Genomic DNA, 576,716 nt, shown 5'->3' with positions numbered 1-576,716 from the left:
AAAAAAACTCTTTTTTTTTCCTTAGAAAAAATATGTTCTCATCAGAAGCATTTTCAGCTGTGTACATACAAGAACAACATACAAAAGTGTGAACTGAAATTTAAAGCATGTTTCATTTCATGTAAATGTAGCTTATTCATTACTATTGGCTTATAAAGACTTATCCGATACTGTCTCCTGTTATTAGTAGAAATACCCCTAGGAATTACCCGCACTCTAATATAGCACTCACAGATGCATGAAGTGGAATTTTGACTAACGAAAAAGAAGTATTGTAGCACGACAACATGGAACAGATACTTGTGGAAACCTATCTGTCTGAAAGGGAGCATGACAAAAAAGGAGACTGTCCAGCAGACTCATTAGTACCTTTAAGATTTGTAATTACAATAGTATAAGATGCAGATGGGACTGGTGTTTTTTTTTCCCAGATTAATTTTAAAACCTGTTTGGGGTGACAGTTACTCAGAATAAAAGTTGGAAGTTTTGATAAAATATGATGATATTATACAGAAGTGTACTGTGTAATACATGACACTTGATTATATCAGTTATGAAAAGTGGTGGCGTAGTAAAATGGTGTTTTCTCTACGTCAGGAGAGAGACAGAAGAGACACATTGTGATTTGTGAAGGCTGAGTATTGCTAGTTGAGATTTTAAAAAGTGTACTCCCTGAAAATATCAGGTTGAGGTGATTTACGGGTGTTAGACAATCTTACTCCTTTTTGTGGCAGCTTGAATAGGGTCATGAAGGTAAGGAGGAAAAAGAATAATGAATATCTCGATAAATTGTAAGTAGGTAGCTGGCATAGAACAGGTGAAAGCTGTGGTAGAAATTGAGAGTATCCATTAGTAAAAGCACACCACAACATGCATGCTGCTGGCTAGTTGAAATAAAAGTTAGGAAACAGAAAGCTGTTAAAGACAAAGAAGGATAAGATTGTTTTTCAAACCACACATGAATATAAATGTAAGTGCAGTCAATATAGTCTCATTAAATAAAACTTGAAAAACAGAAAAACAGTTAAAAGCTAGGCTCACAGCTGATGTGAAGGTGCACAGTTGATATCTGACATTTTTGCCTAGTAAGAGGAAACTAACACTGACCAACTTGCCAGAATAACAACATCTCAGCAAAAACATATAGGATTAACAGAATGGTGTCATAATCCTAATTGATTTTGGTGGATACTTGCAAAAGTAATGCTGTGTAGTCTGAACATGTAGCTTTTCAGTAGGATCATTTTGTTTTAATACAAATGAATACTGCCATTTCTAACTCTGTTGTACTTGTTCCACAAATTAACTGTTAACTCATGTAAAGACTCATTGTCAAAGTAGAAGAAAAAAAAGCTATTTTCGGTGTTTTTTTACAAGTAGCTGGGGGATTGGAACTAGGTGATCTTTAAGGTCCCTTCTGACCCAAGCCATTCTACGGTCCTATGATAACTCTTGATAAATGAATGGACAGCAATTTTTTGCCGATGACACCAAGCTGTGTGGTTTGGTTGATACGCTGGAGGGAAGGGATGCCATCCAGAGGGACCTCGACACACTTGTGAGGTGGGCTGATGACAACCTGATGAAGTTTAACCATGCCAAGAGCAAGGTCCTACACCTGGGTCAGAGCAATCCCAGGGACAGCTACAGGTTGGGCAGAGAAGAGATTCAGAGCAGCCCTGTGGAGAATGACCTGGGGGTGTTGGTCGATGAAAAAATGAACATGAGCCGGCTGCAGTGTGCTCCTGCAGCCCAGAAAGCAACCGTATCCTGGGCTGCATCAAGAGGAGCGTGACCAGCAGGTCAAAGGAGGTGATCCTGCCCCTCTACTCTGCTCTCGTGTGACCTCACTTGGAGGTGTGTGTGCAGTTCTGGTGTCCTCAACATAAAAAGGACACGGAACTGTTGGAACAAGTCCAGAGGAGGGCCACGAGGATGATCAGGGGACTGGAACACCTCCCGTATGGAGACAGGCTGAGAAAGTTGGGGCTGTTCAGCCTGGAGAAGAGAAGGCTGTGTGGAGACCTCATAGCAGTCTTCCAGTATCTGAAGGGGGCCTACAAGGATGCTGAGGAGAGACTCTTCATCAGGGACTGTAGTGACAGGAGAAGAGGTAATGGGTTCAAACTTAAACAGGGGAAGTTTAGATTGGATATAAGGAAGAAGTTCTTTACTGAGAGGGTGGTGAGGCACTGGAATGGGTTGCCCAGGGAGGTTGTGAATGCTCCATCCCTGGCAGTGTTCAAGGCCAAGTTGGATGAGGCCTTGGGTGGCATGGTTTAGTGTGGGGTGTCCCTGCCCCTGTCAGGGGGGTTGGAACTAGGTGATCTTAAGGTCCTTTCCAACCCTAACTCTTCTATGATTTTATGATTCTATGACAGCAAGCATATGGAATGTATAGTAAGAACAGCAGTGACATGTCCAAAGTCAAGAAAGAATGCTAAATTAATAAGGCTTTGTCTAGAAAAAAGAATGCTTCTATTATGATCTTACTGACTTTGTGCTTTGGAGTGTATCAAAATGGACAGAGTCTTAGGATCAGAATTCCCAAATTCTAATTCCATCACTACTGCTGTTTCATTAGCTGTGATAGTTTGACAGACTGATAAAGATACTGAAAATTGCTAGATCTTTATTACATCTGAACAAGATTTTGTGGGGTTTTTTTCCACTGTGAGCGATTAGTGGTGCATTATTTGAGTCTTAATTCAGTCCTAAAAATGGAGGATTCTCTATTCTTACTTAAGAACAATGCTGTGAGGCTTATGATTTGTTAGTCTTGTGCAATATTAAGTGATAGAAATTGCTAATGCAAAGTAATGCCTGTGGACTCTCATCTAAAACCTTTTAATGCTAAGTACTAAAATCTATAATGAGAGAAAACTATTTCTCTGTAATATAGTATGCTATCAAACTGTTCTTTAGGAGTTATCTTTCTTAAACATTTTTGCATAGGATGTTTTGCAGAGGCATAGAAATGCACTACATTGATTTCTATTGCTGTGATGAGTAGTGTCATATATATATGTAGTTTAGTATGTTTTTTAAACTTAAGAGTATATATTATTGCTTCTGAAAATGTGCCACACTCTTGGGAGGAATTGATGCTTTGTCTTGTAATGTAATTATCTTGAAACAAGATGATCCTGTGCTAAGATTACCCCGTAAAAAGATTATCTTCTGACACAGTCATCCTCTGACAAGATTATCTATAGAGATGATGCTGATAATTACCTAGGGATGTGGAAGACTGATCTAGAAAATGCAACAGGAGTGCAAACTAGACTGAGTACTTAGTTGAACCTTAACTCTGTATGAAATTACAGAGTATGTTGAGTTGTTGGTATTCATATGAGGTTTCAGACTGACATTCAGTTTGGAGTTGTTGGGGAAAAAAGCATGAGCAAAAATAGTTCTGCAACTCTTAGAACTGGACATTTCTACCTTAACTAGTCAATCTAGGATTCATTGTAGGACCTGGTTTAAGAAATGTCTCTGCTTTCACTGAAATAGATTAAAACCCATTGTATTCATTTTATGGCAAGCTTGGATAATACTTCAAATATGTGGTACATACATAGAACCTGAAATAGTGGATTGATTATTTTTGTCTGATAATTGATACTCATCAGAGACATTCTCTAGCTGCAAAAACAGTGTCATGCTCGGTGTTTTCTCTAGAGGTGAGAAAATAACAGTAGTGTCAACTTCCCTTTGTATGTTTGCTTACTAAATGCATTGATTCTTGATACTACATGAAGAATACTAACATGAGAATCCTAATACAGGATCCTCATACAGTGTGCAAAAAGAAAAGGATTTTACTGTTTCCAAGGAAAGAAAATACAAAAACATACTGACTTATCATCTGTTCTTGAAGCCTGTGCAAGGTTCAAGTAAACAGTGTTATTACTGCCAAGAAGCTGTAAGCTTTAGATGAAAGTTAATGTGCAAGAGAGTGTCAAAGTATGAAATGATCAAAAGGATGTAGGTCTGGATGTTTAGCTAAGCTGATGAGTTAAAGAATAGAAATTACAAAGCCAGACTTTGAGCTGACCTTAAATACTCATGGGCAACACTTGTGTAAACAAACACCTTTTTTTCTTTTTTTTTTTCATGAGAATTAAAGTTTTGGTGGTTGTTTTTGATTAACCTAAACATGAGTGTTGCACTTGGAGGTATTTGGGGGCTGCAAAATTGAATATGGCTTTGTTTCCATCTATCAAATCACCTGAATTCCCTTGAATTTTTAATCTGTTCCTTGTGCTGTCCACATAGAAAACTCTTTCTTTCTTTAGAGAAAGAATCCTCTGCTTGTGCTAGCAATCTTCAGAGTGCCAAATCATTGGGAAATGAAGAAATCAGTCTTTGACTTGAAGAGTTAAGAAGGATGGTGGGGTGTACGGGAATGGAGTGTTTGTTTGTTGTTTTTTCTTTTCTATATGAAACTGTAAACACAGATCATCTTGGTCAGCTAGCTTTGGAATAGCCAAGAGAAAGGCTTAGACATGTCTTTGAGCAATGGTATATCAACTGCCTGCTAAATCATAGAGCCATCACATACATGACAAATTTTCTCTCACTTTACAGTCTTCTCGAAAGAACTCTATGCTTAAAAGAACAAAAAGCACAAAATAGTCTTGAAACAACTCCTGTGGGTAAGCCTGCTAGCTAGGATTGACCTGCAGGTTTTGCCCAGGGAAGAGCACAAGGCTTTCAATAGTTCTGTTTGCGATATTCTTGGTCTGCCATCCTTCATTTTTTATTACATTTTTCATTTAAATTAAAAAATGACAAAAAGTTGAAATATTTTAAGTAATCTATAGACATTAAATATTTCTTGATCACTCAGCCTTCTCTGAAAAAGACTCAGAAGAACAATCACAATAAGAATGTATTCCTCTTTTGTTCCAAGATGAGTTTATATCTCTGTATTAATTTCTTTTCTTCTATTCCAGAGATAATTAATAGAAGATACTGGGAAGTACTTAACTTTACTTCAACCTATTTGAAGTTTATTACCCCTGTGACTCATACATCACAACCACCAAAAATGGATAAATTGTAAAATCTACAATACTAAATCTTCACTTCAAGGACTACTACTCCCAAATCTCCTAGCAGTACATTTTTAGACTGCCCTTTCTAATAACTTAGTTTCCCACTGAGTAAAAAGCTTTTAGTATGTTGAAAATGGAGCAGTGTTATTCTTAGCTATTTGATTCTCAAACTTCTAGTTCTGCTATGGTTCAAGTGGCAGCTCCTTAATATACTCATTCAGAAAACCATTTTTATGACATTAATAGAAAACATTTCTTTGTGACATGTAGTAATTTCATCAAATTGTCATTTGACTGATACGATTTAAATGTATTTGACTACAAATAAATTTCTATATACCTTAAACATTGCACAAGACATTTTGAAAATCAGACAGAATTCAGAAGGCTTGAAATCTTTGCTAATTCTTTAAGTTTAATAAGGTCTGATAATATTTTTCTGCATTGTAGGACTGCTTGTAATACCCACATGCAATTTATTTGTTTGAGTTTGAAGGTGAAATAACATGGCATTTCACATGAGGTGGGAGGATAGCTATCTGTCAGAAACGACTGACTATGTAGAAACAAGACTAACTTTTAAAACTAAAAACAAAGAATTGAGATAATTTTGAATGAAGGAAAATTTGTTCATAGCACAAGATGAGAACAATATTGAATGTGGGAGTCCAAAGAGAACTTTAAAATCATAGAATCATAGAATGGTTTGGGTTGGAAAGGACCTTAAAATCACCTAGTTCTAACCCTACTGCCATGGGCAGAAACACCTCCCAGTAGGCCAGGTTGCGCCAAGCCCCATTCAACCCAGCTTTGAACACTGCCACAGATAGGGCAACCACAGCTACCTTGGGCAGCCTGTCCCAGTGCCTCACCATTCTCACGGTGAAGAACTTCTTCCTTATATCTAACCTGAACTTCCCCTGTTTTAGTTTAAACCCATTAACCCTTGTCCAATCACCTCAGTCCCTGATGAAGAGTCCCTCTCCGGCATCCTTGTAAGTCTTCTTCGATACCAGAAGGCTGCTATCAGGTCTCCACACAGCTGCTTTTAGTTCAGTCTAAGCAACCCCAACTTTCTCAGCCTTCTTTTAACAATACTCAAATATGTTGCGTATCCTGAAAATGGATAATATTTCTTTTTTCCATAATGCATTCACTCCAAACTAAACTTAAATACTCAACATATTGCTAAAAGTCTGGTTTAAGTAGTTAGAGGCTTTTAAGTAGTGAAAGAGACAGAAAGGCTTTTAAACAGCACCTCCATTTACATTAGATTCATTTAAAAGGCATTTGTGAAATGATAAGTAGAAGCATAATCGAGTGACGGAGAACTGAAGAAATAGCAACTAATTCACCTGGTAACTTTCAAAAGCTTTTCTGAGTATAGAATGTTAATGACAATCACTTCTGGTCTTTGAGCCTTGTTTCATGAGAGCAATTTTTGAGCAAATATAAGAAAATATATATACTGTATCCTAGTATAAAGTGAAACGAGCATTCAGAACTCTTGACTCTTGTGGCTAGCTCACTAATAACAAAACAACTTGTGAAAAAATAAGGCACCACTGTGAAACAAAAAAAAAAAGGTATAATCTTTTACCAGTACTTTCCCATTAACTTTCACACTTTTTCTATAACATTTACATAACTTTTATGCAAAGTTATCTGTTCATATAGGTGAAGCAATCATACTACTATATAAAATCCACATGTTCCTTCTGGAGTCTGTTACACTGAATCTAGAATTAAATATGCATTTACAGCCTTTGTTTGACATAGCTATGTTGCCTAGCCTGTAAAATAAGAAAACCCATAAGAAAACTGTTTGTATTTGGAAGTTCAAAACCATCTAATTTTCATTGTGTGAATATTCTTAAAGGAGTTAAAAAGGAAAGTATAGAAGCAACAGAAGATACTGGGAGGAGCTGTAGCGTTCTGAATCGCATTAAGTTAATTTAGACCATATTTTATAGCGTATGCAGAATTCAGGTTGAGGCATCTTCTACTTAACCTCCCCCTGTTCTCAATAACACACAACATATTAGAAATTATTTACAAGATAATGGTTCTTTTGAGATTAAATTAGTTCAAAGCCAGGTGTCTTTAAAGCAAATAATTAGGTAAAGAAATGCAAAGGGAAGGATTCTGCACAAAATTAGTTCATTGTTTATCTGTAATATTTTTACTTGGAAAATGAACTGTATTGTTCTTCCTCTCCTTTTGTTCCATTACAGTTACCATTCCAATTCTGTTCTAACTCAAAACAGCTTGCCAGAAAAACAGCAATCAAGGCTTGACTGTTGTCCCAAAGGAATGTATGTTTGTGAAAAGAGTTTATGTCAAGATTTTACTTTTATAAATTTTGAGCTCTACCTTGCTGCCCTAGTACCTAGAGTGATTTTATTCATGGATCAAAGTACTACTCAACAAATGTCCAGGGACTGTTTATATAAAGATCAAAGATATACATAAGCAGGGCAAACTTATCAAGTGTAATTGCACCAGGGTCCACAGCTTACTAGGGCCCAGGAGGCAGATTCTGAAGATCAGGAAAGGCAGCCTCAGCACCAGTCATCTTGTGTTACATTGTTTGCGCTAGCACCAGTGCCAGCTGTGCTATGCCATGATTCTTTCTCGCACTTGTAAAGACAAGTGAAAGCAAGAATCTCAACAGTATTTCTCTCCTTTGATGCCAGCCTGCTAAGCTGTTTACACATACTTCCAGTATTTCCAGTATTTCTACATTATATACTGAAAACAGACTCTATATTCCAGGTACATTTTTGTTATCATTGTCTTACTATATATGCAGCAATTTCTTTACGCCAAAAGGCCTTTCCTTTGAATTTTCTTTGCATTTTTCCTGTGGTAAATTATTGTCAGTCATCCTCTGCCAGGGCTTATATTTGATAAAGAGGAATTTCATCTTGAGTTGAAAATCTGACATCAACAAAGAAGTAGTTCTCATTGCATGTAGCTGCAGGGAGAGGAGAGCTCATTTGGAACCTACTCAGAAGTGTTAATCCAAGTGGAGAGCAACATTGGAAACAGTGAAAACCTAAAGTTCCACTGGACACTGAAAAACCTCAATCCTGGGCTGTGAATATTAATATCAATAATTCTGGAAGCAAGGCATACTGTCAGACATGAAACAGAGAATCATACAATTGTTGCATCATTTAGGTTGGAAAAGACCTTTAAGATTATAAAGTCCAATAACTGAACACTGCCAAGTTCACTGTTCCACCATGTCCCTAAGCAGCACACCTACACATCTTTTATATACCTCCAGCTATGGTGACTCCACCACTTCCCTGGGCAGCCTGTTCCAGTCCTTGACAACCTTTTTGGCAGAGAAATTTTTCCTAATATCCAGCCTAAGTCTCCCGTTCTGCAACTTAAAGCCTTTTACTCTTGTTCTATTGCTTGTTTCTTGGGAGAAGAGATGGACCCCAGCTCACTACAACCTTCTTTTAGGTAGCTGTAGAGAGTGATAAGGTCTCCCTGAGCCTTCTTTTTCTCCAGGCTAAACAACTCCAGTTCTCTCAGCCTCTCCCCGTAAGACTTATGCTCCAGACCCTTCACCAGCTTCATTGTCCGAAGGGCCCAAATCTGAACACAGTATTCAAGGTGTAGCCTCACCAGTGCCGAGTAGAAGGGGACAATCACTGTCCCATTCCTGCTAGCCACAATATTTCTGATACAAGTCAGACCTTTGGTGGATCCTATGCAGCCCCATAGACTTGTGTGTGTCTAAGTGGTGTAGCAGGTGTACCAGGTTGCTGACTATTTCCCCTTGGATTATAGGAGCTTCATTCTGCTCCCCATCCCTGTCTTCTAGCTCAGGATTCTGGTTACTTGGACAACAACTGGTATTGCTGTTAAAGACTGAGGTAATGAAGGCGTTAAGTACATCAGCCTTTTCTTCATCCTTTGTCACTATGTTTCCCCCTTTATTTTTCCAATAAAGGATGAGATTCTTCTTAGCCCCACTTTTGTTGCTAGTTTTATTCGTAGAAACATTTCTTATTGTCTTTTATGGCTGTAACCAGATTAAGTTCTACTTGGGCTTTGGACATTTAATTTTCTGGCGGCATAAGCTCATGACATCCTTGTAGTCCTCCTGAGTTGTCTGCCCCTTCTTCCAAAGGTCATAAATTCTCTGATTCTATCCTGAGTTCCAGATGAAGCACTCTGTTCAGCCAGGCCAGCTTTTTTCCCCATCATCTCATCTTTAGGCACATGGGGATGGCCTGCTCCTGAGTCTTTAAGATTTCCTTCTTGAAGAAACTCCAGCCTTCTTGGACTCCTTTAACCTTCAGAACTGCTGAAACATGTTATATGCACAGTCTTTTTAATCAGAAATAACATGCAGGTAGTTTTTCCCCAAGGTTTTCGTGTTTTTTTGTGAATGGGTTTTTTTGTTGGTTTTTTTTTCCTTCTTAAATTGGATTGTTTTCATACAAAAAGAAATGTATCAGAACGAATAAAATCACTGGTTTTGTCCACAGCTGATTATTTTTTTATTGTCAGCCATTCTCTGGCTTTTTTTATTTTTTTTTTAAGCAGTTTTCCACTTAAAAATCATCTTCAGTAGACAAACTGTCTAAAAAGAAATCACTTTTGTCAATCACCGAGCTTACAAAAAATCTTCCTTGTGTGACACTGTTCTCATACTAGGAGTTGTAAATATAAATTTAAGTGTGAAAAGGGAGTCTTTCCTTGCACTTACAGCAAAAAATATTGTCAAGACTTGAGGTTGATACCTGTGGTTTCAGGATTCATTTCACAGTGCTGAGTGGAGTTTCAGCCAGATGTGGAAGCAAGGTACTGGGTCGGCAAGAAGATCATTATACCTCAAGGCTTTCCAAGGTAAAAGCAGATTCCTGTGTTTCCACTGATCCCTGTTCTCTACAATGAAATGGCACTATGGCAATGGGACATCCAGAAGTTTTATGATTTAGTCTGGGACCCAGAAAAATGAGAAAGCAGAAACAAAACCAACGAAAAGTTAGTTCATTTTGTTGTTTTGCACATTGAACTATTACTTCAAGTAAATTTATGAAGCTAAGAGGCAACAAAAGTGTTAATATTAAATATAAATATATATATGTGTGTGTGTATAAGCGTAAAACTACCATCAAAACCAAGAACCTCAATTCATTATTCTTTGTGAACACAGGTATGACATTCTTTAGGGGGAAAAAAAGAAGTCAAACCATGAAACAATATAAATAACTTTCTGAAAATAGAATGTTTTGTAAATGAAGCATAGGGGTATTTAATATCTTTACCATCCTTCGTAAAAGAAAGAAGATAAGTGTGTGTTTGAGAGCAGGTCATGAGTTATGAGAATTGACCAGAAACCTCTTCTTATCCCAGAGTAAGCTTCAAGACAAGTGATGGGAACATGTACAAATGTTTCAGATAGATAGTCACTTATTCTTGTAGATTCAGTTGATCTTGAATGCATTCAGTCTTGAATTCATAGTTTGAGAAACTGAAATCAGTTTAACCTGAATTCATTTGATAGCTAAGAAAAGCAGCCTGACTAGACAGGTGCATGTAATACATGTAGAAGTTATATTTGTATTTGAAATCAGTTATTGCCATACACTGCACTTGCTAGCATGACAGAGGTAAACAGAAAGCTCTTAATGGTGACCTGATGTTCGTACCTTTACAGCATACATAGCTCAGCCATGATAATAAACAAAGTGTTGGTATGAAGTAGATTTTACACCCTGTAAAATGTATTTGAAAATTCAGGCATGTTCCTGCTTGAAGAGAAAACTCGGGTCTGTTTCAAGAGTTAATTAAAAATACAATAAAAAGCATTCAGATAGTCTAGAGTTAAGGATACTCTTAGGCAACACAGAAGATCCATATTCAAGACATTGTTATTCCCTATTGTGAGCCACATTTGTATCTTTGCCCATATCTTTATTCACTGTCCTAATTCATAGCCTATTAGAAAGTAGGTTTCTTTCCTAAAATTTCAATCTCTGATGGCATCTTTTGACTTATGTAAGTTAAGGTATAGGGGACAAAGCAAGACAGATACCCCCCAGCTTTGTCTGAGAATATTCCCAGTTGACTCTGCCATGACAGTCAAGTAGTAACTTTAAAGGTACCCCTTAACATTGCAAACTCAGAATATCATAACACAGGTCACAAGTCTTTTAAAACACTCTAGAGCTATGCACCCTATTTAGTAAAAAGAATGCAGATATGGAAATGGAAATGGAAATAGAAATAGCAAGATAGAATTCAGAACAGTATTAATGAAGCTCTTCCTTTCCCCTCCCAGCTGCAATCAAGAATTTGTTAAAAATTGTAAGTTACAGAAGATTCTGGCCTAGTCAGAACAGCAATGGTGGGTCGTTATGGGTTGTAGCTTTGCAATGGAGACATTAGAAGAGAATTTAAGGAAGCAGTGAAGGATAGACAAGGGCAATATGCTATGCCATGCTAGAATACTTATTTAACTGTCTTTGTGGCAGAAGGAGATGGGTTATGAGTTTCCTGGTTTTCTGTTTTCAGTGTAATATGAAGTGATGGACCTGGAGGCAAAAAACTGTAGAGCTAATGAACTCCATAACAGGGAGAAGCCTAAAGCTGGTATAAGCTTTTAGGAAGTGAATTTGAGTTTTCTGTTAGCCTGAGAGCAGTGAGGCTTTCTATCAGAAAGAAGAGGTCAAGGGTGAGAATTCTCAGCTAGATCAGACCTGATTATAAGGGGTGTGATAGAAATGGAAATTCTTCTGGCATATACAGCATAGTCTTTTCAGAGGCAAAACAGACTCACAAAGCAACAGCCAACAAAAAACTCATTTGTGTGGGCCTTTTATTACTGTTTATTCTTTTAACCCTATTTGTGTACAGAGGTAGTACAGCAGCTGCTTACCAAAAGATGTAAATGAAGCATGGTAATTATATCTTACTAAATGTGACTTTTTAAAATACTATTTTTTTAAACTGAAGATGTATGTATTAAACCAGGAATATATTACCCAGGCACACCTACAAGTTGGGCGGAGAGGGGATTCAGAGCAGCCCTGCGGAGAAGGGCTTGGGGGTTTTGGTTGATGAGAAAATGAACATGAGCTGGCTTCAGTGTGTCCTCACAGCCCAGAAACCACCCACATCCTAGGCTGCATCAAAAGGAGAGTGACCAGCAGGTTGAAGGAGGTGATCCTTCACCCTGAATGTACACAAGTACAAAGTCCTTGGGACCTGAAGGAGTTGGCAAATGAAGTTGCTAAGCCACTGGCTATCATAATTGACAAATCATGGCAGTCAGGTGAAGTTCCCAATGACTGGAAAAAGGGAAATATAACCCCTATTTTCAAGAAGGGGAAAATGGATGACCTGGGGAACTACAGGCCAGTCAGTCTCACCTCTGTGCCTGGCAAAATCTTGGAGCAGATTCTCCTGGAAGGCATGCTAAGGCACATGAAAAACAAGGAGGTGGTTGGTGACAGCCAGCATGGCTTCACTAAGAGCAAATCCTGCCTAACCAATTTGGTGGCCTTCTATGATGGGGCTACGAAACTGATGGACAGGGGCAGAGCAGTTGACATCATCTACCTGGACTTGTGCAAAGCATTCGACACTGTCCCACATGACATCCTTGACATGGAACTGTTGGAAAAAGTCCAAAGAAGGCCACGAGGATGATCAGGGGACTTAAGCACCTCCCGTATGAAGACAGGCTGAGAAAGTTGGGGTTGTTGAGCCTGGAGAAGAGAAGGCTGCGTGGAGACCTCACAGCAGCCTTCCAGTATCTGAAGAGGGCCTACAAGGATGTGAGAGGGACTCTTCATTAGGAACTGTAGTAATAAGACAAGCGATGATGGGTTTAAACTAAAACACAGGAAGTTCAGGTTAGAGATAAGGAAGAAGTTCTTTACTGTGAGGGTGGTGAGGCACTGGAATGGGCTGCCCAGGGAAGCTGTGAATACTTCATCCCTGGTGGCATTCGAGGCCAGGTTGGACAGAGCTTTGGGTGACATGGTTTAGTGTGAGGTGTTCCTACCCATGGTAGGGGGATTGGAACTGGGTGACCTTAGCGTCCTTTCCAACCCAAGCCATTCTATGATCTCAATTCTATATTCTGTGTTTTTTTTCTTTCACACATCTCCCTGCAGGTGAAATTTACTTTTGTGTTTTCTCTATAAAGCATATAAAGCACAGAAGTGCTCAGGTTTGGCTGAGTCTAAGAACAAACATGACTTGTTTGTAATCACAGATGCTTCTGAGACTGAATAGTGAATCAGCCCTTGAATTTTCAAGAATGTGTGTATTTATGGGTTACTGATAAAAAATGTGGGAACAAGCAAACTCCCATTTGAAGTCTAGTCTGTCTTACCACCAAAAATTATATACTATGCATGAGCAATTAGCAAAATAGTTGAAGATCCTGTATTTTTTTACCATGTTTTCCTCCAGATTGACATCCAGAAGTATGTTTGATACACAAAATACCTTGTTGATGTTGGTTTTGTTTAGATTTAATTCAGTAACCAAGCATATTAAATCAGTCCCTTAAGATTCATAACCCCCTTTAAAAACAACTTTGGTATGCACCTGTCCATATTCCTTGATTTCTTAATAGTAGTATAGGAGAAAATGGTGCTGACAATTCCTCTTCATATAGCTTGGGAGAGGATTTTGTTTATTGGTTTAGTTCTTAATAATGTTTGAAATTCTGATGAAAAAAAGGCTTAATGCTTAAACTAAAATAGTGTATGATAAGTTAGAGGGTCAAGCATTCACATTAGAACTCAGACCTACAAATCATTTGGAAAGAAGAAGTTAGCTACATGCAGCAGCTGGACAACTGAGTGTGAATGGAAGCCTCTTTATAGGCTTCATATGCCTCTCATAAACATCTCATCCTGGAAATTGAAAATGTAGTATCTAGATTCAGACATCTTGGAGAAATTTTTGGTACAAAAAAAACATACGGAAGGCTTTCATTTAAAGGAAATGAAAGATTTGGGTTTGAGAATGTGAGAAACCTGCTCACTTCTAAAAAAATTTATTAGGGACAAAGTCAATGGATCAAAAAACACTGTGCTGGGCGCATGACCATAGCCAGAGGTGCACCTCTTTTATTAAGATAAAAGTTAAAAAAAAAAGGCAAGAACATTCTTTCATACATTTCAGACTTCCATTCGAAATATGTCCCAGATAATACAAAACAAATGGGTATGGCCTGAACTGGGAACCTAATATTTGGATTTGGATCCTAATCTGAATTTTTCAAAGTATAACGAGAACTGTTTGAACTGAAATTTCATTTTGTGAATAGTGCCCACAAATGCTGAAGTAAAGAAGAAGGGAGGGAAAGAAAAGGATTTTGTCTTTTCTGGGAAGGAAGTAAGTATATTATTACTTATTCAGGTCTAAAATTATTGATCAGTAATATTGTTCTAAATATATTATGCTACACATATATGTATTATGTTTTACCACTATTACCTTCAAAGGTGCTACATTGGCTTAACAAAAACTGCTATAAAACAGCAACCCCAAACAAATGTATATCTCCTTAAGAAATAATTGTTTTATAAGGAAGGAATCATGAGAGATATATGAAAATGAATGGTATTTCTAAGGGCAAGAAGACTATGACCTTAGTATTAATTTAATGCATTTATTTTAATTTTTTACTTAGCTTTTCAATTAAGATTCAGATTTTGTTGAAAACCTAATGATCTGAGGTGACTGCTTCTTGAAAAGCCTGCATGGTTCAAGTATTAACTTTAGGAAATCTTGATAGACACATTATAAAATGCAGGATGGCTCTATTGGGAGAAAATGTATAGTTTCCTTTGGCAGAATTCAATGCTGTCTACCCCAGGGTTCAGTGTCATGATCTGCTTAAGCTAGTCTGGCTGGAGGGCTGTTACTGAAAAGAGCAATCCTGATCTGGCCACTCGGCCTCCCCCTTCTCCTGTGTTTCCCATAGCCTGAATGAAAACTAACCCATTGTGGGGGTAGAGAGTTCTTAAGCAACAACCCCACTCAGTAATTAGAGCTGACATACTGATGACAGCAGGAGTGATGAGAAAGCATTCATTCTCAACATTCCACACATATAAGAACTCTATTTGAATGAGAGTAACCTGCACAAATATGCTGTAAAAGAAGCTGTTTGTACAATATTGAAAGATAGATTATTAGTTTCCTCTCTATATTATAAAATTAGACTTTTACTCAGTTGATCTGTTTCTTTTCAGTAAATTATCCAAAAGGTTCCATGTGTGGAAGTATCTGTTCCTAATAAAGAGCAGCAGGAGATGTTACCATAGATGTTACCATCCTACTTTGGTCATAATCCTTGCAGCCATGGCCTGAATCTCCCAGCTTTGTGTCTTTGTGCAGTCATTTATGCTCATGCAATCTGAGTTTAAATTATTAAGAAATTAGTATGACAGTATTAGTATGTCAGTATTGTTCCCCAAGTAGGTGCCCCCCTGAGCTGGAAGACAAGGTCATGGGGCAGAATGGAGCACCCATAAACCAAGGGGAAATGGTCAGCAGCCTGCCTTACTGTTTAGACACATGCAAGTATATAGGGCCACATAGGATCCAACACTGAAAGGGCTGTCAAGCACTGGAACAGGCTTCCCAGGGAAGTGGTTGAGTCATTGTCCCTGGGCGTGTTTAAAAAGATGTGTAGATGTGGTGCTTAGGAACATGGCTAAGCAGTGACCTTAGCAGTGCCAGGTTAACGGTTGGACTTTAAAGGTCTTTTCCCACCTAAATGATTCTATGATTCTGTAATTCTATATCTAGTTGGCACAGAGATAAATGGCTATAGAAGTGGAAAAAATTGCTTTATAGGCAGAATGTCAGAACAGAATACCAACCCTTTAGCCAATGCGTCTCAACAAAAGGTATCATGGCTTTTCTGGGAGCAACACTTTTCACCCTGAATAACTGTTATTTACATATCAATTAGCATTCGTGCAAATGAAAATATTTTTAAATCTTTACAAAATGCTTATTATTTTAATAAGCATTAAGACTTTTAAAGCACTGGCCTTTATTTCAGACTGTACTCTGTTCAATATTTCCTTAACCATATTTAATTATTCCCTATTATTAGTATATGGCTTTTCTTTGCTTAAGCCCATCTCAGGCAACGATAATTCTGTTTAATATCTGAGGCTCACTCCTATTTTATATCACTGGAACATAAGGAAACATGGGCTTTATTGGTACCATTCCGTTTGACCAGTAGTTTTTCAGTGATGTCTAGCCAGAGTATAAAGTCTCACGCTCTTTTGGCAAAATGTTGTCATCATTGAAGAGGGTTCATTGAGTCTGAGAGATTGCAGTTAACAAATGAGGTTGTTCCCCTAGTGCAGAGTATGTAAATTGTAACAGAAGGGAAAAATAATACCCCTTGTTGTGTTTTAAGATGGTAACATCAAGATGATGATGGTTTTGTTTTGGTCATATCAGAGGACCTTAGCCTGATACTGCCTGAAGATGAAAATTTGTTTCTTGTTGAAGTACTGTAACATTGGCATACTAAAATTTGAAATAAAGTATTGTTGTGGATTTTTTGTTAATATTAGAAGACAGTGGATTTGTATTTATATTTATGCAGCATTCTCATTGAAGTGTTAAATGCCTGAACAAAATATTAACATCAAGAATTCAGAAGTGAGCTCTAGAAAGCAGATGTTTGTCTGCCTTTTGAATGCAGTCAGATATCTGGTGCCTTCCCTTAATATTTCCTGATTATGGCAAAGACTTTTGTCTGTTATCATAGCTGATTGTGGTTCTTTTTTCTATGACAGCATATATATGTATTATATTAATAAATAACAAATATAATAAATACCAGGGAGAGGTTTTGCTGTTGAAACCTACTTTTTCAGTGTCATTTCTGTAGGAAATATAAACTACCTCCTACTTCTACAGTAACTTTAGATACTAGCAAAGCCAATATGAGCAGAATGTGTACTGTGTACTGTGCACTGTGTAACAGAAAATACTTTGCTGTGTCCCAAATAACTTAACTTGCTTTATAGCCCTGTTACATTCTCCTGAAGTTTACGCCCAGCTACCATTTTCAATTTAGCTTCATGTGCACTCTAGCAATGCAAACTCTTGTTTTGTATTTCATAAAAGTAAATAGGGGAATGCAATACTGTTCCTTTGGCAACAATTAAGAGAAAATGAAAAAGCAGTGTTTTCATCCAGTAAAGTTACCTACAACAGAAGTGACAGCTTGCTGGTAATGTAGGCCTCCAGCTTATAAACATGTAGGCAGGTAAGACATTTAACATATTTGAATAGTCCCTTTGAACTAAATCGGATTATTCACTTGTGTAAAATTGCTCAACTGCCTAAGTGTCTGCAGGGTCAGGGCCTTAGATTGCAAACATAAACACCAAAGTAATTTCCCTCTTGCTGTGCAGTTTAGCCCTGCTCTCCCATTCAGCGCAATTGAAGTAGTGGATGGGCCATTTTCAGCTCCTGTGTCCTATTATCAAAGGCTGTAGTGGGATTATAGCGTACATAAACACATTTTTTAATTATAAAACATAGTAGCTGAAAACATTTCTGTAGCAAGTAAAGTCATGGTGTTAAAAAAAAACCAAAAAAGGAACAAAAAACCCTACCCCAAAACAAAAAAACAAACAAAAATATAAATAATGAAGAAAGAAAGAAAATCATTTCCCCAAGATGAACAGGAAGCTGGTAGCATCATAGAGGTCCTGGTCGTTAAATTCCTGTATGATTTCAAATAACAAGATTTTTAAAGATACAGTATCATGTAGTCTAAGATCATAGTTAAGTTTTTTGCCAAAATGTCTTTGAACAGAAAGACTTGTGTTAAATTAATAAAAGAAAATAACCCTGCAAGCCAAATAAAATCCATACCTTTTTTAGCATCTCCTTGATAACTCTCTAATATCAACAGGGTTTTCACCTGTTAGGAGCTGATTGATAGTGCTTGTTAAATCCTAGTTATCTTTCTGTATCTTTGACATTCTAAATCTCACCTTTAGCAATCGAATTCTGTATATTCAAGACATTCACAGCAGTAATTTAGAAATAACCATGCTTTAACTTGAAATTTTTTAGCTTTAATTTTTATTTTTTTTTTTACCTGGGATCCCAAAGGCTGCTTAGAGAGGTCTTCTAGTACATACTAGTGAGTCTGTCATGATTGCTCTAAAGCAAGCTCTTCATTACAATGAAGATATCATCTCACACATTAAACAAAGTTTATCTCTGTAATTCCATCCTCTGCTTTCTTTGTGTAGCAATCAGTAACTAATCTTACATTGACCTTGGAAAAGAGATATTAAAAATAGAGAACATCTCCTTAGGACCATGTATACTATAGTCCTTTCAGGCTTAACTATTTTTGAAGGTGCATGCCTATGTATCTTTGACTTCCATTAAAAGGCTTGTTCTTATGAAAGTGAAATATGAAAAAAAAAAAAAAAGAGTATTTCATATTCTCACAAATATAGGCTTTTTTAAAAAGGAATGTTAGGTATCTTCATTTCAATCAATTCTCCACTCTGCCTGTCTTTTAATGAATGCATATATTTCCTAAATACACAAATCATCTTTTAACACAGTAGTGTAAATAAGCCCATCTTTCTATAGGCAGATTACTGAAGCACATGAAGTAATCCCTCAATAAGCTCATATTCAGAAAGAGTACTCAGCTGGAACAGCGTATTCAGTAGTAAAGGCAAGCTGTTACTCTTCAGTGTCAAATCTGCGGATTCATCCTCACCATGTATCTCTGTTACATAGATGAAAAAACTGTGCTGAAATATGCCCTTCAGCAAAACCTAAATATGTGTCTGAAGGGCAGGAAAGAGCTTGTGTCGGTCACGACTGTCTGCATGGACCTAAATTTGTGTGTGATCATGTGGGTGCTGGAAAAGATACTCCACATTCAGTCTGTTGTCATGGCACCCTCCTATAGGTGACAAGCCACCACTGTGGCTCTCTCTGAAAGAGCCCATGCTTCAGCTGCCACAACAGATGGGACTGCAGAAAAAGGGTATCAATGCTGCTTTGAAGAGTGTAGACACCAGCAGCTGAGTTAAAAGCTGACTGTTGGCAGAAACAAGGATGTGCCACTCTGGGTCAGGGAGCTATTCACAGTGTTACAAAGAAGAGGTATGGGGTTCCAGGTGCACTAGGAGCAGAGTGCATGGAGTTCATCATATAAAATGGACGCTTAAATGGAAGCGGAACTGATAATTTCAAAGTATTAAAATGTGATGGAGTTAAGATCTTACAAACTGCACAGTTTCAAAAAGTGAGATAATCATCATGAGAGATAAGCACTTCACAACATCGTGCCTTCAGTGGTGAACACCGCCTTTCAGAAGTTACCTCCGTACTGGTATTAGTCTGCGTGTATAACTCATATATATTACAAGCACCTTCTTCTACTTTACAAATGAAAAAGAAAACCCAAGTGGTTTACCTCAAATTTTGTATAATAGCAGGAAAGAAGGGGTATACAGAGGTAGTCTGAATTGCAGTCCAGAACTTAGAGATTCTTTTCTGACCTTTCCAATTCTGGAATCTGCTCCCTTCTCAAAATGATTCACCTTGGGTAAGGGTAGAGGAAGAGGACAGATGACACTCAACATTCATAGACAGAGCATACTAAATCTATAAATAAAGATAATAAACTGCAAAACTCCTGTAGCTCCTTCCTTCCTTCCTTCCTTCCTTCCTTCCTTCCTGCCTTCCTGCCTTCCTGCCTTCCTTCCTGCCTGCCTTCCTCTCTTTCTCTCTTTCTCTCTTTCTCTCTTTCTCTCTCTCTTTCTCTCTTTCTCTCTTTCACTCTTTCTCTCTTCTTTCATTTTTTTCTTTTTTTTTGTTTATGCATCCAACATGGTTAATTGTCTTTTCAGTTGTTTTTGAATCCTGGAAGTTAGTGTGAGCAATAAGAACAGTATGTGCCTTTGCAGGCACCAAAGCACTTATAAAATGCAAATAATCAATGAACTTGAATTATTTTGTAGGATATAAACGAAAAAAAGGCAAAGGTTGATTAAATGTTGATTCTTGGGTGGCATTTAATTGGTAACCTTTGGATTAAGAAATAGACTTACAATAGTTTGTACAATACAAATGGGATACAGGCTGTAAACAATGACTGCTAATAAGCTCTATGAGCACTCAATATGTGGGCATCAGCAGACTGTTCAGAGGAAAAGGAGAAAATTACCTCATTGGTACAAAGCTAGAAATTAAAAATTAATCTTTCTCTGTAAGAAATGGGATTTCTTGCCTGCACAGTTGTTGCGAGCTGTGTAATGCTATCATGTAAAACTTCGGGTATGTTTGAGCTAAATATAAAGGGGGTCACATGAGTCTCCCCAAAACTGAGGTGAGGAAAGTATTCACTGCAGCGAAAGCAACTGAGACAACACTGTGGCCTCAGGTCATGATTAAAAGTTTCTATACCTTTGGTAGCAGATCTGATTTAAGAGTTCACAACCTTCTTCATGCTGCTGTGAGTAACCGTTTAGTTTGCCCTCAGTTGCCTTCATTTAAATCTTTGTGTAACTCTTTGCACAAATGAATGTAGAGGTAAAAAAAAAAAAAAGACTGAATCAAAGAAGCAAAAAACCCCAAAATTCCTACACAGAAAGCAATTTCTTTGAAATAGGTTCAAACCCACTTGTAAACCAGGTGGGGGATTTTGTGGTTTGCTCTGGGGGGTTTTGACCACTCCAGTGATACAATTTGTGGGAGCAAGAAGCACAGCACAGAGGATCTGATTTGTGACAACAATATGGTTTTGTGGAGTCTCAGATGCCTCTAAACACCAAGGAAGCATGCATTGTAGTGGTCATCTTATCATACGTGATAGCGTTACTCCAGTTTGTCAGAGTTTCAGCTTGTGGCCAAAAGGCAAATGAGTCCTTGGAGTTTCTCACATCTCAAAGCTGTGTGGGTCCTTTAGCTGAAATTGCAGCATAATTAGTTCCAGGAAAGACTCATTCTATGGTTGTGCCTATTAAGCAAAATTTCAGCCTTGTGGAAGTTGGCAGAAATGCTAGCCTTCCTGTTAATGGAAACGAATTTTCATTCATTATGCCAGAAAAACAGTGGAAGATGAGTTAGAAGCAGTACTATGGGCTATGGGTAACAGCAGTGATGCAAACAGTGCAAGTAAGCTTAGGAGAAGCTGCATGGAATTTTGAGTAATATAGGACAAGAGGCCCTGATGGGCAAGAATGGGACATTTTAAGCTGTTGTCTCATGTTGCAGAACACACTGCTCCTTTTGATTACTCGTTTTCTAAAAACATAAGGGTTAATGCAGAGCCATTACCTTAAAAAGAGTAAAAGCCGCCTGTTGTGCTACCCTTTCTGGTGATACCAGCTCATGGGCTTCTCATGTTTCAGTGTTCAAGTGAAAATAAGGAGAGGTCTAGTTACTGAAGCAGGCTTTAAAAAAGAGAATGGTGAAGAGCACTAAAGAGAAGTAGAAGGGGAAAGGAACACATAGTATTTATCCGTAACATGGACATTTCAAGTTTTTCCCTAGATAATTCATTTTTCTATTACTGGAAATGGTTATTCTGACTGGAAGAATAACTACAGATGGCTTTTTTAAGAAGCTCAGAAATATGGAATGAGCAAGCTACACTTTAATGGAATTGAATCACTTCAAAGTATACATTCAAAGCCTGCTGGCAAATTTTCCAGGTGGCTGACTACAAACAGCAAAGCCCCCACATTTGTGGAGGTGTGATTTAGCAGGCCACTTCTCTGTACTGACTGGTGTTTGTATATTTGTCACTTCAAAGGTGAAGAATTAGAAGTATCAAGCATCACTAAAATCAATGGGAGTTTGCTCTTGACCATACTGAGGCCAGAATTTTACCCATTATCACTGATCTCTTTGTTCTTCTATTTTGTCATTTTGGTCTGCAGCTGTGAAACTTTTGCTAACTTACGTTTTATCTCCTATGTAGAATTGTAATCAGTACAGGATTGGCTTCCAGGGGAGCTGTTCTGCACTCACCATATTATTATCAGGCTAAATTACTCTTAATACAGTGACTTTACACTACTTTGAGAAGCTCTGTCACTAAGCATTTTTCCCAGTATAGCAAATGTAGATGACAAGATAATGTTGATATACCTCTTATGTATCTTAAAAAATAACTTTTATATGTGCATATATGTTGTCATCTGCAGATTTGACAGAGTCTCTGCATGGCAAGATCAGTATAGGCATTAAACAGGAATGTCTAAATGCACCATGTGTTTTAGAGCAGCAAGAATCCTGTGGACAGGTAGCTATTTTCATACAGCTGACTGTAAATTAGCCTAGGGCACCCAAACCATAAATGGCTGAGTTTGTTTTTAAAAGACCTCTTGCATTATTCTGAATAAAACCAAGCTTTCTCTGGCAAGATGTTGATTCTTCAGTAAAAACCAGTCAAACCAAACCAAATCAAATCACAAACTCTAGTTTTATTTTAGTGCAAGCAACTTAATAGCTGAAAAAGAAAAGAAACAAAACTCTCGACTCTTTTAGGATATGAAATCTATTTCCTGAACAGGTCTATCCCTCAAAAGCATTTTCTTTCAGCTGTTATTTCTTCTGGTCTCTCCAAAGTCACATTCACTTGTAGTTTGGCTTTTGGCCAGGAGGAAATCCATTAATACAGCATATTGAAAAGTGGAAAACATGATGCAGCAGTTTGTTAATGGAGAGTTCATTGTGTGCAAGAAAAATCACTGATTATGTGTAGTGGTAAAGATGCAGGGTCTGTGGGGTTTCTTAAGCCCTCTTTCTGTGTAATGCTAAGTTCTTATTTCAGCAGAAACTGTAGTAGTTCAAAGTCTTTCCATATTAGCTCTTTAGTGAACCAATGCAATCAAATGTGAAATGGAAAATGAGAAAAGTAATTAATATTACCAATTGCATTTGTTTCAATGTTGCTTTTCAAAAGCACTTTAATTACAATATGCTTTTCATGTTGGTTGAGTTCATTTATATAGAGAATACAATCATTAATTATCATAATTAAGACACCTGAATTCAGCCTGACTGGCATTCCTTCCACCCTCAGTTGTATCGTTGTATCGTTGTTTTATCTCTGACAGTTAGGTTTTCAATCAGATCTTATCTACTTTTTCCTAATCATTAAGAAATGCTTTACTAATTAGCACATGAAATTCATCCTACATCACACTGAATTGAATCAAGGTCTATTATCTTGAACAGTAAGACACTTCAGAATTCACAGTAATAGGGCATGAATATGTGATACAGTTCATACACATTTCATGAACCTCTACGTTACCGTTATTTTTTTCAAGACTCTGCAATTAGTTATGCCATTTTCAGGTCACTTAATTCTCTCTCACTGTTTAACAGTCTTTTAGATTACAATGCCCTAAAATCATGAGTTAACTCTACCTATACCATGGTTTGCTGAGAAATTTCTGTTCTCCAATAAAGATGCATTTCTGAAGTGTTCCCTCATATCCTGAGAAACAAGCTGCCATGTACAAAATTCTTTCCTTGAATATTATTTCTGAGCAAAAAGGGACATATTTTCAACTATGATGCCAGTTCTAATTTTAATTCCTTAAAATGAATAACAAGTAACCACATGTAAAACAAAAGTTCTTGCCTTATCTCCAGGACACTTATCAATGGTGCTGAAAATTTAACCTTGCTCCTCAACTGATCTTCCACTGAATATATTATCATTATAGACGGAATAGGCCTTACCAGCTTGGGACCAATCTAAACATGATTAAAAACTTTTAGTCCAGTTTCTAGTAAGCAGGATAGTCCTACATGGAATGGAGGACATGCCCTTGCCCCTCTCTGTTCTCAAAGGCATAGTTCTGCAGTTGTGAGCAGTTTTAGTTTGCCTTGATTAAGTAAGGAAAAGGCTGTTGTGTTTCACTTACTGCAAAACTGCCAGAACAGATGGAGTTGTATGTTATGAAGGCCAGGCTATATTACTGCATAGAGAGATTAAAATGATTCTGCACAATATTAAGACTTCTCTTTTATGTAATAAGCCTTACATGGTTACAGTCTTTATATTCGTATACTTGGCACAAACTCCAGAATCTCTTGTAAGTGGATTTATTTTAAATACATGCATTTGTGTCAGCTTGCAAACATCTACTCTTCTATGGTTCTAAAAGGTGCAAATTTCTCATTTAAACAAAGTAAAACACAGAAGCTGTTGATCACTAAAAGGTAGAATGATGTAAAAACCATGTGTAAATACCAGATACTTAGACAACCTCACAAAGCTTTATTTAGGTACACAAACCATAACAGTAAGTGGAAATCCTGCTCTTGACTGGACTTCTGTGTAACTACTGAAGCACAATGGATGTAGGAGCTGATTTCCATCACAACAGATTACTGGGTTGTATACTAAGCAGTATCTAAATAAATCTTCCACAATCTTGTCAACCCATGAATAAGACATGTTTGTGGATGGTGACAACTTTTCTGAGGTGAAATGCTAGACTGGCTTTTAGGTAGGTTGTATCTTTATTAATCATATACAGTATTGTGTATTTTACCATTGAAATTCTGAGGGCTTCTTACCTTGCTGAAGGAATGCTGCATACTTCGGGGAAGTATAAACATGGCTATATGCATTAGAATAGGACATTCTTACCTTTCCAGTCCCTATTTTAAGAGACAGAGGTGAGAAAAACATCTCCACATTATTCAGGTTTTCCCACTACAGAGCAACAAATGCCTCTCAAGCCACATACCAAGATCTAAACCGTAGCAATGTATTTCTGAATCATATAGGCTACCGGAGAAAAATTATTTTTCTGTGTAACTGTACTGCAGGTTTATGAATGAAAGGGCTTGAATTTGCAATCTCCAAGTTAAACAGGAATAGTTGAACATTTTCCCAAGGGGACTCATAGCTTTAGAAGCCATTTCCCAGCTTTAGAAGCCCTTTCACAGCCTGCTGCCTTAGAGTCTGAATTTCTTGACCTAAGAATAAGCTTTAACGGACTTCTGTTTCCCAGGACAGAACTGTCAAGCTTTAGTGCTTCAAGAATTCAGTTAACAATGTTCTTATTCAAAAATTGAATAAGTGGCCAGAGTTTTACAGGTGTTGATGCTTCAGAACCCCAGTATCTTCAAAGTAATTCATCAGTGAAATACTTAGAATATCACAGGGCTTCTGAGACTGCCAAAATACAGTTCATACCCTGGTTACAGCTTTGAAAATTTTAATGTCTTGAGCTCAGTGAAATGGCACTTACTAGGTCTTTGTAGCATGTGTAGGATTGGGCCCATGAAGATGAGTTTATAGAATAATTTCCCCAGCTTTGGTCTTTTAATTTCAGATAAAAAGTTACTGTGGTTGCTTAGAATTTATTCTTTTGGGGATTCTTTCTATTATAAATGACTGTTCATGTTGTATTTCTGTATTAAATATTCTGTTAGAAGTATGTCAGTTATCCAGGTAAGAAATTGCCTCTTCCCTGTTTTTCTTTTTTAACAGAGAGTTAGTGTATCAAACTATATGAAGCACATTCAGTGAAGAGCAGGAAAAAACTCCTCAATCAAAATAGCCATGCTGCTGAAAATGAATGACTACTCTTGGGAGAAGAACGTAGGGTGGGAGAGAGCTGCAACATACAATTCAATAGAAAGTAATGTTTGTGTGGAAACAGAAAAGTAGCATATGATTTCCTTCCACGTCCACAGTGAGCAAGTATATTTTTGTAGTTCATCATTTCTCTTTAGCTGGTGTGTTCAGCTACTGTTTATCTCCCCAAGGGATTTTTATTTGTAATGAAGGAGACTTCACCTGAAAATGGAGTAGCCTGAAATTTGACAAGTTGGTAAAATACTTATATTTTTATCTAGATGAAAAAGTATAGTATTAAAGAAAAGGGTGGACAGAAAGTAAACATTTATTTCAACAGTCTCAAAAGGTTACCATGACATATATAGAAACCAATGTAATTGTGACATATAATTAATTAGTTAAGTACAAACATATTTATTATTCTTACATTGGGAATCATACTGTAAATAGCCTATTAATATATTTGTACCCACGGAATCTGAAAGCAAGTAAATAATCTTCTTTCAGTACATGATCATCTATGTTATGAGAAGAAGCACGGCCAAGGTGGTGCACAACAATTAGAAACTAAGAGATCTGGATTTCCAAGGAGCTAGATCTGGATTTCCAGGCACCTTTGGGCCTGAAGACTAAGCATCCTGGAAGTCAAAGATAAAGCTTATATTTGGATCTAATGTATCTATGAAGTTGAGGCACAAAAATGGTTTTCAGCCAAGTACACTATGACTTATTAGTGCTTTCACACAAAGGCTGTGTCTAACATTGATTTCAGAAATTTAGTAAGCAGAAAGTCACTTTCAGGAGCATCAGTGGTTCCAATGTTAACCCAGCAATGAGAATGGTACTACGGTTTATAGTATTTCTAAAGAATAAACTGTTTTTATGGTAGTGTGTGCTATTCGCTTTCCCATCACCTCTGTGTCTTTGTTTAATCTTCCTGTCTGTTTCTTGTATTTAGCCTTTTGCTTTCCATGACTGGTCTGCCTCCTAGAGCTCACCAAAATTCTCATTTTTCAGAATGATATCTTATAAAATTTTGCATTTTGCCTTTAAAGCTGAATATTGGAAACTAACATATTTCAAATTATAACCAAGCAGAAAAATGTCTTCCAAAATGCTACAGGTTCCTACATAGATGGGAGATGGAAGTGTGTTGTGCAATGTGTAGCACAAACAGTGTGCCTGACAGTGAAGAATGATAGCATCTGGCTTCTGAGCTGCAATACCATGATCAAAATTGTCATTGTTTTCAAGTCAAAACTTTCTGTGTGAGGAGAAAGTATTCTTCTTTGTGCAAGCTTTACTGCATAACAACAGCTCTACCTTGGCAGCACAGAGTTGGTAACATATGACAAATGGTTTCTTAGGGACTTGCTAAGCTAGAAAGTGAACAGGAAGGCAGAGTAAGCACACTATCATTTTCCTTTAGCATTCTTTTATTTCACTTTTTCCCTGGGGCATATGCAGCCTCAGTTTTGATTCAGGGGGATGAACATACCCCATCGTGTCACATCATGTTTCTATATCTCATGGCTGCAGGCAGGAGAGCCATGCACTGTCTGGGGGCCTGTATCTGCCACGCATAGTCAGGGAAACAGAGGACTTGTAGCACTGGGCTGGTTACATGCGAAATTCTTATCGCAGCAAAGGGAGTGGGAATTGAGAGTAAACTGTTGGGCTGACTACTGAATCTGCTCTGTGACTTCAACCCATTCCATCCACAGGGAGCAACTCAGGCAGGAGTTGACCTTGAAGAGCAATCACAGCTTGGCCTTCCTGTAGGTAGCTTGTCTGTGGTCAGCCGTGACTTGTACCATTTCCCATTTATAACAATTCCCTCAAGACAGATGTTTCAGTCTGTGCTCGTAACTCATTTCCTGTAGGATAGCTCTATCATGAGTGTCCCAACTGTCATCCTTCCCAGAGCAGATGAAGAATGGAGCAAGCCAATGGTGCCTCCTACCTTCAAAGGGCTATGTCTTATCATTAGTACCCCATTTTAGAATGTATTTCTCCTGCCTTTTGTTCACCATCTCTTGGTAAATGTGTGATTTCAGCTTTCTGTCTTACAGACATGATGAGCTAAAATACATTGTAAGTGAAAGAAAATGTAGAAAAACATTAAAAGTGCTACCCTTGTCTGTGAACACATAAATACTTGATGTAAGACAGAACTTGGAGCATAAATGACTAGAACTTCAAATATAATAGAGCTTAAATTAATCTGGATGAAAAAGTGTAGTATTAAAAACGGTGGAACACAAAGTAAACATTTACTTCAAGAGTTGCAAAGGGTTATAATTACAAGTTCTACAATCATAAGTTGCTGATGTGTAAAAAGAGACTTGCAAGATGGAGAGATTGTGGAAGTAAATTGCTTATGCCCCAATATTTCATTGTGTACTTTCTCAGCAAGTTTCCACCCTCTTTTTACATGACTTACCCAAAGTTATGCAAACATACAGATATGCGTACCCACTTCATTTTCTTACAAGTAGTTATTTTGCTTTGATTTTGAAATAAGAATATAGAAAGTTGTAGTAAGAGTAATTTTCATGTATTCCTCATCCCCCATCTCATATTTTTGTGGTTTGGGTGTTGTTTCTGGGTTTTTTTCTTGTTTGTTTTTTCTTTTTCCTCCAGCAATCTTTCTCTCTCTCAAAATATCTGCTAGTTGTGCTTAAAGCAACCCACACATTTTCCTATAGTATTCCCACTCTCCAGGATAATGTTTTTTTGGACTGATATATTGTAATATTTAAGAGGAAGAAAATGTCTTCTAAGAATTCTTCTTATTTTCACCTTTTGATGTTCTCAGCTGTTTTTTTCTGAAATCTGATGGGTTGCAAGACAAGATTTTAAGTATTTACAACCATCTCTAATAAACTGCTTCATGGATATTTATGAGGTGCTGTTTTAGCAGGCTGTATTATAATATTAATCAAAATCAAGGCTTCTGCTTGGAAACACTCCAAGAGTTAGATCTTTGTTGAAATCTTTCCAGGTATCTTTATTTTGCCCGCTCCTTTTGTTTTCTGTTTTTGTTAATTTCCAGTTAAGTTATTTATCAGATAATATTTGAATATATATGAATACAGTTTTGACAGAAAGTCAAAGAATGTTAAAATTAATCTTTGTTTTAATGTTTATTCAACACTTTTATATTTGTTTGCTGCTTATTTTGAAAGGAAAGAGTACTATTAATAAGAAAGTGTACAAGGCATCCTGCTGTGCCTCTAATATTACGTTGTACAAGTTTATTGCTTACTGATAGAAATGTCCTAACATGTTCTGAAGACTTGTGTATGAAGCCTTGATGCAATTTTCATATTCATCATGCAGAGGTCTTATGAATCCAGGAGGCAAATAGTTTCAACTGCTTGCATCAGGTTAAGGATTGTTATTTCTGGATGCTCAACTCGAGACCCTTAACTTTTCTAATCTTCAGGAACACATAAGTCAGCCTGTCAGTGTGTTGGATGATTCAGACCTCCAAGATAGTGAACAAGATTTAGTGGGTAATTTCAGATTTAGCCCTTAACGATTTTTACAATTTCTCAAAGGTAAAGGCAGGCCAACCAGCTACTGGGCACCCAAGATACTGCATGTCCTTGGTAAAGAATGCATATATTTCTGTGCTGAACATATTGCATCTTTCCTGTTTTGCATGTTAACTTAAAAGTCACTCTAATGTGGTCAAACATTAAGACCAGAAACAATTTCTGTTAGGCCCAGCTTAGTGTTCAGTTCTCAGGCAAAACGTGCCTGCTATTTTATGTCTCTAAGAATTACTGCAGAATTGCTGGGGGTGGGGATAGGACTAAATTGATTCTTACTTCTGTGCTTTAATATTACCGTTTGCCACAAAATAAGTGATGTTGTATACACAACCACACATAAAAATTCCATAATAAAACAAAAATCTAGAGATATTGTATGAGAAAGACCAACAACATATGGAATATGTCAAAACAAAGTCATTTCAAAGAATAAAAGGTCAATCATTAACTACATTTCATTTCAAAATATTTTTTTCAACTGTAGTGGTCTGAAAAAGTAGCTACAGCATGTTATTTGAAATCCGCAGTATCATTTTTACTGTCTTTCCCATTGCCCTTGTACTGCAGTCATTGCATTGCATGAAGCTATAGTTAGAGATATAGATTACTGAGGGTTAGTGCTGATCATTTCTAATTAAAATATTTCTTGTATGCTTTATTGACGCATACTTGGCTTTGCTATAACAAAGGTGCTTTGCTACTCAAGCGTAAAACTTATCAGATTAGTGTGGATGAGTGTAGATTCATAAAATACCGAGATTAAACCTCTGTGCATCATGTTAGAAACATCTGCTTGCTTCATCCAGTAAACTGTAACAACTTATCTATCTTATCTCACAAATACTACCTCTATTCTTACCACACTGTTTTTGTAGAATCTAATACTGTAACATTTGGTCAATAGCTTTAGGGAATATCATGGCAAATGTATCTGAGGGGAGATGACAAAGTCTGAGAAATAATAAATGTTAGCATTCAGGCAGTCTTACAAGAGTGTTAGGAGTTGTCATAGTCACTCTGCATCTCTTACGAAACTTCACTTAGTTTTTCCATATTGAATTGAACTCTAAGGGACCAATTCACCACTCCATTATACTAGTTTGATGCCAGTGTAATTCCGTTGACTCACAGAGAAATACAACAGTTTAAGACTCATGAAATAAAATGGCCATCAGGCCTGCAGTCATACAGACAGTGCTCAATCCACTGTTATCTGTTAGCTGTTTTGAACAGCAGCATGACTTGGGAAATGTTGCTATTCTTAGCAGGCTGGTAACAGTCATCCATGCCTTCTGCAGCACCATCCTGTAGCTGAGAGCTATAACAGAATATGTTATTAAAAATCAGTTATAAGGAAAGAGTAGGTTTCCAAAAGACCAGCTAGAGATTGGTAGAAACCTAAGTAGAAGAAACATGTCTGTCTTTATCTAAACCTCAGAGGTTTTTTGCTGGTTTTGTTGGAATCATGATATTCTCATTAGTTGTGAAATCAAGCCTGGCTGAACTCAGAGGTTAAGGAAGAGGTTATGGAAATTGCCTTTAAGTGAATGTGGAAGAAAGCAGGGTATGTTTGAGGAAAGGAGGAGGAATATGCAGAGACAGATATTTTACATGAGCAGTGTGAGTTCCCAACAGTGTGATGAGCTTTTGACCTTTAGGCTTGCATGGAGTCTTCAGGCCTAGATCTTGTGGTCAGTGGTGCTCCATTTTGTGTACTAGATCATCTGTACCATAATGGCATACTCTTTAGCCATTAGAGATGCAGGTAAAACAGTTGCAGCTCCTGTTGTGCAGAAAAGCTCTGTATAGGGTAATTCTGTCTGGTCAAATTCACTTCTTAATATGTAAAGCTCCATTTTTGTGGTTACTGAAATGGGCACAGCCATTCTTGTGCAGATCCTCTGCACTAAGGTGAATTTCATCCTAATAGATTGAGTGAATAATTAAACTTTAATTTGCCTGTGCCAACACTACAAGTTTACAGAGACTGCAAACACAGTATTGTCAGGAAGGTTATATGCAGAAATCTGCTCTGATTGACTGAGAGTACGTCAGCCTTGATGTATTCTTGTGATATTTTTCAGCAACAGAAGGAAAGAGAAGGATGTGTTACATCAATCAAATTAACAGGGCAAAAAGGCAAGTACATGAGAAATGTCAGTTCATTCTGCAGATACAGTTCTTGCCCAAGTTGAAAGGAGGGAGTAAGGTGGGCCATAATACCCATTATTGATTTGCCATACAAAACAGGCAATTACTTATACTTTTTTTTATTTGAGACAGTTTTGCTGTTTTCCTATGCTGAACTGCTGTGTTCAGTTCTGGTGGTATGCAGTTCTAGCTGACATGCTGTAGTGAGCAGGCAAAGAAAAGGCTGTATGCCTAAATTAAAACATCAGCCAGTAAAATCTATTGTATTGCATATTTTTAAATAATTCCAATTTGTAATTATGGAAGTTCTTTTATCCAGCGTGTCAAAGTGCTTTGAAAACAGTTAGCACAGCTTTTACCTCTCTGTGAGGCAACTACATGGCATAGATATTACTTGCTGTAATATGATATCAGGTCTTGGAAATTTACTTCAGGTACATTTAAGCTGACAGCTTAGAGGTCAGTGCCAAAGAGGTACATGCCTATGTTTGCATTTTCCAGATGCCAATGATATGAGGCAATTCTGAGTGAACTAAACCCTGCGGCACTTTGCAAGCTCTGTGTAAACTGGCTAAGAAATGCATAAGAAAAAGAATATGCAGCCCAAGCTACATATTCAAATTGCTTTCAGTACTTCCAAATACAAATGACAGAGAGTATCTGATTCCTTTCCTGGGGTTATCCAGATTGCTGCTCACCTCTTTGCAATAGGATGAGTGCTTCTGCAGTTTATGTCCCCTGTGGACTTGCCTGCAGGATGCAGCCTGGACATCACAAAAAAAGGCTAGATTTTTAAGCACAGGCATTGCCATGTCAGACTGCCTCTCAATAATCACAGCATGAAAAACTGTAAAAGCAGCATCCTGGTAAAGTACAGTTCAGGCAACAGGGGGCTGGTTCTTAACCTCCTCCTTGCTCTTCTGGCCCAGAAGGATGTTTAATGGGAGAGGGCTTTGGAGTGGATCTCCTGCTGAAGACAAGGCCACTCATGCACTTCTCGAGTTAATTTCCCCTTCGCTTTTGACTGAGGTGCTGGTAGCCTCAGGATTGCACAAAGTTCTGTTAATGTGCCGAGCACATTCACCCTACATTCAGAAGATAGCTGCCATGGTCAATTCTCCCTAAAAGCCATTTGGAAATTTAGTCTCTTTCCTTAAACATACTGCAACAATGTCAGCCTTTTGCACAGTTCATATACCAGGCTGCCGATGCTGAAGGGGTGCATTTTATCCTTAATGAGCCTGTTAAAAACAGGTGCTCACCCCAGGAGTTTAAGATACCCTAAGGGTTTGATTTAAATCCAACGGAATTAAGAAATGTTAAAGGAGGATCTGCATCTCTAAAATAGACCCATTGTGTCTCCATGTTGTAGATAAGCTACAGTCAGTATAAGAACAGGAGAAGTTTCACTCCAGCAAGAGCAATGCAATTTGAAACGTTGGCAGCTGATAAGTGCAGGTAAAGATAAAGGCATGTCTGCACCATTCACTTGCATTACATCTTGAATACATTTTTCTTTGTTGGAAAATCCTACAGATATATGAACCTTCCTGCTTTTCAGTCTACATTACCTTATTACTAGCGTGCTTAATTATATTCTTTCCACAAAATCCTCAGTTTTAATATTCCTTGGAAGTGTATTCTATTACTTCTTCCTTAAAAAAGTATCCTAAATATTTCTCCAGGCCTTCAACTCCAGAGACCTGTGTTTATTCTGAAAACGCAACTGAAAATGTTTTTTCTTCTCAATGAAGACACCTCTAGACCCCAAGATTATTCAAAGTCTTGTCCTTATATTGTTAGGAAGTGTACTATCTAGTCATTCTGGTAAATTTTTATACTTTTCCATACAGATATTGTTCATGTTTCAGTTATGCGGGGAGAAAATAATGCAGTGAGCTTTCATTTACACTACCTGAGGTCCTCTCCAAGGTATATTATTCTATGATTATGTAACACTATGTATCTTTAATTTCACTTACTTGCACTGAGTTTGCTTTAACTCTTCGATAATGGGATCCTATTGAAATATATTGGTTTTGTTATTTTGAGTTTGAAAGTAATGTCAAAATTTCACTTGAACACATTCATAAAGCTGTTGTCTTATAATAAAGTCAAATAATCACATTGATTTTCAGTTGGCATCTAAACTAACTCTTAAGGAATATATGTTGCAATTGATTTGTATGCTAGAGTTGCTGCAGGGTTTATTTTCAAAATGAGATTTGGGGCTAGGTTATTTTTTGTTAATGAAATATATTCAAAAATATTTATGTTATCTTTTTGTTCATATAAACAGAATTTTCAATGGCTTCTACTAAACTGTTCTACTAAATGTGGATTCTCTGTCACAAATAACTGTTCTTGTAAGATTATATAGGAGTCTGATAAATCTTTAGTTTTGCATTACTTGTCCCCCTCCCAAGAAAATCAAGTCATATGGTTATCATTTGGGATCCTATTGCAATAATGATATTTAAGGACAAAGCTGAACATGGCTTGCAGTTTTTTAGTCTAGGTTCTCTGTTAAGTAATTGATTTTTGCTTCTACCAAAACCTTATGAAAAAAAAAGATGCTGATTTCATTAAGGATCAGGCCTAATATCACCACCCCACCTTGTCATTGCTTGGTCACTATCTCCTGCCATTTCTGGACTCTTCTGCAGTGCAGGTGAGGAGCTACGGCTAACCTCCCACCGCTGGAGCTGCACGTGTCTGATGCAGTTGGCACGTGTCTGATGCAGTTGTCACATGTCTGATGCAGTTGATCCGTATGGCTGTCTGTATCTACCATGTGGGCCCCAGAGTTTTAGAAAGGCTGCAGCTGATGGAGTGTATCTTTGCCCAGCTACATCCTGCCTTTGGCATTTGTCCTAGTGAAAGGGAAGGGACAGAGTTCTCCTGGGTGAAGTAGTAGTTGCAGACATGTAGCCAAATACCAAGTCATTTAGCACAGAGCTGGGCACCCCTGGGCTGAATGCTAAAATAAAATCTAATTATGTGGGATAGGATTTTCAGATAAATTTATGTTCCTATTTAGTGATCTGTCAGGTGATTTGGATTTATTTTAAGTGACCATAAAAGCTCACAGCACAGAAATCAGACTGTTTTTCAGGGACATGTTTAAGAAGCTAAATCTGTGCGTCTTGACAATGCTGCAAAGCAGCTGAGAAACTTATCTACATCTTCCAGTTGTTAATATTGCTCTGATGCATTGCTCCAATGGGTATCAGTTTTATGTAAACATGGCTATTAAAGCTGCAGTCATATCCTTCCTATAGTAGCCTTCCTATGTTTATTGAATACTTCAGTGGTGATTTCAGGAGATGACAGCACATGACAGGAGTGACATCTAACAATTGGTTCATAAATTTGGCTAAATTTCAAAATATTTGAATTCCTGCCCCTCATTTGGCACACTTCATAATGACTTTGCACAAGTAATTTGGCCTTCTGAGCTTCCGTCACTCACCTTTGATGGATGCAATAGCATTTTTCTGTCTCGAGGAGGGGAAGGAGTATAAGTCTGAAAGATAGTAGTAGTAAAGGAATAAACCCGGTAATATAAATACAAAAAAGCAACCAAGAGGTTTTGAACTGGGCTTGAATAGGGTCAACAATCTTTGACATATTTAGTCATCTCTGCAGGGAATGACTTTAAAGCTTGTCACCTTCAACTAATATACACTAAGTAGGGATAAGTTATAAGGAAATTTGATCTTTATTCATCAAACACCTACGTACTTGTGCAAGATAATTGACTTTTGCCTTACTCAGGGGGCTGTAAAGTTGTACACATCACTTGCCTCTTGCCTCTGAGAACATTAGTGACAAATCCAGGTTTACAGTCCACTGGAGGATTCCTGGCCCCCAGTGGTGTGTTTAGACTATTGATGACATCAATCATAGTGAAGGCACAGTTGTCACCTCCCCTATGTATTGTTGTTTTTTAAAGATAGCCAACGTCAAGTCACAAGTACTTGAGCTTTTTTACAGGAAGAAAGAGGTCTAGCCTGCCTCCTGTCACTGCTGAAGAAAAATGCAATGCATTTATCACAGGAAAAAAGCGCAGACTTAAGATTTAGGCTTCTTCCCATGTATAAAGAGTTGATGTATGTTATTAGAAACTACTTGCCTAGGCTGTATTTCATTTAAGCTTTTAGAGCCATCTAAATCAACTTCTTTAGCTTTAGTAAGATAGAGATTGTAAAACAAATTTCCTGAGCATCAGGAGACCTACTATGTTGATTTATACCTGCTACATACAGTATGTATGTAATTCACTTATAAATCACATGGCTGATGCATATTTTCAGAATTATCTGAGTATTTGGTTAGCTCAAGTTTAAATTAAATGATATGAGCATGTGTTTACTTTTTGTAAGGCAAGAAAGAACCACAGGCAAACAAAAGCATTAAAAATGATTAAAGATACCAGGATTACAATGCCATTTTTCTTATGTTGCCAGTGTTTAGAAAGTAAGCCCCTGCCTGCTGAAACGTTATTCATAATAACAATAATATTACCTGTATAGATCTGGATACCTTACCAAGAACTGAATGCATTTGCTCTACCTTCATAAGGCGGTATTTGAGAATCACTTGGTTCTCTGGCTGACTGTAATTGGGCATCTGGAATGAATTTCCTCACAACCCATTTTAGTTGCATTTGCATGCACAACAATTATTTCTTCAGAAATATTCTTCTGGATATAAGCAGAGCTACAGAAATAGATAAAATGGCCATGTGTCTTGGTCATTTAAATAGAAAAGTTTTCTGAATTGAGGCATTTCTTTAGCTACCATACAGAATTCTTTGCCGTGCTAATTCAAGACCAAATATCCATCTTGGTTGTAGCGATCACCTGGGCCAGAGATACCCACTTCTGTAGCCAGCAAATGGACGAAGATGATGTGGTTAGAATCACATCTTGGTTGTCTTTGATTTCCTTAACTTGAAGGCAGACATTTGTAGCTGATCTGTACATGTTTCTTGAATTCACTGCTCTTGTTTCAATACCTTGATGACTATCATTATCCTGGGGAAAAAAAAAAAAAAAAAAGGAAAAATAAAAATAACTAAAACTAAAACTAAAATTAAAATAAAATAAAAGCAGTGGTTTTAACACGCTTTTTTCCTAACATCTTTGATCTTTGATCTTTGTTTCTCAAAGAAACTACAGAGGTGGAGGTGAAAGGAGAAAATATAATCATCTTCTTTGTCCTAGGAATTAAGTGCTAGCAAAGCTGTTGCAGTATTTCGTGATCTCTTCATTTCCTCTCTTTCTTAATGAACTTGACTAATTAAGGACTGCTTACATTGTCTGTGGAGCTGTTTGTCAATTTTCTCATAATCCTCTGTTTCACAGGAATATGGAGCATGTGTGTCATATTTTCATATGGGTGGCTCTTACCTTCTTTGCAGCAGCCCTGAGACAAGCCGTAATCATTGTCTTCCTCATGAAGTTGTTATGCTAGACAGCTGAAAGAGTAACTGAGTTCTGCTTTGCCAAGAGCTCTCCTTTTAAACAAAAAATTATATTAAAGAAGTATAAAGCTGTGCTTTAAGAGTTAACATCTGAGTATAGTAGGGTCTTCATATTTCCATGGCAACAGCTTAACATGATCAGTAAGTAGAGTGGACTATTTTGCTATGAGGCATCATTAAAAGAAAAATCATGCTGGGAAACACACATGTATCATAGAATAAAATCTGTTCTCCATGGTTTTGAAAACAGCCAATTTCTTTGTTCTCCATATTGATACATTGTTTTAAAATTGTTGCTACATTGGCAGTGGAAACAGTAATTTACATGGCTTTTAATTGCAATTTTTGTGATTGCAGTGATGTAAATTTAAAGGAGTAACTCTACAACAGAGGCAATCTGGCAGCTGCCACTAAACCTTTTATTTACAATATGTATTGCCAAATACACTTATTTTTTACAGTAGCTTTTTGTTGCTGGTGTGTTGCATAGTTCTCTGTGGTAGTAGGGATGGGCTCAGCTGCTGGTTTAGTCATTTCTATTAAGAATATATTGACAGCTAGCACACCAGCAGTGGCCAGCCTTTTCTGCCAAATGCATTATTTTTAAAAGGTCACAGGTCTACAGTGAATGTGATGGGACAGATTTGCTGTTCCTGTTTGCTCCCTGTGTCACTCACAGGATGTCACTGGAACATAAGGCATCTGTAACTTTTTCCTGGAGGTTCTTGATAATGATCATTACCTGAATCCTACCTCACATTTTGAAAGCAAGCAGAAGCAGTTGTTAGAGTGCGCTAAGTTACTTCTCTTAGGCAAGTCGTCCTTTGGAACATGGCCTGGATGGAGATAACATCCTATTCTGGCCCATTCTCTACTGTCAACTTCCACCCAAGTCAGGCACTCTTCCTTATTTTTAGAGTGTGCACCATCTCAAGATGCCAAGCATTATTTCAGCCTCCTGAACCTACTTACAGACTGCACCGTCTCTACAGGCTCAACAGAGGAATCTGGCTAGGATGATCAATGGACCCAGGGGAATTGTGTGATGTTCAACAAAGCTCAAGGGGGACCTTATTGTCCTCTCAACTATCTGAAAGGAGAAAATGGGCTCAAGTTGCACCAGGGGATGTTTAGATTAGATATTAAGAAAGATTCTTTCACTGAAAAGGCTGTCAAGCACTGGAACAGGCTTGGATATTTAAAAGATGTGTAGATGTGGCACTTAGGGATGGACTTGACAGTGCTAGGTGCATGGTTGGACTCGATGATCTTATAGGTCTTTTCCAACCTCAATGATTCTATGATTCCATCTCCACAAATTACTAGTTCATCCCATGCCATACTAAAAAGGGTAAAACTGATTTTTATTAATCTTTTCTTATTGCTGTATGGAATAAATCTTGCTGTAAGAATTTTTTTTGCAAATGATGGAATTCCTTATTTTTAACTATCTGAATGCTGAAGGCACAGCAAAGTGAGTCACTCAGTTCCCTTCATTTTCCTCTTCTCAAATTACAGGTCTTTTTATGCTAGAACTTTGAAATCTGTTTCATCTCTTCACTGATACAATGTTTTTTATCCCCATTTCTCTGTGTTCTTCAGGTTGCGTTTTATGATATAGGTTTCTTATCAGATAAAGCTGTCATTTCAGTTTTCTTTTCTCCTTCAATTGATTCACAAGCAGTGGACATAAGCTGCAGTACAGAACACCCCAGTTATAGAAGATAAAATTTTATTGTCATGAGGGTAGTGAGATATGGGTCAAACCCATGGGTTTAAACTGTCAGAGCAAGTGAGGAATACTTACTCTTGGAGATATTCAGAACTTGACTGTGCAATGACCTGAGCAACATGACTTATTTGGCCCTGCTTTGGGAGGGAGGCTGTATTAGAGACCTCCAAAGTCCCTTTCAAATGAAATTCTTCCATTTGTCTGTTCAATAATTCTTTTCAATGCTAAGTATTTATTTCCCATACTTTTAGTTTCAAACATAAGATACATTGCATCATGCCTCGGCCTAATAAAAAAAATATATAATGGAATAGAATCTAGAAGGAAGTTCATTTGGTAACAACGAAATGTGCCCAGTTGTGGTTTTGCGAGGCTAGGGCATGCATTAGTGTCTTGTTGTGCTGCACTCTGTAGAGGAAACATGATGAGGCTGCAAGACAGATAAATCAGTGCTAATACAAAGGGTGAGAAAATAAAGAACCCAAGACCAGTTACAGATTGAACCTTGCATGTCAGTCATGATGAAGTCTTCTAGAGTTATTTGAGCAGATGAAAAAATCATGCACGAAGATGTTAATGTGTCTTTGGCTGTAAAACATGAAAATCCATTTGTTTTAACCCCTATTGCCTCACTTGAGTATTTCAGCAGCAAACACTTCTCAGCAGAAGTATTTTACTATGTATGTCACAGAGAAGACCTAGTTGGACCTTCTAGGCCCTAATGTCGTGTAAATAATACTATAATCAAGACCACTTAATGCAAGAGTCAGAATATGATAAATGTGGACAGTTATATTCAACAGAAATAAATAATGTTATTTCCACTGCCAGGAAAGAAGTAGTGTGTCAATGGAATCCATAAATCAGATTATGTCATTCTCCCTTAATCAAGTGTACCTTGACATGATTTTACTAAGTATTACCCATGTGTTACCTAGTGTCAGCAACTATTTGAATCCTTATGCATAACAATAATGCAGATGACATATGGAACAGTGTTGCAGCTTGGACTCAAAATACATTTGTCATATCCTATTGCTGTTATTTGGCACTTAATATTAAACCTATTAAAGTGTAATTCTTAATAAAAATTATGTTGAGATAAAAGTACCTCCTTTTTTTTCAGCTTTACCATGGAGAAGTGAACATGGTAGTTGTGATCCCGTTGTGTATTACAACTGTGTATGCAGCAGTGCTAAATCCAGTGGGGCTGGACAAAGTCTAAAGATAGGGTTGTCCACTAAACAGGCCGCTGACTCATGTAGGATTCAGGTAATTTCAGTTTTGTTCTTGATTCTGCCATTGTCATACTGCATAATATTATAGAAGCCATTTCATCACTTTTATGTTGTGTATTCTTTTCTGTAATTTATTTGTCTCATCCAGTTAGATTGTAGCTGAAAAGGGACAGGGAATTTACCTTGGGTTTTTACAATGGCAAGAACTGTATCTGAGACTTCTAGAATATACTATTGTATGGGTAAGAACAAGGAACACTATAAAAAGTATATATGTAGACTTTGATACTCTCCAATCCATACATATCTTGTCAACTTCTATGCAGGATATTTGCTCAGTTCTTCAAAAGTAAAAAGTTAGGTGAGATTTTATTTTTCTGGCACAAAGCTGTCTGAACTTCCAAGGCTGTACTTTGTTGATTTGAGCTGATTTTCTTTTCAAAATAAGGACTGATGCTTTTTCCTTTTTTAAAACCCAAGCATACAAGTATTTCAGTTTCCAAGCCAAATTTTAATGCCTTCTAAAAGCTGTATGCTGACCCCAGGTTTATAAAAAATGTTTTATGTAGGCCGTCATCTAAGGGACACATTGCTTTTTGTAAGAAAATAAAAAAGGAGGCAATAAGTTGCAAGTCCCAAAGCAGCTAACTGAGAGTGGAAGAAAGTGCCTAGGGTTTGCAGAAACTGTAAATTGTGGTTTAGTGATCCTGCTGGAACCTAAGGGAAATGAAAAGAAAAACTGGTGTAAAAGCAATCAGAGGGGAAAAAAATACAAATAGTTTAAGGGAATGGGTTAGTGGTAACAAGGTGACGAGAAATTTCTGGAAGGTCAGCATTCTGAAAATAAATGTCCATCACTATAAGCATTCCCAATGCCTCTGCAAATCAGTATCAGACCTTTCCTGGAAAAGGTCCTGTAACAGTGGGAGCTGTGACAGGAGAACAAGAAAACTGGATGCGATGGAATTAAAAGGCAGCAGAACAGAAACCACAAGCATGCCCCTTTTCTGGATATGAAACAAAAGCAAACACAGATGCAACCACATTCAAAAGTTGCAAGTTTCTGTTAACTCAGCAGGGGGAATGCAATGGAAAAATACAGGTAGCACTATGATGCAACATATTGTTCTGGCTTGGCTGGCCAAAAGAAGTTCTCCTAGAACTCTTGAATGAACAATCCCTCTGGCTTCAGAAGGAAATCCAAAGCAAGGCATTTTCAGCAACATGCTAACAGAGCCTGTATGATACACGCCTTACCATTGCTTGTTACAGGATTTGGACTCTGAACATCTTTTAGTCCTCAATCTGCATTTTATGCCATTTATGAAATCTATTTTTGTTCACTGCTTCTTATAGTGTGTTTCTGTAATGCTGCCTTTGAAAGTGGTGTTTGCTCATAACAGCAATTATGGAATATTCAGTTTCTGTGTTTTACAGTTCTGCTTAGTTCTATTCAAAAATATATTTCATAAAGTGGAGTTATTCTTTCTTGACTGGGAGACGTGGGCTATAAATCATATTTCCAAACGTTCAATCATCTAATGAACTTCAAATTTATAATTTATAAAATCTGTGAAAACTGGTTCCCATTCTGAAGGGAAAACAGTTACATTTATGCAAATATTTCTTCTAAAAAATGAATTTGCTATCTATTCATAAAAATGCAAGGAAACTCTATCTCTGTGATTTCCTTGTTCTAACTCATTCCACAAATGAATTTAAGACAGCTAGCAAACTGAGCAAAAATTATCCTTGTTGAGGTGTTATCTCATTCAGTTTTAAATATTAATGTATGATGTTGCATCATTATATAGTACTCTTCACAAAGATGATATAAACCATTTGTTAAAGAAAATATGAAGCATCTGAAATGTCTGCTCATAAATGTTTACAAGAGAGATCATAGGTAGAATTATAGGCAAGGAAAATGAAGAATAGATGAGCCTAGGGAATGCTGGTGTAAGACATGGCTGGCAAGCATCCCAGCTGGATTTCTAGATGATGACCTTTTCTTTCTTGAAATCATAATACTTTTGCATTTCTAGGCCACATGGTCCAAGTGCCTGCATCTTGTTTCTGTATAAGAAGAGGAAATGCATAGCAAAATACATAACTTCAAAAATGAAAATGGATGTAATTTTTCAATGTCTCCACTGTGATTCATAAAATTGTGGCTATATAAAGGAATCCTACAAGACTAGACTCTTGCTATGTGTTGCCTAATAGAAGCAGGATGCATAGAATACTAGAACAGAGTAAGGATAAGCTGAATGCAGAACAGAGAATGGGAAGGACAGGGTTAGCATCCCATCCCACAGTTATGATTTTGGGCAGCAGTATTGTGCAAAGGGTTTTACAGAGAATTGCTGCATACTGTCTGACTTATTCAGAGTGCCCTTCAGCTCCCAGAGCAGCCCAAGCTTGTGAAGATAAATCCTGACTTAAAATCTCCTTTCCTCCAGGGTTGCAAGTTGCAGTCTAAGCGCAGATTCTTCTAGCCTAGCATGCACAACTAAGATGAATCTATTTTTAAATCTTAATAAAAAGATAGTGAAATGAAGCTTGCTGTGAAATTCACCGTGATAGAATTAAGAAAATCTTAATGGATTTCTTAACGTGTTCTCTTTGGGGAATTGTAAGATAGCCTCACATATACTTTGTTGGTGATGTGTTTGTTTGTACCGTGCTCCACGAAGTTCACTCTGGTCCAAGCAAATAACATCTTGCTTGTATAGGTCAGTGCTCTCTTATAAAGATTTTATTGAGTTTCCTTAACTAGATTTGGTCTTTATTATCAGTTTGCAAAATTATAGGCCATATTAATGTACTGTTTTCTGCCAACATACAAATTATATAAATGTATTTAATTTCATTACAGCAGTTGAATTAATTGCACATAATATGATATTGAAGATCGTGCTACACAGGAAGAAAAACCAATTAAGGTGGCAATAAGCATAATTGAAAGCCTTTACTTGTTTAACAATTAATTTTTGCATTCTCTTTATATTGTTCTTCATAGTTTTAGTTGTCCTATTGTTAATTCTAGCAAAAACAAGACTTCCAGATTTGTAGCTGTTTTGACATGCCACTGTTAGCTCACTGAAATGTGACAAGTAAAGAACTTCTGACTGGATTCTACTGCAGTATTACTATGCCTACCAGTAAAAAATGCAGAGTAAATTGAATCCTAAAATTATCTGCCTCTCTTCCATTTACTCTTCAAGCCATTTCTTCTATTTTTCAATTATCATCTGGTAATAAATGTGTCATAGTGCAAGATGAGACCTCAGCTGAATACAGTAACACTGAAAACAGAGTAGAAAATTCAAGAATATTCGAACTTGTTTGGATGTAGATTTGGTCATCATATTGAACTGAAAGGTATGTGCTGTAGAGAAAGAAAGTGGTAAAGCTCTAGAAACAAAGCAGTCCTCTGCCACATCTGCCACCAGGCACCAAGACATGCTTCCTTCTAAATGAATTTCCTGTTCTGAGACAGGCTATGAGGTTTATGAAGCATTTAATTCCCTTTGAACATTTATCTGGGAATTAGGTGGGGTACAGACATTGGATAAAAGCCACGTAATTTGGAATCAATGATCAAATTTATACTGGCTCCTACAACAGCCAAGATTTGTGTCCTTGTACTGATTCCCTAAATGTATGAATCTTTGTCTCCATTGTTGACTTCTACTTACCCATCTCTGGGTTTCTCACCAGGAATGTGACACACAAGTAAACTTCCCATCCTGTTGCTAGTCTCACCTTCTCCGAAGAATTTGAATTTCTGGGGATGAATGTTGAGAGAAGAAAACAGTTTCCAGATTTTCTGTTTGTCTGTAGTGACTGTAAATTCTGGAGCTTCTGCAACTAATTCTAGGGGGAACAGTTTGCCAACATTTGAATCACTATGAACCAGCTTGTTGGGACTCTAGACATCATTTAACTTAACTGTGCAGAACTCTCAAAACTCCCAAGAGTACCCTAGTATGTTTTCAATATGCTAGTCAAGGCTCAATGGCAGTTATCCATTCCAAATGTGTGCCTAAAAATGAAACAGGTTTCCTGAATAATACTGTGTAACTGCTAGGATGCTGGTTTGCAGTCTGTCTATTACTGTGCTGCTGGACATAGGTAACTGTGTGTCCTGGGTTCAGCAGTAGCAATCATTTTTCTCCTTCTTAGTAGTGCAACACTGTGTTTTTGACTTTCAGCCTGGGAACAGTGCTGATAACACTGATGTTTTTAGTTGTTGCTAAATAATGTTTACTCTGAACAAGGACTTTCTGAGTCTCATGCTCTGCCAGGGAGGAGGGGAAGCCGGGGGGAAGCAGAGACAGGACACCTGACCCAAACTAGCCAAAGAGGTATTCCATATCACAGCAAGTCATGCCCAGGATGTAGAACTGGGGGCAGTTACCCGGAAGGGCTGGATCACTGCTTGGGTCGGGCTGAGTATCGCTAGGCAGGTGGTGAGCAGTTGTATTCTCTTCCTTTGTTATTTCCCTTATCATTATTACTATTGGTGGTAGCGTGATTAGCACGTTATCACATTAGCAGTGATTTGTGTTATACCTTAGTTACTGGACTGTTCTTATCTCAACCAGTGGGAGTTACATTCTTTCGATTCTCCTTCTCATCCTTCCAGGAGCAGGGGGAGGAAGGAGAGGGGAGTGAGCAAGGGCTGCGTGGCTGAGTTGCCGACTGGGCTTAAACCACAACACTGTGCCATATAAAATGGATCAGTAACTTATTTCATGTGGCTACCACTGTGCATTAGACACATCTGCTCATTTCCTATCATCATCAGTATTTGCTTCTTATTCCTTGTGCGGACTCTTTAGTTGCTCAGCTCAGGCAGAGAGGATCAGGCCTTAACTTCAAAAGGTCAATTTATTTCTTGAATCTTTAGCTAAAAAAGTTGCAAGCCAGATTTAATAACAGTTCATCATACGATTATTCTGATGAGCTTTGACAAATGAAGATGTCAAGTTAGTCAGGGCCCCTCCACTCCCCTGATACTTAAAGACTTGTGTTTGTTTATTTTTTAAGTAAACAATGATGTTTTATCATATCATATATAAGTTCATCATTTGGGGGAAGGATGATCAGAGTAAACAGAGTTGCCTAATCCAAAGACATTGCAGAATGTCATACACTGGCCATGAGTAAGAATGATACGTAATTTAAAAGACAGCTCCTCTGTTAGAAGAGGTAGGGGCAGAAGTAGTTTATAAGTGGAGGTTGTCAAATTAATTTGAAGATGGCACTTGCTGACAATTTGTCTGTGAGAGCAATAAGCTGCCAATTAGGTCTGAAATTCTTTGTATGTTTGAACTCCAAACCATTCATGGAGAGTGAGGCAATAAGCAAGGGATCATAACGACCTCATCTGATCACACAAACTATGCTCATTGACTGTGCAGCTGAACCAGCTGAAATTGAAAATTGTGATCCTGTGTTCACTACTTCATTACTGAATTCTAGAATCTTCAGCTAAACCTTTAGAAATCTTGGAGGACAGAAAAACAGTGATGAGAATGAGTAACTTACAAAGTGAGCCATGCTTCTTTCCCTGGCTAGTCATCTAAGTTAAACAAGGATGCAAGAAAGGAATGCATTCACTTCAGCCAAAGAAGACCACATGGATAGCTAAGAAAATAATTCAGGTTACATGTCACTGTCGTCTTCTGCTAAGACTGTTAGATGTGGATCTCTGTCTTATAACCTGGATAAAGTTAGTTCTTCCCCAATCAGGCTATCTCTTCATTTAATCTAGTAAGAGACAAGTTAAAAGGAGGCAACCCAATAAAGTCCTTGTCCAATGCTACTATCTGCAAAGGCTCATTGTAAAAACTGATTTTTATTTCATTTAAAGCTTCCAGCAGGAAAACTTCACACAGTTAGGTTGGAAAGACAGCCCCTTCACCATTGTTCTGTACTTTTGATTTGCTGTGAAAGGATGCTCTATTTTAAGAATCATGATTGTCTTCTTTTAAGGACAATTTTAGGACTGCTCTCTTCAAGCAGAAGTAGATGGAGGTGGAGATAATAAATCCAGCAAAGTATATTATAAAGGCCTAATAAATGTTAGGGCTGCAGTATGTACTTTAGCTTAAGGGGATCAAGGCCATTCCTTCTGTGTCTCTCTTACACACAGATATTCCCTGATCATAACAAGATGAAATGCAGATTTTATTGTATTTATGTGACAATTCTAGCCTGGATCAAAACCAGGGAAGTTGAACAAACAGGCATCTAAATTAAAATAAGAATTTAAAATACTTTAGCAAAGCCGTTGTTTTTTTTTTTTTTTTAATCTGACACCTTTAAGCTACTGCCACAGCAGAATGGATCTTTAGAAGAGATTTGTGTTTAGAATTTGCTACCACACACATCTAATATTGTTTAAACTAGACTTGATTAAATGCTTTTCAGGCTTAATAATAACAGGATTGCTTGTAGAATTACAATTACAAACATACCTGCTGTACCTTTTTAAGAGGATGGCAATGAAAAATGGTGGGAATGTAGAAATTGTGTCTGGGTTCGTCTTACAAGGAGTGAACTTCTTCCACAACATTTCTGGGAATCTCCTGACAGCCCTGGAGGGTTCCCCAGCTTCTTTTATTCTGATTTTTTTAATCAGCATTTTCCTAGGGAATTTCAAAATTACATAGATGAAAAGTAAACTCTTTTCACTTAAACTCTGTCAGCAAAATGGACTTGGACTTGTAGAGAATGGAAAGTACCAGAGTCTAGCAAAAAACTCCACCCAAAACTAAATCAAACCAAAACAAAACCAACAAGATCATCAGTATCAAACTATTTGTAAATGCTGGCCATTTTGGGTTTCTCACTGTCTTGACTTTCAGTTTAATCAAAGATTTCTATAATGACGTAATTTGTGAATATTTCTAAAGTGTCTCCATGAACTCTTGCCTTAAAACTTTCATTTTCACTGATTTCTAAAGTGAATTTATGAGATATAAGTATCACCCTTTGTGCACGTCTAAGTATTTCCATTCTACAGGTCCTTTTCTATTAATTCCTTTTGCGGGACAGTCTTGCTTTTAATCCATTTTGTAGGAAAGGATGACAGGAAGGATGAAAATGTTCTACCTGACATTCCAGAGCACGAATACAAAAGGCTCATTCTTTGAAGAACACAATTAAAGTTATAAATTGCAGAGTCCAGAATACATAAGATCTAGCTCTGATGCCTTCTTTACCATCCTATTCAGTAGCTTATAAATGAGGCTATAAATGTGAAAGGAAAAGAAGAATACATATTAAGGCCCAAATAGATTTATGCCAGCCACAGTGTTTCCATGTTTGTGTTGTACTAGAAAGTGTCTAGAGAACATTGTATCAGTGACATTTAACTGTGAGTCTTTTCTGTGTCATACCAAAAATTTCCATCGAGTAAGTCCATATTTTGTCAGTAGAAGTCAGGAAATTAGTACAGTCAAAGTGATGAAGAAACCTTAAGGTCATATCAGCTGTCCCTCCCAAAGGGAGGATTAGACAGAGATGAAATGAGGTGTCAAAATACATGAAGGCTACACAATATTTTATGTGTGATGTCTTTTGTTAGGCTCAAGCTGATGCCTTTTTATTGAAGATTCCCTTGAATTTTCATCATTTGTCCTAATCTTAGTATATCAAAGTTTTTTTATACTGACAATGTAAAACACCCCTCTTAACAGCCTTCAGATTTGCTTTTGCTTTCTTGTGACAGGAATGTCATGTGTTTGGTTTGTTTGGTTTTGGTTTGGGTTTTTTTTTTTTTTTTTTGAGTGATTTTGCTCCCCAGTCAGACCATTAATCAGTCTATTATTGATGTTAAACAGCATGTCTCTAGAGAATGACCCTTTCTTAGATAAAATGTTGATTACCATACAACTTGATCATGTAAACAGTGAAAACATAACCTCTTTTTCTTTTAGAAATCTATGATTCAGCAATAAGCGGCTAGGGGCCAACTATTAATCATTCATGAACATAAGAAAGAATATTCAATTAGAGATGTGCACTGGGATACTTTAATATTTCTAAGTATTACTTGTTTCTGGTGACTTGAGTAGACAAGTGACACATTCAACTTTAGGCAATAAAACAGCAAAAAATGCAAACTAATGTAAAGTGATTAAACTGAATACAGATTTTAAATACCCCTGAGTTAAGATTATATTTCTGATGTGTTGGGATAATTGCAAATAGCAGTAGTAGATGTAGAAGCCTTTTTTCTTTTCCTTTTCTATTTTTTTTTTTTTTTACATAAAAACTCAGATGAACTCATTAATGCCAAAGTGGATGCACGTCATTCAGGTACTTAGATATTACTATTTGTAAACATATGGATATTTAATTACATTTCTGATTCCAGCTTGATTTGATTTGCTTTTGGAGAAGGGATGAAGGTTTTTAATTTAAAATATCTTTTTTATTTAGCATTACAGTTTACTTCTAAATTCGGCAGATTCTTCTTTTTTAGTCACCTCAGCTCCTCATCCTGGGTGTTCAGGCTTACAGAACAAGCAGTGCCAACCTTGACTATCTTAAAGTAGAATTAAAGAAGTGTCAGATACTCAGATAGTGTTCAAGGTATTTTTCTACTTCTGAAGATGATTTTTTTCTGCAATGAATAAAATAATCACCTAATTCACATACTTGTGATATAATAAGTCTTATTATCACAAAAAAGTTTTTTTTCTGAGAGAGTAATAACTTAATCTCTGGAAAGATGTATCCTTATTAAGATTCTTTAAGAAGCTGATAGGACTAGTATATTTTGGTCCAAGTATTAACAAACACTGACGTAGTAGTAAATAAATCAATGACACTTCTCTGTTCAGTGGACATAGGAAATAAATCAAATTCTATATCACTATAATTGAGATAGGAAATTCCATTTTATCTGCATTTGTGCTTGGCTGAAGGCAGTCATAAGTGTGTCATAACTTTCTTTATTATGACATTGCTTTTTTATTGTCATATTGTTTTTTTATTTAGGTTGTGACATTGGGATGTATTTACATTTTAAAAAGACATTTTAATTTCCTTTTTGTTTACATCACTTTTGTATTACAACAACAACATTGCAATGTCTTATGAAATTCTTTGGAGGATGCTAACATGCACGTTCTGAGAAACAAATTGATCAGGTTGTCTTAATAATTGGGAAAAAAATTGACAAATATGAGGCATTCCCAGCTTTTTTTTCCTTTGGTTTGTTCACTCAATAAATCTATCCCTGTCTTCTTAATGCTCTGAGAAGTGTAATTAGTATAAGGTTCCCTTGCTAGTGAAAGATGGATGGGTGTGTGGAGAATTCAGGAAAGGAGGAGAAGGAGGAGGTATTAATGTTGTGCAAAGAGTAATCTACAGCAGCCACAGTCAATCTTTTGATCTAAAAAGCTCATCATTAGAAGTGTCTAAGACATTCAAATCATATTTGCTGTAATAAACTCTTTCCACCAATACATATTAAAGGCATTTCTAAAAATTAGAACATTTCTACATTTCTTTTAAGACCAGATAATAAGAATGGCTGATACTGAAAATCTAGTTTTATTTTGAATGACATCAAAACATAAATAATATTGTTTGCAAAAGAACCATTTGGAAACATTTTATTCCAGGTCATTGAGATACTGTATTTTGCAAGGGCAATACATTTGTTTCAGTTATGTTGAATACAAATGTTTCAACAATTACCATTATTGTAAAAAATTAAAACCTAAATATTTTGTTCTGGTTGTAAGAAGCCATTTCAATTATTTTCTTTTTGGAATGTCACTGTCATCTCAGTTCCTTGAAAATTTTTTTTTGAAAACTGGCATTTACTGATGGAGGTACATTCCTCCACCATGCAGGTGGCATCATTACCCTGCTTTTCAGTTAGAAAAAGAACATAAGGGAGAATGTACAAGGCAGTTACAACAAGAGATTTATAAATCTGAAGAGTTCTTGCAAGTACTTTATTCAATTTTTGGTATATTCATATATGTGATAGATTAATAGGACATACTTTCACAAAATGCCAGTTTCATCTCTACTGTAAACTTTGAAGCTATTCTTTCTGATTAAGTTTTCTTAAATAAAAAAAGGGCAAAAGAGAAGGCTAGAACTAGGTAAGAATTTAAGTCCCTGACTGCAAGCAAAACCACAGACCTACAGGTTGGCTTTCTAGTTAATATGTTGGGAACAGGATGTCCCCTAAGGATGGTGTAAAACTCTTCACAGTGCAGTTTTTTACAAAAGTTGCTTCCTAGGAACTCCAGACTGGTGGTGCTCTCATCAGTATAAAACATGGACATACCATACTTATGATCATGTTTTGAAAGGAAAAAGTCTCTGTTAACTTCTTTGAGTGAGTTCTAGAGGTGCTTCTGAATTTTGAATCCTCTGTGGAACTTTGTCAAAATGTAAAAATCCTGGTTTCTTATTTTAATGGGAATAATATATTGGACTTAGTTGTAGAATCAAATCACAGCATTTCTAGGCATTCAAAAGAAAGGAAAGTTTAGAAGGAGTTGCACCTGGAGAAATCAGGCATTTCCAGGATTAGGTAACAGCTCGACAAAAAAATCCTGTCTTCAAATTTTACATTTAGATGCATTCGTTCTGCACACATCCAATTTTATATCTAACCCTGAGATTTCAGCCTTTAGTGGACCCAAACATTCCAAGAGGGAAGTAAAAAAAAACTCAAAATGAATTACTGTTTGAAACATCATCCGGTTGGTCTCATGGTTTCTGAGAACCCATGTTACCAATAGGCCAAGGAACAGAATATCCACGAGAAGCTTGCATGAAATTATTTTTATGGCTTTTTTTCATCTTTTCCATCTAACTCTTCTTTCCATCTTAAAAGTGAGCCTATGAGATGGATATATGTTGTCAAGAAGAGCTTTTCTTTTGAAGGATGCAAGGTACTGTGCAGCACCTGTATTAATAGTTATTCAGCCTGTCACATAACATAATATTGCTCTGTGTGCGTGGAACAATATAGGCTGCATTTATCATAAAACTTGCCCCCAGGCAACTTTCCAAGCATACAGATAAAGGGAATTCATTTGTGCCCTGATCATTATGACAATGTTCTTCAACAGGTAGAAAGACAGACTGATTTTGTCTAGTCAGTGATGGCCCGTTCACAGTATTGATGGTAAAATGCTTGTGCTTAATGATGCCCATAAATGCCAGTGGAAGATTTTTTTCCTTGTCTCTTAGGGTCTTTAGAAGTATAAATATTCCCTCATTTTCTTTTGTTTTCAGAGATACAGATAATATTTCCATACCTGACAAATACTCAACCTATAACTGAAAGTGGAGAGGCTGACAAGATAGTGGCTGCTACATACAACAAGTGATATATTACTCATACCAGAATATCACTTTGTGTTTTAATAAATGGCCTACATTTCCACAAATATGATTTCAAACTTCCTCTTGAAATTTGGGTCAAGCAGTCCTGGAATTTTGGAATTCTGGAATCTCTGCCTAATTTGAGAATTATATTTTCTGTCAGGAATACTGCAATAATATTTCTTTTTCTTAAAAAAATTAATCCATTTTAGTTTGAGAAAATATCAGTTTAGCAGTCTGGCTCCATATTTTGCCCTCTAGCTTCTCTTTCTTTCTGGCAGGATGACAATGTCAGAGTTAGATCACATCTTTGGCTAGTGATTTGCCTAGCTGCAGCTCCCTGAATGAAAGCCCAAATCTTTTTTTTCATTTCTCCATGGCCCAGTCTTTTTCCAGCTCACATGATTTGCTCTATGTAGGGAATTCAAAACACAAAAACCAGTAAATTGATGCATGGCAGTTAGATAGGTGCACAGCATGGTGTAAAAGTTAAGTTCTGGTAAAAATAACGGTAGTGGTTCCCAATTGTGTGTAGTCTTTTGGTCTTCTGGCTTATTTTCTTTCCTGACAGATGCTGAGTAGCATTAGGTCATAATAGCATGAGGGATTCATTTAAATGAATCAGAGATTTGGCTCTAGCAGGCTGACTCCCTTTTCTGACCTCTTGCTATTTCTCACAAATGAGGCCCTATTGTGATGGTTGTAAACCCTGTCCCCATGTCTATGTACGTCACCATTTCTGGCAAAAGAAAACCTAGGAAAAGAGTAAGGAATAATACTTGAAGAGGTTTAATTATAGACCACAAACTGTTAAAGACTGGTCATTGTCCAGTCTTCTCTGCTTCTAGAAGTTGTATGCAACTTCTGAAGAATAGGGTCTTACCAACTGCAGTATTCATGAAAAGTTAATAGCTCCTAAATAGCTAAAAGTACAGTGTCTTACCTTGCCATCTGAAGGCCAATGAGAGTGCTCTCATTTTACTTTCATCTCTCATCTTACTTTTCTCAGCTTCATTTTGTGTATCTTTGCTAAAATTCCTGCTGAGAGAGGTGGATGGTTAGCAATTTTTAAGTCAGAACATTTTTCCTTGTACTTATTTAGTAGCTGAATTTGGTTATTAATAAGAAACAGTTATTACATTTCCAACAGAGCTTTAAAAATGTTATTACTTCAAACACAGTAATGAATATTCTCTTTTTATTTGTTAATGAAATTAAGGATGCAACCGTATGTTGGGTCATGAAAAAAATAGTGAAAATAGTGAGCTATCCAAAACACCCAAGAACAGAGCTTTGGATTAACAGTGATTTTCATGTTGTTGGTCAGTCTTCTCTGTGAGTCTGAGGGCCACTTATAAAAGGATGAGAAAAGGAGAATAAAAAAACCCAAACTGTATTCTTAGGAGGACTTGCACCCACTATATGAAAGTGTGAATTTCCATTAGAGGTTTTCAGTTAAAAGGGTTTCCTCCAAAACCAGTAGCTAATGATGAGTGTTTTCTTCATCTTTTGTTCTATGCTGTCCTCTGAGAGAAAAATCTACCACTTCCCCACAAAATAATGTAAATAAAATTCAGAACCTGAAATACAAAAAGCAAGATGGCTAGCAGTGGACTAAAACAGATGAATATCTTGCTATAAAGAGCTTAATTACATGGATAATTTATAATTATTTTATATTGCTTTTTAAAAAATCTGGTGTTGAAGACTCTGAAGGGAACAAATAGTCCAAACCCAAACTGCTGGTAACGTTTAATACGTCACCAGAAGAACAATTATCCCCTTAAGCTTTTGTAAAAAACTGAGGAAAGAGAAAAACAGAGAAATAATACACTGTACATCATAATATAGTTTTATGCTTAATTGCAATTATTAAAAAGGAATTTAAAATAATCTTCTATCCCTTCCTGCACTTTTATGCACATTCTGAATACTTTTTAGCTGCATTATCTTGTACATAAATGCATAAAGACACACATCAGCCTCTATGTGTGAATAAAGATGAGCAAATTAATAGCTCTTGTCTTAAGCTAAAGGTCTCCTACTGTCTAAATCTAAGCAGGTATTAAAACTAGAGGGGCCAGATTCTAATCTGTTATGCCACTGTAAATTAACAGTGATTCAAAGGAACTGAAATTGGTGAATTCTAATTTTACAAAGCGTAACTCAGATTTGAATTTGGCCTTAGGTTGTACAAGTTACATCACAACCAACTGTAGAAGCAGTATGTGGTGAGGAAGAAAGTGTTTCCCCCTGAATGACTGTAGCAGAGGGAACCCCCAGGTATTTGGTTATGCAAATTTGAAGTATTAACCTGTCTTGTTTTCAAAGTTTGCTATTTTGTTTCTGCCCATGGATTAGGCAGCTGCTCCACTGACTTTATGGTAGTCCTGGGAAAGAAGAGCAATGCATTTGCCTGTTGCAAGTTAATTGTGAACTTAAAAAACCTACTCCCCATGCCCTTCCTCTTAAAAACAGATACTGCAAATTTGTATTCATTCTTTTCCTTCTTCAATACTGCATAGGCATTATGAGCTTTCCAATGATATCCTTGGGGTTTTACATTCATCCTAACATATGGCATGTATGTGAGTCTCTTCTCAAATTTATTTGAGTTTATGTGTGATTGGGAGCAGTTAGCTGCTGAATTGCTGAATCATGGAACAATTATGGCAGGAAGTCTCTGGTTTTGTGTTTTTCTACAAATGATATTGTTCTATGTTGTATTCAGTTCAGTTCTTGGCAGGACTACTGAAAAGTAAGTTATAGCAGTTGCCATCTGGTAACTTTTGAGGCAATTTCCCTCACATGTTTCTGTTGCTTAATAATTCTTTGTTTACTTTGTACAGGTAACCTAATCTTCAGTCTAGTAATAAATAGTCACCTTTCCACTGTCTCTGTTCTTTTGTCATTCTGTTAAATGCTAGTTTCTTGAAATGTAGTGTAGTCTGATTTGGAAAAAAGATGCAACTTGCTCCCCCACAGAGAAGCAGCTTTCTGAAGCTTCTTCCACATCCCCAGAGAACAGTTTATGGCTGCAGAAATTCCCTGCTCCCACCAAAAAAGTGAAGTTGAAGCAGTGCTCTTGCTTTCATCTTGCCAAAAAACTGTCCCAGTCAATAGTACTGGGTGGGAAATGGCAACATTCAGAGAGGAAAGCTTATCATTTTTATGGATGTTTAAGACAATAGGGAAAAAACTGTGGAAGAATAATTTATGGAAGTTTATGAAATGCAGTGGATCTCTGTCTCAGAACACTTTTGAGCTAAAATTTTTTGAGGCTGAAGAATATCTGAGAAGGTATTGCTGTCTTCTTGCTCTGTGTCAGCTGCTTTTAGAGATGGGGCACTGCCTTAGAAAGACCTTTGGTTTGTGCTGATGTAGTTCCTATTATGTTCATACACTGAAAATCAACTTCTGAAATGGAACTAGAAAAAAGCAAAAATTAAAGAATAGTCATCTGCCCATCTATGTATTTAAACAGGCAAGGTTAATTGACACTTGGCATGCATTTATACAATGCTTAAACTGAGCAGGAACAATACTTGAGAACCTCATTTCTATCCAACATCCTTTTAACTTCCTATTTTTTCCCATTCATCTAATGCCAAATGAGATTTTGGTTTCTTTATACAATTGGTAAGAGAAAGTTTCTGTACCTCTTTCTTCTTTTCAGTCTGAATTTAACCTCAAAATTCCTTAAGCACCTGTCCAGGAGCATCTCTCTGACTAATGTGCCAGGAAGGCATCTCACTGGTGCAGCTAACACAAAGCTGCAATCACGAAAAATAGGCTGCTATTCTGTGGAGCAGAAGAACGGAGCGCAACAGATGATCTTTCTCAGTGTGACAGTTTGCACAGCAACTAGAAATTCATCTAAGACACAGCCTACAGAAAAGCCTTAAAAAAAAAAGAAAAATCCCCTTGATTAATATCTGGCATATTTGCCTGGTAATTTGATTCATGTCACATGAGTTTTGTGTGCCTTAATTGACTTCAGACATGGGAGTTTTAATAGTAATTAGCAAGCAGTTTCACCATTAATCTCTGACATTCTCCTTGCAAAGCCATGCTAGCTATCAGAATGGGAGAAAACAAATGGACAACACAGGAGTGAAAAATGCACAGCGTACAGAGTTCAGCAGTAGCAAATGCTATTTCACAAACTGTCTGGGAGATGGTTAAAACAAATTACTCACCTTCCAAAATCCTCAGGTAGCCAGACTTATCAATCCAAAGGGTGGACTTTGCAGTTAAAATAATGTGATCCAAACTGCTTGGAAGATGGATAGCTGGTTAGGAAGGAAACTTTGGTTGCAATAACTTTAGCTGGCAATCTGTTATGCCTCATCTGATCTCACGCACATCAGGATTGGTCTGATGCATACATATCCTTGTTTATCTTCCCACCTAATTTCTTCTCATCTATTTGTTCTCATTCCTAATTTCTGTCATGTTCATTTGATGAAATTTTATAATGGTAATTTCCTTTTTCAACATTATAGTATGATATCTTGTTAGTGACCCTACCTTTCATTGACATGAATAAATCCTGTCATAATAACAGGTGTTCTAAGCATTACAATACAATTTACATAAGAAATTTCCAAGCTAACATAAGGACAGAATGGCTACCACAATGCTAACCAAATCGGAAACTCAATCTATGCTCAATATATTTCTTTAGAACCTTTTATTTCTCCCAGAAGGGATGAAGGGTTAGCATCTGGTACAAAGACTGCTGTTGCTGAAAGGACCAGTGCCTTTTTTTGGCTTTACTGAATCTAAGACTAAATTTTATACAATTACTACAGTATGAACACAGGTTTTGTTTGGTTTTGTGAAACACTAAAAGTCCTTATTCCTGTAGTTTCTCGCTACTCGTGTGGTGAGGGACGGAAGCACTAGTTCTCTCCGAACTAGGGTCAAGATATAGAGCATTCACAGAATGCGGGTCAACAACGTTTATTGCGCAGTTACAATTCCTTATATCTGTTGCCTAAGCACCTCCCTCGGGTCAGCTGGATCCCGCCCCTCCTGGCAACTTCCCGTCACATCACGTGATCTTCTGTGCGCCAATCCCTACATTCCTTGTTAGAGATATATCAATTTTTGCAGTGGAGAGAGAAAGAAGGGAGAAGGCATCATTCTGAATAAAGAACAATGAGTAAGCAGCCCCATGAAGATAACTGTGTGTGAGTCACAGTGCCTCTCTAAGCTCTCAGAGGTATTATTTTTACTTCAGATTTAAACATGCAGGATTAATTTGGCTATAGTGGGTGGCAAGTGCAGGTTTCTGTATCCTCTTCACCACTGTTTCCACTCACCCACTTCAGTGTTGTGAAAGCAGTTAGCTGTATAAGCTTTTTTATCTGTAGACATCTTGAAGAACTTGCACAAGGCAGCAACAAAGTGCCATCCTTCCTCATTTTCCCACATAGTAGTGTATCAGCCAAGAAACCATCTAGTTCTTGAAACAGAGAGAGTAGAGCAGAGAAAAATGTCATTAAAGGGATAATAGTGGAGTACAGTTAAAATGATGAAAATTAATGCACATTTTCCTAACAAATTTTCCTAATGAATAATGCATTTACTAATAAACTAAAGGACTGCCAAGGACGTGACAGATTGGAAATACAGCATTTGAGTTATTGAAAGTGGCAGACAGGTCACAACTTTTATTTATGTTAATAGCTAACCACCTGTCAGATAAATGGGAAAGTAGATACCTCCACAGCAATGCCAGCAGACACCTTTCAGAACTGCGAGAAAGGACCAAGAGTACAGACAGCATAGCTAGCTATCGTGTTGGCAGCTGAAAGATGTCTGCTCTTCTTTCATCTAGTTATACCTATGTGGAAATATCCACAAATTAAGAAAGGACTGAATATGCTGTTCTGGAGTTTGGTAGATGCATCCCCAAACAGCCCTTACCTGCTTGTGCAAACACAAAATGTAACTTCCTCTTGGATACCTGTGGTATTGAATACTAACATGCATAGCTCTACAGCACAAACTGGAAGCTCATTGGTACTTACTAAATATTTGGCAGCCCAAGCACTGCCATTAGAGATAACTGAATCTATTTTAGACTTCAGTTATTTGGAGGATGACACTGTGTGGCACTTCTTCTTTGTATGTTTGCAAACTTGTAGGGATCTTAAAGGATATTTCTAATGCAATTCTCTAAAGTTAAAAGAAAACCCAGAACTTATTTGGGTACACAAACCAAAAAGATCTGCCCTTCTTTGAAGTGGTCTTAGAGGTGTTTTCACCCTACATAACTTAACAGATCAGATAACCAATCTGTTTCTAGCAGTTCTAGTTTCATTTTGCCCCTCTGCCTGACAACATTTGAACTTGCCCTACCATTAAGGACTTACAGGACTGATTTTCATCCTACTCTCCACTCTGTTGAAGCTATTTCACTCCACACAGAATAATTAAATACTCTGTAAACCATAGAAAAAGAGAACATGAGTGCATATTACCCTGCAGCCCAGCAATTAGTACCATCTGATATATGCTGTTACCACAGCTACTTGTGCCTACTGTTCTGTTTATAGAAAGGCCTTTGATCCAGAATTTTCACTTGCAGGTGATGCTTTAAACCCTAGACTGTTAGCTACCAGATTAATTCACATCCTGAGGAAATCTTGCTCTTGAAGTTATTTCAAGAACAAAGTTCTAGATTAATCCAAACCTTCTATAACTGCTGCAGTTGTTTAAGTAACAGTTTACAGAAACTCTTCGTGTACACAGAGGAACAAGACAGACATCTTCAAAGCATAATTCAGGTCTCAGACAGTTCCTCAGACAGTTCCACTGCTTTCTGAAAGTGTGTCTTCACTGGTCGCATGAGAGATTTGGGTAACTGTTGTCCTTTGCAATTTATTTTAATATGATATGAATATAAGCTTGTATTTAGATTTTCACAAATTCACTCAAAGTACACATATTACAGTTGTGTCCACAATACCTTCTTCAGTTTGATTATAGATAAACATTAACCTTGGAATTTCATTCAAGGATGATTTTCCTGTTCCACACAAAAGATACTCTACAGCAGCAATGAGTACCTCAGCATAAATATTTAAATATGTACAAAGGCAGACCTGCCCCACTGCGTTGTTATGGCTGTTTTTCAGCTGGGCTGCTGATATTTTATGAATGTTACAACTTAGCCAGATGATCAACGTATTCCCAAAGACACCGTTTGCCAGTGAAATAACTACTGCTGCCTACAGAAGTGTTAAACCCTCAGACTGAAGCACTGTACATAAAATCTCAGCATTTTTGTTTGCTGTTTCTGTGATTGATAGTAATAAACTTCACTTTCATGAATGAGAGTCTTCTGTGTAAACTCTTGCAGTGTATTATAAAAATGAACATGAAAATGTGCATTCTTCACAGAGGCTTTTCTGTTTCTTGATATGCTTCCTTATGCCAGGCTGTATCTGGCGTATTCAGAAATTCAGATGCCATATGTCCCTATGATCATTTTCAGAACTTCCAAATCCACGCTCTTTCTCTTCGACAAGCTTCTTTTATTGATAAGTGCTGCTGCTATGGCTGCATCTGCTAAAAACAAGTGAGCACAGATCCAGTGACTAATCTCATTTAGGTTAATAGTATCTGCAAGGTCACTTGGGAAGGATATGATGACACTATTATCCACCTGGATGCTGCTCTATAGGTAAAGAAGCAAGTACATAAACTGTTGAAGAGAGACCTGTCATGATTCTCAGAGATTTACAGATAAGTCTGTTCTATAGAACCAGATAAATTTTCCTTAAAATTCAGGATTTAAAAATTAGTAAAATATGCTTATGCAGTGTAATATTTTCTAGTAATTTGAGAGTGCAGCTTTTCACTATTTCTGAACTGTGTGTTCAGCTGATGAGTATGTTTATTTGAGCTGGAGAGAAAAGACACATAAGACCTTCCTCCACACACTTCTGTCTTGTGGTTAGGTAGAAAGGAGGATGAGAGGTGAAACTTCTCTCTCTGACTCTGTATCTCTCTTTCTCTCTCCCACTTTAAAACCTTCTCCCCTCTTTCTCCTTATCTCTGTATCTTTCTCTCCCATTGTTCTACAGAAAAAGTACCATGCAGGCAGTGGATACCATTCATACATCTGAACAGCATGTGAGAAGACTACCCAAATCTCCTGATGGCCTTGATGCAAAAGATTGCTCCTTTCTATCCCATCTGGAATAACAGAAATCTTGAGTCCTTTTGAAACTCCTCCTAGGGAAATAATACTTTGTTTGGGGCTGGGAGTGAATTCTGATGTCCTTAACGATTTCTAATTATTTAGCAGACAGTATTTGGGGATTTGGAATACTTTGATAGAGGTGCTTTAAAATAAATAGAACAACTTCTATATTTTAACTGAAGAACATTAGCAAATTAACGTATTGCTGAGTGACTATCATTTGCTGTATATTGCAAAATACAGATGGAAACAGCACAATCTCCATTGTTGTTAATTGCTGTTGTTAGTGTTTTTTAGTTAGTACATGAATTTCCGTGTAAATCGCACTTTCTTTTACTGCTAGCTTCACAGAATATTTGCAAACAGCCATAAATTCCTTACTCATAAAAAACCCTATTAAAAACAATGGAAGATAATACGGTGATAATACATCAGAGGTTTTGCTAACAGTAGAGGAGAGCACTAAGGAGAGATGGCAAATATCCTTCTCCCTAGTTATCTGGTTTGCTATACTCCCACTTTCACTTTAGTTTTGACTTTTTAAAAATGCAGGGTTTTTTTTCTTTGGGAAAAGCCAGTAATTGGAAATACAATTTATCTGATAAACTTCGTGGGTTCTTTCATGGAGCTTGTGTGCTATCATAGAATCATAGAATAGTTAGGGTTGGAAAGGACCTTAAGATCATCTAGTTCCAACATGGGTTTTGGCTATATTTTTTATACACTTTCCCCTACTTTCCCTAAAAGAAGTTCCATAGCCTTCAGAGCAATTACTGAAGGTGCTGGAATAACATGGGCAGGTCTTTGTTAGCATTTACCAAACCTGTAATCTTTTCTACTAATAACATTTCCAAGCTACCTCTTCCTTGTATCTTCCCTCCATCCCAAATAGGTATACACATGCACAGAGTTAGTAAGAATGGCACTAAATAACATGCAAAACATGCATATTCCTTTTTACCCTGTTTCTGATTTCTCATTAGCAATTCTGCAGATGGGATTGATGCTACAAAATAAGGTCAAATCGCTGAGTCATTACTATAATTCAGTTAATGGAATGATTATTTAAGTATTCTTGTTCTGACTAACCTAGTCTCTGCTTTCCGAGAACTATGTAGAAAATGTTTTCTCTTGCAGAATTAAGGTCAAGGAACATTATGCTTTTGTTAATGTAGCAACACCTCAAGCTCAAGGTATAGTTCTGTTTATTCTGTTACCTGTGATTTTTATTGGAACAGACATCTCAACTTCTGTTTGTGTGGTTCTGCATTTAACATATTTAGCACTTCATCCCACTTAAATATGAGATATCTGAGCTCAGAGGAGACAAAATTAGATAAACTGATCTCTGAATGGTTCAGAAGGGCACAATTCAGAAGTGGATAGCCTCAGCATTTCAAGTCTTTGAGCAAGCTAGCTGTGAATACTTATATTTTATGAAGCAGAACGATGGATGAGGAGACAAACTGCCAGACAAATATTTGGGAGATCACACCATGACTTACAAACATCTTGCCTAAACACATTTAAACTATTTAGTTATACTTCCCTTTTGGTTCTCTTATTTCTGCTGGGAATGGGGGAAGCTGTACTTCAGCCTGAAGCTGTTTGGTGCAGTTATGTTTATTCAGGGTTTTTCATCTCTTTCGTGATTATTAGAATTGCTTGTATTCTCATTATAGCATTCCTTGCCCTGGGTGCTTTGGTTTACAAATTTCCTTCAGAGAATGTGTCTATCCGAAGTGAAGATACCTTTGACCTAAATAGTTATGGTTCTTCATAGCTTGACAAAGTCCAAAGTAACAGATTGTACTCCCAATAAAATAAAAAAAATATTCTCCTTCTGGCTTCTGTGGCAACACACTTCTGTCAGAGACAATGGAAAAAAGGAAAAAAAAAAAAGCCCATTGTGGCTAGAAAGAGGATTGTCAAAATTATGGACTTTATATTCCAAATAAAAAATATAAATCTGAAAAATGAATGGAAATAAATTAAAAGCTCTATATGCTTGAAAATGCAAATCTAGGACAAATGTCTCCAGCTTTATGCACTGTTCTTCAGCTAGAAGTGCAGACAGCTTTTAATAGCTAATATATTCCTTTCTTACAATGTTTTTTCTATATTATGCATGAATATGTTTTTAAGGGAAAACTAAACAGACATGAGTGGAATCTTTGCACTGAGAAATGACCAGTTTAGTATGCAAGCAACAACACTGTCTCACATTCATTTGTATGCTTGCCATCTGGAACAGATGCATTAGTTGTGGCTTCAGTAATGACATGGTTCAGGAGAAGACCTTCCTCACCTCAAGTTTTCAATATTACTTAATGGGGCTCCTCATGTGAGTAAAGTAATTGTATATTCAGCCCAGTGTTTTATTCAGCTATCATCTTTACTTTATACTGTAACCTAGCCATCTTGCTGTAAAGTCTTGCTGGAATACATGCAACATTGTGGCATGTATCGTATGAAAGATGCTATTCCAAATAAAGTCATATTGTATACTTGACTTTGTTCTGTGTTGATAATGAATGTATTTCTAGAATAGGTAATCTGATATGTACAATACATGTCTGAGGAGATTATATCTTATTTTGCACACCACGATATCTTTTAGAATTGTTTATTATTCGTGTTATATTTTAAGCTGATGCTGGTCTATGCAGATTTTAAATGTGTTTGTCATATACCATTAGTCACTGTGTGAAATCTCTCAGTAATAGTTAGTTTTCTGCAGCTAAGGAGAATTTAACACTGATTGATGGTAGATCACTTAGCTGGTTGGCAGACTTTCCAATTTACAGCAGGAAAATTGCTCTTTTCTTTATGCTCATTCCTTCTTCTGCAGGGGGACAGTAAGATATATGTGCCAGAGTGCACATAACAGCAAGAATCTGATTGGCAATACTGCAGGTCTTTTTTACAATTATGATTTTATCATTTTCAAAAACTGTGTTGAATGTCAAGTATTTCAGATGCAATTTTTAAAAACCTCTCTATTTATCAAATGCCAATGATATATCTGTATCATATTTCACATGCAAAAAATGACCTAACATATTTTTGCATGAGGAAATGAGTAAGCTGTCAACGCTTCACCCTTATCTTCTAATAGTCCCAAATTCTCAGTCTTCGAAAAACTGATTATCTGTTGAGTGAAGATTAGCAGGAGAAACAAAGATATTGATTTGCGGTGTGCAGTCTGCAAATATTTCTCATTAACCACTGATTCATTCAAAAAAATAATAATACGTTAGTTATTCTTCAGTGAAAGAAACATATGGGATAAATCCTTTCCCTTTAACACTCAGTGGTGAGATTTTCAAAGACTTTATTTTAAGATTTCACATGGAATGCATACGAAGAACTGCAATATGTAATTTTTAGTATCCACTTTCTTTAAAGGAGAAAACAAGATAGAAGTTGTCATGTTTAAAAACATAAAAGTCTACTCAGATGCTAACCATGAATTCCAGTCAATTTAGCAACAGATTTTGTGGAAAAAGAAGACTTCTTTGTGAAAAAATGTGTTTGTTATTTTCAACTGCCTGCAAAGACTGAAAGAAGAATTCAATCTTTACCACTTCATCAGGTTTACAGGTATAAGAGGTTCAAAATGCTGCAGGAAAGTGCTGACTTGGCATACTGTTCCGGAACACACAGAGGTACTTTCTAAAAACATACACATAAGGGAAAAAATAATTGCTAAATTATTGTTTCAAAAAGAAAAATGAATTATTGCCGTTGCATTGCAGTTTTAGAGCCATGGAGCACGGTATAACTGACACCTTCACAACATAGATAGTAAACACAGTAATGAAAACAAATGTGTTAAAAGTATGCACTAGGGCCCAATTATGCACTTGTTCAAGGACTTCTGTGGGAGTTCTGCATGTAGTGTGGCTGCAGAATGGTTCCCACAAGGAATGAGGCAACTAAGAAAGCTGTTATAGCTAGTATCCCATCAAACCTATTGTTTGGGGAGTTCATTTTCAGCAGCTCCTCCCACACCCTACACTAATGGGAGACCAGTGCTGTTACAGATTGAAATTTATGCAAGATCAACCGTGTAATGAAAATTATACCAGTTCATAATTATTATCTTTTATTACTACAGACGCTGTGTGGAGTTCATAGAATTGCAAATCTAACAAAAGAAGTACTTGGCATCCTCTTTAACAAATAAAAATTCAGTCTATTTGTAATGCTGAAATGAAGAAAATAGGAACTGAGAGAATGGAGACCAGCACTAAAGAAACAGAGAGGTAGTCTCTTGATTGAATTTTTCCATTCTGTCTCAGCCTGCTTTTGCCCATTTCTCACATTTGTGCCTGTCACCATGCTATCTTTTCTGTAACTGCTCTTGGAAATATATTCATTAGACCAATACCCATTTCATCAAAAATACATTCTTAGTATTAAGTTCCTGAGTTTTCTAAAGTACTATTATAGTATTGCATCTTTCAACATATCATTATCTTGATCTCCATAGCATGTAAGATTTCTCACATTTTCTACCTAGACTTAAGAATTGTCAGCTTGCCATGGAGCAGGCTAGTGTAAGAATTGATCCTTGGCCACGCCAGGTGCACTGGATGTAATCACACTGATGACAGACAGAGGCTAAAAATCACTCACAGTTGCTCAGATCTCTGAAACAGAGTATATGATGGTAAAGGCAAAATATCAGTCCTAACTAAATCTGGTCAATCTTTCAAAGTAAAACTTACTGACCCCTGGAAAGGCAGGAATCTAAGTTTGCCTTTTCAAGAAGAAACTAAGCCCTTAAATCTTCATCTGGAGCAAATAGGCTGGCGTATAACTATCAAAACATATAAAAAGATTCCTCTATGTACTAGGTAATCAACAAGTTCAATGAATTCATCTGCTTGTCCAAACCCTTCAAATTCCTTTTTTCAGAAGTGTACAGTTTCCTCACATATCAGGTGGCAGAATTTATACATTCATCAGAGACAGTTTATGTCATACATCAGAAGAAAACGTGGAAATTATGACAATTAGAAGAGGTCAGATACCCATGGACCAGTACTCTTCCTTAAAATCCCACAAACTTCCAGAAACACAACACCTCAAAAAGTATCTTGTCTAGTAAAATCAGTAATGCTGTGTTTCACTTTATCAGGTAATATAAAATGATGTGACTAATTAAACCAGATGTGAAAACTCAAAATTAGGAATGACACGTTAGAATTAAACTTGGCTAGGGATGTGAAAGATAACAGGAAGGGATTCTATAGGTACATTGCAAATAAAAGACAAAGGACAACGTGGACCCTCTCTGAAAGCTGTCGGGAGAACTGGCTACCCTGGATTTGGAGAAGACTGAGGTTCTTAATGACTTCTTTGCCTCGGTCTTCATCGGCAAAGGGTCTGACCTCATCACCCAAATCTTGGAAGGCAGACTCAGGGACTGTGAGAATGAAGACCCTAGGCCCACTGTAGGAGAGGATCTGGTTCGAGACCATCTTAAGAACCTGAACGTGCACAAGTCCATGGGACCTGATGAAATCCATCCATGGGTCCTGAAGGAGCTGGCGAATGAAGTTGCTAAGCCACTGGCCATCATATTTGAAAAATCATGGCAGTCAAGTGAAGTTCACGACGACTGGAAAAAGGGAAATATAACCCCCATTTTCAAGAAGGGGAAAATGGATGACCCGGGGAATTACAGAGCAGTCAGTCTCACCTCTGTGCCTGGCAAACTCTTGCAGCAGATTCTCCTGGAAGGCATACTAAGGCACATGAAAAACAACAAGGTGCTTGATGACAGCCAGCATGGCTTCACTAAGGGGAAATCCTGCCTAACCAATTTGGTGGCCTTCTATGATGGGGCTACGAAACTGATGGACAGGGGCAGAGCAGTTGACATCATCTACCTGGACTTGTGCAAAGCCTTTGACACTGTCCCACATGACATCCTTGTCTCTAAATTGGAGAGACATCAATTTGATGGGTGGACCACTCGGTGGATAAAGAACTGGCTGGATGGCCGCACGCAAAGAGTTGTGGTCAATGGCTCAATGTCTGGCTGGAGACCAGTAATAAGTGGTGTCCCTGAGGGATCGGTGTTGGGACCGATCTTGTTCAACATCTTTGTCGGTGACATGGACAGTGGGATTGAGTGTGCCCTCAGCAAGTTCGCCAATGACACCAAGCTGTGTGGTTCGGCTGATACGCTGGAGGGAAGGGATGCCATCCAGAGGGACCTCAACACGCTTGTGAGGTGGCCTGATGCCAACCTCATGAAGTTTAACCATGCCAAGTGCAAGGTCCTACACCTGGGTCGGAGCAATCCCAGGCACGGCTACAGGTTGGGCAGAGAAGAGATTCAGAGCAGCCCTGAGGAGAAGGACTTGGGGGTGTTGGTTGATGAAAAAATGAACATGAGCCAGCTTCAGTGTGCGCTTGCAGCCCAGAAAGCCAACCGTATCCTGGGCTGCATGAAAACGAGTGTGACCAGCAGGTTGAAGGAGATGATCCTGCCCCTCTGCTCTCGTGAGACCTCACTTGGAGTATTGTGTGCAGTTGTGGTGTTCTCAACATAAAAAGGACATGGAACTGTTGGAACAACTCCAGAGCAGGACCATGGGGATGATCAGGGGACTGGAGCACCTCACTTATGAAGATAGGCTGAGAAAGATAGGGTTATTCAGCCTGGAGAAGAGAAGGCTGCGTGGAGACCTCATAGCAGCCTTCCAGTATCTGAAGGGGGCCTATAAACATACTGGGGAGGGACTCTTCATTAGGGACTGTAGTGATAGAACAAGGGGTATCAGGTTAAAACTTAAACAGGGGAAGTTTAGATTGGATATAAGGAGAATGTTCTTTATTGTAAGGGTGGTGAGGAACTGGAATGTGTTGCCCAAAGAAGTTGTGAATGCTCCATCCCTGGCGGTGTTCAAGGCCAGGTTGGATGAGGCCTTGGGTGACATGGTTTAGCGTGGGGTGTTCCTGCACATGGCAGGGGGGTTGAGAGTAGATGATCTTAAGGTCTTTTCCAACCCTGACTATTCTATGATTATATGATTCTGTGTTGAGACATGTTAACATAGTAAAGAAAAAGCAACTTAGAACCCTTAAAAAATATTTTAGGTACTTGGTGCTTGCTCTGTTAAAAAAGGACCAGCTATGTTACATTAATATTTTCTAAGAATCTCTATTTATACCCCAAATATAAGTTTTGAGCTCATTTTGTAGAGAAGCACACTCAATATACAAGTAGAAAGATAGGAAGGTAGATAGACAGACAGAAATATGGGCAAACAGATCTTCAGCTTGCAAACTCAGTTGCAGCTCCAGTGATGCTGTCTCTCTAACACAAGAGTCAGTTCTCAATTTTCAGTGTCCATTGATTTAGGGGTCCAAATATTTCTATACATTTTTATAGCCATGATGGTCTGAAGATGGATTTCAGGAAGGAATGACAACTTTTCAATACAATTACAATGTTTTTATTAGACAAGAGAAAGGAATATTGCACTGCACATAAAGTCATGGAGAACTATCGCAACAAAAGACTAAACCAGCTCAATATCTTCACTTTTTCTTCTGTTTAATGCTTCTAATACTGATTTTACTGGGTTTGTAAACAAATAAATAATAATACAAAGGGAGATTACTTTTGATACTGAACTGCAAATCATCAAATTGCAATAAGCTGCTTTCAGATATCAACAAAAACCTTGGAATGCAGGTTCTAGGCCAGGAAGAAACTCAGTTTAAATATTACAGTTTCACTCCCTTGATTAAGTGACCTGATAATTTTTCACATTTGGACATTTGGGTTAATTATACATATAAGGAAGATGGAGGTCTCTTCATGTCTGTAAAATGAAAACACACAACCTCAGGTAACTAGCTTACTGATACTTCGTTAGTTTTAACCTTAGTAGTCTTGACTAGTCCTATTCCTTCTATGATTGATTCACAGTCTTTGTGTTAATCCTGAAAGCTATCGATGCAGAAAGAGATTTCTGCCTTAGGGAATACTTATCTAATTCTCAGGATAACTAAGTAAAGAAAGTCTATAATGAAAATTGGGAGAGTCAGAGATGAAGCTTTCTTAAATGAGTAGCAGCACATTATGGAATGAGCTGTCAGACCAATTTATATTTGTCTGTTGCAGTGATTTTAGATCCTACTACAAATAAGTTATGCAGCTGTTCACAGAAAGAGTCCACCACCATCACACAAATAAGGGAAACTAAACAATACATAAGGAGGCTTTATTAATACCACTTTAAGGTAGAAATCTCTTAATGTTTTTCTTTGACAGCAATCCGATATATTGATTTTATGCTGAGATAGATGAAGTGTCATAATCAGGATACTTATCCAAACAATAATCTAAACCCTTTGATGCTAGTGCTGCTGTTATATTTAAGAGCCTCAGAATCAAAATATCCAGGATGTTTTCCTCATAAATGCACCTCAGAAAAATTAATTCCTCATTTCTCTTTTTTTCCCCCTACAAAATTAGGAAAAATATTTTATTTTTAATGACTTTCCTGTCAAAGTCTATTAGCCGTAATGAGTGCCTCTGTTTTTCACATCTGCAAACACAAAACTTTGATACTTGTTGAGCTGCTGATGGGTCTCTGAAGCAAAAGTGGCACTCCATGGAGGAATTACGCTATATTAGAATAAACATAATGAAATCATTCTTCAAAAGTGTATTAAGTTGCACAAGGCTGAGTTTGCAATATCCTAAAATGAGAAGAAAGATCTATTCAAATCTGAGTAAGTGAGAGATTATTTGCAAAAGAGAAGTCTAGCTGTAAGAACAGGTGCTTTATAGCACAAATCCACACCATTAAGCTCTGGCACAGCTGTTTCATGATAAATAAAATAGAGAAACAAGAGAAATACCCATTAAAGTCTTGTATGATACAACCTGAAGAAAAAAAAGTCATTTGTTTGTAAACTACAATCACACTAACAATGAAGGCCAATTGAGAAAACCTCCAGATCTGACAGGATGATTTTAAACTAGGAGTGTGGAATTGTTTATTAAGACTTTGAGTGACAGTCTAATATATTAAATCAGTTCAGAAGATTGTAAAATGCATTAGCATTAGCAATTTAATACCTCCAACAAATTTAACTGTCACTCATGGGCATATCTGTCCTTGTTAAAGGAAAAAAAAATCCTGAAGCGCCACCTTAGTCTTGATGGACAATAAAGTTAGAAGAGGCAAAAGCCTTTCTCTGTACATTGGTGATGAGAGAACTGTGCTACATTTATCATAATTAACTTTCACAGTTGGCAGCATTTTTTTGGCAAATGTGTTATTTGCTCAAGCTTGTGAAAGAAGTTTTAAGAACTAATCATTGGAGCCAAGCCTTAGCTTGCAATCATTTCAGGGCTGGATTTTAATCAATTTAGAAACTTAATTATATGCCAAATGTGTACGCAGCTACTTTGATTACACATAGAAGTTGGGCAGTTTCATAGTCAAGCAACTGATTGTGGGCAGTTGGGTCCGAAATACCTCCTCTGAACAAGCAGCAGTTAATAAGATTGTGTTACAGCCATGTGTGGAACACAATAACATGTGCATGTGTGTAACAAACTTCTTTAAAAATCAGGATCTCCAAAGGGAATATTTCAAGTTTTCAGTTTTATTCAAGTAGATAAATTTTTCATGCTTCATTAAATTAAAAAAAAAAAAAAAAAAAGTTGCTATTTGTAGAGCAAAAAAAAACTTTTAAAAATGAAGCAGAAAAATAATTAAATTGAAAAGGAAGTCACTAAATATACTGTGTGATTACTTTGCAGAGCAATAATGAAAAGAATCCCAAATGGAGTGTCCATCAGACTACAGTACAAGGGTTTCAATGCAAAGAACAGAGTGGAACTGTTTGGATTTTTGAAGAAGCAGAATTAACAAAATGCCAGACAATTGACATGAATTGCTGAATGAGTAAAAGGCAGTGTTTAGCTTACTGTAATTAACATGCCTGTGCTACTCAGGAGTGCCTAGATAAATACTGCATGTTTATGAAAATGTTCCCAAATCCTAATATTTGTGTGACATCCAGTACAATTAATTTGGCAATTAGTGTCAATTATTGGATGGTATCACATTTGAAAACTTTCAGATCTCCACTCAGGGAGCAGCAGCAATAGCCTAGTTCCTTTTGGTGACCAGTGATGGAGTACATGAGAAGCAATGAGCAGATGACATGAACAGTTTGCTTGATATTAATCAGGATTGACAGGTCAATAATGAAGTTATTACCTAAAATTAAGTCACATTGGTGACTGCAATTTAAAAAAAATACTTTAATTGACTTTTAGGATAAGTGGTAACAACATTGCACATTAACAGAGCTAAAAGTAACAGGCATGCTATTAAATAATTTACTCAGGATTGTACCTACAGTATTTTTCTTCCAATATATTCAAACTAAATTCACTTATGAAAAGATTGCATCTTGGATCATTTTGTAGCTAAAGCACAGTGAAATAGGAAGTGACAAACTGAGTGGCGAGAGCAGACACTTCGGACAATAAGCAATTCTTATTCCTCCTATGTAGTAAGAGGTAAGAGTAAGCAGTGTTTGCCTGTTCCTGCTTAGCATATGCCCTATTACAAGTTTTACAGGTAAAGAATTATCCCATCAGTCTCTATTTAGTAAGACAGTAAATCAGAGATATCCCTAAAAGCAGCTTTTACAACTAAAAATGTTCAGGAAATGTTTATTTTCTTCTTTCTTTTCTACCAGTAGCTGAACACCAAACAGCAAGTAGAATTGTTAGCTGACAGGTTGTGTTGCTCAGTTGTCAGTCAAAAGATGTTTCTAAATCAAGCTATTTAAAATGACTGCTGAAACCATTAGCTAGCCGATTGCTGTAAAGTGGGGACTAAGCCATTCATTGGAAGCTGTTTATCAGAACCAAGGTCATGATTTGATACAATTCTTGAGATCCAAGCAGCAGCCCTCACAGGTGATGACAGATCAGAATAGGAAATACTTACCAGTTTTCCCCTGAAGAATGTTCCCCCTGTCATATAATCTTCCTAGTGACAGATTCTCCATGGTGCTGCTGTCACATCATGCCACTTCCAGCTGAAGAGGCCCAAGCCTCCTCCAGGGCTTCTGGAGTCTCACAGCCCCATTGTCTTGTTGGTACACGACTTAGTCTCTGGGCAGGCTCACATGGTTGAAACCTATACTTCCTTCCTTGCTCTACTACCTGCCTCTACAAGCAAATCCAGCTTGGTATCTTTTCTTCCTTGGCTAATTAAACCCTTTTTTTGAGTGCACATAAGAAGTTTGAGACTCAGTAGTAAAGTGAAATGGGGAAATATAACAATGACATAATTGCTATAACAATGACATAATAATGACATATTATTGCTATTATTGGCCTTGTTGCCTCTTTGATCCAATTATCCATTTAGTTCCAAAACAGTTTTTTTAGCTGAGCTGAGGGCACAGCATGGGGCCAGGAACCAATGAGTAAGAAAGAGCAGAGGGGAGGCCAGGGACAGGCAAAGCCAGCCCTTCCCTTGAGGAAAACGTTCATCAATCTTCATCCTGAAAAGGATACTACAGCAGCCATTTTTAATGTTGTAGAGTTTAAATTTAGAGCCTTCTTTACTTGATTTGTTACTCAACTTCTCTGTCATTTTGCACATTGACTATTGATTTACTCTTTTCATCACTTAAAATGCACCAGTCCAATGAAAAAACCCACATGCCATCTTCTTCACTCATTCTAATGTCTTTTGGAAGAATTGATATCTCCCAACATTCCCATCTCTGATACCAAAATCACTTCTTCATACTTTCCTCCTTTTTCATCTAGCACAATAAAAGGGAAAACTGTAAACAATGGTTTATTTGGAAAACAAAGCAACAGAAAGTACCATTTACTGGAATTTAACTCTTTAATCAGGTCTCTCCTCTGCTCTGCTTTTCCCTTTCCTGTCCTAGAATATTAGATTCTTTTCAGGTTTACCAAGGACTGTATGTTGTGTCTGTTCAAACTCTGGATAAGATTAATCCATAAAAAAGGTATGAAAAACTGGGAATAGGAAATCCTACCTGTAACCTCCTTTCTACCATCAGATGTACAAATTAGGCCTTACCTTTCAATTATAATAACAGATTGTCCTTCTTTGAAGTGGAGATTTTTTTTTCCCTAAAGAACACAAGGAAACCAGTTTTACCTGTTATTGTAAAACTGCCATGTATTTAAAAATATGTATACTTCCTACCTGATTTTCTATCAAAACTGTACCATTAAGAGGCAGTTTAAAGAAATGATGACTTTTTATAACTCGATCTTAAAGCTGAGAAAAATCTTCTGCAAAATGTAGATTTACAGACCTGAATAATTCATATAATCTGTGAAGCATGATTGAAACCATGTTTAGAAAGAGCTGCCTTGGGCCTCCAAGGCCAAAGGGAAAGTATTACATTTGAATCAGTTTGATTTTGTACTTCCTTGAAACATAAAGTGTCAGCGTGAGTGCAGAGATAATAGCAAACCCTCACAGGGGGTTTGTCAGGATAAAGCCACTAAGATTGTGAGGTGCTTTGATAGTACAGTAATAGGGGTCAAATAAGCGCCTAAGGTAGGCAGGTACATCCAGAGCAGAATACCCTTTAAATATATCTTTTCAAATATGTCGCATTTATGGATAGGTGCTGAAATTTCAGGTGTTTGAGCAGTCATATTCCAGTCACACAAGCTGAAATTCAATTTGGACACCGATGTCATGCTGTTTGTTCAAAGGTGTCAGGACTCTCAAGCACAATGCCACAAAAACCATTCTGCAACTTTGCTGTCAACAATGAACTAAAAAATGAAACACTCTCATGAGCTCCAACTCTACTCAGGACTTGTCAGGCCACATCTGAAATACTGTGTAAGTTTTGATCCCTGTTATACAAAAAAGATATGGGCAGGTGGGAGAGGGTCCAGAGAAGAGCCACAAAGATGATCAAAGGACTGGGAAGCCATATGAGGAAAGACTGAGAAACTGGGCTTGTTCAGACTAGAGAAAAGAAAGATCAGGTAAGAACTTATCACCATGTCCTGGTATTTAAAGACTGGCTAAAAAAAGATGGAGACTGCCTTTTTACAAGGAGTTACACGGAAAAGGTGAGAGCTAATGGCACAAGGTTACTGCTGGGGAGATTCCAGTTGGACACAAAAGGAAACATTTTCACAAGAAGAAAAACCATTGGAATAACCTCCCCAGGGAAGAGGTGGATTTCCCATTGTTGGACACTTCTAAGATATGGCTGGACAGGGTGCTAGGCCATTTAGTCTAAGTCATGCTTTGTCGAAGGAAAGTTGGACCAGATGATCCTTGAGATCCTTTCCTTAAGGTATTCTCTGATTCTATGAATCTCCTTCCTACAAAATTGAAACAAAATCTAGTGCTGTGGCTTTTCCAAGAATGTATGTATGCATGTGTTTGTATATATATATATATGTATGTATATATAAAAGTAGTCGTGAAACATGTCCTTTCCCTTTAGTTCATTTTCCCCTGCTGCAATTTTAATTCCAGACCAGGTCCTGTACAAATAGCTGAGCGTCTCTGCACTGCTCTAGTCCATAAGATTCAATCATTCTCTAATTAACAAGTTGGTGGTTGGTAACAGAAAAATATTGAAGTTTATAGAAGTGCTGAGCTTATTCCTCTCACAGCACATCACATTCAATTTGCTTATTTTGAAAGGTAGAAGAAATTGAATGTGCAATGTAATTTGGTCAAGCTTTGGAAAGAGAATATTTAAGTTTTACTCAACTGCTGTTTTTTTCAAGATCAGTTGTAATACCAAAAAGCAGCACAAGAAGACAGTTTGTCTTCAGCAAGCAAGTTGTAAAAGAAAAAGAAAGGAAAAAAGGATACTTCTCTGTAAAAATGTGAAGTGTGCTGAACATGCAAGAGAACATATATTTTCCAGGCTTGCTAATCAGTGTAAATATAACATTAATCTAAGGAAACCTGGTGTGCTACAAAGTCTTGCCTTGGTGAGAGGTGACAATTTGTTTTTTCCTTTTTACTAAAGTAGACAACCAGAGCAAATGTGGTTCTAAATGATCTCTTCTTGAATGGGTTTGTTTTCTTTTTGAGTAGGTTTGTTCTTCTTATATTTATCAGGTGCCTTAAGGAGGAGGCAGTGGTATTCAAATAATATCAAAATTCCTCATTACCCACAGAGTGCATTCCATCATGTTAAACGAATGCTGAATGCTTCTGTACCCTGAACATTCAAGAGCAGTCAGCAAGGTCAGCGAGATGCTCAAAAATGAGAAAAAGAAAGCTTCAAATTATCAGCAATGCACAATACATGGAGGCACTGAAAAATAGATTTGTGGCTATTCTACCATTGCATGAAACCCTCAGAAAGAATACTGCAAATCTGACTATTTTAAACAAAAGCAGTATTTATTACCATCAAATACCAGCAGACTAGAAAGCTACAAAATGCATTTGAAATATGAAATTTAGGTTCACATGATGTAATTCAACAACTCAGTGTTTGTTATTTCTCTCCACTGGGCTCAGTAATATATTCTCGGGAGGAGAGGAAATTAACATTGTTCAATGATACCCTAAAGACAGGAGGTACAGTCATATCTGTTGAATTGTGTGTTTTCACTTTAAACAGTGGAAAAGGCACCCCGTGCATAAGATGTGCACCTGGGGAATATTTTAGCTATCTCAGTAAATGATATAAAATAAATACTGTTGTTGCTTCTCCACCTGTGAGGCAGCATGCCAGTGCCTGATATTCAACAGTGAATAGTTTCTATCAATTTGATACAGAATCAAATCCCTTTGCTAGTCAAATGCTTCTGTGGATGTTTTTGTTTAGATAGAAAGAGATCTCGTCATTGTTGAAATAATTTCAAGAAAAGGACTGCTAGCTCAGAAAGCCAGGTCACTCTAATGCACACTGCAGCCATCTTCTACAAACAGCAGGTCCACACACAGGGTCCTTTGTGTTAATGAAGACTCCTCACAAATCCATCTGGGTTCTTTAGCAGCTCTTTCCAGCACCTCCATTTTGAGCTGCAACATCTGCTGGAGGAACCTGTGAATTTTTCTGAGCCTCTTTATTCCTCCCGATGTGAAAAGTCCATAGTGTAACAGCTTTGTTCCCAAGATCAGCATGATTTTTAACCAGCATTATTGTTCTAAAAGCATAAGTGCTCTTCCTGACGTGTGGCTGCACAGAATGGTTCCAATTAGATTTTCGTAGCAGAAAATAGCACTATTTTAGTCATACTGACACATATATCTTTTTTTGTTGTTTCCTAGATGACTTCCAGGCAACCGCAGACATTAAAATATAACAACATAAACAGATATTATGGATTTATTTCAGTGGTTTGAAATATATCAGCCAATGTTAATTCCCACATCCCTTTCCAGTCCATTAAATACTCTATTTTTTAATTGAAGTTATAATATTTATTTGCTCATTCTCACCTGTTTTAGTATGCTACATTTCTTCAGTAATTTCTCTAGTGATTTGTGCTTGGATTAGTTTATTCCTTCCATTATCCCTGATTTAATTGTCCCTTCCCATATAGAAAAAGCTGTGTGCCAATTTCAAGGTGATGTTAGGTAATTTAGATTCAACTTTGTTTTTAAAGTTTCACAGGCATTGAGATTCTTATTGTTTTATAGAAAATAATAATGACCATACTATCATATCAAAGAACCTGCCATCAATAAACACAATTTCACAGTATTCAGAGATCATACTTTCATTTCAGCGGGTTGGAATTTACTTTTTCTGTCAAAAAGGAAATTATTATTTTTCAGTGAAATATATATTATCAGCATGTTAGAGTAATCTTTCAATGTGTTGTAAAACATACCATTAAATGGCTGAAGTATTTGTTATTTGAAAAGTGTATCCAACCTTAACATGATTGGGCTTTGGTTGCAAAGCTCTGCTTAACAACAGTCAATGAAGGGAGGAGGTCTGAGTTTATATATTTTCATTTCACTGTTGTTTCAAATTTTTGCAAGAATCATATGAGATAACTTAAGCTCATGAGCTTTAAGTTGATGCTTTAAATTCATTATTGGCTGCAACAGTAATTCATCTGTGTACTGATCAGAAATCCACAAAATGATACAAATTGTCAGGTTCTTATTAAGCCACCTTATGCTAGCATGGTCCTGCTAGCAACTGGAAAATGCTAGAGAGCACTTTCAGTGTTATTTAAAACAGACATACAACCATATAGCCATTTCATAACTAGAGCAGGGTGGAGTAAGCACTTCTGCATGAGCATTCAGAGGTTAATGTTTTATAGGACACAATGATCCTAGAAAGATCATCTTAGTTTTATAACAGTCCTAAAAATCAAACCAAAGGTCTCTTTCTATATTAAAGCTAAATTATTTTCAGTACTTGGAAAATGAATAGAACAGGAAAACTTGGAAAACCTGTTGTCCTAGGTTCAGCTGTAGCAGTAATTTTTCTCCTTCTTAGTAGCTGGTGCAGTGATGTGTTTTCAACTTTAGCCTCAGAACAATGCTGATAACACCGATGTTCTTAGTTGTTGCTAAGTAATGTTTACTCCTATCAAGGGCTTTTTCAGTCTCATGCTCTGCCAGTGAGGAGGGGCATGGGAAGCTGGGAGGAAGCAGAGACACAGGACACCTGACCCAAACTAGCCAAAGGGGTATTCCATACCACAGCACACCATGCCTAGTATAGAAACTGGGGGCAGTTACCTGAAAGGCACAGATCACTGCTTGGGTCAGGCTGGGTAGCGGTCAGGGGGTGGTGAGCAGCTGTATTCTCTTCTCTTGTCATTTCCCTTATTATTATTATTGATGGTAGTAGTAGTGGTTTTGTGTTATACCTTAGTTACTGGACTGTTCTTATCTCAACCCGTGGGAATTACATTCTTTCAATTCTCCTTCCCATCCCTCCAGGAGCCCGGGGGGAAGAATTAAGAGGGGACTGGTTCTGAGTTACTGGCTGGGCTTAAACCACGACACCCCTCAATGTGGTTACCAACAGTCTCCAAGAATATGGCCTGTGGGCTGACTAATCAAATACAGTTTTGCTTTGCAATCTCAGTAATTCACAAGAACTTGAAGTGCTAATTCTGAAGTTTGAAATTTATTGCAGAATTTAAATCTGCTGTATGTCGTTCAAATCAAGGGCATTTATACAGATTTCAGCAAAGCCTGGGATGAGACTGTAATATTCACATTAGAGGATGATGTTACAATGAATAGACTTACGAAGAGAAGATGATCAGTTTAAAAAGCAACCAGAAAATGACGCGTCATGTATATATATGCACATCTACAGCAGAAAGTTAGTTTCATGTGTTTTGACACCTTTTCTAGCACAGCACTGAATAAATCCGTGTATTTCAATAATATGTGTAAATCCAGTAACATTGTATTTCCAAATTGACAGATCAGTAGGAGGCTGAAATAAAATAATAGTAATAATAATTTTAAAAGGGAGACATTATGGAATTACACCAAATCCAGATTGTAGGCATCATGTTAAGGTAAAGTCTCAGGGCTGGATTCATCAAAGAGATAGCATGCAGAGTTTCTGGCAGTTCTGAGTTTCAATGAAAGAACAGTATCCTTATTTGTCATGTGGAGAGGCAGATAAATGTTGAATATTTCCAGTAATAATTAACATAGGCCAGATAACCTCATTAAAAAGCATGTGGAGCTTGGAGGAGTGTCAGTGAAGGTCTGTTTGCAGGCTTCCTTTTAATCCTTCCATCAGAAATCAATATTGGACCCTTGAGCCTGGCCATGAAATGAAAAAATCCTGCAGATGATCCATGTATTTCTGTTGCTGTTCTTGCCAAAACAGGCTCCCACTTGTTCAGTCAGGATGACTTCGGTGCATCTCATCTTGATTACTGATAGAGAATTGCCATGTGAAAAGTCATCTGGAAAAGGCAGTATAGCCTGGAGTCATAATATCTGTTTTCATAGATTTCCATCAGTTTCATGGGCTCCAAAATGCATCATTTTCCTGTCGCAATTCTACTTAGAGAATACAAACAACCCCACTAAGGTATCCTGATAATGAATGAAGATGAATACTAGGATTTTTCTGGACAAGTAAGTTACAGAATTTTCTCATACAGAGAATGAGCTGCCAGCTGCCGTTTCATCTTGTAGAAATGGGATTGCAGCTCAGGTATTTTACTGCAGTTATCATGGCTGTAGAACATCACAAGGAAAGCAATGTCTGAGACCGAAAAAAAAAAAATCACATAGGGCCTTAAAGATCAAATCTCAACCCATCAAAATTCTACTTTCAAATGTTATGATGACCAGGATTCCCCAAGTTTTAATGCATATAGTTATTTATTTAGTGCTTAAATTTCATGTCAGACAAATGAAGCCAAGAAAACAAAGAAAAAAACAGACATATGATGGATAACTGTGTTCAGAAATTTCTGTAGAGATATAGTGTGTTCTCTTTCACTAAGTCTTAAAATCCAGACTGGATATTTCTGAAAATGTTCTTAGTTCAACCCGAACTGTTGAGACAGACGGTCAGACGGATATCCTAGTTGTTTCTTCAGTCATAAAAACTGTGAATCTGAGAAAATATTTGTAGAATTGGTATAAAATATTGTTGTCCTTTGGTAACACATGCAATCCCTTTGAAGTGACTTATGTATAGACAGCTAGGGAGAACTGGTTTTGGCAAATTAGGGACATGACAGGAAAAGGCAGGAGTGTCAAATTAACATTGAATGAATATGTCAGTGGAGGTTATGGATCAGAAGTTCAGGGAAGACCAGAATTTAGCTGCTTAGACTGTTATCACAGCATTCCCCAAAGCACTAAGTATTCGAAACCACAATGTTGCTGCTTATTAGTGAATAACACAACAAGAACAGGAAGACCTTCAAAACAGAGTGAGAAAAAAGGGATTTTTAATGGTTCTGCAGTGTGTATATATTTTCAGTTTAAAACTTAATCTGCATTAATATATGTTGCTTTGTAATAATACAACAATATTTGGTTTACGTAATACTTTGTTCTTAGCACAGAGACAATTGTTAAATGTTTGTTCTTGTTCTGCAAGCCAGTGCTTTCATCAGATTTTGTGTGGCACTGTAGAGTGATTTATGTGTGTAAGCAAAGTCAGGAGAAAGTCATAGATTTTAGTATTCTCTAGTACTTTCCTTAACGTGAGCAGTACTTTCTGTCCTGTTTCTTTAATGTACAGGATGCTCGATATCGCTAGCAATATAAATCCTTGCTTCAATCTTATTTACATAGACAGAAGTTATGTAGTGACAAGGTCCCTTCAAGGCTTGAATGGTTTGTTAATAACATGTACTAAATAGCATCTGGTATCAATCTTGTCCTACAGACATGCCTGTAGTGATTTAAAGCTTTCATTCTTTGAATTCAAAATCTAATTTTTAATGCACTTTCTGTCAGCTGTCTTCACAGCTTTTAAATGAGATTCTGTCATCTTGACATATTCACAGATACGTTAAAATTTAACTAGAAAAAATGAAATAAAAACTTCACATGTCTAAGTAAAATTCCTACTCATGCTCATATATATTTTTGATTGTTATTGGTTTTCAGTTGTTTACTAATATAGAAATCAATAACATTTTATTTACTGAATGGTAAAACAAAATGTAGTTGATTGTATGACTTGGACATGACTGCTTAATTGTTTTCCAAGATGTTATTATTAGTTAAGTAGCAAAAGTCATACACCTTAATTTTTTTTACCTATTTGTAAAGCCATCAATTAACAATTTTACCTGCAAAGCCACAAAGCAAATTGCTCTGTGAATGCTATGCTTCCTTTGTTTTTTCACTCATCTGCAAAATTCACATGTTTTAGAGCAGAAACAAGCTAACAATAGAATATCTATCATTGTAGGATGCCTATGGGAAATCATGTTTATAACTAATACTTCCTCCTCACTGACACTTCTATCACAGCAGCCATTTTACAATCTGTTTAATATTCAATTATGACCAGTAGCTAGCATCAGGTTAGGAAACTCCTGAGATGGAGCATATTGGTATTAACTCTTTAGACCTGAGCAACACAGACAGTATTGAAAAAAATGCCTTTAGGCCTAATTAAACTACTACAAAGAAGTCCTTGGCAATGTGGTGATGAATAAAAGCCACGCACATATATCTCAGACTAAACTGCTGACTACATTTAAAGTCAATTTCAAGGAAAAACAAACACAACATTACTTAGGGCCCAGCCTTTAGGGAAAGTAAGGAGAAAAGAATTCTCGGGTAAACTAAATGAAATACCAGCTGTGGAATGCAATGTAAAAATGGAAGGAAACACATGCCTGATTCTTACTGTTTTACTTACCCTCAAGTACAATCTGACAGGCCATAAATTGGAAGGAGAGCCAATCAAGTGATTCTTTTCCCTCTTTAGCTGCCTTCTGTGTCTTTTGTCAAGCAAAGATTGATAGCTCCAGAAAGTACAATGTTTGACAACTGGGCTGTCTGTGATGCCACTGGGAGGTTCATGCTAGTCCTTCATTTAGTAGCATAATCAGGGTTTGCCAAAGGAGTCACAACCTTGCCAGTCCAGCTGTCACAAGTGGTGAAGGGGCTCTGACCAAGTTCTTAACATAGTGGCAGTGGTAATGCCAAATAGACTTTCTCTGGAGTTAACCAAGAAGTGAACAAATTAAAATCCCATTGCTGTGAATATGACTGGTGGGAATAAAGAGCTGCTTAGAGTCTTGGAATCAGTGATGGTATTTAACAGTCATTTGTCACCTTAATATGTCATCCTTCATTGAAGGGTATCAAAATGCTTTCCAAAATTATATTAGGCCTCAAAAGATGCTAAGCAGCATTATTTTCCTGTTTTATAGGTGATTGTAAGTAGTTGCTCCACAGTCATGAGTGAATCAGTGACAGACTCAGACACTGAGTGCATAAGGCCAAAATCTTATTCATCTCTGATTACTGAAATACACATTTTCACGGAATTGGAATGAAAAAAATAATGGCAGAATAAATAGGCTTTTGTTCCTTTAAGTTAATGCTGGTCTTAATATTACCTCACTTCATATTATTTATTGTATTTGTTTGCTCATTTTGTAGAACATTAAAAAATAGGCAAAAAGAATAAAACAGTCGGATACAAGGCTTGAATTGCTAAATATGCTTGATCAAAACTGACAGAGAATTTAAGAGTAAGATACAAATAAGGCCATTGAGAAATAACAATAAAGAGCTGTATCTTTATTTTCAAATGAATTGCTACAGGGAAAGCCAGAGAGGCCACGAGCCTGTTGTAATTGGTATGAAGGATAGCATATGTCAAGGGATCTTGTGTACTTCTTTCCCAGGATTACTTTCTGCATGTCCTTAGTCATCCATATTGGCTGCCCTTTTTAACTTCATAGGTAGTCTTTTTCGGATGTCATAGTTAACCCCTTATATATTTTTTCTGAGGTGACATATATAACTCTTGGGGGTAAATTATCTGTGAACACTTGCATTTAGTTTAAAACTTCCTCATCTCCATCTCTCTCTCTGTATCCTGTTCAATTTCTCTCAACACTTCACAAATTATTCTGAAGTTTGTTCTGCTTAAATTAGCATCTTGAAGTCTTTAATTATTCAATTCTATGTTGTGTCCTTTCTTGAGCTTGTCATGATACATATAGAAAATGGTTGGAAATAATTGCCACTATGTCATTCATATGGACTGCTGTCATGCCCAGATCTCTTCTCTGAGACTCAGAACTCTGCCTGAAGGCATCCAAGATATTTTCATAGCTCTGAAGACCCCATCTTTACCTGCAATCAGAAAGGCACACACACAAATGCTTCAGCCTGGCTGAGTTCCCCTTTACTAAATTAATTCCTTGGAGTCACCAGATTTTACTTTTGGTATAATTTTCTAGCAAATTTTTTTCCCCAGTGTCCTGGGTTCAGCAGCAGCAGTCAGTTTTTCTCCTTCTTAGTAGCTGGTGCAGCACTGTGTTTTTAACTTTCAGCCTGGGAACAGCACTGATAACACCAATGGTTTTAGTTGTTGCTCAGTAATGTTTACTCTGACCAAGGACTTTGTGAGTCTCATGCCGTGCCAGGGAGGAGGAGAAGCCGGGAGGAAGCAGGGACAGGAGACCTGACCCAAACTAGCCAAAGAGTTATTCCATATCACAGCACGTCATGCCCAGGATGTAACTGGGAGTTCCCCGGAAGAGCACGTCCTCTTCTCTGTTGGGGGCATTTCCGGCGGGCGGTATCGTATTCTCTTCCCTTGTTATTTCCTTTATCATTATTATTATTATTGGTGGTAGCAGTAGTGATTTGTGTTATACCTTAGTTACTGGACTGTTTTTATCTCAACCCGTGGGGGCGTGGGGGGGGCGCGGGGAGTAGAAACTGCGTGGCTGACTTGCCGACTGGCTTAAACCATGACACCCAGACATTTGATTTCAGGTGGGCTTCCTCTGATGTCTCCTTTCTAAATGCTCACAAAAGATCATTCTAAACTATTCTCTGTGTTTAGAGCAGAAAAATAAGAAAATATTAGTATAAATTTCAGTAAAGAGTAAAGCTTTAGTTAGGTTTATGATAAAGGTGGTTAAGCACTGGAATTGGCTGAGGTGGTGAAGCCTGCATTACTCCTGACTGTTAGAGCATGTTAGGCAAATTAGGCACAGCTTCAGTCTAGCTTTGCCTTGGTAGGGGACTAAGACATTTCCTTTTATATTCTATCACTCTTAAAAGGTGTATGGGAAACAATTCTTCACTTATTGAAGTCTCATTAAGATTTCTCTGTAGAACTCCATTGTACAAATCTTCCAGGTATCTTTGCCCTGATACCATTCCATACATACATAAATATATATATATATATCTCTTTAGCTGCACAAAGTTTTTCCTTTCTTACCCTGTCCTGTCTTCTTTCTTTCATCTGATAATAAAGCTTCCTTAGTAACAATGTCTCTTATTCTGTTGTGAATTTAAATTCTTTCTTTTCCAGCTTTGATTTCACACACAAATGACACCTCCTTTTAACCAGGACTGGTCTGTGAAGAAGGCAGGTATGAAAAGTCCATGTCTTCTTATCAAAACGTTGAAGTGTAAGAACAAAATGTGCTTTGTTTTTGAGAAAGCCATTAAAAAGTTATAATTTAGAGATTAGCTGCTCAATAAGGAAGATGTTGAATATTTCTCATGTCTCATCAACTCAATATCAATTGTTATCTCTTCAATATCAATTGTTATATCTTTTCCTGCACTTTCCATTTTATGTGTAATTATTATTCATCATAGTTATGAAGTGTGAATTATGAATTATTCATTAATGAATAGCTTAAAAATTGAAATTTAACATCTAAAATGCATTCTGTGTTGCTCATTTGCAACTAGTTCTCTAGATTCTGTACTATATGTCTCCTGATTGTCACACTAATATCTTGCTGCTCTTGGCTTTGTCATTTGTGTGGTTCAACACAAATAATCCCAAGAAAGGACCCGGAAGGCTTCTTCAGGAATGCTGCATGGCTTAGTTGAAGAAGGTCAGATTCGTTCCGGATACACTTTTAAAATAAATTATGAAAAAGAGTTTATGAACCCTGACTTGACAAAAAATGGGAATCATTTTCCACTTGACATTCTTTTTTCATGCTTATTTCAATTCAGAATATGCTCATAGAAGAGGAAAAACAATTGGCTGTTAAATGTATTTTATCTGGTGAAAAAAATGGAGGATTCAGATTTGATGAAATCTTCAGATTTTATTCCAGTGATTTCCAAGTGAAATATTTAAGTCCTGCAGTCTACATTTAAAATCCCCTCACTGTGCATATTACAGCCATTTCCCTGGTCTATTTGCATCAACAGAATTTAGTGATGAAGAATAATTTAAATGTGTTTCAGGTAATACTCACTACAAGCCAAGCATCATTAAGATCTCCAGAGACTTATCATTAACTACTCTTCTCGTGGTGCTGAGTTTACCATTATGAACTGGCAAAATGCAGTTAAGCTTAATAAAACAAATACATTTGTCCAATTTTGGATCAATAGCTCTTGTTTTGTTCTTTAGCTCAATGAGCATTAATACTTAATCATCTTTAGTCAGGAAATGGTAATATGGCTCTCTTTTGTCATTAAGCAAAAGAACATTCATTACTGGATGCAAAGTCTTTAAGATTTTCCTTCAACAGCATATCTCTATGGGAAGTCATATAGCTAGAACCTTTATTTCAGCAGTTTTACCATTGTGCATCTTTAGTTTCAATTGCCACAATACACCACTTTCAGACCTTAAATGTATCATGATTACAGCTGAGGAACTGCATTGCTAACTCATTACAGAAGAAGACATTTACATTTATAAACTTCACTTTCTAACTATCTCTTGTGCAATAAGTAGATTTATTAACTTTGGTTAATTTTCACTTACTTTTCTGTAAGACAGCACAAACTTTTTACAGAGAATTTTAGTAGTGGCAATTATCACCATTTCTGATTATTATGAACATGTATTAGCTTTTTTTTTCAGTATAAAAATGAAATGAAAGCCCTAAGGAATGCACATCTAATATTCAAGATTTTATCACTTTAAAGGCTTACTGAAAATTGTGTAAAAGCAAACTCTGCACCTTCTCAAGGCACAGAGTTTTAATCATTTTTATATTTCTTTTATGAAGAGATTTTCTTTGCATCTAAAATAACCTAAAAGTGTCTTCAGAATCAAAATGACTTACTTTTTGCTTCCCTTTCATAACTATTTTTAATACTGTGTCTTTTTTAATACTATATTAACTGCAGTTTTACAGGAACCAAGACTCTTAAGCTCCTTAAAGAGTACCTGTGTATTTGGCACAGGCAGACCTAGTCAAACATCTTGTTCTATCTCTCATTTTAAGGTTCACACTCTTTTGACTGGGGGCTGTTATGACATACACGCCACAAAAGACATTTCCTTTCTGTAGGAAAGAAGGACCACAGAACTGTGGTAGGCTGGGCACTACCTTGTATTTTTTATTTGCTAGGAAATTTGCCCAAGCCAGAGGAATTGAATCTACACCTTCTTCATTCCTGATCAAGTCGCTCAACTTGCAGATTGTTAGATACCCGGCTCACTCTTCATCTTTGAATATCATTTGAAACTTTAGTCCTAATATTCCACATTATGTGAATCTACCAAGAAAACTGCTAGAATTATAACACAGGTTGACTCACTGGCATATTCAACAATACATTTTATTGTTACTTACACAGTATTTGTTATGAGAAAAAAATCTGTATTAGTGTATTGCAAGAAGTAATTCTAAGTATAAATTGCCTTTTAAAGATGTAGCATCATCTTCCTTTCATTGCCTGCCATGTTAATAGGAGAACAGCAGATGCTCAGGCAAAATTCAATTCACCTTAATTTGTTCAAGCTTAATTAGCAGCTGGGATGCATCTGGCAAATAAACATGAAAACAGTGACAGCCTGAGTTAAAGGGAAAAAGTAAAAGGCTTTTGTTCATTAACCACATGTTCTTGGTTGTGACTATTACATGCTGAAGGAAAAAACATTTTTAGACTCCTTTCTTTTTACAAAGGATAGAAGCCCTCATACCCATACCTTCATTACCTGTATTCTCGTGCAGGTGAGTCATGCGAAAATAAGAGCAGTCCTGCTATGAGGTATTCCTGCACAGGTAAATGTTTTTGCCATCACAGCTTAAATATATGACCAGAGCTTGTACAAACAGAAGAGAGTAGTTTCTTCAAGAATTAGGTAGGCAAAATGGACCCCTTGAGATGTAATTAGGAATTATTTACAACCCTGAATAATGATCATGCAGTATCTCGCACAAAGCAAAATAAGCAAAGCCAATTCTGAAGAGATCTCTGCTGCCATTAAATATGTGACTAACTAGCAAAATGAGGGGTATAACTATAAGACATGTGTAATGCCTATGCAGTAGTTTTAGTTCCAGTGCTCTTGCCTATATAAATTCCATATTTGTGTATTTGCTGTTGCCAAGTAAGTGATCAAAGTAGCAGGTTTTTTGAAAGTGGGACCATTTAAAACCTAAGATTCCCTGTGTTCACTGTCAAAGTAAGATTTTTGGACAATAATGAGCAGTAGAGAAGTGGCAAAGTTATATAGTGATAAAGTAAATGTGAATCAAATCGTATTAGTTCCTAATGTAGCCCAGAGCAAGGCTTCGGCAGATGACAAAAAGAACAAGAAAGAGAACTGTGTGTTGGTTAGCTTTACTTTTTCAATCTTATCTGTATTATATAAGCAGTTAAAAAAGGAATCTTTCTTTTTTTCCTTATTTATGGAAAACTAGCCACAGTACCTTCAGTCTATCAAACATCTTCTATCAAAAATCTTAGGCTTCCATTTAAATATTCCATATTAAGGACTCCTGACAGATGATCTTTTATGGATCACCAGGACGCAGTACATCTTATAACCAGGTCAATGCCATGCTACTCTTGGCTTGAAAAGAAATAGCATGAATTTTGCAAAAACAGGTAGAAAAGTTTGAATCAGAGTGATGATGGTATGGTAGGGATGGGTTGGAAGACAATTGAAAGGTGACAAAACCTTGTTTAAGAGAACTGCATAACTGTGGGTTAAATGGCAATAAACTAGCTGCTGGCTGCTTTGTTTTTTCAGCTTTTGTTACCTTCACAGACAATCTTTTCGAGATTGATTTAGGCAGAGAGGTCTGATAAGAGAGAGCTCATTGCAGAGCTAAGAGCAGAGCTAAGAGCTGAGGGTCTTGTGCCATCTTTGGTACCTGCTTACTGTACGCACTGTTACACAAACATTTGCAGCAGTATTGAAGGTAAACTACTGCAAACATGGCTTTCTTCTGTGTTTTACATATTCAGGGTAGCTGGCTTATCCAAAAGCAGTGCTGCTTTCTAAGTGTATCAGTGCTCTATTTCTGCTGCTTTCTATGTGTATCAGTGCTCTATTTCTGCTGCTTTCTAAGTGTATCAGTGCTGTATTTCTAAGTGTATATTAGTGTATCAGCTAATCAAATGCATTCAGGGTTTCCACTAGATTTTCCTTTCTTTTGTGTTTCTTTTCTTTTCTTTTCTTTTTTTTTTTTCTTCACAACAGACTGTAATAACCATCTGCATTTTAGAGGATGTTTAACTTCACTTGGAGTGTAAAGGCAGAATGTCTAAATGAATGTATGAGGCTGAAAAGGCTTTGAAGGCAGATTTGAAAGAGGTGAGATTTGATACAGGACATTTTATTAGTGTTTATTGGCTCATGGTAATTTAGATAGATGTGCTTTGCTAACTTCAGCTGCATTACATCAATGGCAAATGGGTCAGGACAAAGCAGATGTGTGATGAGTGTTCACCCTGGGCATGATGTTCCTCAATAAAGGGTTCAGTATATGGATACCATCCCTGCCAAGCAGAGTGTCAACAGTACCACATGGATAACACTGTGTTGCCCCCTGCGTGCCAAAGACTGGGGTAGAACCACTTGAAATCAAAACATAAGGTCCCTCAAACTGAGATTAATCTGAAATACTCAACCCATTTCCATGATATTTATATTTGTATTTCTGCAAGTGGTATACACAGCTTAAAAGTCCACCTTTTAAATTGACATTTTCATTTAGGTACCAGCCAAAAAGTGATTCCACTATTTATGTATGTAACTGTACATGCAGACGTGAAGGCTGTGATGAGGATTGATGCGATGTGCTTTATCCTATTCTGATAGAAGCTAGAAGCAAAGTTCTCAGCCACTTCAGAAGTGCAGAATTTTGAGAACAGTCAGTTTTGAGATATAACTGTTTTGTGAGCATAGCAGATACTGATTGATTAATTATTTATAATGGCACATTCTGGACTAAGAATACAGATAAAAACTCAGCAAAGCTGTTGAAAAGCGAGTCTAGCTTTTTTATAAAATACCTGAGGATATTGAATTTCAAAAGTATTCTAGAAGTAAATCTCAGTATTAAAGCCATTTCTGTAAGTTTTTAATGTTAAGCCTCTTTAGCTCAACAATGAAAACGCTTAACTTCACAGTTTGACAGAGAAATGTATCACAGAAGGACTGTCACGTCAGTAAATCATTCTCCTTACCAAAATTATTCAGCAAAGTCTTTATGATTTATTAGAGAAATTGAACCAAAATTAGCTATCAGATAAGTCACTGAGCATAATAATTTATGCCTCTATTTTGTTTGAAATATCTATGAGCACCCATAGACATGCCAATGTTACTTTCAGCCTATTTTGTTCTTTGCTATCTATAAATAGCTTGTTGTGAGTATCTGAAACTAGATCTATAAAAGATTGGTTAATTATATGCTTCCAATCTGATTTTAGTCTCAAGGACCTGTATTGGAACTAACTTAATGTTAAAATCTTTGAATTCATAACAGTGAACAAAGACATCATTGGGTTACACTGACAAGCAAGTTTTTATAGAGCTTTAGATGGCTCATGTGATTCATTAGGTGCTCACTAATATTAAACAGAGAAGGAAATTGAGGGGTAAGAGAGCTAAAACAACTTAATCAAAGTCAATATACCAATATACCAGGTGGCTGTTACTAAATGGATTAGTCTTGCTCTGACTTTGGTATTTGTCTAATACATTAGTGAGCCATCGCAGCCCACTACCCTGGCAGAAAACTGCACTGGTCCCTCTCAACAAGGAAATTTTTCTGGCAAAGCCAATTAGCTCTACCTCATGAGGTACTGCTGTTATTTACTGGGCGTAATATCATGCTATGCAAATGTTCCACTGAAATTAATAGTTCTGGTAGTTTAGAACAGAATTTAATGTCAGTACAACCACACAATGTGCATTGGATTACCTTAAGCACAGGGTTCAAGTTCTGCTTCTAAACCAGTGATTTGACAAATCATCTAGTATTATATATACTGTGATCAGATATGCAGCCTAGGTTTTGCTGTGGGGGAATGTGAATATTTTAACTTAATATCACATTCTCTTAGTACCGGTATTACATAAAGATCATGCACATGGGGAGTTCATTGAAAGTGAGTCCAAAAACGGAATAAACATAGTTGAGACAAAAATGATCTCTGAAAGTCAGTCTCAGCACCTCCCACTTCCTATCACAAGCATTTCAGCAAGTGAATGCTTTGCTTGAGTACTAAAACACCTAAAAGAGGTTCTATATGATCTTCTTTCCCCAGTTTTGGCCAAATTCCTCTTGACAATAGTGAAGCAGACACCCTCTCAGTGCATAGACTCACCTTCAATGGAACTATGTGGGTTTACTTTGGCTAAAAAATCTAGTTGTCTGGGTTGAACAAAAATGGAAGGATTAGGCTTTACCTGGGAAACAGGAATATGCAACCTCCTGCTACAGTGAGGAGAGTTGACATCATCAGAAAAAGTCAATGCTCAAGAGAAGTAAAAATAGAATAGGCCAATTCCATCAATTTCTGGGCCAAGAAAAGCATGAGGCTAAAAAGCAAAGAGCAAATGTCTTTAACAGCTATAGATTAGAGAGTGAAAGTGGATCTAAAAATCCCACTTTTTCAAGGAGATGTTCAATACCTATCCAGTGAAGAAATCACAGACTCTTAAAAGGATTAAACCAGTGATTACACTAATATGGCACTTCCATTTAGAAATAGACTTTTAAATCATGGAGGCTGAAGAAAGGGCAGAAAGGACCAAGTATGAAGAAGGTTGGTGCTAAAGGGCAGCAACACTAGGAAAGCTGGGGAGGAGGCTTGGAGGGTTTACACCAGCAAGACAGACTGCTACATATGAAGAGTTTGGAATAAGGATGACAGCTGGTAAGACAGAGATACTGTTAGAAGGATGTTGAGGGGAGGGGAGAGAGAAATGGAAGAACTATTTGTTCATAAAGATAAATTGAAAATATCTTTAGATTCTCTGAAAATTCTAACAGGTAAATTTAAGTTCTTGCTTCCTAAGCTTAGTCATTGGAGAATCCAATGTGATGTATAGGCAGTGTTTGTAGTAAACAGAATAATTAGAATAATGTATAGCCTACAGTATACATATGTATAAATATGTGCATGAAAAATGAAGACACCACGAGTTTTTAAGCAAGGCACTAGAAGTGTGTTGATTTCTTTGTCATGAAATTGCTTTCTCATTACCTCTGTTTTATTTAGTTTCTGCAGAAAGAAATGTTATTTTTCAGATAAGCATTTCTGCATTATGTCATTAAGGTTATTGAATGATAAAGGAGAAGTAAGGAAGGGAGATTTCTTCCTAAGGAGTTCTATTTTTTTCATATTAGGGGACTTTAAATGCCAGAACGAAATGGCCTATAAATCTAATTGCCAAAGCCACTATTAAAGTAAGAAAGGAATTTAGATGGGATTTGTTCAAATGTCATCTACAGTAGAAGGTAAATACAGTCTAATCCGTTGCGGTGGTTCTGGTAGGAAATAAAAACATATAGGTGCATAGGTTTTAAGAGGGAGGCAGAAAAGAGGGAAATTACATCTAAACCCATTCATTTTGGAAATTAATTACTTTAAAAATGACAACCTCCTCAAAAATGAATGATGCTCAGAGTTTCATCCAGGTACTACCAACATCAGTGGGAAGCTCTTCAGTGACTCTACAGACTTTATGAGAAGGAAGCTGTGGAAATGTCCAGCATGAGTGCACAGAACCAGGACCTACTGTCATATATTTCAATTCAAGTACTTTTAGGGTCTACAGCACTTGAATACAACGTCGTTAGAAAACTGAGCTCCCTCTACTGTTAGTCATGACATTGCCCTGTATATTACATGAAAGATACTGTTACGCCATTTGTTATGTTGTCTGACATTTTTCATGTGGAAAGCTTTCCAACTGAAAGATACAGTGCTGCCAAAAAGCATTTTTAATAAAAAATACCATTTCCGTTAGAAAAAATCAATCATTTGAGAACATTGGAAGAGTTTCTTCTTCTGTTTCAGTTTTTAAGAAAAGTGAAAATGAAAAATGAAAAGGAAGTCTTGCATAGTTATCCAGATCCTTGGCACTGTGGAGAACACACTGTCTCCTCGGTAGACTTGCCCTTTTCCTATAAAAGGGAGGACTTCTTTCTCAGGTATGCCACTGACACTGGTGGCTTTTGCCCCAGTCAGTCAGAACTGTGACTTATATCTGTTTGGAGTGTAAGCTGAAACATCTATAAATAAATAAAATAAATAAATAAATAAACAGCATTTGTACAGGAAATGTGTTCACTCAGGTCCCCTGCTACTGTGTTCAGAGACAGGGTGTTACTTAAAGAGCTTTCATAGATGTGCTGCCCAGGGAATTAATAATTGTGAATTATTATGTTTGGCACCTGGAAAATATTTTTCCTTTTCAACCCCCCTCCCAAACACCAGTTGGTTTATACATAGCATCCCAGGTATGTAAGGTGAAACTTTCAGCACCATTATAAGAATGGGGAAACTCAGGAGCAAAACGGTCTTTGTGGATTTTTCAGGTTCTCATTGTGAATATCTATGCTGAATCTATAAGGCTTTTTTGCTCCCTATCCTAAACTAAAATAAGGAGGAAACACTTGTTCCTTATGCCCAAAATGCTCAATAACCAGCAATGAACTGAGAATGCAGACTTGCATTTTAGAGCCACTAGCTTAAATAAAGAAGCTTAAAAAGCAATTCTAAACTTAACTGAGGGTGATAACTAGTACAAGAATCTGATAGCACAGAAATTATCTCTGTTAGCTGGTCCCTCAGTTAAGCGTTTCTGTATTGGTTATGTCAATGTTTGGTTCAAAGGAATTACAAGGACTGAATTGTGCTTTACAGCCTCAGCATTCTTGAATACGGAGGAAGATTTGACACTGAGATCTTTAGACTTCCTGTAGTTTTCCACCAGTAAAAGCGAGCAGAAACTGTGCCCTAAAAGCTTTTTATACTGGCTGTGGACTGCTACCGACTAAATGCTTGGTTTAATCTGTACTCCAGTATCTGCAGAGTGTCCTGGTTTCAAATGGCATGAAAGAAAACTGTGAAGGTGCTGAGAGAGGTGACTAATTAAAGATTATGAAAGAGAGATTAAAATCCTGCGGGTCTTTCTGAAGGGTTAAATGACCAAATGACATACACTCTCATGTTAGAGGGCATGGAGTTATGTGGCCTGCAGCTTTTGTACTAAGCCTAAAGGAAAGCAGTGTTAAGGTGCTCCTAGTTACTTGTCAATGGGGGATCTATATATCCCTTAATTAGTACCACAGTTTAAAAGGGATCATGAATTTGCCCTCTTCCCCTGGCCTTGGTGCCCCAAGAGACAATCATAGCAAGGAACCCCATGCCTTTTTTTTTTAATTTTCTTGTAAGTCTGATGCCAAACACATTGTCTTAAGCACTTTCAATCTGAAGTAATGAAAAGAGGAGAAATAGCAACTCTATGGGAGTATTTCAAGTGGACTCTCATCCAATACAGAGACAACAGCAGAAGACGCTGATGTGTAAATTGTGGCCAAGAGGTAAAAGACAAAAAAAGAAAATAAATTGGAAAAAAGGTTTTAATGTAGCAGAAGACAAAGAGCCTCCTGCTAATCTCACACTACTTTTACTCTGGTGTAATGAAATGATGTCTCATGTGCGAAAGTTAAACAATACAGGAATGTTCGTTACTATGCAAAACAAACACTGGTCTTCTGAGAAGAAAGAGCAAAACTAAAAGAGGGCAAGTAACAGCATTTCATGTTTCCAAGCTGTCAAGAATTGCCTTTTGATCAGTTTTATCAAAAGCTGCACTGATTGTCTTCAACTAGGGCTGGTTTTGAAAATATAAACTCTCCAGGGTTCTGTTTTGTTTTCCACTAAATCTAACGGCAGTGTAATAAAAGGGTCACTGGAACTGGATGTAGATAACATTTTACAGCCTGAGCCTGTGAGATGCTGGATTTTCCTCTAGGTAATGCAGTTCAAGGATTCATAGCAGTTTCCTCAAAGCTTAGGAAACATGTTTTCAAAACGTTGATCAAATCCACTCCTTTCAAGGTATTTAAATGAAATGGCCAGATTTACTTCCATTCCAGCTTTACAAGTTTTCAGTTAAGAAAAAAAACGAAAATTGTGTTTCCATCTTCAGCGCACTTCATAGGACAGTTTACCCATCTCAGAAAGGCTGAAATAGAACTACAGGTACAGAGATGGGTGACAAAGCACAGAATGCCTCGTGTCCAAGGAGAGATGAAATAGATTAATATTTTCAGCACAGAAAAAACATGCTTGACACAAGAACGCAATAAAGACTGTGATAAAACTGTGAGTGACATCAGGAGAGAACAGGAAGCTGGTATTTGTTTTCTCATGAATAAGGCAGTATCAAGTGGAATTATCCAGTGTTAGGAATAATAAAAACAAAAGGCACAAAAGCAGATTAATTAAACTCTGGAATTCATTGCTGTAAGACAGTGTAGAGATCAGAAATGTAAGTGGGTTAAAAGAGTATCAACACAAAATCCTTGGTGAAAGATCTGTTAGGACTATTAATACAAGTTATAATTTCCTGATAGCTGGATGAATATAACTATATGCTTTTCCTGCATATCCATCAAAGCTGGAATCCTGAGTTAGATACACTTTTGGCCCAGTACAGCTACTGTGATATTCCTAGGAAACAAACGATCTTGAAGTGCTTCTCGCAACTTATCTGAAATGCCTGTGCTAAAAGGAGCAGAGACAAGGCTGTTGTTAAAAACCACTCCTGGCCATGAAAAGGTGGGATATGCAGTACACCTGCCTGCATATGAGAAAATGTATTACTTTGTCCCAAAGATTTGTACGTCTTTTCATTCTTCTGTTATAGTATTTATAGCAGCAGTTTGATTCAGACTTGTCTTTATGCTGAACATTGCCAATATATTTGTACTGTTTTCTTGAATGTCATATTCTAGGGGAAAAAAAAAAAAAATCATTGAAGAAGTATGAGGCGATAGATTTAAAGACTAATGAGTGATTAATATGTATCTTGGATTTTAATTATAAGGAAGCTCCCTGTAAGTGTTCTCTGGGTATATCAGTTTTTGCATTTAGCATGCAGATGGGCTGGTTCTTTGCTTTCAAGACAGTTATGTACTCATTACAATTCCAGCAGAGGATGAAGATTGGCCTTGCTGTTCTAGCAGGTTCTGCAGCTGAATCATTGTATCATCTCTGGCAAGTTCCTTCATGAATGAACTGAAAGTTTTGTTCCTGTCTGGGAGAGCAGTCTAAGTCTCTATTTGTGCTTACACACATCTGTTTTAAAACACTTCCTGCACTTTGCCACATCAGCTCATGGGCACAGAATATCTAAAGCATTGGATAAAAGTGCTGTTAGGTGCAGACTTGGGGAGGATTGTGCATACTAACCCTTTCTCGCAGTGTGAGCACAGGACAAGTACCAAATCACTCAAGTTAACCACAAGGGTGCTGCCTGTGATACTTATGCAGCAACTGCCTGAGAAATCCATCTTGTCTGGTAATAGGACTTGTCTCATAGTCAAATCCATGGCAGAACAAGATCTTCCTGAGGCAAGAAGATTATGCTACAAATTCAAGGCCTCTTAGCCATAACATGGAAATTTTCAGATATACTGTGAATACAAAGGGGTCTCTGCCAAGTGTTTCATAGCTGAAGTGGTTGAGTGAAGGTTATTCATCCTATGTGGACAGTCCGGTCAAGAATAACCTCAAAGGAAATGATGAAAGGGAATTTGATCATCTCTGTCCAGACTTGAAAACAGATGTTCGATAGGATGTCATTAGAGAAGGGATTGCTATTTTCATAGTTAGGAAGTATTTCAGAGGAATTCAGTATGGAGACCATGCCAACCTGCAGTCAGAAAACTCACATCCTCACTTCCATGATTTACACACAGTAGGTTTAAATGAAGTTTCAGGGTCACAATGGGAAAAGGCTGCCTTCCCATGAGAGCTTCAGCAGCCTTCACGAGACAGAAACTGGTCACTACATTGAGAAGCTTTTTCAAGTCATGGGGCTCTTACTAAAGCTGGTCAATTCTTTTTCATTTTAACTTCTTATTGTGCTTCATCTTCAAAGTAACATGGCTCACTGCTTAAATCAGAAAAACTGGTCTGAAAGCATGCTTGAATGAATGCTTTGGTGTTCATACAGTTAATTTTGGTTGACTTAACTTACACTGAAGTCATTCTAACAGTTTTCAGTTAACCTAGTTAGCACAGTGTGGAAATTGTAGAAGAATGCTTTTCATGTTAGTCTGTCCTTGGATAAAACTTGGGTATGGTTATGAATAGGTTTTTTACCATGAAAGCTCACGCACTTTCTCCCTACTACTTTGCTAACAGGGAGCAACTGGCTAATGCTATTCAGCTGAAGATATCAGTTATACACGAAGCCCTGTGCTGCCAGCTCTCCTGATGCCTGCCCTGCTCAGCGAAGGCACATCTGGTATTACTGTTTGAAACACTAGGTGTGGAAGTTTTGTATTAGGAAGCTCATTTTTGGTGTTTCATGACACCTTTGCAGAGGATTGCTACAGTCTACATCTGAAATGCTGTGGTTTCTTCATGGATCCTAAAACCACCTTGAGGCAAGTTAAGTAAGATGGAATTATATGAAGTGCTTATGTGTGAATATTTCCCGTGACTGATGTTAGTTTCTAAAGGGACCCTTAAAAGTTAGCTTTCAGATCTAAATTTTCCTTAGCTCTGAGATTCCTTTCAGTTCTATTCTAATCAACAGTGCTTCCAAGGCTTCCTCACTTCCCGAATTTCTGTGGGATTGTCCCACATGTGTAAATGCTGATGTCCACCCTGCATGGCCAGTTATGATTTCTTATTATGCAAGTGGTAACGAAAACTGGGTAACAACAACTCCAGTGCTTTCACATACTTGCCATCGCCAAATGTGTTTTCCTGTCAATCTGTATTGCTTACATTGCAGACTCATGCTTTACAACATTGGGATTAATACATAATAATACATAAAAATTACTGGTTCTATTTAAGATGAAAACCAATGATTAACACATACTTTTGAGGCTGTACAGGTTTTGTGGCAAATGCCCCAAGCTCTCTCCTTGAAGGAAACCACAGAAAATAGCTGTTTATTTTAATGACTGGAATTGTGCCTCTAATAAGATCTTCTTTAGTAATTTGTACTGGGTTGTGTTAGATTGTGGACATGCATTTTGATAACAGGGATATTTGTTCAAGTTAAGCCTAATTAAGAAAGAAATGATGCAAGAGTTATTTGGAGGGTTGTAGGGTAACAGTCTATCCTGATTCTTTTTAAAGTATTTCCACTTGGTGAAATGAGACTTGCAATGGCTCTGGAGGAAAAAAATCCTTAGAGAATTAGATGAGAATGATTAGGATGATGCTAATAACTTAATACCAATAGTAAATGGCTCATTAAAGTCCCATATAGAAATGGGCCAAATGGACAGAACTAGAATTTTTACTAAGCACATACATATTGACAAAAATATTAATAGTCAGCATCTCCTAATCTGCATTATTTACTGTTCCTTTGCTTATTTCTAAAAGCTTAAAGGTTTTTCTTCACTTAAAACCTAACAAGTATTAGACACTTTGGTCCTCATTTAGAGGTTGGGCAATTAGTACTAGTCACAGGACATAATATATTGTATTATAAATAACACTTCAGTTCACAAATATTTCTGATGTACTTTTTTGTGCATGATTTATTGCATCTCAACACCTCTCAGCACCTCTTCTTAGGCTAGGGGTCATGCTCTGGTTTGAAAACTGTGTCTTATTTCTTCCCTTACCTCCTTAGATGAGCCTAGATAATTTTTGTTGTGCATCAGGAATCAGAAAGAGTTGTGAACAATTACTTAAAAGGCCTGGAATTATCTGATAACTCTTCTGTTTGTATACTTACATCTGGTGATGCCAATTCCATCTACCTGTCTGTATCAAGTCTCCAGATAAAAGAGTGACTTAAGATTACTATATTTATCTCTCAATTAGTATGTCACAATTACAAGCAGCAACACAATGCAGACATAGCTGAAATATCTGTAATGCTGCCAAAAGATTTATGCCAGTTAAATATTTGCCTTCCTCCCTGTTTTTTACAAGTAAAATGTTGTGTTTTTGAAAACAATTGTAAGAAAACACTTTTCTATTATTGCTGTGTCCCAAACCTCAGCATAGTAATTTGGTGAATATTTGATCATCTTTTTCACTTCTACACAGTCTTTAGCTGAATTGTTAATTTCTAATTAGATTTCAGGGACAGATATTTCTACACTCGCTGTTAATACTTTTGGAACAAACTTTATGAGAATTTTCAGATTTCCTTTTCAGCTGATCTCCCAGTTATGATTTTTTGATTAGGTACATTGGCTATCCCCAGTGCACTGTGCTTAGAAGCTTTCTGAGAAACAAGAATTCAGCTGACAGAGACTGATTCTACAACTTGCTGAGAATTTCTCCCAAGCATGATAACTGCCACCAGTTTCATTAGGGTTTGATATTATTCAGTGTTTTCCAGAAATTCTCAAGAGTCATCCTTTAGTTGTGTTGATAAAGTGTTAAAATAAGTACTGCAAGAATTGTAATTCAAGCTCTTGTATAAATATCTGTCAGTAATAAATAGTCCTAATTAGCAGACAGAAATAAAGTACTTTAATCTAAACTACATGAGCGCAAGAAACAGATGGGCTTAAGTGCAAATAATTCTCTTTATTATAACAAGCTCTTTCTTCGCTTTTTAATATCTATCACTGCAATTCATTTTTTTACTTGCCAAACATGTTTCAGTGATTCGCAAATTCTCCCAAGGAAGATCTGTCTCTTGTTAATTAAATTAATCTATTTTTATTAATATCTTTGTACCCAGGAAGTGAAAACCTGAATTTGCTTCCTTGCTCTATTCCTATGGGGGTATGAATTCTGTATATGTAAGAAGGATTTAGCCCTTCAGAACCAAACAGAATTGTTTTAAACAGATCTACTCATAACGCTGTATTCATAACAGGCATTTGGCTCAGCATTTCTTCAGCTCATTCATAAATCAAATCTATGGTCTGATTCACTTAGTCCAAAGTGTGTTGGACTGCCACGCATTTGCTATATAGTGCTATGTACTTGTAAAGTAGGTCATATACTTCAGAAGTGCATCAGACCGATTTAGTGCGATTGTGCATAATTGAAATATACAGTATGGCTGCAGAAACTCTCATTTTTATCTGGAAACTGCAATTGTGCACCCAGGCTGTAAGTAAGAGTCTATTCATGTGCATGCACTAAATCTCATGCATCTCAAAAATTTCACTTGCACAAACAACCTGGCTATGCTATGCAAAGGCAACGAGTTTTTGCTTGGGAAATAAGCTTCTTCCCAGAAGCTTCAGTCTGATGGTGTGTATCTTAACTTACTGTGCATATCATAACTACTACTCACTGAGTCTGCCTACGTAATACTAGGCACATATATATCAAACCTAAATGAAGCTATAACTTCTCCAACAGAAAGTCCAGTCTCCCTGTACTCTGCATTTTGTCTAGTGGTGCATAATCACCCAATTCACCCACTGAGTCAAAGGACGGGATAAGGAAAAAGAAAAAAAGTAATTCTGGCATCAGTTTCTCATCCTTCAAGGCATTGAGCCTTGCTCCTGTGACTCCTGCTGTGAGAGCTGGACAGCATGGGGCTCTTTTATATTCTGCCTTGTCACAAATAGCACTTAGTATTCACTAAAAAGCTATTGATCTCTCTCCCTCAAGTTCTAAACCTCTTTGTAAATCAGTACATCTCATTGAATGAAGCACTGGAAAATACGAAAGCGTGGATCTAACAGTTTCTCTGAAAAGATACTAGACTCCTTTACCAGTGACCAGTGCTGTTGACCTAATGTCCCACCAAAGCTACAGTCTATAGGCAAGGTTCCTGGTTTGATTAAAAATGTTACCATGTGAAAGATTCAATTTCATCTCATACTTACATCCAAAATGAGATGGTATCATTCAGTGCTTGACTCTGAACCTCCATCTGGCTGGTAAACTTCAAAGAAAGAACACTGACAACGTTCACAGATTTGATCCAAAAGCAGATGTCCTAGTGCTATTGTTATGGAGGCACACTGGAGGAAAGAAGCGTATTTACACAGAGTAGTTTTCACTTGTGGGTGCCTAGGTTAGTGTCTAAGATGACCCGACAGTGAAACTGAGCTTCCAGGGTAGCTTCCTCTGAAAGCTCACCTGTCCATAAAAGCTGCTTGGGGCCCTACCTTTGCAGCTACGTGAGATGGGATATCTCAGCTGCTAATCAGAGTCCTATTTTCTGGCTGTATCCTTGTGACAGCATTTTAGGACTCTCCAGGCTGCTTTGTTTGCTCTGGGAAGCTGATCTAAACCCTGTTTAGCCAAGCTGGAAGATATTACTATTTGCCCTACCTCTAGCAGATCCCTCTCATCCCACCCTGGATTTGTGTACTGGACAAGGGGTTGTTTGAATAAGAGATGTTTTGGTGTTGCCTGAAATCCATCAGTGTGGCAAGCGTTACACACAGACAACATGAAGTCATCATTTATGCCTGGAGAGATTTCCCATTAGAAAAAAAAAAGGTCATTTAAGTCAATCTGACCCACTCTGTCTCTCCCTTCATCTTCTGTCTTCATGGTGTTCAGATTCGGAACCTGTTTCAGCCGAGTTCCTTATATTAATACATTGCCTCCTGCTCAACTAGGCTGGCAGGAAAAAATCAAAGAGAATGTCTGAAAACATGGGAATAATTCTGTTCCCAGCTGGAGAGCTGTTCTTCCATCTTGTCAGAGTTACAGAGGCACGATATGGGTCACAGAAAACTTGCTGTATTGATAGTTGTTACTTTGGGCATTAGATGGACATTTGTCTGCACCTAGGAGTTAGTAGGACAACTGCCTGCAGGAATATATTTTAGAGGTGATTTCTTATCAGTGCAGGATGCTTCTGAATTTAATTCTGATATTCAAAGCACCATTTGCTTTTCTAATACTTAAAGCCATATGCACTGCTCATAAGAAATCCTGCAGGTAAAGAGAAAACAGAAGAATACACGTTAGAGGATTAGACATAATATGGATTGTGAAGTCTTATGTAAAATGGAAAATCATATTTTTTGAGATGTTTTGCAAAGAAATTTTGCACTTGGCAGGGTATTTAAGTTACCTGTCATTTACACCTTGAAGATCAGCAGAGAAAACCTGATAATGCTTACACTCTTAGGAATGATTGTCTTTGTAAAGCACCTATCTCTGCAGCATTATACAAGGCAAAAAATGTCAGGTTTGTCATCTCCAGTAGCTTCTCTATAAAATGCAAGTAGCTTAATTTCAAACGACCAAGCTGAATAGCATATTTTATTTCCATTTCTAAATCCTTTTCTGGTACATTCCTGAAAAAAAAAAAAAAACAGTGGCTAAATATTTTGTGCTTATCCACAGAGAATGTTAGGGTTGGTTGGTTGCTTTGTTTTTTTTTAAAAAAGAATCTTAAAAACCCTATAAGAAAAAAGACCAGAGTAAGTAACTATTGCCATTGTGTGTCAGTATGTAGTGACTACTACTATAGGTAGACTTCCAGTAGAAACCACTGTGTACAGTATGCAGAACTGGAGGCAAAGCTAGGCCCAGTTCTTTGTTTTTTCCTGGATAGGTCTTTTCTAGTCTTTAATATGACCCTCCATTTTTAAAGATATTTTGCTGTTTGTGCTTGACAATTATTACTAATGGTCTAGTTAAGTGCAGAGAGGATTTATTTATATAATATATATAAATATATAAATATATTATATAAATATATAATATATATATTATAATATATATATAAATATAAGTATAAATATATAATATATAATATTTATTCCAATTTCTGCTTTAAACATTGTTTTATGCAAATTTACCATGGCATTTAATTCCCTCCATTTATACACTTAACTAATTGCATTGTTATAAATACTTATTACAGTTATTTGGAATATCAGTCTTTCATATTCCCTAGCTACAGAGTCTTATTTATTATTTCCTTTTCGTTCGCATTCAGTATAGAAGCAAAGCTAAACTGGTGAGTCAATAACAGGTAAATCTGAGCATGGAATGAAGTGCTATGGTCTAAATTCTGATAGGGCAGAACCTGGAGATATTGAAGGAATAATCAATACAGGAAGAAAAACATGCTGAATTTTTACCTCCTTTGAATGTTTTGTATGCCTGTATATAATGGCCTTAAAGCAAGCTGCTCTAGTTGTCGGAAAGTCTAGATAGAATAATATGTTGCCGGCTAATTTAGCTTACTGCTGAGCACTGCTGCCCAGCAGAGCTGAATAGAATCAAAGAATCATAGAATAGTTAGGGTTGGAAAGGACCTTAAGATCATCTAGTTTCAAACTCCTGCCATGGGCAGGGACACCTCACACTAAACCATGCCACCCAAGGCCTCATCCAACCTGGCCTTGAACACCGCCAGGGATGGAGCACTCACAACCTCCCTGGGCAACCCATTCCAGTGCCTCACCACCCTCACAGTAAAGAATTTCTTCTTTATAGCCAATCTAAACTTCCCCTGTTTAAGTTTGAACCCGTTACCCCTTGTCCTATCACTACAGTCCCTGATGAATAGTCCCTCCCCAGCATCCTTGTAGGCCTCCTTCAGATACTGGAAGGCTGCTATGAGGTCTCCACGCAGCCTTCTCTTCTCCAGGCTGAACAGCCCCAACTTTCTCAGCCTATCTTCATACGGGAGGTGCTCCAGTCCCCTGATCATCCTCGTGGCCTCCTCTGGAATTATTCCAACAGTTCCATGTCCTTCTGATGTTGAGGGCATCAGAACTGCACACAATACTCCAAGTGAGGTCTCACAAGAGCAGAGTAGAAGGGAAGGATCACCTCCTTCAACCTGCTGGTCACACTTCTTTTGATGCAGTCCAGGATATGGTTGGTTTCTGGGCTGCAAGCGCACACTGAAGCTGGCTCATGTTCATTTTTTCATCAACCAACACCCCCAAGTCCTTCTCCTCAGGGCTGCTCTGAACCTCTTCTCTGCCCAACATGTAGCCGTGCCTGGGATTGCTCCGACCCGGGTGTAGGACCTTGCACTTGGCATGGTTAAACTACATAAGGTTGGCATCAGGCCACCTCACAAGCATGTTGAGGTCCCTCTGGATGGCATCCCTTTCCTCCAGTGTATCAATCGAACCACACAGCTTGGTGTCATCAGCAAACTTGCTGAGGGCACACTCAATCCCACTGTCCATGTCACCGACAAAGATGTTGAACAAGACTGGTCCCAACACTCATCCCTGAGGGACACCACTCATTACTGGTCTCCTGCCAGACATCAAGCCATTGACCACAACTCTTTGCGTGCGGCCATCCAGCCAGTTCTTTATCCACCGAGTGGTCCACCCATCAAATTGATGTCTCTCCAATTTAGAGACAAGGATGTCATGTGGGACAGTGTTGAATACTTTGCACAAGTCCAGGTAGACGACGTCAACTGCTCTGCCCCTGTCCATCAGTTTTGTAGCCCCATCATAGAAGGCCACCAAATTGGTTAGGCAGGATTTCCCCTTAGTGAAGCCATGCTGGCTGTCACCAACATGTTTTTCATGTGCCTTAGTATGCCTTCCAGGAGAATCTGCTGCAAGAGTTTGCCAGGCACAGAGGTGAGACTGACTGCTCTGTAATTCCCCGGGTCATCCATTTTCCCCTTCTTGAAAATGGGGGTTATATTTCCCTTTTTCCAGTCGTCGTGAACTTCACCTGACTGCCATGATTTTTCAAATATGATGGCCAGTGGCTTAGCAACTTCATTAGCCAACTCCTTCAGGACCTGCGGATGGATTTCATCAGGTCCCATGGACTTGTGTATGTTTAAGTTTTTAAGATGCTCTTGAATTAGATCCTCTCCTACAGTGGGCCTAGGGTCTTCATTCTTACAGTCCCTGCATCCGCCTTCCAAGACTTGGGTTGTGCAGTCAGAGCCTTTGCCGATGAAGACCGAGGCAAAGAAGTCATTAAGAACCTCAGTCTTCTCCAAATCCTGGGTAGCCAGTTCTCCTGATATCTTCCGGAGGGGGCCTACGTTGTCCCTAGTCTGTCTTGTATTCGCTACGTACCTATAGAATCCCTTCCTGTTATGTTTCACACTCCTAGCCAAGTTTAATTCTAACTGGGCCTTAGCTTTCCTAACCTGGTCCCTAGCTTCCCGGACAACATCCCTGTATTCTTCCAAGACCGCCTGTCCTTGCTTCCACCTTCTATAAGCCTCTTTTTCCCTTTGAATTTTCCTGAGCAGCTCCTTATCCATCCAGGGAGGTCTCCTGGCCCTCCTGCTGCACTTCCTTCTAGTTGGGATGCAACACTCCTGAGCTTGGAGCAGGTGATCCTTGAATACCAACCAACAGTCTTGGGCCCCCCTGCCCTCTAGGGCTGTATCCCATGGAACTTTACTAAGCAGGCTCCTGAAGAGGCCAAAGTCTGCTCTCTTGAAGTCCAAGGCAGTGAGCTTGCTGCACGCTTTTCTCACTGTCCTGAGGACCTCAAATTCCACCATCTCGTGGTCGCTGCATCCAAGGCTGCCCTGGAGCGTCATATTTCAAAAGAGTCCTTCCCTGTTGGTGAGCACGAGGTCAACCATGGCATCTGTATTTTTCAAATACATGGCTGATAAAACTAACACCAGAGGCAAGGTAGGCCCACTGGTGAACAGGATGGGTGCCCTGGTGACAGAAGATACAGAGATGGCAGAGTTATTGAATGCCTTCTTTGTCTCTGTCTACTCTGCCAGAGGCAGTCCTGAAGAGCCCTGTACTTCTGAGACCTCAGATGAAGTCAAGTCAATGGAGCAGTTTGCCTTAGTCGATGAGGAATGGCTTAGAGACCAGTTGAGCAATCTGGACATCCATAAATCCATGGGTCCAGATGGGATGCACCCGCGGGTGCTGAGGGAACTGTCAGAAGTCATTGCTAGACCACTCTCCATCATCTTTACCAAGTCTTGGGAAACGGGAGAGGCGCCTGAGGACTGGAGGAAAGCAAATGTCACTCCAGTCTTCAAAAAGGGCAAGAAGGAGGACCCGGGTAACTATAGACCGGTCAGCCTCACCTCCATCCCTGGGAAAGTGATGGAACACCTTATCCTTGGTGCCATCTTAAGGCATGTCAAGGATAAGAGGGTTATGAGGGGCAGTCAACATGGCTTTACCAAGGGGAAGTCATGCTTGACCAACCTCATAGCCTTTTATGAGGAAATAACATGGTGGCTGGATGATGGCAGAGCGGTGGACGTAGTCTACCTTGACTTCAGCAAAGCATTTGACACAGTCTCCCACAGCATCCTCATAGCTAAACTGAGAAAGTGTGGTCTGGATGATCAGGTAGTGAGGTGGACTGCGAACTGGCTGAAGGAGAGAAGCCAGAGAGTTGTCTATGGGGCGGAGTCTAGTTGGAGGCCTGTATCTAGTGGAGTGCCTCAAGGGTCAGTATTGGGACCAGTATTATTTAATATATTCATCAATGATTTAGATGAGGGAACTGAGTGTACTATCAGCAAGTTTGCTGATGACACTAAGCTGGGAGGAGTGGCTGACACGCCAGAAGGCTGTGCTGCCATCCAGCGAGACCTGGACAGGCTGGAGAGTTGGGCAGGGAGAAACTTGATGAAATATAACAAGGGAAAGTGTAGAGTCCTGCATCTGGGCAGGAACAACCCCAGGTTCCAATATAGGTTGGGGAACGACCTGTTAGAGAGTAGTGTAGGGGAGAGGGACCTGGGGGTCCTAGTGGACGGCAGGATGACCATGAGCCAACACTGTGCCCTTGTGGCCAAGAAGGCCAATGGCATCCTGGGGTGTATTAGAAGGGGGGTGGTCAGTAGGTCGAGAGAGGTCCTCCTTCCCCTCTACTCTGCCCTGGTGAGACCACATCTGGAATATTGTGTCCAGTTCTGGGCCCCTCAGTTCAAGAAGGACAGGGACCTGCTGGAGAGAGTCCAGCGCAGGGCAACTAAGATGATTAAGGGAGTGGAGCATCTCCCTTATGAGGAAAGGCTGAGGGAGCTGGGTCTCTATAGTTTGGAGAAGAGGAGACTGAGGGGTGACTTTATTAGTGTATATAAATATATAAAGGGGGAGTGTTACGAGGATGGAGCCAGGCTCTTCTCAGTGGCAAACAATGATAGGACAAGGGGTAACGGGTACAAACTGGAACACAAGAGGTTCCACTTAAACTTGAGAAGAAACTTCTTCTCAGTGAGAGTGATGGAACACTGGAACAGGCTGCCCAGGGGGGTTGTGGAGTCTCCTTCTCTGGAGACATTCAAAACCCGCCTGGACACATTCCTGTGTAACCTTATCTAGGTGTTCCTGCTCCGGCAGGGGGATTGGACTAGATGATCTTCTTGAGGTCTCTTCTAATCTCTAACATACTGTGATATTGTGTGATACCTCTCCTTGTCGGCTCTTCTATTACTTGCAGAAGGAAGTTGTCTTCCACACAATCGAGGAACCTCCTGGATTGCTTGTGCTGGGCCATACCTTCACTCCAACAGATGTCAGGGTGGTTGAAGTCCCCCATGAGAACAAGGGGCTGCGAGCGTGGGGCTGTTCCTGTCTGCCTATAGAGTGCTTCATCCACAGATTCCTCTTGATCAGGCGGTCTGTAACAGATCCCCACAGTAATGTCCCCCATCGCTGTTTTCCCTTTAACCCTGACCCACAAACTCTCTGTTGACTGCTCACCCATCCCCAGACAGAGTTCCATACTCTCCAGCCTATCCCTAACATAAATAGCAACTCCCCTTCCCTGCCTGCCAGGCCTGTCTTTTCTAAAGAGCCTGTAACCTTCCATTCCAACACTCCAGTCGTAGGAGCCATCCCACCATGTTTCTGTGATGCCTACTATATCATACTCCCGTAGTCGTGCACACATCTCTAATTCCTCATGCTACAGGTGTTTGTATAGAGGCATCTGAGCCGAGCTCCAAATGAAGCCGGCTCATTGGCTGGAGCGGCTGGAATATCTTTGCATCCCTCTGAGCATTTATTGTAGGTGCTGGCAACTGACTGGGTGTGTTGGGATGAAACAATGCCCCCCTCCTCCAACACATCTAGTTTAAAGAAATCTTGACCATTCTGGCAAGCCTCCTACCAAAACCACTCTTCCTCTTCTTTGCCAGATCAGCTCCACCAGCCCCCAGTAGACCTGGCCTACTAACTTGGGCCCCATGTTCAAGACACCCAAACCCCTGACTATGGCACCACTGTTCTAACCATTTATTAACCTGGCCAATCCTCCTAGCTTTTTTAAGGTTTCCCCCTGTATCCTGGAGAATTGATGAAAAGACAATCTGAGCTCCAGAGCCCCTAACCACCTCTCCCAAGGCTCTGTAGTCCTTCTTTATGTTCTCCAGGCTACTTCTGTCAACATCACCAGCACCCACATGGATCATTAGAAGTGGGTAATAGTCCGTGGGACTCACTAGAGTAGGCAGCCTCTCTGCAACATCCCTGATCCGTGCCCCAGGTAGGCAACACACCTCCCTTGAGATCAGGTCAGGCCGACAGATGAGTGCCTCTGTCCCTTTCAAAGTAGAGTCCCCTACCACTATGACCCATCTCTTTTTCCCGGCAGCACCAGTAGAGATCTTCTTTACTGGTGCACCATCTGGTTGTTTCTGGTGCAAGTGCCCTTCCTTCTTAGCCCCCTGGAGGACAGCAAAGCGGTTCTGGGTGGGGACAACAGCTTTAGGAGGAAGCCCCTTGTTTTTAATTGTCCTCTTCCTCCTTTTTTTGTTGGTTTTTTTGTTGTGACTGTTTCCCAGCTTCCTGGGTTGACAGCCTCCTCCTCTCCTCCATGAGCTGCAGGGGACACTTGAGGCCCCTGCACAGTTTGGGCCTGGAGCAAGCAGTCCTGCTTCCTCTCAGCTTCCCTGACATCTTGCAGCCTATTGACAGCATCCCGCAGCTCAGCCACCTGCTGCAGGACCTGCACCAGGGAGCACCGAGTGCAGCCCTGCCCATCGTGCACCGCTCCCTCACGAGACCAGTGCAGGCACTCTCTACACTCTGAGCTCTGCACTGCAGCCTCGCCTCTCATCGGCTCTGTCTGGGTGCCTACGCTGGGCACCGCCGGGGCAGCCAGAGCAGAGCTCTCAGGCCGGGCCCTGGTCATCTGGCGAGCACTCACCATCCCGCTCGCCTGCCCGCAGAAACTGCCTCGCCGCGCTCTCAGGGGCAGGTTTTTACCCAGTCAGGGCTGGTGCCGCTCCTCGTGGCTCCGCCCCCTGTGAGTCCCTGCTCGCGTCAGCTGAGCTGCCGGCTCCTGGGCAAGGCCTGCCGGGGACCTGAGGCTCCCTCGGTGGCTCTGGCCGCTCCGAGTTGAGGCTCCCGCTTGCTGATCTCCCCACTCTGGTGTTGAAGGCTTCCTCGCTCGAACTACTCACCTCAGCAATTGACCATAGATATATATATTTATAAAGATATATCTATAGAATAGATATATCTTCTGTCAGTCTACATCTCTGAAAACAAAATTGTCAAGTCACTTCCACAATAAATGGTTATTTTCCCTCCACAGTTAATGCAGTTGTACAGAGCAACTAGGAATCCATAAACATCAAAACACAGAGCCTGAAATCTTCCAGAGCTTTTAGGCAACAAGATCCCACAGATAGTGGATTCCCTAATAGGATGATCTTGGCTGTGTGATATTCATATGTGTTGTAATACAAAAATAGTATTTCTCGCTGTGTCTGGCAGAGGTCATGACACAGTATGGCTGTGGATCTTTGTAGTAGAGGAAGAGCTGCAGCTTTTCAACAGAATCCTTCTAGTAAAAAAATGGATCTGATCGCTACATCCAAGAATCCAAGGCTTGGCTTAGAGAGGGATGATAATCCCAACCCAGGGAAGCTAAGTGGAAAGATGTGTAGAATTATTTGAGCACTGAAAAGATGCTGAGAAACCCATGACAATAAAGAACCTATTCCACTTCAGTGATGGGAACCGATTTCAGACATATCTAGAGAGCTAAATATGATTAACAGAATTTCAGTTTCAAGTGTGTTAAGAATCAAACTTTCAGACTTACAGCCAGTTTGATTTTTTTCAACTGCTTTTTACCATCTGATTAATGTCTTTTTTTTTTTTTTTAAGCAATTTAAAATTTCTTTTCTGAATTGAAACTTAAAGGACGCAGATTCTCCATCACAGAAGCAAATACCTTGGCTGAAGATAAGATAATCTATTAGAGAAGAGCCATATCCAAAGGTAGCAGAACAGCTGTACTGAATTTTTTCTAGCCTAATAGGAAATTGAATCTATTTCAGCCCAGGGACAAAATACCACATCACTTGTGTTTGAAGAAATGACTGCAGAACATTTGCTACAATTGATCATTTACTGCTCCCTTTTCTGGCTTTAACATTTGAAAGTCCTACTTCTTCAACACTGGTTTGTGTGAACAAAATGCACCCTAGTGAATAGCTATCTCCAGAACTAGGTTTTGTCAGTACCTCTTCACAGTGCCCCTTCAGAGTGCACTTAGCATTATGAATACAGAGAGTGAGAAAGGAAAAAAAAAGTGTGCTTCTTGGTACTAGTTTTACAATGTAATCAGAGTTTAAATGTACAATGTGTTTTTAGAAGAAAACAAATGCCAAATTCTAGTGGCCAGGAATTCAAGCACTGCAGGTCGAAATGGTAATCTTTTTCTCTAGTGCTCTACTTACAGGCTGTAGAAAAGGAATAATACATTTCCATACTACTACTTAGCCACTTTACCCTTGAATAAGTAGACTTTTTTTATTCCAAGTGATCAAGTATTCAGATTACTTGTGCGTGCTTCCCCTATTGATACCAGGTGATTGTAGAGGGCAAAGGTGAGAAAATGGATTTAAAACAATACTGCACAGGTAATGTCACATGCACTAATATGACATGCTTCGTTGCATCCTCGGTTATTCATTCTTTACACCAGTCCTCTGGGACAAAATCAATGAAAGATTTTATGTTATGCTTCAAAGTCACCGTAATTGTTTGTTTTGAAGCAATTTTTTTTCTCCCTTATGTCAACCAAGCAATTTGCTGAAGTACCCAATTCTGCATCAACAGTCAGGAGCAGAGCCAGAAGCTTTTTAAAAACAATTTGAGGAGGGGGAAAACCCAACAGCAACAAAACCCTATGCTAAAGTGCTGTGTTTATAACATGGAATTCTCCCCAGAGGGGAATCAGAATGCAAAGAAAAACAAAAATCCTCATAGCACTTACTTCAAACAAACATGCGCTTTAAACATTATTTATATGTGTGTGACAACAAGGTGTCTTTGCATAATTAAAGCACCTCAGAAGATGTGTACAGCAAGACATCCCACTGTCAATTAGCTGCTTGAGTGGTCAGGTTTCCACATACAAATTCTGCATATTACTTCTTCAAAGAAGAGTAGCACTGCACTTGGCCTTTTCTGCCTTCCCAAAGGATGCTGCTGTATTATTTTTGCACTATGTTGTCTATATCTGAACCTGTGATTTTTGTCTTAAGTTAAAAAATTACTAATTAGTATGATGCTTGTATCTATATTAACATTGCAAAGTCCTGACAGAGATTACAAAGGCAGTGTGATTCCAGACGTTGTACGAATAATTGGTAATGAGCTCCTCTAGTGCTTTTCATCACGTCAAAAACTTTACTGTCAGTACTAGTCCATCTTGTATACTGGGCACTGAGGCACACAGCAGTGATGTGGTTCCCTGTAGACAGCCAAGAGACTGCTCTCAGCCAGCCAGAGAAGATACAAGGCTTGAAAATCAGGCAAGGCTTTGTCCATGCTGGACCCAAAACCCTACAGCATGGACCCTGGAAAAGACACCTCAGGTCTCTGTCTCTACAGTCCATGAATCTAAACTCAAAGCCTCATCACTAATTAGGAGATTATTCAGGAATGGCTGTAACTGAAGCATATTTGAAAAAAAAAAATATAAAGAAAAAAAAGGCAGAAATATGGTGTTAACATCCCTCTGTCATTGTAAGACCCTCTGGGGATGCTACTTGGCTGCTTGTAAGTGTATTTAACATAAAGCAGAGGTGATTGAAAAATGTATCTTGTAGCTCCCTGGGGCAGTTTGCCATTCACAAGATATAGGACAGTGAGCAGCACTGGAAGGAGATGTTGCAGGCAGCCCTATCCATAATGGCCCTGCAGGCAAGAAAAGGCTTGTGTGAACTCAGAGTATGATTTGATGATTAGATCCTTTAGCACTTTTGAAAGCAACTTGTTTACAACTCTTATTAAATTACTTTATATGCTCTGCTATAAAATATTTGTTTCTTAAGATTTGATAAGGTGAATAACCCTGCAATGCATTTTAAGCACTGCATAAATGCAGAGACAGGGGAGATGTAAGGCCGAATTCATTAGTGGCATTCTATTGAGTTCTGTGGGCTCATCCCATGGATGATTTTTGCATGTATTCTGTAAAATAGGTAAGTATTTGACTAAAATTAGCCAAATCCTCCAGAGCCTAATGGAGTGCTTATGGGCTCTGGCAACTTAACCCAATGTTTAATTTGCACTAATCTAGCCAAGACTGCAGAAGCATGAAATATACTCTACAGGGAGAGTGCTGCTCTTTGAAGTTAGTGGCTTAATTCCCATTGTCTCTGATGGGAGCAGGACTTGGTTTTATGTGACATTTATTCCTGTTATTGTAGACAGAAATATTTTTACATACGAATTAATCTGGCCTGTATTTGGGAAAATTCCAATCTCCTGAATTTACTAAAATCGTGTTAACTTTCCAGAGAAGTTAGAAAGATACTTGTGAGATCTGTATATTCTGTACGTAAATATGGACTATGAGAACCTGCAGATTTCACTTCTTGGTGCACATGCTTGTGCAGATTTCTTACTAGCTACCTACCTAATAACAGTGGGAAGAGAAAGGAAAATAGCTCTTTGTAGAACAGCATGAAATTAAGTAACACATAATCTAATCTTTTATTTTTTAGGGGGATTCTGTAAGTACAAGCAATGCTTCTTTTGGATTCTCCCAGCTTGGAGGTCAGCTTACTCTCTGCACTGGAGTGGTCTGGGATGGGTATACAGAGTGCTGAACAGCTGGCATGTGGGGATGGAGCACTCTGGTGTGCAATTCCTAAGCCAGGTAAGTGACTGTTTCAGTTTATTCTTTTGACAAGAGCAGAGGTTTTCTATTTTAGACAGTCACAAAAGGTGAGCATGTAGTGTTTAGGGGGAAGGCAGCTCAAGCAGTGATCTGGACACAAAGGAATAGGGAAAAAGAAGAAAAAGCATCTTTGAAATGATCCCACTTAACCATCAAGTAACTATTACCATGGTGCAAACCCAAATTGATATGCTGCCTCCACAACACTTTGATTCACTCCTGTAGCCAGGTGCTCAGAGCGACTGTAATAATGCAGGGTGTTTCAACAGAGAAGCACATAGGGGAGCAGACAGGCAAGATGGTAGTCAGAAAGCAAGCTGTCTACTGTATAGGCAAGCAGACACTTCAAAGAGTGAGGAAATCTTTTCAAGGAGGTTATTGTCAGAAGCTGCACAAGAGTTCCCAGTGATGTTAATGCCTGTCTCTCCCACAAAAAAGAATTTTTATCCTAGTGACATGACTTTTCTCATGATGGGGTGATGAGCAACCCCCAATCCTTTTGTTTTATTCCAGTTACTTGCAGATCCCCTGCTTTTCTAGCCCACAGTCATAGCTTCTTTGACTTGAAAGTTCACAGTGACAGAGCCACTAACCTAATTTTCGAAGTACAGAGGCACATGAAGAGTTTATTTTAGTCCTAGGAAGCACCACAGATTCTCACACTATTATTCTTCCTGTTAATCTATCAGAAACCTCAAATGTCCAGCAGGGTTGTATATAAAGAAGAGGGACTGCTGTTTGCTCTTTGCATCTTTGAACAGTTTCTGCCAGTGGATGCTGCTGCCAGCCTTTACTGAAGGAATCACTACTGGCTTTAGCTGCAATTTCTTAAGCCTGCTACCTTTAGGCTACATTACGACACACTGGTATTGTCTATTACTCCAGCAGTTTCTAGTATTTACCATAGCAGCTCTCATGTCACATCTGCCTTTCTCACACTAAAGTTGTAGCTTGAGGCAGGTGGAGCAAAATCAACACAGAGAAATGCGAAAGCTCCTCTCTTTCCTTGCAGTCATTGCTAACCTGGCAGGATGAGGATTGCTGTGGAAATGGAGGAGGAGAAGTCTCATTCAGGAAAATACTGGAGGCAGGTGATAGGGGAGAATATTAATATATCAACCCCACTCTCTGACTGGTACAACCCTCCTTGCACTGAGAAAATTGGTTTGTATTTGATTCTGCTGATGTGGCAAACCAAAACAGCAAGTCAATTTGTGATAGAAGATGGAAAAAAATAAGTGACCTGGTTTATTAATCCTAGAAGAGACAGGACTACATTAACCAAACCTGTAACCTCCAAGAATGAATCAATTTACTTCCTACACCCTTATCTTGATTTTTGACTCTCACAGTCTGGATTTTCACATACTGTAAACCTTCATGGTATTCAGGTTCCCTTATAGAATTTCCACATGAAAACAGGCATGATTCCAGTCTGTTCCATTAAATATTCACAGATGATCCATGTTTGAGACAAAATTTATGGCATGTAGTCAGTGTAGCTGACTGATCATTTTGTTACAGTTGCCTATTCTGAGGCAGTTATTGTATCTTGAAGCATTTAAGAGAAGGAGTTATTCATCAGAGTACCTTTGAGGTGATTATAACTACAGGAGAAGCCCTTTAATTGGGAGATTGTGTAACATGATATTGTATCCTAAATGCAAAGGAACAAAAAGAACAGAACTAAAGGGAATAACCTGCAAAATGAAAATGTCATGAATAAAAAAGGATCATCACCAGATTATAGTTGTATTTCATCTTAACCTTACTAACATTTAATCTTTACACCCATTTTCTACAATCAAATATTAAGGCTTGGGATTTCTCTGTCACCTCCTTATACACGTTTTAGTTAGCTCTATATAGAATTCTATATAAAATCAGTGTCAGCCTTGAAGGACTGGGCTTGCTATAGCCTCAGATTGAATCCATGGAAGACATTAGGGTTAATCAGTCCTCACCCTTTCTTCCATATTTATCCAAACAAGAAAGTTCATTTTGAAAACCTGGAATAAACTTCAGGAGAAGAAAAGAATTTTAATTTTCCTGAATCTAACCTAGTTTTTATGGAAGTATCATGCTACCATGTGCTCCTCTGTTTGACAGCAGTCAGATGCCTCCTCACTAAGGCCTATCTGTGCACACGTGTTGCTTCTAATTAAAACTATTGTCCCAGTAGACTCCAAATAAAACATTTTAAAAAACCCTCACCTTAATTCTACTTGTAAAGGACAATCTGGGGCTTGCAAAACCAGTGTCAACTGGCTGCAGAAAATACACTGTTGCTTTCATCATCCTAATTAATGCCCATACAGACCTACAAAATCTCACTTTTATCAGTCCTAGCATTCTTCCTGTGTGCCTATAGCAGACTGTTTCCCTGTAGAATTATTCTGCATTAAATGACCAGTGCTACTGGGAAGTACGACTAACATTGTTTTAGTATAAAATGACCCTAGTAATTTGTTGGATGTTGTTACAAACCAAAGAGTCCTCAGGGGGCTGCCTGTACTTGGGTGACCAACTTTGGACATCAGTGGCAGAAGGCTGGGAATCTGAGAAAAGCTGGAGACCTCATAGTAAACACAAATGACAGTCTCTGATAATTTTTGCAGTGCAATATTGATTGTGAGAGAGAGGCTCAGCCATGCAGATTGTTTCTAGGCACTCGTAGACTTTCCTCACCTAAAATCATTTCGTGCTGCATATAAAAGAGAGTTCTATAGAGTGTTTATTGTTTTAAAATTTTAACATCAGGGAAGTATAAATTTTTTCCTTCTGGATGAGTGATGTATTATGTCTTATTCTGAGTGGGAGAGAGATTTTTCCTCAGGAAAGGAGAAGTGTAGGATCTGACAGCAGCAGGGACGACTCAGCCACTGTGAAGGAGAAAAAGATGCAGGAGAGCGTGCAGCGGAGATAAGCTTATTCATTGCCATGAAGCCACATCACCTGCCAAATATGCTGGTTAGGTGGTTGGAACATGCATGTAACAGAGAAATTAATTGCCTCATTGATTTTAAACAGCACTCCTCAATAAAATGAGACATCTTTCCTATATTTGTATTGTCCTTTGGGACAATACAAATATAAACCATTGGTTTTGCTTTGGTGACATAGTAACTAGCTTGTCACATTAAGGAGCTGATTTCTGGAGCCATAAGGACAAAGTAGAACGCTAAAACTTACTGGTGATAATTTTTTTATATATTTATGCTGCTTTCACATGTACAAATTCGGTAATTTACACACAGTTATTACACTGACTGAAGAAATATTCTGACTGCCTTTTTTTTTTTTCTTTCTTCTTCCCTAGGCCAAGTATTCCTTAAATACCCACGTAGCCTTTTCTCCAGCAGGTGAGATAAAAATAAGAAAGGACTATTGTTAACAGAAGTCGTACTTTACACATGCACAACTTACATCCATTCAAATGGTACATATCTCCCTAAAGCTTGGGGTAGGTAAGACTGAACAGAGCCCCAGATCTCTGCCATTAAGTCTGTCCTGGTAGTGGTGCCCTAACATTGTTCAGAAGTTTTCCAGCAGGTACATCATTTGAAACTAATACGAGTTTGATAAATGCCTTTTAGCTCTGATTTGCAGTTATTATCATCATTGCTTTTGATAGGCATTGTGTGACACAGCAGAGACAAGAAATTTTAAAATCCCTGTGTACTGTGTCATCTTCATGGCACAGCTCTAGGTTTCAGTCTTACAAATGCCCCTGCAAGGCACATTTTTAAACAAGCACATGAAAGTTTTTGCTGATAAATCCAAGTTTCAGGATACTACCATATGGCTTGTATTATCAATTCCAACTCAAACACTGATCACAGTAAATTCTTCATAACCAGTCAAGGAAGTTTATGAAAAATAATCTTCATGTAAATTTTTGTTAATTCAAGTAATCAATTTGGTAATCACAATACATGTAATACTTCACCAGGAAACAGATTATATCATTCACAAAAATTAACATCTAATGAATACAAACAGTATGACTGTTCTCTGTCAGTGTGAACAGTCACATTCAGAAATACATTCTGGAGAAATCTTAGATCTGGAATACCCTTAGCTGCTGTAGCCCGTCTTAGAATGATGCTCAACAAATAGATTAGAACGCACAATATAGAAGTGTAATGTTGCTCTAGAAGTTTACCTCAATTGAATTATCTAAGAATATCAGTGATAGCCACCAACACTGTCCCTGTTTTTGTATCATTGAGAATCAAAAGAAACAAAAAGTTAGAGAGACACAGGCAAAGTCTGAAATTGCTCCTTTCTCAGTCTTGGTGCATGAAGTGTATTGTTTAGGAGCCTGCTGGAGGGCTTTAATTCAAATGAAGCTTTTCTGAATTTTCTATTGCATGCAAATTCTCAGAAGGCAGCCACAGAAGCTGAAGAAAAAGATAAATTTGGTGCTCTGAAACTGAACAAGGTGGGGTACTGCAGCTGATCAGTAAGTAGAGCAAAAAAAGAAAAAAATTTGGGGGAGTATGGGACATTTCTTGAATTGCTGAATCAAATGTATCTGTTCTAGAAAGATATATACTTCTTTGTGAGAATACTTAAGTGATGTTCAGCCCTTTGCCTTCCATCTGTTCCCTTAGCTCGCTTAAAAACCAAATCATCTTAATAAAGCTTTTCCATCATTAATTATAGTCATGAGTCTGCAAATCAGAATGTTCTGATTAGTGAACTTTTTCTGAAAACTTCTGGGAAATCTCAATGTCCTCCACCAGATATTCTTCCTAATGCCCAATACTTTGCAGATATAGTATTAAGTGATCAAATAGCAGCCCAGAGCCATTCAAGGTAATTGAATACCATCATTTGGGACCAGGTGTACAAAGATGTTCAAACTAATTATTTAATAATTGAAAACAATAACCAGTGTAGTTAAAACTCTTGCTGATTTCCTAACGCTTATTAATTTAGGCACCTGTGTCTTCTGCAACACTTTCTTTCAAAATGCTTACAAGGATATGCATAGCATATAAATTTAAAATGGATGTGATTACTTCGATACACACTCTAAGCGTTTAAGTGATTAGGGGAGCATTATTATTTAATTGTTATATAGATTTCATTCTTATGTGTCTGCTTATTAAATAGGTGTTTAAATTCCTAGATAGACATCAAAGTGCAGAAGTTACATTAAATACTCACTTTGCCATTTTCCACTACCTCTTTAAATTGCCTGATTTAAGAAGAATCACAAAAATATATTTCCTTAAAAATTAGACAAATGCAACATCCATAAATTATTAAGATAAAGAAATGAAAACCAACACTGACACCAGCACCCTTATCAGCAGAAAAATCATTGCTCTTTCACTAGTGTAATTTTACTTCATTCTATTTTTTCATGCAAACTGCATTGAAGAACAACCTGAAAGAAAGGAGGTTTATAATTACTATGAAAACTCAGCAACATAATCTATTCTAAATCTGTTTGTCATCTTTGCAAGGGCTTTGGATGGTAGAAAACCTTGCACAATACTTTCAACTACCCTTCCTTCACCTAGTTATCTATATTATTTCAGTTACCTTCTACACCTTCAAGGCAATTCTCATTATATTATTTTATTTTGCTAATGCACCTGCTAGAAGCAAGAAAACTGTAAATGGGGCACTCTGGAAAGGGTAAAATGACAGTAAGATCAGACCTCTTGGTGTCTTTTCTTCTTTTTCCTTTTTTTCCACTCTATTTACTGTGGCTAAATAATAACTACTAAAAGGAATAATGTTGCAAGAGGGAGTTATCTATTATTTTTATTTGGTCTCAATACTGCTAATTAACAGCAGATACGAAAGATCCTGTAAATGGTTTTAAAGGCCTGACAAAATCTGTTTTTACCTTCTATTCTTATTCTACGAACAGAATTCTTATACTACTATGAAATAGGCTGCTTTAGACTTAAAGTCATAGAAAAGAAGTATGAATATAGCAGAATAACAACACGAGTTATCAGCATGAACAAAATAAATGGACATTATTAACTGTATCATTCCAGCAGTCTACACAGCAGTCCTAATGCCTTAACAGAATGTGTGAAAGTAAATGAAATGGCAGCATGATTGCACTGATTACAGTGGTTTCAAATACGTTAGGCTACATTCATGCTTCAGTGGGGCTGTAATTATACTTCAAAGAAAAGCTGTGAGCAGACTGTTCCCTTCTTATGGCATCCCTGCTGTTTGTTTCCTCTTATTTTGTTCTTAGCATCATTGGCCCAGTCCTGCAGACACTTATAGGTGTAACTCTTTGTTTCAGTAGTAGGAAAAAAATCACCTTTTGTGCATATCAGTAGTATTGGCTATAAACTCTTCCAACTCTTGAATGGCTACTGAAGTGCCATCAAATAATAGGGTTTGGTATGATTTAATACCATTCCTAATTTCTTGCAGAATAAACCTTTTGAGCTTTCATTAAATTGGTTAGTAAAGAGTGTAGAGAGTATGGCTGCTCACTATCAAACAGTTCTTTTCTCCACCTTACCCCTAGGTATTAGTACTGAACAGAAGAAATCCAAACCTTTGTGATTTGTCTTTGATTAGTGCTGCCTCATGCTGCAAGCAGTACTTCAGGAAGAAAGATGAATTTGTTGCTGTTGTGTCTCACTTCCCTTTGGCAACATAGTGCCTACCTTAAAGCCGACCATTATATTTCATCTAAGAAAAGGTATAGAAAAGGAAAATATATTTTGATGTGTCTGCATTTTGTCTGTACTTCAAAGCACTGACATTTTATAGCAGCTTTTTCTTTTTTTAATTTTTTCCCCCCTCAGATAATGATGTGGCACCATTAAGGCAGAATATACGAGAATGTGGTAGAGTCTGTGGGTGACTGTCAAGTCGTTTGATTTCTCTTCGATGCTCCTTGCTTTCCTTCAGATACCTGCTGGCAGTGGTAAGGTAGCGTTGCCCTCACTGGACTTTTTTGTGTGGTTTCTAACCACGGTTTGCAGAACTTTCTCTGGGTCCCATAGCTGAGCACAGGTCTGAACACTCCAGGTGTGGACCTCAAGCAAGTCTAGCTCAGCCAGAGGCCCAGAATGTGCCTTAGAGCAAACAAAAAAGTCTGAATCAAACCCAATGCACCTATTCATTCAAAAATAACTATTTATTTGTTCCTTACCAAGCAAAATCAAATCTTAAGTTCTGCTCTCCTTGAAGCTGGAATGCTAGTATTAAAAAAAAGTGAGTACTATTGTTGTCATAGAAGAAAGGAGGTAGGGATGCAGAATCAGATCAAGGAAGAAACAGGATATGATTGTGCCTTTGTACCTTTGCAGAGACTCAGGAACCAGAAACAGCAGTTGAGAAAATAGCAACCTGTTGCTCCAAAGGGGAATGTGGGGCAACTGCTACACTGGAGGCACTTTGGCCTCTGCAATGCATCCCCAGCTCCAGAAACTTCACTGTGCCTTTACCACGTCCTCAGAGAGACTTTGGCTCATTCATGTGCAGGGCTTTCCACACAATAATAGATTCTTCCAGTATTCTTCAGTAGCAGTCAAACCAGGTGAGCCCAAACCAAATCTCCACCTTCCTGAGAGGGGAGCTAAGTGGGTCGGAACTGAAAGTTGCTCTCTGCTTGCTAGACACGGTGGTATATGAAGGTAATTGCTTTCATGTGCATTTAATTACAGTATTGTAATTAGCAGGTTGCAAGAGCAGATGTAGAGGGTCTTTTTGTAAAGCAGACTCTGATAGGCCATGAAAATATCTCAAAAAGAAAAGGGCAGAGCAATGTCACATTGTAATGCAGCTCTTTGTGCCTGGAAAAGAGGGTTAATTAGCTGATTGCTCCACTCTTCGTCTTCATTTCTTAAGGCAGAGGGAACATGGTAGGAAGGAGACTAATTTATCTTCATGAATTTTTAGAATTAGCAAATAGCACCAAATCTTTGGTCATCTTGGCCTCGATGCTGGGGCAGGAACCAATGAAAAAGGGAAGAAAAACTCCAGGAAGATCTCCATCTTCTCTGGGGAAAGGAGAGTGAAAGATACAATCTCTGAGAAGAGTTCACCATGGCAACTAGAGCAGTCCTTCCTATCATTTCACCTCATGAGAAAGCAGCGATGATTCTGGGTTAATACTGCATGCAGGGACTTGTAACTCACCTGTACTTCCTCAACACCTATTAACCAAGTTAGTTTTTCAAAATATCCCGTAGTGCTTAGTGGCAGCAAATGGCAGAGGTTACTCAGAGCAGCTCAGTTTCAGCTGTGGGTAACTCTTCGAAGCTTTTGAAGGTCAGTCAAGTTCAGAGCTATTTGACAGGGAAATTGCGTCACTGCCCAATGACAAGCAAGGTGAAGATTTAACACACGATGAGATGTGGTTTCAAGTGCTTTAAAAAGCTGTGGCTTTGGTAGCTGTGAGAAAGAGTTGCAGCAGTGCTCATGTCACAAAGCACACCAAACTTAATTTAATAGTTTGGGAATTGTTTCTTTTGCTTTAAATAAACAAAAAGGTCTGAACTAACCTTATTTCCCATTAGGAAGCTTCACATTTTGTTGTGTTCTTTGACTTACATTATTATCCAACTTAAGTATTAGGTCCTGGTATTCCTATTTGTTGAAGTCACCTACCAAACATATTAAATAGTGTAGTCTTTTTAATTGTGCTTGCAGAAGTCAGTACAAATTGCACATTTAATTATTGTGTACTTAAAATCTGATAATCATAGAAAATCAGATACACAGCCTGGTTGATTCAGAAAGTATTTTTAATAGGGCACTATTAAATTATAGAGTTAAACATTATTAGATATATTTATTCATGAGGGATAATTTGATATGTAACAAAATAAGCCAATACATGGTGTAACCTCTTGCAGTCTAATTTTCATGGATGAGTTCTTGCATATTTAATATCCTTTGAGGATATATTTTAACCTAGACTAATTATTGCTTTCCTCTTATTTCTGTTCAGGTTGACATCAATGTTTGGTTAAAATAATGTAATATTGTTATTACTGATCAAATTAAGTAAATTTTGCTTATTTAATTTAGAGCCATTGTTGATATTGTAAATGGCTGATGTATGTTATGACAACAAACACTGCACAAACACAAAATAGCCATGTATGAAAGAAGGCTGATACATTAAAATTATATTTATAAAGAAATTTTATTCACATTGCAAGGTGAACACCACCAAAATTATTTTCTAATCTGTGAAGCTGTTTTATAATGCCTGTTTCTCATATCATCCTGGTAAATTTATGAGGAGTAAGTAAGAGATTAATGGTGATATAAGTCATTCTTACATTATTAAGACAGTTTAGCTTAAAAGACTATCAGGATAGCTGGGGACCTTGTCAGAAACTTTCCATAGACAGAACACCTGAGCATAGAGATTTTGTACTTTAAAGTAGGTTAATTAATTAATTGAGAACCTGTGTCATGGCTCTGATATATACATTAATTTTGTGTCTAAGAAAATTTTAATGAGATGTTTTAATTTTGTTCTCAGTGACATCTTAATAAAACACTGATAGGTCAGGTTCTATATTTGTACATTTTGGTATAATGCCAGCAGTGTCAGCTGTCTTCAGCAGGTTGGCTTAGCTTTGCTTGGTTCATCAGCCAAACATCTTACTACGGTTTGCTTTATTTGGTTCATCAGCTCTCTAACGTACAAAAGTTTTAATAGGTCTTTCCTGTATGAAAATAATTTGCAGAATATTGACTACAGAAAAATAGTTAAAGAGAAAACTTACACTGATGTAACTTTAAACTGCATTTGATTTTACAATTATGATAAATGCTATAGAGAGAAAGTTTTCTAGGTGAGTTGTACAATAAATAGTTCATCTGTATCCTGAATCAAGCTTGATTACTAAAAGCTGAAATTCTCAGTGCTTTTTGTAAGGCTAAGATTCTTTTTTACATATTGCATCAACTAAAATAAATAGCAATTTTGACTACATGCAGATTCAATCATTTTAATTTTTTTCAAAGTTTTTTAACTGTAAATCAACTAAACCTCAAAACAGAAGAAATGTTCTTCACTGAAAAGTAAAAAGTTTATTAAGAACTGTATATATTCTGGATTCTTAAAGAAATTTAAGAGTGGGGTCTTGAAACTCTGGGAATCATCTAAACTGACTTTCTCAGAGATGGTTTCAGATTCAAAGACCATATCAAAATTCAAGGCATCAAAGAGAATTTCTGACTCAGCTGGTTAGAGGATTGAGGTTAGTAAGTCACAGTCTATGAAATATTTATTATTTTAAGCAGAAACTTAGAATAATACACAACATGAAGGGACTAATGGTAACTAGACAATCACATATTCAATGGTTTGACTTTGTTCCTAGATGTATCTCTTGGCTAACTCAATTTATACTGATGGGTTATGAATTAGTCAAATGTGATTAAAAATCAGCCCTCTGAGCTCTATAGACCTTCACTGATGATCTTATCATGAACCATGATTTAGAGAAAGTTAACAAAATGACTGGTATTACAGCTAATAGTTTAAATAATTGTTCTTGGCAGTAAAAAAAATAAAATCATATGAAAGTAGATATTTTCCAGCTGAAATTAAGTTAGAAAAATTTTGGAAGCTCTTAAATACATACACTTTACACTTTAGCTTTGGAGATTTTGGAGCAAAGGTCATGAAGAGTCGTGCCATATACTAATATGAAGGATATTAAAACATTTTAATAATGTCATAAACCTTCTACTAAAAAAAATTTAATTTTTAATTCTTTTCAGAATTTCTACTGCATTGCTGTTGCAAGTATTACATGTGTTAGGTCTGACAAGAAAGTTAGCGCAATCAGTTGGAATCCTGGCCAGCATGTTGTGAAGGCTTGTGACAGTCAAGCTCCCATAACAAGACACCATGTACAATGTCCTCAGCCTTACCAGAATGACGTGTGGAGCACTTTCTGCAAAAGCATCAGAGTTCTATCCAGAACCGTGCTTGATGGGCTCATTCAGGCTGAAGTGCAGTAAAATCTATAGATTAAGAGAGGAAACATGTTTGCATTCAGATTTCCTCTCAAAATTTGGATGTTGCTGCTCCAGGACTTTATGCTAGAGAATATGCTCTTAAGGACTAGAATACAACTAAAATCAGGTCTTGAATCATCTCATTCTGAATTTTGCTGATGTGCTGGGCTGTGGCAAAAATGAACCTTGTAGGTGTCTCGGTCAGACAGAGATCTTTTTGAGGATGCATGCTGACACTGTTATTATTGTACTACAGATTGTGTGTATTTTGAAATGTCATTCTCTACTGCTAAGAAAGTGTTCAGGTATTTAGAACCAGGAATATATTGAAAGCATCCATTATTCCCCATGTTGTATAGTAATTCCTTCTAATACATGAATAGACCTCGACAAGCTTGTGAGGTGGGCTGATGCCAAACTTATGAAGTTTAACCATGCCAAGTGCAAGGTCCTACACCTGGGTCGGAGCAATCCCAGGCACAGCTACAGGATGGGCAAAGAAGAGATTCAGAGCAGCCCTGAGGAGAAGGACTTGGGGGTGTTGGTCAATGAGAAAATGAACATGAGCCAGCTTCAGTGTGCACTCGCAGCCCAGAAAGCCAACTGTATCCTGGGCTGCATCAAAAGGAGTGTGACCAGCAGGTTGAAGGAGGTGATCCTTCCCTTCTACTCTGCTCTTGTGAGACCTCACTTGGAGTATTGTGTGCAGTTCTGTTGTCCTCAACATAAAAAGGACATGGAACTGTTGGAACAAGTCCAGAGCAGGACCATGGGGATTATCAGGGGACTGGAGCACCTCCTGTATGAAGATAGGCTGAGAAAGTTGGAGCTGTCCAGCCTGGAGAAGAGAAGGCTGCGTGGAGACCTCATAGCAGCCTTCCAGTATCTGAAAGGGGGCTACAGGGATGCAGGGACTGTAGTGACAGGACAAGGGGTAATGGGTTCAAACTTAAACAGGGGAAGTTTAGATTGGATATAAGGAAGAAGTTCTTTACTGAGAGAGTGGTGAGGCACTGGAATGGGTTGCCCAAGGAGGTTATTGGTGCTCCATCCCTGGCAGAGTTCAGGGCCAGGTTGGACGAAGCCTTGGGTGACATGGTTTAGTGTGAGGTGTTCCTGCCCATGGCAGGGGGGTTAAAACTAAAGGATCTCAAGGTCCTTTCCAACCCTAACTATTCTATGATTCTATCATCATCATGCTGCTGTCATGGAGCTTGATAGGAAATTCACCCACAATCTTGGTGGGTCTCTCTGGTTTCTCTGATTTGGCCATAACAGTAAATAATAGAAGGTATTAAATTAATCAGCTGCCCAGAGATCAGGATTGACTATGCTGGCAGCTGAGGTCAGTGTACTGGTAGAAATGTCACTGCCATAGGTGGGAATAATTAAACCAGCTTTATGCTGTTTTCACAAATCTAGTCATTAGCAGCAATTAACACCACACCAATGTGTAAATCTGCTGCTTGTATTAAAGCGAAGAATCTTCCCCCAATATCTAAAATGTTTAATAAAATATCCCATAGTCTTCTGGCTGAGAAATAGATTTATCTGACTTTGACACCATCCTTCTGCAGAGGTCACCTGCCAGAAGAGGGGTCTGTGCTTTCAGTGCCTCTCATCCAGAAACACATGCTGAGTTTCATGTGAACTCGGATGGCTAGGAGCTAGGAACTAATACCAAGACAAATATTTTTTTCCCCTTGATCAGCTACCAAGAAAGTAAAATCACTTCTAATCAGAAGGACAGCCCTCCCTTTGCAATTGTTTGCTCACCTACTTTTCTGACCGGTCTGCTTGATGGGTAAATGTGCAAGGAGATGGAAAACTTAATCTTTCAATGTGAAAGAATACCAATGCACTGTGAAGAACTGTTTCTAGCTCACTTCTTCTCTCATGTGGATTCATGTTGCTGCTAATTTCCTAAAATTGGCTACCAAGTTAGCTTCTAATTTGTTTGATGATGCAGATCGTGGTATCTGGGAACGCCCAGCAACATGGTGTGGGCATTGTAAGATTTACTAAACAAAAGACTATTCTGAAACAAAACTAAATCACATATTAACAACACATCAAAATTTTAGAAACTTTATATTGCTGTGTTTTCATTACCTGTGTGTCCTGTTTGAAGCACACACACTATTTCTTTCCAAAGTAACTAAGCTAGTATTATACACGTTATTCAGCATGCATCTTCTGGGACCACGTAATCAGCCATTAAAGACTGAGAACCCAAGCACATCATACTTCATTTTCCTGACACCTTGCATGAAGCAATGTCAAAATATGGGGATATCTGGTAACCTTTTCACGGGGGTATTTGGTACCTGGTTTTATGAATTAGTATACTTAACTAGTTGATTTTCCTTATATCTACTGAAAATAACATGAACTCTATGAGGTTGTCAACGTATTACTTCCCAAGGGAAAATTTTGCTCTTCTTTCTCATTTATCTAGGCATGAGTAGAGGCTTTTGACCCATTTAGCATAGATAAATGACCCATGATGTGAAATTTCCCAACAGTTTAATAATGCATTTAACTCAAAGTGACACTTGCTTGCAGCTGCCTTAAAGCAGTTTCCAGGCTATATATGTCTCTTTGAAATGATGTATGACAAGTAAGAAAGCTTCCTTGATAGAATCCCAAATCCCGTGAGTAAGTAACAAGAAAATCCTTTTTAGATTGCCAGCAGCAAATTTATAATTCGCAAGTCTTTATTTAATTTTATCTGTTTTTCAATATCATTTACAGTTATGACCATTAGTCTAAACCTCACTGTAACTACTATACAAATTATTTCTGCGCAACAATAATGCATTGTAAAGGCTTTTATTGATCCCATTTTTTTTTTTTTTTTTTACAAAATACCAGAGGAAAACCTCTTGTCTTACCAATACAAATGTTTTTGTAATCCTTGTACTAACTTAGCAGTATCAAAATTCTATTATTTCTGAAACCCAGGCAGTGAAACAGAGAACTTGCATTCTTTCTAGGTTTAAAATCAGTAAACTTTCTTAAGAAAACTCCCTTACGCATTTGAAGACACATGTCTAACCGATAGTTCTTATTTTTTACTTGCATACTTTTACAGCAGTTGTTATTGAATATGAGGAAATACTTTTGTTAAATGTACTTCTGTTGTAGTGAGCAATTTCCCATGATGAATGTCATATAATTAGCAAGAAAGATTCAAAAAAAACAAGAGTAAACATTAGACTTGAGGAGACAAACACTTCTGAGTAGGCAATCAAATTTATTATTTAATAATATTTACCTCTAGTATTAAAATAGAAGTCAAATAACCAAAGTGGGATCCTGTAGTGTCTTGAATCATTTAACACAGAAAAATGATGTAGGGTCCCCAAAGACTGTAAATAGAAAACCCAGTTTCAAATAATAATACAAAACCCTAAACTGCAACAAACCTAGAAATATAAGCCAGATGGAAGAGTCCTGTCCACAAGGAAAGGTTAATGTGGGCAGAGGGAGAAGAGAAAAAAACAACCCCGAGACAGCCACAAGCCAGATGATTAGAGCAGAAACAGAGAGTTCACAGAATGTTTGTTACAGAAGACTCTGATCATTTCTCAGCTCTGTTGCTTTCTTTGGCCTCCAACTTTCATCTGCCTTATGTTTCTCAGGCACAGTGATTTTCCCCTTTTTCAGAGTCCCTTGCAGGATCTCCAGACTCATCAAGGTCCAGGCTGTTTAGTGCTACTTTTGTTGGGTATTTTACAGCACACAGGAGAATTTAGCCCTGACCCACAATTCATAATGCAGGTATGAAATAATGGAATATGGAAGTTCACTCTAGTTGCCCTGACTGAGCCTTGAAAATGAGGGTGGAATAATATCCCAGAGAAGAGCTAGCTCCTGTGAACAGCACAAATTCTATTCTTCTGCTTGCTGCTTTCACATTCATAGCAGTTTAAACCTCCTCTACTCCATTTCAGTATAAAGTCGAAGCTAGCTTAAATCACAGAGCCAGCTTTTAATCTAGACCTAAACGGTTTAAATTTGAGTTCTGCTGGCTACCACACTGAGAAGTATGCGAAGCAGTCTACTTCAAGTTTATTCAGAAAGGGTAGTACACTCAGAAGTGTGTGAGTTAGGCCCCTATACCAGCAAAATACTTGGATACAAATTGCCTGAGCTACCTTTACCTATCTAACCAAAGTTAAACATCTGTGCCCTTCAGTCTGGGGAAAGAGAACGATATTCCAGAGACAAATTCACTCATCCCAAAGCTGGCCATCTGTATTTGAATTAGATGAACCAGATTTTGGAGGGTCCTCTCTTCTGTGACTGACTACAAAGGAGTCCTTCTGTTAGACTTGTAAATGTTAGCCAAAGTGACAGACATGACCTGGTAAAGTAGGAAATTTCTCCCTACAGCAAATGAACTCCAAAGGGCAAAGAAGCCTCATCCCACTGATAGAATCATAGAATTGTCTAGGTTAGAAAAGACCTTTAACACCATAGAGTCCAACTGCTAACTTGGCACTGCCAAGTCTACTGCTAAACCATGTCCCTAAGTGCCACATCTACATGCAGCTTATTTTATCAGGGGAGCAAGGTGGCATTTAGAAGTCTTATTACCAACACAAGCCTCCATTTGGCAACATGAAATACATGTTGACTACAAGAGACTTGCAGAGACTACTTCCTTCTAGCCTAGACAAGGTCCACATCACCATTAACAGCAGTAGTTGCCAGCTCCCTGTGCTTGAGTGGCCAGTAGAAGTTGACTGCATCATGCCTCACCTTTGATACAGAGTGACTCTTCCTAGTTGGAGATGAGAACAGCTTTTACAGTGCAAGCTTGGAGAAGCCTGCTAAAAGGGTGAAGCTGCCAACTACCCTGTAAAAAGATAAGCACAAGAAACTGCAGAAGTGAGGCAGGGAGCCTATATCAAAGTTAATGAAGAAGGCACAGGGTCTAAGGAAAGGAGGAAATTCTTGCAGGAGTTTGGGCTTGTATGAACTTGGAAAGATCAATTTGCTGCTGAACCATTTGAACTGAGCAACAGAGTTCATTTTGAGAAAGACATACAAACCAGAGCTTGCACAGCGAGTGCCTCAGATCAGAGTGACCTGATGAGCTGTACTCTGTGAGAGTGCAGCTCTGAGGCCGCAATACACTCCGCTTCAGTGGCAAGAAGCAGTCCCATTTTGTAACACATCTGCTTTGGGGAGCGCTTGTTTAGAAATTTCATTTACAGATGAATGAAGTAGAAATAACTGATTTATTAGTAAAGGAGGCAAATTCCAATTCATCTTATTTTTTGAAATATAAGGAAAATAAGTGATATTTATACTTTATCTTCCTCTTCTTAACTCCAGATACTGGATTTATAAATGCGAATGCATTTGAAAGATATTATTACAGTGTTTCTCACAAATAGTATCTGATTTTGAATATTTGTGCTTACACACTTCCCCAAAATAAATAAAATCAACACTCCCAAAGAGTATTTTTTGCAAGCTGCTTCTCTAAAGTTCAAGTTTATTTGATTTAAGTGTCTTTGCCAGTCATTGTTAATGAATAATTATTCAATATTTCAAACTGAAAGAGATAGCTTAATTTAGTATGATTAATGCTGATGTACAACCTCATTTGCATAATTACAAAATATAATAATATAAATTCCAAATATAAATCTTTGTTACTTGTTTTACCAAAGGCCTGAAAAAAAAAGACATTATGTCTCAAAATTATCACAAGACACAGTTATAATGCTCTGTGACTAAAACTGAAAGGTGAAGTTATTTTTCATCGCCATGCATTACAAGGCTTTGGCAAAATGAAAGTTGTATCTCTGAGACAGATAGAATTAATCTACTAAAAGTATGTATCTGCTGAAACAGATATTCTTTCCCTGCTTTTAAATATTTGGAGCTGTTTTATGTAAAAATCGATTCTTCATGGAAACAGCATTTGGCCATTTAGAATGCATGGAGTATTTTTTACTTCTTAAAAGCTTTAACGAGCCTTGTTTCTTTTGCAATGTTTTGAGAGCTTTTTCCTGCTCTGAGAAAGCTGACTTTGCAATCTACACACCACTGGTTTCAGTGGCCTAATGAAGGCACAGCAGACTTGAGAATGCAGTCTTTAGTAAGCTTTACATTTAATAGCCAGTTTCCTTCTTCTGAATTTGTTTTGATTTCAGCTAAACTGATGTGACATCAGAGTGATTACTGCATCTAGCATTGTAGGAGCTGCATTGAAACTGGTGATATTACTCGTAGTTCCAAATAAATCAGAGGTAACAGCTAGGTTTCATTGGGACTGTCAGGAGAAGGAGGCTGAGGAAATACTGTCTGGAGAATCAGAGCATCCAGGAAATTCCATGTTCTGAGGCTGCTTGTTTGGTTTTTACTCAGGCAGTTCATGGAATCAATACAGTCATGTAGCCAGTAATTAGCCAATAATTTTTCTAAGGAAGTAGGAGAAAGAACCTCAAATGGAAGGGATAACATAAGTGAGCAAATTAATAAATAGCCATGGCAATAGAGAGCAGAAGTAAGCACAGTACTGAGAAGGCTTAAAAATATGTAGATAGATAATTAATGTAAGCAGGATGCAGCTGATTTGTTCCTACCTTGAAAAATGACTAGCGTCCTTTTGCACTTGCTCTGTCAGTCAGATAATAGGGAATCTGTTGTCTCTCTTTCTGTAGCTGAAGTGACATCTCCAGGCTGTCAATTTGCACTTTCCAGTACCATTTAAAGATATAACACTATTTTCATTTGCCAACATCTATAGCTCCATAGAGCCACTCTTCTGCAATACAGAATGTTTGATTTTTCCAAGCTATTTTGTCTGAATTAATTAGCTTAAATGTTTCAGTAGTTAACATATTGAAGAACTCACAGAGGTAAATTTTTTCAGTCCCTGCATGTACATATGTGACCTTGCATAGGGAGAGAGGGACTCTGCCTTTATGTTACGCTGTTTGGCAGGGCTTATACACAGTCCCCAGTCATTGCACCTAAAGAGTAAGAGATTATTCAAAGCTAGTTAAAGCTGAAGCACATGACAAACACAACAGGATCACTCACAGGCTGGTGAATATGGCTCCAAATGCTATTTAGAAGAGAAGACACACAAGAATACACAAGATACAGCTAACTGTATTGCCATGGGAGGGGAGAGGGTGAAAGTAAGCTGAAATGTGTCTAAATCTGCCTTTCAGTTTGAATACTTTCTCTTATGAAAACAAAAATAGCATAGTAGATACCCACAAGTGCTCAGAACACTGCTAGCAGGCCAAGTGCTCCCTAACACCTGTCTTCCATGAAGATAAATTATTAAGCAGGGACCTAACATGAATCCTGAATCTCCAGCAATTTTCCCTCCTTTGAAGAAGATATAACCATCACCCAATATTCTAATGAGCCTTATTTGTAACACCTGATTAGCGCTTTTATGGCTGGCTAATTGTGACCAGGTAGGTGCAAGCACTGTGAAGAGATTGGTATCGTGGCTTTCATTAAAAAGGTGGAACTCGCACAGACTTTTTGGTGGTGCCATAGATAAACTCATATGGAGATGAATGCCATATTGGGGCAGAGCAGGTTAACAAGGGCCAATAAACCCTGTCTTGCTGCAGGCATCAAGGCTAGCGAGAGTTTAGCTCAGCTGCCTGCTAAAAAGGAGGACAAAGAAGAAAATCTCCATGGTAGCTGGGGAGTGGAAACAGCTGGATGGTTACGTGAGCCTCCTGTCAGATGGCTGAGCTCTGGGGAGACAGGCTAAATAGCCATTAAATACTAAATAGGCCTTGGGGCTAGTCCTCTAAAAATATATGCTGGATGACTGTATTTTTAATTCTTTTTCTTGTTAGTTTGTTTTGTTTATTGTTTGCTTGAGCTCTGATTGCTCAGGAAAAGTAGAACTGGAGAGTGTCTGAGGAGGAAGGGTAGGACACCCAACTTGCGCTGGGCGGTAAGATCAGTGGTAGCTGAAAAAGTACTGTTTAAAATAACCCCAACTTTCCCAGACCGTGAATCAGAGAAAATTCTGTTCTTTGACTGGCTTAAAAACTGACTAAGCTGAGCTTTGAAATTTCAGTTTTCAGCTGTTCAGTACGTCTATAATTTTTCAGTATGGGGGATGTAAGAGATCTTGAACTGATTTTAAAAGCAACAAAAAGCACCTAAGTAAAAGAACAGGTTTTTTTTCTATATGGAGATATTTCATCCAAGTCTGTTGACATAAGGCTTGCAGTCTGTTCACCAGTGATTATAAGATTGCAAACCATTACCAAACACAGGGTGAAAAATAGTAGCTACCTATATACCTCATTCTTGGTGGAAAAATGAGTGTGGTTGTGATAAATGTGTATGAGTTTCTAAACCAACTTGAATTTGGTGCTGACAATAGGAGGGATGGGAAGAGATCGTAATGTGAAAAAATGTGAATGAACAATTTTAAAAGCATTTTGGATCCATATTAGTTTATTGTCAGACCTGCCCAGTCCTTCACATCACCTACAAAAGCCAGTATGTGCTGTGAGAGCTACAGCACAGCCCTTTCTTGCTCTGCTGCTGGAGTCCTAAGGGCTTGGCTGGTGGGCTCAGCCGTTCTGTAATTGAGCCATGGGTCACGCTACATTCCTCACGGGATTGATAGACTAGCTCCTGACCCGCAGGTATCACAGTATCACAGTATCACAGTATGTTAGAGATTGGAAGGGACCTCAAAAGATCATCTAGTCCAATCCCCCTGCCAGAGCAGGAACACCTAGATAAGGTTACACAGGAATGTGTCCAGGCGGGTTTTGAATGTCTCCAGAGAAGGAGACTCCACAACCCCCCTGGGCAGCCTGTTCCAGTGTTCCATCACTCTCACTGAGAAGAAGTTTCTTCTCAAGTTTAAGTGGAACCTCTTGTGTTCCAGTTTATACCCATTACCCCTTGTCTTATCATTGTTTGCCACTGAGAAGAGCCTGGCTCCATCCTCATGACACTCCCCCTTTATATATTTATATACACTAATAAGGTCCCCCCGCAGTCTCCTCTTCTCCAAACTATAGAGACCCAGCTCCCTCAGCCTTTCCTCATAAGGGAGATGCTCCTCTCCCTTAATCATCTTTGTCGCCCTGCGCTGGACTCTCTCCAGCAGGTCCCTGTCCTTCTTGAACTGAGGGGCCCAGAACTGGACACAATATTCCAGATGTGGTCTCACCAGGGCAGAGTAGAGGGGAAGGAGGACCTCTCTCGACCTACTGACCACCCCCCTTCTAATACACCCCAGGATGCCATTGGCCTTCTTGGCCACAAGGGCACAGTGTTGGCTCATGGTCATCCTGCTGTCCACTAGGACCCCCAGGTCCCTCTCCCCTACACTACTCTCTAACAGGTCGTTCCCCAACCTATACTGGAACCTGGGGTTGTTCCTGCCCAGATGCAGGACTCTACACTTTCCCTTGTTATATTTCATCAAGTTTCTCCCTGCCCAACTCTCCAGCCTGTCCAGGTCTCGCTGGATGGCAGCACAGCCTTCTGGCGTGTCAGCCACTCCTCCCAGCTTAGTGTCATCAGCAAACTTGCTGACAGTACACTCAGTTCCCTCATCTAAATCATTGATGAATATATTAAATAATACTGGTCCCAATACTGACCCTTGAGGCACTCCACTAGATACAGGCCTCCAACTGGACTCCGCCCCATAGACTACAACTCTCTGGCTTCTGTCCTTCAGCCAGTTCGCAGTCCATCTCACTACCTGATCATCCAGACCACACTTCCTCAATTTAGCTATGAGGATGCTGTGGGAGACTGTGTCAAATGCTTTGCTGAAGTCAAGGTAGACCACATCCACCGCTCTGCCATCATCCATCCACAATGTTATTTCCTCATAAAAGGCTATGAGGTTGGTCAAGCATGACTTCCCCTTGGTAAAGCCATGTTGACTGCCCCTCATAACCCTCTTATCCTTGACATGCCTTAAGATGGCATCAAGGATAAGGTGTTCCATCACTTTCCCAGGGATGGAGGTGAGGCTGACCGGTCTATCGTTACCCGGGTCCTCCTTCTTGCCCTTTTTGAAGACTGGAGTGACATTTGCTTTCCTCCAGTCCTCAGGCACCTCTCCCGTTTCCCAAGACTTGGTAAAGATGATGGAGAGTGGTCTAGCAATGACTTCTGACAGTTCCCTCAGCACCCGCGGGTGCATCCCATCTGGACCCATGGATTTATGGATGTCCAGATTGCTCAACTGGTCCCTAACCCATTCCTCATGGACTAAGGCAAACCGCTCCAGTGACCTGACTTCATCTGAGGTCTCAGGAGTACAGGGTTCTTCAGAACTGCCTCCGGCAGAGTAGACTGAGACAAAGAAGGCATTCAATAACTCTGCCATCTCAGTATCTTCTGTCACCAGGGCACCTATCCCGTTCACCAGTGGGCCTACCTTGCCTCTGGTGTTAGTTTTATCAGCCATGTATTTGAAAAAGCTCTTTCTGTTGTCCTTGACCCCTCTGGCCAGATTTAATTCTAAGGAGGCCTTAGCCATCCTAGCTGCCTTCCTACATCCTCTAGCAGCAGCCTTATATTCCTCCCGAGTGGCCAGCCCCTCCTTCCATGACCTATAAACTCTGCTCTTCCACTTGAGCATACCCAGCAGTTCCTTATTCAGCCACGCAGGTCTCCTGGCCCTCTTCCTTGACTTCCTATGTGTCGGGATGCTCAGCTCTTGAGCTTGGAATAAGCAATTCTTGAATGTCAACCAACTATCTTGGGCCCCTTTACCTTCAAGCAGCCTTGCCCATGGGACTTCCCCTAGCAATTGCTTGAAAAGGCCAAAGTTTGCCCTGCTGAAGTCCAGGGTTGCAATTCTACTTGCTATTGTACTGGTCCTACCACACAAGATCCTGAATTCCACCATCTCGTGGTCGCTGCAACCAAGGCAGCCCTCAACCTTTACTGCTTCGACCAGACCCTCCTTGTTAGTGAGGATGAGATCCAGCAGCGCTCCTCTCCTGGTTGGCTGATCCACCATTTGCATGAGGAAGTTATCATCCATACACTGGAGGAACCTCCTGGACTGTGGCTGGGTTGCTGAGTAGTCCTTCCAGCAAACATCAGGGAAATTAAAATCCCCCACGACGACCACGTCCTGTGACTGTGAGGCTGCTCTCAGCTGCTTGTAGAAGGCCTCGTCAACTTCCTCACCCTGATCTGGTGGCCTGTAACAGACACCCACAACAGTATCGCCCCTGCCAGCCTGCCCCTTAATTCTCACCCACAGACTCTCAACTCGCTCATCCCCTGTTCCTGGACAGAGCTCAGTACATTGCAGCTGCTCTCGCACATAAAGAGCAACCCCACCACCCCGCCTGGCTGGCCTGTCTTTCCTGAAAAGGACATAGCCCTCCATGAGTATATTCCAGTCATGCGAGCTGTCCCACCACGTCTCTGTAATTGCCACCAGATCATAATCTCCTGACTTAACACAGGTACTGACAGCAGTCACACCCTGCATTGTGGTTCAATCGCTACTTCTCGAGGGAGAGAAAGAGTGGAGATTGCTTGCATCAAGGCCATGGGGCAGGAGGTAAGCGTTATTTCACCTTCTGTTCAGTACTTGTTGTGTTGTGGGATTCCATTAACTTTCCACTGATTGTCTTCCATGAAAAGTAAGCACTTCTGTTGAAGCTGAGAGCCCGTCTGGATAAAAGCTACTATCGCATTGTATACTTGATAAGTACTTGAAAAAAAACCCCAGAAGATATAAAGAAGTCACTTATTTTCTCTTGTGCTTATAAAGCCTAATGATATGAATGCCAGGGACCTCATATTTAAACTACATTATTTTAAAGAAAAATGTACAGCTTAAGGAATTTGAAGTAGAGAAACTCATTATAGTTGAGATGATATTCTAAAACTTCAAAGTGACCTGCAGGCCTCACTACACTATTTACTATTGTCCCAAAACTGTGAATGCAAGCACAGGTAGCTGCTCCAATGAAATCTAGAATATAAAGTGTCAGAATATCACCTTTCAGAGGCAGAATGTCAAACACCATTAAAACAGGCCAGTCCTCGCTTCTTTTTAATTATTTTGATTTAGCACAGGTATTTTGAGCCTGAACAGGCCCAAATGGTATGGAGAGGTCCTAATTGGGCATTTGCCTATGAAAACGATTAACTAAAAGAAATGTGAGTTGAGCTTTTGTGATTAAATTGGAAGTATGGAGATCAAATCTCCACGGGCAAGTTAAACTCTACCAATTATTTAAAGGGTTTAATTAAGTGCAGATCTTTCTGTAGGCTGATTTAAAAGGACATGACATAACATTTGTAGCCAATAAAATGTAAGGAATAAAAGGCTACTTTTTTCATTTATTTCTACTATAAAATATATGCTGTAAACTATGAGGAACATATGAAGATATTTCACAAGTATCACCATCTGCCTTCTTGGCAGACTATTCAGGCAGTGTGGGTGGCTTAGTTACTTGCTTATGAATTGATAGCATCCCTTGCTTAGTCTGCTGGATGGGGCTGTCCCTTCCTTCTTTGGCACGATTTCAACATCTCTGTTTTGCTTTCATAAAACTTCTCTTTTTTTTTTTTTTATGTGGCTGCTCTGTGCACCTTTATAAAGCAGCTGACAATTTACTTAGAGAACGCTTACCTATAAAGGTAAGTCTCTTGGGCCTCATAAACAGAATTGTTCTTGTATGTGTATCTTTTTCTATATAAATCTCTAGAAGTTTTGAAAGCTTATTCACTTATGCCACTTTCTAAATCATCAGGTTATAACCAGTACCAATACAGAAATTGTTTTTTTCTCTTTTCATCCTGTGTAGAAGCTTCTACCTGAAAATGTGTGCATATTTGATATGAAGCTCTGACCCCAAACAGTTTTTTCGTTATTAAGTCACCAAATATTTAAGTGGTCCAGAAATTCAAGAAGGGCTCAACACTATGGGCTGCAGTAATATATGTCTGTAACAGAAAGATTTGTTCCTGAGCCATCATTTATTGAGCCTTTGAAGAAAAGAATTAGAGCAAGAAATACTGCATGTCTTAGCAATAAATGAATACTGTAGACGTATTCTTATTAAATAGGTTCACTTATTAGTTGAACTACACAATTCTCAGTGTCTTTTCTTCTTCTTGCATGTTGTTTTTGTATAGTGTTGTAGTCATTTGCTAGCAGTTTTAAGCTATTTCTCTTGGCTTTCAAAACCAGCCTAAAACAGAGAAGACAGCATTATCTGTGTATTGATCTGCATATTGAGAAGAATATAAAAGATTTGATGGCACCATTTTACAGACAAAGAACAAACAAACACTTTCAGGCTGGCTGTCTTTTCCTACCGAATGTCGGAAAACGGTAAACAAGGTAGACCACAATTACAAAGTTTCATAAAAAGACCTGTGTTTCAGCTGGCTTCCGTGTTATGTGGTAGCACACATTATGCTCTCAAGAGTATAGAAAACCCAGCAGTTCTTCCACCGCAAGAATCAGAGGTAGTGAGTTAAAAAAAACCCATAAAGTTACCAATTCGTAAAAGGATGACCGATGGCAATTAGTAACAAGTAAACTGATGGAGGCATCAGTGTAGCCTTCAATGTCCAAAAAGTGCCAATAAGAGCTTGTAATTACCCTAAATTCTCATATTAGCTAGAAAACTATTTAGTTAGAAAGCATATTAGTTAGGTAGCTTCTGCATTTGGTAGGAAATTCATGTTATATTTCCTGGTCATAATGATAGGTTACTTTCCTGACTTTTTTTTTTTTTTTTTTTTTTTTTTAATAGTGGCACCTTTTTGATAACTAGGAAACATTTTTCATGTGACTTAGTGAACTTGTGCACCATATGAACTTGTGCACCAGAGTCTCACATGCCACTGTGTGAAGGGCAGTTTATGTTATTTAATTCTTATGTCCTAACATTTAGGGCATTTGTTTTTCTCTATCCACACATTGTAAGTCTTTCACTTTGTGTTTTTAAAATGAAAGAAAATACTTCTGCAGGTGGTATTCAGAGAGTACCTTTGTGTGCAACTTAGCATACTAGAGTTTAATTTCCACCAATACTGATGAGACGTCAAAGTTTAAATTTTGTGTGTATTGCTTCTAGTTTCAGGAAAAAACTGAAGCTTCAGCACTTACCTGCAGAACAAAAGAGAGAGAAAATAGCTGCTTGTTTCTGCATGTGTCAATATATTCCACTAGATTGGAATAGTGCTAGTGCTAAGTGTTACATGCCACTGCAGCAGAATCTTGCTTTATGGCACATGCTGTCTTTCTCTATGTTAAACTAACAAAGCAGCCCAAAGAGTTTTTATCCCTTGCCCACTTATTGTTGCTTAAGGGCTTGTATACATTTTCTTTTAACACAAAAGAAGTTGAGTTTTACAACAACAGCTGGTTGCCTTTACAAATAACTGATACCTAAGGTAAAATCCAAACTTGTTTTTTCCTCAGAAGTGCTTTTCAGTCCTAGTAAATACTCATCAAGAATCTTCTCAATGACAAGAATGTTGTAATGATATCTGTCTGTCAAGTGCAACCAGATTAAGCTGTACCCTAAGGGAAGGCAGATTGAATAAAATCTTCCTCAGATGTCTGGATTACCCACATTGATACAAATATTATCATCTCGGTAGATAAATTATAATAATCTTCTAGTCATCCTTGGCAATGGTGTTACCATGTTATTGTCACTTCACCAAGATATGTAACTCTATCAGGATATAAATGGCAATTCAGATGGCAATGACATGCCCTCTACTAGCAGCTACTCTAGATATTATTCCTTTATTCAGTCAAGCAGAGTTTCTCCTCCACTGGCTAATGCCTGCCCAATCTTGGATTCAGCAGTAGTGTAACATTCAGACTGCTTTCCAGATAATTCCCCCTGTGAAGGAATTGGCAGAGAATGGTCATAGAATTGGCTCCACACCACTGCTTACTGATGATCAGAATAGCTGGCCAGGCATGAAGAGGAATGTCAGCTGCAATCATTTATTTCCTTCCCTGAAGCAGGAGAAGAGCAGTGCAGGCCTGGGAGGAGTGTGGCTTGGAGAGGCAATGTCTTCCTGGGCTTCTGGAGGAACAGGGCAGCTTCCTGAGCACCCTTTGCTTGAGGCTGTGCCTAAAGGCACGGTCTAGCATTATATGAATTGCAGACACTTTGAGTTGCTACTTTATATGCAACATTGACATTCCTTTCATTGCACATACAGTGTTCATCAGGCATTTGAATCTGGATAATGAGAAGAATGCATAATCCAATTGCAGCTGTTCGTTTTATTTCCTTCATGGCTGACACATTGCTCCAGTTATTCCCAAAGATTAACTGATTAGCGCCGCAGCTCTGCTGTTCAGGGGAGGAACCTAGCAGGAATAGGCAGTTGAAAGAATACTACTTTTTTATTATTATTAATCCTGCCTTTAACAGAAATGACTAAATACTTATTTCAGAATGGGAGGAAACTGGTATGCCACTTAACTCACTAACCATTTATTCTGAAATTAAAATGATAATAACAAAAAGGAAGGGGTGTGTGCTAAACTAAGTTCCTGCTACTCTAAGGATGGGTTTTAATTTCCAGCAAATATACCCTGACAGTGTCTGCTGGATCTTTTAAGTTTGTCCTGACAAAGTTAAGACACCGGCTTTCATTTTAACATAATGTTAAGCTTTTGGTGCAATTAAAAAAGGTGAATAATAATTCCATCTTGATGTTGCAGAGTTTTACCACCCCATACTGAGGATATTTATACGGTAAGGGGCCTTTTGGTGTAAAGTATCGAGACCTGGCCAAGTGCTATGTTCCCACCAAGGCAGGTATTTATTAGCTACTGTAAATGACTTGTATAACATCCAGAATGAATCGGGAGTCATTTAGGGGAAGTTCAGTTCCCTCCTATTAAGACTTTGTGAAAACAGAAGCAGTACTTTCTCAATTCCTTTAGTCACAGCACATATTAAGATACTTCTTTGATCTTTGATTGAAATATACATCATTAACCATACAGGCCATGTCAAGCTAAGTCAAACAAAATAGTTCCTGCAACTGTAAAATACTGACTTTGAATTAAAAAATAAATCAAAAGAATATTTATTAGAACACATTCCAGTAGATACTCATCTTGCTCTTCCTGCTGTCCTTTTGCCAATGGATTAACAATAATACAAAACCTGACTCAATCTTGATTTCCCCCCTCTCCCCAACTACTTGGTTTTCCTTCTTGACTGTCCATTGAATAGTCACTGTCTCTTTTTACAGAGCCTCTAACTTTTCTTGCTAGTGAAAAATATATTCTGTGAACTGTACAGGGTTTCAATTCTTTCTGGACACAGAGAAAGGCATTAGAAGAGGGAATTGCCTTGAATACTTTAAATCCCCAGCCCTCCCCAAGGAATCCTTAAATTGGTGCTCGTTTGGGAAAAGATGAAGGGCTGATGAGAAGAAGCTGGATTTTTGACTGGCTTGTTTTAATTATCTTTTTTTTTTTTTTTTTTTTTTTTTTAGTTAGCTTTTACTTTATATTTGCTTTCTTGTGCATGGAACTAAGGCCACTATGACTCACGGTTATTAAAAATACCCATTATCAATATGATGTCTTGTGAATGTTCTCTATTTTCTTTAACAGACCTGTTTAAGTTTATCATGTTTGTCCAGTAGTCTTCTTATTCTGGGGCCTCTCTTGTCATGCATTTCCTCAGCATACCCTTATCCACACTGAAATGATTCCTGGGCACTGAACAAAGTCACTTATTTTTCAACTTTTGGGAAAAGCGGCAGTTCTTAAACTTGACAACAGACATAGAAAGAAAGATGAATGGGAAGGGAGTTTTTAAGTATTTGAAAATTGCAGAACATCAGGAAATAGAAGCCCACAGTTCTTCCACATCAAGGTGGTGAAGCACTTTATTTAAAATAAAGTATGGAAACGTCGGACTAAAGATCGAATTACCTATGGATCACCTAATTCCTTCAGTAATTTCCTATATCTTCCTAGGAACACTTTAATGTCCCACATAGATTAAAAAGATGTTGGTAGCTCACGGGTTATAGGAAAACCTGCCCACTCTGTTAGAGTAGGAAAGTTAATGACCTTTGGCAACATATGCTTATGGCTGAAATGAAGCATCCACTGCTTAGAAGTATTCAACACTGCAGTTTTACAGAGCTACTAACACTTGAATGCATGCGTACACAACAACAAGTTCCTTAAATTTTCAAAAATCCATCAGATTCAGCAAAAACTAAAAACCCATTTAAAATGTGGTGATTTTAGGATGTTTTTGACAGAACCAACTGACATCTTTATAAGCCATGAATTAACAGTCCTGTGAAGATGAATGAGCTCATACAGCATAGAAGTCAGCTCTTCTCTCAAAACTAAGTGGAATAGACTGATATTGTTTTCCAAAGGCTTAATTACTAAGTATCTAGTTAGATCAATTAGCTAAGATTTTTTTTTTTTTTTCCTTCCTGCTAATCTTGCTGCAATCACAGCTTAAACCCAGAACTTGCAAGACCTAAATCTTTGTTTGGTAGACAGATCTAAGAGGTACTGGGGTGGGTTATAGCTGCTGTGGGTCTCTTCACCTATTCAGCTGAGGTTTATTTAACCTTAACTAGAAATTTAATGGAGACTTTTGTACTTCTAAATAAATGCTTTAAAAGATATGATACACAGTCAAATATTCCTTTCACTGTGCTTAAGCTGCTGGACTTTGAAGTACTTTCTGTTCAGGTATGCATTTTTATCAGGGTGTCACTACTCTGAATAGCCTGGGTGGGTAGCTAGGACACTCTCCTAAGAGCAAGACCTTTGAATGACCTCTCTCAGGTAAGCAGTACATTTATCTTGCTGCTTTTGCAATTAAGGAATTGTGTGGGAAGTCTCCTCCTGTTATTAGCTCTCCTGGGAGGGAGGAGGAATATATGAAAGGAAAGAGACACAGGTACCTGTATTCACGAGCAATTTCTGGGCTCTGGATCCTAGGTAGATTAAGGCAACTCCCTAAAGCCTTTAATAAATTCCCTGTGCTCAGAGTTACCCTGTAGTTTTCCCCAGGAGTCTGAAGTTTGTTCTGGCTGTCTTGGATAGTACCCTAAGTTTCTTTTCGTCCTGTGTCTTACGTTGGGGTATGCCTGTGAACTGAGGCATTAAAATCTGTACTGCAGTCCAGGATTGGTAACTAAAATTTTGATACTGCAAGACCTGACTTTAAAAGCCTTCAGTCCTTATTCAGATCTCAGTATTTGTGGGCACTAACTCAAGAGACATGATGTTGCAATATTAGTTGGTGATTTCTAGCATGGTATTTTTCAATGTAATATTTTTTTCTTGAAGCTTCATGCTTAGAGTTAAGAAGGAGGGTTAGAAGGAGAACTGTGAAGGTGATTGTTAAGCTCAGAAGGCAGCTTTTCCTATATGAAACCATCCTCCAGTAGCTTTTATTCATCAGATGTTTAAAACATACTAGAAAAAAGAGGTGAGATAGAATATTAAGCCAAAAAATCAAACAGTGGAATTATATGCAGCTAGGATGGAAAACAAGGTAAATGAGATGGAAATAGTTTAAAAAAAAAGGGTAAAAGTATTAGTATTTTAAAATCTCCTAAATATGCTGATTGAGGTACACTGCAAATGCTAACATTGTTGATTTGATTTCTGCTTTAACAGAAGACTGTTAGTATATCGGTCTGCCACAAGTGAGTGAGTAATAGTGGGCTCAGGATTAAGTAATACATCAGGTATGATTGATCACAAATGTGAAAGGAAAACTGAGAACTAGTAAATATATTTTTATTAGGTCAAATGTGAAGACAGGAATGAAAATTAAAGGTAGAAATCTAAGAATCAATCTTGAGAGAGTCAGACCCTACCATATATGAGTCCAGTCAAACTGGGATGAAATAGTGCAGGCAGCTAACTTGAAAGGAAATGAAAGGTGCTTGGGGTGAAATATCCCAAGCAGCCAGGCCGAGCCAAGGCCTGATCCAGTGCTGCATGTTCGGAATGGGGAAGAAGCGACAATAAACAGAACCTGCTTTCCCTGGGGTCTATCTTTGAGACAAACACATTATTGCTCTTCATAAGCATCCAAACACTGTGTTGCTTATTGAACCCAATTAAACCTTTCTCTGGTTCAGCAACCGCTGGATAGTGAAATTTACATTCCCTTGTTAAAACACCAAGGTATTGGCAAAATTCAGTAGCAGAACTTTCACCAAGCAGCTTCAGGGAAGGAATGGAAAGTGAGTGACACAGATGATTAATGAGCCTATTAAAGCTGGAAGTCTGACACTGTAAAGATAAGCTGGCAGTGAAAATGACTCCTACCATATATGTATCAAGGGCATCAGAAAGAATACCCTCCATATAATAGCTACCCACCATCATTAGTGGCAGCACATACACATCTAGCATGTATTGCCTCTTTGCTATTTAGTCTGCTCAAGTATTTTGAGGTGAAGGGTCTTGAGCAATAGTGTGAAATTTCAGTCAAGTTGCATGAGGCTTTGTAAGGTCTGATTAGAAAGGACACACACACATCATTCAGGATAAAACAGAACATGGCAGGTGACAAAGAAAAAGAAGCAAATAAACATGGTTTTGTAACTATGCAGTAGCAGAGCAGGAAGCATAAGAATGATGAGAGAAAGGCTTGGTGTCAGGGGGAAAAAGATTATATCCATGCTTACATGGGAATAGTACTGCAGTTGTGTTTGAAATTGTGTTTGTGTTGTGTCTGGTTGACTGAGGTTTGGGCTTCATTTCTCTGCCTCTGAATTCCAGTCATACTCATTACCTCTCAGATTCTCAAAGTGTCTTTCCATACAGGAATTTCCTAACAGAAATATGCCCTTGTGCTATACACGCGTATGCATATTGAGTCCAATGTTCCTGGAAAGTATCAGCTGTACCACTGTTGCAACACACAGATGGGCTGTGCATGCGCACTCAGTCTGGTGCATTCTCAATCCATCAGATTTAGCAGAAACATGCAGACCATCTGTGCAGCGTGTATACAAAACCACAATGCTTGCTTTCAGAAGTTTCAGACTTGCTACGTAAGTGATGTAGCGTTGTGCTCTATGGAGTCACTGGAAATATATCTGGGATTTCTGGACTGTTAGCAGCTAGGTCAGGTGCTCTGAAATCTTAGAAAGTTGTGCACCGTCTTAAAATTCACCCAAACAAGATACAAACACCAGATATTCTAGAAAAAAACTGAGATCTATTTTAGCTATAGTCTGCAGGACTTATTTTATGCCAGATTTCCTAAAAATGTTAACTTCATTTATCATCTCTAAAGTATCCATATTAATGTCATGCTTTCTAGCTCTGTTGTGCCTATTTAGGCTATCAGTTATTTACAAAATTAGATCTGGAAGTTTCCTACTGGAGATGTGTAGAAGCAGTTCAATGCAAGCAATAAATATTATATTTTGGACTTGTCCAGTCAGGTGAAACAAAAGGATTCTTAGCCTGCAGATTTGGCACTGGATATTGCCCTATGAATGCACACTTTTCTAGCACAGTGTTGCTAGAGTGTGTATTTGCCAGAGTTGCTGCTTGAATGCTTGATTTGTTCTTGCTACAGTGTTAACTTTTATTGTCACAGTTTACAAGTATATCCATCCTCTTCCAGCCTGTCACTGTCGTTATTTCTTTTCACCCTTGGAAGAGAAAACCATCTTATTTTTTGAGTAGATCCCTATGGTAATCTTCTATTGGCAGTGCTGCTATGTTCTTCTGCTCCTGGGGACTAAAACACACAAAGCACAAAGTCTTCAAGAAATTTTGATAACTCTAGCAGATGCAGCCCAAATGGAGAGGAATTACTGTATCTTAAACAGGTCTATTATACTGATTCTGACCAGCATACAATAGGTATAACCTGAAGGTTGAATTTGGCTTCTTTTCTGCAGTAATGCCACAGCACTGTCAATGAAGTGATGATAAATCACCAATAATATCCACAATCCTTTGAGATACCTAGTGCTATTTTCAGTTTCAATATTGCTTTTTTTTTAACATTCGTTGTCAGAGATGCATGATGAAAGACGTGTCCAACAAAGCAAACAACTCCAACATGCTGTAATGTGTTTGATACTTTTTTTTCTCCCATGCCAATCAATGTTGTGGGCTAAAACCCACAAGAAATATCCATATGGATGTTTTTTAGCTTTAAATTTCAACCACATAATCACAGAAGTGAAATCTTGAAAACTTAAAGACACTGTGTGGGTGACACTCCTGTTTGATTTAGGCCCTCTAAGAAGCTCATCTTTCACACAAATATCAATTTAAGGACAAAATGAATCTTGCAATCTGAAATGACTGTTGAAATGTATACTGATAACCATCAGCTGATTTATCTGTTTTTTTTTCTTGATGAAACCATGCTAGCATTTTATCATCTTATCTGACTACATAAGCAGCAAAGAGCAACTACAGTTATCTCTAACTGGTGAAACTACTGGCTGAGCAGAAACATTCCGACTTCACACATACACCTCCTGGCATTTCATCTCCATGGTTTCCTTGGAAAGAAAACATGGAGCTCCACACCAAAATAGTCAGGGTAATTCACACATATTGACTTGATTGGTTGCCTGCAATAGATGATTAGAAGATGGGAAAACTCAGCATGCACTTGACCTGCAGTTGAGACAGTGCTTATGAGACTGCTCTGTCCTGGAAGCTTAAAGCAAAATTGATCTGACGATGTGGAATTTGAAGGCAGCAAAGGGTAAGCTGACAACACAGTGTTTTTATTAGATAATACAGTAAAATCTCCATAGCTTCATGAAGGTTTTCAGTTGGTTTCTATTCTCTTTCTAAAGCCGTGTCATTCACTGGAGTGAATATAGAATTGCCTAAACCACCACTGACATATGCTAGTAAGTCAGCATAGTGAGGAGCAAACATTACTTTGGATCTAAAAGCAGTAAGGTAATCAGAACAAGTTCCAGCCTCTCAGCTGGTTCTAAAAGTGCCTGTCTTCCCATGTACCCTGGATTTACTACTTAAAAGCTGAAAGTAGAAATGAATGTAGCCCAGAGCTTTGGACATTTATTTATTTATTTATTTTCTTTCTTTTGAAGCAGTTTTCAGCCAAAACTGTTCCAGTTTTCGGAAGCTCATAGATTAAAACCTGCTGCTTCCAAAAGCCAAATCAGTTTTCATGGGTTTCTTGCACTTGTCTTAACTGAAGAAAAGTTGAATAAAACCCAAAAAAAACCCCAAAACCAAAAACCACTCAAACAAAACCAACCCACAGAATTTTTAACTGGGTCTCAGTACTGAAATATTCTTGAATAACAGTATGATTGTATTTGCAGAATGGAATAGACCAGATCCTCAACCGGTAGAATCTTACATAGCTGTACTGTATTAAGGGAATTAGATCAGTTTATGCTGTTCAACAATTAAATATGGCTAATACACCATTAACTTGGGTGTTGCTATGAACAAGGGAGTGCCACCCAGGACACTTCATAAAATCTCGCGTTTGGTTCTACCTTACTAGCTCATTTCAGCTAAGGGAAAGTTGGAACAAGCTGAAGGCCTATATGTAGAGACTTTGGAATCAGTGTTCCATATCAGTACTTCCGTGATCTAGCACAAGGTACGTGTTAAGGAAAGCAGTGTCTTCCCCACGTCACACTTAGGAGTGTTTTGCAGGGAGCAACACTCGCCAGGTGCTATTCAGCAATACTGAAAGCACAGCACCAGTAAATTGGACAGCCTTGCTTAGCAAAGATAGAATTAATAAATACATTACAACAGTTTTTTTTGTTTACTTCATGCCCTGAAATCAGGACACTGAAAATCTATGTTGCTGTGATAACAGTTTTCTGAAAGCAATAAAAAAGTATTTTAATTGTTTTAATTTAATATGCGAGACCTACAAAATGTTCAACCTCACATTGCCTCCATAAAAAAAAAAAAAAAAGACACTGAATTTATATTAATTTGGTCTAATCTAGGATTATTGACTATATAAAGACATATAAAACAAGTCATTCAGTATACAAATGTTCTAAACCACATGATTAATAAAAATATTTTGACTTTTATAATCCTTTGGTTTCTGTGAAAACACATGGTCTCGATAATACATATATAAAAGAAATCTTGTTAAAGTAGTAGCTATTTCACAGCAGTACTACAATATAACAATTCAGACTTAATGAAACATTTAAAATATGCTATTACTGATATTGTTCATTTAAATATGCCATTACTGATATTGTTTCATTATACATTTTCTTGTACACTGCTTTCATGCTCAAGTGACCTCTAAATTGGACTATTGCAAATCACTACTAATGGATTTGCAATGCAGTGCTTGATACGGGTTTCTATTGAGACAAAATGTGGCTGAGAAGGTACCCTCATCTCTATCACATTTCACAAAGCCTTTTGGAAATCAGCAGTATATTGTGTACAGTTCTGCTGTCCTCAACGTAAAAAAGGACATGGAGCTGTTGGAACAAGTCCAGAGGAGGGCCACAAGGATGATCAGGGGACTGGAGAACCTCCCATAAGAAGACAGGCTGAGAAAGTTGGGGCTGTTCAGCCTGGAGAAGAGAAGGCTGCGTGGAGACCTCATAGCAGCCTTCCAGTATCTGAAGGGGGCCTACAAGGATGCTGGGGAGAGGCTATTCATTAAGGACTGTAGTGACAGGACAAGGAAGGGGTAACGGGTTCAAACTTAAACAGAGGAAGTTTAGATTGGATATAAGGAAGAAATTCTTTACTGTGAGGGTTGTGAGGCACTAGAATGGGTTGCCCAAGGAGGTTGTGGATGCTCCATCCCTGGTGGTGTTCAAGCCCAGGTTGGACAGAGCCTTGGGTGACATGGTTTAGCATGAGGTGCCCCTGCCCATGGCAGGGTGGTTGGAACTAGATGATCTTAAGGTCCTTTCCAACCCTAACTATTCTATGATTCTATATGCAGAGTTTCTTAAATTAGGGACCCAGCACTATTTATGAGTAACAAACTGATAATGGTGACAAGAGAGGGAGAGAGGAGTGGGTATATTATGATGAGATTCAACTCGGTTTGCTGTTGATGGATAAAAGATGAAATGGGTTAGAGGTGAGAGAGCTGTTTCCACAGCAAATATTGTAGCTATTCTTAAAAATTTAATGAGGACTGTAATATGTATTACTAGCAGAATATATTTAAACCACTGAATGTATCCCATGATTTGCTCTAAACATCATACTGCAATACTGGGGAGAAAAATTTCATTTTTTTTCCACAAAGAAAAATATCACTTCCTAGTTGCTGCAATTTAAACATTCAGTTACTGACAACTTGGAGGTACAATATAATGTTTTATTGTAATTTATTAGCCTCCCTTTTTGGAACTGTAGTGAAACTCTGACTTCAATGCACTCTGGTGAGGCACAGAAATCTATTGGCATGAGCTCTGTATTTCTGATATAAAATATAAAACAAATAGCATATACAGCCATTAAAACTGTACAGCAGGATATTTCTTCAGCTTTTCATTCCCAGAGAACAATTGGCCTTTCTGCATTTTGGTTGAGAAAATGATGCCTTAGAAGAAAGTTCTAGTTGCTTCCATGCAGCTTGCTTGCCATGGAGCTGGAGGTGGAAGACAGCAGCCAGCCTTGCCTTTCTTAAGTTTTGACAGAAATTGATTTTCAGGTACAATGGGAAAAAAAAAAAAAAAAAGAAAAAAGAAAAGGCATGTTTAACAGTCGTGCAGAGGCTGTAACCTCCTCTTTTTCCTCTTGACTACTTCATTCCCCTCAGTATCAGAGCAGGAAGCCAGTGTACTTCAGCTGAATCAGTGCCGCTGACAGATGTATTCAGGTCAGGAGGAACTTTAGTGAATTAATGCAAGGAAAAGTCACCTACTTCTGATGATCACAATAGCAAATTCTAATTATCAGGATAGTCTAGTGCCCTGATAAACCTGAATACACTAGCCCATGGGAACATATCTCCGCAGAATAAGTAAGTAGTAATTCCTTGATCTAAGTGGAAATACACCATGAATTATCTCTGCTGTCACTGTAAGTTTATAAAGCATTTTACAAAGACATAGTAAGACATAATCCCTTACTCAAAGATCTTATAATTTGATATGAGATAAAAACAAGACAAGACAAGAAACAACAGTTCAGGAAAGATCACTGATTATAAATAAAGCGTAGAAATAATTGTCTGAAGAAATGTTTCAGCAAGGAATTCAAAGAAAGAGAGAAGATGCACGCATACGAGATCAGAAAGATAGTTCCAGGCATATACAGCTGAAAACCAAGAGCACAGGATTGGAATGAGCAGAGGGACAAGAAGCAGGAGGGAACATGGTAGTGCTGAGCTACTAGAGGCAAAATTTCACACAGCTTGGCAAGTGAGTATAGCTCTAAGTAAGGAGAGCTCTACTGGATTTAGTAAGATATCCACAACAACAGCTCCTAAAAACAGGAATGAGGACAGTTTAATTTAGAAGAGTTTCCATGATGAGGTAAATGATAGATGATTCAAACACAGAAAAGAGGGCTTAAGGTTTTATATCTATATATTTAGAGAGAGATATTAGAAATAGAGTATGAAGTAGATGTCATTTCATGAGCAACTCTGGTCAGTCCACACATACAGTTTCCTAGAAATACAGACTCTGATATAAACATTTTACCAGTTCCACTTGCTGATCTGGAAAGAAAAAAAATACACTACAAAGGAAAAAAAAATCCCCTTTCTGTGCTCTGTCAGATCCATCTGTCTATTAGAACAAATGAGAAGAAGCCCCTCCAGTGATTAGAAGCTGGAAGTCCACCAGCAACTCCATGACAGTAATCATCATGTTGCAAGGGACCTTTATTCTCTCTCCCAAGACAGCTAAATAAATCTGAAGGTGAACAGAAAGCAGTATCTGCAGGTGCCAGACTAGCTTCAGAAATGTGACCAAATAATTAACTGGTCTTTTACCACAGAAGCTATGTAGGATAATACAGTTAGTATCCTACTGGAGAACTTATATAAATGAAACTGCTATTCACCTTGATCGACCAATACAAAGGGAAAGGTCAGGACTTGTTTCTTATATGCCTGGAATGTCACAGGCTTTTTTCGTGCAGGCATTTTCTGTCAGATACTTGTAATGTTTTTGTGAGTATTTTTAAAAATGAATTTAATATCTGCAATGTTGTGTGGAAATGTAGCCATCCGAGTACAGAGTAGCATTTGTGGCAGGATTGTATTGGTATATACAGAAATATCTTACTGCAGAGGTGGTTACTGGCTGCACTAGACGATTTTAAGTTACTTTCCAACCCTAACCATTCTATGTTTCTGTGATACTGAAGAGAAATCCTCTTTGCTGCCAACATGTAGTCATTCTTCAGTGGTTATTTCAATCCTCACTCACCACCAAAAATTAAAAGGCAAACATGAACTCTGCCTGTGACTAGTAAATCTATTCTGTCAAGAGCTACTATTTACCTGAGGCAAGACTCGCATTTCTATTTTTTTTTCAGGTTAAGTGTAAACATTAAATATTTTTCTTACATACTATCTGGCCATACATAATTTACAGCATCTGAAATCCCATTCTCCTCCTGAAGGAGAATGCAAAGTCTTCTCTCCCTGTAGATGTTTTACAAGGTTGAAGATTTGCATTTAACATACTTGAACTGAATTGGAGTAGATTGATGTACAATTTCTGAGTTCTCATCAGCGCAGAAGGCAAAGTTTATCTTGAAGTGTCAAAATAACATGTTCCTTTATTTTTGATCAGCAGAGTTCCCTTACTTTTGATCATTGCAAAAACTGAACATGGCATACACATAGAAAGGATTCTGGGAACTATTAGCAGCTAAGCTTTTTTGGATTAACAGATCTCAGAAAATTACCTCCTTATCTTTTGATCAGAAATGAAAAGTTGTTGAAAGGTAACAACTGTTACACTCGCTCCTATTTGGCAAAGGGGTTGTCTTGTTTTGTGGCAAAGCAGCATGTTACGAAACAACTAGTCAAAACTGTTACACTGATTCGGGAGCTGACAGCATTTCTGTTCATTCCTCATCAATGACCTTGTCTGAAAGAAAAATGTGGATTATTCTTGATAATGTTTACCCAAGAGGTAAAAACATTTTCAGCAAATGAACGTAAATTGTACAAAATCTCAGCCTACACAGGCATTAAATTCCATACTCTCTGGCAAAAAGCAAATCGTGAAAGGAGCACATCTTTATTAATGCTTGCAATGCATGAAGAGTATTTTTGATAACTCCTTACTGCATTGCCTCTATGACTGTAAAAATCTGAAATGAGAGTGGGTGTGAATGTGTATGAATGAGATGTATGGCACAGGAAGGCTTTTACTCAAAGCACAAGTTGGCACAAAGGGTTTGCAAAGGCAGCTGGAAATCATCAGCTAAAAATTACTCCTGTGAGTCACAGGGGAATAAGAACAGGCTGACAAACCTGCAGTTGTGGCACAGAAGCACTGAAGTGACTTCCAGTTACATGGAAAATTTTAGCTAGACTGAGATTAGTGCTCAGTTCTCTCAAGTTTCAAACCAATTTTAATTTCCAGGACATCCATTCACCTCTCAGTTTCCTTCATGAGGAAAGAAGACCCATGTTAAGCGTGAAAAATCACACTTGTGCAGACTGAAAACTCACACATGCACACACAGAATTATCTTTCTCGGTCTTTATATGCTTTTCAGGAGGCAGCAAAACCAAACATGCAAGATAAACCCAAGTTTAGAGGAAGAGATTTATTTACTCAGACCAGACTTGTGTCACTTATATCTAGGCTGAAATGGTTACAATTAACTCTCAGGAAGTAACAAGAAGTGACAAAGAATCCCTACTGAGATAGAGGAACTGAACTGTTTCTTCAAATGTTCTTCCTTCAGGGCAGGTTTGTGTAAATAACCCATTTTTACCCTGACTCTTCAGAATGAGTACAAAGAACACAAATAGTGTGATAAAGATAAGACTCAAAGGATGTACAGCTATCTCCTGCTTCACTGCTAAAATTGCCCACACTAACTATGAACTAGTGCTTAGCAAGGCTGTCACACCAAAATTCAGCATCAAATGGAATTTTTCTCATGTGGAATTCTGTTCAAATAGAAAATCCAGTGACAATCTGGTGAGGGGACATAAGATGCACAGATGTGCTCTAGCTTGATTGGGCTTGGTGTGTGCTCTGAGAAAGGTATGACTGTGACCCAAAGTGAATTTCTGGCTCAAGCTACAAAGGGGATGGAGAATTTCCAGCTGAGTTGTCTCTTGAGCTTTATGTATCCTTTTCTATCCAGAAGTCAGACTGATATCAGGAGAATATGAATCCACTCCAGCTAAAATAACAGCTTCACCAAATGAAAACATCTACGCTTTCATAATTTCTGATGGGAAAGAAATAGAATGTTTGTTTTCATCACAGCATCTCTGAGATATCAAATACTGTTCTACAAAATCAGGCAAGTGGCTATCTAAAAATATACTGATCCTGTCAAAAGACAAAAAGAAAAAATAAATAAAAAAACTATTTAATTTCTTACAGCATGGGTTTGTTCTATCCCATTATTAAGAAAATATACAGTAACTTTTCAAGTTATACTCACAGATGGACAGTGACTGACAGTGTAATACAGAGGAACCTAGCTGATCTATTAAGTGCTGTAAAATCTTTAATCATCTGTCACTATAAAACTGCACATAAGTCTTTTTCAGGTGTTTTCAAACTTTTTATTCATTATTTCTGTTTATTTCATGGTCCAAATATGCAATGAAAGACTGCTGATGTCTTTTAATGTTACTCAGCTGTTCTGAAAACTGCTATAGCCCCCAAATCTGCCTACAATCCAGTAATACAGCCTTCTTTTGGTTCAATAACAATTCATTCATAATCAATTAATTCATCTTGACAATCCCCCAGTTAGTTGGGAAAGTACAGCAGCTAAGGACAGTTAAAGCAACTTGACCAAGATCACATAAAATCAAACCTGTGATGCCAAGGCCGGAATTCCTACTAGGGTAAACCACAAGTAATGGATTTTAAAACCAGGAGTAAATAGTTAAGAAACACTTTGAACCAGATATTGTCTGAAATTACTGTTGTATTTCATATTTAGAATTTTGCAATAATTATAGCTTAAAATATTTATCAGCATGAAAGTTTTCTAAAATAGAATCTTTGCCTCAAAATACCTGCCTGGTCACCAGGAGGAAAACTGTGCCTTTGCATCTTCTTTCATACCATCTTAACATGCACAGACAGAAAAACATGGAAAAAGAGAGGATTAGTGAGACCAGATACTGAATGAGTGCTGTAGACTTTTGACTTAGTCATCTGTGTCTGAGTAATAACACTCTTATTAATGTGTCCTAAGCGGGTGGAGATCAATGCCTAGAGCTCTACTGCTACTTATATTTCTTAATAATGACATTCTTAAACAGAATATAAATTAGAAAATACTAAGAGCATGCAGTAGTCCTGCTGTTTTTTTCTGGTGTAACTATAAAAGCAGAAAATTAAGTAATTTGTCCTAGAATCCAACAGGATTCCAAAACAAAAAAAAACCTTAAGAATTCCTAGTTTAATGGAGATTGCCTTCTAGAATGCATTTTTTTTTTTTTTTTTTTTATTTCCAAAGAGATTTTCCCAATTTACTGTAATTGTGGTTCTTCAGTTTTTGTTTTGGGTTTTTTTCCTCTCCCCTGACTTATCTATATTTATTTTGCACGGGTTATTTACCAAGGAATTTTTTTATGATTTCTTCTATATTAAGTGAACTTCAAGGTCTTCTGATGAAAAATCAAATCACAGTAAAAATGTTCCTGTACAATACATCCATAATAAATAAGCATTGATATTGTAAGCTTAAGAGAGAATTCATTAAGAATCAAATAACAAAAGAGAAACTCAGAAAATAAAATATGAAAAATTAATGGACTTATTGTACAGAAAAGGAGAGCAAAGAGAATAAAAGAAGAGTGCTTACTGTAGGCAAGTCTGTTTAATGTTTATTTAAGTAAAAACAAAATGTAAAGAAAGTTAGATTAGTGGGTAGATGAAAAAGATATCCAATGAAGCTAAAAAATAGGAAAACAATAATGCCTATTGAATTTTCACAAAATTTCAGATTTGTCTCATTTCCCTTTGTCGTTTGTTTTCTCATTTAGAAAAAAAAAGAAATAGAATTAGCAGTGATCAGAGGATCCATGTTAGAGTCGCCTGTAAGAAAAGAACAAAAAGTAGCCTGATGACTTTCAAGAATTCAAATACATTTTACATTTAAAAAAATAGAGAATCTGTAGGAGTAAAGACCAGGAAAATGTTATTCATTCTGTTACTATTTCTAAGATTTTCACAAAGTCACAGATATGGTTTTAGTGCCAAAATACATCATTTGCTTAGCATTACATCAAGATATTTCAGGTCTGCTAAGTAACTGCCTCCTGAAATGCTACCCACTCAGCTTTTGGGACACAAGGAGAAATACTGATGGTTTATTTTGATGTGTACAGACATATAAATCAAAGCAGTGTTGTTTTCCTGGAAGTTTTCTTGGACAGTTAAAGGCAATGCATTTGAAAATGCGCTCCTAACTTTCACACCTATGCACTTTATTAAGCAATATAGGATACTTTAGGGTTGGTAGCATAGTCATTGATTGATAAAGGTACAAATATGTGTCACATAACATTTTTTTAAACACTGATATTTATTACAATCTAAGTATCTGGATCTGTGTGAAGAAAACTACTTGCAGGTTATTTATTTGTACAATTAACGTATCCACACATGCAATCATGCTAAAGTTGATAAAGTATAGTTTGATATGTCTGTCTCTTCCAAAATATATCCAACTACTGGGACTACAGACTGTGGTTGAGTAAAAGAAGGCGCCTCGGGTACTTTCTGTAGGCTCAACCTCAACACTTCTTTTGGTTTTAGTCTTAGGATACCAAAAGAGGACAAAGATGATCTTCAGGCTATAACAGACCTAAAGACACGGTCCACAAATTGCATAGGTGTTCCACAAATACCTGGGAGTTAAAAGATAATCTACAAATCACGTGCCTTTGATTTTGTAGCAGTCTTCACTGACAAAAGTGTTTATTCCTCATGAAGGGATCTGGCAGTGGTCTCTTTCTCCTGTTAATCTGAATGGGGAGGAAACAAGTCTCCATGGTGAATCTGGGTTATAGGTCTCCACTAGGATTCTGAGTGTGTTTAAATGCCCAGGCTTTATCTGCCAGACATTTTTCTGGGGAACCCAACAAAAATTTAGGTTATGAGTCTATATAAAATGTAAGTACTCTGAGTTTAGAATGTCTAACTTAAAAGATGTTGTTTTAGGAAAAGATCGCAATTCATACTACTAACTATGTGTTGTTACAGTCTGATGTTAATTTCTGTGAGAAGGGTAAAAACCAAGCAAATTTCAGCATTTCTACTTCATTCAAGTTCTTTTAGGAGTCCACATCAGCTGGAATATCCTTCAGGTATTGTATGGTGTAAGAGCAACGGAGTCTTTCCTAGCATGCACTCAAGCACTAGGTAATTTAAATATAATCAAATAAATAACCCTGCTAAGTACACCCAAAACTCTAACATTTCTTCTATAATTAAGGTTTGAAAAAAATGTTTTGACTTTTTTATAAAAAAAAAACCTCTTTTTTTTTTTTTTTTAATCTCCTGAACGAGGATATTTATTCCTTGTTTGTTTATAGATTAAATTGTTCACATCACTGTAAATAACTTCTGAAATGCTGTTCTCTCAACTGTGCTAAGCTTTAATATAGCATAGTAATGAGTGGGATGTGCAACTTCTGCTTATCTGTTCTATTCTGGACAATGCCAGTGGCTCGTGTTTATTAAGAAAGTTGGCAATGAAACTGAATCTCTGGTTTCCCCCTGGTTGATAAGCTGTGTCTGAGCTAACATTCATGAGGATCTTGGAAGACTAATTTAAATACAATGCCTAAGGCTACACATTTTTTCCTGGATTCCAGAATAGCACATAAAGCTTTTAGTTTTCTGATGTTCTTTTGGAACTGATGCTTATGTATTACAAAGTCTGGCCAGTATTCTGTAGAAAGTACCAAAAGTCTATATCTGAACTCAATGTTCAGGTATTTTTGCATGTTGTTATCCACATTGCAAGGAAGATTTTTTTTTTATTTTTTTAGAAGACTTAAAGAAAAAGATAAGTTCCATCTTGACAGTATATTTGTATTGTAATAATCTAGGGAAATTTAACAAGTATTTTTCATCCTTTTTTTGGGACCATGGATCTCAGCTATTCACAAATGTACAGCATCTCCTTCACGCCATATTAGCTTATGAAGTTTCTTCACTTAACCTAAATATTTATTTTAAATGTCAGTTCTGCATGAGTGTCCAAATAAGTTCTTTTTCAGTCCAACAGCATAGTCTGAGCCTTTTCTGCAGGTTAAAGAAGTATCACATTTTTCAGCTCTTTAAACAGTAGCCTTTATTTCATATTATCGCTATGCTCTATTTCAGATATGCTGAGACCATCTGAATATATTTGGATACCTTAGAATAGAAAAAAATTGCCTATTTATGTCGTCAGTTATTAATGGTATCAGTAGTTAATACCGCACATATTGCTATGCTTCTCTGTCATCTAAGCATCAGATAAGTCAAAGCAAAATAGCTGATAGAAAAATGGCATTTTTCACTATAGAAAATTTTGAAGGGGTCAAAGCTTCCTGGAATATTCATGAGGTGGAGGTGCTTTTCACTAAACATATCATGTCAGGCTTTCTAAGAATAACTGTTGGTTCTGTCTCATTGGAGCCTCTGCCATTTTCTGCATCTCTTGACAGACTGAGGTTTTTATACAAAAAATGTGTAGGTCTTGTACATGCTGAATGACAGCAGATGAACATCTGCTCATTTGAAAACCTGGACCATGTTATTTTAGGAAGGAAAAATAAATTGACACTTACATTGTAAGGACTTCAAAACAAACAAACAGAAAATCTCAAACCTAACAAAAACCTCAGAAAGTCACAACTCCAAACCATATTCCTGTGAATGTGAAAAGTGACAGGCTGGGTCTGAGGGTTCAGGTGCTACAGTGGCTGGCTACCCTTCAAGGTCCTGGCACAATGAGCGGAATCCAGAATTGAATCTTGTGGAAGAAAGCTCCTACCTTCTATATCAGGTACCCTGTGCAGCCTAAGGGAGGGTTAACTCTTGCATACTGGTATTGAAGTAGCAAACAGGCAGAAGAGGGATCCTCTTTTAGTCAACCAACAAGTACCCAACAGTAAGTTAAATGCCCAAATATTAATTTACTCTGCGTCTTAGCTGCCTCTGAGAACCTTAGATCCTTAGCAAGCACCCGTTGTTGAAAGCAGGTACCTAGTCCTTTTGAGCAGCATATGTATTTTTCTTTAAAAACACAGCTGAAGGAAATGCCGAGTCTTTACTTTCTGTGCAATAGCCAAGTGGTAAGAATGCAGATTCAAATCCCTCTTGTCTGAACTTCAAATTTGATCTTTTATCTTTCAGATGAGTGCCCAAAACACAAGGCTTGCAAGACACAAGGGTACTCAGGAGGTAGGAAATGTTGCTCTTTTAGAGCAGTACCTTTGTGCAGAAAAAAAGGTCAGCTTTCACAAAGTCAGTGTCCTGGTTTAGCAGTAGCAGTCATTTTTTCTACTGGTGCAGTGCTGTGTTTTGACTTTTGGGCTGGGAATAATACTGATAAAGCTGATGTTTTCAGTTGCTGGTCAGAATGTTTACCCTGACCAAGGACTTTGTGAGTCTCATGCTCTGCCACGGAGGAGGAGAAGCCGGGAGGAAGCAGAGACAGGACACCTGACCCAAACTAGCCAAAGAGGTATTCCATACCACAGCACGTCATGCCGAGGATGTAGAACTGAGAGTACCCGGAAGGGCACCTCCTCTTTTTGGTCGGGCTCTTTTCCGGCGAGCGGTATCATATTTTCTTCCTTTGTTATTTCTCTTATCATTATTATTATTGGTGGCAGCAGTAGTGATTTGTGTTATACCTGAGTTACTGGACTGTTCTTATCTCAACCCGTGGGAGTTACATTCTTTCGATTCTCCTCCCCATCCCTCTGGGGAGTGGGGGGGGGGAAGTAGACTGCGTGGTTCTAATTTACAGCCGGGGCTTAAACCACGACAGTTCTATTTTGGCGCCCAACGTGGGGCTTGAAGGGTTGAGATAACAACAGATCTGACCAAGGCACAATGCTGATTTATTGGCTCTCAAAGTTGTTTCTCTTGATGTCACAGTTTCAGTATGCTGTAGCTTACTTAGAGCCGGTATTTGCTGTGTTAGTGTTTATCAAGTGTGGGCCTTGGGCTAAGGTTCTTGTTTCATTGTACTTTATGGTAATGGCTTGTAATGCGGGCGGGCTCCGGCAGCAGGGCGGGATGGACGTGGCCATGGACTTGTACCTGGCCGTCCCGCTGCTCTTCACTGTCCTGGCCCTCGTCCTCGCGTCCGTCTTTGTGAGGCTGCGGGGAGCTGGGGGGGAGCGGCCCCGGGAGCCGGCAGCGGCCGAAGCGGCCCGGGAGAGCGGCCCCGGGGACCAAGCGGCGGCGGGAGCGGGGCCGGAGGCCGGGAAGGAGGCGGCTGCCGAGGAGGGGAAGGAGGCAGCTGCCGAGCAGCGGGAGGAGGCGGCAGAGGAGCCGAGCCCCACGGCCGAGCCCAGCCCCGCGGCGGCCGAGAGCGTCGCCCAGCAGCCGTCCGCCGAGCCCGGCGAGCCCGAGCTGCAGGAGGATGCAGGAGACCCCGCAGCATTTCCCAGCAAGGCAGAGGAGGAAGATCTGGACTCAGAAAAAGAGAAGCTGGTGGTGAGAGAGCCTTCAAGCACAACAGCTACAGCCCCAGTGACAAGTACAGCAGCAGCATTTGAGAGTTTTGAAGGTTTTGAATGGCCTTTGGGTACCCTTGGGACCTGCCTGCTGATTGTGATGGGGATCAGCATGTTGGCACACACACAGAGTGTGTTTTACCCACAACCATTTTGTCTGATCCCAAGAGTTAAGCAGAGTCAGGTTTGGGTCTTGTCTGGATTTAGACAATACGGGGGGACCGAGAGGTTTTCCCCAAGGCTGGACAGTCATGAGTGTCACGGTGTGTGGGACAGTATGGGCGAGTATCTAATCCACTGGGCCCCTCCAGTGCTTTGGAAGCGTCGGAGATGGAAGGCAGCTGTGTGGAGTCCCCAAAGACAAGTTGCAGAGACTGCTGCAGGGGAGGGTGAATTATTTTGAGCCTGATGGGCCCATGACACTTCAGGCCATCAGGGCAGAGATGCAACATAGAGATGGACTCATGATGGAGGGGTGGACTTTGCAATGGGCCTCTCCTGCTCTGAAAGACTGTTACAAGGGATGGAGCCCACCATCATGGACTGAATGGACTCAGCAGCTTTATAGGGATTTGTCCGTGCACTAAGATAAGAGTGCACTGAGATGAAAGTGATGGTATATTGAAAATGTGGGATCTGAGCATGACGTGAATGGTATGGAATAAGGGGTGGATACTGTCCTGGTTTAGCAGTAGCAGTCATTTTTTCTACTGGTGCAGTGCTGTGTTTTGACTTTTGGGCTGGGAATAATACTGATAAAGCTGATGTTTTCAGTTGCTGGTCAGAATGTTTACCCTGACCAAGGACTTTGTGAGTCTCATGCTCTGCCACGGAGGAGGAGAAGCCGGGAGGAAGCAGAGACAGGACACCTGACCCAAACTAGCCAAAGAGGTATTCCATACCACAGCACGTCATGCCGAGGATGTAGAACTGAGAGTACCCGGAAGGGCACCTCCTCTTTTTGGTCGGGCTCTTTTCCGGCGAGCGGTATCATATTTTCTTCCTTTGTTATTTCTCTTATCATTATTATTATTGGTGGCAGCAGTAGTGATTTGTGTTATACCTGAGTTACTGGACTGTTCTTATCTCAACCCGTGGGAGTTACATTCTTTCGATTCTCCTCCCCATCCCTCTGGGGAGTGGGGGGGGGGAAGTAGACTGCGTGGTTCTAATTTACAGCCGGGGCTTAAACCACGACAGTAAGAAAGGATGGATAACCCAGCAGTTCAGCATTTAAGATGTTCATTACATTTGGTCCCTGCTTAAAGGCCTGTTTCTCCTTTTTAAATGTAATTTCTGTTGAACGTAAAATTCAGTTTTATTTTCTATAGAGGAAGAAGGAAGTACAAACCTACTTGTATGAGCACTCCCGGGTGAAAGAACTCCCCAGCCCTCCAGCTAGGGCTCATACCTATCTAAATAGGCTAATAATTGAACTAATGTATACAAGAAAAAAAGCTAGTGACTTGAACAACAGCAGCAGGGTTTTCAAGGGAAGTAGAAACAGCCAGTGGTTAGAAGCAGTTAGGCAAGCTAAAAGATCTCCTGAGGAAAGAAGATACATGAAGTATCATCTAGTCGATGGATCTCAACTGAGCTGAGCTGTCAGCCTGGTCCAGAGGGATGTAATTTGAGGGCTTGTTTAGGGGTAATTATAAAGCTTCAAGGTCAAACAGTAGGATCCCCCTCAAGTTTATGTTTCTGTAGTTTTAAGTGACAGCTAAGTGGAGATTTCTGGACAGCAGTTTTAGACACAACCATTGTTTTGTATATTATAGTTAATGATCTTCCTAGGAAGATCGCAACTGATATACAAATACCTCAACCATCAGCCTGGCCAAACCCCTAAGTTTGAGTGCTAGTGAGACCTGAACTGAATTTCCAATACTATCTTCATACAGACCTTGACTAGACATTAGTCAAAGCAGTATAACCTTGGGTTTTGTAAAGCTATGAAAAAATCTCATGGGCAATTTATGACCACTTACATGGTGGCCTGCTAGTTTAGGTACTGCAGCTTCTCTGAAGTCTGTGGAATTATGCCAGCTTGTATCCACAGCCAGTGTCACTCAGGACTCAGTTGCATCTTTTTTAAGTGCAAAATGTCATTAGTTGTACCAGAAGCTGACATGAAGTAACATTTCCACCTAATTGTCCTATCCTTTTACTGACAGCTTGCTGCTGCCCTTCCGAAACCTTGTCAGTTGGAATTTTACTGAAAAAGTGCATTTGGTACCATTTTGAACCAGCATTTTCCTTGAAAAGTGTTGTTTGAAGAGTGAGGGAGGAAGGGGAGGTAGACCAGATATTCTGTCCTAACAAATAACAAAAGTTAAAGCCTTTGCTATAAAATAATTTTGATTCTTTGTTACCCTCCACTGTATTTTCTTCCTCAAAAATATTAATAAGCTCTGTTCTTAGAATCCCTGAAGTTTTCGAGTATGGCAAACTCTCATACCACCCTTTTGGCTGCTGTGAATTTCCCTCATATGGAAAGCTGGCAGCAAAAAATAATTAATTCTACTTTTGTTCAATGAAAACGTTATTTAAATAACCTTTATTCAAAAAAACTGGTAAGTGTATTGCTGTTTATGTATCCAGCATTGTATATCAAGATGGCCAGTCAGAGCAAGGGCTTTCCATAGAAGCAGTCTGAGGAATCAAGCCATTTTTTTTTTCCTAGGAGTCAGCTAATTAAACACTAAATTTGCTGCTCACCTGACCCCTCTACCTGATTGAAGAGTCTTTCTTTTTTAATTCCTTTCCAAGATTCCGAGTTGAGCTGAACAGATGGCTTAAACCAAGGTCAGGAAAAGGCAAGAATTTATTCTTAGATGCTTCAGCTTCCAAAAACTTCTCAGCTATGTCTTACTCACTTCCCATTCAAACTGCATGTAACAGAGGTAAGCCAACTGAATTGCTGAGTTTTGACAATAGAACAATCACCCCAGTATTGTGAAGACCTCAGATAGGAGGCTTGTATCCTAAAGCTATAACATTTACATTATCAACTTGGGAAGTCTAGCTTATGTTGAGACACAGATTCTATATTCAACATAAAGTTGTTAACCACAACTGGCTGTAAATACTTTTTCCTTTAAAAAGGGGCGGATCTCTTGCCTTACTGGAAAATAGCAGTGCTATTTGAAAATCTCACTTCTAACATTTGCAGGACACTATCTTAGAAAGTAAATAACTGCTGCATTTAAAACCAGAAAAACTTTAATTCAGCATTCTGAAAGTTGCACTCCAAGTCATAGCTAATGATTTTAAATATGCTCAAATCCAGGCCCATTTCAAGAAAATATGTCTGTTTTGCATGGTAAAGACAACAGGTATAAGGTCTGTACTTCTGAAAAATGAATCTTGAAAGTCTGAATACTGGGTAAAATTAAGTGAGATTGTAGCAGCCTGCAAAGGAAATTATTATTGTCAAATGTCTGTATCACAAGTCCAGTGCACATAATATAGAGAAAAAAATAGAGAATTCTTTTTCAAAGTTTCAAAAAGGGGAAGGTGGGGGCAAACTTCAGTAGAAATATAAAACCTCAGAAGATGGCCGAAAGAAAATTAGAAGGTAATTATCACTGTTGGAAAAGGAAAAAACTAATTAGAGCATCAATAACCAGGACATGTGATGAACCAACAGAGCATAAAAGAGATGGATAAAGAAAGCAGGGCAACATTTTTTGTAGATCAAGAGCATTTGTTATGGTGCAGGATACTGACAGAAGCTAGCAGACTGGAAAGACATGCTGAAAACGCTAAAAGTAATGAAAACAGAAAAGAAAAAAAGTGAAAATGATACTATTTAATGAAAAACAGCATGTACCAATACCTCTGTTAAATTAGGGGAGAGAAGAAAAAAAATATCAAACGATAGAGAAAGGTACTCCTAGATTTAATCCTGAAAGCACAGCGCCTAGGAAACGATACAGAAAACAAAGGCTTAGTCATTAAGAGGTATGGAGAGATTACAAAGCAGGAGATTGAGGCTTTGCTGCATTGCAGTACAGGATACAGAATTGTGAAAAGAATAAAGGAATAGCTGGAGCAAAGTGACTTGATTAAGTGTCACAGCACTTAAGGGAACATGAAACTGAAGGAAGGTTGTACCCTAAAAGAATTAACAGAGAATTCTGAAAAAGAAAGAGAGTGGGGGAAAAGAAGGTAACACTCCTCAGTAAATAAAACATTAGCTAATTTACACTGGCCTTTTCCCATCCTTATGTCCTATGTCCTTATGATTGACACAACAGTGTACCTTTAGATGAATGCATTTTCACATATAACTGTTTTACAATTCTCACGGTAGCATTTTCTACCTGCTAATATGCTTTATCTTGTGGCTTATTAATAGCACATCAGACTGCTGAGAGAGGGATTTCTACCTTTACATCCTTACATCAGATTTGCAGCTATTCTTTTTTTCAGCCCTTGAGTTTGAGCCCCTGATTCAAACATGGACGCCTAAAGTTCTGTGTGAATTTTAAGGAAGTCTCTTTCTAGATGGTTGTGGGCTGGAGAGAATGGTACACAGCTGAAGTAAAACATTTAAGATTCTGCATACTCATGCATGTAAACTGGGGGTTGTGGGATCATGTTACAGCAGGGTGGTTTTATTTCATAGAAAGCTATCCAGTTATTTTAAAGCTGTGAAGAGTTTACATTACTTATTTTTTTTATCTGCATATCTTAATTCTTAATTGTATTTATGATTTTAAAGCCTTGATGGCTTTGTAGTTGCATGCTCTCCTCTGTCAGAAAAAGACTGAACCTCAGTTCCTCTAGGAGTCTGTTGTTGTTGTTTTTATAGCTTTGCTCCAGTTAGGAGAATGATTTAATATTAAACATTAAAGTATTCCCTTTTTATCTCTCAGAGATAGGCATTTTAATCCTCTGTGAGAGGCATCATATGTCTGTCTGGTGAAGCAGTTTCTTGCTCTTGCATTAGCAGATGGCATGATGACAAGTTAGAACATGGGACCAAAGGTGGCACCGGTCAAAGATGTATGTATAGAAAACACGGTTTCTTCCCTCAGTGTTTGCTTGCAAATTCTGCGGACAACAAAGAAATTAATAGAAAAAAGGTGCAGTTAGCACAGACAGCATAAATCTGAACTTAATTTTTTAAAAGGCTGAGTCGAGAGGGCGTAGTTTGAGTCAGTTTATCCTAATCAGTAGTTGACAGGCAACATATCACCTGCCAGTCACTCAATACTTCTTGTCAATACAGGAAATTGTAAGGTTATGCCAGATGATGCTGGTAGTGACAGTAAAGGATGATACTGTCCATAGAGCACAACTTCCTTATATTTGCACCCAAGGAGCAGCAAAGCTTTTAAACTGTTGGGTTGGGGACCTGATTCTCCCCCACTGGGTGATGTCTCAAGGGGATTAGGCTGCTACCTTCTGAGAGGATGGTACCTACAAATAAATGGGAAAAAAGAACAACTTTCTGAAGGTGTCCTGATGCTTAAAGGTCTTAACCTTTTGACTAATGCGTCTCTTGAACTTTTGAAGATATGAACACTAAGGCACAATTTTCTCTGATGCAATACATGCATTTAAGGTTATGTGTATATATACACACCTTTCCTCAAGAAAGTCCCAAGACATTGAAGAGAAAAATTAAGAATATCCTTCTTATCACAGTAAAGTTGACAGCTCAATTTTAGGAAATGCCTTTCTGAAGTTCTTCATAAGAGCAGTCACATCTGGAAAACAGTCAGACTCTACAGTACAAAAATACTGGGCCTGATTGTTTCCTCATTATACGCAGGTTTGACACTCACTATATCTGTTAAATTATTAAGTCCATTTGTTTAATACTTATATCAAAAGAGAAGTACTTAAACAAAGTCAAATACTAGAAATTTTATTAAAGGATTCAGTCCATATCTTTTCCACTGATAAATGTCTACATAATATTATTACATTATTTGTTTACAGCATGTTTCTACTTCTACGATTATTTTGAACAAGAATGATTCTTCTGTAACATATGCAGGTATGTACTTAGGTAATTCAATTTTTATTACTTTAAGGAGCTTCATCTGATTTGGCTATACTTTCTCCCAGAATCATCCTAAAGAACCAGGTTTAACAGTTATGCTATTCAAACTTTTGTAAAAGTCACCTTTAAGATAAGCCATACATATTTATTTATTTAAGTCTTCTCTCATTGATCAGCCTTACCAAGGCCTCAGTCCTGAATGCCCTTTCAGTTTGTCGATCTTTTTTTTTTAAGCTGAGACTCCATAATAAAGCTTTTCCAACACTGAATAATTCCAGTGATTCTGTAAAAGAAACATTACCTTCTTGCTCTGCACTCTCATAGTAAAATATATGCAGTTGAAGGCAGTAAAAATAAATCTTTAGAAAATTCTGTGGTATACCATACCTAAAACTTTATTACATTTTGGTCAAATTTGCATCTTTAATAGATTTTTTCTATTTCACTTAAGTACAATCTTAATATCTACCTTTTATCTATAACATTTATACATTCCAAGTATACATAAGAGTAAAAATGAACTCTAAGGACAATAAAGATTTTTGTTTGGTGATAGAATTTTGCTAAAGAATGGCAAGGTATTTTTTTCCCTTCTCCATTCATTCTTCTGTCGACACTGTGTATGCTTCCTTCTCTCCCTCTGCTTTAATTCTGAATCCATCAAAAATCAGAATCCTGTGACTGATGTTTGAAATGAGCTGAGGTTGTATTGAGGTTTTGAACTTTATCTGAACATGTCACTCACTTAAAGGCATTCCAGACCTCAAATGGCTCAGTGCCATTCTTCAGAAATGAGACAGGAAAAAGTATTGATTTTTCTTTTCTTTTTTTTTTTTTTTAAAAAAAAAAACTGAGTACCTAATGAGCAAATGAAGATATGGTTGGTCCTGGATTTATTAAGTGATCTAAAACAGGCTGCTCAGAGTGCAAATGTATGGAGAAGAGTTTATTGCAATTCCACTTTCTTTTTCTTTTTTTTTTTTCCTTTTTTTTTTATTTTTTTTTAATGGAGATTTTTTCTATAATATTGCTGAGATTTGGAGATCAATTATGCCATATTGTATTTCCCTAGCAAACTGAAGGTATTGTTTGGTAAAAATATGTTCTTTGGTTCTGACAAGAGACTGTTACCATACTACAACATATTCTTGTTGGTACTTGAGAAAGTAAACAAAATTAAAAGCCACTGGGAAAAGAGAATACATTGCTCCCTGAAGGTACAAGTGTTTCTTCAAGCTGAAAATTACAGATTTATAAGAAAACCCAAGTACTTTCTCAAAAAAGTGTAAGGTGTCTCAAATCTGCTGAAGTGAGATAAATATATTGAACAGACAACTGAATCCAGTGAACAGGTAGGAGGTAAATGTATCCTATCTCAAGAAAAATATATTACTGTACAGATGAATGGAAAAAACTCCTTCCATCAAATAGAACTGAGAATTATCTAGAAAATTTAACAAAGAAAATGGGAAGTCCTACTGCCATATGTATATAATTATTTAGGAATAAATAGATGCAGAGTGGCTACAAGCAGGGAGGTTTTAAAAGCTTTCAGCAGTTTATGATGCTACCACAGATGAACAGATGGGGCCTGACCAGGTCTAAGTCCCACCTGCCTCAAAAATTAGAGGAGGTTCCAGGAATCATATAATGGACAGAGAAGCAGAACAAAAGCTCAGACACCAGGCTTGCTGTTCCTGCTGTGACTAGCACAGAGAGATGACAGAAAAGTGCTTTCACTGGGTGGGATCACACCTCCCATTTCTCTTCTTGCTAGTTACCAACTGGTGCACTCCCAAGAAGGCTGTAACAAGCCCAGCTTTCAGGGGTGAAAGTGCAGATAACGCAGGCAGAAAGATAGTATCTGCTTTGCTGTTTAGGAAGTCTGTCATCACAGTCAACTGCGTATCTTTTCCATGCACAGAATTCATCCGGATGGCTGTCAATTCAGGAAAACCAAAATTTGATGTTTTAGATCCATAGATTTTCAAAAGGAAAATTTATCTGCAGATTTAACACAGGATTGTATTAATATCTCATATATTTTTCTGAGTTTAGTGAGAACTGAATATACCTACATTTTCTGATGCCTGATTACTCTTCTAAATCTACCCTGGAATGTTATATACGATTAAATCTTGTAATTGAAAAATAAATAACTTCATCATGCTTTGAGAACACAAATGGTCTTAGGGCATCCTTCTTTGAATTGATCACTGTGTTTTCCTTCCTTTTCTGATCTACAAAGATTACCAATTTATTTTAAACATGTAGGAAAATATGCAGCAGCTGTGTTTCTAGAATTAATATAATAGAACTTAGATTTTCTCTTTCAGACTTCTGATACTAGCAATAATTGATATTATTGATTCAGTTCATTAAATATGCCCATTCTTTAAAAGAAAGACATGCTTTACATACAATGTTTTAATGGTTTATTGCTGGGATGAGGGTAATATAGTTCTTGACTTGAGAGAGAAAGATGGAGAATACATTTCGATCTCAACGTATTTCTTTCCCTTGTGTTTCTCTCAGTTCCTGTGTCCTGTGTTCCATCTTAGACATGATTTCATTATGGTACAGAGGAATCCCACCCCTCTTAGTGAAATTTATTCTGGAATGAAGAACTGCTGTAAGAGTCACAGCACTATGTAAGTGAGCATTGCTTGGGGCTATGTTTTTATTAAAGAAAACCCCCACAACTGCTGTGTACGTTACTGGAAGGTTTCCCTATTGGCTGCACAAGGATTTGTTACAAGCAATGCAGTACAACATTGAGGGAAAAGGTCTTGCTTAGTGACTCTGCTGCCATTGGTCGTTACTAGTTAGTATAGAAGCAGCATACCATGTCTGCTATTCCCATAATCCCAGTTCCTCTAGGCACCCCTCCTCATGAAGCTAGACCAATTTTAGCAGCCTAAGCTTTGTTAAGAAATTGTTTGGAAAACCGAAGTGGTTTTAATACGAAAGTACACAGTGAGAGCTTGCAATTCACTACAGCATTTGGGCATGTGAAGACATAAGAAGCAGGAAAAAACAAGCCATGTATGTGAGTGGACTTTTTGTAATTTTGGAGAAAGAGCTTTTTAATATTTAGAATTTTGAAAGTGCCATAGAAGTACAGTGGCACCATGTTATTTATCTTAATTGAAAGAATCAAAGAATTGTTTCCATTCATCTTCAGAACACAAAGTTCTGTCAAGCTCTGATACTATGATGTAACAGACAGCATATTGTACTGCAGCAGCATGGAAAGAAAATACTGTATTTGTATAGCATAAAATGTACCAACACTGAAAGACCCATCTTTAAGGAAAATTAAATGGATATTAGTGTGAATAATCCACGATCGTATTGCAGTTTCAATGATCTGTTTATGTCTGCCTCCCTGCAGCACTAATGATTAAATGCAGTAACTCACTGTATAACAATTAGCTTGGGATTACAGAATGCATCTGAATGTTAAGATGAAAATTCTGCTGCCATGTGTGTATTATAAAAGTCTCTCTAAGAATCTGATCTAATGCAGTATGTTGTCCAGAGTATGTATAATAATCTGACTGGCATTGGTAGAATTAGATATGGTAGTGTTGATAAGTTAAATGCATTTTCGGCAACATATTTTTTATGAAGATTGTTTATTATTAACATTGGCTTATATTCAGCTTTAAGTACTTGATAAAAATTCCTAGTGTAAAAAAGATGTGCAATCAGTAATTCTTTATTATCTCATTTTCTCTTGGGAAAGAAAATATGTCGCATGCATCAATCAGTTGATCAAATAAGAATATGAAAATCTTAATCATAGTAAATGCATTCTGAGAATATCAATGTAGGACCAGACCTATAAATTTTTACTTACATGAGCTGGCCTTTCAAAGCTAGTGTGACAATCTACCTAAGTGAAGGCTGTCCCTCTCAGCAAGGGCTTCAATGGCCCAATCCTTCAAATAAGCACAGGGTAATTTTTTGATGTATCTGTCTAGCTAGCCTGATCTTGTAAGACTAGAGTTAATGAAAGTCAAATAATCATGAAAATTCAGCTTTTGTGCTGGATTTTTTTTCCAGTTTTCTCTCTATCAGCATTAAGTAGATGGCTTGTCTGACTCTGACTACAGCGAGATCCACCTGGCAGTGGAAAAGAAAATGCAAGCCAATTTAGCTCAAGCAGAGAAACAAACATGGATCAGGAGAGCATTAACTGTCCTCCTCCTAAGCCCCCCTTTCACACTGTGTTTACCCCATAGTCTGTCAGATCATGGCTTAGCAAAACAATGCTGGGAGTTAATGCTTTTTTAAAGCACATATATTTCTAGCAGAATCTTCTCCTCACTGGATTATTTAAGGGTAGAAGGCAGTACTACTATGTTGTAGAGAGTGTTTGCTGCAAAGCCCCTGCAATGCCATCTTGAAAGGCAGACAATGAATGTAGTCTTAGACACAGCAGGATATGACTGGATCCTTTCAAACCATGGAATACAGATATGCAGACCTTCCCAATCCTTATAGCTTTTACTGTTCCAGAGGGAGCATTATATTTGTGAAACCTTTACAGTACTTTTAGATCCCCTTTTCTCAGTAAAGTTTCCACAGTAGGGTAGAAAAAGGCTATCAGTGCTCCAAATATGTGTTTCTGGGCACACAAATCTGTTATTTCTCCTGGACCAACTATGCCTATTGAATCCGGCACAGATAATCCAAATGTAAAAATATACAAATATTGGCAGCCAATAGGGGGCTTTTCATCTCAAGCAAGAAAACAGAAGTAATTCTGATAGCTTTTCCAAGAGATGCCTGGTGGGGCTTATTTTCCAAAGTTTGAATCTGTAATAAACAGCCTACTGCTGTTTCTATTTTGAAGTCTTCATATTTAACATTCATTGATGGATTGCCATGTACAGAATGTGTATAAACAAAGTGATGAGAAGAGGCTTCCACATGAATGCCATGAATGCAGACTGTTTATAAGTACTCATCTTGTTCAGAAATCTTCCTTTACTTCTTTGATTTGTGAAATAACTCAGCCCATGAAATGCAATTTATCATTGGATGTTATATGTGACAACACATCAGTGGGGAAGACGAAAACTGTTAAAATACCACTTGCTTTGTACAAAGGAATAGATGTTCCCATTATTTTCAGGGAAATTCAAGGCAAAACCTCTCATTTTCCTCTCCTTGGAATTATCGTGTGTTTGCAGAATTGTTGTACAAGCACAAGTGCTTCTATTTCCTTCTTTAGGTAGGAAGGTCTTCAGCACAATTCTGTAACATTCAGTTAACTACCACAACTTTAGATTTTGGTTACAACAGTCTTATGTTTGAATCTTTATTTAAGATGTTATAGATTTTCGTGTATGAACAGAAACAGACATGGTACATATGCAGTATATAGCTATATGGTAAAATGCAACAGCATGAGAAAAAGATTTCATGGTATGAATCTAGGACTAGCTATAGGTAAACTGATGCAAATATTCAGAGCATTTGGGGAGGAAATAACATCGGTGGTAGACCAGATTCAGATAATAATGTTGACAATAAGAAGAATTTGGAAGTCTATTAAGAAGAATGTTTAACACTTTAAAAATTACTTTTAATTTTGAAAAGCTTCTGCTTTGAAAAACTCTTTAGAAGCTTGTAAATGGATTGAATAACTCTTAAATGAGTCTGCCCAAACCAAAACAATTTTGGTTTCTGATTTATTTTTTTTTTTAAGAGTTTATTCATTTTGGTTTTTCATTTTGGTCAAAGCAGAAAGTTTACTCTTTTCATATTTTTCACTTGTGGTATATTTGGCATTTCCCAAAATGCATGAGAACAGCCATATTCACAGTCAGGTAGTCAGTATACACAGCGTGACATACTGTTTTAAAACAGATCTTTGCTGGAAATACTGTAGAGCAGCAGTTTTTAAGCACAGTACTTGCTAAGTTTTAGGAACATTATGGTACCTGAAACTTTCTCTTAATTTTTATTATGCCTGCTAAGCTATAATAAAAGCTAAAATATGTTAAATGTTTTTTTAATAATTTTTCTTGTATGAGCAGAATGCACAGCAGGAATGACAGTTTGAACACATGCCAGTATAAGCATATTGGGTGTTAGTGGTGGGAACTTAAAATGCTTTAGGCAGCTTCATTTCTCCAAGAATGATGCATAGGGAATCAGATTTCTCCTTGAGGTTGATCTTCGAAAAGTGATAGGCAGACATTTTCCAACACTGTAGGTCCCCAAACTGATATTTGGGTCAGGATAATGGAACTCAGTAAAATTAGCTCATACAACCTATACTTTCTTACCTCTGGGTAAAAATTATTGTTTCTTATTTGTGTCTTCCTTCTACTCTCTACTGCGTAATACGCCAATTTTACGTCTGCACTCCTGTAATATATCAAATAGATTCTTTTAGTAACTTAACAGAATAGGATCTTGCAGTTCTCTCAGCCTTCTAATGATGTTTCTTTTCATTAACGCTTTAGTCCCTAAACATCTTTTTTTGACTCCTCAATTATACCAATAATTAAATGAAGGCTTGCTTCCTAAGGCATAATATACACCCGTGTTCTAATATAACCTACTGTGTGTCAGGAGGTAAATGGGAGAGATGTAGATCCATGGGGATTTGTCCATCAAGCAAAGCAGTTCAAGAGAAGATGCTTATCTCCCCTGCTAGTTCAAGGCTGATGATCCCCATGCCTGTTCCCAGTGAGTTCAATAGCAAAATTGTCACTGTCTTCAGATACTGCAAAGACAGTGTACTCTTGCAAAACCAATTATAACCTTGCTGAGAAGTGTCCATCTTTCTGTTCACTCTACTGTTGCACATCAGAGAGGTAATGAACCAATAAACTCTTGCCTTCCTAAAGTCACTGGCAAAATTCACTAGTGTTGGTTGATTGTTCTGTGATCATCTTTTTTCAGGTCAGCTATCCTTATTTATTGTATTTTTAATTTGTATTTATTTTTAATAAATATAAAATATATTTTAATATTATTTATAAATTTTTATATATATTATATATTATATATATTCATATATATTATTTATATATTTTTAATATTATTTATATATTTTAATAAATATATAAATATATTTAAATTTAATTTTCTTTTTTATTTATATTATTAATAATTTATTATTATCCTTAGTGTATAAAGCTTACTACATTAATGTCTATAGAAAATCACACCACTTGGCAGCCATATTACTTACAGAATGCAGTATAACTGATTCATAGTGTTTTTTTCTTTTTTTATGTAGTTTTTATCTAGTTACTTTCAAATACCACGTATATATTCACAATCTACGCACTGCTCATTGTGTTTCAGTGTCCATAATTAAATTTTGATGGTCTTGATCTTTTAAAAGTTGACTGCAACTTGTGTCAGCCAGTTCTTGGAAGGAAATCAGCCATAATTTGCCTTTACTAATTACTTTACATACAGCAGGTTACTATGCTGGATAAACACGTTCTTAATTATAAAACTGGAGAACATCCTCCAAATGAAATTATTTAATTATGTTCTATTTGGGGGGGGAGAAGTCTAGTGGTGTGGTTGAGATGTAAGGTCACGATTCCCTGTATCACTTTTATCATTGATTGTATTAAATGTGACAAGCTTTGCACTGAAGCTAGAGTTTTATTCATTCAATAATGATATTGCTTTTCTCCTATTTGTGGTGCAACTTACCAAAAATTAGAATCTTTTCAACCATTTTCCTGATTATTTTTTGGTAGGTCTGGACTTTCCTTTTGTAAAGATAGTGTAATACTGAATCATTTTCACAACAATTTTGCAACAAAACCCTCTATTCATGTTTTTCACTTGTACATATTAACAGTTTGAACATCAAGTCAAATGTGTACTCCCAGGCCAATTACTGTTTTGTTCATAGTTTTGGTGTATGCTGACTCTCATTACCAAATACTTGTACTTTTATTGAGTTCTTTAACATCACCAGATCCTGTATGATTTGAAATAGCCAGCAATATAATATATTACTCAAAGTGATGAAGCTGTATTGAGGCTGTATGTAATGCTTAGCACAATGGTGTGAAGCTTTAGGGCTGCAAGGTTGCAAACAAAAAATGAAGAAAAGCTGCTTTCCCCAAATCTCTCTTGAAAACAAGCCAATCAAAACATGAAGATATAAAAGCATGGATTATTTAGCAATGAAACAAATTGAGAAGAAGTATCAGTTCTCTCACTTACTTTAAACAATTAAACACAGCATCTTAGTAGTTTTCTTCATAGGTTTTCCTTTTTTCTAGTCCTGATCATTTAAAAGCCAACTAAGAAAAATACAGTAAGAAAAAACCTATAATTAGGATTTAAGAATGTAATGGTATGAAACTCTAAATAGTATATTCTATTAAATTTAAAGGAATGCACTATACTTTTTAACACCTTTACATTGAAGCTATAAAAGAGGTGCTTCCAGGGTAATTGTCCTAGAATAAAATTGCACTCTAATAAAAAAGTTAGGGCAAAAAAGCAGTGTGCAGACAAGGCTGATATTTCAGTGAGTTGGGCTATTTTTTCTGTCAGCCAGTATACCCAAACATCAAACAAAACCTAAGCAATTATATACACTAATCCTTCCCCATGAGAAGTTGCAGCCCTATGTGAATTCAAAAGCACCAAGTTGCAAATCCCTCCAAAAGCACATTTACAACTTATAATGGAAACTCCAACAGAGCTCTAACTGTAATAGTGTGACTACTGCAGCGATTACTCTTTATTGCCATGGCATTTACTGCTGTAATAGTAGTGGGCAGATCCTAACATTCTCAAAATTAATGGGCAGTATCATCCTCATGTAAGGTATTGCCCAAGGTATGGTGTTTTGAAATGTAATATATCAAAATGATGATACTTTTTCATTTGAGTTGTTCTGGTCACTCACTTCATGCAATTGCCATTTCAAAGGTACTTTTCATAATTTCAGAATAAATATATATGAAATAGAAGATTTGGAAAAACATTTGGATTCTGACTAGTATTAATGAGGACTTGGAAAATGCCAACCCATCTCCAGTAGAGCAGCTTTATAGCTGAGAGAACACTATGGTGGAGTGTTCTCTTGTAATGATTAATTTCCCCTTGTGAGCAATACACTTATGACCCAAATCAGCTACTCCATATGTAGAACTCATATTGTTTTCTGTCGAAATTTTGCCTGAAAAACAAAAATGTCGAGTCTCTCAGTAATGGCACGAAGGGAAGTAAACCCTGGAGTATGAACAACAGTGAAAAGGGTGCATTGTCTCAGAGAGAGAGTTCATATACTCCATCTTGCTAGATCTCTTTTTTAAAACAAGAGAAATCATACAGCTGTTAGTCCAGTTTCTGTGTTTATGCATAGTTGGGCTGGTAGTGATCTGTGGCCTATAATTAAAAGAAAAATGTTTCTGTGTTTCAAGTTCATTCTGATCATGACACTAAAAATGCTGCAAAAATGCAATCTTACTGCCAGAAATGCTGCATCATTTAGTTTTAATATTAAAAGCATTTCATATCTACCCTATATGCATGAACTGTAATATATCTTGGGAGAGATAAGTATCTTGTTATTTTGTATCTTTTATTTGTGGTAGTAGCAGACTAAAAAGTCTGTCAAAACAAAAAGTAATCAGAAATTCAAATAGATTGTAGGCTTAGCCGAAACAGGGTTGCTCATCTGCCTTTAATCAGGAGGGACAAAGAGCAAGCTAGCAAGTGGCAACAGCAAAAGGAAGCCTACTAGCAGAGAAATGAGGAAGGGGAACAGACTTCCCCAAATACATATGGAAGCAGAGTGAAATAGCAGTCACTATTTTACAACAAAGATAAAAAGTAAAATAAAAATTCAAAATTTTTTAAAGCCTTTACACAGGTCCCAGCAACATTTTTTTCAATGATGCTACTAAACATGATATTAATCAATCTCATTCTAGCAGGATCTGCACTTCTTTTGTCACAATGGAAATATATAAAATATAAATGCTATATAGATATGTAGCAAAGATTGAGGTGAGCACTGACAGCAGATCTGCTCATAACTGGGTACCTGATCACTTATGAATAGGAAACAAAATGAGCATGCATTTTCTAAAGTTAGTTGTAGGTTGGGCTGATAATTCTGATCATTCTGATTTTTCAGTCTTTTCACTTATTTTATCCAGACTGGTTATTTCCTTTCAGTCATAAACATAGTTGGGGGCTCACACCACCTACTTCAAGCTCTACTGATTTCAGTGCCAGGGATAGTACAGCCAGATCCCTTCAGTCACTAATAGTTCTTCTAAGAGCTAATTGTGAGTTGACTTGAGGTGTCCTTCAGAAGAACCCATTTCCCTCCCCCACTGTGTACAGAACCTCTCCTGACCTACATGCCTAGAGTTCATTTGTGGTTTTGCCTTTTTATTTTCCTCAAAGGTGATTTTTAGCTTAGAATCTAAGATAAACAAACAATATATTACTGCCACCACCTTCAGTACTTCCAGTGACCCTTTCAGTACATATTATTACACTTCCATATGCTATAGGAACCAGTAAAACAAGATCTTGTTCAAATTAAAATCTAATGGCTTTACTGAGAAAAGCTTTTTACCCTGTGGGTTTGCTATATATATATTTTTTATTTTGAAAATTTCTTTTTTGCAACCAGATGGTTTATTTTAATTAATTCTTATCACAGAGACATCTTTGTCATAAAGTACTTCTAGAACAGTTGAGAACAATAATATAAGTGCTTTTGTTTACAGAATTACTGAACGAATTACTGTTTCACAGGGGAAGCGCTGTTGTAATTCCATCTTTAATTTTTCCAGCATCCTTGACATTTAAAGACAGTTTTAATATTATTATTATTGAATTGCAAAAAAAAAAGAAGGGTGTTGAATTTGTATTGATTTTGCATGTGTGCTTGCACTCAGAAAGATGGCATTTCAAAACCTTTTCTAAATAAAAGTTTTCACTTTTATAGTAAACAATACAGAATACATTCTATCAATGCCAGTGTTTGACTATAGAAGGAAAAATGTTACCTTGCATCAAAAAATACTAAAGAATTTAAGAGTGTATTTGCTCTCCATTTCTCTCTATGGACTACAAACCATGATGCCATGTGGTAAGTTCAGAGAATTTGTCTATATAAGCACTGAGTCTTTAACAACAAGGACAAGGTTATCATTTTCTTTAGCAATGTAAGGCACAAAAACATTGAAAAGATAACTTGAATTTGTAAGGTTTTGTCACACAGGGTCAAAATCATGTGAAGTTTTGTCAGGCTTTGTAATTCTGAAGTTTCTTCCTAAACAGAAACAATAAGCAAAGATGTTCACTTGAAAAAAAAAAAAAAGAAAAAAACCCAAAAAGAAACCAGATCACAAACCAGAATGATAATATGCAAAGGAGTCTGTACATAATTTTATAGGTTTAATTACAAACCAGTTATTTTCACTTCAGATGCAGTCCTGCCCTGACCTACAAGTACTTGAGATCTTCTTGATCTAAAAATCAAAATCAAGATCTAAAGTTCACTGATGCCTCATTATTTGTATAGGATTTTTACTGGTAAAATAATTATTCATTAGAGCTATGCTAAACCTACGAAGAGTCTCACCTCCATGCCTGGCAAAATCTCAGAGCAGATTCTCCTGGAAGGCATGCTAAGGCACATGAAAAACAACAAGGTGCTTGATGACAGCCAGCATGGCTTCACTAAGGGGAAATCCTGCCTAACCAATTTGGTGGCCTTCTATGATGGGGCTACAAAACTGATGGACGGGGCAGAGCAGTTGACATCATCTACCTGGACTTGTGCAAAGCGTTCGACACTGTCCCATACGACATCCTTGTCTCTAAATTGGAGAGACATCAATTTGATGGGTGGACCACTTGGGGGGTAAAGAACTGGCTGGCTGGCAGCACGCAAAGAGTTGTGGTCAATGGCTCAATGTCTGGCTGGAGACCGGTAACGACTGGTGTCCCTCAGGGATGAGTGTTGGGACCAGTCTTGTTCAACATCTTAGTCGGTGACATGGACAGTGGGATTGAGTGCGCCAATGACACCAAGCAAGTGTGGTTCGGTTGATATGCTGGAGGGAAGGAATGTCATCCAGAGGGACCTCAACACGCTTGTGAAGTGGGCTGATGCCAACCTGATGAAGTTTAACCATGCCAAGTGCAAGGTCCTACACCTGGGTTGGAGCAATCCCAGGCACAGCTACAGGTTGGGCAGAGAAGAGATTCAGAGCAGCCCTGCGGAGAAGGACTTGGGGGTGTTGGTCGATGAGAAAATGAACATGAGCCAGCAGTGTGCGCTTGCAGCCCAGAAAGCCAACCATATCCTGGGCTGCATCAAAAGAAGTGTGACCAGCAGGTCGAAGGAGGTGATCCTGCCCCTCTACTCTGCTCTTGTGAGACCTCACTTGGAGTATTGTGTGCAGTTCTGATGTCCTCAACATAAAGAGGACATGGAACTGTTGGAACAAGTCCAGAGCAGGGCCACAAGGATGATCAGGGAACTGGAGCACCTCCCGTATGAAGATAGGCTGAGAAAGTTGGGGCTGTTTAGCCTGGAGAAGAGAAGGCTGCGTGGAGACCTCATAGCAGCCTTCCAGTGTCTGAAGGGGGCCTACAGGGATGCCAGGGATGGACTATTCATTAGGGACTGTAGTGATAGGACAAGGGGTATCAGGTTCAAACTTAAACAGGGGAAGTTTAGATTGGCTATAAGGAAGAAGTTCTTTACTGTGAGGGTTGTGAGGCACTAGAATGAGTTGCCCAGGGCGGCTGTGAATGCTCCGTCCCTGGCAGTGTTCAAGGCCAGGTTGGACAGAGCCTTGGGTGACATGGGTTAGTGTGGGGTGTCCCTGCCCATGGCGGGGTGTTGGAACTAGATGATCTTAAGGTCCTTTCCAACCCTAACTATTCTATGATTCTAAAGCCACCACAGGATTCTCAGTTGCTGTAATTTATCATAAGATGCAATGTAACTTCAGTATTAAGGGGGTTTACTACTTAATGGCTTGAATATATTGTGGATGCACAATTTTTTAAGCAAAGTAAGCCAATATCTTCGAACAGCAAAACTGCTGATGGGCTGAACTTCATGGTCTCTAAACTCCAGCTTGTATCAGCTCAACAAGAAAATTTTCTGAAGTAACCAATTCAATTCATAGAATCACCTTATCCAAGATAATTCAGCAGCAACGACTTACTGCTCCACCCAATAACCAATAGCAATAGTTTATTTTGACATGTCGAATATAAAAATAGATGCAGCTGATGCAATCTCACTTGGGATATGTAGTGTACCTTATTGTAAGTTGCTACCAGACTTAACTGGTAAGAATAGGGGAAAAAAACCCAAAACACCTTACATGGGACTGCATGATATAACAAAGAGGCAGCTTATTGTAGGGAAAATACAAATAATCACACAGGAATACCATTCCTCTTCCTGTGAGCTCAGGCCTACCTGTCCACAGCCGCCCAGGGAAGGTTCTGTTGTAGACAGGGCAGAATAATGAGGTAGACAGCTGTGCAGGTTTTATTTGTGAAGTGATTTTATCTTTTGAAAAAGACTGAGACAGTGCTGTGAGCAAAACACTGGTTTTGTTATTAGGTGAATGTATTCCATTATTTACTCCATGTTACTCCAGTGGCAGTGCATGTTCCTTACTGGTGCTGGTATTGGAAAGTGGGCATGTGTCCTGGCACACACTGAGCCCTCTGGCTAGTGTCATGTCATGATGACATTTATGTCATCACCAGAGTCTTTCCTAGAGGGCTCACTTCTTCTGCTTTCAGCTGTGTTGTGTCACTGAGCTGAGGGCTGGCGTCTGGGGGAAGAGAAGCACTTTTATGTAGCCTAGTTGAAGAGGGTTACCAGAAGTTGAAGTTAGTAGTCTTCATCTGGAACGGTCACTATGGTGAATGTAAAACCGAAAACCTGACTCTTTATTGGTGTGGACTGGCAGTGAAGGTGGAGACTTAAGCAGTTAGAAGTTTAAAATATTTCTAGCCTTATGGATAGTAGTGATTCCTAAGGGCTTAGGTGTGCTGTATAAATCCTCTGTTAATGTGACAGCCTGCTAAAGACTTTTTTTCTTGTTTTCATTCAATTACTACGTAGTTATGTGGAATCAGGATAACAATCTGATTTAGTATGCATTGTTGGCAAGGACCAAAAATGGAGCTTGCACACCTACCTTTTTTAAGTGTTCCTCTGACTTTAAAGCTCTCAAGAGTCACATAGAAGGAAGGAAATAGTGGGACACATTTTTAAGAACGAGGAAAGCATTCTGATTCAAATGGGCCTGCTTTTAAAAGGAGCTTTTACAAAATATTCTATGTCTGGAATCAAAAGCAATTGCTTGAAGGGCTGTTGACTAACAAGCTCCATATACACTGCTCTAATCAGTGAGACTGCAAGTGGCGATTAAAGCTCAGTGTTTCTGAGAACCAGACTGTCATGCTTTCTCAGCAGACCAATGTGCCTGAACTGTGGCTAGAGGAGCACATTCACAGCCATTATCCATAGCTGTATAACATGGCAGACATTGTATGATCACAATTTATAAGAAGCATAGGCAAAAGCGGATCTGTTTCCAAAGCCCTAATGAGCAGTTGCAACTCTTACAGTACATAAAATATTAGGCCCTTTCAGTGAAGCTAATGTCAAAATTGAATATTTAATTTGCTGGTTTGCATAGCTTAAAGAAAGGTGTTGCTGAATATAAATCAACAGAGATGAAAGTGCCAATAGTTAGTGCTTTTCAGATGATGAAGGCTAGGTTTTATAGACTTGTCCTATTTTTGTTCTCCTTACAAGTACAGCTGGTATACTTTGCAGAAAATAGAGATCAGGTATCCATAGCCTGATCCAAATAATTTTTAAGACCTTTACTTTCTTGTCTGAGTGGCAATAGGACTTCAAAATCACTTACCACTTAGGTAAGTCCTCTTTGGAGCATTGATTTCTCCAAGATGAGGGGGTCTTTTTAAGTACCAGAGCGGTCTAAACCTTTTTATTTGCCCTTTCTATCACCAAAGTATATAATGAAAGTGAAAATGGGGATGAGGAAGCAGGCTTTAAAAGGAAGCAATTAGAAATGGTTTGCATGGCATACAGAAGGGTTTTCAAAGTGTAATAAGTATTTTGAAGGAATAAGCAACATAATTCTCAAGTGTGGCTGCACTGCAAAAAAGTTAAGAGATTAGTAAATCTTTAATCATTCCCATGTCAATTTAGCATTGCTCCCTCTATGCTGAGGAGACTTCTAAAACAGGAAATCTGCCACAAATTCCTCTTGGAGAACTAGTTTATGCACTCATCAATTTTTTCTTTTAGCACACATGTCCCTCTGAAAAATTTAGCCACAACATTACTCAGATTCAGATAGTCAAATAACAGGACTTTCTTATGAGAGCAATAATATAGATGATGATTCACTGAATAAATTCAAGAGTTCTGGAAATCAACGTAAATGGAAAAGAAAAGCCCTATTGTTCTATCAAATAAAGCTACAGAAATTAGAGTCAAAAGAAGCAGGCACCTCACTAATGAAAAAATGTAAAAAGAAATATACAGCTCAACAGTCTCCTGTACGATATGTTTTTAATTCATTTCTTGTTCCTTGGACAAGGTGATAACAGTGTTCCAGTTTAATCCAATAACCTATCTCCAAAATGATCGGTGTTCTTATTTCAAGCCTTGGTTCCTTTCTGCTTTGATTCTGCTCATATGGTTCCTACCCTTTGATTCTGTGCTCACCTCTTCTGCATGCAACTTGACCTTTTGCAGCTTTTCTCCCCCCTCCCATTTGCCACACTCCCTTTCTCCTCTCTCTTTCATCTTTCCATACATATTAACTCAGCAGGATTTTTGCTCTAACCTTAATTTTCCCACATCCCAAAGCTTCACAGCTGAAAGGTTGCTGCTAATCCTCTTTCTATTTCTCTTTCTTTATAGTGTATTTTATTCATCCACTTTCATTTCCAGAAATACTTTGTATACATAGACATTTACTCAGACTTGTGTATTCTCCAGAAGAAACCATTTTTATAAGCCATTTTTAATGCATTTTGAGGATCACCAGGGGTGACAAATGTAGGACCATGCCTATATGAGGGAAATTCTTACTCTTAATATATCATTAACATTGTACAATATTGAGAGAAAAATTGCATCCCAGCAATCAGGCAGAGGAAAGCACTTCTGTTTACCATAGATGGGAAAATAAGAGATTCTACTATACTTCCAAATCACTCACAAAGTTGGTGGACAGCATTATGGATGACAGTGTCAGGTTTTCAGTATGCTAAAGTCTATTAGGCTAATGCTGCAGATCAGCTTGCCTGAATCTGACAGTTGGTTAGAGGGCAAAGGTGCATTAAACCTGTTCTAATGTGGCACAGTTCTAGGGCCAAGGAACACTACCCCTTCATGACAACTTTAAGGTAAAAGGCTTGCAGAAATCTCCTTTGAACCTGCAGGCACTATAGTTTCGTTTGCAGTTACAGATGGGCTAGGCAGAATAGCCCTTGAGGAAGAACTCTAGGAAAAACCAAAGCTGGAGCAGAAGTTAGAGCTTTTTGCACAGATGGCCACCTCCATAGTAAAGAGAACAATCAATGGGAGAGGATTAGTTTTGACCTTTTCCAGCAGGAATGGTAACACATGGAGAAGGCTAGGAAGGATGTTTTCACAGTACCAAGTAGTCTGAATGTTTGTATTTTTTAATACACTGTTAATGAATAAAATATTGCAGAAAATGTTTTCTTGCTCATGAAAAACTCAGTCTCCTGGAATTCAAAGAATATTTTTTGGCATTAACACCACCTTTTTAGTTAGGGTTCTCTTCTGAGGGTTTTTTTCATTTAAATTTATGAACTATTTTGAAAATGACAGATGTTAATGATCTGTGTAAAATTCATATGCTTACTTGCATTAAAATAATTCCGTTAGTATATGGCTGTGTAGATTCTCTGACACCATAATTTTAATACAATAAATTAAAAGCAATATAGATTTTTTTTAAAGTGTTACAACATGGTCTGAAGAAATGAGTTTTGTGGAATCCCCAACCTGCTGAAGTGCAAAAGCAGAATTCCCATCAACAAGATGATAATTTTATCCCATTCAAAACATGGATTTCAGCATCTTCTACAAGGGGGCTTTCTTACTAAATGTTTTGACAATAGAAGACAAAAAAATGACTGTCTCTTCCTTTATTAGGAACAATTTACCAGCTGGTGAGGAATTGGGTTCTTAGTTAATGAAATTCATTCATCCTCTGACAGGATGCTAAGACGGTCAGAGCATGCATGGTGCACTTTCTTAGGGGCAGGACTAAAAAAGAGAAGGTGGAGGAAAGAGAGATTTTGTGATTTTATGAAGGACACCGTGTCAGCCCCGTTTTATTCTAAGTATGACAGAGAGGGCATTGCTCTGTGAAGTCTGATGCAAAACACCTGCAGAGTACTTTGTCACAGGAATCAATTTGTTTGCCAGTTTTCAAAGAGAAGCAATATGAATTAAAACAATCAGGTTTTGTACCTTCTGATATTTTCATTTTACTTTTGCATTTAAGCATATGATTGTAAAACAAAAGGATATCACATGGCAAATTTTAAAGTTATCTTAGGAAGTAATTCTCCTTTGCATTATTTCCTGTCTATTCTTTTTTGCCAAGATTCATATTTAATATCTTTTTCAAAAGCTTTACTTCAAAAGAAATACTAAATGTCTAATCCCCCATGCCCCTCAAAAGTAGTGGTCCTAATATTAAAAAATTCTCCTTCGAATAAGCCCCCATTTGGTAAATGCATGTTACTCTTTATAATTCCAGAATAAAAATAATACTAGCAGAAATAATAAAATAACCCCAGATGATAAAGCATTTGTTCTTTAGTTTTGTTTCATTAGGTAAAGATGGTTATACTCCCTGCTTTAGGTTGGATAAATGCAAAGGCTGGTGAAATTTGTTCGGCTCTTTCTCAACTTTTTCTTTCTAACATCTAGTGAAGGTGGTCTCGTGATCAGAAATTTATCATGAGAAGAGGGATGTATTCTGGGGGAGGAGAGAGGAAACCTCTTAGAATTTTTATTGAAATTTTCCCTACATCTTGTTTCTGTAAAAAAGTACAGAAGATTCTAGTATCTGAAATTTCATTATCTGTTGGCCAGAAAAATTTTGATTCTCCAAAATATTTTTGTCAGGAGCTCTTCAAGAATATAGATCTAGGCTTTCACATATCTGTATCTAGGTGGTTTTCATGTTCCGAGCCTAGTGTATGGATGTTTTTCAATAACCAAGTGTTAAGCAGACGTTTGTCACATCTTTCGTATAGACTTTTAACAGGATTTAAAACATTAGGGCATAAAAGAAATGTGTGTCTGATATGGGATGAAAATAACTTCATAAAACTGGGCAGCAGATCTGCATGAGCAGAAAGGAAAAAAACATGGATGTGTTATGTATCATGAACACAGCCCTTTGTTGAAATACTTAATAACAGTGTAGCACTTAGTCACAGTTACTGTCTAGAAGTATTCTAATATAAATAGAAATGAATTTAAATGGGAACATGTGACTCAAAACATTCTGAAATATAGAAGACTAGAATTTGGATCAGTGCAGTGATGGCTGGGTTTATATCTGGAGATGTGAGCCTGAACAGACAATTAAACACGAACATTAGAGACCTTGGGAGCTGATGTCCAGACCTCTTCCTGCTTTTTCTATTACCTCCATTTTTTTTTTTCCTTCAGGATACATTGACCTGCTAAATGTAGTAAGTTCTTTAGTATATCTGAGATAGAAATACTAGCTTTGTAGATACTCTTTCTGAATGACATTCAATTAAGATTTTTCTTTTTCTTCCTTTGTTTTTCTCAAGCTTTGGAAAGCAATTCAGTGTCCTGGTTTGCTAGTGTTGTCATTAACTTTTAGTTTATCTTTTTCTAACAAGCTATACTATACTCAGTCTTAATGTACAATAAAATAAACTCCTTTCTTTTTCTTGCAGTGAGCTTGGAAATGAGAAATAAGACCAAGGGTATTCCAGTCATGGAATTGAATCTGTGCTGGATTAGAGGTCATTACATGATGTAGCAAAACATGTTAGATGAGAATAGTATTTTCCTCCCTTCCCCAAATGGATTTAATTTCTTAAAGTTGTTGCTTTACCTGTTAAGTCTAGGTCATTTAAATGTTATTGCTTCCACCAGCAGCAGGTGGAAAAAAGCTCATACTATTCAGCTGGTACCCTCTGAACCCTTTGAAGCAAATTAAGGATGGCACTGATAATCAGTGGTGATGTTGAAAACCCGCAGAAATATTTTTTTTTTTTTCCTTATTTGTCCAGGTGTCTGTTTTACATGAATCTGTATTAGGTCTGTACAAAATTACACATTAGCCTAAGTATGTTTAGTAATTAAACTAACAGTGCTTGTAGAAGGGCAGTCTTATTCTGTGTGTTGTTTTCGTATCCGAAAAGCTATCTACTATGTACTGGGCCAGACCCTGATTTCCTGCCTCCTATGCAAAAGGAAGTCAGTTTTCTGCCTCCCAAGAGTATGTGGATACTGTTATGAGCTATTGATCTAAGGTGGTAAACACAGTCTAAATGCTGGTATTCAAAATGCAGCATAAGATCATGGTGTCTCAGTGGCCTAAAAATGGCTACTTATTAGAAGAATTCTTAAAGCATCTAGGAGCACTAAGCATTTGTGAGACTACTGAAACTGGAACTGTCCTAGATGACTCTGATAGCAGCGGTGGGTGAACAAAGTATATCAATGGCACCTCAAAAGCATTGATCTAATTACACAGATTAGAGAAGTTCAGATGCAACATAGGTTGTGTATCTGTTGACACTTAAAAACACTTGAAGGGTTATTTTTGTCCTGCTCCTTTTTGAGTCTACTTTTCTGGAGGGAAAATATTGAACATAAACATATGAGCCGTCTAACTAGACAGAGCAGTGGAAGAAATTTTCTGTATTTGAGTACTCTAGTAAGCACTGCCTTCTTTACAAGAGGTTTGTATGAATCAACATACATCTGCCTGGAGAAAAAACCCAGCAGGATTATGTTATTATATGAACACTACTGAATGCACCACAACACCTGAGGATATTTCTGTCAAGTTGGACAAAAACAATGTAAGTGCCTGGTTTTATCGGACAGTCTTGCTATGCCACCCAAGTCTCCAGGGAATTTCGCTGCAGTTTTACAAAAAGAGCATTTCCATACCTAGCATACTGACAATTATTTTAATTTGTTTAAATTGACATACCCCTGTGGACAGCTTATTTAAAAGCTACACACACTATTATGTGTTCATTCCCTAAAGGTATTTTTACTTCAGGCACATTTGGCATTGAATTAATTATCATTCTAAAATGTACTTTTAGAGTCAGACTAGTTTAGCTGGATGAAAAAGCTTTGTGTGGAAGAAATGGTGATTACTATTTGGAGCCCATAATGGTTTACAAATGTCAGCTCCGTTGCTCATGGAAAGTGAGCCCATTCTCCTTGAATCCACTAAATGGAATCTTTAAATGTTATTAATTGAAACTGCTTATAGTTGCTCTTAGCATCACTGGAAGCTCACAAGCTTCTCAAATACATCTACATGTTCTTTCTGTTCATTGCAAAAGGGGTTTGTTTGTTTTTGTTAGTGTGTTTGTGTATTTTCTGAATTAATCATTGTTTGCCTTTTTAATTGATCTTTACTTTTTTTTTTTTTTATTTAGCTGCTATCTTTTTCTTACTGAAATCTACCCTTTCTCAAGTTCCTAGTAAAGTATGTGATATCTCACAACCTAAAACAAAGGCAATAACACCAAAAATCTCTTGTGTTGGAGAGGAGTTAGTGTAAGCGGTGTAATTCAGAGGGAGACATTTCCTAATCTTATGGCCAGATAAAGTCACGTCATTGATGTGACTGAGCTCAGATTCGTAAAGGAGTCAAGCCTGGGCAGCATGCTCCCAGAAAGCAATATGAATTGGAGGCACTCCGTATAGTTTATTTAGAGGACACTGGCTGAGGGCTGAAGCAGTTCTAAGCACTATGTGCAGTGTTTTCCTGTATAGAGAAGTGTCTGTGTCTGCCATTTCAGTGTACAAACCTGGAATCATCAGACAGAAGTTAAAGAAGGGAACACCAAGGCATCAAGTTGTATTGGTTGTTAGTGCTGTGGAATTGCACATCCATAGTAAATCCATCCTAACTAGTTTTTCTGGTTTAATTGAGGATTCCTGGCTCATGACTTTGTAATCTCTGAGTTATCATCTTAGCAAATTCTTTCAGAAAGAGTTTTTAAGTGTAATACTTCATTGGTTGAGTTCTTCAGGGTGCAGTTGTGTAGTTCAAAATTTCACTTCAATTCTGCCAATCAGGTTCAGGATTTGTAATGTGGAGCGCTTAACATTTAAAACTGAACATAAACACATTGTAAAAAAGCAGCCAAAGAAAGCTCTGTCTTTGAAAAATCTTGAGTTGGATTCCCATCATCCTCTAGTCATCTCTATCGTGTCCCCCCATGGCAAAGTCAGAGCTGCTGAGCTCCACAGAGTATCTTTGCAGAGTTGCTTAGCATAGGTGTTTCTGTAATTATGATACATTTGAAATAAATGTTCTGTTTAATGATCCTCAAAGGTGTATTTCCATTTGTGACAGTGGTACTGATATCAGGGTGGTAAGCTGTGGTGAAACAGCTTTAGAAATCAGAGATGCCAAAAGTAAGTCTAGAATTTCTCACTTCCATTTTTGACCCTTTCGTTGTATATGTAAGAAGAAAATACAGCTGGTTTTAGTTTCAGGGAAACATGAATCAGTAGAACCTGTGAAACGAAAGCTAAAGGAGAATTAATGAGTAAAAAATAAAGTTTTCCACATACTTGACTGTTAAAACCAATCAGATGAAATAAACAAAATTCTCATGACAAATTGAGGTTATGCTAAATAATACAATGAAAACTTCAGCCTAGTGTTTGACAGCAGTCAAAAAAGTGAAGCAAATGTTAGGGACTTTGTAAAGCTTGCTCTGAATCTAAGAATGAAACAGGACAGATCATGATTGGATAAACTTATGGGTCATCTATATCTTGAGTGACTGCGTAGCTATGGTTCCCCCCAAAAAAAGTCATGTCTGAAATGGACGTGAGCACATTTGCTTTCTTTTCAAATATGAGAACTAGGGGTCTTCAAAGAAAGTTAACAGAAGACAGATTCAAACCAGAGAAAATAAAATACTTCTTCACAAGATAGCTAGCAGACATGTGGAAATATTTATTGAATGTTGTGGATGCAAAATGTTTATATAGACTCAAGAGACTAGTCAGAGATTGAAAGAGATCTGTTGTGGGTTACTAAAAAAGCAAACCACAACAGGCCCAGATTTCCTGAATCACGGAAGGGTCAGAGGCTGGAAGGAAAAGGAATATTAAGCAAGGTATCATGTGATTGTTCTTACTTTTCCCTAAATATCCGCTTGTGGTCCCTGTTGGAGAAAGAATACTGAGCCAGATGGATGCTCGGTCTGAATCAATACAGTCATTCTTATTTTCACAAACTATTTATTGTTTGAGGTTGTTTAGAGAGACTAAGAGTGATGAAGATTCATGGCAGTAGCTGAATGTTTCCAGTTATGCTTGGAATACTTCAAATCAACGCAGTGTTTATGGTTTTGTTTTTTTCTGTAGTCTAAATGGCAGAAGATAAATGTAAGAGTTTAGAGAAACAAAGTAAATGGAGAATAGATTTTCTGGGTGGGCTGTTGGAAATAATCTGCTCTTTGTGATGCTGCATTTCAATTGTTTTTAAATGTATGAGTATTTCTGAATTAATTAATGAGAATTCCTGAATCAAAACTGGTTTATATTAGTCATCAAATCAGATAACCGATTGTAGGAAATAATGGGTTTGAAAGTATACATTAAATTGTTGCAAATTCAGACCTCCAAGGACTTAACCAAAAAGACCTGAAATACAAAAACTATGAAAATACAAAAACATATTTTTTTAAAACCCAAACAGTCCCCCCAAAATATAGAAAACTAACTGTATGTCTCATTTCTCCCCTAGTATGAGACTTTACATTTATCATTAAAAAAAAATCCAGGCAAGCTATTGATCATATAGTATGCAACAGGAACATTGTTCCAAAATTATTTGCAGTCTTAAAAATTTCATTACAGGCAATGTACTGGAGGCAAAGAATTCTAGAATTTAGCAACTAAATCAGTGAAAAGATATATCGTGGAAAGAACATCAGAACATCCTTTAAAAAAATTCAGCTTCTGTAGATAATGATATGCATTACAATTCATTGTGCCCATTGATATTTTTTATTTTTTTTAATTTTAATAAATGAGACTATGTCTTTAAACTCAAAAGATGTGTGCTGCCATGCAGATCCACTCTTGTTGCATTGTTTGGGTGATTGAGAATGTTACTAGCCTTGCAGCACCAAGTACATATTGCTTGGGGAATTTTTGAATGGCCTCTACTTTCACTGTGAAATACTGCATTGTGAAACCTGTTATTAAATATATATTTATGTATATTTCTATACAGATATTGTAGAATCAACTGGGTTGGAGAAGACCTTTAAGATCATCAAGTCCAACCATTATCTCAGGACTGCCAAAGCCACCAAAAAACCATGTCACTAAGGGCCTCATATACATAGTTGTGAACATTTCTAGAGACGGTGATTCCATCACTGCCCTGGGAGCTTGTTTCAATGCCTAATTAGCCTCTCAGTGAAGAATTTTTTTGCTAATATCCCATTTAAACCTCTCCTGGCCATTACTTCTTGTCCTATTACTTGTTACTTGGGAGAAGAGACCAGTCACCTGCTTGCTCCTTCCCACTTTCAGGTAGTTGTAGAGAGCAATAAGGTACCCCCTGAGCTTTCCCTTCTCCAGACTAAACACTCCCAGTTCCCTCAGCTATTCCTCATCAGACCTGCGCTTCAGGCTCTTCACCAGCTTCTTTGCTCTTCTCTGGGCCCGCTCCAGCAACTCGATATCTCTCTTGTAATAATGGACCCAGAACTTAACACAGTGTATTTCTATAGGTGTATCCCCATCTGTCAGTATTGCCTGAGACGGTATATTCAGTGAAAGCCAAGAAGACCTTGGCGCACAATAAGTAGCTGTGGACTGTGTCGGCGTTTTATGTTCTGGGTTTTATATGTTCTCAGATAGTGATATCCAGGCAACCATATATCACTCACTTAAGCAAGAGTAGGGACAGTCAAGGCAGATTAGTATTTATTGAATGGTTTGGTTTTATTTCTTCTCCCTTGCTGGAAATTTAACCCTGCAAACTGTCTATGAAAAATACAGAAATAATCTGTGCTACTGTGTTGTATGTGAATCTGTAAAATGTGTGGTGCGCCCACATGCAGCTAAAATGGTATAGTAATTCTTCTGTGTCTGAGTTGGGCAGGATACAAGTATTTTCATTATAAATTCTTCAGCAAACGTTTTCTCCATCCTTCCTTGTCCCCTGGAGTTGTCAGTTGAGCATATAAATGTACACTGTATTTGCCTTCCTCTTGGTAACTCCAGAGATACATACTTGATTTGGGGATGCCATACAAAGATCGAACTTGCTCAGGTTGTGAGAGAGGTTTGATTCTGGGAACACTCTTCCAGTCCCTTGAAATCACAGCACTTTTGTGATCAGGAATTGTCTTTATACTCTGAATGAAAATCTGCATGCTGTAACTCTTTAATATCTGGATTTATTGAAGAACTTGTACCTGGCTATAAATAGGAATCCAGAACCCCTTCTGCATGTGTGTTTCCTTTTTCTGGAATCAGCTGCGTCAAAACTAAATTCTAATTCACAAGAAATGGGAATAATTGGAGTATGTGAGTCGTAAATCCAGTGAATTCCGGTGTCTCTACTTGCCCATTTCTAGCATTTTCGTGCTATGATCAAGACTGGAGGTACTCATATTACATATTTGCAGCCTATTATACAGTTTTTAAGATAGACTTCTAAAAACATCCTCTTATAAAGCTGCTCCAATAAAAGCAGTTGAATTGATGAACACATGCATCCAGGCAGTGGGACCCTGAGCTCAGTGCTTTACACTTAAGGAAAATTGAGTTTGTAGACATCAAGACTGTACCCAGTTACCACATTACTAGGTAGGGGCTCTCAGCCATCTACAGAAGCTGAATGACTGTGAAGAAAAAAAAAAAAAAAAGAAAAATAGTTGAAAAAAACCAAGGTATTTTGATATAGAAGAGCAAGAACATTGAGGATGCAGTACTTCAAAAGCTCTCTATCATGGACTTCCTTTCTACTGCCTGCTCCTCTATTATACAGTAACAAGGGATATAATGGTTTAGATGTAAACTGTGTCAGTTATATAAATGTGTATCTCAAGTTGTTTATCTCAAGATCATTGTTGTCAACTGCATTTATAGTCCCAGGAACACTGCGTTTACCTTAAAAATCAGCCTTTTTGTTAACGTGCCAGTAGTATCAAGATTCATAAAATCGACAAGCAGAAACTTTAACTTGCATATCAAGGGGAGAGGGTCTCCGCTGGGATAATACAGCCTCATATTTTGAAGTCTAAGTATTAGTTTCAGACTTGTGAGTAATTCCATCCATTTGCATTCTATGTCAAAACAAATAATTTTCTATGCCTATTGCAGGTCATTAATTTTTCAGGGAGTATTCAGTGCTTCTCAACTGGCTGTATCATTAGTCATTAACATCCTTCTTTACAGCTGAAGCTCTGTTTTGACCTGTCAGTAGAGGCATGGTTTGTGGAAATTCTATCTATTTATTTGTTTTACAAAATCTCAGAAACCTTCTCAAGCACTCAAATTTTGAAGCTGTATATGTTGACATTTTAGCAAAAAAATCCCTGGAAGATCATTTGGGTCTCTGTTTGATGGAGAACTTGCAGTCAGCTGACTTCGTTTGTCATACAAAATGTATTCAAACATTAGCCAAATGGTTTTGTGTATGTTTGAATAAGGATGGTTTCTTTTCCAGTCATTTCATGGCTTTCCACCATTAAGACTAGAAGTGAAAATAAAAGTGTTTTGTTATCTGATGGCACAGACTGTTTCCATCATACCTTAATTTGTCTCCCGAGTCCAAGCTCCATTCACAGCTAGCATGTTCCATTTAGCCATGAGCTGAACTATCCACTTCCCTTCCCCTTTTTTCTTTTTTTTTTTTTTTTTTTTTTTTAATAACTGCTATCAATTTTACCTAAAATGCCCTCATATGTATCATTATGTTGTGACTTGGCTTCTCCCTTTCATTTGCTCCTGAAAGTTCGCTTTTAGCTGAGGCTTGGGACCTCTGCCTGCCTCCTAAAAAGATCCTCTTTAGTTTCACTAGCGGGAGATGCCTTATCATGATAATTCAGTCATTTTCACATCAGGTTTTAAAAAGACCAAACAACAAAAACCCACTTAAAAAAAAAAAAAAAAAAGAAAAGAAAAAAGAAAGAAAAAGAAAAGAAAAGAAAAGAAAAGAAAAGAAAAGAAAAGAAAAGAAAAGAAAAGAAGAAAAGAAAAGAAAAGAAAAGAAGAAAAGAAAAGAAAAGAAAAGAAAAGAAAAGAAAAGAAAAGAAAAGAAAAGAAAAGAAAAGAAAAGAAAAGAAAAGAAAAGAAAAGAAAGAAGAAAAGAAAAGAAAGAAAAGAAAAGGAAAGAAAAGAAAAGAAAAGAAAAGAAAAGAAAAGAAAAGAAAAGAAAAGAAAAGAAAAGAAAAGAAAAGAAAAGAAGAAAAGAAAGAAAAGGAAAGGAAAGGAAAGGAAAGGAAAGGAAAGGAAAGAAAAGAAAAGAAAAGAAAAGAAAAGAAAAGGAAAGGAAAGGAAAGGAAAGGAAAGGAAAGGAAAGGAAAGGAAAGGAAAGGAAAGGAAAGGAAAGGAAAGGAAAGGAAAGAAAAGAAAAGAAAAGAAAAGAAAAGAAAAGAAAAGAAAAGAAAAGAAAAGAAAAGAAAAGAAAAGAAAAGAAAAGAAAAGAAAAGAAAAGAAAAGAAAAGAGAAAAGAAAAGAGAAAAGAAAAGAAAAGAAAAGAAAAGAAAAGAAAAGAAAAGAAAAGAAAAGAAAAGAAAGAAGAAAAGAAAGAAAAGAAAAGAAAAGAAAAGAAAAGAAAAGAAAAGAAAAGAAAAGAAAAGAAAAGAAAAGAAAAGAAAAGAAAAGAAAAGAAAAGAAAAGTAGCACAAACCAAAGAATTTTCTTTTCTCTCTAATTTTATTATGGGAATAATACAGATAATTACAGACACTCTAGGTGATGTTAAAGCAGACAGTTACTTGGCTTTACATTCTCCTTTTATTCAAAAATATTACACATTATTATTACTAAGGCAAAAAAAAAAAGAAAAAAACCTTGAAGTAAAACAATTAAAATGTAATTTAAATGAAGCAATACTTTTGAGAGTTAGTAATTGCACTGAGCAGCTCATTATGCTATAACTAGCCAAGCTGAATTCAATGACAAAGTTTTATATATATATATATACACACACACATATATATATCCACAGCTTTAAGTACCTTTATTGTAACACAGCGCTTTGAGAAAAAACTTTGGAAAATTAAGGTTTAAGGTGAAGTTACATATAAATGTAATACTTGTGCCTCTCTTTGTCCTAGAGCTGGCTCTTCAGCATAGTGAACTGGCTTTAGAAGAAATGCATTCACACAGACAAGACTGCACTGGGTAGAGGCTGTGAGCTGTGGCAGCGCTCTCCTCGACTGCTGTCCACGCTATGCTGCAGCATCCACAAGGTGTGGGAAAGTAGGCTGAGGTGAGAACAGGGTGAGAAGTACACACACAGCAAATAGCAGACAAATTCCCTGTGTAAATAATGGAGTTTTGCATTTCCACCTATGCTGTGTTCTAGTTTCTGTTCCACGAAAGTCAAATGATAAGTCTTCAGATTAAAGCGGCTCAAGAAAGACAAAGGAAAAGAAAGGCTAGGTTTTCACAGCTTGCTTCAGAAAAAGACTGAAATCCAGTTTCATTCTTTAGCTAAGGGGACCTGACCACCCATGACAATCTGTGAGAAGAATATTTCAACCATCAGGGCTTACAGTATTAGAACTGAAGTTTCTCTCAGTCAGTCTTTTGGAGATGTTCCACTGCGAATGTTGTTATTTGCATTACATTTCAAATGTGGTCTAGTTTAGATACTCACTTGGGTGGTTGTTGCAGTGAGTATGTGAGATGAAAGCTGACCTCTTTTAAAGATAAATTTAAAAGCTTTTCCTATGCCCTGCTTCAAACCACTGTAAATTATAACTCTTTTGTGATACATAGTGTCGCTTGTCCTCTTTGTTACCATTGTCATTAAAGGCAACACTATGATGTATCTCTCTGTATCTAATTTCCCCCAAAGCTGTGTCTAAGTAGACAGTGGGGAAGTAACAGCTCTCCCAGATTATGTCACAGGCTCATTTTTAACAGTGTTAACAGAATAGGGGCAGAGGTTTGCAGTGAGCACTAATTGTGCTAAACAGGGTTTTCTCAAACAGGATTCTGGGAGCTCTGCAAAAACATCTTGATTAAAGATATCCCTTAAAAGAGGAAGAAAATGAATCCAGGGCTCCTATATTAATTCTCAAGTGTCTTTTCAAATGAACCAAAACTGTATAGCAAACTCAAAATCCTATTAAGAGTAGCGATGACTGAAACAATATGTTTCAGTGTATTTATTAAATGAAAAGAAACCCATGAACGTTATAAACAGACATGTGTTGCTGTCTTTTCATCCTGGGTTAGATGATCCTCTAAGTCCTTACACTTACTGACTTAAAACTAAATTGCTATGTGGAGAGTTTTGTATGCCTTTATGTCAGCTGTCCTCAATCTTCCTCTGTCATCCGAACGCTTGTGGGAACAAAAAACCAGAGGAATAAAATGGCAGAAAAGAGAAATCTGTTGAGCTATCCAAATGTGAGTGTGTTCAGAGTCCTCCTCTATTTCCCTTGCACACTGGTCAGCATCATCTTTAAATGCTGACAGTCTCTCTTTAAGTGTAGAACTTGTTAATCACCACAGGTGGATTGTGTCTGTCATCTTTCTTGATGAGCATGGTGATGGAAAACATAGCGTTATGTTTTGGGGGCAGAGAATTAGGTTACTTGTGAAGCACTAAGAAAAACAAAAGTTTTGTGGCATCTTGACAGCAGATGATAACAAACCAATTTCATATTTGCCAGCTGAGAATTACAGGCTTGGCCAGGAGTAATACAAGTATAACTTTTTAATTCACTGTGTTTTCAGATTTTTCTTTTTTTTTTTTTCTTTTGTCTCCCAGAGAAAGAGACTTCTAGGCAAACACTTGAGGACATGTAAGAGAATTACACTTTTAATATTATAGTGCTCATTATTTTAATTACTGGCTGCAAGAAGTTGCTCTGAGACAATTTTTTAAACTTCCTGAAATGATCGTTAATATTTGATGACAGAAAGAACACTATCTCCTCAAGTAATGAATTGGTGTGTTATAAAGCCATGTATCCAGAACACTTCTTGGGCAAAATGTTTTTATTTCTTTGACTCACACTGCTCCCAAATGACTGAAACTTCCATTAAAGCTATGTTTTCTACCTGCACAGTACTAACCTATTGCCTACTATTTTTTACCATTGCCACACCTTTCTGAAGTGGAAGCTGGCTGGTTTAAAACATCCCCTGATTTTCAAAGGTTGATGTTAGGCATGTAGTTGAAGGGATTTGTGTGTTCTAGAATAACTTGGGGAATGAGCCTGAGAGATTAAGCCAGACATAATGAAGCACCAGCATACTGTATCAGGCAGCTATCTTCTGTGGATCAGCTAGAGGCAGGACAAGGCTCTGCCCCACTGACTTAGTACCTAAGCACCAGTGCCTTTGAAAATAGTAGTCCTGTAGCTGTACATGTTGAATCTTTGCTGAATATGCTAGCTATTGCATTTATAACCAAAGAATTCCAGATAGAATTATCAAAATATATAGGCTCATTAAAAAATTTCAACTGCAAGTCTTCTGGGTTTGTTAGCTTTTGTGGTTTGGACTGGTTTGAGTCTGCTGTGCAGATGACCAGATTCCACTGCCTCCTTTCACTGTTCAGGTGGGTTTTCTTTAATCTTCTGTCTTTTTTAAAAAACCTTTTCATATTGCTCAGATGATATTGTAGGGAAAACTTCAGCTTCTCAATCCTTCAGTATCTGCTTCAGTGTTTCACCTTTGTCAGATATTCCATTGTCTGCCTTATTGTCTATTCCCTTCTCTATCTTCTTTGTTACCTGTTGAACCAGCTTTCTTAGCTCTCTTTCTCTGGTTTTCTTTCCTTTTCCTATAATGCATAATTTATTGCTTGTTAAAAAAAAAAAAAAAAAAAGACAAAAGGGAATCTATGAAATAAACAGGCATTTTGTTGGTGGATTAAGCAGGAGAGCTGTCTTGCACAAAATCTATAAAGAGAATAGCTGATTTCAGTGATCATATGTGGTAGGAAATGCTGACATAGACTCAGGTCATCAAGTCTTCCTTCAACATTGACTGCTGAACTTTACCTTTAAGGGACGGTGAAGAAGAAAAAACATGAAGTCTTAATGTGTTATAAATTGGCCAAGAGAAAAATAGATGCCTCATATATTATCAGTCGACAAAAGCAGTCAGATTCTTTTCAGATTCAAGGGGGTATCTGGGTACCCAATGTAAAGAACCTTAACCTTAAAAAAGTATCAAATTCAGAAGATTAATCACTCCGGTCAAATTGGGCATCCAAATCCTGTGCTACCCAGGATCTGTAAGAGTTTTCAAAAGAAATCTGAGTACACTTAGTTATTTTCTATTTCCTATTCATTCAGGTCTTTCAAAATAAAACTTCATTTTCAGTTAATTCAGCTAATGTTCTCAAGGCAAAAATAAAAAAACCTACAAATTTATTGTTATCCAGTTTTAATAAGATTTCTTTGTATAAAACACAAGTAATGACTCTATGATATAAAAGGTATGAACTTCAGAATACCTGAAAATTATTGTAAGAATGATCTTTAATAATTTTACAGCTTATTTTTAACCAATAGGTTATGGTTGTTTTTTTGTTACTGCGTTGGTCTCAGTGGACATAATTAATAGTGAAGTTGTTTTTCATTTTTAACAAGAATATTTTTTAGTGCCCCTGAAAGTAGGGGCATTTTTTTTTTTCTAATTAATAATTCTCTCTGTTGGAAAAAAAAAATCAAACATAATAATGGCCACATTCTTTGCGTGACTGGAAGGCAGCTGCTAAGCATACTATGAAGTCATATCTCAAAACCACAATTCTGAATGAAATTCTAAGCTGGTATAAACAGGCGTAACTTCATTAAGTTCAGAGGAATTATGTTTGCCTGCTGTAGTCTTGAAATGGCCTTTATTATCCCTGAAGATATTAAGCATAGCAGTAAGTCACTAACTTTCTTGCTTTTGGAAAAGCTTTTATAGCTTTTGAATGTGCTGTAAACAAGAATGTGGTAGATTGTCAATTTAAAATTATTTAATGGCACCATTTCAATAGAGACGTGTTATTAAGCAACACAAAGAATCTTTGAGGCTATGCAACTAACTCTGGAATCATTCGTGTCTTTTGTTGTATGGAGATGCAACTAATATAGAGATTAATTTTGCTAATTATGTGAGTAAAGAAAGTATGGTGGGAGACCAAAGTATATTTTTCTTTCATTTAAATCTATCACTAACAAATATTCTTTTAGGACTGTAGTTCTCTCCGCACTGTAAAAAAACCTATTTATTCTTTTTGGTGATTTGAAAAGCAAGGTAAGACAAACAATACCTTATCTTTTAAGAAAGACATCTCCCCTCGCCCCTTACCCCATCCTCATCTAAGGTTGTAGATTTATGTGTCTGTGTGCAAATTGAGAACTGGTCATCAAAGTCATCCTTTCTTGATTTGGCACTACTTACCTTTTGAAATTTGGGGTTTTTTTGGTTTTTGTTTTTGTTTTTGTTTAGGTGGGGTGGGGAAGATGTTTGAAATATTTCAGGGAGAAAAGATAAAACCATTGTCTTGACCTGTTCTGATAGCTATGTAGAATGAAACTCATGACTTGTTTGGGGTTTTTTGGAGGGTTTTTTCTTCAAATTCCTTGGTGTTGAATGTTTTATGTTGTACATGCCTGAGGTATTACAGGTGTTATTACCTGGTTTAACAACTGACTGCCTTCAGTTCTAGTGTCACCCTGAGCTAGCAGAAATTTTATGGAAGACTTGAACAGGTTCACTCCCTGGTCTCCTGAGGCTGTATATTCACCATTCTCCATCACAGATGTGGAAGTGCTAAGTTTTCTGGAAAGCTTCTCTCTGTGATAGTCTCAGCTTGAGTCTAAAAATGGCAGCTTCAGTAGCCCCAAAAGAAGCTGTCATTGAGCTGTTTCCATCCTAATGTGACAAGTTTAAGAGATATGAAAAGACTGACGCATTTTGAACAAATCTTCCTTAAAACTATCAAACTGACTGGTTACTTGAACCTAACTTTATTTAAACCCCTGGTAGTTCTCCCAGCATCAGTATTCAACATACTGTACAGTCAGTCTTCCCTCTTCTCTTTGTACCACTGCAGCGGGACATGATAAAGTTCATGCAGTTGTCATTGTAAATAGATGTGAATTATATGTAATTGCCCATGTTACCAGTTTATAACAGAATAGGCTGATACAGAGCCCATTGATGTGAATCTCTCCATTGCCTGTAATGGATTTTTTATCAGACCCAACAAAATAGACAGAAGAGAGACAAGAGGAAAGAACAAAACATAAAAAGCAAGTGAGTCTAAAGGTAGCAGAAGAGTCTCTGCTGAGGTCTGAGTGTTGAACTATAGAAAACCCTCATTGAATATCCTGTATGGGTTCACAACTGAAAAATATTTACTGAGTACATTTAACCAAACGGATTTAAGTATACATAATCCATTTACAAAACATTTACAACTATTGGATAAACTGAGCTCATTGTTTGTGTGGTTGTCTCTGCAATCAAACCGTAATCATGTGTAAACTGTGAGCAACCATGTGCAGTTCATATGCAATTACTTATGAACTGGTTTTGTGAATTCCAATTGTATTACCAGTGATAATAAACTTCAGCAATATGGGGGTTTAACATCTTTAAAAACCTTCAGTGTCTTTCTTCCTATATTAAACTCTTCCAAATTTAAAAATATACTAACATATACCACACATTTTAGGATTACCTTTCATTTGAACTGATGAAGTTCATGTCACAGAACACAGTGTCTGGCCATAACCTGCTTTTTCCATGCGTACTTGATCATTTCAACTCCAGCTCAAACCTGGTGTGTGTACTGTAATTCAGAGTAGCATCTCTATGGGCTGACAGTACAGCAAGAGAAGCTTTAAGCTATACTACTTTCTTTTTAAGACTGCTAAAAGGTGTCTATTTTTTGCCTTCTTACCACTCTATCAGCTTTTGAACGTTAAACAGTAAGTCAGCATAGCTTTACAGGTGGTGAGAAATGAAAAATAGAATTAATGCCATTTCTTTTAAAATTCCTATTTCTAGTTTCTCTGGGAAGCAAGTCACAAAAACATCATGAAGTTATGAAGCCATAGAAGTTTCTCTCATATACTTTTGAGAGGACCTCATTAGTCTCCACTATACTGCCTGCACATAACTGCTTAAAACTTATGCGAAAGCACCATAGTAATGTGTCTCCCGCTCATGAACATATACAATGCTCTCTGATGAGACTTCTTTGCCATAGTTTCCCAGTGCCTCACAAAATTCACTGATTTAGCCTTCTGTCATGTTGTGGTTTCCACTGACATTTTGTGTACTGCAGATCAGAGTGTGGTAGTCAGGTACTGGAGTCATAATCTTGAAAAGGATGCTTCTACAGGTATAAATCCTGAGGTTGCTGGAGACTCTTTCTTCTGTAAGCTGCTTAATTAGCCAGCTTTCTCCTTCCCTCACAACCACCTATGCTGTTGCAAACAGTCCAAGGAAGATGTATAAGAATAAGCAGCTTTTTTTCCCCTCAAAAATCAATTAGCACAAAGAACTTTTTTCCTCATCCTAGGAATAATAATTTCTGCTAAAAGAGAACTAGCAGAAGACAGAACTAGGTTCTGAGAAAATGCTGGTAGATGTTAATGTGAGAAAAAGGAGCCAAATCCACTCTTAAGTAAAGGTAGCAAACAACCAACAACAAAAAAAAAAAGCTATCCCTAGTCTGAAATTCCTCATTTAAATACTAATTATTACTTTCTTTTCATGAGTGTATAAGTTCATTCGGATACTTCCTGAAAAAAGTCTGTACGGTCTCTCTTCAAAGAAAAATGTCAGAGGACAATAGTCTGCTGCTGGGGAAAAATGTCAAGGTGAAGTCTGGCCATATATCATCTCTAAACACTGAGGCACAAGGATTTCAAGGGGGAAGGTATTTATCATGTGATATTGTTCTATTACAATGACTCTATATTTCTGTTCTGCCAAGTGATTGATGCATGCTGTGTGTAATCATTCTTTTAGTGCACTAGTATGTCAATTTTTCACTGTAACGTTGTTAAACAGTTGCATTCAGGCTGACTGCAACAAAAGACTCATGTTGGTTTCAGCCAATCTGAAAACAGCACATCATGAAAATGCCAGTACATAGGTTCAGTATTTATTCATTTACAAACAGTACAAAAATGCTAGATTATCCATCACACTACTGAGCAGCTTTGCTAAAAGCTTATAATAAAGATTATCTGACAACATGGATGGTTTGCTTCTGTGAAACAGAAAACAATGTACATGAAGTAACTGCAATACATGTGTAGCTTGAGCTTCATTTGAGGAAGTATGTGGAATGTTTTAGAGTGCATTGTCTGCCTGGGCCATTGTCAATAACTGTATTCCAGCCTTGCCTCTCCTCTGAGCAGAACACAGGACAATTTTGGTCCCAAAGTTAAATTAGTAGAGCAGTATGACACACAAAGCAGCATTTATTGTCACTATCATGTGCTAATGTGCTTCATGGTGGTTTGGGGGGATTGTTTTGAGGGGAACAGGCTTATTTCCTGCTGATCAGAAGTAAAGGTGGAGCTAGCACTGAACTATTAGATTGGACTAGATGATCTTTTGAGGTCCCTTCCAATCTTTAGCATACTGTGACACTGTGATACCCTACATCTCAAGGTGCCCTGATTGATAAATAGAGAGTGCTCGGGTGAACGCCCAGTCAGTCTACGCACATCCTTAGTCATGTTACTAGTTATATAAATAGCCAAGAAGCTACTTACATAAATAACCTTCCTTTCATTATGAAGTAGAAAAAAATTTAACAAAACAGAAAAACTTGTATAAAACTTGGTTTTTTTTAAAAAAAGGCTATTTTTTCATAACCAAACATGATGAAGTGATCCCGATTTGTGTGTGAGTACATTTATTCATGTCTTTGAGTGTCCATAAAAGTACATACTAGTCAAAGATTTATTTGCAAATTAAAGTTTTTACTGAACTTCTGTCATGTTTTTGCTAGTACCCATAACTTTTGAAATGAAATATATTTATTTGAAGTACTAATTGATACTAAAATTTTAATATTAATGTTAAATAATGCCAAAATTTCATTATATACTTTTTTATATGTGAGATATTATATAAATATGATTGAGATTCTTCTGTTTACATTGGAACCAACCTCATACACTTGTAGAAATACCTACACTTCATTGTTCTTATTCATTAAACTGTAACTGTACCTAATACTGTGGAAAAAAATTGGGGTTTTTTTAAGCTTTTGGTACATTGCTGTGGAAAGTCATGTTTCATGTTTTTCACCTTCCCAAGGTATAGTTATTTAAGATTTGGGGCTTCAGATAAAAATGTTGTCAGCACACTTTTAGGGGATGGTGAAAGAATTGCTGAACAAAAATTTTATATGTATCATACAGCTGAAAATTAATCTGAAGGAAAATTGTATGAAATGAAAATGTGAAATTTTCAGTGATATGTTCCCTCCTCCTTGCATTAGCTTCACTGGCTTTTTACTTTGAGACATATTGTAACTGTTAATTGTTACCCCATAGCGCAGCATTCACTGCTCCACTGAGCACATGAGACATCGCTCTGAAGGCATTGCCTGAATGAACAATCTGGCATGCAATGGGAATACATCCATTGCATCAGTCTTTAAGAAAAAGAAGAATGACTTCCTTTATGTAAGTTAGTGACTTGGCTGGTCCTGCATGTTTGTAGAGTAGTTTAGCTTCCACATACTATTCTTCCAGCCAGCAGTCAACAAAAAAAGAGGCTACAGGGACCCATCCTGTGGTTCCCAAAACCCACTTAGCAGGGAGTAAAAACTAGGGTTAAATGTTTCTTTGCCTTTATTGCCCCTACTTTTGTTCAAATGAGGACCAGCTATGTTTTTGTTTTGTGTAAAAAATCATGCAGGACCTGCCATAGAACTGAAATGAGTGTATTTTATTCCATTTAGAATTGACCTTGCTTAGAGGGCTTGAAATCTATCAAAATATGCATTTCTATCATCCTTAAGAGATACTGTTCTTAAGTAATTTGATTGTAATGGAGATAATAATAGGAAAATTATTTGAATCTTTTCTTTTTCAGAGGTATGTTTGACTATTATTCTGCCTTTCTACGTCAAGAACTCATTCAAAAGTAATATGTGGAATAGATTGTTCGGGTAACAAGGTCAGTTTGTTTTATTTCAACAACATATTCAAATGGCTAAGCTGATATGACTTCTGTAATACTGTTCCTTCTGTTCCATTACAAGAAGGAGGCAATGAATTTAAGTTAGATTTTATAGTAAGTAGTGGCTTTTTCTAAAATGACGTGCACTTTATTCCTCTAAAAATTTTGGAAAACATTTGAAAACATTTAATCTACCTTCTACTTACACGATTTATTTAGACATCATAATTAAGATACAGTAAAAATGCATTGTGGACTTTCAGGCTAGATTGAGAATGTTACAACACAGAAACTCAAAGTGGAAATCCTGTATATACTCACATGGACCTCTAATTTGTTCCAAAAATTTGTTCTTTTTACAAGTTGACTTTCTTCACAGTAAAGAACCATCAAGCTATGAGACTTTTGTTTTATGTGGGACCAACCACCTTCGCTCCTCCTGTCAGTGTAAAGCATAAACTCTGGATTACATGCAGCTTTGCACTACTGACCTAGCTGCAAGGTGCCATCAAAAGGGTGGTTATCTGTTCTGCAGCCTTATCTTTAAACCACATTGTTGTCATAATGTAAATTCCCGGTCTGTGGAAACAGGTAAAGTTAATGCAAAAAAAACTTCTGGTTTAATACTAGTGGTCAGTTAGATATGCAAATTGTAGTTCTGAAAACTAGGACTGTCTTTTTAGCAGCAGGCCAGATTTTTAAAAGATTAAGAAATAATGAAAGACATCACTTTATTCTGCCAGAATATTTCAGACAAGCTTTGGATGCAAATTCACATCCATCTTATCTCTCCTTTGTTAGTGGAAAGTTTCAAGTGTCATAAAGTAAATAAGATTCTGGTCTTTGGGTCAAGTTGAACATTTCAGTTAGGTACATCATGTAGCTTCATATTTTCCATCTTGCTTTTTCTTCGTCTCATCCAAATACATTGAGCTTCTAACTTTCTGAAAGGTGGGTATTCCTGTACTACTGTTAGCTTCCCTGTATCTTTGCACAACACATTTTCAGTCCCACTGGGCTGGCACCAATTGCAAGAATATGTTCCTTACATTTATTTTTTATTTTACCACATGTTCTCTCAGGAATTTTCAAGCTTGCAAGACTATGAAACTATAAAAATGAGAAAGATGATTGGGAGTTTTAGGCTGCATCAAATGTTCTTTTCATGGCTTATGCTCTCCGAAAGTCATGCACAGTCAGGTTTCAGACAGTGCTCAAATATATCTAGACTCAGTATTATACCGTTGACTGTATTATCAGCTGTTACAGTCCCAGGGCTGGGAGAAGGAGGCCACATCTTTCTGCTCATGCAGACATCTAAAAATGTTGGCTGTTGTAGGATTCCATTTAAATCACACCATGGAAGAACTGGCAGCCTAGAAAAACAGATCTGTTTTGTCCATTGGTGAATTACAGTTTCGTCAATTTCTCAGTGAACTTTTGACCCTCTGTTACTGTTGCTCTGGCAAACAGAGGATGGGAGCTCTCTTGTTGGCTTTTTCTAGACCATTACACCAGAAGTCAAGAGAAATATGGGGAGGAATAAATCTTGCTTTCCCATTGGAATAGAGTTGATAATTCACACCAGAGTTTTCAAACTCCAGAGTCCTTTCTAAGGGGCAAGATAGCATTCATGTTGCTGTAGTGACAGGAGTGAGAATCTGCTTACTTTTGGAGGTCTAACCCTCAGTATCTGAGCTGACTGCTTAGAAATCATACTTAGAAGCTTAAAGTTGAGCACTAGTTTTCTCCTAAGTTCCTATTTCTACTAGACTCTGTGATATGAGAACCAGTTTATATAATCCCCATGTTTATAAGACTTGTACCCCTGCTAGAATGAAACACTGGATAATTTAGTAAGTATTTGATGTCATAACAGATCTGTATGAGTCAATTAAAAAAAGTTTTAGCATTTTTCTAGGCATATAGATCAGGCAGAATGATTTATCTCTGCCTTTTTGGTCTCATTACAGTAATACCTTTTCCATCTGATAGGAACTCTTTGAACAGTTGTTCTAACTTTGGGGAAAAAAAGACCCTCTTCAGACTCTTCAAAGGTATCTTCAGCAGCTAATAATTAATTTTTTGGAGTGAAAGTAATTGTCATAGAATTGACCTTTCCCCGTAGCAATAGCTTCAGTCACTTCCATCTGTCAAAACCTCTTTGCAGGATTATAATTAATGGTGAAAAATATTTGCTGCCCTGTCAGTGAGTTATTGAGAATCCCAAATACCTGAGTGCTTTATGATATTCTGGCAGTTAAAAATAAATAAACAAACAAATAAATAAATGGAAATGCCACCTCCAAGGTGAGGACAGATTTCCTGGGATAATTTCTGGAACACAGAGGAACCTCAGTGCTCTCCCAGTTGATTTTGAAGCCAGAAAATAAGGAAAAATTATTGGTGTTCCTCATGAGGCTAGGAACAGATGAATCCAGCTTTCCAAAGGGAAGCTTTGTAACAACATGGCCACATTCTTTCAGAGAGCTGTGTGAATTACATATATATGAAAATGGCTTATTCTTTCTCTGCCACCCGTATTCTAAAACTGCTAGTGTTAGCAGAAGTGGTAACTGGACTGCTGCCACAGAATTGTAGTCAGCTCTGTCTTCAATACTCAGCTGCACAGATCCTCCCTATATTTTCTTGCCTTTTAGGCAATGTATATTTTCTCTGGAGGGAAGGCACAAATTCAAGGATAACTCACATCTTCCTCTTGAGCAGCTGACCAGCTGAGCATTAGCTTAGATATGACTTGGTCACAGAGAGTGAGCATTAAAATCACTGCTTGCTCACCACACCTACTGGGTTAGATGGACACCACAAAGCAGGAAGAATGTGCGTGTACAGAAGACTGCATGTTTTCACCGTCACCTGATAAGCAATAAAATTTCTTCCTGAGTTCTTTGAATATGGCATGTCACTTCCATGGACAGTGGAGTGTAAATTCCACAGTGCCACCTTCAGTGTTTTCCTTTTGTGTATTGACATTGAATGGTAAATGTAATCTCTCCCTTGCTTCCTGCCGAGATCCTGTGACTTACAGCTATTTTAATGTCAGATGCTGCTACCTAGTCCTCTGGTATGTCATTATCCATGTATTTAAGCTAAGACTACTTACAAACAGCTGCTTACAAACATCAGTCAGATAAGAGTTCTTATAGGACATCTGCACAAGTAGAAATCTATTCCAAGTTCTAGTACTGGAATGAGTGTGAACCCCCATAGTGGCTCAGGAATACTTGGAGGCAGCTATCGACATAGCTACTGAACATTCTCACCATGTGAAAGCACAGGAGTTATAATGCACTCTGCTTTCAGGTGTGGTTGGTGCTTTCAATTCTTTCTCATTATCCCTGCTAATACCCTCTGTTCTCAACTTCAGGCACATTACAGCAGGCTTAGCTATTGCTGCTAAAAGGTAGCTGTGAACTGCATTTGTATCTCAGTTCACAAAAGTCAAGCTGATAGTGTTACAAGACGGTGAGGAGGGTTTAGTTCAGACCCAGTTTTAGCTACTGAGCAAATAGCAGCAATACTGCCAGCCTTCATTACATTGCACAGACAGATGGTCTGGACTGAGAGACCAGCAATTAATGTACAATGTGTTCTTTGTTGGCACTTACCACAAAGGGATTTTTTGTGTATATAAACTGTCTTATTCTTAAATCTTGTTTTGTTTTGTGACTCTAGTGTCTGTATGGAGCTGGAGGGAAATAATTCCATGTAGGCAATAAATGGAGGAGTTATTCTCTCTTTTAGTTTTCATTCAATGTTGTAATGATAAAAATAATATTTAAATTTTGAAATACTCTTGTTATCATAGTAAAATATCCCAAATGTATCTTCTGCATTAAAATGAGTTCTTTGCCCTCTAGTATTCCTATTAAATTGGAAATTCTATAATTTCCATCAGGAAAAAATTTCCCTTTCCTGCATGATACATAGAAATCTAAGACATAGGAGTGAATGTACACATTTGATCCAGATGCTTGCCTTCATGAGAATCACTAAAGTTTTGTACTTCACTGATCAGCTGAGAACTTCTCATTATTTGTTTTAAATAATTTTTATTCTTCAGTTCTATTACCAAAACCCTGATTCATTCACTAAGTAGAATCCAACATGAAATGAGCCAGATGTACGACTCAAAGCCATGCCTTGTTCCTTGACTATGCCTCCACTATTTTATATCCTGAATGCATGTTTTTTAGGCTAGAGCTGTATCAAAAGACACCAACTTTTCAGGATTCCTATTAAAGCCAGAATGCCTGTGGATGTGTGTCAATACATGTCTGTTTGTTGCAATTTGCCACATCTGAGCTATAATTTGAAGCAGAGGTGATTATCTGCAAAGTCTATTTCGTATCAATACTCCTGCCTCATTTACGTGATACTGTCAACTCTTTCAATGAAGTTGGAAGGCTTTTTAGCTGCCTTTGAGGTATTTGGGAACTTATTTGGTCAGGATGTCAAACCTTAAATGCTAAGGACATAAATATGTGATCACGTAATCAGAGTCTGCATCATGAGCAATAGATAATATTCTAGAATTAATTTTCTGATATTTCTCCCTTTCCCTACAACCTTTCTTTTTCTTTTTTTTTTTTTTTTTTCTTCCTTTTGAAATTGTACTTTATATATGCAGTAGAGAAGACAGACAGATAAAAGATTGGACTATAAGATACTACAGATAAAAGTCTATTTTTCCATTCAATAAGGCAAACTGCAAACTTCCTTGGGCAAATGTGTCAGCAACGCAGGGGCTTTTTCTTTTATACCATACTTATTAGCCCTGGCTGTTGTATAAAAAGCACCATTAATACAAGTAGGAATGACTCTTTTGTAAACATTTGTTGTGCAGTCTTCAGATTATGCTACATGACATTGCACTGGGGATGTTCTTCCTGGTATCAAGCACTTTTCAACCACAGTTCCTCACTATCTGTCTATGGCTAGCTTTCTAAACTACAGTAAGTAGAGAAATACACTTAAGTACTCATTGTTGGCAGATGCTGCAGATATAGTGGCTTTTTCTGGGGGTTGTTTTGTTGGCTTGTTGGGTTTTGGTTATTTGGGCTTTTTTTTTTACATCAACAGCTCCATAAATTCTCAGCATTTCTTCTGTATTCTGCGGAAAAAGAAATGTGCCTGAGTGCCAGGCATATGTTACTACATTGGTGTTCTTCAGCTCATGTCACATGGTTCATTGTTTCTCAGCAAAGATGCATTTTGTGTCTAGGTACTCTTTCCTGTATTTTATTTTATTTTTTAACTCTAGCCCTTTCTCCAGAATTGCTTCAATACAGAACTCCAACTCTTAAACTTTTAAGAAAGCATTTAAATCTCTTTGATTAATACAGTTTTTCACTGACTTCATTGCTCTCGTTTTGTAATAGCCTGAATTAAGAAATAAGAGCAACAACGTGAGAATTACCTTGGTTGAGATGTTCTGTTTCAACCAGCAACAAATTCCCTTAATCCCTCCTCCATATACACAATGAACAGTGACTATAGAGCAATTGCTAGTTCTTGGGATACTTTGATGCTCAGAATAAAGTTCTCTGTGAACACTAATGAATTAATCAGTCCTCAACAGTCTCATGTATCGAACAAAATACATTTTCCACATTTTATACATGGAGAAAAAGGAGACAAAAGAGGCATTGACTCATACATCAATCTAGCTAACCTGTCCTGACAGATACCTCATTGAAAGTAAATATTTGTCTTTACTTTTTTGCCTACATTATAGAACTATTTGTGGTTCTGTGTAGCCCCTGGCTTAAAACTTAGCTTCAGGACTGCAATAATTTATGGTTGTCTGCAGTAAAGCCCTCTAAGGCTGAGTTTACCTATAAGGTCTCAAAGACATATATTGCGTTCCCTGCATATGGAATAGAAAATATCTGGTCTAGCATTAAATTACATGGGAAGACACCTGCATTTATGAGCAATATCTCTATTTTATAGTATTTCCTTTAATTCCAAAATCCAAAGTCCATGAAAATATTAATTACACTGGCATATCCTCTTAAAACATCTGATAAATTAAATTTTTTCTCTTCTATGCAGAATGAACCCTTAACTACCTTTATTGGGACTAAATCCCTTGCACTTGAAAGTTCAACAGAGCACAAGGTAGTAAGGAATCAGATACTAAGTGCCCTTTTCTCTCTAATGACACTTCAGGCATTAGTCTGTCTTTAACCTTTTGATATTCAGCCCACACTTCTCCGTGATTTTGATATTGAATCACATATTGATATCAATGTTTAAAACATTGTGTTTAATTTGTATAAAGGAGTTAGAAATTGTCATTTCATATTCACAAAAGGCAAAGCAAGATCATACACTGGTTTGGGTTGGAAGGGACATTAAAGCTCATCCAGTTCCAAACCCCCTGCCATGGGCAGAGACTCCTTCCGTTATACCAGGTTGCTCCAAACCACGTCCAACCTGGCCTTGAACGCTGCCAGGGATGGAATAGCTACAGCATCTCTGGACAGCCTGTTCCAATGTACAATGTAAAGAGTTTCCACTTAATTCTCTTGGAAGAATACGACTACTCTTCTACTACTACATCAGGGATCTCTAAGATCAGCAGGAACATGCTAAGCCTGATTTGAGTGGGTATGATGGAGAAGCCAAATTGGGAATGTTAATAAGCCTAGTGGTCTGTATATAATGTCAAACCATCTGATTAATATGGAATTAAGACAATAGGGACTTGCAGGTCAAATTGCCTTTTTCCCCAGATTTAGTGGGTTTTCTGTCTGCTTTCAGCGAGCAATGAAATAAGCTCAAAATGTGCAGGTTCTGCTCAGTGATACATTTGTCTTTTTCCCATCTTTGGTAGATTATTTGCAGTTACTATTTATTATTTCTCATTAATTACTGATCATCTGTAGTTACTTGTTGTGTTCTTCCAGAACTATCTGACAAAAATCAAAACAAACTAGCTTAATGATTTCATATTAGGATTCAAACTTTTTATGCCCAGGGCAGTCAGGAAAGCATAAGATCTCTCTGGATTATCTGGATGACTGAGAATCACTTTCTCATTACAGACTAATTTACTATGCTGGAATCTCAATATACTCTCTTTTACTACCACTGCTTAATGTAGTAGTTGGCAGAAGCATTAACTCAGCTGTTGCCACTTGGAGCATTTGCCTCAGTGATAAAGGCAGTAATTCAGTGCTAGGAGCAGAGCTCAACTCAGTGCCTAGAGATACTACAACTCAAGTATGAGTAGGCTGTGAGAAATCTTTAGTGTGTTTGTACATAATCAAGAAGACATCTGCCGAAGACCCTGCATGTAAGAGAGGGAGGGCAAGCAGCTGGATACAGAACCTACAATTTCTTGTGGCACTCATGAGCCATCCCTGAAAAAAACTTTGACATTCCAAATATTTAGCATAAAATTTCTGTTTATTTCAGGAGTAATGTTAGGAATTTCAACAGACTTCTAACATACAGTCTATTATTGAAATAACATTCCACTTCTTTAGAAGAGAAAAGGTTGTTGTGTAGCACACTTACCTTTAGTCAGGTAAAAACTTCAAGACTACTGTTTTCTACTTCGTACTTTCATTATTTCTTTCATTATGCCTTAATGTGAGACCCAAACTTGGACATCTGTAAGTTTGGAAAGAAAATTATGAATGACAATAATATTGAGTCTTCCTTCCAAAAAGGAATGACAATTTTAACATTGATTTAGAGCCCACTTCATAAACAAATAAAATTGGCTTTTTAAATTCTTAGACCACCGTAAAAACATCAGACAGTGGTTTGTGGTTGGCATAAGAAATGGCTTTTTTTTTCAGCTTGGAGGGTATTGCTAAGAGAGATATAGTGACCTCTAAGTTACTCTATCTCTACTTGTTTGAAAAAAAAAAAAACCAAACCACCAAGCTATATTACTAAAAAATGTAGTGAAAAGCAAAGCTAATTCTTCCAAACCACAACTTTGCTCCATTTTATTTTTCATTAAAAATAAGGTGAGGCTGCCTTAGTCTACTTGGAAATAAGAAAGTGCAAACAAACTTTCAACCTCCTGCTTGACTGTAGCTTTGTTTTCCCTTTGTGGGCAATGACGAAAGTTTTCCCTCACCTCTTAGGTGTACTGCTAACATATACCTAGTAAGAAATTAAATTCACATAATTCAGTAATAAAATAGCTGCTTTGGTCTAAGATGGTTTAGGTGTATGGGGAGTACAGACAGACAACGATTACCATGTCCTTCCTTTACTTGTTCAGCTAAAGTATAGATTATATAGAGATTCTCAAATGTAGCACATTTTATTTTAAGATAATTCCAATGTGAGTCTATCCGAGCAAAGCAAGCTTCCAAAATATTTTCTTTTTTTTTTAATGTCTCTTTCACAGTTTAGCTTTGCTAGATTCCCTTTCCCAAAAGCAAAGCTGCAGTAGGTGCAAAAGAAGAAAACTGGAGGAGGAAGGGGCCCTGCACAGGATGGGACAAGTTAGCCACAAGAATTGCAGCAATCCTGATAAACCTCATATGAGGGAGATTTGTTTCGCCAGCTATGGCACTTATTTATCTAAAAAAAGTAGGTGCTAAGGAGAAAATTTGGGATATGACTCCTGCTTGTCTAATGTCTAGCAGCATGACATAATGATTGTGCTCTATTTTCAGATACCTTTTTGAATTCTCGCTGTGTACAATACTTGTTTGGCTTTTTTGGAGAGCTGCTAGGCATTATGGCAGCAACAAAAGCCATCTTATACAATTGTTTGTAATAATTTCTACTAATTTGACTGCCAATTACTTGAAATGACAAGTTGATACGGGTTTTTTTGTTGTTCTATTATTATGTATTCTAAAGAAATAAAAGTAACATAATGGCTATGAGCAAAAATAATTTTTGAGAGAGAGGTAATTCACATTTTTAGCAGCAGTTTGCTGATGAATTCCGTAGAGTTATTAACATTACTGAATATCCTGAAACCTGAAGGATTTTTACAAGCTTAAAAGCAGTTGAAAATCTTAATATGTCTTAAAATGCATGGTCATCAACATGAGAGAGGGTGTATCAGACATGATTTAGTGCTTTTGAAATGTCAAATAATGCTGATGCCTTATAACAATACGAGCGTTTTAATTTCTGTGGCATTTTAAAGAAGTTAACTTTGCAATTTTATTGCAAGATGTAATGTGCGATTGTTAAAACATCATCAAACTGATTGCTTTATTTGATTTAAAATGTCATATTCAGTGTGGTGATTTTCACTCATTAACATTAAACTCAGAGAACCATATGTTAAAACAATCTTGCCTATTGAATGAGTGCACTCAGTTAAATAATATGAGCAGAAAAAATGTGAGACTTTCTACTAAGCATTTTCATCTCCATTTTTAAAATCCTCTAAAATTCATTAGGACAAACCTAATCCTGCAAATGGTATATCATTCTATTTATAGATCACATGGCATTTTGATATTAAAATGCATAAAATCTGCCAATAATTTAGAAATGAGGCATCAGCAAAGAGGATTATTGGTCTACCTAAATAATAATACAACCATTAAGAGGATAACATTTTCCAATTGCAATTACATGCCTTAATTTTAAAGAAGTTATCATTTACAATAATTTGGCAGATTCAGTCCATATTTCTTTCACAAATTTATTTCTTCATTACGCCTCAAAACAAATTTATAGTGCATTTATGTTTATGAAGATAATTTGCTTAGTTTATTGTGAATGGAAATCAGTAATTACATACAATCTCATTTTCTACAGACATAAAGTTAATTCATGGTAGTAATTTTACACAGAATATTAGCCTGTGTTAGTTATGATGAAAATGTTACTGTGGCAAATACTCTATTACTGCATAATTTCCTTGGACTTGGTGAAAAGCAAATACTCACTTAGTAAATAACACTTAAGTCATTGATTTTGTGATAATGTGGGGTGATTCTAAAGATTTAATAATGTTTATGGGAAAAATCCTTATCTGCCCTAAAGTCAAAACCTCTTTTGTGAGTGTAAACTGGAAGCTTGCTGAAGGAAAAGTAAACACTTCAAGAAGTCTAGCAGCATATATGCCCAACTAGATGCTGGAAGTAAGTCTTCGATGCTGGTTACAAAAGCAATAGATCTAGTTCTCCAAGGAATTTGAATAGAATCCCTTGCTTTAGAAATCTAAAATGGAGAAAGCTAAACAAGATTTCTGGAGGCAGCAATTCTGTATTAGTATTTAAAAAAATTTTTTGTTATAACCAATCTTTTCAATCACATGATGTCTATAACCTGTCATGAGGTTAAACCTTTTGTGACAGGTATTAAAGGAACATACATATTAAAAAGAAGAAAGAAAAAAATAGATGTCTTACTTTGTTCATGTTCTGCTGATGGATATTTACCCATAAGCACCTGTAGTAGTTCAGCTAGACATAAAGGTTTTGCTCTGGACATTTTGGTTTACAGTGCATTTTTGTCGTTCCTTGATGGAGATTCCACTTGAGAAGTGTGAAATAAAAATTACTCATTTTCTCCCCCACCCATTTCACTCTAACAAAAAGTGTTGAAGCACAAGAATTTCGCAGAGAAAGGGGAAACAATAAAAGAATGCTTGGCATTTTACTTGATAGCATTGTAGGGCTAAATGCACTGATGGCTTGGCCTTTGAAAGTGCTGGTATGCAATGTTTTAACTTCATTGTTCTGTGGAGTAACACAGCTAAGGTGTCAGCTGCCTGCTTTGTCCTGCTGCACACTGAATGAAATGGTCTATTAAACTGCTGTGAGAATTATATTTTCCTTGGTTTTATGCAAGAGTTAAAGAAAGATAATTTGCCATTTTGGAACTCACTTCCTTGGGGATTAGGTAATGCTAAATAATTGTAGTCTTCCAAATATGCCACAAGAAAGCTTGTGTACTCCCAGCTGAATAGAAGGAACACAAATCTGTAATTAGCCTTTATATCATAAAATTTATAAAAATGTTATACACTGTGAAATATCTGCCACCTCATTAAGAGTGAATGAGGTTTGGCAAAATCTGAATGTTTAGAATAAGACTATTACCAAAGCACTTATGCCATTAAGTATGAATTAATTGTGGATTTATTAAAGGAATCTTTGATCTCAAAGACTGTTTTAAGTATTGCTTTATGTAAAACATAAATTGCTATTGCATAGCATTTATGGAAGTATTTAAACATTTAGACTGAACTTGTATTTAAACTGAAAGCATGTGGAGCTCTTGTGGCTTTAGAAAAAGTTGATTTTCAGGTGCAGATACAGTTGATGTGTGTGGGTTTTGTTGGTGGGCTGTTGGGTTTTTTTGGGTTTTGTTTTGTTTTTTGTTTATCTGCACTTGTTTTTAAATATTTAGTATTTCCAATATGTGCTTGATTTCAGAATGACAGCCTCACAAAAGGCTGAAAGAAGCACAGTAGCACCATCAGAGATGCATAGCTGAAGGGGCTCATTTTCATAAATGTAAGATGAGCAGGTAATTTCATAAATGTAAGATGAGCTACCCGACTCTGCATTGTCTGTGTTAATTATTAAGACTTGTTTTCCCCTTATCCTTTTCTTTACTGTCCTGGGTTCAGCAGTAGCAGTCAGTTTTTCTCCTTCTTAGTAGCTGTTGCAGCACTGTGTTTTTGACTTTTGGCCTAGGAACAAAGCTGATAACACTGATGTTTAGACTGATCAAGGACTTTGTGAGTCTCATGCTCTGCCAGGGAGGAGGAGAAGGTGGGAGGAGGCAGGGACAGGACACCTGACCCAAACTAGCCAAAGAGGCATTCCATACCACAGCACGTCATGCCCGGGGATGTAGAACTGAGAGTGGCCCGGAAGGGCTGGATCATGGCAGGGTGGGGGTGAGGTACCGGTCGGTGAGCGGTTGTATTCTCTTCCTTGTTATTTCCTTTATCATTATTACTATTAGTGGTAGCAGTAGTGATTTGTGTTATACCTTAGTTATTAAACTGTTCTTATCTCAACCAGTGGGAGCTGCATGCTTTTGATTCTCCTCCCCGTCCCTCCAGAAGCGGAGGGAAGAAAGGTGGGGGGGTGGGAAGTTGACTTCGTGGTTCTGATTTATAGCCTGGGCTTAAACCACGACAGTTACCAAAAATGGGAGGGCAGAATGCTATTTAGATGAAGTTTGTGTCTATAACTGTCGAACAACAGTTTGATTGCAGAGTGAATTCCCCCTATATAAAACTGAGAGTTCATTACTGACATGACTTACTACCAGGGAGCACCTGTGCAGATCGTTGTGTTGAGCATCCATACATATACATCAAACATGCACAAAAACCGTTCATATCCTGTAGGGAGATATGCGCAAAAGAATTCACATAGCTTCATGTCTAAGCATGCGCTAAAAGGAAAAAAATTCTATTAAGCTCTGAGGGAGCTGGGTCTCTATAGTTTGGAGAAGAGGAGACTGCGAGGGGACCTTATTAGTGTATATAAATATATAAAGGGGGAGTGTCATGAGGATGGAGCCAGGCTCTTCTCAGTGGCAAACAATGATAAGACAAGGGGTAATGGGTGTAAACTGGAACACAAGAGGTTCCACTTAAACTTCAGAAGAAACTTTTTCTCAGTGAGGGTGACAGAACACTGGAACAGGCTGCCCAGGGGGGTTGTGGAGTCTCCTTCTCTGGAGACATTCAAAACCCACCTGGACACATTCCTATGTAACCTTATCTAGGTGTTCCTGCTCCGGCAGGGGGATTGGACTAGATGATCTTTTGAGGTCCCTTCCAATCTCTAACATACTGTGATACTGTGATACTGTGAAGTCTTGGCAAATCCCATGAAACATGAAAAAATATTGCTTCTTAAAGGAAGTTTAAAAAATTGTATGTTTTGTTTTGTGGTTTGATATAAAAATGAATTCACTTTTGGAAGAACTAATTTAGTTTTTGAGCTTAAGCTCTGATCTTTTCCACTTTGAGTTGAAATACTGGGGTTTTGGGTTTTTTCTCCTTTTCTTTTCTTTTCTTTTCTTTTCTTTTCTTTTCTTTTCTTTTCTTTTCTTTTCTTTTCTTTTCTTTTCTTTTCTTTTCTTTTCTTTTCTTTTCTTTTCTTTTCTTTTCTTTTCTTTTCTTTTTTTTCTTTTCTTTTCTTTTCTTTTCTTTTCTTTTCTTTTTTTTCTTTTTTTTCTTTTCTTTTCTTCTTTTTTTTTCTTTTCTTTTCTTCTCCTTCCTTTCCTTTCCTTTCCTTTCCTTTCCTTTCCTTTCCTTTCCTTTCCTTTCCTTTCCTTTCCTTTCCTTTCCTTTCCTTTCCTTTCCTTTTCCTTTTCCTTTTCCTTTTCCTTTTCCTTTTCGTTTTCGTTTTCGTTTTCGTTTTCTTTTTTTTTTTTTTTCTTCTTCTTTTCTTTTCTTCTCCTTCCTGGTCTTGCATTTTTTGTGTTTGTGTACAACATGGTTTTATGGCAGAAACTGTTCTGTAATAGGTTCATGCTGTTGCCGACTGACTCACTGATTTTGTTTGCAACTTCTAAGTGCACCTGAAATAAAAGTTACTAAGAACATTTTTTATATTTTTTTATCTGTGCATTCTGTTCCAGTAAGTTCTTAAAACCTCTAAATCATGTATGAGTATGCATATCACCTAGCACGAAGACCCTAATACAATTTAAATTCTGCTTTAACAACAGAAATAAATAATACCAGTAACCAGTTGCTTTATAACCTTGCATTTGGGCACAATATAAAACTGAATGTGAAATTATACATTTGGATCAGTTGTTGACTTAGTTTATAAAACAAGGAATTATCAGCAGCAGCAAGTTTTCAATGTGCTATATTGCCTGTCAGTTTCTGAGTCTTCCATTTATGCTTAGAATTTGAAACTTTATGTGGGAGGCTTGAATGCTTAAGGGAAATATCTTTAAATTAATTGTGCCCCAGATCAATTGCTTTGCAAGTCTTAAGCTTGACAATTAAAATAGTGAATACCTAGCCTGGAATCAAATGGAAGTCTTAAAAAAGTAAACAAGCAAACAAGCCAACCAAAAGACCAGAAAAAGGGGGAGGGGGGGAGGGGGGAAGAGAAATAAAAAACTCAAACAACAACCCTATGTTAGTTATATGTCTTATAAGTATTTGTGTGTGTACATATGAAAAAACACATCCTGGTGAGTTCTGTATTTTACTAGCATGAATGAATTCCACAGTGTATAATATTATTCTTCATTTTTAGGGGAGATACTGAGGTGGCAGATATCAGTCTGCTCCTTAAATCTTCACAGTTGGTGGCCTTTTTTCATCCAGACTTCTATATTGCTGCATATTCAGAGTTCTTAAGATGTAAGGTTGTCTTTTGAAAGGAATTTTATGTATATAAGTATATATACATTTAGTAAAAATATAGATAAAACATTATGTAAATCAGAATATCTCAAGGGGAAGATGAAAGCTACTGGAGACTGCAACATGTCATTCCAGAATAACTTTTTGTTCGAAGAAATACTTTTATTATTAGTTCAAAATCAACTCAGAAGTGAATATTGCTTTGAAGACAGGCTATATGGACTTCGAAATTATACAGTAGAGCATCAAAACAGTTACACTAATAGATTGTGGTTACATGGACTCTAAGAGTTAGCTTCTGCTAATAAAGTAGATCTTTCAAATACAGTGATAATTTTTTAACAGTTATAGAATAGACTTCTTATAACTGAAAAGTAGTTCAAAAGAAACAAAGTGAGGCTTATTCCACCTCTACAGTGATCAGAAGATTAAACATTCTGAAGTATTCACTTCACCTTCTGAAAAAAAAGTGAGGAAAAACTCTGTAGAATAATTGAAATTTAATTTTCAGGCTATTAGCAACTTTAAAAATGGAATCATGACATAAAACTCATTTACTCTTGCTTCTCATTTTCAAATTAAGTATGTAATTTCTATTAAGATAGGCAGTTGGGTTTTGTTTTTTTTTTTTTTTCAGGAAATGGTTTAGAATGAGCAAGCTACTGTTCGGCTGGGAATCTAAATAAATGCAACTTCTTGTATTTTCTGCTGCGACTGTAAAAACAGCTGTTATCTTGTGATGCCATCCTAACTTCTCCAAACTAGAAGGAACTAGAAATACTCCACTGAGCCATTACTGTGTTAATTCCAAAGTTATTGAACTTGTTGGAGTTTTCTCATCTATTTCATTTCCATGTTGTCTGTTGAGGTTAGTCTCATTTGTTAGCAAGCTGAGCTGTACTGCTGTAGTACCTAGTAACCTTAGTCGTGGATCAATGTGCTAAGCAATGAGCAATCAGGAACAAATGAATGGGCTGCATCCTGAGAGTTTCAAATCCAAGTGCTTACAATGCATAACTTAACTGGTGTTAAATGTGTCCTGTAAGAAAATGCTCATGGCAAAGCTGGGCCAATTAATGATGGAGAAGTTCCTGTTGCATATAGATAAGTACACAGAATCCACTTCTTTCTCCAGGAGCCCCTTGCACCAAACAAATAGTTGCAGGCAGAGAGAAAGTCTGGGTAATGCACCACGTATGCTCTGCTTATCCTCTTCCAAGAAGCTCCAGCCCAACTGGATCTTTCAGATAAGCCAATAGAGTTATTGTGTTCTTTTTTTGCTGTCTTTGCAAGACATTATGTAATGAAGTAATTCAGAAAGGTAGTGGGTTTTGATGTAATGAATCAGAGAACTGCAGAAAAAGACGATGTCATTCCTATTAGTTTAAAGAGTAGTTGTGTGCCAAAAGAACAGCTTCAGTTCCAGGTACACCGAAGTTTTGCTGCCTCACAGCCACTTCAACTTCATTAGTTTATTGATTGCTTCCAGCTGTTGCAGAAACAGTTTTGGACTGAAAGCTCAGGCACTGTGAAATGGTTGTTTGATTGCTAACAATTTAAGAATTCTGGTGGCTAGCAAAATGAGCAACCCTAACATTGAGAAATTTTGCTGTATTATTCAGGAAGGAAGGGGGTCTAAGATGAATATGTACAGATTTTGGCCACAAACACATTTAGCAGGGAGCCAGTGTACCAAAACCGTGTGACTCTTGTTACTAGAGCCACTTATCTGCTCTAATGCATACTTATTTAGAGCAAAGTAGAAAACTGGCACCAAGGGAGAACATGTCTCCCATGTGCTTTATTAAGACCTAGAACATTTTTATGTAGGTGGTGGTAGAAAGTGGTGAACAAACAGTTCCCCTGTTCAAAGGTGGATGTACACTTGGATCTTCTGCAACTAACTGTTTAGTTACTATACCACTGCTATTATGAAGCTGTCTTCAGTGGAAGGTTATGTATTATTATGGCTCAGCTTACCAACTGATTGAAACCCATGGATGACAAGGCTGAACATGTGTTGCACTGGAGGTCCTAGCAGCTGTGCAATGCCAGAATTTAGCTTCTTATGCCTTTGCCAATCAATAAAAACATTTTACTGTTCACCAGCAGAAGATTCAAATTTGTTTCTGTGGCCCAGTGCACTGCTGTGTAGATTCCCATGCTAGCTGTAAAGGAGCTCAGGCACCAGAACCAGTATATCTGTGCTAGTAAAGTGCTTCGACCAAGCAAAACTGGAGCAAGCAAAAAGCCAAGTTCAGGTGTCTCTTCAAAGCAAGACATTATGTTGTGTCAGAAAACTCTAGAGGACTTTATTATTGTCAGGATTAGCAGCGGAATTTGAAAATGATAGCAGGATAAAAATGATGAAGGTTGGAACTTAGGCATCCAAATCCTGCCGTCTCAATCTGCTCTGTCAGTGAGAATGCAAGACTCTTCGAGTGGCAGGTTCAGAACCACTGTTATGAATTTCTAATTGGTTTTCCTTCTCGTATGATGCCTGCAGACTTTCCCTAACCATGGACAGGTTTCTTACAGGCCACAGGCAGGTTTTAAAATTAGTAAAATGGAAAATACTTTTTCTTTTTCTGTTGCTTGTTTAATTTTTTTTCTCTTCCTTTTTAAGCCTATTCTACAGACCAGAATTTTGCTGAATGTGGTAAACTCTCCCACACGCAAATTTTAGGGTAGACATTAGTTAAGAGTAGACTCTCACAGCCCATATTACAAGTGGTTAGAAGATATTGCCCAGATTTATGCCAGGATTCATCTTAGGAGTTTGTGAAATACCTGGAACAATAAAATCCTGGTCTGATTTAGGAGGGTTTCTAAATACTGTTGCAGTAAAAATACTCATAAACTGATTAGGGCTACCTAATTTCTAAAACTAGTAAGCTATACTCCATACATTACTATTTCCTGGCCCTTTTGTTATAGTTTATTTAAGCTAGTTAAATGTTGTTCACACTTACCTTTCCCCTATGGGTACATATGCAGGAGCTGACATTGCAGGTTAGGGATATTCCTTCGCACGTCATGCAAATGATGCGTAATATCTTTTTGCCAGCCTGAGAATTACAGGCAGTCTTGTCATAAATACTTTAAACTTTGCTACACCAGTTAGGTGTTTCACTGAGATTAAAGTGGGTCTCTAATGGCTGATACAACTCTTATTATGTGATTCTGATTTCTCCACTGAATATAAACATGTTTCCTAATTAGGACTAAGACTGTGAATAGGCCATTATCCTTCAGGTTTCCAAGAGTCTATTCTGCTGGAGAACAATAAACGGGTACTGCAAAACAGATATCAACAAATGAATGTAGAACAGTATTTTAAATAGCCCACAGCAAAGTGCTAAGTAAATATGAGCAGATAAATCCTAGGTTATGCTGAAAACTGTAGTGTTTGGTGTTGATGGTAGTGAATCAACAAGGCAATTTTGGAATCTGCTGGGATGGCATTTGGTGACCAAGCTTGAGTCAGCCTGTCATACAATCAGCATTCTTGACGGCTGATGCTGTGATCCCTAGCAAATTCTCTCTGACCCTCCCTCCTTGGTAAATTCTTAAAGGTGGGGATTGTCTCCCAAGATGTACTTAGACACTGTGCAAGTTTAGTCTCTAGTGGATAAACTCAATAGTGGTCTTGGCTACATATGAGCTCTGCCTTAGAGAAACTCTGCCCAAGGCAGAATTAACATGTGCACTTACACTTTATAATGTGTTTTTGTCTCAAGTCCATATGCCACTTACATAGCAGAAGTGTGTTCTTGTTAGGGTGGACTGTTTTGCTATTACTTGTGTGTGGGAGAGTCTCTGTTGTTCTCAGCTGAGATGGAGACTGAGTCCTTCAGAGCAAAAATCTGTGCACCAGTCTGGGGCTCTTCATTTAGTGTGATGCATCAAAGGAGTCCAGAAGACCTGAAGTGACACATTCTGATAGTATCAGTATGTGAAGTGTGAAGATCTACCTATGTTTTTCTTTTTAGGTTTCTGAATACTTAAATATCGAGAAGAAAAAGAGAGAAAATCAAGAACACTACAATTAGCTTGTTACAACTTGCCCTTTACTCTATCTGGATATAAAGAAACAGTAGAAGGATACCAAGTATTTCAATTTCTGTAGTGCAGAGTGTAAATGCTCATCTCATCTTTATTTGTGCTGTTGGAAACTTTTTGAACACTATCACTCATTGCCTTTTATGTACAGAGACAGATCTTTGTCTGGGAGCCTCAGTCTTGGCACAGAGTTTATAAACCTTCTGGCTGAGAATTGGGAGCCTCCATCACTTCACTAATGTTGCTATTTACTGTAATACACAGGGAACCAAAAGACTTCTGTCTCATAATATTAAAATGTACTGTCTCTATACACAAACTGTTGATACAAAATACAATAAATATCTTCATCCTTTCCCCACCATTTTGAAGAAGTCTCTGGCAAAGAATAAGACAAGCTTTTCAATATTTTCCCCTCTCATTTTGGAATCATATCAATGCCAAGATCTTTCTGCAGTATCAGTTATTAATTTGTGTTTAGTGGGGATGGAATAAGTACAAATATTCAGAGGAATTCACAGTCATGTTTCATCAGTGAAGCACTTGCACTTCTTGGATCTGGTCCACTTACATACCAGCAACAAAAATCTTTATAAAGCTCTGAGAAGATTTTTTAAATTTCTTCATTTTAGCCACCTTTATTATCTCTTCCAGCAGAAGCTGTAACTATTCTCTAGGAAAAAGCAGAAGAATAAAAGTGTTGAGATTTTGGCATGTGAATTTTATGCCACCTACATAAAGGCAAGTCAAAATAAACAAAGATAAATAATTCAGGCAGAAGCTACCCTTTCTGTCTCTGGCAGTAGCAGAAAAGCTAGGCTCAGCTCATACTCTGAGACCAGACAAACTTGTATTGTCATTGTTGTTAATATTGGTGGCTCTTTGTTAGTCTCTGGCCTGCAGTAAAAGCTAAGCAAGGTTGCACCTAAGCTAAGGCGTTACTAACTGGAAGGAAAACCAAGCTAGACTGGAAAAGAAGAAAGAATCAAATAAAAGGATAAAAAGGAGAGGCTGACAGGAGCTCACATTTCAAATCTGAGGTGTAAACAAATCTGGCAACATCAGGTGAGTTCAAAATTTATTAAGGACTGGAAACAAAGCTATTGTGTCAGAGATTCATGCTCCAAAGCCAAAGTTCAAAGTTTATCTCTTTGCTTTTCAGGTAAATGCTGCCTCTCAAAAGCTGGAAATTTTTCCACAGTTTGGGCAACTGGAATTTATTTTGATGCTTTTATTATGAGCCTTTCTCCCAGTTTAGAAAATCTTTCAGCTTTTTTGCAACGCAGCCTCTGATTTTACGAAGTATCTTTTCATTTATCCTACTTTTCTAACCACAGGACTCAGTCTGAATGTGTTACATTTGTGTTCATTCTCATAACAATTTGTGCAATAGTGCAAATTAGGTAACAGGACTATTTTGTAATGTAGGCATTTACTTGACAGCTTTGAATGCTGGGCTTCATCCTACCCACCAGTACTTCCTGGCCATTTCTGAAGCAGAGAGCATGATGCAACTTGAAGGTATCAAACTGTGATATGTGAAACTCCTTGCATAAGCAGGATCATTCTCTGAATGGAGAAGCATTTAACAGTACAGAGAATAATAACAGACTGAAATTCACAGTGAAATTACTAAGATGAAACAATTTATGAACTTTGTAGTTTAGGTTTGCTTGGTCTGAGGCTTATTTACAAAGTGAAATCTTAAATGCTCGTGTGCACAAAACCATTACAACTCGGAAAGAAATGAATAATTGTGTGTGGAAAGCGGCATTCTTTAAAAAAAAAAAAAAAAAAAAAAAAAAGAAAGGAGATTCTTTAATTTCTTTCATATGTGAATAATGCAAATTCCCAAGCCATTTTTCTTTCTTCAAATAAATTTCTATAAAAGCTTAAATTTTGAGCTGGCTTTACAAGAGGAAATATGAGAAACTGGAAGGGAGGTTGACTTCCTAAGGCATAAATTCAAAATTCAAAATTTTAATTTTGTTTACATTCTTTCACCATTATAAGAAGCAGACATACATAAAATACTTTTCCCCAGCTTCAAGCAGAAATCTACCTTATTTGATAGCACTTTATTTACTGACAACCTTTACAGATTTGTGAATGAAAAGCATCACATCTTTTCTTCAGGGGGAGAAATTTCAGTTCCATCTTATCCTCTAAGTGAATTTTGCCGGTCTCAGCTCACTTCCTAGTAACTCTATACTATATATTAGATGTTATTATTAAAAAAAAAAAAAACAACAAAAAAAAAAACACAAAAACAAAACAAAACAAAACAAACACAAAAAAAACAAAGAAAACAACAACAAAAAAAAAAAAAGGACAAATTGACTGCATCTGATAGTGAGAGTCCTCAGAATTGAATTAGCTCCCTAGTCAGGATTGAGGTCATTGCTGGGACAATGTAGCAAAATCATTTTATTCAGTGGCCTTTCACAGTAGCTGTGTCTGAAAGCCAAAAGTCTCTGTGTTTCTTACTCAGGGATGTCAGAGAATGTCAGAGCAGAGATGCACAATGCACTGATGTGAAGAAAAGTTATCTGTAATGGATATTAACTACGCTAAGGTTTGTTTTCAGAATGGTAAAGGTTTGACCTAATCGGGAGGAAGGTGGGTTTTGTGTTTCACAATTTTGTATTTGGAAATGGGGCATTGATGATATTAGAATTCATCTAATTTATTCTTCAGTTACATAAATGATCCTGGGGCTTTAGTTTTGTCACTTTGCCTTCTGTTTTACATTGGTTTTAGAATCAGAATTAAATAAGAAAATACTCTTAGTGTGATGTACCCTACAAGATATGGCTTTAAGAATTAAAAGTTGAAATGGCTAAGCACACTTAAAAATGTTAAGCAGCCAGCTCTCATTCTCCTGGAAGGTCCATGTTCACCTTGCATCTTGTTGGGCTTATTTGTGGGTTTTCAGGCTTTAAACCTAGTCACATTTGTTAACAGCAGAACAGACTATTATTTTGTACAGGACTTTGCAAGTTGTTTTACCTAGAGAGCTCCCAGGGATTTATAGCTGAAGAGGATTTTTATCTTTCAGCAGTCTTGATTTAAGCCCTCCTGCTCCTCTTTTATTCATCCATAGTCAGAAGAGTGTGATTTAGGGGCTTAAAATATTAGCTGTTATATTTCTCATTATTTGTCTTCCTTCTTGATCTAACTTGCAAAAGAAAAACCAAACAACAAAATAAACCCCAAACCTGCATGCAAATATGGGAGTAGCCTACTGTGCATAGGTATTGTAGTTGTGTTATATGCAGTTATTAAACTATTTTTTCCCTAGCTGATAATTTAGTATTTATATGTATAACTGGTTTATGATCTATTTAATATACCTTGAATATTTTTTTAAGTAATATTATCTATATGGCAGAACCAGAGGCAGTTCAAAGTGTACCAAAGAACAAAAAAGGCAAATAATCTGTTGAAATTCTAAAAATCTGTTTTTCTTTGAGCCTGATAAACAGACAATTGCTAATGTGAAGTCTGTAACATAAAACTGAATGTTTTTCTGATCTGTAGTACGCTATCAAAATGGAAGTGTCAAAATGAGAGATATTGCAAAATACTTGCCTCGCAAATGAATACTCCTCTGGAAGATACTTAATTTAAAAAAATCTTACTGGTAGCAAAACATAAACCAGTCAATACTGATCTCACATTTCAGGCAGTCAGATGTTATAGTGAGACTGCTTTTGCGCAATGACATGCTCAGTTAATTTCAGACAAGTATTTCTGATGCAAACCTGAAAATTCTTACTGCTGTCAAAATATGCAAAATCCCAGTCTTCACTGATACCCAAATTCTCTTCTGTCCATTTATAACTGATACATAGGCAATATAAATATATATTAATATACATATAATATAGGTAACTGATATATATCGGCAATAATGCAGCCTTGTTATATACATGATATCCAGGCAATAATGCAGCCTTGGATTTAGTTCCAAGCATTGTTCCCTTAATCTCCTTTCTGAGTGGATTGTGAGAAAAGCAATAGCAAGTCTTTAATTATCTTCTGCACCAGTAGTTCTGCCTTTGAAGAGCAGAGGATTATTCACCTCACATCGGCAATCCAGTAGATTCTCTGTGCGCTCTCTGGCCCAGTTGCTGGGAATCTGCAATGAAAATACAAGCAGAGGACCAGGAAAGTACTCTGCAATAGAAAAGTGACAGCATCACTAGCACTCACATGAGAAAGAAAGTGTGACTTTCTCACTTCCTTTCTTTGCTATACTTTGGAGGCCTTCACAATTATAAGAACTATGGAAGAAACATTATAGCATCCACTCAGTTTAACTGAAACTCGTTGACCTGGTGGGGTTTGCTGTGGTGTCTGAACTTTGTTAAACTGGTCTCAGCTGATCTCTTTGGGATGTTGTCAAAGTGTTCATGCTGCACTTTGTGTTTTTAATGTTTAAAAGTAAATACTTTTGCACTGAGAAACACCAGTCTCCTGGTTCTTATGCTGCTAGTAGTGATATTAATTTAGTTCAAGATAAAATGTGTGCTGTTAATTTGTTCAGTATCAGACTTCTTCCAGTTTAGTTAGTGGCGGAAGCCAGCTTTCTCTCAATTTGTGTATGTTAGAAAAGAGGAGAAAAAAAGCTGGCTGTTCTTGGGAGTGGGAAAAATTCTGGATAATTTAAATCATCTAAATGAAAGAGAAAAAGCAGCTGACATTCTCATTCTGACTTTAAACTTAATGCTATAAGGCAGAGGTTGAAGTGCTTAGAACAAGTTTCAGATGAGAAGAACAGCTATGAACTTGATGAATTAATTAGGGTCAAAAATAAAAATCTGGCTGTGATGCTGTACCTCTGAGTCATTTGGATATACTTGGAATGGTGGTTAATAAAAACGCTCAGGTTTACCCAAGCTAAAAATGTTATCATTTTTGGCTGACACAGGAAATATAGCTTAAAATGTGTATGTCATTTTAATGCCAGAAATGTCTGATAATTCATGGGAAAATTAAGGCATTTATAATGACAGAGCTGTTTCAGCAGTGTGATGATGAGAACCAAGCCCAAGCCCAGGCATCAAAGCAATTCAGCAGGCTCACAGCTTCATTTGTACTTGTTGTTCTAGTTTTTCTAATCATAGTCTCTTGAGGACTCCGGTATGGGACACATCATTGTCACTTTTACAGCAAATCCAGACATTCTTTAGCAGCTTCTCCGTAGGTAACAGTTTCTTAGTGTTGCTCTGTTTTTTTCCTCCCTTGTCAGATACATGCGACAGGTTAGCACCGATTTTTGACTACATGCTCCATTTTCACTGCATGCCGAGACAATTTGCTATCAGTGCACTTTGTTATTTCCTTTGCTTTGTCTTTTTGACCTGCAAGGTGCTTCTCGGCAGTAACTGTTCTTTGAATACAAACATTCTGAAAGCTCTCCAGGCTGCCTGCTGTCACTGTGAGTTTGTAGAACAGTTTTAATCTGTAAGAACTAGGTTTCTGTCTACGTACCCATTCTGGCTGCAGGCCAAGTTATTGTTTAACAGTCAAGTTCCACTGAGTAGGTAATATCACTGCTTAATCTCCAAATGGTTAGGGCTGGGTGAGCTCAAGAGATACTGGTTGTTTCTGTGCCATATGGTTCCTCCTGCAGTCTTATGGACTGAAATGTTCGCACACTTAGACAACACCCCAGCATTTACCTTAGCCCGTTGGCCTTCCATCCTTCATAAGTGGACAGGAAAGCCTCACTTGAAAACTTATGGTATTTTCAGTTGCTTATTTTTGTTGGTTTTGGGATATTACAGAAGTTCCTTATTCAGGAGCATTACTGTACTGTTCAGGTAACAGGGGAGAAAACAACTATGATTACTGTTTCCTACAGGAACTCAGGGAAAGCAACCAAGATAAAGATAAAGCTCTGCTAAAGCTTCTAATAATACACTTGAAAATGTTTTTCTTCAGTCTATCTTCTTTTCTTCTTGACCATAGATAGCTGAGTTAATAGTTTTGTTCACTTACTATATCTGAATGGGCTTTTTACACATTTTGATTGTTTCTCCCATCTTTTTGTCCATGACATACCAATCTTCTCTCAGAGCCATGCTTGCATTTCTTTTCCTTACTGGTGGTTTCTCCTTTTTCAAGCTGCTCTTTCAAAATATACAAGTGATCACGACTGGCTCCCAATGGACTCTCTAAGGGACCCAGTGATGTGACAGTAATTAATTTGTATGGGGAGATTCTAAGAAGCTTGTTGGCTTTATAAATAGAGAATAAAAAATGAAATTAAAATGAAAAAAAAAAGAAAAAACAACAAAAAAACCACCCCAGACGAACAAAAGCAAATACCAAGATTTTGTACATCTTGAAATTGAAGTAAATTTTAATCCTGGATAAAACACACACACCCTTTTATCCAATTTAAATGGCATGTAGCATATTAAATACAATTAATTATCCAGTACTATAGAATGCTGCAATTCCTAATATGACTTGGCTCATCTGTGGAAATCTAGAGCCTTCACACTGCAGTTCTGTATTAAATTCTCATTTGATGCATATTATCATTATTAAGTAACAAAGTTCTTATCGTCAGCTGGTAGCAGAGCTGGAATTTAAACCTACTAATCTTGATTTCATAACCTCTGTTCTAGCCAGTAGATCTCATTGCTTTCTTATGGTTTTAGTAGTCAGTAATTCTTTCTGTGCTTTAAAATATGTATGTATTTCAATAAATGCATGTATATTACAAAATGAATGTATAGGCATCTACAGACACGCCGTGAAGTACAGACTAAGCAATGCAAATCTGCAGTCTAATGAAGTAAAGCCATTTAGCACTGTTCTGATTTGCTAAGCAATGCCTAAGCTGAACAGTATTATCAGATTCAGCAGCTGCTCTTTTGTTCAGCCACAGGCTGAAATACAGGAGGTAAACAAAAATGGAGCTAAAAATCCACAGTAACAAAGGCTTGAAAAGCTTGATGAGGGCTTTATTTTTCCTCTAAGACTATATCTACTCCTCCTGTCAAGCTTTTATTGCTTCAGTGTCCATTAAGACAATAGCCACATACTTTTCTTGGGGAGTCAGTATGTATTTACTTTTTAACTGAGTCATTTGCTCAGTGAATATTTTCAGAAGGTTTTACTTATTGTATTTCTGCTCAACAGATACAGAGACCTTAAGGGGGGAAAAGAATCAAACCAATTGCATATTCATGGACTGTGTTAGACCTGCTTCTTTGCCTTTGTCCTTGTGGCACAGTCCAATGGGCAGTAACACAAGCCAAGTTAAGACCAAAGCAAGTGAGATTTCAGGGTGTGGACTATGTGTGAGTGCCCAAAGGTGGCCCTGCCTGTCCAGCACAGGGAGAAGGAGGTGGAGCAAATGCATCAGTAATGCTTCTTACACTCAGGCTAGCTTGAGCAGAGTATTGCATTGCATTGCACTGGGTTCCATAAACTAAATACACCCTTACTTCTCTTGGGATATTTATTCAACCATTTTCCTTTTGATTTTAGTTTTTGTTGTACAGTAATGATGATTACAGAAGTTGGCAGTTGTCTGTCTTGTGGAAGGGTCAGACATAGCATTTTCAGCTTTATTTGTTAAAAGATCCTATTAACACCCTACTTAATGAAGAAAGCTCTTAAAAAAAAAAAGAAAGAAAAAAGAAAGGGATGGGGATGAGATTGTGTATTTTAAATCTTCTCCATAATATAAATGTTTATTTTCTTTGTGTATAAATGGTATGTTCTGTACAGGACTTTAACGTTATGTAGATAGCTGTACATTAAGTTGCAGGTATCTGAGTTATCTTCAATAAGTGGTGTTATTGAAATAAAATCTCAGTAACAATGAAGGAATTTCATGGCTAAAACCTTTTTTGGGATCCATCAATTGAACCAATTCAATAATTTGCTGGAGGGCTCATGTATGTAATGTAGTGCTTATGACTAGATAGATTTATTATTGACCTAGCTTTTATTAAAAACAACATAGAAGGTATCAGTAGCTTGCTTGCTGCTAGCCAGTTATCTGAGGAAGGCATCCCACCCTTATATCAGGAAGGGCATGAATTCTGAACATGAAGATTGATTCTTAAATACTTTTAATATTTCATAGGAAGGTTTTTTTGTGGCAACGTAGTGCATACTACGATAACTGTCTCCTGGGCAGAAAGCAAACTTGCTTGCTAAAACTTGTTTTTCCTTGATTTTTGGCATTTTCTACTACAGCTCTAATTTGTAGCAAAGTATTTTATCTGCAGCCAACATCACTGTAGCATAAAATGGTACTGGAATACAGAAACATTGTTCATGCGTGGTTTTGTTGTTGGTTTTCAAGAATTTTGCTACCAGTGCAGCTGCTGAAGATCTCTTGTGAAGTACAGAAAGTAACCCACATGTTAATTTAGAATAATAGAACTGAACACTGGAAAAAGTAACAAGCAAGTGACCTCATTACAATAACCTGAAAGCTAGGTAGGAAATGCTAAATCAAACAGTGTGAATTACAGGAATTAAGTTTCTTTGCAAGCAAAATTCTTTTATTCCATACTAGTAAGTAGCTCCTCTTTAAATTTGGACTTTTTTCCAGTATTGACTGTAAACTTGTATTACAAGTATATATTGCCAGTCTTCCTCACCATTCTGTAGTTCCTGTGATGGGAAGGTGATGCATAGGAATTTCATAGCTTAATGGGAACGTAAGCATTTCAAAAAAGACCTTGAATAGGAATGAATCTTTTTGCATCAAGTAGATAATACAGTGACAGCAAATATGATTGCACTAGACTTTCTTTTACAGTCCATTACAGACCCATGAGAGTCTCGTGGCGATTTTCGTTTTGATTTAAGAAGCTAAAATTTCCCTCAACACTTCCCCATGCCCCCCAATTCATAAAACTTCACTAGAGAGTGGGAGTATATCCTGATAGAAACTAATTGCTATGGATTATAGGAACAAGCTTGCAGCCTCCACATATTATATCAGCACTCAGAACAGACACCGAAGTTTTTATGAGAAGGAAATTACATTTGAAGTACTCTCAATATTCATAATCTCTTAGGTTCTCTCAAAACCTAGGTGCAGTGTTATTTTAATAGTGCACAGTGATTGGCTGTGCGGAGGAGGTAAAATTGGTTTGTCACAGATCCAGAAGTGATAAAGCTGATTTTGAAATGGAGATTAAGGCCTTGGGGGGGGGGTGGGGGTGGGGTGGGGGGAAATGACAGTTTTATTTAATAGAAGAAATATTTAATGCAGTAATGCCCATTCATTTTCATTTTTATGTGCTTGTTCTGTTCCAGCCAGGTACATCAGAGGTCAAATGCTCTGAGACGTTGTTTCTGAAGGATTTTTTTCATGCTTAAGTTACCTCAGAACAGAAAGTCCCTCTGTAAGTATGAACAAAATTCACGGATTCATGGATCTTTGTAGTCAGCTTGAAGCCTCCAATATCCTATTATCTTTAACTGCTTGTAAAGTGCAAATGATTAATCTCAAACCTAGGGAAGAGACATGAATGTATGTGGACTTCACAAATGGTTTCTGTAAGTAATGGCCTAAAACATGGTGCTGGACCTGTGCATGTAAATATATTCCTTTTTGGTTTGTTTTTATCTCACTCCCAAGGAAAACAAACCTGTAAAAAAGCCTTTTGGACATTTCTGACCATTTACAATCTATTTGAAAATTCTCAATACGGTTAAAAGAAGATATGTTATCTGGTAATTAAGAGAAATTCATCCACCAATTTCATACTATTTTTAACAGTAAAATTCACTAGGCTTAGGAAAAAATTAGGCAAATATTTTCTTAATGGAGCGAGGCCACAAAAAATGTTACCTGCTCAGTTACTAGAACTTTTATTGTTTTGTCATTCCATATAGCAAAGTGATATGAACAGATTAAAAAAAAAAAAATCAAAATAAATCTAGAATAAAAAATACAATCCCACAGGATGAAAAGGGAACTTCCTCTAAGGGCACAAGAGGAAAACAGAACTTCAGCTCTATCAACCATATCAATATTTTACTGCAGTTACAAAATCACACAGATGCTAAGATATTTTATATTGCCAAATGGTGCTTTTATTTTGAAGCACATGTTGTGCATTCTTTTTTAGAAGTGAACACATCTGCTATGACTTCTTCCAGTATCCATTTTCCCTTCCCTGCAATTTGGGCTATGAAGATTACAAAGCCATAAATCAGAACCATAGCAAATGCAAAGGAATCTGATTTACAAATGCAGTTAATCTTCACCTTTCCAAATGCTACATGCAGTGCAAGGAAGCTGGAGAACTTTTGACTTTGCAGGGTGGCATTTCCAGATCTTTGCAGGAGGATCTTCTGTGGAGAGAAATGGGAAAAATCTAAGTCTATTTTCCCAAATGTTTCAGGTGGTTAGATGAGAACAGATTCTAAATGCAACTGCTGAAATCTAAATTTTGTTAATGAGAGAGATGAGCAGGTGATTCGATGGGTGAGGATTCTGTTGGTAACCACCTGATATCCATCTTTGTTTCTCATGGACACTAATTCCTAACTTGTCACTAACAGAATGTGTGCAGAATAACTCTCTGTGTTGCAAAATACCCAAGCAGTGCTTGATTTAAAATACCTTCTGTTACTTCTTTCCTGTACCTTTAGCCAAAGTTTATTTCATACCATTAAAACTCTGCTACAGTCGCTGCTTTGAGGGACACAGAGAGATCACCCTTGAAGGGGAGTGAGCATTCTGGTGAGAAGGTAAGGGAAATAGGCAGTGGCTTTTAAGGTTTTTTTTTTCTGCTAAGTTAAGTGAAAGACTAATTGCGGTACTTATCACAGACTGGTTTGGGTTGGAAGGGACCTTAAACCTCACCCAGTTCCAATGCCCTTAACATGGGCAGGGACACCTCACACTAAACCAAGCTGCCCAAAGCCCTGTTCAACCTGGCCTTGAACACTGCCAAGGATGGTGCAGCCGCAGCTTCTCTGGGCAACTTGTGCCAGCGCCTCAGCACCCTCACAGGAAGAACTTCTTACTTAAAGCTAATTTAAATCTCTCCTCTGACAGCTTAAAGCCATTCCGCCTTGTCCTGTCGCTATAAGCCCTTGTAAAATGTCCCTCTCCAGCTTTCATATAGGTGCCTTCAGGCAGCGGAAACTGCTCTAAGGTCTCCCTGAAGCCTTCTCTTCTTCAGGCTGAACAAGCCCAGCTCTCTCAGCCTGTCTCCACAGCAGAGGTGCCCCAGCCTTCAGAGCATCTTTGTGGTCTCCTCTGGACTCACTCCAACAGGTTTTCCTGGGTTCAACAGTAGCAGTCTTGTTTCTCCTTCTTAGTAGCTGGTGCAGTGTTGTGGTTTTGACTTTCAGCCTGGGAACAGCACTGATAACACCAATGGTTTTAGTTGTTGCTCAGTAATGTTTACTCTGACCAAAGACTTTGTGAGTCTCATGCTGTGCCAGGGAAGAGCAGAAGCTGGGAGGAAGCAAAGACAGGACACCTGACCCAAACTAGCCAAAGGGGTATTCCATACCACAGCATGTCATGCCCAGTATATAAACTGGGGAAGTTACCTGGAAGGGCTAGATCACTGCTCGGTCGGGCTGGGTATCAGTCGGCGGGTGGTGAGTGGTTGTATTCTCTTCCCTTGTTATTTCTCTTATCATTATTATTATTGGTGGTAGCAGTAGTAATTTGTGTTATACCTTAGTTACTGGACTGTTCTTATCTCAACCCGTGGGAGTTACATTCTTTACATTCTCCTCCCCATGCCTCCAGGAGCAGATGGGAGGAAAGGGGGGAGAGTGAGCGAACAGCTGCGTGGTTCTGAGTTACTGGCTGGGCTTAAACCACGACACAGGTCCATGTCCTTCTGACCCTGGGGGCCCCAGAGCTGGATGCAGGACTGGAGGGGAAGTCTCATGAGAGAGGAGTAGAGGGGGAGCATTCCCTCCCTCAACCTTCTGCTCACATTGCTGGGGATGCAGCCCAGGACCCGGTTGGTTTCTGGGCTGCAGGCAGACACTGCCAGGTCAGGTTGAGCTTCTCGTCAACCAAAATCTCCAAGTCCTTTTCCTCAGGACTGATCTGATTTATAACTTCAGAACATTTTGGAAGATCTGTCTTTAGCTGTAAGACAACTAATTCACAACTAAATGTTACAGTGGCATACAAAAGATTATTTTCTTTAATATAATTTATATAAAGATATCTCCATCTTAATGGTCAGTCCACCTTCTTTGCGAGTCTAAGTTGAGGTTCCTTATGTATTTCCCATTCTTGGCCCATAAAATAAAGAAATCCCACGTCACCCTCTGGTACATTATAGGAATTGGCTTGAATTGTAACATTTATATTTGGGTTTCTTGAAGACCCATTCTCCTAGCACCTCATTAACCTGTCTGCACTTTCTCCTGACTTCCAGGAGAGGAAGAGCTGTGGCTTTCATGACTTTGAGTAAATAATGCAAATGTATTTTTAGCTCTTTCTTCTCATTGTTTCTCCCTCTCTTTCCCCTCACCCACCCTCAATAAAAGCTGCATTGCTTCCTTCTGCTCTCTCTTATCTTGTGAAGTTTCAGAAAAAAGGGCATGTCATTGGCTTAGTCCAAATATGGAGGTAAAGCATCTAATAAAAGTAAAATATTATCATAAAATCATTACATTTTTAGAAAGAATAACATCTATATAAATGGCTAGAGCAGCTACTCACTGGTAAATACTAATGACCAGTAGCCACTGGCTAATTTTATTTAAGCTGGTTATTTACATTTGGCTCTTTACTGGTGAAATACATCAAGAACCAAAGGTTTTTACCCCATAATGCCTTAAGCTAGAATTAAAGTTGCAGCAGTATGAGCAGGAGTTAATTCATTCTGCTATTAAGCCTTCAGTTACACTGAGGCTTTATCATTCACTGCTAATAAAAGGTATTTATAGCTGGCATATACCTCCTGTAGCAACAATAACAAATGTGTTGCCTGAGATAACCTACTTTATGTAGCTGTTAAAAGGCACTTTTCATTCAAGTTTCACAATTTAAAAAATTCATTATAAACCTCTTGAATCCTCCAAAGACTGAAACAATCCGTGAAGCTGGATGTTTAAAGTGCAGACCAGATTTTGAAAAGGGCTCAGAAGAGCCTACAATAGAGATCAGATACTTAAGTGTGCTAAGCACACAGCAGCTCCTAATGCGGTACTTAGATCTAGGTTCTCAAAAGAGTTCAGAAGAATCTTGTGTGCTGAGAGCTTTTGAACCACCGGCCATGTCACAACAAGCACTGCTGGGGACTTTACACACCTCAAAATCTGCTAAGTCTGGCTTTGATTTCTCTGGGTCTTAAGTGCTTTCGAACGTCTGAACCCAAACAAAGATCTCTGCTTTATGTGGGATTATTTCCTTTTATCTAAGAATATCATTATTCCATACTTTCCTATAATTATATATATAAAAAAAAAAAACACCAAAAACACATGGCATGATGTAAGGATGCATGAGAACTGAGTAATATTCTTCTGACTGCTGTGTATTCTCCTTTGTCTCAGAAGCCAGCCAGAACAAGGTTGCCAATTTTGTCATGTAAGCACAGATGAGAATCCTGTTTGAACAAAATACAAGTTGGTAACTCCTGCCTTCCTTCTGGACGTTTCAGTCTGTGGCACTCAGTGCAGACAAGGGTAAAAATAAGTGTGTGCTGTGGGTTGGCAATAGGGTGGGGAAAATTTTCTATTCCAAAGGTGTCTGATATATTTTAAGTAGTTCTCACATCCTTCCATGCTGCCAGGTCTCAACTCAGATGTTTCTGGGGGTGTTGTCCAGTTGAGAAGATACACACCTTTGGGAAAAATGGAAATGAGCAAATGGAATGGACACTTTTGGAAGCAAAAAAAGTGCAGAAACCCCACCAAATAGTTAAATCCCTGACTAATCTCTGTGGAAATGAATCTTCACTAGTTAGCTACTGTTTTTACAGCTCTAGGCCGGAGGAGCAGCAAGTGTAGGTAGCTGGGCCTTGCACATTGTGTGTCGCTGTTAGAATTGTAACTTATGTGTCTGATGAAAAGCAAAGATAGAAGTGTGAAGAGAAAGAGCTCGAGTCCTCATCTTTGTTCTCCCTGATAGTGAGGATTTCATTTGAATGATTCAGCTTACCACTTCCTACGTTTGCTGTGAATTAGTATTGAAGTGTCATGTTACAGGAGCTGCCTATTGATGGAAACTTAAATTAGCACTGAGGAGCAGCTACAGACTTTGCAAGATAATCTGGTTTTATTTGCACCTTCCCTTCCCGGCTTCTCTGTGTGTATATCTTATTTGTGCCTTCCCTTTCTGGCTTCTCTGTGTATATATCTAATTACTAGGGAAAATTACTTTCCTTTGTGCTGCCCTTTAGAACTGTGAACAAATTACACCAGTCCATTGAATGAACAGCAGCACGGAGATTAAACATGGGAGGTGTCAAACTGCTAAAAGTTAGTGTGCTAAACCACCAGGAAAAGCTTTGAAACGGGTGGCAGGGAAGAAGATGCTGAATTAATCTTAGTATTGCATGTGACAGTGCAAGGACTTTAATTTGGTGGTAGATGCATTCTGTGAGATCAGGGAAGGTAAAGGTTTGTACTCTTTGTAAGTGGTGCTGGAGAGTCGCTGACTGGTGTGCAGAAGGAAAGACCTCATAATGGTGGTGCTGATTCCTAATTCAAAGAAGCAGAACAAGTAGCCTGGAAGGACTGATGAAAAGGATATGTGGGAGTATGGATAACTAAGCTCTAAAAATCCTATTTCATTAAATGCAACATGTAGTGGTGCAGAGGATTTAGTCAGTAGTTGGAGCTGCAGTATCTTGCTTCGCTTGTTACTTTTTCAGTTTCAGATGCCTTAAGTATCTAGGTCCAGATTCTCCTGTGTTGTAAACTGGGAAATTTCATTTGAGATGTACCTTGAGGTGGGGTGAGATAAAGGTGTGATTTCAGAGTCATTTTCTTCTGGAACAGTAAGACGGTTAATATTTGATTTGGGTTTTTTTCTACTTTGGCCCTGGCATCCACTGGCACTCTTGGAAAATGAAGTGTATTGTTTTTTTTACATGCTTCTGGACCCTTTAAAGTTTGGGAATGAAGAGCTCCTAGTGTATGGTTCCCTTTATCCAACAGCCCTTTTTTCACAGGGGCTGAGTCTGATGCTTTATGACTGCTGTGTTTGTAATTAGTAAAGCATCATAGACGTCTTATTCCAGGGTCCTGCAAACAGACGTGTTGTCATAAGTGGTATGCATTTGCAGCTGGCTCAACACAGTGACCAGTATTTGGCTTCAGACTCTGGATTTCAAGCCTTGATGTATGACAGAAAGCATTTGGGAAGTTTGATTGTCTTGCTAGTCATTACTGAGATCAAAGGCTTGGTTGGTTTGTTTGCTTGTTTGTTTGATTTTTGCATCAGACTTCTTTATTCTACCATCTGGGCTGGCTTATTTATTGAAAGAACTGCATGCAGAGATGTTAAATTCCAGGGAAAACTCAGTGATCCGACATCATTCTTTATTGGGTAACAGTTGAATGCACTGCCATTACAGGAACTTAAGCACAAGTTTATCTATTTTTCCTGGGGAAAAGATTTAGCTTTCTGGGTCATCCTTGTGTGCAGGCAAATTGTGGTTTTCTCCTTTTGCAGTGGAACACTAGAGCTTTCTAAAATGCAGGTGGGAAGTCCTAACAGTTTAAATAAAATTGCTCCAATCCTGATTTTGAGTCAATAGGTAGCACCTTAATACTACAATACTTGTCAGTAGTTAGGGTGCTGATGAGTCCTCTGGGGTCCTGATGAATATATATCTAATTTTAATGGGAAAAACAAAACACCTCCTATTTTCAGAAGGTTACATTTAAACCATTCCATTGAGATGGAATAAATTTCTTTGTTTTCAAAAATGTTTTGAATTGATAAAGAAAAAGACAATCTGTTGATTTAAATTTGCTGAATATATTCTATGTCTGAGGTCAGTGCTTCTCCAAAATATATGACTGCTTATGGAGCTTCTAATAACATTTTGTGGATGGGACTGTGAACAGCCTGCTCTAATGGAAGGTGTCCCTGCCCATGGCAGGGGGGCTGGAACTCGGTGAGCTTTAAGCTTCCTTCCAACCCAAACCAGTCTGTGATTCTGTGGTATTTATCTGGGCAGTATCTGTCAGATAGTTCTTTTCTGAAATGCTGAGGATCCTTGAGCTTTGCAGCATAAAGCAAAAAAGGCCTGGGATGCAATGTGATTAGCAGATCTCACAGCCTGAGAACTCCACCGCTTGGATTTGGCTATGCCAATAATAATCATTCAATCATATTATGTTTCCATACCACAAAGCCCCAGTAACTGCTCTACATATAGATATTTCCAGCATTATCTGAGATCAGTTATGGTTAGAAGTGCATTTCTCTTAGTATTGGAGCTGGAAAACACAATATTTACACATTTTTTTAACCTGAATTACAATTTATTTAAATTAAATAGGGTTCTTTGGAAAAGCAAACCCCCTATTTACTGATGTTGCACATAGTTTCAATTAATCTATTCTTCAAAAAATAGTATTTGTGAACTAAACTTAGCTGAACTTATATTGTAAGCATGCAACTTCATCTGAATTAGCTGAATTTCAAACAAATGAAATTTAACTCAGGTAAAATGAAATACTGTGTCCAAAAGCTGTTTCTGCTTTTCTTATTATGTAAAGTTGTAGGATTTTATGTGAGTTGGCTTCCGGCCAAACATTTTTTCGCAGCTATGCAAAATAAACTTTAATGAGATAGCTGAGAGATGATCTCCTCAATGTGTCACTGTATCTTCAAATAGAAACTAATTGAAGATGCCCATTCAGAACATTTGCATGGATTCAGAAACCTTCAGATAAGGTTTCAATATGGAGTCTCTTGCATATTCTAGCATTTAGCTGCTGTTAAGTGACTTTCAACTTTGTTAAGTGACTGCTGTTTGAAATGTCAAGTCCTACAATAAAATGCCCCAAATCTTCTAGCTGATGAGAAAGAAATGGTGAACTCCAGTACTTGTTTTGCCTGTTGCTCCACAATCTACTAGTAATGCGCTGTTTTGGCCAAAAGATTACATCTTCATTCTGAGAGAGGTAGCAGGCAACTTGGACTGCAGTTTTGGGTTTCTAAATCACGTAATTGAAAGGTCCTTTTGAAAAAAGGACTATCAGAATGCTTGGAAGCTGTATTTGAGCTACCTTTGTATTGCATGCTTATGTCTTTGCCTGTTTGGTTTATGCTTCTTACTACATGGAGCTTGTTTATTTTTATTCACTTTAGGCAAATGCATTTGATTTTCACATAATCATTCTGCTGAAAAATATGAATCTGTGCCATTATAAGAGGATAAAAAGAATAACCTCTGCAGAAATTTGTTAGCAGGGTCTATGTTACCTTTTAATCTCACTACAGGTTTGTTATTTTTCCTTTTTCAAATTATTTGTTTTTCCTTTTCCCTGATTCTATGGTGTGTTCCCAAGACTTTTAATATCACGATGATTATTCCTTGTCACACAGTTGAAGAAGGACCCACAAGCAAAAGATTTTTTTTTTTTTTTTAATCCAGAATCCAAGTCTATTACTTCTGCTATTATGAGGATTTGTATATCTTAATTAGACCAAAAATAAAGCAGTTTTACTCTTCAGATCATAAAATGCAGGCTATCAGAGGTAAGAAACAAAACCTGAGGAAAGCTATTAAGGACAAAATTATGCCTAACACTACGTGATCATGGGTAGACAGATGTTAGCAGCAAGGTAGCAGATGTCCTACTAGACAGCAATAAACACACTGGAGGCAAGTGCACGTTTCATACCATGGGATTAGAAAATAAGTTGAAGATGCCAAAGATGCTCCTCCTCTTTGGTTTAGCAAAAAAAGTGCATCTATCCCTTGAGTAAAAATCACGTATTGTGCAGACTTTCTAATGCTATTCAGAAAATTAATGAGATTGGAGCATTTTCTTCAGATATGAATGTTGTTATTTTTATGAATTTATTTTATGCTTTATGATTACAGTTAAGCATTAATGGTGCTCCTGCTGCAGATCAAATTCTATGTCGTGATAGGGCTGATAAACAAAGTGAACAGGGCTATAAGAGCAGCAATGCTGGTAAGATGTTTATAGTAGATGAAGATTTCGTTAAGCCTCCTTTTGTTACCTTAGAGATACTTCACCTTAATGAGTGCTGTTTCTTGCCCTGGGAGAAGGGAGCATGGACAGTTACTTATTGCAGGTTTTGGATTTGGCACAGTGGAATTAAGAAAACTGAAATTTTGAAGATGGAGGGAAAAAAGGAGAAATATTTCGAATGAAAATGATTATTTGATATCTGCAATATAATCTGTATCCAAGAAAAGAAAACCTCTTCTTAGTAACTGTTAACCAACAATTTTGAACTTTTTGAAGTAAAAATATTTTTTAAGTTTCAAGGGGTTAATTATGGGGGTTTTTTTAGGCCTGCAAAGAAGATCTGAATAAAAAAACTGATCAACTTGCTTCATAAGCAAAGTCATAGCAGAATTCTGGTACTGCAGAACAGCAGCTGAAATTCAATTTTGTTCCAGCCCAGAGCAGGCAAACAGACCGTCCAAAATCTGCCTGAGTAGCATGTATGTCTCACAGGCACTGTTACATCAGACAAACATCAGTTGTCACTTGTTAGGACCATTAACTAGACAAGTCCAAAATAAAACACAGACCAGAAAAGATACATCTTACATTCTATAAATTGTGTGGTCTGAGTATCTATTAAAGCTGACAGAGAAGAGGGCTCTGAATTGGTGAGCAGGCTGATTACACCTCGTTCTTTATTCCCTATTGACTTTGGGTATGCCATACCTTTCCATTTCCTAGAGAAATAAATTAAAAGTCAGAAGTAATTTGCCTGATGGAGGGTGCAGGTGGAATTTTGTTCAGACGAGCATTTGCACATTGTGAAATCCAATTTAACCCCTTGATGGGGTATAGTTTATTTTCTTTTGTTGACAGCTTTGTGGCAGCTAAAATAGGAACCTGATTAAATAGAGACAGTGAGAGATTGAGGTCTTGTTCTAACAGCAGGAGGATCAAGGCCTCTAATCTTATCTCCCCGAACACTGAGATGAGCTGAGGAAGCTGGCAGCGAGATAAGCTTGGCTATTTTGAGCTATAAAAAGACCCCAAGAAAAGAGAAGAGGTGTGAAGTAGGGAGAGATTCTTCACATACAAAAATAATACAGTGTTGTTTAAATACATTTGGGTCAAGTGCTTGGTATGTACAGGGTATTATAATAACGATGATTTCATTTTACTATATGGACATATATCAAAGTACAAGTAATAAAAGCTTGCTCCCTCTTTGCAAATAAAACACACGTCTGCAAATTTCTAAATACAATTCATAATTTATAATCTACCAGCAGAGCAGTAATAACAGTAGAGGCCAAGTGGGAGGAGATCACTTCTGGCAGAAGTGGAATTGCTTTTTCTTGCAGTCAAACTCTAAAAATATTTGAATGAAGCAATAACACCGAATCACTGAGGAAACTCTTTTGTCAGGTTTCATGTAGAGCTGTCAGTACAGAACTGCTCATTTGTTTTTGCTCAATTGTTTGGAAGTAAACAAAAATTATGGAAGCTCTGTTGCCTTTGTTCTACATATGGGGTAGGGTTTTTACATTGTCTTGTAATACTTTGTCCAATATCAGATTTCCGGAAGTTCAATAAAAATGGGAAAGAATGAAGAAAGGAAAGAAATGAGACAGCCCTATGCTTATAATTAGTTCTCCTTGGCTTACCGGAAGAATAAAATGAAAGGAAAGGTTAGACACAAACGCATGAAATACTAAAATAAGATATTACACCAAAGTGTAGTCCTGTTTGCTCATCTGAAGAGCTGAATATCTGTCAGGTGCATAACATAGAGAGTTTAATTGTGTAATTTCCTGAGCCCATTTTTGAAACTCCATTGCCCTGAGTGACTGAGGGTTAGTCTCCAGCATTAGCTGGCTAGACGGCTCCTGTGTCACAAAAGAAAGTACAGCCAACACATTATGTTCTACCTGGTAGGGCCATTCTTCTCTCTGATCAAAATAGCACTTAATTCAATTCCACACTCAACCAGAAGGTATTTTGAACTTCAGTTTCTCTTCTTTTTTTTTTCTTTTTTGTGTGTGTGTGATGCTTTTTTTACCATAACACCCAAAGCTCTCCACTACAATATGTATTTTTATTCTTATCATGTATTCCATATGAGCTTCACATATTCAAAGAGATCTTCACTAAACACTTTTTAAGGGTTTCAAACCCTTGGTTATTGCGAAGTTATAGGCTCAGATCCTTGTGACAATTTTTAGCACTGATTTACATTCTTAATACACCTTGAATCTCATCAGAGAGTACACTGCATGATTAAACTGAATCAGTTGTAATGGTGCACTGATATCCAAGGCATAATTTTCTTATGGACACTGTTGCAACAACAGAAGATCCTACACATGAGCCAGTATGTGCATGTGCAGTCAGAATTTTTCTTGGGTTCCTATCTTTCTTCTTAATTATCTTGAAAAAAAACATCATCCAAAACTACTTGCAAACTAACAGTTTTCCAGCAAGGGTTTTTGAAAAAAGGAGAAAAATTGATAAACATTAACAAGAGTGTTATATTTCATAATGGACTTAAGCTTTTGTTGATTCTTCTGATAACTTTGAACTACTGCAGAAATAAATTACTAGTAGTGACTTGACTAGATAGGTACCAGTAGCTGAGAGCTTACCATGTATTAAAATTCAGCTTGTCACAGTTCGATATTTAGATTATTTGTAATTGGGCGATATTGAGATTGAGACACCTATTATTTGTTAAAAAAAAAAAAAAAAAAAAAAAAGTAGCATTTTTCAGAAAGAAAGAGAAGATTTAGAAGCAGAAACTGGTATAATTCCCAGCATGCCATACAGTAGAGAGGAGTTCATTTTAAAAATGATGTAGAGAGGTATTAGCTCCAGCAAGTTCACTCTGGACATGGACATTTTCCTCATGCCCCTCTGAATGCCTCTCTTCAGAGGAATTCCAATCATAAGAGCAACATATTTGAAAAACTGAGGCAGATGCAATATAATCAGGTTGAAATGTATATATATCTGCTTTGCTTATGAATTATCATGGGTGACTCAGAGACTTGGTTTGTGCTGTACACTAGAACTCAGATGCAGGGATTGGTGAAGCACAGGCTAGCTGAAGGGTAGAATGGGAGGCAGGAACAACTCTACCTAAGTCATGCTTTGGAGGTTTGGTGTATCAAGATACCACACCATAGAAAAGTTTGTACATGCCTACTGGTTAGCAATTTAGCTGTAAGAGCACATGCAGAAAAAGAAGACTATCAGGAAGTTCCACTTTCACTAAATCAATTTTCTGGAGGCTAGAGGTTATTCTGTTTCTCACCCTGATGATACATTGTGCTTAAGGGGATTGAAGGACTTTGGATGACTTTTTGTAGGGATAAATAGACAGAAAACACTTTTTCTCACCCTTCTAAGCATTTGTCACATAGACTGACACTAATTTGACCCTTAGCTTGAAAGGCCACATATTAGGAAAGGTAGAAGGTAATGCACGACTTAAGAAGCGTAATTTAATTTTAATTATTAATGGAATTGTTACATAGTAATCATACAACAGTTAAATATTATTAGGAGTTTGCTCATTATTACTGGATCTTTGTCACAACCTTTAATGGGAAAAGAACGAAATGTATTATTTTCATTAGAAAATGTATTGTTATTAATTCTGTTCTAGGTCTGAGTAGAGATTTCTCCATTTGAGCAATAATTATGGGGTATGCGGATTAGTGAATCATCTGCAATGACTGAAGTTGCAATATTGTAGTAGTTCTTGAAAACTGAGACTATATGAAGCAAAGGCTGGGCTATATTTTTTTTCTATTTAATGAAAGTCAGGAGCAAAATGCTTAATCATTTTTAGTCAGGAAGGTTTTAATCTACTGTTTAAAGGATGTTAGTGGTAATTTGTCTTAAATTATGAACATCAATGACATAATTCTTTTAGGAGGGTTCTTTATTTTTGATGTATAAATGGCGGTAATTCTTTACAGGCTTCAGTTAGGATGGTCAAGCACCAAGCAAGGTAGCTAGATTGGCTCCAATGCCCTGTGGGCAATCAGCTTCATGCCTGAACTGCAGCAAGTGCCTAACATTTTCTTTACACAACCAACACAGTCTTCAGTAAGGTTTTTTTTTGAATTTTGTTATTAAATTGTCCTTCATACACAAGCTGGTTTTTACATAGCACAGGAGTTCCACTATTATCACAATCAGTAGTGTATTATTACCTAGAAGGGTCAACACTTTTCTGACAGACTTTGCTCTTCATTCACATGGAAATGGAATTATAGAAACAGCAGCTGTAATCGAGGACGATAACATCTATGCAATATCCATTCATATCATAATTACTTATACAATGCAAGCCTGCTTACAGGTACTGTGAAAAACTGTGCTGCTCTATTTCATGATTTATTCTGTACGGTCTGCCTTGCTCTGTGAAGTTAATAATTTCCCCTAAAAGAAGGTGTGATTATGCCAGCTGATTAGAATTCATTTCTCATTGTCATGTCCTGAGAGAAATTTTTGTACACTTCCTTTCTTCCCAACTTGTGATTACTTGGTGTAGAAATGCTAGCAACACTCAGCATCATCTCCCTGACTCATATTTTTAAATGAATATATGTCTATAATGTATATCTAAACATATTCCCTCAGATTTTTTTGTGATGTTGTACTTACAGTTGACAGTTCTAGGTAAAAGCTGATGCAGAACATTCAAAGAAGTTAATAAAAAGAAAAAGGAGAGACAAACTAGTTAGAGGTTTGATCTCCAGCTGCGAGAGATGTGTGAGATCTGTGGAAGAGGATCCTTACTGTACTGCATCTCACTGCAATTTGTCACCTTCTGTGAGTGTGAAGGGCACACTGGTGGTTGCTAACATCTCTTATATTCTTTCATTAATAAGTGTTTAAACAATTCTCCCTTAATTATGAAACTGCAGATTGCTGTATTTCTAACAAGAGTTTGCAAAGTGTGCCTTTTTTCTTCTAATTAAATTTTAATCTATGCACTACATACAGAAAGACCATTTCCCCTTACAAGTGTAAAAATGTGTTACTTTAGAGAAATCCAAAACCCTCAGTGCTGGAATCAAATTTGGAAGCAGATTTATAGCATAATAAGAATTGATATTGTTTGCATTATAACATCTTTTAACCATAGTGTCCTACAAAATAAAGTGTTCACTTGATAACAATAAAACTTCCAACAGATTAATTGCTATAAGCCTTTGGAAGATAAAGAACATACAAATGATGGCAGATGACTCTTTATCCCTCTCTTTAATTTGTTTTGGGCATTGATTATAGTGTTCCTAATCAGTGGAACCACTGTTGAGAGTTGAATGGTCTGTGGGCAGGTGCTGTGGAAGAGTGATTTAACTGAATTCTGTTGTGCAGGAGCCCAAATAGTCTGGTGAGAAGCTTTTACAAGAATAATTGAAAGCTTGCAACAGATCACTTTATAATGTGGTTTTGAAGTTAATTCACCTCAGTGTTGGGTTGACCCTGAACCCCACTCCCTCTTTTCTGAATGTAGTTCATGCTACATTTAAACTTGGATCTCTCCAAGTAAAATTGCTGTGCTGCTGTAAACGTCACTGTGAACTATGCAGTTTTCCCCATGGAAGCATTGGTAGAGTGTATATAATAGCTTTACAATTGAATAGAAATTCTCAATTTTATGACTAGCTAACAAGATTGAAGAAAATGAATGTATTTGCACACCATAGACATTCATTTTGAAATCATTTTGATTTGCTCTGAGTGTTCATTTTTCATGAATGGAGGATGCCCTTTACATGCTCCTCATCAAAATGATGAAACCACTAAAGCCAAGGATGACAAAAGCAATTGGAGGTGTACGAGTGAAGCTTTAGGAGTGTGATGGTAAAGGCCAGGCTGTGTATGATATGAACTTTCCTTTTGCATGATTCACAGTACCACTCAGCACGTGAGCCAGCCTGTTGTTTCTCCTATGGACTTCATGATAGGGCATGGTCTTGTTCACTGACTGTAGCTTCCAAGCTTATTTGCAAACAACCATCTTGTAAAGTTAGAGAAAAAAATTCTCCCTTTTTTGAACAGCCTGAACCTTGTAGCTCTTTGTAAATGTGATAATTATGATCAGAGGGAGGACACTGAAATATTAGACCTCTACTAGGATTAAATTACCTGCAGTTTCAAATCAAAGGACATTTAAAAGTATTCCCTGTGTTCTAGCTGTACAGGAAAACTAATAATCCTAGGTTCACTCATTCGGTTTTAGTGATGGATGTCAAAGCTGTAATATATAGAGGATTTGTGTGTAGCTTGCTGTGTGCCACAGCATACTGAATGTGGGGCATACAACCATTGGGCTGGCTTCAGGCATCTGCCCTGGCTTTCTGACTGAGCATGTCCGCAGCTGGCCTTTGTGCATGTGCACCAGTGGCTGCCCTAGCCTGTCCTGTCCTATGTCCCTGAAATGCCTATACCAATACACAGGCTCCCCAGTTGAAAAGCCAGTCACAGGATTGATTTAAAATATATGCAAACAGTTTAAACAGGAGCTATTTCTGGAGGCCAGACTCTTGAAGCTACAGAGTTAACACGGAACTTTCCAAACGGATTTAAACTGTCTAGTAAGGCAGTTACTGCTGGGGAATTATTAAGTATTATTGAAATACTAAGTCAAATCTTTCCAGAGCCTTGAAAGTATAGATTTTGGCTTCTATTTAACTTTTTGAATTTGTTTGGGTTTATTTAACTTATCAGTTTGGAAATGCATAAAATCTGTAGTGAAAAAGTTTAGACACGTTGATGAGTGAATGAGATGGGCATGTTTCCAAAACAACCCAGGTCACTTGGCAAAGTAGGTGAAAACGGTTTGTTTGTCGCTTCTGGCCAAAAGCATTTCAATATGGTTTCAGTATGAGAGACTTCCAACTTAGAAAAAGTGACTCTGAAAGTCTTGAAGATCATGCTACAAAATCAGTGCATTGTGTGCTCCCACTGCAATGCTGTGTGCAGCAGAGAGGTACAATCATAGAATCATAGAATAGTTAGGGGTGGAAAGGACCCTAAGATCATCTAGTTCCAACCCCCCGCCATGGGCAGGGACACCTCACACTAAACCATGTCACCCAAAGCTTTGTCCAACTTGGCCTTGAACACCGCCAGGGGTGGAGCATTCACAACTTCCCTGGGCAACCCATTCCAGTGCCTCACCATGCTCACAGTAAAGAATTTCTTCTTTATAGCCAACCTAAACTTCCCCTGTTTAAGTTTGAACCCGTTACCCCTTGTCCTGTCACTACAGTCCCTAATGAAAAGTCCCTCCCCAGCATCCTTGTAGGCCCCCTTCAGATACTGGAAGGCTGCTGTGAGGTCTCCACTCAGCCTTCTCTTTTCCAGGCTGAACAGCCCCAACTTTCTCAGCCTATCTTCATACGGGAGGTGCTTCAGTCCCCTGATCATTCTTGTGGCCTTCCTCTGGACTTGTTCCAGCAGTTCCATGTCCTCTTTATGTTGAGGACACAATGACCAGGGGATTGATGCTGTGAAGATGTAAAGTCTGTCAGAAAACACTGAAATACAAAACATGAGATAACATAACTACTTCACACCTGATTTTTCTAGTAGAATCTTTTGTTCTGAGCTTGATGCTTACTTTCACCAGTGTGCAGGTGGGTTGCTCTTTCTGAAAGAGATTCACAGCATCCATGCACCAAGCAGAGAGCTGTCCAACCTAGTCACTAGGAAATCATGAAGATGAAGTAGGATTTCACAGTATCACAGTATGTTAGAGATAGGATTTATGTCTTTCTTTTTCCTTGCTGCTAAAACTTAAGTTTAATCTTGGTGTATATATTTTGTAGAAGGTGGAAATGTGGGTTTGAAATCACTTAGGCAGACAAAGGGAACCTACATCTGGTGTTTCTGGGGTATGTGTTCACACAAATGAAGGGGAAACAGCAGCACTGCTGTCCCCTGCTTTCTCTGCTCCACCTGTTACTTTAAAAGAATGGCAGCTATCACTGCATTCTCTGTGGGATTTATTCTGTTTTTTTTGGTAAGGAATGATTTAAGAACCCTTCCAAAGCAAGGCCCACTGGCAATCTAGGTGAAAGAATGCCTTGCTTTTGTGTCCAAATCAGGCTTATGAGCTAGCTACGAATCAAATTGTTTAATTCTAGAAATACACAGAGGTACACCCTGGGCATCAGTGAAAAGGAAATAGTTAAGGTTTCTGTGGAGTAAGTGATTTCTGTATTACTGGTAAGATCTTTGCAGTATTTAAGTGCCTACATTTTATTTCATTCTCACTTTACCAGCTAAATCCTTTCAAATTTTGGTCCTCTGGTATTTCTATCATTGTGCATTACTGGAATTTCTTGTTCTCTGAGGTTTGAATGCTTTCCGTGTAATTACATCAAGATATTAAAGGATTTGGTCACAGTCTGCAAGCATCTGGCAGATTTTTTTGCTCCTTAGTTTAGGAAACAAAGACACAAGGTACAGTGGCTGTATACTTAGGCTCTGTAAGTTTAGTTAAGAAACAAGGTTATTCTTTTCTTTTTTTTCTTTTTTCAGTAAAGGTAACTTAACAATTGGAAATACTTGCTAATAATGGTTTATTGCATTCTCTGTCGGCTGGTTTGGGGTTTTTTGATTGTTTTTTTTGTTTTGTTTTTTTTCTTTTTAGCTAAGATTGAGGTGGTTTGGGAATTTTGAAAATCTAAATTTAGACAGGTATTAATTGAAGGAATCCCATGATCTGTGAATCAGATGTTATCACATCATTTCTGGGCTTTGTCATTGTTGAATATATCTGCATTCACTTGGATGGCTGAAGAAATGTGTTTTAAAGTCCCAGCCTTTTTAAGTACATAGGTACATGAATTGAGAGGGACCTCAATGCCAGGGATTAAGTTGTTTTGCTGTATGTATTTTTAACAATTAATACTGTTGAGATGAAATTTGGTGTGTGACTGGCTGTCACCAATCACCTACTTATTTTCTACGTGAGTTAGCATAGTTTCTAGGAAAATGTGGGCATGGGGTGACTGACTTAGACTTATGTGAAAAGTATAAGGTCAGTTTTGCTTTTTAGGTACAAATCAAACAGCTTTGTTTCTGCGACATTTTAGAATTTGTAAAAGAGTTTACAAGTTAGCACCTGCCTAGCTGAATTGCGTTACTGGGCATCGCCTTTACCCTACTCCATCATGTCCTCTTCCAGGAGAGAAGCCATCACAGGAAAAACAGCACCACAAGCTTTGTATTAACAATGCCACCACAGATCCCTAAGTGACCATTCAGCTGAATGGAGGTTGATAACTAAGCTGGCAACAAGCTCAGTGGTTGGAATAAAAACAGCATCAGCTTTTCATATCATACCCTTCTCTAATGTAATTACATTCTGAGTCATAGACCTGGAGTGAGGCATGCTTCCAACTGATGCTGCATTTCCTGAAGGTCAGCTGGAGAGCAGTATATTTCATCAAGTGCAATGTATAGCAATGCAAGTTTCCTGATTAGGTTCACATTTGAAGAGCTTCCCAAGGCCTAACTTAGTTGGGAAATTGCCCATTTAAGCAATAAAATGTAATAACTTATGACACTGGTGCTTAATGTTATCACATAGGGGTGAGTGCATGTGAAATGGAAAGACAAACTGATTCATATTCTCCATTTGACAGACTTTTTAAAGCAGTAACATCAGTTCTCTGAATTGCTTATAGCTCTTTTAAGATAAAGAGTTTGATGAATAACATTCAAAAAGTGTTTGATTCATCTCCCCATTCCTACATTGTGGATTTATTATTAGATCTCAACAACTTCTGTTTTTTTTAGGACTTCATGAACATCATATTCCTGGTTTTGTTATGGTTTATCACTGATTCTTGTCTGACACAGATGAGGTAATTCCCACTAGGTGAGATAGAATCATAGAATCATAGAATAGTTAGGGTTGGAAAGGACCTTAAGATCATCTAGTTCCAACCACCCTGCCATGGGCAGGGGCACCTCACGCTAAACCATGTCACCGAAGGCCTCATCCAACCTGGCCTTGAACACCGCCAAGGATGGAGCATTCACACCTGCTTGGGCAACCCATTCCAGTGCCTCACCACCCCCTCAGTAAAGAATTTCTTCCTTATATCCAATCTAAACTTCTCCTGTTCAAGGTTGGACCTGTTACCCCTTGTCCTGTCACTACAGTCCCTGATGAAAAGTCCCTCCCCGGCATCCTTGTAGGCCCCCTTCAGATACTGGAAGGCTGCTATGAGGTCTCCACGCAGCCTTCTCTTCTCCAGGCTGAACAGCCCCAACTTTCTCAGCCTGTCTTCATACGGGAGGTGCTCCAGTCCCCTGATCATCCTCGTGGCCTCCTCTGGAGTTGTTCCAACAGTTCCATGTCCTTCTGATGTTGAGGACACCAGAACTGCACACAATACTCCAAGTGAGGTCTCACAAGAGCAGAGTAGAAGGGAAGGATCACCTCCTTTGAGGATCACCGCCTTTGACCTGCTGGTCATGCTCCTCTTGATGCAGCCCAGGATACGGTTGGTTTCTGGGCTGCGAGCGCACAGTGCTGGCTCCCAACTGTTTATCAGAGGATGAAGAAAGCAAAAGTGTGCTAGTTATTAAAAGTAAACACTGTCTCATGTCCTCATTTACTGTCTATGATTATACATGTCAGTTTGGAAAAAGGCTGACAGGAATGGAAATTAAAATTATATAAATTTATAATTAAATTACCTGGTATTCCTGACTAACCCATGTCCCTTACAAAGAGTATTTTTATGATGAAATGCAGGAATATCAGCCTTGTCATCCTTATATATATATATGTATATTGGGGGAAGGGAAAAATCTTCTCAGTTGCAACAACAGCTTCATTATGCATAGTTAGTTAAAAAAAAAAAAAAAAAAAAAAAAAGATATAGCTAGATATGTATTAATTCATTGTTTGGATATAAATATTCCATGAAATCAGCTGGGTTTGTTTCTTGTAATAAAGGATGGAAACACTTCTGCTAATGTGAGTACAAACACAGCTCAGAACTGACATTTTGGATCCCTTAACACAAGTTCCCTTAAACCTAATAGATAAGAATTAGATCGTAGTGAAATTTGGAAGTGACCAACTTTTGGTTTTGCCCTGAAATAGAAGGTTTTATTTGTTGAGGCAGAAATATTCTGAAAGATGCGTTAATAAATGTTCTTTTGTCACTTTTATTTAAAATGAAATGTTTGGGCATCACTAAAGTAGAAATCATGAGGAAAGAAAAGACATTACAAAGGACACACATTTTTATGTATTTATCTAATGTATCCCAGGAATAATCACATACAAAATCCACACAGGGCTAAAACTCAGATTATTTTCAAGTTGAGGAGTAATTTTACTTTGCTGCAACTACAAAAATGTTTACAAACTTACTGTGTTTTAAAAGCCAAATGAGGAATTTTAGAAGTTTCATTCAACTTCAGACTCCTTTATCTTAGTCATGGGAAGAACAGTAGATTGGGGAAAGAATATCTTTCAGTAACAGGCAGTGAATCTGCTGCTTATTTTATTTTGGGTAATATGATGGATGGAAGATAGTTCTTTACTGATATTAAGCATTTTCAAGACTCAGAATGTAAAGAACAATCTTCACAACTTAAGGGAAAAGAGTAGTTAACATGATATTTTTCAAAATACTTAGCTTTACACCAACAAAATATTTAAATAATGAAGAGATACAGATTTAGACATTGCTTGAAGTACAAGGCACTCAGATGTATCTGTTTTGAAGATAATATACAAAGCCAATTTTAAAAAAATAGACATTAATTTTACACTTTCTGTTATATTTGCCAAGAAGACCCAATGTGTCAAGAAAGCTGGGAGGGCTGTGAACTCTCTGGGCCTCCACAATCATTCAATGATCATTGTGAAGAACAGCTCTCCTCCCTTGAAGGTTTTCAATAAAAGTGCAATTTTTTTAAAATAAATATAAAGCTAAGGATGTCAAAGGTACATAGGTAACTGGAGATGTTTTCAACTGCATTAGTGAACGTCTTTTAGGTGTCCAGGCTGTACTGAATTTTAGTGATACTTAGGAATTATTTTACATCTATGAAAACCTTATTTGGTTTCTAAATAAATGTGTTGATTCTTTTCATAAGTGTTGAACAATTGATAGCTTTTCAGATAAGTCCTTAACAATGTGTATCATGACTCAGCTATCACAAAAATAGCAACTTCAGTATACAGATCATGAGGATTTCTGTAAAGTTAGATGGTCTAGGGGAACATTCATGAACAACCTTAACAAAAATATTTTGGACATTGTTGTCTCTGAGTAACAGATAAGACTGATACTTGTGTCACTTGCAAGGTGTGATCTATAATTTAAAGAGAAGAAATTAGTAACAAGGTCTGAGGAAGTCGCTGTAAGTCATTAAGAGCTATTTAGAAACCTGATGGCAAAGACTGACTGTAATTTTTCAGAGCTGCCCAACTCCTGTTACCTCTAAACCAATCTAGTTACTTCTGACAATTACCCCTTGTATGCTCAGATGGATATTTTAAATGCAATTAGACCTAGCTCCTCATACAGCTACCCATTTTGCAAAGTTCACCTCAGCTTCCATGGATGTTGGGCCTTTATAGATGTAGTGTGCCATGAAAATACCATTTTTCAGGCATAGGTCCAATGCAAACCTGTGAGTATCTGCCAAAAATTCCAATGTGCTTGAATTCTATAGTACCATTGTTCATGGTAAAGTGGTGGCTTTTTTTCCCCGATTAACACCTCTAAGCAAGACTTCACCAAATAACTTGTTCAGCATAGGCTAACCAGCGGGGTAGAAGTCTGCTGAGTACTTTAATTGATGCCTATTGGTGCAAAGCTTTTGTGCTATGATTAGACACCCTGAGATATACCTACAAGGAATCTTCATTCCATTAATTCAGTGGATGCTGCTTCATAAGTAATGAAAAATGAAGTGAACTTTGACCAAACCTTGGGAACATAACTCAGGAGTTAGCAATGGAAAAAACAATTAAAATACTTTCCATGTATTTGTTTTTAAATATTCATGCTATTGAACCATTCCTACTTAATGCATAAATGACAACATAATACCCAACTGTAACAGTTGGTGGAAGCCATTTTAAGTTGCAGTGTAACAAACAGAGATGGATTTTAATTTGCAATGCCAGTTGAGCTGTAATAAAAACGAGCATTCCAACTGTGGAAAAAAAAAAAAAAAAGACAGCTTGGTTCAGAGTTATTTGCAGATGTGTAGGGATTTTTCTTTTTTTCTTTTTATTTTTGTCCCCTAAGCTAAATAGTGAAATTATTTGGTCATTATTCCTTCCCAGAAACTTTTGTATCAGATGCCCTAATTTCTGGAATCAAACTCCTAAGAAAATACGCATTAAAATATTATGGCAACTTTTAAGTGTTCGTAGATTACAGAATTCAATTTCCTGATACTGTTCAGTGTTAATACAGCTGTGGACTTGTTTTTATGGACGGTGATGAGCTTCTGTTGACTCTGAGATAAATCCTATACTGTTGTCTTTGAATTATTTCCAGGTTTTGGCATTGTTGCTGTCTCCTGGAGTGTTATTTGGATTCTCACATGCTGATTTCTGTTTATTTACCCTTCTGTCCTGGGTTCAGCAGTAGCAGTCATTTTTCTCCTTCTTAGTAGCTGGTGCAGCTCTGTGTTTTTTGACTTTCAGCCTGGGAACAGTGCTGATAACACCGATGTTTTTAGTTACTGCTCAAATGTTTAGTCTGACTAAGGACTTCATGAGTCTCATGCTCCGCCAGGGAGGAGGGGAAGCTGGGAGGAAACAGAGACAGGACACCTGACCCAAACTAGCCAAAGGGGTATTCCATACCACAGCATGTCTTGCCCAAGATGTAACTGAGAGTTACCCGGAAAGGCTAGATCACTGCTGGGCAGGGCGAGTTATCAGTCAGGAGGTGGTGAGATGTTGTATTCTCTTCCCTTGTTATTTCCTTTATCATTATTATTATTGGTGGTAGCAGTAGTGATTTGTGTTATACCTTAGTTACTGGACTGTTCTTATCTCAACCCGTGGGAGTTACATTCTTTTCGATTCTCCTCCCCATACTTCCGGGATCATGGGAAGGAAAAGAAGAGAGGGAGTGAGAGAGAGACTGTGTGGCTGATTTATGGCTGACTAGGTTTAAATCACAACACCTTATCAAAATATCAGCTGCTGGAATCATGATATTTTGTGAAAGTTTTATCTTTCTCTTTCTAATAATGACATTTCCACTGCATGAGGAGAAATTCTACAAATAAGGGCCAAGCACACCCTGGAAATCTCTTCAGGACAACCAAAGCAAAAAAAAATAAATCCATGTTTTTCTTAATATTGGGTTAGGACAAGGAGAAGATAGGATCACATATTCCACAACATGCCTGAAGGAACAGTTCTCCGTACGTTCGACTGAGTGGAAGACGCCACTAACACAATGACCTCTGTTCCCTGCTTTATGCCTTTATTTAATACTTATGATATTATGGTCCCTGAAGATTCATCTGCAGCAAAACATAAGCTCCCATGAACAAAATGTTCATTGCCCTGAGAGGGTTATATAAAATACTTCTTATCTGCATTAAGGAATTTGGCCATTGAAAGTGTTCTTGCTTTTATAGTTTCACTGTTTTTTCCTTTGTTTCTATCAGCATAATGTTATTAGAGAGCAAAAAATGGTAAAATGGACTATATTGTAAAGCTAAATACTCAGGGACCTGAAAGTCTGCAAATGGTACACATAGCAGCAAAGTTTCTGGACAGGACAATTTGTAGAACACATAAGCCTGACATGTTTTAACTAAAGCAGTAAATTTCAGAAAAGAATTTGGGACAACTTCAAAGACACTAAGAAGTTGTAATTAGAAGTTTGCAATACGTAGGTAAAAAAGGGGTTATTAAGAACAGGTATGGTATGCTCACACAGCAGGGCTGGATAAAAGAGTTTATTATAGGATGCAGGAACAATGAACATTAAGAAGAGGAAATACCTCTTCTGACTTTGTATTATCATATTAATTACTTCTGACTTTGTGTTATCTGACTTTGTGATACCACGTGAATTGTGTCTACCTGAGATTCAAGCTTTCTTATTTTAACTACAACTTTTAGTATGGTAAAGGCTTTCAGTCTAAATAGGTCAAGTAACATGTGGGTCTGTGGAAAATATTTCAGTGACAACTGAAAAAACTGCGAGAAAATGTCTGAATTCTAGTCTTCTTCATTAGTAATGACATCAGGAGAGTTTAACTACTGTCATCTGAACTGCGTGTGCGTTACGGATGAAGAGCACAACAGTAACTTGGCATGCTCATGAATTGTTTGGGAAGAATGAGGAATATAGTGAAAAGTTGAATCATGTGTGTAAAACCCAGACATATTCTTGAACACTTCAGCCTACTGCAGCCAGCCTACTGCAATAGAAATGATAGTGTATCTTGTATGGACAGAGCATAAAAAAAACATCCCCTGAGAAAACCGTTTTAAAAAATGCAGCTTTTATAAGCAACTGTAAAAAGTAATATGTTTTCATGAGGCTATTTTCTTGTACCTCAATTTAATTGCCTTTTCAAAAAAAATAGGCAATAAAGCATTTTGCATTAATGCACATCAGGAAAGCAGACTTCTCAAACAACAAAAAGTGTCAGAGAGTGTGTCCCCTGCTATACTGTGGTGTATTGTGCAAGCCTGAAGCCCATGGAATCTACCTGACAAGCAGGAAGCAAGGTCAACTGGTTGTTTCAGTCACCTGGCCCTGCAGTAGTGGGAGAGATGTAAACTGGATCTGAGGATGTACTGGCATGTGGGTAACTAATTTTTATGCATAAGCTGCAAGGTCTGCTCTGCTGACACTCTCTATTTGATGTGACCTAAAAGAGTGCTTTAGCAGAAAGGTTAAAGTGTAATGGCTAGTTTGTAACCAGGATGAAAGCTTTTTTGCCTCAGTTCCTTTTTCTTTCGAACAAATACATGTCAGTGATGAGCAAACCTTTTGGGAAGAGAACAAGAATGACTTGGAATAGGAGTATCAACATTCATGAGAGTATAACTTGAAATCTGGGCTTACGTGCCAAGAGAGAAATAGGAAAGATGAAGAAAACAGAAGGCCTAATTCCCTTCCACCCTTCTCAGGATTGCAACACTGAACAGCCATTTTCTGGGAAAGTATTTGCTTATATACATTGACTGAAAGCACTAACTTACAACCCATCACTATTACCTCTCCCATTTCTGGCTTACACCTTTTGAGATTCCAGGAGAAACTTTTTAGAATTGAAGCTGTTCAGTTTGCTGCCCTCAGGGCTGGATATCTGTCATTCTTAGTTAAAAGTTGGTGGCATGGCATTTTTGCAGAGGGCAACAGTATTACTGCTATGCAGATCACTTAATTATTCCAAACGGTATGAGTGCGAGTCTCTGAAGATGATAATGTAATGTAGGGAAAGCTGAAATGAGAAGTAATGAAAGGTAATGAAAAAGTCAGGGATAGACAAGATGATCCTGTGATGGGGGGTCAAACAAAACAAAACACTTAATAAAGGACTGTGTAGCTGGAATTAGCCAGTATTGCTGAATGAGCCACCAGTGTCACAAAAGCAATATACTCACTGGGAGCGGGGGAATGTAAAATGTCAACATGCTATAGAACTAACTCCTTGCACTCCCTGGAGGCTGTTTAAAAGCTAACATTGCACCTACTGAAAAAGATTTATCCTGTATTCAACTACTATGTGTAAAAGAAAAAATGACGCTTCTTGAGGGAAGTGGCAAAGCAAGCAAACATAAAATGACTGTCAGCCCCTAGAAAGAGCAGTCTCAAAATTATAGGCTTTCCTGAATGAAAGATGCAACCAGAGGCATGGATGTCTCCATGACATCTTTTGCCTTGAGTGAAAATGTTATCAGAATTTAGGAAAAAACATCTACAGAAAGTAAGCAAAAATTACTTAATCATTTAGAGCCAAGACCAAACTATTCATTATTAAAATTTCACTTAATGCCTGGGCATAGAATACTGAGTTTGCAGATAAAAGACTACAGGAAACCCTACCACACTGCCTTCATTTGGCACCTAGGGACCTTATTGATGTGGATTATTGTGTTTATCACTTGAATTGAGAAGAAATTGCAGGATCTTTCTGGATTGAACCATGACCCTCCTTTGCTAGGTATATTACAAATTGACAAAAATTAGCCAGACACTCCCAGTCCTAAATCACTTTTAATGTTAAAGCAGATAGCAGATGGATGCAGGCAGATGGCAGAGAAAAAAATTGCCTAGGTCTGATGAAGAATGCTTTCTCATCAAAACGATGGTGATTGATAAGCTCTGCTTTACAAAATTTGGATTTGACAGTCTTCACAAAGCTTTTGATGAAGAGTAAAGGACAGAATTTCCAGTCAAGGTAAGGGAAACAGCAGAGAATAATAATGAGGTTGTTACATTAGGACGTATGCCATACACTCCCAAGCATGGGAAAACTAAACAGGGATCTCTGTGTCTCATCCTCTACAATTGCCCAGAAATAAAGTTATTTTAAGGCAAACTTGAGAAGGAAAACTCATTTACATATAAATGTACATCTTCTTCAGCACTAACCTGACAATATCAAAGCTAATTGAGGGTAAGTACTAATTGGAAGTTTGATTTGCATAGTTTAACATTGAAATAGAGTAAATACATGTTGAGATGCAAAATACAATATGAATGGTAATTCGGTTCTGGTATCCCTTTAATTGGTATATGGATGCAATCAGTGAATGCATCAGTGTCCCTTCTGTTTTAACATATTGCAGTATTTTGTGTAAAATTAATTTTAGCACAATGAAGTTCCCATAAATAGATTGAAACTTATTGTGATTTTTTTTTCCTAATGAAATCAAACATTTTATGGCTCAGGTTAGCTTTATATCTTGCATATTTACTGTGTACAACATTTTATTGCCTTAAAAAAGTTGCTTGGATTTACTTTGAGGCCTAATGGATCATTTCACCATGAACAGTTACTCACAAGCTTGTAGAAGTTTAATCCATGCTTTGAATGACACTGTTTCAAATAACACTGTTTTCTTGCAAACCAGATCTACTTCTGAAAGTTAGAATAGAAATAGAAAAGAGATTGACTCTTTATTTGTTTTGGTTTATTTTGCTTTTCTTTTAACCACAATGGAACAATTAGTAGTATACACTAAAGCTTTCTCCTCTAAGAGGGTACAAATTACCCATTAAGACGTCACAGTTAGGGTTTTTTTCAGAAAAATCAATTTTTTATATTTTTTGAGGCTAAACATAGGTCAGAAAATGGGAACTGCCTCATCATACTTCTGTTCTATTCAGGGTCTAAAGGGTTGTGATTTGATAAGCAGCTTTTTTCAGTCTTTAAACATTTATGAATCTGGTTTAAAGATGATAAAAACCCATATTTTTTGCAATTAAAAAAAAAAAAAACAACCCAACTTTCAGTCTTTATCTGAATTTAATTATCCCAGTAAGAAAAGCTTTAATTTTAACATTTCCTTTTAAGGTTGGATGTCTGTTTCAGTAATGTAAAAGTATGTCTTGGGAAGTAAATTAAAAACATCATCAGTATACAGAAAAAGGCATGTAATGAGGAATTTAGATATTTTTCCTATGTCTTTTTCTTTGAATTTTGAGTTTTTACTAATTTCCTCTCTGTACAATTGGAATGGGAATAATATGATGTCATCTTTTCTCCAGCACAGCCATTTAAATGTTGTTAACAGGCTCAGTCATGTCTAAAAACAATGTAGAAAGAAAATATTGTGATGATGAGAAAACACTTTGTCTCCTGAAAAATAGAGGGTTTGGAATTTTGGAAGAGCTAATCACGGAAGTTTAACTTAAAAGTGATCTGAGCTTTTGAAGGAAGCCTTGATTGATGTGCTTTCTCTTGGCATCAAGGAGTCTGTCTTGCTTTCCCTCTTTGTGCATTCAGTTGCCTTCTTGCCCTGAAGCACACCCACTTCTCTATGCATCCCGCCTGCATTTTGTTCAGACTGGAGATCCCTGTAAGTTATCCCAGGTAACATTTAATTTACATATAATGGTCAAAACTATATAACATTAGTAAAATTAATTCTTACTAAACAATATTTATTCTGCCTGTGGAGAAACTTCTTCACGAGGTCTTTTCTGGCCTGGTTTCCTTAGTGTTCAGCCAATTTTTTCCCCCTAATACCATCATGACTGAGACTCATGAAGTTTAATGACCATCCAGTGTCCTTGGACTGGGAGTTATATATACCCAGTCCTGCATATGATGGCATATTTTATGATACAGCAATTGTACATGACTTGCACAGAAGAAAAATTTCCTGAACTGTTTACAAAAGCATCCCTTTTCTATCACAGTTAAAAAGAAAGACAATAAAAATGCATTTCTATTAAAGCTGGAGAAGTAGCTAGTATATTTGGAATAAAACCAAAATTGCTATGATAGTTTTCTTTTGACTTTTTGGCAGTATAAGAAGAATTAATACATTGCCTAAGCTTGCCGGATGATAATAAAAGAATTAAAATAACTTCAACACATTGTAGATAAACCTTTGAAAATAAGTAAAAATTCAGTCCTAAGTATCAGAATAATTGGAATGTATGAGTAACTATTTCTAAGAAAAGCTACTTTTTAAAATGCCTCATTATCAGGGTGTTACAAGAGCAAGCATTGCATTGCCAGATATAACATATACAGAGGGACAAGACATTGAAAAGGTGGAGAAAGTCTACAGAAGGTTAAGGGGGAGGTAGGAGAAGATGATCTATCTATCAGTTCTGCCACTGTAAGTCTTGATTTTTGAGAAATAGTGTGACCCTAGAACAATGAGAACAAAATTGCTCCACTACGCTATTTCCAGTGTCTTAGTAACACTATGGAAGTCTTATTGTTCATGATTTGTATTTGTTTATTGCCACAGGAAACAGGATTCCTGTGGTTTAGTACACGGTGAACATTTCTATTTCTGGCAAATAGAAAATCTCTAAAAAAAGGAGGTGGTATTTAATACAAAATTAACTAAAAAAATAAAATAAAGGGAAAAAAAGAAAAGATGCAGGATCATCTTTTTTTTTTTTTTTTTTTTTGCCAGGAGGTTTCTCTTTTTAATCAAATCACAAGGTAAGTCATTTTTTCAAATAGCAACAACAGACACAAGAAAGAAACACCCAGGCATTCAGTTGATGTAACCAGGAAGATGGCAGTGCACTTTGACAAATAGTATGCCAGCTCCGTCTGGAAGTGACAGACTCTGAATGTGGAATGTAAGAAAGAAAGTGTGTTGTGGTGGTAGTACAGACGTGCACAAATGGCATGTACGGTTTCGTGTGTCTCTGAAGAACAGTATAGAAATTAAGGCACAGTTTCTTTTGAAGAAGATATTTTTTTAGAAAATATAAGAAACTGAGTGGCATCTTGTTTTGATAGGGAGAATATGCATACGTGGCACATAGTATATTATAAGTCATAAATACCATCACAGCAGATCATAATTAATATTAAAATACACAAACAGATGTAACAACTTGCATTAATCTCTTTTTCTAAATGCTGGAAGTTGCTCTGTGCTTAATTAAAGGGTAGGATAATCTTGTCTTTATGGCTAGGCTTTAACTGAGTAGGTATTTGAGTCCTGATTCTGCCACATGCTTCCTTTATGATGTTAATCGGAATGCTTTTATCTCTATTTTTTTTATTTGAAAATTGGACATAACAGCTCCTCTTCACAAGAGCAAATATTATATCTTACACTAATTTTATAGTGAACATATGTAGAGTAAAGCAATTTTATTTCCACTGTAAGTGGAACTGGGGAGACAATGATTTTTGAATATTGGCCAATCTTAAAAAAAAAAACCTGGAAAGAAAATAAAAGTGTTAAATCTCAGCAAACAATTGAAAGAGAAGCCTGTTCAGAAAACAAAGATCATAGCTGGGAAGGGAAGAAAAGGCCAAATTGTTTAACCTTTGTTAAAAGGAGATTCAGCTTTACCTTGTCTTGGTGTTCAAGGTATTTCTGATTGCTCTTTAATTTGTAAAAAAATGGACAAGCAGATACAGTGAGTGAAAGCCAAAAGTGGGCCAATTCAGAGTGGAAGGGAACATTTTTAAAAGGCCAGATTAGAATTTGTATCAACTGTAATCTTTTAATGAAGGCTAAACAATTTTCTGAAAGATATTTTATACCTCAGCAGAAGTGACAGACTTGATGCAAAAATTATTGGTTTGCATCATGACTAAGGTCAGTCTAGAGCATCCCAATAGTTCATTCTTGCCTTACAATCCTTGAGTCTATGAATTAATGTTTGTGAGTCATGCTGATACCATAATGATGGAGGCTGCCAAAGCATGTAAATTATGCTTACCACAGGTCTTGGAAACAGAAGGGAAGAGAGACCACTTGCAGAAAGCTATCTAGGAACATATCTTTGCAATATTTTTCTCAGGTTAATTCTGTGAAGGGCATCTAGTGTTCTGTAATGACAAGTTCTTGTGCCTGACTATGAATTCATCTGCTTTGTTCTGTGGGTTAGCTGATGAGAGAAAGTTGGATTTGTTGGTACAGGAGGTTGTGTTTTAGATGAGTGGTACAAAAATAGGTCAGAAAACTGAACACTAAGCATGCTTCTTTTTTTAAGGTCCCAGATCATTTATTTGCAAAGAATGAACTACATAGGTTGCCTCCTCACGGATTTGGTCATGTTTACTAAATAATGTCAAAGGAAAGCAAAAATTGTTGTTAGTGCTAGACATCCTTAATGGAGACTTGGGAGAATAGCCTTTTCCCTAGTGTCCAGGAGCTCAGCTGTTACAGAATTCACCTGGAAAATGGCAACTCTGAGATCCTCCTACCTGCAAGAGTTTCAGTTCAGAAGTGACTAACTTTCCAGGGTAATGACCTAACCAGCAGGTACCAGGATATTCTGGTAGGACAGAGGCAGGGTCGCTCCAGGTGAGCTTTCTGATTATGTCGTTCTCACTGTCATGTTTTTGATATTAATGGATATTTAGGAAGAAGAACTGAAAATCTTTGGCTAAGTATTGCTTTTGTGTTGGGGTATTAGGAGGCAGGAGAACCGAATACCAGTTTCTTCCAGGAGTAGAGATAGCTATGGGTTTCCTGTGCTCCTTTGTGCTTTAGCCATGCATGGTTATACATATAACTGGATAAATAGCTTCCCTGGAAATATTGTGAATCTTAGCCTCCTTTTTCTTATTTTTTTTTAAGCTTTTCTTAAGCTATTACTGTGACTGTTTTAGGAAGAGACTTTTGCATGTAGAGTGAAAATGATTTTTTTGAATTATTTTGCTATCCCAGTGAGAAAAAAGCAAATGATTTAAAATCCATTTGATCTGAAAGGATATATTGTTTCTTTTTTTTCAAGTCAACAAATGAAGCAAAAAATGAAAATATTTTTATAAATCTGTGTGTTCCCAGGCATTGTGAAGATGAAAATAGTTAAATAGTTCGAATTCAAGGATATGAATAGCCCTTGTGTCTATACAAACATTGACTTTACTGGGATTATTTGCATGCTTAGGTATCTCACTAAATCAGAACAAAATAGGCTGGAGTTTATTTTGGTATTGTATTATGTTGAGATAACCACTGATTTGGGTGAAAATAGAGTGCCAGTGTAATGAATCATATCCATAGTATTTTTAAATCAGTTTTGGTTATTTTTAAAGAAAGTTCATGGCAGAATTGGCTATTTGTTCAGGAAAATGGCTCTTCATCTTGCCCCTGTAAGCAGCAACAATTTAACATATAAATAGGGGAAAAAAACAATGCCTTTTTTGAAGTTTCTCCCTCTTGGTAGCCCTTGCGTAATGAAGGTCACATGCACCTTCATTCATCCCTTATCTTCTGACATTTTTCAAGGCATACCTTGTGCTTAGTGTTCATGCCTGAAGCATTATATGTCCTTAGCACATCCTTCAGGACACTATACAACTCTCTTATCTTACTTGATTCAGGCACATGCACTGCAGTTTAAGAGGAGGCTGAAAGCTGAGTAAAACAAAGGGTCATATAAGGTCAGATACCTTTTGCTTTGGTCTTCTCGTCTTTTGACCTGGGTAGCATTTTTTTTCCTTGTTTTCCATCTCTGTGTTACACATTTGGAATTATTTTAAATCTTACTGTTTCTAGAAGCACCTCCCGTATGAACATAGGCTGAGAAAGTTGGAACTGTTCAGCCTGGAGAAGAGAAGGCTGCATGGAGACCTCATAGCAGCCTTCCAGTATCTGAAGGGGGCCTACAGGGATGCTGGGGATGGACTCTTTATCAGGGACTGTAGTGACAGGACAAGGGGTAACAGGTTCAAACTTAAACAGGGGAAGTTTAGGTTGGCTATAAAGAAGAAATTCTTTACTGTGAGGGTGGTGAGGCACTGGAATGGGTTGCCCAGGGAGGTTGTGAGTGCTCCATCCTTGGTGGTGTTCAAGGCCAGGTTGGACGAAGCCTTGGGTGGCATGGTTTAGTGTGAGGTGTCCTTGCCCATGGCAGGGGGGTTGGAACTAGATGATCTTAAGGTCCTTTCCAACCCTAACTCTTCTATGATTCTATGATTCTATGAAGTGAAAAACACAATGTAATACAAACATGTAAGCTAGAATGCACTTTGCAAAAAGTTTGGATGACTAACATTCATCTGTAGAGTAGTACAAGTACTGACTGTTGTCTGCAGTCTAAAAGGAAAAAGAAGAATCAGGTCAGACACATTTGTTCCATTCTGAGTACTTAATAACTTTATTAATTGAAGTAGAGTTTTAAACAAAACCTGATTTAAAATAATGCATTGAAAAAAAATTGTTGAAAATATGTAAAGTATTTTCAGAGAAAGATACAATTTCTTGAACATATTTCACGTAAGTTCAAGCAAAGCTTTAGTTGATTTGAATCTGTATTTTCTTGGGTGGGCTGGCTTTGGTATGGGTAGAAGGAAGGTTACATGCATGCATTGCAGCAAGTCAACAGGAACTGAAGATGTCAAATAGATACCAAAAATAATTTCAATTATTTTACAAACAATATATCCCAGACTCCAAAAGTTGGAGACCCTACTATTTTTGGGAAATAAACTTCCCTGCAATTCTTGTGTATTCTATTTATATTTTCTAACATACCATCACTAACATGCACACAAAGATTGTTAATGTCTTATACTTCAGCTTGCTTTACTTTAAGCAGCTTATAACAGATGTAAAATCTAGGCAAGATATTGCATTATTCATTCCAGCCAGTTTGAGTTACTGATTATGGCATTTTAAGGTATTTCTGCACTTGCTTTTTCTTCTTCTTCTCCTCCTAGACTGATAATATAGAAAATTAAAATGAACAGGTAAAAACAAGAGCACAACCTTGGTTCCACTTTAATTTCCTTGTTAGATTCAGTAGCACATTAATGAGGCCTTTGTTTTTCTTCATAGAATCATCATTTCCATACCTTGCACATGGTCATCTCTCAGAGAAGCCTGGCTGCATGCATAGTGTCAACTCTTGGCTTGATACAAAAGTACAGAATTTTCATTCATAGAGGCACAGCATTTTTTTCCTTTATAAATGCCAAACTGAATGAAAAGTACTCCTTAGAGAATTAGAAAATAATGAATGATTGACATTTGGTGTACAATTTCTTATTCTAGTGAGATTTTGGCATGCCATTCACTGGGAAATTCAGAGTCTTGAATGACATCTACATTTACCAGATGGGCTGTCAAGGCATAATATGTGTCAACACCTTTGCAGAGTGTCACTTGAAGCCTAATTCTTCTTATTTATGGGCATCTGGTTTGGTGTTTCTGAATAAGGTATTGTATGTTTGGGTTCTTTCCCTCTCTGAAGTTGTTCATGTTACTACAGCTATGGCTTGGTCTCCTCATCCACAAATGGTACCTGTGTGGGGGGATAGGGGTTGAGGAAAATACATAGGCACACACATGCACTGAGTAAGTGATAAAGTATGCTTAATTCTGTGAGGTTCTCTTGCACCCTCTCACATGTTGGTACCTTAAGGCAATATGGATCATCTGGCATTCATTAACTAAGAAAAACTGGTTCAAAGTCCATCTGGTGACCAGTTAAAAGTTACATTCCTTAGAAGCTGATAATGATAAGTACTGCTTAAGTTGTTAAAGTGTTCAGTAACGGTCTGTTTCTTGGGATGAAATCTTCAGTAAGTTTGTGCACAATGCCAAATGGGGTCGAATAGTTGATCTGCTTCATAGCAGGACAGGTCTGTCACTCAAAAAGATATGTACAAGATCTAAAAATGGGTTGACAAAAACTTCCCTGAGGTTCAGTTAAGACAAAAGCACCATTCTGGGCCTGGGATGTCAGAACTCAAAGGTGTGATACAGGAGGGGAGTTGTTAAGCTGCAGAATGACTCTGCATGGACACTGTGATAACATAGTCCCAAGTGTGTGACAAATGGGTATTCAGTTTCTAGTACTTGCTGTGTGAATACAGTGGCCACAGGGAGGTGATATAAAGTTCAGGTTGGTGTTGTGATTTAAGCCCCGGCTGTAAATTAGAACCACGCAGTCTACTTCCCCCCCCACCCCCCCAGAGGGATGGGGAGGAGAATCAAAAGAATGTAACTCCCACGGGTTGAGATAAAAACAGTCCAGTAACTAAGGTATAACACAAATCACTGCTGCTACCACCAATAATAATAATGATAAAGGAAATAACAAGGGAAGAGAATACGATACCGCCCGCTGGAAAAGAGCCCGACCGAAAAGAGAGACATGCCCTTCCGGGTAGCTCCCAGTTACATCCCCCGGCATGACATGCTGTGGTATGGAATGCCTCTTTGGCTAGTTTGGGTCAGGTGTCCTGTCTTTGCTTCCTCCCAGCTTCTGCTCCTCCCTGGCAGAGCATGAGACTCACAAAGTCCTTGGTCAGTCTAAACATCGGTGTTATCAGCTCTGTTCCCAGGCTGAGAGTCAAAAACACAGTGCTGCAGCAGCTACTAAGAAAGAGAAAAACTGACTGCTACTGCTGAACCCAGGACAGTTGGTGTTTGAAATGCAGAAATGGCAATTAAGTGTTTATCACACCAAAAATTTCCAGCACATTGCAGTTCTGGAAAGAACCTCAAAATCAAGTGCAACTATGTTATTCCAGATATGCCATGACTTCTGTGTTCATTACAACAGGACAGATCACAAATGAACCTGTTTCAACCCTCTGCTGTTGCGCTTTCTCTAAGTTTTCTTTGCTGTCCAAGCAATACCCTACTTGTTGCAATGTTGTTCAGGATCAATTCAATACCCTGCTTGTTGTCCTGTTGATCACTGCCTGGAACAGATTGAATTCTCCACTTGAATTTTTTTTCCCTTGTCAGTTGTGTTTCGCAGTGTCTGACATTTTTTTTTTTTTTTTTCCTCACTTCTGGATCCCCTCAAGTTGGTTCATGTCTTTACAAGTGTATTCCCCAAAAGTGAACTTCAATTAACTGAGGACTTAAATTAACAAAGACAGGCTGAGAAAGTTGGGGCTGTTCAGCCTGGGGAAGAGAAGCTGCGTGGAGACCTCATAGCAGCCTTCCAGTATCTGAAGGATGACTACAAGAATGATGGAGAGGGACTCTTAATCAAAGACTGTAGTAGTAGGACAACGGGAAATGTGTTTAAACTTAAATAGTAAAGTTCAGATTAGATATAAGGAAGTTCTTTACTGTGAGCGTGGTGAGGCACTGAAATGGGCTGCTCAGGGAAGTGGTAAATGCTCCATCCCTGCGGGTGTTCAAGGCCAGGTTGGACAGAGCCTTAGGTGACATGGTTTAGTGTGAGATGTCCCTGCCCGTGGCAGGGGAGTTGGAACTAGATGGTCTTAAGGTCTTTTCCAACCCTAATTATTCTATGATTCTATGACTTGTGAGTGCTGAGCTGAAGGATTTCTTTCTGTATCCTGCAGGTCATGGTTTTGCTTGGATGGTGTTTATAGTATGATGTTTCCCTTTGTGCAACACCTAAGTGGTGACTCATATTCTTCTTGCAACCCACTATAACTCTCAAATCCCTTCGTATGAAACTGCTATCCAACCACTTAATTATGTGGTGATTTATTTAGATTTCTGAATACCAGTGTAATAGAGTGGTGAACACAACTGCCTGTAACAGGTTTCATTCTTGGCCTCTGACCATCTAAATAAATGTCTTTAGAAGGTTTTACCAGCTGCTTTTTAGAGCAAATAGCCAAGAGCCAGGAAAATTCTGAGATCAAATCCTAATTAAACTGCTGACTTTCTGCATGACCTTGGGTGGCTACCCACTTTGTGTAGCCATAAGTCCCAAATCAAAACCTCTCAGCTGAACTTCTCTGAAGATAGATTAATAAAAATGGACAAAACAGAACCTATGTACATCACCGACAGTAATATTCTGTTTGTGTTGAACAAACCTGACCACTGATACTTAATACAAAATACATTTTCACCGCCTTATATTTTTTCTTTTTCTTACTTATTAATGTGGGTCTGTAACCACATTATGATTAATACAGATACACAGGAATATCGAAAGCAAATTTTTACAGATCTGATTACCTGTTTTATCATAAAGAAATGGAGAAGGTTTTTTCTGTGCAGCTTGTATAAGATGATGCTTTTTTGTAAGAAAGTGTATTGGCTATATTGCCCTGTGTACAAGCTTCAACGCAGAAATGCACTGCTAGGCACCACACTAATAAACCCTATGTTGTTAGCTTCAGTCATGCTGGACTTGACTTAGGTTGCATGCAGAAGGCTAATGAGTTCAGGGACAACATTGAAGGAATATAGATGAATGACCAACATACTAACTGCCTGTGAAACTTGAGCTGTAATAGAAAAACCAATAGGAGGATAAATGGCTACAAATGTAGAAAATCAAAGCACGCATCTTTGCATATAGTTTGCCAGGGACTTTGTCTGTAACAATCTGGTGGCTTAGTGATGTCCAAGGATTCACTGGGCTCACATACTATCATGTTTCAATATATTTAGAGCAACTTGGGGAAATTTCTTTACTGGCGGATTCTGTGCTGCCTAGATATTTCCCAGACTAGGTGGTTCAACAGCATAGTCATTCTGATGGGGTTCAACTGTTAAATATAAAAAGAACCTCTGCTGATCTTCACGGTAATTCTGCCATAGATAAGATGTTGTACAACTTCTTCTATGGTAGAAATGAAAAATTGAATTATGAACTACACCTGCGTATCCTGGTGACTATGAGCTAGGACAGCGTAAGTATAAGCAAAGTTTGTGCAAGAACAAGACTTTGGCTCAGGTGCTGATAGGAACACTTTTATTCTGGAACTTCACAATTAAAATATAGTGCAGTTACAAACATGAACTCAAGCTGTATACTACTTGTTGCGTGTGAGAGTTAAATATTTGGAGATGAGACTTTCATAAATAGAAGAAATAAAAATTTAAGTATTGTTTAATACTAGATGTGGCAGTGTTTGGTATGATTTCTCAGCTTGTGGATCCTTAGTAACTGCAGATGATTTTCACACCTTTACAGGACCTTCACAGCCTTTTATATCCTTCAGTACCTGAAACTCCTCTGCTTCCACTAGTCACAATCATGATCTAACCATAATCTCTCTTCCAATTTCCCTACATTTGTAAGAAGTGCTTGTATGTTGCAGTCTGAGGATGCTCAGCCAGTCTCACAAGGAGGTGGAAGGTGGTTCTTTGGTGGAAGTGGCTCTTTGAACAACAAGGCTTGTATAATGCTAACTGTTGCTTTGTATGCTGGCTCTGTAACATAGTTCATCAGCGCTACTAGAAAACTATTAACCGCCCCTTATCCAAAGAGTGGCTGTTTTCACTAGTGTTTCTATGATTGCTCTCTAGAGTGATAGCTCCTAAGGTGTGGGCTAAAGAGAACAGATTCCTATCTTGTTTGCTGATCAACTCAGAAATACGGAATACAGCTTAGCTTTAATGGTGAATAGTAGCTCTTGCTCACAGAGCTTATATTTTTATTTGCACTTACTCTCTCTTTTAGCATTGTATTTCTCCCTTCCAACATTCTGTATATGTACCTACAGATGTGTGTGTGGAGGCGCTGGGCAGGAATTATATATCTGTATCTCCAAGTATAGACATTCTTTCTCTTTAACTGATTCAGTGATCATTTTCGGCAAGCAGAAGTCTAGCTACTTTCAGACAAATTTACAAGCAGCTAAAATTAACTCAACACAAGTTCCTAACAAAGGAGTTACTGAATAGGGAAAGGTCAGTAAACAGTTTGCTAAGCTGACTAATTCCAAAATAAGCTAATTTATCCATCGAGTAAGGATGCCTTACAGAATTCTACAGAACCTGTCCTATAGCTGATTTCAGCATAATTTTTATGACAGCAATTAAAGCTTGATGTTTAAACTTATTTTTAATGCTTATAACATGAACTTATACAACTCTGCTAACAAAAAGTGTGTGTTTTTCCATTCTATTGTATGAAATTTGTGAAAAATAAAAATTTCCCTTGAAAACCTTTTACAGCATCTCACTGCGCTGATACTGTAGTAGTTAACTATTTCTCATCCAGTTCAAGAATCTAATGCTGAGTTTTCCATAGTATTAAACTGAAAACAATATTTATCAACATACTGCTGTCACTGAATTTAATATTAATTTAATTTATGGCAATAAATCCTGAGACAGTTGCTAATACTTCTACCATTCTTGGAGAATATTATTCTATCTCTTAAAAAAACTATGGCAAATCTCACCAGTAGCTAGTGGCATTATTTATAACCATAATTCTTTTCCGTATGCACCATTATACAGTTTTCACTAAGAGTCAGTTTCTTTACAAAGGCTTTGGGAAGCCTTTGGCAAAACCACAGCTTCTAAGGATAAATATAATATAAATAAAGATAAGAGGACATGACAATGTATCTCTAAGAGCAGGTTCTAGTATTCTAAATGGATAACAGCTAGGCATGCAGAGGTATGAAATGATCCATGCTAAACCCTCAAAGACAGCCTATCTGCAAATAATAGAGAATTTATGGGCAAAATATGAACAAGACAGAATGTTCTCCCTCAGTACTTGATGCAGTATAAACAAGAATGTGAAAATACTACGGAATAAGCCTGTTTCAAGAAAGCTGACTCTCAAAGAAAAGTTGCTAATTCACGCCCTTATAGAGCCCACTCTTTTCACATAGTTTGCTGGCTGCCCTGTCCAACTATTTACATCACAAGTTACATCAAATCAATCATTATAAAAGCATAGACTGCAGAGTCAGCTTACATAGATTCAAACATCTAAACTGATTAAAGGATATGAAATGTCAAGGAAGTTGGAGTTTAGCATTTTGTTTTCTGAAACCTGACTTTCGTGGATACCTTCCAGGCAATTGTAGAATCTCATTCCAAACCCAGGAATAACTGTGGGTCCTGGCTTTTGGCTCTATCTTCTGTTTCACTTCGTAATCTTTTAGAACAAAAGTCTAGGTTGTCATCCCTGTCTGAAAAAGAACCAACCTCCTCAAGCCTTTTTCTCTGCTAGATATATGGGAATTAGAAGGTAAAAATGCATAAACTGACTGTAGATAAATTCTCTTGCAGTATAAAGGAAGTAGAATGCTTTCCAACTTACATACACAGTAGGAAATGATATGTTATTCAAGGCAATTGCTTCTTTTTCATTTCAAAAAACTGGAAATGAGGTTGATGTAAACAATATGCAAAGAGAACTGAATCTTAAACAGAGACAGGTTTTCTGAAACACCTATTTAAGCCAGGATGCATAGCAATCACACATCATCTCTCAGGATTTGACACCTTATATGAACTGTAAAAACCATAAAATGCACAATACACACACAGAGAAAAGAAAACAGCAGGCCTTGTACAGTGTAGAAAAAGAACTGCACTTTGCTAATAGGGATGAAAAGAATGTGCTTTCACTCCAGCTTATATGTCTGAAATAGTAGTACACCCAATGTTTTTACTGGTTCGTCTGAATAATGTTGAAATCTGAACTCCAGCTAATGCTCATTGCTTATTGTTTTCCCAAATAGCCACATATCGCTTTGTTTCCTCCAGCCCAAATGACAACAGATGTATTTTAGTTGAGATTTTCAAAACTGTTTATGTTAGCAGCAGCTGGTAACTCTGAATAAAATGTGTCACATTGCTTTTAGGATGAACCACTTCACTCAAACACAAACATTTGAGTCTATTTACAGCTGGCATGTTTCCCCATAAAGCACAACTGTCTTAAGTGCAATTATTTATATGCAGATTCAGTGGCACTAGGAAGTACCCCTCCTTCCCTACCCTCAAAAGGCTTGAAAGATGATGACCTAATTTTCTAATCTTTACCCAGATATTTTATGTGTGTCTGATCAAAGTCTGGCCCGTTAAAGTAAACAGGGCATTGCCCTTTAATAGAATCAAGATTAACTGAAAATCCTCTTGAAAACCATTGAGAGTAGCAGTAACTAAGCATCTCTCAGCTTTTGACTGAATGAGAATTGGAAGAATATCAAATGGGTCTATTCAGAGAATAAGTAAAGACTAAAGCCACACTTGGATGCTATTATATCTCTAGTCCGACATACATTAATAGGACTCATGTCCCTTTAATGTAGAACTCCTTCTTCAAGACATCTTTAGAAGTAGTATTCATGATGCCTTGACAGTTTAGTCCACTATATTAAACAGGGAATGGAGATATGAAGGAAACTTCTCTTTAAACAAGGTCAAAACTGTAGACATAGACATTTTATTTCACTCTCCTGAAGTGCATGACTCAACTCCAAAGACTTGGAGATGCTTAGAGCTAGGCATACGTGGCAGATGCTTTGGTTTGAGTGGTTTTGGGTTTTGTATTACTAAAGAAACCTCAGTGGAAGTCAGGGGTTTTGAGTTGGTTTTTTTTTAGAATTAAACTTGTAATAAGTTTTGCTGCAATGCAAGTATTAAAACGCTGTTTGTTCCTTAGAAAATGGCAAAGGATGTACTTTCTTGGATCTTTTGAACACAGATGATTGAATTGCACTTGTCTAGAGTTTGTTAACTACCAGTCTGTTTCATAGTCCCAGCCTAAATAGCCAAAAAGCAGCAGATCAGGAGAGAATATGTATAAACAATAACTTTTGCCTACATTCAGCCATGGTGACACTCCAGAATTTCATAAGATGGGCATTAATCATGACTGGTAAATTCAGGATTACTCTCGTCAGAAGAACAGCCAATAAAAAACAAGCATACTCCTTAGAGACTGACTTTGGATCATTAAACTAGCACAAAATAATATTTCAAACATGTCTTGTGGGCTGCTGTAGCTGATGTTAAAAAAGGATTTAGCAATATAAACTCCATTTTCCGTAGGGTTTACAAGTGAGACAACATGAATTGTTCTGGGTGGAAAAGTAGTCTGCCAGATCCTAGTCCAGAGTGCTGTATTTCCCATTTTAAAACCTGAAAGAATTAGTATGTATGATGCATATGCAATTGTGTAAATATGAAGGATAAGAACACTTCCTCCGCTGCTTACTAAAGGCACATGTTAGAATGTATCATTTGTCCTCATGGTTTCATGTGTGTAATGGTAAAGCCAAGCTGGAATGGGCGTTCGGTTGCTTCTGTGAGGGACTGTGTACAATTAATAGTTCCTACCCTGACTCTTCGTTTTATTACAGTCCGAAAAAACACATACAGCCTTTTCATTGCCCAGGAGAGCTGTACATACATTCAGGTTCCCATTCTAAAGTATAAGTATTTTATGTAACCTGTCTTTTTCACTCCTTAGTCTTTTTCTATACTCGTATTCTGATGGGTGCTAAGTATGCGCTACAAGATAATACTTTCAATCAAGGTGAATGGCAAGTGATGTTTAGGCAAAGACTCTAGTCCATTTCAGACTGGATTTAGCTGACATTATTTGTCTTTTCACAAAGGGTGGGTTTTTTTGTGTGTATGCCTGTTTAATATATAATGGTATACAACTTAAATATATATTTGCACAAGAGCCTGGAACTCTACGAGAAAGAAGCACTATACTTGGTGGTCAGCTATATGGATTTTAAAACATTTATAAATAGGTTTTTAGGTATCAGAATAGAACAGTTCCTTCACAAAATCTACACATTAGTAGGACTCCTATTTAAACATATTATTTACCAGGGGAGACAGGAAATTGTTTCTTCATACAAATTCCAGTCTCTCATGCAGATATTACACATTGAGAAATGTACAAACACATCATTTACCTTAAAAAGACCACTAAGATATTACTCATTTCTGCCTGAGATGTTTTATTCCAGCAGGTAAACCACTGTCAGGTTCTTACCTAGACGAGCTCCTGTGTTGAAATGTGTGCCATCAGTGCTATCAGTGTATTTTCTTTGAAGGAGAAGAAGCATACATGAAAGATGCAATAAAAAAAAATAATAAACTGCATGCTCAGAAATGACCAGTTTTAAGTTATCCATTACACTGCATCTAAATTTCTAGCCAAATATGAAAACAAATTCTTCCACAATATTAATATACCTCAACATTTTACAATCGACAACTTTAAAATGTTTTGCATATTTTGATGTGACTGCTAGTCACATTGTCTTTGAAGTGCTGAGCCCAGGCTTTCTGTAACAAGGAGGAAATTTGATAATATTTTTCATATAATTAAGACCCTGTTTTTAAAAATAAACCTCTGAAGACTATTTTTTTTTTAGGTGATAGGAAGTGTTAACTATTATTGTAATGCTATACATTGTCTGTGAGTGACTGCTTTTCTAAATATATCATGCATGCAGAGATATTCGATATGAAAAATTTTTGACAGTTTTTTTTTATCCCAAAATACCGTCTTGTCAAAACCAGAGCTTTGCTGGAACACACTAGATTTGAAAGAAGCTTTTGTGGATTGGAAAATCATTTTCTGGGTTTGAATTCCTGTGTGAAAATCAGAGTAGGGATTTGAACCCATCTCTTTCACATTCCAGAGCAGTGCTGTGATAAGGACTACAAGTGGACAGTTTTCATGAGGTTTCCTGTTTTCTTTCCCTTTTTGAGAGTTTCCTGGTCTTGGTTTCCTAAGATTACTGTTTCAGTGCAGAATGGGAGGATTTTGAAATCTCAGTGCTATGTGGGGTAAAACATATTTTCCCTTCATATCTGCTTCAAGTCATATTTCTTCACTTGACTTACTGTCTGAGATGCTTCAGATGCAAAACATTACAGTTCAGTTGAATAGAGGATATTGCTCAAGTCTTCTGTGGCTCTTTTTAAATGCTCACCATGATGGGCAAGAGGTAAATGCCCTGGGATGGGAATAAAAAATTCCCAAAACAGAAAGCGTTTTGACTTGCAGAATTATCCCTGTCTCCTAGTAAAACCCTAGGAAATTACTTTCAGCCAATTTGTATTCATTAGTGCTTAATTATCTTCCTATGTGCAGCATCTCTTCCGTTTGCATCTGTAGTTTCCAATTCAGTAAAATTTCTCACAGTAAAATTTAGAAGTGTCCATCTGAGTACAATGTTATTTTGGAACTTGCTAAAGTTTCCTTCTCCTTAGCATGGTGGCACTACTGCAAACAAGTTGCTGAACTGGGCTATTTCTTCAGTAAAAATAACCAGCTTTTTAATAATTGCATGAGGTACCCATGATGGTTTCCTTTAGGTAGCTCACTTTTACTCTGACATAGGGATCCTGGGATGGTGGCTGCAACCCTGGGATTGAAATGTCCATCTTCAAAGGCAGGAGCTGGTGCTTTCACTGTAAAACACTACCTCCCAATAAAATCACTGCTAAATGTCCATGTACTGCATACAAGTTTTATAGAACATTTAGTTGCTGAATATTCTTTTTCCCACTTCCACTGTCTAAAACTACTTTCCACTACTGATGTATTTCAGCCCCCCTACCTTGCCTTTTTTCTAGATTTTTAATTTTTTTATGAACCACAGCCTACTCATCTTGGCTTAATGGGCCTCTTAAAATGCTTTCAGCAGCCTGCCCCCTCATCCTCCTCTGCCTGGTCTTCATTCTGTTCTTACCTACTCTATTTATCTGTCATTAAAATCCACATCCTGTCTCTTTTTGCCACTCCAGCGGTTGCTGGTCTTGAACCCAGTCCTCCTCCTCTTCTGCGTTTAGGCACTGGATAGCAATTCCTAGAAAGATAAATCTGTCTCACTGCAATTGCTATCTAGGAAAAGAAATCCATCTGATTTTAAAGGCAGGTGGACAATTTGTTTTGACAGCAGTAATTATCTGTGGTATTAATGTATAATAATTATTTAGAATTAAATTAGGAATACAAACAGTTCATAATAGTTCAGATATGACTGTCATATAAAAGTACTGCTGTAAAATAGGATTTTTACATATTCCTGGAAAAAAGAGGGAGTTTGGGATTTTATTTTATGCCAACAGTTTCCCTTTTTCAATGACTGCTAGATTATCTGCAGATTCTGTTTTATTCCTGGATTATTTGGGATGAAAAGACCTTGCAAAATGCCAAGAACATTTATTTTCTCACATAGCTGAATCGAGTGTGTTTCAGCAGAGGCTTATAGTATGTGGACAGTAATTGTATATAACCCATTTGCTGCTAAAGAGAATACCCCATCAAGAGATAGAAGTGTCACTAACGCAATGGCATGTTTGAAGGTATATGAAGAAAGATATTATCTTTAGATAAGATTCATCCAGCTGAGACAGATTTTGGTATATTCATTAGCTTTAATCTTTGCCCAAATCTCCCGTCTCTGCAATTTAAATTTGGTGTCCTATACTCAGAAAGATTCACATTTCATGAGCATCTGAAGTAGCACTACTGATGAAATGAGTTTCATACATTAATATTGTTTCACAACTCATTTCTACAGTATGGGTATTACTTGTAGTGTGAATGCACCATCAAGAAACTTTTTAATGTATTCCTATTAATATGGGTATTTTTTCACCTAACAATCTATCAAAAAGAGAAAATCATATGAGCATCACTAAATCTTTCTTTAAGGTTTCATTGATCTTAGCCTTAGAACAAGATTATAAAACCAGTCCTACACAGAGACAATGTCTAGAGGATTTTGGCTAATCTCAGCCCTCATTTTAGATTAGATCTAGTCATATTCAGACATACAGCTATTCTTTAGATAACATATGCCTACCAGTGTTTACCTTTAATTAAGATGCAATAATTGCTTTTGTTTCCTTTGGACCTAACAAGTGTAATGCAAAACATATTTATAGACCTTTGATGTTAAATGTCTTGTACTCAAGGTATAACATTCCAGGCTCAGGATCAATTTTCCCTGATGAGGAATTCTTTCTAATGGCGAAAACTTCTGCGGTGAATAACACAATCTTCATGCATCTAATGTTTCCAACTGCACTTAGGTATTCAGCTCACTTCTTTATTCTTTAGTTTCCATTCCGCAGAAACTTGTATATATAAAGATTATTCAAATAGCTTTTTGTCAGTGAGTAAATTATTTTGGGAAGGACAGCACATAAGAAAAATGTGGAAATTACCATAAAAGTTGAAGAAAAGATTTCATTTTCACCGTATCAGTTTTCAGATGTCAGCTGTAAATAGAGTTTTACAAAGACTAAGTTAGCAATACAAAGAAACCAGAATTCAGACTCTAGTGTTAAAATAATAATCTAGATAATATTCTGCACCTCAGATCTGTCATTCAGTTGCGTAACTTTTCATGGATTTTCCAGTTCAGCAAATCATCAGTTTTCAGAGTGCCTTTTTTTTATCACATATGTACATTCATCAGAACATCTAAATCTTCTCTTCCTTCTAGAAGTTGTATGCAGTAATATTTTGGGGTATCTTTTATTATAAATATTTAACGTTATCCAATGCATTGCTTTTCACAGGGGAAAACATAAGCCTCCAAGGGTGTAACATTTGTTTACAGCTGGCTCTTTTTCTCTGACAGAACATTTTGCTTAGCATTATTAGTTAATAGCAAGGGAAAATGGAGAGCAAAATTACTGCTGCATAAACAAACCTGCTACACAAATGCCTTTGATATTCCAAATGATGATGCTAGAGATTGTGTAATTTATTTTTTTGCAGGTCATTTTTGAATAACACAATAGTTTAGCTTACACAATTTACCAGCCATAGTAATGGCAGAATTATTTAGGGCTCAATTCTTAAACACATTAAAGTTGATGATTAAAATCCCCTTGGCTTAGGCATTTGGACAATAACTCCTAGACTAAGAGATTTGTGTTGTGTAGTTAAAAAACTACTTTTTTCAGCAACAAAAGAAGTGATATCTTCCAGAAACAATTTCTGGTAGGAGACTGAAAAATTATCTTCCTGAAAATGCTCTCAAGTGTATGTTCATAGTGGTTTCTAATTTACCATAGGGCTTGAGAACATTATGCACATCCTTCCTACACAGATAACATGATATAAACAAAAGCTGCAGTAGCAACAGAAGCAGTGGCTCTCTTTCCATGTAAATGTTGCAATTAACTATTGCTCTGATGAACCAGCTAAAAACGTCTTTATATATTTCTGCTTAAATTACACAAACTTCAGTATATTGATTGTTGTTATTCTGCATAGTTACTTCATGTCTCAAAAGTCCTTAATACCCTATTTTAACACACCTGCTCTAACTAATGGTGTGTGATGTTAGAAGACAAAGACAGGATAGGTTTTACTCTGTTCATGTTAAACAATTAATACAATGAAAATAGTACAGAGCCCAATAAATATCTGCATTATGCTATACTTACTTAAATCTCAAACCACTGAGGTTTTCTTTCCTCTGCTTGATACCTTAGCTACATTCTTCCCCTTTCTTCTTATTCAGTGAAGCACATCAACGTGTTTAACTTTCTCCATCTACTTAAGACTCAATGCCCAAGGATATAATTAAAATTAAGCCTGTACTATATTCCTGTTCTGCACAGGCATGGCTGTGCATCACTGGGTTTTCTTTTTTTCTGTTTTTCTTTTTTTTTAATCTGATATTATGTTTGCTATTTTGTCAAGAAATTTACCTGTTCATTTCACATAAAATATCACTCATCTTCAGGCTACGTTGAGATAGTGGGCCTTACTCCACTCCTGTCATGATTAAAGGTAAAACTCCTAGTGACTTCTGACAGCTTCCTACCTCCACATTCATTTTTTTTCCATTTCACATCCCTATCCATTTATTTGAGATATTTGAGTAACTTAATCACATTATCCTTTGGTGGGAATAGCTATACTTCATTCATTTTAACATGGTTCATCTGAGGAAGACGAAGATATTAATATTAAACAATAATCTCCTGTGTTTAGCAGATCATAAATTTTATAGTTAATGTATTGCTTACTTAACCATGAAATATCCAATATGTATGCTCCTAATCAGGCTTGTTACACCCACTGAATTGTAGGGCAAGGTTGCAATGTACTTCGGACATAATGGTTATTGGTCTTAAAAAGCTTGAGCCAAGGGACCTTTCTGGTTTCTGTGCCTGGCTCTGCCATGTATGTGCTGTATAAGCTTGCAGAAGTCATGTAATCAGAGCTAAAGCTTAGTAACTGAAGTCAGGAACCTGAGTAAGCATCTTGGCATTGTAGAGTCTAAGAACCCAGCAGCCACAGCTTGCCAAGGTTTAAGTCTTTTGTCTCTTATCTCCCCTTCAATAATTTCATTTAACAGTCAGTGGTTAAGCCTGAATGTGTTGGCAAAATTTCAGTTTCCCTTCACCATGTCTGGAATGCGGACAGTATCCGTACCTGACACTTGGCCGTAACAGGAAAAAAAGTCATTATGCGATTAATATCTGGGTTTTGTTTTGATTTGGATTTTTCTAAAACTATACTTTCAAATGTATTTTTTAAAACTGCAACATATCTACAAAGTACTGATGGTGTTTTCCTACTCTGAAAGATGTGCTGCACACTATACATGCAGTAAGACCAAAGCTTTTGAGAAGTATGTGACTTTGTGTATGTACTGTACAGCTACTTTCTATCTATCTGCATTAACCAAAGCTTTTGGGGACACAGAGGATTTGTTATACACTGCATAAAGTATAGCTTCTGTGACTGTTTCTGCTTCTTGGAATTACTGGCATAACTGTTCATATAGAGGCCAGCCAGAAGCACTGGACCTGTTTCACAGACATACATCAGCTATGTAAGGTATGCACAATATCTTCCTGAAATTTAAGGGGAACAGAGATGGAAATACTCTGTATTCAGAAATTCACTTGCTTTCACTTTGTTTCTGGCATCTCTTGAAATAGCACACCAAGTCAGATGTATTAATCTTTTAGGTCTATAATAAATTCAGAATTAGTATTAAGGATTTCAAAATGCAAGCAGTCCGTATTTCCAAGCAAATATTTCCAAGCAAAAATTTCTAAGAGGGCATAGGAGCCCTCTTCAGAATTCACATGCAGCATATGCCTTGTAATTTCTGTTCATGTAAAATATAAAATAAAATCACACACAAGAGTGGTTAGAAAATAACATTGCAATTGTGAATGAAACTTAAAATCTATCAAAACTGCAAAGTTAGATGCAGAAAGCTTTCAATTAAAGAATTAAGATGTACCAAGTACTGGGCTGGTTAACATACTTCATTTTTTCATCCTAAGCTTTCTTCACCATTTGTAAATACCCATTTCATACCCATTTGTGCACCTAAAAACACCATACTACACAACTCCTCCTCCCCAGTGGTTTTTGATTTGACACTGTATTCTCTATACAGTTGTGAGCCAGTATGTTCACGCCAGACACCAGAAAAATGGGATGAAAATCAGGACAGAAGTGTTAGCCTTGTTGTTTCCAGCAATACAGCCCAGCTATTGTAATAACCATCTGGAGAGGCTCTTCAGAAAAAGGTATCCAGGGCCTATCAGTGCTTACTGTGTTTGGAAAAGTTCAGAGGCTTGAGCAGCATAATGCTCAGTGATGTCTGCTACACTCCAAACATTCATGTATTTAGCATAAACTTAATTTATTGTTGACAGTGACAGTCTCTCTTTATTTCACTGTGTAATCTTTGTCTGATTTCAAGTATGTCTGTAAATACTTATGCCATTTTGTCAAACAAGTTATTAGCTCTTTCAGAGGTAGAGACATGAGAGCTCTTTGAAAGGTTAAGCCTTCTGGAAAGCAAAGTACCTTCTGAAGGCGGAGGCAACTTCTCCTTTCCTTTGAAGATAATCAGAATATGGAGAGTAGCTGGTCATGAACAAAATGATCAGGGTGGCATAACTAAAGCTTATTGAATTTGTGCTGAGGATCCCAAAAATGGCAGTTCCATTTGTTCCACACAGTTTTATCCTTTAATTCCTAATCACAATGCTGCCTTATTGTGCACAATGAAAAGACTAATTTGACTAAATCCATTCATAAATGACAAAATCAATAGTTCTCCTTTTGAAAGTCACTCAGCATATAGAATATGAGAATTTATGGTTAGTTTACTGCTGTCATGGATGGGTCTCTCTCTCTCTCTCTGGTAGTAACTGATAAAGCAGCTTTTGAAGTCAAACTGTCTCAATAAAGTACTTAAATCCATCTTAATGTACCCCAGGGAAGCAAGTCTAAATTAACCTAGTACCTTAGTTTTGCAACAATAATAAGGTGAAAGGGAGTATGCAGCAGAAACTGATTATAATAAGTGATACAAAAGGAGACAGCAACAATGAGGCAGAAGTAGAATAGGAACTGGGATTAAGGGATCTCTCACCCAGCCATGTGCAAAAATGTTGAAAATTAATGTTGTATTGTTTAGCTAACAGCTGTCAAGTCATTCAAGTCATTGTAATGTGTGGTATGCGTGCTTTCCCCTTCATCTCACCAAGAGCATACTAGAAATCATATTCTCTTGCTTCTGAAGAATGACAAAGTTAATCCTTTCTTGCATTGCTTTTAAGACAAACTCATAGCAAAACCTGTCTCTTAAATTTGTCAGTTAGGATATTAATGTAGCATGAAACTTTGATGTTAAACTGGCGTTTGATGAATGGGGTTAAAAATCACTTAAGGCCATATTCTTCCAAGCTATTATATTTGTGCATAGTAGAAGATGCAAAGGATGCAAATATGCCCTCGTACATTTGTGGTGCTGCTGTAATCATAGACAGAATGTCCTATTTCTGATGCCAGTTAAATGCTAAGATATGTTCTTCTGAGAGCATACGACACTCAAATGAGACCAAGGAGGAATACAAGGTTCTTTCTGTTTCATTAATATTTTCCCTGTAATCATAATACAGTAAAATTGAAAAATAGTAGCAAAAATGTCTTTATTAAACTGACTTGAAAACCAGTATCACCAGACATGCTTAAAATCTAGTATCAGGCAATGCCCATATCAGTGTATTCTGACACCTGTTATTATTTCTCCAATTCCAGTTATCCTGCTTCATTGCTCTCTTTTTGTCATAGTTTAATAAGTAACAAATATATTTACTAAAAAGCAATGTTTAAAGCAAATATTTAAATTAATCTTTTTTTGTGATATCTCATTATTTCTAAAATTTGCCCATGGATGAAGAGACTTAGAAATCAAAATAGGTTCATTGAGACATTTTTATCTCTTGTAGATTCAAGCTTTGTCCTCAATTAGCAGAACTGAACTTAAACCTCATGGCTGTTAGCTCTTGGAGAAAAGCAGAGATAAGGACAGATTAATGATAGATGCTTGGAGTTTGGTCAACATTAATGAGCAATTGATTTCATTCTTATGTGTTGCTTTTGCTCTGTTCCTCCCATCTGTGAGACAGGACAGCTAGCCCACACGTGAACTACATGCATTTTTAAAGGAAATTAAACAGAACAAAGCTTTGCTTACATTTATCTGATGCTCATCATCTCTTAGATAGCACTAAGGCTTTTTTACTTTGTTAGATGTCAATTAATTCTTATAAAAAAACAAACAGAAAATATTCTTTCACTGTTGTGTTGTTCTTGTGCTGGTTAGCCAGGAAAACCACTGTGTCGGAACCACTCTACGGAACGGGTGTCATCACAGAATCATGGAATAGTAGGGTTGGAACTTTACCAACAACATTCTCTAAAACAAGCAAAATAGATTGTGGTAGTTTTAAAGTAGATCAAAAAGGAAGAACAATTTCATACAAATCAGAGTAACTTTAATTCTTCATGTGTAAGCAATTTATGCAAGAGTAGGAAACACTGCAACAGCAACAGGAACTTGCAACAAGTGAAGATGCACTCTCACATAACACACTTTGCCAATTGTTACTGCATATCCTTCTAAATCACTACAAATAGTTGTGCTGGTGTTCTCTGAGGACACTGTGCAGCAGTGCATGCATAATGAAAGGTCCTTTCTAACCCTAACCACTCTGTGATTCCATGCTTTTATGAAATACTACCCTTCACCAGCACTGAATTTTAGAAGCATGCTTTCTTCATTTTGAGTGGCTCCACTGAAAACATGCAGCAAATGCATTAACTGTTTGAAGTCTTTACCACTCTAGACTTCCAGCTACAACTGTGTAGTAACCTTTCTTTTCAATAATGATAAAAATTTCAGAGATAACTCTCTTTTAGTTGTTTAGTTTGTTGTTACTCTGGATAAGAGCATGATGCAAGATGGCACTTCCTTAGGAAAGCAAATTGAGTACTTTGTTTCTAAGGTGAATTGAATAGCATCTCTTTACAATATGGAACAGCTCTGAATCATGCAGTGGCTCTGCCCCAGCTTTTGCTCTGTGGTGATCTCAGGGTGTCTCTGCGGTGATTTGCATTTGATGGTTACCCCCATGCTCAGTAACTGGCAACGCCTGAGTGTTCTGAAATCAGCCTCTTCAGAACTCAAATATTTGCACCTTGCAATCTCTGAATGTTCTCACTACTACTCCTCCTCTCTGCACTGCTATTTCAAATCATCTCTGCTCTGTGCAATATTCTTCTAAAAATTTCTTTTTATGATTATTACCTTGTTACACATCACTTAGCTATGTTCTCCCTGTACTCATCATGTCACCCCTTGTGGATAGCATTGCAAAATATCCAAAATACTTGAAACAAGACACTTGGGAACAAATTCAGTGAAAAAAAAGTAGAATAAAATGAAAGAAAATGTTTTCAAAGCCAATTATGATTGGCTTTTTATTGATTTTTTTTTTTCCCCATCAAGGAAAATTATCTTTAAAGCCCCCTGTTCATCATCATTTATCAGTTCCATTAAAAAATATACCAAGCTGGGTTATACCACATCAAGAGTTACTGCTGTGGGTGTATTGCCTCCAAGCAGCAGGAACCATTTCATCACTTCACGCTGTGAGCTCTGTCTACTAAGCCTTTGCACTACTGTTCTGGGAGGCTTGCTACCAGCGGCAGTCTTGCTTTTCTTGGAGCCTCGTTACTATACAAGGTACTTACAACGAATCCCTTCTCAATCCCAGTGGAAGTAAGATAGGGCTGTTCAGTCATTCCTTTTACTTTTCTACTCTCCTAAAACAGTTCCTACATATTTATACTCCACAAAACAAAACAGTCAGTACATGATGAGGCTGAACAAGCAATCAGAATTACTCACCTGCACGAATACTGGTCATGGTCTGCCTGTCAGAAGCTAATCCACTGCAGTCTAACTTTGATTCATTAAAATATTCTGTCAGCCAAACTGTCTGAACACTTAGAACAGCTTATGTTAGGCTGTTCCTATTAATTCATAAACTGAAACCAAGCTTGACCCAGGATTTCCACAGACTTTTTCCATGCTTTTGGCCTGCTAAGAGAAGTGTTTTTCTAATGATTACAAGTGAAAGATCAACTGCAAGCAAATTGTTGTAGTACAAAAGGTGCAGATTCTGTAAACAGGCACTGGTTTCTTCTAACAAGTGATTTTCTCATCAATCTGTGTATTGTTCGCTCTTCTGGCTGAGCTGGGGTCACTCACTTCTGTTGTACTGTTAGCAGTGATTTTTGTTAAGGCTGTCATCATTACATTGTAATAATCTGTGCACCGCTGTTTTCTGCAGGGCACTTTCACCTTCATCAGGCACAGTTTTCTTTCCTTCACAATTTCACCCAAATAATGTTCTTGCAGCTCTATTTTGGTGCAACTGTAGCCATTTGGTGTGCAGTTGGCAGCTGAAGAGCCAAATACTGAAGTTGGTACACTGCATTCATTGCTTCAGGAGCAGAAGTGTGAGTCTTCATTTTGTGGATACAAATTGTGACTCCCCCGTTTTTTTGTGTGTGTGCAGTTAAAATTTGTGACCCTTTGGGGTTTTTTGTGTGGTTTGGGTTTTTTTCCCAAAAAACTTCCTCAGCTGAACACTTCAGATGGCAGTTTAGGTTGACAGATTTGTTGGCAGACAGCAGAACAGGAGAAAGACAGGCGTTCGACAGGCTGGGAAGGTGAGCACAAAAAGCCTAAAAAGCTGGTACAGCCAGTGAATGAGAAACAAATAGCAGTGATAATAAGATAAGTATCATTGCCAGAAAGGCATTGTTTTTAGCAACTGTTCATTAGGAAGGCTGAAAATGATCAGTATCAGGTACTGGAGGCATTTTAAAAGAATCAGAAGTCCACATCAATTGTTTCAACATTCAAGACGAAGGTGCAGAAAGGAGCTATTTAGACAATGACCTGGATACAGAAAGAAAATCTGAGAAGGAAGGTAAATAGCACGGAAACCGCAAACGCAAGCACTAAGGATATGCAGGATTTTCTAGTGATGATAAAAGGGAAAAAGCTTTTAATAGTGTAGCTGCAAAAGCTCAGTTTTCATTATCCAAGATTTTAAAAAATGAATAAACTTATTCTCATGCCTCAGATTTAAAATCCACAGGATGCAAGATGGATAGATGCTGGAGGGTGGATATACACTGATTTCTCAACTGGCTTTTTCATTTGAAACCCTGTTAAATAAATGCATTTCAGAATGTGGGTATTCTTTCTAAAACTTTCAGCAAATGCTGGTTTTGTGCCACCATCTCTATGAGCTGTAGATTATTACAGTAGTGCATATTGGCTGCTCAAAACCAAGACCTGTTCAACAGGATTGTTTGCAAATACAGAAACAGCAAAACCACTTACAAAGTAAGAGCATGGAAAAACTGCAAGAGATATGAAAGCTAAATGGGCCAGCCAAGATAATATAGCTGAAGGGAGGTTTATGTACTCAGAATAGAAAATAATACATATTTGTATATAATCTGCAGGGGTTTGCAGTCTGAAATAGCGGAACGGGCTAAGTCTGATCTCCTTCGCCTTCAGTTAAATAGGGTATCAACCTCCACCCACAACACGTTAGGTATGTGTTCCATTTCTAAGGCTATTTCTTGTGTTTAAAATTCATCTTCACATACATATGGTTTGGTGAAAACCAGAAGCAGTATAAAAGCTAGCTCAACCAAAAGTAAATAATATGTATTTTCACTACTGTTTTCACCATGAATCAAATTTTAAATAAGGAAGAAAGTAATTCTAAAAGCTTCCTGGGTTGGTTTGTTTTGTTTTTTTTTTTGAAAGGAGCACTGTTTTAGTTTAGCATTTTAAATGTGCTGACTGCCAGCACATTTTAAAACCTGATGGCACATTGCATCAGGTTACCTAATACTAATTTGCTTTTTATAATTTATTTAATATCATATCGATTTCATTAGCATTTGGATTAATGACCTTTTAAATGCTCAAAGACTAAAGCAGTTGTCTAGTAAGATGAGAAGACAGTCATAAGGCTGAAATAGTTGCCCAATCAGTTTTTTAAAATGAAGACTTTGTAAACCAAAGTAATGTTGAGAATTAGGGCTTTCTAATGAGATCGTAAGTTCTAAATCAATATCAACAGGGTACACACTTTTGTTTGATGTTCACTATGTACTTGAGAGAATTTCAGTAATCAATCACTGGCGCTCTGACTTGCAGATGCAAGGAAGTCCACCTCAGTGAAATGCTGCAGACTGCAAAGTAGAGCCATGTGCAAGTACAAGGAATGCAAATTGGCCTGTTTCCAAATGGAATAGCTGAACTTTCATAATTGTATGTTAAACTCACTGGAAATCATGCAGTGGATTGAATTTGAAGCAGATCCTTTGTAAAAATAAGGGGATACATAATTTGCCTAATCTAAGCTTACTCATGAGAAGAATCTCAGCTGTCATTTTCTCTGCTGATCTCAGTATAATTTAAGAGGATAAAAAATGAAGTCATGATGATGGCAGGGAATTCAGGAAGGTAAAACCCTTTCCATTCTAAGTAAAGAACCTGACTCCAGTGATGCCATTTTGTGTTGTTTTTGCCATCTCTGCATACCCATTCCTTTTCACAGTTATTTCCCTGTCACTGGTTCTTTTTTCTCTCTTTTCCTCTCTGTCACTATGAAGATTTTCATGTAGTGACTTAGAAAAACCTGCGACCAGTTAAGAATACAAAATCAGCAATGGGATAATCACTGCACTTTATTCTTGCAGTTTTTACTTTTCAGGGTGGTGAATAACTCTGCACCTCTGCTTCTGAGAAATACTTTTTAACATACACCAGTTAAAATACATAGTGAATCCCTTTAACAGCTTTACCAGTGAGGAAGTCCAGCTGTGACTATTAGATCGTCTGATTGTATGAGACTGATGGATTTGCAGTCCATCCACAAAAGAGAAATAGTGAGGAATTAGGGAGTCTTGTCTCTATGCCTCATGTAAATCCAGTTAGTACAATCTGTGGGGTTTTACTTTAGTTTCTTGAAACATGAGTCATTATTGTTCTGTTCTCTGTTGGATAGCCTGAATAGTTTTCTTGGTAGAGGTACTGTCATTATCCACAAACTGAAACTGCAATTTGTCCAAAGCACAAGACTTTGTAGTAAGCTATTTCCTGTTCTCTTAACCAGTGGGAAGGGAATGGAAGGGTTGGAAGGGAATTTTGTGCTGTGCCTCCAGCTGGCAGCACCCTGCACAGAGCACAAGGTAGCTTTGCGCCATCTTTGTGCTCTCTGGCCTGTGTGTGCAATCCTACACAGTTTAAGGGACTGTAAGGATTTTTACCAAATGTACCAAATATAGAAAGGGCACAGATAAATGCTGTCTCCAGCTGATTAACCATTCCCTCATGAAGTTTCTTCTGTATTTATGAAATTATGGGAAACAGTCCTTTGCTAAACCAATATTAATTTTTAAGTATGGTTTCCAATTTAAAATATTTTTATTTTGGCTATTAATTTTTAATGTCTGCATAATGCAACTCTGAAAAACCATGCAAAGTAAACCCAGAAAAAAAAAAATGAAGCTATTAACATCAAGTGTTTGCACAAAAGCCATGAAATACTGAAGCAAAGACTGCTAGGTAACTGGCAGTTCATACAATGAAGAAAAAATGTACAGAAACTGCCATTAAAACATCAATTTATCAGAATAAACTAATGGTGCTACATTTACTTCATATCCCCTTCCAGCAGAAAAGTTATTCTTACTTTTATTTTGGGGGGATAATAATAGAGGTTATTACTAATTTATTATGTCTTGGAGCCATTTTGCCATCAGTATTCCTGTTGTGAATTGAGTGGATGATCATACCTGTTATCTCACAGCACACTTCTGGCAGTAGCTATGGATGATAAGTATGAGTTAGCTGTCCTACCAAGCCCATCAGCTTTGCTTTATTTTAGCAAGGACATCTCTGCCTTCGAAACAGAGATTTGTGCTTTTGCCTATGCATAAAACACACAGATGACTGATTTCATTTTATAACTTCTAAGTTGATAGTTACTTAAAACCATAAAAACTTCAAGTGTTTTACTTGTACTGTAGTCAAGCCATGATGATGATGATGATGATGTGCATCAAAGCAAATGCATGACCTCATGGAGTATCTTTTCAGATGGTCAACATATATGGTCAAAAATAAGTCAGACCTGCATTCGTGGAAGCTGGATTATTCGAAGAGTAGACATGTTACATGGATAGATTCCAAAACCTGATGAAAGATCAGAACATTTGTAGCCAAAGTATGAAAAGGAGTTAGCAATCAATATAAATGTTTTACTGCCTTGTTTTAGGATACAGTTAAACATTTGGGGAGGGAATTAAACATTTAAATTTTATATTTTTGATGTTGAGATACTGACAATTTCCTTTTCACCTTCATCCAAACCAACAGAACCCAGTAAGGAGAAGAGAACATAAAGCAGAATTACATTATAAAGGACTCACAGTTGTTAACCCAACTAGTCAAGGAAGTCAGGAAACATGTATGTGCATTATATCTAAATAATAGTAAAGTAACATTTGAAGACATATTCATGGAAGAACACATTTAACCATATAATATGCAAAAAGTATTTTCCTTTTACTAAAGTACTCCAGTTGGCAGTTGTTCCAGGTGCCCTAAAGACACTTAAAACCTGAGCGCAGGCAAAGGTACAACAAAAAGTCAACTCCTAAGCTGCAAAATGAGGGATATATTAATAAATTAAGTCTTGTATGTCTCAAGCCTCTTAGTGAACTCTACAAGTATCATATTATTTAATGATACTACTGGAAATCAGCTTGGTATTTCACTTGTACCAATGAGTATATATTAATTCCAGAAGCACAGCTGATTGAGTTAATATTCGTTTGATCCTTGCATTTCATTTATTTGGGAAGTTTAACAATAAGAATTCTGTTTTCCAGTTGTTCTATAAAGAGGAAGAGTTGAAGGCAGAAGGTGTATGTACACTGATAGGCATAATAGCAAGCACGCGTATGTGTGTTTGTATGTTTGGATATGATATGTGTGCTTAAATGTGAGTGTATGTAGATAGTGGATATTTATTTTTGGCAGGTATTTAAGGGCCCATAGATAACGGTCAGACTCAAGCACCAGTTTTTGATGTGCTTTTTTCCTTCACGGACTCCAAGTGCACAGCCCTTGTTGCCCTCAGGGGAGCCTGTGAGAAGCTAATCCTAAAGGTTTGTGAAATACAGACTTCTGAATGGTTCAAATAGAACTCTGTGCACTAATTAACATTTGATTTTATGGCAGCTCTTTCTTCTGTCCTATGCTTCTATGCTGCTCCCTTAGTGGAGTGACAGATGTAGTCACACATCTCTTATGCTTGCCAGAAGATGGATGTCACTCTTTAGAATAAATGTACTTTGTCAACACCAACATCTGTCTGTATGGCTGCCTTCCATGTAATGGGGTATGAGAATGCTGTCTGGAGAGATTGCTGAATTAGTCATTGGAGGGCTTTGCTTACTTCTGTGTTGTCCAGGCAACAACTTTTTCCTGACTTTCTTTTGATCTTCCTATCCTTTACTTAAGTTTGAAATGTATAAAATATTTCAGCTTCTAGCTGCTAAAATATTTTTTCAGAAAGTTTAATGCAGGAATATTCTGTGAGGGAAGAGTAACAGAAGCTAAAATTCATCCTATTATAGTAACTGAATTTTCTGATTTATAAAACTCAGTTACTTGAAAAAAGGCTCAATATTTTGCCTTCAACATCTCAACCTTTGATGGTGTTATCTTCCTTAATTATAGTACACCAGAGACACTACGTACACTTCTAAGTGACCTGAGAAGGCGCAATACACTTCTCATGATAACTAATTGGCAAGTTTTGTCACTATAGATGCATATTCAGAAAGCTAATGTAGGGGCTTTGTGTGACTGAAGGACATCATTCCATTTCTCTTCAAATGCTCCAGATATATTTACTGAAGCATTTGCATGATTATTTCATATGTATTAATAATAGGTCTATGTCATTACCACATTTTATTTCCTGCCTATCATTTAGAAAAGGGATAGGGGCTGGAAGAAACTGTTCTCCTGGCCCTGTGCCGTGGGGCACTCTGTCTTTTCTGTTGTACATTCAGCTTCCTTCAGCAGTTCTCTGCACACCCAAACATCTAATCTGTGCTGCATTCTGTTGAAGTTCTTTTTATTTTCAATGTTATGCACACATAGAGATGCTTGTCAGCACATCTCTCTCCTCTCAACCACCCCTCTTCTAATTCTCATCTTAACCTTTCCAGTGAACCACAGGGGCTTTTTCACTGAAAACTTTGCAGGCTCCATCTGTAATAATTAGGGAGAAAATCACAAGAAAGGAGATGAAGATAATCTGTTTTCTTCACAGAACAAGTTTACAAGGTTTTACTGCAAACTAAAGTTTGCATGGAATGTTTCCCATATGGGTCTCAGGGAGCAGTCCCCCTAGGGTCAGTAGTGGCATTCAGTTCCCATGCCCATTAGATCTTTGTTACCTGATAAACCTGACAACATATATATCAAAGAGTGACAGCTCTGACAGTATCCTTGTGATGTTGACACTTGAACACTGGGAAGTACAGTGAAACCATAACTTGCTTCATGTAGGCCACAAAGTAACTTTCAGAATAGTAGAATTTTAACTTAAAGGCATGCAAAAGAAAGACAGCAATGATATTTCACATGAGATCAGGGCCTTTACCTGCCTATATTAGATCATTAAATTGCCTTTTCCATCTGCTTTTTTGGAAAGAAACTAATTAATGCTCTTTTCTTACATGGCTTCAGCCCAATATCAAGCAGCTCAACAATCCCATTGATGACTAAAATTAATCAGTCTCTCAGGAAAAAGGATATGATTAACAAACTTTTAAGAAAATAATTCATCTTCATTGTTAGAAAGAATTTTACTGGTAGATTTGAAGGCAAAAGACATGATGAGACATGCAATAAATTGATGTTAAATTCCACTTCCTCATTTACCTTTTTCCCCTCTATTTTCTTCTTTATAGAATTCCTCAAAATAATTTAATTTAATTAAAGTTGAGAAAAGCACCTAATTCAAATAATTAGGCTTGAGGTGTCTTCTCCTTCACTGAGAAATAACAGTAGTTGCTACCTTTGACATTCAAAAAAACTAGGGATGGCTTATACCTTGAAGCTGCAAACCCTTAACACACCCAGGGTTTATGTGTTATACTTTACACAAATACATGTGTATCTACATTCTTATGTTTAGATTGTATTGATAATTTGTACCATATATAGCTCTTTTCTTATATTAAAAACAGACCTGTGGTGCTTGAACTGTACTGTTACGCTTGTTGGCAAACCCAACAAGAGAAATTGGCTTAGCTCTCACAGGAAAAAAAACCTGATATCCCACACTAGAAATGGTCCCCTTGACTTTAAAATTGACGTAACAGTAGCACAGCAGTCTGCTTTGCACAATTCTGTCACTGAGTAACATTTAGGCCTGTCGGTTGAGCACCATGAACAAATGCTAAATATGATGGATTTGTTTTCAGACCGGTTTTAAAAATAAGGAAAAGGTGGAATGTGCTCTTCGTGGAAGCTTCTCTGTGAATTTTAATACACTATGATGTAAATCTAGTAAGTTTTTTTGCAAAGAGACTAAATAGAAACGGATGTTCTCATTATAGGCTATTTGCACATTCAAATTTTAAAATTCACTAAAACTATAGTGATAGAAAAACGTGAATTATGGTTGTATCTAATATATTTCACTATTCAACATGTGGCTTAGGAATAACTACAGGACTTTTTCCTCAGTTGATCTTCTTCCACATGACATGAGCAGGTCCAATACTTCACATTTTTAATCAGACATATTTCTTACATCATCTCTAACATCAGAAATAATTTTTTTGATCTAGATTGGTACCTGAATAATGTGACCACTTCAGGCACAAATTTAAGGCTTCAAAATCAATGGATTAGTTATAGAAAGGTACAAGCAGATGCAAAGGATTGCAGCACATTTGAATTCCTTCTTATAGTATGTTTGCAACTTCTGGAGCTGCTCTGATGTTCAGTGTATATGCAATTACTTCAGGCACTAAAGGGAGAAACTGCCCTTCATGAATTTTAATCCAATAGCCTTTTGGATTCTTCTCAGCAGCTTTTTCCTGTCTTGTCGTTAAAGCAATGCAGACGTATTTGAGAAGTAGTTTTCACAATACAATTTAAAAGAATGTACTGTTTGAAAAGCTTACTGGAAAATTTAATTTACATTTTGAAAGCTAAACAAAGAGCAGTTTAAACATTACTGTTGTAAGCTATATGTGACATTAAAATGTCTCACTTTTGGTGGCAAGAACTCATTGATCCACCATGGACTGATTTAAGTGAAACTATTCCAATAATATTGGTAAAAATTAATAATAAACCAGATTTTCAACATGTTTTATGCCTATGGCTGAAGTCCTAGCTAGTGAAAAAGGGCTCTGTGCTGTAGGAAAGATACTGTGGCTTATGCAACTACTTCTGTAGCCAAGCAAACAATATGTTTCACACTCCAACACTAATTTCACCAGCTGAAACAGTAGTGTCCAGGATGTGATTTTTATCTCACTGTTCAGATGAAAAAGTGTGAGTGAGAAATCCTCTGATCAGCTGTGAAGATAAATAGCTGCTATGAGAAATGCACTATGATCACTGTGTTGTGCAAAAAATATGTGCTCAGATAACCAAGACAATCAAAAATACTTTTTATTTCAGGAAACAGGAAAGAAAACTTTCAGATATGTACTTTGAAGCATTCAGCAGTCCATAGGGCATCTTTTATTTATTAAGATTATATATATATATATATATATATATATATATGTATATATACTCATTGCTGCATCACAATGTAAAATACAAGCCCTTGATACATTTGTTAATGTAAAGGTGGTTGTGGGTAGTTTAGTGAATTTACCACTCTGTTCCTCACCAAGCCATCAGAAAAATATCTTCCTGGGAGTTAGGACCGCATGCTTAATTTTCTGCCAAGTACATCATAGTGCTGTTTCTTATCTTTGCAGGCAAGAGTACATATGCTGTGGCTGCTCTCACAACTTCTTCCCTACCTCATCCTACCTAAGAGGTATGTCCTATTGCTGGAAATTCAGAGTGATGTGTTTTAGCCGTTGCTTACTGTAATCCCTTCATGTCCCTTGGTTACCGCTGGTAGGAAATGCCATAAAGGTGCTTTCAACCCATGTGTAACAGGCACGTGTTTAAATCAGCACTGATTTAAATGACACATTCTGGAAGAGTCTCTATTACATCCTTGTAGCCTACATTTGTATTTCATCATCTCTTTCTCCAGGGAGCATATAGATATTGTGAGGCTGATGAATCATATGTGAGTGTGCTTAAAATGCTGTAAAACTGCTGGCCACCACCAGGGTCTTTCTGTTAAAAAGAAGGAACATCATATTCAGTGAAGATATTATGGTCAGTCTCCTAAAAGCATAAGCCTCACCAAGAAGATTCCTATTCCTTTTTTCCCTTGTGTTACCCTCTCCCCTTTGGTAGTAGTTGAGTAGATTAGGATAATTTCAAATTCTAAACAGACTGTCACCTTATGTCTGGTGTATCATCTGAAGATACAGACTAATGACAGGTTTGGCCTTAGTCTGAGTCTTTATGCAACAAAGATGAAACTTAAATACCATAAAGTTTATTAAAACAGTCTATAACAAGATTAGCAGACTTAATGCTCCTTTTTGCAAGTTTTAACAAGCATGTTTTTCCTGCACAGATTCAGGAACAAGCATTTAACTCCCACCGGTTTCAAAGCTATGGGAAATAAGCAGGTGCTTAAAGTTAATGAGGTACTTAATTGCTTTGTAGAACCAAGTTGGACTGTTGCATTACAGGTACAATTAGAAATTGTCACTGATTTCCTTTCTGAGTGAGGAGATTTTTAAAGATCAAGATCTCAGTTGCAGTCCTTCTTTTTATAATTTATGTATAATTTGATGGTTGAAAACTTTAATGTTCTGTTGCAATCTGGGTGGATTCAGTAACAGCATCATTAAAACCATTCAAGCTTGATCAAAAGATTGGATAAATTTTTTAAACAGCATGATTAAAACCATGGAGGGCTGAGTACTGCCTAAGCAGTTTATACAACTTCTGATTTAGCAAAATATAGTCTACTCCAGATCCTACAGACCAGAAAGGTCTACAGCAGTGAGGTAAATGGGTCATAAGAACAGACTTCGCTCTTAACAGATGGGGCATACTGTCTCTGGGGAGTGGGCCTGAGAGAAGGAAAATCACTAGCGGCTAGGAACAGGAGTATATTTTTATTGGAAAGAGGTAACTTTACATCTGGAAGTGTTACACCAGGTTTTAGCTCTCAATTGCACTGGTGAAAATCCAATCTCTTGATACCCTGCGGCACACTAAGTCATATGCAGGATGGCCACTGTCATCTGGGTGAAAGACAATTCAAGCGAGTAGTGAATGAATTCCTCATTTTGCTTTGCTTGTGCATGTGGCTTTTGCTTTACCTGTTAAATTGTCTTTATCTCAACCCATGTTTTCTCACTTTTGCCCTTCTGATTCTCTGCCCATCCCGCTGCAGGAGTAGTAAGTGAGTGGCTGTGTGGGGCTGACTTGCCTGCTGGGGTTAAACCACAACGGTTAAATTCACATATGCTCTTTAATTAGCATGGTCAACATCTGTTCCATTTTCCCCCATCTTTAAAGCACAGAGTAGTATTTTACTCTTGCATGCTAATGTCTGTTACAGCAATAAAGAATCCACTTCAAGAGGAAAGGCAATTCTTACATGTGTGTCTCAGAGTAACTTTAAACCGTTTATGGTATTTCCATTTAGAATAATTCCAGAGGTGTGCCTATTTATCTTCTGCATTAAAATTCAAGAAAAAGGTTTAGCTTTTGGCTTGCCTTCAGGGCTAAGCTGTGCAGCAGACATGCTTCTCTGAGATAATTTGTTTTCTAATTGCCATTCGTTTGCTGAAATACAATTAAAGTTATTGCTCTAATATTAACACCAACATCTTGATTGCCTTATCAGAATATGAATATGTATTTTTCTTGCTCTGCTTAGAGACATCTTTCAGTAACTTTCTCTGAACATACAGCTCTTAATTAAAGAGAATTTTTAATTCATCTGTAACAGCACTTTTCCAGCAACTGCTGCCAGTTTGCTGGAGGGTCACTCCTTACCTTTCTGTCCAGGTTGAGATCACCCACTGTCATTACACCAGGGCATGTGTTAACATTGAATACCTGTGCCTTTGAGTCAGCTCATACAAACCATCTGATCTTTGTGCAACTGCCAAAATTAAGTTGGAAATCAGGCAAATTTAAGTCAAACACAGACTTCATTAAGAACTGGAATATGGCAAACAAGTATGGGAAAGCACTGACCAGCCAGTTTATCTAAAGTGCTCCAAATGAAAAGGAGCTCTCAGGCCACAAGATGAGGATTACACAGTTTACGTAAAATAATGAGGAAGTGCTACTTACCAGTGCAGCTGTGTGTTCCCATCACTTTATTAGTGGTTTACCGAACCTTTTATTTGCTACAGGTGAAACAGAATTATCAAAAACAAATAAGCACAGTTCTATTTTTCCAAATGTTCTTTATAAACTTTTCAACTTGGACTTTCTTTATAAGACTACTTTACAAAGATGTTTAATGAACAGGATTCTTTCAATCAGTAAAAGGAGGAGAATGTTCCAAAATAGTTACATAAATGAACACGCCACTTGGGACGGTAAAAGAACAGAGAGATGGTGAAAAAGCAGTCCCATTTGGTGATGAAATTGTTCTTTTTGCTCTAAGAGATCCTTTTAAAATCTTTTTTTTTCTCATTTAGTAATTTTCCTTTTATGATAGTGTATCTATTTCCCATACCTCATTAGTTTCTGAGCACATATGAATATCCCACTGAGTTACAAAGAAATTATTTTTTTTCAGAATATGATAGAAATGCAAAATTGAATCCTAGTTAAAAAAAATAATAAATTGACATTTATGCTCTAGCGAGTTGTTCTGTAAAATGAATTAATGTATAATGATCAGCAAAAAATAATTTATAATTTATATCATGTAGGGGTAATTGTTCTGTTTTATATAACTTTGTATTTTAAGACTGAAATAGCAGCCTGTATTGACCTTTGAACAGACCTCAGGTAGCAGAGATCAAGTCTGTGTTTGTTTTCTCTGGGGGATAATATTTTTACGTATGATAACAGGGTTTTGAAAAATACCGAGATCTTTGCTTTCCAGGACCTTTGTTAGTGTGAGCAAAAGTCCTGGGTCTGCACTGCCTCTTCTCTGTCATGAAACATTAACTGAGACCAGATCAGATTTGTTCTGAGATCAGTGCATTCAGAAATTTGTAATTTGGCTGTTAAATATACTAACAGAACTTAATATGGTGGTTTATTCTATGAATAGATAATCATCGAGTTTAATTCAAGTCCAATAACTGTATCAGTGAATTTGCTTTTGGTGAAGAGTGGCTTGAAGTGACAGAGAAAAATCAACCTGCAGATAAAAACGTGATGTTTAAAAGATGTACTGCCAGACCACACATTCACATTGTGGTCTGGACTTGGATTTCTAAGCTCTAACTTTTGAGACTATAGCAGGTTTCAGCTTAGCTTTTATAAAAAACAGGTCCATTTAGCAGTAGTTGTTGGCTTCAAAAGAACCTGTGCTGATATTCCTTGGAGAGATTTTTCAATTAAAAAAATATCAAAACTGCTAGAAATACTCTGCTGTGATGAAACTCTTAGGATCACTACATCTCCTTATTAGTGCAGCAGTTGTGGAAGCTTTTCATAAGATTCCTGCTATGATAAAATGTATAATACTTATTTAGAAGTTTACACAGAAATAACAAGCCCTGTAAGGCTTACAAGCTTTTTTATGTTTTGAGAAACCAGTGTTTCTTATTGCTATGCTATCTCATGTTTGGAATTGCCTAAAATGCCTTTTTAGTGCATATATGCTGCAAAAAATCAACCTGCCTCATTGATTTCAATGAGCAGTTCCAAGGTCAAATGCTATTCGGCTGTAAAATTATCTATTAAATTTTTTTACTAAGGGAAACCATTGGAGTATTGAAGGACAAGATAACAGTCCATTTACAGAATACAAAAGAAAGCATTTTGTTTCTTCAGCACATCATAACAATAGGGATGTGCTTCACTTCTCAACTCCTATTTATAGTATTACAAACCTTAGGATGATCACCAGTTGTGAACAGCATACAGTTACAGGACTGTAGAAATGTAGTTTTAGATCTATCACAAGTGTGTGCAGAATAATTAGACATGGGAAAAGGGAGAAAAGTTTTAAGATTTCTTTAAAATTGCCTGAAACAAGAAATAAAACTATCCAACAGAAAAACAAACAAACAAACAAACAAAAAACCAAACAAAATCAAACAAACAAACAAAAAAAAAACAAACAAAAAAAACCCCCGCCATTAAACCCAGCAACAATAGAAAATCATTTTTGAAGTTGCTTTTTAGAGCATTGGATATGTATGTGGGGGAGAAGGAGATAAATGTCATTTTTCAACAGATTCTTTTTGGGGGGAGATGTCTGGGCTGTTGCATTTTTATTTTTTAAATTATTTTACAAAATAGCTCTTTGTTTCTCTTGAGAGGAAAAAGAACAGACCTTTTTTTGCTTGTTTTAGCAAAAAAAAAAAAAATCTTGCTTGAATTTCTAGTTTTGTATTAGAATATCTTCGCTGGGAAAATGCAGTTAGTCCTACCAAATAAGCTGTGATCCTCCATGTACATGAGAGTTCAGACAGTAAAACCTTAAGCAGACCATGCTACCTCTTGAAGCCAAGTGCTAATAGTCTGTAGGCATGTTAACATGTAAGAAAAGAGTAAGTTCAGTCCTTCTACTTCATAGCTGGGAGCCATAAGAAGACTGGTAAGTTCAGAAAGTGAGAGAGAGAGAACAAAACCCTCCCTGGCAGATCAGCAGGGGGTAGAGAAAGCTGCTCAAGGTCTAAGAAGTATCTGCCTGCATTGCACTATCCACTTTTTTCCCGAAGTCATGACTGGTATCTTGTTTTCAACAGGAAAAACTCCTCTCCAGGTTCCCATACTTGCCTTCCCTCAGTAGGGGACACTTGGCTTTCCTCAATCTTTCTGATTAAATCCAAGTCTTCATCAGAAGATTATGGTAATTTAGATTATGACCTTGAGAAATCTTGTTGAATTTGAAGAGTCCCGATTCTGCAGTTAATATAGTCAGGCTCTAGCAGAGGCCAGCTGATACAAGGTTAAGCATAAAATTGGTTCTGTCTTCCCTGTGTAAAAAGCCATGGTCAACATGCGGTTATTAAACTTAAGTCAGCTGCTCACAGTGTCATTTCCTAGTGAAAACTTAGCAGCCTACCTCAAATATGAACACTCCTATTCCCATTACTTATTTCGTTTAGCTAGTTGTTTAGTAATTTTCCAAAGAAATTTGATAGCAGTTACTGATATTCTGTGCACACAGAGTAATCTCCATCTTTGAGATAATGCACTGAGATAACCATTTTCATGTCAGCAATTACTTGCTCACCTGGTGATTGTAAAATTGTTTCCAAACAAATTGTAACATATTCCCTTCTATTGCACAAGTATTTCCTGTGGGACTGCACAGATAACACAGATGTGTCAGGATAACTGGCATTCTTTTATAATGCAGTAAAATAAATTGTGTTTTTATAGGATGGCCTTAATGTACAGTAACACAAAATTCTTTAGAGAGGCATCAACAGTAAACTGAAGCTAAAAGGAAAATTTTACAGACGAGTTGCAAAGAGGTTGTTGAGTTTTCAGGGAATTATGAGGTATGTGACTGCACTACCAATGTGAGTTAGGATAAATGAAAGAGTAACAATAATTATAAAATCATAGAATCATAGAATCGTTAGGGTTGGAAAGGACCTTAAGATCATCTAGTTCCAACCACCCTGCCATGGGCAGGGACACCCCACGCTAAACCGTGCCACCCAAGGCCTCATCCAACCTGGCCTTGAACACCACCAAGGATGGAGCATTCACAAATTCCCTGGGCAGCCCACTCCAGTGTCTCACCACCCTCACAGTAAAGAACTTCTTTATATCCAGCCTAAACTTCCCCTGTTTAAGTTTGAACCCGTTACCCCTTGTCCTGTCACTACAGTCCCTAATGAATAGTCCATCTCCGGCATCCTTGTAGGCCCTCTTCAGACACTGGAAGGCTGCTGTGAGGTCTTCACGCAACCTTCTCTTCTCCAGGCTGAACAGCCCCAACTTTCTCAGCCTATCTTCATACAGGAGGTGCTCCAATCCCCTGATCATCCTCGTGGCCCTCCTCTGAACTTGTTCCAACAGTTCCATGTCCTTTTTATGTTGAAGACACCAGAACTGCACACAATACTCCAAGTGAGGTCTCACGAGAGCAGAGTAGAGGGGCAGGATCACCTCCTTCGACCTGCTGGTCACACTCGTTTTGATGCAGCCCAGGATACGGTTGGCTTTCTGGGCTGCAGGAGCACACTGCAGCTGGCTCATGTTCATTTTCTCATCAACCAACACCCCCAATCCTTCTCCGCAGGGCTGCTCTGAATCTCTTCTCTGCCCAACCTGTAGCTGTGTCTGGGATTGCTCCCACCCAGGTGTAAGACCTTGCACTTGGCATGGTTAAACTTCATCAGGTTGGCATCAGCCCACCTCAAGCATGTCCAAGTCCCTCTCGATGGCATCCCTTCCCTCCGGCATATCAACCGAACCACACAGCTTGGTGTCATTGGCAAACTTGCTGAGGGCGCACTCAATCCCACTGTCCATGTCACCGACAAAGATGTTGAACAAGACTGGTCCCAACACCAATTCCTCAGGGACACCAGTCGTTACCGGTCTCCAGCCGGACATTGAGCCATTGACCACAACTCTTTGCATGCGGCCATCCAGCCAGTTCTTTATCCACCGAGTGGTCCACCCATCAAATTGATGTCTCTCCAATTTAGAGACAAGGATGTCATGTGGGACAGTGTCAAATGCTTTGCAGAAGTTCAGGTAGATGACGTCAACTGCTCTGCCCCTGTCCATCAGTTTCGTAGCCCCATCATAGAAAGCCACCAAATTGGTCAGGCAGGATTTCCCCTGAAGCATTATGAAGCATGTAAGTTAAACGGAATGATTTTCATGCCACTTACTTCTATGATTAAGATTTTATCCATTAGCATACAATTTGTCAGACTAGACAGACCTAGCAGAACAATAGTTACAGCTCTGCGTGTTCAGTAAGATGTGGAGAATGGATTGTATCATCTATCTAGTTCTGTCTTGACAACAACTTAACATTTATTACAGTGGTGTGCACTGCAATATTTCTGTCTGACATTAAAATTATGACTGCTGGAATTCCATCATAATTGTTTTTAATTCTTTCTCTGAGAAGTAATCAGTGGTACCTAACCAGAGCAGAAGTGAGGGAGGGAGAGAGAACTTTTGTTAGCTTATCAGATCAGTAGCAACAATAAACTACAACTTTTCTCCTATGACTTTATTGTGCTTATGTGCTGTGAGCAGTATGGCTACAACAACTAACTGCAATTAGTAGTGGTACAGCAGTTCCGAGGACAGATAATGAAACAGGCAGTCTGTGCATTTCTGTCCTCAGCTTTTTCCTATTAGGTAGCTGTCATCAGTTGTGTACTTTTGTCAGTGTGCTGGCTGAGCGTCAGTATAACTGTCTGAATAGCATGAGCTGTGCTCCCTGTTGGTGCTGCAGAGCATTGTTGCTCTGCCTCTGTAATCTGAGTGTTTTATGCAGAGAAAAGTCTTTGGTAATTAATAAGCAAAGTTATTTACAGAAATCTGATGTAATGAAGAGCTTAAGTAGGCTTTTAATATATGTTCGTTATCTATTACATTGCATGCAATGTGTCACCATAACCAGAAGACATTCTCAGTCTGTGTATTGAAAAGCTGATCAGTAATTTTGCTCAAACTGCTGGCCCAAGAGAGTATCAAATTATCTCACAAAGGGAGCATTTCTTAAGCTTCAGTGGAAACTTGGAAAATCTTTTCGTTTAGTTACATGTTTTACTTACCTCTTCTAGTAGTTTCTTTTTGGCGATGTTAGAGCTCTGGAGTTCCCCTTGTGTCTGCAATATAATTATACTCATTATCAATGCCATTATCAGGGGCTGTTCTTGTTATTCATATCATTTTCCCAATGCACGGAGGAGTTGCATACCACAATAAAGAACAGGTAAAAAATTCCCAAGTAGGTAATGCCAAGTCTGAAACAGACTTCTGGGACAAAGAACGTGATCTACGCAGTGGTTTACAAGAGCCAAGATAGGAAAACCAGTCCCAAAACTCGGGAGTCTTTTGGAGGGTATGGTAAACTTAGAGAGCAAGACGTTATATGAGCTTGTGGGAAATGGCTCAAGTACAGCGGTGAAAAAGACAGCTTCAGGGCCTCAGATGGAGAAAAATGCTGTGGCTTCTTCTTCTTCTGTGTACCTCTTGCTGTCTATTAAGGCCTTTAATTCGGTCAATTTCTGTGGGAGGTCAGTCCGCAACTTGGAGCCATAGATGACTATATCCTCTGTCTTGTCTTTTGCTAATAGCAAGTTTTGCATAGCCAGGTACCTTGTGTGGATTCCAGCCAGAGATCAGAATTAGCTCAGCTGAAATTTTCCTGCAATTCCTTTGCAGCCTACCAGTTTCACAGTCTTACTGGGCAAGAGTAACTGCATTTCACCACGAAGCACAGAATTCATGCTTGGATTAGTTTTGTTTCTTCAGAGACCTTCTGGGTTTTGGTTGGCTAGTTTTAACCTTTTCTGTAAACCTTTATAAGTAGTTTAGGTTGTTAGATGAAGAGCTGTCCTTCATAACTTTCAGTTAGTATCTTTACTATTATTACTTGAAGAAAGGAATGCTTTTACAGCTAAATAAATATGCCAGTAAGATCAGAACATAGTGAAGACTCTAATGGCTGCAAAGATTTTTAAGTGGTTTTAATGAACACTCAGCAGGCAAGAAAATATGCTTTTATGTTCAATCCAAACAAAAATATACAAGCTGAGGAGGAAAAAAGACAGGCTGTAGCCAACCTTATTAAATGAGAAGAGGCTGTGAAATTATTTACTTCATCTAAATTAAATAAGGCCAATTATTGGCTCTCCATATGAAACACAAGAGAAGTTTTCAGTGTGCTTATGAAACAAGGACTTAGTTTGATTAAGAATTACATACAGCCAGATTACAATTAAGCATTAAAAAGAAAGCTATTATTTTCCTCAGAGGTAGATTAATTGCAAGCCATACCCATAATTTTAGGGGCTGAGTTCCTGTTCTAGTTATATTTTAGCGTATGTACTTCTATAATGACATATATCATTCAGAATATAATTTAATTCCATATTAATTATATTGTATTATATTTATTGATATTTACCCATCGGTAGAAGATTAGTAAGTGTCACGTCTCCTGGTTCCAGGCAACACAGCTGAAAACATCCACTTTATTCCCAGGAATACATTGTTTAGCTCTGTGAACACTCCAAAAAAAGTGGAAGAACGCATTTGTGACACCTCTCCTGACATCCTTTTCTGGAATTGCGGTTTTTACTTTCTAGTCCACTTTCCATGGGCACCCAACGTGTCAGTGTCATGCAGGCTGGTATGTCAGGAGCAGCTGTATGCATCATGTGCCTTCTTAAACTTAACTTCCTGAGAAGTCCCAGGTGATTAAAGTGATTTAGTTGTTCTCATGCCCAGAAGGAAATGAGGTGGGAGTACATGATGGAGTGGTGGTGAGCAGGAGGCTGTGGAAGGGGGGCACTGGAGATGGCTGAGTAAAAGAAAGGACTGTGCAGTACCTCAGGCAGAAGTTCAAGCCCTGTAATTTGAAAGGTGATTTCAAGTCCCTGTTCTGCTATATGTTGTGTGTGAACTGCGACAAGTCACTTAGTCCCTATGTGCTTCATCTCTCTCTCTGTAAAATGGATGTAACAGCATTTACCTACACATGGGGTTACTGCGAGCACAGCTTCATTAAGAGGTGCAAGCAACTCACAATCTATTACAATAGACACATATAGGAACAGCAGCATAAAGCCGGAGTCATCTCTGGACTCAGCTAAACAAGCACACAAGCATTTCAAGAGTGGGGTTTTATTTCCCGTAATAAAAATGTGAAACTTTTCACCAAAAATAAACAGGTGAACATGGAAATGAAATTCTTAAAACTATAGTCAGAAAAATAATTTCCAGAGCAGTCTGGAAAGACTAAACAAACACTGTAACATCTGTTTCCTGAGTTATTGATGGAGTCTGTCACCAGGCTTGTGTCTGCCTTTCAACATCTTCCAAAACTTTCTCTTTTTTCTGGGTGGTTTCAGAAGTCAGGGAAAAAAAAAAAAAAAAAAAAAAAAAAAAGCTAGCTGTCACTTTGGGAGAAAAGATACTTTTTACCATGAAGCTTGTATGTGGCATAACTATAAAGCAAATAATAAGGAACTTGTATTATACTGTTAGCAAATAATAAGGAACTTGTATTATACTGTTAAATGTTGCTAACCAAGTAATGAAATTGTCTTATTTATTAGCACTGGCAATAGCCTTTCTGTACTTCCAGTTCCTACAGCAGCAGAACAATTTCAAACTTCTGTTAAGCATTTAACAATGGAGAAATGTTCACTGCTTTCAGCAAGTAAGCAGACAGCAAGACTTACTGCTTGTGGTCTGGTATAAACACATTAAGCAACTAATTATGCTTCTCACTAAGAGTTATTTTATTTATGGTGATCTTTAAAGTATCAGCCTATCACTTCCTAAAGCATAACTATCTCTGAGGTTGTCTGCAGCAGCCTGGCTGTTAACATCTTACTCATAATATTAGTGATCTGGAAATATTACTGCACTATTGCTGAAGCAAGATACAGAGCTTCTCGAAGAGCAAAAAGGCAAAACATAACCATCATCTTTCTTTCTCTCTATAATCTAAGGAATGAGGGGTAGCAGAAATGGATCAATGCTACTTTCTCCTCTATAAACAGGGTCTGCAATTTCAGAGTTGCATTAACTGGCCAGTTCTGATGAAAATTAATCTGAACTGAGTGGTAAAATCAAACTGATAGCTGGAAAAAACAGCTGGAGCTTGGACAGATACGGGTTCAAAGTCTCTGTTTTGTTCTAGCCTTTCTGTACGAATGCAGGCAAATCACTCATGGCTAAATTCACCCACTTCCAAACTTCAGACATTCAAAATTCTTAGCTAAAGCCTAAGTCTGGAAGCACCTAACATCCAATGTGTCAATATTTCTAGTAGTGATGTTCTGTAGGAACCTGCAGATTTTTAAAATGTTTAGCAAGCAGGGGATGGTCGATAGATTTCACTGGTGTTCACAAACAAGCCAGTCTGTGAAACAAAAACCAAAGCTTAGGTCACAGTCAAAATATGTCAGGAGGAGGAATAGAAGGCTTTTGTTCAGCACTCTGGGGTTAAAGCATTCAACCATTCCGCTAACATCACTGGAAAAATAAAATCTTTCCTCTGCTACAGCAGATTTGATTGTCTCACCTTCCACCTTCACGCTCACCTTAGGAGAAGTTCTTTCTGTTCTCTCTTTACTGAAGCTGCTATACTTCATATTCCTACTAATGCATAATGAATTCCTACTGATGAATAAGGAGGAGAGTGCATTCCCAGATTCGCTGCTGATACAAAGGCAAGAACTGAATCTGTTGAAACCCACTTGGCTGTTTTGGGGTGGTTTTTTGTTTGTTGTTTTTTTTTTTTTTGGGGGGGGGGAGGAGTGTTTTTGTTCTTGTTGTTTTTTTTTTTTTAACAGACGGAGTTAAAAATCTGGAAACAATTCCAAACACCTGATTTTGATAAGGACCAAGGCTTTGCAAAAGCTGCAAAACACTGCTTTTTACCCTGCAATAAAAGATGTTATTTTAAAATATGTTCTAGTGTTTCCTTGTGTCTCTTAGTGGCTCCTAGTGTTAGATATACAACCCAATCTGATTATACTGAATACTACTAATGTTAGCTGTCAGCTGCTTTATAATGTCTGAGTGCACTGAGCTTGGTGACAGGATGAAAAGATTTTCTTATAACGGCAAAAGAGAGAATTGCAGTCATTTGGAAGCTGCAGACTGTTCCTTCAGCAAGAGACTGGATGGATGCTCAGTTTAATTGGTTGTGCTTCACTAGAAAAAATAGTGTACTCATTAAAATATCAGAACTCCAAGTTACAAGATACCTGCTTCTTTTTTTGAATTACAGCATGTGTAGAATATAAGATTTAATAGCATTTCACCCTGATTATAAGTTTGTAATTACCATCTATTTTTTGCAGATAATCTGTGGGGTACAGGGAAGCTATGGGTATTATTGATTTATACTGTTGAGATCAATGTTATAAGCATATTCACATTTATAAAATAGATGGAATAGCTTTATTTTTCTCCCTGAAGTTTGAATCTCTGTGAACCCTCTTTTCTTCTTTGCTTCTTTTTTATTATTACAAAAATTGAAAAACCCAAAATAAAATATTAAGATATTCATATAGCCTTGTCTGCCACTGCTCCATCAGTAATGTGAGTAAGGAACACCATGCAGGTATTCCATTGCAGCAATATATTTATAAACACATCTTCTGCATGACAGTATCCCAGAATATTGTATTACAAATCATAAAATATTACAAAGACAAGAACAGCAATGTAGGACGGAGGATTATTTAAAAAAACAAAGACTTTATTTTGTTTCCCAAAGTGTTCTGCTGTGCAGTAAACATTGTAGAATCATGGAATCATGGAATAGCTTGGGTTGGAAAGGACCTTAAGATCATCTAGTTCCAGCCCCCTGCCATGGGCAGGGACGCTTCACACCAGACCATGTCACCCAAGGCTCTGTCCAGCCCAGCCTTGAACACCGCCAGGGATGGCACATTTACTGCTTCTTTGGGCAACCCATTCCAGTGCCTTGCCACCCCTACAGTAAAGAACTTCTTCTTTATATCTAACCTCAATTTCCTCTGTTTAAGTTTTAACCTGTTACCCCTTGTCCTATCACTGCAGTCCCTGATGAAAAGTCCCTTCCCAGTATCCTTCCCAGCATCCTTATAGGCCCCCTTCAGATATTGGAAGATGTAAGAGTTTGATAATTAGATGAACCTTAAGATCTACTCCAACCCCAACAACACTACGATTAACTTTATGATATGGCAGTTACAATATCCTCCAGTGATCTCAGACACCACAGAAGGTGAGGCCAAGTGCTGTTGCAGCATGAAAGAGCCATCACGTTAACAAGTGTAAAGAGCTTTTTCACCATTAACTCTTTCAAAAATATAATTATTTTAGTTTTTATCTTTTGTTTACCCTTCCTTCTCTAATTTCATTAGCAACAAAAACAGGCACTGTTTGCGTGCAATACTGTGTTCAACAAAGAGCTTTGTTTTGTCTTCCAAGGGCCCCACTCAGGCAACGGTAAGGGTACAGGTGTTTACACCAAAGCTGCATTTGGATAATCATGTTTTCAGTACACACAGCTGATGAACATTGTTCCCATGTCAGATTTGTTGGCTCCTAAGTACTTTGCCTTCTAATAGGGTTTCGAGCTTTAACTGGAAGGGCTGTTTCATAATTACAGATCTGATTTCATGGGGGGGCAATCTAGCAGTTGTCTTAACTGTGTCTTCACTGCTTCGTATACTGCTTCTGATTTAGTTCCTCACATTTGAGGAACTCTGAGGGCTACCTGTGATCTCTAGAGAATGACGAATAAAAAACCAGTAAGATAGCTTATCTGCCCAGATTTCTGTTTTCTTCTCCATCACCTGCTCTTCTTCCCTTTTTCCTTGCTTTGTAGCATGCAACCAGATACAAAATTCATGACCATGTCACACTAATCTCATGGCAAAGTAATTTTGTAAGAAAGACTTGTAATAATCACATACATGCATGCACCTGCTAACATATCTTTACAACTCTCTGGTCTGTCTTAATGTGCAGCAATTTGCAAAAACTTTGTACAGTAGTTCTTCTCTCTTGTTTGGACTAAGGTTCCATTGAAGAGTCCAAAAATATATGAGATTTTTTTCCTCTTTATTGCAAGAAGATAGTTTAAACCTTAGCAATGAATAAAAGGTGCTTAAATAATTCTTTCCAATACTGTATCATTGAACTCTGTTGTGTCTGTGTCTTCACTCAGCTTTGTGTCATCAATCTCCCCGAAATTGTCTTCTTGCCTTGTACATCCTAAAAAGTTGAGTCGTCTCTGCAAATGTTATCTCCTCACTGTTCATCTCACCAGTTGTTCAGAAATCTATTTGGAACTAATTATTAAACCTGAAATGTTAAACACTGCAAGGGACTTACAAAGATCCTCCACACAGGAGTGAATTCCAACAGACTGTCTCTTAGAATATAGATGTTGGGTTCCTTTAATTATTTCCTAAAGCAATTTCATCTGTGCATTTCTCAGAGAGGCTTACCTGTCCGACTGTCATTTTATCTGGAATTCTGGGACAGCTCTCAGCTCACTCTAAAGCTGTGTCAATCTTCAGGTACTGTTATTTCTTGATCCTCTTTTATATGAAACTGATTCCCTTTGATACCTATCTGGCATTTTTTTATATAGTTTTATTTTCTTTTGGTGTCATTCCCTGGCAACAAATATTTTATGTTCCATATCTCTCTCCCCACCATAGTATTCCTTTCAGCCTTAGAAACTATTTCTCTTTTCTTATGCATATTATAAAAACAATCTCATATACAATTTCAGCCTATCCTTTTTTCTTATCATTTTTATAATCTTTTAGCTTCTTTTTTCGTATGCATCACTGTGCTTGTGAGCATTTTTGTTCCTTGACTTTAGATTACTTTCTGCAGTTAAGGATTTTATTATAGTATTTGCTGCTGGATGTCATGCTATGTAATACACCCTCTAGGACATTACATTAATGTCCAGAAACAATTTCTCTTCTGATCCATTTACCCAACACTTCTATGACTTTTCTAAAGCTCCAGTTCAATGTCCTCACTTAGAAGTCTTCCACTTTTGAGATAAAAAATGAAAATAATGCTATCATTTTTGAACCAGCAACTTCATCATGTCTAGTTTTCTGACAAATTCCATTGATTCTCTTTTAGTTTTTCTTAACTATTGTATTGTATGCAAATTCTAATTACAACACTATGCCATACTTTACTGATTCCTTCCTCTTCAGAATTTATACCAAATGGACTGGTAAACACTCCCTATACTTTCACATCTCTCCTGTTTGGTTTTGTTTAACATTTGGTCAAGTGTCTCTCTCAAATAATTGGTTCTTCCTGTCAGATCTTACTTCATTGCTTTTAATTCTGTGTTTTAGTTATATCTTCCCCATCCACATAACTCTAGACATTACCTGTTGTAAACCTTTTCTCTTTCGTCTTACAGTATTCTGATTTAACAGCTTGAGATTTCTACATTATCTACATAACATAGCACAATTGTCTTTATTCCAGGTATGAAGGCAACACTACAGCAGGTATATTTTTGGCTGAATCACAGTAAGTAAGAAGAATTTTTAAGATCAGTAAAAAAAAAAAAAAAGTGCTGAAGAAGTTTGGCCCAGTATCTTGAAAACTTACTGATACAAGTGTTCATTCAACTAATGAACCGGATTGAGTGCATGGTTAAATTTGCAGTTATGCACAGCTGAAATCATGAATGTTAACTCTTATGTTTGTTTTAGCTTTGGTAACTTCGAAGTTTTAAGTTACTGAAGTCCAGATTTAGCTGGATTTCTTATACACCATTTAAGAAGTGTTTGATCAGCTCTGACTACTGAATCTTCCCTTAAGGTCTTTGATCAAGATGAATTAAAAATATGTAGGAAGGATTCTCTTGAAAGTAATTTTTAGCAAATGATAAATCTGTATGTGTGTTAACAGTGTTTGATGGCAGTTCAGCAACCCAGAAGTTAAGATCTAAGGAGCACTTACTTCTAAGTAAGCACAATATTTTGCATTTGGTGACTAGCTGATATTTCTTCTTGTGTACTGTTGCTCTTCCAGTATGCTTTTGCCACAACCTTAAAACAGAAGTAGGACAAGAGGATAAGCAGCACTTTCAGAGTTTTATATGCGAGGTATAGGTGTGTTTATGCATGTTCAGATTGACCTCTAAGTGAATTGGAGGTTTACTTAACCTCTCGCCTTGTATGAATCTTTCCAGGCACTGCTAGGAAAAAAAGCAGGTGTCTACGTGCGAGAATCTTACATTTCATTCTCATAAGGTCTGTTCAGGAGATTGCAAAATCTGAAACAAAACTTCTTCATTTAAAAAATTCTCTCTGGGAAACTGATAGGGAATAAAAACACTTTGTGAGAAATTAATATAAAGGCAAATCTAAATTTGTCTGCTGTCCTAATTAAAAGCAGGTTGTGAAAAAACCTAGAAAAGAGTTATCATTAAAATAAAATATAGTTGAAAATTAAAACTATGGTAATAGGCTTCTGATAAATTAGAAAGAAAATACTATACATCTATCTGCATTTTGTATTTAGGTGAAATGATGTACCATTAAGACCATGAGCAAAGCATGCATTCATTTCAAATTCTCAAGGTTAATGAATATTTCAGCAGTATAATATTCCAACTGACTTACAACATAAAAATTTACCTTTCATGCATTAACTACTCTCAATTTCATTGACAAATTGATGTAACTTTTCAATGCAGTCATTGTTACAGGAATTATGATTCAAAAAGTCAACACTTGCAAGGCATGACAACTCAGTTACTAGTTAAATCCTACATTTAAATACAGGAAAAAAACTTCTTTCTTAGACATAGATGCTTTGGAGTAATTGCTGTTGGAACATAAGCATTTTAGGGGACCATAATTACATCTTCCTGTACCCTGCACCTTGTAGAAGACTGCAAGAAAGTATAATTGGCATTAAACTGATACTTACAAAGGTGGTAAGATGAGCTGTTGCTGGAGGAATCTTTTTCAGTTAATCACTCATGTAAAGCTGAACTGCAACAAGATATCACCATTCTGTGTCTTGGATTAAGTTCATCTCCGTATCTTTGTGAATGGCCTTACTAAGCTAGGAATGGAATGATTCCTGTAAATTTTAACAGGGTCAACCCAAAGGGCTTTTGGGGTTTTGCTTTTCGTGTTTTGCTTTTCGTTTATGTTGTTTTCTTTTTGTTTTTTCCCTTAGGATGCCTTAGATGGTAGGATGGAGGCCCGAGACAGTCAGGGACTAGAACTGACACTGAAGAGTGACCAAATATTCACTATCATGACATTTGTTCCACACAGTGTGATTTTACTAACTATGTCTTTTTTTTTTTTTTTTTGCTATTAATTCCAAGCTTGCTTAGTTGCAAACTTCACTTTAATGGTAGAGTAAGGGAACTTAATCCTGTCATAAGCACACATAGTTATCAACAGGTATCAGTTTCAGATAACCTGCATCTAGCCGCCAAAAGGCAGCTCCTTAAACTGCCATGGTGTTCTTCCTCAGAACAGGCTTTGCCTGGAAAAACCCTCAGAGCGTCTTCAGGCTCACACATAGCCAAAGCCGTGATCTTGTTGTGCTCCCTCCAGTTTTTCAAGGGAGATGTGCATTAGAGTGGTTTCTATGCAGGTGACATGTTTATCAGAGGGAGAGTAAGACACCTATGCATGCTGCCTTCTCTCAAGATGTACTCTGAAGCAAGAGGTAATAGGTGCTTTGGCTTTTTTATGTGAGTGCTGCTGGCAGAGTGCAGCAAATGGAGACGTGGCAAACAGCTACCCACTTCATTATCTCACGGCAGTGGACTCTACATCCTTCCTACCCGTTTTGCTCATTATCAAATATAGCAGGAAAGGAGGATCTGGTTAATCAAGGGAGAAATAACTGCTCAGGCTAGCACCAATCCAGAGTGATTGCTTCTCTGTTATTTACAGTATGGGAAGTCCCTGCTTGTCCTGCCCACATTCTCTTCATCCGAAACATGTCTCAAACATTCACTGCAAGTATAAGGGTATAAAAAGAGGGGAGAGAGGAAAAAGGAAAAGATATTAACAGTGTCAGCAGAGGCTGATGAGCAGAAAGATAGTTCTAGGGAGCCAAGCATTCATGATGGAGGTGGGGAAACTGAAAAAGCAGTCTGTTGGCCTTGCAGAGAAGTCAGCGCAACACTGGAGCATTCTTTTGCCATTGAAAACAGAAAGAAGCAGGAGCCCCAACGATGTCAAATATCAGTGATGCAAATGTTGTTGCTATAGTAATATGCTGGAGAAAGCATACTGATATGTATATTTGAGATTTGCTGTAGGATACAATCTATCAATGTTCATCCATAAAAACAAACTGGCTGAAAATCCAGTCTTGCCTAAATCTGCGAATCCACACGGACTGTTGTTTCTTGTATGGCTGTGTATAGCTTACCCCTTATCCACATTAAGATACAGACACTTCAGGAAACTCTCCTGCTGTGTTTGTAGCAGTAATGCACCTTGTTTTCACCTTGTTACTCTTCATTGTGCACTCTCACTGCTATGAGCCCATTGTTTTCCACCCTGCCCTATGATATATAGCATGGTTTTTAATAGCAGTGATGTCCCTATTTGCTACAGAGTAACTTTTATCACACTCTTTATCCTAATCAAGTTCTCCATTTTTCAGTCTCTCACACACTTTCTAGATTTCATTTTTCCTACTGATTGACTCCCTCTTTCCGAGTAATCTGCTTTCATTTTTTAACTCTGCTGTGAAGAAGACATTGCCAAAATGTCACCTCTAATCTTGTTTCCCATTTCTAGCATGTAATTTATTAATCCTCTCTCTCCCTTTTTTCCCTTTTACTGAGCAGCCTACATGCTAATACAGTTCAAGTTTTATTTTCAGATTGTCAAATAAATAATTTCACAAGTCTCAAGGGTAGGGAAAAAATAAAATATAGCTTTGAAATAATGATCACCCGTCTTTCTGCCAAGGCATTTGCTTTTAGATCTATACAAATCACTTTATTCAAGGATGATATAGCTGTCCCTTATCAGTTAAATTAATTACTGGATAGTGTGTTTAAGGAGCCCACCTTTGTCTGATTGACAAAGAACCGCTACTGAAAACCTTCACATTACAGTAACACTGGTCTCCTGAAAGTAATATTCCCCCCAACCCCCTTAAATCTGTATTACCTGTGTGTGTGTGTGTGATTTTGGGTGTGGGTTTCCCCCCCCTTTTGCAATTAATAAGTTTTGATTGGTGTCTTCCATTGGTAAACTGATGGCCTTCTTCTCGCTCTTCTGAACACTTTCACTGTGTCTCTAATTTAAAAGGGAAAACTATTAGTTCTTTCTGAGCAGGGATGAATGACCATAAAATACAAGCTCAGCTGGGTCTTGTTGCCAGGCCTGCTGTAAAGTGAATTTTTACTGATAGATTTTTTACCATTGCTGTGTTCAATGGGAAAAGCATTGTTACTCCCCACTTTATCACATACTGTCCTCGCAGAGTCTAAGACACTGTGTACACCCTTCTCTGGTTTTGCCACGTTTCTCATGACTTCGAGTCTTTTTATCAGAGGTGCTAACATTGCTATAGGAGATCAAGGAATATGTGGTGTAGGTGCACTGTGTCCTTTTTCAAATTAGGTATCTGGAGTATCCTTCTATGACTGCAGGGTAGCTTCTTATACTCCACAATCTGGTAGCATAAATGCAAGCATTTAGTCAAGGTTTTAATGTAATTTTCAATAATGAATGTAGGTCCATGTGAAGCTCTTCTAAGCAGTACTCATCCCTAAGCTTGGTTTCTTGCTTGAGAGCACAATTTTCGCCTCCCAAGGTAAGTACCCATCTTGCCACAGAACATGAATGAACTCATAATGCACAGGGAATGTCTGTTCAGGAGCTTGTTTGCTGCTTCTGTGCTAGCCTGGAGTGTAATGAGGGGCAGGTAGTGGTGCAGCTCTGTCATCTTGTGCCCTTGTGTAGCCTAAGTGGCATACTCAGATCTGTAGTTTGCACTAGACAGCTGATCTCTTGGGAATTAAGTACTAATTATTGAAGTCTTTCTGCCTTCATAAAGCAGTCTGTATTTCCATCCCACATGTGGATGAAGAAGCAGTGTGAAATTTTCAGACTGAACAGAGGTTGAAGCAAGCCCTCCTGCTTGCTTCAGGTGACACGGAGCCATAACTGAAGATCATAGACATACAATGTATTTAAGTATGAACAATCATAAACTCGTGGACAACGAATGTTCTGCTTTTGACTATGACAACAGCAGGAAGACAGCTCCTTAAAGGAAACAGAAATGTTCTCAAGTGCCAGAAGAGTAAAAATCTACAAACATCACAACCTGGTGCAATATCTGCTGCAATATTAACGTGTGCAAATAACGAAGAGCTCAAACACTTCCTACTAATCTCTGTTACCTCCTTGCCAGTGTTTGTCAAGCTACCAAGAGCTGCATTCATATTCCATATGGATACGTATTTTTTCTTGGTTTTCCTTTGACATTAATGCTCTGGTAGAGCTCTCTAAGTAGTAAAGCAAGGAAATTAACTTACATTTGCTGGCTTTCTAAAGTAAATTAGCTACACTTTTGACTTTCTGTGGTTTTACTCTGAAAGAGAGAAGCAATAAAAATGAAATAAGGCTAATCACTGTTGTTCTATGGTTTTCTCTGTGGTGTGTTAAAAGAAGAAGAACCCATAACAAAAACTCATGAGTTCATATCTGCTTAAAACAGGTCTCTAATTAGCTTCTATAATCGATCTCCCTGCTCTAGCAGGTGAACCAGGTAATTATCTTGTTTATACTGCAGGTGAGTCACAAAATGCAAGATAGCGTTCTCTGTCTTTAAAAGATAATGCATTGTAACAAGTGTTCCCAATATGAATGAACCACTGTCATAACCCATACCATCTCTTTCAGAGGCAGTGATGTGAAATCTCATTTTATTCTTTATTACAAAGAGCTCCAGACATCAAAGAGCTGTCCCTTTGACTGCCGTCTCAATCAAAGGATTTTACCCAGACAAATCTTTACTTCCCATTATGATTTCAGTGCTCAGAATATCAGGATTTTCCTGGTATGAAGAGGAGGACTCCAGTCACCAGTGCTTTTTTTAAGGGCCAAATCTTGTCACTGTTCACTTCCCATGGGCCTTTTGAGTAGCAGAGAAACTCCAAACTCAGCAGATAATTAGGGGTTAGTTACTTAGGGCCTGAGGCTTTAGAGACAGACTGTGGTGCATTATACACACATGCTTTTTTTCAGTATGATGTGTCTATCTGTTACTTTCCAGAAGGTGAAATGTTGGCTAAATGCATGGTTTGGATTAGGTTGATGTATAGAGAGCACTATCTCAGTATTTTAGAAAAATCCCTTAATCTGACATGCATTTGAGTCTTCTCTATTCTCATATTATTCAGTCTGTGTTTTATTTACATAATACAGGTATATCTCTTTCTTGCAGGTCATCTCATAGTAAGCTCTACAAAGGAATAATCCCTTTTGACAACCTTTAAAGGGTCACAGCAACATTTGAAGCCTGTGACCAGCAGCACTAATAATGGTGTATTTGTAGAGAGGACATACAGTGCAATTCTTCCTAGTATAATGTGGAAGTGTTTCATCTCTTTTGTACTAGAGAAGAGGCTTCTTGCTTGTGGTGAATGGCTGAAATACGAGACCACATGTTTTCTGTAATCATTAAAACAATAGTGCACCAGCTTCTCCCCAAGCTAAAAATAATCCTATCATAGGCATGCCCCTTTTCCTCTTCTCCTTAATAACTGAATTCAAGATTCCCATAAATAAGGTCTTTTTTTTTTTTTTTCTTTCCATTTTTTCATAGACTTATCCCTATCAAATTTAGTTTCAAGGTCTTTTATTTCTGTTTCTAAAGTAATTATCCTCTGGGCCTCTTCCTTTCTTCCTGGTATGATGCTAGACTAATTATTCTTCTCCTAATGAATGCCTGAAATGGATCCCATATGGTGGCATATGTGCCTTCAGATGGAAGCTTCGTTTGAATAAAATAAGAAAATTCTTCTCTTGGGGCTTTCTTAAATTTTTCATTCTGTAACAATGATGAGTGAAATCTCTGTCCTGGGGATAGATGCAGCCAACTCACTTTCTATTATACTTCGAGCTTTCTCTGAACTGGAGATTTCCATGTCTCTCTCTTGCTTGGCCACCATAGCTCTCACTCCACACTGTCACAAAGACTACTTCAATGAGTCAAAGCAGCATCATGTTTGATCTGAAAGCCATTTTTTTTCCTTAAGAAAACCCATTATGTGTACTGTAATTTCTCTTGCAGTTCTTTGTTGCCTTTCTTTACACCTATCCCAAATGCAATGCCCTTTTTTACTGCCTTTAAGGCTCAGTTCACACAGTGACTTTTTTTATACAATTACCTAAGAAATAAGAGACTAATCCCAGTTTATTTCTTTGTGTGGGATGACCTGAACCCACAGTTCCCAGCAGAATGCTTTATCTGCCAGAGTACTGAGTATTCTGTGGTACATGTTAATCTTTGTAGCTATATGAGAACAAGTACATTAAGTACATAAATGTAAAATGAAAGTGTTCAGGTCTCAGCATTGCACTGGCAGTGACAGCACCAAAAGGAATGGCTGCTATATATTTTTGGAAATGCAATATAAATTTACACTGCACTTGATTTCTGATTACCTTTAAGAAGTACTGGTAAAATGCCCAATGAAAGGTAGTGCTACCTCTTTACCTTTCACTAACATGATAGAGAAATTATAATTACAAATTATTATTTCAATTGTGGTAGACTACAGAAGTTCTGGCCATGGATATATATAACCTTGTGTGGAGAGCTGTGCAATGGAAAGCAATTTCACTGACTGCTTGACAGGTAGAAGTAGGGTCATTGATACCATTTTTGCAAGCATATGTAAGTGAAACAAGCCACACTGATACATCAAGGTTACACCAAACAAATCAAAACATATGAGACGTTCCAACTCTGCCATCCAAATTGTTAACAAATTCAGTCTTAAGGTCCACATTTTTTCTATAGATTTAATTTCAGTTCCGTTGTGCTTTCTGTATGACTTTTATTGTTTTATTTATGGAAATCTCTGTTATGTCATTTTGTTCTTAAACACAAAACATTTCTCTACATACTAATCACTGAAATCGGGATGGAGAAATCTGTGCTCTGAACTTCCAGCTACCACAACACACTGTGTTTGAATCTACTAAAGAATACTGTAGTGAGTAGTAAGATTGCACCTTCTAACTGCGGAGGTGACGCTAAGGGTCTTCACCAGTCTGCATCAGGGTTGTCATTTGATACTGCTGGATAAGAGATATGCCAAAATGGAAATATTTGTAGACAAAGTGAAATGCTGACTCAAAAAACACTGATTCTTCATAAAGTTGTTTTAGTAGTTTATCACTTGAATCATGTTAATCGCTTGTGAAAACATAATCATGGTATCTGATGCATGAATGTATGTGTTCTTCTTTCCAGAGGCACAATGGGGGAATACTCCATTGATTTTCATTAGAACATTTGATCCCATGTTGATAAAGGACAGTAACTAACTGTGCCACTATTAATATCAAGCTCTACTTGGATTTAAAAAAAACCTTCAGCAATGTGTGAATCTGCACTCAGGGAGCATGTTAAAATAGGGAAAAAATGCCTGATTCTAACAAGTGCTATGAGGCCTAAGCTCCCATTTAAAAGGAAAGAGTGTTTGTCTCTGGGTGGTCTCAGCCTGAGAATATCAAGACAGTATCTTTGCAAAATACATGCTGCACTTTTGTGAATAAGCCTATTTTTTACTTGCTGGCAGTTTCTTGTTTTGTTTTCTTTTCTATGAATGAGTAATTGTTAGCACGCCAATAACCCAGCTCAGGCTTTAAAATAACAAACTACAGAACAGATTTTAGCTCCTCTAACAATCTTTAAGCTTCCACGTTCTTGTAAGACATAATCCTTGATTTGGATTTGTTCTATTTAGCTCTATTTTGTCCTATTCTGCATAGAATTTTCTGATATATTTGTGAAAATTTTTAACAGACCAGACCTGAAGAGCCCCCAGTGGTCTGTTCAATAGCTTGTGTGCTCTACCTGACTTCCAATCACTCGCTACAATAACCAAGGGAACATAAACTATTTTAGGGGATAATAATTTATCTTTCGCACAATAGTTGGTTTTGGTTTTTCTTTCTTTCACTGACTTAATGCAGTGACCATACTTACTTAATTCATAGTTCAGACAGCAGTTTCTTGTTCAGCTTTCTTATTAAAGCCACAGTGTCATTTTCTGACGGGACAGTATTTGAATATATAAGCTTGATGAAAGACCAGGAACCATCAGGGTTAGGGGAAGGGTCATTTCTTACCCATATCTCAATAATGTTTGTTTTCCCAGCTGGAAGGTGGTTCTCAACACCGTCTTTATCAGGATATACTGCTGAATGTAATAAATAACTCTGGGAATCTGGGCAGCAGTAGCCCCTAAATGCGTTGTTATGAATTTGCTAGCAAATTGCTATGATGATGAAAAATTCCACTTAGCCACAAATCTAATTTTGGCAACATGAGCTGTAAGTACTCAGAGCTTTGTAGAAGCAGACCACTTTGATCTATGTAATCAGATTTGGCATTTGGTCTCTACTTAGATCTAGCTAGGAGCAAAGTTTAAGGAATATTTATTGTTCAGGCAATACCAAGTGCAGGACACTGTCATTCTCTTGACAAGTTACAAACTTTCTGTTCTCTTCCCCAGTCAGTCTTTTTTACTCACTGGGCCCTAGAGCCAGGAATTTCAGTAGTGCTGTATCAAGAGGACAAGCGCAAACTCACACGATTCCTGGCACCACATCTGACCCGACATTTTGGGTCCTATTTGGAACTATGATGCCATTCAAAGTGCATGTGGATGTCTGGTGTGATCTACAGAGTTAACTTGAGCAGAACATAAACTGGGGAGCAATATTCCACTGCCTTTCAGTAGGACAGAAGTGCCTAGTCTGCACCTTCCACGTTGATAATGCTGTGGGGGAAAGAATCAGAAGAGAATGTTATAGCTTTGATACCACTCATATTGCAGGAGTAATTTTCAAAACTTAATCAAGTTCTCTTGAAAACTAGATACCAGTTTTACCTACTGCCAGGAACCCACACTAGTTACTTAAATAAATTTCCTATGTAATTTGCATAACCATGCTGCTGGATAGAAACCATCCAGCCTACTATCATTATCCCTTAGCAGTTGAACAGGGTCTCTCTGCATCGTTATGTACCTAAATCCCTTTAAGAATCTCAACTTTTGTTCTTTCTATCGTGGAAAAACAACACACTACATACTGGAGTTGCTTTGCCTGCTACAGCTGTGGTGGGTCACTAAAGAACAATGTAATCACTTGCATCAATAAAACTTCAACATGATAAAGGGAAAAAGAGAAAATGTTCATGTGCTTGGTGTTGCAAGCCCAGAGAGAAAATGAAATGGAGAGGATCCAACTGTTTATCAATGCCACTTCATTAAGTAGCAGTCTAATGTAGTGATAAAAATAACGGTTGGACTCCATGATTTTAAAGATCTTTTATAAACTAAATGATTCTATGATTCTATAATTATACCATACTAATAAGTCTGTAAAGCAATGAGCATTTTAATAGCTCTATAGCTACCATACAGTCTTCTAAATTTTACTCTTCCTTTCCTGTAACTGGACATCTGCTGTGTTTTGTCACCTGGTAAGAAGCATAATGAGACAATAAATACAAAGCAAAGAAATTTGAAAAGCTCCAAGCAATACTCTCAAACACTCCTGAGATTTTTTTTGTCTGACACTTTATATTTAAAAATTAATCCAGAGCACCCTCACAAAAAAATCTATTTTACTTGTTTAACAAAATGGAGTATTGATTTGCCAAAGCCTAAACAAAGCAGCCTACATGATTCATTGATCAAGAATTTGGGCTCAGTCCATGTGATCATTAACTTCTTTGTCAGACGCATTCATTTATTCATAAGCTTTGTTTATGGCAGGCCCTTCTCACGGGCTCATTTCAAAATAACAAAACCCAAATGCCTTCTCTACCTTCCATTTCACTGAATACAGAAGACAAAACAGAAGGTGCTATCAACTTCAAAGACTTCATGAGCCTTTTGAAGAATCCAGGAACTCTGGAGGCTTTCATATAAGTCCAGGCTTCAGTATTATTTTGATACATCATGAGTATAAAATTCCCCAAAGCAAGCAACCCCTTGTGCTGCCATCTGGGGAACCTAATCAAATTTGAGAAAGTCAGTAGTTAAGTTCTTAGGAGCTCCATATTATCTTTGTCTTGTTGTTCTGGAAATGCTGGTTACGTGGGCTAAAGCCATTCTTTGGATGGACTATTGTTGCAATAAAATACGTTTGTTGGAAACTTGTGATATATAGGTTAAAGGACTATAAAATGGGATCTGATTAAGAGCCATGGCTTAATCACAACTTAAAATCTTTCATCTATTTCTCAGTACATTCTTTGTGATTTAAACTAAGCAAAACAAGAATCAAGAGAGTTCTGTATTATGGTTTTTTGAATGTGGTGTTGTTTTAAATTCCAGACTTTACTGTACTGTATAGCTTAATAGTAGACAGGAGATACTAACAATGAAAAATGAGTCCTTATAATCAATATCTGAGTATTTACGGCATTCCATTAATCCTGTATCAAAAAGTAATATCACAGTCATGAAAAAGTTATTACAGGGTAAATTAGGGTATGATCTTACACTGCGTTAAACTGCCTGTGATAACAGACAAGGTTCAGCATCTTGCCTGAAACACAGGCACATTCAGTAACCCCTCAGCAGAAGCTGGATAAGCTCTGCTGCCTTTCCCTCCAGGTGCTGTGGGTTAAAGGCATACTCAGAGACAGTTACCTCAAAAAAGCTGGCATGTTCACTCACTTACCTTGTTGTAATTCCTCTGTAAGCCTATCTCCTTAGTGTGCAGTTGTCAACCTTTTAACATCAAAAATGAAAATAGTAGGAAAAGAAGATGAAACAGTTTGTGATTTTTTTTTTTTTTTTTTTTTGGTCTTGTTTAAAGAAAGAATAAAGTAGTCTCAGTAATTTAAACAGCTGAAGTCTAATTTGCATGCTGGATGGGCTACGATGCAAACTAGGGAACGTAGTCCGACTTTGGGAGTCTCGGTATCTCTGAGGATGTGGAATTACGGCTTTCTGTGTACCTACTAAGTCTTGCAAAGATGGTAATGGAAATCCCTCTATATGAATCAGGACATTGTTGAATAAATAGCACAAAGTACAACTGCAGTAGGAAATACAGGCATCATCCAGAACTGTGAGGAGGATGGAAGTTCTTTCATTTTCAACCATGCAGCCATTTGCAACCTCAGTGGCACACTCTCTCTCAGACAATTTTGGGGGCTACTCTTTAAGAATGGTGAACCTGTGATCATCTCATGCTAAACTGCAGCATTCTTTATCAGAGATAGACTGACTTTAGACTTCACTACTTAACTGCTGATTTTGTGCCAACACTGGAACAAAAACCAGACTCATATTTTGCCCAAGGCAGAGTTCTCGCACAGTCTATTCTATTATCAATACAAGTCACAAACTTTTTCTGCACTGAGATCTCTTTCCAAATATTTCTATGCTCTGCAAGATCAATTTGATTTAGTTTTTCTTTTTACATTTAAACTAACTATGTTTGGACAGAGCCAGTAGTGTACTATAAAAAACAAAAAATTAAGACATCATCAATATGGGCACTGTATTCCTGCATATACAAAACGTATACACACACATACATGCTCCAACTGCTTAGAAAGCTTCAAGGAGGCTCAGAAAACAGAAAAAACCAATTCAAACATTTGCTTACTACTAATCCTATACGCATGTATATATCAATTTTTCTATTAGCAACATACTTGCACCATGCTTTCTTTCAGTTAAAGATTGAATATGTGCCTCAAGAAATAGGCTTTAAATGGATGCACAATAGTGGGCTATAATGGGTAATTTCATTTAGGCACAGAATTACAAAGTAGCCATTTTTAACTTCAACTAGAATGTACATTTACTAAACCTTCCATAAATTCATCATTTGGCTGAGTCACATTGAGAATTGTTTTAAATAAATCTATGTGAAAATTAAATTTAAGTTGAAAAACAGCAGGAAAAATATGTATAGTAAGTACTTCATTTGTTGTAATAGGACTATTTGGAAGGAATACAAATGCACTTCAGATTGTAGAGAGCATAATTATTTTTTTCCAGAAGCTGAATGAAATAGAGCAAGTTCTGCCTATAATATTTGGTGTGAATTATCCTCATAAAATTCAAGTTGTGTTTTTAAAATTAAGTGTTTTCTTGATGTATAAGAAATTTCCAAATGAGTTCTTGATTTCTTTCTTTCATTAAAATGGCCAAAAAGAACACAGGAATTGTCTTAGCTGGTTGGACCTGTAATTCAACTTCTGATACTACTTTTGACAGTAGACACTAACAGTTGCTTCATAGAAATTTCAGAACCCTGGTTATTTTAGGCACCAGGCTGGAGATGATGGGGATGGATGGGACATAAATGGCACAGGCAAACTCTAAACCTGAAAGGATCCTGAAGAGATCACCTAGTCCATCACCCTGCCCCAGTAATCCACTGAAAGAGGAAACTCCATTCTAACCCATGACAGTGAATGTTAGTTTGGGGTCTCTTTCACTTTCTGTCATCCTTATGTGCATGTTCTCCACATAGTGTTGAATCCTTTTCAAGTGCTGTATGGAGTTATGATATTCTGCAAAAGACCTAGAGTGTCATGCAATAATTTATGATAATAGGTGATTGTTGGGATTCTGGTTTTGTATAGCTTGGGTTTGGTCAGGAGTATCAGCAGGAAGGAGGTTATCATTCCAGAGAGCTATCCATCAAGAGACATTTAGGAGCTGTTAAGAAAATGTCAGAACTCTTAGATTTAATCACTTTACCGCCTTTTCCAGAGAGCCTACAGAAACTTGTTCTGACAAGAAATTGTTAAGGACTCCCCCACAAAAAAGCCCAAACTAAACCAATAAAAGAGGGGGCAAGATTTAAAGTAGGAGCTTTTGCACAAAAGAGAGGGCCAGTCCTTGCTGCACAGTGGAGCACTGAGCAACTACACAGGAGCTGCTTGCAGAACTTAAGCAGTATGTTTACATCAACATGGTGCTGGGCTGCCTCATGCCTGCCGCTGAGAGGCAGATGGTCTGAGCTCAGCGCTACTCTGTGCTACCACAGCAATAAGCAGTTTGGAGTTTGAACTCCACAGTGCAACACAGAGCTGTAGGAAAAGTACCAGCTCAGGTTAGTGTTTCATGTGTCTGTTAGCTCTCCTTGTGAAGTCTGCCACAGAAGAACCAGGATAATGAACTCAAGGTATCTGAAACACCTACCCTTACTTGTCTACCTACTCCCTACCAGTGCTCAAGCTACTGTTTAAAACTCTCCTCTCCAATTTTCTGTCCTTTTTCTTTACTTTTCCCCTTTGTCTTTAAAGGTTACACCCACAGCCAAATACCAAGAATGCTTTTCTTCTAAAAATGTTATTCTGGCACTGACTGTCCTTCATACATAGACCTTTTTGTGGAGTTCAGCCTCCAGAGTAAGGCTGATCGATACCCCGTATCATAGCCCAGGGCCTGGACTAAAAATGAAAAAGTTCTATATTTCTCTCACAGGAGCTCTACGGGGCAGAGATATGCACTGGACAAGGGAGACACAGGTGTAGCTGTTTAACCAAGACCCTCATCATGAACGAAACTGGATGGTTACCTGAATGCTGATGAACTGTTAGCTTGTGTGGTCCTGAAGTACTCTGCCTTTGTCACACTTAGAAAGTTTAAGCAAGATTTCTTGATTTGCCATGTCTGTCACCCATGATTTTGTACACTTTCATCAGGTTTATTTTATCACAATTATGTTATTTACCCTTTTTGAGACAGTTCTGATCTCTGTGTGTGGATGATGCCGTTTCTCTGGTTTGACACAGTATTAATAAAATACTATTCAAGTTCTTTTTTTAAAGAGAGACAACAGTAAGCTCTTTAAAGACTTTGGCTTAAAAATAAAATTGTGCCAAAGAAACTGCATGGATTAAAAGCCTACTTTATAAAATAAGTAACTGCCTTTGGAAAAGATACAAATGCAAATTCTAGATACTGTGCTTGAAAGAGGTGACAAGAAGAAGTGCCAGCATCTTGGCTGCTGTTGCTGCTTTATTGTCACAAATTGTTAGTTACATTTGAAAATTATGGATCTCTCTCATTGTGAAAGTTGTGTCTGCCAGTTGGTGCCTGTACACTAGAGTGGGTTTACCCAATTAGCAGAATTTCCCAAGCAGGACCTAGAATAGCTGTGCAAGCATCCTGAACATTACCACAGCTGAGGCTCATCCTGGGACTCTGGTGGTCTGAAAACAACTGCTCTACCAGGTGAGCTCAATGCAGAAGAAGCTCAAAGCAGGTCTCAGTGGAAGACAGCCCTGGCATATGTAATCAGCTGTATTTGTCTATAGTTCTCTCTCTCTGACAGCTATACTCTGCCCCAACTACAAACACACTGTGCAGCAGACAGAACAGTATTTTTAACCCCAGTTCACTCATGAAATGAAACAGGTCATGGAAACAATGACATTTAAGTGCTACTTGTAATCCTCATTATGGGCAATCTCAAGCTATTTGCATCTCTCTTCTGGCACTCAACCAAGTGTAGCTTTCCCTGTGCAGAGCTGTGTGCTATTCAATACACAGCTAAGGCTCATACTGAGATGATGGGAGTGCCATCAGGTAACTGCTTTATGGGGAAAACATCTGAGGGATGTAAGAGATTGGTTTCATGAAAGAATTCAAAATAAAAGAGGAGGCACAAGTGGAGAAATATCAGTCCTGAGAAAACATGAGCTTCACTGCAGTCCTTCATCTTCCAGCAGACTGAATTGCATGTTCCCTATTTTGGCTTTCATTAAATGGTGGAAACCCAGTACTGCAAAGTATCCCATCAATAATTCAGGGCTGTGGACTTTTCCCTGTGTTTGCCTTGTTGCTGTATATAGATTTCTGCACTTTTCTAGCGCAGGTAAGTAGACATGTCACATAATCCACATGAGTCAAAACTAGTGATTACACTCAACTTCAACTAAAAGCTATTATGATAGAATACATTACAGAATAGTGTGTAGTGATGGACTATTATGAAACCATGAAATATTTGCCATTTTTATAAGATGGACAGAACATAATAACTAAAAAAAAAAAAAAAAAGAAAGAAAAAGGTAGAAAACCACTTCCCACAAACTACAGATAGCAATTCGTATCTTTACCATTTCTTTACATGCTAGGCAGGGTTTGTAGGTAAATTTTTGCTCCTCTAGTAGGCAGTGGAAATGATCAGTGCTTTATAAATAGGGACAGAGTCCCTTTAGCCCTTCTCATCAGCTATTTGACAATCTAAACATCATGGCAGATACTGCTTTATTAACTGGTCCCCAGTTAACTAACTTTTGTTCACAGAGCCATTCCAATAGTAAGGAAATTCTGGGAAAATGCAAAACTCCCCCAGTAGCTATCGCTCTTACTTTAATGGCCTGAGAAGAATCCGAATGTATCTAGATTAAAATGTGCAAGGTTCTACACCTGGGTTGGAGCAATCCCAGACGCAGCTACAGGTTGGGAAAAGAAGAGATTCAGAGCAGCCCTGCGGAGAAGGACTTGGAGGTGTTGGTCGATGAGAAAATGAACATGAGCCGGCTTCAGTGTGCACTTGCAGCCCAGAAACTAACCATATTCTGGGCTGCATCAAGAGGAGCGTGACCAGCAGGTCAAAGGAGGTGATCCTGCCCCTCTACTCTGCTCTCGTGAGACCTCACTTGGAGTATTGTGTGCAGTTCTGGTGTCCTCAACATCAAAAGGACATGGAACTTTTGGAACAAGATCAGAGGAGGGCCATGAGGATGATCAGGGGACTGGAGCACCTCCTGTATGAAGATAGTCTGAGAAAGTTGGGGCTGTTCAGCCTGGAGAAGAGAAGGCTGCGTGGAGACCTCATAGCAGCCTTCCAGTGTCTGAAGGGGGCCTACAAGGATGCTGGGGATGGACTCTTAATTAGGGACTGTAGTGACAGGACAAGGGGTAACGGGTTCAAACTTCAACAGGGGAAGTTTAGATTGGATATAAGGAAGAAATTCTTTACTGTTAAGGTGGTGAGGCACTGGAATGGGTTGCCCAGGGAATTTGTGAATGCTCCATCCTTAGTAGTGTTCAAGGCCAGGTTGCACAGAGCCTTGGGTGGCATGGTTTAGTGTGAGGTGTTCCTGCCCATGGCAGGGGAGTTGAAACTAGATGATCTTAAGGTCCTTTCCAACCTTAAATATTCTATGACTCTATGATTCTAAAACGTGATAAAATTTTAGTTGATCTTGATTATTATAAGACAATCATGTTCAGCCTTTCATTAAAATTAATTTCTAAATTATCAATGGATATAGTATGACGTAAGTCCTATTCTCCAATGGTCACCTTAATGCTAAGTAGTATAAAATGTTAACATACTGTGCTTAAAAATAATGTATTTTTTGCAGTCCATGGCTTGTCAGATTCCTCCCCCCTCCTTTTTTTTTTCTTCTTTAAAATAATACATAGCTCATTCTGATATTTGGGTTCTTAAAGACTGCTAAATATAATTTTTTGTTTAAAAATAGACATGGCAGGAAAACTGTTTTAATGAGGATAAATATAGAATCAGATATAAAATATTTTGATGGAACAATATGACATATAATGTAATTATTATGTAATATATTAAGATATTCTGGGAGGAGGGGAAAGGTTTCTGTGTTCAAAACATTTTTTTTCTTACTTCCCTAAACTGTGTTTTAATTTTTTTCTCAAATATTTCTGTGGTTAAGATAACAAACCAAGCCATTCATTATTCATCCACATCCAGATATAGATTCTCCGGATGCAAGCCTTAATTGTTCTATATTTTTACTGTTTATCAATTGCACTGTTATGTTTTGAAGAGTCACTGTTAACTTCTGCATGCCCCACATCTCATTTCATCCAGTAAAATGTGGGCTCTAAATAAGGACTTCCATTTGTGGCATCTGTTGTGTTTCCCTCTCCAGCCACTCTGTATGTCCCTCCTGTGGGGAGAACCTGAGCTGACACAGTTGTTTCTGGCAGTGTCACTGTCTGCTTTTCATCCAGAAAAATGAGTTCTGTGTCTTGAACACACTAAAGAGGCTGAACGGGATGCTTTATGTCATCATGCATTTTACTCAAGCAGGAAAGGTTATTCCTTCCCTATTCCCTTCATAGCAACAAGTGTGTTACTCAACAGCAGTATTTCAGAAGGGCTCTCATGGGAAACAGGGTGGATGGGATCAATGCAAAATTGCAAAATCCTTGGATTCAGCATTGATTTTAGAAGTAAAACTGTAAGCTGAGTTATGTGTCATTTTCAGCATCAAGGATCCTCTTTCCTATTGTAAGCTTTCTCATTCTCAAGCATGGAAGATAAAAAGGGCTTCTGAGTGCATTTCATTTTGGTATATAACGAAACAATGCACTTTTAAGCATAGATCTCAGCAAAACAATGACTACTAGCATTTCTTGGAAACATGCAAAACTTTACTGTAGTCAGACACTACTGACAAAACCCAGAGTATCAGATATTATGACACACAGTGGAATCTGAGGATCCATGGATCCATTTGAAATTTCAAAGCATCTTTGCTTTACATAAGAAACCAGTGAGCAGTCTGACCACAATTTTTTCAACAGTATGTGCTGTGCTTGGGTACACTTCCCACCTTGAGTCTGTGAAACAATAGCAATGATCAGTATATTAACCACTTGCTAATAGAAGCTTAGTAATTACTTCCCATCTGCCACTGTAGAACAACTCATGTGTGCACTGTAGCCTGTCCCCTTCCCCAGGTAAAATAAAACAACCTGTCACTCTGAACTTTACCCAGAGTTGTAGTAGCTCATAAGTAGGGAAGGTTATTAGTGCACACACAAGCAGTTGCTAACAGCTACGGGATTCAGTTGGTGCACAGCAACTTCTTAGGCCAATGTAGTTCTGTTAAATGTATGAGCTCCATGTCTCATTTTGGAAACCTGCCTAACTTACTTTGGAAACCTGCTCTCCTCTCAACAGAAAAAAAACACCCTAGCAACCCAAAACATATTAAAGAAGCTCAAACCTGGTAAATGCAGTTGTTCTCAGTTTATTCCAATTAATGTGAGGCAGCCTGGCACATGTAAAGAGAATAAAATGAGGTTGGAGGTTTGAGCTCTGATACACTTGACACATTTTTCTATGACAGAAGGTTTTGCTTCACGTAAGTTTAACTGCCCCTAATGTAACAGTGAGAACAGACTTGCTAGGTCAAGGTCAAGATTCATAGGTGACAAATAAAAGAGCCTTCCTCTGAATTAGTTCTTACTCTAACAGCAGTAAAATATATTTCTTGTACCCACATGGGTATGCTACTTGCAAAGATCAGATTGTATTTTCTCCATTACTACTAAAGAACAAAACTGTTCCTGCACAAAATGCTCATTTTTAATTTCTTGAGAACTTTAAAATTTCATGAGATCTTTAAAATGTGTATTAGAATACAAGAGTGCTTATCGGCAGTAACTCTTTATATTCACTTCTTAAGACACAGTGGAGCACAGGAGGTCTGTTTTGAATTACTTTCCATGTTTTAGGAAATCTGAACTTGCATTTTAACTCCCTCCCAGGAAAGTGTCCTAACTATGACATTAGTCTGTCAACGAGTGCATCTGTTCCCTGATTAGAATGTCATGCAAAATGAACTGCTTCCCTAAAATCCTGAGAAAAACAGTCTTTCACATACTTACAGAGACACACATGGTGCAACATACACTGGTGATGAAGCACTCTCCAGAAAGAGAGGTAAGAATTAAAATTTTAATTTCAGTTCCCTGGATAGAAGAAGCTGTGAACTGAAGTACCCTACCTCTTCAGTGAGTAGTTTAGCTACTAAGATAAATGAGGGTAGAAGAATGCTACAAGGATGCTGGGGAGGGACTATTCATCAGGGACTGTAGTGACAGGACAAGAAGTAACGGGTTCAAACTTAAACAGGGGAAGTTTAGATCGGATATAAGGAAGAAATTCTTTACTGGAAGGGTGGTGAGGCACTGGAATGGGTTGCCCAAGGAGGTTGTGAATGCTCCATCCTTGGCAGTATTCAAGGCCAGGCTGGATGAGGCCTTGGGTGACATGGTTTAGTGTAGGGTGTACCTGCCCATGACAGGGGGGCTGGAACTTGATGATCTTAAGCTCCTTTCCAACCCTAACTACTCTATGATTCTATGATTCTAAGAAGAAACATCTATTTTTTAGCCATCTGTCTAAAAGAAGGAAGCTTTACTTATTTTTTCAAAAGAAACCTTGAATGAAGTTTAGCATTTCACCATACCTTAAGTCCAGAGAAAGAGGTGTTATTTAAGACATACCTGGTCCTTTAGGTTTCCAGCAGGTACTTTCAATGGTCTTCTGTCCACGCTTGCTTTTGGACTCCAGTTCTTCATTCCCACCACAAAATCTAGACTGAAGAGCAAAAACGTTTGGTTTTGATTAGCACTAATGGTTATGGTTAGATGCCTGGAAAGAAAACAGCTCAAGGTCCTTTGAACATTAAGTTTGCAAAAAGCCCCACTTCCAGGGTCACTATACACATGGAATTACCCACATAAGACTATGTAGTGTATTTACTCATCATATTTCCTCTTGCACAACAAGTAAGATTCTTTTCCTTCTCTCAGTACAATTCCTTAAAATACCAGGATTAATCATATTCATTATCTGTGTAAAACATTGTATCATTATTTTCACACACACACAAAAAATCAACTAAAGTAATTGCTTAGCCTTTGAAAAAACACAAGGCTTGTTATTTTCTCATATCACTTGGTACGACTAACTGTTCCTTCTCCTTAGCTAGAAATAGAAGGCAAATGCTTACGAAGTCCTAATACAACCTTGGAAAAAGTACCTCCTCTCAGGTTGATATAGTGCTAATTTTCCCTAGAAAAGCCATGTAAATATATAAAAAGAACTTGTATTTTGGCTGGATTTGCCAATTTGTTTTCCTGAAAAATCAGAGAACTTCTCCTTTCTGTCTCAGTACCCTCAGTGCTCACACAAAGGCAGTGGGGTGTACAGAGGTGGAAGGCATCCACCACATCTGGAAGGTCACTGCATTCCTATTGACCTCAGCACTCATGACGCTTGGTTCTAAACTGAAACCTAACGCATCAGACACAAATGCATTCTCATCACTGTCCGCCGAACCAGTTACTTGCTGGAAAAACAACCCCTGCCTCCAAACAAATGGCACTACTCTTTTTTTTTTTTTTTCCTAAAGCACCATATAAATACCATTTAGAAATATTACTAACACTAACTTTATTTATTTGTTAGATAGAGAATCTTCAGCATTTCGTGGAAGTAGAACAGTGGTGACTTGCCATCAGTTCAGCCAGCAGTCAAGCAAGGAATGGAGCACAGTTCTCCAAAGCTTAACCAGTAATGTATCTGCCGATTTCTTCACTTCTGAAAGAGAAGCCCATCTTGATTTTCTTACTAATATTTGGCCTGAGACTAACTGGAAAATGCAACAGTTTCTAGCAGGTAATTTTTTGAACACATTAGCGTCGATGATTTAAAAATGCAAACCTTTTTATTCTATAGTAAAGCAAAAGGCATTATTTCCTTGGAACTGCATTCTGCTCATTTATCTATTGAGTGTGTTTACTTGTATTTTGTACTTAGATAGAAGAGTCATTTCAATTTTATGGCATATCTGTGGCATAATCTCTCAAAAACTATTTAATCACTGATTAGTCATCTGTCTGGTTAAAAGTGACAAGTTTTAATGGCATATAATTAAAGGACAAAAATTAAGTTAACATTGATAGTTTCTTAGCACCGTAAGGTCTCTACCTATTGATGAAACATTGTGAATATTCAGTGGCATCTCAGTAACTTGACACAATGGTTGGAAGACTCACAGCCAAATTTGAGTTCTAAATGTTACTTAGAAAAGCTGCTTACTTGGGAAGAAATTTTCAAAAATACAAATTGGGAGACCGGCATTTCTTTTATTCTTCTCTTTCCCAGTGTCTTCATGGACAGATACTCTCAAATGAACTTCATGTAGTAGTGTTTCAACTATAGCGATTATTATTTGACATATGCCATGAAACCAAGTCTGTTCCGGGCTTTTTTATTTTGCTGAGAGGTGGGTAAGCACAGACTTTCTGTGTGCATATTCACAGGGATTATGCAAAAATAGTATTAGCAGGTTTCGTTTCAGTGTCTTAGTAAATGTTGTACAGCAGCTACTGGAATACTCAAATTAGACCAGATGTCATAATGCCAAACTCTCATCCCAGCAGAGTGCAACACTAAAAAAATTGTTACTTTTGTTTTTAATTTACTACTCTATGGACGACAGAAGTCCCATCTGCTTTCTTTATTTTTAAATGAAAACATAAATGTTGTCCTGAGGTGACACTAAGCTAGATATTGCATAGAGACAGGGACCCCAAGTAGCTAAAATTTACACCTAACAAATATGTTTTCTTAAATACAACCATCTGCATGATAAAAGCAATTAATAAGTTTGTGAAGCTAGTGTAAACTGGATTCAAATGTGACCCAGTTTTGTGCTACTGTGGGAATAAGAATTACAGAATTTTAGGAGAGCCGTATATGTAATTTTTCCTATGGGAGAAGTCTGGTCACACAGGATAAAGGGAATATCAGCTGCTGGAAAGATGAGATCTGAAGACAGCAGCAATTCAGCACAGCTAAAAGCATAGAGCTTTTGAAGGATTTCTCAGGATTTCAGAACCACCTCTAAAATCTTAAGCCCGTCTCTGATCCTATGTCAGTGGGAGTTCTGGTTTCACAACCCACTGTTGTAAAGTGTAGCTGAACACAGCAGAGAAATGAAGAGATGTACTCTTTTCAGTTTGAAAGGAAAAGGGAAGAGATGATGGGGATATTAAAATGTTCTTTCTCTCAAAGCACAGTTCTTTTATTGCCTGTAACAAAAATCAGTATGTCAGAATGGTGTTCTGGGATTACTAGTAATGAAAGCATCCATTTTTTTCTGTGGGGAGGTAGGCCAGCAGGACAGTTTGGATAACTTGTTAATCACATGTGTTCATGACTCAGAGTAAAATTTCTGAGTCAACAACAGTCTGAATTTTGCTTCCCCCCCCCGCCTCCCCCAGAGCTACCATTCTAATACTGAACATTATGGCTTCAAGCCTAAAACTTGCTTCAAGTCAAGCCTGATGAAATCTGGTGTAAGAATTGGCATTAGCAGCAAATTCTGCCTGAGTAGGAGCTTCAGGCATTGAATTGCTGTCTCATCCTTACAGAAATATGGGGAGTCTTTCAGAGTTTTGTCTGCCAGTGATACTTGATACACTTGCCAGGATGATGGGTGGCTTTTACATGGTCTAGGATTTCTGGATGTTGGTGTATTCTTATATATATATATATTAACTGTCAGACTCAACTGACAGTGAGTCTCTTCCAAAACATAATTAAATTAAAATCAACTCATGCTTTCTAAGTGTGTTGTGTCATAGAATCCTAGAATCATTTAGGTTGTAAAAGACCTCTAAAATCAGCAGGTTTAAACACTTAACACTGCCAAGTCCAACGCTAAACCACGTCCCAAAACACATCTTTTAAAGAACTTCAGGGATGGTGTCAGGTCTGTAGAAACCCTGCACACCAAATGCTTCTGGTTTTGCAACCATATACAAACTTCACCGTGCATATATGTCAAGAGCCTCATTTTATATTCCTCATTGGTTTCAAATTCTCCATCCCAACTAGTGAGAGTTGTCTGCATTCCAAATGTTCAGCTCTGGGCAGGTGCCTATGGTGGCTGTGTGGGAAGCCTGAGATGTGGGAAGCCTGAGATATAGGAAGCAGGTACCTGACCCAGGCCTGGCAGAAGTCATTCTGCCTCTGTCAGACATGCTCTACAGCTGCCATCCAGGCAGATGGTGAAGAGCAGGGTAAGGTGCAAGACCTGCTGAACTGATGCTTGGCTATCATGGAAATCATAGAATGGTTAGGGTTGGAATGTTTAAAAGTAGGGAAAAAAAAAAAGTAGACTGTAGTATAAACTACAGGATTAAGCACAGCATGGGAGCCTTGTTAAGTGGATTCTAACACATATCCTTCAGGATTACAGACAATTTAGGGATGAATCCCTTGTTTTTATTTGCTTTTGGAACAGAGTATTAAATGAATGACTTGAGAAGCGACTGACTGCTGCCATATTTGAAGGTGTTGCACATTTGGGCTGAGAACTGACATCTGATACACTGAACTAGTTTGCAAAATCTTGTATTTAACATGTAAAATGGAAAACAAGGACAAGATCAACAACCAGATACCAGCAAGTGGAAGGACCTGGTGAAAAACAAGGACAATCTCCTGAAAGTAGCATTCTTCAACTTATCTTCTACTGCTCAGACATTGTGGCTAGGTTAGAAAAAGCCATATAGTGAGACTTAAGAAATAAGGAGACTTAGTGCAATTCCAAAGCATTCAGATAGTATTTTACTAAGGACTAAATTAATAAGTATTTTCTTCAACCTCCATCAGTACTTTTACAACCTTCCTCCCATGTATGAAACAGCAAATTAGATAAAGAAACAAAGAAAAGCAAAAAAAAAACACAGCTAAGGAATTTACTACTTCTACAGTTTATGGGGGAAAAAAAGATAATTATTATCTTTCTTCACATAGTCAAGTAAAAGGAAAAGGCTGATGCCTTTTCAAGATAAAGGTAAATATCACTTAAAATAGAAAGCACTTTATGAGGCCTACGTTCCAGCTCTTGGTGAGCAGCTGTACTCTTTAAAACACTTCTGAAATGCGGCTTTCACTTTTGAAAAGGTTCTTCAAGGTTTCTACTATAGAGAAAAATAAGATAATTATTTTGCCACTCTAAACTATCTTTAAAGCATTCTGACTTTTCAGAGTGTGAGACCACAACTGCCAGTCACTCTAGTCTAATCAGACCTGATCTGAACAGAAGCCTTTCCAACATCTAAGCTTTTAGCAGATGCCCAGAGATTAGGAATCAGGAATTTACGACACATAATCTGGCTGGGACTAGTTCTGACTGTGGTTTCAGCAGGTCTTCTTGACTTTCTGATTCAGTAAAATTAACAGGAACTTTGCTATTTGCCTTCTGGGTATATTGTAAAACTTAATTCTTTGATCCTCATTCTACATGGACAGAACTGTAACTGCCGATTATTAATATCCTTAGATTCAGCAAATATCCAAAGACTCCATTTCATGGAGCTATAGATATCAAGGCCAGGAGGGCCCTGATCTTGTCTCTGACTAGCTCTTATTAGCTGATTAGTTTGTTTCCTTTTATATAATTTTCAGACCTTTTAATTGCAGTTATAAATTGTTGTGAAACACAACAGTTAGAAATGATTCTGAAACATTATGAAATAATGTACATTAGGGTACATGCATACATTTGCCCGTATATGTATCTATCCATATATGGGTCAATGGGTGAGATCACCAGTTTAGTGATTTAGCAATAGATTAGTGAAATCACTAGCATTTTTGTGATTGGTAGTCTGCAATGCAAAACACAGATGAAAGGAACTTGGCAGCCATCTTGCTTTCTCGTACCCTTTCCATTTCCTTTGTCCTTGGAGATTTTCAGAAGGCAGCTCTGTGCATTTTCAGCTAGACTTTGCCAGATGTCTACTTCTTGCATATATTTGGAAGAAGTTAAGCTTAATTTAATTGTGCCCCAATTCGAGAGAGTATCCCTATGCTGGCAAGTTGATTAAGCATGGTGGTAATTTTAATTATCTTCTTATCTCTCACTGGAGTGCAGTTAGTGGAGCTGATGGAGTTAACCCCATAGATAAACACCCTTTTTAAACTGGGGCCTCAGTCAAGAAGGATAAAGCTTTCTTTTCAACATCAAAAATTAGCCTTCACCTGTCTGAAAACATTTCTCTCTACTTCTTTATGCATCTGCAGATCACTTCCTCAAGAGAACTTGACATTACAGTGGAATCATCTTTATTACTGGCTTTTTTCCCCCCTCATAGTTCTGCACTTCCCTGTGATTCATTGCTGTCTTCTACCTGTGACAACATTAAGTTGGCTGCTGAAGCCTTTCCTTTATTTTTTTTTCTTTGCCAGCTGCTCCCCTCTCCTCATGACTAATGCTAACATGTGGGATCAACAGAAATGGCACAAGGCTGGTATGCAAGTTAGTGCACTCAAGATTTGAGGAGAGGAGACGTAGTGTCAGTTTTACACACCATATTCATGCTAAAATCATAGAGATACACAGGGCTTACATTTCATCTAAGAACCAAAGACATTAAGATAACGTTTCCAAGTGTTGCATTTAAGTGCCTTGTAACTCATTTAATTTTCTTTCTGAAAATACCCTGTCAGAAGCCTGTGGGAGAAACAGCAACATAATTTAAATGTCATTTTGCTTCCCAATAATGAATTTCATACTCACTCATTCTACTCCAGTGACAAAGCCCACATCTCTGATGGCAAGTTGCTGGTCATTTGGCCCTGTTTTCAGCTGGATGTGCACAGAAGCTTGAATGCACTTTTGTATACTTAATTGTCTGGGTTTTAATTAATACAAAAGAACAACAGCTTTGAGAGGAACAAAGAGGGACTCTATAAATGAGAAGATCACTCACAAAAGAAAGGCAAAAGGTCCTTACTGTAACAGAATTTTAACATCCCAGTACGCAGCATCTGAACTTTTATTACATTTTATGAATATCAAGCCATTTGCAGGCTTTCTGAGCATCCCAGATTACTAATAAATAGCACAGAATTCCTGCTTGCCTTAGACATATCCACACTCAGTATTTGGTTGAAGAGACATTCAACTTGCTTTGGATCTGCAACCTGGCAAAATATCTGAGAATAGTCCATTTTAAGGTGGTACAAAAAGCAGCCCTTGATATGCATATACATATGTTCACATTGTCCCTCATGCCCTGAGACAGAAAGCTCACTGTGGTGGTACAGCAGCATAATCCTAACTCATTTTCTTATAAAGCTACCAAATAGACACAGGAAAACTCAGCTTATTCTCATCCAAGAAAAATATGGGGGGAGAGTAAAATATTCTGTGTGCATTTATAAGACTTGAAACTGCTCATTTCACACCCAAATGCTGTACAAAAATTATTTACTTTAATCCAAACTGTAATTGAGGCATACCTAGGGTGCCACACAACCTCTGCTTAAGCAGTAACAGGAAACAACATCTACCAGCTAGGAGGGGTGGAAAGGAGAGTATTTCCTTCAGTGGTAATTTAGGCAGAAACATCGTTACTGACAGTGCAATCTCACCTCTGGGATCAAACTTACAGTCCTGCCCAGCACTGAAACTGCCACATGGACTTCCTGAATTCCTCCATTTTGCATGTCATTTGCAGAAAACTACCTCCAGTTATACAGACACAAACCTACTCTGAGAGGCTGCATCAGGCTTGTGAGAGATTTGTTCTCATTATTGATTCCTCGTTACAATTTAGGCAGACCCTGAGATCTCCTTTGAGATCTAACATTAGAGTATTGGCCAGGCCGAACCTGGCTTCACTTATGGAGCTGATGTGTTTACATCTTAAGGGAATATTGATCGACTGCAAATAATCTTTTTTTTGTTTCAGGCAAGATGCAGCTCCAGAGGAGAGAGACAGGACAGTGAAACCCTTTGCCGCTGCTTAGGAAAAAAAACATCAGAACAGAGTAATAATGCTTTGAAAACTTGCAAAGTGAATCCAGAACTTAATAGCAAATGTAATACAGAGGGGAAGCTCGCATATGAAGAATGCAATTTATAGGTGGCACCTGTTCTTAAGGGAGCTTGAGCAATGTCTGGCACAAATAACCCTTTAAAAATACCACTGCTGTTTATTTGTTTGCAAAGGACTTCAGAGGCTGGAAAAGAAAGGGGAGACACTAAAGGATAAACCTACTGAAAAGCATCTTCTCCTCCTGCTGGAAAAGAACTCAGAACAGGTGTTGTCAGCCTGTTACGGTTGCTATCAGCCTGTATCAAAAGCAGCTGGCACTGCTCTCATCATGCAAAAATTCCAATCAGATTTCTCAGTATATTCTAATTACTGTAGTGACACTTGTTGTGGGCCTAAATGACTCCCTTATCATGGCAGACAGGTCTGCCTTCTAGCTAGCGTTTACTGGCTCTCAAATTTCTGCTGCCTCTAATTGCACATTTATCTTACCAAACAAATTTAGAAGTCCACATTTGTTCTTCACCACCTCATGCTTTAATCCTCTGAGCGTTAAAGGTTATGCTGTCATCTCTCACCTACATTGTGCTTCTGTCCACTCCAGCTTCACCTCAAGAAACCGGCTTTTCCTCTCTGCACACACTATCACTTTGCCAAGGGATTCATCCAAGTAACAACTTGTTCTGTGGTCTGTGCAGGTGGTACCCATGTACAGGTACTTACTAGGATCTCTAGCACAGAAGTATCACTTCTAAAACTCATGCTTCTTTGCTGTTGTGTCCCATATGAAGTAGAAGATTTTTCATATAAAACAGCTAAGGACTGAACATGCTTTTCCACCCTGGAAGTTTTAATTTCATTCATACCTATCAAAAGCAACTGGCAATCGCTTTGCAGAGATGCTGCCAGTAGCTAACTGTGGCACAGTTAATTGGTGCATGTTCACCCACAAACACTGAACATATCACTTATTTCCCTGATCTGGATCTGTTTTAAATAAGCTAGAAAGCAATACAAACTTCTGTTTTGATTTCAGCAAATACTGGATCGTATTCCTGAAATGCATATTATTACTAGTGTGTCGTGGTTTAAGCCAGTCGGCAAGTCAGCCACGCAGTTTCTACTCACCCCCAGAGGGATGGGGAGGAGAATCGAAAGAATGTAACTCCCACGGGTTCAGGTAAAAACAGTCCAGTAACTAAGGTATAACACAAATCACTACTGCTACCACCATTAATAATAATGATAAGAGAAATAACAAGGGAAGAGAATATGATACCACCCGCTGAAAACGAGCCCAACAGAGAAGAGGACGTGCCCTTCCGGGAAACTCCCAGTTACATCCCCGGGCATGACATGCTGTGGTATGGAATACCTCTTTGGCTAGTTTGGGTCAGGTGTCCTGTCCCTGCTTCCTCCCAGCTTCTCTTCCTCCCTGGCAGAGCGTGAGACTCACAAAGTCCTTGGTCAGGGTAAACATTCTGACCAGCAACTGAAAACATCGGCTTTACCAGTATCATTCCCAGGCCAAAAGTCAAAACCACAGCGCTGCACCAGCTACTAAGAAGGAGAAAAACTGACTGCTGCTGCTGAACCCAGTACATACCGAGAAACAAGCATTTAAATAGAGCAAGGTATGCATAGAAGTGAACTACATTTTGCTTTCACAAGCATAGTGGTAAAAAATAAATGAATAAGTGAATAAACTATTAAAAATGGGATTGTATTGCTGTAATTTCCATTCCTCATTTTGTTGTGCACCAATTGAAATTTACTTTTTACATTTCCAAATGAATCCATGTACCTCTGTGCTCACATGGTTCAATCGATGCAGAACTGCTCTCTGTAACAGTACCTGACTTAACACAAACATCCTTTTCACACTGTGAACCTGAAATCTGGAACTTTTTCTCCTTGCATGGTCATGACAGATGCTCTGGTAGACAATGTACCTCAAGCTTTAGCTGAGCTCATTTTCATGAAGTTAACCATGTGCATTGATTTTGGTAAGTCCAAATTCAGTTAAATTCTGTTAGTGTGAAACTGAGTTTCAGGTTGCCTTAAAAGCTACCATAAAGACACTATGAAATTATCAGAGTTCCAGAACTGCAGCTGTGCAGCAAGAAAACACACACAAAAGACCCTGTCCTGGTTTAGGAGTAGCAGTCATTTTTTCTCCTTCTTAGTAGCTGTTGCAGCCCTGTGTTTTTCACTTTCAGCCTGGGAACAGCGCTGATAACACTGATGTTTGGTCTGAGCAAGGACTTTGTGAGTCTCATGCTCTGCCAGGGAGGAGGGGAAGCTGGGAGGAAGCAGGGACAGGACACCTGACCCAAACTAACCAAAGAGGTATTCCATACCACAGCACGTCATGCCCAGGATGTAGAACTGAGAGTTCCTGGAAGGGCTAGATCACTGCTGGGTGGGGGAGAGGTATTGGTTGGTGAGGTGTTGCATTCTCTTCCCTTGTTATTTCCTTTATCATTATTATTATTGGTGGTAGCAGTAGTGATTTGTGTTATACCTTAGTTACTAAACTGTTCTTATCTCAACCCATGGGAGTTGCATTCTTTTGATTCTCCTCCCCATCCCTCCAGCAGAGGGGGGAAGAAAGGGTCGGGGGGGGAAGTAGATGGCGTGGTTCTAATTTACGGCCTGGGCTTAAACCATGACAGACCCTTATAAAAAATAAAATCTGAGAGCAGCAGGATCATTGATTTTTGTCCTCCATAAATAGAGCACTCTTCCAGAGTATGAAACCTCTAGTTGCAAATTCCAGTAACTTAAACATGAGAATGACTATAAGCAACCAAAAGGGTCAAATCAGTGTCATCATCCAAGCTGAGAAAACTGCAAAACCTGAGAAAACAAACAGTATGAAGGGTTTATAAATTTATCTCACAAATATAATCTACATTATTTTTATGTTTATAGGGAAGAAAAAAATTGCTGACACTGATTTAGAAGTTTACCTTGCTCCTTCTGTCAACTTTCTGTTACAGAATTAAACATTTACACTTTAAAAAACCAAACAAAAACTAGTACATTGCACATCCTTCCTTGTAACTAGGGATACAAGTAAATCTACAATCATAATGTATGATCAGTTCTGAAATAGAAGAACTTACACTGTGGACCACAGATGGAGAAAACATTAATTGCTTCATGATAATTTACACAGTCAGAAGATTATATCCCCTTCATCTCTTTTTATTCCCTCTTCCGTCAAAACATTTAAAATATTTTTGTCTTATGCTATCTGTTTATGCCACTGAGTGATGTCTCTGTATGAATGGTTTTCTGCTCCCTTTCATCTCACACTGACTTAATGACACCCCAACACTGATGTTACTGTTGAGCTCACTGACCAACAATTTTACTATGAATTATGACGTAAGTTGAAACAAGTAGATGATGCAGGCCACATCCTAGGTACCACCAGATATACATAATAAAATATAGATATATAGAATATAGGAATATGATGAGGTACTATATAGTTTCTGTGTTTTGGGATTACGCAACCATGAGTTCAAAAGGGAGTAGTAATTCATCTAATTACTGCTACTACTATTTGAGATAGAGAAGCAGAGGAAAGAAAACACATATTATAAGTTGCAGTTGAATCACTAAACTCAGGCTTCAGACTTCTTGGTTAATAGTAATCTCAGTGCTGATCATCACCCACATTGCCGTTATTCAGGACTGTTGCAGTTTTTCTCACATACCAGTTTCTAATTTATTTGTGGTAATGACAGCCAAGCAACTACGGCTGTAACTGTGGGAAGTGTCACGTGTAAACTTCAACTGGGGGACTTAAGACAAATCTTCAGAACAAAGTCAACCATCCCTGGCTGCATCCTGACTGTTGAAAGCAGAGCTAGGGCACATCACTCTGGCCCAGCTACCTCAGGCGTGAGGCTCTACAGGATTCTTTCATTTGGATGACTGGCAGCCAGAACCATAACATGCATTTTAGAGCACAAATTTAGGCATAAATATTAAGTGACAAATAGATTTTTTCATCAATTCTCTGCCAATTAAGATTAAATTAAAAACTGAGTCCTATCAAGCATGTTACAGCTTGGAAGAAAAACAGTTTTCCATAGCAGAAGTCAAGACTATGCTTCTGTCTATTATCAACTTTATTTTTAGATGTCCAGACTGAATTTTATTGAAGCTATCTAAGCTCTCCAAGTAAAGGATTCAGAGAAGGTGTTCTATAGATTCATACACGGAAGTACAATTGCTGCACTGGAGTGGTATTCTTTTTATTTTTTAGGTTTTTTTTCATCTTTAGGCTTACCCAGCTCTTTAAACAATTCCAGGCTGGCTTATCTTCGATTGCTGCTCGTTTTGATGTTGCCCCTGAATTGAACGCTGGATTCTGGTGATCATCAGCATGCAGTGCTATTGTAACATACTGGGGAAGAGACTGAATGTCCTACTGGAGGAATGGCTATGGCAGTTACATACACTGATCCCAAATATATCCACCTGCACATGGAACACACAACAGCCTGAGGGAAAAATATAAAAGCCACCTTTAGGCACATAAGTAAATGATGTCTATAAAATTACCAAGTTACAGGACAGACTAAAGGTTTAAATGATTGCATTACACAAAGAACAAACAGGGCTATCTCTTCTGCATACAAGCACTTTTCATTTGTAGCTTTAGCATGGCTTTTTTTTTTTAATGCTGCTTTTGTCCAATTTTTTTCTCCAAAGGTGACTACATTTTATACATGCTACAGCTTTTATGTGATTGTATAAGGCTTTTTCTTTCTAATTTATTTTGCTACCTATGTGGGTAAAATTAATAGCAAATGCTGACTTATTTCAAAAGCTTTATTAAGCTTTCGGGGAAACTTCAATGTGTTCATACGGAGGAGTAAGATAGAATCTATCCACTGTATCATGACACAGAAATTACAATTCTAAGCTAGAAATAACTGGCATTCCAGAAAAAGCAGATGGAACAACATTTAAGGAGTTAATAATGAACCACTTGTCTTCATTTTCAGATCCTTTAATCCTGCTATTGTGCAGTTTTCACACAGTGCTAAATTGAATTACTGCATCATTTTGTACAATTTTGTTGTACAGTTGACCCAGTTTATAGCAGGTTTGAAAGCATTATCATTGCTTAAGGTTCAAAGATGCTGCAGTCTATTGCATTACAAGTCAATCAGCACAGAAGTATTTTGATGTAATTTTGCTTTTGGATATAGAAGAACAGATATCCAAATGAAGGATGGTATTTCATTTTGTCGTAACAGTGTCACATAATACAGCATGCCTTTTTTATACAACACGTACAGTCTCATTTTATTATATTTCTTTCTCTGTTCCGGTCCCAATAAAGTGAATCCTCAGTTTATGCCTTCCAATGTTTTTATTAACCTGTGCAAGAAGAAAATTGAAAAAGTTCTCATGTACGGCTTTTTACTATTGTGTAGCAGATGATCTGTTTAGATGGATACCACTAAAAAAATCCTAAAACTAATGCAGTGTTCCCAAACTTCTAAGTTATGTTGCTTCTACAATACTCCAAGTGAGAAATTCTGTATCAGAAATTTTCCTGTTCTGAAGGGCAGTGCTTTGTGCAACTGTTTAGCACATAAACACAATGCTTGGTTTAAATACATTTTAAGCAATGTGTTTTAGGTAGAGCATTTCATTCTCTCAATGTCATTCTTTATGCTTCAGGTGTTAATTTGTGTTGTTCTTGAAGTATTCTTATTATTGATAGTAGAGTCCTTGGTATATGTTATATTGAAATATTGCTAATGTATGAACTGTAACATTACATTTTTAATCTAATCAATCAAATGGCATGCATATGCAGTAGATACTTGGCTTTTACTAAGATTAATTACCATGTGCCATGAAAACGAACTCTGTAAGGTGAAATATTGCATGCACACAGACACAGGCAATGGGAAGGAAAGAAAAGAAAGCAAATTGTGCAAAGGGATGAGCACTGTAATAAGTTAATGACTACTTCTGTCATTCAAAACATATGCATAGCCTTTAAGACAACACAAAACAAAGATTAAACGCATGTTAAATCAACTATCTATTAAAGCATTTAGAGCTTTTCTCCAGATTCTACAGGAAAATTATGCAATCTGTTGCAAAACTAAACACTTGTCTCCCAGATGGTGCTCAGAGTCTGTCTGAGCAAACACCCCTTCCATGCTCTGTGTAACAAATTGTGCATATTTTTTGTTCACTGTGCTTCATTTTATGCATTTGAGGACATTTACACTGAACACGCTATGCAGAGATGACTACATTTGCATTGTAAAACACAGTGATGGTGTATTTACATACCTGATTGCAGTCATGAAGTGGAAGATACTTCAGCATGGAAAATGGCAGTGCCTCCCTTTTCACTGGCTGGAAGTTACAAACTTCTTAACCTTAATGCTGATACTCATCTGGGTTATAATTCTCACAGGCCATTGATAGTTGTCCATTAAATAATAAGTTGCTAATTGCTTTTTTTGAACTGTACTGCAAAGTTAAGCTCCTATGACAGTGTTTTGAAGGGCTTTTTCACCACACCAAATAGTAGCTATGATTGAAATAGGATAAGATTAAAGCTGCTTTAATACTTTTATAATGTTATTAAAAGGTATATTATTCATGCACTAGAAACATAGGGATTACCCTTCTGGCTGAGGCTGTGGTCTAACTAAAAACCTAGGAAAAGACACTAAAGCATGAGAAAGTCATCTGCAGTTGATGAGGCTGCTATTCAGGTTTTGTGTTCTTGCCACACTTTTTTTCGTATTTCATCTGCCTTGATTTCTGCTTATAGAATAGAGATAACAATAGTGCTCTATTTCACAAGAGTGAAGATCAGTATGCTGCTGTTAGTGAATTGCTTAAATATGTGGTAGGGGACTAAACATGTACCAGAGTAGCAGGCATTCTTCTGGGGGAGAAGTCCAGTTTGATTATCATTCTAAACAGTTTCTCCAAGCTTACCTTGCAGACATAGCAAAGTAGTTCTCCTTTGGAGATTTAGTCAGCTATCTGGTTTACATACCCCCTAAAATATAGGAATACTTCTCTACTCTTGATATCATTAGGTGTCACATGTAAATCTTCATGTTTGAAAAAACAAAGTTACTCACATACATAAACGGAAATCAAAGCTTAAGCAGAAACTCTGAAATATAATTTCCCGATTAAGTACTCAGCAAAAAATATGCAAAAAATACACTTTTGCCTTGTTCTTTGTTTTATCTCCTGTCATAGAAGAAACTGCAAGGAGAACTACAAATTTAAAGTAATGTAATATCATTTTAGTTCATTTCTGTAACTTTTTAATAGAGAAGTAATTGTCTCCATTTATCAACATAACTGTTGCTAAATCCACAGGGCTTTAGAGATACTGTAATATAACTTACATAGAGATACTGTAATATAACTTACATATTTTTGAAGGATAAAAATAATAAATTTCAAAAATTTAAAACGAGATACATAATGCAGGAAAACTGCAGAACAATTTAGCTGTCCAGTCCTCCAAAGCATAATTTTTCAGTCTTCAAAATGTCAAGGGAGGCAACCAAAATGCCAGACAGTAAAACTCCATATGATGCGTCAGAGCAGGGTCAACTTGAATGTTAGATCAGGCCTTTGTCCAGTCAGATCTGAGTATCATTAAAGACAGTTATTCCACAATCTCTCTGGACAATCTGGTCTACTACTTTAACCACCTGCACTGTAGGGAACCTTCCTTTGTACCTATGGAATTTCTCTTGCTAAATCTTGCCCTTTTGCTGTCAAATTTGAGAAGAATATGAATCCATCTTCTCTGTAGCTCACCTTTAGGTATTTGAAGACAGTAGATCCATCCTTAGCCTTCTCCACAGCGAACAAACTACTTCTCTTCAGCCTGTCCTTAAATGTCAGGTGCCCCAGTTCCCAAACCATGCTGCAGCTCTCTCTTAGGCTTGTGGCAGTGTTCTCTCTCATCTGTGGGGTGCACAAGTGGACACACTTTTCCCAGTGCTGCTTCCTCAGTACTGAGTAGTGAAGCATAACCACTGCCTTGGACAGTTCCTAACAGCAGCACTGTGCTCCTAGGTGCACCCCAGACCCCCTCAGTTGTTAATGCCACAGTGATACAGTGCTGACATATGCTCACCTTGCTGTCCACTGCAACTCCTTTTCTACAGAGCTGCTTTCCAACTAGTCAGCCCCTCACCTCTATCAATGATTGTTCTGTTCCAAGCTCACACCTACACGTTTGCCGGCTTGTTTTTTGCCATTCTCCAGCCCGGTAACACCTCTCAGAACAACAGCTCAGCCCCCCTGCCTGGGATAGCATATAAACTGGTCCATCCAATTTGGTGTTCCCCATGAACTTACTGAGGATGTATCCTATGCCATTGTCTAGATTGTTTATAAAAACAGCAAAAGAATATCAGCCCTGGTATCAGCCTCCAGCATACATCACTTACCACTGGTTGGTATTTGGACTTTGAACCACTGACACACCCACTCAGAGCTACTGTCTCTTTGAACCCAGCAGTGCAGTCAGCTTTCACCCTTGTAGTTGCCCTTTCCAGTTCGTAACGTCTCACACTGGCTACAAAGATAGTAAAGGACACTTCTGAAAGCTTAGCTGAAATCTAGGCCCAGAGACTGAGCTACAACCACCGCTCTATCCTGAGCCACAAGGCCAGTCACTTCACTGTAGGACACAAGCAGGCTGGTCATGCATGGCTGGTCCCTGGTAAATCCATATCGGCTGATACCCATCACCTTCTTGTCCATCAGGTGCTAGGAAATGCTTCACGCATTGCTCAGGACTGAACTGGGCTTTATGGGCAGCAGTTCTTAAGACCCTCCTCATCTTTTTGGAAGATGGGCATAACATTTGCGTTCTGTAGTCCCCAGTTGTCATGGCTTTTCAAAGATGACAGCAACCTCCTGATGACATCATCATCTTCGGATGCATCTTGTCCAGTGCCATGGACTTTGAGGTTTTCAAAAGGAGACTGGACAAGCCCCTGAGCAACCTGCTCCCATTGTCCTTGCTTTGAGGGGTGGAGGCCAGATTAGAGGCTCCAAACGCTCCCTTCAACCTGAGCTATTCTGTGATTTTGTATTATGCCCAGCTTATTTAAGTAGTCCTTAGCTTTCTATTAAATCCACACTGCGCTTGTGTACGTACACTCTGCATTGCAAAACAGATTGTCCAGTTTCCTGAACAGAGCAGTCTAACATTTCATAATCTGTGCAGCATGATATGCCTGCTTTAAATTTATGAAGCTGTAAACCAATTTCCTGTTCTAATAAACACCTCTTTTTTCTTTCCTACTTATTCTCCTTTTAAAATTACTGCACTGCCTTGCTCTCTTTCTCTTGTCCTTGTCTCGTACAACGGAAAGAGATGGGGGCGGGGGGGGGAGAGGAAAAAACCCACAACAAAAAACCGCAGCAGTTCATAGAAAAAAATGATACTTGGGGAGAATCCAAGATCATCAGACCAGCAAGCCCACTCATTGTTCTTTATTGTGTTGGCTCTCTCCCAGCCCCTCTAGGTTCCTCTTTCTTTCCAAACTGCTTTCTCCATTCTCACATATGTTACAGAAAGCACTATGATTTCGGAGAAGTGCTTTAATGTTGCAACAGCTTGATCTGTAGAAGTTGTCCAGTTTTTAAAGGAGATGAGGGGAGCTTGTTGCTTTGTCTCTCCTTAATGTGTATGTGTAAACCTGATTATTCCTAACAGAAGATCCATATGTGTACAGTATCACAGGAGGAGAAATGGATGCCTTTTGCATATAATTAGTGGGCATAATTATCTGTAAAACTGTTTGGTTTTGGATTGCTCTGGCAGTACAATAAATATTTCAAATCCAGCACACATCAGACCTGCCAACATCTTTACAGTGAGAAGCACAACAGTTCAGCGTTGCATTTTGTCACAAAAATGATCCATTTTCTAATGCATCAGAAAAGCAGTAGGGTGATGGTATAAAAAGGCAGTGATGAGAATGATTGTATCTGTATTTTCAATAGACTCTTCCCAAATGCAATAATTTTTGAAAATTACTGATAAGAATGTGCATAGTTACTAGAATACTTCAACCTTTCTGATCTATGGATCTACAGGTTGGAAACAAGTTCATAACTGAAGAGCTTAAGCCATAAAGCATAATTAATGCAATAATTATTGGAATAATTCTCCAGGTTTAAAACAAAAAGGCCAAGCTCTTATCTCTGACACTATGCTATCCACACACCTACTTCACGTTCCCCTTTGCACAGCACTACTTGCTGTGTATCATACAACAGAAACAAACAGGCACAGAGGCTGGCACAGACGGTGCTCTGCCAGGGCTTCCTCTCCTGCCACTGGATGTGGCACGAATGTACAAGGACGTTTTCAAGGGGAAGCTGCAGTCAGTCTCCAACTGCTCAGGTCCACTCATCAAGCTGGAATGATGAGGACATCACAGGAAACATATAGCACACTTGTGAGAGCAGTGTCGGAGAATCCTCATGCTGTTCAGAGAGAGACTAAACTGTCTCTTGCTTCTGCTTTAGCTGCTTCTACCCGATTTCTACAGCATTCCCAGGTTTTCAGTAAGGTTTTGTGGAAATCACATTTCAGAGCTGGAAAAGGGCCTGAGAATCACAGATTTACACCTTGGTGTCTCTCATCAGAGAACTGTAAGCAACCAACAAATGCAGGGCAGGACTTTGGAGGGATCTGGTTACCATTTCAGACATGGGGTTTTTTTTCTTACAACATGTGATAATGACAGCAAAGTCACTAGTAATGGAGGGGGGTAGGGGAGGAGCAGCTTTACAGTAGTGTTGCCTGGGAAAGCCTGTTATGTCTGGATTATTCACTGAACTTTCAGTTTGGGATCAGGCTCTGAGGGAATGCAGACATATACTATGGCGTGAACATACAGAATCATGGATTTTTCAAGACTAGCTATTCTTTTCCTTTGCTTTCGTAGTTAAGCTGAGGGAAACTGGCCATCCAAACTAAAACTGCATAGTCCAAAGTGTTTAGAGAGATGGAAACATGTACATTCAAAAATATGGCAGAAATCTGAATCCTTGAGCTTTTCTGAATATTGTATTTCAAATGATTAAACTTTTTTTTTTTTTTTTTTTTATTAGTACTGTAACATTGTTCACACATGCAAATGTAAGAGAGAAGTCCTGGTTATTGTTACATGTGTTGCAAGATGCATCTTCAAGCGAAGAGAGAAAGTTGTTAGCAAACCCTGACTGTGGTCAACAAATTCAGCGCTGCAGTCCAGAGACTATGAATGGGACAAAAAGAACTCAGACTGAGACAGGCTGATTTAGACTAGCTCCAAAATGAGACAAACCACCTCAGCTGAGCACATCACATGATAGCTAAATAAATAAGTCATGTTGAAAACTCCTGCGTGTCCCAGCTACCTCCATGCTTACTCTAAGTTTTCCACCTGTAGATGCAGGAAACTTTCATAGAGACAAGTATTTAAATTCTCACTTTCACTCCTATTTTTCATTGCTTTTTCTGCATTCCTAATAACAACAACCATCAGATAAAGTTGCTCATTTGACTGTCAGTCAGTGTTCTGTAGGGCTGGAAATGTGCCGGGTTTGGATGCAGTCTTCCTTTCAGTGCCAGAAAGTGCCTGTCACCATTATTAATTAAGTATGACATTTACTTTCTTCACTGGTTCTAGCCATGCCCACCATGATCTCTGTGGCATATAAATACTGCAGTTTACAGATGGGTGAAGAACAGATTTTAAGATTTATGTCGGTTACAGTAGCTCAGTGAAAATTCTGGCTTTTGGGGGTTTATTTTGGGATTGCTTATTTGTTCTGTGACAGAGAAAATCTGCCTGCTGACCAGTTATGACACACAGCTAGAGCTGTGCAAATAAGTCTAGCAAAAAATGAGAATCAGTTGACCTGGCACATTCTCCAAGCTGTGGTCAGGTGTTGCTGTAGCAGGTGACTGAAATGGAAACTTTAGTGACCTATTATTTTGTCTTTGTTTCTTACTAATGTTGTAATAACTTGGTTACACAAATCTATACACATACATACATGCATATATAAAATATGGTGGAAAGAAGAGATACCTAGAAAAGTAAACCATCAACGTGTTGCCTTGCTAGTGAAGAGGGTTAGAATTCACCATGCTTTTGAGTGGTGTGAATTAAAAAGAGGCTACAGTGTGCTTGGAATTTCGCAGGTGGCTAAGTTCAAAGAGAAAACTAAGTTTCAAGAGAAAACAAAATGTGAAGCAAGTAGCCTAAGGGACTTTCAAAAGGGAGGGATTTGTAAAGTGTGCTTGCTAGTACAGATATATGATGAGCCTAATTTTATATCTCTATTTACATATTAATTGTAATTCATCTATGGCATAACTAAGTAGGCCCAATAAAGAGGTTTTACCCAAACATCAGTTGCATCAACAATAAGCTGAAGACTATTGAGGATTCGCACTGGGTTAATTTATAAATGCTGTGATGGATCTGATGCTTGGGGGTTGTGACAGGCAACTCCACTGTTTAAGGACTCTCGCTACAGCTTTTGAAAGATTCATTTACAGAGATTTATTAAATAGAAATTCCAATTTAAATGAGCACAAATGAGCAAAAAATTACCAACCTAGAATACCACATTATTATTACTTTTCTTCTGTTATCACTATCTGCTACTTCTGTTATCACTATCAAGCATATGTAATGCCTACAAATACTCCTCCTGAAGAGCTAGCTGCATAAAAGAAGACAAGCATGTAATGAAAGGGAGGGATGGCAAAGAGACACAGACCATTCACTTGTAGAAGCTGTTAGGTATATGTTGTATTTCCACAGTGAAACTATATAAATACTATTTCTTACTTAGTCATTAATAGTCACAGAAGAAATGGCTAAGATTTGAAGGACAAAGGACATAGAGAAGACAAAAAAAAGGCATTTAGAGAGAGATGAATGGCACAGTCGATGGGCCAGACAGCGTGGGATGTGTCTGGCAGAAAAGGCATGTTAAGACGTGAAAGAGGACATAAAAAGACTGAACTCTACTACAGCACCATCATGCAATTCACAGATGATAGCAGTCGTGTCAATGCTACAAGAAACCTGTCAGAACCTGGCAGTGCTGATCCCACATACATTTTCACATGCCCATGACCTTTTACGTTTCAAATGGAATTTATTCTGGCTATTTCTAATTTGACCCTTAAAAAAAGGATGGGTCTGTTCTTAGGGAAATATCTCACCTCTTTCTGTAGTCCATCCACTTCAGACATTTATCCTAGACTGGACTAGAATAAAATATAATAGAATGATCATGCTGTGGCATGTGATCTATTTCTCTTAGCAATAGATGAAAGCATCTTTTTTGCCCATCAATTTAAGAGACTACTATGGTTTATGACAGTCAGCATGAATTCCCTTAATTAGTATTTGAAAAATACATTTAGAGTCAGTTCCACATGCAAAATCAAACCTGAATTCTCTAGGGAAGGATAAGGTTAGCGGAACCATTGAGAACTCCATGAGCTACTATGGCCTTTTCCCACTCTCAACTCACTCCATGTTTCAGGATTGTAATCTGGGGTATTACACGTACAACATTTTTTCCTCCTGTTTGCACATCATGATTTTTCCTTAGATGTCCATATCTTGATCTCTTTTTTGGTCCTTTAGTCAATGAGGCACTTAAGTGATAACTTTAGTCTCTTCCACACACTCACATGCTGTCCCACACCAATTGTCCAAAGATCGTTGTCAGTTCCTAGTTCAGCATTAATAAATATAAATTAGAAATGGTGTTATTATTTACAAAATTAACAATATGTACATAAGACACTGTGTGTATAAACAGACAGATGCATGTTATATCCAGAGATGGTAAAAATTCAAAGCTTCCTTATCTGTGGGGTTTGGATTTTTGCTGGTTTTGGGGGTTTTTTTGGGTTTTCATTTCTTTTTTTTTTTTTTTTTTTTTTTTAGCAAAAAAAGACTGAACTGCATATAATAATATACTAATATACTGTAACAAAGGTTCAATAATTAATATAAGAAATCTGTTCAGAAGCATACAATGATTTACATTCAAGCCCCAAATATTTAAAAATTAATAGAAAATATTAGCATGTTAATAATTGAAATCACAGGAATGCATAATGAGATTGCACTTACTGCGGTATATTAACCATTATCTGCAGCTTGACAGGAAAATTTTTAACCTCAGAATAAATAGGATGTGCATTCTATAAGCCCCTAAGGCTTTGTTACTATTAAGCCAGCGTGATCCTTGAAAACACGTACATGTGTACATCTTGTGGAATCAGAAGTACAACATGTACTCTCACAGCATTTTTCTTTGTCTGAGAATAGTCCTTTTATCTGTGGATCTGGGAGGGAAAAATGAAAGCACTGAGGAGTGACTTCACTACAAAAGAATGCAGTAAAATTAGCACTATGTGAGTGTCATTTTTCTCAATTTTTCACTGTTTTCCATACTGTTTCCTTTCTTTCTCAAGAATTTTTTGGTGTATCATCAGCTCAGCAAGCTGGCAGCGACAGCAACATAATGAATTTTTTTGGTGAAATGGTTTCTGACTTCACACCTATGCTGAGAGCTTTAACCTCCATCCATATTTATATTTGTCCTCTATTTCTTCAATTCAAATGTCCTTTCAGGGAAGATTGGTTTCATGCAGAGAGAAGATAAACATCAGAACCCTTACCTCACATGCAATAAATTCATCATATTTATTTGTCCCCAATACTAATGAGTTAGAGAAAAAAAAATCTCAGATTCTAATACCTAAATTTAATTCAAATTCTTCTTACAGCTAGAACTATAAAAAGGATGCTGGGGGTAGTGGGTGAGGAGGGAGGGAGAAAGAAAGGATGCCTTTTTTTTTTTTCCTTTCAGTCTGGATGATATTCAGAGCTACAAACATTAAAATATTCATATTAGATAGGTTACTAAATTGCTGTGGCCCAGAATCATGAGAAGATGTCTGACAGCATGATTATAAAGCGGCTGCTATGTCTGTGCAGCAGACAACTGGTGCTACTATTGTTAGAACAAGGAAACTAGCAAAAAAAGAAAGTAACCCACATTCTTAGGTAGAGACCCTGTCCAGTCATGAACACGATGGGTTTGGAGCTTCTGTTTATTGATGCAAATTGCAATGAGGCGAGGTGGACTGCAGCAAAGCCTTGAACAATTGGTGAAGATGCATAAATTACTGTGAAATGCAAGTCTAAAGGAATTGGCATTCAGGAAGGCCAGACAGCACAGACAGTCCATTATCCCTCTAACCACATAACTGACTCAGACACAACTGCTTGATCAATCTGGAGGCAGATGCTATTGCTAGAAAACTATTTTAACAGCTTGGCATCTGGGTGCTGTGATTGCTCAAAGAAAGGGAACTGCTGCAATCCGATGAGGTGAACGTCAGCCTGCTGTGGACTTCAGATTTTAATTAAATACACTGTCTTCATAGGAGAAAGCAGGTAAAGGAACAAATGTGATCAGAAAATACAAGTTATGTTTTTCAATTAAAAAGACACTGTGTGGCATAGAAAGCTCGTAGTTTAGTGAGTTTTGCCTATTAACCCTTAGCAGAAGTTTTAGAAGAAAGACTGCACTGATAGTCGCTCATAAAAGTATTGAGCACTAGGCTCTGATTCAGCACAAGAATTTCTCAAGTATATGAGCTCAAAGAAGTCCTGCAGCCACTCCTATGCCTGGAATCAGAGATTGCAACTGTACCTCACATTAAGAATATAAAGTAATAATGCCATGATATGTGGCTTATTTTAATAATTTGTTCTCTTCTTTCCCATGCACAGCAATGACTGCACATGTTTTTCAAGTTCTAAGCAAAATCATTATGAGAAAATATGGGGCAAAATTGGTCTATACACCACAAGTGATATAAGTCCTTCATGGGTTCAGTATGGATTTATTTGAGTTGAAGGTCAGGCCCTGTTATGAAAGATTTACATGCTAAGTCAGTCAAGTATAATAATTTTCAATGACTTGGAATTACACAGCCTATGTAAAATACTTGCTTTATTGCTTTGTTGATATTTATGTGAGAAAGTAATAGATTTTTTCTTGAAATATTAATGTGGAACAATAGAAAGTGACAAAAATATACCTATTTCATGCAGTTATGTGTTAAAATTAAATGCTGCATAAAAATGCTAGTGTCTTTTATCAGTTCTGGAAATGAAATACCTCTGCCCTTTATTCATCCACCCCATCTCAATAGCCCTATGGGTTTAGGTGTGATATAAGGCCACTGTTATATGCATATAGGTACCTTGACTTCCAAAAGGATCAATGAATTTTTAGTGTTGTAGAGAATCTGATTCCTCCTATATGTGAATCCCTCTTAATTTCTGATAAACATTGCTAAAATTAACATACTGTTCTAAAATATGTTGACTACTGTATTTCTCTGTTGTGCCAAACTCATTTTTTCTGCTTTCAGATGAAAGCAGACTAGGCTTTGCTGTCATTAGACACCAGTGGCATTACTTAAGACTTAGAGAGTTTCATCCTGTTACACCTAATGTGCTTCAGCATGTATGTGACCAGAGGAAAACCACCACAAGCTGAAGCTGTCTAAAAACCTGAGAGCGCAAGAAAAACTAATGGATGTTCTTCAGTCCCTGCGCTTCAGTACTAGTGTAATGCTGTTAAATCATAAATTGGCTGAGCTGGGCCATTTGGTTTACTAAAGGGGTATAACACTCTTCCTCTGTCAACTGACGCTAACTACTAGTTGTAAGCATTTTTTTCTGTTACTAACCTCTGGACTTCTTCTATTTAATGTTTTTCATTTGTTGAGGTGGTTTTCCTGAAAGTCAGAGAGAACCAGAAGTCATGCCGCCACTTGCATCATCACTGTCTAAGAATACATACTTCCTGAAACCCCTGTTCCACCAAAAAAAGGAATCATTAAACTAGAAGGCTTTAAAGTAAACCTTTAAAGTAAAAAGGTAAAATTAAACCAGCTAGAGGCCAAGATGTAAGGAAAAAAAATTAATCTAGAGGAAATGTACAGTATCCTCTGTTCCCACATGAAGGACCAAGTGGTCATGTGAAACAGCTGGAAAAACCCCAGAAGGATGGGGGGAACAGGGAGAGCTGAGAATACTTCAGGTAGTTGAATGTGGAAACAGTGCTGCATGGGGAACTGAAGGCAGATACTGAAGGCAGCTCTCTATACTTAGCTATGTGCTAACCAAAGTAAGGACTGGAGATAAGTGTATGTGTATGAATACATAACTGGCTGTGTATGACTGTGATACAATCAGACCAGAGATATATCTGAAGTATTTTCAAATGGAACAGCACAAGCACAAGGACACTAGATTCTCGAAAAACAGACATTCAAGGAGTTACGACTAAAAGACATTAGAAAGGGTGTGGTCAGTAGGTCAAGAGAGGTTCTCCTCCCCCTCTACTCTGCCTTGGTGAGGCCGCATCTGGAATATTGTGTCCAGTTCTGGGCCCCTCAGTTCAAGAAGGACAGGGACCTGCTGGAGAGAGTCCAGTACAGGGCAACTAAGATGATTAAGGGAGTGGAACATCTCCCTTATGAGGAGAGGCTGAGGGAGCTAGGTCTCTTTAGCCTGGAGAAGAGGAGACTGAGGGTTGACCTCATCAATGTTTACAAATATGTAAAGGGTGAGTGTCAGGATGATGGAGTTAGGTTTTTCTCAGTGATGTTCCGTGATAGGACAAGGGGCAATGGGTGTAAACTGGAGCATAGGAGGTTCCATGTGAACATCAGGAAAAACTTCTTTACTGTGAGAGTGACAGAGCACTGGAACAGGTTGCCCAGGGGGTTGTGGAGTCTCCTGCGTTGGAGATATTCAAGGCCCAGCTGGACAAGTTCCTGTGTGATGTACTCTAGGTTACCCTGCTCTTGCAGGGGGGTTGGACTAGATGATCTTTTGAGGTCCCTTCCAACCCTTGGGATTCTGTGACTGGACTCAGTTGTTATGCATGAAAACTGCACTGGAGAAGTAAATGACACTTAAAGGGGAGGTGATAAAAAAATATCCCTAAAGTGAAATCTGAATTCCAGTAATAAACCTCAAAGTACTGTGATTATTGATAAACAGAAAAATTAGAAAGAACACGTATTAAATCATGTAGGAAAAAATTATTAGGGAGACATACATGTCATACTGTGACATACATACTGTGTCATGCATCCACAGCAAAAGAGTTGTATAAAACATTTGCACACAGTAGGGCAATACAATGGGAAAAAAAGGTCAAAGAGAATTAGTCATGTATCTATGATATAAAGGGCTCTGTTTTACTGCAAGAGCTGGTCTTGAAATTGAAACCTATATTGCATCACTCCCTGAACTTTAACAAAAGGTTCTTGTTCAGGATTTTTGGATGGAGACTGTCATTACAAACACACATGGGTACGATAATGACACTTTTTTCTTTTACTGAATACAGAAGGGTAAATAAAGTAAATGCCAGCTCAGATCTAATTCTGGATTTTGCAAGAAAATAAAAATGGGGGATGTAACGATCCTGGTGGTGGTGTTCAAACCTGGGGTCCAACTGCTGCTGCATGTATTTACTGGTAAGTTAATAACAGAAAAGGAGTTAGTATACACCTGTCAATTTATATATACTTATATTTTCAAAATCACAAACCCGTTAAATTGCAGTGTTTTAATTTAAAACAGCATATAAACATGTACTTCAGTGCAAATCCCTATGAAAACACCCTCAGATTTAATTGCTTATCTTATATCAGATTATTGCCAGGTTATGCTAAATTGGTATAAATGGAGACAGGATTATCTATAGAGAGATTATGGTGATTCAGTTAATGCAGCCAAGCCAGTGTGTGATTAAACTTCGATGTATATTTATCAATGCGTGTGTGTATACATCAATTTGTGACCTTACTGCGGAAGAAAATATTGAGTGAAACATTATTGTGACTTTACTGTATGAGACACTTTATCACTTCATAGTCTTAGTTACGACTTTATTATGAAATACCACCTGTCATAATTTTCCAGTATTTAGAAATGTTCTGCCTGATAAAAACAGCCAAAAAAGAGACAAAAATTTTTGGAAAAAAATCACTGTGGTCTTCTATTAGTTATCAAATAATTTGATTTTCAGCCATTTCATCACATTTCTAACTTATAAAAAGAAACATTAAAATATTCCTCAACATTTCCTTATTTAGTTTCTTTCAAGCAGAACTTCAGAATTTCAAGGCAAAGATAGCTCACATTTGAGATTAATTATTGTTCCAAATGTTTTAGACAGGATCATGACCATCTTTCATTCAGTCTGGTGATTTGGAATCTCTGATTTTATTCCAATATCATTGTTTCAATTATATTAAATTATGCACAAAATGTCCTTAACGCAGATATTCTCCAAGTATCTTGATCCTCATCCTTTCTCATCTGGGGAATGACTAGTAATTATAAGAAGCCATGGGCTTAGTTTTAGTTCTTTTCCTGTATCAATGAAGACACAGATTACAGAATATTCCAAACAGCAGCGCTCTGAAAATTAACTTTCTTTTAGCAAGTGCCGACATCAAAATTACAGAAACAGAAGCATCCATAAGAATTAGTTACTTCTGAAATGGCAGCCTTCCTCCTGTGTTTGAAAATCTGTGCGCATTTCTACTGATAATCACAGGCATTAACCAACCAGCACATATGCCAGGAATAACAGTTCAGTATTAATGAAGTGTCTTTTTTTCTGCTGGTAATGAAATTCATTCTTGGCATTAGAACTCTGCCTTACATTGTGAAAGTAAATACAAGATGAACAGAAATGGCATTTATTCATTAAAATTGCAAAATAGCAATTAAATCTTCTCCTCTCCTTCTGAATAGTCTGTTCCGAAGTATCTAAATATCAGGTATTGGGAAACAGTTGTGGGTAAAGCTGATCAGATGATAACAACTCCATTTCATGTCAGACTCTGAGGGTTTGAAACTCTTTTCTGTTTCAGTGCGTTCATTTTCAAAAACAAAACCCTTCAAATAATTCAGTACTGAAGAATAATCTGGAGGAGGCAGGAAGTCACACCTTGACAGATGACTCCTCTGCAACTAAGCAGCTAAACTGGGACCCATGGCATTGGACACAAGTTTAAATGGTTATTCTGGTAGAGAGGAAGAGGCTCTTTGTCTCAGTCATTACAAATCAAGACAGATACTGAGCTAGTGTTCTACCTACCTTGAAAATGGATTCAATTTGTTCCAAACCCAAGCTATTCCTCAATAGAAACTTTAAAGAAACCAGGAGGTCTCCGGGGAATATTTTCAACCACTCAGAAGTCAGCATGCACTCTGAGCAACCATGGGCTGATAAAGCAGAACAATTTGCTAACAGTCCTCATCCACCCAATATTTAATGTTACTATAACACTTCAGCTGAAAATGCTTGTCAATGGGAGCTAAGTCATCACCCTCATAACACAATACATTACGTGAGTGCAAAAAAGTAAAGACGTTTTTGATATCACTGAGCTCCTATAAAGCTCTGCCAGGACACAGATTCATTGGAGTGAATGTTTCATTAGGAACATCTGTTCTTTTTGACATGCTATTTGCTACACTTCCTCACACTTCTCTCACAGTGACATGGCTCCAGCACAGCCACTTTGGTTTGCACTTTTAAGCCTTCCCTGTACTAAGGAATGTCTCTTATTCCCTAATAGACGCTCGGATGGTTAACGGGGCATCCACAACAACAACAAATTGGTTCCTATAAGTAACTGCTGGCATCCTGCAGTAATTCTGTCTGAGCTGGATGAATTAAAAAATCCAAAGTGATATTCCTCTATCTCTTCCCCCCATTACCATTTGCCATCATTCCATATGTTCCACTGTCTTCCATAGGGTAAATTTCAGCCTAAAATAATTAAGAATTTCTCTCCTTTCTGGGAAAGATAAGCAATGAAGAAGATGACGAGCCCCCAGTGGAGCAAGGATTATTTATGCCATTATTCATGTACCAATCATACAACATGTTAAAGAAAATGCACGAATAACAGATGACAGGTGAGGAGTTAAGCAGGATACTGACAGAAATTAATGTATTACATTACCTATTAATACAAAGCCAGCTTCCCACACAGTTGCATAGGAAACAACATTAAAAAAAAAACAAACAAGGAGCAAAACTGTTTACTGTTGCCCAGTAAATCATTACAAGCTACACTAGTCATAACATCCTGAGGTCTTTCTGCCATGTGTTATTTTACCTGAATAACAACTCTGAGATTGGATTAACAGTTTATTTCTGAAATATTTATTTAATTAAAATATTCTAGGAACTCTACTGCAATAATGCAGTGTGGATTTCTATCTACATTCTGCCTGGGGTCTTAGGGAAATTGCGTCAGACTTACCATGTGTGTGGCAATCTAAATTTACAGATTTAAACGGTGGATAAGAAATACTGAAGCTACTTGCCTCACCAATTTTTCATCACATCAATCAAAATACTGCACGATAACATCAGCCTTTTCAAATGGGAGATCTGAAAATTTCAATTTTATGTTTTAAACAAGAAATTTGTTAAGAGCCACCACTCCTCAGATAATGCTTTGATTTTGATTGATTTTGATTTCTTTTTGTTTCTCTCTTTTTCTAGTTCAATAAATTTTACTGATAAATTCCCAATCGGAGATAGACCAATGCCTGCTGCCACTAATGGCCATTTTTCTCAGTGCTGAAGCATACTGAAAAGTACTGCAGGTATGTATTGACGGTATATAAAGTCAGAGAATTGGTAGTTTTAATGAAGAGCACTGCAACATCACAGAAAGCCATTATAATGCTTAAATGGGAGCCAGGGCACTGTTTTTCTCAAGACACAGATGCATGCTGAACATGCAATTCAGAAGACGTGTCTGTGAGCAGCTACTTGACAACCCTGACATTGTGTCGTATTTCTTAGTGGGTGTTAAATAATGTAAAGGCAAGGAAGCGGCAGTTTTGCCTCTCTTAGCACCCATGAAGGCGCTGCGGCAGCACTCATCTGTATTAATAGCCAATACAAAACCTACTGAATTATCCAGAGGCTTTGGATCTGGCCCCAGTATTAAAAGTGCTTTATATTTTTGAAATCACTAGTTAATAAATAAGGGGCCAGCAGATGCTACAAGAAAACAAAGCAGTATAGTTCATGGGATTTATTGACCAATAAAACTTGTTGTTATTGTGAACTGCAACTGATTTCCTCTGTGCAGCTCTTTACATCAGCTTTTAACAGCTCCTATAGAGAAGAAATCCTTTTTTCATTACATTATTAGTGTACCTGAGCCTAGATAAGTGGACAGAGAAATGTGATAGAATTGGGGAACATTTAAAACAATAAACCCCAGAGAGCAAAATAAAGAGTGCTCAAGGAGGTGTGAGCAAAAGACAGCCAATAGTCTGATCAGTATAAAAAATTTAGCACTTGTTAAAGAAACAGACCTCAAAAGCTTTTTCAGCCCTATATTTGGCTGCTAGTGAATAAGATAAACAGGCTGGTGGGAGGTGAGCTGAGGGAATACAATGTGAATCAAAGCAGGCGGTGTTATTGCTTTGCAAGGCGATGGTTAGACTTCATGTAGAATAGTATATCTAACATTTGTCATTCCTTCTTAGATAAGATATAATTTCTCTTGAAGGAATGTAGAACCAAGTAACGTAATGATGCCAAACTTCAAAGATTTAAAATGTGAAATAGGACTGAGAAAAGTTAATGCATAGGCAGCTTGATAAAAATAAAGATGATAGATTTCTTTTCAGATTGCAAGAGATTTAGGAATTAGAATTACGTCTCCGAGTCATTTTTCTTGCTTTGCTTTTCTCATTCCTCTTATTATCACTTTAAATAATGCCACTTCAGGCAAATGGCACCGTGGTAGAAATTTTGGAGGGGTGATCTTGTGTAATAAAATTGTATACAAAACAGTCATCACACATTCACGAGCATTCTTGATATATAAAACAGTCTTGCCCAAAATTTGGATTAAAAGGCAAAATTTGGTTCCCAATACTAAAAAATAATAATAATAATTAAAAAAAAATGCTGGAAGAGGAAAACTGGAACAGTTTCAATTACCTTAGTTTCAAATACTTTAAGACTGTATTGAGTTGTCTTAAATATTTCAAAAGAAAGTGCAATTTTTTTTTAATTAGAAATAGTTGACACATCAGCAGCTTGAAACCATGTTTTCAGTATTTTTCCTGAAGCAAGAATTTCACTAAAGCAGTTTTTTCCTAAGTGTTAACATTTTCTAAGGGAGAAAAAAAATCTCAAAAGGTCTGTTTCAGAGCCTTCCTATGCAGCCTGACACAGCTTGATCCAAAGGCCACTGAAGTTAATGAAATTACTTTTGTTGCTTTCAGAAGGATCTGGGTCAAGCCATTTAATGACCAGAAAGGGACTGGAAGTCCTAATGTAGTACCCTACACTGAAAACTGACTACTAGTAGAAAAAGAACAGAGATGCTCCATAACTCACAACATCACTGATCTGTTAGCATGGTGAAAAAGCAGGTTTGCAAAATTAAACATGGATAATAAGAGTTCAGCAATTGCTTCTGATCTACATGTTCCAATCTAGCAAAACCCATATAAGAAGAGAATCATTGCAATTGTGCTGATGTGTAGGGGCAGAGGTTCACAGCCTCCAGGCAAAATATTACTGTGCTGCTGAATGGTAGCCAAGCATAAAATGGCATGGTGGGAGAAGGCCTAAGGGATGAGGGCTATGACTAGAATACATGTGAATGAGAAGACCTAAAAATCTTGACTCATTAAGCACTTTACATCTCTTGAGTGCCACTTTTAAATTATGGCATGGAAATGTTTTGAGACAATATGTCTCCTCATACTTTAAAACACAAGGAACGCTCAAAGTAAGCAGCAGCTAAACATCTGGCTTTTCATCCCTGCATGTCCTGAAACAAAAACTGCACTAAGTTTAGCAAATACACAACTCCTGGTCAGCTGGCCTAGAACTATGGCTGTATAAAAATTTGCTGGTAAAAATTCAGTATCTGGTGAAAACTGCCTGGTTTCTAATTCTGCCACAATTCTGACACTTAGGCCAGACCTGCCAGTGAAACTTAGATCAATTTTCAGCTTTGCACAGAAACTAAATGAAATCAGTGGTTGTGGTGGTTTTTCAAGGCTTTGTGTTTTGTAATTCCATGTATTAGATTGTCAGCTTGCAGAAAACTGCATAGCTCCACTGAGCTTCCTGAAACGGTATTTAATTCAGGTGAAAACCAGGCCTGTAATATAGAAGATTACATAAGCAAAAACAAAAGGGTTTTATAATCCAGATTTTTCAAAACAAAGAGAAGACCTCCTGCTCTGCACAAAGAACTTTAGATTTGTATTATCACATGCACAGTAAATATAGCTGGCTGCATAGCAACTGAAGCCTGTGATTTTGGCTTGCCAAACTCAGAAGGCTTAAAGACCTGTGAAAGGAATCATTCGTAATAATTCTTAGAAGAGGTCCAACATGTATTTAGAATAAATGTATCACTGGGAGAAAGGTAAGCAAAAGCTGGCTGTGGCTCATTCATTACTTGCATTCATAGAATTATTAAAGCATAAAAAAAATATTCAGTCATCAACAGACCAATGGGGAATTTTTATCATCTTACTAAAGGCCAATACCTCAAGAAAAGCGGGATTTAGGGAATAATGAAGGCTTTTTAAAATTGAAAATTGCATGTCTGGTAAGCAGAAGGTTTTCAAGACCATGAATAAAGGCAGCTGGAGGATGTTACAAGACTGTACAATCTATGCTACAGTGCAGAGATTGCACAAAGCAAAAAATACCAGAATGAAAAACAATAGCCAAATCAGCATATGTGAGGGTCAGTTACATCTAACTGGTACCTATACACAGGGTCAGAAAAGGCACAAACACCCTGCCTCTCCCAGAGCATCCCTGTGGCTGCTACTGCTCCACAGTGCCCAGCACAAACCTCACTTCTCATAGCACTGACTGATTTCAACTGAGATTTCCAGAATATATGATGGAAATAGGCTCTGCTGACTTTCAAGTTTCCATGTTAGCAAGATTCAGGCACAAAATTGTTTTATGTTAGATCCACGGTCACAGACTGCATGAGATGATTTTCATCTATGCGTCTGCATGGGAAAATGCTTGTATTATGAAAATCAAAGCCCCGGGTGGTAGTTTCCCAAAGGCCTGTGCAATGAGTGAAATACATAAAAAAATACATGTAATAAGGACCATGTATATCACAGTGATATGTCAAATATATAGGCTTTTTGAAAACCTGGTTTCATGTGTCAAAATTCAATCTCTTTTAATCTGTCTTTAAAAAATGGTTGGATTCCTAAAATTAGCCTTAGAAGCCTCTGATTTCTGGCTGGAGGGGCAGCAATATTCCACCCACAATTGAGTCAATTGACTCAATTCTCATTAAGAGTCATGATTGTTTGCATAAACAGGAATGACAGTTTATAGGTAAATTTTACCCACTGTGGAGTCCATTCATTTGAAATGTTATGCTCAAAAGGCCATAGCAGCATAATAATGCGAAGGCAGGCATGAAGCCTCCAATAAAACTGCACCCACTGGGTCAGTGCCATTGCTTAGCATGCTCTGGATATTTACAAAATGATTATACACTGGGTGGTCAATCAAAGCGCAGTCTGTCTGCCATTAGTATTAGACCTAAAGGCCACAGGTGTGGATTTTACACAAGTGTTTCTTATCTCCACTCTCATAGGATATTACACCTATGTACCTATATGAAGGATTCGCTCTCATTCATTCAAGCCTTTCTTAAAGTGGCTCTCCTCCACAGTGCATCTACTACTTTAGTTTATTAAGGATACTCCCCTGGTGCTCATACCTCCTGGCAGAACTGTACCGTCATTTTTTCTTCTCTCTTGTGGTCATGCAGACAATGAACTAGGAAGTCTGTTGCTTACGTTTTTTAATTTACACAGTCTTATCAGTTGATAGCAGATGGTTTGGGGGAATTTTAGGGAGAACAGAGCCACACTAATGTCACCTTCGTATCTTAACTTTAGTCTTTCCCAGTTCATGTTATTTTTTATCAAAACACGGACACCAGAGCAACAGAGCAGCCTGTCTGAACAGTGACAGCAGCTTTTCTCACCATGAGAGACAAAGCACAAATAACTGTTCTGTATATCAGATGGGAAAAACAAACAAACAACCACTACCCAAGAACCCAGATACACCCTATTAGACTAGTTCTGCAAATGTCAGGTGTTAAATGCTTTGTGGTACAAAAAACGCAGTAATAAAAATTCAATATAAAATTATGATTTCACAGAAAGGGGTCCAAAAAAAAAAAAAAAACCAAAAAGAAGAAGAGCAGAAAAGCTGTGGGATAAGGAAACAAAGGAAGCAAAGCATGCACAGGAACACTGCAGAACAGGCAACATTCCTAGGGGTAAAACACCGCTAAAAGGCATAATGATACCTGTAACACAGCAAAGCAGCAAAGATGGCCAAGCACTGAGTCTATTTCAAGCTTTGGAAACCACCCGGCTGTGTTAGTGCTGCGCTATTCCAGAGCTGACTAAGAATCAGGCACCAGGTATACTGAACAGCACAGATGGGTGCTGCTGTGGTCTTCCAGGACACAAGAAGTACCACCTACCTATGATGAAGCCCACTTCTATGCAGGCATACCAGTTCAGCTCTGTGTAGGGAATTATGGCCATACAGCTTTGCAGTTCATGGACAAATCTAGTTTTTTTTTCTTTGTGGGTATCTTTTTTTTGTTGTTGGTGGTGGTTGGCTTTTTGACACATAGAAACATCTTAAACAAATATTAATTTTTCCATAATTTTACATATTAATGGTAAGGAGATGGATCTCACCAATGCCACAAAAACTTCTGAACTTCAGTATTTTTGTGTTCCTCTGATTGAAATTCCATCTTAATGGTTTACAAATGATACTGAGGGCTTCACAAACCTAGGTGTTTTGCATAATTCTTGAGCATATCTAGACCACATCTCTAAGCAAGCGAAGTCATACTTACAATAGGTAGTACAATGGGATTGCACTTGGTCTCCCAGCATGAGACTTGAAAGAGACACAGGCAACATTCCCATGAAGTCATGAAGCTATAGACTCTGATATGTATTCAATCTGATTTTATAAATTCAGACTGCCCCTATCAGAATTATTTTAGCCTAGACAAAATTGACACTATTCACAAAAGCAACTCATGGTTTCATATGTGCAGGGGACACGTTACATTTGGCATTACTCTACATCACGTAGGGCTCTGAATTCTTTCCTGTGGATCTTGGGGAATTTATCCTGACTGGAGTTAAACAAACTGCATTAGCCACTGTCTGAAGCAGAAAGCGGCTGTGTAGGAAAATAATGAATTTTAGTGTCTGAGTTCTCTTGTCCCAGCCACTGCCAAACCCCTGTAGTTTGCGTTTTAGGCAGGACTGGATTTAGCAAGGTCTTGACTCACTGAACAGACTCCCCAAAAAACATGTCCAGGTAATCCAAACCATTTTCTAAGTATCACTGGAGAGCTGCAGTGTTGTGGCAGGGGACCAGCATCAATCCTATATTGCTAAGCCACTGTCCATCATATTTGAAAGATCATGGCAGTCAGGTGAAGTTCCCGATGACTGGAAGAAGGGAAATATAACCCCCATTTTCAAGAAGGGGAAAATGGATGACCCGGGGAATTACAGACCAGTCAGTCTCACCTCTGTGCCTGGCAAAATCTTGGAGCAGATTCTCCTGGAAGGCATGCTAAGGCACATGAAAAACAAGGAGGTGGTGGGTGACAGCCAGCATGGCTTCACTAAGGGCAAATCCTGCCTGACCAGTTTGCTGGCCTTCTATGATGGGGCTACGAAACTGATGGACAGGGGCAGAGCAGTTGACGTCACCTACCTGAACTTCTGCAAAGTGTTCGACACTGTCCCACATGACATCCTTGTCTCTAAATTGGAGAGACATCAATTTGATGGGTGGACCACTTGGTGGATAAAGAACTGGCTGGATGGCAGCACGCAAAGAGTTGTGGTCAATGACTCGATGTCCCGCTGGAGACCGGTAATGAGTGGTGTCCCTGAGGAATTGGTGTTGGGATCGGTCTTCTTCAACATCTTTGTCGGTGACATGGACAGTGGGATTGAGTGTGCCCTCAGCAAGTTTGCCAAGGACACCAAGCTGTGTGGTTCGGCTGATACGCTGGAGGGAAGGGATGCCATCCAGAGGGACCTCGACACGCTTGTGAGGTGGGCTGATGCCAACCTGATGAAGTTTAACCATGCCAAGTGCAAGGTCCTACACCTGGGCTGGAGCAATCCCAGGCACAGCTACAGGTTGGGCAGAGAAGAGATTCAGAGCAGCCCTGCGGAGAAGGACTTCGGGGTGTTGGTTGATGAGAAAATGAACACGAGCCGGCTTCAGTGTGCGCTCGCAGCCCAGAAAGCCAACCGTATCCTAGGCTGCATCAAAAGGAGTGTGACCAGCAGGTTGAAGGAGGTGATCCTGCCCCTCTACTCTGCTCTCGTGAGACCTCACTTGGAGTATTGTGTGCAGTTCTGGTGTCTTCAACATAAAAAGGACATGGAACTGTTGGAACAAGTCCAGAGGAGGGCCACGAGGATGATCAGTGGACTGGAGCACCTCCCGTATGGAGACAGGCTGAGAAAGTTGGGGCTGTTCAGCCTGGAGAAGAGAAGGCTGCGTGGAGACCTCATAGCAGCCTTCCAGTATCTGAAGGAGGCCTACAAGGATGCTGGGGAGGGACTCTTCATCAGGGACTGTAGTGACAGGGCAAGGGGTAATGGGTTCAAACTTAAACAGGAGAAGTTTAGGTTGGATATAAGGAAGAAATTCTTTACTGTTAGGGTGGTGAGGCACTGGAATGGGTTGCCCAAGGAGGTTGTGAATGCTCCATGCCTGGCGGTGTTCAAGGCCAGGTTGGACAGAGCCTTGGGTGGCATGGTTTATTGTGAGGTGTCCCTGCCCATGGCGGGGGGTTGGAACTAGATGATCTTAAGGTCCTTTCCAACCCTAAATATTCTATGATTTGATGATTTTCCTATTTGAGGATTGCAGCTGAATATTCTCTGTGACATTCACAAAGCATATCAAAGCCTGTGTGGGTTTTCTACTGGAAGAATATACTTTATTCTTTTTTTCATATAAAATTAGCCAATTGTCATATTTGAACTAAAGGCTCAGAGGAGATTCTTTTACATGACCATGAGGAGATTATTATTGCAGTCAATTTTTTCATACAATTGTGAAACATGCATCATCAATATTCAACGTGAATAAAACTTCAGCTGTTTCATACTATAATTCGCATATACAAATTAGCACAAAAAGAGTCTCTTCTGCCTCCTGAAGGATTTTAAAAACACAGTATCAGAGTACTATCACTTCTGCTAAGGGTTTTAAAACTGGAAGTAAATATTTATTGCTGAATGCTAATAATCTGTTTACACATAGTAAATGTTTCAAAGATCTGTCAGATACTTCTCATTCTCCCCAGGAAAGAAGGCGTTTTCCATCCATAAATAAAGACGCAAAAGGTATTCCCAAAAATTGAGTGTGCATTGCTACAATTTAAGATTAGACCTATTACTGTTAAAAATGAGATAAATCTTTATCAAAGAAAAATCTCACAGAAGTGAATGTGTGCTGAAACACCAGATCTTAAGGATTATCCAGTATTCAAGAGACACTGGAAACAGTACTGGAAACAGCATAAGCTGACAGTATTCACTGGTAATCAGCTGGGCATAACAATCTGACACCTGCATGAAAGACTGCTAAAGCTGTAGATGACACAAGATTAATTCACAGTGTTTGGGATATTCCAGGTTCAGCAAATTCACTGTCAGCCAAATCCACAAGGGGTCAATGATTTCTATTTCAGAGCAGGAAAGACAGTCTGGCATTCTGAAGTTGTTTCTGTGACATGATCAATGAATGCTCTTTTTCTCCTTCTCCTGCTTTCCCATTAATCCAGAAGATAGTAAGGAAGATAAAATAAGGCCAGAGCAAAAATAATTTTAATTTTTCCAGTGAAACCAAGACAACACAGTACAAAGCCCTACTTCAGGTGTCAAAGACAGTGTGTAGGATGTTACTAGGTACTACACTGCTATTAGATCTTTAGCCTCAGCAGCAAGGAAAGGTTCTTTATCCAGCTACTACCTGACTGCACCTGACAAGTATGGATTACAGGTTTTCAACAGAAATGGGAAGACCCTATCATGGCCATTCTCCTAGGGACCTTACCCTTAGAAGCTCCCATATCTCTAGTTTTTACTATAAACTTGGGTGCATTGATTTTTTGTGTCACAGTGAAATAATACACATACACAAAAAAGCTTTCTCTTTTTTTCAGGATATATATTTGTAATCTTTTGTAGCCAAATTAAAAAAATAGTCCCCAGATTAGAAGAACAGCCCACCTTGTCCTATGATATTCATCAGCTATACATTTGCAAAGGAAAAATCTTAGCAGAAAATGCTACTCTCTTATCTGGCTGACATTGATGATGAAACTTAGAGCTCAGAAAGGTTTTTGTCAATATATTTAAGAATACACAGATTGACAAAGGATCTCTCTAATGCTTTAGGATGCATTCACTTAACGGTGATTTTAGCTTTTATTAGTTAACCTTTAATGGAATTATTACACAAGAGCAAGATAAGAATCAGATCCTAAATATCAAACTAATATATTTAAAAACAGGACTCAATCTTGGCTGGAGACAAGGCTTGTAACTGGTTTTCCTAGTCAGCATTTGCCATAGTTTGTGATGATGTATTACATACAGGTTGAGGGAGGTGATTATTCCTCTTTATTTGCTACTAGTGGGACCATGTCTGGAAGGTAACGTGCAGTGATGGACTCACTAAGAAAAGACATGGACATACAGGATTGAGTCCAGCGAAGGTCCACAAAGATTATTAAGGGCTTGGAGCATACGACATACAAGGAAAGGTTGGTGGGGCTGGGACTGTTTAGCTTGGAGAAGAGGCAGTTCAGAGGGATCTTACCAAAGTGTATCGATTTCTGATGAGAAGGAGTAAGGGAAATGGAACCAGACTCATCCCAGGCATGCTCAGCGACAGGACACAAGGCAATGTGTGCAAGCTGAAACACAGGAAGTGCTATTTCAACGTACGAAGAAACTTTCCTGTTAGGATAGACAAGCACTGGATCAGGTGTCCCAGGGAGGTTTTGGTGTCTTGGGGCTGTTCAGAATCTGACTGGATGTGGCTTGAGCAACATACTTTGAGCAGAGTTGGGCAAGTGAACTCTAGAGCTCCCTTCCAACCTCAACTACTCTCGTCTTGTGAATACGACAAAAAAAGAGACTTTTCCATACTATCAGGAACCCAAGGTATTAATTCTACTCCCCATGCTCATAATGTATGGGTTTTTTTCCTTCATCTCAAATCAGAATGAAAACAAAGTTATGAAATATTTCATTTCAACCACCAAAATGTTTCAGACTAAAAAATATGCTTCATTGTACTCTTTCAGAACACAATATATTGATCTTACTAAATATTTTAATACATTCTCACTGAAAACTTCTATGAAAGCAACATGTCCCATGCAACATTTTTTATTAACTTCTTACATAAATCTTTCAGTTGGAAATTGTTCAGCCTATTCTTAAAGCCGCTCCTTGTCAAACCCTAGACTCATGGCATGTCACTGATATCACTGAATATTTTTGCCTGTAAATGCCTTATAACTAATGACACATCACTAATATACAAAATACATATAATATACGCAAAGGGCCCAATATAAAACATGGGAAGATTACTATACACAGCAATGTATTAAAAGCTTTAAAACATCTCCACAGTTTGCAAGTAGGTTTGTTTGTTTTCTCTTTTTGCTGTTGCTTTGCTTTTGGGGGATTTTTTTTGTTTCTCTTTTTTTCTTTTATCTTGGAGGTACTTACGTACTTCCTCTTTCAAAAAAGAAACAATGAAATAGAGGAGAAATTGCTAGCAGAAGCAAAATAAAATGGGTAGCAGAGCACGTAGCACAGGTCTCCCAGGTAAGTATGCTTTCTTAACTCAATCTTTCTTCTCTGCAGCTTCAGCACCAAGGGAAAGAACCCTGGGCCAGTTTTACAACGGCATTTCTGAGTATTGTCTGACTGCAGCATTATGAGGGAAAAGTTTGTTGCAAGGTGCCAAATTAGGAACCATGACAATTACCTGAACCAAAGACTCTGAAAAATAGCTTCTGGGTAATGGAATTCGATAATACATGCTGTCCCTTTCATGCCATGTGACACAGCATTAACCTAGAACTGTTGAACAGTGGTAACAACTCCATGAAGCCCTCCTTCCACATGCAGATCAGCCATGTTGGCATTCCAAGCAATGCCTATTCACTGCATACTTGGCTTTCCTTTTCTGTTACAGAATTTCTTATTTCAAATAGCCTGCAGTAAAACTTGGTTTGTCTTTCTCAATTATCATAGACCACTGCATGCAACAGTCTTTTTATACATTCTTTTAATTAGGTTGTAAAATGTGACCAGTTCTTTTCTGAAATGTATATTTATCCAATTAAAAATATATAACTGCTACTATTTATCATTAATTATTATTTCACAGATAAAAGCTAGGAATTTGCATTTTATTACAAGCCATCAGTAAGTCAAGAAAATGCAGAGTCAAGTTCATCTCCTTGCAATTACTAAAGTTTCATCTAGACTAAAACTGGACTCATGCTAGGCACCCGAATTAAATGAATGTATGTTAAATGATACCAAGATATATACTTCATCACTTGTTTAGATTGCCAAACTGTCACAGGAAAATAACATCAAATACGTACACTGGTGACCACATCAGCAGTGCTTATTTTGTATTTCAATCTGTATCTAAAGTGCAAGTTTGTATTTCTTAGATCGTGCCTAGACTAAAACTGGATATACACATTGTTCCTTGAACAATGTCAGCTAGAAGTATTTTTGTAATAGCAAAAGCCCTGGGGTAGATGCAGTCACACTGTGAGAAAACATAGCTTATTTAATTCAGGGAATTGGCATAAGCAATTCTGACAAAAGCACTCTTTTACTGTTATAAGTTGCACCCAGGCCAGGAGGATTTTCAAGCAGAGCGGCCTGTGTTTTTGGTGAATGTCTGAATGACTAGGATTCCATGAATTCCATATGCTGGTTTAATCATCAATTTTCCCAGTAAAGACCAGGCACTGACAGGAGACATGATAAAAACACTGGTTTATGGCTCCCCTATACAGCTCTACCAACAGATGTAGCAGCAAACCTTTGCTGTAAGGACTACCTAAAAGGATTGAATAAACCCACTGTTGCTAAGTTAAGGGCTGATCTACACATAACAGACCAATTTCTTTAATTACATTTTCAACTACATTGATAATAATGTTCCTTTGCTGCTGTAATATGCTCTCAGATATTTAATATGCTCAGCTGGTCTAAGGCACCTTCACAGTGGTCTAACGAGAAAAATACTAAGTGAAAAATTAAATGATTACATAACATAAGTGGACCACACTATATTAAGGTCTAGCAGTGCAGGCATACCAGCGAAAACAAACAAGGAAGAGAAATTCTCCTATAGAAGATACTGCAAACAGACAAAACTTAGGTTTTGATATCCAAGATGGAGAGCAAACCAGGTGCTACAACACATAGAAACTAACCCAGCTTTTACTGCCTAAAGATTTGCATCTTGGTCCTTGGAAAGAAAAGAAACCACCAGCAGTATGCTCTTTAAGCTCAGATCCTAGGTAGTGGCAGACAGACTTCAGCTTTTTTAACAGAGACAGACAAGAGAAAAAAAGTATTGACAAGATAAACACTGGGTGCTGTACGTTGCAAAATAATATAGTAAAAGATGTAATATGTAACATAACTCAGTTCTTGAACTGTTATTTAGCAAAACAGGCTATGCAGCTTGTTTGAGAACTCAGTCAAGTGCCAAATGATAACTGAATATGAATGACACAGTCATTCAAAAAATTTCTTCTGTTTTCAAATTGTTAATTAAAAGTACTTCATTTTAAGAACATGACTCATCAACATCTTTCAGAAAACATGCAGTCAAAATGACAGGGCACACGGACTGTCATGAAACATGAGGTTGTGTATGCCTGTCTGGACACAGTGCTATCATTAAGTCAAAGAATCACATGATTTCCTTCCAAGACTCAGTATTTCAGATGCATGGATTCAGGGAAATCAGAAATGGCACCAAACACTGACCCTTCCTCCCTAATTATGACATTTACTGTATCATGAATCAAAATGAAATTAATAGAAACAATATTTGATATCATAGCTATTTACCACAAACATTATTCACAGACAACAAGGGTTCTAAAGAGAAGGAATTTAGTTACGTAAGTGTCCTGATTTATAATGTTTAAGAGTCTACAATTATCAAATATTTGTTTTTACAGTGGTATTACTAGTGCTCTTGCAAAATAAAGCAGTACACAAATAAGACTGTATTTGATAACGTGCTCCTAGAGAATGTAACACTATAAAATTCCTGGATAGCTCTTCAGCTGGCAGAACCCCACTGGAGTCTTGCCATTTACACCAACTGAGGATATGACTGATTACCAAATTTCTGCCCTACGCAATGAAAAGTGTGTTTTGCAATGTGTCGACTACACTTCACATGCAAGCAGAGATCCATAATCATTAATGGATGGCAATTAATTCTTCCTGTACACACTGGCAGAAATGACTACCAGCTAAACTAATCACTGGAGCTCTACAGCAGTACTCAGGCAAGTGCGGTGGAATCTCCTCTTGTCAGTCAACTTCTGTTTCTGATAGCAGTTTCACCAATGCTCCTATTAGTAACAGCTCTCTGAGTCCCCACTAGTGAACAATACTAATAGACTATTCAATATCATGGTATTTTCAAATAAATTACTAGACACTTCATTTTTATTGTTCACCCGTTACTAATAACATTGCACTTTGTATTAGATCTACAGGGACTCAACAAAAGAATTGTATCTAATTTGGACTCTGAAGCTGACAAAAAATGAGCATAGTTTGAGAAAATGCATCCCAATGACAATGCAGTAGAATACCGAAAAACTTGGGAAGGCAAATGAATCTTAAAAGACTACTAACAGAAGTGAATAGCAGGATTTGGTCAGAAATGGGAAAGAGTGCAAATATTTGAAAAAATGGGCCAACTAACTAACTAACCAACTAACTAACTAACTAACTAAATAAATAAATAAATTAAAACCAAACCCAATATATATATTGTCTTAAAACTTTGGAAAATGTTGTTACCAGCTAATGGTGATACCTGCAGAAGAAAAAGGTAAAAAGGAGACATTTCCCTGTGTTGGCTTATACAAACAGTAACATCTATACTTTTTCTATATAGTTTACCCCTAAAGGGTGTTTTCCAGCCATTTTCCACTTAAGCTAGAGTTTTATTTTGCCAGCAACTCTGACCAAGTTTTAGCTCCCTCACAGAAATTCTGATTCTCTACTTCGGGTTCATTTCTTATTAAAAGAAACTTTTTCTAAGGACATATTTGGGGAAAGTATTGCCATGACTACACCTCCATACGCCTTCCCCCCTCTGATAACTTTTGGAACCAAAATATACGTCTCAGGAAAGCAAAGAGGAGTGCTCTCTTCCTCTTTCCTCCCTTAAGAGTAAGAAAGTTGCTCTCTCCTGAGAGACAGCATCAGGCTTTAAGTGCTGTGTTTGAGGTTCAGACTCCTATCTTGACTCCTACAATGGGAGATAAGCAGAATTTAGGCATCTAGACTAGAAAAGAATCAGCAGGATTAGGCAACAGCCTCCTGAACCTAAAGGGTATCTACAACAGCTCTCTCTGGTTCAAAGCCTTCGAGCTGCAATACGTACAGATCAAGATGTCCTGATATGGGAAAAAGAGTACCTAGCTCAGCCAAAGCAACTCTGTGAATTAGACATTCATTTCTGCCTATGTTTTTGGAAACTTCAATTATTAAGCATAGTGTATGTACACTTAACATGCAGAGATCATGCTTCTCAAAAAAGGGAGCCACCAATCAACCAGAACTAAAAAAACCCCAAAACCCCACAAAGATTCATCAAAAGTATTACTACACTGATTATTTGTCAAGGTACTGAAAAATGCTGGTATTCTGTTTTTCAGCCTGTTTTATTCATTATAATAGATTCAAATACCTGTACTACTGACTGGCTTAATATCCTTGGACTTTCTGGCTGCACAGAAGTCCATTTTCAAAAAGAATATTTTAGATTCTGGTAGTTTGTGTCTCCTAGGTATCTGTTACTTCCTTTATTCTTTCATTCCCTCCTTCTCCCACCTCTCTATCACAACATTTTCCTAGTGCTCATAAATGCACAACTGAGTTCCAGGACCTTAAAGTTACATGTTCGAAGAGTAGGAGCAAGGGTTAGAAAGAGTGCACAAGAGAAGCAGGATGTGAGTACACCCCTCTCCTCAGCTAGTTCCAGCTAGTTTTCAGAGCTTTTGCTTGCTCCATGTGCAGCATATCTGAAACACATTCCCACGCATCAAGCCTTTATCTTCTGATACAGAACTTCATCACCTGAATTTATCTGTGAACTCTACTCCTAAGTTATAGATGATCCAGCCTATCACCATGTTGAAGTAACTTCTTTTGGTCACATCACTGATGCCTAAAACACAAGCCTTACAGTGCAAAAGTTGTGAGGCCTGTATTTCACCAGATCCATTCAAACCTTGAGTAGTCTTGATTACGGCTGATAATGTTCTTAATGCCAACAAAATAAGTATCAGTAAAGGCCTCTACCCATTTGGACTTTGGACTAGTCAGTAGTGAATAGAGCCTATCAAAACTCGTTAACTTAAGTCATGTAAATCTCAGTGCCACATTCCACCACATGTAATACCACCTACCTCGCCAGCCACAGACATGTGCAAAGATAAATGCTGAAGACCGGGAAGTGTTTGGATACATCTCAAAGCAAACTGTAAGAGTATATGCTCTGTGGAGATACTTATTTTCTCTTTTTCTGCTATTTTCAGAATACAGCTGTTAAAATCTGTCTCTCTTCCGTATCTGAAGTAAAAAGTTAACAGTGTCTTTCTACCTTTCATTAAATTTTCAGTATTATTTTTCAGTGGTTTGTTTTTTTTTTTTCTATTATAGCTGCAGATACTGACAAAATTCCCATAAAGAAATGACAGTACAGACTGAGATGCTGGCACTTCTCTGATGAGACTAGTGATGCCAAATTTACTCTATAAGTAAAACACTTGCAGAGTTTTCTATATTCAAGTTTATCCCACAACCACTGCTGTGTATGTCACTGTTCACACTGAATTTAACTCTATTCCTCCTTAAGCTAAGCTTTTCTTTAAGTTTTAATGGCCCTTCATCACTCATAGAGGTGAAAATCTTCAAGAACAGTGGGCACAACAGTAAGAATTACACAGACGAAAGCATGCTAAAACCTGCAGGAGTATTCCTGTATACAATCATCCAAGAACTGTGGATCATGACCCTACTGATCAAACAAGCAACAGCTTGGATCTGTTTGTATTTAGATGAGAAATCTTTGATATCTCTGATGACACAGTCTGAAGTTCTGAAAATCATAATGTTTTTGGCACATGAAACAGTGCTTGTCCCTTTCATTCATATCTAAATCAGTGTTATATGGGTTTTAACACAGGTATCAGAAGCAGTTTAGTCAAGGAAGCCTATGGCTGAGAGCCAAAAACTTCTCGGTGCTATTCTTGGAAATGCATTATAACAATGTGTGCATTTAGGCAAATCACTAATCCAAACCACATCACTCTTCTTATTTGCAAACTGGGAAATAATGACAATTCCATACTTTCAGAGAGTTGGTTGAAATCCATGTCATGAAAGGTTCATAAGAACATTTGGCATTAATAATTACTATTGTTACTTAAGTTGCAGAAAACCTGAGAACAGCCACTAGTTAATATTTAAAAAGCAGATGAATTGTGTTTATCCCCAGGGCATGAGTGTCTTTGACCTCTTCTCATCACTTGTTACAGAGAAGAGTATTTCAAGTAAAATGTGGCAGATAATAGTTGTATCTTGGCCATTTTACAGCATAAACACTTGCTTTTTGCTTACTTAAAATTCAGTGAAATATGCACATTATTCTTCAGTATGTGCTCCACAGTATTGTGGGATTTTACTGAAAAATAACACAATTGCTGGTCTTAGTATCTGTTATATAAATTTGATAGTGGTGTCTGGTCAAATTCTGCTCCCAGTGCCAATACAAACCTGGGATGTTAAGCAAATGCAAGAAAATCACTGGAGTTTCCCAGTTGCAACCAAAGTGAAAATTTTGTTAAATTGAACTCTATGATCTTCCCAGATGAAATCAAACAAACAAACAAACAAACAAAATGTATAAAAGGGAGAAGGAAGCTCAGCCTTGAAGAATGACCAATAACATTTATGGAAGGCTCAGCTCTTTCTACGAGGCCCCTTTGACATACCCCTAATGCAGAGCTCCAAAACTGAAATGCTGAAAATGTCGGCCAGGCCTTTATCACAGACTGACACAGGACTTACCTATGGACAGACAGAGCTTAAAGCAGGAATTAACCAAGTACCCATCCCGTCACCTCAGGTTTATGCCAACAGCCATACATCTAGCATACAATGTCCTGCAAGTTCACCACACAGGTGATGGGTGCTAGTTATGGAGCTGTTTCGGAGGTATGAGTTTTGTTATGGCTTATTGGGACTGGCTTATAGACATGTGTAGTTAAGTACTGAAACAGCCTTACTACAGGCTAAGAACCAGGCTTATTAAAATAGCATGCAACCTGTGGACAGTTTCACTTGTGCTGGCAGGGACACCAGGCAGTACTTACGTGTATATCATTAAATAATGACTCTCCTTTAAAAATAACTCATCTGATCACCACTGAAAACCATGATTTTAGTAATAACATCATATATTGCCTTTAAAAGGAAATGTTCAGAGCTAAGCAGGATTTACTTAATTACTTAACCTTTGCAGTGTGGAGGATGCAATGGAAGCAATATAAGCTGTAGAGAGATGTGTTTTATCATACGGGAAGCCATCAAAAATCCCTTCTGGAAGAGGAGACCGTTGTGGACTACTACAGCATGATATATGAGTCACGTTGCTGAAATCAACTCTTAGATTCAACAGTGCCGTTTGAAGGGGCAAACCCATTATTTTCTTTAGCTATTCAAGCAAGGGAAACGTACTAATTCACCTGTCAGCATAGCTACCAGAAGGAAATAGTGCATTCATTTTAGTATTCAAGACATTGCTCTATTGCCTTATTCATATAAAATTCAGCATCTCTTTTGAAAACAGCAAAACAATGACTTTGTCTTCATTTTAATTTGGAAGGAGTCCAAATTAAGCTATTATGAGAGATAAATGATATAATGAGAGCTGCATGCAATTTACTGTAAAAAATGAACAAGCAAAATGACCTCTCAAATGTTTGCATTTTTCTTTTTTGAACTTACTGAAATTTTAATGTTCTAGGTAGTGGAGTCAAGTTTCATATTCAGTTTTCCTGTTAATGTCAACATGCACATGACAGGTTCCAACTAGGCAGAAAAATAGAACATTAGGATGCCAACCTAGCATTATGTTATTATCAAGAATAAATGAACTCAACTTATACAGGGGTTCTATATTAAAAATTTCCAGAATGCACTCCTATGTACAATCCTGTCTCATAGGAATTTATCTGACTGCTATGTATTAGATGTTATGGCAGTTAAAAGAAACTTTGAGAGCCTATATGAGGTTATAACTGTGAACTAAAACATACTGGAAGCACTGATGAACACATAGGCTCCTGGACCCTATGATCACAAACATTTTGAGTAGTAAAGTCTGCCAGCTCATAGTAAAGCCCATCTTCAGTTCTGCAGCTTCAGGCTTTTAATCCTAAGTAAGCCAATCAGATCCATATTAAGTCATGAACATATTATGCTAATAAGCATAATTATGCTAATGAACATTCCTTCGAGGAATTTTCATTCTTGATTCATTAGTTAGATAGTTTCATTTGAAACCAAGGGAAAATGTTTTGAAAAACTCAATTAACCCCTTTGAGGTAATCACAGACCTCAACAGACTGGTGCTCAATACTACCTCTCCTATTTATTCCCAGACTTGCACCAGCCTATGGTCACCACTTCACTGGGAATTCTATGCCTTTTTTCACTTTCTTAATTTCCTTTCTGACTGGGACATTAACTCTGACTGGAAAAAAAACCCCAACAAACCAACAAGCTAAACAAAACCAAAAAACGCAACTCAAAAACCAACCACCCGCAGAAAAACCCCTCTAATTGTGTCTCATTTCTGAAACCCTCTGTATTATTTTCAAGACCTAATATCTTGATTCAGTGCCTGGTGCTGTTGGTTCTGCAGACTACCTCATCCATATGTTCTCCTGAAGAAGAATGGGAAAACACTAGAACAGCAGCAAAGTTGTCAAAGTCTGCCTGCACAGGACTCAAGTAGCTTGACTAGCCAGGGACTACCCTATGACAGGCACTATGCTGGCCAGTATATATGCTGTATTCTCCAGTAAAAAGAGACTTTGCTACAGATGGTATTGTGTGATTCCTATCATGCAGCTCCAGTTTCACATTCCTGATCTGACATGATTACATGCCAGAGGTTATGCTTATGCTCCAGTGCACAAGGGCACACCCAGTATCACTTTTCTCATGATATACAGGAATATGTCTGTTGTTGGTTATACGTTCTCCACAATACGACTCTCTATGCTGAAAGGTTAGGCTAGTTTACATTCCATACTCAGCAGTGCCCCACCAGTGGATTTTTAATATGCTTTATTAGCTTAATATGCCTGAAAACTGCATTTGCACACAAAAACCAGCAGATTGTCAGCCCTGGATCCAGCGGCAGTGAGAACAGAGCTCTGCAGCCTCGAAGCCCACACTGTATGAGGGAGCACACACATGGCATCTGATGGGGCTAAAGACCTGAGAAGTTAGAGGTCTTGTAACTCTCCTCTCACCACTGTGTCATTACTTCACTCCATCAAAACTGAAAAATAAAACATCTGAAACACTCTGCAATGACCTGTGTAATCCTACAGAGGTCACAGCAAAGACTGATTTATGATGATTGACATCTGCCAGTGATTATGAGAGCTGGTTGCCAGTATAGCAGATATTACTCATGCCTGCAGAACAGGGCACAGAGGAATCATTTTTCCCTTTTAGTATTCCTAAAGGTTTTCTTTTCTTAGCCTTACTCAAAGAAACTTAAGGCCCTGGGAAAATGATGCAGCATATATAAACCAGGCAAACGCTATGTCAAATGATTTTAAAAATGTCAGTGTTTTAGTTGATGTAAGGTTTTGACTTAATATGTAAGAGAAAATGAATGAGTCTGAAAATCTCTGTTTAGTAGTTTAGAAAATGGAATCTGAGATTGCTTTAAACAAGGTCATAAAGACCTCTCAACCTTTCTTCTTATTTATTTTTCAGATATACTGACTGGCTTGATGGTGCACCACAGACAAATACCCACATCCTTCACATAATGAAACAGTGTCATTATTTTATCTGGACAAAATCCCAGTGTAACTGCAACCAAAGTAAAACATCTCTGAGCCTGCAAAGAAGTGTCAAAACAAGAAACAGAATAGCACAGACCTGAGATGTTTTCCATTTGCAGACCTTCATGTAGGTGTCTTTTTCATACTTTAAGCCATATATTGGAAAACATAATTTGATGACAGACGTGAAACTGTGTATTAGTTTTTATTTTGACAAATTCATTAAACATCACATAGCTTGAAAAATGAACAAGGAGGCACTAAGCCAGCCTGGAAGATTGTACTTCATAAACTGAATTGCTCACATGGGCAACATTTTGGTGGAAGTTATAGATTTTCTAGCATATCCCTGATAGATAGCACTAATATAACTTCAATAAAAACTCTGGATACGTCAATATAAAATTTTTTCTAGCATCGAAAGATGTAAGATACTTCAGCTAACAAATTGGAAGACTCCCTATTCCTCACGGTACTCTAACTTACACATCGGATTCTAGCAAGTATTGAAACCATCTAAGGTACAGCAGGCAATTGTAGGTATGTTGCTTATAAAAGTTGCACTAAATTAAGTTATCAATGTATCACAGGCAATAATTGGAATTTAATACCTAGATCAAACATTTCTGTAAAATGTTAGCATTCTTCTATTTTTAACTGCTAGATAACAATTCTTCAAAATTGACAGGTGAATGAAAAAAATAAACAGTATTTGCTGCATGTAATTGATGTTCTTTCTCTTTGTTCCCAACACATGACGTTTCACTTCCCCCTAAGATTTACTGACTTTTAAAATTGCTATCATTTCTAAATTGATTTGGTACAAGAAGTGCAAACAGTATCATGTTCTGCAAGAAAAACAGATAAAGGACTTAGAAGGCTGCCAGTGCATGAGGACAAGATAGTATCCTTACACACGTATCTGTGCATACCTTTATGGACACAAACATCAACAAAGAGCATTAGATTTTGTCACAATATAGGCCCAATACAATGCAATGCATCTGAGAGAAGACAGTGTTCATTGCTAGCTTTCACAGTCTTGAGTCACAGATTCCTATATTTAACGATTAGCACCAACACAGAGTAGGGTATTTTTTGTCTATCACAGGCATTTTTTGTATTTCTACCTGTCATTTGCCTCTAATCCAGTACAGTTACATGATAATATAGCATGAAAGATTTTTTTTCATTTGACTTAAGAGGAAAATACATTCAAGTGGTGAAATCATCACATTTTCTGTGACCTGCAGACAGCTCTGCTGCATTCAGTGAAGGCAGATGCTCTATCTTCATATGAGAAATGTTACTGAGATACTGTATATCCTTACTCAGAAGCATTAATATTCAGGTTTCTGAATACTAATGAGTAACATTAAACTGGTCGATAGGATCTGAAGACGTATCAACACCTGATATGGATATGCAGCTCTGCCATACTTGTATGTAAATTCTGGCATAAAATGCTGTTCTCTAAGAGAGACGTAGCATTGGCAACATTCAGCTTCATCAAAGTACTTGCAAGTACACAGCACTAGGAAGAAACTGAGGCAGCTTCAGAGTGGTCTGACCATTGGTGAAAGCATGATACATTTCCAGTACCAATTCTTTAAAAGAATGCCCTGTGACACCCTGTACACTCTCTCTGCAGCACAAAGGGCTGGAGCTTTCTTTACCTATGTCTTTGGGCTCCTGGCAAAGAAATTTCTTTCCTTCTCCCTTAATTTACACAAGCTCTGCTATTTCCAGAGTACCAAAGCGATCCATTACAAAATCCATAGCAGTTCAGGGTAAAACTGGGTGAAAACTGGGTAAAACAGTAAAACTGTCAAAACCCAGTAAAACTGGGTAAAACAGTATCCAATTCCCACCTCACTAGTAACTCCCCTCTTCCCCCTGCCCCCCCCCCCATAAGACAATAAATCTGGATACTTCTTCAATTATTATTATATTGACATAACTCAAAATTCAATTTATTGACTTTCAAAAACGACACCAGATATTCTGGAAGAACTAATTATTCTTTCAGTTAAGACAATGGATGATTTCATTCTTCCTAAAAAAGCACCAACTAACTGCCCCTCTTTTTGCTGTCTGAGCCAAAGAAGTAAGCAGATGTAGAAAACTTTTTGGTTTTACTCTTGGTCAAGTACAAAGGAAAGAGAAGAGGTTGTTATACCCACAACCTGGTTGAATACAGTACTGATAAATACTTTAGCAAGATTTTATCTTCTGCAAACAAATGCAATAATTTCCATAATTTATTCTTTACATGTAGAAATGTACAGGGCATTAATTCCTTTATGTTTTTTCTCTTAAAAAATAAGCAATTAATCTAATACCCATACTGCATGTATCTTCCAGAATAATTATTTCACTTGTGACGTGATGAACTCAGAAGACAAAAATCAGCAGATGATACTATCACTACAGCGATTTCCAGATAAATATCTGTGGTTAGAGCAGAATTCCCACACTGTGGAACAAAAGCAGAAGTTAAACTGAATTACTGAAGTACCTACAGAAATTTTCTGTGTAAGAAGGTTAGACAGGAGGAAATGCCATCCTGCACAGAAATACTAACCTATACACTAAGTCAGTGTTACAGACTTCTCACCAGCAGTTGGAAAATCAAAACCATTTTACTCCTAAAATCTTTAGTCCATAAGCCATGTTTTTACATGCTCTATATGTTTCTTGTTTGTTTTCAAGAAAAGACAATACTTTGAAGCTAAAAGCTCCTTTGAAGATGAGTATTTGTCAAAATCAGGGAGCTACAGTCAGAAACGTTTAGAAGGAAATTCTGGTAGGAAAATTGCTAAGAATGTACAACAGTTTGCTTTAGTTTGTTCTCCTTACTGGAAAAGAAAGCCAGATCCCTCTTTTGTTACACTAGTCCTGTTTGTAATAGCAAAGACCCTTACTGAACGTCCATCCACGCTGCTTGCAAGCCATAATGCACTGGAATAGTCAATCAGGTAATAGTAGAGGTTAATAAAATTTGAAATGCTTAGAGATTTGACTAGACAGAGAGAAGCTCTTCCAGCTCATGAATCTTCTTACGTCACTGTTACATTCTGGCAGAGCATTTGCCACCTGTTAAGAGAAAACAATTATGGTAGGTGAACAGACAGCATGGATGACCTGAACCTTGTTCACAACAGATGAGAAAATATAACATATTGCTCAAATGTTTGAAAGGTTTTTAAAGCTGGTGCAGAGGAAGTATCAATGGAAGTGGGGAGTCTGAAGGCTGGGCTGGAGGTAGGTCTGTGAGACCATAAAACCACCAAGGACTTCCTGTATAGACATCCTTGGAATGGCATTCCATAAGAACAGCAATATAAATGAGATACATTTTACATTTAACATGTGTGTCCATATGTAATATACATGTGGATCTCATATCACCAGTGATGACAGAAAAAGTAGGTATTCATGTACGTGAGCATATGCAGGCTGGCAAAGCTGTATCTGACAGAAGAGGCACAACTTTTCTGGGGTATTTTTTAATATGCTAAAACTTAACCTCTTGTAATAGCATCTATTTAAGATTTAATTTCAAATTGATTCAAAACCAGTCCAATTCAGACTTTAAGGGCAGTACTCTGAAATTAAATTTATTGGACTGACTGGCAAACGCATATTATGATTGAACATATTTTCCTAGCTTTAAAACTTATACAAATTATTTTGGACACTGAAACTGTTAAAAATTTATGCAGACACAGAAAAGGAATAATGTTGTTGAATGTTTAATGCTATTCATTTCCCAGCACTGCCTCAGAGTAAACAGGAATGACATGTTCCTTTCTGATTATGGGCTGTGAGATCAGCCAGCTTCTTCATGCTGATTTCTCTGTTCTGTGTGCTTCTCTCATAAACCTTTGCATCTGCCTTAGTGTTGCTGCCTGATAGCATATGGTGCACTTGTGTATGAATGTACTTGCACAAAACAAGAATAAAGTGGGGATTTGATACATTTCCTTTACCAGAAATGGAAGCTATTCCTTTCATATTGTACTAGACAGATAATGATCTCTGAACACCCTAATTGCCTTAAAGTTTTTTTTTCTTTTCTGACAGTAGCTATGCTGTGATTTCTTTCTTATCATATATCCTACTCTGATAAAAAAAAAAAAAAATATCTAAAAACAATACATAACAAAGGGAGGTTTAAGTTTTAATCTATGCAGAAATGTATTTTTTGGGGGGTTGTGTGAATCAGCCTTATGAATATCACCCTTGGATTACTTCACCAGTGCATCTTTACTTACACAGTTACGTAACTGCCATTCAGTTTTCAAAGATATAGAAAAATAAGGCTGACTATATGACTAGGGTCTTACTGATGTGTTTTGAAGCTCACTCAGGCATTCTTCAAAATGATGGTCAGCGTGTTGATTCTGAATAAATGAAGCTGAAAATCAGATTTTCTCAATATATCACATCAGCATGCACATCTGCTGATCAGTGTTAATTAGTCCTATATTTTCCAATTTGTAATCTGTGTATGTTTTATGGGGATGTAAGTAGTAACACATTAGCATATATAATGTCTCTCTGGAAGGTTTCTGCTGAGCAAGTGACCAATAAATTGCTGTTAATGTAAACATTAATCAAATTGAATGCCAGTATGGAAAGGTGTCAAGTTTAGAGGGAAATTCACCTTTCTACCATGTATCTTACTGTTGAATTGTAACTAAGTTCTTCTGAATATTCAGTGACAAATAAACATATTTTGTTCAGCATCTTTTATGCCAACTTGAAGAGCTAATCATTTCACCATTAGTGTGGATGCACACCAATCAGTCTACAATGGTGAATTAAATTTCCATCTGTTAGATGAAGTAATTAACCCCCCAAAAAATAACCCAACCAGAAAAAAAAAAACACAAAAAATAAATGAAATTATTTAATCTGAGAAAAAAGAGGTCAGCATGCAATGCCACAAAGTGATGAATACTTCACAGCAATGTAATGACCTATATTTGGCCTAAACAAGCTACTCTATGATCACAAATGAACCATTATTGTGAACAAATGAGGGACTGCAGCTACAGTATGTAAAAGATAATAAATATATAAGATACAATCTATTGGCATGAACAGAAAAAACATTTAAATTACAGAGCTGCTAAGCATTTTAATAACATTCTTTATGTCAGCCACCCTTCAAAATTTCTCTTATTCTTAAAGGAGTTATCTTGCCTCAAAAATCCCAAATCACTGAAAGAAGTGAAGCTAAACCAGTCATCCTATGAATTTCCCAAGGTATGACTATGCACATAAACAAACTGGACTGAACATTCCTACAGAAGGAATGTTTATTGTTAAGTTTGACCAAGAAAAGGAAGATTTTGTGAAAAGTTCACAGAGAGGTCAATTGGAACACTTCTGTTCATCAGCTTCAGTGCAAATAAAGATAAAATAGGTTATCTAAAATAAGAAAAAGCATTAAAGAAGGCTAAAGAATTGAGATGTGTTGAAACTTTGTTATCTACGGATCTTACATATATTCCTTTTTTAACTATGAAGAGGTGTATACTGAAATCTGCTCATTCAAAAACATTCTCTTCCTAAAGCTAACTGAAATAGAAATACCTTCAGTTGCATGGTTCCACATAATAATTAGGGGGACATGGAACACAAAAGAGAAGTGATCTTCCTGAGGAAACTTAAGGGACTGTGATGATATGCCAAAAGAGATAGGGAGCTAACTGATGAAATGAAGAAACGTGAGAGGGATTTCTAGACAAGACATGGTAGGGAGTGCATTAGCTGTTGAGGGGAAAAACCCTGGCACTCTGCAGCTAAGTGCTGACAACCACCAAGACTCACTCATGTCAATGGAAACTGAAAGCTCACAATGTTTCATAGCAACATGACTTGAAGGAGTAAGATTGAGAAGGTAAAAAAGGATGGAAATAGCTCATGAATTTATGCAAACTTTAAACTGAAAGCAAAACAGCAGAGCTGAGGTCTTGGAATAAAAAAGGTAGATTACTTGTCAGAGACAGAAGTCTCAGTCTATCAGGCCTAAACAGGCAACGAGAAGAACATATTTTTCATTGTTACATTTATTTTCTTTATTAGAAAATGCCATTGTTCAAGCAGATCCTACGTTACTGAAAACCTGCTAACTTTTTGCTAGAACACACCAAGGTACATGACACTTTTGACTGCTAAGGACTGAAGGAAATACTTTACGAGGGAACTGAATAGTAACTAAAGGATGTCTGTCTTCTGCAAGAAAAGAAGAGGGTCATTTCTTGACTGAGTTTTTAAACAGGCTGGTTTCCTGATCAGAATAGCCATTTGATTTTCAGCATACTTCTTACTATTTCCTTTTAACCTTTTTTGTAATGTTTATTTTGACTGACACTGGTTTAACTGCAGTAGTAACCACCACAAGCAAGCTAAAATATAATGATTTTTTAAATTAACATTATTTATTGAAAAAAAAAGAGGAAACATTATTTGTATCCACAGTAAAACCAGAAAAAGCTCAATAGGCTTTGGTACTGGTTTTGTACAACTGCAAAGGTTTCATGGGAAGGTACCTATAATTAGCATCAAGTACAGCTTTGACCTTAACACATACCTCAAAGGGCAGTTAGGTTCAGCTCTGAAGGGTTCTATCTTTAAGCATCTCAGAATAAAAACACTTTCTTTCTATAGTCCAGACTTTATTACATGCCAAACATAGCATTCATGGCTGTGAAAGGGCATTGGGTATTTAATGTTCTGGTTGTTACAGCATATGTATGATGCTCTACAGATCGTGCAACCTTCATAGGATTTCCTCTGCTTAATCCTTTCCAATGTATCTTTAAAGACATTTGTGGTATCATTCTTTATTTCTTTTACATACTGCTTGCACATACTGTGGAGGAATAAAACTTTTGGAGGTTATCAGAACAATTATCTGTATGGAGATTTGGTTAGCTTTTAGTAATGTACACAATACACATACTGCCAAACATTAAAGTCATAGAGCTCTGATGAGGTGAAATCAGCTCTGAGCAGCAAATGACTTCTATTAAAGAAACTATTTGAAAAAAGAAAAAAAAAAAGCAAGCAACAAAAAAAAAAAAAGCAAAATGATTTGCAAACTGTAAAGACCAAGCTGTCAAACGGAGAAAAGAAAAAAGGATGAAATTAAAACTGCCTTGTATTCCATGTTAACAAATTGTTCTCCAGCATATGAGGTTCTTAATGACTTCTTTGCCTCAGTCTTCACTGGCAAAGTCTCTGACCACACCACCCAAGTCTTGGAAGGCGAACGCAGGGACAGTGAGAATGAAGACCCTGGGCCCGCTGTAGGAGAGGATCTGGTTTGAGACCATCTTAAAAACCTAAACGTACACAAGTCCATGGGACCTGACGAAATCCATCCGCGGGTCCTGAAGGAGCTGGCGGATGAAGTTGCTAAGCCACTGGCCATCATATTTGAAAAATCATGGCAGTCAGGTGAAGTTCCCGATGACTGGAAAAAGGGAAATATAACCCTCATTTTCAGGAAGGGGAAAATGGATGACCCGGGGAATTACAGACCAGTCAGTCTCACCTCTGTGCCTGGCAAAATCTTGGAGCAGATTCTCCTGGAAGGCATGCTAAGGCACATGAAAAACAAGGAGGTGGCTGGTGACAGCCAGCATGGCTTCACTAAGGGCAAATCCTGCCTGACCAGTTTGCTGGCCTTCTATGATGGGGCTACGAAACTGATGGACAGGGGCAGAGCAGTTGACGTCACCTACCTGAACTTCTGCAAAGTGTTCGACACTGTCCCACATGACATCCTTGTCTCTAAATTGGAGAGACATCAATTTGATGGGTGGACCACTTGGTGGATAAAGAACTGGCTGGATGGCAGCACGCAAAGAGTTGTGGTCAATGACTCGATGTCCCGCTGGAGATCAGTAATGAGTGGTGTTCTTCAAGGATGGGTGTTGGGATCAGTCTTGTTCAACATCTTTGTCAGTGACATGGACAGTGGGATTGAATGCGCCCTCAGCAAGTTTGCCAAGGACACCAAGCTGTGTGGTTTGGTTGAGATGCCGGAGGGAAGGGATGCCATCCAGAGGGACTTGGACATGCTTGTGAGGTGGGCTGATGCTAACCTGATGAAGTTTAACCATGCCAAGTGCAAAGTCCTACACCTGGGTGGAAGCAATCCCAGGCACAGCTACAGGTTGGGCAGAGAAGAGATTCAGAGCAGCCCTGCGGAGAAGGACTTGGGGGTGTTGGTCAATGAAAAAATGAACATGAACCAGCTGCAGTGTGCGCTCGCAGCCCAGAAAGCCAACCGTATCCTGGGCTGCATCAAAAGAAGTGTGATCAGCAGATCAAAGGAGGTGATCCTGCCCCTCTACTCTGCTCTCGTGAGACCTCACTTGGAGTATTGTGTGCAGTTCTGGTGTCCTCAACATCAAAAGGACATGGAACTGTTGGAACAAGTCCAGAAGAGGCCACGAGGATGATCAGGGAACTGGAGCACTTCCCGTATGAAGACAGGCTGAGACATTTGGGGCTGTTCAGCCTGGAGAAGAGAAGGCTGCGTGGAGACCTCATAGCAGCCTTCCAGTATCTGAAGGAGGCCTACAAGGATGCTGGGGAGGGACTCTTCATCAGGGACTGTAGTGACAAGACAAGGGGTAACGGGTCCAACCTTGAACAGGAGAAGTTTAGGTTGGATATAAGGAAGAAATTTTTTACCGAGAGGGTGGTGAGGCACTGGAATGGGTTGCCCAAGGAGGTTGTGAATGCTCCATCCCTGGTGGTGTTCAAGTCCAGGTTGGACAGAGCCTTGGGTGACACAGTTTAGTAGGACGTGTCCCTGCCCATGGTGGGGGGGTTGGAGCTAGATGATCTTAAGGTCCTTTCCATCCCTAACTATTCTATGATTCTATATCTTAAGTAAGCCTGAATTATGTCCTATGGACACAGCACGGAATGTGAATCAGCCCAAAGGACTGTACAGCTTTACAAATGTAAGAGAGAATGGATAGCAGAATAGGTGGCATAAACAAGATGAAGCAAACATCTCCTGACTAGTCCTGCAAGCTAACTGCCACTGTCTGTGTGGGAAAACTTAAAAGATACTCATGCACAATGCAGAGACCAGTTAGGAGACAATAGAGAATAGGGTGACATAACTAGTTGGTACTGATGGCTTGATGCCTTGTGCAACACGTTTAGAATGATTTATGCTGGACTAACTGTAGGCAGGCTCATTAGGGTTTGGAAGAGATCTGCTGGTTTAAGCTAAGCTGAATGGAATCCAGTTCATGTGCTCTGAGATTACATATGATGTGGAACAAAGGACAGCAACTGAAAATGGTCACATGAGCTTTAAAGTGCCCTCCTGCTTCAAACCTGAACACTTATGTCAGTGCATCCTATGTCACTTAAAATTCTCTTGATTTCATAAGGATAGTAAGCAATTTTCCCAATCAATTTTGGGGAAATGGACCTAAATTGAAAATGAATCTTAAATAGGAAGTGATACTGTCCTAATCAGAGAAAATAGTAATTTGCATTGTAATAGCAAGTTGATGTGTCTTGTTCCAGACTGGATAGACAGGAAGCATATGAACAGAAGAGATGTTATAGACTAGGATAGCTATAAATGTAAAAGATTAAAAAAGTCTGAAAAAATCTCTTGTTTAAAATATTGTTTATGAAAGGAATGAAAACATGCTTTTAAGCTTTTTAGAGCAACCACCAGTGACAGTTTATCCTTTAAGGACAAGAAAAAATAATATGAAACTTAAAAATTAAAAGATTGGGGTTTTTTTTTTCCCCTTCCAATTTGGACCACACTCAGGTGAAGCTGAAACTGAATTCCCAGCTAGAACTCTGCTACAGCTTGCAAAGCTACCTAAATCAAAGTGACAGTCCAACCAGGAACTGAGAAATATGTCACAACAAATTTCTTTAAAATATGAAATAATTTCACATGCTGTCCACAACATTACCATTTTGTAATTGTAAAGAGAGATGAAGATTGCACAGAGATATTTCAGGTGTTCTTTACTCTTATACATTGCCAAATTTTTTGTGATTGTAGCTTTTTCATTCTATTGCAATGTTTATCAAAGAAGTGCTTTATGTACAACATTTTCTAAGCCTATAATCTTAAGGAAACCTTCCTTTACATAGTTTCATTTGCATTTTTTCATTATTTTTTAGTGTGAGTAAGCTGTGTAATTCATTTCATGGAAAGTTGGGGGTTTTTTTAAGAAATCAGACCTACTTTTTTGATCATTAAGTAGTGCATAATCTTCAAATGGGACATTAAAAACTGTGATCAGTGACATCCCCATGACAACCTGTTAAGAAATGTCTAGAGAAGCTTCCGAAAATGTAGTTTTTTAATATAATACATTTAAATGAGTTCATCAGAACAAAACACCCTAAGTAGATTTATTGTGAACTGAATATCTAGAAATAATTTGGCTATATAACTAACACTAAAAATCCTCTCAATGTGACTTCAATATATTGGGGTGGGGGATCAAAATTCTCCCTGTGACTTCTATAGATTTAGCAGGGGGGAAGCATCAAAACACAATTTGGTTTTCTTGCACTAGCAAACCTTTACTTCAGTACATGGGTTCCAAAGTCTGGGTGCCAATCCTCCCACCACTTTGCACAACAGCACTGCTTTTATTCGGGTGGCAGCTCTAGCAGAGAAAGGAGCCATCTCTGAGCGCAGAAGGCAGAGCTGATCTTTCTGACAAACGCCACCAGAGACATTATCTGATTGCTGGTTTAAGTATGTAAAGGTCCAAAAGCCAGCTCCTCAGACCCCCTGCACAGAAGCTACCTGACTTTAAAAAGCTGTAAAATTCCTCAGTACATCGGTTTCCATCAAGAACAAATATACTTCTGTTGGAGGCATTAAATAAATTAGTTCCTTAAACACCAATGGAATTTACAGAGCAAGCCTCAGGCTCTCTTCTCTAAGTCTTCTGGTCTTGCTAACCACACAATGCATTTCATTAATTGTTTTTTGGTGCATACTTCTTCCTGTATCATTTACAAAATCTAGTAACTTCTAGCTACGTGTTACACCAGGTGAGGGTCTCTAAGAATCAGGCATTGCTGAAAGCGCTGCTGTGCTTTAGCCCCTAGTTGTTAAAAAATGCTTTGCCCACTTTCCAGCCTGCTCTAATGAGTGAAATTGGAAACAGCAGAAACATCATTATTGCACACAACAACAGTAAAGTATAAACAAAACATGTCATAAAACACCTACCTGCAATATAGTGTGTGACAAGGTTATATAAACTATATGCTCAGTAGTTGAGGAAAATGCACTCATGAGAATAAACCACAATCATAATAATATGTAAAAATAGATCATGAAAAGCTTAAAAATAGGAAAAAAATACCTATGTTTAACAGATGATCTGTTTGAAGAGATTAGTTTTACTTCACAAGAGTAAACTATCCAGCAGGCTTGCGCTAAAACTCCTAGTTCATCCCCAAAATAGCTAAAATAATACCAGAATTACTTCCTAACACCTTCCGTTTTCCAATCTGTCCATTCAAATTATGACTTGTTCTTGTCTTTTACGGTTATGTCTCCTGATTCTGGCAGCTGTGTTTATTATGCCCTTTTCCAGATTAGATCTTATGTTAGCTACAGCTGTTGCAAGAAGAATGCCTGATTAAAATAAAGCATTTCCAAAGTACTGTATTGTGGTAAGTGTTGTGGTTGCGCGATTGGCATGGGGTGTGTGTGAGGGTGTGCATGTTAGCTTTCTACATAACATACAGCTTTCCCTTAGAATGATTTAATCTTCTCCTACTGCAAGGAGTTCATGGTGGGAGCAGTATCTCAACTGTGGTAAACTGGCACTACTCTGTCTGCATTGTTTGGGTCTGTAGTATTTTATATCTGCTGCAAATCTGCCTCTTAAACCATGCTGTTGCCTCCTAAAATATCTAAGCATTTTTTTAGTTCATGATTTTGTCAAAGACTAATGAAACAGTCTACTGACTTTGGGATGCTCACCCTCAAACACTTTAAAGCAGTTGCAGGAAAAGGTTTGAAGTGCCATATGAAAATCAGGTGTTTTGAATTGGTATCAAAACTAGAGGCATTCCCAAATCACCAATCCCTTTCCAAAACCTAGGCAATTATACTTATGAAATACTGACTCTCTATTAAATTCCTTGTTATTCTTTTACTAACGAGACACTTTACCAGCCTGTCATCACCCACTGTGATTAATTCTCTACTTGTAAAATTTTAGCTAGCTCTCTGCTGCTGCTGTTAATATGCTTTGTACCAAATAAAAATGAAGTTGATGTTTATAAATCTTGTCTGGACGTTGCTTTAAAAAAGCTCTGCTTTGGCTTACATTAATAAGGCCAAGTGTACTGATTTTTGTTCAAAATTGTTCTGGATAATTAAACACTGTAACATACTACCATGGAAGGTGTGAAACTCATCACTGTTTAAAGAGATTAATAATATAATATCTTTTAAAATATATACTTTGTTATTACCTGCTTAGTAATATGGTTCACATACACTCAGAATTTAGATTTGAAGATCTTACGTGATTTTAATGTTAGTAACATTTGAGAATCAAGGAATAAACATGAAAAAATATTCCTAAACCCCAGGATCTATGCAGATCATATATATTCATATAGTTATCTTGAATAAAAACTGCTGTGAAAAAACTACAGCACAGAAAGTTACACTGTGGAGTGCACATCACATTGCTAATATGAAATGTGTCTTAAGCAGATCAGGAAACAAGAATTATAAGCAACAGAAACCTGCAATCCTGTGCTGTGTCACCCCTTTTCGTAGAGCTGCAGTTCTGCAGAAAAGGACTTTCCCTGGTGTATTATCTAAAGGTATAAGGCAGCATGCAGTTGTTGACTTGTATAGTGAATGAGTGCGCCCTCTGTCTCAATTCTGCATATTCTGAACCCAATCCAACTCACAGTCCAAGATTGTGTAATACTTTCCAAAAAGCATGTGAAATGAAGAAGATACAAGTACTGTTGAGCAGATCTTTCTTGAAGACTTTTTTTTTCTTTTAATTGTTAAGTAGATTTCAGGATAGTCTAGGACCTCAATAGAAAACATGAGTGAAAAAGAGTTTTGAATTGCACTTTCACTATTACATGTACTTGCAATTCAAGACCGTGTGCCTGAGCACCCTCCTGTATTAAAAGAACTTCAGAAGCTATTCCAGGTTACAAAAGGAATGAAGCAAGGCAATGTCTAATTCATCTAAAAGCACGGTGGCTTTCAGACTGCAGGCCTCTTAGAAACTAATGTATTTAAAGAGCTTTTATGCTGGAGACAGCTTTATTCCTTTTCATACTAAATAAATTTAATTAAATTAAATAGGATAAACCCGTCTATTTTCTTTTAGCCTTCTAATCTCAAAATCTTCTAATGTCATGAAAATCTCAAATGTCCAGACTTCAGCCAGTAGATAAGTCTTGCAAGGAAGAAGATTTCTAATCATGTTCATTTATCAGTTTACTCAGATACATGTATTTATAAAGAATATACATGATTTTCTATTTTAGTGCTGTGAGTCTATACGGTTGTTTCTAGTGTCTTCCCAGAGTTGGAGAAGGATATCCATTGCCACCCAGGGAAAATGTTTCACTTTGAGAAATTTAGAACACAGTAAAAAGGAACAGGTAGGTGAAACTTCATATCTATTACATATCTAAAACTAGAGAAAACAAGTCAGGAAACACTCTCGCATACAATAAACAGGTGTGTATAAATTACCACCACTTCACTGGAAGAAAGACAATAGAAGCCAGATAATAATGAAATATGAACACACAAAAACTAGAAGCCATGATAAGAGAAAAAACTGACTGTTGAATCTCAAGGCCTGCATTTTTTTTCTTTTAAGTATGGATCAAAAGCCAGCAAAATTTCAAACCACATTTTTCCACTTGAAATTTTAAGCAATCCTCAGAAACAGAGAACTGCAAACCAGCATTTTAAGCTATGTTGTTAGAACATTTAATAATCAGAGCCATAATGAGAATTAATGGAAAGATATGCACTATTATTTTGCATTTAACAAAGGAGAGTAATCTCTTCAGAAAACATTACAGCAACCACTATATTAATATTCTTCAGGATTTTTTGTATATAGTCTGAAATGCCAGATGACATTTATATAAGCAGTGAGATGCATACTAAAAAAAAATAATAAAATATATATATATGTATCATATTTGATCAATTTTACTGCTGTGTCAGTTTGGGTACAAGATGTGACAGTTATGGCAGTGGTGGACATCTATCCATGGAAATTAAACTGAGCTCAGCAGAGTATTTCTCAGAATGAAGAGTGTAATACTTCCTTTATTTATTTCCTAAGAACTAAGGTGAAAATCTATGTTATATCTACATGGATGGATACAGACAAACATGAGTTTTCTCTGCCAGCATCTAGCTGTATGAATTCAAGTCACTTCTACTCAAAATTTCAGGTTTGCTAGTCCTCAATCAAGCTCGTAAAAAGCTATCATGCGGCACAGTACAAATAAACCTTGATACGTGCAAGCTTAAGTTCCACTGTGCCACCTCGCCACTCATACTTAGTTTAAAAAGTACCATTAGTACTTCTAGTATTGTATTACTATTACCATTTTAGCACTGCATCATTCGGAGACATATATATTGAAAATATATGCCGATATATATATATATGTCAATGACACCAAGCTGTGTGGTTCGGTTGATATGCCGGAGGGAAGGGATGTCATCCAGAGGGACCACGACTCATTTGTGATGTGGGCTGATGCCAACCTGATGAAGTTTAACCATGCCAAGTGCAAGGTCCTACACCTGGGTCAGAGCAATCCCAGGCACAGCTACAGGTTGGGCAGAGAAGAGATTCAGAGCAGCCCTGCAGAGAAGGACTTGAGGGTGTTGGTCGATGGGAAAAATGAACATGAGCTGGCTTCAGTGTGCTCCTGCAGCCCAGAAAGCCAACCGTATCCTGGGCTGCATCAAAAGGAGTGTGACCAGCAGGTCGAAGGAGGTGATCCTGCCCCTCTACTCTGCTCTCGTGAGACCTCACTTGGAGTATTGTGTGCAGTTCTGGTGTCCTCAACATCAAAAGGACACGGAACTGTTGGAACAAGTCCAGAGGAGGGCCACGAGGATGATCAGGGAACTGGAGCACCTCCCGTATGGAGACAGGCTGAGAAAGTTGGGGCTGTTCAGCCTGGAGAAGAGAAGGCTGCGTGGAGACCTCCTAGCAGCCTTCCAGTACCTGAAGAGGGCCTACAAGGATGCTGGGGAGGGACTCTTCATCATGGACTGTAGTGACAGGACAAGGGGTAACGGGTCCAACCTTGAACAGGAGAAGTTTAGATTGGATATAAGGAAGAAATTCTTTACTGTTAGGGTGGTGAGGCACTGGAATGGGTTGCCCAAGGAGGTTGTGAATGCTCCATCCCTGGTGGTGTTCAAGTCCAGGTTGGACAGAGCCTTGGGTAACACAGTTTAGTAGGACGTGTCCCTGCCCATGGCAGGGTGTTGGAACTAGATGATCTTAAGGTCCTTTCCACCCCTAACTAGTCTATGATTCTGTTCTGTGATTCCATGAAAATATTTGAAAGCTATCTTTATGTATTCTACCTGTTACAAACCACAGCCCAGATCTGAAATGAGCACAGAGAAGCATTATGTATCATCACTGAATTCAGTACTGCAAGCTCAGAATACACATCCGCGGTGCTACCTAAGTTATTTGTAAATGTACTGAGTATAGCAGTAGAAAGCAGTTATTGGACTGACCATATTCCACATGAAGTTGGTTTAAAAGTGCCCATTAACTGCCATGAGAAAAGGCAGCCATTTAAACACCAGCTGTTCAATTCTGTTTGCTTATTTTGCAGTCACTGCATTGTCACTAAAATTATTAATCTTTTCTTACTAGGAGCCTGCCCTTTGATACTGATAAATTATCCATGTGAAAACCAGTGGATTTTTAATATGTATTTAAAAAGGAAGGTTGTAAATTAAATACATTTGAAAGTATTTGGAAAAGGAAGCCAAATACTTCTGTGCTATTTTGATGCTTAACAAAACCAAAATTACAGAATCACAGAATCATAGAATAGTTAGGGTTGGAAAGGACCTTAAGATCATCTAGTTCCAACCCTCCTGCCATGGGTAGGGACACCTCACACTAAACCATGTCACTCAAGGCTTCGTCCAACCTGGCCTTGAACACTGCCAGGGATGGAGCATTCACAACTTCTCTGGGCAACCCATTACAATGCTCCACCACCGTCTCGGTAAAGAACTTCTTCCTTATATCCAATCTAAACTTCTCCTAAGTTTGAACCCGTTACCCCTTGTCCTGCCACTACAGTCGCTAATGAAGGGTCCCTCCCCAGCATCCCTATAGCCCCTCTTCAGATACTGGAAGGCTGCTATGAGGTCTCCATGCAGCCTTCTTTTCTCCAGGCTGAACAGCCCCAACTTTCTCAGCCTATCTTCATACGGGAGGTGCTGCAGTCCCCTGATCATCCTTGTGGCACTTCTCTGGACTTGTTCCAACAGTTCCATGTCCTTTTGATGTTGAGGACACCAGAACTGCACATAATACTCCAAGTGAGGTCTCACGAGAGCAGAGTAGAGGGGCAGGATCACCTCCTTTGATCTGCTGATCCCACTCCTTTTGATGCAGCCCAGGATACGGTTGGTTTCTGGACTGCGAGCGCACACTGCAGCTGGCTCATGTTCATTTTTTCATCGACCAACAGCCCCAAGTCCTTCTCCTCAGGGCTGCTCTGAATCTCTTCTCTGCCCAACCTGTAGCTGTGCCTGGGATTGCTCTGACCAAGGTGTAGGACCTTGCACTTGGCATGGTTAAACTTCATCAGGTTAGCATCAGCCCACCTCACAAATGTGTCCAGGTCCCTCTGGATGGCATCCCTTCCCTCCAGCGTATCAGCCGAACCACACAGCTTGGTGTCCTTGGCAAACTTGCTGAGGGCGCACTCAATCCCACTGTCCATGTCACCGACAAAGATGTTGAACAAGACCGGTCCCAACACCCATCCCTGAAGAACACCACTCATTACCGGTCTCCAGCCGGACATCGAGTCATTGACCACAATTCTGCGTGCGGCCATCCAGCCAGTTCTTTATCCACCCAGTGGTTCACCCATCAAATTGATGTCTCTCCAATTTAGAGACAAGGATGTCATGTGGGACAGTGTCGAACACTTTGCAGAAGTTCAGGTAGGTGACGTCAACTGCTCTGCCCCTGTCCATCAGTTTCCTAGCCCCATCATAGAAGGCCAGCAAACTGGTCAGGCAGGATTTGCCCTTAGTGAAGCCATGCTGGCTGTCACCAGCCACCTCCTTGTTTTTCATGTGCCTTAGCATGCCTTCCAGGAGAATCTGCTGCAAGATTTTGCCAGGCACAGATGTGAGACTGACTGGTCTGTAGCTGCAAATTATCATTTACAACATGTACTCAAAACTGTTACAAACCTATAACAAATAAGCAAATACTCTGAGAAAGCTTTGAACTCTGAGATTTTACTGCTTCTAATGAATTTAGAGCCACACATTTTGTGGGAAAAAAAAAAAAAAAGAGAAAGAAGCATGGCAATCAGGTTCATAAATCACAGTTATACTTTCAGTTGTGCTCACTGTGAAATGCGTTAAGCTTTGTATTTGAGTTCCCATTGGACTGGCTACGTTTCATCTTTTTAGTTCTCTACAGGCAGCATAATCAGCCCCTGAGTGTCTTCCACATCTGTGCACCTCCACTGAACTTGGTGGGAGTCCGTATGGGTGCAGGGAAACCTTCCTGCTGACTGCACTGCAGGATTAGGTCACAGCTGATTAGAAATGTTTAAGTTTCTTTCACTATTACAGTGGTACAGACAGCGATGCAGTAAACAGCATTAATGTTTTAAAAAGGTAAAAACCAAATATCAGTGTCACTATAAACTAAGATGACAATTTTGGACAAATGTATAACAAGTCTGGGCATTGCTTTCTTAAGTTAAATTACTGCAAGTAGCTCCAGTGTATAACATATGAGAGAGATATGTATAAATAATACTAAAATACATTACTACAGGAGGCTATCCATTATTTCGTAGCACTTACACATTATAATGTGCATTAGTTCTTACTATCCTACTCAACACTGCCTTAAATAACTAAGGGGGAAAACATATATTAATCATTTACTGATTACTAATATATTATTTACAAGTGGCCATGCATTAAAAGTGTAACTTTTACAATAAAAATGTGTTCCTTAAGGCACAGACACGATGCACTTAATATAAATTCAATATATTTGTAAGTTTAACAAAATTTATATGTAGTTTAAGGTTAAGAATATGGGAGAACCTCATAAGAGGGAAAATGATGGATACTAATGAAGTGCTATTGCCCTAAAAAGACCTCTACAACATACTCTGGTATGCAATACTAGAGGTTAAATTTTATTTTCTTCCCATAGTTTACTCATCTCCAAAGTACAGATCCCATTAAAGACAGTGGAAAAAAGTTTCAAATTACTTAAGCTACAGTTGATTGGGCCATTTGATACATCTGAAACTATATTCAGTGCAGAAATGTCTTCTTCCTTCTTGCTGAAGATATACAGAGGAATAAAACATGTTAGCAAAGATATAAATGTCAGGAATGTCAATAGGGCTTAAAGTTAGATTATATATGCTGCAATTTTCAAGATATCCAAAATGGTTTTGGACCATCTTTAATGACAGGCAAACTGCAGAGCTTATCTGAGGAATGTGTGATTTACTTGCATGCAATAAGATGAAACTTGTATTTCTGCTACTGCAGAATCAAATAAGAAACCTGGTTAAGAGTCGCCCCACAGTCTTTCTGTACTCTTGCTATGGAAGCGATAATCTAAGCACTTTCCTTGGGACATTCTGCCAATTCTAACTTTTTTTACCAACTCACCCTCACTGTGTACAGCTAAGTTGGTAAGGGCACAGTGAATCAGAGACTCATCCACTGCACAGCTACCTGGATGGGAAATGTCTATCACCTACCCCAGTAATTGCAACAGTGAACACACAAGAAACTGAAATCTTGCCTTCTATCCATGAACAGATTGTGCATGTGTAATAGGATGCTGAAATAAAATAGTTTCAGTTCAGCAGACTCGTAATTTTTGAAAAAGCTTTTGTGTTTACTATAGTAAATATATATATATAGTGTATACTTTTTGTGTTTGTATTTTAATTTGGAGGAAGATGATGCACCCAGCACCAGAATTTTATCAGCGGTACTTTTATCAGCTACAGAATCAGATATTAAATCCTCCCCAAGCTCTCTAAAAGCCACTTGATGTTATGAATAGCTTTGTCTGGCATGCACGCGGAGCTACCTTCTAAAGTAAATGAAGCGCAAAAGAATTTATTCTACAGCCATTTTTGTCATACAAATTTGGGGTGTTGATTGAGGACCTTCTCCTTCTATTGAGCACGCAAAACCTTACCAATGAAAAGACTGTGCACACCATTAACACTCATCTTAGACATGGAAATCCTGGGACACAAGGAAAACCAGTCTTTTTTTTTAGGCAAAATATGGGTTTCTTTTTCACAAGTAAGTTTTCCACATTTTTTTATTCTTTTTCTTTATGCTTAAAATGATTTTCAGACAAAAGCACCCTTTGGTGAGCAGCATCTGTTCAGCACACTGGTTCAGTTAAATACTGCCTGATAACTAATGAAGCTCATATGTTTTCTACAGGTTTTTCTTGAAGTGAACTTTACTGTTACTTGCATTTAAATTTTCTAGGAGTATTTCTCTTCCAGAGAAGTATTCTGAACTAGAAAAAGTGGCAGGAAATGACCTACACAACATTTCCATGGTCTGAAAGCCTTATTACAAGCAAAACCCAGAAGACATCATTTTATTCTTAATCTACTAATGGATGCCTTATCTAGATGGAAATAATACCATTTTATAAGCCAGATAAATTGCTTAAATATAAACTTATCACTTTTAAAAATCATCTCTTGCTACGCGTTGCTATCCCCAGTTTCTAGTTAGGGAAACTGAGGCAGAAAGCAAGATTATTTTACTGAGGGTTCTCCAATTACACTTTGCTCTCCTTACAGTCCTTAATGCTTTGCAACCCCTGTTGGTAAGGTAAGCAGGGTTAGAATTCAGATTAAAAACAGGTACCTGCAGCCCATTTAACAGTACAAAACAAAGACATGCAATAGTCCCAGCTTCTATATTGCTTTCTGCATTCAGGTAAATCCTCCAGAATTCTTATTCATATGCCCCACAGATCCCAGAAACTATTTCCTTCTGATAGAAAGCTATTGAAAACAATAAAGACCTCATACATGAAAAGGAACCTGTTAAAAAACGAACAAGTTTCTCAAGTAAGTGAAGGGACTGTGTGGCTCAGGGGAAGGTTATTGAATTTCAGAAAGCTTTAAATCTAAGACACCTTTTGAATCCATCCCAGATTCACCGTGAATGAAAACCATTACTGTCGTATATGCACAGAGGTATGTGAGATGAATTTGGTGTCTCAATCTAGTGTTTTTTGAGCAGTCATTCAGATCACAAAGTCACTATGACATCTTTCAGTACTGGCATCCTTATTGATGGAATCAACAGGATTTAATGGCCATGAAGACTGAACTACCTTCGCTCTCACTTCAGGCATATATATGAGGCAGGAGGAGTGTTTGTGCTGATAAACAGAGAGATCTGAGTTTTCAAGGCTGTCAATCTGGCATCTTCCACAAGAAGAAAACACACTAAAAACAAAGAAAGGAGCAGTCCAGCTCCTAATGAACCTAATAATGATGAATAACTTGGAAGTTCATACTTAATATCATTCATATTTGTTTAAAATAAAAGGCACATGCCATGTTTTCAATGTCCCAATTCTCAGTCCTTTTTAAAAGAATCAGCTGTATGTGGAAAAAGAAAAGACAGCACAAGTATATGTGTAGCACTCTACTGAAATAATATTGTACTGAAATGATAAGACACTCTTTGCACATAGCAGTTGGAAACCCAAATGTAACATGTTTCTGTATTTCAAGCAGCTCAGGCACAACAAGCATCTAACCAGAATGCATAAGGAGCAAAAGTACTTCCATAGACTGAATGCTTCAGTAAAATGAGTCATTATGGATGGGAAACACATTAATTTTTAATTTTTTCTTGACAACCAGATTCCTAACTGTTGAAAAATTCTTCAGGAAACTTGGTGAGATTATTATGACATTTCATAGTAACTCCACTTTATAGGAAAAACTGATGGGTGAATCTCAAAATCTGGAGACTTGTATTACTCTGCTGAGTAAGCATCTGAAAGTGAAAGCTTTACTTTGTCATGGTAAGAACTTAGTAAAACCGCTTTAATAACTGAAATGGAAATGGAAGATCATTCCTTAAGTGCTTGCTTTTCAGCAAGAGAATACTTCAGATTTTTTTCTCTTGAAACAAAGAGATATGAGATGGAGTATGAGATGGAAGGGGAACAAACTATCAACCACTTCATTTTCTTCACAGTTCACTGGGACAAGCAGTTTCAAAATATTTTTCTTTGCAATGCTGCTACAAACATTGAAAACAACTATGCAGAAATTTTCTAAGGGAATCTTTTATTTCTGTTATTACTGGCTTGCTTAGAAAATATTGTACAAAAAATATCAAAGGAGGATATTTTTCAAGACTGATACTACAACCCTATTTTTCAAGCCCAGCAAGTGTATCCTATATGTATGAGTTTCAAGTAGGCTATACACATTTATATGATTACGTGAACAAATTGCTGAAACTTTTCGTATGTTTCCAACATTTCAGACAAAGTCTTGCTTCATTAAATCATTTTGGTTTTGGGCTTGCAACACTACAACTATATATGTCACGTGTACTTGACGAATCCATTGCCTAAAGTAAGTAAGAAGACATATGGTTTCTATCACAATTAATACGTATTCTAGCAGTCAGCCAGTGTGTTACATCACTGCAAAGATACAAAGGACAGCTTGACAAAAGATGACCTTTCTGTCACCCACTCATTGCACTGTTCAATATATTGGCCTGGAGGCTATGAACTGGAGACTCCAACTCCATGCAATGATTCTTTCATTGCATGAAGGTAGCCTAAGAGAAGAAGTTGCCTTTCATAAGCTAAGTAATAAAATACCATTGTAACAGAAACATATCTGAACACATCTGCTTGACAGTTTCATCTTTATAATGCTCAGCCTTTCCTTCTTTTTTGCTTTTCCTTCAGTTTATTTTGTGCAGTTTTCTAACCTGCAACACTAATTTCAGAGAAGAGTTGCAGCTTATCTGTTGGAAACACTAATTAATTATAAACCAGAATCTTCTAAAATTTATCACATTTTGATCGAAGAGTCCACACAATTAACAATACCTACTCCCCTTCTGCATTCTTGTTGGTTCCACTACAATCAGTATAATTCACGAGTAAGGAGACTTACATTTTGCCCTTATTAAACAGAAATAATTAGCACACTTGTGTGAGTTACAGCATTAAATTCCACAGAATTTTCACAGTCCTCTAAAGGATAAAAAGACATTAGTAGAAATCAATGGATGCTACAGCACCAAATGATGCACTTTTAAAAAGTGCATCATTATGGCAGGGAGTAAAACCAAGATTTCATCAATTAGTTTTCTTCCAGTATCTCCTCCTTCTGAAGGAGCTAAGATATGCAGGCCACTTATCGGAGGAAAACAAACAGAAACAAGCTTGTAGTTGTCATCAACAGTAAGCAATGACAGATGCACAGGTCAAAAGTTCAGATTGTGGTTCAAGTGAGCTTGAACCACAATCACTAAAGTCAAACGAAGTCAAAATGTCCACTGTAACTATGGCCTTGGGTTTTGATCTACCCTGGTAAGGAAACTTCCCCATTTGGTGGAACTTACTTTATAAGACATTATGTTTAATCTGTAGCAAATGCATATGTTCAGAATACACACATCTCTACTCTCACTGTTCCATTGCTGCTCAGTGCTCATTGCTATGGGACAGTCTTCATCAGAAATCTCTATAAATACTGCATTATACCAATTTATCTTCTTCCTAATAAGCATAATCATACAGCACCAAGGAGTGCATGTTTGATAATGTACAACTAAAATACTGACAAAGAGGCTTACAAGTAATCCTTTTTAGTTTTTCAGTGACAAATTAGTCATATCTGAAGCAACAACACAAAGCTGTATTTCAGGTGGCTGCCCTCAGAAACTGCTACAAGTAATCACATATAAGTAAATCAGGGCTAACACAAATGTTAATATAGTCTATACTGTATTTGTGCTGACAAAGTTCAGTAACAGAGCATGATATCTGCCCTTCCAGATTGCCAGTATTAATAAACTGATAACAATATGTTTCCCTGGATGGTTGTTCTCTAGAGATAAAGTTAAGAAATTATTCATGTAACACTGTAGAAGGTAGAAAATATTTCCATTTAATGATAAGTATCTATACATTCCTGTCTGAATGAAGTAAACCAACCCAAACCAGGTAACATACATGTACAGCATCTGTGAAAATGAAAAATGGTTGCATGCAGAAGGACCACTGTCTAGTGGTCCATCACAGTGAATTGCTGAAGAGGTCAATAAGATTTCAGAGGCACTGTTAGGCTTTAAATTAGGATTCACATCATTTAATAGAGGGTTGTCAAAACGGGCATGCATAGTCTTTGGTCTGTACTCCAAGACGATGAAACACAACACAAAGCAGCCTTGCGTCAAATAAATAAGCCCACACATGCACTACAAATGCTAAAAATCAAGGCATAGTCATCAGACAGAACAACAGATAAAAGTTTCTACAGCTATCTCACATACAGTGCATTGGAAAAAGGGAAAGGCACTAGAATGTTTTGCACCATTTTATGTCTATGAGAACTGTAAACTACTGTAACACAGTAACTGAGTACAACATTCCCGTAAAAAACATTGCGCTCACACAGAAATGTCTTCAAAAGGATCATACTTGAGAAGAAGAATGAGGCAAAAGAAGAAGTAGTGAGACGTCACTTGGAGTATTGTGTGCAGTTCTGGTGTCCTCAACATCAAAAGGACATGGAACTGTTGGAACAAGTCCAGAGGAGGGCCACAAGGATGATCACGGGCTGGAACACCTCCCGTATAAAGATAGGCTGAGAAAGTTGGGGCTGTTCAGCCTGGAGAAGAGAAGGCTGCATGGAGACCTCATAGCAACCTTCCAGTATCTGAAGGGGGCCTACAAGGATGCTGGAGTTGGACTCTTCATTAGGGACTGTAGTGATAGGACAAGGGATAACGGGTTCAAACTTAAACAGGAGAAGTTTAGATTGGATATAAGGAAGAAGTTCTTTACTGTTAGGGTGGTGGAGCACTGGAATGGGTTGCCCAGAGAAGTTGTGAATGCTCCATGCCTGGCGGTGTTCAAGTCCAGGTTGGACAGAGCCTTGGGTGGCATGGTTTAGTGTGAGGTGTCCCTGCCCATGGCGGGGGGTTGGAACTAGATGATCTTAAGTTCCTTTCCAACCCTAACTATTCTATAATTCTATGAAATTTAGCAGAGCTGAACCCCACAACTCACATCCTTCAGTTTCCTGGATGCTCTACATTATTTACTTAACCCTAGTTCTCAGTTCAATTCTTTCTGAATAAGTACACAAATTTGTGCCAAATCAAGAAAGCTCTCCATATATCAATCCAGAAACATTTGCAGCACCTTGGTAGTCTCTGCTCTGTGTTTCCTATTAAAGGATCATGGGATTAAGGACCTTTATCTCAAAGTTTACTGGCTCTTCTGCATTTTTTCGTTATTGTATTATACTTGTATTACGTTTTTGCTTAGGCACTGAGGCTATTAGATATGTGATGCCAAGAAATGGAACTCATTCACCAACATTAAGAAACACATTTAGAACACATTATGTATTAAATCTATGCTTACAATACAGAAAGTAGCTCTTCAGTGTTTATATGACACCACACCATGTAAATCAGTCTTTACCCCAAGAACAATACATATCTCATATTCTTGTCTTTTGTCTCTGCCTTTCCCTGAGCTTTCAAACTGGTTCAATAATATTTGAACAATGAAAAAATATATATATATAATCATTCTGTAGCACATAATCTCACCAATTTCCTTTACTTCAGTATTTATGTTTGTTTTCACATATACTCTCTGCAGCTCTGCTCTCTTGCAAACTCAGCAGCTAAAACCAGTGCTGCGCAAGGTCTGGGTCTGTTGCCTCTTTTAGTCCATATTATTAATGCATTTGGTAGTAGCTAGGAAACTTCAGGCAGTGAATTGTACTCATGCTGGATTCACTACTGAATTCTGAATTCAAATGACCAAAACATTATAGGGCGTAGTTTCATATCTATGCTTCCTATGTGGGAATCACATAGAATACTCTACCTAAAAATATCAGAGATTTTTACTGAAATTAATGTGAACCTTGTTGATTCAAGCATTCCAGCTTTGCACTTGCACTTCCTTGCCTTCATACTTCTGCTCCTGGATGTGATCAATTAGGCACATAACATGAAAAAATACCATCCTAATATAGTTATTCTTTTTTTCATATAGGGCCCACTAAATACCCTGATAAAATCGGAGCTGGCTGATATTAAATGAGTTTCTCAGGGACTCTGGGATTACAGATCAAGAACTACGACCTTCACTAAACTACCTGTTTTGACATAAACAGTATTGGATCTATGAGAAAAATCCATTGCAAAGTATTCAATGCAAGCAAACATAACCCAAGAAGTGAAAGGATATCACTGCAGCTGATTCATTGCTATCATGACCATTGCTTCAGATGTCTTCATTCACAGACTGACCTTCACCTTAAAAAACAATTTCTTGAGTACTTAAATGAACTTTGTTAGTCAAATGTCTGAAGTATTTATCAAATATTAATATTCATATCTGCCCCACAAAAAGAAGAAAAAAAAATCAAAACAAAGCAACCTCCCCCCCCAAAAAAAAAAAACACCAACCCTTACTTCTATGACCTGCTTTAAGCTTCTATTCATCGCACATGCTTTTAACTTTAGCACTTCCACCTGTGCACAGGACAATTACACAGCTTAAGGAGTAATTGCTTCTTTCTCCCTATGTATAAAGCTCAGTGGTATGCTGCAAGTTTTAGGTTCATCATCTATATAATAATTAAGGATACAGGTAGGGAATAAAAGCCTACATTTCTGTAAGGAAAAATAATTGCATGATGAACCTATTGTGTACAAGACTAAATAGCTTCTTTTTCCCCCCTCTTTTGTACCGGCGAAGAATCTGAATGATATCAATTAGCAAAATAAAGGAGGAATTTTGAAGGTACTAATATGTTTCACTCACCACAGAAGAGGCATAACATATACAGATAAAGAGATACACAGTAGAATCATTCTTTGGCTTGACAGTGGCACTGTCACTCTGCTGCATTCTACAGCTCCCTCTTAGCCACTACTTCTTGTTGCTCTCAAATTAGAAATCAGCCTGGCAGAAGGTCTAAATCAACACAGCAAAGCCATCCTACATGAATTCGAAATAATCTATATCACCTGAGATCAAATACTGAATCTGGACTGAATTTAACCACTTGCAGCACTTACAGATGGCTATGTCATGCAAATCCAAGTCTAGTGATATTCTGCAAAATTGTCCCTGTTGCACTGAGTTTGGTGTTAAACACACATCTCAGTAAACGCATCTATTTTTGTTTGCTTGTTTTGATGCAATAAAGCACTGAAAATTGGAAACTTGAGGAAACAAAAAGAAAAAAATTGCAAGCCTTTAATTTACATAAATTGGAAAATGATCTGAATTAGACATGTTTTTTCTTTATAGTTGTTAACATTCTACATGTCTGAAGACTTTATTCTTGAAGTGGTTTGTCAGAAATAGACATTTCTGAAGGTCCCTCAAGGCATACAAGTGCACTTCTAGAGAATTAGGCACAGCTTTGTTTGAAAGCATCTTAAATTCCTTTCATTTCAATGAGAGAAAACTGCCAGGTACCATGTAATATTAATTTTGCACTGATCATCCATGATGGAATCTGTCAGTAATATCCATCCTTAATTCAAAGTAAACAAATTTTATTTTCTTTTTTCCTAAAACAGACTACCCATCTTGATTTTACTGCTTCCAGAGATTATAAAATAATATAAGCAAAGAAAACAGGTAGACTCTGTTTATCCATGGGCAATTGCATAGCCTTGCAAAATCATTTTGGTGTCTCTGTAGCCGCTAGTCTACAATGTGAACATAAATTACATTCTTTCAGGTTAAAGGTTGGAAAGTTTGTTCACCTAAAAGTCCATCTTCTCTGACCTAGTCCTTCACTTTTTCTGGCAGAGTGCAAATGCTACATTTAAAGCCTTTGTTTAATTAATTGCAAAGAAACTGACATAAGAATTTTAAACTGTTCATGTAGATACTTGAAAGCAGCTCCCAGTGAAATTTCTGCTCTCACACCAGTATGTAAGGGAGTAGCTGTACCGACATCAGTGAAGGTACTCTAGAAATTCATCATAGTAACATAGGTCAGATGGTGGTCCCTGGGCTCTATAAGATGTTGACCTATTCAGAGAAAGGTCAGTTTGCTGTAGAAGACAGTTTATAAGTGGAAAATAACCTAACATATGCTGATGCTAAACGGTTTTGATCTAACCAGGATTATTCAACACACACATGAACTAACAGAAACAAAGGTACCCTGAACTGCCTGAAAGCTGATCTTATATTGTGTGAGATTCTGCAACCTCAGACATGACATCATTAAAAGAATTTAACTCAGCCTCATTTGCATGACACTTGAGCAAAAGCTATCAGTTTCTTAAAGCAGAAATTTCCATTCCTTAACATGTATATGTTGTTACATGCTTGAGTCAGTGGTTTAGTTTCAGTGAATTCTGCAAGCATGTAAATGGGCACTTAACATACAGACTTCACTTGAAAAAACAAACCAATCAACCAACTCAAAACCACAACACCCCAAACCGAAAGAACTGTGATGAGAAACAAGGACAACTATAATGCTTGCATCCTTACACCTTGACACAAATCTCTATGAACTGTCCAAGGTCCTGAGAGCCGTTCTCAGCTTTTCATCGATTTCATATGCAAAATTAGTTGCTGAGATTCTTTCTGTTTCAAATAAACCATGTGAATTTGGATATTTATTTCATATTTTTATGAAGATTAAATGAGCAAGCTGACAGCATAACTCACACTTTACTGATTCAGTGCCAGTGCTAGTTAATGGAGAAGCTGATTCTCATTGAATGTATGACCTACTGATACCCCAAAGTAGTTCTTGCTTCAAATTCCTCCAAACACACTGAATTATGTATAGCACAAAACTGTCACTAATGCATGGCAGATCTGCAGTTTCTATACCTATGTATCTAGGTGTAAATATCTATCAACATCTCTGCAAACATATCGATGCAGTGAAATTTGACTAAATACATCACCACTAGCACATTGCTTTAATAAAACCGTATGTCCTTAAGTCTCTCAGAAAACATTATATGCAGATTTACTGGGGCAAATCATTTAATCAGTAATCTGATTAACTGTAATGTAGTTACACTGGTGACGAGTTTGGTCATTGTTAATCTAGTGTGCTAAGGTTGTAACTTACTGACCCTTTTCATGTCATTAACCACTGTTTTTGAAGGAATATACTATGATAGAGTATTTGTCTGTAGATAAGCGGTATTTTTTTTTTTTTTCTGCAAAGTATGAAATCTAAGTCTTCCTTAGATATTCAAATAAAGCTTTAAAAGCATCAGCCATGACAATTTTATAAATATTTTCTAACTGCCCCATGGTTACTGGCACTTACGTGTTCCAACATTAAGAAATGATAAGAGACTTAAGAACAGATACACTGTGAGAAGATATCTTCTTAAATTCTTTATTCAATCAGGTGTGAAACAGTATAGTATCTTAAAAGGACACATTTGGTAGCATGAAAGACAAGTGCAGTGAGGCTTGAGCTTGCTGAATTCATTGCATTCTTCAGCCTTAGAGCTGCAAATAGATTATTTTTTAACCTATCAAGAGGATGGCAGGTATTCTGCAAGCAACTGGCATTGTGAAGCAATTTAAATCATCTCTTATTTGTTAGCTGTTTTAGTGATTGCTAAACTGCATGGGTTAAGTTTCTTACAGGCTTTTGGGGTTTTTTTATTTCACTCAGTAACTTCTAGAGTAATAGCTTGCATTTCCAAGACTGACACAGACAATGCCTCCACTGCTCAAAATGGATTTGAAAGCACAGCTTTAGGAAAGCTGGAAGCTTGACTTTAGAAGAGTTTGCAGGGTAGGTTAAAATGTGTCTATGGTAAAATACAGACATAGCTTTTGCTTTGTGAACAGCAGACCTGCAAAACTGCTCTGCTTAGTGTCCAGGAAATTACTGCAGTTATCTAACCAAGTCCATCCCAGACTATTACAGCCAGAAAATATCTCTTTCCATCTCCTGTGTTTTCCTGATTTCTTGGAACAGGGAGTGCTGGAAGTCTTATTCAGCCTCACGGTTTTTTTATTAATTATGTTTATGAAATGGATTTATTTTGAAAACTGTATAAAGTTGTTTATCATTTCAATATGGCAACACTTTACTATGAAAAAGTTATTGAATTCTGCTGAAGTCTTAAACTTTGCATGGTTTTTTAATCGATGTATATCATTTACCTTGTTTTGAAATTTGCACTTAGTACACAGACAGATGGATGCACTGAAGCATGATATTAATCAAAAAGAAATCCAAAAATATGCCACAGCATACGGGCATCTTAAGCCATCCACATACTTGAGTGCGCGTTTCCAATCTGGGCAGAGAATTAGGAATCCCCTTGGTTTCACATAGAAGGCTACACACATTTTCATGCAGATAGAACACTTTACATGATATTTATCAACAAGGAAGCATCCTTCATCTAGTCTACTAATGTGGCTTGTTCTGATGCTGCAGCTTCTGATGCCCAAAAGGCTGTTGCCTCCATATGCTCACTTGTAATTGCCATGACAAAATCTCTGCTATGAATAGACAGAAAGGGAACACAGTCTTGAGCTTCACACATGAAGAGGAACAAAGTTGTCACTTTGTAAAGGATGGAAAGACTGGTTCAGATTGTCACTATTTGCCACTGGCAACCAATCTTTGGCTCTGGTAAATACAATAGGAATTCTAAAAATGCAAATAATACATATACAGAGACATATTCTCTACATGATATCTGCCAAAAATATTAGGGAGTCCTCTGCATTTCTTAGAGTGTAATTCTCCTTGCAGTTTCCTTATATCCTCCTTATATCAGAAAGAAAATACAAAGCATGTACTGAATATATGTATAAGTATGAGCTTTAGAATTCATGTATCTTTTATAACAATTAAATTGCAGATATTTCTATACATACACACTTTTCTATGCTTACGGTTAGTACCAATGCAATCTACTTGGGCCAATTAATATGGTATAAAAATACAATTATTATAATAGCATAGTTGCGAGCATTGCATTTTAAATGCTACTGCCTCCTGAGTAATTCTGTGCCTGACTACACCTTCTTTTTAGTGTTCCTGTTCAGACAGCAGGTCCAACCAGTAATTTCTTGGTTGCCAGTACTAAAGGAATTTGTTATTGAGTGTGGTTTTCACCTCACAGACTTGGTAAATAATTTAATTATTATCCACCTGACTTCTAATGACATGAGAGGTTCAAGCAAGCTGTATTTTTAACAGGAATATTTTACTACAAAGGAAGTAATGGGCAGGTGAGTATGAAGCTGCCCTTACAGAGACCACAAGAATCAAGAGGTAATGCAGATTAATGGGAGGCCAAGATTGCTTCTTTCCTTGTGCAATGCCTGCAAGAGCCCAACCCCATCAGAAACAGATGAAAACGAAACTGTATTCCCTGTGAAATCATGTGTTTCTGACCACCCACATTTTTCCAAGTGAAAAGCAAAAAGTTCTATTCTTTGCTTTACTGAGATGTATCTTATATGACTGTTCACTATGTCTGCTTTTGGTTTGAACCCATCCTTTCAAAGCATTTCTAAAGCTGTTTTTGTGTCCCACAGATCTTTCAGGAGGCCTTTGTTTGGTGACCACACACGCTAACAACTGCATTTGGATGTATCCATTTAGAAACATCTCTTTTGCCCTGGAATTAGCTAGCCCACCTCCCTGTGCATAGTAGGGGAAGTAGGTTTTGTATTTTGAAAGTGCAATAAACAGGTTATGAAACTGAACTTACACAAATGCCTGTTGAAAACCACACGATTGACTCCATTCATGCTACTGGGCTCAGGAACCAACTCAGGGAGCAAAACGTCTGCAGTGTGGGTAGAGACTGATAGGACAGAACAGTTGCAAACATAATCATAAACTAAGACTGTTATGCATCACCTTTACCCCATGGCAGCAGCTGATATCCACATTTCTGTAACCAGACGGTTACCCAGAAGCTTAGCACAGAAAGCAAAATCCTTTCTTGTTACTGTTCACCACCCAGAGACAGAATAAAAACAATGGGCCTGGTAGTGCCACGCTGGAGACTGAACATCAGTGTGGGCTCCTTCACCTATTGTACTTTTAAGACTGTATCCAAATTCTTCTCAGACATAGTACTCTTAAAGTTTAATGTTTGAGCATGCTATTTGTATTTCAGCCTATTATCATACATGACCAAGAATTCTTATATGTGTACTTCTCTGACGGTATGAATTGTGATAGATTTTAACATTCACATCTTGCAGTCTAGCTTCAAGCTTTTCTCACACTTGATTTGTATCTCATGTCTTAGTGGATAACAAAAAAGCACTTGTATATGAGCTATGAATTTTATGTGGATTCTTTTTACAATAAACCCCATATTCAAAACCAAAATTACACATAAACAGTATCTGATGAGCAGTCAAATCAATGTCCAAATAATAACTAAAAAATGTATATTTTCAAAAAAGTAAGACAAATTAATATAAAGAGTATTATGAATCCTTTGAAGCACAACAAAAGGAGCCATAGTTAAAATTTAACAAGTTAGAATCATTAGCTAAACAAATTCTGACAGCCTAGCTTTGCAGTTCCAGTCACACATGCTCAGAACAAAGACTTGATATGTGAGGCAACTTTAATAGGTCCCTCTGCATATGACTAATTTTTCCTCAAACAGTCAAATTTTTTTTATTTCATATTTTACTCTGGATCATGAAATGCCACATTTTATTAGTCTATGTCACTCATATGAATTGTTAAAAGAACAGACTAGCATTAAGGGAAGAGCATCTCATCATTACCATGCACACGTGGGATGACAAAGGAATGTGTTAAAATCTGGAATAGTAAAAATTATCAAAAGTAGAACAAGCAAGAATAGAATATAATCTGCTTTCCTCTAAAGTGCATTCCAAACTGCACATAGGTAGACAAATAGCAATTGCAAGAATTTGTCCAGAAAAGTCCTTTTTCGCATTTTCACACTCAGTAAACAAAAAAATGGTAATATACACATATATATATATAGTATTCAGCTGGGACAGAAAGGGCTTTGATAAAGATATTAAGGCTCATCTGAGCACAGAAGTTTGTTCTGAAGTTCATACAGATACAATAAACTTCCTGCAATGGTGCATTTTTATGACATATCCTTTCTCATAATAACAAATCCGTAAATAATTTCTGTTAACAGACAAGGAAGGAGTAGAAAGAAGCAGCAGTAGAAAAAATACAGGAATGTGAAGAATAAAATATATCAAATCTTAATATAAAGGCAATAAATATCAAAAAATTTGCCTGAGGAACAGGCAGTACAAACTCAGTTACACAGACTATTCAAAGAAAGAAATAAACCCAAACAAGCTACTGAAGTAATTATCAGAGCTCAGTTGTTTACCAACCTGCTCCAATCAAAACAAAGGATTTTCACAAAAATAAAACCACCACACTGCACTGGCAAAACCAGTGGGTGACGGGTGGAGGGTATCTGAGGTAACAGCAAGATGATCAACTGTTTACATCCACTCGATGTAGATATAGATATATTTTTATTTGGTTCTGCAAAAGAGTTTATCGAATAATGCTCTCAGCTAACAACACACATTTATACTGCAGCTGTCCTGTCTGGCTTTGCAGATTTGTCTGTTTCTAATTCCCAGTTTTACTTCCCGAATTCTGAAGACCAGTTAAAGTCTGAGGAGGCACTGAATTAAGTAAGACAGAAATCCTCTTCCTCTCACATAGTGCAAAGTTGCAGATGAGCATTGATTTAAATTAGGAGTCTCTCCAACTTCAAATTAAAGTTTCCTAATGAAGCGCTATAAAAATGATGGCCCTGAATGTAGATGTCTGAAAGCTGAACATTTCAAAACAGCAATGCAACACAAAATTATATGATTTTAAGATACTTAAATAGAGATGGAATGAAAATCCATACAGGTCAAAGACATACTTGCAATGAAAACAAACTAAGCCTAACTTGTGCTGCATGGTAACATATGGCCCGTAGCAGAGGGGTTGGAGCTAAATGATCTTAAGGTCCTTTCCAACTCCAGCCATTCTATGATACTATGATTGTGTTTTATATTACTGTCACTTCCCGTGACATTTTTATTAGGGTCATGTTTTAAAACATAGGACTTTGAGCTTCCCCAGATACTCTGGTATACAGAGACCCCATACAACTGCAATATCCTTATTTCCCACTCTTCTTCCTCTGCCATCCCTTCAAATCTTACTTACTCTGTCCAACCTGTGGACAAGAAAGGTTTCCTCCACTACCTGTGGAATACACCAGAACTAGACAAAACTTGGACCATCTGCTCTTTTTTCTTCTGTTTACAAAAATAGATATAAAAGCCACTCAAAGAATTCAGTAGAGTTGATCCTACCTTTAGGAAATCTGATATTGGGTAGTGAAGCTTTTTTGCCCAACATACAATCACAACTCTTATTAGGAATTATTGACACCTGCAAATTACAATATATAGACTTCTACTGCTACTGGTTAGCAAAACCCTTGCTAAATATTGCAACACAATTAGGGTCAAGTGCTATTTTATGTTATATGCTAACTCTATTATAGTTGCTCTCCAGACTACTTGTCTGGGCATTTGCCTAAGGAGAAAACACAACAGATGGATAGAGACAGAGATGGAGATCTACAAAAAATTAAGCAGACAATGTTTTTCTTGTTACCACTACACCATGATTAAATAACTAGTCTTAAAAGTTGAAACATAATCTCAAGAGTGCGTTTTTTGATGGCCATCACATCAGACACAAAACAGTGATATAGAAATGTCAAGTGTATTAGGATCCAAAAACCTGTTCTCACTGGAAGAAAGAAATGGGAGATTTTTAAGTCAATCTATTACTTGATAGATCTACCTATCAATCTATCACCCCCCGCACCTTCGCTGAAAAAAAGAGCTTGAAATGCATTCAAAACAAAGTAACTGTATCCACTTAGATTTAGTGGGGTGGAGGAAGGGGAAAGAGTCTAAAGTGAAACTGAAGTTATATGAAGCAGGTAAAAACAACAATTCCTAGCCTTGGCTGAACATGTGCAGAACAATTTGGCACTTACTCAGCTACATTTGCATTCAAGTCACACCCTAGTATTTACCTGCAAAATGTTCTAATTAGTGACACATTGTTTCAAACCTCCTTGTAAGCAGTCTTCTGTGGAATGCTGTGGTTTTCCCCCACAGACAGATAGTTAGATAAACAGGAGTTAAAAAAAATACATCTTTCTTACCTTTCCCTGGCTCTCCATATTGCAAGCAAGACTTCCTAGAGAAGAGGAAGAACGAATATGATTAGATACTCCTGAATCAATATAGTGATTACTGTCCCCACAGACCAGATGGCAAAAGCAAAGAAGAAAACTCATCCCTTAATTTTTAAACACCTTTACTGACAAAATTTGCACAAATCAAGAAGCATGATTATACTTAAGTGACCCTTACAAATGGTCCATTACCCCATCAATCTCATCTGGGAAGAATGATTTCCCAGACCCAAATCTGGCCAGCAATAAAATCCTGAGATTGTGAGTAGACCATACAAACCAGGCCTCTCAGAAATGAGATATTATGACAAGTATGAAGGTCTATTAAGTTGATCAACAGCAAATCCCTTGAAGCCTATGACTTCCAAACTAGAATTGGAAATGAACAATTATTTTAAGTGCAAGCTGTATTTGGATCCAGCACACATGTAGTTCTGCCCCACTTCGTGTTTATTCTTTTAGCAGGCCTGAAGATGGGAGAATTACTTCTGAAGCAGACTCTACTGCTTGCATGGCAATGTTACATTTATTGAGAAACACAGCTTTTTTTTTTAAATTACATTTTCCGCAAGAAGTTACATTTTGAATTGAAGTTCAGTCTTCCTGCCTTCACCTTAGAGGCTCTACTTAATTCTGCTCTTCCCTTACCACTTGATTTACTCTCTTCTCTCTTCAGCTTTCACCTGTATCACTCCAAAAGCAATTTAACATAATTAGGTGTCCACCTCTCCCAAAGTCACTTCTACATTCTTACCGTTCCCTTCTCCAAAATAAGACATTTCTTGAGCTACTTTACTGGGACTACTGTTCCCTCCACATTCAACCTGAAGGCTTAGCATTTTGCATTCACTCTTCAGAGTTACAGTACCATTTGTTTGGAATCCTCCATTTCATCTATTTATCTAATTTCTGTAAAATTTCATTAAGCTAGGCATTATTCTCACTCATGCACATTCAGGTTCTGTTGATCACTGTAAAATTTCCTCAGGGAAGCAATTCGTATTTTCACTTACTATTATATCTTACCTTTAAAAACAACAAGAAGACAGATTGGGGCTTAAGATGAATGATCAAGTAGCTCACGTTTTATAAAAGCTAGTTTGCTTAATACTAATAATGAAGAGGTGTTGACAATTTAGGCAACAATTTGTAAGATTAAGAGTGAAATGAAATTACTATGATTTATTCTAGTGCTGTTCTGTGACTGTATTTCTGGAAGTTAGAGGTAAGAAGTCTGTACCAGAGAAAAGGAAAATACAACCTGAACATATTAGCCTTTCCAGGACTAAAATATTGTTTGCAGATCTATAGTTATCTGAAGATACTAGTTAACTACTGTGACTGAAAGACAGTCTCACAGATATTGCTAAACGTATGTCGGCATAACTTCCCTACCCAGGGCTCATGACTAACCCCAATCTGAAATAACTTCATCTTCACAGTGGTACTTGAAACATCTCTAGTTAGAGTTTCTTTAAGGAACTCCATAGTACAGATTCTAGATGTTTTAATAAAAACCTAGTGTTTAGCATTCTACCCCAAATGAACCACTGTTCCTCCACCATTAGATGAAAAATCTTTTCAAGTTGTCATGTCAAATAGCTGACAGTAATTACATTTACACCATTTTCTTTATCCCATTTTCTCACTGTAGGCAACCCTGTACCATGCGGCATCAAGAGGCAAACAGAAAAAACTCTGCAACCTCTTTGACAAAGAATATTTTCAGCAAACACACTGCACGAACATGAAATGTCAGGATATCAAAGACTCCCTGAGGAGTTCAGCAAACAGATCTAAAGAAATCCAAAGAAGTGATTATGAGTCCTTTTCAAGACTAGCTAGACCCTTCTTTAAAAATCTGCAGTCTGAATAAAGAGTCAGTTGCTTATCCTGAATGACCTTCCTGAAAAGGCAGAAAAGGGGAATGAGGAATAAAAGATGAAGTTAAAAATAATTCTGCCTAATTTGTGATAGTATTTCCATGTATCATTAGTGTTTAGATACTTAGCAATTTCGTTAAGATACTTAACTATTTCATAAATACATTTATAAAACATAAATGCTCCTTCATCACCCAAACATATGTGCACTACTCAAATATAAATCAAATAAGTACCTTGATATTAAGATTTCTCTATCAAGATGAAGCTGAGTATTTTTAAATTCATGCATAATTATACAGAATTTGTGAACCATCACTAATCTGAATACCTCTAAGACATATAGATGGCCTATCAAAAAACTGATTCTGCTTATGTTAAGTAGGTTTTGTTTAACTGGTCTTAATTAGCACAACATGGAGATACACGAAAACTTGAGTGCTATCTCTTCGCACTATTTTAAAGCTTTCTACTCTAAAACTGAAATTGAGTTACCCCTGCCTATCCACAGGCTATGTGCTCTGAATCCTGGTTATGTGCTGAGTAACAACTCTGTTCTACCAGGCAGCTACTACACAAGAAAGTGAACAAAAGCCTACCGATCTTGGCCAACATCCTGACTTCTTCCTCCACATTCAGCATATCTTCCTTTCTGCAAACATTTTCTCAGAAACCCCTCCTCACTGACAAAATCCAACAGTTTGCAAGATCTGGTGGTCCCATTTTTACGTTTCATACCTTATGGTGGTAACTTCCCAGCTGGTAAGCTGGAGCTGTTCAGCCTGGAGAAGAGAAAGCTGTGTGGTTGATCTCACAGAGCCTTCCAGAGGGCCTACAAGGATGCTGAGAGGTACTCTTCATTAGGGACTGTAGTGACAGGACAACAGGTAATGTGTTTAAACTTAAACAGGGGAGGTTCAGGTTAGATATATGGAAGAAGTTCTTGACTGTGAGGGTGATGAGGCACTGGACAAGTAGCCTGGAGAAGTAAATGCTCCATCCCCGGCAGTGTTAAAAGCCGGGTTGGACAGGTCTAGTGTGAGGTGTCCCTGCCCAAGGCAGGAGGTTTGAACTTGATGGTCCTTTCCAACCCTAACTATTCTATGATTCTATGAATCTATGATAGTATGATATGAGGCTTTTCCCAAGAACCTTAACATCATTCAAGATCTTAAAAAAAGTTTGGAGGATTGTTTCCTGTTTATCTGAAGTGTCAATTTTCAGAAAAGATGATTTTAGAAATGGGAGTCAATCCAAATCCACTCCCTAGAGAACTGAGAGCGTGTAACTACAATGAACACAACTGTGGGAAGCAAAATTGTATCATTCACCCCACTCTGATGAAACTGTTAGAACTTTCCCTGGAATTTCAATAGCATATTTGAACCTTCAGCCCATCGCATAGTTCAAAGGAACAAGCAGTCACAGATATGTAGGAGGACTGACAGCTTTTTTCATATGAGTCGAGAAAGCCATCTTTGACTATTTTTCAGTAACTAAAACTGTATTCAAAAAAATACAATGTATCAAGTAAACCTATCCACTTAGGAGAGACTGAAGCACTGTGAAAGATTCAGAAAAACAAAATTATTCAACTAAGCATAGACCCTTCTTTAAATTTGGCCAATTACCTGTTGCTGATAGGAAAAAACCTCTCAGTACTTTAACTATCAAAGACTGTTAAAAAACTAAATATACACAAAATAGAGCTCATCAGTATATTCAGAGAGAAAAGAACTGCTACCATCTCATTTAGCAAGCAGAAGGGCACATGCTCAGCTTTTTATAATTACACGTCACTCTGTGAGACTGTGCACATCCCAGCTTGTTCTTCTGTGACAGCAGTAAACACGGTTTGATGAAAACTGCTAATTTAGAAATTAGGCACCAAAAATAGAACCTTAATCTGCCACTCCAGCAAGTATGACAACATAAGCGATAGATTAATCTGAACTTTCCTTCAGCAGACTAAATGGTCTCAACAAGGGGTGTGCGACAGGCAGGTTACAGATGATGATCTTAATGAACCACTACTTTGCCATGTAGTTCTAGTAACATCCTTCACTTTATTCAGTTTCAACTAACTTAAAAGTAACAAAGATTTCCATTCAATCTGGTGCATTTAAAATGAGCATTTCTTCTCTTTTAGTGAAAGCCTGTTTGCTTCCTGTCCCATAAGTCGGTGACAGTTACTTCCATCATCAGTGCTGGAAATGCTTTGTATGGCACTTTGTACAGCCCTACGTTAGTATTAGGAAGTAAAAAAATAAACACTGTCCCTTTATAATCAAATATTTAATACTGAAAGAGATCTGCAATTATGGATTTCTGCACTGCAGTAATTTTGTCAGGAGTGGGCTCAAACCCATTGACATGGCTGCACAAAGAATCACCTTACTACTGTTGTAGCAGAGTCAGATTGCAGTAATTCCAGAAAATAAATTCAGAGAACACTAGAATGAATGACCCTAAAGTGCATGCATTATTTTACTTACACATGCCCTTGTTTGGTGAAGTGCTGCTGTATTTTAGTGTCAGTGAATGCTTACTCCAAGAAAAAAAAAGCATGCATCTTCTTTTGGTAAAATTAGTAACACTCTCCTAGAGTAAGCAATCACTAACATGCGAACTGTATTAATTTGATTATTAAACTAATATTAAATAAACATTGAAGGCACTGGTCAATAAAAGCGAGTGGTTCCTTTGTCAATATTAACATAACTGTGTATGTAGTACCTATATAAAAAAACTATGTGTGTGTATCTATCTATCTATCTATCTATCTATCTATCTATCTATCTATCTATCTACCTACCTACCTGCCTACCTATCTATCATCTATCTAATCTATTTATCTATAATAGTGAAGGGTATTTCAAAGTTATGACTGTATTTTGTATTGCTTCCTGGGTTTCTGAGGAAGCATGAAGGGCAGTCTTCTTCCTCACCTGCAGATGAGCAATTCCCTTCCTACTTATCTGCAGTTTCATATTGTTTCTCCTCTACAGCATGAAAAACTTGCACAGAAATCATTCTTTATGATATCCGAGAGATACAGATTCCCGAGACACACAGAAAATGTATTCACAAGAAGATACATTCATACAACACAAGTGACAATATCTCATTTCTGTACACCCTGAGCCACAAACCATGACTACTGCAGGCATCCTGAAACAGGGATGGAACCTCATTCACTTTTATCCCTCTAGCATAGCCACACAGGCTTATAAATGTTAGAACACAGTTAACTGCAACCCAACACTATACATAGAGGTTTTCTCCCAGTCTCTGCAAGTTTAGCCTAAATTCAATATGTTTCTACTGTAGGCTATGTTTACTGAAATAAAGCTACATTCAACTATGGGCAACCTGTCTTTGAACATATGCTTTAGGCAGCAATCTAGCAGAGAAATGGGCGACAAGCTGTGAGACTAAACTTTTATCATCGTCTCTATAAATCAAGATGAAAGCTATAGACTTCCTCCTGTGGACCTCATACAGCCTTGAGAAAAAAGTTAAAATATTTAGATTGAAAGAACAAAATAAAAAAAGTGGAAAAAGAACAACTCAAAATAAAATTAGTTGAAGCATGTGTCCAGTCCTTAGTGCAGCTCCACTTCCCAAGAATGCATGTTTTTATTTTTCTAAAGATATATTTGACATCTATGACTTATTAATAAGATTAATGATGTCTGTCCCATCCAGAAGTGTTTTTTCTTCAGCTCCATTTATGTTGCTAGCACAGACTACAACTCAGAATGCATTCCCACTAAACTGACTACAGCAAGTTGTAACAGCACAGCTTTAGTGCAGCAAGTGAGACACGCTATTTGATAATTCTCATCTGTCAGCTAATTAAGCAATTTATAGGATGTCATATAGGCAGTTATTATCACCTGAAGTCCCTGAAATATGAAATCCATACAGATTCCATTAAGTTTCCAACATATACAAAATTACCGTAGATAATGGGTTTGGTACTGATGTTTTTACAGTAGCAATAAATTACTTAACCCCTGTCCCTTGTGTTTTCTTTGGAAGATCAAAATTCTTCAATACATGGTTAAAAGAGACTGCAATTCTATTGTGATCATGCTTGTATTTTGTAGTGGAAATACTAAGGAATAAAGATGCTTAGTGACTCACCAATAGGCAGAATGAATCTGAATGAGAAACCACACCTAGCAGAGTGCATCTGTTTGAAACACTTTACCCCTTGCTTTCCTCAGGAGAAGAAAACTGAACTAACAGCTACTACCTTTCAGCTGTCACCTGCCTTCATGCCACAGGTTGTCATCTCTGGAACACAACCAACAGAAAACAGCACTGCCTTTGACTTAGCTCAGTTTACAATCAGACAGGTTATCTTAATCCCTCAATAAAGATGAACTGGAGTAACTGGGCTCTGCCCTCTTATGCTGATCCTCTCATATGGATAGATATCTCTTGCTGAAATATAATGAGGCATAGGGAAAGGCTGTTAACAATTTAAACATCTGCAAGTTCAATGGTACTGTAGGATGAAGAATGTCAAGAACACACTCCTTTTATATTTACATGATTGTGATTGAAAAATATAAAAGGATCATCTCAGTCATACAAGAATTTAGTGTACCTTTCTGCACTCGTACTTTTCCACTTCTCCTCCCTTGTTCCAGAAACTACTCACTTTTGAATCTACATTAAATGATAGTCATCACTTTTCAAGGTTATTTACATTCATCAGGAATACTGTACACTGTAGCTAAATGAGGTGATTAGTCTGAGGAGAAAGAACATGGCACAAATAAGGCTTTTAAGAGACCCAAAGGTTTTGACAGAACTATGTCTCTTCCTTTATTCACCTACCATTCTCTGAACACACCAATGCCCATTTGTCTATACAATGGGCTCTGTCTGGATACATTCACCAATTTGTATACATTTTTGGCTTACTGCTTAAGCTACACCTTCCTGTGTTATCATTGTTTTTTTGTTATCTGATAAATAAAAGAAAAAAACCTTACACCGAACACTAGCATTAAATGTAGAAGCTGCATGTAGGGAAATGATCTACACTCAAAAGAAATAAAGGAAAAAAAAAAAAACATACTTAGAAAGGAGATGTCCCCTGAAATCCACAAAGCAAAGCTCATATCTAATACAATGCTCTCACTCTGCTTGCAAAAATCCCATTGATCTCACTAGGTGATCCACTCAAAGTGAGAACTGCTTATTAGAGTTGAGCTTCAATAAGAGGGAAAATTTGTCCTTCAGACAGAACTATGATCAAGACATAAGTTTAGACAAAAAGGAAACAGAAATATGTGGACAAATACTGTATTTGCACAAACACAGGGGGTAGCAAGATAGTGAATGTGAGTACCTTGAAATGACCTTTACATCGTTGCCCGGGCAAAATTGTGTAGAAATGTAATGTGAAGGAAAAATTTTGTACAAAAGGGATATACCAAATTATGAAATTTTGTACAAAAGGCATATACCAAATTATGAAATTCATTACAACAAGAAGTTTAAAGAGAAATTACTAAAACAGTTTTGTCCTTATTTTTTATCTGCTAGTTGTCATGTCCTCTTCTGCTATCTCTCTAGTACTCTACAGGTTCCAGCCTTTCATTTAATTCTCTGCATTGGAAATAATGAACAACAAAAAATCATCACACTTACCACATTGTCTCATAATGAAATAAAATAAAAGAGCTGTAATATCTCTCTGAATTATATTCCTGTTAACATGGCTTTGATGGAACATACGCTTCCTAGATCCCCTATATATTTCTTTGTTGAGTTTGAGCTTTCCTATTCAAAGCTATTTATCATAGCCTTTTCAGACTAATAGTAATATGCTAAAGAGCTAAGTACAAAGTATTTTAATATTAATCTTCCTGCCTTTTAAGAGCATTATGCAAGATTTTTTATCTCCTGATTTGACATGGGAAATGATGGGCACATGCCAAAACTATTCCCAACATATAAAAGAGGCAAATGTTCCCTATTTAATTTCAAGATGAGCCATTTTTCATATCAAAATTAATATGCACACATATCTTCTTCTAGACAAATCTAAGCAAGATTCTGTTTAGGCTGTACATGAAGTCTTCCAACATCAGATAAGAAGAGATTCATTGTCATATTCCTATTTTATTTCTAACTCTTGCCTAGTGGGAAAGCATAGAGGAGACAGGTGATCCCCTGTTTGGTGGTTTGCATCAGGGCTTACTAATTCCCTGAGACAAAGCCTCCTGAAGAAACAACATTCTTGTTTCTGTTTTTGTTAGACTTAAGTATTTGACACCATGTTTCGAGCTACAAAAGGTTAACCTACCCCTATCAACAATTTTAGAAAAAAAAACCAAGCATTCCCAAAACACACTCTATAGATTTAGGGTTTAATTAAAGAATCTCTGTATGGAAATAAAATATTCAAAGCCTGCCTAATTCTAATGTGTAAAATTATAATATAAAGATAAATATAAATTCTAATTCACAGTGCGCTGCTGAGGCCAAGAATCCAGGGATGTCTGTGAGACCAAGAGTAAGTGCAAGAGTGAGGTCACAAAGCTTTGGAGGAAGTTCTGTTTTTTTCTTCCTTTCATCACTGTAAAACTAATACGCTTGGCAAGTACAGCTCTATCCCACCTTTGCCAGCTGACATTAAAACAAAACAAAAAGATAGGCTTTAGCTCCTACAGATGTTTCACAGCTGTCACGCAACTGGAAAAATTCCACCTTGTCAAAATAAATTCAGTAAAACACTGGGTTTAGTAGCCTTGACAAAATGCCCTCCATAGAGAAAAGAATCTGAGGAGAGGACCCAGTTGTGGCCATGGACTGAATGGATGGCACTGTTTCAGGAGCAGAGGAGGGGGAGGTTTACTGCTGCAAATGCAAGAACAGTGAAGACACCCACTGAAGTCCAAAGCTGTTTGTTTACTTTGAATCATCTAGGCTGAAGCAATCTAAATCCTATAACAGATCTGTAAATCTCTGATTTTCGAAGCAAATCTCAGTAAATCTCTGATATACCATTGTACATGCAAACAGCAAATCTCTGTTATAACTACATAGTAAAATGTAAATAGTGAATGACATAGTAAAATGTCATCATGAATCATTTTTGTGAAGAGAAGTATTTTTAGCCTGTAGTTTTGGAAATTATAAACTTCAGTCTTTTGTGTTTTAAGGACAGAAATAAAACTAGATTTAACTGCAGATGAAGCAAAGATAACATTTGCTGTTAGATCCCCTATTTCTTGAGAGAAAAATGATGCCTACATTAGACACAAAAAACCATTGACTTTATAGATCTTGTAACTGCTACAAATGCACAAGAATTACATAGTACAATTACAGCAGCAGGAGAAAATAAAACCCTGTTATTTTATTTAATAAATAATGTATTCTTTACTAATATATTTATTTTCCTAGACTTACATTTTACATTTCTCTAACACTTCTGAAATGGGTGATTTATGAAACTAAGAGTCCCAGATAGAGAAAAAGAAAGTAGAAGAACCAAAAACTGTTTCAGACAGAAAAAGAGACAAAAAATCATGAAAACAGTAACATTATTCATCTGAATGAAGTTCTCGTATACGCCAGTCTGATTTATGAACCTGGATAATAGATGGAACTGCTGGACTCCACATTTGTCTGCTATGGCCCTTACCAGGGTATGTTAATATTTCAGTTGTTATTAAAGTAAAAGTGGAAGTTGTAATACCTTCCAGCTTTGACAAGAAACAGTCTTAAAGTTACACAGTGCATTTAACAAACCAGATTACTTTGTTAAAATTGTTACCTTGGTGAATGTTGATAAAAGCATAAATAACATACTAAGGCAGTTTCCTCAACACCATAAATCACCATTTTTTTCTTTACCTTGTTTCTCCACTCTCTGCAGTTACAAACATCTGCACCATCACCTGGTAACTTATTCTCTCTACTCTAGTCTTGCTTCTCTCACCCCACCTGAAATGCTCATCATCACGTAAGTGTTCCTGCACAACAACTTCTGCTTACAAAAGATAGGGATTGGGTTGCCACAGTAACTCTGAATAAGCTGTTATTGTATATTATGATATAGTAAACTACCAGATACCATGTTGTGCTTGGTCTGACCTATTATTCCAGCTTCTATCCCAGCTTTTTAGAATTGCAATCCATATGACAGTTGAAGGGTATGTCTTGCTCATGCTGTAACAACTTCACCAGAGACCTGCACCACCCAGGCCTGTGAGGAAGACGGTGAAGCAGTACACAACAACCTCTTACAACAACTCTTCCTACTCACCACTGACACTGTATTCATTTCTCAAGGGCTCAGTCCCTCACAGCCTGGACATTAACACTGCCCTGCTGTGGAGATATCAACCATGCCACTATATCTCTGGTGTGACCTATCCTTTCCTGAAACATCTCAGAAACTGAGTTCAAGCTTTTTGCTGTTTTAATGACATTTGAAACTTTATTTTGGCAGTCAGAAAATACAGCAAGAAGCAGTGTGTTCATAAAATATATTCCTGGTATACATAAAAGCACCAAGACAAAGGTAGCCTCTCCTCCTGAACAAGGAACTGGAAGTGACAAACTGCTTTAAAAACTAACTTCTCTCCACATGAACCACAAAGAAAACCCAGATCAACAAGACATACTGTAAATCAAACGTAGAACCAATGTGAATAATCCACCATGCAGTGCTAAATGAATGAACCCAGGATAGCAAACAGCAATAGTCCTTTCAATTGCCACAAAAAGGAAAAGCTTTTCTTTTTTTTTTTTTTTTTTCAATAATAGAAAAATACCTACGCTAACCACACTCCCTAGGGATAGCAAGAAAACACTAGTAATGCAGAAAGATTCCTCCTACTAGTAATATAATTAAAGACATATAGGTATAAAACTTCTTGAGAAGATACATAAGAGTAGGCTACTAGAACATAGGAGAGAATATAAAGATAAATATTATCAACAGCACCTGTGACAGTTTAAGACAGTGGGCACTGTTGATCTTCATAGACAACTTCTTGCAGAACAGAATTTAGCACAGGGTGCATTACACTGCTGAAAAGCAGGCATATGCCTGCGCTGTGGATGTACCCTAGGTTAATTCTTCTTTAAGACTGTTAATGAAGAGTAAGGATCAAAAGAATGAAAACAGTCATATCCACCCTAGTGGGTATCATACAAGCTTGTAGTTCTCCTTTTCCTCTTCTGCCCTGTACTTCAGGGGAATAAAGCAATACTAAATAAAGCAATACTTAAGTATGCAGCTCATTTCATTCACTCTGAGTAGATTGCTAAAGTGTGCAAAAGAGCTTTCCAAGACAAACACATCCTTCCACACAAATTAGCAAATTATGGGCAATGGAGAATGGTTTTGACTATATTCTGTATTGCTCTTCTTTTCATAGCAAATAACTTTCCATGAAAACACAGTATAGTTACTACATCTTATTTCAGAAAAAAAGCCAACTTATCTACAGGCGATCCTATGTGGGATGTTTTATTATATTCATATTTATGCATTTTAAAACTATATGCAGTGCATAAGTCAGGCTCAGTAATGTTTTGGCTGCACAGTAACCACAGCAGGACCCTCACTGAGACTCTAATTGCTAGCAGAGCTCAACTCTCTTTCATACAGCTTGGTGTCATCAGCAAACTTGCTGAGGGCGCACTCAATCCCACTGTCCATGTCACTGACAGAGATGTTGAACAAGGCCGGTCCCAACACCAGTCCCTCAGGGACAACACCAATTACCCATCTCCAGCTGGACATTGAGCCACTGACCACAACTCTTTGCGTGCAGCCATCCAGCTAGTTCTTTATCCACCAAGTGGTCCACCTATCAAATTGATGTCTGTCCAATTTACAAACAAGGATGTCGTGTGGGACAGTGTCGAACACTTTGCAGAAGTTCAGGTAGATGACATCAACTGCTCTGCCCCTGTCCATCAGTTGCGCAGCACCATCATAGAAGGCCACCAAATTGGTCAGCTGATACACTGGCGGGAAAGGATGCCACCCAGAGGGACCTTGACATGCTCGTGAGGTGGGCTGATGCCAACCTGATGAAGTTTAACCATGCCAAGTGCAAGGTCCTACACCTGGGCTGGAGCAATCCCAGGCACAGCTACAGGTTGGGCAGAGAAGAGATTCAGAGCAGCCCTGCGGAGAAGGACTTGGGGGTGTTGGTCGATGAGAAAATGAACATGAGCCAGCTGCAGTGTGCACTCACAGCCCAGAAAGCCAACCGTATCCTGGGCTGCATCAAGAGGAGCGTGACCAGCAGGGCGAAGGAGGTGATCCTGCCCCTCTACTCTGCTCTCGTGAGACCTCACTTGGAGTATTGTGTGCAGTTCTGGTGTCCTCAACATCAAATGGACATGGAACTGTTGGAACAAGTCCAGAGGAGGTCACGAGGATGATCAGGGGCTGGAACACCTCCCGTATGAAGACAGGCTGAGAAAGTTTGGACTGCATGGAGACCTCATGGCAGTCTTCCAGTATCAGAAGAGGGCCTACAAGGATGCCGGAGATGGACTCTTAATTAGGGACTGTAGTGACAGGACAAGGGGTAATGGGTTCAAACTTAAACAGGAGAAGTTTAGATTGGATATAAGGAAGAAATTCTTTACTGTTAGGGTGGTGAGGCACTGGAATGGGTTGCCCAGGGAGGTTGTGAATGCTCCATCCTTGGTGGTGTTCAAGGCCAGGTTGGACGAAGCCTTGGGTGGCATGGTTTAGTGTGAGGTGTCCCTGCCCATGGCAGGGGGTTGGAACTAGATGATCTTAAGGTCGTTTCCAACCCTAAATATTCTATGATTCTATTATTCTATATGTGTAATGTGCGTATACTGCCTTGGTTAAATGCTGTCTCGCCTTTTAATCTTTTTTCCTGCTGATGTTGCTGAGTGACAATGATCTCCCCATCCGGCCTACTGATATATATATATATATTAATATATATAAAATATTAATATCAGAGTTAAAGCTAGTTAGGATCTGTTATTTATTCTCATCTAAATTAATAGAACATTGGAAATTTTACTGTTACTGAAAAGTTAAGAAATTTCAGGAGAGCTTTAAAAATTACCTAGAATTAATTTTTCAAGTGTCAAAATCAAGTGAAACAGACTGATGAGATTTAAAGTAACATCAGTCATACAGCTCACCTCCAGTAAGAGCTTTTCCATCTGTGCCCATTAAGATACTACTACAAACTTTTTATGCTGAATCATGCCTGTCTCTTCCTTTGCAGAAGGCAAATACTTGTATTTTGCTGAATTTTTCTGAGATCACTAATAAAACCAACAAAGAAAAACTACTGCATGGGCCATTATTTTTCTGCAATTAATTCCCTCTATTCCCTCAGACTTTTACTAAATGCTAAATAGCTAACTAGAACTTAAACCAAACACTGGATTTCAGCCATTGTAGAAACTATAACAAGAGAGAGTCTCTGTGACGTGTAAGTTAGACATAGGGTAAGAAAAGATGAGTCAAGACAAAGCAGCAGAAAGATCACTTTCACATTTGATTATGTGTTTTATTATATTCTCTGTGTGTCTAGAAAGTCTTACCACTCAGATTCAATTCTGCTATTCCTAGCTTTCACAACAGCCCCAAGATAAATACAGACTTAGGAAGGACTGACATTTTATTAGACATATTAGATCATCACATGACTTCAAATCAGTTACTATAAACTCAATTATTACAGGAAATCCTACAAATATCTGACTTTTCACAGCACAGTATTATTTTTCAGTCAAAAAAAATCCTGATAAAATTGCGTTTGAACAAAAAATGTACAAATTGTACAAGCAAAAAATCCTAGGGAGAAATTAATGCTAACCTGGAGAATTCAATGTTGGCAAAATAAAGGGGTCTCACCTAAGAATTTTATGAACCCCAAGTAAGCAAGTAACAGATAACAATTTGGTTAGATCAGTTTGACACTTAGAAACCACAGGAAAGTAGAAAGACTATGATTTTATTCCAAGACATCTTGATTTAAGCACAAATCAATGAAAACACAGAAATTATTTTAAATGCACATAATCACATTACTTTATTAAGTGAAATATCCCATTGGTTTAAAGTTTGATGGTCTTATCTACCAAGACTAATATTATTGCAACAGATTATCTTTTCCAGTGAGACTGCAGACAGAAAAGTGATGCTGTATAATATCACATTTAATCAAAGTTCTCGGAAATAATAGTTCCATTATATTAGCATTTGAACTGCTTTTCAATGAACCAATGGGCAGTGTGTCTTCATCTTTTATTTCTAATCAGCTAATAAATCTACAAGTTGCCAAAATTATGCCGAAATGTTGGCATGAATTCTCATTCATCATAATTTGACTTCAGTAATGTGTCGTCCACTTTTATGACTTCTGCACACAATGTCTAGAGGAAATAAAAGCGCCATTTCTACAATTACCTTTCTGTAATTGGTCCATCAAGCTGCCACACTAGTATTTTGTTTATTGACTGAATTGTAGTTTACAGCCTCTTATAGAGTAAATCACAGCAGGTGAATAAGAAATGAAAGCGTGGCAGCATGTTGGGATTTCTTAGGGGCAGAAATGGGGGGAGAAAGGCACAGCTCCTGAAGTCAATAACAAAGAATACAGGAAAAAAGTGCAACCAGTTTAAATATATTAAAAAAAAAAAAAAAAAAAAAAAAAAAAAGAAAGGCGTTACTAGGCAAAATAAAGAAAAGGTCAGGTTTAAGATCTGACTTTTATGAATTGTTTGTCAGTACTTTGGAGACAAATAAAGAAGTTAAAATTGTGCCAGAAATGGAGAATGGGGGCTCAAAAAAAAAAAAAAAAAAAACTCAAAACAAAACAAAATAAAACAACAAAAAACAATAAGATAAACCAAAGTTTATCAGGTCAAAACAAAGACTCCTCCAGCCCCATTTTCCTCCAGCTTGATTCCTCCAAAAGTTTTTAACAGCAAGCACTATCTAGAAAAATAAACAGAAGGACAATAACATAATGATACCTCCCTCAGAATGCTCCCCAACAGTTAGTAGCTCTAGAACTCTACAAGCCTGAGAGATTCCTCTGTATTTCAAAACCCTCCACAAGTGGTGGCCTCAGGGCTTGGTATTGAGGCCAATTCTGTTTGATATCTTTACCAATGATCTGGACAAGGGGATCAAGTTGGGCAGGGGTGTTGACCTGCTTGAAGGTTGGAAGGCAACTACAGAAGGATCTGGACAGGCTCAATCCATGGGACCAGGGCAACTATATCAGGTTCAAATACTCAAAATTCCCCCAGCAATTTGTTGAACATTTATTCTGGCAAGAGTTAAGCAGAAGCTTAATCGTCTGGATTTGAAGATGGGTTTTTACTTGTTTGTTTTGTTTTGGAGTTTGAGACTGTTATTGGGGGACGGGGTTGTAGGAATTGTGAGTGGTTTGGGGAGGATGAAGGTTGGTTGGGGCTTTTTGGGCTTGATTGGTTTTGAAAAGACAGAAAGTGAACATTCCAATTTCACCTTCTACATGCCACTCACAATTAAACATATAGCTACTACATCCCCCTAAAGTCATCTCTTTCCACATACAGAATCTGTCCCATACTTGATTATCCCTCATGTGCTTTTGGAGAAAACTTAAATGCTTTTAACACGCAGACGTTACTACATAAAATCCTTGGGATAGTACCACATCTGTCAACTGAATATATCGTAAAGTTAGACCTGAGCTATTTTAAGTCAAATGACTTGGATGTGGAAAGCAGTGTAGTCACAGCACCCTAGGCAGAGCGCATGGAAAAGTGGTCAGAGTGGCCTAGCCTGACTAGCAAGTTTTTCAGAACCCTAGGCAGGCTCTCTAGTCCACCCTGAATGTTCAGCTGCTGCTATCACAAACTGTGCAGTAGATAAATCCTACCAGCTAAGCACAGAAAAAAGGACGTATCAGAACTGTTAAGCTCCACAGCTGTGAGAATGGTGCTTTAGAAATGAAGTACATAAACTGTTCTAGAGAGGTGCTTGATAATGATCCCACAGTTACAGTCCAAAAGGCTGCCTGCTCAACAGAACCTTTCAGAGACTTGCATAACACTTTCTCTAGCTTTAGTGTTCCCATTAAGCATAGGATAATAGCTGCTTAGGCCCAGACCACTCTGCTCTGTGGAGAAAGCTGAATGTCAGGCACCTGAAAAAACTTTATGTTAAAAATGAAGGCTGTCAGCAATAGAGAGCTTCTAAAGTAAAAAACTAACCCTTATACTGCAGTTTCAGTTTTAAGCATCTGAACCCTGCTTGTGTCTTGAGAGAAGCCACATGCGCTGGTTTGTAATCATTGCTCAGCACTGCTTTATTAGTCTGACCTGATGGTTCAAATCTCTAGTAGTCTGACCTAATGGTTCAAATAATGTGAAGAAGATGAATCTATTTGGAAGGAAGACTGATACCAGTCTTTTAAATAGACCTATCATCTACATAGGAATTGAAATAAAAACAAGGGCCTCACGGTGAGATGCCCATTCAACTATTCATACTTATTTTTCTCAAAAGGTCAGATAATTGAAAAGAGTAATTTACTTCACTTGGAAAAAAACAGAAGAAAGCAGAAGCTTTCTGTGATACAGCATTCCTCATAGCATAGTCAAGTCACGTAGTTACACTTTGCTTACCTCATCTGCATTGTTTTCATTTACTTAATTTCAATTAGATTGCAAATTATACAGGGATTAAGGTGTTTCTACTGTGACCTATTCAATTTTGCAGTCAATTGATTTCTACTTATTTAGTAAGTGTTTGGACATTAGCTGCTTTAGCAGTTAGATATACACATGAAGTCAACTCTCCAAAATGGCAAAATGTTCACTACTTGAACTCCTCATGAACATGATACAGAAACAGTAAGCCACAGGAAAGGAACTGAATGAAGTTCACCCGTAAAGGACTTAACTCACCAGTGGTGCAATTAAACAAAAGGAAACACTATAGTAGGACACGCTAACAGAAGCAGTTTGTAAAACATTGGTACTTCCTGTAACACCAAGGTCTTAAGCTGAAGATGTGTCTTCAGTTTCAGAAGTTTTATTCAATAAATTCTGATGGCAAAACCCAAATGGGGTAGAGTTTCAAAGAGAACAACGCAAACTCTTAGCTACTGAGGCGAAGAAGGGGAGGAGAAAGGAAAAGGCTGAATAAGAATTGTTCAAGCTAGTGAGTAAAATGTGAGGGGGAGGGGAGATGGGATGCACATAACAACTGTCCTCAAAATATAGTATGCTGCTGCATACAAAAGCAGTGATTATTTATGTCTCCGGTCAATATAACAGCAAGAGGATTAAGTTGCAACTACGAAGAACAGGTTTAGACATGAAGAAAAATGTTCAAACTATTGAAGTACTGAAGAAGTTAACTGAAGTAGTTTAATCTCTGTCAGCAGAGATCTTTAGAAGTTAGACATGCACTGTCAGCAATGACAGGGAATTCACCTTGATTTTCACAAAGGATAAAAATGATGGTCTTGAGGTTTTTTCTAATCATATGAGAATCTACACAATATTAACCTTCTCTGCCATACTAATAGATTCCTGAAAAGATTTAGGGCAATTTCTTTCTTAGGTAAAGGCATTCTAAGAAAGGTATCTACAAAAATTCTAGCATCTAAAAAAACAAACTTAGTGAAAACAGACTCTCTGCAGTCAAACCAGCCACCTCAATATATCATCAGCACAGATGTTTTAATTGAATAGAATGATACTGAGAGAGATGCAATCATAAAGGTCTCACCTCTTTTCATGTTATCTTGCTGGCAGGTCAAGTTTCTTCTGATTTTTCACTGCATCAAAGTTTAGAAGCTGAAAATAGCATTAGGATAATAAGACAGTTAAGAGGGATTCTGGATATTCTGATTAATTTTTTAGAGCTTTCAGTGGAACCCCGGTCTCTCCTAAGCAACAGGTATTTAGAAATGTGTAAAGGGAGAAGGTGTTTCAAGATCTGATGTCAGGCTTAGTGCTGTACTGAAGGAGTATATCTAAAAGATGTACAGCTATACCATCACTCAGGAGCAATTAAGACACCCGAGTTTCACAAAGAAAGCAACATCACCTTTCAGTTTATCTGCTTGCATGTTGTTTATAAGAATGACTGTACTGAACTTCTGACACTGCCTTTGCAATTGTAGTTTTCAATATACTTCCTCCAGGAAGTTGGGTAACAACAACTGTATTCCTTGTGTCCTCCCCACAGAGCAAAGGGACCACACAGAATGAGCATTTAGTAAGCGGGACACTATCTACAGTGAGTCCAGTACATGAAAGCATGGAGGAATATTACTGACACTAAATCCACCATTTAAAATGCAATATAGGTAGAACTTGACAGACCTTCCTCAAAAGTGTATTACAAAGTTAAACTTTTCTTTTGTCCAAGTGCAATCTTTTTCTATTTTGTATGGAGTTCATTCTTTTACCCAGTCAACTGCAATTCAGAACTATTACGTTATCCCTTGCTAAGAGCCTACCAGGAAGACACTTGCTGGCAGCTGCAAGAGCCATTTTTTAAGTTAACATTTCTGCTTGCCAATCATGTTTTATGTTAACTCAATTTGCACTGCTCTTGTTTAGCCTTGCTGTTTAGGGGGTTGTTCTAACCTGCTCTGTGGATTGAGTTGATGTGTTTACCACAAAGTATTCCAAGAAAAATTGCTCCAGATTAGTATTCTGGGCCAGATCTTTAGTTGTATTTAATTTTTTCCTTACTGGGTTTGTAAAGCACAGCAATAGCAATGGTCCACTCTTTCTATTATATTTATTTTCTTGTCACTTTGTGTTTGCACTGTTGGGTTTTTTTTCTCTTTACAATCTTGTTTTAAGAGCCAGAGCACAATTACTTAAGAGAAAAGCAATCAACAGGGGCATAGATTTTGCTCTGTAGATTAAAAGATAATGAACAACATGCCTATAAGACATATATTTACATGCCTCATCCTAAAAACCAGTGATGTCAATAAGTATACAGTCAGCTTGTATGTGGGAATCAGCACTTAACAGGAAAGGGATCCGAAAGAGAACACATGATTCCATTGTATTTGTGAAATGCCTTAAAAGCGATCTAAACGAATTATGAGAAATTATTCATGAAATACCAGATGCATAATACTACTGCTAAGTGGGTATTTATGAAGAAATAAGGCAGAATGATTTAACTGGAAGGTCTTTGAGAAGAGCTCTGAAACAAAAAGCATAATTAAATCAAGTAGCTACTATATAGCAAGCAGCACAAAAGAAATAAAAGAAGGCAGTGAAGAACCTAAAGTAAAAATATTCAAGAAATGGTTGATACCTTTTCTCCCTGTCCTGGGTTCAGCTGTAGTAGCTACTTTGCTCCTTCCTAGTAGCTGGTGCAGTGTTGTGTTTTGGCATTAGTCTGAAAACAATGATGATAACACACCGATGTTTTAGTTGTTGCTAAGTAATGCTTACTCTGGTCAAGGACTTTTCAGTCTCCTCTGCTCTGCCAGTGAGGAGGAGCACGGGAAGCTGGGAGGAAGAGGAGACAACTAGCCAAAGGCGTATTACATACCACAGCATGTCATACTCAGTATACAGACTGAGGGAAATCACCTGGAAGGCCAGGTCACTGCTTGGATTGGGTTGGGTATCAGTCAGCGGCTGGTGAGCAGCTGTATTGTGCATCGCTTGTGATGCTTGGTTTTCTTGCTTCTCTTTTTAGTTTTATATTCTATTCCCTTGTTAGTTCCCTTATCATTATTATTAGTAATAGTAGTTTTATATTATACTTTAGATACTGGATGGTTTATATTATACTTTACTTATTGGATTGAGTGCGCCCTCAGCAAGTTTGCCAATGACACCAAGCTGTGTGGTTCCGTTGAGATGCTGGAGGGAAGGGATGCCATTCAGAAGGACCTCGACATGCTTGTGAGGTGGGCTGATGCCAACCTGATGAAGTTTAACCATGCCAAGTGCAAGGTCCTACACCTGGGCTGGAGCAATCCCAGGCACAGCTACAGGTTGGGCAGAGAAGAGATTCAGAGCAGCCCTGCGGAGAAGGACTTGGGGGTGTTGGTCGATGAGAAAATGAACATGAGCTGGCTTCAGTGTGCTCCTGCAGCCCAGAAAGCCAACCGTATCCTAGGCTGCATCAAAAGGAGTGTGACCAGCAGGTCGAAGGAGATGATCCTGCCCCTCTACTCTGCTCTCCTGAAACCTCACTTGGAGTATTGTGTGCAGTTCTGGTGTCCTCAACATTAAAAGAACAAGTCCAGAGAAGGGCCACGAGGATGATCAGGGGCTGGAACACCTCCCGTATGAAGACAGGCTGAGAAAGTTGGGGCTGTTCAGCCTGGAGAAGAGAAGGCTGCGTGGAGACCTCATAGCAGCCTTCCAGTATCTGAAGGGGGCTATAGGGATGCTGGGGATGGACTCTTCATCAGGGACTGTAGTGACAGGACAAGGGGTAACGGGTTCAAACTTAAACAGGAGAAGTTTGGATTGGGTATAAGGAAGAAATTCTTTACTGTGAGAGTGGTGAGGCACTGGAATGGGTTGTCCAGGGAGGCTGTGAATGCTCCATCCTTGGTGGTGTTCAAGGCCAGGTTGGATGAGGCCTTGGGTGACATGGTTTAGTGTGAGGTGTCCCTGCCCATGGCGGGGGGTTGGAACTAGATGATCTTAAGGTCCTTTCCACCCCTAACTATTATTTGATTCTATGATTCTTATCCAACCCATAGTGCTCACATTCCTCCCCATCCTGCCCAGAGGAGGCAGGGAGGAAAGGGAGAGTGAGCAAGTGACTGCACGGTTCTGAGTTAAACCATGACACTTCCTCAAGCCTTGTTCTATGATGCATATCCCCACCATCCTTCCACCTAGCAAGCAGTTAGGAAGGAGAAAAATCTCTGAAAAATACAGTGTTTTGCATAATGCATATACACTGTCAGGAATGTGGTCTACCATTACCACATTGATTTCTAAGCCAAAAGGTAAGTATAAAGAAATCAAATTCTAAACCAGTTTCTCTTACTCAGACAAGTTATATATAAAAAGAATAAATATACTATTACTACTATCCTTACTTCGAGTAGCTCTTTCACAGACACCCCTTTGTCATGGGGAAAGAGCTTGCATGCGCTGTGAGGTTGAGAGCTATGCTGGTGGTGGCATATGCCTCTGGTAGGGTCTCCCATGCCAGACAGGTCTCAGCTGAAGAGTCAGACAAAGTGTGTCCACGGGCAGGAAGCAATCACTAGCCTTCGGGCAACCAACCCAGGAGAAGAACCACTCTAACTTCAAACCTAGGCAGATGGAGCTCATCTAGTCTTGTAAGGCCATCCATCTAAGGGAAGGATACTCTAATCAAACCTACGACTTGAGGACGTTGCTGTCACCGTCCAAACTCGTTAGGCCGTGACAGATAAACCTCAGGTGTAAAGGGTGGGTCCAGTTCTACGCAAGCTGCGCCTCACCTAAAAAATCCACTGTGCAGGCTGGAAGGGTTTACTCACACTTGCAAAGTCCTGTAGCGACAGGCGAGGGATAAAACAGCAGGTGACAAGGTGCACTGGAAGCTGCAGACCCAACACTGCATGCGGGCGGTTCAGGACACTGGTCGCTTGAGATTGTCCCAGGAGATGACAGTCGAGATGACAGTCTTGTTCGACAGCATCCTGAATGACCAAGCAGCCTTTTTTCAAGAGCACTGCTTGCTCCACACAGACAGAGGCCTATAAAAGGTGGCCTAACCAAAGCTCATGTCCCCCTCCACCTGGTTGGTTAGCCACGGCCAACGGGCATCTTCTGTTGCGGTTGATCAAAGACAAAGAGACAAAGGCATACACCCGCCTCCAAAGGTGTGTCCAGATTGACACTCGCATGTTGGAACATCAGAACCATGCTTGATACAGCAGACAGTGGGCGTCCTGAGTGCTGTTCAGTGCTAATTGCCCACGAACTGTCACAACTCTGACATCGACGTTGCTGCTCTCAGTGAAGTTCGCCTTCATGAGGAAGGTAGCCTTAAAGAACATGGTGCTGGCTATGCACTCTACTGGTCAGGTAAATCCAAAACTGAAAATCATCTTTCTGGAGTTGGCTTCATGATTAAAAACTCCATTGTCTCTAAACTTGAAGATCTGCCGATAGGTCATTCCAATCATATTATCTCCTTACGCCTTCCACTACATGATAAGCAACATGGTGTTCTTTTCAGCATGTATGCTCCAACTCTGCAAGCTAACCCTGCAGAAAAAACAAATGCTACACCGACGTGCGTCGCCTCACTCAAAAGGTTCCTATAGATGATAAGATCATAATCCTTGGTGACTTCAATGCCTAAGTAGGTAAGAACTTTGAAGCCTGGAGAGGAGTTTTAGGCAAGCACAGTGTTGGTAGCTGCAATGATAACAGATGCCTCTTGCTAGAGTTTTGTGCAGAGCAGCAACTTACCATCACCAATACTATTTTCCAGCAGAAAGACAGCTTGAAGACAACCTGGATGCATCCTCGATCTAAACATTGGCACCTTATTGATTATGTCTTAGTGCGACAGAGAAATGTTCGCGATGTCTGTCACAGCCAAGTGATGCCTAGTGCAGAATGTCAAACAGACCACCGCCTTGTGCATTGCAAACTTAATTTCCACTTTAAGTCCAAACCTAAGAGGGATGGCATTCCAAGGAGGAGGCTCAAAGTAAATAATCTTCAAATAGCTGCAGTGACAGACAGCTTTCAGGCTAACCTTCAAACTAGGCTTGAAGACCATCTTACAGATTCTTCTCCTGAAGCACTTTGGCAACGTATTAAAAATTGCATCCTGCAGTCCTCTGAAGAATCCTTTGGGTTCTCCTTAAAGAAAAACAAAGACTGGTTTGACAACAACGTTCAGGAGGTCCAGGAATTGCTGACAAAGAAGAGATCTGCCCATCAAGCACACCTCGCTCAGCCATTTTGCCACTTAAGAAAAGCAGCTTTTTGTCTTGCATGCAGTAAACTCCAACAGAAACTTCGAGACATCCAGAACAAGTAGTGGCTCAACCTAGCAGAAAAGACTCAACTATGTGCAGATTTGGGTGACCACAGAGGATTCTATGAGGCTCTGAAAGCAGTGAATGGACCAACATACCAGGTTCAAAGCCCCTTACTTAGTGCAGATGGCCAAATGCTTCTTACAGATAAAATCTCCATCCTGAATCATTTGTCTGAACATTTTCAAACACGCTTTAGTGCTAACCATGTAGTTCAAGGTGCAGGAATCTATCACATTTTACAACATCTGATGAAAAAAGAATTGGATATAGCCCTTACCATGGGAGAGACTCTTAAGGCTATACAGCAGGTGAAAACTGGCAAGGCAGCTGGGGTCAACGGAATCCCACCTGAAATCTGGAAGCATGGAGGCCAAGCACTTCATGCTAAATTTCACGAGCTAGTTGTGCGCTATTGGGAACAAGGTAAATTACCATCAGATTTTTGTGACACAATCATCATCACTTCGTATAAGAAAAGAGGTGTAAAGTCAGACTGCTCAAGCTACCGAGGTAGAGCTCTGCTCTCCATTGCTGGAAAAATCCTTGCAAGAATATTATTGAACAGATTAGTACCTGCTATCGCAGAAGAATTTCTACCTGAAAGTCAATGTAGTTTCAGAGATAACAGAAGTACCACAGACACGGTATTTGTTCTCGGACAATTGCAAGAGAAGTGTAGAGAACAGAATAAAGGGCTTTATGTAACTTTCATTGACCTCACCAAAGCTTTTGACACCGTGAGCAGAAAAGGCCTGTGGCTGATCTTAGAGCGATTAGGTTGTTCCCCCAAGTTCCTCAAAATGATTATTCTGTTACATGAGGATCAGCGCAGCCAAGTCAGATATGGCAATGCACTCTCTGAGCCCTTCTCAACAACCAATGGTGTGAAACAAGGTTGCGTTCTCGCACCAACTTTATTCACAATCTTATTGTATTAGGATTCAAAGGGCTCCAAAGGGCTACGGTAGACCTCAATGAACAAAATGGCATTTATATTCAATATCGTACCAATGGGAGCCTATTCAATCTAAGGCGACTGAAGGCCCACACTAAGACCCTAAATCATCTTGTCCATGAACTGCTTTTTGCTGACGATGCCTTCCTTGTTGCCCACACAGAAGCAGCTCTGCAGCGCTTAACATCTTGCTTTGCGGAGGCAGCTGAGCTTTTTGAGCTGGAAGTCAGCTTGAAAAAGACAGTAGTTCTCTACCAACCTGCATCACAAGAAGATTACCATCATCCCTACATTATCATTGGCGAGTAAGAGCTTAAGCCAGTTCAGCAGTTCAGCTATCTGGGAAGCATTATTTCCTCAGATGTCACAATCGACAAAGAGATAGATAACAGAATAGAAGAGGCATATAGAGCCTTTGGAAAACTCCATAAAAGAGTCTGGTGCAGTAAAATCCAGAAGAAAAGCACAAAGATTAGTGTCTATAGAACCATTGTACTGTCCACTCTTTTATATGGGTCTGAATCATGGGTTATCTACCGCCATCACCTGCGACTCCTCAAACGCTTCCATCAGCGCTGCTGCCGTGCAATTCTAAACATCCATTGGACTGACTATGTGTCAAATGTCATTGTCCTTGAACAGGCAGGAGGCACCAGTATTGAGGCCACATTGCTGAAATCGCAGCTGCGCTGGGCAGGGCACATCTCCAGGATGGAGGATCACTGCCTCCCTAAGATTGTGTTTTACGGTGAACTCACCACCAGCTGCCACAAGAGAAATGCCCCAAAGAGGAGATATAAGGACTCCTTGAAACAATACCTCAGCCTTGGCCATATTGACTACCATCAGTGGTCCACCTTGGCCTCCAATCGGGAGACTTGGAGACACACCATACATAACGCTATTGTCTCCTTTGAGAACACAAGCAGAACTAGTCTCAAGGAGAAAGGACAACGCAGTAAGAATCGTGCCTCACCTATACCATCTAAGGAGACCTTTGACTGTGCTTTTTGCAACTGGATTTGCCTATCCCACATTGGCCTTTTTAGTCATCAGCGCGCCTGTAGCAAGTGTGGGTAAAGCCATTCCCAAATCTTCGTTGCTGAAGTCAAGGCATCACTTTGAGTAGCCAGAAATAATAAATTCAATACTTTTCCCCTGTTATAAACAGAACATGAAACAGCAGTGGATATGCAAAACTACAGATCTGTTGCTCCTCTGCCCAGTAATGCCAGAAATACTATTAGTGCCCAGTGATCTAGGTTCTTTGGGGTGATAAGTGAGGCACCTTATCCAGCCTGGATTCCCAAGCCCTTCCCAGATCCGTGTTGCCTGTCCACACAACATATCTGCTTGCAGTGATTTAGAAGAAGAGGCACAGGGGTCAAATGCCAAGACAAATCACAGTTTCAGAATCTTATCCTTTAGAAGGCTATGCTCTTTTACTCTAAAGCCCTGAGATCTAAGGAAATACTTCAACTTAAGTCAGCGTAAAGATTCTTGGAGTTATTAAAAGGCGAGCACCCACAAACAGAAATTCTGTACAAAACTGGGCTTTTAGAAACTGACTGGGATTTGGTGCCTTCTGATGTGCACTGTCTTTGTGCATTGAATAGACCCTGTTCTTACAGGAAGACTGAGTGCCTCTCCAATGCAATTCGAGGCTCAGCTGCAGCATGAAGATCAAGTCACCTCCAATCCTGCAAACTTAGATACAAGCAGCTAAGAATAGACAAGTTAAAGAGTTCAGCAGAAGTACACAAGTTCCTAGCAGTAATTCATGCAGCTTATGTCCATATGCGGGTGTGACACAGGCCTTATGCACAGGTCATCTGTTTGGAAACCAGAGGCATGACTGAAACACGGACAGGCATATTAAATCTACCTTTCATGTACTGAATGCACAAAAGAGCAACCATGCGACTGGAGACCTGGGCTTTGGCTAGAGCAGCTGTCTTTAGAAACAAGCCTACATGGCTCAGGACTTCACTTGTATTAGTGGCTCAGACCATCTACATCAAAGCTGACACACATATGCCTGTACCTGCTGTGATCACACTAGCAGTGCAATGGAGACATTATTGCTTCACCTGCTGTTTGAAGACTGCCTTCCAGAGTGCGCAGAATAGACAGACTGTTGTTAACAGGCTCTTGCTTCTTTGTTACCTAACCTTTCAATAAAAATAAGTTTACTTGTCAAGCACGAGTTTTCTGCAACTTAATAAAAACAGTGCAGCTTGCAAGGAAGACAGGGTAATTCGTTACTATATGGCCCAACAACTGCAAGAAACACACCCTGATGAAAGCAAACAGGTAAATAGTTCATGGCAAATTCTACGCTCTTCAAAAGACATGAACATTGGTGTCTGCATCAGAAATTCACTGTATGACATTCAGTCCTAAGCTTAACCAAGCAAGATAGTCCTAGACTGTAATAAATATATATCTTTTGATTTGAATGACACATAAATTTTACACAACGTGAATTCCAAGAATTTCACACAATTTCACAGTTTTATTATCAGCTTTGTTCATGTGTTTATATATGTGTGCTTCTACTATTGATATGATCTGGCTTGTCATTATGTGTGATTTTGTTTGCAATATTTTCTTATAATCCAAGTTAAAAAAAATTTCAATAAAATATTACCTTTTTTTGCATTCTAATCTCATTTAATAATTTATATTAACGAAACAGTACAAATATAACTCATCTCACATAGCACCAAGGGAACTGCTAGCCTCCCATTAAAAAAAAAAAAAAAATCAGAGGAATGTTTCAAAGAATAAAGGAGAAAGATGCTCAGATCTGAAGATAATTAATATCACAGTATCACAGTATCACAGTATGTTAGAGATTGGAAGGGACCTCAAAAGATCATCTAGTCCAATCCCCCTGCCAGAGCAGGAACACCTAGATAAGGTTACACAGGAATGTGTCCAGGCGGGTTTTGAATGTCTCCAGAGAAGGAGACTCCACAACCTCCCTGGGCAGCCTGTTGCAGTGTTCTGTCACCCTCACTGAGAAGAAGTTTCTTCTCTAGTTTAAGTGGAACCTCTTGTGTTCCAGTTTATACCCATTACCCCTTGTCTTATCATTGTTTGCCATTGAGAAGAGCCTGGCTCCATCCTCGTGACACTCCCCCTTTATATATTTATATACACTAATAAGGTCCCCCCGCAGTCTCCTCTTCTCCAAACTATAGAGACCCAGCTCCCTCAGCCTTTCTTCATAAGGGAGATGCTCCACTCCCTTAATCATCTTTGTCGCCCTGCGCTGGACTCTCTCCAGCAGGTCCCTGTCCTTCTTGAACTGAGGGGCCCAGAACTGGACACAATATTCCAGATGCGGTCTCACCAGGGCAGAGTAGAGGGGAAGGAGGACCTCTCTCGACCTACTGACCACCCCCCTTCTAATACACCCCAGGATGCCATTGGCCTTCTTGGCCACAAGGGCACAGTGTTGGCTCATGGTCATCCTGCCATCCACTAGGACCCCCAGGTCCCTCTCCCCTACACTACTCTCTAACAGGTCGTTCCCCAACCTATACTGGAACCTGGGGTTGTTCCTGCCCAGATGTAACACTCTACACTTCCCCTTGTTATATTTCATCAAGTTTCTCCCTGCCCAACTCTCCAGCCTGTCCAGGTCTCACTGGATGGCAGCACAGCCTTCTGGCGTGTCAGCCACTCCTCCCACCTTAGTGTCATCAGCAAACTTGCTGACAGTACACTCAATTCCCTCATCTAAATCATTGATGAATATATTAAATAATACTGGTCCCAATACCGACCCTTGAGGCACTCCACTAGATACAGGCCTCCAACTGGACTCCGCCCCATAGACTACAACTGTCTAGCTTCTGTCCTTCAGCCAGTTCGCAGTCCATCTCACTACCTGATCATCCAGGCCACACTTCCTCAGTTTAGCTATGAGGATGCTGTGGGAGACTGTGTCAAATGCTTTGCTGAAGTCAAGGTAGACCACATCCACCGCTCTGCCATCATCCATCCACAATGTTATTTCCTCATAAAAGGCTATGAGGTTGGTCAAGCATGACTTCCCCTTGGTAAAGCCATGTTGACTGCCCCTCATAACCCTCTTATCCTTGACATGCCTTAAGATGGCATCAAGGATGAGGTGTTCCATCACTTTCCCATGGATGGAGGTGAGGCTGACCGGTCTATAGTTACCCGGGTCCTCCTTCTTGCCCATATCTAATATCTAATGCAGAAAAAAATCTGCACATCATCATATTTTGCCCATATGAACATTTAATAAATAAAGTTGGGTTTATAAATATTGAATATTTAATTTCCTTTTACTTACTAACATTTCAAAAACCCACAACATAGACATTTCTTGTAAAGTTCATTTATTCCATAAGAAGGTAACAGTCCCTCATACAGAGAAATCAGAAAATCATTTTCTCTCTGCCTCTCATTTTTCTGAATAGAAAAAAACCCCAACCAAGCAAGCAAACAAAACCAAAACAAACCCACAAAACCCAGCTGAAAGGAACTTTGAATGAAATGTTTTAAGAGAAGCAGCAGCAATCTGACTTGCACCACTGGCTCATTGTTTTTCACATGACTCTAGTCCACACACACTGCTTTGGAAGCAGCAAAAGGCTGCTAATACTATTTTTCAAAGTAAAGATCTGTGTAAATGCCAATTGTTGACCCTCATGGCCTCCTACCCATCAACACATGTTTTTTCTCACAGCCATTATTTGATTTGCTGATGCCGACATGAGCCTCTCTGACAAGCTTACATGTCAGCTAGCAGTTTTAAGCCATGTAAAGCTATTCTGTTCTTCAGGAGACACTGCAGAATATGCAGATGGGCTTAAACTCAACAGCCAGGTAAATGATCTAACACTTAACAGTTTTATTTTTCTTGCTTAAGAAAAGCAATCCCTGACTACTGTAGCATGAATAACCTTCCTCAGGATACTTTAGAAACATACTTGTCGTGGTTTAAGCTCAGGCCGTAAATCAGAACCACGCAGTCTACTTCCCCCCCACACTCCCCAGAGGGATGGGGAGGAGAATCGAAAGAATGTAACTCCCACGGGTTGAGATAAGAACAGTCCAGTAACTCAGGTATAACACAAATCACTACTGCTGCCACCAATAATAATAATGATAAGAGAAATAACAAGGGAAGAAAATATGATACCGCTCGCCGGAAAAGAGCCCGACCGAAAAGAGGACGTGCCCTTCCGGGTAGCTCCCAGTTACATCCCCGGGCATGACGTGCTGTGGTATGGAATACCTCTTTGGCTAGTTTGGGTCAGGCGTCCTGTCCCTGCTTCCTCTCGGCCCCTCCTCCTCCCTGGCAGAGCATGAGACTCACAAAGTCCTTGGTCAGTCTAAACATCAGTGTTATCAGCTCTGTTCCGAGGCTGAAAGTCAAAAACACAGTGCTGCAACAGCTACTAAGAAGGAGAAAAACTGACTGCTACTGCTGAACCCAGGACAGTATCCACCCCTTATTCCATACCATTCACGTCATGCTCAGATCCCACATTTTCCATATACCCTCACTCTCATTTCAGTGCACTGTTATCTTAGTGCCCGGACCAATTCCTATAAAGCTACTGAGTCCGTTCGGTTCATGATGTTGGGCTCCATCTCTTGGAACAGTCTTTCAGAGCAGGAGAAGCTGTGTGCAGTGTTGGATCGTTTTCTGCTGATGCTGATCATTCCTTTACTGTAGAACTCATCCGGTTCTATCAAAGTTCATTCTCTGTTGGGATGATGGTCGGAGGGAAGTCAGGGCCAGTCGCTGGTGCCCTGCAGACTTCTAGTTGATGGCTATAGCAGGCAACAGCGTACAATTGAGTTCATTGTCTGTTTTCCCCTAAAATCAAATCCCCTTGAGGTACGCATCGGACTTCCCCATCTTCCTGCATTACCCACCAAGTATATCCAGGTCCCTGAGCAAAAGCAATCCCACGAGTGGGTTTGCCTTTACCTGAAGCAGGAATAACCCAGACTGAATAACCTTTATTATTAATAACCTTAAGAATAACCCTTCCCCAGCAAATTCTTCATGTGCACCACAGGAACTTTGTCCCCCTCTACAATATGTAAAAGTTCTGACTTGGCTGGGCCAACCCTGTTAGCAGATCCTCTGGTGTTGACCAACCAGGTGGTCTTTGGTAAGTGTGTATCCCAATGCTTGAAAGTTCCCCCACCCATTGCTCTCAGTGTAGTTTTTAACAGCCCATTGTACCGTTCGATTTTCCCAGAGGCTGGTGCATGGTAGGGGATGTGATATACCCACTCAATGCCATGCTCTTTGGCCCAAGTGTCTATAAGGTTATTCCGGAAATGAGTCCCATTGTCTGATTCAATTCTTTCTGGGGTGCCATGTCGCCACAAAATCTGGTTCTCAAGGCCCAGGATAGTGTTCCTGGCAGTGGCATGGGGCACAGCGTATGTTTCCAGCCATCCGGTGGTTGCTTCCACCATGGTAAGCACATGGCGCTTGCCGTGGCGGGTTGGTGGGAGTGTGATATAATCAATCTGCCAGGCCTCCCCATATTTATACTTCAGCCATCGTCCTCCATACCAAAGAGGCTTTAACCGTTTGGCTTGTTTAATTGCAGCACATGTTTCACACTCATGAATAACCTGGGCAATAGTGTCCATTGTTAAGTCCACCCCTCGATCACGGGCCCATCTGTATGTTGCATCTCTCCCCTGATGGCCTGAAGTGTCATGGGCCCACCGAGCCAAAAATAATTCACCTTTATGTTGCCAATCTAAGTCCATCTGAGCCACTTCAATCTTAGCAGCTTTATCCACTTGTTGGTTGTCCTGGTGTTCCTCAGTGGCCCGACTCTTAGGTACATGGGCGTCTACATGGCGTACCTTCACCACAAGGTTCTGCACCCGGGCAGCGATATCTTGCCACAAAATACAACAAGACAACAACCTTAGCCCAAGCCCCACACTTGAAAAACACCAACACAGCAAATACCGGCTCTAAGTAACCTACGGCATATTGAGACTGTGAGATCAAAACCAACAACTTTGAGAGCCAATAAATCAGCATTGTGACGAGTGACTATTAATCTAAAACACTGAATGCTTATCACAAATACGATTAGACACACTCCGGTCAGATCTGTCGTTATCTCAACCCTTCGTGCCCCACGTTGGGCGCCAAAAAGAACTGTCGTGGTTTAAGCCCAGGCCGTAAATCAGAACCACGCAGTCTACTTCCTCCCCCCAACTCCCCAGAGGGATGGGGAGGAGAATCGAAAGAATGTAACTCCCACGGGTTGAGATAAGAACAGTCCAGTAACTCAGGTATAACACAAATCACTACTGCTACCACCAATAATAATAATGATAAGAGAAATAACAAGGGAAGAAAATATGATACCGCTTGCCGGAAAAGAGCCCGACCGAAAAGAGGACGTGCCCTTCCGGGTAGCTCCCAGTTACATCCCCGGGCATGACGTGCTGTGGTATGGAATACCTCTTTGGCTAGTTTGGGTCAGGCGTCCTGTCCCTGCTTCCTCCCGGCCCCTCCTCCTCCCTGGCAGAGCATGAGACTCACAAAGTCCTTGGTCAGTCTAAACATCAGTGTTATCAGCTCTGTTCCGAGGCTGAAAGTCAAAAACACAGTGCTGCAACAGCTACTAAGAAGGAGAAAAACTGACTGCTACTGCTGAACCCAGGACAATACTGTAATAAAGTATGCATCCTACTGCAATGATTAGAATGTCATCCATTCAATTTCTGCATGAACAGCCAAAATTGTAAGTTATTACAGTATTGCTTGCAATTCACTCTTTTCTTAAACTATGAAAACTCACGCCTATGGGGTATACACTGTATAAGACTGTAGTGTAGTGGTCAGTTAAGATAGAATCATGCCACAACTGCATTTTTAGCATTTCAGGAAGGCCATCTTTGTGTGCAGTCTACTGCATAGTTTCTACTTGTGCAGAAAGCCTGAAGACACCTTTCCATCAATCACCTTTCTTTTTAATATTTTGACTCATTTTAAAATTTAAACGTACAGTTCATGTGTAAAATTATACAGTCACTATAAAAACCAATCTCAAAAGAAAAAGTCAATTGTGTTAGGCGAGCCTAACACGTGAGGTAATGGTCTGTGGTGGCTTCCCCCCGCCCAGTGTGTCCTGCTTTAGCTTCTCTCGGGAAGGTCCTGCTTTGGTTCCTACCCAGAAAGTTCTGCTTTAGAACTCCCTGGAAAAGTCTCGACTCTTGGAGACTTTTCTAGATATTGCTGGCCACTTCTTCTGATGTAGGCTGGCCCCTGTATCAGAATGTGTGCATTTTTGTCAGTATAAAAGCCGAAGCCTCATGCTTTTGTGGGGTTGCAGAACTTTGTGCCATCCAGGTCAACGTTGCCTACATGGGGAGGCCCGCCATGGTACAGCCTGTTTCCTTGCACTGCGATGACAATCCTCGGAGCTGGTTTCCTGATGGTCTTCAAAGGGTCCTGAGGGTTGGTAATGTATACACTCTTTGGAAATAACCTTTATTGTATCTGTTACATTCTCTATATTTTCCTATATTAATAAACTAGTTGAGAGTTTTCTATTTGTCTCTTGTTTTCTCTCGCCTGGAATCCTTGCACTCTGGAACGCCAATCTTTCAAAATGGGATGTTATAAAGTACTGGAATAGTTTCCTTATTTTGTTCTGGAAGATACTCTTTCAACACCCACTGTAACGTTTTCATTGTCATCTCTAGAAGGGAATTGAGAAGCCAAAGGTTTTGTAGAACTGCAACCATAATTCTGTGAGAGAGCAAACAGTTCAGCCAACTGCTCCTAGTATGGGCTAATACATATTCACATAAGATTTGTCCTCCTCTTGCTTCATTCTGCTTGCTTCCACCAACATGTCAGTCCTATTCACTAAACATCCAAGAATTATATGGTTCCCTGTGGTGCAACCTTTTAAAGGTTCAAAACCTAGCAGCATGGTTTATTCTGCTGATTATGTTCATAGTGATGTGCAAACGTTCTTGGAAATGGGAAGAAGCATTTGATGAATGCAAACTCTTATAGGATGTAAAGACTGACGAAAATCAATCAACAAATCATAATTTTACAATAACTAAAATTAATCAAAATTAGAGAGTAATAAACTACAGAGAAGAATGTTCATTCTTGATTTAGAGTAAGTATCTTCCCACTCCAGTTCTCTATGGATATTCACTGTCCAGCTTTAGAACAGGCGTACACAACTCCCTTAGCATGCAGGAATTTATCACCATGTGAACAGAACTCAAAATTTAGGCTCATACACATTTAGACACCTTTATCTAGATAGATGGACAGTATTGTAGTGACCTGGCACACACATTAGATGTATCTAAACTACTTGTTTATTATGAAATGCACAATTTAACGTATCCCAAAATATGGTTATATTATTTAACATTTGGTCACTTCTCATTCTCCATTTAAACTGCCAGGACAGTATCTGTGAAGACTGCACCTTCCATAATAAGGCCCCAACAACACTCACAAGTGTCAATGTATGAAATATAGGAAACTTCTGACAAGAATACTTTGAGGAATGATCACATCATGACATTTTTTATACTAGTGCCAAAGTGACTGTATAAAAAGTCTGAGACAGACCTCTGATTAGAAGTATCTCTTAAGAGGAAGCATTTTAGTAATTTTCTCAAGCTAAATCTCAAAGTTTGACCGAATAAGGACTGTATATTAAGAAAAAAAGTTTAAATCCAGAAGCAAATATGAATATAATTGCCTAAACAGGAATATCAAGACTAGCTAGTCCGGATTTTGGAGGAGAACTGATTCTTAGTTTCTCTTTACTATGAAACGTGAAAAATCAGCCAAGAAAAGAGTGTCAAACAAAACAAAGCAGTGGTCCAGTGCTGTGTGATTTAACTGCAGACAGCCTCAAGCTCGGCCCTCAAAACCTTTTAACCAAAAGGTTTATTCCTCCTGGGGCCATAGTGGGAATCTTTCTAAACCATTTCAGAAAGTGTGCCCTATCCCCAGCTGGTGTACATCTTCATGAAGAGGAAAAACAAAGCAAAAGTAACTTCTCAAAAATTACTGAATACGACTGACTGAAAAGTGTCTGATGGTGGAAGGATGAACTTTCAAGACTGCCTCAATGTTATTAAAGCAGCAGTTACTCTCAAGAGACAGTATGGATTCAGAACAATGCAAATTTCTTCCATAGTGGGGACCACATCACACGTATCACCAACTACTTACATCAGCAAGTGGTTAAAGAGAAGGTATTCTAGAGAAAAAGAGAAGACAACATTTCAGATCCTGTTTCTGTGTCAAATTCAACCTGACTTACGGCCCTTAGCTGAACTAATTTGAACACTAATTTTGTAACCTGTGGGTCAAAGGTCACTTCTTTATGTCAAGTTTCTAAAAAGCACTGAATGGAATATACACTCACCTGAGAGCTAATACTTATCTTATTTCCAATGAGCAGCCTTACATAGAAAAGCTGCTTCTTAAACATTCACTAATTGATTAAAGACTTCAGAACTCAGAAAAAAAAAAAAAAGCAACGGAGAAATTATTCTATAAATGATAGCAGCATGGGAGCTAGCTCAGCATGCCAACAAAGGAGAGGAGAAAACAGATTTTTTGGCTACGAAGTGTAGAAAGTACGATGTTGCCAAAACTGCTGGTAACTCATGTAAAGGTGTGCTTATGATGTGCTTGCCCAGGCATATATCCTCCAGTTTAAACCTCCACAAACACTGAAGAAGTAACACAGGCACTAAGTGCCACTCAAGATGCAGCAAATTCAGTAAGGTTTCACTTGGCAGTGAGATTGACTGTACATTATGTTCAAGCCAGTAGGAAGCGTACAGACAAATCAAAGGTTAAAAAGCTTAAGAAGATGAAGTATCACTTTGGTTTGAAAATGAAACACTTGCTTTGTAAGAAAGAGACTAGATCCTTATCATGTTAAACTCAATCTTGTGATGAATGGGAGAGATGAATGGAGAGCTGTAGAAACACTGATGACAAAAACAAATAAGATATGGTTCAGGGGAGAATTGATGAAGACATTTTTTAGAAAATTAAAAATCAAGGAAATTTACAATGGCAAAAAAAAGGCATATGACTAAGCATATATATAAAGAAATAGTGCAAGAAATTTCAGTGCAATACTACATGCAACTAAGAAGGAATACAGAAGTCAAAAAAAAGAGTACAAATATTGTACAGATTCACTTCCCATCCAAAAAGTAAAAAGGAGAGAATTATAATGATCTGCCAGCCCAATTTCAGTTACTTGACAGAGTCTGAGAAAAAAAATTATTAAAGAATCAATTAATAATCAGCTACAGGATAATAAAGTGATGGAAATATCCAACACACATTTGTCAAGAGCAATCTGTGCCAAACCAATTAAATTTTCTTCCTTTACAGGTTTAATTGATAAGGTAGAAGCACTAGATGTAATACAGTTTCACTTTAATAAAGCTTTAAACACTGCTAGACATGGAATCTCCATAGACAAGCTACAAAAATATTACCTGTATGAAAAAAAACCAACAAAGCCAACTTGAGGTAAATCCTTAATTAATTTAAAATGAATGTTCAAGGAGTAATTATCAATATTCTGATTCTGAACTGAAAAAAGACATTACTATGGAAGTTCACAGGGTCCACCCAGACAATATCTGAATTATTCTTCAGTGAACTGGGTCAGGGGAAAAAGCACAGGTGAAAGAAGGCAGGACGACATACAAGCACTTTATAGTTTTGTGTTTCAAAACGATCTTTACAAATTAGAAACAAAGTCAATAAAGACCTCTAGGATGAGATTTGGTAAAGACAGATTCAAAACACTGCATATGGGAAGAAGTTATGAAATGCACCAAGAACAAACAGGTAGAATGAGGCCAGAGAGCAAAAATGAAGAAGAGAACAGAGGGCCTAGAATGCAAACAGCATTTAAAAACCCCAAACAAAACAAAAGAACAAACTCACTCTTGGCATACAAGCAGGACTGCAAAATACAGAGAGACAATTATTCTTGACAGTGATAGTATAAGCCAGGTTCTGAGACCCGAAAATAGATGCTGTCAAACTTCAGACTCTACATGAGGAAAACAATGAAGACAATAGATTTTAGAACGTGACATATAAAGAAGAGCTGAAGGAACTTGATGTATTTGATTTACAAAAGAAAACATTAAAGCAAGATTCATGAGAGACTTACAATGCAAAAATCTGCAAAATGACAGTCATCCTATACAGGGCAGGAAGAAACAAATGACAGGCATTGTAATTTGGTTCAAAGATTTACTTTAGATATTAAGAAAAGTTTTCTGACTAAAAGAGGTACTAAGCTTTCAGAGAGTTCTAGAAAGGCTGTAGACACCCTTTGATTTGTTATTTCTATAAACACATTACACAAACAGCTATTTTAGTGCAAAGGGATGCATAAGATGATTTCTTACAGACCTTCTTAAATTCCTAAAGTTAACAGATTATCTTGTTACATCTGAGCAACTCTTGACCAACAGAAGTCTAAGCAAACTTGACAAACCATTGCTAACGCATAAGGAAAATTAATCTTAATGAAAGTCACAGAAATATAATAAAATAGATATTTTATTCTAAATGTGACTGAACATCATTAAATGTGGCAAATGCTAATGTTGTATATTTCAACTGATATTTGCTTTATTTATTTTAATTGATATAGTTTCAGATTTATTTTTTTTTTCCCCAATAATAATTTCTTACTACAGATCAGGTTATTTAATGGCAAGGACAGCTGAGCTTACATTGTTCATTGGGGTTCAAACCTTGCATTTAAAATTACAATTAAGATAAATATGAGAACTTAGTACTTCTGGCAAAATATTTCTTAAAACAGCTCCTTCCAATGGGAACGATGAGCCCCTTTGACATTCAGGACAAGAATTTAATGAACTGTAAACCATCACATATGGTGACAGCATCCCTGCTGTAGGAAAAGAAGGACAGAAAAATGGATGGAAAAAGCCCACCTATTTTCAGTCACTTTATTGAATGACTAATTAAAAAGCTGAATTCAACTGAAGTACAAATTTTCACCTTACAAGGGCAGTTGATCATTCACACCTGTTTTGATTAACAAAGATGTCTAGTGATTTTTCTGTATAAACGTCTCATCACCCAATCCAAACCCTGTCTTTTCCAAACCACTAATGAGTTGGATTGGGCATTGCCTCAGGAGTGAGATATTCAGCCGTATGGAGAGGATACTTAGAACAGATTTCATATAGTAAACCCATCCATTTACCTAACACAGCACCACTGGCTAATTTATTAGTGGTTGCCAAGAAATCACACTGTTCTTTTATTTTCAGTGTTTGGGGATTTTACCTGTTGGATTTTAATAGTTTATTAAGATAGTTAGCACTTTTGTAAAAAACACCAAGAAACCATTGTGAAATTCAAGTGGTAAGAAAGATGGAATGTTGGCACAAGAACAGAAATAACCTGAAGTTCTGTATAACAGAATTGACTATTTAAAGCTGGCACTGTTGTGTTTTTTTGTTTGTTTGTTTGTTTGTTTGTTTGGGGTTTTTTTTTCTCTTTTCCAGTATATCAATAGATATTTCTAGGCTTTAGGAAATGTTTTCAAACACACAAGCAGTTAAGCTCAGATTTTCCTGGAGTCAGAAAATGCTTCAGTGTTGTATTACCTGACAATATGCTAACCAATTTTTGTGCTGCTGTGATATCCTGTTGATAAAGAGAAAGCATTCATAGAAAATCAGAAACAAAACAAACTCTATTGCATTTCAGGCTAATAGACTAGCAGGCACATACAAAAAAGCAATGTAATGAACATACTATGCGGTAGTCTTATTTATTGATAATTATCTTTACATATCTGAGTAAGCTTATGTTCCTGAAGGTGAAGGGATGCCCTAGAGGAATAAAAGCAAGAATTAACACTCTAGTGCACATGCTAATTAGGGTTTAATTAGGGAATTTAAAAAATGCAGAGTGCAGGTTTTCAGTGAGTGCATAATTACCAACTTACTGCTTGTAGGGTTCTTCTCCACTCTCTTTTATTTTTTCATTGTAAACATTATAATTGTAATTTTAGGTAAAATTCAAGAAATTAAAATTCCATTTCAGTTTTCAGGAAGAAGTATTTTTCCTCTAGCATGTTTTCATCTATTATAATTCTTTAACATTCCAGCCCTAATCAGCATGAAAGATATTAAATTGCTTTTCTTTATGCTTTTACTATATACACAGGATGTTGCCTATAAATTACACCATAACACTTTCCTTCAGCCTCTGCTGTTAATCTGAGTAATTGTTACGGTCAATATACACTAGTTCTTCCAAACAAGGCACAGGCCTTTCTAGAATTATTCTTTTTCCCACAAGAAGGATAACATCATGAAAATGCCAAGATCTATTTCAACAGAACAATACTCTCCCCACACCTGCTTCCTGTTCCCACCCTTCTCTACCAACTAGATGTCCCACTTCATTCAGAGGTTGATAGGATGCTGACATCAATAGTCTGTGAACTCTGAACCTGACTTAAAACTCACAGTGCTAATGGGAATTCTTCCAATCATTTCTGCATGTTTGGGAATTCTCTAAGTCTGCTCACTGTAAAATCCACGCAGAGAGAAATAAACATGCAATAAAGGCAAATTTTAAAGGTCTCTGTAGCTGGGCTTTGATAGGAACTTTTGTCTAGGGACCTTCTAATGAAAAGGAATTAACAAGATGATTAAAGCTTTAAGAAAATCTGATTTGCATCAGTATTTTAATTCTTTCAAAAAAGACTCTTTAAACATAAGGTAATCTTGTCAAATACCTTTCCTCCTTAATTATCAATGCTAACTGCTGCTCTTCATTGTTTGCTTGTCAAAATCAAATCTTTTTCAATGAACTTCTTTTCCCATTTTTTCATTTCTATTTTTACATTCACAGTGCTCAATAAAACCTTAGACAATGCACAGCGTATAATTTTCTTCATTGGAAGACCAACTCAGCAATAGCCCCCTGAGACTTCCCAATTTAATCCTTGGACATCTTCAGGACCAACTAATCACACTCTAGCATGGCTGACGTGCTTGCAAGTGACTATACCCTTTCATCCATTCATAATATGACTCTCTAGAGACAGAGTACAATACTTATTTGGGTTAGCAGTCACTACTGCTAACACTGTGGAGTAGCGGTAAATCAAGTTGTGAGTTTAAAGATTTTACATATGCTGAATTTTATTAATAAGCTGAACAAAGATATGAAAGAATGAAAATGAAATGAAAACCAAGGAAAAGACACAACACCAACCAAACAAGTGGAAGATCCTCCAATAAGACGAAGTTCTGATATTATGCTTAGTTGCATGAGTGATTTTTGCTGCCGTTATTTAAGCAGGCAGTTTGGGTTCTGCTTCCTTGAAGCCATCAGGGTTCTAGTGGCAGAGGCGGGAAAGAGTGACCCTTCAAGCACACAAGCAGTCAACACAACTGAATTAGCCAGAAAAGAAACAATACCTACAATGCTAAGTGAGAAATACTGGTGATAGGTGTTTATGTTAAAAATTAATTCATCTAACTTCAGACACAAATACTTTACTTCAAAAAGAAAATAAAAATCTGAATTCCTCCCTTGTTGTAAAAGTTGTTGAATCACTTTTAAATGATCTGTATAATCTGTACTTCATTTCCTTAATGCTAGTAGTGAAGCTTATTAGAAGCAATAAATATATTCCAGAAAACAAGTTATAAGGAAATATTTCTGACATTCACTAGTCACCAGTTTCAAGATAAAACCAAAAATTAATTGCTTGCAAGGACTGTGCCCCATCTACCAGAGTTACATTACAAACAATCAAAAAAAAACTTTATCGCCATACATATATACTGGAATTTAGACCAGCTTTAGTCTTCCCTTTGTTTTCATTGAGCACAAACACTCACCTGCACTCAAACAGACTAGATTATAACATAATAATAGGCAATAGCTGATAAATTTGTGCTCTCAGTACATCACTCAGCTGCATTTGATATCACAATATTTAAATGATCTATCACAGCATGAAACATTAAAGCTAAATCTTTGTAAAGATTACAAATTAAATCCTTTAAAAACATTTTATAACCCATATTGTTTGAAAGAGTCTTCCTTTCCAGGAGGCATACTGAATTTCAAAATATCATATTGGATTATGTTAAAAACAGCACAAAAAGGCAAAGCTTTTATTATCACAGAGTTGCATGAAAGATTTCAGACTGGATGAAATAAAGCAGATGTTTGTAGATAATAACTAGGTCACTTACAGAATACTTACTTTTTGACTACTTAACCATGTGTACAATTAAACAGGTGTTTTCCTACTAGCACTGTTTAAAGCAAGATCCTGGATAGATTTTAACTTGTAGAAATGAACTTTGTCCTACTGAAACACCAAATATTGTCAACTGAAATACTTCAAGATTTAACATCCAAGATGCAACTTTTTACAGAAACACTAAAAACATTTGAAAACAACTGACCAAGAAATTAAACAGCTGATAGCCCTTTCTGCTCTTTTTTCTCTAAAGTAACACACCCTTAGCACACCACTGTAGAGCTGAATGTATACATATTACATGGCTCCAGTCACAAAATCTGCATTCACAGACTCTAGTACAGGCAAATACAGGACATCTACCTGAAAAAAGACACTCACTAATACTTACTTTAGAAAAACTACATAAGCAACAACATCACAATTTAAGTATTTTTTTGCGAAGTTTTGCCCTGGAGAAATTCTGCAGAGTTGCAGGCTGCTTCAGGCAAGAATGCAGACTGAAGTAAGACTGAGACACCCGATGTTTTTGCATATGATGGAATTTTAGGTACTGGATTTATTCTAGCTGCAGCTACAACACATTTTCTGTTGTGGAGGTTAATAGAACATATTTGGCTTAACAAGGCTGCTTCTACCATCGAAGCCACCTCCCCTACGTGTCTCCGTGTCAGTATCATCTAGAATCTGCCTCAAGTAACACCTAGTAGGAATAATTACAAGGGACACCACAAGCTCTGGCATTTTTCCTTGTCGTGAAACTTTATCCCACAGTATATGTAACACAAATTCATTAACCTAATCACTTCAATCTACTGAAACATTGGAAGTACTTCAAATAGTTGCAATGGCTGATTTCACAGCACTTCAAAAAAGGATTCAACAGAAAGCAAGGTTTTATAATTATTTTATTATAATTCAGTCCTGCAAATCTAACACTATGATTTGTAAAAATTATAAAGCTGTGGAGAATTTTCCACAAGGGCTGTTTTTTTGGTATCAACAATGCAAAAACATAGAATCTTATTACAGAAGATATAAAGTTCCTGATTCAGACTGCATTAAAAACAGTAAGGACTGTTCCACTGACTTCAGGTGGAGTGGGCGGCCTGTTCAAGACTGCACAGGAGTGGCAGAAATTAGCACTGGAAAGTATGAGAGAGGAGATTCTGGGCTGACAGGAGGAGAAGAGACCACAGTGAAACTAAGCTTAACTTCTGCTGAGGAAATAGCAACAGCTGAGTTTCTAACTAAAAAAAAAAATCCTGAATAATCTAGCTCCTTCTGGACAATAGATTGATTCTACAGAATGCAAGATATAGCATTTAAAATTGGAGTTTGCAAAGCCAGAAAGATGTCATATTTATGCTGTTTCACATACCTAATTGACAACATTGCTGTTCTAACAGTATACGTAATGATGACAGAAGAAAACTCTCTAAGAACAGAGATTTTTTTTTCTCCTTTTTATTTTCTCAGCTGTCTCTATAGCTGTTTTACTCTCTTCCAACACTACTCATTGCTTTACTTTCTTAAGATCTGTTTAGTGTGTTGGATCTGTAGATCCACATTTAGTTGTTAAAAATCTCACACAGATACTCCCCCCATATGCATCTACAGCTCTGCACGTCCAGACTTTGCTTGCATCACAAGATGTTCCATGGAACCCAGATATACACAGTTCTTCTAGCTCAGGACTGCTGAACCGAGAAGGCAAAAGGAGTTTGCACAGTGACAAGGGTTCAGCTGGGCTTCTTTGAGGATGATGAAAGACTGTTCACATCTTCCTGCAGAAGTTCCCAGAACCTTTTGAGGAAGCATGTTTCTAGGGAAGTTTGCTGCAAACACAATTCTGTTGTATTCTATTCCACTAGCGTACCAGCTTATTAGAACAAAATAGGGAACCATCTTGAGGGAACAATCTAGGGAACTGAGGCCTGAATAGCTGTTGCCTGCATAGCTTTTGCTTCCACTTCTGCCCCAGTTAGAGGGAAGAGGACAGATGACCTGTCATGACTAAGATATATTCCTGCTTAAGTAATAGAAGATCTGGGATGCTATTCACAACAGAAACTAGTGAATGGCTTCTGCTCCAGTTTGCCTATTCCAGTTTTAGTACAGAGGGTGAAATGAGAACAGTTACTATTTTAGTCACATACTTCATACTGAAATAGCAAAGATGTGAGTCCCAGTAAAGATGAGGCAAACTCCTTATTCACAGTGCATCCTAAAGAGAACTCACATTGATTTCCAATAATTTATGCAGTAGGCCTTTTAAATCAATTCTTTTCCTCATCATTGCCTCCTCCCTCTCTTCTTTCTTCCTTCCTGACTCTGCAATTAAGTCATAATGCTGAACTTGTGATATCAACATCCTGGCTTTCCAAAACATACAGCCCACTGAATGGATCAGTTCCCCACTTAAGAAGCTTTAATGTATAATGTGGCTTTGGCCAAAGGTGGAAAGAGCAGCATGTGCTTCCCTTCATGGGTTTTGATGCATTGTTATAACGCAATCAATGAGCACACTGATGGACAGCTAACAGCTAACCTTATAAACAGGATTTCAGTTTGCCTGCAGATTCAAAAGAAGAGCCTGTCAGTGTTGTTGGGAGCTCATAGCTGAACAAAGCAGAGCTCTACTATCAGATACGCAGCAGACGAGTGTATGAAAAATATTTTAATCCTCATTTAGTTGAAGTTCTTATGCATTTGCTCATGGTATTTCTACAGTGTCACATACAACACAGCCAACCTGTCTTACAGCTACAATGTGGCCTTATTTATTATGCATTAAGCACATCTACTCCATTAACATAATGTAACTCTCCTGGTATTCGTTAAACATACAAATATACATTATGACAACCAATCTGCCACAAAATATCACACCTTGATACTTCAGGTAACAATACCTTTCGGCTTTAGCTTCCCTCTGGTTACATCTATTCAATTCTAACATCACAATTGTAAGTTCAAGCCTTATTCTCATTAGCGTAATCCTATTATTATTATTTTTAAAACCAGCAATACTACCAAAAAATCAAACCTAAATTCTTTACATCACTGCAAGTAACATGTAGGTTAGTTTTGCATCCAATATTCCATTACCGCAACTTTCCAAGTAAAATTGGGAAAAATAGTGCTTCTTCCTGTGATTACTTTTTTCTTTTTTCTTTTTAAAATTTACTTAGAAAAAGGAGAAAGTTTAATTTAACTGCGTATCAAGTGGCCATGAATATGAGTGGCTAACTGCACACCACCAATACTGACTGATAGATAATAAAAGCGAACAGTACAAGGCAAAAGCTTTCAGGATTTGCAAGTTAAACATGCAACACCTGTAATATTTAACAGTGATACTAGTAATAATGAACAACAGAAACAATTAAAAATATCAGTTTTTTGTGCTAAAAAATCCAAGACTGGCTCCTAAACAAGGCATCACTGTTTTAAAGAGCTATATATGCAAGAAATGATACACCCATAACAAGCTAAGTGTGATGCTTTTACAGACACAGAGGACCTAGGTCTTGGACTCTCTGTTCTTTAATTCTACCTTCTTTCAGGTTATTTTCTTAGTTTTATAGAACATACCAGCTCTTTCTATAAAGCTGTCACTTCTTATGAGGCCTTAAGGGTAACATATTTGCAATATAGTACTTAGCCACTAGGACAGGAGAGCTCATGGGTTATTAACCCTTAACTGTGAAAAGCCACCCTACTCACTCTTGCTTTCTCACTTCTGACCAGTCACTGCTGTAAACTCGTGAGAAAAGCTTCGTATTGTGCCTAACCACCACGTACACTTTTCTGTGTAATTAGAATCAAAACAATAATGCTTTAAACTGCTTTCATAGTCTCTCCAGAGATCTGAAATAACCTAAAACTGAAAACACAAAATCTGCCAAGATGCTGCAAATTTTATTCAGTGCAGACGTTCCTCAAAGGACTCACACTGCTCACAGCTGTGCCAGAGGTACAGCAGCATGCAGGGAGATTCAGGGAAGGGCAGCAATTCTGAAAACACTGCTAGACCTTATGATTTGAGAAAGTATTTGAACCTTCACTGCAAGAACAGAAGATTAGGAAGGGCACTCGCTGGAACCTTTTCATACATACACTTGCTTGCAATGAGGCAATTACCTTTGGAGCTCATTTTGACCAGAGATTTCATGCATTTGCCAGAACAAATGATGGTGTGCATAATAGAGTTTCTAGTGAGGATTAGCCACTGCACAGCTGATTTGTACTGAAAAGAATCTGTTTAAGATGACAGGTAATTATCTTTGATTCAAGCTTGACTGCAGTTTACTTCAAGACAAGATATTGTGTGAGCGTTTCCAGCATGGAACACCTCAAGGTCCTCATAATACATATCAAGCTGGGATAGTATTAACTCATCTTTGACAGATGAATTCTCTTTCTCTTAAGAGATTTTACTTTAAAGCTTTCATTCATTGTAGATGTGGCACTCAGGACTTTATACTTCTACTGCAGTTCTAATTCATATTTGTCTTACCTAGTTTAAATACCATAATATATATCTTTCAAACATGTTCATAATTTATACATCACTGAAGTATTCTGTCTTCAGTTTAGACATGCTTTTGAGATCTCTTGCTCATGATCACACATCACAAACCTTCCTTACTCCATCACTGTTTTCAGCTATTTGAGGTTTCCTACCCACACAGAACTACAGAGTTTCACAGAGTCTACACTCCCTTCCCACACACAAGTCATGCTGCCCCTGCTCTGAGCTGGCTGGAAGCAAGGCAGAAGCTTCAGCATGTACCCGAACCTTCCTCAGAAGCAGCTGACAACTCTCCTAAAGAGCTATATATACAGACTTGATGGAGAGTTCTGAATGAAGACAGACATCTTCTGGGAATAATATGCATCTCAATAGTACTGCAATGACAAGAAATAAGTAACATATTCCTGAAGGTCTTTTACTCCTGCCTCTCTTTGTTCCATAAGCATCTGCTAGCACTTCTGAAACATTCCCTTACATTTTTGAGTCTATGTATATTACGCCTGAATGTGAAAGAACCCTTTCCTCAGGTCTGTTGCACACAGAATAATATACAAACAAATACACAAAATTCTCTTTTCTATTGTAACACATCTCTTTGCAACACTATGGTTTGGTTTTTTTCCCTTATTGCCCACCCTTTTAGCCCCTTTGAAGACAGTGAGCAACCAAGCTAAATGTTTTTTTGCACTGGCATGTTAACATGGCTTTATATAAGTGGAGGCAGGTTCTTGCAGTTCAGCCAGGTTTGTATCCTCATGAACTTATTTATTCTTTCAAAATGAATGATACTCAAGACTCTATAAAAGAAAAGGCAGGTGAGGCGCAGCTGACAAGCTATTAGGTCAAGAGAAAGGTGAAAGATTTGAAAGACTCATGAAAAAATACAAACAAATAAAGAACAAAAAAGGGTTTGCATGCTTTGGCATTTCTTCTAGTACACTGTGGAGCAAAAAAACCCAGCAGTGCAATCTGATGTGAAGGGTGAGATGGGGAGAATTTCTGTTCTAGGAAGAAGGAAAAGAAAGTCAAATCTTGAGAGGATATCTCAGAAACCCACAGTGCTGCTGTACTCGTGCAGAACTGAAGATTGGGAAGAATCCTTTGTGAATGCTGGAGAAGTTTCAGAATGAATCAGGGCACAAAGAATTCTGGAACAAAGATTATAGGAATCAAACTAAATTGCAGCTTCCTACTCTATTAAAAATAAAAGTTTACATACTGGGTGATTCTTCCTTGACCTAAAACCTTATGGTCCACGTGTTGGATCTGGCCATCCACCACCTTTTCATCTTTGGCCCTTCCTGGAGAAGCTGAGAAACAAAGTCCAGACAGTGAATACCTACCCCAGTGCCCATAATTTTTTCTTGGCTGTCCTGGTTTAGCAGTAGCAGTCATTTTTTCTACTGGTGCAGTGCTGTGTTTTGACTTTCCGCCTGGGAACAGAGCTGATAACACAGATGTTTAGACTGACCAAGGACTTTGAGAGTCTCATGCTCTTCCAGGGAGGAGGAGAAGCTGGGAGGAAGCAGGGACAGGACACCTGACCCAAACTAGCCAAAGAGGTATTCCATACCACAGCACGTCATGCCCAGGATGTAGAACGGAGAGTCCCCGGAAGGGCTGGATCATGGCAGGGTGGGGGTGAGGTCCCGGTTGGTGAGCGGTTGTATTCTCTTCCTTGTTATTTCCTTTATCATTATTACTATTAGTGGTAGCAGTAGTGATTTGTGTTATACCTTAGTTATTAAACTGTTCTTATCTCAACCCGTGGGAGCTGCATTCTTTTGATTCTCCTCCCCGTCCCTCCAGGAGCGGAGGGAAGAAAGGTGGGGGGGAAGTGGACTTCGTGGTTCTGATTTACGGCTTGGGCTTAAACCACGACAGTTCTTTTTGGCGCCCAACGTGGGGCCGGAAAGGTTGAAATAACAACAGATCTGACTGAGGCACAATGCTGATTTATGGGCTCTCAAAGTTGTTCTTTTTGATACCACAGTTTCTGTATGTCGTAGCTTGCTTGGAGCCGGTATTTGCTGTGTTAGTGTTTATCAAGTGTGGGCCTTGGGCTAAGGTTCTTGTTTCACTGTACTTTATGGTAATGGCTTGTAATGCGGGCGGGCTCCGGCAGCAGGGCGGGATGGACGTGGCCGTGGACTTGTACCTGGCCGTCCCGCTGCTCTTCACTGTCCTGGTCCTCGTCCTCGCGTCCGTCTGTGTGAGGCTGCGGGGAGCCGAGGGGGAGCGGCCCCGGGAGCCGGCGGCGGCCGAAGCGGCCCGGGAGAGAGGTCCCGGGGACCAAGCGGCGGCGGGAGCGGGGCCGGAGGCTGGGAAGGAGGCGGCTGCCGAGGAGGGGAAGGAGGCGGCCGCGGAGCAGCGGGAGGAGGCGGTGGAGGAGCCGAGCCACACAGCCGAGCCCAGCCCCGCGGCGGCCGAGAGCATTCCCCAGCAGCCGTGTGCCGAGCCCCGTGAGCCTGAGCCCCCGGAGGATGCAGGAGACCACGCAGCATTTCCCAGCAAGGCAGAGGAGGAAGATCTGGACTCAGAAAAAGAGAAGCTGGTGGTGAGAAAGCCTTCAAGCACAACAGCTACACCAGTCCCAGTGACAAGTACAGCAGCAGCATTTGAGAGTTTTGAAGGTTTTGAATGGCCTTTGGGTACCCTTGGGACCTACCTGCTGATTGTGATGGGGATCACTATGTTGGCACACACACAGAGTGTGTTCTACCCACGACCATTTTGTCTGATACCGAGAGTTAAGCAGAGTCAGGTTTGGGTCTTGTCTGGGTTTAGACAATACAGGGGGACCGAGAGATTTTCCCAAAGGCTGGACAGTCATGAGTGTCACGGTGTGTGGGACAGTATGGGCGAGTATCTAATCCACTGGGCCCCTCCAGTGCTTTGGAAGCGTTGGAGATGGAAGGCAGCTGTGTGGAGTCCCCAACAAGTTGCAGAGACTGCTGCAGGGGAGGGTGAATTATTTTGAGCCTGATGGGCCCATGACACTTCAGGCAATCAGGACAGAGATGCAACATAGAGATGGACTCATGATGGAGGGGTGGACTTTGCAATGGGCCTCTCCTGCTCTGAAAGACTGTTACGAGAGATGGAGCCCACCATCATGGACCGAATGGACTCAGCAGCTTTATAGGGATTGGTCCGTGCACTAAGATAACAGTGCACTGAGATGAGAGTGAGGGTATATGGATAATGTGGGATCTGAGCATGACGTGAATGGTATGGAATAAGGGGTGGATACTGTCCTGGTTTAGCAGTAGCAGTCATTTTTTCTACTGGTGCAGTGCTGTGTTTTGACTTTCCGCCTGGGAACAGAGCTGGTAACACAGATGTTTAGACTGACCAAGGACTTTGAGAGTCTCATGCTCTGCCAGGGAGGAGGAGAAGCCGGGAGGAAGCAGGGACAGGACACCTGATCCAAACTAGCCAAAGAGGTATTCCATACCACAGCACGTCATGCCCAGGATGTAGAACGGAGAGTCCCCGGAAGGGCTGGATCATGGCAGGGTGGGGGTGAGGTCCCGGTTGGTGAGCGGTTGTATTCTCTTCCTTGTTATTTCCTTTATCATTATTACTATTAGTGGTAGCAGTAGTGATTTGTGTTATACCTTAGTTATTAAACTGTTCTTATCTCAACCCGTGGGAGCTGCATTCTTTTGATTCTCCTCCCCGTCCCTCCAGGAGCGGAGGGAAGAAAGGTGGGGGGGGAAGTGGACTTCGTGGTTCTGATTTACGGCCTGGGCTTAAACCACGACATTGGCTTATGCTAACCATGAAAAAACTGCTCTTGTTCTGGCATTTCAGATGAGCAGATAAGCCTGTAGGCATACATTTCACTGTGCAGCGTGACTCAACATAGAATTAGCAGTAGCTGTTATTGCAATTGCATTTCAAAGCTTGGGTTCAAACCTCCATAGCTTCTGAAATGGTATCACTGACAAAAAGACATGGTGTTATTTGCTCCATGACCAGCTACTTCCGTGTTGAGCTGGCAAGTAGCAGAACACACACTAACAGAACACATGGAGCACAGACCTATTAAAATGGCTTTGTATCATGTTAAGCATTTGCTGAACCCAGTGTGTATAGGGAAGAGGAATTAATGGCAGGCTATCAGAGAAAAAAAAACTCAGGCTATGTAAGAACAAATACAACATCATCCTTAAAATTTGCAAAATTTGCATCATGTTTTTTCTTTACACCTTGATATTTACTGCTGTAGTAAGACTGTCCTTTGCCAGCAAACTGTATTAATTGTTAGGCCAAAAATAATTTAAACAAAACTGCTCAGTCAGAGCTCTCGAAATTCAATGGTAACAATTAAACCTGGCTCTGGGAAATTTAGGCAAATTCCAATAAAAGTGGGTTTTTTTCAAACTAAAATTTATTACCTGGGCTTAAATAATATTCAATGCTAGCAGCCAAAAGTGTCAGACACAAACCTGTTCATCTATTCCTTCCAGATTCTTTAGCAGTTTTCAGAATTCTGTTGGATTACACAAAGATTTAAAAGGGATAAGTAATTTCAGTAAGCAATATCTCACATTTTTTTCTGCTTTTAGTTGTATGCATATTTAACTGAGTTGTAAGATTTAGCACCATTTCTAATGAAATAATATGTCAGCTTCAACACAGATCTACTGCAGATTAAGGCCTACTCAATTTGCAAACTAAGAATTAACACAGTTTTCTTTAACACTGTAAAATTTTGAAAACAAACAGATCATGAGAAGTACCAACTCATCTCATTTTAACTGACACATTCACACCTTTGCTGATAGCATTTTTTGGCTAGAGAGAGCTTTCTGCAAGGTTGGGTTAACAATGCAGCAGAGTTTATGTTTACATAGTGACAGTTGTATCCTGGAAACTGGAAAAGACAGTTTCTTCAGCAATTTGAGAATCCAACATAGCATTGTATATTGTAGCTTCTTTTTCAGCTTTACTTTATTTTTCCCCTCTAGTGGTTTGTTTTTCTGGGTTTTTTTGGTGATGGTTTTTATAACGATCACTGGAAAAGTTTCTGGAAATTTAACTGAATTAACTGTGGCATAAGGCAAGCAGAAGTGCTCCTATGACAGTTCTACCTACAGCCAGTGAAAAAAGTTACAGAACTTCTACTAGTTTCCTTAGTAAAAAAGATCAGGCTTACCTTGCAATGGCCTAAAATTTATTCAAATCCATTTCAAAGTCAGGGACAATCTTCCTGTTAGAAATCTGCACCTTCCCCAATAAAAAGCACACTTAGAGCTTCTAAGAATGACTGCTATAATCATAAATACATATATGTTAGAACAAAAGTGAAAAGAACTGTTATAACGTATTGGCGGTTTCATCAACCTTTACTTGGTCATTAATATCTTCAAAAGCAAGTTGAAAAATTAATGATGTATTTTTTTTTCAAATTTGCCGAGAAACACTTCAGCACATTTACCCATATCAACAGTTCTAATTTTTCAAGTACAGAAATTATTCCTCCTCACTTCCACACACCAATTTTAATTTGAGGCTACCTATAAGCCATAGCCACAAGTACTTCCTACTTGGCGTCTTCAAAGTCCAGTTATTCTCAGCAAGGCTGGAGATTTCTGGTTCCTACCCCCACAACCCAAGTGGTAGCATTTTTTTCCATTGCATGTTACAGTAAAAAAAATTAAGCTGCTAACATCTTGCCAATGGTGAAATTGTATAAGTTTGCATTAGAAAGAGCAAAACCACTGTGTCCCCATCTTGGATCATACAAATAGCTTCACAAAATTATTTGTTTGCAGAAAAAAAAAAAAAAATACACAGAAATGTCTCATTTCAGTTCATTTCATTTGTTCTCCTTTTCTTTTCTTTCCCCTCTGACCTTCAAGTGCCATCAGAGGAACAAGCACAAAATACAGAATGCTAATCAAGACATTCCAACCAGTCTTAATAATGCTAATAAGCACTCTACCATATGAATCAGCACCACAGTATGAAAAAATCCTTCCGTTTTCAAGCAACATTCCATCACATTATGTACATTTCTCACAATACCTTTGCCAACAAAAACTTACCATCACCTCTGCCAAAACTCAACACACTGTCAGGGTTACATTTAGTTGCTTAAAATAAGATTAATGAGGTACTGACCTTAGTTGATTTTTTAACTATTAACAGTTTATTCAACTTTACTCTACCCTAAATCAACAATTATGGGGTCTCTGCTTTTGTTTGCTTTTAATGCTTTAGGCACTATCAGGATTGACTGTTCACATCTGCAAAAACCACAATGGCGTTCTGGATAATTCTTCTTCTGGAAATGTACATTTGCAATTAAAATTAACTGCAATGATTAAACACCAACACTTTCCCTCAATTATCTGAGCACTCACATTAGAAAAGAGAAACATTAAAATATTTATTTGCAAGAATTAGAGAACATTACTTTTGGCCTTAGTGAAGTCTAAAATGCTCATTAAAGATCTGAGTGAGCTTTGGAATACTCAATTTCCCATTAAAGCTAAAATATTGACCACAACACAACACACTTTCCTTCTGAGCTCACCTACAATTCTAAATCAATTCCTCAACTGTCTGAATCTTTTAAGCAAGTGGCTTTTTGAAAATATCAGGATTCAAGGAAACTATGCACATCAATCCCCTGAATGAAAGAATTTCCTTCTTTTACCCTCTCATGACTCATAGTAATTTTTAAGGAGAAAAAGACAAGAAAAAATCCCCCGAACATCCTTACCAGTTAAAGCTTCATGCAGCACACATAAGCTTAACACCTCACTGCTTTGTAAAAATTTTTCATATGATGTTCTGATGCTGTGAAGAGTTCAGCAACATTTCTGATCTACTTGTGTAAGTATTCCACACGGCATACATGGAACACATTAAAATGCAACTTCAACACATTTGTACATGCTGTTCATTAGCAAACCCATAAATTGGTTGTAACTCTGTGTTTTGACATGTCCTGGCTAAAAGGTCTTGAAATAGTGACTGTAGGTTCACAAAACCATCCTCGATATCCAACAGGATCAGTGGCACATACTTGAATGGCATGAAGTGAATCTCCTAGAACTAGATGGAGAATACAGAACAATTTATTAGCAAGGTTTTGGATCCCTTGTGTAAAGCAAACATCTTTTAGCACTGTAGCAATTAGATCTATATAGCATTGCTATACAATAAACCATTGAAGCACTATTACTTTGAAGTTTCAAAATAATCAGAGTAATCAAAAAATGTGGCTGTAGAATTAACTAAAAAAATGCTACATCTCACCTCAAAACTACTTAGTCATGATGAGAGAAAAGGCTAAATAGTATATAAACTCATGTAGTTAAATACACATAGATCAGCCAAGCAGAGTTCCATCCTCTTGGTTGACAGACTTGGGAAACATTATATATTATTAATCTGGCTGGCTAATTTCTAATTAGGAACCCATTAGCAGTTCTAACAACCATAGATTTTGATGGATTTGCAGTAACCTTGGCCAAAAAAAAAAAAAAAAATTTAATAGCTGACCTCTTGCATAGGATTCCTCCATCTGTCCGTTATCATCTAATGCCATTCAAATCTGGATTAAAAATGGAAAGACTGACCTAATTTTCTAGATGCACAATGACTTCTTACCTTCTTCTGTGGACTTCTCATTACAGGTTCATGTTAGTTTCCCTTTATTCAAACTATTTTTTTCTTAATTAAGAAGAAAAATCTGAGGTATTTTCTGTCTAATAGCGTTCAGTCATACACATAGAATCATAGAATCATAGAACAGTTAGGGTTGGAAAGGACCTTAAGATCATCTAGTTCCAGCCCCCCGCCATGGGCAGGGACACCTCACACTAAACCATGTCACCCAAGGCCTCATCCAACCTGGCCTTGAACACCACCAAGGATGGAGCATTGACAACCTCCCTGGGCAACCCATTCCAGTGCCTCACCACCCTCTCAGTAAAGAATTTCTTCCTTATATCCAATCTAAACTTCCCCTCTTTAAGTTTGAACACATTACCCCTTGTCCTGTCACTACAGTCCATGATGAATAGTCCCTCCCCAGCATCCTTGTAGGCCCTCTTCAGATACTGGAAGGCTGCTGTGAGGTCTCCACTCAGCCTTCTCTTCTCCAGGCTGAACAGCCCCAACTTTCTCAGCCTGTCTCCACACGGGAGGTGCTCCAGTTCCCTGATCATCCTCGTGACCTCCTCTGGACTTGTTCTAACAGTTCCATGTCCTCTTTATGTTGAGGACACCAGAACTGCACACAATACTCCAAGTGAGGTCTCACGAGAGCAGAGTAGAGGGGCAGGATCACCTCCTTCGACCTGCTGGTCACACTCATTTTGATGCAGCCCAGGATACAGTTGGTTTTCTGGGCTGCAGGAGCACACTGAAGCCAGCTCATGTTCATTTTTCCCATTGACCAACACCCTCAAGTCCTTCTCTGCAGGGCTGCTCTGAATCTCTTCTCTGCCCAACCTGTAGCTGTGTCTGGGATTGCTCCCACCCAGGTGTAAGACCTTGCACTTGGCGTGGTTAAACTTCATCAGGTTGGCATCAGCCCACCTCACAAGCATGTCGAGGTCCTTCTGAATGGCATCCCTTCCTTCCAGCGTATCAACCAAACCACACAGCTTGGTGTCATTGGCAAACTTGCTGAGGGCGCATTCAATCCCACTGTCCATGTCACTGACAAAGATGTTGAACAAGACCAGTCCCAACACCCATCCCTGAAGGACACCACTCATTACTGATCTCCAGCTGAACACTGAGCCATTGACCACAACTCTTTGCGTGCTGCCATCCAGCCAGTTCTTTATCCACCCAGTGGTCCACCCATCAAATTGATGTCTCCTATTTAGAGACAAAGATGTCATGTGGGACAGTGTCAAAAGCTTTGCACAAATCCAGGTAGATGATGTCAACTGCTCTGCCCCTGTCCATCAGTTTCGTAGCCCCATCATAGAAGGCCACCAAATTGGTCAGGCAGGATTTCCCCTTAGTGAAGCCATGCTGGCTGTCCCCAACCACTTCCTTGTTTTTCATGTGCCTTAGCATGCCTTCCAGGAGAATCTGCTGCAAGATTTTGCCAGGCACAGAGGTGAGACTGACTGCTCTGTAATTCCCCAGGTCATCGTTTGAATGTGTACCTTAAGAGAAAAGCATATATTAAATCACATGCATAAGGCCTATTGCTAAAATGGAAGTGTAATAACATTAGTGGGATTCAAGTTCAAGACAGGACAGTTCCACTGAATATACAAAAGAAGCTCAAAGAGAACAAATGCATTTCACATAAGGTGATGTGAGGCTACAAGAAGGCAGATACACTGACATGAAATATGAAGCAGCTGCCCAAGGCCTTGTTCACCGAGATATACAATAATGGCATCACTCTTCCAGAGAGGTGGAACATTGAGTTAAACTATTTCTGTTACTTAGGCCCATAAAAGCCAAATGAGTCAGGTGGAGCCTTGAATAAGTCTTACTGGATTTGTTCACATCACCAAGTCAGCATACAAATTCAACACCAGTGAAGGTTTGTTTTCTGAAAAAGTTGTAAGATAAGAGTACCTGTGCAGCCTTTGCAAAAGAAAGATTGCAGTTGTTTACAGAGTTCGGTTTGCCCTGTGCTGAAGAGACAGCAAAACCTTTAGTAAAAGATTTATTAAAAAACACCCAAACGTCTTTTATTTAATAAATCAAAGTCTAAATGGAGTATCTCCATAATCAGTAAGACTGAAGAGATGCTTTGACATATCCATGTACTGCTAAAGAAGATGGCCTTGAGAATCTAAATGCATATTTTTAAAGATTTGAAGACTTAAAAATTTCACTGCTCATTAACGACTGCTGCGTATTTTTAAATCCTATTTCAGATACCTTAGCTCCTGAGTACACTGAGGTGCAAATTCCATCATTTTACCATTCGTACTTTTGTAAGTTGGTGTGAAAATTCTGTTTTGTAGCAGAATTAAGTAAGTACAGGGAGAAGTTGCAAATTTTCATAGAACAGGACACAACAGACTGATCATTACCTTGTGTCCCAAAATGAGTACAGCATACATCACATACACAAACAAGATATACTGAGAAGACTAATGCAAACCTGACAAAGAATGACAACCTACAAAAACTGGTTGAGTGCTTTTTATCTCAAGCCTGTGGATATTCACTGGAACAAAACAGACTGACAGCACTGTTTCCAGTTGGGTCAAAGATGATTTAGTGCAGATGATAACTGGATGCCAAGTCATTAAAAAAAACAAGGCATGTTTTAGTTAAAGAAGAAAATTGCTCATTTCACTTCTGAAATTAAGCAAGTAACTCCTGTATTCTCCTGCGTTTGCATGTGTTAGCATGTGTTTGCATGTGTTAACCTCTTTTCTCCTCCTCCTCTTTCAAAATACCATATCCACAGAAAGCTTGGGGGGGTGCTCACTGCAGTAATATTAACTAATCAGAGAATCTGAGTTTATTCTATATTTCACTAATAGAAAGAATCAGTTCAGTTTTTATCTACTACTCTACAATGAAGCTTTCAAGTACTAAACATGACTACACCGTGTTAGCCACAAGTGAGTTATTTCCAAGATTCCTTTCCACTAAAACTAAAGTCAGAAACTAAATAGCCCTGCTCCTAGAATATACTATAACATATTTTATCAATGATTCCTTTAAAGATCACAGACTCACAATGAAAAGCACAAAAGTAGTAATTCACAATTGAATTCAAAACCCCTATAAAAGTATGCATTATATTCAAATTTATAACTCGTGTACACATTTGGATCTTTGGCAAAATGAGAAAATGTTAAATGTTTGTACAAAAAAGGCAAAACTGAAAATTAAGAGCCAAAGCAGGATTGTTAGTCAAATCTCTTAGTGTTTAGCTGTCTAGCTGTCTTGGACATTTCCAAGTCATTTAATAACTTGACCTCTCCTTTTACTGCAGCTTAATTTTTACAGCAGTGCTGTCGAGATTTCAGGAGCAGTCACAGTGTTTGGTATCCACTATCATTCCCATTCAGTCACTGGCCTTTGAAAATTTGGTCACTAGCTCGTTCAAACACAGGAGACTTGCAATTAAATTACTATGTGCTTCTTTATTAATTTTATTATCTTTTCTACAAAATGAATACACCAAGAAATTTAACAGATTGTTATTAACATCTACTTGATGGACATTAATTGTCATGGATAGCAGATTTATATACACCTCTAGCCTATAATGCATGTAGCTTCCTTTTCTCCTGAAATAAAACTTTTTTCTGCTGCAACTTCAAGCAGCTGATTTTAAAAATACCCTTTCATATTTACTTAAACATGTTTAATTCCAAGCACTGCCTTCATAAGTGATTTATTACTGCTCAGTGCAGTTGTAATATATTTTTTTAAAATATATGAACAATGTCAGTTTTCCATCTGACTGAGAACGCAGTTTTCTCTAATGACTTGGGCACCTAATTCCTCTTCTGAGACCTCCCTTTTATCTCTTGCTTGAATACACGTGATGTCTCCACCCTTTTGTTGTTCTAGTTCAAAGGATAAGCTGAATACGCATCAGTATCAAGGAGTGGTCCTGTATTGAGGAAATAGTAATAAATTGCATTTTCCTTCCTTTGAAGAGACTGAATGCTGGGCTGCATCAAAAGGAGCATGACCAGCAGGTGGAGGAGAATGATTCTCCCCCTCTACTCCACTCTCCTGAGATCTTACTTGGAGTACTGCGACCCCAGAGGCGCACGGACCTGCTCAAGCGAGTTCACAGGAGGCCGCAAAGATGATCAGAGGGATGGAATACCTCTGCTATGGAGACAGGCTGAGAGAGTTGGGCTTGTTCAGCCTCGAGAAGAGAAGGCTCCAAGGAGATCTTACAGCAGCTTCCAGTGCCTAAAAGGGGCTTACAAGAAAGGTGGAGAAAGACTCTTCACAAGAGTATGTAGTGACAGAACAAGGTAGAATGGCTTCAAGCTCACAGAGGGTAAATGCAGATTAGATCTTAGGCAGAAGTTCTTCCCTGTGACAGTGGTGAGGAACTGGCACAGGGTGCCCAGAGAAGCTGTGACTGCCCCATCCTTGGCAGTGTTCAAGGCCAGGCTGGACGGGGCTTGGATCAACCTGGTCTAGTGGAAGGTCTTCCTGCCCATGACAGGGGGTTTGCAACTAAATGATCTTTACTGTTCCTTCCAAACTAAATCACCTATGATTCTATGACAGAAGTCTAGATTGCTGGAGTATCCATAAAGAGGAAAAATCTTTTCTACAGTGGAAGATTTTGTTTATTCTTTTAATGACACACTTAGTCACAAGGGCTTTTCAAACACGTACCTAAAACAATAATAAGTATCTCAAAAGATGCCCTAGTTTTAAAGGCTGAGCACACACAGCTCTTGAGCTAAATATCCAATCACTTGTTCGTGGTATAAGGACTTTCAAATAACTTGAATTTTCACTGGGTTTTGTTCTCATTAACACTGAGGAATATCAGCTCCATGGTGTAAGAGGGAACTAGTGAAAAAAGGATGGCTTTAGAGAGAAAACTGTGATACAGGATCTGGTATTGCATATACAGATGTGAGATGTGCACATCCAAATGCTATCAATTTTGTGATGATGTTCTTGAATAGAATAATAGAATTATTTGGTTTGTTGGTTTGGGTTTGCTTTTTTTGTTTGTTTGTGTTTTGGGGCTTTTTTCTGCTGTAGAGCCTTCCACTTTCTCCCTCTAAGCATACACAATGTATTTTTGTGTCTCTTGGACTCTCTTCCAATACAGAATTTTTTAACACACTATAGTCCTGGTGGGCTGCTCTAATGATAACACCTTCACAGAGGTCAGTATGCTGTCAATCTGGCAGAAATATGTGGTCAGCTGTCTAGGAGTCATTAGTTAAAACAGTTAAAATACCATACCATCTCTTCTCCATTCCTCACAAGAAAGCAAAGTTTTTTTACTTTCTAGACTACAAAGACCCCAGTTTCCAAGTTTTTTAAAGAAAATTGTGTCTTTAAGAACGACAGTATTTATAAATATATTTCTCACTTATTTTTAAAAATCATTACAAGTAAGGAACAGAAGTAGGACATATGGGTAAGGAAACAAGAAAGTAGAACTGACCTTTCTATAATTGTCACTCAAAATTACAGCCTTATGACAGAGGCTTTCAAGCACTAAGTTACAATGGTTATATTTTAATGGAAAAGTGTATAACCTGATTTTTAAGTGTGTGTGTGTGTATTCTCTGTACACAAAGGAAGGTACTTGTTAACAGGAAAATTCCTACAAGAGTTATTTCCTTCTGATCAAGACACATTATTGGAGAGAGCAGTGCTTTTGTTCTGCCAGCACAAAGAAGAGGAAATTTTAATATTCGTCCATATATATGACTGTGTTCACAGACACAATACATAAACTTTTCAGGTTTTGATCTGTCTTGGACTCGAAGTTGCTTAGGTTGCTTAGGTTCACAGAAGAGTTTCTGGTGCTTGTGCACACACAATTTCATCCTATAAACACACATTAAACAAAGTAAATAACACTCATAACCTAAAAGATAGAGAATAGCTACATGAAAAACAAGAAGGTGGTTGGTGACAGCCAGCATGGCTTCACTAAGGGCAAATCCTGCCTGACCAGTTTGGTGGCCTTCTATGATGGGGCTACGAAACTGATGGACAGGGGCAGAGCAGTTGACATCATCTACCTGGATTTGTGCAAAGCGTTCGACACTGTCCCACACGACATCTTTGTCTCTAAATAGGAGACATCAATTTGATGGGTGGACCACTGGGTGGATAAAGAACTGGCTGGATGGCAGCACGCAAAGAGTTGTGGTCAATGGCTCAGTGTTCAGCTGGAGATCAGTAATGAGTGGTGTCCTTCAGGGATGGGTGTTGGGACTGGTCTTGTTCAACATCTTTGTCAGTGACATGGACAGTGGGATTGAATGCGCCCTCAGCAAGTTTGCCAATGACACCAAGCTGTGTGGTTTGGTTGATACGCTGGAAGGAAGGGATGCCATTCAGAAGGACCTCGACATGCTTGTGAGGTGGGCTGATGCCAACCTGATGAAGTTAACCATGCCAAGTGCAAGGTCCTACACCTGGGTGGAAGCAATCCCAGACACAGCTACAGGTTGGGCAGAGAAGAGATTCAGAGCAGCCCTGCAGAGAAGGACTTGAGGGTGTTGGTCGATGGGAAAAATGAACATGAGCTGGCTTCAGTGTGCTCCTGCAGCCCAGAAAGCCAACCGTATCCTGGGCTGCATCAAAACGAGTGTGACCAGCAGGTCGAAGGAGGTGATCCTGCCCCTCTACTCTGCTCTCGTGAGACCACTCTTGGAGCATCGTGTCCTCAACATAAAAAGGAAATAGAACTGTTGGAACAAGTCCAGAGGAGGGCCATGAGGATAATCAGGGAACTGGAGCACCTCCCATATGAAGATAGACTGAGAAAGTTGGGGCTGTTCAGCCTGGAGAAGAGAAGGCTGCGTGGAGACCTCATAGCAGCCTTCCAGTATCTGAAGAGGGCCTACAAGGATGCTGGGGAGGAACTCTTCATTAGGGACTGTAGTGACAAGACAAGTGCTAACGGGTTCAAACTTAAACAGGGGAAGTTTAGACTGGATATAAGGAGGAAGGTCTTTACTGTGAGGGTGGTGAGGCACTGGAATGGGTTGCCCAGGGAGGTTGTGAATGCTCCATCCTTGGCGGTGTTCAGGGCTAGGTTGGACAGAGCCTTGGGTGACATCGTTTAGTGTGAGGTGTCCCTGCCCATGGCAGGGGGGTTGGAACTGAATGATCTTGAAGTCATCTCCAACCCTAACTATTCTATGATTCTATGATTCTAAATGAGCTTAAGATGCATTTCTTAAGACCTTGCCTATAATTTCTAGTTTGCAGTGATTTCTGCAAATGGAATATCTGTAACATTAGTTATTTAGAGAAAGCTGTGTTGAGGACACTATTTGCAGTATAAAATTCACAATACACAACATGTAGTATTAGGAATTTCAAAATTAACTGAGATACGTAAAATGAAGGTTTAAATGAATAAAGTGTTAGCATAGAATGTGCCTCAAAATTTTAATACAAAGTAAGATTAAACTGGTACATTACTATAATGCAAAGCATTAATTCTCTGCCTGTTCTATGAGACACCAAAATTCTAGTGAAGCTCATGGGCATGTAGACTACCACTTTGCCTGCTATATTTAATAAGCTTCTTTAAGAGTAAAGGCAATTGAAATAATTCCTTTACTGCCAAAACACTAGAATGGCCAACTGCAATTTTAAAGTGTTCCCAAAAAGTGAAAAAGAGGAACCAGGTTCAAAATGGATATATAAGGCACTGATTTTGGCCTCAGCAGCTCTTTATGCCCAAATAAATTCATAAGCCATGAATTTAGACTGACTGCATTCTTTGTAGCAGTCCAGCACTATGGCTCAGGGATAGCACACTTACCATTTGCACACTAGCACTAGACAATATTTGAACTAAACAAATCAGTACTGTATGTGATTTTTTCCATGACTTTGAAGTCTGAGTGGCATGTTAACGAAAAGAACATGCACGGGTACAATTTACAGAAGCAGCAAAAAGCAAGCTTTCTACAGGGAAGGGAGGACACCCGGTTGTCATAGAGGCTCATTCAGGAATAGATGTATTATAATTGTTTATGATCTGTAAGAACAATTGCCTACCTCAAAGTTATAGAAGCTGTTACCAAATTTTATGTTCCAGCCCCATGTGTAAGCTTCAACAGACAACATGTGCCTTCCAACAATGGAAACTACAGTAATAGCCTTGAGATGTCCATGTTTATTACTCGTTTTTCTTCTGCACATCACAGATCTGTTGAGACCTATAGCAGTCACACTACTTACAGTTTCCCTATTTCTGGATGGCTCCAAAACCTGCGTTCATTAACACAGTTAATGAGTACTGTGAAGCCTTTTAATTTTCTAGGAAGCCTGAAAACATGATTTTCACAATCTTTTCAAATTGCTTTCCTCCTTTTCTCTGCATAAAGCCAGAAAAAAAAAAAAAAAAAAAAAAATCATTCACTGTAGAAAGAAGGAAAGGAAAGGAGCAACCCACAAAGAGGAGACACAGAATCATAGGATGGTTAGGGTTGGAAAGGACCAAAAGATCATCTAGCTCCAACCCCCTGCCATAGGCAGGGAATAGAATCATAGAATAAATAGTCCTCCCTCTGTCCATCTTTCTTGCTGCAGCTATAGTTCAAACTTGGTATGAGTATAATGACAGCAGCTTCACACTTGCAGCTTTGTCTAATAATAATGAAGATGGCACTAACACTATAAAGCTGTGAGCACCACGCCAGGCTGACCTCTGTACCTCTCTGGAGAAAGGAACTTTAAGATGCTTCTTCCTGCTAATCCACAGCTCATCTTTGAACTTCTTACACTGCATTAGTTTACAGCACGATGTGCACATTTCAACCAATATCCAATGCCGCTTCTTGATGAGGATTAGTATTTACATATGACTTAGCAATTGGATTCAGTTGCAAACAGAACTGAGATAAAGAAGTACTCTACTTGGACAGTAAACACATATAATTCAGTTACCCTGTATCAACAAACTCCAGCACGTAGGACTCAACCAGAGCCAATGAATAACCTTAAATCATTTGTACTGTTTAAAGATTTATGACACAGCAATCCACACTGGCTGCTTGCGCTGAATAGCATCAAGTCGAATGCAGTCTCTGGTATGTAGCGTACAATCTACAAAGATAACTGAGTTATAGAAAGTCCACCAAAAAAAAAAAAAAAAAGCATCAACTTTAACAAAATACAAGTCTGTAAAGTACACTGAGCCTATTTTCAAGTTTTTGTTTCTTAAAGAGCTACAACTGTCCTATTACCAAAACAAAAATCCTATCAGATTCTGAAAAACTGAGGAGAATTTTACAGAAAATAAAACCACTTTGTTGCACATTAGAGTTCAGGTGCTCTGAACATCAAACATGCATCAGGTTCTCAACAGTTCAAATGCAAACATCTGTAGTTTTATATACTTTCAGGCTAGGTGGATCTTCCTTGTTTAATTGCCTTAGAACACACATCAAACGTGATGAATGAGAACAATAAGCCTTTCCTTTTTGAGGAAAGATTTCTTCTAAATTTTATTGAACAAAAAACTAAACCAGTATGAAGTGTTTCCCTTCACATCCTGATCAGGGTATGAACAACGCTGACCAAACAGATTGTGTTTTATCACCTGTTTTATTGTCTCCTTATGTACAAGCACCACTGTTATCAAGTGGGCACATTCCTCAAGTCTCTGCAACATCACAGCCGCACAAAAATTTGATCTACAGGTATAATTATGATAGAATATGAGAAGGTTGATGTATTTGTCAGGCAGAGAGGGAATGTGAAGAGAATAAACCCAAATGGAAAATGAGAGAATATCGAGTGTCTTCTGTACTTATCTTTATGCTTTAATCCTACCAAGCAAATATTCACTTCCTGAAAGTAGAATTGCATACACAGCAATCTCTAATATGAAACAAGATTTTATTATCACTTCAAATTCAGATAGGTATTTTGGATTTAACTCTAAACAAGCCCCACTAGACACATTTAATGTATCTGAGCTGAACAATATTAATTGTCATAAATACTAACTATTTTTTTTTTCCACCCTGAAAAATATCAGGTAAGTGATTTTCTTAGCAGCCTACAAGACAGACTTAAGAAAGACTGTCTTACACCTGTGTGGAAAGAGCACGAGACATACCTTCATGCATATTCCTATATTAATACATGGTCAAACACAGTAATTTAGAAAAGGAAAATTTACAAGAAACTTTAAGAGGCTACATCTATCATTCACCAAACAGAATGAGAACTTCTCCACTGACAAATTCAGAGAACTCTAAGACTAGCACAATACATTAAAAAATACTAAGGTGTTTCACTTCAGTTCTCTCCAAGAAGTGTACAGAGAACTCCCTTTCAACTAGTAGAAACAAACATGCTTACTTCTAGTTATAAAATGTTCTTTTATTTCGGACCGACTGGGCTTCAATAAGACTAAGCTAGTGAGTGGAACACTCACTTTTCTGAATTTCTATATAAGTGTACAAAGCAAATAAGTGTACTATAGCAAATATTTCATAACTATCACATGTCCTTGTGTTAATGACAAAGATGAAAATGTATCAAACTGAAATCATCTCAGCCAAGGATTCAATTAAAAAAAGCTTATACTAGGACTAAAAAAAATTGCAAAAGGAATCTGCAATAAAAAAAAAAAAAAGAATTTTTATTTGTTTCTTGGCTTCCACATAATATTGCTCTCCCTTCTTACTAATAATAATGAATTCCATTATAGAGAGCTCTTGAAAAGTGCATGTGTCCTTTCTATCTTCCATTACAGCAAGTTTTGTTGCATATGGCTGTGGTGCTTTTCATTCTTAAGAAAAATTCTTCTTGAATAAAATGAGCAAGAATGGGATCCTCAGCACAGAAACTGCTTTCCATAGAAGTGCAGTATTACAGTTCTACTGACATTTGTCTTATTCAAAACCATTATATCAGGTTTGTGTCTACTGCTTGTCTTAAAGAACAATGACATACACTTTTTACAGTTTACTTTAAAACTTTGCACTGATGTACAAATAATATTAAATACAGTTGATTCCACTTATCAAAAGTGCCATTCTCTTAACAACTGATCTGTCTTTTTTCTATACTGTGATGTTAAGAGAAGCTTTAAGGTCCAAATTAATCTAAGTGGAATTGATTGATAGGCAACAGCGTATGTGAAGGCACAGGAAATATTTTTGCCTTTCGTTCTTTAAAAATGCCCAGGCAGAATATTGTAACAAACTTAATTCTCAGCACATGCACTGAATAACAAATATTCTAACATTTATTAAATGTTAGAAGAAGGTAGAAGAAGGTAGGTCACTTCAAACATCTTTAACATTCTAGCTGTTATCAAGACAAAGACAAGTTAGGAAAAAGTTATGAAAAGCACAGCCAGTTAGGGGAGGAGAGAGGAAAGTAACATTTACTTCATGGAATCTCTACCTTTGGAAGAAACCTATCACTACGGCCTAATTAGCTCAACCAATACATTCATAATCCTTGCTATATATTACACACGTGAACACACTCATATGAAACAAACTTAATTTTCTTAGATTGTGCACTATTTAATTTTTTCTATATTTATTAAAATAAACAGAAAAGGTCATGCTTGCTGAAACAATACCCCAATTCTCTGGTTTTTATGGATTGTTTACACTGGAGAAATTCTTTTGCTTAGGTAACTATCTCCTGATTATCTTTCTTCTTTTTTTTTTTTTTCCTTTTTTTCAAAATGATGCATATTATACCTGAAAGGCACATGTTATGAGACTGCATCCAGCTTTGCAATACATTTAGGTTCTATTTGCCATGAAAATTTTTCTTTACTGTAGAACAGCAAGAAAAAGAATGGCTTCTTTGGAAGGTAATTCCAATTTTTTATCTTCTTTCAGTGTACAAGGAATATTGAGTATATAAGGAGTTCTCTTCCCCCAAAGGCACAAAATACTACAGTTATAATTGTTACACAAGTCACCAAGCTCCAACCTCTTCTCAAACTAATAAATGGAGATGAGAAGGCCACAAAGCATCACTTTTTTAGTTTCCATTTTGTTTCAAAAAGGACCAAGACATTCCTAGAGTTTCATTTTCCATCAAAGTCACATTAATCACTCAGGAGTAGAAAGTTACTTCCTTGTAACCCAACAACAGTCAGAGCCTAAATATGAATCACAAGCATGCTTACACCTAAAATTTTATAGTGTATGGTTTTATCTTGAGAATAAGAATCATAAAAATCTTACTTACTGGATAATTACGGCTTGAGAAGAAATGTGTTAAAAACACAAGCTGTTTAAAGACAAAAACCCTGTTTGAATTCACAAATAACTTATTTACTGTAAATGTTTCTGCTCTAATCAGTAAGTATACTAAAAGTCAATGTTGGAACATTGAAAATATTTTACCCAAGAAATGGAAATTTCCTGGGACAGCTCAAGACTGCAGAATAAATCTTTCAACTAACAAAGAACTATCATAAATCTTTGTATATTTCACTTAGTTTTTCGAAAAATATCTGTTGATACTGCTATAAGCACCAAGTATGGGACTGTGTAAATATACGTGCTTCTTGCAAACCCTCTTGCAAAACAGAACTGTGTCTATGGAGTTATGCCGATTACTGTTTTACCATTAATTTTGGATATTTGTTTTGCCACAAACACATCCCATATGAAACAACAATTCAAAACAAAATAGCTTGCCTTAACACGCTTCTCCCCTAAAGAACAAACTCCATGGCAGTTGTGTTGCTTAATGTACCTGTAAAGCAAAAGACAAGGAGATATTACACTAAGAATCTACAAACTGACAGTGACTTGATTGCAGCCTTTTCAAAGCAAAATAGCTTAACCCCAATGAGGCTGTTTGAAGCACTACATTACTGGCAGCTGCAGTTCAGAATGCATGCATTAGTAAGATCAATAATTATACACTGTCTCATTTAGAACAGTCTTAACTGTTTCCCTTCCTGAACAAATGTATCCCTTCAAACTCTCTGTCACAGACACAAAATGAACAGTAAAACCCTATATAATTTACCAATACACTGCAAAGTTTAGCAGCTTAATGGAGATTTTCATTAAATTTCTACTCATTTAGTAAATTTAGTGGGAGTATTCAAAGCAGGTTCACACGTTTTTGAAAGTAGGAGACTGACAGATCATAAAAAGGAACAAAAAAATGATTTTACTCATTGGATTAAGTATTGCTTGTATGTCTACATCCTCTGCTGCATAATGCATTTTAAGATCTGTTGGATAAATATCTACATATTTTGTAAGCACAACAAATTTGCTGCACACAGTAATAGAGCATGTAACTGGGGAGGTACCTAGCAATACTCCATTTTTCACAGCTGTCCTGAAATTGAACATTTAGCCTTTATATCAGTAATGGTACTGAATATTGAATAAGATACCCAGGAAATAATTAGCTTTAAAAAAGCACTGTTCTTAAATGTCTGCTAGCTTGGATTATACGAAATCCTGGGTGATACTATTTAGAACACACACATACCACATACATAACCCTCCCCACTGACTCTAGTGACTGAAGTCCATGAAACTGCTATTGTCAAATATTGCTGGTAATTCCCTCCTCAATTAGTAAAACAGGGTTTTCAGCTACTTTTCGAGTAGCCAGGATGCTGGCAGAGAATAACGACTAGTACAGATGTTTTATGCATCTGTCTTAATGAACAGCCAAAACAGGAAGATTACAACTTTTAAGAAGGATGCCAAATAGCAAACTGTTTATACACTTCCTACATGCTTTTAGCACTTTCACTTAGGCAGCTTATCCATTTTTTCGTGCAGTATGCTGCAGAAACAAACACTAGAGGTGGATTGAGGTATGTAGAGCAATACTAAAGAGATAAAGTGAAGTAAAACAACACCTTTAACACTTCCAGAGAACAAAGAACTGAAGTATTGACTAGATAGGTTACAGAGAGCTGTCACTGTCCAAGTTAATTACATTTTGCACATCATCTTTGTGGCTGGATAACAAAGTTCTGATTATGTTTATGCATCATGACTCCAAGCTTTGAAACAAGTAAAAGGATGAAGGAAATCACCAGTGCTGTAATTTTTTTTTCATCCCTGCCACTAATGCAAGAGAAAAAAGATGCTTGTATGATGTAACTGACATAAGACTTAAGCTTTAAGGAAGCATAACAATTTATCCTTGTTTACAGCAAAAGAGAAAGATAAGGAACAGTTTTGTGATAGCAGAGGCACAGTTTTCATTACCAAACACAGTTTTCCCAGAATCTGAAGCATGTGTGTTTTAGCAACAAGCAAACAAACAAAAGATTGGAGAAGATATTCCAAGAAACTAAGACAGCAGATACACAGTTACTCAGATACAAATGCACTGCAATGTACCACTAAAAGTAGTTGTAACATACACATATGGAGGACACACAAGTTGTTCAGGAAGAAGTATGTGAATCAGTGGTTGGACAATTTGCATTCTGAATAGACCCTGAGAAAAAGATAATGTAATCTGTAATCCTATGAAAGTCAAGAACCTGACTGCTTATGGTAAGTACGGGTCCCATTACAAATCACCAATACAAATTCAATTTCAGGCAGTCATTACAATTTGTCTTCCCAGAAAGACCTCATTTTGCATTTTCCAGTTTCCTCTTAAGCCTTTATGGTAGCAGGTCTGCTTTCTAAGAGCTGCTGAATTTCATTGCAGAGGCCTCACTGATTAAGGACATGAGCACAAATGAATTAAGAATAGATAAGTTAATTTAAAATGGGAGGCTGTAACTTTATTAACTTTTATCACAAGTGGAGATATTACACCAAAATGTTTTTACCTGGTTCAATATGTTGCTAACGGTGTTCCAAGCCAAATAAACATTTCACAGCCTGGGGATTATTATAACTATGTCTTTCACTAAAAAAGGAGTAAGATAAGTACAGAAGAACTATCTTAATCAGACAGGAACTGAAATACCTTTTCTATCATTTTAATAAGCCAGTATTTCCCATTATCTCCTTAATCAATTGTACTACACTGGAAGTAATCTACCCATGTTAGCTGAAAACTGTAACAAAAATACAAATCCAATCTAAATACAAAATTTACAAACTTCCTACTTCCCAGCAGAATGGCTCTAAACATCCAGGCTGCTATGAAGAAAGTACCTTGGCAACTTAGATTCTCTAGAAAAATGCATTCCCGATTCTGTATCTAACCAGTTGGACAGATGCACAGTATCTTGGGAATACGATACCTGCAACTTGATGCAGGACAGGCTAAGTGGTCTCAGTCAGTACAGCCTGATGATGCCACACAAATACAAAGAGGAGACTACAGAGATGAGCAGTTTTAGCTCTCCTTTATTGGTACCTGGCAAGCAGTGGACAGGTCAAGGTAGAAATAAAGTGGGAAAGGACCTCGACCATGACTCTAGGGCTCATTTCTAAGGGTCAGCCTTCTCCCTGCCTATGTGATCACAGGCACTCTTTGTCTGGACAGACAAGATTAAAACTGCAGCAGAACCTACACTTGGACTGAAACAGATCCAGACTCTGCCACATACTGTTTGAATATACAAAGAAAGGCAGCTCCAAAGATTCCAAGAATACATAGCATGAGTTTTTAAATACTGCAGAATTTATAACAATATTAGTAATTGTTCTCTGACACTAGAGATACACATATTACTTCATCCCCTCATGCTTCAAATACAGCCAGTGAACTGTGTTTCTACCAGGAAGCAGACTTTACTGCAGCAAGACACTGCTGCTGTGGTATCAGTTATTTATATTTGCATGACAAACAGTTACTGGCTCCATGCCTAACGCGTTGGTGTTGAAACATTTGGTCCAAACAGTAAGTCTGCCAGCTAAGAACTGCGCTGAATCTGTCAGAAGGCGTTAGATAAATGTGTCACCCTTGACAGCCTGCATGTGTATAATCTGAACTACAATACGTGCAAGTTATTGACCACAATGCAGTCTGTACTAGGATTGCACACACTTCCCACGCAGACATAAACAGTGATTGCAGCTATGCACCCATTTCTATTTTCTGACTGAGGGTGTTGTACTGTTGCCCACCACTTTGAATACTATTTTGGTTTTATGCAAGCAGCAGAAGTGGGCCAAACCAGCCTTTACAGTCAAAGAAAAAAAAATCCCAAATAAAATAAACAGAAAAAAAATACGTACTCCTATCCCTGGGACTCAAAATCTGCTGCATACATTAGGGTATCAAATACCATAAGCAAGTTCTAAAACCACTTCCCTCTTAGAATCTGCCATGTTCACAAGCATCCCTACAGCATACCTGTTCCCCTAGACAACAGTGGCAAAGTGAGCAGCTTGTACAATCAGATCTTACAATCAACAAGAGGACCCACCAGAATGCTCACTAGCTATCCTTTTGCATCTCTTTTGCTATACGATGCCAGATGTACTAAAAACCTCTTGTTTAGCTTGTGCTGAGATGGCAGTGATAACTCGGAGGCAGAGCCTGGAATAACAATACAGGCTGTTCTGTGAAGGCTACTCTCTGTTTCACCAAGACTCTGACCCTACCCACTTTGAACTTAGTAGGGGCTGGCTTTCAAAGAAAAGAGGAGTCAGCCCAAAGCTACCCACAGTACAAACAGTAGAAGACAAGCACTCGTCCAGTGGGATTCCACTGATTTCAAGGGAAACTTATTTTTGGTGCCTCATTCAAATGCAGAAAAGCGTTCTTCATAAAGCAAAAAGAATTGTAATAACTGAAAACAGCGTGAGCCCTCATTGTTAATTTGGGGAAAGGGATCTTGAAAACTGAACAGTTACCATCTGAAGCAATGACAAAAAAATTAGCAGCAATTTATATAAATACCAACCAAATGTAATAGGAATTTAACTGAACAGCAGATGGAAAGGAGGAAAGTTGTCCATGCTTTTGCAGAACTGCTTACCGTAAATGAAGCCAGCAGGGCACCTACTGAACGACATCACACTTTGACAATAAACAGATCCTCTCTGGCAAAATTATGACCCAAACCCCCACTTCTTTAAAGATTAAAATATATATATAACATATATACAGTATACAATTCTTATTTTCCTGTTCTCTGGAATGCTGAGAGGTAACTGACAAAATCCTGTCTTTGTATTTTTATACCACGTTACAGACACTTGTTAATTTTTCAGCACTTTGCTCAATTTTAGAAAGAATTAACTATATTGTGTTTGTTTGTTGTTATTTTATTTCATTTTGTGATGAGCATTTAAATCAATAAAACTAAGTGATTGTCTTTATCAAAACAGAAGACTTAACCTTGCTTGCAGGTTTCTGACACATTTCTACTTTCAATATACTCATGATTACTGCAGTCATAAATATACCTCACCTCACCACAGTCAATTACAGCAGAACTTTCTACCTGCATTTATTTTACCCTAATCTTCAACACAAACATGCTTAAACATGGGAATTACCCTACTGAACCATACTTAAATATATTCTTTGGAAGGAAAGGACACTTCAGCTGCTGTCCTCAAGATCAGATTCGCATCTGATTCAGATCTCATGCAAAGAGCAGCTCTGCGTGAGTACCTTGGTGTAGCCTGAGCAGATTCTAGACTGGTACAACCACGCAACCAAGCAACTGCCTCCATGGAGACAGGCACAGACAATGCTCCCCAGGCCATCATCTACAACAGAGACTGTTCTGTCAAACAGATGAGGACACAAGTTTTCTTCCAGACCCAGATGTGCCAGACAGAAAGCTGCTGCCAAGTTTGCTGTGACTGCTCCTACCTTTGTTTCCCAAAGCTACTTTTGTGAATGCCATTCTCACTTGCTTTGAGTCAGAATGAGCCAGATGGCTTTAGCCAATTTCTAGAGCAAGTCTCTCTGAACCCAGCTTTCTGACTGAAATGGGTCAGGGATGTTTCAAAAGAGCAATTGCACTGGTAGGGGAAAAGACCCTACAGGGGAGAACAGCAGGAACGAGGGCATCACTTACAGATGATAATTGCTTCCATAGGCAAAACTAGATGCAGAAAAGGACATCTGTTACCAGTCGGAGACTGTTTATGAGCTTCTAGTTAAGCACATGCAGAGCTGACTGAAGATCGCAATTACCACAGTCCCTCAATGTTCCTAACACAGTCACACAGGAGTGGAGTGTGACACACATGTCCTATCCTCTCCCATACCAACCTAAACCTCAAATTATTTTTCACTGAGTCTGTCCGTGTGGAAAACAGACTGCAATAAACCCATATCAAAGAACTGTTAAAAATTTTACTGATCTTTTCACCCATTTTTTAATGATTTTACTTTCCATACAATTTTAAAGTGCTTTTCTGAGAATCCTTTGAATTATTTATCTATTATACAGCAAGGCCAACCTAGAACGCAATAAATACTATACAGATACTGAACGTGAAAATACTCTATTTACCATTGTGCTATTTGTACAGAATACTTGAATAAGAAGAAAATACAACTACTAGCAACAAAACTCATCTTTTTCAATATTTGAGGGTTCACAGACTGTTGGATAACGCATCATGCTCAGTGTTATGCTAGTAAAATTACACTTTGCCTCTCAAACTAACAAGCATTCCCATTAAACAGCATTCTCAGCAAGATGTTTTCTCAATAGCAAAAACTCTGATTGACAAAGGATTAAACTACTGCTGAGCCATTCGTTATTTATGGCTTTTAACACTTGTTACGTGTTAAATTTACCTTTTCACATTTTACTGGGCAAGGTATCTGCTCCCACCTCATTAACATAATGTGTTTTACACCAGTGATAAACTTTTAGTGTACAATGGAATAAAAATAATGCCTTTTGAATAACACACTAAGTGATTTTCAAATTTGCATTTAATGATTGCACAGGCTACTTTTTTACTTTCTTTTTTTTTTTTTTCCAGAATGGATTCAAAGGCAGAATTTTAGAAGAAAAGCAATTCCTAATCTGATATTTTGCTTGTTGCGCCCTGCAATTTGACGTGATGAAATAAAGATTTTGGGGTATTGTACTACATAACAAAGTGTCTATAGACACAGCTGTTTCTTTGCATGGCAAATGGTAATGGACATAACACAGAAATGCCTTGAGATTGTCAAGAAAGGATTCCTTTAAGCACTGTGCATAATAAAGTAAAAGAGGCTCAGTATACGTATGCAACCAAATATAGCATGTAATTAAACAGAAAATGTATAATCATTACCTGAACTTTCTCTTATACTAAAGAAAATTATTATACTGTTGCAGTTGTATAGTTAAAAACCACTGGGACTGTCAGAGCATCACAGTGCGTTTGTAAAGGCAAGAAGGGTTCGGATTTTTTAATGAGGTGCTGTGTGGTAATAACTTCAGTGTGTTTTCAAATCACAGAATTAATTTGTAGTTCTTTCATAAAAGTAAATGGATTTAATAAAGTGATCATAAATTAACACTAACTACTGATGTAAATTGCAACTTTAGTGAAATTTTCTTCAGCTGTGTTACTGCTTATGGTATTATAAACCAGACTTTTAAGATAAGACAAGCTGAAGGGCAATCTGTTTAATATGAGAAACAGATTCAGAAGCAGGGAGTGACCTGTTTGCAGAATTCTCCTAAATCCCAAGACAATTATTAGCAAAGCACTTCTATACAATCTTGACAAAAGCAGTGGACTGTGGCACTGTAGCAATGTGCTTTCTTGAGGGATCTTTTAATGAAACAAAAAGCAAAGGAAAAGGTTAAGTGAAAAACAGCTCCTAAAGAGGCACAATGATCAGAGCTCAATCCATACAATAGCAGCAGAAGATGGCTGCAGTATTAAATACTACCTCAGGAGCTGGGCTGGCCAGAAGAAGCCTGAGAGGCTTTTATGCAGTCACATCCATGTGACTGAATTTATTTCTGTTCACATCGAATGTATTCAGAGACTCAGTATGTACGAAATTTTTTTAGCATAAGAGAAAAGAAGTATCCAGCTCCATATTAAACAACTACTTTTTGCCACTCACTCCTTTTGGAAAGTTTTTCCATCAGAACATAGAGAAAAAACATGTGTAGAGCAAAAACTTGGGTGGCAAAAATCCCCCGTGGGGAAAAGTCTCATGTGCAGAGCTGGTGTGGGCGGGAGGCAAGGTCATAGGGAAAATAAAGTCATGTGGCGAAAAAGCTTGCATGAGGAAAAACTCAAGTGGAAAAATCTCACATGTAGAAAAACTCTCATGCACAGAGAAAAGCCTGTGGGGAATATAAAGTCATGCGTGATAAAGCTCACGTGGGGAAAAAAACGTGTGGGGAGAAACCTCGTGGGGGTGGGGGGAGGAAACCTAACATGCACACTGTGCAGCTTGTCTGATCCCTTGGTGAAGTGATCCAACATGCTGATCCAGAATAACCATTTTTCTGGAGAAAGAGATGGGTATCAGACTTGTTTTCTCTGGATCAGGTAGCTGAATTAGCTTAATAAATGGTCAGCAAAGACCCAGGTTCCAGCCTGGCACAAGTGGCCATGCAGATGGAAGCAGAACTACTCTGTGAAGGTGGTGGTTAGACCTCTATCTTCTCTTTGGAACATGCAGTGTTACAGAAAAGAAAGGGCATGGTTTTGAAGAAGGTGCTTTGTACCTACCACAAGCAGGGTTGGGATGTCAATCAGTCTGAAGACAGGTGCTGTCTGCCCCAAAGGCAAGCAATAAGCACTTCAGAGAGCTATAACATACCTGAAAAGGAGTATTTTGATAGTTCTGTTAATGAAGCTATCTCATGCGCAGTAATAGGTAATTTTCTGTTAATTCCTTAAGCTTTTGATGCCAGCTTTCCAGGTACCTTCTTTATCAAAGTACCCTGTGGATACTCTAGTTCCAAACCCAACTAATCAATTCAGCCTTTATGAACAATGCTGACTGTATTTATAATGTATGGGCTCTTCAATACAAAATCAGATAAAAGACATAAAAAGAACAATAATTAGTTTTTTTACCTGTTTCTCTGTGAGGAAGGAATTTAATCAAGATTAAGATCGAAAACGGTCCTATTTTTAAAAAAATCTGTAAATATTACTCACGGAAAAAAATATTGGTTTGGCCTATTTTCAAACAGTATAAAAATAGGAAATAAGATTGTTAATGAAAACATCTAAACAGCCCAAGGAATTTGACCTATCACAAAGCTCACTATAAATAGTTTCCAATACTGTGACTTACACTGCAACTGCAACAGACTGGTAAGGAACAATGGCAATGCTAAGAGAGGAAAACAGATTATGAAATGCTATCCGCTATTTCAGATACCATGACGTAAAACATTCCTGTTAATACACTGTAAAGACCAAAGTTATGCAGTTGAATCCAGTCATGTGATGAACTACTGAAAAGGATATCAGAAATGCACCAGGATAAACAAGGAGGAAAAACAGCCCTTATTCCTCTAAGAGCAAGTTCTGTTTGTTTTGAAACAACCTGTTTCTTTTAATAATTCGCTAAATAACCTGCTTTCTGCATTATATGACTTTAGGCAGTATCTTAAGTAATGCAGCTCTCAGCCTACCTAGAGACAAGGCCATCTGGCAATGAGAAATGCAATAAAAAAGAAGATAGGGTAGAATGATGTTTCAAAAAGTGTTGCACTCCCTCAAAACACACTGTTCGATATTGCTTGAAGTAATCTTTCCCATAGAAAATCCGTCTTTAGAATGAATTTATTTCCACTGCTTGGAAAAACCTCACATCAAGTCCAGTACAAGGAGGGGTTTTATTTGTTATAAGGCAACTATTTTCTCTCTGTTGGGTATAAAAACAATACAAAAAGCATGCTATAAACAGAGGTAAATAGCACTTTTAGCTAGGGTAAGCCTTTACACAGCACTTCAGTATTCAAAGTTCCCCAAAAATTAATACCTCAAAATTAAGCAAAGTGACCTTTTTTGTTACCTACTGACCAATATTTAACTTTTCCAGAATTCATTAGACACTGACAAGGCTTATTTAGTACCCAAAACACCAGAACTATTTTGTAACCTACAAACATTCACTGGCAGACTTGGGGGGCACAAGCTTTAGCCCCGTGATTCCATCACAAAATGTCTCCTGTGCGGTTGCAACATCTTTGAATTTGAGCATCAGCATCTTAAACACACAGCAGTATCTGAATTCTAATTTCCAGTGACAGTCACCACTAATATAAGAAGCATCAGTCTCTGCTAACATATTAAATGTGTTAAAGCCAGAATTATTCCCTTATGCGTTCATAAATGCTAACAAAGTACCTTAGTCCCCAAAGGTCTGTCCAGTTCATGCATGAGATTACCCCATTTTACTGCTTGTTTTTTACTACTTCTTGCTACATTTCTTTTGGGAAAAGGGAGAGGTTACTACTCCAAACTGCTTCATCTGAATTATTTCATAATTAACTAAATGTTAATTCTGTGCTACAACACAAACATAATCATGTTATTAAATTAATATTTAATTATAAATTAATCACTGTGCAATATAAATGGTAAAAATTAATTACAGATTATAGGATAATTAAATATTTAGCATTGAAACATGAATGACAATTTGTGACCATAATATGCTGAGAATTTTGTCCACAGCAAACTGCTGTGAACCACAGTCAACCTGCTGCCTTATCTTTTACACTTAGATTAATGTCAAGCTTTATCATCTATTTGTGAGATTAACCATGGGTTCTTACTCATCCCACATCAGTAAATACAGTTATTGATATATATATACGCATTAATAACTGTATATATGCAGTTATTAATGATATTATTCGCTCAGTAAAACAGTTACTTTTTATAACTGCTCATTAAGAATACTGTAATTTACAAACGTTTTGTTTTCATTGTGTAGATTTGTAAAAGTAAGAGGGAAACTGAAGCCTTAAAATTTCTGAGGCATTTAAATGAGACAAGAACTCCATGGTCAAGTGAAACCTTCCCTAAAAACCCTTGGGTTCAGCCTAACCCACTTTTTATATTCTAAATTCAAAGTGAAAAACAGCACCACAGAAATATTCACTAGCTCCAGTAGCAAATTCTCTCTTAGCCACAGATAACAACCTCAGGAACAAATGTTTCCATATGCTGAATGCTTACTTGGTCCTAAATACCTAGGCTCAAAGATCAGCAGTGCTGGAATACTCTGCAACACATGATGGGAAAGAACATTCAAGTTTTCACAAGGAAATGTTCTCCTAGAAGCTACTTTTGGAAACTGAGACAAACACAGACAGTGAGAAAGCAAGTATGTTACTTCACTGACACAGCTTCCCTTGAAACTTTCACTGTATGATCACCTAAAAGAAAGTGATGATCCTTAGAATATGACACCTAAATACTTATCATTAACAGTATCCCCTCTCTGTATATGATAGGAAAATAAAAAAGCTCCAAAAAAAAAAAAAAATGCCAAATTTACCATAGGCATAATGCATGATCCAAGAGATAAAGCTGAATGTATTTACTGCCACTGCTATGCACCTAGCAGCTCATTCTGTGTCTGAGGATGATGGGGATTTTTTTGCAAGGACAGACAGCTCCGGTGGTGGCACAGAGGAAAGATGTCACTAGTCTGTTTTATTCTCTGTGTACACTGAAACCTAGTAACAAAGGTAGATATTCTCAGGAAATTCCTGCTGTGAAGCTCACCATTATATGCAGAAGGCCCATGCAAACCTTTGCTTGGCCTATTCTCCCTTTCAGCAGCACCAAATCCCATTTACTTGGGAAACTGTGAAAAATTATCAAAATAGCTCTGATTTTATCCCTATAGAATGGCAAAAAACTAGTTCTTTTAGAGCGTTTCAGTTTTCAAATTGAGAATCTGCATTCCTGTAAGGTATTATATGTGTAAATGAGCACAAGAAAGCTCAGGAGGAAGAAAAATCACACTTGGGAAAGGTAAATTTCTTCAAAGAATTCTGCACAGCTGGTTATTATCAGTGGGATCTAATGCAATGTCCTAGGAGGATCAGTTGCTAAGTGAATTGCTGAAGGAACTAATTACTGAACGGTAAAAATGCCATACATGGTGTTGAATAGGTCTGAAGTTCTCAGTTGGCCTGGTTGTTACTTAAACGAATAAACTGGAAAGGAAACTTCAATCCCATGAGGAGGACAAAGAGGTGAAAAAGTACTTTACTGAAATGAAATGGAAGAGAACAATGTAAATCAAGAAATGAAACTCAAGTCTGGGTTGACTCCAAAACACAGACACTGTCAAAGGGACCAATTGATTTGATCTGTGCTAGAAGGGCTCCTCCACACATGGATACTGAAAAAGTTCGTGTGAGTGAAATTCTGAACTGAAATGATTGAACTACCTAAGTTTTCTGTGGAGATTCTTAGAAAGAAATAAACCATCTCTAGCTGAGTTTAAAGATTTCTAAACAGCAATAAGCTGATGACAGCTAACACCTCCACTATAAATTCATTCACCTTACCATTAATAGCATTAGTGAGACTGACAAAACAAATAAGATCTTGCAAATAGACATTTGAGGAAACATCAATATCCAAATTAACTAAAACTTTCCTGGCACAATCTCTGCTTAGTCATTAAAAAAAAAAAAAAAAAAAAAAATGTTGAGCTAAGGAAGAAATACCTTATGCAGAGTAAGTAAACTTTAAAAACTTTGCAGTCTGCAAAGTAACAGATAGACAAAGTGAAAACCAGGCCCCTATTTGGTAAGCTAACCATGCATTACTGAAAATGTGCTCTTCTCAGGTAGAAATTTTAATCCTTCTTTCCTAAGAGGTTATACTATTATGGTATCTGTAGGAAAACTTCAGGAAAGAGAGACAATAAAATAAGGTCTGTACACATTTATAACTATCCCTGGTGGCACTAAATTGATCACAAAGTCCAAGAGCTGTGCCTTTTTATTGTTCATTACATATATCCACCTGTTTGATGGTTCCAAATTATCAGGTTTATTTTGGAGGACAGAAGGTGTTGGAGTGGTTTGACAAAGAAATGCAAAGAATTTCTTGCTATTTCATACCATTCCATTATTAACAAGACCACTTTCACTGATACTGCAAAGGAAATGGTGTATAATGTGTTTAAAGGCCTGTAGGGAGAGCCTGCATCTTTTATTTGACAAATAGACAGAAAGAGTGGACAGGTTATCAGTTGAAAAAAATAATTTTTTGGGGTCTGAAATAGAATCTTCCTCCATCTGACATTTATAACAGCTTTAAAACCTTCTCTATAAAATATGTATTTTTTGGGGAAGTCATTCTAAAACCGATTTGAATTTAAAAGACTCCATTTACAAGATTTTGGTACTGAGAAGGAAAAATTTCAGGACAACACCACTCCAACAGAAGTTGAATGACAAATTATCTCATTCTTAATGGATTTATTGAGATATTTCTTGGGGGTGGGTAGAGGGAGGGAAAAAGAACAAGAAGTAACAAAGCTATTGCATGAAAACTGTTCACTGGTTATATGAAGATACTGAAATAGGCATATGAAAATAAGCATCACAATCATGGTTGTTAGAACAGCTAAAACTAGAAGACACATTTAATAAGTGTTTAACTTCAGGGGCTTTTTTTTATTGTGGTGACTGTGTTTAATTAGGGAGAAGTAGAAGGATGTGTCTTCGTATGATACAGGATTTATGAAGACAGTACAATCTCATTGACTATACACTGTCATAGCCTTGCTCTGCCCCACATGGAAGCCCTTACAGACTTGCATTGAAATACACGATTAACTATAAACTCACAATCTACCTGGTTGATTTGGACAGCATTAGCAATTTATTCAGCTACATTTATAAGCTGAAGTGCCAATAGCACACTAAATGTATTTTACTTACGCCAGCATGAACTCTTACTGAAATCTTGCTTTGCATCAGCATGAGACAGGAATGCAGAATTTAACACCAATTACAAACTGGCTCTTCCTTTAGCTGCTGCCAAATAGCAAAGTATTATTTGTTGCTTCCTAGGTATCTCGGTGATTAATGAAGTTTAAGAAGGGCACCTTCACTAATAATATGTGCCTCACATTGATCATGTTTCCAGCAATCATTAGTATTCATTAACAGCAGTCAACTTCTTAATTCCTTTTCGCTTAAGTCCAAATTATTGTAAGTTATTTACAACACCCTGTAGGAAAGAATAAAGCTCTTGCAATATCTTAATGGCTTATTCCCAGATCTTCATATACCAGCACTTCTGGGAAATACATGAACACTGCAGAAATATTGTAGTTGCTAGTCCACAGAATTTACTGCACATAAAACTCTCTGTAAAGAGTAAGCAGGAGATAAGCTTGCACCAGGCACACAGCAGAAAAAAGCAACATACAGGAAGGCAAAACAACTGCCTATTCCACATCTCTCTCTCTCCTGTAAATTCAGTTTTGTAGCCTTCTCCTTCTCCAGGCTGTCTGGAGCAGTCTCTCTGGACTATAGGTATTTTCTTACAGGGTCATTTTACCATACAGTATGTCAGTATCATTTCATCAGTAAGCTCCCAAGCCAGACTCATACCAGGAGCTCATCCAACACGTCCATCAATTTAAAATACACAAGATCTTTTCTTTTCTGCTCCCGTCCTCACTCCTACCTCTCCGTTCCAGCCAGCTTCAATGGCCATGCCACACTGGAACAGTCTGCCCAGGGAGGTTGTGGAGTCTCCTTCTCTGGAGACATTCAAAACCCGCCTGGACACATTCCTATGTAACCTTATTTAGGTGTTCCTGCTCTGGCAGGGGGATTGGACTAGATGATCTTTTGAGGTCCCTTCCAATCTCTAACATACTGTGATACTGTGATACCGGAGCCCACTGGAGATGCTGGTGGAGCCTTTGCAAGATCGGATTTAGGAAAGGGCAGAGGAGGGAGGAGAAAAAAGCATATTGGGAATGTAGGTGGATTTTAAAGACTTCTTGTTCACAATTGTGTCATCCTCTTAATTCAAAACCTACTTTAGGATATTAGTTGGTCTTTCCAACCAGGTCCCTGACAGGTATGCTTTCTGATGTAGAAACTTGATTTGGATGAACATTTCTGTATCATAAAAAGAAATAACCAACATAACCTTTTGTTAAGAGTTAATTTGAAAGCCTGGCAGCTAATAATGTATGCATGCTTGTACATATGCACCTCCAAGCAGCTATTAATGAACCGTTCTAGCTACTTAGGTTTTTCTGTCAATTTTTCAGGCCCAAGAAGAGAGCAGGCAACCTTAGACTTGTCCATAAGAATGATCACAGAGGTATTGTCGTTCACCAGCCCAGTTCCATCCATGGGTAAACTGTGGATTATCCTGTATGGACTGGCAGATGGCATGCAGCCAAAAACCAAAGCAGCACTTCAGCCTTCAGTCATAAAGATGATTGTGAGACATACCAATAACCTGACCTAGTCAAATGTTTAAGCAGCTGAGACATTCATTTTCCATTGGATTTCTTTGCAGCAAAGAAAGAGCTAAATAAATAATAAAGCAGATTTTAGAGAAAGGCTTGAAAAATTAATGGAAATCTGAGTGATCAAGCCTGAAAAAGTCTGATGTGAAGCTAGCTGCATAGCTCTGATCAAATCAGAATAGTCAGGGAAGTGTTTCACATCAATGCAGACATCTCTGGGAATACTTTCATAGTGACACCACTTCAGCACACTTTATTAGGCTTGTTAATATACATTATAATCATATCTGACAAATGAGTAAGTTTGGATCTATTCCAGAATGAATCTACATACCACTACAGTTAGTTTACATGCTGGCTTAAAACTGAAATTACACAGTAGATGTAACTGCCTTCTGAAAAGTGAAGTATAAAAGCAAAATAAACCAACCAGTAAAATAATTTGCTTTTCAGATGATGTAACTCTTAAACCTCCTCTGAACCCTCACAATACAAAACAGCTTATGATGAAGGAAAAAAGTTGGGCAATTCCACTTCACTCATCCCATTGCTGGGTTCCAAAAGCTGAAGCAAATTAAAGAAAGTGCATTTATAGCAGTAAGCTTTAGTCTCACTACTACTTAAATACACAAAACAAAAAGCTAGGATTATTTAGCACTGATATTCAGGGAACTCAAGGTAGCACTGAATACTAAAACTGCATTACTGTTCTTTCTTCCAACATCCTGCTTTTTCTAACTCATACTTTAGTCAACTGTGTTGACATTTCCTGCACTGAGTCTCTGTCTCTCTGGATGAGCTTTTTTCATTTTTTGATACTTCCATTCTGATCAGCTCAGCCATTCCTGACACTGGCAGTGGGAGAGAAGAATTTTGCACATGTAAAATAGTTCCCAGACTTTTTTTGTTTTGAAGCCTGCTAGCATTTCCACACTTCCCACACATGTAAGCAGGCACAAAGATTAACAAGCAAAATAATCTGTTCTGAGTGACTGAACTGGAACCTCTCACAGCTCAAACTGTTGGATTTTGCTGACCAAACTTTACAAGCATTTTATCTCCATCGGAAAGTGAGTATTAAATTCTGTTTGTAACTATACAGTGCATGTTACAACACCATGGACTGAGCAAGCATGTCTTATTCTTTGGTAGTAAGGGTGGAGAAGAGTTTTAATTATAACTGCTGCTACAAAATGCAGTAAAGTATTGGTATAAAAAGCAAAGATCTTTTGCCTCTTTGCACTCTGCCCACATTCTAGTGCCACTGAATCACAAGCTAAAGAAAGAAAGGAGCAGTCTGAAACTGCAAAGTGCCAAAAAGCTGACTTGTCAAAAGAAGAGGAAGCTGATGGTCAGTAAGAAAACAGATTAAGTTAGTGTTTATGAGTGATAAAAAGCTGACGCTTGGGAGGGCAGAATTAACAAACGGCTGATTAAGGAAGCTTAGGTTTCATAGTACATTCTTGCTGGGGAACAGCACATAATCATAACATAGGGGCTATAATCATAACATGCAAGAAGGGGCTAAATAACTGATATTTCTTAACTTTTAAAGATATGTATGATTTTTTTCACTTTTATTTTGAATATGTTTGGTGGAACCAGCACGTGCTGAGAGCTGGTACAGAAATTAAATTTCACTTTCTGGAAAATTTTTATTTTCAAGAAAAGTAAGACTGAATCAGGACAATAAGCCAAAACTTTGAAGTGTGTACTTATTGCCAAACTATGGCATTTCTAGAATGAAATATCCACTCCAAGGTAACAATCTATTTGCTAAACTGATCAGTGGTCACACTAGAGCAGGGCAACAAGCAGCTTTGGCAGCTCTACATGAGTATGGATTAAATATCTGTCAGTTCCATAGCTGTTTACCTCTGACTAGCACATTAGATGTTTACTCTGACTATGAATCTTAATTTTGGTACGCACCTGCCACAACTTCTATCACAGCTTGTTAGGGATCTCTCACAGTCAAGAAATCTGAAGACAAGATGCCAAGCAAGTTGGCCAGCATAGCAATTTAGTCTGGAAGTCATGCATTATAAAAAGTACATGGCAAATGATCCCCAGTACTTGACCCTAAGAAGTACTGGGGGCTTGACAACCCATCTGCATTCATGTAGAGCCAGATGAGCAATTTAAGAGAAAGTGAAGCTTCACTATGAGCTCACAAAAAGAAAAAAATGAAACTACTCATGTGAAGTACTTCCAATCAGACAATTTGGCAAATTTGACAATTGAAAAAGTCCCAGAATACAAGACTTACGGCCAGTAAAGCCATCTATCAAATAAATGTAAGGGAAAGCCTCATTTTCCTGTTGTTCTCCTCCTTTGCTAGGTCATATCCTCATAAATTGTAAACACTATAAAAAGAATATAAACATCTGTTCCCTCTTATTGTAAAGTCAGTTCCCTCTTTATTGTAAAGTCAGCACTTAATATAATTTAGTTTGCTACTATACAACCATGTTACCTGTGCACATGCATCATGTTACAGTAACATACAGTAACATCAGCGCCAAAAGGGGGTTTTTAAGTCATACAAAAAGTTGATATTTATTGAGAAGAAAATCTGAACTTCTAACAATGCACAGTGTCCTGGGTTCAGCAGTAGCAGTCATTTTTTCTCTTAGTAGCTAGTGCAGCGCTGTGTTTTTGACTTTTGGCCTGGGAACAGCGCTGATAACACCGATGTTTTTAGTTACTGCTCAAATGTTTAGTCTGACCAAGGACATTCTGAGCCTCGTGCTCTGCCAGGGAGGAGGGAAAGCTGGGAGGAAGCAAACAGGACACCTGACCCAAACTAGCCCAAGAAGTATTCCATAATACAGCACATCATGCCCAGGATGTAACCAAGAGTTACCCGGAAGGGCTAGTTCACAGTTTGGTTGGGTATTGGTTGGTATAGTGGTGAGTTGTTGTATTCTCTTCCCTTGTTATTTCCCTTATCACTATTATTATTGGTGGTAGCAGTAGTGATTTCTGTTATACCTTAGTTACTGGACGTTCTTATCTCAACCTGTGGGAGTTGCATTCTTTTGATTCTCCTCCCCAGCACTCCAGGAGCAGGGGAGGGAAAGGGGGGGGAGTGAGAGAGTGACTGCGTGATTTACGGCTGAGCCTAAACCACAACACATAGTTATCGGTGATGATAGAGAAAATCATGCATTTCAATTTGAGATTTAGGAGAAAACACTTCAAATCAAATGTATTTTCTGGATGATGGAGAACACATACAGCAAGGCCACACGGTGAACTAGTGACACCAGAATACAATTGCAATTACAGCTGATCCAAAGACTGCTCTCCAAAAGCAAACCTTTTTTAGAACTGCTTTGGGATCTATGTGGCAATTTAAGGTGGATTCCTTAATGATGGAACTCTTGCAACAACAGGAAAAGCTCTGTGTCACAAACATGAAAAATGCTTACTCCTCTTTTCTCCTATAACACACAAGCATTTTGATTACCACCCTACACTAAAAGGATGTTTCAATTTTAAGCTCTTCAGGAGGCTGCCAGGAATGCTCTGCTCAATGATAAGTCTATTGTACAAGACAAGCAAGGAGAACATTACCTTTCTAAGGGGCCAGGAAAGTATGTTATTTACAGCCAAGCAACAAAGCAAAATGTTCAAAATGTCAGAGAATCCAAGACAGAAGCACTAACAAATAGTCTGAAAAAACACTTTTTTTTATTCACCTCTCTCCTTCCCCCACCTGCATTTGTCTTTATACAGTTTGAAGAGTTTAAAACTGATACAAGATTTTCTAATTTAAGACACTAGGCAAAAATGTCTCAAGATGATGTCTAGCCAAACAGTGATAATCACCAACTATTTCAGGAGAATGAAGAGAAGGATGGTTAAAGATGGCATACACCAAATTTGACACCTCTCAATGATGAGGGTGTGCAGCAATGTTGACTACGGGATGCTTTGGGATATGCAAATGGACTCTGATGTACAGATCCAAAAGCGACTGGCACAGGCATGACCTTATTGGCAGAGCCCACAGGACTAGAGTGCTGCAAAGAATGTGGTCTCTCCAGGAAGGTCAAGTGGGGAAGGCAAGAAAGAGGGCCAACGAGCAGCTTGGTCACATGTGGCTTTGGAGCAGAACTGTCGCAAGCTAGTTTAGAGCTTATGGGCTAGAGAACAGACAATCACAGGTGACAGCACAGTGGGTGTCAGATACAGATTACCTGATTAAGAAGACAAGGTAGATTAACCCTTAAAGAACTGGAGGCTTCCAAATGAGCATAGGCCCCACTTCTCACTGGGAACATAATTGGTTGAGTATTTGCTAGAAGGGCAATATGGCAGGACACAACAAATCCAGAAGATTTGTGGAGAGAGATAGTAAGAATTTTTTGACACAAGTTAACCTGGAAGGCCTCACTTTTGGACCTACTACCTCATAAAAAACTAAAACTGTTTGAGGAGGTCAGTGGTAGCCCCAGCTGCAAAGAAACCACAAGATGGAGTTTAAGATGCTGAGAGAAGTGAGCAAAACAAGCATCAGAATTATAGCCCTAACTTCAGGAAAGATTTCAGATCTGCTTACCAGATCACAATGGTACTGCCCGAAATTGCAAAGGGGTCAGGACAGCTGGCTCACACAGAAGCAGTGTCTGTGGGAGAGTGCAGCATTTCAATAGCGGAAGGTTAAACTGCAGACTGCTTCAGCAAATGGGCACATACATGTCCTTATGACTTGAGGGTGTCAAGAGAGCTTGTCAGTAGCTTTGAGAGACCATTCACTATCATCTGTGAAATACTATAGGAGCCTGAAGAATGCACAATGGACAGACCCTGAGCAATTTTCTTGAAGTCTTCACTACTTGAGGGGTGCTAAATCAGATGACCTCCAGAGGGCCTTCCAAACTAAATCATTCTGGTTTTAAAACTAAACTGAAGATATTTTGGTAAAATACAGGGTTATTTGGAATATCAAGGTCAATTTTGAAAGCCAAAATAAGAATGCATGAGCATGAATGAATATTACTTCAATCTTTCTTCTTCATGTTGTATGAATACTATGATAAACACAAAATACAAATATACTGCATTTGAGAGAGAGAATATAAACAAACAGAATATATCTGTTGATAAAAATACATTTCTTGGCACAAAAGCCTAAATCATAGAATGGTTTGGGTTGGAAAGGACCTTAAGATCATCTAGCTCCAAACCCGTGTCATGGGCAGTGATGTTTCACCCAAGACCACATCACCCAAGGCTCTATGCAACCTGGCCTTGAACACTGCCAGGGATAGAGCATTCACTACTTCTTTGGGTAACCTGTGCCAATGCCTCATTACCCTCACCGTAAAGAACTTTTTTATATCTAACCTGAACTTCACCTGTTTAAGCTTTAACATGTTACCCCTTGTCCTATCACTACAGCCCCTGATGAACATTCCCTCTCCGGCATCCTTGTAGGCCCCCTTCAGATACTGAAAGGCTGCTATGAGGTCTCCACGCAGCCTTCTCTTCTCCAGGCTGAACAGCCCCAACTTTCTCAGCCTATCTTCATACGGGAGGTGCTCCAGTCCCCTGATCATTCTCGGAACAAGTCCAGAGGAGGGCCACAACAGTTCCATGTCCTTCTTATGCTGAGGACACCAGAATTGCACAAGAAATGAAAGCACATTGTATTTGTAACTTTCCTTTTTCAAATATCTTCTGCAATATCTGTTATTGCCTTTACAACAATCTACCACAAGCAACAGATTACAGGCCTAATACTCACTGTATAGAAAAAGATATTTTCACAAATATTTTGTGAAGTACTAGTCTCTTGTTTTTCATTATGGTTCTCTCATTCAAGAATCTAAGCACTAGCTGAAGGCCTGTAAAATGCATCTGGAGTGTTCCAGTATCTTCACTGTAAACTGGATCAGACTCAAATATCAAGAATGGTAACCCAGGGTGAATCAATCCCTCAATGAAAGTAATGAAAAAAAAAATCCTTCATAAATTAGAAATTGTAAGAACACATTACCTCAGTACTTTCTGCAAGCTGTGTGGTGGCTAAACTCCCTGAAAGACTGAGGAGTAGTACAAGATTACTCAAGAAAAAGAGCAAAAATAAGGAAAAAAAAAAGTCAAAGATGTTTGGTGAATAATTACCATTAGTTTACCCACAGGAAACTTGTGTCACTCCATCAGAAACCTATGTAAATGTTTTGTCTTTACTGTATGTTTTGCTTACACCTGAGAGTAGAGCTCTGGCTTGGTCAGCCTCTGACCCGCTGTCACTCTGTTCACAGTAACAGATACCATTAGCTCTCACAAGGAAGACAGCAAATAACAAACACCACTTCTCAGGTGGCCCTGACCTTGGAACAAAGATATACAAGTGACAACTGCCAGTTATTTGCTCTTTTGTGGATGTTTCCCTCTGGGACACAAACAGCATCCGCTGCAGAACATTAATAAGCTCAAAATGCCTTCATTCTTTTGATGCGTATGCTGCCCAAGGAATTTAATTACAGGGTTGGGGTTTTGGGGTTTTATTTTAGGAATTTACATTTGTAAGCATCAAGGAAACAAGAGAGACGAGAAATAAAAGAAAAATAAATGTTAGCATTGGTAACAAAAAACCAGACATGATGCATAATGTTTATAATAACAAGTCAGTATTACCCACTTTGTTTAAAAACTGGAGTACAACATCATGGCAAATAATCATCTGCCTCTGTAAAGGGACCAGAACAACAACTCAGGAGTATTCTAGGAGTTTACTGTGGTCTCAGTCAAACATGGCACATAAGCATGAGTTCAATTTTAAGAACCTTTACAACCCTGGTGCATTCAGAAAGATATGAAAATGGACAAAGTGCATGTTTTACCTGATCGCAGTGACATTGTTCACTTTTTAGAAACTTTCTTGAGATAAGTGTGTTGAAGTGAAGCATGCTTCTTAGACCCCAATATTTTTTTGGAACTCTTTCAAAACCCCAATATTTTATTACACCGCTGGTATTAAAAATCTGCTTGTTTATTTTATCATGCTACCTTGTGAAAGTAATTACTGATGAGTCCAGTGAAAATTATCATGAACTTTATTTAAATCATAGGATGCCTCTTTTCCAAGCAGCTACCACAACTCATGAGTTGGGGATATGGGGCATTCAGTGCAGATTTCTAGTGACAACTTCCATTTTGCCAGTCAGGAAAGAGTTCCTAAATCAGTATCAAAAAAATAGAGGTATAGTTGGATTTTAAAACAGAAAGCCCTATAATTCAATTTTAGTATTTACTATTGCATTCAGGAAGTACTGACATACCTGGTTTGCTACACAACATCACCTTCTCTTCAGGAAAAATCAAATGCTAAATGAACAACTCCAGATATTCTTTGATACTTTGTAAGTCTTACCTATGGAAATAAGAAGTTCCAAAAACATTGAGTAAAGACTGAGAAACAAGCAGCACAAAGTGAAACTCCATCAGATTAACCATTAACGAAATACTTAAATTTTGGAATTTTGGTAGTCTAGTATCTCAAGGATAGTTTCAGGACCTTGCTTAGAGTATGTATACACTTAAGGTATTCTTTAGACTGAAGGGTTATAATGCTGGTTTTGTTCAGATGCTGCCCATTTTAAATAAACAGAACTGTAAATAGGTCTTCCCCTAAATCCATCAAACAATTGCTCTTCTAGAGCTTTCTGCAGCAGTTTTGCATGTGCATTGCAATATGTGCAGTATAGCTGATGATAAGTGTTTGCACAGTAGGAACTCCATAATAAGCTGCAGAAACACTTAGCTACTGCAGCAATTCACTACAGACAGAAAGAATTCTAGCCATGAAGTCATCTGTCTACAGAGATCTAGGAAAAGCAGGAAAAATGACATCTTTGCTGAGGCAAATAATGTTCCAAACATACTAGACCATGCAAATCATTCCAGGAGAGCACGTGTTCATCTTCATGAACAAAACAGACTATACACTGACAGGCACACCATTCACAGCATTGGCAGGCACGTTAGAAGTTCTCCTTGCTTTTACTTGAGTTTCCAACACTATGCTTCCTTCATATGGATGAGTTGGAGAGAGTAAACTAACCCAGTAACACTAACTGCTGCCACAGAGATTCTTCTTGCATTACATACTTAACAAACATATGGTGGGGTTTTTTATTAACTAATTTCATAAAGGAAGACTTGCAAAAAGAGCTTTTGATATTAGCCGGCCAGGGGATAACGTCCTATGTCAGTTAAGTCCAAAATAATTCACACCAAAGAAAAAGAGTTAAACTATACATTCAAAGATGATCACTGAACCAAACAAGCATCATTCAGAAAAGAAATCTTTAAGTCACTGTGACTAGCTCTCTGAAAACAATATTAATTCTCCTGGATTTAAACCCTGGGAAGACTGACATCTCATACTGCAGCCATGCTGGTGATTCACCTCAAAAAAAAAACAAAAAAAAACCCCAACAAATGAGAGAATTGGAAGAAGCACAGATAAAGGGAATAAGTAGTTTAGAAAAGAGAGCATCATAAAAGTACTGACAAGGACTGTTCAGCATGAAAGAGGCATTAGAATACTACAAAGATGCATAAAATCATGAACAATAGTGAGGAAAATAGATGTGGAATGAATGCTCACTCTTTCTAACAGTATAAGAACTGAGAAATCTTCAATGCAATTATTAGGGAGCATATTAAAAGTCACAAAAGAAAGCAATGCTTAAAGTGATTTTCAACACAATACACAATTAAATTGTGAAATTCATTGCCACAAGACACAACGGAACATCAGAATATTTCAATAAAGTACAAGGTGTAATTCCTACAAGATTCTTCACTAGTCGTGATCAAATGCAATGTATGCTTTTCAAAGCAATTCCCAACTCAGTAAATCCCTGCCATTATCTGCCAGAAACTTCAAGAATAAACAGGGGAAGGATCACTCTCCACTTCCACCATTTGTAATACTTTTTTCCATAAACATGTAGTGAAAAATCTGTAGCTGCAGGTATTAGAAACAAGAAACAACATGATAACTCTAAAATACATGGAATCTCCTTAAGAAAACTGAAGAAAATTAGTCAGAGCACGCTATATTTATTTACCCTCACCGTAAAGAACTTTTTTATATCTAACCTGAACTTCACCTGTTTAAGCTTTAACATGTTACCCCTTGTCCTATCACTACAGCCCTTGATGAACATTCCCTCTCCGGCATCCTTGTAGGCCCCCTTCAGATACTGAAAGGCTGCTATGAGGTCTCCACGCAGCCTTCTCTTCTCCAGGCTGAACAGCCCCAACTTTCTCAGCCTGTCTCCATACGGGAGGTGTTCCATTCCCCTGATCATCCTCGTGGCCTCTTCTGGACTTGTTCCAACAGTTCCATGTCCTTTTGATGTTGAAGACATCAGAACTGCACACAATACTCCAAGTGAGGTCTCAGGAGAACAGAGTAGAGGGGCAGGATCCCCTCCTTCAACCTGCTGGTCACACTCCTTTTGATGCAGCCCAGGATACGGTTGGCTTTCTGGGCTGCCAGCGCACACTGCAGCTGGCTCATGTTCATTTTCTCATCAACCAACACCCCCAAGTCCTTCTCCTCAGGGCTGCTCTGAATCTCTTCTTTGCCCAACCTGTAGCTGTGTCTGGGATTGCTCTGACCCTGGTGTAGGACCTTGCACTTGGCATGGTTAAACTTCATCAGGTTGGCATCAGCCCACCTCACAAGCGTGTCCAGGTCCCTCTGAATGGCATCCCTTCCCTCCGGCATCTCAACCAAACCACACAGCTTGGTGTCATTGGCAAACTTACTGAGGGCACACTCAATCCCACTGTCCATGTCACTGACAAAGATGTTGAACAAGACCGGTCCCAACACCCATCCCTGAGGGACACCACTCATTACCGGTCTCCAGCCAGACATCGAGCCATTGACCACAACTCTTTGCGTGCTGCCATCGAGCCAGTTCTTTATCCACCGAGTGGTCCACCCATCAAATTGGTGTCTCTCCAATTTAGAGACAAGGATGTCATGTGGGACAGTGTCAAAAGCTTTGCACAAATCCAGGTAGATGATGTCAACTGCTCTGCCCCTGTCCATCAGTTTCGTAGCCCCATCATAGAAGGCCACCAAATTGGTCAGGCAGGATTTCCCCTTAGTGAAGCCATGCTGGCTGTCCCCAACCACTTCCTTGTTTTTCATGTGTCTTAGCATGCATTCCAGGAGAATCTGCTCCAAGATTTTGCCAGGCACAGAGGTGAGACTGACTGGTCTGTAATTCCCCGGGTCATCCATTTTCCCCTTCTTGAAAATGTGGGTTATATTTCCCTTTTTCCAGTCGTCAGGAACTTCACCTAACTGCCATGATTTTTCAAATATGATGGCCAGTGACTTAGCAACTTCATCCGCCAGCTCCTTCAGGACCCGCGGATGGATTTCGTCAGGTCCCATGGACTTGTGTACGTTTAGGTTTTTAAGATGGTCTCAAACCAGATCCTCTCCTACAGTGGGCCCAGGGTCTTCATTCTCACTGTCCCTGCGTTCGCCTTCCAAGACTTGGGTGGTGCGGTCAGAGCCTTTGCCAGTGAAGACTGAGGCAAAGAAGTCATTAAGAACCTCAGCCTTCTCCAAATCCTGGGTAGCCAGTTCTCCCAATATCTTCCGAAGGGGGCCTACGTTGCCCAGTTAAGATTCTAGTAAGAGTTCAGCATTCAAAAAGCATTTGGCTGTGGAAATCCAAACGTAGAATATCTCTGCATGAATTATTTCTCATTTACAACATCTGAAATAAAGTATAGTAATTTGAGCTGCATTTAAATTGCAGGAGTGCCAGAAAAAGGAGTCTTGGATGCCTGAAGAACTGAAACACTGATGTAGTCATCTTGATCTTACTATCACAAGCTTTCTGAAAACACTTTCAGACACCTTATAGGTTGCAAATGCCTCTGTAGCTGAAACACCGCTTTAAAGGAAACACAGAACCACAAACTAATCCAACCTGCAACAACAGCAACTCTTAGCTAGCATGGTCATAACTGTCATTTCCACGCGAAGTTCGAGCCTGCAGCAATCTAACGCTGCTCCAGAATGGGTGTTGTATTGTAACAGAAAAGTCTGCTGAGCTAACACACTCTATTGTGCAGAGAATGACCATAGGTCTTTCCACCCACCCTTATAATGCAAATGACTTTGTACATACCAAAGCATCTTCTACTGGATTAAAAACATAATCTGAAGGTTGTGAGTTACCCGGGTAACTATAGACCAGTCAGCCTCACCTCCATGCCTGGAAAACTGATGGAACACCTTATCCTTGGTGCCATCTCAAGGCATATCAAGGATAAGAGGGTCATTAGGGGCAGTCAACATGGATTCACCAAGGGGAAGTCGTGCTTGACCAACCTCATAGCCTTTTATGACGACATAGCAAGGTGGCTGCATGATGGCAGAGTGGTGGATGTGGTCTACCTTGACTTCAGTAAAGCATTTGACACAGTCTCCCACAGCATCCTCACAGCTAAACTGAGGAAGTGTGGACTGGATGGTCGGGTGGTGAGGTGGACTGCGAACTGGCTGAAGGACAGAAGCCAGAGAGTTGTGGTCAATGGGGCGGAGTCTAGTTGGAGGTTGGTATCTAGTGGGGTGCCTCAGGGGTCAGCGCTGGGGCCAGTATTATTCAATATATTCATCAGTGACCTGGATGAGGGAACTGAGTGTACTATCAGCAAGTTTGTTGATGACACTAAGGTGGGAGGAGTGGCTGACACGCCAGAAGGCTGTGCTGCCATGCAGCGAGACCCGGACAGGCTGGAGAGTTGGGCAGGGAATAACTTGATGAAATATAACAAGGGAAGTGTAGAGTGTTACATCTGGGTAGAAACAACCCCAGGATCCAGTACAGGTTGGGAATAACCTATTAGAGAGCACTGAAGGGGAAAGGGACCTGGGGGCCCTGGTGGATAGGAGGATGACCATGAGCCAGCACTGTGCCCCTGTGGCCAAGAAGGCCAATGGCATCCTGGGGTGTATTAGAAAGGGGGTGGTCAGTAGGTCAAGAGAGGTTCTCCTTCCTCTCTACTCTGCCCCGCTGGGACCACATCTGGAATATTGTGTCCAGGTCTGAGCCCCTCAGTTCAAGAAGGACAGGGACCTGCTGGAGAGAGTCCAACGCAGGGCGACAAAGATGATTAAGGGAGTGGAGCATCTCCCTTATGAGGAAAGGCTGAGGGAGCTGGGTCTCTATAGTTTGGAGAAGAGGAGACTGAGGGGTGACCTCATTAACATTTATAAATATATAAAAGGGTGAGTGTCACGAGGATGGAGCCAGGCTCTTCTCGATGGGAACCAATGGTAAGACGAAGGGTAATGGGCTCAAACTGGAACACAAGAGGTTCCACTTAAATTTGAGAAGAAATTTCTTCTCAGTGAGGGTGATGGAACACTGGAACAGGCTGCCCAGGGAGATTGTGGAGTCTCCTTCTCTGGAGACATTCAAAACTTGCCTGGACACATTCCTGTTTAACCTCATCTAGGTGTTACTGCTCCGGGAGGGGGGATTGGACTAGATGATCCTTAGGGGTCCCTTTCAATTCCTAATGTTCTGTGATTCTGTGATTCTGTAAATTACTGGAGAAGTCCTCCGTAAATAAATTCAACAAATTTTACAATCTTAATGTGTTTTTTAAACCCATAGATTATTATTTTATTAAAAATCTTAAGGAGATCTCACAATTTGTGGTTGGACACAACCGAATTAAAACACTTCCTGGGAAATCATCCATGTAGGTCTTCATGAACCTGTTTAACAACTTATATTTTCTCAATTTATATCATACACTAGTTTTTTTCTGTCTAGGAGGTACAACTGACATGAGAAATCCCCCCATTTCTAAAAATACTTTGGAGAAACACTTTTTCTGATTGCTGCTGCAATTTCTAATTGATATCACTCGCACTTCATGTTTTGGATCTATTCTTACATTTTTGACAGCCTGTTTTAGCTATGAATTCAAAAATACAAATATGTTCCTCAAGAGATGGAAGCCTTTTTTTTTTTTTTTTTTACATATCCTAGAAAAATGTGGCCTTGATATTATAAATCCTATGTTCATGATGATTACTCATACCAAGAATTGTAAGTACATAGTCTCAGTTGAAACTACTAATTACTACTAATGCCACGATTCCTATTTCCTAACCCAAATAGCTATTATGTATTAAATACTTTAAAGATTAGAACAGTATTTTCCATAAATTTCTGTCAACTCTTTTAGCAAAACTCCCCACTAGTACTTTAATGTACACTTGCTCTTAAAACAAAGTCTTTTCAGGCTGCAAACATTTACTTATTAATTGTCAATCTTTTCAATTTCCCTGTTCTGGTTTCTCATGAATAGCTTTCTTTGGAAATCCCTGGGGAATCCCTCTTTACCCTAAGGAATACCTCCTTCCTATCAGTAGATCTGAAGAGGTAATGCTTTTCACTCCTAAAGAAAAACAACTCTGACATAAAGCTCCAAACAAATAATAAACAAAATCCAACAAACCAAGCCAAACAAACCATTAGCCCGCACTCAAACATCTTTCAGATGATTATAATTAAATGCTTCATATAGCCACTGTCTATCATATTTGAAAAATCATGGTAGTCAGGCGAAGTTCTTGATGACTGTAAAAAGAGAAATAACACCTCCATTTTCAAGACGGGGGAAATGGAAGACCTGGGAAATTACAGACCAGTTAGTCTCACCTTTATGTTTGGGAGGATCATGGAGCAGATCCTCCTGGAAATCATGCTAAGCCTCATGAAAAACCAGGTGGTTGATGACAGCCAACATGGCTTCACTGAGGGCAAATTATGCCTGAACAATTTTGTGGCCTTCTATGGTGGGGCTACAGAACTGATGGACAGGAGCAAAGCAGTGATGTTGGTCTACCTGGACATGCGCAAAGTGTTCAACATTGTCCCGTACGACATCCTTGTCTCTAAATTGGAGAAAAGTAAATTTGACGGATGAACCACTCAGTGGATGAAGAATTGGCTGGATGACTACATGCAGAGAATTGTGTTCAATGGCTCAATGTCCAATTGGAGACCAGTAACGAGTGGTGTCCTTCAGGGTTCAGTGTAGGAACCAGTTCTGTTCAACATCTTTACTGGCGACATGGACAGTGGGATTGAGTGCGCCCTCAGCAAGTTTGCCAATGACACCAAGCTGCATGGTTCAGCTGAAACGCCAGAGGGAAGGAATGCCATCCAGAGGGACCTGGACACGCTCGTGAGGTGGGCTGATGCCAACCTTGTGAAGTTTAACCATGCCAAGTGCAAGGTCCTACACCTGGGTCAGAGCAATCCCAGGCACAGCTACAGGTTGGGCAGAGAAGAGATTCAGAGCAGCCCTGAGGAGAAGGACTTGGGGGTGTTGGTTGATGAGAAAATGAACATGAGCCAGCTGCAGTGTGCGCTGGCAGCCCAGAAAGCCAACCGTATCCTAGGCTGCATCAAAAGGAGTGTGACCAGCAGGTTGAAGGAGGTGATCCTGCCCCTCTACTCTGCTCTCCTGAGACCTCACTTGGAGTATTGTGTGCAGTTCTGGTGTCCTCAACATCAAAAGGACATGGAACTGTTGGAAGAAGTCCAGAGGAGGTCACGAGGATGATCAGGGGACTGGAGCACCTCCCGTATGAAGATAGGCTGAGAAAGTTGAGGCTGTTCAGCCTGGAGAAGAGAAGGCTGCGTGGAGAGCTCAGAGGAGCTTCCAGTATCTGAAGGGGGCCTACAACGATGCTGGGGAGGGACTCTTCATCAGGGACTGTAGTGACAGGACAAGTGGTAATAGGTTCAAAGTTGAACAAGGGAAGTTCTGGTTAGATATAAGGAAGAAGTGCTTTATTGTGAGGGTGGTGACGCACTGTAACAGGTTACTGAGAGAAGTGGTAAATGCTCCTCCATTCCTGGCAGTGTTCAGGGCCAGGTTGCACAGAGCCTTGGGCAACATGGTCTAAGGTGAGGGGTCCCTGTCCATGGCAGGAGGGTTGGAACTAGATGATTTTAAGGTCTTTTCCAACCAAAACCATCCTGTGATTTTATAATTCTATACTTCTGAGACATGTCCACAGTTACTAAGCAGATTAGGCCTGGGAGATCAGATGTACAACATTGTCTAAAACATGGAAGGACATCAAATTCTTTAAGTTTCAAGTAGGAAACTGGAGCACTCCTCTGGACAGCTTTGGAAGGAAAAAAAATACAAAAAAAAAATTCAAAGATAATACTCTACCCTGTCTGTACAAAGAAACCACCTTTAAATTTTTCAGGATCGTAGTGAAGAACACCGTGAAAAACATATATATCCTGTAAACACCTAGAACACAAAATATGCTGAGAAAAAAAATCTATACATGGTATAGCTCAGTATAGCACAAAAATTGTGAATAAACTTCTATGCTGATTAATGAGAGAAATCTGCATCCCTCTGCCAAGCAACAGAAAAAATTAAAGTTATTTGTTTTGATCACTTTTTTCTTCCCCACTCCCCACAAAAAAAACCCAACAAAAAACCCAAAAACCAGCACATCCCCAAAACCATACAAACGAAAAAAACCCAAACCAACAAACAAGCAAAAATACCAGTAGAATACCAGTAAAAAGTTCCTTCATTTGCTCTTCTCTAAGATTTGAAGTGAGAAATTGAAGGATCATTGAATATATTTTGTGCTTGGCTGGTATGCAAAACTCTGCAGAGTAGACATGAGAAATGCACCAAGGACCAGAGAAGAGAATTTTTGCCTTAAGGATAGCATAGAAAAGAAAATATATGTCAAGTTCACAACAGATGTTAGAAGGCTTATCAGGAGATTAAGCTGGTGAAATGGCCTGGAACACAATACATTCTTACATCTTGTAAGATGCTTAGCAAGATGCAACAATACCAAGTGCTTACCAAGTAAGCACAAGGAGAAAGGGGAAATTTTCTTGTGCTGTTTCTATTTCCTACGCACTCCTTAACCTATTCTGAATCTGTGCTGTTGCTTCTTAATAAAGAAGCAACCTCTCAGAGTGTATCAGCCGGCTCTCTATCTCACTCCCATGTGTAATTCTTTCTTCCTACCAGGGAGGGATTGCACTACTGTAACACTATAGATTTCCCTCTCTTTAGTGATGAATGATCGTAGTCTGGACAATTACTTTCTTTTCTTTAAGAATTCCACAAAATATTAACTGTACAGGCTATCTGTACAACATCTGACTGAAGAGAGCAACAGCATAAGATCTCACAAGACATTGTGAGCCCACAAGAAGAGTTTGCGGCTCCTTCTCTAACAGCCTGTGACTGGATGCTCCAAAAAGCATGTGGTAGGACAATGTATTTCATTCTTTCTCCTATTTCCTACATGTAATGTAGAATTCGGATTTTCAGATCAACTCTGGACTTTCAGGCACCATGTCAACCACACAAGAAAACAGAAAAATACCTCTGTTTACTTACATAATTTGAAAACTAATTGTCTCTCCTACTTTATTAAACTTTCATCAACCAATTTAATTTCTCTTCCTTGGAAACCTAAGAAAAGCTAGTATTGATTACACCAGACCATTTCAAGTAGTGGATACGTATGCTTAATATACTGCCTTTCAAAATATATAGTTGAAGGGGTTTTTTTCATATCTTCATTCTCCACAGCTAATTTCAATTTAAAGTTTTTGCACTGTGTTTTCAACTTCTGTTTCTGAGTTTTTCACACTTAACCCATCACTTTCATGCTTTCTCAAGTAATTATAATTGAAATTTAAAGTTCTTGATAGCAGAATCTGTAATTAAGTCTGCATAAATTAAACAAAATAATATGGAAACAATCTTTTTTTAAGACTGAGAATCACAATGTGCATAACAGTGTATAAAGGAAAAGCAATTAATACACGGTACTGTGGGGTTCATAGCTTAATATTAAAAGCTACTGTTGTAACATTGTAAACCTGCTACTTCAAGAGATTAATGAATTGGACAATAAGAATTCCCATTCAACAACTCAGCTTCTTTTTCATCAAATGATATTAAAATACATCTTCATATGGTACCCTGAAATTGTCCTTAACCTACAAGCAACATAACAGAGATAACTGTTTTGCTAACTGACGAATCTACCAATCCTCTTACTATATTAACATCCTTTAGTTTTACCATCAAAATTATTTGCATTGCACTGTCATATGTTCCAGTCAGTTCAGGAGCACCATTAGCTTATTGGCTGATGCTAAGCTCACAAACACCAAGCTATGAGCAATTCCAACTTATTTGGGATTTGCTCATGATTTCATCAACTTCCCAGCTGAACTACGTAACATGATACACTGAACCATGAAGAAGTGAGTCCTTCTTGGTCAGTGTAATATTACGTGCTATGTAAGCATACCAGATGCGTCCAGATGTCCACTTTCAAAGTAAGTAAGTAAAGTGCTCTGTCATGTAGTCCAAGGGTATCTAAAAGGCTCCCTGATGTCCAAGATAAAAACCATGGTCAGCAGCTTCTGGCGCAGCTGTACACTCAGTAGAAAGTTCAGCTACATGTGGGACTAAGCATTTGGGGTAACTCTCCCAGAAAACAGGCAAAACCCTGTCTCACTACACTCTGCTCCAAGTGCAAAGACTGTATCTTTCCCAGACCAAAGCACTCTCAGTTCAATAAGAGACAATAAAAAACCTCATAAAACCAGGAACAATATATCTCATGATAAACGAAAATCATTTCACTATACATATCACTATCCACTATATACATCAACAGTCAGTGTAAAAGGTCAACCAACCCATAACAGACTTAATTTTAATTAATGTTTCATGTACTTGGTGGCACTTCCACTAATTCTTGTAATACAAAGAATCTGTTCAGACCTAGGTATTTAGAAGCACAGAAAAAAACCAAAAAAACAAAAAAAACCCACTAAATGGGACCCTCTGGGTGTCATCTTGTCCATCCTCCTACCCAAAGGCATTTTAGCAATCTAGGTTTTCCTGTGGTCTTCACTTCTCTAAAACTGAATTAACAGAATTTTATCAATACAAATTCAGAGAAAACAAGCCAAAAAAGAAAAAAAAAAATCCATGGAAGACAAAACCAACCTGTCCTCCTCCACAGAATGGAATGCACAAAGCATTTATCAATCAAATCAAAACAGCCCTTCCCTGATGACTTTTTAATTGCTACCGCTCCTCACAAACACCAATGCAAATGGCAAAAGACAAAAAGCAATGTTTATTCATTTACTTCATTACTGATCCCTAAACATTTGTCCCTAGACGTGCAACCATATGGAGCACACCAGAAAGTGTGAAAAAGGCCGAAGAAGCAGCTGAAGCAGCCCAAGCACTGACACACACTTTGTCTGCATTCTAACTGCCACTAACAGATGCTTGTCTTTTAACCCCAGATTTTCCTTCCATTGCCTTCACAAACCCTTGGCCTTCATTTTAGTCTCCCATTCTTGTCCTTCCTAATTCACTTCACTCTACTCTTATTTCTTACAAGTTAAACCATTATGGGATTTCATTTTGATCCACATCTGCAGCATTAGATCCTTACATGTGATTCACACTACCAGATACAACTATTTTCCCCTATCTACCACAAATGTATGGTTTATTTTTAAAAGCTTGTCAGTAACACACAACTATACTGTCTTATCTACCTTATTTTAATGGGCATTGTTTGTAAGAACACATTACACTCATGCACCTCACAGAAAGCAAAATTTCATACATCAAAAGAAGAAAATTTATCTTAGATTTTTTTTCTTTATTTTTTTTTTTTATTTATTTTAGCCTTCACAAATTCTTACAGCAATTTTATTATGGAATAAAACAATTCACACATAACCTAGAAGCACATTCTGCATTCTAAGATTTGACCTCTGCTTAGTAATTGTCATTTTCTATTCATTTGTTCATTGAAAGCATCAGTTTTGGATACCAAAGAACTCAGTTTCGAATTAAAACAGGATCCCTGGAGAATCTAATAGCATACTTCCCATAGTTCAGAGTTTCTGAACAAGTCAGCTTTTACCAGCAACAACTGAAGTTGCCAAAATCAAAAACAGAACTGATGTGGTTACACACTGTGAAACCATTTAGTGACAGCACAAACGCGGTACACTGCAATTAGTTAGCTAATTGTTGTTACAGAAAACCCATGCAGTGCACTGCCACCTCTACATAAATTCCACAGAACTGCGTATATTGTACGTTACTTCTAGAGTCATCAAAATTAAGTGCTTTGGTTTGCCCATCTGTACTTTGATTAACTGATTTGTAACTTTATGTCACTGAACAAAGATATCTGAAATGTACTGAAGTAAACCATTGTGTTATTCAAAGACCATTATTCAAAATCTGTAACAGAACCATCATTTGAAATTTCAAGTTTTCAGTTACTTCAACTCGTGAAAAATCACTCTCAAGGACTATCTAAAGAATTCTTTAAAAGTAATCTTAGTTCCCATGAAGTACATTATGTTGCTTGCTTTAAGCTATTTTAGACCCATTCTCTCCTAGTGAACATTTTTTACTTCAAAGAACTGAGGTTTACAAGAGGTCTCCCCCTCTGTGCAACTTCACAGCTGCAAAAGTGGATAAAACGAGTGCCTAAGAAAGAGAAGAAAAGCAAAACATGTTTTTATACAAAACCCACTCTCTCTCTTGAAAAAAAAAAAAAGGGGGCTATACCTTATTGTTTTTTGAAATACAAAAAACAAGGAAATACGCTTTTTTATTTTTGAATTACATTTTGTATATACTTAGTATATATTACCTAACTTCAGACTAGCCTTTCTCCTGCCCATGAACTCAAAACACTCACAAAGGACATGAGTGAACACACAAAGGCAAGAAACCAAGAAACGCACACTTTTTTTGCTTCTTCAGAAATTTACCCATGATGACAAAGCATTTTATTGCTTTACAAGTAGGAGGATTGCTCAAAACTTTCACCTTAACCAGTCAAAACTAGAAGACATATGGGAAACTATATAATACTAACAATTTTCATTAGTCCAAGTTCTTGCAGTGCAACAAACCAGTGTGCACCAAAGAAACTTAGAGGAAAAAAGAAGTGATAGTGAACCTTTTCCCCCTGATTTTTAATGTGTAAAGGTGCAGTTCCATATTTACGTAACTTAATACTTCAACTGGCTGATTTTACAGATCTAAATGTCCTACTTTACAAAGTAAGATAACTGTAAGCGCACAGATTCAGAGCATCATATTTAGTATCTTCTTTGCCCACTTCTCTCCAATTCTCACTTGCACAGGCATCCAATTATGATTCAGTCATGAAGCAGTTTGAAGAGTGCCAATTGTTCCTGTTACAAGGACAATGTGAAGGACACACTCACTTTAATCTCCCTTCATAGATCATGAAACAAACAATGAGACACAGTATCTGTTCATCTCTCCAACTGTCTCCTCCAACTGCTCCTGATGCTAAAGCTCTCCTTTTAAGTGTTACTTTGGACAACACTTCATGAGATTGTTTAAGTGGGAGCCCAGGGTTTCATACCATTCTCCTTCACTAAGGATTCCTAGTCTTGTGCTTTGCTTTCACAAGCACAAAAATCTTACGATTTCTAAGGGTAATGAAATTCTTGATCACTGCAGTTGCCCAATGCAGCCATTACACACACACAGAAGGCAAGTCCAATCTATTTGGAAGAAACTTTCCATAGAATTTCAGAATGGCACTGCATGTGTGCACCACATATGCTCATCTTTCTGGAGGGAGGCTGACATGGGGTTGAAATGCAGTAAATACATAATACAGTTTGGAAAACATGACTGCAGGATAAGTCCTACATGCATTTGCTTTGAATTCTTTACCCCTAACTGGGATAATTGAATAAACTATCACAAACCTTCCTTACAATAATGAAAACAACAATGGAAAATACAGACTTGGAGCAGGGATGTAAAATAATTCATACTGATTAATTATGATCATAATTAATTTGCTATCAAAACACAGAAAAATTTCCACTTCACTTTCAAACATTTCCAGCTCCAAAGACCATTGTTTCTAAATAGAAAAAAAAAATTCCTTAACAATTCAAATACAGTACATGTGAAATAATATTGTTTAGAACTCTACATTGGAAATGTCATATGAAATGGACAGATCATCAGGAAGTTTCTTCTTTGTACAATTTCTGTAGCTTTAGATGATTTGTTAAAAAAAGGCAAAAAGTATTTATAGTTACACAGTACTTGTTTGAACTGAGGAGTAACCAAGTGAAACTATTCACACATTTGTGGGGCATTTCTCATATACATATATACATGCTTTTCCACACAAATAATCTGAAATATTTTTTATAAATTCAGAGAAGGGCATTACAGAGTACTAACTAAACACAGCCAGTTAAATACACATTGACTGCCTGTATTTATTACTATGGTTTAGCCTATAGAGGAACAGATGGTTTCCATGTGTTCCCAATCAAATATTCTTAACTGCTTATGTGATCATCTGCAACAGGTTTTTTGACTGAAACAGTTGAGCTTTAGCATTCTGTACTTCTTAAATTTGACCTGCTTCTTGCAGCTTTTTTGACTTGTGGCAATTGCTGCTGGCTGATGGCCAGCAGCCTCTTCCTCAAACTTCAGTACCGTTAATTCAGCAGTGAATTGAAAACAGAAACTGTATTCCTTAGGATAACATAGTCTAAATTCTGTTCTCCAAATAATCACTACAGATGCATGCAAGCACAATTAATAATTCAACTATTAACCAAAATTGAAAGGCTTGTTTAATCTCATTTAACACTGGTATAGTCTTATGACACATAAATGAGTGGTTTTAACCTACTGTTTAAATAATTCTTTAAAGAGCAAAGTCATTTATAATACAAATACATAATTTACACAGGCACAGATAATATTAAAATCTACCTTCTATTTCTCTTGTCCATTTTTTTTAGTGCCAAGACTTAGAAAAGCATTCTATTACACTCTGCATCTAAGATCATTTAAGTGAAAAAAAAAAAAAAAAAGGCCTAATACTGAGTTCTTTAACTATTATTTACTGCAAAGCAGCAGCACACAGTTTTATTTTGGGTTTAGTTTCCTATTACAACTCAAGTTGGATGTTATAATATAAATTCTCTTGCCTAGCAAGTGCAAGAAAACAAGCATACTAGCATTGTCAGGCACTGAATGATGAGAATGCATGTTTTTAACTACCTGAAACACAATTTTGGGAGAGTTTTCCTTTAAATAAAAGGGTTAAACATCAGGGTATTTGTTAGCATAAAGCAGGGCTAACTTAAACAATACACTCAATCTAAAAAAACCAGCAAGAGTACAAGAAAGAGCACAAGCACAAAACTCCAAATGCATTAACAGAAATCTTAAGTTTTTAGTAAATCTGTATCGAATGGTTTTCTGCAAATGAGAACACATGTAACTACACCAATGCATGCTTGCCTAATAGTGGAATCTTCTATGTAATTTGGAATAATTCATTAATAGACAATGTCTGAGGGTTTGGGATTTTTTTTTATTTTCTAATTTGGACTGCAAAGTTGTGGCTTAAGGAGATTTGTATTACAACAGATTGTGCACTGGTTATATTCTAACATCTAAAACCTCTATTAGTTAAATCAGGTCAATTAATTTCTTAGAACAGAATGAAAACTACTGGATTGTTTTTCTTCTTTTGTGCGTGTGCGTGTGCAGCAAAACAAAAAAATTGTAAGTAACAACAGGAGTCGCTAATCATTGAGTCCATTGCTCCCATCCACCTAGAGTTACAATAGTCAAGAATTTCCCTATGCATGCTAGCAAAATATCTTTAGAGCCAAGAAGTGAAGGAAAAAAAAAAAAAAGTAAAAATGACACCTGACTGACACACTGGAAAATGGAAGTGTGACAGGGGAAGAGAGAGAAAGAAATACAGTGAGATACAATGAGATGGATGCACTCTAACCCCACACTGTTCTGGATTCTAGGTGGTCAAAAAGCAGAAGGTCACAGTATATAAACCAGGAGTTTCTGCAAGGGGAAGAGGAATAATAATAAAAAGGACAGTATAGTCCCAGTGCTGCCAAAAGCAACAGCACAGTCAAGGAGGAGAAGGAGGATTCCATATGTCAGAAGGACATGGAGACAGATTTTCAAAGATACTTCAGTATCTAACAAATGTTACTGAGCACTTAGCTGCAAGGCATGTTAACAGTTGACTACTCTCATGGATTAAAGAGCTATACAGTAGTTAAGTCACTTAATTCCTCAGGGACCTAAAAGGGTATTGTCAGTCACAAATATTTTTTTCAGCTATTTTATACCAAACCACATGGAGTATTTACAGGCTTTGGTTATATTCATCTAGTCCTGACCAGAACCTAAAATCGTTGCAATATTTAGGTTTAGGAATGTCTACTCAGAAGGTATCTTAACAGTCTGTAAAACCTCACACAACACTGATTCAAAAATTCTTCCAAACCTTCCATTTTAATTTGCCCAAAGTCTCTACATTAGTTTATTATTTGTCTGTATTGCTTGTTAATTAAGAAAAGAAAATAAAAGGAATAATTACTTGAAACAATTGGAGTAAAGCACTTGGATGAGTTGAGGTAGAATGCAAAAGCAAGTGCCTGCTACAACTCACTTTGAGCAAGATACTGGATATAAAATCATGGAATCATGTCAGAATGGTTTGAATAGGAAGAGACCTTAATGTTCATCCAGTTCCAACACCCTGCCACAGGCAGGGACACCTGCCACTAGACCAGGTTGCTCCAAGCCCTGTCCAACCTGGCCTTGAACACTGCTGGGGATTGGGCAGCCACAGCTTCTTTGGACAACCTGTGCCAGCACCTCAGGACCCTCATAATGGAAAACTTCCTCCTAACATCTAATCTAAATTTATTCTCTTAAAGCCATTGCCCCTTGTCCTGTCACTACACACCTTTGTAAAAAGTCTTTCTCCAGATTTCTTGTAGTCCCCTTTCACGTACTGTAAGACTGTTGTAAGGTCTCTGCAGAGCCTTCTCTTCTCCAGATTGAACAACTCTAACTCTCTTAGCTTGTCTCCATAGGAGAGGTGCTCTAGCTCTTAGAAAATCTCTGTAGCCCTCCTCTGGACTCACTCCAGCAGGTCCACATCCTTCTTAAGCTGGGGGCCCCAGAGCTGGACACAGTACTGACTGCAGGTAGGTTCTCATGAGAGCAGAAGGGAGAATCCCCTCCCTTGACCTGCTGCTCATGCTCCTTTTGATGCAAGCCCAGAGCACGGTTGGTGTCTGAGCTGCAATCACACACTGCTGGGACATGCTGATTTCTTGTCAACCAGCATCTTCAAGTGTTTCTCCTCAGGGCTGTTCCTAAGCCTTAATTTTCAGGCTATGGAAGATCACAGGGCTGATCTCACTCAAAGTTCTCTTATTTCTGTTATTTCAGATTATAAAATAATCATCTTGTTGCTAAGCAAAATACCCAGAAGAGACACCGTGTAGTGGTGAGGTACTCTGCAATGCTGAAAGAACACCTGTCTACAGCATACAAATAAGAGTGAAATCAATATTGTACGTAAATGAACTTGATTTGAAGTGTGCTTGACAAGCTGGCACGAGCATCAATACAAATTTAAGTATGAAGGACTTACGAGACCTTAAGTTGTGTGTTTGGAGATGTATCCTTTGACTCACACACTGTGTCTTCCAAAACTTTTGCATTCCTCCAAAGTAGGCCAACAATTTCAGTCAGCCCTCAAGACGTTAGGAACTGAAAGTACCATAAACGGCATATCTACTTTTCTGTTTCCAGACAGTGAGAGGAAGCAGGATTTAGTTTGCTCCTAGACACTTTGGAAAGAGCACATACATTAAAATTTTGACCTGAGGCTAGGCAGATCTACTAAACTGACAAACTCTTCACTGTGTTTGAAGACCAGGGAATAAAGATCAGGTAGAATATCGGTAAATATCTTAAAATGTTTTCAATTCAACAAAGATCAAAATAAGCTGAAGAGCACAGGAGTGAAGTTTAAGGGAAGGTAAATTACAGAAAGAACACTGAATAAAAATAGAGGGTTAAAAGTATAGGTGCTTGCTGTAGAAGCAAGAAGGGCTTGAAGGTCTATGGGGATATATTATTCAACTTAACTAAAATACTTTAGTTATGTAAGAAGTTCACAGTATCACAGTATCACAGTATGTTAGAGATTGGAAGGGACCTCAAAAGATCATCCAGTCCAATCCTCCTGCCAGAGCAGGAACACCTAGATGAGGTTACACAGGAATGTGTCCAGGCGGGTTTTGAATGTCTCCAGAGAAGGAGACTCCACAACCTCCCTGGGCAGCCTGTTCCAATGTTCTGTCACCCTCACTGAGAAGAAGTTTCTTCTCAAGTTTAAGTGGAACCTCTTGTGTTCCAGTTTATACCCATTACCCCTTGTCTTATCATTGTTTGCCATTGAGAAGAGCCTGGCTCCATCCTCATGACACTCACCTTTTATATATTTATATACACTAATAAGGTCCCCCCGCAGTCTCCTCTTCTCCAAACTATAGAGACCCAGCTCCCTCAGCCTTTCCTCATAAGGGAGATGCTCCACTCCCTTAATCATCTTTGTCGCCCTGCGCTGGACTCTCTCCAGCAGGTCCCTGTCCTTCTTGAACTGAGGGGCCCAGACCTGGACACAATATTCCAGATGTGGTCTCACCAGGGCAGAGTAGAGGGGAAGGAGAACCTCTCTCGACCTACTGACCACCCCCCTTCTAATACACCCCAGAATGCCATTGGCCTTCTTGGCCACAAGGGCACAGTGTTGGCTCATGGTCATCCTGCCGTCCACTAGGACCCCCAGGTCCCTCTCCCCTACACTACTCTCTAACAGGTCGTTCCCCAACCTATATTGGAACCTGGGGTTGTTCCTGCCCAGATGTAACACTCTACACTTCCCCTTGTTATATTTCATCAAGTTTCTCCCTGCCCAACTCTCCAGCCTGTCCAGGTCTCACTGGATGGCACCACAACCTTCTGGCGTGTCAGCCACTCCTCCCACCTTAGTGTCATCAGCAAACTTGCTGACAGTACACTCAATTCCCTCATCTAAATCATTGATGAATATATTAAATAATGGTGGTCCCAGTACTGACCCTTGAGGCACTCCACTAGATACAGGCCTCCAACTGGACTCCGCCCCATAGACTACAACTCTCTGGCTTCTGTCCTTCAGCCAGTTCGCAGTCTGCTTCAGTTCCTGCTTCAGTCAGTTCCTGCTGACTTCAAAAATACGGTTATGCTCGAGGCGCTCTGCAAAACCAAAGCCTAACAATAGGGAGAAAATAAACACCTTCTTCATTACCAGAAGGAATTTGCACATTCGATGTTACTTAATTTCATAAATACTTAATCATAATTGTAGTCACTGGATGGCTTTTTAAAAGTAGTTAGTTGTTAAGATGATTGGCAGTTTTTCCTTGCTGTTGGTAACACCTAATGATACATTGCAGGATGGAAAGCTACATTAAGAAATCCAAAAATACTTTCCATGTACTTACCACATTAGATAATTCTAACTTTTTATTTCCACAGACATTTTATTGATACTTCCTACTTAAAGAAGGCTTATGGATGTCAAAGGTTTTCTAAGGATGCTTTTCAGATTATTTATTCAAAGCTTGCTTCAAAAGATTTTTAGGTGTTGGCTGTTATATTCCCCCCCACACTCTATAGCTCCAATAACACAATCAGCAAGCTTCCAAAATGCCAGTCAAATTACTTCAAAATTTAATTAATTCAAATGTCTCTAAATAAGAATCAGAATTACTATGTACACCTCAAGTCTTGTATTATGATACTGTTATGAACTGTTGGTACATGAGCAAGTATCTTCACTTGTTTGTGCTAGAGAAAGGACATCTACAGAGATATTAACAATGCCAAAACCAGAAGAGAAATACGGGGTCAGCCTCACATAAGAAAATTCAGTAAACACACAATAGATTTAAAATCTGTTTTACATAGTTACACTCACCCCTCTAATAGACACACTGCAGATCTACAGGCAGCCCAAGCAGAGATACTTTCAAACCTTCCCTTTTTTGCTTCTCTTACCAGTGTTTATGCCATGATCCTACAACACTGAGCATATATACTTAACTTTAAGCAAATAAGAAAAGTTTCTTACTGATGTGTTGTTTGGTTTTTAAAATTAATTTTAAATAGAGGCCTTTGTTGCATTTAATTATTCCTATTTTGTGTGACAACCACAAACACTGTAATTCTTAACAGAAGGAAAAGAGAGTATAGTATTTTATTTAGATTTCTACTCTTTTTTTTTTTTTTGAATGCTCTCATTAATTCCAATGAGAACTTTGCTCTAAGTTATACATAATTTAGTATCTTTAGTCTGCACAAATACAGCATATCAATAGAACAAACCAGTTACTGGCTGAAAGTTTTAAGTCTTACTTCTCCCTGGAATTTTAAAGAAATATTTGATTTCTATGAAAGTTGAGTTTTCATTTGTTCACAGTACCATTGGTAAACACTGGCTACACATGTAAAGTTCAGGCTACTTTGAGTTCTCAAGAAATCACATGTAGAAGCCAGACTCTGAACACCTTTTCTTGTACAGAACATTCCTCCAGAAGTACATCTTTTTACACATTAAAAATACAGAGTAATGACATTTTCATTCCTACACCTATTCCAAGCTCCATGACTATTCCTAGCCTGTTGAGCACTGCTTCAAATCAGCATCAGTCAGCAGCCTCCCTCATCACTCATGCATGCACTAAATCAGAGCTCTCGGACTTTTGTATGTGAAGTTGCTTAAGCATTCACTGACCTTATCCCCTTCTACCACAGGAAACGCTTCCTTGCTCTAGACTTCCCCCCTGGTCTCGAGGGCCCCTGAAGATTTCTTAAGTCTGATCTTGCTAGTAAAGACTGAAATGAAGGAGGCGTTCAGTGCCCCAGCCTTTTACACATCCTGTGCCACTAGGGCCCCTGTCCAATTCAGCACCAGGCCCACATTCTTCCTATTCTTCCTTTTGCTACTATGCATTTATAGAACCCCTTCTTGTTACCTTTGACAACCCTAACCAGATTTACTTCAGGTGAGCTTTGGCTTTTTCTCATCCCACATCTGCACGGTCAGACAGCTTCTCTATATTCCTCCCAGGCATACCTGCCTTTGCTTCTGCCTTCTGTATATTCCCTTTTTATGTCTGAATTTTACCAGGATCAACTTGTTCATTCATGCAGGCCTTCTGGATAGACTTCTTATTCATTGGGGTAGACTGCTTTTTAGCTTGGAGGATGAGATCTTGACTATTAACCAGCTTTCCTGCAACCTTCTTGCCAGTAGGAGCTATCCATGCTCCCTGGGAACATATTCCTAAAGAGGTGTCCTGGGTTCAGCAACAGCAGTCAGTTTTTCTCCTTCTTAGTAGCTGGTGCAGTGATGTGGTTTTGACTTTCGGCCTGGGAACAGCACTGATAACACCAATGTCTTTAGTTACTGCTCAAATGTTTACCCTGACCAAGGACTTTGTGAGTCTCATGCTTTGCCAGGGAGGAGGAGAAGCCGGGAGGAAGCAGGGACAGGACACTCGACCCAAACTAGCCAAAGAGGTATTCCATACCACAGCACGTCATGCCCGGGATGTAAAACCAGGGGCAGTTACCAGGAAGGGCTAGATCACTGCTTGGTTGGGCTGGGTATCGACGGGTGGTATGTATTCTCTTCCCTTGTTATTTCCCTTATCATTATTATTATTATTGGTGGTAGCAGTAGTGATTTGTGTTATACCTTAGTTACTGGACCGTTCTTATCTCAACCCATGGGAGTTATATTCTTTTGATTTTCCTCCCTATCCCTACCAGAGAGGGGGTGGAGGTGGGGGTTGGAAGAAAGGAGGGGGAGTGAGCGAGAGGGCTACATAGCTGACTTACGGCCTGGGCTTAAACCACCACAAGAGGCCAAAGTCTTACCTCCCAAACAGGGCTTGGGGGTTTATCTTCTTCAGCAAGGAGATGATTCTGTAAGCGTGGGATTCTCCATCACATTCCCCTCCACTCCTCTCCTCCATGCTTAATATTATAGAATCACAGAATAGTTAGGGTTGGAAAGGACCATAACATCACCTAGTTCCAACCCCTCTGCCATGGGCAGGGATGCCTCACACTAGACCATGTTGCCCAAGGCTCCAAGGAGTGGCAAATAATGTTAGATCTATAATGTTCAAAGTAAGATTTGAACCATCTATAATGTCTCTCTCACTGATGCCAGGTTTACCATAAACTTTGACAAGACCAATGTCGCACTCTTAGTCCATGGAGGTCTCCTGATACTTAGATAAGTAATTGAGACTTGCATTTTTTTGGACATTAGAATAAAAACAATAACCATCTTTGGACTAAGGACTAATTAGCATACCAACTGCATTAGTGGTTGTCCTTAGTCACTTCTGGAGAGGCAGACTTCATGTCTACCTTACAAAAATTTAAGACATGAAAGAAGTAATCTGGTATCTACAAGCAAGTTGTCCATTAGCTGCTACTACACACAATGACTTACATGTAATTTCTGTCTCAGAAATACAAAGAGTTGGTTACTAACCCAATCTGGGAAGTCATGCAATATGAAAGAATGTAGCAGAATGACAACATAGTAGTTCCTTGGTAGTGTTAGGTTAACAGTTGGACTATATGACACAGGGTCTTTTCCAACCTATGGCTGGAAAACACAGGATCTTTTCCAATTCTGTGATGCTATGATTATCCAGAACCCCTGGTACCTATATGCTTGCCAAAGCACCTTACACTGCCTACTGTTAAAGACAGAATGGAAGAAATCCTTAAATTTAAAGAATAAAGAAAACTGACTCTCAACAAGGTATGTAGGAATCATTGCTAAACCCCAGGCAGAGTGCAAAGACTCCCTAAGTGGACAGGACTGCATCCTGCCCCTCTGCTCCCCCACTCCAAACCCAGTCTGGTGCCTTAACAACAGGAAAAAGTCTTCTTCCGTAAGACAACTTAGATCTGCTAGCCCCACCCAGAGGACAATCAAACCTTGCAGCTCTCAAGACTAGATGCACATCTACAAAAGCCCGTGGTGCTACAGTGTACTAATGCATTTGTTAGCACTGACTAAGCTAACTGAATCCAGTTGAGTAGAACAGAGCTGAGAAGTCTAAGAAGTTTCCACTGCTGACCAGATTCCCCCACAAAATCTAAGGTATACAAACCAAGGAAAGCCTGCAGTCAGAAAATGCCGGATGACTTAACCAGTACCATCCTTTGCAATATTCCAAAATCAAATATACAAAATACCATACTACTTGATGCCACAGAGCCTAACTCAAGCTACATAATATTAAAAGTACCCTAGCTGATCTATAATACGACATAAATTTTCCTACTGCAATTTTTTTAATGATGCTGAAAGAACAGCCGCACCTTGTTCTTAAAATAAACAAAGTATTTTGATTTTTCTGTAACCTCTGACAGCATAAAGTAAAATGATTCATTAAATGTCTACTTTATGGTTATTTATGAGATGCTAACTAGGTGTGTGATGTGCTAATTATTAGGAAAGCACACGTTTGGAACACCTCCAGGTGTCTTTTCAAATCTTTTTCCCCAGGTGCAGTTGTTTTTCAATTTCTTTCTGTTTGAATGAACGTTACAGCACACACAATTTCTTCACTTAGTTTCATTGCTTCATAGATTTTTAATATCAGAGCAAATTCAGACCACCTGATCACCACCCATTCCACTTCACCTGGGCACATCTACCACCAAATGCAAAAAATTATTTAAGAAAAAAACCCCACTGTATTTATGAAATTGAAAGAGACTAAAGAGACCGCTAATACCTGAAGCCTCTGCAAGGGCAGTGAAGCAAGTACTTTGAAGGCCTCTAGGAGCAAAAGTTACATTTTTTTCCCAGATTCATACCAGTCTAACTTAGGAGAACATTCCTTTCCTAATGTCAATCATACAAGCCAGGATAAGCTATGCAAGCATGTAGAAAAATACATGTCAGAACACTGACTCACTGCCTTTTCCTGGGCTGACTAAACTGTTTAAAGGACTCTAAACAGCAAAACAGGATGTGTGGATCCTTGGAGCAGGAAAAGACCGAGTTGCATGGAGTTCCAGAGGCATAGTAGGCACTATGGCAAGCAAGAGGAGACCAAAGGAGTGAATCTTACGCCGAAGTTAAATGACTTGGCAAGTCTTACTACATTGGAATGCATGATTTGAGGAGATCAATGTACACACACCATTTCATGGGCTATTTAATAATCTGACAGTATGACTGTATCAAGTCTAAATGAAAATATATTTCAAAAGGATTCGTTTATGCGGGCATCACTGTCACTGACTGCGCTGATGTGGACATGCCTGAAAAGATGTTTAAGTAGGAGTAGAATGCAGAATTAATCAATTTTGACACACATTCAAGTGCAAAGTAGAAGGATCCATAGCACAGAACTGGGAAAATAAATAGAAGAGAAAGTACTACTAGGCAGTGATACTATTTAACCCAGTATAAAACCTTTGCTATCTCACCACTACCATTTTCCATAGTATTTTATTATTTCATTACCTTCACATCAAATTGGATGTTTACACACAGCATGATCATATCCTTCTGCTTCAAATAAGCACTAACTAATAACTGAGTTTCATGTTATGGTAAACTGTAGGATAGAAAAGGAAGGTATTTTTCTGACACCAAATTTGAAATTAAGACAATAATAACTAACAGCAGGTAGCACGTGTGTCCTAAGCCATGCTAGTACAGATAAGGAGCAAAGCATTCTGCGCACACCAAATAATTACTTGAAGTTGAGTATTAACATTTCCAAAAATAAAGAAAAAGTGTTTTTAAATTTTAGATTTTAAATAAAAACTTCATTCATCTTGCAGCAATAAAAAAAAAAAAAATAAAACATTATAGTTATTATTTCTCAAAGTCTAAATCCCCCGTCTTGCCACAGAAGTCTTAAATTAGTTTTTCACTTCTTAAGGATGCTTGCATACCTCTGGGAAGTTAAAATCTTACATCTTTGCTTACAGCCTGCAGTTTTGTTGTTTTAACTAATTTAAGTTCTCCTACATATTCTAAGGCAATTAGTCACATGCAACAAAGTACCTGGACTGTGTTATAAGGGGCATATAGTGAGATAAAAAGTTCATTTCATTCTACTTACCATTTAAATAAAGCAAAAGTTGTGGGGAAAAAAAAAGAAGGTTAAATTCAGACAGAAGGTAGAAGTTTTGTGAAACTTCAAGCTTGTGAATTACAGAAATAAAAAAAATATTTCTAATGCATTTTACAGAACTTACAACATGTTTTCCCTTTTCTAAGCAGAATATGTTTTTTTTTTTTTTGTTTACAAACACCAGTAAGGCAGTGTTAAAGGCAACAAAGAAGAAATATTCTAATCCAGAAAATAAAGGAACATTAGCTTGTTGCTGATGCAGATAACCGCAGCCCCAAGTTATAGTTTCAGTCAAGTAGACATTATTTCCCATCCCTCCCCATGCTACCCTGAAGACATTGATGCAGATTTCAGTGACCATGGCACTCCCACTTAAAAAAAACAAAAAATAGTCTGCTCAGTAGCTGCTGAATAATATATACTTTTGAATGATATATTATCAAAATTTGAGTTCAAGATAAATGTGAAACTAGCTTTAAGGCTTCATAATCTCATTATTTTGAAAATGTCAAAGAAAGCCACAAAGGAAATCTGTAGTACAGGCTTAGGCTGCTGTTCTGGCCCAAAATCGCAAAATATTGCTTTACATTCACAACTGATCCTGCAAGTAATGACTCATGCAAGTAATTTAATACTAATGGGAAAAGCCTTAAGGTTTCAGTAAGTAAGAATAAGGATCAGACCCATCCATTTAAATGTTCAGAGAAAGAATCAAAGAACAATTATCGATAAAAATGAACAACAGAATAAGTGAAAAACAAAAATCAATATGCTAAGCTCTTTTCTTTGAAGAATCTGAGTCCCTGGGATGATGACCTTAGGCTGGGTTGGACTACTTACTCTCACCAGCCACAACACATACAGCCCCAAATCAATCACCCAGAACCTGCTCCACATGCACCACACTGCCAACTGCGAAGTTTCAGATCACACGTATTTTCTTAACATCTTAAAAGACCCATGGTGGGAGTCCTCTGAGCACATCGCAAATAAGATTCGTTAATACTAAGGAACACCAAAGTACTGTGGGACTGTTTCTGTAAGTCTGCTCACCACTCAGTACAGAAAGCAGCAAAAGTCATTTAATATCTCTCACTTGCTAAGGTCCCCACACTGATCTTGCCAAACTTCAACCCACCTAGTAATTCAAAGAATGTTGTAAAATCCTCACCTAATTTCACAGAATGTAACCACCACTGAAGTTATATGATTAGGACAAAATGACTCAGGCTAGCCAAGTATCTGACTACTCAGAGCTCACTCTTCATTGACACTTCCACCTCATGTACAGAAACTCAGAGGTTTCTCTCCATAATTATTTTATCTAGAATTAGACACATAAACCACAGCATTTATGTTTACTTTATTTTTTTTATTATTTTTTTTTTTTTCAATCAGAACATAGATAAGAAAACCTTGCTGGACTTTTTAACCAAAATAACAGTGGGCACAGTTCTTGGTTTGCTGATACAGATGCAAAGTTCCAGTCTCCGCAAAGCCTCTAACAGATGCATTACAAAATCCACTGCAACTTCTATGACTGCAGACCTGAAAAGAATTCTTCCTCATCGTGTAAAAGTCACAATGATGTAGGCATTTTCCTAAAGAAAGTGTATATATATATATATATATATATATATGTGAAAAAAAACCAAAACCATATACTTTTTTTTTTTTTTAATTTAAGTATTTTGTAGCCAATAAGGTTTTAAGTATTCCAGCAAAGAAACTGATTTGGGTTTGCTGGTTTTGTGTTTTGTTTGATTTTGCGTTTATTTTCTTTTTTTATAAAAAATGTTTGCTTTGTTTTTTCAGGGTTTTTTTAGCACTTTTTTTAGCACTGTTGGAAAAACAACAAATTTCAGCTGAAATAAAAATTTCTCTTGAACATTAAATGCTTCCTGAAAGATAAGTAACTAAAAATAAATTCAAATAAAAGTTGATCTTAAGCCAGCAAGGATTTAAACACTGAGTTACTATAAAATACAGATATAGTTTTAGTAAGGATACTCTGTTACTCATGTGTGAAATCATTCTGGATCAAGACTGTAGTGAATTCCTACACAAACAAAGCAACAAGATTAGGAAAAAGAGCTTTACAACTGTAAAGGAACTGTCTGAATTTTACGAAGTTGGGAACTGAGTTACTTAAGCAAGAGCTCCAATACAGAATTATATTAGAGAGGAAGTAATCAAAAGTGCTCAAGGTAGGCAAGAATACTCATCCACCACCAACCAGCATCCAGGTATTGTATCATTTCTGTACAATACCACAGAAAAAGCTTATAGGTGACATTAAATCTTATTACAATTTTCCTCATTCTACTGGTAATTTTCATTAATATGAAAAATAAAAAGGCACATAACTATGACAGTGACATGATGTGAGCAATTTTATTGAAGTAGAAAGCTAAGAAAGATAATATGCAATAATTATTTTATTGATGCACAGGAAATGAATTATTCATCATTACAAAGTATCTGTGGATAATTCTAATTACCTGCTTTTAAACTATATGAGATCCACAGAAGATACATTAACAACTTTGACTGAACACCTGCTGTCCTGTGGAAGATAACAAGCACCAGATTCCAAACTTTTCTGACATTGAATTTAATGGCATTAGATCTTCCAAGTGTGTATTACTGAAAGATATTGGAGAATTTCGTTCTATTCTGTGTTTCAGTGTCCTGTGATAACTTTGATATAACCAGGAAGACAGTAATAGCTTAAGTTCATATCTTGCTTCTTATTTTTAGTTTTTGGTTTGCTTTGTTTCCCTTTTTCAGCTAATGCAAGGTTATTAATGAAACTAAAGTCTGTATCTGTGAAGAATGTCCTCTGTGATAAACTATGCCTAAATTCTCTAATCTACATAATTCTGAATGCCAGCATGTAGTGTAGTGATATATATTGTGATCCTAGATACTAAATTAACTTGCTAATTGTTTGATGCATCTGGTCTGAAGTAATGTAGTTTCTGGTATGTGGCTAGGCAAACTTAAAAATATTGAATACCTGAAATTCAAATGTGGTCACCTTAGCATTTCCATTATGGTAACAAAAATCCAGTATTTCTGCTATCAGTTGCCCAGCTAAAAGCCAAGTGTAACAGGGAAGAGAGTAAACTTCTGTAAGATAGAGCACTTAAAGATAATGAGGAATTCTTCATGTTACTTGCCATGAAGTCATTTCCAAAACTGTTCTGCACCATCAATCCTGTTGTTAGTTATCCTGCTTTTTTATAAACAGACAGAAAACTCACAGACTATTTCACTATACTCTTAATAAAAAAAAACAAAAAACTAGAGAGTTGTTGAGTGCATGGCAACAAATATCAACAGAATCCCTACTTCTTAAGTCTTTCAGACACGCACAATACTTTTTTAACAAAAAAAACCCTTCTGTCCTGTTTTGCAGGACAAAATATGGACTATGAGGCACATTTCTGAAAAATGCTGAAGAACACTTTAGCAGCTACCTGGACAAAGACTAACTTAGAGTACGTAATTACCTGTTGCCTTGGAGTTAATGAAGTTAATTACAGATGCATGAAACATAGCATTATATGATTAAATTTGTAAAGGTTCCTTCTCTATACATTCTGCTGAACTACAACACATATTCCAGAAGACACTATATGATCTTCCTCCTCCACCATCCTACTATAAAACTATTTATTTTCTTGTTATTCTAAGCCTAAATAAAATACCTACTCATAAGTTTTCATATAAGATGGAATACATTGGACATGCGGTATGTTAAGCTATGCAGTACATACTGTTAGTGCAGTATCTGGTCTATTCTAACCCAAATAATTTTTATTTCACAAGCAATTATTCCATTGTTAGCTTTATTTTGTCTGACTGAATGTTGAATAGCTTGTGCAACTACTTGCAAATGTGTTTGCCGGGGCACATGTAACAGCTCAAAATAAAGGAAATGTCAAGAGAAACTGAAGTGTTGGAACTGAAGGTCAGCTCATTTTTCTTGTGTACATTTGTTAGGTTTAATAATTATTTGCACTTTTTCATTTACTTACATATTTAATCAAGCAGATGGAACAGAATTATGAAACAAGGGTAAATACATTACAATCACTTTGTACAGACTTAATAAAATCAGAATGGCAGGTTTTGTTGGTTTGAGTTATTCCAAATCAATACACTGTTTGCAACTGCCAATGACATTCTTAAAAGATTTCTGTAGGTTTTCTGCTACTTAGTACTAGCTGAAGCATCCCCCTAGCTAGAATGATGCAAGACACTCAAAAGCAGCTTATGAGGTAGAAACATTCCACTTTCTTACCTAGTTCAAACAGGTAACTCTAAGCTACCAAGTCATCTTTATACAAACAATATAAAAAAACATTTTTATACCAGAAGGCATTCACTTCAGCAGGTATTAATAGTCACAGTAGGATTCAGATCAGTATCTTTTTCAAAAAGGTAATTTTTAGGTTAGAGAAAATTAGCTGTACATTGCTTTCTGAGGGTTAATTTCTGTGTTAAAGGCAGCAAAGAGAGAGCTGATAAAAGAAAGAGCAAAGAAGCACCTAATATGGTCTGAACAACCACTAAGTAGGAACAAGGTCTACAGAGACCTTCTAAGTTAGTTAGTTGAAACAGAATTTGAACTATGGGCAAGAATGTTGTATTCAGGTAAGCGGAACATATATGTCCTAGAAACAAAGAGCAGTGTATCAAAATGAGAAAACCCTATGCCTCAAAGGAGAAATAAAATGCAGAAACTTGAATTTGGCATTCTACTCCAGCGACCAAATATAACACAGCATTCAGCGCCTAACTAGGCAGAAAAAGTAGAGAACAATAGCATTTTCTACCATTAAAACACCTGAACAATTACCTTAACTATCTGTATTAAAATCTCCTACTAAAAATGTTATCTTATCACCTACCACTCACTGAACCTGTGAGCCAGTACCTTCTACGAGTTATTTCTGATTAACTGACTGACATCATACAGGCCTTTCTAGGTAAAATTAATGCTACGTTCACATGGTCTCACCCCCTAGGTAAATAAAACTAGCCAGTAAATGAACACACCAGCCAGACTGGAAACACCTGTCTACAAAATAAATTATTACATTTTTGATGAGCATTAGAAAATACTTTCAAATTCACAAATTTACTTAACAACAGGGCAAAAAACAGTCTTTTTTGTGTTTTCCTACTATGTTAAAGTGCGAATACATGGTAACACTCCCCTTTCCCCACATACCCACTTGTACCTTCTTCTCCAAGGTGTAAGTTGAAGTTAAAATCTTACTGGGGAAAAAAAAAAAAAAAAAAAAGGCGAACTGTAACGAGCTCCAGCTTTTATTTATATTAAATATATTTTACATATGTATGTATATGTATTAGACACATATACATTAAAATATCTCAAAGGGGAATAGAAGTGTATTTTTCAAAATTGGAAATGTATTTCTTTCTGAAGAATACACAGTTACCTTAATTTTGAGAATTAACTTAGGAAAATCCAATTTATATAAACAGATTTAGAATCCTTTTATGCAACTGCCTCTCTTGAAGGTTTTTTCACTGTCTCTCTCTTTTGCTAGAAGCATTACCAATTACTGTTTCCTGAAAATATTTGAAAGAGGTAATATTATGAAACGCATAGAAAGTAAAAACGTATTCTTTTAATGAAATGAAATTTATTTACACAAAATGGAGAGATAGTCTATACCCCTTCTTCAAGATCAGCATCGGGGCAACTTCTGAATGAATAAGTACTACATGGTTTCAGCTGCTGCTTTCCAAAATATGGGTTTGTATGAAACCAGAAACAGACAGTACCGGTACACGTCTCCTGTATAACACATGCCTGAGTTTGAGCTTCCAGTTTCAGATTTTTTTTTTTTTATATTTAAACATGCTAAAGACCATCACTTCTTACATAGGCACTGGAGGAAATAAACCTGTTAAATCAGAAAACAACAAAGATTTATTTGAACAAGTTGTCATCAGCCCTCCAGTGTCAATGCAACACTTTTCATATCACCACCTCTCCCATTTGTCTCCAGCATTACACATACATAAACAGCACGGACAGATCTCATATAGTAGTCATCTGAAAATTCATACACAAGAGTTAGTCTATTGACTCCACACAAAACATTCCAGCTATATATGAGGATAACTGGGACAGCCTGCTGGCCAAAAAAGCTTTAAGTCATGCACTGGTAGACCATAATGGTGAAAAGAAGTGTAGATATGGGGAGGAAATCTCACTTTTCCCTACACAGTTTATGGCGTTGTCACCCTTACCACTGGGGTCAGTGGCGTATGAGATTTTCACAAGTTACTGCAGTTCAGTTCCCCTAACTTTTCCAGCCATTTTCCAGACAAGTATTAATAATACTAGCTAACTTTATGCTCACACCCCTACTCTTGCTTTCACAAATCCCCTCTGGTTTTGGTATGGGTTCCTAACAAAGAAGGTCGTAATAAGCCCTCTTGCCCTTTCAGAACTCAATTTATCAAGTAAAAAGATCCCATCTTTTTCAGAATCTATTTATCTGTAGTCTAATATAATCAAAGCTACTTATTTGTAGTCCTATTTCCCATATAAAAACTAGGGTCACTTTGAAAGAAGAATTTATACCAGAAAATGTATCAGAATTATGAAAAATCATTTTGTCTAAAAGATGATACTAAGAATTATTACTAGTCCACTACTTCTGTATCTAGCAATACTTCATTTCTTTCACTACCAACTATAACAGAAATTGAAAGAGCATGGAGCACTTCTTGATTTTCTACGTACAGCTCATGCATCTATACTTAGCAAGATTATATTTTGTATTCAGATAGTTTGAGTATTTCTACAGTAATTGTGACACCATTAGAATATCAATATTCCCATTAAGAAAATAAAGAAGTGAATGGTCAGATGCATATACCTGTTGTATTTTCCTAGGTAACAGGTTTTCATTATAGAAAATTATTAACATCAATCTTAAAAGAACCAGTAGACAGATTATCAATTCTCAAAGACTTTCATTCAATTATAGCAATTCTCAACTAAATCTCAATTAAACCAAATTTCTTCCTATTAATTTAATTTCTTCTGATCTCTATCAATAGCCTTTGTTAATTGCAATTATATTCAATAAGCCTTCAATTAAATCCATTTACCTCTACTTCCATAAATTTTTATCCTTTAATACATTTGACAGCTTTAAAACCTGTGTCTGACAGATCTTTTTACTTGAAATATCATAAGTTTAAATTCACAGAAAAAATAATGCAAAGTATATATGTTTTGGTAGAAATTAATGAAATAGAATGTTTATATGAATCTGTTATTTTCACAATTGCCTACAGAATTTAACTGTGAATAGTCCAATAAAATAGCAGAAAATCTTAGCTTTTCCATTTATTTATAAATAGGAAGGTATGAATGTTTTTTCAGAGAGGCACTGTGATTCACTGTCCTCTCCAGGGTATCCTCTTATGATAGGGATGTCTCTCAAGGACATCTCAACAGACTGTATTTAGAAATCTGTGTTGAGAAAGAAACAGGACCCAGAATTTGAAAGAAGAGCAAGTATATAACTATTTCTAACTAAGTGAACATTGCCTCTCTATTTCTGGTTCTGTGATGAAACAGCATGCCTTCTCTCAGGTGGCAGTCACCTACCAAAACCTATCACCCTGGGAAATTTTTTACTCCTAACTATCTGTTTGCAGAATTCACAGCAGAGCTATATACAGCTTCTTGTGAGTCTGAATGAAAGGCACAGAGAACAAGAACAGACTTCCAAGAAAGCACTGCTGTTCTAATATAACTGACTCAACAGTGAATGTTCACTTCTAATTTGGAACAGGTGATTCTTACTACTGAATCTTACAAAATCAAAAAAAAAAAACAACCCTCCTGTGTCAGAAAAGATACTGTTTCTTAGTCAATGTTGCAGAAAGTCCTTAGGAAGGTGGTTTATCCCATTTGACTCATTAAGGGAAATGCATATATACATCTATAGAAAAAAAAAATCAATATCCATAAAGGTATTTTTCTTTAAGGAAATACACTTCGAGTACGTATGTCCCATGCCTGTGTCAAACTCCCCTCCAAATCTAAGTATTCCTTTTAAATGTCTGAAAAAGTCTTTTAGACTTTCTACATACATATATAAGATGCCGATAAATAGTTACATTCTTATTATATAACAATAACAAAAATAAATACACTGAACTTCTATGGGGTAAAAAAAAAAAAAAAAAAAAAAAAAATCTTCATTTTCAAAAAAAATGTCTATGTTTCTAAGGCCATGCCTGTAATAATCCTCCTGATTTCCCCTTATTAAAGAGCATTCAATAAGCACTCTCAGTGCTTAAAGTTACTGATAATTAGACCATGAGGGAGTCTTTCCACAGTGGTGTGGATCAGGACCCAACTGCCCTAAGGCCAAACTCCAACTTGGTGACTGGAAGCAAGTGAAAAAAACCTTGGCTGGTTTTATTTCTTTAAACAATTTTTAAGGCTTCCTTTGTAGAACATAAGATTTGGTTCTAGTTACTTTCAGCATCTCAGGGTTTAACATATGTCATGGTTTAAGCCCAGCCACACAGCTCATTCACTCACTCCCCCCGCTCTTCCCTCTATTCCTGGAGGGATGGGGAGAAGGATCAAAAGAATGTAACTCCCAAAGTTGAGATAAGAACAGTTTAGTAACTACAACATAACACAAATCACTACTGCTACCATCAATAATAATAATGATAAGGGAAATAACAAGGGAAGAGAATACAACACCTCACAGCCTGCCAACTGATACCTTGCCCCTACCCAGCAATGAACCAGCTCTTCCGGGTAACTCCCAGTTACATCCTGGCCATGACATGCTGTGGTATGGAATACCTCTTTGGCTAGTTTGGGACAGGTGTCCTGTCCCTGCTTCCTCCCGGCTTCCCCTCCTCCCTGGCAGAGCATGAGAGTCGCAATGTCCTTGCTCAGACTAGACATTTGAGCAATAACTGGAAACATCAGTGTTATCAGCACTGTTCCTGGGCTGAAAGTCAAAAACACAACAATGCATCAGTGTTGTGGTTTAAACCCAGACTGTAAATCAGAACCATGCAGTCTACATCCCCCCCCACCCTTTCTTCCCCCTCCTGGAAGGACAGGAAGGAGAATCAAAAGAATGTAACTCCCACGGGTTGAGATAAAAACAGGCCAGTAACTAAGGTATAACACAAACCACTACTCCTACCACCAATAAGAATAATGATAAAGGAAATAACAAGGGAAGAGAATACAACTGCTCACCGACCGCTACCTCACCACTCACAGACCGATACCGATACCTCACCCCCCACCCAGCAGCGATCCAGCCCTTCCGGGGACTCTCCGTTCTACATCCTGGGCATGACGTGCTGTGGTATGGAATACCTCTTTGGCTAGTTTGGGTTGGGTGTCCTGTCCCTGCATCCTCCCGGCTTCTCCTCCTCCCTGGGAGAGCGTGAGACTCACAAAGTCCTTGGTCAGGGTAAATATTCTGACCAGCAACTGAAAACATCGGCTTTATCAGTATTATTCCCAGGCCGAAAGTCAAAACCACAGCACTGCACCAGCTACTAAGAAGGAGAAAAACTGACTGCTGCTGCTGAACCCAGGACAATCAGCTACTAAGAAGAAGAGAACATGACCGCTACTGCTGAACCCGGGACAGTATCCACCTCTTATTCCATACCATTCACGTCATGCTCAGATCCCACATTTTCAATATACCATCACTCTTATCTCAGTGCACTCTTATCTTAGTGCATAGACCAACCCCTATAAAGCTGCTAAGTCCATCCAGTCCATGATGTCGGGCTCCATCTCTTGTTAATAGTCTTTCAGAGCAGGAGAGCCTGCGTGCAGTGTTCACACTCGTGAATAGCCTCGGCAATAGTGTCCATTGTTAAGTCCACCCCTCGACCATGAGTCCATCTCTATGTTGCATCTCTGTCCTGATGGCCTGAAGGGTCATGGGCCCACCAGGCTCAAAATAATTCACCCTCCCCTTTAGCAGTTTCCATACAGCTGCCTCCCATTTCCGATGTTTCCAAAGCACTGGAGGGGCCCAGTGGACTAGATACTTGCCCATACTGTCCTACACACCATGACACTCATGACCGTCCAGCCTTGGGGAAAACCTCTTGGTCCCCCTCTATCATCATCTAAACCCAGACAAGACCCAAACCTGACTCTGCTTAACTTTTGAGATCAGACAAAATGGCCGTGGGTAAAACACACTCTGTGCGTGTGCCAACATGGTGATCTCCATCACAATCAGCAGCCAGGTCCCAAGGGTACCCAAAGGCCATTCAAAACCTCCAGAACTCTCAAATGATGCTGCTGTACTTGTCACTGGGATTGGTGTTGTTGCTGTGCTTGCTGGCTCCCTCACCACCAGCTTCTCTTTTTCTGAGTCCAGATCTTCCTCCTCTGACTTGTTGGGAAATGCTGCGTGGTCTCCTGCATCCTCCACTTGTTCTGAGTGCCAAAGGCTGGACTCAGCTGAGGCTCCCAAAGGTGGTATCTTGCTCTCTGCATCTTCCTGGGACTCGGGCTCGTGAGGCTCGGCGGATGACTGCCAGGGGATGCTCTCGGCCGCCACAGGGCTGGGCTCGGCTGCAGGGCTCGACTCCTCCACCGCTTCCTCCCGCTGCTCGGCAGCCACCTCCTTCCCGGGCTCCGGCCACTCTCCTGCCTCTGCTTGGTCCCCAGGGCTGCTCTTCCAGGCCGCTTTGACAGCCGCCGACTCCCAGGGCCGCTTCCCCTCGGCTTCCTGCAGCCTCATGAAGACAGAGGCGAGGACAAGGGCCAGGATGGTGAAGAGCAGTGGGACGGCCATGTACAAGTCCACGGCCACGTCCATCCTGCCCTGCTGCCAGAGCCCGCTCATATTACAAGTCATTACCACAAAATACATTAAGACAAGAACCTTAGCCCAAGCCCCCCACCAATAAACACTAACACAGCAAATACCGGCTTTAAGTAAAGCACGATAAACTGAAACTGTAAGATCAAGAGAAACAACTTTGAGAGCCAATAAATCAGCATTGTGACGAGTGACTATTAATCCAAAACAATGAATGCTTATCACAAATGCGATCAGACACACTCCAGTCAGATCTGTCATTGGGATTGAGTGCGCCCTCAGCAAGTTTGCCGATGACACCAAGCTGTGTGGTTCGGTTGATACGCTGGAGGGAAGGGATGCCATCCAGAGGGACCTGGACACGCTTGTGAGGTGGGCTGATGCCAACCTTGTGAAGTTTAACCATGCCAAGTGCAAGGTCCTACACCTGGGTCAGAGCAATCCCAGGCACAGCTACAGGTTGGGCAGAGAAGAGATTCAGAGCAGCCCTGCGGAGAAGGACTTGGGGGTACTGGTCGACGAAAAAATGAACATGAGCCGGCTTCAGTGTGCTCCTGCAGCCCAGAAAGCCAACCGTATCCTGGGCTGCATCAAAATGAGTGTGACCAGCAGATCAAGGGAGGTCATCCTGCCCCTCTACTCTGTTCTCCTGAGATCTCACTTGGAGTATTGTGTGCAGTTCTGGTGTCCTCAACATCAAAAGGACATGGAACTGTTGGAAGAAGTCCAGAGGAGGTCACGAGGATGATCAGGGGACTGAAGCACCTCCCGTATGGAGACAGGCTGAGACATTTGAGGCTGTTCAGCCTGGAGAAGAGAAGGCTGCGTGGAGAGCTCAGAAGAGCTTCCAGTATCTGAAGGGGGCCTACAACGATGCTGGGGAGGGACTCTTCATCAGGGACTGTAGTGACAGGACAAGGGGTAACGGGTTCAAACTTAAACAGGGGAAGTTTAGATTGGATATAAGGAAGAAGTTCTTTGCTGTGAGAATGGTGAGGCACTGGAATGGGTTGCCCAGGGAGGTTGTGAATGTTCCATCCTTGGCGGTGTTCAAGGCCAGGTTGGATGAGGCCTTGGGTGACATGGTTTAGTGTGGGGTGTCCCTGCCCGTGGCAGGGGAATTGGAACTAGATGATCTTGAGGTCCTTTCCAACCCTAACTATTCTATGATTCTATGATTCTATCTCAACCCTCTGTGCCCCATGTTGGGTGCCAAAAAGAAGTGTCGTGTCTTAAGCCTAACCACACAGCTCATTCACTCACTCTCCCCCCATCCTCCCCCCACTCCCGAGAATGAAAGGAATGTAACTCCCACTGGCTGAGATAAGAACAGTGTAGTAACTACAGTATAACATTAACCACTACTGCTACCACCAATAATAATAAGTATAAAGGAAATAACAAGGGAAGAGAATACAACTCCTCATGCCTGCCGACCGATACTTCACCCCTACCCAGCAATGAACCAGCCCTTCAAAGTAACTCCCAATTACATCCCGGGCATGACGTGCTGTGGTATGGAATACCTCTTTGGCTAGTTTGGGTCGGGTGTCCTGTCTCTGCTTCCTCGCGGCTTCCCCTCCTCCCTGGCAGAGCATGAGACTCTCAAAGTCCTTGATCAGACTAAACATTTGAGCAGTAACTAAAAACATCATTGTTATCAGCGCTGTTTCCAGGCCGAAAGTCAAAAAAACAGCGCTTCACCAGCTACTAAGAAAGAGAAAACATGACTGCTACTGCTGAACCCTGGACAATACAGTATAATAACCTGACTCAAAGCATTTTGAGCCAGAAAAATTAAGAAAAAGAAAAAAATGAAAAAAATTAATGTCATCAACAGAGTACTTTACTTTTTTTTGCTCTACAGATTTTCTTCAGTTAACCTAAAAAGGAAAAAGAAACCAAAACACCAAAACCGGGACGAAAAACCATCATGATACTTTTCAATTTTTTTTGTACAGTGTTCAGCTTTATCTCCACTGCAGATTTAAACAGAACTTTCCCCAGGCAGTCATCTGCAGTTTAGTTTATGAAACTCTTATTACCTAGCTAGAACTTTATAAAAAAAGAAAATAAAATTCAGGTTTCTGGAACCTAAACTAAGACTTTAACATTTTGTCAGTTACCCGCTTCTGCTCTACGATGATCTTCTGAAGAAGGCACAGTAAGTTTTCACCTTCAGTAACCTAGTGCTGATAAACTGTAATTTCACAAACATATTTCTGTACTTTAAACTTCAACTGAGAATAAGAAGGGATATATAAGGTAGACTTTTGGAATTCCCACATAATAACCATTAATCTGCAGAAGAAACTTCTTTCTGGTATAATTACATAATATTAAAAAAAACCAACGCAGATTAAAATCAGTATAATTTAAGAGCTAAAATTCCCTTAATAGCCCACCTGAGGTTGTCAGCACATTCTAGATAATAAACAGCAAGATAAATAATGATTTTCCACCCTCCCCACCAGGTACAGTTCAGGTTTAAATGAGATGCTACTTCAAAATGGGACACTGTAGATGCAATCAGCATCTCTCACAAGCTATTTGACACAGGAATCACTATGCCAAAGATATATAAAAAGCACAAAGAATCCATCTCTTACATATGGACATATGAACTGGCCATTATGGCTGACATCTACTCAGGATCAAGCATTACTATCTTTAGGCCAGTGCTTTCCAGCAGCTGCCGAAGGAAAGATCCTTTTCTTTCCTATAGTCTATTACTTTACAAGGAACTTTATTAGACATTATTTCATTGCCTTTAAAAGTTAAAATGCATTTTTACACTTACACTGTCTGTAACAGCCCTACAGCATCTACTTCATCTACAAGACACTGAGCTTAATGCGGGACTTCAAATTCTATTCTCTATTCTTTTTCTCCCTTTTTCTCATTGTCCAAACCTCACAATAATACAGCAATTACTTGTTCTGTCCCCATTGCAATATACTTCGGATTTTGCCAGCATTTCCACTTAAAGCTATATTATTCTTTCATGCACTACTTTGAGGCTTCTATGTAGCTTTAAAGTGCCTTCCCATTAAAAATACCTTTGCACAGAAGTCTATTTCTGAAAGTTTATGATTAAGATCATATTGTAGGCAACTAGGAGAGAATGTTTTATAATTAAAAACAATCCTTTCAAAGCTTATGTTACTTCTAAACTAAGTATCTTAGCACATCTTTATCCCCTTCATCTACTAAAATATAATTTTATATTGTGACCATCATAGTATTTATCTGCTTTATACTGTATACGTCAAAGTATTTTGAACTTTATGTACGGGTTTTTAACCTGTGTTATTTTTCTTGATACTGTTACCTCTAAATAAATACTAGACAAAACACAGCCAAATGTGAGCAGATATGTTAAGGACAGGGTCTATTTAAGGAATATTGGTTTTCTGCTAACCATGTATCATCCCACTTTCTCAACAGTGTAAATAACTGGTCTCTTCAGAATACTTACCAAGGCATACAAAAAAACTGTAGGTTTATACCTCTGGAATTGTCAGAACAGTGGTTAGCACATGATACCCCCAGAAGTTATCTTTGTGTCTGATAACTGAACAGTTCAAATATTTTCCATTAGCAGGGGGCAAAGAAAAAAAAAAAAAAAAAAAAGGAAAAAGAAATTATATTGATCTTCATCCTCTCTAGAGCATCCTTTGGAAAAATGATATATATAAATAGATGAGGCACTGTTCACTTCAGTACCATAACGATTGGTTTCAAGTGAAAAATGAGGACAGCAACTCATACAGTACACATGGGGCAATGTCTTTGTTTCCTTTTATTGTTTTTTTTCCCCCCAAAGTAAATGCTCTTATTTAAACCTTTGTTGCCAAAAATGCCTGTATCTAAATTACAGCATAAGGAGGCTTCAAGCACACATTTCTTAACAGAAAGAACCACCAGCCCCTCACTATCACCACAAAACCAAAAAGCAGGGAGAGAGGAAGGGAGGCTAGAGAGGCAGTGCTCATTTAATACTAGTGCTGTCATTCATGGCATAAATCACTAACCATCTTTATGTAACATAATCTATTATAATTTCTTATTTCTCTATAATAATTTATCACATGCCCTATAAACACTGATGAAAGAAAGTGAATTATCATAAATAAGGTAATCAGATAGATTTCTGAAGCTTAAAAAAACCTCCAAACAACAAAAGAAACAAACCCTGCAAGCTAAGGGGAAAAAAGGTCTAGTGTTTTCTGCCAAGCTCTTCCTTATTGACATTCCAAATTAAGCACACACAATATGAAATGCCCACAGAAAGTCCCAGAGCAGCTTGGGGTTCAGCAATAAGACAATCCTAAGAACACATCTGTAAGCTCTGGGGTTTCTTCTGTATTGCCTCTCGTACCTCTGCATTGAAAAACACAACCAATGCACAAGTACTTGGAAGAGATCTAGCAAACAGCTCTAATACTGGCAGTCTGGAGAGTTACCTAAGTTTATATGCCTACTAATTTGCTTTAGAAATTTGTGTTACCATCCGTAAGCTAGTAACATAACTACACAAAGTTGAAACTAGCGTTATCTGTTCCACACATTCTTTTGTGGACTAGAAGCATAACAAATCATCTCTCAAGGGTTGTGGTTTTGCATTCCAGCCCTAAAAGCTGCAAGAGAAAAGCAACAACAGGCACTAATTTTGCCTATTAAGCTCCTGTATCATGACTTTTCTCCAAAGAACTTCCATAAAGCAGATTTATTGGGAAAATATAAAGCAGTGAAAAATGAAAACACTTACAAACAATTAGCCATACAGATACCCTTTGAAGCCTTCTGTGCTTTCCTTACTTCCATAACTAAGGACAGGAATTTTGATTGGTTTGAAAAAAAGGAGGCAATAAAGGTATCACATCAATATTTTCCCTTCTGGGTTTCTTCTAGAATCAAAAACCGATATATTTTTCTGCAGCTGAACTTCTTAAAGGACTTTCTCTGTTTTGCATACAGTAAAATTTTCTCTACTCTAGATCAGCAAAGGAAGCTGCATCAAATGAAAGGATTTCTGTTTACTGCATGGAGGAAGGTATTTCTCAGGTTTACACATAATGAGAATATTTCACAAAGATCCAATCTTGCGTTTAGAACATTCATAGTTTCAGAAGCAGCTAAACACTAAAAGACACACTGTGAGCACAATGTTATATAGATGTTTGGTACTTCAGTCTTTGGGGAAAACTGATGAACTAATTTGTATCTAATCCAAACAGCAGAAGAGACCCACTACCAAAGGCAAGAGAGAGTCACATCCAAACAGGCACCACTGTGCTTTCAATATGCAGTAACTACAGTAGACTTTTAAAACAAACTAGAATAATTTATGAGGGGTAAAGAAGGTGAGGCAAATCCTGTGCAGAGAGGTCCTGGAATAAAAGCTACACAAAAGGTACTTGTGTAATCACTAAAACATTTTATTTGCACTGCAGTATTTGGGTTTCTTTTCAATCACAAGCACCAGAGTCAAAGTGGGACTCTGATCACCTCACTGCAGTTTACCAATCAGGATTATATGCCAATGTGTAATGAAGTGGAACTACATGATGTGACAAAATGCCACGTGACAACTAGATTTTAAAGGAGAACCCACTAATTTAGAACCAGTAATTGCTACAATTCAAACAGCCCCATTACTTATATACTGAATTCTCAAAGCTGGATTTGTGACGTATTTTTAACTGGATTAAGTGTCAACCTCAACGAAGCAATTAACATTTAAAAAAAATATTTCTCATGAACAAAGTACTATTTATCACCTGGCAGGTAATAATTTCTTATTCCTACCTTTAGTACTGCTGACTATTTTCTCCCAAAAAATATATTCAATCAAAAGAACACAACATTTTATGCTAATGTAATCTTTGTGCAGCTTCAGCTAAACTCTCAAGTGCTGATAATTACAAAAAAGTCTGTGATGGGATTCCAGAAAACTGGCATTTTATTTATTTATTTTTATGGGGACAAAAATTCAGCAAATTCTTGAACATCGCTTGATAGCACAAACCGCAAGTATTATCTTTGCATGTCGTTTTACTAGCCTAGGTATCGAAAATGGCTCTGAAAAGAGCAGACAACACACTGCAAAGCTTCTGAAGAACCCTGCAGTCTACAAAATGCACACACAGCTCTAGAAAGCAAACCTCAACATTTCATTCTGCCCCAATTTTTAATTAAAAAAGTAAGTCCAGGTTCTATATAAAGTAGCACTCTGGTACAGAGTAACAGTATTTTAGGATCACAAAAGCTACTCTGAGAAAGTTAATATAAAGTATTAAACTAGTCCACCAGGCACCACGACAATGCTTCCATAGATGGGAGATTCTGAATGATGTGGAAGCATTTATAAAAAACAACAGGGAGCATAAAACATGACAGTAATTTTAAACAGAAGATCATAAAACAAGGACCAGCAGGGAAGGCTGCAAATGTATAAATCATGAATCTCTGCAACTTTCAAGGTAAGACCTGAAAATTTCTGAACTGCAGAACTGCAGTTCTTCAATATGCAGTGAACAGTCAGCAAAAGCTACACACATATTTCCCAAAATAACGTCACACACTACCTGACATCACTGACAATGAGAACATAATTTGTCTATCCTAACAAAATGACATAAATATGCCATCCTTTAGAAATAGAAAGGAGTGAAAAATCATGACTGTCTATTTCTCAAGCAAAAGACAAACATAGTTCACAAGATGTAACAAAAACTATGGCTTCCTCTTGACAATACTTCTGGAAAGGAGCAATGGCAATGTTAATTTCACAATTAATTTTCAAAAACACAGATTTGGAAGGGGATTTTCCTTGTCAAAAAAAATCTTTAATTCTGGCTTTTTGTTTGTTGGGGGGTAGAGGGGGGTTGATTTTCTATTTGTTTTGGAGTTCTGGGGGTTTTACGTATGTGTGAGGGTTTTTTGTTTTGGTATGGTTTGGGAGGGGGGGCGGGTGATGATTTTTGCCTATAACACAAAGCATCTCTCGTTTGTTACAAATCAAACCTGCACATTGAATCAACAAATTCTGAATTGTTCAGAATCCTATTTAAACCCATGTCTGAAAATCTTCCAACTAGGAAAAAACTACTAGTTTCTCTCACAGATGTGTCCATCCGTAAAAATTGATGCAATTTGATAGCAATTAATACACATGTAGACGACTAACATAGGTTGCAGTATGTTTTCCAGAAGTACTAAATGAGGCTGGTTTATTCCTCTCTATCAAGTTAGAGCAGTTTAAATTAGAAAGAGCAGAGCTCCAAGCCAGTAGAAAGCAGCTGGTATTTACTCATCTCCCTCCCAATTAAAGTTGCTAAGAGTACCTTCCTCAATGGTAATATGTTATACATTCTGATATAAAAGGTATTTTGTTTCTTTTACACCTACACACTGGTAAATACACTATCCTGACCAATTCCATTACAGAATTTTAACAAATGTGGACTTCAGTAAACACATTTTTAATTTTTTTTAACCAATTCTCTGGAAGACTGATCAGATATGGACAGCTTGTCCAAAAAGATGGATGTCAAAAAAAGCCATTTAAAAAAAAAGTCCAAGATAAAACATGAAAACTGAATGTAAATTATTTTAAACGTTTACTACTGCCAAGTTATTAAGCTGTTTCAAAGAATACATAGCAGCATTAAGGCAGAACCTCCTCTTGTCAGCTCTCTGAAGTTCTTTTAACTAGTGCTTAATCTTCTGCTTTTAATAGGCTTGTGTTACTAACTTAAAATACACGGTGGAGGGAAAGAGAGAGTCAACCTCATCTCAGCTCCTAACACAGGTTTACTTATCAAAATCATCCACAGACAGATGATGTTTCTGGAAAGACAGCTGTACCAAAAGAACTGACAATGTGCTATTTCATCTCACATAAAGCTCTGCTGTGTAAGAGTACATTTAATTAATGTTAACAAACAGTCACACACTTGTATTTTGAGATCATTAATAAATAATTGTGATAGTGCATGTGTACATGGAAAAGCACATTTTTCGTTTCAATACACGGGGCTTAAGCACAAAGTCTTTCTTAAGACTTCCAGGCCATCAGTCTACGTGCACAGTAAACCGCCCATTTCTGATTGTTTATTTACTGTTTCAGATGTTTTTCTTACACCTAAATAGTTTTCTCCCTAGAGATTTCATAGAGGATTCAGCCATGGTTCAAGCTTCTATACAACTTAAATAACTTCAATGCCAATACCAACTGACTCTGAGTAGTAAACAGACTGAAACTTTTTTTTCATGTGTAACTAACTGGCTTGGAACATTTTTAAAACTAATAAAATACTAGAAACCTTCAACACTCACTTCAACACTGTTGAACCTTATCAGCTCCATTTGCAGAAAACTACATGTTATCTTACTTTGTTTTGGGTGATGTACTAATGTCACCATGCATTAAACAGTTCTGTGAAATACTAATCACTTCTAATCTCACACATCTTTAGATTTGTCCTAGTCAATACCCATAATGTTTGTTTCAATATTAATTGCACAAATTTCAGGCAGGATTAAGCAGCACATAAAAAAATAAAAAACCCTACAGGAACCCGAAGGAACAGGTTTCTTAAGCTCTTTTAGCACCTTAGAAGTAAATCATAAAATGTCAAGCTACAAAAATTGGCTCAGATAAATATGATTTTTCTTGAATTAGTTCACTAAGCTTATATCCTTCCTGAACACTTTCAAGTCAATCCTAAATGCTGTGGTTACTTTAATATTGAACAGTTATGCTACAACACATACAAAAGATCAAATATATGAGTTATTCACAAAGTGAAAGAGTTTATCTTTCAGTTAAACAAGGAAAATACATAATGCATTTGGCATTGGAAAGAAAAGTGCAGTTATTAAGATAATTTTAAGTGTTTTTCTGAAATTTACCTAAGGGCTTCCACTGGATGCTATCCTCTGCTATACCCATCATCCACTTCAAAACTTTGCTTCCTGAATTTTACAGCTACTTAGCTTCATATATTCACATCTTAACAATAAGATAGGATACATCTGTTAGTAATTACACTGTCATAATTACATCATCACATTTTCAAGTGCTTAACTCTTTAAAAATTTCCAACAAGCTGTCATTTAATATTTGTCTTTTTTTTTCCATGACCTATAATAACTCTTGTTAAGTCATACTACATGTAAGGATGTATATGGACATCCTTACATGTCCATCATATTTGAAAAATCATGGCAGTCAGGTGAAGTTCTCGATGACTGGAAAAAAGGGCAATATAACCCACATTTTCAAGAAGGGGAAAATGGATGACCCGGGGAATTACAGACCAGTCAGTCTCACCTCTGTGCCTGGCAAAATCTTGGAGCAGATTCTCCTGGAAGGCATGCTAAGGCACATGAAAAACAAGGAGGTGGCTGGTGACAGCCAGCATGGCTTCACTAAGGGGAAATCCTGCCTGACCAATTTGGTGGCCTTCTATGATGGAGCTACGGAACTGATGAACAGGGGCAGAGCAGTTGACATCATCTACCTGGACCTGTGCAAAGCATTTGACACTATCCCATACGACATCCTTGTCTCTAAATTGGAGAGACATCAATTTGATGGGTGGACCACTGGGTGGATAAAGAACTGGCTGGATGGCCACACGCAAAGAGTTGTGGTCAATGGCTCAATGTCTGGCTGGAGACCGGTAATGAGTGGTGTCCCTCAGGGATGGGTGTTGGGACCGGTCTTGTTCAACATCTTTGTCGGTGACATGGACAGTGGGATTGAGTGCGCCCCCAGCAAGTTTGCCAATGACACCAAGCTGCGTGGTTCGGTTGAGATGCTGGAGGGAAGGGATGCCATCCAGAGGGACCTCGGCATGCTTGTGAGGTGGGCTGATGCCAACCTCATGAAGTTTAACCATGCCAAGTGCAAGGTCCTACACCAGGGTCAGAGCAATCTCAGGCACGGCTACAGGTTGGGCAGAGAAGAGATTCAGAGCAGCCCTGAGGAGAAGGACTTGGGGGTGTTGGTTGATGAGAAAATGAACATGAGCCGGCTTCAGTGTGCGCTCGCAGCCCAGAAAGCCAACCGTATCCTGGGCTGCATCAAAACGAGTGTGACCAGCAGATCAAGGGAGGTCATCCTGCCCCTCTACTCTGTTCTCCTGAGACCTCACTTAGAGTATTGTGTGCAGTTCTGGTGTCCTCAACATAAAGAGGACATGGAACTGTTGGAAGAAGTCCAGAGGAGGTCACGAGGATGATCAGGGGACTGGAGCACCTCCCGTATGAAGACAGACTGAGAAAGTTGGGGCTGTTCAGCCTGGAGAAGAGAAGGCTGCATAGAGACCTCATAGCAGCCTTCCAGTATCTGAAGGGGGCCTACAACGATGCTGGGGAGGGACTCTTCATTAGGGACTGTAGTGACAGGACAAGGGGTAACGGGTTCAAACTTCAACAGGGGAAGTTTAGATTGGATATAAGGAAGAAATTCTTTACTGAGAGGGTGGTGAGGCACTGGAATGGGTTGCCCAGGGAGGCTGTGAATGCTCCATCCTTGGCGGTGTTCAAAGCTAGGCTGGACGAAGCCTTGGGTGGCATGGTTTAGTGTGGGGTGTCCCTGCCTGTGGCAGGGGGGTTGGAACTAGATTATATTAAGGTCCTTTCCAACCCTAACTATTCTATGATTAATATTCTATGATTCTAAAGTGTGCAATTTAGATAATATATCCTCAATTTTGAATACAATGCTTAGAATGTATGAGAGCAAGTCTTATAAAACAAATACTTTAAAACAGCAATTATGTCAAAATGAAATTCTAAGCCTGAAAAGAAAAGTTTAGCCATTTTTTCCCACCATGCTAATGTCAAAAACTATGTATTTTTTAAATAGCTATAATATTCACGGAATCACAGAATCACAGAACATTAGGAATTGGAAGGGACCTCAAAAGATCATCTAGTCCAATCATGACATAATCATTAGGACAAAATTTCCAATGGACTTTTGTATTCTGCTAAAGTTTTGGTTGCACATGTCAAGTTTAGAGGTTCAGTTATTCCCCCTCCTCTCTCCACCCTCCCCCCCGACAAATGCCAACATATTAGAAACCTCTCCAATAAGTGAGATTGAGTTTTCTCTTTTTCCTAAACCTGCAAGATTTTCCACAAAGGTAGATTACTCAGGCCATGAAGAATGTTGTCAGAAAGCCCTTGATTGTGGCCTTAGTAGATAAGACATGATTCTATCAGTACTGACAGATGTTCTTTCCTCTCAGGAAATGCCCACCAAGGATAAAAGTTGCTATCTGCATATAAAGAAGATGAATTTGCATTTGAAGTCCTATATCCATTCCCCAGAATCTCCATCACTGAGAAAAATCAGGCTTGCATTTCATTTACAGCACTGGCAGACCAATATGAACACACAGTTTTCCAGTTCTGTTTACCTGCCTCCAAGAACTGTCATTGGGTATGGTGTGTTAAGGTCACACCACACATACTATCTTCTAAACATTTGACTCACCTCCTCCTGCTGCGGAGTCTGAAACAATATTTTTGCCAGGCAAATATATCTGTGCATAACTATATTTGAGAGTAAATACGTGTAAGAAGACCAACATTGGTGGATACCTGGAAGCTTATGCAAAAGTCATTATTGTGTATATATCCATCTTATCCATGAAACTACCCACAAAGAATTACTTTCATCAATAGTGTATTAAAAGGACTAATTTTCAGTCTAATAAAGGAATTAATATTAAAATCCTCTCTAATGCATGTATGAATATATTTATAGTGCTAGTCAAATACATATGTAACTTATCATAATATGTTCATCTAACCTTACATGGATCTGCATTTCAGAAAAATAATGTGTATTTCCTTTGAGGTTAAAGACATCCTAGGGCAAAATAACATGGCAGATTCACAATAGAAAACAAGGGAAAGTAAAACTTGTACCACACTAAGTAGAGCATTTTCAATTCATCTGATATTTGTGAAGATGCTGTGAGATCAGATGCAGTACAACAGCTTTTCTTGGATTGAAAACACTGGATATTAAATTTCAGCACAAAACAGTGCTCAAACTCCTCTTTCACAGGGCAAATTCAAGGCTTGCAAATATATATAAATATACTTTAAAAGTTTGCATTTAAAATAACACACTTAATTTATGAGGAAAATCCATGAATACAAAAAGTAATTAAATATAAGGAAAATAGAAGTTTGCTGTAGTACTTTTCAATGATGTATGATTTTATGAGTTACTTGTAACTGGACCCTCCTAATGATTCTTAGAGTTTTTAATATGCTGTCCTGTTTTTGAAAGCATTTGGTAAATATGCCAACATGCATATAAAATACACTGAAAACTAGGGCTTTATCGTATTAATTGTGCTTTTACAACAATAATTTTAAATAACCACATTTCCACAGACATATCAACATAACTAATGCACAAAGGAATGCAACCTGCTGAGTGTCATCTCGGTCAACAAGCAATCAAAAGCTGCTTGTATGTCAACGGAGGTCAAGGAGTTTCTCAGCACTTCAGTTATTTTAAACCAGTTTCAAGGGAAAAACCTCATCAAACAAGCAGGTCCTTTTAATTAAACAAAATATTTTGCCTTCTAACTATAAAAAATTAAATCAAAGGCAAAAAAAAAAAAAATCTTGGATTAGAGAGCAATTATTTTTTTACAATGCTGAAAGTAATCCTTGGAGCTGGTCTTTAAGAGCAATATAAGCATCACCAGGAATTCTTCTGGAAACATATAAAGAACATGAAATACATTTGGGATAAAAAGTTAGTCCAGTGTTCATTTTTAATACCACAAACTTATATGTTTATTATTGTTCTTTTAGAAAACATCTTTGCTATGAACTGTGAGATACTTGAAGAATCAGTCTACTCTAAGTACTCTTTAAAGTGCAGCTCAAAACTCTGTAATCATTTCCTGAATCAGTACAAATTTACGATGGTCTTACCCTGAAGGTCTTCATGGCAGGGTAGAGGGGGGGAATTTCTATTTTTAGTGCATGTGAACAATGTCTTAATGAAATAGCTGAGTAAATGAACAGTAGCATAAACTCAACACAGCTACCACTGAATCAGTCTATTCAGTGAAATATCAGAATAAAAATTCTTTGCTACACACTGCAGAAACATAAAACTTGTAAGAAGGAAAAAAAAAATCAAAACCCAACAAAACAAAAAACACACACACATTTTCCCAACAGCGGCATTAAAGGAATATCTGCCTCCTGCTCGCCCTGAATTGAGGAAAGAACAAATAATTCTCTTTAATACAGTTCTGAGGCACACTTCATGAGGACAACCATGAACATGTCTGTAACAATCAGAGGTTGAGGAAGGCTAAGACTATTCCATAAAACTATGGGAATTAAAAAGGTCAGTTTAGAAATACAAGCATATTTTGGCACAGACATGTTTAAGGACTTGACTCACTAGAACCACTTTAACAGCAGCACCGTGATCCCACTAATAAAGTCAGCCAGTAGTCTTTGCAACAAAAGCAGTCTTTCCAGGAAGAAATTACCCCAGTTTCTCAAAGATATTTAAAAAGGCACGTCTGCCATAAAAACGGCTGAGTAAGAAAGAAATCTGAATACCATATACTAGAAAATAAGAACACTGTGACCATCTTTAGACATAGTAGATACAGTGACAGTTCTACCACTATGTATTGACAATTCTACTACTGTATTGTCCAGTAGTCAAAAAGCAGTTTAACCTCATATATATAATAGTGAATGCTGATCTTTTTTTTAATGAGATGCAGACCTTTAAATTTTTAATAGAATTATTAGGAAAGAACTAATTATGAATATAAAACAATTTTTATATTAAAACTGTTCCACATTCTGTATCTTGAAGATAAAGAATAGAATAATAACTTAATTAGCTATGTGAATTTAAACTGTGAATAAAAAGATGCATCTTAATATGTAAGAAAATGCAAACAATATAATTTGAAATTGAGATTACTAATGAAAATTTCACTAAATATTTATGCATATATGTATCATCAAATAAGCCTTCCAATATCTCCATGACTTCAGTAAACTGTATATTGTCACAGAATCATAGAATAGTTAGGGTTGGAAAGGACCTTAAGATCATCTTGTTCGAAACCCCCTGCCATGGACAGGGACACCCCACACTAAACCATGCCACCCAAGGCTCTGTCCAACCTGGCCTTGAACACTGCCAGGGATGGCGCATTCACAGCTTCCCTGGGCAACCCATTCCAGTGCCTCACCACCCTCTCAGTAAAGAATTTCTTCCTTATATCCAATCTAAACTTCCCCTGTTGAAGTTTGAACCCGTTACCCCTTGTCCTGTCACTACAGTCCCTAATGAAGAGTCCCTTCCCAGCATTCCTATAGCCCTCCTTCAGATACTGGAAGGCTGCTATGAGGACTCTATGCAGCTTTCTCTTCTCCAGGCTGAACAGCCCCAACTTTCTCAGCCTATCTTCATACGGGAGGTGCTCCAGTCCCTGATCATCCTGTGGCAGATTAGGGAATGTAAAGAGAAATGATCATTCTTGTTTTCTTCTTCTGATTATTTACTGAAATCACCCACAACATTTAAGGTACAGGAGTCCTATAAAAACAGCCACTGTGGTCTGATCCAGCTTCTGTTAAAAGTCAATGGAAATCTTTTACAGGCATTAGGCTAGATCACTGCATAAACTAAGGAAACTAATTCTAATGAAAGAATTTGAAAATACCACTCAAAGTCTCCAAGAACTTATCTGTACATATTTTCATTCTGCATGTCAAACCATAATGTCCTTAATAGACACATTTGAATACTTTTTTTGGTTTGGTGGGTTTTTTTGTTTCTTTGTGTTTTGTTTTTTTTTTCCCTTCTTGCCTGTTTTTAGACTATAGAAATAAAACAGAAGTTTTGCTTTTCAAGCACAACCAAGACTCTGAAGGGATCCAGAAGACTGGATAATTGATCGCATTTTGACCTTTGAGAACTAATCCAGGGAATAAAATGACAGATCATTAACAGCTCAAGAAAATCAATTCCTGACTAAAAGTTGTATTAATCCTTCGTACAAAGTAAATATAAAAATGTCCATGTAATTTACTTGTCAGCATTTCTGTGCACTTTTCATCTCTTTTACATTAAAAAAGGCAAAATCTAGTATATTTAATTTAATATTTTAATCTCAGGTTTATTCTCCGTACATATTCAGGAGTGTTCACTGTAATAAAGAAAATAAAAGAATATAAATTAAAAGTGGAAGACACCTTTTTGTTTAGCATTACTACAGTTTTCATTACATATGAGGACTGGGACCAAAGCACACAAATGCCCTACTGTGAATACTAAATTTTGCAGGGACCCTTCAGGTATTTCCCTGGATTTCCACAGAAATATTCAGCATGAATATTTCTCTGCACAGAGAAGGTTGTGCCACAAGCCTAAACACCCTGTGCATGATACTGAGTTTGGTAGGAGTCTATGGATAAGGCACAGGCTGGTAAAAGATTCCAAGTTGGAGCTCAGTATTTAGAAGAGTACAAAGAGTTGATTACATGACACAAATAGATTGCTGTCACATCTGTGGCAGTGGGATTCAGGACATCAGTTAATTTCTTGAATATCTGTGATCAACTCACATACCTTTTTCCAAATTATTCTATGAGATCTGTTCTGATATTCCTAAACCTTGATCTTCTCCTAACATAATTTTCCCACCTGATAAAAACAGATTAATACTCTGTCTCTTGATAGTAAAATAATTCCAGAGTTTTCAGTAGCTACTCTGATAAATGACCTGCAGGATGGATCACAGCTCTGCTTAATTTTTTAAAACACATTTAAATGATTCCTTAATACTGGGGGTTCTGCTATATAAAATGTAGCACATAAACAGCATAATCCAAACAAGCAGTGAGCATGTGGTATGGCACAACTGTTGCTGGCATTGATTTTGGATTTTGCCTGCACAAATAATACACTTCAAAAACCATGTTGACATAACCTTTGCAGCAAACCAGTCATATGTAGCTCCCACAGCTCCATATACAACCAGCAGGTAACCCTCAGTCTTTGATCCATAATTTTAACGTGAGCCTGGCCAGGACGTGGACCTTTTGGGCTTGGGGTGAGAAGGGCCAGGAACTTTGAGCAATCTGGACATCCATAAATCCGTGGGTCCAGATGGGATGCACCCGCGGGTGCTGAGGGAACTGTCAGAAGTCATTGCTAGACCACTCTCCATCATCTTTACCAAGTCTTGGGAAACGGGAGAGGTGCCTGAGGACTGGAGGAAAGCAAATGTCACTCCAGTCTTCAAAAAGGGCAAGAAGGAGGACCCGGGCAACTGTAGACCGGCCAGCCTCACCTCCATCCATGGGAAAGTGATGGAACACCTTATCCTTGATGCCATCTTAAGGCATGTCAAGGATAAGAGGGTTATGAGAGGCAGTCAACATGGCTTTACCAAGGGGAAGTCGTGCTTGACCAACCTCATAGCCTTTTATGAAGACATAGCAAGGTGGCTAGATGATGGCAGAGCGGTGGATGTGGTCTACCTTGACTTCAGTAAAGCATTTGACACAGTCTCCCACAGCATCCTCATAGCTAAATTGAGGAAGTGTGGTCTGGATGATCAGGTAGTGAGGTGGACTGCGAACTGGCTGAAGGACAGAAGCTAGACAGTTGTAGTCTATGGGGCGGAGTCCAGTTGGAGGCCTGTATCTAGTGGAGTGCCTCAAGGGTCAGTACTGGGACCACCATTATTTAATATATTCATCAACGATTTAGATGAGGGAACTGAGTGTACTATCAGCAAGTTTGCTGATAACACTAAGGTGGGAGGAGTGGCTGACACGCCAGAAGGCTGTGCTGCCATGCAGCGGGACCTGGACAGGCTGGAGAGTTGGGCAGGGAATAACTTGATGAAATATAACAAGGGGAAGTGTAGAGTATTACATCTGGGCAGGAACAACCCCAGGTTCCAGTATAGGTTGGGTAACGACCTGTTAGAGAGCAGTGTAGGGGAGAGGGACCTGGGGGTCCTAGTGGACAGCAGGATGACCATGAGCCAACACTGTGCCCTTTTGTGGCCAAGAAGGCCAATGGCATTCTGGGGTGTATTAGAAGGGGGGTGGTCAGTAGGTCGAGAGAGGTCCTCCTTCCCCTCTACTCTGCCCTGGTGAGACCACATCTGGAATATTGTGTCCAGGTCTGGGCCCCTCAGTTCAAGAAGGACAGGGACCTGCTGGAGAGAGTCCAGCGCAGGGCAACAAAGATGATTAAGGGAGTGGAGCATCTCCCTTATGAGGAAAGGCTGAGGGAGCTGGGTCTCTATAGTTTGGAGAAGAGGAGACTGAGGGGTGACCTTATTAGTGTATATAAATATATAAAGGGGGAGTGTCACGAGGATGGAGCCAGGCTCTTCTCAGTGGCAAACAATGATAGGACAAGGGGTAATGGGCACAAACTGGAACACAAGAGGTTCCACTTAAACTTGAGAAGAAACTTTTTCTCAGTGAGAGTGACGGAACACTGGAACAGGCTGCCCAGGGGGGTTGTGGAGTCTCCTCTGGAGACATTCAAAACCCGCCTGGACACATTCCTGTGTAACCTCATCTAGGTGTTCCTGCTCTGGCAGGGGGATTGGATTAGATGATCTTTTGAGGTCCCTTCCAATCTCTAACATACTGTGATACTGTGATCTTAAATCACAAAAGCCTGAAAAAAGCCCAGCTTCTTCAAAATAAAGTAATTTTACTTTTGTTTTGCAGAACATTTAGACTAACCTTAACTACAGTCATAGCCTTATCCACAAGCAGTAAATCAAGTAACTTAAAATTCCCTTCTACTAGATCTCATTTTACCTCATGGGTCATGCACTGCAAATGGTCACCCATGGCAAATCTATTTAGCACAGAGGTTCAGAAAACGCTGCCCAATTACTTTTGACATTTGTATCTGCAGGCTAAAATAGTAAACAATTTAAGATAAAGCCAAACAATGTAGAATTAACGCTGTGCATAAACCTAAGTATTGTAATTGAGGCATTGAAAATGTTTACAAAATTGAGGCATTTCAGAATTGCTGCAGTGTCTTCTGTCACACAGCCCCAAACTGTAAATTGTTACAGGTATTTTAAGTATTAACCCCCCCAGATGCAGAGTGAAAAAAAAAATAGTATATTCCAGAAAGCTTAATATCTGTCTAGGTAGAAAGACAGGAGATGGAAATCAAATCTCTCAGTATAACTGTCGTGGTTTAAGCCCAGCTAGTAACTCAGAATAACGTAGATGCTCACTCACTAGCCCCGCCCCCCCCTTCACCCCCTGCTCCCCTAGGGATGGGAATGAGAATAGAAAGAATGTAACTCCCACAGGTTGAGATAAGAACAGTCCAGTAACTAAAGTATAACATAAAACTACTACTATCATCAATAACAGTGATAAGGGAAATAACAAGGGGAGAAAATATAGAATCATAGAATAGTTAGGGTTGGAAAGGACCTTAAGATCATCAAGTTCCAGCTCTCCTGCCATGAGCAGGGACACATCACACTAAACCATGTCACCCAAGGCTGGGTGAAAGGAAAACAATAAACACAGGTGATGCACCATACAATTGCTCACTACCCGCCAATACCAAGACAGACCAAGCAGTGATCTAGGCCTTCCAGGTAACTCCCCCCAGTTATATACCCCCACGCCATATATTGGGCATGATGCACTGTGGTACGGAATACCCTTTTGGCTAGTTTAGGTCAGGTGTCCTGTGCCTCTCCTTCTTCCTGGCTTCCCATGCCCCTCCTCATTGGCAGACCATGAGACCGAAAAAGTCCTTGGTCAGAGTGAACATTACTTAGCAACAACTAAAAATATCAGTGTGTTATCAGCACTGTTCTCAGACTAAGGTCGAAAACACAGCACTACACCACGTACTAAGAACCAGAAGAATGACTGCTACAGCTGAACCCAGGACAATAATACAGCCTTAAAATAGCAGATTTGTTTTTCTTGTATTTTTAACATTTAGATATTTATTCCATGTTAGATAAAGCATACAGTAAATGACTAAACACAGATATCCAGGAAAGCCAGTTGGGCCACTTATGCACACAATGGGAAAGACTTGCTCAGAAGCTCTCCTGTGAGCTTAGGGAGGTTGCAAGATCTACAAAGGCAACTGATTGATGCCTTCACAACCAGAGATGGACACAACCTTTGAAGAAACAAAATCTGAATTCTACAGATTTCTAGGCAGGGTCTTGAGGTGTCAGCTTGCTCAGCTCAAAGAAAGAAATCTACTATTTACACTTCCAGCATCACTAAGTAGCTAACCACCTAGAATTTTCTAAATACCTATGCTCAAAGGGAGATCCACAGGTGCAGTGGCTTCTTTAAACTTTTTCTTAATTGCAGGAAAAGAGGTAGAAAAGATATTACAAAGTTCATACAACAAACACAGCCAAACAGCTTATGTGTAGAATAAATAATAACACTTAAAGAAAATGCCATGAGTATTTCACAGATTAGTTGCAAAAGGAAAAATGAAAAACATATTAGAGAACACTCCTCTAGTAAGAAGATTGCTTTGTTAAGCAGATGCACAACAACTCACCAGCTCTTAGAAGTGTATGTCAGATATAGTGAAGATCTGAAGAGACATACCATGCACAACCAGAGATTGGGAACCTACAATATGTGATGAGAACAGACTATTAGATAGAGTTGGAAGACTTCCAAATGGCTGTTAATGCAGGCTCAATTCAAATGCCTCTATTACCCTGTTCATGATCTCTTCTATCTCAAGCTAAAGAAGGTACGCAAGTGATTAAGCTGTAACATCTTGGTTGCTGAATGATGACTGTATTTTTACCATCAACTCCATATTTCTCTGGAATGCCACAACTTCAGCCCTAAGCCATCCCCTTTAGTGCAAAGAAATCTTTAACTAAAGGCAAGTGAAGCTGAAACCCAACATGTTCCTAAAATAGAATAAAATGCTCAGGAAACATCTTTGACTGTACAACAGTGTCCAAAATAAAGAGTTAATAAAATGAAATACAGTTATACTTCCTAAGAAAATGGTAATCAAATAACTGTGATTAATCTACTGTCACACTGTGTAATCCTAAAACTAGCCAGATTTAGAGAGAACATCTATCCAGGTGATTCAACAGCTACATGGGCTTAACATATGTGACTGAAATCAAGATGCTATGTCAACACCCGGGGAAAAACCCTACACAAAACCCAACCTGCAAGTGCCTAACCAAATCATTACTTACTAGAAAAGATCAACAATCCTTTGGAAGAGTCTCCTGAGGGAATTGCTAAGCATCCCAATGTCATTGCAGAAGAGTTTGGCTAATTCTTGTAAGAGGGTTGGTTGTTTTCAAAGACAGACTCAAACAAATCAAAATATAAAATATAAATCAAAATAAAAATATATAAAAAAATATATATCAAAATATAAAAATATACAAAAATGTAATCAAAAGCGGCACAAAGAAAATGTCCCTTACATCTCTGCCTCTAAAAATGTGCAATCTATAAGCTGAAGAGTCTGCCTTAAGAGCAAACTAAGAACTGCCACAATTCAATAAACAGCATACCTTCAACTCCTCTCACTAACATGAAGAACACAGTATTATCAACATTCTCTTATTCATCTCTTCTTACACAATAAAAATTTGAACAGGGATTAAGTCCTTTTAAATTTATGCTGGTCCCAGTTAAAATTAACAGACTAACATCAGCATCAAATTTTCAAGTTAACAAAGAAATATTTTCACTGGACATTTACATTTGTGAAATCACCTTTTCCCCAGGACAGTCTTTTTTAACAAGCATCCTAAATTAAGCAACTTAAAAAAATGAAAAAAAAGTCAAAGTTATTTAAAAAGCCCATTCTGATACTGGTCAACTGTACTTTTTTAAGTTGAATCATAATTATTACTGCACTCAAAATGGGAATGAATGTATACTTAAAACATCAACAGAAGGAGCTAATCTTCTAAAATACATAGCTGAAAAAAGCTAAATTAAGTACTTCCAGTGACCCACAAGGCCTGTTTCAATAGTTTTACGTATTTCATTTAGGATTCTTATTTCTTGTACCAACTGGGAAAGGTATCCACCTTCAACTGAAAGCTGTTTCTTCAGCCTCACAAAGCCTTCTTCAAGAACAAGAAACCAGGTTTATATCAGTTACTGTTACTAGGCATTATGAACACATTATTACACATTAAAGTCCTGGACCTAACAAAATTTAAGAGAAAATTATTTCTAACTTGCAACTCTCCAAATGCATGCTAACAAATCGTAACACCATAATATGCATGGAGAAACTATCCATATCTATATTTAAGTGTGGACATAAAGAAGAAAACTGTTATGTCACCTACCCAAATGTAAACCTAGTGCTTGCAGACAGTGAAGATGTACAGCAGCTGCTAGCAAAGCTGTAGTGCTGGGATTTTATTAAGCATTGTAACTACTTCCACCAAGTCAACTGTGTAATAGAGCAATACTAGGTTAACAGCACCTCCATCTCAGTGTGTTTGTTAAATACAGCAATTCACAAAATAACTTATTAATCAAATAGCTAGCTTACAAGGACGTAAGTTGAATGCTGTAATAATTAATGCACCCACACATTCACTTACCTTATCCCATGAGTAAAAATTAGCTTAACTCTCTTTCAGAAGCTTTTTTTTTTTTTTTTTTTTCCATTTGAATGCTAACATCACAAAAACTCTTTCATTAACATTTTGAGAATGAGATCGCATTTTTCAGTCTCACACACAGGTCACAGATTCCCAGCAACTGACAACATGATGTAATCTAAATCAAGCCTAACCGTTGTACAGAGAACTGAGAAAGTACTACAGCCAGTCATTAACAAAGTTACCCAGTAATAAGTGTAAGCAGTTTGGGGGTTTTTTGCTTAGAAAAATGAGGAAAAAAAAAAAAAAAAGTCTATTCTTGCCAGGAGTATTTTTGTTTACAGTCTTGAAGACTGTCTTTACAGTACAGTGCAAGATGGCAGCTAGTGAATGCAAAGGAAGAAACCAGAGCACGTGATACAGGTAACTGGCCATCTAGCATAAACAATGAATTGTGAATTCTAACTCCCTTAAGACAAAAGTGTTAGAAGCTCCAGACAAGAAGCTATTTCCAGTACATATTAACAAGAAGTTTATTGATCTTGCAAAACTCACAAAAAGGTCAGCACATTTCTTGGCATCTGCTGCTGGCACTTTATCCATTAATTATTTGCATATAAACACATATAAAGACCTTTTTCTTTCATGTCATGAAGCACTGCTGAAAAGTTACAGCTTTTATCAGTGGAAAAATGACAAGCAGGTGCATATTCCAAAAGTGACAGATTTTAAAACCAGCAATAGACAATTATCAGCTAGTGTGAACTCCAGCAGAACAAAGGTAAAATAATCTCACTCAGCTATTTTAAAGCACAATACATCTGTAGCTAATTTTTCAGTGAAGACTTAAAATTAAGAAGGAAGTTATTGCTTCTCAAGAAGAAATACTAAAGATACATATATACTTCAAATATCTGTTGGACCTTACATAACTTTCTGCTAGATTAACCCTCCATAAGTTATTTCTTTCCCCTCTAAATAATAGAAATTAATATTAAAAGATGATTAAATATAATAATTTTTAAAGTAATATTGTGGCTGTTAGCTGAACACAGAACAATAACCCTTGGAGTAATAAATAATACTCTTCACAGTTCACCCACTTCTAGTTGAACATTTTGTTTTTCTGGATGAGAACTTAAGACAGGTTTCTCCCTGCTTTACTGTGACAGCTAGGTAAAAATCTCATCTATAGGTAAAAGGTCATCTATTAACATGCATATTGCAATTCCATTTGGCTTTGGGTTTTATTTCCCACTTGTCTGAGGAAGACAACATACATCACAACACACAACCACAGTCAAAGGAAATTATAATGAGCTGATCATACATCCAGATCAACAGCTGCTAATGAGATGAAGCCAACTTTCTCCATGTTAGTCTTGCTCTAAAGGATCCTCTCCCTAAAGGACCCTGTAAATACAAAAAACCTGAAACTATGATACTGTTCTAAACAGTATTTATTTGTTCCTCTGCCCCAAACTATTCCTCTCTTTTTAATTCAAAAAGAGATTTACGTCAAGCCGGCTCCTCTGAAGTTCACAGGGTCCGTTCAATTGCTTCCTTAGCAATAGAAAATTGAAATTTTCTTGTTCTTTCCCTTCACCATTTTAAAGATCCAGAGATAACATAGCACAGATTAACACATAGCACAGATATGAAGTGTTCTTATCTCATATGGTACATTCTATACTCCTCATGGCAGATACCTGATAACTAGACTGTGAAGTGCTGAAGTAATTTATGACTGAATCCTTCAAGTAAGCTATGTGTGCCTCTTTTCCTACAGCACGCACCAGCTCCAGCCCTGTTGTTTTCAGATTGTTATACAAAATATAAGTGGAAGTACACACACTCAGAATTACCATGGTCACTCTGCAACACAGAATCCAGCCAGTTCAGTTCCCTGAAACCTTGGACTAACTTCCACAGCACTTATTGCCACTGCAATGCAGCTATAGCAAACCAAGTTATTGGTTTCTCTTTTGTATTTTGCTGTTTTGTGAAAGGAACTTCATGGCAGCAAGATGACAGGGTATCTCTTCAGCTTGGAGTAAAACAATGTTTTCTCTGTCATGTACAATGAGCTCAGAAGGATACAAGAGCAGCAGAAACTAATCGCCGTGGTTCTACATGTAGAATACAGTGAATCTTTTTTTTATCTTGAAGGTAGCTTAATAGTTTGAGAACAGAGTCTTATTAATGTAAATGAAGCTCTAATAGCATATTGCATGAAATTCTTTTCATTAAGCATTTCTTTGGAAAACAGCCTACAAACTGGATTAATCCACTGCACACTATTTTCTGTAAGCACCTAACCAAAGTGACTTTTAAAACAGATTGCTGAGTAAACTTTAAAGTAGCCAATATAGATACTTCTGCTGCAAAAAGTGTTTCATATGTAGTTAATTTCACACTTATTTGCACTGGAAAATTAAATTTTTACTTATCAACATACCACAGAAATACTGGCAAAAACTCTGCTCTGATATTCCACACAGTATTTTTTGCTTTAGGCAAACTTTAATAAAATTAATTGATAATTAGGAAACTGACATTATAATCCTGGCAATATTGTCTAGTTCTCCAGTGGTACTGTCCACACTGCCAGTCTGTTTCATTAAGAACAAAAACATTTCTTGTAGCACCTGAGAATGCACCTAAATTCCCGTGGGTTGCTTTTTATTTTTTTTTTTTTTTCACAGAGTCAAAAGAGCAGTAATTTTTTTATGTGTGCTTTTGAGAATGGTCTGCCATTCCTGAGAGCTCAAAGTTCTCTAACTGTAATGAGAAAGAAAGTAGCATTGTGCCTCTGTGACTGACAGTAACATCTTGACTGACAGTAACATCTTACATTGATCTGTTATCTGCTTAAAATGAGAAAAAAAAAGTGTAAATATTTTATGGGTAAAACCAAAGAAATTTAATTTTCTGTCATTTAAAATGAACTGCTTTGGACTATTTCCAGACAAAGTTTTAGAGACTGCCCTCAATAGACTGAAAATTTGCTTTATTTTCAGACAGCTTTCAAATCAAGAGGCGTTCTTAATTTGTTTTTAAATTTCAAATGTGTTTTGAGTTGTAAATATTACTGACAGAGATGTTTTTCTGCTTCTTGTTCTCAGGCTTTACTCATAAAACAAGTGTAGTATCTAATACATTATAAATGAACTGTTCCTGACAGAACTGGAGGTTTATCCTGTAGATCAATTAAGACTTAAGCATAGCTGACAATGATGCAAACTTGATTACTTTTTAACAATCTATCAACGATTTTTTACACATTTTTCTCCATAAATACTGAATCAAAATCAACACTAAATCCTGTTATATTTTTGCCTGTGGCTTAAATATTGCAGCCATCTGAGGCCAGAAAATACTATACTTACTTTCAATTCCTGGGAACTTGTGTATCAGTAACTACAGAGAAATTCCATCCTAGAAAGCTGCATACAGCTACTGGCTGAATTTATTTAAACTCACAAGATCAGGAACGCGAAGTTAATTTGCCACACAGCAGAGGAACAGTCTCAGATTTCCAGCAATGGCTTACCTTCAGTCCTAAGATTCTTGTAGTTCTATGAGCACCTTTAAATTCTTTGAGGGTGCTCACCATCAAAGGTGCACCTCATAAATCTTCATGCTCTGTAGTGTATGAAAACAATAAACACATACTTCCCTCCCCCCAGTTTGCTATTTTTTGAATATTAAACTTGGAGAAAGCTACCTTCCAGGTAGGAAAGTAGCTAAGGGTAGATTTGTTTTATCACAAAGTTGAAACACCAATTAAATAATTTAATGATCTACTACTGACACTTATATTACACCCTTAACACAACAGTTGAAATTTCAGACCTGTTAAAACCAGCATAAGCCAATCTCACTGGCAAACATGTCCATTCTTCTCCCTGCCCTCCTGGATCCCTTCACCCCAGCTATTTGTTATGAGACTTTTCAGTGTTACAGAGTTAGCAGTTCTTCAAAAAGGGCTTGCAGCTACAGGTTCCAAGACAACATGGCCAAACTGTCTTCCCTGCAATGATCCTTTTTTTTTTTTTTGCAGCATTTGCAAGAGGCCTTCCCCAAATACTCTTGGGTGTAGGATCAGAGGCTTACTTCTTGGAAAAGACCCCTGTGTTCACTTAATCCTAAACACTCAAGATGATACATTTCCCTGCTTCTGATAATTTTCTGGGCTAAGTCTGCTGGCTCTTGAAGTTTCAGGAAAGGAAGTTAAGAGACAGACTTATTTCCTATATTATCTACTTTGAGTACGTATTAAAAATAAGAGTCAAAAGATTTATCAAAAGATCTAGAGCATCTTATAAACAGTATACAGTAATCCATATAAACAGGGAGTATAAATACTGGCTGAGTCATTTTCCCTAATGCTTATCTTGAAGTTGAAAGCCTATTTCCTTTGAAAGAAAATTCTCCCATTCTGGCTTTCACTGATGCCAAATGATAAAGTAGAAATCTAGCCTGGAAGAGCCCTCGCAATTTTAAAAGGCTCAGAAGATCTGAACAATCCAGATGCAAGACACTAAGGCACATGGCTGTAGCAAACTAGTTTGCTCTCTCACTGAATAACACATATAAACGTATCTAATGGATTGCTTGAGGGATTACTTCTATCTATTACTAATGACCTTATTACTCACAGGTAGTAGCTATGTACATGTTATAAAAGGTAACTGATTACAACTAACACATACAGTGTAACTGGTTAGTTGCTCGGCAGCTACTAGTAGTTATGCTATTTAAATAATTAAAGTAGTTTTGGTTTGGTTTTGTTATTTTTTTTCCCTCCATCAGAGGTACTAGTTAAATCAAATATTTTTACTTTGCCATTTGCTCAATTTTTAGTATTTTGTATCATAGATTTCCATTGAAACAAGTCAAGAAATTTTCTTAAAAAAAAGAAGAGTCATTAACACTGAAATACAAGTAAATCAGGAATGGCTGTTGATTTTAAGCAGCTATGCTGCAAGTGAGGCCTAATAATTTGTGACTGCAAATAGTGACAGATCTGTAGGTGGAAGACTGTTTAAATACAAATAATACTAATATCAACCATGCAAATCAACAGTGCCATGATTGTCATATTTACAATCATGCTTACAGATTTGGCTGTCATGAATGTAAACACCCATGTCTTACAAGACTTAATTGCTCTTCTCAAAGTGTCAGAAGCTACTTTTCTTTTGGTATTTTCCTTTTTCTTAGAGAGCGCTTCGGCTTTAATTCTTTTCTGGGGGAAAATTATTTTTACATGTATTTTCATGAGAATTGCAATAGAGCAGAGAATGAATTTATCTGTGTCTATCAAACTAACAATTTTTTTGTTCAGTTCACCACTGTTAACCTTTTTTAATGTGTATAAGCTTAGTTTTGCATTTCCCCAATCTTTCTTAATTTTCTTCTTTCTCTGCTTCTCTCTCTCAGGAGGGATAAATTACCAATATGACATAAATAATACCAACCTTGTTAATGGCAAACTGCATATATTGTCTCATACTCTTCAGACACAAGTATTCATACTTTGCCTCTCTGGTAGAAGGTATCATTTATAAAATGTTTCTAAAAGTAGAGTCTTCACTGATACTGTCAGAATGCTCTCTCCATCTGACAACCCCATTTTGTCCACCCCCGCCTCTCCACCAACTGGCATTCCCACATCTTTCAAGAAATCCCTTGACTACAAACGCTCCCTAAGAGGACTCCAGTTTTCCAAGATCTTACCATCCATTTTCAAGATTCTTTTGCAAATAATTCAGTGGGGAATTCATCAGTGTATCAGAAAACAAGCATATACTACCTGGGTTCAGAAAGGATTTCAGCATGCAATTAAAGAAAAAATTCTACCCCCTCTTCTTCCCCTCAGTAGACGTGAGCAATGAAGGCAAGTGAGAGCATGAGGGGGAAGAAAACTGCTACAGTTATGAGCAAGGAATATTTATGGACTTACCTCTTTTTTTCCTTCCCTATTCTACTATTCTAAGCTGATGTGGAGGAAGAAAACAAACAAAGAACACGAGTCACCATAATGCAAGTATGTCAGAGTGTTGCATGTTATGCTAACGAAGACATCTGACTCTGGAGAAGAGGATGCTTTGAAGGTTTTAGGACATTCAGATAAAATATAAACATTATTGTTTTTGATACGTGGACAGACTCCACAACTCGCTAAAGTTATAAGGTAGGTATGCCTTTATTCAGCTGAGGCGCATTGGGGGATTGTTCCTCCAAAAGCATGCGCAACTCAGTGTCGTTATCCCTCTATATTTATTCTCTAAAGGTATACATATTAATCAGGTTACACAACACTCTTATACATATTAATGATCTATCTCCGCTTCATATTATAATGAGGAAAAAGTTCTTTGCGCTTGCACAGTGCTTCCTGGTGGTCGTGGGCGAGGGTCTCAAGATGAAATAAACGAGTCTTCCTCGGGCCTGAACTTTTCACCTCTAGTCGTCACGCATGCTCCCTGGTCCCTTGATCTCAGTCCAAGCTCAGAGGCTGGTTTCAGCCGGCTTAGGGATCCAAGGAGCAGGAACCAAATCACGGTTCCTTCCTCTTATCAATAGCCTTGCATCCTTCCAACCTGCCTTGGCAAGCACCATAAATATTAAACAAGCAGTATACATTGTTTAACAAGTAGCCGTAGCCCCTAATAAAGCACGTTCAGGCATGGTAGGCGTTAAGAAAGCAATGTTCTTTAAGCAGTACCCCCTTGTACAATCCCCCTGTACAACCCCCTTGTACAATAGTCCATACCATTTCAAAGTTTCACTTTTATTGGAAAACATTTTGGCCTTTGAGAGATCTAGAATTCTGCTCTATGCTGATAATCCCCATTTGCCTAGAAGGAGCAAGCGCCATTCAAATAGGACTCTACTGGTCCTGTAAGTTGTATCAGTGGATGTACTGGTGAACTACCAGTCAGCACCTCAGGAATTTATCTAAGTACCTCTTCTGAGTTTTATCTGTAGCTCACAATGCATTGCCTTTCACTGCTCTCACAGCATGCCTATTCCTTCCTATAAATTGTTTAACATTCTCTTCCCCACAGAAAACCACTAGTTAATCTAGTTTAAGAGTAATAAGAGTACAATAGAAATAGGGTGCCAAATAATAATTTGAACATATTCATATGGTCCAACAGGCACTTTAAACATATGCTCTCTGCAAAAGCTACAGAAAACCTTCATTTTGTATCTCTGCGTATGTGTTTCCTTCAGCCTGCCTAGACTGAAGAAAAAAATCAACAAAATACCAGTTCAGCTCTAATACAAATGACAAGTCAAATAACAATATCCTAAGACCAAAGGCCACAGAAGTCTGATGCTTTTTCTCTACAAGACCTTAATTTTCTTTTTGAAATTTTTCTTCTATCCATGTTTCACGTTTTATAAATTATGACAGTATCTGCAGGTCCCACGTATGATCAGCTTTCATGCTACTAGACAGTGGACTTCAGTCATAGTTCTGAACTTCTAGGTCCCAGAGTGCTTTTAAAAAAATTACTGTTGCCCCATTTAGAGTAAAATCAATTATTTTATAACTGATAGCAATAGAAGAAAATTCTAACTAGAATCCCCACCATTTTACCAGTTCCTAATCTCAGCTAAAACCCTTTTTAAATTTCCATCATTTATTTGATAAAAGTAGTAGCAAATTCCACAGTGGCTAAATAGACATGTACGTGGGAAGATCTGTGCCTGCAATTTAATTAAGGATGCAGTGTCCATTTAGCTTTGGTACAGTGTCCATTAGGAGCAGAGTCTAACCATGTTAGAATCTCAGTTGAACAATGCTTATGAAATAACACTAAGTACTTGAAGGAACATAACCATTGTTCACAGAGTAGAACAGACCAGGAGGGATTTGAACATGTAATTTGAGTATGGTTAGATATTGCATCTGATGTTCAGATACTGACGTAATGACTTCCATTTATTTGCACAAAGAAATATCCTTCTGCGGCTGAAAAATATCTTCCTCATAACTATATCTAAAAATCAAAGAAGCCTCACATAATTTCCAGAAGCGTCTACTGTAGATAAACAATAGTAGCAGTAAAAAGACAATATGGAAACTAGTGTCACAGAAATTAAAAAGTAGGAATCCTTTGCATAGATTTTATATTACTCAGATAATATGAAAAAAACATTATGCATTTCAAAATACTTGCTATTTCTAATGGCCTACACTGACCGGGGTCAAATGCCAAAGCTATGTATTTTTAAGTGATTTATTCTTACTACTTAATTTATCCTCATTACAGTAACAGCTAAAAACCTGATTAAGGATCAAGAACGAAAAGACACAAATTACAGATCATTCTACTTACAGAATTGCAACTGTGATACAAATATCTTCTTTCCGTGTGCATGTGTGTAAAGAAACATCAAGTTTTGCTTCAAACCAGTAATTTATAGTGTTAATTCCCACCTTTCTATTTAAAACTTAAACAGAGGACTTCACAAAAATTTTTATGCAGCCAGAAGGTAGTGTCTAAAAAAGCTAATAATGTCAACTTTCAGCCCTAACAGGAAATTCAGAAGGCATTTCAATGCAGTATCTTCACAGAAGCAAGAAATATGCTGAATAAATTGAAAAACCAAAGTATTCTCCATTACCTTTTATTTAACAATTACTTGTAATGTGCGCATTAGAGATGCCTATACTACAATAAAAGCATTCAAATTTCTACATATCTTGTTTCTACTGTGAAATATATTATTTTCATAAAATCATTCCTGCATCTTGTACTGTTTCACTTGTGCAAAACACATGTACATGCTACAGAGTCACAGTTCTTAAGTGTTTCCATAATACAAAATTCAAGGCTACAAGCAAAAATTAAAACCAAAATTAATGAGCTATTGCTCCCCAACTGAGGTCACACAAAAGATACAGCACTGTGTACGAAGCATCAGTACATGCTGTGAATTAAGGTGATTTAATTTGAGCTACTATGAAAGCACTTAAAGTACATGTTTCCAGGAAAAAAAAGCACTATTACCTAAAGCTGCTTGAGATATTCTCCCCATCTTGAAACCGTGCCTCGTGAAGGAATTATAATACAGTATTTTCTGCAGTATTCACAGAGGGATCAACACAAATGTTTAGCTGTCATTACACTGTAACAAACTATTTCAAATAAATGATGGCACATTAGCAGAAAGGCTAATGCAATTAGACTGATACTGTTTTAACTAGATACTGGTACTCAGCCCTTTCCAGACCTGGAACATCATCCTAATCACTCTATATAGTGCACATTCATTACACAAAAAGTAAGATAATGACTTTTCAGGTTAACCCAAATTCTCTGACTAGAGCATGGCATTAGGAAATTCTGCAAGACAGACGCTAGTTAATTTACACTTTTACTGTAAAAGACTATTACAGATTCTATAGTATTATGTAATCTTTGATTCAGAACAAGAACTTTAGAACTCTTAGGCTTACCTGAAAGACCATTTTATGCTGGTTTTGTATACTAGGACAGGCTTCAAAGATGAAAATTTATTTATGTGCATGATTAGTTACTACAACTGTAACATGCTTGTATCTATACACATGAGGTTTTATAATCAAACTCAGCAATTGTGCTAATTTTAAAAACTTGTGTATGCATAAAAATGAAGATAACCTGTAGAAAGCTGATAAAGTCACTGACCCATACGTCTCTCCCACTTGCCCTTTAAGGTACTAAAATACACATATGCATTTAGGCCTTACTGAATAAATTTAAGGATATTAGTGTAATTTGAGTTTTCAGAATATCACAAGTTCTAATATGTAACAGTATTATCACATTCTGAGATAAAATATACATTTTCCAATAGGAAAATATATAATAAATTAGGTTTATAGCAAATAAATTGTCTTAAATTAACTGTAGTGACATTTTCAATTAAGCAATAATCCTAACAAAGGACATGGAGGAGGATGGGAATCAAACTCCTATTTTGTGGAGAGTGAAATCTGAAATAAACTACAGTTAGAATGAAAGATGAGTTTTACATGAATAATAAAAGAAAAAAATGCCTCTCAACAAAGAAGCTGTTTGCCTTCATAAACTCCTGCATATCAGGATACTTAAATTTTATTTGATCGCTGAATCTACGTACTTCCAGAAATGTTTTCTGCAGTTCAGTTATGGTGCAAAGTAAGATTATATAGATACTGAGTTCATTTCTCAGTATATAACACCAATTTGAGTTGAAGTATGACAGATTTACATCTATATGTTTTGACCAAAAAAAAAAAAAAAAAGGAAATAGCAGGCATTTTATTGCTGTATGGCAAGAATGTTTAAGAAACTCAATGTGTTACAATGGAGAGGAGGGCTCACTTTTTTAAGCCTTGTCTAAGCAACATACGCATATTTCATAGAATCATAGAATAGTTAGGGTTGGAAAGGACCTTAAGATCATCTAGTTCCAGGCCCCCTGCCATGGGCAGGGACACCCCACACTAAACCATGCCACATGCCACCCAAGGCCTCATCCAACCTGGCCTTGAACACCGCCAGGGATGGAGCATTCACACCTTCCCTGGGCAACCCATTCCAGTGCCTCATCACTCTCTCAGTAAAGAATTTCTTCCTTATATCCAATCTAAACTTCCCCTGTTGAAGTTTGAACCCCTTACCCCTTGTCCTGTCACTACAGTCCCTGATGAAGAGTCCCTCCCCAGCATCCTTGTAGACCCCCTTCAGATACTGGAAGGCTGCTATGAGGCCTCTATGCAGCCTTCTCCAGGCTGAACAGCCCCAACTTTCTCAGCCTATCTTCATAGGGAACATATATTTCCAGCAACTTGGTTTAAGATACAATGCACAATTCACTGGATTTTCTTCTGAAAAGCAAATTCCTCCAATGCAAGCACTAACTATAGCTCATAGGCACATTAAAACAAAACAAAGACAGATTTACTGTGAAGACACTTGTGACAACAGAGATCGATACTGTTACTGTGAAAAAGAAGATATTTACAAAGGAATTACCACATATATTTCAGTGGCTTTCAGCCTATGGTTGCCACACAATGACATATAACATATAATCATTGCTCAGTGATCTACAGGATACAAATTGGCACTCTCTGTTCAGCTCATGAACAGGATGGTTGTCTTCCTCACACAAACCAACAGCACCACTAGCACTAAAAGAAAACCTTGCAGGCTGTCTACACAGAAAATCTGAATGCTGAATAGAAAAAGATATTTTGAAGTATTCTCTCAAGGAGATTTTCTACTCATCAGAGTTTGACGAAGCACCACTGTTTTGTAGCTTTGGTACTACCATAAGCAATACATTTGCATCACTGGAAGTATTCAAGGTCAAACTGGACAAGGTTTTGAGCCACCTGGCCTAGTGAAAGATGGCCCTGTCCATGGTAGGTGAGTTGGACTGGGTAATCTTTAAAAGTCCCTTCCAAACCAAACCATTTGATGATTCTATGATTTCAAAAACAGCAATCCAATCTTCACATCCCAACTTTGCTCAGTAAAACATTTCAGACAGAAAATTCCAGGCTTAATCTTTGCCTTGTGGCATCATCCTGACATCAGTTTTAATCACATAAATTTTTCCTCTCTCTTTTTTTTTTTTTTTTTAAATTCCAACAAAAGGCTCTGTGTTTCTATTATCTCACAGACTGTGACTTTGATCATGTAGCAAATATGCAGGAACCACTATATGCTTGAAACAGGGAAATGCACAACAGGATGGTTATTTCCAAGCAAAATCCTGTTCAGCTTCTGCAGGCCTAACTGTAAGGTTGTACTATACTGCAGGCAAGGGGCATGTTCAACATAAAAAATCTCCTGAAAATCTGGTTGCCAAGTGAGAAAGTTGTATAAAAACAATTTTTATATTCAATCATTTTGAAAGTGAAGGGGACTTGTTCAGATTTTTAAAAATGTCTTTTTATTAGTAAGGGTACTGCTTTTTCAGTAACAAATGCCACAAATGAGGAAAATTAATGGCCAATATTGGACAAAACTCACCTCAAAAATTTGAAAATAACACAGATTACAACTCAAGAAAGTGTCAAGATTTGTTTAGGCAAAACTGTATTACTATGCGTAGCATTATAGTTCTTTAAGCTACAGACCAACTCATCACAAAAATCACCATCACTGTCTACAATCAGAAATCATATGATCAAAGTCAGGACCTCAATGAAAGACTGATTTGGCATAAAGTTTAAAGCTAGGATTAAGGACACAGAGAAACTAATTCTACTGTATGCACAGTAATGTCATGCAAAGAAATGAAAGACGACAGTTTTCTTCTCCAGGGGTGTTTCACACAGTACAATATACTTCAAAAGTAATAACAATAGGTTCCTGCATATTTACATTTAAAAACCAAAACACCTTGAAATCCTAGCACCTGAAGAGTAGTTAATCTTTAGTGTTATGTGTATAGCAGTATCTGAAGTATGTTGTGAGTAGTCATTACAGTCCTACGAAATGAATACTTATGCCCCCATATATTCTTCAAACAAAAAGCTTATAAATGGGTTACTGTCAGTGCTACCGAAGGTCAAAGAGCTCTATTTTGTACAATAAAAGTAGTTAGACTAATGTTATATCTGGCTTAAAGAAATCTGTCACTTTTTTTTTCAAAAAAATACACCTAATAGCATCAAGTCAAGTGTCATTCTTCAAGATAATAAACCTCACCTGTGCATCTTCAGTTCTGAAGTGCATCTTCTGAGCCCATTATCAATATGTTCTATTTCCACAGACTGTCATCAAAGTACCAAAAAAAGATATATATATATATACACTGAACAATCCTAGTATAAAATAGTATTTCTTATCACACTCATGCAGTTTGCTTGTTCCTTAGTGCCTTGCTTTTCTTCTCATTTCTCCTGTGGTGTTGGGCACTTTTTTTTCCTTCTCCTCCTTTTAACATTTTGAAATAAATTAAAAGAAAATAACAATCCCAAAAAGCTCATGCCAGTTGGCAAGAAAATTTAAAATCACAGGTTCAAAAGTACTTTCCTAGTTCATGAAAACATCTCTAATGAGACAGATGAAAATATGAATTGCTCCTAATGAGCTCAAAACTGCACATATTTCCAGTAGTTTAATTTTGTAAACCTTCACAGATATTTTGTGTTATGCTTTATTATAAAACAAAAAGTGGCCACAAGGCTGTGATAACCAATTTGCAAGATTAAAGTACTCGAATAGATTCATTAACTTCTAAGTCATGAGTCAAAGTTAGTATAAAATGCAACTTTTTTGCAATTCATAGAGGGTCTTACTCTTCAGTGATTTCCAACATTTTTGAGTCATTTGCACCTGGGAATAAAAACACTGTCATTCCTGGCTACTACAGTCACTTGCACAGCTAATAAAAGGATAATGTACAGAAAACCATGAAGAATAAGGCCCTAACAACTATTGCATGTGTATCATGGCCTTCAGCTATGACACAGGAGAGCCAATACAACTTTCACAGTCAGTTTAAGCTGCAGTCTCCATTAAATACATTCTAACCAGATTTGGAACAGGATGAAACAAAGCCAGCACAAACACTACAGCCATCTTTTATGAAGAGACTTTAGAATGGCCGGGAATGCACTAGGTCACATCAGAAGTACATGCCATTAAACTGCAGACAGAAAACGGAAAGAAATTGTGAGAGGATTTGTAAAAGTTTCAAGTCATTTCTAGCCTATATTAATTTGTGAATAATTGTCATGAATCTGTGCATAATGCAGGTAACATGGCGGAAGACAGATTGACTGAAAAAAAATTTCTCCCGGGCTGTATCATCTCTCCCACGGAACAGGGAAATCACACAAAGAACCCCTATGCTAACCTGCCCAACTTCTAGGTAGACTATGCTGTCTCTCCTACAGGAAAGTGAAGTCATGTCATTAGTAATATTGCACATATGTGATTGAAAGTGTTTTGGTATCAAAAATTATTTCATGTCCAGGCTGTCATTTGGTTTTAAACCACAGCACTGAAAAGATCTCTGCTTTACCACATGCCTTAAAGTTTGGAGGTTTTTTTTATTATAGCAAAGAACTTCATTTTCTCACCAGTTCTACTTAATACTTACACAATTCAAGCTTCTAAGTACATTGCACTAAAAAGACTATTGTAACACACTGATCACTGAAGAGTTCTATCTATACACAACATCATACCACAGTACAGAATCATATTCAGCATGACAATCTAACAGAAAGAAATTTCACTACTCAACATCAGAGTGTACTCCTGTTAATCTTGCAAGCACCTAAAGGAACTGTATGCAGTTTTGTAAGGAGAAGAATGAAAAGGAACAACTACATTTTCAATAAACTCCCTAAAACTTTGAAGGATAATTATGAGTATTTGTTAAACATATTTTAGTAAACTGACACTTATAATTTACATCTAGTTTATAAAAACTTTAAAAGTAAACTAAAATCTAATATATTTAACAAGAAAAACAATTACTCTTCATACTACTCCACAGGTCACTCAATCCACCTTGCTCATTTTGATGTATTTCTCTTCACTTTCACAAGTCTCTTTGGTTGCATTCCACCTGGCAAGCAACATTTCTGCACTTTTCTCCAAACTGCTCTTGGACTTCTGCCTGTGATGTACTCATCTTTCTCATACACTACATTTGCTATTCAGCTTGCTGTATGTCTGTTCTGAGCTGATGCAGAGCAAGGAGCTTTAGCACAATACACAGCAACAGAACGGAGATTTCACTACTAAATATACCTTAATGAAAAGGACCTGCAATTCAGACTGTGCTCCTAAACAAATATTAACCCATTTCACAGATGCCTTTAGGAAGTGTGGCAGCTGGGGCCAACATTCACGTATATACAGCAACAGATAAGCAAGTAACAACATGCAGTGGGAGAAAAGAATGTTCCTATCTTCTTCTAACCGCTGCTGTTTGCTCCCACTCTCTCCATGATGGGAGCTGAAATAAGCTTCCCTATAACAATATAATCTCAGAGGAAATTTACTCATAGGATCAGGATCCTTTCTTTTCTGTTTTGTAATATCCACCACTGCTACAAGACCCAGGCACAGGTAACTTCAGTTTCTCTCTCTTCCCTATACCTGCAAGATGCATCCATTTTTGACGATTTGACCTCAAGTTTTGTGACCTAAGTAGCAGAGGAAGCCAAGTACCCTGGAGGCAATTAGCAGCACTTCAAGAAGCAGCCTAATTGTGGCATCCAGTTTAGATGAACTTGAGTAAATCACTATGCAATCCAGGTCACAGTGTCCAGCTACTCAACTATTTATCCACTTCTTCCAAACATATAGAAGCCTAGGTATAAGACCTACTCTCGCTAGTTGAGAAGATTGTCCTCTGTCCTTTCATTTCTGACTCCAGATTTGTTCATTAATAGTTTTCCCATGAAAATACCACCACCAGCTCCGCTTAACATTAACAGAGGATGCTGTTGACATTCTAGAAATGAAAATATAGTACATAAATAATGTAGTGGTAATCCAATTGCTTTTTGTTGTGGGAATGAACTCACTAAGGTGGTCCTTTTATGCTCCCAGTTTTTATGCTAGTATTTTTAGGAGTATATCCCTAATATGCTATTTTAAAGATCTGTTTATGCCCTCCAAACAAAATCACCCACATATGGAAAATTTCAACTGAAATCATGTTCTTGACGGCCATTTGCCAATTTCCACAAAACCCAAAGGAGTCCTGACTAAGCATTAGCCAAACAGGTTCCATATTTTACCTCCAAGGACAAGCAATCATATGTTACATGTCTTAGTAAAACCTTCACGAACATACTCTGTTTCTCAAAGCTTGAAGGTACTTTGAAATCTACCACTTTTTTTTTTTTTTTTTTTTCTGATATAGTTTATAAACTTCATTTTAGATGTCTAATACATAAATTACGTAAAAAAAAAAAAAATCACAACAGGTTGCGTAATTTCATACTTCCTTCAGCAAGAGAAAGGGTGAGCATAAAAAAGGAAATGACAGTTTCTGTGGTATCTTCTGCTAAATAAAACTTTTCATTCAGGCAAAAGAAGTATAAATAGACTAATAGATTTCAAACCTTTGCAACAGCATTAAAATAGCTTTTGAATAGATCTGATGATAGTGAAAGAAAGCAGCATCCTAGGACAATATGCATATGGCTTCTTTTTTGAGACCAGTTATATTCCTTAATTGGTTTCAGAAAATGTCTGATTACTGAATCCTATAGAATGTGCATGTGGCCTTTAAAAATCCTTGTAAATGAGAACTGCTGGCAGAACAATTAGCATTTAAAAGCTAGAATGACCTTAAATCTGTGCATCATTGTGATACGTTTGGACTTTAATATCAAGTACAGAACCAAGAAATACCTTAGTTGCCAAGTTAAAGAGCTCCCAGCACCAACAAAAGGACACTGAATAACAGGGCGAAGCATGTGCAGTGAAACATAAAGGACAAACTTTTATGATTATGTTTGATTTGTGTTGACTTAGCAACCAAGTAGAAGGGCCTTCCTGGGCCTTCCTGAGCATGGAAAAGCAAGAGAAAAATTTTCTGTGTCTGATATAACATGGATGCGTTACATTGGAGAGCTAGCCTAAATTATTTATCCCTATAATGAATTTCAAGTTTGAGAAGATAATAAACCGCATAAATTTTGTTGCAAAGAATCACTGGATAACTTTAACTGCCTAACTATACTGCAAATTAAATATCATCTAAACAAAATAAACTGAATACTTCGGTCTATACTTGTAACACATATGTACCATGATTATATGCAAGGTGTCATTTTATTTTAAATATTTGTATGTATTGCACACATCTAATTTATGTATTCTTCTATCTCTAGAAATTACAGCACTGGATTGGGGTTGAGAGTGTCATGTCATATAGCTGCAGATCTTACTAAAAAGAACAAATCTTAAATCAAAAGATGAACGTATATTAGCTGAGTATGCAATTAAAACTCAACAATAAACTACAAGCTTTCCCCACTTGCAGGTGAGGTGTTTTTTTTTGTTGTTGGTTTGATTTGGTTTTGAGGTTTTTTTCCTAACTTGAAGCATTTCATTCAGTCATTGTTCTAGCTCTCATTCTCCATACTACTCAAAATTACTCTCATATTTCAAATCACTAAAAAATAAATATTCATAAAATAAAAATTTATTTCTATACAGAAAATACTGCTACCATTTTCCTACATTGTAATAAATACAACTGAGTTAAATCTTTAGAATTATATCAAATATAGATGGCATTCCAAGTATCATTTACCCTTTGCATAAATAATTCACAGAGATTCTGTTTTCTTAAAGACAGTGCTACATACAGTACTCAATACAGTCACTACTAGTCATGCTAGTCACTACTAGTATTAGTAGTTCTGCAGAAATAGCACCTGGAAAAACAAGTGATGGCAAAAAATCTCACTGTACACTGGTCATCCTACAAATAAGATACTACAGTGAACGCTATTGCTTGACATCAGTGAGATTTAGCAATCCACTTTCTTCAAAAAATAGGCCTATCAATATTTCAGAGTGTTTTACACAGATTCCCTAGCATAGTTTTGCTCTACTTATGGCAAATGCATTACCTTGCCAGTTTTGCACTTTCTTTGTGGAATAAGTTTGAGATGTGCACATTGCTAGATAGGAGACTATTTAAATCAGATGTTAAGCCACATTAAGTAATTCACGCACTCGTGCCAGGTGCTCCAATATAGATATTTGAGATAGCAATTTTCTTAATATAGCTTGAGCAAATAATTAAAATTTAAAGAACAGTAGGTATATAAGTAACAGCTCATCATTCAAGAAATGACAGTTCCATTTAAATATAGATCTTTCAGGATGTATAGGATTGTACACAGGTTCAGAATATTAAGGTATTCTGTAACTCAAAGGGATGTCAAGCGCCAAACTAGACACCAGTCTGACACAAATTCAAAAATACTGAGTGTAAAGCCTTAACAGATCACTGTTGCATTCCTCCACCACACATCCAGCAAACCCAGACCTCCTATCAAATTCTTTCTGTGTTCTGACTACTTTTACCAGCTTCCGTCTAATAATGTTTTATACCAATAACCTTTAACATCAGAATATGCCGTGTTTCATATAGGAACTTTCTACTACAAAAACTCTTCATGCTCGGTTCACACAATGTGACTGTCCCATGAGGCTTTATCAATTTTGAGCGCTCAACTTCAAAAGAAAATCCCAAAGTTTTGAAATACTCAGCAAGTTATATATTCTTATAAGTATAATTACTATAATCACATTGTATGTGTATATACTCATACAACAGCAATGAAGCTGGTGAAGGGTCTACTGCACAAGCCTTATGAGGAGCAGCTGAGGGAACTGGGCTTGTTCAGTGCAGAGAAAAGGAGGCTCAAGGGGGACCTTACTATTCTCTACAACTACCTGAAAGGAGGCTGCGTAGAGGTGGGTGTTGGTCTCTTCTCCAGAATAACAAATTACAGAAGAAGAGGAAATAGCCTTAAATTGCACCAGGGGAGGTTCAGATTAGATATTGGGAAAAACTACATCACCACAAGAGTTGTCAAGCACTGGAACAGCCTGCCCAAGGAAGTGGTGGAGTTACCACCCCAGAGGTATTTATAAAATGTGTAGATGTGGCACTTAGGAACATGGTTTAGTAGTGGACTTGGCAGTGCTGGGTTAATGATTGGACTTGATGATCTTAAAGGTGCTTTCCAACGTAAATGATTTGAGTGTTAGAGTAACTAACATGTCTAGTGTATTGGAATAACTGTGTGCACATACATGCACATAAAAAATAAAAATGGCAACAAAGCAAACTAGGAGAGGATTTTGGATAGGAGATGAAACCATCCAGAGAATGTGCAACCTATAAAGAACACTGATAATTACACTTCTCCTGAAAGCAGAAAATGTAACAGAATGCAGCTGCCTATAAGTATGCTTCTCTCACTCCTTGGAGTTCTTGAAACTTCTTCCTTGCAAACTGGTAAGCCTCCCTTCAGTATGCCTGGTCAAGCACAGGCAGAAAGGGTTAGCTAAAATTATTCTTTCTGTAGTTAAGGCAAGACTGATATTTCTTCTATTGCCTTTCAGAGGTTCTCCCACCTTCATAATAGTTATCTGACACTGAGTAACATAGCACAGACTGCAACTGCTTACATGCTAGAATTACATGTCAGAGCAGGTGATGTAATTCTGAAATGGTCTGCATGCTCTGCAATTGAATGGGAAGATGACAACAGAATGGTGGTATTAGGTTACATTTATTTCCACTAACCTTACCAAACGACATTTAGAACAAGGAATATCTGATGAAACAGAATACATACGATTTGCAAGGGATAAAACAATAAAGTGTGACGCAACTTTGGACTACTCATTTTACAAAGTGCAGTTAAATACTTTGGACTAGAATGCCCAAAATTAAGGTTTTGTTCTGAGCCTAAATTGTTCTGATTTCAGTGGAAAAAAAAAAATCTGATTTTAATGTTGCATTCACTTAGCTTTCAAAATCTGATCCATATTATGTTTCATGTGTGCTAACATGAGTAGTGTGGTAATCAATTCCATTTAGCACACAGAATTGATAGAAGTAATTTCATTACTTATTAATATCGAAAAAGTGCTGGGATGAAATTTTCCTTACAAAGGCCTTTTAGCAAGACGTACTTTTATTACCAGTTAATATACTATATGGGAACATTCTATAAGGACAGAGGCAGCAGCACCTTCATTTTACCTATGTAAAGCATACATTACTGAAATCCCTCTTGGTCTCAGCTTTTCACCAAAAAAAAACCCCAAAACCAAACAAACCCAAAAAAAGAGGTGTGAAAGAGATTCTCTTTCTTTATTCTAAGTTCTTTAATTTTTAGAGCTTTGCAATGTGAAAAACAGCATTTTTAAATTTCACCTGCAAATTCATATGCAGCTGATGTAAGCTGAGATGATTTACAGTAGCAAATTTGTCTCAATTCTCTCCTTCATGGAGTCTGCCAGTAACATAAAGCCCAGGCCTAAGCTCTTTATTACAATTATGAGACTTCATATCCATTGGAAAAAAAAAAAGTATGCTGTATAATTGTGGTTGCTTTATCAAAAAATTATATAGCTGTGACAATGTTAAATTATGTGATAACAATTTTTATTTTCTCATTTAGATGTTCTTTGAGAAGTTCTGGCAGCTACTTCATTAAAAATTCCTACCACTATATAAAATTTTACTACACAAAGTCACATTGAAGTGAAAGATACACGCACCATTGAGTTTAATACAATTTTGCATAATACGAATAATATGCAGCTATATTTTTATATATATACAGTAATATATTGCAATGACCTATATTCTAAGGCAGGAAAAACAGACTTAAACATACAATGTTTATGTGGTAAAAAGGCCAACATTCAAAGACCAATGGCCTAAAAGCAGTACTTCTCAAAATAAAAACCTGCAATAACTTACTAAATTTTGGAAAATAGATTAATTTCCTCACTTTCTCCTAACCCTGACACTTTCTAACTAAACATCATTTCTTTCTTACAGCTCAAAGCAAGGCCCTATTCTTATGCTGACAATACAAATAGAGGATGGAGCTCCCTATTTACATGTAGTACCACAAAAGAGAAACTGAGCTCTCCCTGGCTGGAGGTCAGCTCAGTCACTGCACTGCATCATCACTGTCTTTTGAAAACAAGAAAAACAAAAAAGCACAACTCAATTTTTCTGGCCAAAGTTTCAGATAATGTTTTACAAGTGAATGATAAGATCCAGCACTTTCACTCAGAGGTAAAACACCATTTCTTGACAAAGAAGGATATTAAGAGAAAACGTGAGCTAAACTATTCTTCCCCAACCTTAGGCATGTGTTCATGTGCATTGTTTTACTCTGCACAGTGCACATCTCTAAGAAAAGAACCCTAGAAGTTTAACACTGTATGTGTGATGTGTTTATGAATCTGCCAGTCATTTGGACTTTGCTGCATTTTCTCAGATGACTAATTACCACTAGAGTACCTCCCAGGGAGTTTAGCTAGTTGTTGTAAATTAAACTATACAGCCTTGTTACATTAACTGAAGCAGAAATGAAAAAAAGAAAAAAAAAAAAAAACAACAAACAAACAAAACCCAACAAAAACCTTAAAATTCTTGTTGAAAGAAACTACATTGTTCCAGAGATTCCTATAATTTGTTACAATTTTCTTAACCTATCTTTCTCTCCCCTTCCTCACCCCTTTTTTCAGTTCTTCCCTCTCTTCCACAGCATTCTTCTCCATTCTGATGTCTACCAAACATGCTGATAAAAATTTTTAAAGATTTAAAAGAATTAAATGGTCTTTATATAGCTAATGAGGGCCCAATCCTGTTTTCCTGACAAATAAGTTATCAGAAGCTTCCAGATGTTCAGACTTCCCAAACTCACCCTTTGCAAATACAATCCCTCCAAGCCTGGTCACATATGTGATAACCTTGGATAAACAGGCAGTTGTTTTGGACACTTCCAAGGTTCTTCTGCCTGAAAAATAATGTCTCCAGGACAATAATACATAATACACAATATCCTGGGCTTTCAGAATGACAAAATTCTTCAATATTGAAATCCAGCAAAGGCAGCCTTTTTTTTTTTTTTTTGAAGTTAGTAAGATTTCCTCAGAAATCCTGATTTTGTAGCACTCATCCCAGGATTAGTGGATGATGTAATTTCTTCATTATTACATCTTCATAAATCAAGTCATTTTTGAAGACTTGATAGACATCAGCCCTTTTTAGACCTTCCCATTTATCAGCCTGTTTGTTGCTGAAATGCTACCTCTGATAGGGTGAGGAACAATAGATACACTGGAAACAGTTGTATGCTATTTCACCAGACTGATGTAGAAGTCTACCTAAATAAAGCAACATTTCCTCCTCTATCAGAAGCAGAAATTTCAAACCTTGGCTTTGGAACAAGGATGTTAGATGTTTTCTAAACTTCATGCACACAATACTTTCATGGCAACTGCTGTGATTCTGCATCATTTCCTCAAATCAAGAAATAGTATGTTTCTGCTGTGAAATGTGAAACACTAAGCCAGCTGACTCTCCCCATAACTAGCAATAAAGAATGCATCTAAGCAACTTCCCTGGTTGTAAAACCTTTCAAAAGATTTATAGCCAGGAGTAATGATTTTTTTTTTTTAATTCTGTCAATGTGTCTTCCCCCCCACCCCAAATTAGCTCTGATTCTATGTATAACTACACAAGCAAGAAGCAAGTATGGAAAAGAAATCCTGCCACACCTTATGAGTTTATTGCATGCCCGAATCTCTCAAATACAGACATTTTAAGATCCACATCACCATATGAAGTCAATGAAAGTCACAGGTCCTCAGAAACTCTTAGAAATTTTGAGTGAGTTAAAGCCTGGGGATCCAGTCCTCAAGACCCAAAGTAACAGACATTTCTCAAAAGGTGGCTCTTCATTCAGTCATTGGTTTGAACGATTTTTCTTCTTTCTTCCATTAATTTTCTGAATTTCTTCAAAGCCAGTGACAATGTTCTTCATGAGCAGACAGGCATGACCATCAATATGCTATGTACATTCTTCACTAGAATTCCTAAAACAATTACAGTCTCTCAAGAAAGATACCTGAGGATTTTTTTTTTTTTTTCCAGGTATGGAGAAGGTACAACTGCCTGGATATTGTCGGATTTAAATTCCATTTAGACACTTTTCATGCTATTTATCAAGGTCCAGCTCATCTTTTGCAGCAAGTTTGTTATTCACTACAGAACAGAATTGCTAGGATAATGTCAGGCTATAGATTTTCCATCTCACATTAGGAATGCTTGGTGTGGGTTCTGTATTTGTTGACATAAGGAAACAATTCCATCACTGTATAACCCATTCATCATATTCTTATAACCCCATGACGTAGACACCACATCACTTACTGAAACTTTCAATAAGGTAATTTTCATTGCTACATCTTATTTAGTTCTTAAGCCTAGATCCCTTTTTACATTGTGAGAGTGCACAGAAAAAAATAAATGACTACATTAGCCATTCAATATTGACAAAATTAACTGGATTACAGTCAGCAGATTTGCAATCTTTAATTCTGAAATAACTGAAAATTTTCAGTTATCATACTGAAAATTCAGTGATTAAACTGAAAATTTTCAAAGAAGATCAGAATTGAGCATATACTTTTAAATAGCATGGTACTTCTACAATGATCTGCACTGCAAAGCTAGAAGTACATACTGAAGTACAGTCAGGACAAAATTAAAACAAAATAAACCCCAAACACACCCACCAAACACATGTCCTCTACCAGCCTTGTAAGACTTCATAAAGATATCTGAGAGATAGCAAAAGGCCCAAGTACTGAAAAAGCAGAATGCAATTTTATGTGCATTTACTAATTAGCAGAAGGTTACTGTGGGACATTTAAGCAGAAAACCATGTTAATAATATGACTAGGGGGGAAAACATTTAGCTGTAGGTTGCAATGGTGACGAACAGAGGTTGCCATGAACTTGAAAATATTATCTGAAATTACAATGCTGTATCAAAGGTCAATGCTAGTTTCATTCATGTAGTAAAAAGCTAATTATATTTACATCATAAACCACTACAGTTATCAAGCAATCAAAAAAAAAACCAGAAAAAAAACAAAGAAAAAAAATTTTTAGAAGTGAACGGAAAAACTGATCTGTTGTCCATTCTATAGAGTTAGCTGATTTAGAAACCTAACCATCACAAAAATAATAACTGAAGGAAAACCACTTGCAGAACTTCCTGACTCTTTGCTGCATCAAGAGTGTTTTACGAGTGTTCTCCCCGAAGTCAAATAAAAGTTTATGAGTTAAGGTTACTAAATAGCCCACTCTATATGAGGAAAAGCTACTTGCCATTGCTACCAAATTTACCAACATTTACTCTGTAACCTACTCCCCAATAAATTAAAAGAACAGGCAGTCAAACATAACTTTGCTAGGTACTAGACAACTTTTTTCCAGCAATGGGAAGTTTGCACAGTTTGTCATTTCAACAGCCTGAAATTCTGGAAATTTTCCAGTTACAGATCTCTGCGTTTTAATGCATCCTATGTTAAAAGAATTAAGTTTGTGTAAGTGCCAAAGTTTA

This window comes from Psittacula echo (genome assembly GCF_963264785.1).
Source record: "Psittacula echo genome assembly, chromosome: Z".
Classification (NCBI taxonomy): domain Eukaryota; kingdom Metazoa; phylum Chordata; class Aves; order Psittaciformes; family Psittacidae; genus Psittacula; species Psittacula echo.
The sequence above is the reverse complement of the archived record's forward strand: the minus strand, read 5'-3'. Positions refer to the sequence as shown.